The 576,716-nt window shown below is 36.0% G+C and overlaps 1 protein-coding gene, 1 long non-coding RNA gene and 1 pseudogene across 5 annotated transcripts; 1 reads left to right on the top strand and 2 right to left on the bottom strand.

Annotated features, from left to right (window-relative positions):
• Positions 1 to 4,929: 4,929 nt before the first annotated feature.
• C29H8orf34 (chromosome 29 C8orf34 homolog) lies at positions 4,930 to 392,134 on the top strand. Its single transcript, NM_001195666.1, is given in 14 exon segments — positions 4,930 to 5,071; positions 88,357 to 88,504; positions 95,263 to 95,394; positions 98,333 to 98,461; positions 115,251 to 115,279; positions 144,180 to 144,352; positions 153,526 to 153,692; positions 251,517 to 251,652; positions 293,663 to 293,748; positions 300,824 to 300,900; positions 353,244 to 353,291; positions 363,716 to 363,809; positions 388,543 to 388,602; positions 391,816 to 392,134. Coding segments are annotated over 14 exon segments (1,356 nt in total). The 5' UTR covers positions 4,930 to 5,002; the 3' UTR covers positions 391,824 to 392,134.
• Positions 77,203 to 77,358, bottom strand: LOC106558027 (annotated as a pseudogene).
• On the bottom strand, positions 336,685 to 452,498 carry LOC111093133. 4 transcript variants are annotated; one of them, XR_005381076.1, is made up of 7 exons: positions 452,373 to 452,498; positions 444,619 to 444,749; positions 355,004 to 355,107; positions 349,107 to 349,229; positions 337,240 to 337,278; positions 336,970 to 337,060; positions 336,685 to 336,838 (listed from the first exon to the last, which is right to left on the bottom strand). It is a non-coding gene; the product is annotated as an uncharacterized LOC111093133 (long non-coding RNA). The 4 variants fall into 4 exon arrangements; XR_005381079.1 differs by lacking the exons at positions 336,685 to 336,838; positions 336,970 to 337,060; positions 337,240 to 337,278 and adding an exon at positions 347,452 to 348,529; XR_005381077.1 differs by lacking the exons at positions 336,685 to 336,838; positions 336,970 to 337,060; positions 337,240 to 337,278; positions 349,107 to 349,229; positions 355,004 to 355,107 and adding exons at positions 433,757 to 434,049; positions 444,354 to 444,406.
• Positions 452,499 to 576,716: the final 124,218 nt, after the last annotated feature.

A 576,716-nucleotide genomic window follows, 5' to 3' on the forward strand; every position in this document is an offset into this window, starting at 1 on the left:
TGAGGAGCTACTGAGGAGATATCAAAGTCAAGGGACACCTAAATGACCATTCACACATATACACACATATGAGGCCTCATGCTATTCACAAATCTAATACTAGTTGAAATTAGTGTCATTGTAACAAAGCATACTATAATATATACAATGATAATAAATATTCTTGCATTAGCCTCAAAATGTACTCAGGCATCTTCTGAATTGTTTCCTGAAACATATTGAAAGTTCCCATATATAGAGTATCCCACCATGTAATAGTTGAATATGATTTAAACCATAATTATCATTTATTTTTGACAATTTGGACTTGGAAATCTAAATACATTTGGGAAGTCCCTCACTCAGGACTATTTCAAATCCCTACTCTTCTGCTTCCTCTCCCAGAATCTCCCTTTATTTCAGTGTCTTTGACACAAACTCTCCACCCAATAGCTCAAAAAGAAATATCCTGGCTCACTGAATTCTCTGTGAAGATATTTGTCCCTGTTTGTCATGAAGTTGAAAAGTGAAGGAGAAACAAGAAAGAGGCACATATGTTCGAGGGCTTATAGTGTAAATTTAAGGAACCTGTATAAATTTCTCAGCTCTTTGATTTTAATATTTAATTAATTTCAAAGGATTACATTGCTAATACTTCCTAATTAGGTCAACAGGCTTTCGGCCATTCTTCTCTTGTCTCATCAAAAATAATTTGTTTAAGGAGCTCTGCAAGGGAGCTTAGTACATTTTATAAACTGGATTCTGTATATTTGTAAATTATGCTGACAGGCATTCCTATAACACAATGAGGTCAAAACAATATCACAGAAAATGGCCTTTTCATGCTGTACTCAAGCCAAAAAAAAAAAGGAAAAGAATCATAAAAGCACCATATTATGTGTACAGAAGAAAGTTGTTAAATCCAATCCAAGACATTGGTGCTTTTCAGCTAATCTTAAAGGGAGTAAATGAAATAAATTGTTTAAATGTATAGCAACAGGATATTAATTAAAGATGTATTTATGGGACGCCTGGGTGGCTCAGCGGTTCAGCGCCTGCCTTGGGCCCAGGGCATGATCCTGGAGTCCCAGGATCAAGTCCTGCATCGCGCTTCCTGCATGGAGCCTGCTTCTCCCTCTGCCTGTGTCTCTGCCTCTCTCTCTCTCGTCTCTTATGAACAAATAAATGAAATATTTTTAAAAAATAAAGATGTATTTATGAAGAACCTATTGTATGAAAAAATATTATGTTACATGCTATAAATTATAAGAGAATTATCAATATACAATTAAAATTTTAGAGGGTTTGCAATTCAAAAGAGGAACCAGGATATGCATGCAATTAAATGGAACAAAACAGAACCTAAATGACATGTGTTTGAAGAAAAGTTTAGCCTGAAAGAATATAGCTGGATTGAATAGATCCACTAAAACTTAATTCAGTCATTCAAAGCTATCAATTGCATGCCTACTGGGTGCCAGGTCATGAGATAAACCCTTCCCACTAAATTAAATTCTTGACTACTTTTCAGGATACAGGGCAGAGATGGAAGTAGTGTCGGCTTTGGAGTTAGAAAAACCTGAACCCAAATCCTATTGACTGGGACGCCTGGGTGGCTCAGCAGTTAAGCATCTGCCTTCAAGCTCAGGGCGTGATCCTGGAGTCTGGGGATCGAGTCCCACATCAGGCTCCCTGCATGGAGCCTGCTTCTCCCTCTGCCTGTGTCTCTCTCTCTCTCTGTCTCTCATGGATAAATAAATAAAATATTTAAAAAAACAAAATCCTATTGACTATTCATTGGGTGACTTGGGCAAGTAATTTATAATCTCTTGGTTTCATTGCAGAAATCAGAGGGTCTGATTTCTCTTTGATTCTCTTTTCCAACCTCATCCTATGTATAGATCATCAACGAGTGAATATATCCCATCCTCTCCATCCCCACATCCCTAGTCCTAAAGCTGGTTCTCCTGATTGCTTACGGATTCTGTAAACCAAATTGGCTTTTTATCTCCATATCATTCTTTCTCAGTCTATCATGCATGTTGTAACCAGAGCAATCTAAAACTTTTACCTCGTCACAACACTCCTCTGCTCAAAATTCTTTAGTTACTTCAGATGCAAGTCTATTCTTTTTAAGAAGGCAGTTAAGACTTTTAATGAGCCGAACTCTGTTTACATTTTTAACCTTACATATCAATCTTCTTCCATGAAAACTCTACATTCCTCTATCCACCAGCCTATTTTTTTGTGCTCTGTGCCCTCGTATATGCTACTTTTTAACGCCAAAACCTGAAACATTGCCCTCATTCACAACTCCACCAATCCCATCTTGAAAACTTAATTTTAATCTTCCTTTAAGACTTTGCTCAAGCACCACCTCCTTCGTGAAGAATTCCTTGAGTATCTTGGTACAGGTAATTTTTTCATCATCAGTATGGGCACAGCATGTTTTATATACCCATGTTAGCACAATACATTCAAATGTCTTATTTGTGTATATGCCAATTGCCTCAACAAGACTGAACACCTAAGAGCAAAGAAAAGGCTTTTCACCTTTGAATCCTTAGCCCTAACGTAATGTCTGCTATGAGGAGGTTGTGCAATAAATATTTACTGTAATAATGAAATCAGGTTTGGAGAATCAGTGGAAAGAACCAACAAATGCTTTCTGGAGGAGGTGGTATGTGAAGTTGGCCTTGAAAAACTTCTGAAATAGTTTCTTAATTTTAACAACGTAATTTTTGGATGTTCAGTGTTTTAACACACATAATATATATACATATATAGATGCATATCTTCATGATCCTCCCTTTAATACATAAGCGTTTTGCCAGTAAAGCTTCGTTATTTCTACGCAAGGCCCCAGGTGTAGTTGCTCTGAGTGAAATGAATACTTACTATGTATATTAATTATCCGATTTATTAGTATTTTTTAAATTTTATTTTTATTTATTCGTGAAAGACAAACAGAGAGAGAGGCAGAAACATAGGCAGAGGGAGAAGCAAGTCTCCACGCAGGGAGCTGGATGCGGGACTCGACCCTGGGACTCCAGGATCACGCCCTGGGCCACAGGCAGGCACCAAACCCCTGAGCCACCCAGGTGTCCCTAATTATCCAATTTAAAGACACATCTTCCTTGTGTCTTTTGGAAGAACTTTGATTCTCCAGCACGATGTGGTATCAAAAGTACTTGACTTTTTAGGGGGTCTTAGATGGCTCTATACAATACCTTCTAGCAAATAAAAATGTGGATATGCACTATGTATATTTCATTTCTCCTAAATATATTTTGAAAATTATAAGTAGGCATACTTATGATCCATTATGGAAAACACGACAATACTAGGCACTTCACTGCTATTCAGTTAACTCCCTCTGGGCAGATCTCTCAAGTCTGATTGTAAAAGTAATAACCGGGGGATTGTTTCACTCCAAACCATGTGTAATTCAAGTATCGGTGATGGTTAAGCTATTAGGTACTCTGGCAGATTTCTTACATGAATTATTAGATGGAATGAACAGTACTTTCTGGAATATTCCATTCTTAACTATTGCATGTTTCCATATAGGTAGATCTGTTTAGGCAGTCATCCAGAAGAGAAAAAAACATCAATACCAACAAAGAAATTATGAATTACAGAAATCCAGGACACAGAAAGAAAAATAAATCGATACTGTTGCAGTAGGCTTTAGGTACAACTATTCCCTTCATTCTAAACCTTCATATTCTCCAACACAAATCTTTATTTTGGTAGCACATCACGGTTGGGAGCTACGGAAATCGTCTTTGGAGACCTCCATGTAGCCCTCAAGATAACTCTGTGAAGAAACCTGTGCAGTCTGTTGATCCTCGACTAGGAAAGGGTCCCTGAATAGTAAGCAAGGTATGGGCTAAACCTGAGGATCTCATCAAGCGCCTGGAGGACTATCTGAGTGGAACAGAGGAGTATGTGGGGTGTAGCTATAGACATCCAAGCATCATTACCTGTGGATTGTAATCCACAAAACCCTCCGTGGATCAGGAATTCAAAATCAGAAGGGAGGGCCGGCTCGCTGCTATCCCTTCTCCCGGTCAGGAGCTGCAGGGTGGCTCCCAGGCTTGGGTGCCCTGCACGCTGGGGAGCCTTCGGCTGGGGCCCCAGCCCCTGGCTCCTGGACTGGCTCCAGGCCGCGCCAGACACCGACGGGAGGGCGGCTTCATCTTGGCGCCCAGCCCGCAGGCCCACCCGCCTCCTCCCGCGCGCGCTCTCGAGCCCCAGCCGTGCAGGCAGAGCGCGAGGTGCCCAGGCCAGACGCCCCGCGGCCGGGGGGCGCGACCCCTTCCGAGCCGCCTCTGGAGCTGCCCCGCGGAGCCAACACGCTCCAGACCTCGGAGCACTCTGAAAGAAGCACCTTCACCATTGGCTTCGGGCGGCGCCGTCGCCGGGGAGCGCGGGCGGGCAGGGCGGGCGCGGCCCGCGGAGAGGCCCGCGCTGCCGGGAGGGGACGCTCGCGGGCGGGCGCGCGGCCACACACGCAGGCACACGCACGCTCGCGGCGAGTTCGAGCCCCGCGGCCCCCGCCGCCCGAGGGCGCCCCCCGCGCCGCGCCGAGCCGCGCCGAGCCGCGCCGAGCCGCGCCCGCCTCCCGCCTCCCGCCTCCCGCCTCCCGGCTCCGGCTCCGGCTCCGGCTCCGGCTCCCGCTGCTGCCGCCCGGGGGCGCGCGGAGCCTGGAGCCTCCGCCTAGGATTCCCCCCGGCGCCGCGCGCTGCAGGAGCGGCGGAGGTGGGCGCGGGGAGCGGAACGCGGCGAAGGAGTTCTCGCTCGCCTCGGAGTTGGCTGAGTTGGCGGCTCTCGGCGCCCCACGCGCTCGCCGCTCCCCGGGTGCAGCCCACGCGCGCGGCCCGGGGGAGCCGAGGCTCCGGAGCGCCTGTCCCGGCCCCGGCCCCGGCCCCAGCCCCAGGGGAGCAGGAGGGCTGTCCCCCGGCCGAGCCGCACGGCCGCGCGCCTCTCCCGCACTCTCCGCGGCCCCGTCCGTCTCTCCATGGCGTCTCACCAGCAATCCCGGATCCAGGCTTACCTGGAGAAGAACAGGATCGGTCCCCTGTTTGAGGTAGGGCGCTGTGGAGGAGGGCGGTCCCGTCTGTGTGCGCGGGAGACGGTCCCGAACACCCGGACGGAGGAGGGACAGTGGACGGAGGCGCGGGAGGAGGCGGCCGCGCGGCGCCAGGGCTTGGGCGTTCGCTCCGGCCGGGCCAGGTGTCCGGGGACGCGGCCGGGCGGGCGCCTCGCGGGTTACCTGGGCGCGGACAGGTGAGCCGGAGACGGTCCACCTGAGGCGGGAGTCGGGCAGGGCAAGTTGGAGCGGTCGCACTGTCCTGCACCCCGCAGCCTCCTGCACAGGACCCAGAGCGGCCGAGACGGACAGATGCACACTCTCGGACTGTCTCGCACACGCACACTTTCCTCCTGCGATCTGCACTATACTGCATGCTGGAATTTTTTTTTTTTTTTTTTTTTTTTTTTTTAATATGGGCAGTACTAGAAACCCAGAAAGGTGGAAGAGGTGCTTGGCAATGGGAAACGATGTGGTTAACTGGGGGAAAACGGAAACTGGTAAGGAGCAGGCTTCGGGGGGTGCTGGCGCGTTGAATGAAATTGTCACCCTGAGACGCCGACATGGATCCCTGGATGGAAGGAGAGCCCCTTGCATTGCAGACCCTACATGTGTTAGGGGGAGAAGGGGGCGGAGAGAGGTTCAGGAGAAGCAGACACGTATTTACGAGTGGAGACGTGTAGCTCTGAGCTGTTGTCTCGCCATCAAAGAACTGATGACAGAAATACAGTAGCAGAAAGGAAGAGCGGGAGCACAGGAGAAAAAGAACAGGAGCCCGAACCGGGCGCTGGCGAAGCGTCCCGCGGGCAGCCAGGGCGCCGGGCAGATGCCGGTGCCGCGGGGAGGGAAGCCCACGGCCCGTCCCCATTCGATGGCCCAGCTGGGCACTGAGAGGAGACGATCGGGCAGGGAGGGGTCAAGACCCCCCCCCCAAAAAAAAACCCAGTTGTGGTCATTATTGGGGGGTTACGTGTCTGCGGTGTCCGAATAAGGCTGGCACGCACAGAGGGAAGAGCTAGAGAATGGAGCTGTTTCCCTAGTATTGATGAGAAGAGAGTTAACTGCAGAGAGGAAAAAAGAAATAAATAAATAAAGTGAAATAATATCTTAGCAGAAAAAAGGGAGAGGCAGACAGGGATGTGATCCGATAGGGAAGGATGGGTTTCAGGTAACTGAGATTTGCAAGATCTCAAGTTTTTCTGCTGCCCAACTTTAAGTTAATATTGTTCTATCTCGACAGACACGGCCATTGTTTCAACTGAAACTCGTTGTAGAGAGTCATAAAGTCCTATAAGGCACGTCTTGATTCTTGTTTCTGCCAAAAGTGTTAGTAAAGGAAGTCCATATATGAAAGCAAAAGAATTGCTGGAGCGACCAGATTGTTTTTCTTGAGTCTAATGATTAGAGACTCTACATAAGTCTATTAAAAGCAGAATCATAATAACCCTTTGTGACACAGTGTATTGTGTCAAAACAAACATAAAAGAAATACTTTTATAGGGTCTCCACTCCCCTAGAATATAAAGTACAATTTACCCAGGAGAACATGTGAATTGTTTTTAATAGATTTATTGGCATTTTAAGATTCCTGAGACTCTCTCCAAGTGATAATAATGGAGTTTGAAATATATGTAAACTTTCTACGTGATTGGGAAATAAAATCCAATTTGATTTTTATCAGGTGCTCATTTTTTTTTTAAACTAGCTCATTAGATAGTTTTGTGCTGATGATTTTTTTAAAAAGATTTTGTTTATTTGAGAGAGAGTGAGAGAGAGAGAGCACGTGAGCAGGGAGGAGAGGCACAGGGAGAGGGAGAAGCTGACTCCTTGCTGAGCAGAGAGCCTGATGGGGGGGCGCCATCCCCCCACCCCCCACCCCAGGCTGGGATCATGACCTGAGCTGAAGGCAGACGCTTAACCAACTGAGCCACCCGGATGCCGCTGCACTGATGAATTTTAAATGATGACAGAATTGTCTCATGAAATCATAAGACCTCTTCCCCCCAAATCAAACAATGATAAAATTGTATGCTGTGTATCTTATGGATTTTTGGGGGGCGATATATTACCTACATCCCCATCAGCTTAGATTGCAGTGATGAGTGGTTAATTTTTGAGGGTTTATTTGCACTTCAAATAATTGAAGGGAGAAAATAGCTAACTTCTACCAAAACTGTACACAATATTGTATTTCTAAACTCCTTTAGATGAAAATAAATCTTGTTTACAGGTGACTTAAGAGCATAAACTTATGTTGCCTTCAAATATGATTTGACATGCTTTGACACATTATAAAACCATGCTTAGAAATCATTGCATTAGGGTCTTAAGTAATGATATTTTAATTAAGTAATATAAAAATGTAAGGTGAATAAAGTAATAATGACGTATATTCCACAAACTCTTTGAAATTTTTGTAAGATGGAATACTTTTAATATTCTCATTGGCTTATTCAAGACAGGTTAGTAGCGAATAGCCTAGGCATCAATCTATAAGGAATGCTTGACATCACTTCAATAAATTAGAACTGTAATCCTATTTAATATAGATTTCCACATGTAACTTCTTAATTAATTGGCAAGATGTGAAATGGTTTGGTTTTCACCAAAGTACAGTATTTTGCAGCACATATAAAGTTCTCCAAAACTGAATGGGGTCTCTAGGTGAAGGGTGTATGGAGTTATCTGTGCTATTCTTATACTTTTCCTGTAAATTTACAGTTATTTCAAAACTAAAAAAATGTTAATAAAAAAATCTAGGAAATAAGTATTTAACAAATAGTTCACCCATGGGTTTTTTATTAAACATCAAATTATGTGAATTTAGTTAAGAATTGTATTAGTAGTTTATACATGAAAACCAGAAAGTAACAAACTATAATTCTCAGTAAAGAACATTTACAATTCTGGTCAACTAAGCCTATGCATTTTCCTCTTCTTCTTCCAAAATTTTATTGGAATATCAACAAAAATATTAAAAAAGAACCCAAATGCACAAGAGTGCTGGAACACCAGGAAGGGTACTGAGGCAGAGAGACTATTTCTCCTTCTTTACAATAGAGTTTCTGTATTATGAATTTGCACTTAGTCAAGTGGCATAGAGGCTATAATAAGTAGTGGAAATGCTGTTTGGAATTCCCTGGAAGGACTCAGTTAGGACATGCTCCTCATATGCCCTCCCTCCTTCCTGTTGTCTAGACTGCCCCTTTCTTTGTAATTCCTCCTTTGTACCTTTCTTTACTACCACCACCTCCCCAGGTCTTCTTTCTTTCACTATGGAACAGTTTTCCTTTTCTAGAGTTTTGTATAAATGAGATCATACACTATGTACTTTTGGGGGGCACATCTTCTTTCACTCAACATAATTATTTTATAATAATCTATGTTGTGTCATGTATCAATAATTTATATCTTTTAATTACTGAGTAGTATTCTGTATGGATGTATGCTTTTGTTTTTCTTGGGTAAAAACCTGGAATAGATTGGCTGGATCATATAATAGGCATATGTTTAACTTTTTAGGACATTAGCCACTAGTTTTGAAAAGTGTATGTACAATTTTACATTCCTATGAACATTGTATGAGAGTTCCAGTTGTTCCACATTCTCACCAAAACTTGGTATCATCTGTCTTTGTAATGATAGCCATTCTAATAGATTTGTGTGATCTCTCATTGTGGTTTTCATTTACATTTACATTGTGGCCCCATCTTTACCCCTATGTGAGACCAGTGTCTGTGGAGACTATGTAGGAAGCCTGACTTCTCTCATCCCTAGCAGTGAGACATTCTTCTCCCTCCTCACTGGGGTCATGTAAGAGGAGGCCTGGAAAAGAGTCAGGACTTTCTACACTGCTGAGTGGTAATGAGGCTGCTACTGCCATGAATTCCATGCCAATATACATTATAACTAAACTTCTGGGTGTGTGTGTGGGGGGGAGGGGACGACAAAATATATCTTGAAACCAACAAGAGAAAAATATCACACCTATACAGGAAAAACAATTTGAATGACAGCAGATTCTCATCAAACCTGTGGATGTCAGGGGGAGGTGGTACAGCATTTTTCGGGTGCTGAAACAAAGAGCCTAGAGTTCTGTACTCAGAGAAAATATCCTTTAGAAATGAAGGGGAAATCATATTTTGACATTGTGGACATTGCTGCACCATAGGAGATGCTGAACTCTAGGAAACAAACTGATGGTGGCTGGAGGGCACGTGGGTAAGGGAATGGGGTAACTGGGTAATGGGCACTGAGTGTTATATGCAACTGAATCACCAATTCTACCTCTGAAACTAAAAAAAAAAAAAAAAAAAGAAAATAAAAAAGAAATGAAGGAGAAATCAAGATTTTGTCACCAGCCGGTCTACCCTAAAAGTATCGGTAATGGAAGTTCTCTAAAAAGAGAGAAAATTAGAAAAGAAAAAAATTTTAGAACATTTGGAACCTTTAGAACATGGAAAGAGCAAAAATATGACTAAATATAATACATTTTTCTTCTCAAGTTTTCTAAATTATGTTTGATGCTTGAAGCAAAAATTATAACAGAATCAGACGTGATTCTGTAAAGGAAGTATTTAAGACAGTTGTATTTTAAGCAAGAGAGAGTAAAGGGGAGCAAAGGAGGTAAGGTTTCTATCGTTCACTTATATTGGTAAAACAAAAACACTCATTGATAAGTTTCATATATAAAATGTCATACCTAAAGCAACCTCTAAAAAGGCTATATGAAATGATGCCCTCAAAAATGCTAGTAATGTGGGGCACCTGGGTGGTTCAGTCAGTTAAGCATCTGCCTTCAGCTCAGGTCATGGTCCTGGGGTCCCAGGATCGAGTCCTGCTTCTAGCTCCCTACTTGGCAGGGGGTCTGCTTCTCCTTTTCCCTCTGCCCCTGTGTTCGTGCTCTGTATCTCAAATGAATAAATAAAATCTTTTTAAAGCACTCTAGTAATTTAATTGATTTTTTTAAAAAAGATTTCATTTATTTATTAGAGAGAGAGAACATGAGTGGGAGGAGAAGCAGAGAGAGAGGGAGAAGCAGACTCCCTACAGCAGGAAGCCTGACATAGGAGCTTGATCCTAGGACCCTGAGATCATGACCTGAGCTTAAGGAGGACCCTAAGATCATGATTTGAGCCAAAGGCAGATGCTCAACCGACTGAGCCACCCAGGTGTCCCACAAACTGTAGTAATTTAAGATGGAGTTATAAAAAATTTTCAAATAACTCACAGGAATAAGAAGAAGAAAAACAAAGAACAGAAAACAAAAAATAACATGGCCGACTTTAGCCCTAATATGCCAATAATTAAATTAAATGCAAATGGCCTAAATATACCAATTAAAACACAGAGATTAAAAAAAAAAAACACAGAGATTGTCCGAGTGGACTTAAAAACATGACCCAAGCATATACTGTATCTAAGAAACTGATTTAAAATACAAAGATATAAGCAGGCTAAAAGTAAAAGAATAGAAAAAATATGCAAATGTCAAAAGAGAAGAGGAGTGGCTATTTTAAGACCAGATAAAGTAGACTTCAGAGGATAGAAAATTACCAGAGATAGGAACTGTCATTATATAGTAATATAAGAGTCAACCCACCAAGAAAAATAGCAGTCTTAAGTGTTCATGCATTGAACAACAGAGCTGCAGAGTGAGGCAGAAACTGGTAGACTTAAGCAGAGAAATAGACAAATCCACAACCACAGTTAGAGAATTTAAAACTCTTCTCTTGACAATTGGAAGAAACACTCTACAGCAAATCAGGAATACTAAAGAGGACCTCAACTACACATCAACCAACAGGATCTGGTCGACATTTGTAGGCCACTCTATGCAACAACTGCAGAACACCCCTCAAGTGCATTTGCATGAAGTTGAATGACACAGTTATATAGGATGAAGTAGGTGATCTTTGGAGATAATTCAAGCTTAGCAGTCATTTATTGTCTGCTTGACCTAGAGCACTTTATTTGATCTCTGAACATCAGTGTCCTCATCTGCAAAATAATACCTAAGAGGGACTTTATGAGGAATATATGAAGTAAAATAGAGACTAAAGAACCCATTCCAGTGCCTGGCACCTAATATACACCCAGTAAGTTTTGGCTGCCATCACATTAGATGCTACTACTTCTCTTTTGTATTAATATTGATAACTCAGTGACAGACTGTGTGGAGAGTTGCTTTTGGAGGATGGCCTTCTAGTATCCTGAAATTAGAACTAATTCAAAATGTGCATCTGCTTTTTTAGGTTGTAGTTCTGGTATCTCTGAAGAATTGTGGCACAGGTAGAAAGGAAAATAACATTTGGCCAGGCAAAATGTGTGTGTGTGTGTGTGTATGTGTGTTCTTTGTTCAGCAGTGGGGGCAAGTCTTGCTTGTTGGCTCTATCACAAAAGTATACTTTGGCTAAATTTGGAGACATTATATGTAATTAGAAAACAATCTTGAATAAGTGTTGTCTCAGAGAGGAAACCTGGATTAGCCTCAACTAAAATAGCACAAATAGATCCAGCCTCTTCTGCTATTCTCTGTAGTGTGATTTTTTTTTGTAACCCTTATTGTCATTGGATATTATTTTGTTGGATTTATTCCTTTGATTTCAGTTTATACTCTGTTTATCCCACTAGAATATAAGCTTCTTATAGGAAGATATTTTGTCAACTTTTTAACTGCTTATATCTTCATGCCTATCAAATGTTTGGTACATAATAGGTGTTCTACTGAATAATTGTCAAATACCTTTATGAATAAAAAAGATCAGGACCAACCTATCAGATTTGGAAAGTGTGGTTTGGTTATGAATAATCACTTGCCACTAGAAGTCTGAGAATTTCTCAGCAGTTTATAGGAGATTTCACTTTCTTGAGAATTCATTATGACTTTGTTATCTTTTCAAAAGCTATTAAATCTTTTGGTACATGATGTTTGGAACATCATTTACATTCATTTGGTACATATTTATTGGGTGATGTATTATGTACTGAGAAATATAAATAAACTCCTAAGTACTTAGAAAAGACTGATTATACTTGGGACACTCTCAACTATCATATTCTGGTAATTTTACTAAAGCCCACCGTGGTTTTCTGTTTATATGCTTGCTCCATTTTCATGTTCATCAATACAGTCCATCATTATACAAATAGAAGTAAGAAATTAATATTTGAAATTCAGATTTATTGATTGGTTTTCAAGAAATTTGCCATAGAATCAAGTATGTAAATTTTTTTTTTAATTTTTATTTATTTATGATAGTCACACAGAGAGAGAGAGAGAGAGGCAGAGACACAGGCAGAGGGAGAAGCAGGCTCCATGCACCAGGAGCCCGACGTGGGACTCGATCCCGGATCTCCAGGATCGCGCCCTGGGCCAAAGGCAGGCGCTAAACCGCTGCGCCACCCAGGGATCCCGAAAGTATGTAAATTAAATAAGGTAGAAAGTAAATATGTTAAATAGAGTAGTTTCTGTTGTTTTTGTTCCTGGAAGTTCTTAGCAACAGTAAGATATATAAACATGAATTATTAAAAATATCTAAGTGATCTGATTTTTGGATAATGTTCTACATGAAACACCCTGATAGTTTTAGGTTGTAAGTTGTTCCTTTAACATAAAAAAGAGAACTTTTCTTTTTGAAGTGTAGCCTGGAGCATAAAGGAGTGTCTAACTCCTGCTATTTCTGCATTTTTTTGAACATGATCTAAATTGAAAGTGACTAGCTATATTGAATTGAGAATACATTTGATTTGTCTGTACATTGAAATAATATATCTATTTGTATGAAGTGAACTTATTGTATAAGATTTATTGTAAGGATGCCTGGGTGGCTCAGCGGTTGAGTGTCTACCTTCAGCTTAGGGCATGATCCTGGGGTCTGGGGATTCAGTCTGGCATCCAGCTCCCTACAAGGAGCCTGGTTCTCCCTTTGCCTATGTCTCTGCCTCTCTCTCTGTACCTCTCATGAATAAATAAATAATATCTTTTTTAAAAAAGATTTATTGTAGCTGTATGTTTTTGAGATATTATTTTTATTTTAATGCTATTTTACTCCTATGAATTCTCTCCAGAGGACCTGGTATTGTTTTAGTTATTTCATTTTTTTCAGTTGTATTTTTTGTTTACAATGTATAATAATCATCTTAGCATTATATAAAATGGTAATTAAAACCAGCTACAGTTTATTAAATGCAGAACATTATTCTATTCTGACTGAAAATATTTATTGAATCATTTTTTATTATCTTCCTTCTTAGTGTTATAGCAATGATTTGAAAAATAACACTCTTAAAGTATACAGATGACAAATATTCTACTTTGTGGAAGCTTAAAGTTCTAGATTTCACAGAATTATTTTAAATTGAACCCTTTCTTTAAATTCAGTTAAGATGTTGAGGCAACATCCACTGCCACAGTCCTTGGATTGATAGGGAATCCAGAACAGAGATCAGTGTTGCTAGGTTTATCAATAGTTCAATTTTGAGAAATAATTAGTGAATAATTCAAGAAGGTCATGTACACTAAGTTCTCAGGTTATTAGCAAACATTTTTTTTTTTTTTAAGATTTTATTTATTCATGAGAGACACAGAGAGAGAGAGCACGGTGCGGTGGGGGTGGGGGGGAGTGAAGAGACACAGGCAGAGGGAGAAGCAGGCTCCATGCAGGGAGCCCGATGTGGGACTCGATCCCCAGTCTCCAGGATCAAGCCCTGGGCTGAAGGCGGCGCTAAACCATAGAGCCACCTTGGCTGCCCAGCAAACATGGTTTTGATAAAGTTAGTTGAACAGTGACTTGGGTCCCCATTCAGCATAGGGTAACCCACTATTGAATTACTTTCACTGAGCTATGCAGAGGAGGGATTTAAGAAACTTTTATTGAGACTTATAAGAATCAGACCATGAAAATACAGTTTTGTCATCTTTTAAAGGTTATGATGGAGGGGCATGTTCATTGCATTAGGCAGCATCCTTGTATGAGAACTATTGTTCAGTTCTATAATGTCAAAGATGGTGTATGAACCTTACCTCCGTCAGAATGGCTAAAATAAAAAACACAACAAGTAAGTGTTGATGAAGATGCTAAGAAAAAGGAACCCTCATGCACTGTTGGTGGGAATGTAAGCTGGTACAGCCACTGTAGAAGACAGTATAGAAGTTCCTCAAAAAATTAAAAATAAAACTATCTCAAATGATCTAGTAGTTCTACTGGCTGTTTATCCAAAGAATATAAAAATACTAATTTGAAAGGATATATGCACCCCTATGTTTGATGTGATTTGTAGTAGCCAAATTATGGAATTAGCCCTCACAGTCCATTGATAGATGAATGGATAAAAGCAGATGTGATGCGCGCGCGCACACACACACACAGGAATATTACTTAGCCATAAAAAGAATGAAATCTTGCCATTTGCAACAGCATGGATGGATCTAGAGGGCATTATGCCAAATTAAATAAGTCAATCAGAGAAAGACAAATAGGGGAGCCTGGGTGGCTCAGTGGTTTAGCGCTGCCTTCAGCCCAGGGCCTGATCCTGGAGACCTGGGATCGAGTCCCATGTCAGGCTCCCTGCATGGAGCCTGCTTCTCCCTCTGCCTGTGTCTCTGCCTCTTTCTCTCTCCCTCTCTCTCTCTGTGTCTCTCATGAATAAACAAATAAAAATAAAATCTTTAAAAAAAAAGAGAAAGACAAATACCATATGATTTCATTCATATATAGAATTTAAGAAACAAAACAAAGAAAAAAGAGACAAGCTGAAAAGTACACCCAACTATGGAGAACAAACCAGAGGGTATGTGGGTGGGTGGGGATGGGTGAAATATGTGAGGAGGATCAAGAGTATACTTCTCACAATGATAAGAAACCCCCTTCTTTCTGGAAGATTCATACCTAGTGGTAGCCAGAATGCAGACCATGATCATGAACATTTTTTTTCCTTTTTTGAGGTATAATTAACCTACAGCATTACATGAGTTTCAGATGTACAGTGTAATGATTCAGCAATTTTATGCATTTCTCAGGACTCCTGAAGATAAGTGTATTATTAATTTCTTTTATCTATTTCACCTCTCTCCAACTTACATTCCCACCAATAGTATATGAAAATGCCTTTGTCATGAGCATTTATGCCTTCATTCTTTTCCCCACATTGTCTACTTGTTTATCTTTTTCCTTCCACTTTTTATTTATGCCATTTGATCATAATTTATACTTCTTTGGAAAATACTTTAACTTCTTTCTGACATAAGGATGAATATGTTCTATAAATAGTAAAATGACTTACTCTTGGTCCAAATAATTTAGGCACATCATAGGATATATTTGAATCCTCTGTTTCCTGTTGTTACACATGATAGCTGTTTTTCTTTCTAAAAATGTTTGGCTCATTCTGGATTGTCTAGTGAGAATATATTTGCAGGACAATATCTCCCAGGGTTAGCCTTATGAGTAGCAGAGACGAAGCTGCCTGAAAGGCAGGCTTTGAGACTTGGGACTTTTGCATGATCTGTTTTCTCTGCTTAAAAGTTTTCTCTCACATGCCTCACATGGCCAGCTCCTCTTGCTGTGCAGTTCTCAGGTTTAAATGTATTATTGTCAGAGAGGCCCTCATAGACCACTCAGATTCGACAGTTTCCCATCAAACTCTACCATGCCACCTTGTTTTATTCCGCTACAGCACTCATCAAGTGTGGCATTTTCTCATTTATTTGTTTAGTGTTGGGCTCCCTTTCTTAATTAAACCTCCACAAGGAAAGGGACTTTGTCAACCTTGTTCTTTGACCTATTTCTACAATGCACGGTAGCCCATTTCCTACAATTAGCTATTTATTCTTATTCTTCTGACTAAACATTTTCTTAAAAGGTTAAATAAACTTTGCTCTAGATGAGATCTTATGGATCCACTAAAAATGTAGAAAAGGTGAATTCTAGATTATAATAATGTCTGACATTATTATAACTATGTAACATATGCAAAAAGATAGGAATGGGGTATATAGCTTTTATATGAAGTACTGAGTAGAGGGGCTATTTTTGCTCCCATAGCCATTCTGGTTTTCTTTTCTTTTTCTTTTTCTTTTTTTCCATTCTGGTTTTCTAAGCTCTTCATGTTACTGCGCTATTGCTTTTAGTATTGTTATTTATTTTAGATGATTTTGTCTTCTTGAGGCCCGTACTGACTCCCACATGCATATTGTATTTGCATATTAGTACTGAATTTCTTGTCAACTAAAACCTTAATGGGGCCTCTTGGGAAAGGCTGAGAGGAAAACCCCTCATTGAGTAGACAGATCAGAAATGATGGTTATGACAGGCTAGGAACAGGTAGCAAGGAAATGAGCATCAGGTGGGTAGAAATGGTACTGAGGAAGGCAGGAGTGAGTCAACATTTTCAAATATAACCCAACTATCATTTTTACCCATCCTCCCTTTTTTTTAAACCCTCTTTAAAGAACTGAAAAAACATTGAGAATTGTGAACACACACTGCACACACATATGCACACACTCTATTTCTCCACTCATTATGGCCATGCTTAAACAAGAGTATGCATTCATTTTGACAAATGCTGGTAACTGTGGGCAAAATGCGAGGTTCATGTAAAGTTTGGAGGTAATCAAACTTTAGGGAATGTTCATGCTTACACTTTGTCACTTTTAACTCTGTGTCCAGACATCCAGGAGGTTGGATTCACCGTCCTGGGCCATCAAAGATGCAACAGTTTTGGAGCACTGAATTATGGGATGAATTCCAAAGTAGGGTGGCATTCGGCATCCTCCAAAATCTATTTAACCATACTGCTTTCAGTGTGAGCCAGGCTCATTTGTCCAATTCCCCCTACTACATGTAATGCCAAGTATTTGCTTGGTATTCTGTCTACACTGAGTATTTTGTCCCTTTTCTACAATATCTTAGACTAGGTATCCTGGGGGACAGATGCTGGGGTGGAGATATACATGCAGAGGGTTAATTGGGGAGTGCTCATGGGAACAGCACCTTGAAGGGAGTGAAGGAGGTGGGTTTGAGTGGAGGAACAAAGTGAACTGTGAGGCCGGTAATAATAAAACGCTGGGCTTATCACATCGGGACCCCCACCGGGAGAGCCTTGAAGTGGGGGGGCCTTTAAGGCCAATCCAATAGAAGCATGGAGGCTGGGCCTTTGTACTTCAGTGATTAGAAGCAAGCTTCCTCCAGAGAGAGAGAGAGAGAATGTGACCTTGGATGAGTCAACTGCCTTCCTGGAAGGACAATTCTGGACCAGGCCATAGGTGAGAGCCTCCCAACAGCCAACACTCCTGGCAACTTGCAGAATGAGCTTTTGTTTCTGAAGGGAGAATCTGGGCACATACCCCAGAACCTACGTTTTCCTGTCTGAGTATCAACCACTCATTAAGGGATAGTTCATGTTTTGTCTCTTTAATTAAATATTTTGGACATCTCTGGCAACCCTAGATTTTCTGTTTCTGTGAATTCCTGTGGCACATGGGGGCTGTGCTACTCACTTTTGGGGTTAATCACAATGTTACTTCACTACTTTCTGGGCTGTGGTTTGTCTTTCTGACTATACTGTTGGCTTTCTTTCCTCTAATATTCCTTCTGAGTATCTAATTTGTAGTATTTGCACTTAAGAATTTAATTAAGTACTTGTTGAATGAATAAATGCAGAAAAACAGCATGGTTTGCAGAAACACAAGCTAATCTTTGTTTTACCATAGAGCTGGTTAAACCTTTCCACCACTTCTAGGTTTCACAAATGAAAAATATGCCAAGATCTCAGAGAAGGTTAAGAGATGATCCATGAAGTAAAAGGAATGAAAATCTTTGTAGTCTCTTACAGAGTTAGTGGATTCCCCCTTTTTGTGTGTGTGTAAGATGGACTGATTTGGATTTTCTGTTGTTTGTAAGAGTCTTAAGTGATCCATGTGGTTAAAAATACTGTGATTTGCGTAAAGTAAAAGCATAACTATTTATGTGATTCCATTCAATCTATGCAAGCCTAAGGAAGATGCAGCTAAAATAAATGGCATCCCTCTTTGTTTAATTGATTGCCTTGTTACTCATATGGAGTATACATCTGGGATTCTTTAATGGAGGTGTTTTTTCCTTGCTGGCTCATTTTGACTAAGTATGAAGGTTATTCATAATCATATAGCTTATAGGAATTAATCTGAATTTGATGTTTTTTTTCATTGAAACTGAGATTTTATTTAATATCAAGCAGGGTTTTCATTTGTGAAAAGCAAATACATTGCTGAGCTAATGATAGACAAATTGGTCATTTTACTCCTCTCTGGATTAGTGAAGGTGCTACAGAGTTTCTATTAGCTTACTTTCTTCTGTATTTTAATACACTTAAAAATGTGATTTTGACGGATCATCCAGTTCAGTGAAGTCCTGCTTCAAAAGGGCTTCAACGCCAACCTACTCTGAAAATGAGTGGGTTTTTACCATGGATTATTCTCGGAGATTGGACCAGAAAGTGGATTTAATTATGATGAAAGAAATTTATTAATTTGATTTTAAATGTGCATGGAGAAACATGCTAACTTATCTTATTTATTCTTACTTAGAAATTTTTTTGAATTTTTCTATGAAGAGCCATATCGTTTGTGAAAATGACAGTGTTGTTTCTTTCTTTCCAGTCATAATAGCTTTTATTTCCTTTCTTTTCCTCCATATGATGGCTGTCATTAGTGAAAAGTAGTAAAAATGATAGCTTTGTTTCTTTTCAATCTCCATAGCTTTTATGTCTTTTTTTAAAATTTTATTTATTTATGATAGTCACACAGAGAGACAGAGAGAGAGAGAGAGAGAGAGAGAGGCAGAGACATAGGCAGAGGAAGAAGCAGGCTCCATGCACCGGGAACCCGAAGTGGGATTCAATCCCGGGTCTCCAGGATCACGCCCTGGGCCAGAGGCAGGCGCTAAACTGCTGCGCCACCCAGGGATCCTCTTTTATGTTTTTTTAAAGTCAGGGCTAAGAATTCGAGTACAGTGTTGAAAAGAAGTGGTAATACTTCGTATTTTTTTAAGTGGTTCCAATTTTAAGAGGAATGATCATTGCAAAGTTAGTGGGGCTTTTTTGTTTAATAGATATTTTATAAAGTTAGGAAAGTTTCCTTCTCTTAGTAGTTTGCTAGGATTTTTAGGTTAAAAATTGAGTTCACATGGGACACCTGGCTGGCTCAGTTGGTAGAACATGTGACTCTTCATCTTGGGGTCATTAGTTAAAGCCTCACATTGGGCATAGAGATTACTTTAAAAAGATTGGTGGCCCCTGGGTGGCTTAGTCAGTTGAGCATCTGACTCTTGATTTTTGTTCAGATCATGATCTCAAGGCCCTGGGATCAAGCCCTGAGTTGGGCTCCATGCTCAGAGTCTGCTTGTCCTTCTGCTCCTCCTCCTGCTTGCACTGTCCCTCTCTTTCTAAAATAAATAAATAAATCTTTAAAAAAAGAGTTCACTTAATATTTAAAAGATCATTTTGTATATTGAGGTTATCATATGATTTTTCTCCTTTATTCTGTTTATTGGAAGAGTTACGTTATTGGATTTTAAAAATATTAAACCAGTTCTGCATTAAACCAATCAATGCATTTTTGCATTGATTCTGATCAAAATGTATAATCTATTTTTTGCATTGCTGGGTTTGGATTGCTAATATGCTATTTAAGACTTTTCATGGGCAGCCCGGGTGGCTCGGCGGTTTAGCGCCACCTTCAGCCCAGGGCGTGATCCTGGAGACCCAGGATCGAGTTCCACATCTGGCTCCCTGCATTGGAGCCTGCTTCTCCCTCTGCTTGTGTCTCTGCCTCTCTCTCTCTCTCTCTCTGTCTCTCATGAATAAATAAATAAAATCTTTTTAAAAAAAGACTTTTCAAAACCTCTACTTTTGGAAGTTTTAAACTTAATTTTTGTATGTGTGTGGTTTCCCCAGAACAGTAGGATGCATGTTGAACAATATATTTACCTTCCTCCTGAATAATGCAGAGGCTTTAGAGTGCTATGCCTCTTGCCACCACTTTTCCCAGTTTATATGCTGTTGTTTGTTATTCCGATTCCAACCTACAAAACATCCAGGTAACAAATAACCTTAAACCTTTATTCACATTTTAAGATGTTCTTTCACATACTTCTCCTTAGACATCCTTTAAACCAATCTTCTACTTCTGTTCTTTTCAGATCTTTGAGGCACACCATTATCTACTGTCCATAAATCAGTGAATCCCTACTTCTGGCAATAGATCAGTTATGTAGGCAAGTAAATATTCTCAAGGCTTGGGGGCCTTTCTCTCTATCTTTCTAGAAGACTTCTTAGTGGGTGTATAATGCTTCAACTGTCCACTTCGATTTTATGCCAGTATGTCATAAGGGACCAGGTCTAAACAAGTCTCAAGTTTTTTGTTTTGTTTTGTTTATCCTTCTTTTTCCTTAGTCATGAGTCATCATGAACTTGCCATGAGGAAGTACATATAGATTGAGGGAAAGGAGGCAATATGACAGAAGTATGTATGTAAGGATTCTGAGCCACCTGCATATGTAGCTTACTGTGCTCTGGATTTCTTCTGTAATATCCAGTCTTATGGTTTGGTAGTCAGAGAATACCCAGTTCATAATGAACAGCTCAGGTCTCAAGGCCAATTCATGTCCAATGGTCAGATGTTCTTCTAGGGTCCAGTAGTATACCAAGAAATATATTTCAAAAGGAAACTGATTGTCTGGAGAAGCACATAGAACCTAACTAAAAATCTCTTGAGGCCTGTGCTTATTCTCCTATGCAGGCTTGCTAGCCACTCAGTGCAGCATCCCACTTGGCCCAGACACTTGGAGTATTATTGGATCTCCTGGGACATAAGGATTTAGTGCTAGAACAGCATGTACTACAGCTGGATCTGCTGCAGAGTCTGGCCTTACTCTGGACCCCACTCAGAAGCAGCAGCCTCATGGATTATCCAATATATTCAAGTAGTCAATATATCAGAAGCTTGCCCCTTTGTCGGGTAAGGTGGTGTGGATGCAGCATTTTGGAGAGGATAATCTTGCAGGATTAATGGGCCCTTAGATACTTCACCAACTTGGTACATCCCTAAATTTTCATGAGGTCAAACTATCCATTGTGGGTAACTCAAGTCAGATTTCAGCCTATCAGATTTAGTTTCTTTTTCTTTTCTTTTTATATAGATAGAGTAATATTCTGTAGGCTGCCCATCTGTTCTACTTCTAGGGACACTATGATTAATTATTAGGCAATATGAAAGACTACTGCTGGTCAGAACATTTTGCTTATCATTTGGTTCCTGTTACTTGTTGTAATAAATATGTCCATTCTGTCTGGGAAAGTTAAGCAGTGGCACCTGACCTTTGTTACTCTGGAAGCCATCATCCCAGTTGAAAGCAGAGCCTGCCTTAGTGGCAAGGTTTTCACTGTCATCCCTGGCCTTCAGAAGACAGCCACCACAGAGCTTTTCAAGGATACGCTCTTGTTCTTCTCCCTAATGTATTTCCTAATGCTTTAGTGAAGAAAATGTCCTTGTCCCTGTGTAGATTCAAGGGTGAGCGAATGTGCAGTTATCACATGAGAAATTCACTCCACTATTCTTATCTTTCTAAGCATTTGGATTCTTTCTTTTGTATCATGATGTACTATGGCATCTCAACCTCACTGAATACAGGACTATGTTGAGGCCCAGTGTCAGTCAAATTGTTAGAACAGGAGGGCTAACACTTTACAAAAGGAATCTGTAGATGTTTCCATAAAATATTATTGCACTTGCTTTGATCTAATATCCTTAGAATTCATTTCTAAACATATTTTTGCCAAAATAAATTGGGGAAATATTATAAAGTCTAAGCTGTCTCCTACAGAGTCAACCTTTTTACTTGTCTGCCAGGAAGAATGGGATACCTGATTCTAGTTATTAGTCTAAAAGAAAAAAAAAAGAATGTTAATGAGAAAGGTATCCCATTGCAAGGCAGCTGCCCAGGTGAGGTTATTCAAGGCCCCCCGAACAGAATAAGACTATCTCCTTAACAAAGAGGAGCATCACTTCCATGAAATTATAACTGTAGCTCTAAGAAATAAGAGATTGTTTTACAGCTGCTGCTGAAAATTTGTGGTTTTCTGACTGTGATTTGAGCTGAGAGTTAAAACTCTGAGCTTGCCATTATTTCTGTACGGTGTCATTTAGGCAAAATCCCCCTTATGATCATTAGTTGCAGTCCTTATGCTCACCATTAGTACAGCAGTGGTCAAGTGTAGCAGCCGTTCGGTTTCCCAAGGTGCAGGCTCCTCCAAGTGATTTATCACAGTCAAACACAGGTGATCTCCTTGGTCAGGAGTTTAGCAGTGGGGTTCACGCTCATGACCAAGCAAGTTCCATCTCCGAGGGTTTCAATCCTAAGTACTGATTAGGAGCAAGCTGGAAAACAGAAACCACATTTAGTATTTCAACAGAGATGCTCTGTTATGAGGAATTGGTGGAATAGGGGTCAGAGGGTGGAAAAAGCAAGTAGGGAAAAGCTGGGGTAACACCAGTTCAGTAACTTTAGGAAGCAGTTATACCGAGAGCCTTTGCAACATAGGGAAGAAACGAGTTACCAGAATTTAGAATCTCAGTAGAGGGGGCCTTTCCTGCTCAGAAAGGAGCTTTACCGGGGATCTCTGGGTGGCTCAGCGGTTTAGCACCTGCCTTTGGCGCAGGGCGTGATCCTGGGGACCCGGGATCGAGTCCCGCGTCGGGCTCCCTGCATGGGGCCTGCTTCTTCTCCCTCTGCCTCTCTTTCTCTCTCTCTCTCTCTCCCCCCCCCCATATCTATCATGAATAAATAAATAAAATCTTAAAAAAGAAAAAAAGAAAGGCGCTTTGCCTAGATGGTTTGGGTACCTCTGTGGAGCTGTAGTGAGGGTGGCTCCCCAAATGCCAACAGAAGCAGAGACAGGAAGCCAGTGGGTCAAGGGGTGATACTGAGAGGAACAGCATGCAGGCAGGAGGGAGTAAGTGCCTTCTCCCCTCTTCCAGTTTGCCTCAAGTTCTTCTGTTGGTATCAACCCAATAGGAAGCCAGCTGCCAAAGGAAATGAAGTTTTCAGAGTCCCAGCTTCTGAATTATGAAGCAGACTTTAGAAGTATGGATGTGTTGAGAGATAAGATTTCATAATTAGCACAAAGGTTATAAATTTTCTCTTGGCTTGGGTTAGGGAGGATCACAAAAGCAGAGTGAAACAACCTAGCTTTCTCTGCTTTTAGGAATTCCCTTCAAAGGATTTTCCCCTCTAGTTTTATCTTACATTGGCTATCGCAGTAATGGTGTTTAAACCAGTTTGGTCGCTCTTAAGTCCTGGGCAGATATATGCAGAGTTTCATATTTGTATTAGGATTCTCCAGAGAAAGAACCTATGTACACACATACACACATAGATTTGGCAGAAGAATTAAGTCAGATGATTGAGGCCAAGAAGTCCCATGATCTGTTGTCTCAACGCTACAGAAACAGGAAAGTCAGTGGTGCAATTCATTACTGGTCCATAGGCCTGAGAACTAGGAGAGCATCAGTGTCCAGAGTTGGAAGAAGGTGGATATTCCAGCCTCAGCAGAGAGAGTAGGTTTTCCCCTTCCTCTGCCTTTTTCAGGCTCTCAGTGGGTTGGATGATGCCCATCCACTTTGGTCAGGATAGTCTTCTTTACTCAGTCTACTCATTCTTTTTTTTTTTAATTTATTTTTATTGGTGTTCAATTTACTAACATACAGAATAACCCCCAGTGCCCGTCACCCATTCACTCCCACCCCCCGCCCTCCTCCCCTTCTACCACCCCTAGTTCGTTTCCCAGAGTTAGCAGTCTTTACGTTCTGTCTCCCTTTCTGATATTTCCCACACATTTCTTCTCCCTTCCCTTATATTCCCTTTCACTATTATTTATATTCCCCAAATGAATGAGAACATATAATGTTTGTCCTTCTCCGATTGACTTACTTCACTCAGCATAATACCCTCCAGTTCCATCCACGTTGAAGCAAATGGTGGGTATTTGTCGTTTCTAATAGCTGAGTAATATTCCATTGTATACATAAACCACATCTTCTTTATCCATTCATCTTTCGATGGACACCGAGGCTCCTTCCACAGTTTGGCTATCGTGGCCATTGCTGCTATAAACATCGGGGTGCAGGTGTCCCGGCGTTTCATTGCATTTGTATCTTTGGGGTAAATCCCCAACAGTGCAATTGCTGGGTTGTAGGGCAGGTATATTTTTAACTCTTTGAGGAACCTCCACGCAGTTTTCCAGAGTGGCTGCACCAGTTCACATTCCCACCAACAGTGCAAGAGGGTTCCCCTTTCTCCACATCCTCTCCAACATTTGTGGTTTCCTGCCTTGTTAATTTTCCCCATTCTCACTGGTGTGAGGTGGTATCTCATTGTGGTTTTGATTTGTATTTCCCTGATGGCAAGTGATGCAGAGCATTTTCTCATGTGCATGTTGGCCATGTCTACGTCTTCCTCTGTGAGATTTCTCTTCATGTCTTTTGCCCATTTCATGATTGGATTGTTTGTTTCTTTGGTGTTGAGTTTAATAAGTTCTTTATAGATCTTGGAAACTAGCCCTTTATCTGATATGTCATTTGCAAATATCTTCTCCCATTCTGTAGGTTGTCTTTTAGTTTTCTTGACTGTATCCTTTGCTGTGCAAAAGCTTCTTATCTTGATGAAGTCCCAATAGTTCATTTTTGCTTTTGTTTCTTTTGCCCTCGTGGATGTATCTTGCAAGAAGTTACTGTGGCCAAGTTCAAAAAGGGTGTTGCCTGTGTTCTCCTCTAGGATTTTGATGGAATCTTGTCTCACATTTAGATCTTTCATCCATTTTGAGTTTATCTTTGTGTATGGTGAAAGAGAGTGGTCTAGTTTCATTCTTCTGCATGTGGATGTCCAATTTTCCCAGCACCATTTATTGAAGAGACTGTCTTTCTTCCAATGGATAGTCTTTCCTCCTTTATCGAATATTAGTTGACCATAGAGTTGAGGGTCCACTTCTGGATTCTCTATTCTGTTCCATTGAACTATGTGTCTTTTTTTGTGCCAGTACCACACTGTCTTGATGACCACAGCTTTGTAGTACAACCTGAAATCTGGCATTGTGATGCCCCCAGATATGGTTTTCTTTTTTAAAATTCCCCTGGCTATTCGGGGTCTTTTCTGATTCCACACAAATCTTAATATAATTTGTTCTAACTCTCTGAAGAAAGTCCATGGTATTTTGATAGGGATTGCATTAAACGTGTATATTGCCCTGGGTAACATTGACATTTTCACAATATTAACTCTGCCAATCCATGAACATGGAATATTTTTCCATCTCTTTGTGTCTTCATCAATTTCTTTCAGAAGTGTTCTATAGTTTTTCGGGTATAGATCCTTTACATCTTTGGTTAGGTTTATTCCTAGGTATCTTATGCTTTTGGGTGCAATTGTAAATGGGATTGACTCCTTAATTTCTCTTTCTTCAGTCTCATTGTTAGTGTATAGAAATGCCACTGATTTCTGGGCATTGATTTTGTATCCTGCCACGCTACCGAATTGCTGTATGAGTTCTAGCAATCTTGGGGTGGAGACTTTTGGGTTTTCTATGTAAAGTATCATGTCATCAGCGAAGAGGGAGAGTTTGACTTCTTCTTTGCCAATTTGAATGCCTTTAATGTCTTTTTGTTGTCTGATTGCTGAGGCTAGGACTTCCAGTACTATGTTGAAGAGCAGTGGTGAGAGTGGGCATCCCTGTCTTGTTCCTGATCTTAGGGGAAAGGATCCCAGTGCTTCCCCATTGAGAATGATATTTGCTGTGGGCTTTCCATAGATGGCTTTTAAGATGTTGAGGAATGTTCCCTCTATCCCTACACTCTGAAGAGTTTTGATCAGAAATGGATGCTGTATTTTGTCAAATGCTTTCTCTGCATCTAATGAGAGGATCATATGGTTCTTGGTTTTTCTCTTGCTGATATGATGAATCACATTGATTGTTTTACGAGTGTTGAACCAGCCTTGTGTCCCGGGGATAAATCCTACTTGGTCATGGTGAATAATTTTCTTAATGTACTGTTGGATCCTATTGGCCAGTATCTTGTTGAGAATTTTTGCATCCATGTTCATCAGGGATATTGGTCTGTAATTCTCCTTTTTGGTGGGATCTTTGTCTGGTTTTGGAATTAAGGTGATGCTGGCCTCATAGAATGAATTTGCAAGTACTCCATCTCTTTCTATCTTTCCAAACAGCTTTAGGAGAATAGGTATGGTTTCTTCTTTAAACATTTGATAGAATTCCCCTGGGAAGCCATCTGGCCCTGGACTCTTGTGTCTTGGGAGGTTTTTGATGACTGCTTCAATTTCCTCCCTGGTTATTGGCCTGTTCAGGTTTTCTATTTCTTCCTGTTCCAGTTTTGGTAGTTTGTGGCTTTCCAGGAATGCGTCCATTTCTTCTAGATTGCCTAATTTATTGGCGTATAGCTGTTCATAATATGTTTTTAAAATCGTTTGTATTTCCTTGGTGTTGGTAGTGATCTCTCCTTTCTCATTCATGATTTTATTAATTTGAGTCTTCTCTCTCTTCTTTTTAATAAGGCTGGCTAATGGTTTATCTATCTTATTAATTCTTTCAAAGAACCAACTCCTGGTTCTGTTGATCTGTTCCACAGTTCTTCTGGTCTCGATTTCGTTGAGTTCTGCTCGAATCTTTATTAACTCCCTTCTTCTCCTGGGTGTAGGATCTATTTGCTGTTTTTTCTCTAGCTCCTTTATGTGTAAGGTTAGCTTCTGTATTCGAGTTCTTTCCAGTTTTTGAATGGATGCTTGTATTGCGATGTATTTCCCCCTTAGGACTGCTTTTGCTGCATCCCAAAGATTTTGAACGGTTGTATCTTCATTCTCATTAGTTTCCATGAATCTTTTTAATTCTCCCTTAATTTCCTGGTTGACCCTTTCATCTTTTAGCAGGATGGTCCTTAACCTCCACGTGTTTGAGGTCCTTCCAAACTTCTTGTTGTGATTTAGTTCTAATTTCAAGGCATTATGGTCTGAGAATATGCAGGGGACAATCCCAATCTTTTGGTATCGGTTCAGACCTGATTTGTGACTCAATATGTGGTCTATTCTGGAGAAAGTTCCATGTGCGCTTGAGAAGAATATGTATTCAATTGAGTTTGGATGTAAAGTTCTGTAGATATCTGTGAAATCCATCTGGTCCAGTGTATCATTTAAAGCTCTCGTTTCTTTGGAGATGTTGTGCTTAGAAGACCTATCGAGGGTAGAAAGAGCTAGATTGAAGTCAGCAAGTATAAGTGTATTATTATCTAAGTATTTCTTCACTTTGGTTAATAATTGATTGATATATTTGGCAGCTCCCACATTCGGGGCATATATATTGAGGATTGTTAAGTCCTCTTGTTGAATAGATCCTTTAAGTATGATATAGTGTCCCTCTTCATCTCTCACTACAGTCTTTGGGGTAAATTTTAGTTTATCTGATACAAGGATGGCTACCCCTGCTTTCTTTTGAGGACCATTGGAATGGTAAATGGTTCTCCAACCTTTTATTTTCAGGCTGTAGGTGTCCTTCTGTCTAAAATGAGTCTCTTGTAGACAGCAAATAGATGGGTCCTGCTTTTTTATCCAGTCTGAAACCCTGCGCCCTTTGATGGGGTCATTAAGCCTGTTCACATTCAGAGTTACTATTGAGAGATATGAGTTTAGTGTCATCATGATATCTATTCAGTCCTTGTTTTTGTGGACTGTTCCACTGAACTTCTTCTTAAAGGGGAATTTTAAGAGTCCCCCTTAAAATTTCTTGCAGAGCTGGTTTGGAGGTCACATATTCTTTTAGTTGCTGCCTGTCTTGGAAGCTCTTTATCTCTCCTTCCATTTTGAATGAGAGCCTTGCTGGATAAAGTATTCTTGGTTGCATGTTCTTCTCATTTAGGACCCTGAATATATCCTGCCAGCCCTTTCTGGCCTGCCAGGTCTCTGTGGAGAGGTCTGCTGTTACCCTAATACTCCTCCCCATAAAAGTCAGGGATTTCTTGTCTCTTGCTGCTTTAAGGATCTTCTCTTTATCTTTGGAATTTGCAAGCTTCACTATTAAATGTCGAGGTGTTGAACGGTTTTTATTGATTTTAGGGGGGGATCTCTCTATTTCCTGGATCTGAATGCCTGTTTCCCTTCCCAGATGAGGAAAGTTTTCAGCTAGAATTTGTTCAAATACATATTCTGGCCCTCTGTCCCTTTCGGCGCCCTTGGGAATCCCAATTAAACGTAGGTTTTTCTTCCTCAGGCTGTCGTTTATTTCCCTTAATCTATCCTCATGGTCTTTTAATTGTCTGTCTCTTTTTTCCTCAGTTTCCCTCTTTGCTATCAACTTGTCTTCTATGTCACTCACTCGTTCTTCCACCTCGTTAACCCTCGTCGTTAGGACTTCTAGTTTGGATTGCATCTCATTCAATTGATTTTTAATTTCTGCCTGATTAGCTCTAAATTCTGCAGTCATGAAGTCTCTTGAGTCCTTTATATTTTTTTCTAGAGCCACCAGTAGCTGTATAATAGTGCTTCTGAATTGGCTTTCTGACATTGAATTGTAATCCAGATTTTGTAACTCTGTGGGAGAGAGGACTGTTTCTGATTCTTTCTTTTGAGGTGAGGTTTTCCTTCTAGTCATTTTGCTCAGTGCAGAGTGGCCAAAAGCAAGTTGTATTGGGAAAAAGAGAAAAAGAGAGGAGAGAAAGAAGGAAAGAAAAGAGAAAGAGAAAAAAAAGGGAAGAAAAAAAACGAAAAAAAAAAAAAAGAAGAAAAAGAAAGGAGAAAAAAAAAGGGGGTGGGGGAAGGAAACAAATCAAAAAGCAAAACAAAACAAAACAAAAAAAAAAAAAAAAAAAGAACCACCGGGGAGTATCTTCTGATTCTGTGTACTTTAAGTCCCTTGGCTTCTCCTGGAACTTGTCAGTCTAGCTGGTGTTCTGGGGGAGGGGCCTGTTGTGCTGATTTTCAGGTGTTAGCACTTGGGGGAGCTGCTGTGCCCCTGCCTGGTGCAGGGCTCAGTGGGGGTTGTTTACCCCGTGAGGCCCCAGTGGCGGGGCCAGGTCTGGAAACTGGATTCAGCTCCGGCAGGAACTCCGTCTGCAGGGCCTGGAGGCTCCGGGGCGGGGCCGCTGATCTGCTCAGCTCGGGGCAGGAGCGTCCTCGCTGTCCTGGGCCCTCCCGGCCTCTGCCTGTCCCGGGGGAGGCGGGATCCTGGGCTGTGTCCCGGCGCCCTGTGCTCCGGAGCCTGCGCTGGTGGATTCGCGCTCCCGCCCCGCAGCCCCCTCCGCGGAGCCGCCACCCGAGCCGCCCGAGCCCCCCGAGCTGCTCCTGGAACCGCGCAGCCCCCTCCGCACGGAGCCTCTTCCTCTGCCCGAGCCCCTCCGAGCTGCTCCCGGGGCCGCGCAGCCCCCTCCGCGGAGCCGGCCCGAGCCCCTCCGAGCTGTTCTGGGTCCAGTCTACTCATTCTTAACTGCTAATCTGTCCTAGAGATACTCTTCATGGACACACTCAGAAATAATGTTTTTCCAGCTATGTGGGCATCCCTTAGCCCAGTCAAAGTGACGCATAAATTTAGTCATCACAATATTCAATATGGTTTACTTCTAATCCACTGTTCTCTGCTTTAATGCTTTAGCCCAAATTTCAGAGACAGCTGACTGCCTCATTCCATGTCCTAGTACACTGGTTAATTTACTAATAGAATTATTTCCTTTTCTTAAGTCACAGTATATATTATTTATAGCAGCATGAGGCCAAAAAAATTAAAATATGTTTTTTCTACCTTCATTTTATATGAATACATATTTTGGAGTTTATTTTCTAGTTAGTAGTCTTGGTATATCACAGAATTAAGATAAATACAGCCAGAAGACATTAATTACAAAAACCAAAATGACATATCATAATTCTTTCTTAAAGGATAGTTATACTTCAGAATTTTTGATTTGAAGATTCTATTAGAAATATATTTGTATGTCTTCTGATGTGTTTTAGATAAATCTACAGCAAATAGAGGATGCAAGCTCTTAATCCTTGATACTCAGATTCTCTTTTCAAAGTCTAACTTAAAATGAAAGTTTTCCTCTATTTCTGACTATAGCACAACAGATGTGAACCTTATTTTGTTATTCATGTTAGGTAAGATTTGTTGTAGTTCAAAACTGACCAGACATGGATATCGTTTGAGGGCCTAGCTATCCACCAAACTCAGATGAAGATACTTGAACTTCCTTATGATTATTCAGTTTGAACTTTGAAATTCAGAGTGAAGCCTTGAGGATAAGGATCTAGTGACTAGTGTAAAACAGAGTCAATCAATAGTAGTTTTCTCCATATAGGAAAAGGTGTTATAGAATCAACATCATTAAGATTCTTTGAGATGTTGTCTAGCTCTATCAGAGATAGTTCTGTGATGACTCATCCACATAAAATTAATTGGACTTAATTTTATGCCTTATAGGAGAGAGATTTTATTTTTGTGTAATAAGGTGACATAGGAAATTGAATTTTTGACATGAGCTTTGCCTACTACTCAGTAGTTTCCAAATATTTTATTTGTATAGCCCTATCCATAAAAATTATTTATGTACCCATAATATTTATATGCATGTATAAATTATAGGCATATACAACTGTGTTAACAAATTTTATACATAATAAAACACATGTAAATGAAGACCTTTTCAAAAGATGAAAAAAAGTAGAAGTTCTAATATTTTCTTCCATTCCCTGGAATGGTCATGTACACTTCATTAAGAAACTACTGCTCGAGACGCCTGGGTGGCTCAGTAGTTGAGCGTCTACCTTTGGCTCAGGTCGCGATCCCGGGATCTGGATCGAGTTCCGCATCAGGCTCCTGCGAGGAGCCTGCTTCTCCCTCTGCCTGTGTCTCTGCCTCCCTCTCTCTGTGTGTCTCTCATGAATAGATAAATAAATCTTAAAAAAGAAAAAAAAAAAAAAAAAAGAAACTACTGCTCCAACCATTTAGTGGACATACACAAGCATTGCTACAATAGAAACTCATTATATAGAATATTACTCTGTTCTTTTCTGCTTCTGTTGGTATTCTAGTGTCTTTCAAGCCCAGAAAACAAACAGGATGACCCGATAGAAGGTGGTCTTTCAGTCATGAAAGATTGATTTGTGAAGTATTTGTTATAGAGTGGGCCCCTAAGAATTTTGTTTTGTTTAAAAAACAGAGTACAAACTACTTAAAATACTCACATGTCTTTATCTATTGTAATCTAGGAATTAGAATCTATTTAGTGAGTTCTTCTTATATGCCAATATTGTGCTAGGTGTTAATTTGTTCCAAAAGTATGATTAGACTTGATGATACTACATATTATAAATAATATACAGATATATTCAGCAAGATAGCCAAGTGGTTAAGAGTTTGGGCTTTAGAGTCAGGCACATCTAGATTTGAATCAAATCCTGAAATTTATACTACTAATCTCCATCAGTCACTCCAACCATCATTTACCCTTCAACTTTGTGGAGTGCCTGCAACATACCATTGACTGTGTTAAGTGCTAAGATGTTGGGGACACACAGTGTTGCATGAGGCAATGTCAAGGTCCCTGTCCTTTATCTGTTCACATTTGTATCCCCAAGATGTAGAACAATGCATTATTTGTTGTGTGAAGGTAAGGAGGGAAGAAAAGAAGGAAGAGGGAGCGGGAAGGTCATTTGGTATATCAGAAAAGGCAGGCATTAAATTAGAAAAAAAACTTAGATATTTAATTTTGATTTAATTGAGAAGAGAAAGAGAAAGTACAGCTATTATGATAGCTTTTAATTGAGAGTGCCTCATGAAGCATAGGTAGGCCATGTGAATATTTCTTCAAGCAGTGATGACACAGAACATAGATTTAATAGAGTTAATAGATGTAAGTTGAAAGAAAGAGTGGGAACAAGATGTGGGCAGAGATATAACAGGGTGGAAGAATGCCCTGGGATAGTGAGATGCTTAGCCTGATTGACCCAGGAATAGACTGCTGTGCCTCAGGAATAGAGAATAAAGGGAGGAATGGTGAGAAAGTGGCTGGAACAGCAGTCAGGAGTCAGATCCTCCAAAACCTGTAGGGTTGTTGTACTACCTACTTTTGGTTCCTCTGCCTTTCCTTTTATGTGCTGTATATCTTTCTTTTTTCCCCCTCAGTCATTTCACTTCATGCCTATAGATTCAAATGTATTGTAACCTAACAGATAAAAAACAAAAAAAATCTTGTCTAATATATTGTACATCATTCTTATTTCTTTCTTATATGCAGCATTAAAATTGAGTTCATAGTGCTCTGGATTGTGCTACTGACTTAGAATCTGTTTAAGCTAGCCTATGGCATTAAAAATATATATATATATATATTTAAAAAATATATATATACATATACACACAGGAGATTTCTATTTCAGAATTTCTAGTGAGGAGATGTCAACAGGGAGATGTCAACAGACCATGTTCATGTACACAAAGGCCATAGAAGAAAAGTTGTCTATAACCTAAGGATTTGGATCGCAGACATCCAAAGTTCCAAAGGAATGTCCTAGAGATGCACAGTCTGATTTTCAAATATCCATGAACAGCTAAAGCATTCCATCATCCTGTCCCTTCTCCAAACAATTAGTTATAAGCTATGGTTTACTTCATCTGTTGTTACTTCAGTTGTCAATCCCAGGTATAGTCTGTTCCTGGTGACAAGAATCAGACTTTTATGAACGATACTCCAGAAAGCATCTGTTCCCTTTCCCACAAAGGAAAAATGTCTACTATAGTTTTCATATTTCTACAGGTAGGCTAACTAAGCATGAAGTTTATCTCCCTCTACCTTCACCTGCCCCATTCCATAGCAACGTTGATTTAGATAAAACTTACTGGGATATCATTTTGTTTTATTTTAAAGACTCATTTATTCACTTATTTGAAAAAGAGAGGGACTGAGAGAGCACAAGTAGGGGAGAGGCAGAGGTAGAGAATCTCCAACTAGACTACCCACTGAGCGGGGGAGCCTGACCCAGAGCTCTGTCTCACAACCTGTGAGATCATGACCTGAGCCAAAACCAAGAGTCAAATGCATAACCAACTGAGCCACCTAGGTACTCAGTATTGGAATAATTTTAACCATCGTTGCTATTTTTGCTTTTCTTTCTGACTTTGCTCCCACTGTTGCCTTTGCGACTTTATATATTCTCTTTCTTTCCATTGCTTGGACCTTCCTTTCATTTCTCTTGGCAGTGTTATCCGATTCCTTCCACTGGCTGTTGATGCTCAAACAAACAAACAAACAAACAAAAAACCACATTAAAAAATTCAAATAAAATAAAACCTGAACAGTGTAGGTCACTTTTTAGAAAATAAAAACATTCACATTATTATTTCGGACACAAATGTGTCAGGACACCCTTCTGTTCTCCTAAGCATATATGTATATGCCCTCCACCCTGTGTCTTGTTGCATGTTAATCCAAGGCTCCTCTAATGGTTAGAGAAAATATCTTCAGGGTCATTAAAATTTGTAATATGGTTCAGAATGCCTTTAAATTCACTTGGTAAATTAAAAAAATATATTAGCTACATTTTCTCTGACAGGAACAAGATGTACTTGAAAAAGAAATTGAGTTCAGCCCAAAAAAAATAAGTTGTAGAGAATGAAGGAAACTTGAAGAGAAATCCAGCATTTAATTATGTTTAATTGTCACTGTGGAAATTTCTGTTTACAGTATTGTCATTTTAAAAAGATATTTTTAGAAGTGACATTTTGATTAGGATAATTTCCTGCTTCCAACAAGTGAGTTTTTATCAGTATTTGGCTCCATGGCTGTCAAGCCAGCAAAACTGTTGATAGGTTTTTTAGATTGGATGAATGCAAGCCCCAGATTTCTTTGGCTCTAATTGGGACTTACTGAATACGTTGATATTTTATTGACATAAAAAACCCACTTTATGTAACACTAACGTAATTCAGTTGTACCACTTGGTAAATAGATATATAAGACACTGATGAGATCAGCAAATGTTTTATTTGTGCAGACAATTTGGAAAGAAACTCAGGTTGAACCCAAGCTTGGAAGAATATACATATTACTTAATCTAAGGCAATCAAGATTTACAACACAGGCACTTGCTTCAGAAGATTCTTTTGGGAAAACATTAACTTTTTTTATGTGTTGAATTATGCCCTGAAGCTAAATTTCAACTGAGAGTCCATATGAGTAAATTAGATAGTAAAATGTAAGCAGAAAGGTGAAAACTGGTAAGATAAGTTGTCTTAGGGAAAAGAAGGCTTTTAGGTGAAGGAATTACAATGAAGAATTCTAAATAATTATCATGAACTAAAGTATGAAGGATTTCAGTTATTTAGTAGAAGAGCAGGTTAATGAAAATTACTTAAATATTTTTTTCTGAACATTTTAAGAATTATAACCAGAAACGACTATATTGGCTAGTTTGTCACACTATCTGAAAGAGGAAGATTAGGTCATGATTCTCTAACAAGAAGGGAAAATAGTAAACTTCATGAATCTGTATTCAGAAGCCATGCTCACAGTTTAAGTCTTCCAAAGAGATTTATAGGTTAAGTAACCAGACTTTAATTTGTCCACTTAATCCCTGCATTTCGTGTACAGTCAGTATCATATTTTCCAATTTGTAAATGTTACTTTTGAATATTCCATCACCCTTGGAAGATCTCCACCATTTATACCCTATGTTTAAAACACCAAAACATCTATAAGCTTTAATAGGCAATTAAAATAGGCAATTAAATGGGTTACAAATTATGTGTCTTAAACATAGTATGTGTTCTCTTCCATTTAAAAAAATTTAAATAATCATTGCTTAAAAATAGAAATTAAAAAATAATCAAAATAAATTTGTTTTATAACCTTATCATCAGGAGTAACTTATTAAAATTTTAATACATATTTTCCATTCTTTGTTATGCATATATGTTGTTTATTTAACAAACTGATTCATAGTATGCCAACTAGCAACTTGAAAATTTCAATAAGAAATATATCTTGCATAAAAAATTCCTTTGATATTAAATTTAATGCTATTTCTTGTATAAAGCATCATAAGATATTTAACTGGTTTCCTATTTTATTGGGCATTTGTTTTTCCATTTTCCCATCTTTGCAATTATAAACATTGCTGTGATGGATACATATATATATTTGCTTCCTAGTATAAATTCTTGTTAGTATATTTGCTATATAAAAAGATGTGCTCAGTTTAGAGAATTTTACATGTATTGCCAAACTGCTTTCCAGAGCAATTATTACAGGTCACAATCTCAGCAGTGTTGTAGGTTATTTATTTCTTCATATTTAGCCTCTATTTCCTCATCTATAAAATAAGAATAATGATAATAATACAGTTCTTTCCCGCTTTCTAGACTTGTTGGGAAAACACATTGTAATGACATATGAAAATGGTTTCTATAAAGAATTAGAACCATGATGTTTCAAGGTCCTAATGGAGTTTTCTCCAATAACCTGCTGTTTTCTGTTTTACTGTGGCTTCTGTGAACCTCTGTGCTTGCTGATTCTCTCTCTCTCCTGTCATCAAGTTAGTTTTAGATATTGAGCCAATCACTTTACATTCAGTACAAATAAAATGTCTGAAAAGGTGATACTGTGACCCACTCAATAAATCAGTTATGCAGTTGCATGCATTTATCGGCTTAATCCTTAAAACTCCACCTGCCTTTATTAGTTGGAAATAACATGTCTCCATCTCAGCCTACTCTTTGAAAGGCCCAGGAAAACCCAAGGAATTATATAATCTAAAGGAGGGAGAAGTATCCATCTCATTATGTACTCTGAATACCAAGGGCTTGATTTATATTTATAAACTAAGCTTTTTCTTCTGCGAGGGGCCATTCTTTTGCTGCTATGTGATTTACCCTCTGTGAAAGTGATTCCAAAGGGTATTTACATCTATCTGCCCATCTAAGGAGACTTATCTTCCATAATTTCATGTGGTCCTGTAGTTTCACATAATTTCTGAAATAGCTAAAAACTCTTCTTACGAATAAAATATATAATGTAATCTCTGGCAAGGGACCCCTGTCAGTAGATGGCAACTATCAGAGAATGTCATCTTAGGAGAAGGCATTGAGATCTGAGTCTTAGCTTGGAAAGTCCAGAGACAAGCTCTTGATATCCAGCATTGGTGACTAAGCTCTGAAAAAACAAACAAACAAACAAAACACAAAACAAGAATAACAAAAACCCCTCTCTTACCAAAATACATACTTCCAGGTTAGAACATCAGAATACCATTTATCTTACAGAAAAAGATTGACAAATGCATCCTGGACCAGTAAAACTGGTGGGCATGACTGGGAGTTTTTCTTGGAGCCAAGCTTTATGAGAAGAAAATTATTATTCTATTTACATTTCATCATTTTTTTTCTGTAAGTAATTTTCATTATAGGGTTGAGAATAGGCAAGCTTTGTGTTTGCCAGGATTTTCTCTCCATATGAATAGAGCTATGCAAGACTCAGAAAACTCCTCAGAGACATTGATTGGAACAGCGAGAGCTAGATGTGCTGGTATGAGGCTAAGATGTTCCATACATTAATCTTATAAAATCTTTGATTTTTGCAAATAGATAAATACTTAAAGACTAGTTATTAAGATCTCCCCGCTGGATGAGCCTTGGATGAGCACTGCCATTGTTTGCCTCTTGACCCTACTTGTTATGCTTCTGTAGTTGACCATCCTCCCTTCCAGTTGACAGATTTCCTTTTTTTAGGTTTGTTAAGTGCAGCCATATAGGAAGGAAGGCTCTTTTTAGAGGACTTTTTTTTTTTTTAGAGGACTTTTTATCTCTATGTGTTTTCACCTCTTGTGTATTGTTATTATAGATTTTTGCTTAGTGTTCCATTTATCTCATTTATAGGTTTTTTTTTAGAAGTGTGAAATCTATAACCCTTAACACTTAAAAGACATGAGTTATTTAATCCTTTTAACAATGTGCTATTATTTTTATCATATCCATTTTGCATGTATGTGAAGGATCTTAGCATTTAGGGTTGACATCACTTTCCCAAAATATACAGAGTACAATTAGAGAAAATGATATGAAGCTGGGATATGTCTGAATCGAAAACCCATACTTAAAAGTTTTTTTTTTAGATTTTTAGATTTTTTTCAGCTTTATGGAGGTATGACTGACTATATGTTTAAGGTTTACAAAGTGTTGATTTTGTGTACTTATATATTGCAACATGATTGCTGTCATTGTATTAGTTAACACCTCTATCTCATCACATCAGTATCTTTTTTCTTTTGTGGTAAGAACATTTAAGATCTACTCTTATAGCAACTTACAGGTATACAGTACAGTATTATTAACTATAATCATCAAGCTGTCCATCAGAACTTCTTTTTTTTTTAAGATTTTATTTATTCATGAGAGATACACACACACACACAGAGAGAGAGAGAGAGAGAGAGGCAGAGACATAGACAGAAGGAGAAGCAGGCTCCTTGCAGGGAGCCCAATGCAGGACTCTATCCCCAGACCTGGGATCACACCCAGAACCAAAGGCAGACGCTCAGCCATTGAGCCACCTAGGTGTCCCAGAACTTAACTCCTCTTATAATTGGAAGTTTATATTCTTTGACCAGCATCTCTTCATTTCTCCCACTTCTCTATCCCAGTAACCATCATTCCACTCTGTTTCTGTGTGTTGGGCTTTTTTAGATTCCAGGTGTAAGTAAAATGATAAAGTATTTATCTGACTCATTTCACTAGCATAATACCCTCACGTTTTATCCATGTTGTTGCAAATGTTCCTTATCTCATAGCTAAATAATATTCCATTGTATGTATACACACTATATCTTCTTCATTCATCTGTTGATGGGACTTAGGTTGTTTCCATATTTTGGCTGCTGTGAGTAATGCTGCATGGATGTTGCAAGTAATCAACATGGGAGTGGAAATATTTCTTTGAAATCTTGTTTTCATTTCTTTTGGATATGTACCTGGAAGTGGAATTGCTAGATCATTTGATGTATCAATCTACATCTTCACCAACAGTGCACAAGGGTTCCCTTTTCTCTACATCCTCACCAACACTTATTATCTCTTGTATTTTTGATGATCAAAGCTTACACTTTTAACTACTAGGCTAGTTTGCCCTATATCTCTTTAGATTCTCTACTCTGCCCAGTATAGCAGCCACGAACCACATATGGCTATTTAAATTAAATTAAATTAAATTAAATTAAATTAAATTAAATTAAATTAAAAATTCAGTCCTCACTAGTCATATTTCAAGAATTCAATAGTAACATGTGGCAACTGTACTGAACACAACAGAAAAAGGTTATTGCCATGATTGCAGAATATTTTTGGGGCGCAGTGTTGCCTTTGATTCAGAGGTATTTCTATTTCCTATTCTTTCTGGGTTCCCAACAGTTTCACACAGTGAGATGCCATCTTCCCTGGGTCTTTATGATACCAGTTTTCCTTCTGCTTCTTTAGGCCATTTCTGCTCAGTCTTCTACTATCTTGACAACTTTTTAAATGTATGTTCTTGGGGCTCAGTCCTAGAACTTCATCCACCTCTTTGGACTCAAATGCTTTGTTTGCCGACAATTCTTGAGTTTTATACTTCCACTTCATATCATATCTTCTGATATGTCTACTTTATGTCCTTGTTGCTTAGATTTATTGACAGTTCCATCTTCCTGGGAAGGAAGGGGCTCCTTAGGCAAGAACAAGAAAATGAGAGGATGACTCTAGTGAGCAGAAAAAAATGGACCAGATACTGGATGCCTATGAGCTATTCAGTGTAGAAGAGGTGAATGACAGCACCAGGCTAAGGATTCATGAAAGCATAAGACAGGTAAGATGTAACTGTCATCTGAGGTCCAGTACACACTTGAATGTAGTTAGTTATCCAAGGCCATTATCCTGACTGTGTTCATATCTGCTTTTTTACTTCCTGGTCTCAGTAAAATTTTATTGAAAATTCTGAACTTATTTCAACTGTGCTGTATAAAACACGTTAAGGAGAGAACCTTTCGCCTAAATTTGGGCAAGATTGTTAACTATGAGATTGTGTCCTCCATCTCTTCATTTTTACTTTGGACTCATATGATGATGACTGTGATCATTCATGAGCTGCTTCAAAGATCTGTGTCTTGCTTGTATGGTTTAGACATTTCCCTACCATAAGATTTTCCTTCCAGTTTTAATATTGAAGTTTATAGTATTTATGCTACTAAAAACACACATTCTCTTCACACTGTCTACTGAAAGGAAATATATTTGGGTCTGGGATGTTCCTTTAGGGTTTCAAGTCCAATGGATAGATACATCTATACTTGCAATGTGAAAGTGATCAATAAACTTAGTTATCACAACCAGGATGTAGAGTGTACAAGAGTGAATGTTGCAGAGAAAAGTATAGGAAAAAATTTCCCCACTCAGCACTGTGGCCCATCCTGGTTCTTTAATGTGTGGTGAGAATTGCTCATACCCTCTCTATGGTCATTAGTATTTCCATAAATATTTTGCAACCATGTGCCCAGGAGATTATCTTGGCAGTTACTAGGTAATGAGAGAATATTTGTTGGATGAAAGAATCCAGGTTTGTGTCATTAAGCAGTCTAAATAAACCTGTGCAACCTCTCTAGTTGGGTGGAAAGAGTGTTTCTGTTTCACTAAAAGCAATGCACAGGACATTGGGATAGCTATGAGTATATTTTAAGTAGTTTGCCATTCAGATGTGTGTCCTGTTTATAAGTGTTATAAGTTTATAAGTGTTTAACAACACTGCCTTTTCTCAGCAGATTCTCAGCAGATATAAGAAAGGAAGTTTCATCTTTTTAAAATAAGCTGAACTAAAGCTAAATGCTTCAGAGATGGAAATTCAGCTTGTTCCAATTATATTTTCTGAAACTACTTTTAAAAAATTTTGTTTACATCTCAAGTCAATGTCAGTTGAAAGTTCTTAACCCTCTTCTTTGAAGTTTTAATAGGTTCTTAATTATAGAGGGAAAAGATTTCAACAACAAAACCTATGGATCAAAGAACATGGATTCAAGGACTTTTGCTAGTTTAGTGTTCAAAATACAAATATATTGCTGTCTGCATCAAAAAAGATGCTCAGTAGAAGCCAGTATGAATTTACTGTATAAAGACACAATTTAGCCTCTGCTGCTGCTGATTACTATCAGATTAATAGGCTAAAGTTGATTATTTAAATACATAAAAATACTGTGAGAAGGAAATTGTTTCAGTCATTATGCATAGATATAACTGTTATTTCCACTCAGCCAAGGGCATTGTTCTTTCACTGCGTATATTTTGAAAGATCGGAAATGTAGGTTCTAATAATATGATGGAACAAGTCTCATGGTGGGAGCAGATGGCAAAATTTTAACAGATGACATGGAGAAAGTAGAGTAATTCAACTTTTATTTTGTTAATATATTTTCTATCAAAGAAGATTATCTTTAAACACCATAAAACAGGATGTTCTTGATTAAGAGGAAGCTGAAGACCAAGAAATGAGAAAAATATAACGCAATATGCTTTTAATGAGCTGAAAGTCTTTTGGCTCAGAGTTACATCCTTTTGAATTCAACAACAATTGAGGTCATAGAACCACAGTGTACCTTTTTTAATTAATAAGCTGACATCTAACTACAATTACTATGTGCTAGTCACTGTTCTCAGCACTAGGATATTATTTTATTGGATTCTCATGGCAGCCCTATGTGGTAATTTTGTTAGCTCCTTTTTAGTGATAAGGATACTGAAGCATAGAGAAGTTAACTTTTCCAGGATCATGCATCAGTCAAGTGGGGACTAGAATTCAAACCCAGGTACTTCAGTATCAATATCCATGGGTTTAATCCCCATGCCATACTTGCCAAGCTGAAACACAGAAGTGCCAAAACAATGAAGGCAGAAAAGTGGTTTTAAATTTTCACAATAGAAGACTAGGTATATTCAGGAATCACTAGGAAGCAAGATTAATTGATCCAGAGTCAAATTATAGAATTTTTTTGCAAAGTAGTTTTTGAAATTATTAAGATATAGTCAACACCACGTTATATTCGTTTCAGGTGTACAACATAATGATTCGGCAAGTCTATATGTTAGGTTATGCTCACCACAAGTGTAGCTACCATCTGTCATTATAAAATGCTACTACAATACCATTAACTATATTTCCTATGCTGTACCTTTCATCTTTGTGAATTACTCATTCTATAACTGGAAGCCGTACTTCCTACTCCTCTTCAACCCTTTTCATCCATCTACCACCCCCTCTCCTTGGCAATCATCAGTTTGTTCTCTGTATTTATGGATCTGTTTCTGCTTGTTGTTTGTTTCTTTGGGGTTTTTTTTGTTTGTTTTGTTTTTTTAGATTACACATAAGAGTGAAACCATATGGTATTTATCTTTCTCTGTCTGACTTATTTCATTCAGCATACATAATACTCTTTAGGTATATCTATGTTATTGCAAATGGCAAGATCTCATTCTTTTGTAATGGCTCAGCAATACTCCATTGTATGTACATTATACACACACACACACACACCACATCATATTTGTTTATTTATCTGTCAATGGATGCTTGGGTTGTTTCCTTGTCTTGGTTATTGCAAATAATGCTGCAACAAACATTAGAGTGCATTTTTGGTTTTGAATTGGTATTTTTGTTTTCTTTGGGTAAAGACCCAAAGTGGAATTCCTAGATCATATGGTAGTTTTATTTTTAATTTTTTGAGGAACCTTCATACTATTTTCCACAGTGGCTATGCCAATTTACATTCCCACCAGCAGCACACAAAGGTTCCATTTTCTCCAAATCCTTGCCAACACTTGTTACTACTACTGCTACTACTTCTTCCTTTCCTCCTCCTGCTCCTCCTTTGAAGTCTAGCCATTCTAAGAGGTGTAAGATAATATTTCATTGTGGTTTTCCTTGTGCATTTCCCTGATAAGTAGTGATATTGAGCATCCCTTCATGTGTCTGCCGGCCATCTGTATGTCTTCTTTGGAAATAAGTCTGTTCATGTCCTCTGTCCATTTTTAAACTGGGTTATTTGGGATTTTTTTGGTGTTGAGTTGTTTAAGTTCTTTATATGTTTTTGATATTAATTCCTTATCAGATATATCATTTGTGAATATTATCTCCCATTCAGTAGGTTGCTTTTTCATTTTGCGGGTTGTTTTGTTCTTTGTGCAAAATTTTTTTTTTGTCTTCGTATAGTCCCAATAGTTTATTTTTGCTTTTGATTCTCTTGCCTGAAGAAATATAGCTAGAAAAATTTAAGGCCGATGTCAAAAATATGACTGCCTATGTTTTCTTCTAGGAGTTTTACAGTTTCAGATCTCACCTTTAGGCCCTTAATCCATTTTGAGTTTATTTTTGGGTATAATGTAAGATAATGCTCCAGTTTCATTATTTTACATGTAGTTGTGTGATTTTTCCAACACTATTTTTTGAAGAGACTGTCTTTTTCCCATTGAGTATTCTTACCTCCTTTGTCAAAGATTAATTGATCATCAAACATGGGTTCTGTTGTATTGATCTATGTGTCTATTTTTCTATCTGTACCATACTGTTTTGGTTGCTACAACTTTGTAGGATATCTTGAAATCTGGGGTTGTGAGAGCTTCAGTTTTATTCTTCTTTTTCAAGACTGCTTTGGCAATTTGGGGTCTTTGGCAATTTGTGGTCCTATGGAAAATTTAGGATTGTTTGTTCTACTTCTGTGAAAAAAATGCTGTTGGTATTTTGATAGGGATTGCATTAAATCTGTAGGTTGCTTTGGGTATTATGAACATTTTAACAGTATTTGTTCTTCTAATCAATGAGCATGGAAATTGTGTCATCTTGAATTTCTTTCATCATTGTTTTATAGTTTTCAGAGTACAGATCTTTTATCTATTTGTTTAAGTTTATTCTAAGTCTTCTATTCTTTTTGGAACAATTACAAATGGCATTGCTGCCTTAGGTTCTCCTTCTACTGCTTTATTATGAGTGTATAGAAATGCAACGAATTTCCATATATTGATTTTATATCTTGAATTCATTTATCAGTTCTAGTAGTTTTCTGATGAAGGCCTTAGAGTTTTCTATATACAGTATCATGTCATCTATAAGTAGTGAAAATTTTACTTTTTCCTCACCAATTTAGATGTCTTTTATTTCTTTTTCTTGTATGATTGCTGTGTCTAGGACTTCTAGTACTATGTTGAATAAAAGTGGTGAGAGTAGACAGACTTATCTTATTCCTGATCTTAGAGGAAGTCTCTCAGATTTTTTTGCTTAGTGTGTTAGCTGTGTGTTTTGCTTTTTTAATATGACCTTTATTATGTTCAAGTCTCTATATCCACATTGTTGAGGGTTTTTATTTATTTATTTTTCCGTCTTCCTATCTTGATAGAAGTGTGAACTCTTCTTACTGTAGCATTCCAGCTGTTCTCTCTTTTTAAATCTCAGGCCGAATTTGTAGGTTTTCAAGATGATTTGAAAGTTATCTAGGTAAGTTGGTAGGTACAGGTGACTTGGGGATCCTACTCTTACACCATCTTCAGTGCTTTGTTGACAGTTTTTTAAAATCATGAATGGATGTTGTAATTTATCAAATGCTTTTTCTGCATCTATTGAATAAATCATATGGCTATAATTTCTCTTATTGATGTGATATATCATGTTGATTGATTTGCAAATATTGAATCATACTTGCATTCCTTTCACTTGATTGTGGTGAATAATTTTTTAATGTATTGTTGGATTTGGTTCACTAATATTTTGTTGAGGAGTTTTGCATCTATGTTCATCAGAGATATTGACCTTTAGTTCTCTTTTTTGTGATGTTTTTATCTAGTTTTGTTACCAGGGTAATGCTTACCTTACAGGATGAATTTGGAAGCTTTCCTTCCTCTCCTATTTTTTAAAAACAGTTTGAGAGTAGATAACTTTTCTTTAAATGTTTGGTAGAATTCACCTGTGAAACTCTCTGGTCCTGGACTTTTGTTTGTTGGGAGTTTTTTTTTTGTTTTTTTTTTTTTTTTTAATTGATACAATTTAATTGCTGATAGTTGTTGGTCTGTTCAAATTTCATATTTCTTCCTAATTGATTTTTGGGAGGTTATATGTTTCTATGAATTTATCTATTTCTTTTTGGTTGTCTAATTTTTTGGCATAGAACTTTTCATAATATTCTCTTACAATCCTTCATATTTATGTGGTGTTGATTGTTATTTCTCCTGTTTCATTTCTGATTTCGTTTATTCGAGTCCTCATTCTCTCTCTTTTTTCTTGATGAGTCTTGCTAAAGCTTTATCAATTTGGTTGATCTTTTCAAAGAACTAGCTCCTGGTTTCATTGATCTGTTTTATTTTTTTTTAAGATTTTATTTATTTATTCATGAGAGACAGAGAGAGAGAGAGAGAGAGAGAGAGGCAGAGAAACAGGCAGAGGGAGAAGCAGGCTCTCTGCAGGGAGCCCGACACGGGACTCCATCCTGGGTCTCCAGGATCAGGCCCTGGGCCGAAGGCAGGCGCTAAACCACTGAGCCACACGGGCTGCCCTGTTTTATTGTTTTTTCTTTTATTGCCCTTTTTCTTTTTCTTTTGAGAATTTCTATCTCATTTCTACTGTACTCTTTATTATTTTCTTCCTTCTACTGGTTTTGGATTCTGCTGTTATTTTTCTAGCTCCTTTAGGTGTAAGGTTAGATTGTTTATTTGAGATTTTTCTTGGTTCTTATGGTAGGGGTGTATTGCTATAAATTTTTTTCTTAGAACAGCTTTTGCTGCATCCTGAAGGTTTTGGACCATTGTGTTTTCATTTTCATTTGTCTCCATGTATTTTTTTGATTTCCTCTTTGATTTCTTGATTGATCCATTCATTGGTTAGTAGCATGTTATTTAACCTCCATGTTTTTGTTTTCTTTCCAGATTTTTTCTTGTGGTTGATTTCTAGTTTCATAGCATTGTGGTTGGAAAAATTAAATGGTATGATGTCACTCTTTTTGAATTTGTTGAGACTTGTTTTGTGGCCTAATATCTCATCTATTCTGGAGAACGGTCCATGCGCACTTGAGAAGAATACATATTCTGCTGAAATGCTCTGAATATGTCTGTTAGATCCCTCTGGTCAAATGTGTTATTCAAAGCCACTCTTTTCTTGTTGATTATCTAGATGATCTCTCCATTAATGTAAGTGGGATACTAAAATCCTCCACTATTATTGTATTACTACTGAATACTTCCTTTATGTTTGTTAATGGCTGCTTTATGCATTTGAGTGCTTCCGTGTTGAGTGCATAAATACTTAAAATTGTTATCTTCTTGTTGGATTGTTCTCTTTTTTAATATATTGTGCCCTCTTTGTTTCTTGTTACACTTTTTGTTTTAAAGTTTTTTTTTTTTTTTTTTAAAGATTCTATGAGAGAGAGAAAGAGAGAGAGAGAGACAGGCAGAGGGAGAAGCAGGCTCCATGCAGGGAGCCCAACGTGGGACTGGATCCCGGGACCCCAGGATCACGACCTGAGCTGAAGGTGGTTCTAAACTGCTGAGCCATCCAGGCTGCCCAGTTTCCTGTGTTTTTAATGGGCCAATCTGTGACTGCCTTGTTCTTAAGTTGAATTAGTCTAGGCATTTATCAGAAATGTAGTAGCACCAAACTGTAGTAGAATACGGGGGCAGAGCACCTGGTATTAGCAAGGTCCATACCAGGAGAGGGCCGACAGCTGCTGAGCCTGAGGCAGGAGAACTTGTAGGAGTAGTAGGAGGTGGATCAGTGCAGGTGCCCAGTGGTGGGAGGTGTGGTATTAGCACAGTTTGTTCAATTAGCTGTTGGAGGAGACCTGGAGCTGAGGTGTGGCTTGAGGGCGAGTGTCTGCAGGAGAAAATAGGTTGGGATGCACTGTTAGCAAGTTAAATAGTGAGTGTTGGAGCAGTGCTGGCTCCCTCAGGGGTCTGTGTATTTATACTTGGCCCTAACAGAGGGAAATGGCACCTATTTCCTACTGGCTCCCAGTGGGGAGCTACGTTTTTATTAACACCAATTGTATATTTCCTAGTCATATGTCACAGGGAATACTTGGTTGCTTTCTATTGTTGATGGCTATTTTCTACTGATCATTTCTAATAATGAATTACATGAAGATTGCTTCTAACTTTTGTCCCCAAGACCAATTTTTTTTCAGTAAACAGACATTTAATTCACTGTTTTTTGTTTTGTTTTGTTTTTTCTCTCCCTTACTTATTATCCATGGAGAAATATCTTTATAAAGTTTGCATAAAAGGGATCCCTGGGTGGCGCAGCGGTTTGGCGCCTGCCTTTGGCCCAGGGCACGATCCTGGAGACCCGGGATCGAATCCCACGTCGGGCTCCCGGTGCATGGAGCCTGCATCTCCCTCTGCCTGTGTCTCTGCCTCTCTCTCTGTGTGTGTGTGTGTGTGACTATCATAAATAATTAAAGAAAAAAAAATTTTTAAATAAAGTTTGCATAAAGGATTTGGGGATTAAATGCAATAGCTTATATTTTGTATTTAGCAACCTCATCCTTTAAGCTTGCTAGCTTCATTGTTTTTCATTCTAGAGACCCAGTGGAGTCTAACATAGCTTTCTTCCTCTCCAGAGTGCATAAAAATTCTTATCTGATCAACTCAGCTACTCAGCTAGCTGGAGTCACCCCTCCTCTGAGGGATGGATTACCTGTAACCACTTATCACCCAACTTATTATGGTATGCATTTTTATGTAAATATGTTTCTTCTTCTCTCAAATTCAAGTTTCATGGGAATAGGGGCTTACATACCCCTCCAGCCCCCCCAATCTCTCTTGGCTATAGGCGCTTTAGTAGACTGAAGTACTATGGTGTTATGATACTGAGCAGTGAACAAATGGGTATTTACGAATTTTTTTTTTTTTTAGCTTATTCTTTTTTGACACAGGTCAGTAGCTTGATGCCAAAACACAATGCAGGAAAAGTAATGTTACAGTCGGCTAAAATAACATGGCTTGTAGTATAGAGAAGTAGAAAGACCTCTTATCTTTCAAACCATTTTCCATGGATGCTATTTCACTAGTCTAGTCTAATCTTGTCTTTCTCAGAATGTTGACATATATCAAAATAATCTGTAGGGTTTGTTACAGCACATATTGGTAGGTCCCATTGTCAGAACTTTTCAGTAGATATGAGGTGAGACCCAAGAATTTGCCCTTCTAATTCTCAAGCATGCAGTTGTAGCTGGCCCAGGAGTCCTACTTTGGGAACCCCTGCTCTATACTGGCTTTAGATGAGTTCTATAAGTTTCACGTTAGCCTTTTCTGACTAGGAATAGGAACTGTACTGCAATCCTTTTGTACTGTCAGTTGATAAAGAATGCATGTAAAATACCAATTACAAGATGTGCTTCCTAGCAGGTATTCAGTGAATTGAAGCTTTATCATCGCTAATAAGATCTGGCATCCAGATTTTAGTATGCATATATTGTACAGAAATTTATTAAGTCCCAGCCCCCTCTTATAGGTAGATTAATTAGTGAACTATTGCCCTCATGGAACCTGTAATATATTGAGGAAAAGAATAATACATAGGCAATTATAAAATTGAAGACATAGTTTTCATCTCAGGGATCAAGCATGATCTGTGATCTTGGGCATGTTCCTCAGTTTCTACATTTGTGATATAGTGATGAGATAAAACCTACATAGTTGCCACGAATTAAGTAAGGTATCATAAATGTCTTGTATACTATCAAGAGCCACTTAGATGTGAGGTACAGACCAAAAAAAAAAAAAAAAAGAATATGTATATAAGAAAGACCATGATAGATAGAAAGAAAAGGATTCTTGTATGGTATTGTAGTGATGATTTATAGGCACATTTCGAGCACATCCAATACCTTAGTATACTTGTTACCCATGTTATTGTACATAGCACATGAGCCTCCCTCTTTAAAGGTAAGAACTTACTTTGTAATTATTGTATTACAAAGGCATGGGTGACTATTCCATTTTTTTTATTGCAGCTTAGGAACTCAGAATTTTCAGGCACTTGGAAACTTACTCATTCAAGGGGTTATATATTAGAAATCTGAAGGCAAGACTGAATAAAAGAAATAAAGTGATCTTTTGATATATGGAAGAGATGATTGGACATTTTCTTTTCTATTTATTTTCTAAAAGCCTCGGTGAACTTGTGTGGAGAAAAATATGTTTACTTTTCACATAAGAAGCAAAATCTGGTTCAAGGACAGTTTCTTTAGATGGAAATTATTTTTAGGCTTACATAATCCTAATGATGACCATTTTTCTTTTAACCTCTTTTCTAAGGTGCTTATTTATTAAGGCCTATGAGTAAGCATTTTGGTAAGCTACAGTTACTTTTGAAGTGATTGTCATCACCATTACTATTAGTGAATAGGTGACTCTTTCCTTACCCTGGATTTATGTATCCTATTTCAAATTTGAGTTTAGTTTGTTTTGTCTTTTTCCTCACTATTGCTATATAAATATATATTTTTTTCCCTTTTGGTGTATCATTTTTTTGCCATGGAAGGAACTAGAAGGAAGCAGGATGCAATGAACATACACTTGGTTGGGGATGAAGGATTGGAGTTCTTGAGTCTGCCAGTCTGTCCCCTGGAGCAATCTGAAAGTTTCATGAATTGAGGACTGCGAACTGAGTTTATTCTCCTTGGAAAAGAAAAGTTGGAGGGGTAGCTGAATGTAACTAACTAAATTTATGAAATTTGTTAAACTAAAAGGTAATAGTTACTTGCTTTTTACATAAGCCATAAATGGGTCAAGAAGAAATAGCTAGCAGTAAGATAATATATACAAATGCTCTGGTGGTAGAAGTCAATATAAATCAGAGGGGATTTTGAATGGAAGCTGTATCTCATAGATTCTTTAAAACTAGAACAGACTTTCTTTTCATCCCTGTCATATTTTTCCTTTTTACTTTGGATATGGGAAGTTTATCAAGTTTTGATGGTTTAGCCTGTACATCTCCCCCAGGCCATGAGCTTTGGAACCAGGGGATCTGAGTTTGAATTAAATTTTACCACTTAATAGCTCAATTTTTTATTTATGAAATGGGGATGAAGGTTTTTAATGTATGAGTGTATTTGTAGTGTGTTTCATGTAGGGTACTCCAGAGATACAGATCCAGTAGAGATTTATTTTAAGGAATTGACTCATGCATTTGTAGAGGCTGGCAAGTCTAAAATCTGTAGGGCAGGCCAACAGGCTTGAAACCTAGGCAGTTGTTGCAAGCTGGGGACAGAATTTGTTTCTTGGGAAACCTCTGTTTTTGTTCTCAGGACTTTCAAGTGATTGGATGAGGCCTACCCATATTATCAAGGGTAATATTTTTTACTTAAAGTCAACTGATTGTAGGTATTAACTACATCTGCAAAGTATTTTTACAGCAACACATAGATTAACATTAGACTAAATGACCAACTACTGTAGCCTAGCCAGTAGTTGACTCCTAAAACTAATTATCACATAGTTGTCATGTTAATAAGGGCTAATATATACTTACTCTAAGCTAACTGTTCACATGGTTACTTCATTTGGTTTTGATTTCTCATGTTTACATCATAGGAGGAGATTTTACTATCTTAGGATAAAACTTACCACTGTCCTACTGAAATTTGCACAAGTGTGGGAGTCAGGTCTGGGTCAACTAGATTCCTGCCACAAATATTTTCAAATTCAAATTGGAAAAGAATGTTTTTCTTTACCGTCTCAACACTGAAGCTGTACTGACATGCTGGTGATCATATCCCCCATGCCATGTAACAGTCTGGTTGAAGAGCATTAGACCAGCATGCTCAGAGAAGCAATGATGAAAGTCAGAGAAAGGTAACCACAAATGTTACAAGAGGTTTCTTCTCTTCTAACTCAATTAACTAATTGCTGCTTTTCTTTCTTCAAGCAACTTTAAGTTAGGTGTTTAGCACTTGCTACCAGAGTCCAGCATGATACTGCCGCATAACTATCAAAATGACACATGACAAACAACCATCAAATCATAGTAGTTTAAGCCACAACTTTTCTTTCTTGCTCACATTCCATGGCCATTTGAATCAGTGGGAAGTTCTGATCTCTCTCATCTTTACTTAAAAACCTCCACTTTCTGAAATATGGTAGGCCATCAACAGAGGGACAGGAAGATAGCAAATTGTGTACTGGTTCATAAAGGCCTAGAGTGACATAAATAAATCACTTCTCATAGTTCATTGTCCAAAGTGCATCACATAGCCACCTCCAAATGCAAGGAACCTAGAAAGTGTAATCCTACCATATCCAGAAGAGCAAAACCAGGACAACTGATGAACACCCCTGAATGGTTCACACAACTTTAAACTCATGTAAAACACATTATATAGTTTTGTTGGCAAAAGGTAACTGATCTGAAGGGAATATAAATTCTGATTTCAAAATTACCAATTTTTTCTTTTTTTTGCCATGAATTTTATTTCTTATCTACAAAATATTTTTCTTCCATGAGATCATGAAGATCTTCTTTTATATTTTCTTCTAATAGTTTTTTTCTTTTTTCATTAGGCATTTAACATATCTGGAGTTTATTTTGTATAGAGTTTGAATTAGGAATCTAATTTTATTTTATATATGTATAGAAAATACATTGTCCCAATACCCTTAATAAAATAGTCCTCCTTTCTTCTCAGATATACAAGGCCACCTCTAAAATATATTTTCTCACATTTACTTGGATGCATAGAGGATTTTGTTTTTTCTTCACAATGTACTATTTTTTAAGTAAAAAAAAAAAAAAAACATACAAACCTGGAAACAAGAATAACGTGGGTTAATTTTGAGTTTGAGTACAAGAATGTTTGGAGCAGGGGTGACTGGTGGCTCTGTTAATTGAGGGTCTGCCTTTCCCTCAGGTCGTGATTCTGGAGTCCTGAGGTTGAGTCCTGCATCTAGTTCCCTGCTGAGTGGGGAGTTTGCTCTCACTCTTCTTTTGCCCCTCTTCCCTTGCACCTCCTCCTGCTCATACTCTCTTCTCTTTTTCAAATAAATAAAATCTTAAAAAAAAAAAACAAGAAAAAAAAGAATGGTGGATTAGTCTTTGTAACTTTTGTATATTTTCCCAAATATAAAAGAATGTTTTGCCCAAAACTACTTTTTTCCTTTGTAAAGTTTTTGAAGATATTACAGATAAAATTTCATTACAAAATAGCTTTATCAAATACTTTTTTATCCCCAATTATGCTTTACTTAATACAAGAATATTCCAATTAAATATATAAAAACTGATAGCTTCTCAGATTCCACTTTAAAGGAAATTGATCCTAGTTCATCCTCTATTCTTGGTTTGAAGAATATGCCTGTGTTAGGGACTGCATCCTATTTTCTTTTATAGGTTATTATGATTTTGAAAAGTGATAACATCATGTTCTTGGCTTCAGGGAATAAAGACTAAGCTTTGGAAAAAGCCAAGAGATTGAATGTTGACCTTGGAAATGTTTTGTAAAGGAATATGTTATAGAAACACATTACTTTCTTAATTTTGTTTAATCCATTAGCCAAAATTTCATTTCATTTGTAAAACCGTGCTGTAATTCTCACTCATGCTTTAAACTAATTATTTGGGGCTGGTGAAAGAAGAAAATGCTGAAGACTGGGGTGGATGTATATCCATGTATGCAGTCAATTTTTTACAACTGAATAGCCTCTTGTGAGTAACATGAGTTGAACTTGGGTATTAGTGGTGGTTGGTCAGGCTAAAGTCTATCTATGAGGGCTAATCTCAGTCCCATCCCATATATTACAAGAAATGTTGTTTATATGATGTGATGAAATAGAGAAGTGTGGAGATTTGACAGACTTAGTATTTGATTACCTATGGGAGTGAGGGTGAAGGTGTATTCAAGAATAATGGGATAGGTAGTGAAATTAAGTGGGTAGACATGCTATTTCTGAAGGAAGAAACACACATCTCTGGCAATTATTGACTCATTTTTAAGTGCCAAATGTTAAGCAAAGTAATTTTGTTTCTAAACATGATATTTACTACAGCTTTAATGATGAATTCCATCTTGTTTTGGACTCAGGCTCTACTGTAAGCACATAATTTCTCATTTTAAGTGAAGGCAGTTATCTCAATGCAGCATATAGTACTAAAAATGATGACATTTCTGCTGTTGCCATCTAGTGGCCATTACTAGTTATTATATCTTTCATTTAATTTTGTGTTCAAGATTTCATTTCTTGAATTATATCATTTTGAGAGAAAGGCTATATATTACATATATTACAGTAAATGTTAACTGTTGGGGAATCAGCTTCTTTGAAAATTCATTAGGAATCCCTATAATTGAATGAATCATATTATGTAGAGGATTAGTGATGTGAAGCTTCTGTTAAATTTTGTAGCATAAATTCTAGTTTCCTAGAGTAGGACTTGAAACAACTTATTTTAGCACCTTTAGGGAAAATTTAGCAAGAAAGCCAGCAATAGTTAAAATTCCTTCATATCATGTCAAATAACAGAATGTTCCTCAATGGCAAAAATGTGGAAAAGTTACAAACGGTTGATTTTTATTATTGTTGTTGTTTTTATTTTGTTTTGCTTTCGTTTTCTTACAAAGAGGTTTTTTAGAACTATCAGCATGTAGATACCTAGTGAACAGTTTTTGTGTGCCCAAAGATTAATGTCATCATACTCTGAAAGACACAAACAAAGGGAAAAGTATGGGGTTTTCCCTGGAAATATAATGTCACTGGGGAAAGATAGCAAAATATACTGTTTGGTTTCAGCCATCTCTGAATCCAGACACACACACACACGCACACGCACATGCACATATACACATGTTCCAACCAATAATTCAAAATTCTGAATATCTGGAATGGGACCTCCTGTTCCTACTTAGTATCACTGGTCAAGTACTAGTGGTGAACTCCTTGAATGTATTGTGTTTTATATTTCTTATGTTTGCCTCACCATGTCAAATAACAAAAATTAAAGTTCTAATCAGTACAGATTGTTGATATGTACTGTGAGAAATTTAGAAATATATATGAGTGTAGGTCTTTTGAAGCCCATCATGAAGCCCAAGGAGAAGCCCAGTGGATCCAGGGCTTGAGGTCATGACTCTAAGATCAAGATCTGAGCTGAGATCAAGAGTCACTTAACGAACTGAGCCACCCAGACATCCATATAAGAGCCCCAGATCTTTGTGGTTTAGAAGTTTATAGTCTATTAGGGGAGAGATATGTAGACAACTATTATATTAGAACTATGTTATTAAAACAACTGTATAATGGCAGGCAAGGGATACAGGAGAGGGCTATTAGGAGAGCCAAGTGGGAAACCCATCAGCTTAATTCAGTGTCTGTGCTAGAATTTGATGTAGTGAGGTAGATAGCTAATATCCATATTTTGTTTGGGGTATTCAGACATAAGGAAACCTACAGATCCTGAAGGCAGGGAAATAGAAGTGTGCCGGCTACTTTTAATAGAAATTTACATGTAATAAAACCATACACTTTCTTCTATATCTCCTCCTAATGGAGCAGTACTTAGAGAAATTTAATCAACATTTATACTAAATGGCAACTTTGGGGACATAATTTTGTCTCTACTCTTGCCTCCATTATCTCTGCCACCAAACAGAGAAATGGCTTATTCATTGTAATATCTCTAAGGCCTTAACACAGAGTTTGGCATGTGACTAAAATAAAAAAAAAAAGCTCAATATCTATCTACTGAATTTATCAGCATGTTTCTATTTGTGTAATATTTACAAAAATTTTAATGATTAGTTAATACTTAATAATTGTAATAATAAATAAATGACTAATTCCATCTCATACACTATACAGCATCACTCTTAGTGGGTTTGTCAGCGTAGACAAGTGGACTTACTCTGTGTTCTTCAGTTCCCTCATCTGCCTCTCACCTGTACCCTTTCTTCATTCTTTTACATTGAAGCAGCCTCCTTTCTCCTAGCTCCCAAAATATTTCCCCATTCTCCTTTCAGTCCCCTAATTTTCCTAAATGCTATATTAATTAGGCTCCCAGCTTCCATTTTACTAGATCAGGATCCTAATAATCATGAGCTAACTCCTTGTTTGTTGTTTTCATTTAGCAATTTGACTTGGAGGAAGATTGTATGTGTGTCTGTAAACTGCTTTATTCTGCATAATAATTGTAAATATTCTAAAATGGGGTGTATAGTAATTTCTTTAGCCAAAATCTTATAGACTTTTAGTTGTTGACAGTCTTTGTTATTTTAAATAGTGCTTTAAAGAAATGTCCTTGTTTATTTGTCCTTTTTGAATTGGCTAGATTGGGAAGCACATTTTTACTTTTGAAATGCCTTGCTACAATTGTGCTGCACTGTTTAAGAGCCATTTCTTTTGTCCTGTGAACTATCTTTCTATGTTTTTTTTTTTACTGGTTTCTTTTAGTCTGTTTTTTTCTATTATTTGTGACATATGTACCACAAATTTATAAACCTGAAACACAGATTTTAGAAACACAAAGATATGAAAATATAGCCTATGATTTTTCTGTAGCCACTTTAACTATTAGAAGTCTGTAGGGTCCCTTAATTAATTTAAGAGCCTAAAAGTTATGCTTAAACAAAGCTAATTAAAATTCCCTTGCAGTTGAACCAGTAATTAATATTTGTGAAGACTATCCTATTTATACTAAATGTGTAGTCACAGGTTGATGAACATAAGCCTGAAAGAAATATGTAACCAAACAATCATCAGGAACAAAACACAGCACACTTAAATATTTTGAAAATCTAGTAGTATTATCACAAAATAGAATTATTATTTTGGCACAGAAGAATTCACTTACATAATCCAACATCCCTAAGAAAGAAATGATTTCAAAGCAGTTTGAGAAAGTTTCAAGCACTCTTGAGATAGTCATTCTATATTTGAATTGTTTTGCTAAATATGCAGTTTTAGCATTGGGGAAATTTACTGAAAAAGCAGTTTACAGCACAGCAGTATCTGACTCAGCAACTCTTAACTTTCCTTTAGACAGGGCTGGCTTTGTGGGTGTGCGACCTGGGCCATCACACAGGCCCCCAGGCTCAGAGGTCTCCACTCTTGGTTTAATGCTTTATTGTTGTCTTGAAATTCTTAATCAATTTTGAACAAGAGGTCCCATATTTTCTTTTTCTACTCTCTACAGTCATGGAGAACCCGTTGATGAAGTTTCCTACTATAAAAGGAGTTTCAAATCCATGCAGTTCAGTGCTTCCATGGGCCAAACTAACTTCTTGAAGACCTTAATTCCACCTGCAACAAACATCAGTAAAGAGCTTTGCGATGCTATTGTTGCAGTAGTAGAACATGGAAGATGCATCTCTTCCACCATGTACATGTGTGCCCATGGGGGAGGCCACTGGGAGGTTGGAGTGCCTGAAGACCAGCTGTAACTCCTGTGCTCATCAGCTCATCATGTTCCACCTCCTGGAGACTTGCTCATTCTCACCACTGGCCACTCTTCTGCTTAGGTTTCTGTGATTTCTTCCTCTATCTTTTGGAAGTCTCAGAGTTACAATAAGTGAGTGAGTCAGTTTGTCCTTTGATTATTTAGGTTTTTGAGGTGATTTGATGATCATTTGTCCATCAGAGTCTGGCATCATTGTTAGCTTAGCTATCACTTATTTTGACATAAGGATCCTATATTGGATCTCACAGAAAAGAGAGCTTGGGGTTACTTAAGACCTAAGAATTTGGTTTACCCTAGGATCACTGGGTTCACCCAGATCCTAAAATAAAAGATTGTAAGTCTGTTACTAACCCGATCTTCCCTAATATATTGTAAATTCAGATGTGTGGGCCAGTCTGAGTCATTGCTTATTAGGATGGTTCTCACAGACTCATCACAAAAACTTGGTGGTGGATTGAACTTAGACTGACAGAGGACACAGATGGATGATACGTTGTGTGATAGGTTACAGTTCATATGTCATCTAAAGTCCATCCAGGGAGGGTAGGAAAGGCAGAGAAGATTATTTACAGAAATTATTTTAACTTACAGGGTAGGGTGTTGAGTATAAGAGGGAGGAGGGAGTGTGGCCCTGAAATGTGAAGCAAGTAGGTCCAGGGGATCCAGACCTGGGGCTAAGAGCCTCGTGGAAACAGAGGAAATACTGGGAGATGGAGTGTGGATAACATGATGATTCAATCTGCTGGACTTTTGGTAGCGTTTGTCTTAGTAAATTTAAATGTGGTTTCCGTCCTTCTTGGAGCATATTACCATAGAACAGTGGAAGGATCCAGAACCATAGAAAGGAGTGGAGGATAAATTAAATTTGTTACTATACAGAAGACTACGGGTGTGATATTCTGGGTGGTAAACAGAGATGTGTGTTTCTGCTGATGCCTTGGGAGAAATGTGAGGCATAGTGGGTCTTCCTGAGAGCCTTATGGGTGAAGGAAGATCATCTGCTTACACTGGACCAGGAGTTTCTTGGGCAACACTGTTCTTCCCGGAGATCCCAGTGGTCATGGTATGTCATGACTTGCTTTGTTGGGTGCACTGGAACACAGGGCCTGTGATAATCTTCCTTTTGATGGAAATATATTTCCATATATTTTGATGGAACTATGGTGTGGGTGGCTCAGGGTGAGGAAGGCCAGCCTGGAGGAGGAGGAGGCCAGGGCTGCCCTGGGAGAAGGGTGTTGTGGAGGCTGAGTTATGAGATGTGGAAGTGCTGCCTCTGCCTGTGGCTGCAGAGCCTTATAGAGTGACTATGCCCCTAAAATATGAAAAGTAGTCACGTCTTATTAAAATATTATCACTCAAAGACTTTTACTAAGGATCAAATTCTATAAACATTTCCTTTTATATTAAACATTTTCTTTTCTAATGTTTTATCACATTTCTATATACCTGGCTGGCTCTGATTTTTATATTCATACTATATTTTTTCTTTTTATCTTTATAGACTATCTCTTCTCATAATTTTTTTCTCATGTAAGGTGTGAGGGAGATAAACTCTGAATTTCATGTCTGAAAATATCCTTATTTTTCTCCACACAGTTGATCATAACACATTCATTTCCCCTCTCACCCCAGTCAAGGATCTGAAAGGTACTGCCCTTTTGTTTTGTAACCTTGAATTCTACTGATGGGAAGTTTCTAATAGTCAGATTTTCTTTATAGGCAGCATTTTCCCCCACTGACATCTTTTATTTTATTTTTATCTATGAGCTCATAACATTTCATCAGGATATTTTTAGCTGTGGGTTTTTTCATTAATTCTGGGCTCTTTCAGTCTGATGCTTTGGGTATCTCTTCAGCTTAGGGAAATTTAATTATATATTTTTATTTACTTTCTTATTTGCATTACCACTGTATCCTTCTGAAATTCAGCTTCTTAAAAGGCTGTTGGGACTTCCATATCTCACTTCCATGCCTCTTCATTTATATTCCTCCATTCTTTTTTTATTTTTATTTAATTCATTGTTAGACTTATTAATCTCTTTTTTTAGGTCACTAACATTGACTTTAATTTATTGAGTCCTTCCAATTATGTTTTGATTTGAGCCATAATATTTTAATCCCCATGGACTCTGTATTTTTCTCAGATTTTTTACTTTTCATGGCAATGAGTTCCTATTTTCTAAATGCCACATTCTTTCCAGCTAAATTTCCTGAAATAGCTCTATTTCTTTTTGGCTCAGTTGTGTTCTTTGTTTATACACTTGTACAATTTTTCCTAAAATTTCTGGTGATTTCTGGTTGTTGATTCATATATATGAATGAAAATGAGATTGCTTATTATAGATCGTTTTCTCTGTATTTGACTACATTCCCCTATCTGACCTCTTCCTTGACTGGGAAGGCTGGGTGAATTATTTGACGGCTTACTAAGCAGGCATCCTCTTACAATGCATCGGTGGAACACCCAACTGCCCAAATGAGGGCCTTGTTCTGGGGGTAAAATGCTTTCCTGTAAGCTCACTCACAGACATCTGTCCTCACTTTTCAGGAGATGTAGAGTCCAGTGTTATCTCAAGTTCTACTCTGCTACTTCTTGGAGTTTAAAACCATTCCTGGAGACTGTCTTGGGCAGGTGGCACAGGAAAAGAGTTCCCTGACCTCACTGTGTGGGTAAAACCCCAACTGTCAGCAGCACTGCTTGGGAGAGGGAGATGGGACCCCAACTAGCGTAATTGCTCGGGAATGCCATTCTTTTATGAATCACATCAAAGGCTTTCCCTTGCACTCTGGTTTTGTGCTTTATTTTTTTTTAAGATTTTATTTATTTATTCATGAGAGAGAGAGAGAGAGAGGCACAGGCACAGGCACAGGCAGAGGGAGAAGCAGGCTCCACGCAGGGAGCCTGATGCAGGATTTGATCCCGGGTCCTCAGGATCAGGCCCTGGACTGAAGGCGGTGCTAAACTGCTGAGCCACCTGGGCTGCCCTGGTTTTGTGCTTTATCTTAGATGTTCTCTCTAGCTTTCTTGGAAAGAAAAGAACTTAATTCCCATGTCTTCAGCTATAGTGTCTCTCCTGCTCTGATGTTACCCCACCTGCATCATTCTTCATGCTTCCAGAGTTTCTCAAACTTTCTAGTCCATTGATGGCACCCTTTTTTTGCTTTCTCCTGTGAATGTGTTTTCATTATTTAAATAGTATCTTTTATTTTATTTATTTTATTTTTTTAATTTTTTTTAAAATTTTTATTTATTTATGATAGTCACAGAGAGAGAGAGAGAGAGAGATGGAGGGACACAGGCAGAAGGAGAAGCAGGCTCCATGCACCAGGAGCCCGATGTGGGATTCGATCCTGGGTCTCCAGGATCACGCCCCGGGCCAAAGGCAGGCGCCAAACCGCTGCGCCACCCAGGGATCCCGTATCTTTTATTTTAATAGGACTTTGGCGCATGAGGGAAGGGCTAGTCAATGTCAAAATGTATAAGAGCATTCTACTGTATTACATGAGAAGCTGACGTGTTTTAACTTGTCGCACAAATGTCACAAAACCACATGGCTTCCAAATAATACCTGTGGTCTGGATTTGGTGTTGAAGGAGAATATTTTTGGTCAGATAAAAGTATGTAAATGTACACAGCATATTTCATATGTAAAACAGTCTTGAAAACAGCTGTCAAGATTATTCATTGCCTTAGCAGAAAATGGATTTTACTGAATGATTGTGAATCTTTCTAAATCACCTTGTGGTTTACCAGCTGCAGTAAGCTCAGTTGGACTCCGAATGTTTGTTGAAACTGATTGCTGTTTATTGTTCATTAAGGAATTTTAGTCTAAAGCACATGATGTCTGTTTTTATCAAAACATATATAACTCAACAAAATCTTATATAGAGCAATATAAACAGTTTAACACATACCTTATGAATGGGAATATTAGGTGCCTGCAAATTAGAAATGTGTTACCAGCAATTACTGATGACATGAATATGCTCTTTTACTTTTCATAAACCATAGGGAATATATGATTGTCAGCATGCTGCTAAATTAATTTATATAAGAATGTCTGTGCCTAATGCCATGACTTTTGCTTTAATGTAGATATAGTATTTCGCACTAAATGCCTTGTCAATTAACTTTTTCTACATTGTGACTTGGCGTTATGCATAATAGGTATTATATTTCTTCTAAAACGAATCATAAATTCAAATATGTTTTATAATTTTGGATTTTAATAGTAGTAGTATAGCTAAGAAAGTATTTTAATAAAAAAGAAAGATTACTACTTAGCCATTTTAGACTTGCTGGATTTAAGAGAAATTTTATATATAGTCCTGTCTTTCAACTCCATGTTATCAGATTATATTGCCCACCACCAATGTTACTTTTATCTACAGACCCTTGGGTAGTCACACATATTCCTCAATAGTCTTAACTCCTAATCATTACCACTCTTTCTAATGCTACACATGTATTCATTCTTGACAATTTTCAGACATGTGTAAATGATCTTTCCCTCATCCTAGTGTCTTTAGTCAACTTTTAACCAATGATTTTTACCTGATTTCCATCTTCTACCACGCTTATTGCTATTACCAGTAACTGCAGACTCTGTAGTCTCACTTTCAAGCATCCTTCTCTCTGACTGTCTCCTTCTGTCTTTCACTGCCTCTAGTATTCTGACGCCAATATTTCTTTGACCCTATCTGGACATCCAGTGCATAGATCCTACCATGATTTCATTTTCCCTTACTTCCTTGATGTCTTGACTCTGTCTCCCACCCAGCTTAGATTCTGGGGTCCGTAGCTAGTCATGATTACTCCCTTGCATGTACCCTCAAGTGCTTTATATCTCTCTCAGTCCATCCCATTCAATTGGCAAAACCATAACCCTGCCTAAATAGAAACATTTACTTCTTTCATGTCTATACCTGTGTAGCTGAACATGGCTGGGAGGGAAACATGCAGTGACACTAACTTGTCTTGCTTTAAATTTGTGACCACAAACATCAAGTGGCAGTGATCACATTCATAGTCTAATTACTCTCATACACTCCTACTCACCATTTTAGATGTTTTCCTCTCCCCAAAACTTCTAGTCCTCATTTCCCATGCTCTTTTTCTGCTTTAGACCTTGTTTCCTACTTTCCTGGGATAATTGAAGCACACTGATCTGAAGAGAAAATCGACAGACGAACACCACCAGCTATAGAGCAGGGGTATCCTTCTCTTCTGTTCACTGACAATCTGCAACACACAATGCTGGTTTACAGTAGGTGCTTATTAAATATCTGCTGAACAAATAAATAGCATCATTGATATTCTAAAGGAAGCATTAAAATATTAACTTAAAAATTACTATGAGCACTATCTATCTCATTTGACTACTTCACAGCTCCTTTTATCAAATTGGAGCTCTTGGTTCTCTGCCCCTAAACCAATCCTTGCTTACTATTCTGTATCATAATGAGTGGCACTGACCACAGGTCAGTCATTTAAGCTCAGCACCTAGAAGATTCATTCCTCAGGCTGCTTTGACCCATCCACCCCAGATCAGCTCTACATTTGAAATTTGTCTAAAATCAGGCCACTGCTTGGGACCCTCACTGATGCTACCACAGCAAGTCGTCTAGTAGTCTCTGAACAGTTTTTCTGGATTCCCCTCTTGACCTAGTGGCCAGAGATCACCTTTTAGAAGGGTAGAGGTAAATCTGTCCTTCCTTAACAGCATTCATTGGCTTTCACTCCATTTAAAGTAGACTCTATGCTTTAGTGACAAGACTCTGCAAGGTCTGGCATCTGCCTACCTCTTCATATCACTCACTCTTCAGTGTCTGTTGGCATTGTTTCAGCTCTTCAGGATGTATCAAGCTCATTAATACCCAGGAGACTTTGCATTTACTTTCTCTTTGCCTGGAATGTCTGGTTCTAGTTTTACCTTCAAGTCTCAGATCAAATATCACCTCCTTAGAGAAGTTTTCTTTACCACCCTATGTAATTAATATATCTCACTTCCATTTTTCTCTAATGTATTATTCTGCCTTTTGTTTCATAGAGCTTTCCAGAATTTATATTTATTTTATTTATATGAGTGTTTATTATCTTACTTTCCCAAAGAATTTAAGCTCCCTAAGCCCTAGGACAAATTAGACTAATTTATTTGGAGACCAGAGATTACTATAAATATGTGATATGAAAGTGAAAGATGTATCGAGGGAACCTTTGCTATCTGTAGAGTCTAGAGCGTATTATTATAGAAGATGAAACTGCAGGTTGGGAACAGTTTTTATATATTTATGAACGCCATAATAGGAAGTATGTATGGGGTTTTTTTTGCAGGTAATACGCAGCTACAGAAGATTTTTGATAAAGCTATTGACATAATTTATTCATTTACTCATTCTTTCTTGTAGCAGATGTGCCAAAAACTACTCTTTGATCTTGGGAAACAAAGATGTCTAAGACATGTTTCTGAATTCTGCAGATAGCTGTACTGGTAGACATAGGATTTAATGCAGTGGGATGAGTGTTGTCTACAATTGTGTTCATAATGTTATTCAAATACTTCTTATGCCTAACCAACTGTGCTTGGGGCTGATCAGAGCTGTTTTTTTTTTTTTTTTTTTTTTTTTTAAATTCTATGTGGTTCTTATTATGATAGTCACTTCTTTGAAGCTATATTTAGTAGGCATCTATAATAACACTTTCCCACCATTTCCTCTTCTTCTAATGAACTGCCATTTCCACCATCCATATGGCTATTAGAAAGGCTGTGATGTTCTTCATGAAAACCTAATCAATATGTCCACTCCATCTCTTCTCTGGGAATTTTTATATTTGTAATCCAGAGAGTCAAAGTTCATTTATATCTGTTGACCTGAGATAAAGGAGCTAAGTTAAGTTGGCTATGTATGGCCTAGAGGACAGTTGGTTCAGATGCTGCAAGAATTGATTTCCAACATGTGGAGAAAGCCAAATGCAAAGAAAAAGAAAGTAAATGGAGAGAGACATATGATGAGCTTCAAGAGCTTGCCTCCAGTTGTTCCTGAAAGCCAGCATCTATCATTCTACTTCCTGTGGATTGGTTATTCAATTCATTCTGGAATTTGTAAGCCAATAAATCTGCATTTTCCTCCAAGCTAGAGGTTTGACTGAGCCATGCATTTTAGGGGGCAATATTATTTTTTTTCAGTTTTATTGAGATGTAAATGACATACAGCACTGTATAAGTTTAAGGGATATAGCATAATGACCTGACTTATGTATATTGTGAAGTGATTAACACAATAAATTCTCTTAACTACCTTACCTCACATAATTACAGAAATTCGTTTTTCTTGGTAATGAGACTTTTAGGATCTATTCTTTTAGTAAGTTTCAAATGTACTCTACAGCAATGTTAACTATAGTCATCATGTTGTACATTATATCCCTAGGACTTAGTTGTCTTCTAACTGGAAATTTGTAACATTTGACCACTTTTACCCAATTCCTCCACCCCAGGCCTCTGGTAATCATGCTACATGAAATAAGTCAGATAGAGAAAGATAATACTTTCTATACTGTATGGTCAATACTTCCATAAATACTATATGAACTTACATGTGGAATTTAAAACAAAAACCTCACAGATCAGATTTATGGCTACTAGAACCATACATTTAAAAATGTTATCCACAGAAAATTCTCCATCTATCTACTTTATACTTTACACAGAGGGATCTTCAAATATATGGTTTCATCTATCCTCTTAGCAGTAATATTAAGGAGAGTTGTTCCTTAGCATATGCTACAGCAAATGGTATCTACAGCTGCCAACTCTGCTCAAAATGGCTTCTCTATTTGTGCTGTTATATACATATGAAGTCTGGATTATGTTCAAAAGGCTTCTTATGGTGTGGACTTAGCAATTAATTGATAACCCTTAGGAAAGTCAGTTAAAAATTCTGTCTCAATTTCCTAATTCTAACAGGAGCAAAAGAATACTTGCTTCGTGAATTATTGTGGTGAGCATGAAAAGAAAGCATATCTTAAACTCCTGGACTGTGTGCCTTGCAGATGAATTGTTTTTTCATTCTTAACCAGGCTGTATGATTGGAGGGTGGTATTTTAAACTTTGGGTTCTTATTAGGAAGATGTTAAGATTACAAATAATTTTTAAACAACTCCCCTGGCTGGTTAAAAATGAGTTCATTTATGACATTTTCTGTGTATAATTGTTGAACCATTCTCATTTATGGCACATCTGACCCTTTTCTCATCTTTATTTCTGACCACAGTAATCACCACCTAGCAATATGTTATATAATTTGTATATTTATTTTATTCATTACTTCTTCCTTTCACTATAATGTAAACTCCCTGAGAACAGAGATTTTTGTCTGTTTTGTTCACTTCTGTATTCCAAATATCTCCAAAAGAGACTGGCATATATCAAGTGATCAGTAAATATTTATTGAATAAATGAATGAGTGAATATTTTAGAATAATGTTATGACTGTTGCTTGTGTTTATTTGTTAATATCAATTTTAAAAAGTTATTTATATACTTTCATCTTTTGTGGTCTTTAAGTATTATATTATTGCTTTCCCCAGAGCTGACATCTTAAGACATGGGAGAAGGGAAGGATGGAGGAAAGATTTAGATACCATATGGGAGCAGTTCCACTCTTGATAAAAATGGCTCATAGTTTTTAGCAACTGCTATTAAAACGACTGTTCATATAAAAAGACTTAGTATACATGTTAATTTCTGAGATCCTTTTGGAGATCCCAACTGCCATTCTTTTAATTAAAATAATTCTAATTAGAGTTTTAAAAATTAATAGACTATTATTATTTTTTAAAGATTTTATTTGGGGTGCCTGAATGGCACAGTTGGTTAAGCATCTGCCTTCAGCTGAGGTCATGATCCCAGGGTTCTGGGATGGAATCCCACATTGAGCTTCTTGTTTCATGGGGAGCCTGCTTCTGCCTCTGCCTCTCACTCTCTTTCTCTCATAAAAAAAATAAATAAAATCCCCCCAAAATAAAAAGATTTTATTTATTTATTTATGAGACAGCAGGAAGGCGGGAAGGGAGGGACAAAGGGAGAAGCCAACTCCCTGCTGAGCAGGGACCCTGAAATCATAACCTGAGCCAATCAGGTATCCCAATAGATTATTATTTTTAAATAATTTCATTAATAGAGTAAAAAAGTACCTGATTTCTTAGAGCATTTATAAGTTTTTAGAAAATTTTAATAGTACAGAGAGATCCCATATACTTTTTTTTCAAATTAAACTTTAAGCTTACTTTTGAGTCTCTTTGGAACCCAGTGTCTCTCAATAAGATACTGATTAAATAAACTTTATACATCCTGTGGAGTATTACACAGATGACTTTTTTCCATGTGTTGATATGAAAAGTATCTAAAAGATATGCTATTAAATGAAAGAGTGAGATATGTAAAATATGTTACTTTTATGTGAGAGGAAGGAATAAGAACATATGTTGTTCTTGAACATATTTTTATAAATAATACTGAAAGAGTTTAATAATGATGTACTAGATAATTTGGACCAAGCATTCAACTAAGGATACCTGGAATAATTGGTCAAAATATAGAAAACATCTTTATGAGAGCCTCAAAAAACCTAACAAATTAATGAAAGATGACTGGGCCATGATCAAGGAGAAGATGAAAATTCAGGGTGTAAGCCATGTGTTTGGGGCTACTTTTGCCCTGAGAGAATCGGTCCTTTCTAAGAGGCTACTAAAAGATTGACCACGAAACCCCAACAGAAGCCATTGTACAACTGAGGCACCTGTGTGCAGTTTGATCTGCCAGCAGTGGCATCACCAAAGCACTAGGCCATTCTAGTCCCTTGGACACAATTAGAAAACTAGTGGATCGTCTGATGTTCCCACAGTGGCAGTGGCAAAGCTGACCCAGGCCTGGCTCTACAAGTTGTCACACCAGCAGGCAGTTCAATTTACCCGCGGTCCTATTCACCTGCTTTCTACCTAATGGCACAAGAAGAACAAGGGCAAGAGACTTCTGGCCTACCCCTGACTGTGATCACCCATTGATAACAATCAGCTAACAAATTTTTAGTTTCTATTGATTGCAACACCAGGGATTGAGCAGGAGTTCCACAGCCCTAGAAGAACAAAGCAGACTAAAATAAACATTGCAAGGGCTCTAAACACTAAGCTATCTTTTAAACAAAAGTCCACAAAAGTAGGGCAGAACTCACATGCTTAACCTAAACAGTGTGACTGCATGTTAAATGATAAGATATCAGTAAATAGGATCAAAAGAGTTTCCTAACATATTAAACAGAATGTCCTAGAGACATATATATATAATTATATATAAAATCACTTTCAAACCTAGTACCAAGAAAACCACAATTTGAACGAGGAAAGACTAGTCAACTGAAGCTAATATCAAAAAGAACTGGGTGTTGGAACTACCAGACAAGGATTTTTTTTTGAGAGATTTATTGAGAAATAATCGACATACACCACTGTATAATTTAAGGCATACAGCTTGATGGTTTGATTTATAGATGTTGTGAAATGGTTACCACAAGAGATTGAGCTAACATCCATTTTCTCATATAGATCTAAAAAAGAAGGAAAAAAACATTCTCCTTGTGATGAGAACTCATAGGATTTATTCTCCTAACAACTTTTGTATATATCATAACGCAGTATTAGATGATGATGATTACATCATCATGTTGTACATTACATTCATAGTACTTATTTATCTTCTAACTGGAAGTTTGTACCTTTGGACAGCCTTTTTAATAATTTCCCTTTCCCCCACCCTCTACCTCTAATAATCACAATCTGATCTCCTTTTCTGTAAGTTCCTTTTTCTTTTGTAAGATTCCACATATAAGTGAGATAATACAGTATTTGTCTTTCTCTGACTTATTTCACTTAGTATAGTGTCTTCAAGTCCCATTTATGTTGTTGCAGATGGTAGGATTTCTATGTTCTCATGACTGAATGCTACTCTATTCTATATATATATATATATATATATATATATATATATATATATATATATATACATACCACAACTTGTTTATCCATTCATCCATTGATGGACACTTAGGTTGTTTCCATTGTCTTAGCTATTATAAATAATAGTGCTATGAACATGGGGTTGCAGATATCTTTTCAAGCTAATGTTTTCATATCCTTTGGATATTTATGCAAAAGTGGAATTGTTGGATCAAATGGTAATTCCATTTTTAATTTTTTGAGGTCCTCCATACTGTTTCCCATAGCAGCTGTACCAATTTATATCCCACCAACTGTGCACAAGGGTTTGCTTTTCTCCACATCTGTACCAGCAGTTGTTATCTCTTGTCTTTTTGTTGATGGCCATTCTAACAGACATGTGATGATATCTCACTGTGGTTTTAATTTGCATTTCCCTAATGGCTGGCGTTGTTGAGCATCTCTTGATGTACCTATTGCCTTTTGTGTATCTTCTTTAGAGAAATGTTTACTCAAGTCCTTTGCCCATTTTTCAACTGATTGGTTGATTTTTTTCCATTGAGTTGTATGAGCTCTTTCTGTATTTTGAATGTTAACCCCTTATCAGGTATACAGTTTGCAAATATTTTTTCCCATTCTTTATGTTTTCATTTTACTTTGTTAATGGTTTTCTTTGCTGTATGAAAGCCTTTTGTTTGATGTATTCCCATTTGTTTATTTTTGATTTTGTTACTTGTGTGGTTTAGGTGTCACATCCAAACTATTGTTTCCAAGACCCATGTCAAGGAGTTTTACTCCTTTGTTTTCTAGGAGTTTTATCATCTCAGGTCTCATATATAAGTCTTTAATCCATTTTGAGTTAATTTTTGGGAATGGTATAAGTTATGGGCTCAGTTTTATGCTTTCATATGAATGTTGAATTATCCTAGCACCATTTATTGAAAAGAGTTGTTATTTTTTTCCATTGACTATTTTTAGCTCCCTTGTCAAGAGACAAGGATTTTAAAGCAGTTGTCATAAAAATGATCTAAGAACTACAGGAGTGGTGTTAGCAAAATAGATAAATAAGATATCCTCCACTCAGATCCCCTTCTCAACAGCAATAGTTTGACATTCATCCACAGACAAAAGTGGCTTTTAAGGAGATTTGTGATTCTGGTAGGAGATTGTGAAATTTTGATGTGGTCCAAAACCAAGGAGAACCATTTTGTGAAGCACGCTCAAATCCAGGCAGCTGACTCACCAATCCTGATCCCAGTTACAGACCTACAAATAGCTAGGTACCCTCCTGGTATTCACAACAACCCCATTTGGCCTTAACCCTGTCATCAGTGCCATACACCAAGGAACCTAGGAAGAGTGATGCCTACCTGTGCATTGGGTAATAGGCATACAGACTTCAGTCTTGGCTATAGATGATGAAGTGGCCCGTAAGCCAGCTGCAGCTTCTCTCTGCAATGGTCCAGGAGCTCCTGGAAATAAGCCTATTAAACTGAGTCAGACTGTAGATTTTAGAAGAGCTCTGTAACTGGGCTCCAGTCCATTTCACCTGCACACTGTGAATAATCCTCTGGCACAGGGACCTAGCAAGAGCTACTTTTGTCTTGCCCTCCAAGATCCTGAAAGGGCCCTATATTTGGCTCCACTCCCTTCCTAGCCATAATTTGCCAGATGTCCAGTTGGCACAGGGATCAGGCAGGAGTCACTAATGTCTGTGGCTCAGAAGATCCTGAAATGGGCCTATTATCAACTCTAGTCGCTCCAACTGTGGTCAGGGAGCAATTAACCATGTCATGGAACCTAGCAGGAGACATATCTATCTGTGCCTTCAGAATTGGATATGAACACCTTAGTCTTAGCTGTGGGACCTGAAGCAGTCCTGGAGCTTGGTTCTAGTGTCTTACAGTCATGATCTAGGGTCATCCTTCTATATAGGGACCCTTCCAGTGACCCAGAGTACTGCGATGGGTCTGATAGGACACAGCTATCCATGCATCTGGTAATAGGCCCACTATCTGAAGATTCAACTGAATAACCTGATCCAGACCTTTTCCACAGCACCATCCTATGAGGGAGATACAGGAAGCAGTCTCATTCACCCAGGGACCAGACAAGATCCATGTCTATCTCAGCTCCTGATAATAAGTCCACTGATGTGGACCACACTACAGCCCCAGAGACAGCTTTAAACCAGCTGTAACCCTGAAATTCTGGAAGTAAACTTATCAGTCCGGGGAACTGATAGAAGAAGGTTTTCACCTGCCAAAACCAGTCTTTACAGACTGGAAGAGGTGTTTGCTCCTTCAGATACACAGATACCAATGCAAGTCCACATGGATTGTGAAGAATTGGGTAGATAGGACACAACCAAAGAAAACCAATAAAGCTCCAATAACGTACCCCAGTGAAATGGAGATCTATGATTTGCCTAAAAATTCAAAATAATTATCTTAAAGAAACTCAATGAAAATGTAAAAGAACACACATAAACAACTAAAAAAAGTCAGGAAAATAATGCATGAACAATATGAGAAGTTCAATAAAAAGGAGCCATAAAAAAGAATAAGACAGACATCCTGAAGATGAAAAATACAGTGACAGAATTGAAAACAAAAAGAAGAAAGAATGAAAAGGAGTTAAGAAAGCCTACGTGAATTATAGGACACCAAAAAGTGAATAAATATTCACATGGAGAAAAGGGAGGAAAGCTTATTATAAGAAATAATAGCTGAAAACTTTCCAAATCATGGGAAAGATCAGGCCACTCGGGTACAGGAATCTCAAAGGACCCTAAGGAAAATTCCAAAGCAGATTACTTTGAGACATATTATAATCAAAATGTTAAAAATCAAACACAAGAGAACTTTGAAAGCTCAAGAGATAAATGGCTCATCACATACAAGTGAACACCCATAAGGCTATCAGCAAATGTCTCTATAGAAATTTTGCAAGCCAAGAGAGAAGGGATCAATGTATCTGTAGTGCTAAAGGGAAAACAAACAAACAAACAAACAAACCAGGCTGCCAAGGTAGAGTACTATGTCTGATAAAGCTATCCTTCAGAAATGGAGAGATACAGACATTTCTAGACAAAAGCTAAGGGAGTTCATTACCATTAGACCAATGTTACAAGAAATGCTAAAGGGAGCTCCTCAAGCTGAAGTAAAAAGATGCTAAGTAACAACATGAAACAAATAAAAATATAAAACCCATTGGTAAAAGTAAATATGTAGTCAAATCCAGAATGCCCTAAAATAATAATGGTAGTGTGAAAATCAATTTTAACTTGAGCATAATTGTTAAAAACAATATTAAAAATAACTATAGCTATAATAATTTGTAAATGGATGCACAGTATAAAAAGGTGTAAAGTGTGACATCAATAACATAAAATGTGGGGGAACATTTCTACTTCAGTAGAAATGTAGACTTTTTCCCTGAATTGTAGGGTGTTTTTTTTTTTTTTAAACACAATTGAAGGTTGCTTGTTATATCTTAAAGTAGACTGTTATGTCTATAAGATATTTATCTATAGAGAAAGGAGTTAAAGTATATTGCTACATAAATTACAAAGGAAAACAAGAGAAGAAAAAAAGGACTAAAGGAACAACAAAAAGAAAATGATAACAAAATGGTAATAATGAATCCTAACCTCTACCTATAATTACTTCAAATTTAAATGGAATAAATATTCCAATTAAAAGACTGAATGGATTAAAAACAAGATCCAACAATATGCTGCCTATCAAAGAATCACTTTAGGGCAGCCCCGGTGGCGCAGCGGTTTAGTGCTGCCTGGAGCCTAGGGTGTGATCCTGGAGAGCCTGGATCGAGTCCCACGTCAGGCTCTCTGCGTGGTGCCTGCTTCTCCCTCTGCCTGTGTCTCTGCCCCCCCCCCCCCCCGTGTCTCTATGAATTGAAAAAAAAAAATCTTAAAAAAAAAAAAGAATCACTTTAGTTTTAAGAACACATATAGGCTGAAAGTGAAGGGATGATAAATGGCTACATTAAGAAAATAGAAAAATCTTAAACAACCTAAGTTTACACTACAAGAATTAGGGGGGAAAAACAAACTAAACCCCAAGTTAGCAGAGAAGATAAAAAAGATTAGAGCAGAGATAAATTAGAGACTAGGAAGACAATAGAAAAAAAAATCAATGAGTCAAGAGCTGGGTTTTTGAAAAGATAAACACAGATGACAAACCTTTAGCTAGACTATCCAAGAGGAGGGCAGCCCTGGTGGCTCAGCAGTTTAGCGCCGCCTTCAGTCCAGGGCGTGATCCTGGGATCCCAGGATCGAGTCCCACGTTGGGCTCCCTGCATGGAGCCTGCTTCTCCCTCTGCCCCTCTCTCACTCACTCTCTCTCTCTCTCTCTCTCCCCCCCTCTTTCTCTCATGAATAAATAAATAAAATCTTAAAAAAAAGACTATCCAAGGGGAAAAGAGAGAGAGGACTCAAAAGAATTATAAATGAAAGAGATGCTGGTGATTTTTAGTGAACATTTAAAGAATTAATGCAATTCTTCTCAAACTCTTCCAAAAAACTGAAGAGGAGAGAACACTCCCAAACTCATTTTACAAGACCAGCATTACCCTTTTACCAATCCAGATAAGAACACTTTTTATGGACACTTGGGTGGCTCAGTGGTTAAGCCTTTGGCTCAGGTTGTGATCCCAGGGTTCTGGGATCGAGTTCTGCTTTGGGCTCCCCACTGGAGGCCTGCTTTTTCCCCTCTGCCTACGTCTCTGGCTCTCTGTGTCTCTCATAGAGGATGAATGGAATCTTAAAAAGAAAAAAAAAAAGAGCGAGAGAGAGAGAGAACACTTTTTATTTTTTTTTTATTTTTTATTTTTTTAAATTTTTTTTATTTATTTATGATAGTCACAGAGAGAGAGAGAGAGGCAGAGACATAGGCAGAGGGAGAAGCAGGCTCCATGCACCAGGAGCCCGATGTGGGATTTGATCCCGGGTCTCCAGGATCGCGCCCTGGGCCAAAGGCAGGCGCCAAACCACTGCGCCACCCAGGGATCCCAGAACACTTTTTATAAACAAAGAAAACCACAGGCCAATATCCTTGATCAGTATAGATGCAAAAATTATCAACAAGTTCCTAGCAAACAGAATTGAACAGCACATTGAAAAGATTATGAACCATGATCAAGTTGGATTTATCTCTGAGTTGTGAGGATTGTTTAACATATGCAGATCAATAAACATGATATGCAGTATTAACAGAATGAAGGAAAAAAATCACTTGAGCCTCTCAATAGAGGCAGGGAAAGAAAGCATTTGACAAAACTCAACACTCTTTCATGATAAAAACTTTCAACACATTAGGTGTAGAAGGAACATACAATAAAAAAAAGTCCATATATGACAAGTCCAAAGCTAACATTATACTTAATAGTGAAAAGCTAAGTGCTTTTCCTCTAAAATCACAAACAAGACAAGGGTGGATGCTCTTATCACTCCTATTCAATACAGTACCGAAAGTCCTAGCTAGAACAGTTAGTCAAGAAAAAGAAATAAAAGTCATCCAAATAAGAAAGAAAGAAGTAAAATTGTCTCTATTTGAAGATGACATGATGTTATGTATCCTAAAGACTCCACCAAAAAACTGTTGGAATCAATAAACTAATTCACTAAAGTTCTGGGATACAAATCAGTTTATACAAAAATCAGTTGCATTCCTTAAAAAATATTTTATTGATTTATTCATAAGAGACACACAGAGAGAGGCAAAGACATAGGCAGAGGGAGAAGCAGGCTCCCTGTGGGGAGCCCAATGTGAGACTCGATCCCAGGATCCCAGTATCATACCCCGAGCCAAAAGCAGGCGCTCAACCAGTGAGCCACCCAGGTGCCCCTCAGTTGCATTCCTAAACACTAACAATGAACTATCTGAAAAAGAAATAAAGGAAAGAATCTTCTTTATAATGCATCAAAAGTAAAATATATTAGGAATAACTTAACCAAGCAGGTGAAAGATCTCTACACTGAAAACTATAAGATTTTGATGAAAGAAATTTAAGAAGACAGAAAATGGAAATATGTCCTATGTTCATGGATTAGAAGAATTAATATTGTTAAAATGTCTACACTGCTCAAAGCCTCAATAGATTTGATGCAGTCAATTCCTATCAAAATTCCAGGGATCCCTGGGTCGCTCAGCGGTTCAGCGCCTGCCTTTGGCCCAGGGTATGATCCTGGGGTCCCGGGATCGAGTCCTGCGTCGGGCTCCCGGCATGGAGCCTGCTTCTCCCTCTGCCTGTGTCTCTGCCTCTCTCTCCCTCTCCCTCTCTCTCTATCATGAATAAATAAATTAAAAAATATTTTTAAAAAAATTCCAATGTCAGTTTTCACAGAAGTAGAAAAAAACCCCAATTTGTATAAAACCATAACAAATCCCCAATAGATAAAGCAATCTTGACTAAGAAGAATGAAGCTGTAGGTTCACAATTCCTGATTTCATATTATACTATAAAGCTATAGAAATCAAAACAGGTACTGGCATGAAAGCAGACATGTAAATCAATGGAATAGAATAGAGTGCATAAAAATAAACCCATGCGTATATGGTTAAGTAATATTTGATAAGGAGTGAAGAACACTCAGGGGGAAATGATAGTCTTTTCAATGAAGTATAGGAAAAACTGGTTATTCCCATGGAGAAGAATAAAATTGGATCCTTGTCGCCACCACTTATACAATTTAACTTGAAATGGATTGAAGATTTCATTTTAAGGTTTGAAGTTGTACAATCCTACAAGAAAACATAAGGGAAAAGCTCCTTAACATCAGTCTTGGCAACAATTTTTGTGTATAAAATCAAAGCATAAGCAATAGAAGCAAAAATAAAAAAAGTTGGGTATACTTTAAAAAAGCTCTGCATGGCCAAAGAAATAACAAAATGAAAAGGCAGCTTATAGACTGGGAAAAAAATGTTTGCAAACCATATAACTGATAGTTAATATCCAAAATATAAGGAACTGATTCAACTCAATGGCAAAAACAAGTATTATGGTTAAAATTGGAGAGGTAACCTGAACAGACATTTTTATAAAAAAAACAAAAACAAAAACAAAACCAAACAGATGTACAGATGGACAAAGGGTACGTGAAAAGATGTTCAGTGTTACTAATCATCAGGGAAATGCAAATGAAAACCACAATAAGGTATTACCTCACACCTGCTAGAATGGCTAGTGTCAAAACATAAGAGAGATAATAAGTATTGGTAAGATGTGAAGAAAAGGAAGCCCTTTTACACTGCTGGTGGGAAGTAAACTGGCACAGCCACTATGCAATTAAAACAACAATGGGATATCACTATAAACTATAAGAATAATTAAAATTACTTATTTAATGCTGGTGTAAAGGTAAAATTGAATACTCTAAAAATGGCTTAGCAGTTCCTTTTAAAACTATAGTGGTCTTAAAAAAAAAAAAAAACCTATAGTGGTCTTAGTATTACAACCCAGCAGTAGCAATCTTAGGAATTTATCCCGGAGAGATGAAAACATATGTTCATACAAAAGGCTATGCATACATGTTCGTAGTAACATTCATAATACTAAAAACCTGGAACTGACCAAATGTCCTTCACCGATTATTGATAGTTATTAATGAATGGTTAAATACATCATAGTACATCCACATCATAGAATAACACTCAGCAATAAAAAAGAATAAGCTATTGTTTATTGTTGTGCTTATCAACATAACTTGAATGATTCTCAAGGAAATTATGCTGAGTGTAAAAGTTAATTTCAAAAGGATATATATTTGGGCAGCCCAGATGGCTCAGCGGTTTAGCACCGCCTTCAGCCCGGGGTGTGATCCTGGAGACCCGAGATCGAGTCCCGTGTTGGGCCCCCTGCATGGAGCCTGCTTCTCCCTCTGCCTGTGTCTCTGCCTCTCTCTTTCTCTCTCTGTCTCTCATGAATAAATAAATAAAATCTTTTTTAAAAAAAGAACAAAAGGATATATATTTTATGATCCTTGATATATAATAACCTTGTTAAATACCATGATAATAGAAATGGAGAATAGAATAGTGGTTGCCAGGCATGGATCAGGGGAGTAGGTGGGCATCACTAGAAAGTGATAGCAGGAGGGAGTATTGTGATAATGGTGCAGTTAAGTATCTACACACATGGTAAGATTGCAGAGTTGCGTGTGTGTGCACATGCACATTGCATGTAAACTGGTGAATGTAAATAAGTTCTACAGATTGTACCAATGTCAATTTCCTAGTTTTGATATTGTAGTATATAATTTTGCATGAAGCAAGCTGGGTGAAGTGTCCATGAGACTTTTTGTACATATCTTTGCAACTTCCTGTGAATTTATAGTTATTTCTTTTATTTATTTATTTTTTTATTGGAGTTCAATTTGCCCACATATAGCATAACACCCAGTGCTCATCCCATCAAGTGCCCCCCTCAGTGCCCATCACCCAGTCACCCCCACTCCCCGCCCACCTCCCTTTCTACCACCCCTTGTTTGTTTCCCAGAGTTAGGAGTCTCTCATATTCTGTCTCCCTTTCTGATATTTCCCACTCATTTTCTCTCCTTTCCCCTTTATTCCCTTTCACTATTTTTTATATTCCCCAAATGAATGAGACCATATAATGTTTGTCCTTCTCCGACTGACTTACTTCACTCAGCATAATACCCTCCAGTTCCATCCATGTTGAAGCAAATGGTGGGTATTTTTCATTTCTAATAGCTGAGTAATATTCCATTGTATACATAGACCACATCTTCTTTATCCATTCATCTTTCGATGGACACCGAGGCTCCTTCCACAGTTTGACTATTGTGGACATTGCTGCTATAAACATCGGGGTGCAGGTGTCCTGGTGTTTCACTGCATCTGTATCTTTGGGGTAAATCCCCAGCAGTGCAATTAATGGGTCATAGGGCAGGTCTATTTTTAACTCTTTGAGGAACCTCCACACAGTTTTCCAGAGTGGCTGCACGAGTTCACATTCCCACCAACAGTGCAAGAGGGTTCCCCTTTCTCCACATCCTCTCCAACATTTGTGGTTTCCTGCCTTGTTAATTTTCCGCATTCTCACTGGTGTGAGGTGGTATCTCATTGTGGTTTTGATTTGTATTTCCCTGATGGCAAGTGATGCAGAGCATTTTCTCATGTGCATGTTGGCCATGTCTATGTCTTCCTCTGTGAGATTTCTGTTCATGTCTTTTGCCCATTTCATGATTGGATTGTTTGTTTCTTTGGTGTTGAGTTTAATAAGTTCTTTATAGATCTTGGAAACTAGCCCTTTATCTGATATGTCATTTGCAAATATCTTCTCCCATTCTGTAGGTTGTCTTTTAGTTTTCTTGACTGTTTCTTTTGCTGTGCAAAAGCTTATCTTGATGAAGTCCCAATAGTTCATTTTTGCTTTTGTTTCTCTTGCCTTCATGGATGTATCTTGCAAGAAGTTACTCTGGCCAAGTTAAAAAAGGGTGTTGCCAAAAAAAAAAAAAAAAAAAAGGGTGTTGCCTGTGTTCTCCTCTAGGATTTTGATGGAATCTTATCTCACATTTAGATCTTTCATCCATTTTGAGTTTATCTTTGTGTATGGTGTAAGAGAATGTTCTAGTTTCATTCTTCTGCATGTGGATGTCCAATTTTTCCAGCTATTTATTGAAGAGACTGTCTTTTTTTCCAGTGGATAGTCTTTCCTCCTTTATCAAATATTAGTTGACCATAAAGTCGAAGGTCCACTTCTGGATTCTCTATTCTGTTCCATTGATCTATGTGTCTGTTTTTGTGCCAGTACCATACTATCTTGATGACCACAGCTTTGTAGTACAACCTGAAATCTGGCATTGTGATGCCCCTAGCTATGGTTTTCTTTTTTCTCTTTCTTTCTTTCTTTCTTTCTTTCTTTCTTTCTTTCTTTCTTTCTTTCTTTCTTTCTTTCTTTCTCTTTCTTCTTTCTTCTTTCTTTCTTTCTTTCTTTCTTTCTTTCTTTCTTTTCTTTCTTTCTTTCTTTCTTTCTTTCTTTCTTTCTTTCTTTCTTTCTTTCTTTCTTTCTCTCTCTCTCTCTTTCTTCTTTCTTTTCTTTTCTTTCTTTCTTTCTTTCTTTCTTTCTTTCTTTCTTTCTTTCTTTCTTTCTTTCTTTCTTTCTTTCTTTTTTGATTTTATTTGAGAGAAAGCACATGAGCAGGGAGAGGAGCAGAGAGCGGGAGACGTGCTGACTCCCCATCAAGACCTGAGCCAAAGGCAGACGCTTAGCAGACAGAAGCACACAGGCGTCCCCTAGCCACACTTTAAATACTGCATTCTCAAGGGTCATTTCTATCACTGCAGAAAGTTCTATCAGACAGTGCTATGTGAGATCTGTCAGGAGGGGGAATTCAGTACTTCACAAATCAGGACACAACAGCAGCTCAACTGAAAGGTCTCACATTTATTACTGAACCAACCTACTGGTATAGAGGCATAGTAACAGAGAAAATCATTCCCTTGATAAGACATGTCTATTGGCCCGGTAGGAAGGATGTTTCTATATTGACAGGATAGGAACATGTGATCTCCATGCAGCTTAAATATGTGTGCCAATTATGTTTGCTATTTCATGATGTGCAATGCTTCCTCATAGACCCAGCTTGGTTCTTCTCCAGTGCCTCCTCTTGGAGTTGTACCTGATTTTATTACCAGTTTTCATCCGAATCCACTGGGGAATAGGACGATTCTGCTTTTATTTCTTGGCCAGGAATCGCTTAATTCTGAAAGTCTTGTGAGAAGACATGGCGATCACAGTCAACCACACGCAACCAGGATGGCGGCGGAAAGGAGAGCTATGGTTTTCTTTTTTAATATTCCCCTGGCTATTCGGGGTCTTTTCTGATTCCACACAAATCTTAAGATGATTTGTTTTAACTCTGTGAAGAAAGTCCATGGTATTTTGATAGGGATTGCATTAAATGTGTAAATTGCCCTGGATAGCATTAACATTTTCACAAAATTAATTCTTCAAATCCTTGAGCATGGAATATTTTTCCATCTCTTTGTAGAACAGATTAACAAAACCAGGAGTTGGTTCTTTGAAAGAATTAGTAAGATAGATAAACCATTAGCCAACCTTATTGAAAAGAAGAGAGAAAAGACTCAAATTAATAAAATCATGAATGAGAAAGGAGAGATCACCACCAACACCAAGGAAATACAAACGATTTTAAAAACATATTCTGAGAAGCTATACGCCAATAAATTAGGCAATCTAGAAGAAATGGACGCATTTCTGGAAAACCACAAACTACCAAAACTGGAACAGGAAGAAATAGAAAACCTAAACTGGCCAATAACCAGGGAGGAAATTGAATCAGTCATCAAAAACCTCCCAAAACACAAGAGTCCAGGACCAGATGGATTCCCAGAGGAATTCTATCACACATTTAAAGAAGAAACCATACCTATTCTATTAAAGCTGTTTGGAAAAATAGTTATTTCAAAATAAACTTTCTTAGAAAACTGCGCATAAATAAAAAAATAGAAAATATTAAAAACATCGTTAGGAAAATTCCGATTTTTCTTTAAAGAAATGTGGCTGAATTCTCAAAAATAATAATGGAATGGAAAGAAAATAATCCCAGTACATAGTGAGATAGAGTGAAAATATCTTCAGGTCTATAAAAAAGGTTGATATACAAAACAAAACACAGAATTTGTCACTATTAAAATAAAAGGTATTCCTTATACTGCTGAGAATGATCCCAGATGGATGGTTAGAGATGAAAGAAGAAATAGAACAATAAGAATAGTAAATATAGGGATCCCTGGGTGGCACAGCAGTTTGGCGCCTGCCTTTGGCCCAGGGCGCGATCCTGGAAACCCGGGGTCGAGTCCCACGTCGGGCTCCTGGTGCATGGAGCCTGCTTCTCCCTCTGCCTATGTCTCTGCCTCTCTCTGTCTCTCTCTCTGTGACTATCATAAATTAAAAAAAAAAAAAGAATAGTAAATATATAGATATGTATAAATGTATACTAACCAGGGGTGATAAGTGCAATCAAAGTATTCTAAGTTCCTTGTAAAGTCTGAGATGAAGGAAAAGGACCAATTAATATTTAATGTTACATAAGACAGTATTAATGTATAATCTCTGGATAACCACAAAAAGAATATTAAAGGTATGTGTGACTTTCAGACAGAGGAAAAAGTAGACTAAATTTGAGCTGATGCAAGAAGAAGAAAAATGAACAGTTTTGACTAAGTAAATAGAAAAGTGATTGATACAAGATAGGAAGAATTTTTCCTAAAGCTATCAGAATTTATTGTATGGATATAATCCTTAAGATATTATAACAATGGCATAAGATTGGCAAATAGATAATGAAAGAGAATATAGGTTCTAGAAATAGGATCATGTATGTGGTCACTTGATTTTATGACTTTTCAGGGTATGTGCAGTCAGAATAAGTACTTATTATGTCGCAGTGTTCACCTATGATAATCCAGTATATCCATCACCAATTTGAAGCTATACTTGCCATAGAGAAGAAATGTATACATCCTTTCCTTAAGTCACTAGTTCTAACAGGAAGGGTTGGGCATGCATTATGAAATTTCCTCATTATTCTGTCATCTTGAGCACCTTATTTTAGTTATATATTCTTTATAAATGATAAAAGTCTAAAATAAATTAATTCGTACTCGACTGAGAGACATTCTTCTTCTTAGGGTGATTTCTACATACACCTGCTACTTCCGTCATGGGTTGATTTAATTAATTTCTTTGAGTTTTGAAATGCTTTACTATTTCTTCCAAGTATCACGTATATTTCACTCCTACAGTGGTATTTTCAAGGAAGAACCTGGAAATTCCTAACACCAGATAAATTGTTTTGATAGACTTTTATGTTGAACAATATAATTCCCTAACTGAAAGTGTTTTCATAGGGCATGTTAATATTTTTCAATGGTGACCTTGATATTTGCCTGGAAATTTAATTACATGAATATTTTCTCAGAGTGGATACTAAATACTCAATAATTTAAACAGAAAAGACATTTCTTTATTAGAGGAAAGATTAGTAAGCATTAGGTAAGTATTATACCACTTGTCATCATTCGATAGTTCTACTGGCTAGATTTACTTATTATTTGCTTATATTATTAAAAGTAGAGAGGATTCAGTGTCTATGACTTAGCTTTAGATTTGGAATGGCTAATTTTAATTGTGATAATTTCATTATTCTTAATTTTCATTATAAAATAACTTAATTTTTACTTTCCCCAGATTATCTAGATTAAATTCTATAATATACAACAGGGCTAATTAGATGCCTTTTCTTATTGTACATGAGTATTGTAAACTTAATTTTATATTAAATTATATTTGAAAAGGGCCATGAGCTCCTTTTCAGATAGTAGTGCAAATTTTCTAGGCCTATTTTGTTGTGGGTGGGTGTGTGACTATGATGGTTTGCATTGATGGGTTGTTGGTGAGAGGCAGGTAACCAGAAATAAGCAAGGATTTAACAAGCACATACTAGTTTGGTTGTGCGTCTTGTATGCAAGCCTTTAATTTACAGAGAATGATTAAATCTATATAAAATACTTGACGCTTGTGCATATTGGATTCAATAAATAACCGATACTTCAATTATTGCTATTCACATTTCTTCCTTTTCTTCTGAGATCAGTGTTCCAATGAAATCTCAGTTTTGGGAATGATGGGAGTGAGTTTAGTTAGGGCAGGCATGGGCATGGTTCTAGGGTGGAGGAAGGTTGAGCTACCAGCAGATAATTTGAGTTCTTTGAAGAGAGGATTTGACAGAAGAACATCAAACAATTCTCTGTCCCTTTCTCATTTGTGTATAGAAATCTAGATGCTGCATTGGAACCCATTTCTGGACAAAGCCAAAACTCAGAACAGAGCTTAAAGGCAGGGAAAAAAAAAAATCCTAGGTCTGCTTCCATTCAGAAAAATGAAAGGAGAGAAAGGAAAGCATGGGTTCTGTTGTGGGTAGAAATCAAGTAGAATTTGACCAACTGGGAATGGTGACACTAATTTAAAATAATGTGGTTTCAGGGTACCGGAGTGGCTCAGTCATTTAAGCATTTGACTTTTGGTTTTGGTTCAGGTCATGATCTCAGGGTCATGAGACCAAGCCCAATGTAAAGCTCTGTGCTCAGCATGGAGTCTGCTTGAGATTCTCTCTCTCACGTTCCCCCAATCCTCCTGTCTGCTCCTCTCTCATAAAAAATAAAATAAAATAAAATAAAATAAAATTAAATTAAATTAAATTAAATTAAATTAAATTAAATTAAAAATAGATAAAATAAAAAAAATAAAATAAAAGTTGTTTCAGAAAAAAGTGTAAATAAAATAAAAGTTGTTTCAGAAAAAAGTGTTTCTGGGAACAACTGATTTTAAGTGGACATTCTCTCATATATTTGTTGATAACCCAATGTCCATTACCTGCCCATTTATAACATATTAGTTGGGTGGTGGGGGTGGGGTGGGCACTCAGAAGGTTGAGATTTCAAATGCAAATTTTTAAGAGACGTAATTAAAAACAGAAAGTTGAAACATGCAGATTTAGAATTAAGTCAGTGATCAGGTCTTTATACAGTTTTGAACTAAAATATTCTGCAGATGATAATGTGCCATATGCAGTTAATATCTAAGTTAATTATAGATATTGAGTAAAAAGAATCTGATTGACACCACCTCCATTATTGAATGTAATACGTCTTGCATGTTTATTGATTTAACAAAAAGACTACATAATGATAGAGTCCTAAGATTTTAGAAATGGCTTTTTGTTTCTTGATAACTTTCTCTTGAGGTTAAGAGGAACAAAAGTAATAAGTACTCTTAGGGTAATGAAATAAAAAAGTAACTTACTCTCAAAGAAGTAATTAAGTAATTTGGGGGCAGAATGTCATGCTTTTTGTATGCTATGGGGCCCAGAACGAGAGTCCTTTACCTAGAGTCTGAAACCTTAGAGGATCAGTCTGTGGATGGATAAACACTGAGGAATGTTATGTAAAATTTGGTGTTTGTGTGTACACAAGTGCTTTTCTAATTGTTTTTTTTAACTAAGGAGTCCCATAGCTTTCATTAAATGAAATGGTCTTTTATTAAAATGATTTTTACTGTTGACTGGTTACCTTTTCCAGTTTTAATAATGACTCTACGATGAGCTACCTTCTCACTCATGGTTTTGCTTTTATCTAGTGGACATTAAAATTAAAATGCATTTTGAGACACTCATTGTTATTTAATTAGTATTCATTCTCCAGCTCATTAATTGTGCTAATGTTACATATAGTATGCGGTTGTCTATTATTAGATATAATAGCCCTAAATTCCATTAGTCCTTACATGTTGTATAATATAAATTTGCAATCAGTACTTAATGGTTCTTTAAATTATTTTTCAAAAATTTAAAAAATGTTATATTCATTTTTAAAATTAATATATTTGAATTGGTACCAATAACAAAATTATAATTAACATGGAAACAGATATTAATGCAGGAGATTCTCTCGACATATAGTATATTCATGAAGTTAAAGACTGTAGTTGATAATAAACTATATTAAGAGTACATCTACTTCTGGTTTAGAACCAGAAAAATAAAGCCAATAAAAAATGCAGTATGCATGTATAGCATCAAAAATGTATCCTATAAAACGTGATAAAAATGGTAATGATGGTAGTACTAATCAACACATAAAATATTATGATGTAAATATATAAAAGTAATACTAACATGAAAATATTAGCTAACACTTCTTTCAGGTGGATCATTGTGGGTTCAGTCAGGAAAACTGAAGCCACTCTATGTATCTGGATCATATAGGGTTTAAAACAAACCAGTTTATGTGATGGTGAATTAGAAGGTGGTACATGGAGGCCAGGGAAATGCTGCTAAAGGTTGTGGGGCTGTCACCAAAGGCAGGAAGAGCTGATCCTTAAGGTCTCCACCTGGATGGAGCACAGAAGTAAGCGGCTCTCAAATGCGTGCCTGAAAGCTGCCGCAGTCCTCAGTGTCCTTGCACAGCTCCCAGAGCTCTCTGCAGTGGTTTTCACAAATTTGCTGGGAAACTGCTGTGAATTTCTCATCTGCTCTCACATATGCCTGCAGTTAACTCTGGAGAATTTCTTCTATCTCTCTGTGCTCTTTCCAAGTCTCCTATGAATTCCTCACAGTAGGAAGCTCTAACCCAGATCACATAAAGGAGATTTTGGGAAACAGTTCCCAGCCTTAGAAGGAAATGGGGACAACCTATCATAGTAGGCTACATATATCCCAATCACTTTATGAATGCATTGCGATCATTTTATTTAATCCTCCTGGCAACTCTATGATGTAGGTTGTATCATCCACATTTAGTAGATGGTATTGAATGTTAAAGTGATTGTCTTGTGCAAAGTCTTACAGGACACCATCTGATTTCAAAGCTTTGGTGTCTAATCACTACGTTATCCTGTGTCTTCTGTTGCATTTTGTTTACATTAGTAATATTATTGATGCTAGCTAAGTATGAATTAAATTGGTGACAGTTGTTAATATATTTTGTTTGGAACTTTAATGCCTCAAATTTAAGTCTGTAAGTGCAAATTGATCATGTTAAAATTAATACCTACATTTTATCAGTCCCCAAGTCCTTAGCCTAAAATTTCCACAAATGTTTTGTTCTAGGGCAGGATTGCTATTACCATTTCCATTGTTTCAATTTTTATAAGCCCACAGCCAACAGTCTCCCAGGGATCCTTGGCTAAAGGAAGACTTGAATGTCACCGAAGCAGTAGATGAGGAGGGCGCCCACATTCTAGGCCTGATTCCTGGCTGAAAAGGGGGCAGGCAAGGTCATTAGAAGAAGAGGCCCAGGCGGGTCCTCTCTAAATCCTGCCCAAGTTCAGGGCAGCCCCTGAGCTGCTTGCCGGAGCTGCTTGGGGAGGGCTTTTGTTATTGAGCAGGACGGCTCCGCCGGGCCCCGGTGCTCAGAGCTGGGGAGCAGCCCCGCGGTCATTCCAGCATCCCTTTTGGGTCTGAGGCTGGCGTCCCGCGTAAGCTGGGCGGAGCAGGAGTAGGTTTGTGGCCACGGGCAGGACTCCCTGAAACACCGCAGCCAGCTCTGCGGCCACGGGACCCACGGGACCCACGGGACCCCCTTAGGGGGTGTCTTCAGGGCGTGTCCTGGCCCCGGGACTCCAGGGAGGCCTACCTCCCGGGACAGGCTTGGGGCGGAGTCCAAAGAGAGCCGCGTCCAGGGTCTCCTTTGGGGCAGTGCGGACGGAGGAGACTGCAGCCCGGGGCGGCGAAGGCGTTGTTACCGGACGCCTGGAATCTGCCGGCGCTCGGGTGCGGTTCTGGCTCCGGGGCAGGCGGCGAGTACCACCCCACCCCACCTCCCCCCGGGGGCCCCGGATCCCCCCTGCGGTTTGGGTCTGCGTCTGCGCCTTCGCAGCAGAGCGGGAAGTCACCCCCGAGCTCCAAGCCCCAGCGCCCTGGGCGCTCGCTCATCTGCGGCCTTTGCTAGCGGACGCCGAGCGCGAACCCAGGGGGCTGATGTAGCGTGGACGCCCAGCGCGAACCCAGGGGGCTGATGTAGTGTGGACGCCCAGCGCGAACCCAGGGGGCTGATGTAGTGTAGACGCCCAGCACGATCCCAAGGGGGCTGATGTAGTGTGGACGCCCAGCGCGATCCCCAGGGGGCTGATGTAGTGTGGACGCCCAGCGCGAACCCAGGGGGCTGATGTAGTGTAGACGCCCAGCACGATCCCAAGGGGGCTGATGTAGTGTGGACGCCCAGCACGATCCCAAGGGGGCTGATGTAGTGTGGACGCCCAGCACGATCCCAAGGGGGCTGATGTAGTGTAGACGCCCAGCACGATCCCAAGGGGGCTGATGTAGTGTGGACGCCCAGCACGATCCCAAGGGGGCTGATGTAGCGTGGACGCCCAGCGCGATCCCAAGGGGGCTGATGTAGCGTGGACGCCCAGCGCGATCCCAAGGGGGCTGATGTAGTGTGGACGCCCAGCACGATCCCAAGGGGGCTGATGTAGCGTGGACGCCCAGCGCGATCCCAAGGGGGCTGATGTAGTGTGGACGCCCAGCGCGAACCCAGGGGGCTGATGTAGTGTAGACGCCCAGCGCGATCCCAAGGGGGCTGATGTAGTGTGGACGCCCAGCGCGAACCCAGGGGGCTGATGTAGTGTAGACGCCCAGAGCGATCCCCAGGGGGCTGATGTAGCGTGGACGCCCAGCACGATCCCAAGGGGGCTGATGTAGTGTGGATGCCCAGCGCGATCCCCAGGGGGCTGATGTAGCGTGGACGCCCAGCGCGATCCCAAGGGGGTTGATGTAGTGTGGACGCCCAGCACGATCCCAAGGGGGCTGATGTAGTGTGGACGCCCAGCGCGAACCCAGGGGGCTGATGTAGTGTGGACGCCCAGCGCGATCCCCAGGGGGCTGATGTAGCGTGGACGCCCAGCGCGATCCCAAGGGGGTTGATGTAGTGTGGACACCCCAGCACGATCCCCAGGGGGCTGATGTAGTGTGGACGCCCAGCGGGATCCCCACGGAGCAGTGTAGTGTGGACGCCCAGAGGGATCCCCAGGGGACCAGTGTAGTGTGGACCCCCGGGCTCATCGTCTGCCTCTTGGTCAGGTTCTAGCACCCAGGGAACTTATGTCACAGCTGTTGCATTAATGGTAAGAATTGTAGTTAAGCCTCCTCTCCCTCCACAGAGTTCGGCCTCTCTACCTTACACCGGTTGCTCTTCTGGAGTCCTTTTTGCCTTATGTGAACCATCCCTGTGAACCTTTTCTGCAGTGGGGTTTCTGTCACCAACCTGACATTCTAGCTGCACGACTACTTTCTCATTTCACCAATCTGTCTGCCTCTCAGTTATGTCTTTGTGCATATAAATCTTTGGGTGGATGGGTGGTGGGATCATGGTAGTGGAAGTCAACCTTTTTTATTGTCAGGAGCATCTTTGCAAATCTGAGGATTTAAATTTTCACTTCTGCAAAAGGTTTCTGTCCAGTTCAATTCCTCAAAATTAGTCACATTCTAATGCCGGTGGATAGGTGGATTGAGTGAGAGTCAGGATAATTCCTCTCATAAACACGATAATCTAAAGCTAGACTGTTGTCCAGCCAAGGTACCCAACATACCCTATTGCAAACATTAACTATTTTCATTTTATTTATGGCTGAGTTTGTCCCGTGTTACTAATACATACTCATTAATGGAATGTTAAGGGTATCCAAAATTAGTTACTAGACTAATGATATTTTAAAAATTTAACAGTGGTACTTGGTTTATTATGACTGTATAACCCATATGTTTTTTATAACCCATCTTAAACACTTCAGTTTATTTTATTTTTTTTAAGTTTTTATTTTAAGGCTTTATTTATTTATTCATGAGAGAGACAGAGAGAGAGGCAGAGACACAGGCAGAGGAAGAAGCAGGTTCCATGCAGGGAACCTGAGTGGGACTCTATCCTGGGTCTCCAGGATTATGCCCTGGGCTGAAGGTAGCGCTAAACCGCTGAGCCACCCAGGCTGCCCAACTTCAGTTTATTTTAAAAGAAAGAAAAATATCCAGAGAAACTTTCCATCTCGTTTGAAAGGTAAAAAGAAATGTATGAGATCTTCAGAGGTTTCAGAATAGAAATTGCTGTGGCTTTAAAGCCTTGTTATCTGATCTGATTTTGCTTTATCTGAGTACCCAGGCCTTCTGTGACAGGAGTAATCTAGTTGGTCCTTCTATGCATTTTTCTTTTCTTTCTTTTTTTTGGGGGGTGGAGGGTAATGTACATGAATTTAAATAGAATATAATACATATTTTCTACAGAGGCAAAATCCAGAATGTTTTAAATTACATCCCATTGATGTATAATTGGGGTTTAACTGAACCCTGCTTTGTTTTAACCACAGTATAGGAATGACTTCTTTAGTTATAACTAGTAGTTGAGATCTTGAATAATAGAAATAAAGAAGACCTGTGCCAACTGGCTGTTTGTTTACTTCTTTTTCAGAATATACTTAAAAAAATCACATTTGTCTGATAAATTTTGCTACACAGTGTTTTTGTGGTAGAAATCCTTTGCTTGTTTTAGCTCCAACCCTATGTTCAATCTGCAGATTTGAGATACCCTGATTTATTTTATCAATGTCTTTGAGGTTACCTTGTAATCTTGCCATCTACAAAGTCCATTTAGCCTCTTCTCAGATAAATCCGTGTGTTTCCTGAGATATCATGACAGCAATTTCTTATATAGGAAGTTTGAAGAGTTTATTTTGCTGGGCTAAGAAATCTATGAATGCTTTAATTGCTGTTTACTAGGACAATAGGGGACTTTAATTACTAATATTTACCTGTGGTCAGTAAACCAAGAAAGAATTAGTTAATCCATTCATCCATTCCGTACCATCTATGAGCCAAGAAGAGTTCCAGGCCTAGGGAGAGAGTAGAGGTCAAACCAGGCCAGCCCATGTTCTTAGTGATATGGTGGAGGAGGATGAGCAGAGGCAGGCATAGAAAGATGAGCAAGTATTAAATGAGATGATTCTGGTTAAAGATGATTCTTTAACTATGAAGAAAATAAGATAATGAAGTGACAAAGACTTAGGAATATTCATTAGGGTAAGCCTCTTTTAAGAAGATAGCATTAGAGATAAATGATGACAAACCAGCCATCTGAACATCTGAGAGAAGAGCATTCAAGGCAGAAGAAATAGGCCACCAACACAAAAAGACAATGGGATGAGGAGAATTTTAAGTATCCCTTCTGTTAGCTCTCTTAATACTTGATTTTCTGGCCCACTCATAAGATTATTGCCTTGCACAGAATCTAAGCTTAAGATGATAATTGACAGACTAGAATTTTGGGCTAAATCCAGCAAGGTAAAATGTACTTGATATGACTGTACAGTGGTGCATACAAGTTCACAAACCTAGGTACACAGCATGAAGTGATATCCACATGGCTTGGCAGCTGTTCATATGAGAATAATCTGGGGATTCTAATTGACCACAAATTGGAGCTTGCTTTTTGCTGTTCTTGCCTGGAAAAAAACAATGTATAGATGTTACTCTTAGGCAGCTTTTTTGCCTAATATAAGGCATCATTATAGCTTATCCAAAAATGGAACAGGCTGCTTCAGCAGGTAGAGAAATCTTCATGGCTTAACTCATAAAAAAAAAAAAAAAAAAAAAAAAAAAAAAAAAAAAAGAATGAATACCCATCAGGGCTTTTGGAAAAAGTAAATCCTGTATTGTTGGGAGATTAGTTTAAGACACTTTTTGGTTTCTGCGAGTCTGTGGCTTATTACTTGTTTCTTTCATTCCAATAGAATTTTCTTCATTTTGTATTTGTATGTGATTAAGAAGGAAAAATAACATTAGTATCTAAGGTACATGGTGAGGTTTACTGAAAGTTTAGTTTGTAAAGGCATTTCTCAAAATAGTAATCTGAAGTTTAAAATTCTTGTGCTATAGTTTTTAAAAGAATTTAAAGTTCAAGTAGAATAACAAAAATAAATATATATATCTTGGCTTTGCCTGTGTTAGCTCTAAAACATAGCTATATAACGTAACATAGCTGCACTTCATTTTCCTCATAAGGAAGACAATAATTTGTACCTGCTTTTCAAGATTATTATTAGGATTGAATCATTTGCTATATGTAAAACAGTTAGAGAGTACCCGGCAATAGTAAATGCTTTGTAAGTGTTCGCTATTATTATTAGATATAAATGTATGTTCTATTCTACCTTCAGGAATTAATGACCAAATTAATAACTGAAACACCTGACCAGCCAATTCCATTTCTCATTGACCATCTTCAGTCTAAACAAGGAAACCGTGGACAACTTCAGAGAACTTTATCTGGATCTGCAGCTCTCTGGGCAGAAAGTGAAACATCAGGTAAGTGAAAATATTTATTTAACCATTGATTTTGATACATTTAATGTAAAAATGTACAAAATCTTTCTGATTATAAATGTAGATGGTTACCAAGGGTTTCACATATTCATTTGAAAATGTGCTTCACTCATATGCTAAAATTTCACTCGTGTGGAATTTAAGAGAAAAAAACTAATGAACAAATAAAGAGAAAAGAGACAAAAAAAAAAAGACTCTTAAATACAGAGAACACACTGGTGGTTGCCAGAAGGAAGGTTGTGGAGGGGTGGTTGGGGTGAAATAGAAAAAAAGGGATCAAGAGTATGCTTAGCTTGAAGACCACTGAGTAATATATAGAATTGAATCATTATGTTGTACACCTGAAACTAACATAACATTCTTTGTTAATCATACTTCAAAAAAGAGGAAAAAATTAACTTGTCATAAAATATTCTTGAATTTGAATATATTGTTATAAATTGTGTTATATATTATGCTTCAAAACATAATCTGTGTGTATTCAATTTTAATAGAGGATTCAGAGTTGCACAAAAAGACTTCAGTATGAATTCAAACTAATTATTCTAAGCTTATTTCTTTTCTTTTCATGAAGAATTTGAATTAAATACTTCTAGCTTACCTGTAGAAAGATAAACAAAGATTTTAATGGTTACCTTTCACTTTGCCCAAACTGATGATTATTCTCTATTTCCTGTGGTGCCTATTTTTATCTTATGTAGTAAGTTTGACTTTAAGAAGATTAATTTACCCTGGACATTGGAGAAACCAATCTTACTAAGTCTGCAATAGCCTCATCTCCCTAGTAAGCACTGGTTAAGATAATTGAGTAGACTTTTTTTAGGTGTTTTGGTTTAGCATTTACTTATAAAACCAAATCTCCTATGCCTGTTATGTTATTAGCCAACTCCAAGCCTAATTCTTATGGGAATCTGACTGACAGGACTCCAAATATGTTCCTGGAATGACATTTTCACTTCTCCCATCTTCTTCATGGCTTATGAGATCCCCTGAAAAGATCTTGGTCTCTCTCTTTTGGCTATAGTTTCATGTTGGTACCTTCTTGAGACCATGTTTCAAAGCCATACTAAAATGAGTAGGGAGAAGGGTATCCTCTGAAGAATGTAGAGCTCTCTGGTGTCAGTTATCCATTGAGAAGATTTCTGTATTATACAGGAAACTAGGATACAAACTTTTGGCATATGAAAGAGAAAACTCTTGCATTTTCCTAGCTTCACATTCTTGGATTTAGATTCTAAGTAACATGGGTATATAGGCATGAACACTGCTTTGTAGGTGCAGAGATGGCACCCATCATGTAAAGGCAGACCATATGAAATCTATGAGCCCAATGAAGCTCTTATGAGTCCATATTTATAAATTATAGTATCTGGGGAGATAGTAGTGTGTTAAACTCTGCAGTTTTAATCATCACACATTTAGTATCCTATACTTCCATGGGTCAGAAGTCTGTACCTACCAGAACTACATCCTTCATGTAATTTCACAAGGCTGGAAATCAAGATATTGGCTGGGTTGCATTCTCATCTGGAGTCTGGAATAAAAAAAAAGAACCTGCTTCCAAACTCATTCAGGTTGTTGGCAGCATTAATTTTATTGTAGCTCTGTGACTCAGGTTCCTGTTTTCATGCTGGATTTTAGTCCGGGGTTACTGTCAACTCCTAAATGCAATCCACAGTTCCTTGCCATGTGGCTCTTTCATATTACAGCAGCTTACTTTTTTAAAATCACCAAGGGAATTTCTCTCAGTCAAGTCTACTTAACGTATTTAACATAACATAATCATAGCATTGATATCCCATCACTTTTACCATATTCTTTTGGTTTGAAGCAAGTCAAAGATTCTATCTACTACACTCAAGGGGAAAGAATTATATAAGGCATAATGTCAGGGGCAGAGATTATGGGGATCATCTTAGAATTCTGACTAACACAAGTACTGATGACTTACTGCTTGGAGAGGGAAGGAGGTGAGGAGATTATTATAACTCCCAATTTACTGACTTAGGCAATGGCATAAATGCTTATTTTAATAAAGCAAGATGGCAACACAGGAGTAAATTTGTGAAGGGCAATAATGAGTCCACTTCCTATTGATGACTTTGAGTTTCTTGTGAGGCATCTTCATAGATAATTCCAGGAGGCAGTTAGATATGAGTCTAAAACTCTGGTGATGGGTCAAGGCAGGAATCACAGAGTGGCATTCAGCATTATGGGTATAATTGTTAAAGTTATGAGAGTGAAAGAATAGAGGAAGTTGTGGTCAAATTTCCCGGTAAAGTGGAAGATGGACTGGGGGAATGCAAGTGTGAGGTTATATCTGATACCTAAAATTTTGTCTTTTTATTAATAAGTAAGTAAGAAGTAAGGTTGTTGCTGAGGACAAGAGGGTTGGGAATTGAATAGGAGAGATTGGAGTGATGCCAGTTGTGAAAAGTCACCAAAGAAAAGGAGGAAATAGTTGGCAAAAGGAAAAAAAAAGACTGTGAGGCAGTACTGGGGCTTCTCTGAAGTTGAAGACATGAATGAAATCATCAGTGCAGTTGTGATTTTCTGCAGTGGTGCCCAGAAGCAGTGGGAAGGGAGCAGAGCAAACAGTTGAGGGACTGAGTGAGAATTGTAGTTGTGACAGGGCAAAGGTGGAGGGCAGAAGAATGGTTTTACAAAGCAGTTGACAACATTTGGAGCAATTTATGCAAGTGATCAAAGCACATGGTCTAGTATGAGAAGATCTTGAGCAAGGATAGAAAAAGAATTAGACGGAGACACTTGGGTGGCTCAGTGGTTGAGCGATCTGCCTTTGGCTGAGGTCGTGATCCTGGGGTCCTGAGATCAAGTCCCACATTGGGCTCCTTGCAGGGAGTTCTCCTCCCTCTAAGTCTTTGCTTCTCTCTCTGAGTCTCTAATGAATAAATAAATAAAATCCTTTAAAAAGAGAAAAAGAATTAGACAGAAACGCAATCAGAGAACTGAAGATAAAGACCTTTAGAAGGCTAGTGCAGGGGTAGATGTAGTAAAAATATGAGAGAAGTAGAAGGATGGGAGATTGTAATATTTGAGATCAAGATTTCTTTTTTTCTTTTTTTCTTTCTTTCTTTCTTTTTTTTTTCTTTTTTCTTTTTCCTTTTTTTTTTTTTTTTTTTTTTGAGATCAAGATTTCTGAGGTGGAGTGAGTCCAGATAGATGATGAGAAGGTCCTGATGGGAACCTTAGTTTTGGGATACCTTAATTATCAGGGAGGTGAAGCTCTTCAGAGTTAGGGAGGACAAAGAAGTATGAGATTTAATGCATGATTTTTCTGAGTATTAAGAAAATGAAACCAGAGTTGCATTCGAGTTGTTGAAAAGTCAAGGGAGATGGTGCCAACATCTTGAGTTGGGCTGTGGAGTAATCAGGAGGAGAATGTTGGCAACCTTGAAGAGAAGTGAGTAGTGTAGACAGGCAGGATTTACCACAAGAGAGGAGGGACTTCCAGCTTAACAGTATTGGGCTAAGAAGATCCAGCCTGTGGCTGATACCACATGAGGGAATGCACCCCCCATTCCAGGAAGCTGCAGAGGAAAGAGTGAGGTGTCTCTTAAAACATGAAAGAATGGGTATTGAGGATAGAGAAGTGTTTGTGTACAATGGATTGTATGCCCTAGAAGGTGAGGAAGAAAAAATTGAGAGTGAGTATGACAGGAGAGAGAAGGAAAGCATAGGATAATTCTTGGATATGAATATAAGTAAAGAAGTTATAATATGGGTGACAGTAAATAATACCAGTTTATACCTTGACTGCAATTTTGAATTATTTCTTCTGTGCATGCTCTGACCAGCTAGAAATTATCTCAATATTCAAAGTATATTGGTATAATATCTTCTGAAAATATCTTAAGTTGTCCTCTTATTGCCTTTAAATATATCTAGGAACTCAGGATACAACATCATCTAAAAGTCTGTCATTTAATATAATTTAAGAGAAATCTGAAACCTGCCTTATTTTTATTTCTTTATAGACATTCTAATTATTTTTCTTAAATACTTGTGGGTTTTTTTTTTCTTTATTTCTGATGTTGATAAGTTCTACTGGGAAAATATCTTGACGATTATCTTTTTCCTTTAAATTTTTTTCTTATATTCAGTGAATCTTCTCAAACGGCAAATCCAGATCTTCAGCCTAAAACTATTTTCCTCTTGTGTACTTAGTTATCTCTTCTATTATATTTGTTTTCTGTTTCTTCTTCAGGAAAATCAACCACTTGTAAATTGAGTTTGCTTTGCTATTCTTCCTTCCTCCCGTTTAATTTCACATTATATTTGCCTTTCTTTACTGCCTAATTTGTCAAGCATGCTGTGTCACTGATTCAGTTTTCTGCAGTATCACTTTTCTCTCTGTGGTTTTGAAAACAAATTTAAATGCTGGTATTGCATTTTGGTTTATTGTCAGTATTTCCTTATCTTCTTTATTAATTTCTGGGTGCTGTTCTATTTTATTGTAGATTGGTTGATTAATCTGCCTCCTCTCACTTTTCTTGTTTCATAGAATCCATTTTGTTTATTCTTATTAAGAAGGCAATTATCCACATCCTAAAATTTAAAGGTTTTCCAGAGTAAATCTTTTCTAAAACTATGATTTTTCTTTGTATCTTGAATAATACATTCTTGCTTTTCATACTGAAATTTTTGTAGAATGATATTTTTCTCCATTTATTCAAATTTAAATGATGAAGGGGATTCCATCTAGTTTTCGGTTTGCCAATTAATAGGATAGATGGATTCTTTGTCCCCTCAACATATAGCTTGGAACAATTTGGATCCCTTTCAAAAATTTTAGAGAGACAGATGAAATTATGATTACTACTAAAATTCCATTATCAGTTCAATCCTATGGGTCTCTGCTATACTCATGAGTAACTTTGTCTCATCCTGTTTTCAACCAACGAAATAAGAACAGTATCGTTGCTAGATTATTTAAATTAATGTGGATTTTCCTTCTTGCCTGTAGTGGAAAAGTAAAAAAGCCACATACTATTTCTCCCTTGTTCTTTTTAGCCTTTTTCTTTGTATCGTGAAATGCTCTGTTTTATGACCAGGATTCCTTTCCTTTAGCCATGTAGCACTGGAAGATATTATGGTCCTGGGATGGATATAGAAAGACAGATTCTCATAGAACAACAGGAATAGAGAACTCTGATGTAGGGGCAAGTATCATGAATGCCTAGAAATCTTCCAGTCCTTTTCTGGTTTGCCTATTTTACATCTTAATCTTATGTCTTATTCCCATCTGTAGAAACATGTCCTGCATTCTGGCAGACCAGACTGACATTTCTGTTCTAGAGTTTTAGAGTATTTATGCCTCTTTTGGTATTGAATGGCATGTAGTAAAATTAGGTAGTAAAATTAGGTAGTAAAATTAGGTAACAGCTGGTTTAGTACAACCTTCAAATATAAATATGAGGAATCCATATAATGTTTAATGATGTCTATTTGGTATTTACAAGTGGCTAGAGAAAGATTGATGAGGCATTCATAAAGATAGGATAATTTGACAACTTATAACTTTATTTTATTTATTTTTTAAAGATTTTATTTATTTATTCATGAGAGACACACAGAGAGAGAGAGAAGGAGAGAGAGAGAGAGGGGGGCAGAGACACAGGCAGAGGGAAAAACAGGCTCCATGCAGGAAGCCTGATGCAGGACTCGATCCCAGGTCTCTGGGATCAGGCCCTGGGCTGAAGGCGGCACTAACCCACTGAGCCACCCAGGCTGACCACACTTATAACTAAACAAGAAGGCAGAAGGAAGCTGTAAACTCTCAGGAATGTCACATGGAGGAAAGAGAAAGATGAGGAAGTAGTGAATGAGACAAGAGGAGGAAGAGTCAAATAGGGGATATGGAGATGAGGAGAATGTAGGGCCTGAGGGTCAGAGAGGAAAATATCCCACAGATAGGCCAGTCTAAAAATATGAAATGCTTGTCAAAGATCAGGAGGGGTGACCTCTTGGAAAGCTCATTTAATTTGGGAATTGGTATGACTTTGACCACCTTTGAAGGTGAGCTATAACTTTCAACAAAGTTGGTTGAATTACCCTTTCTTGAGTAGAGAAGTGGAAAAAAATGAGTGATGCTAGGGCAGAAATGTAGGTGACTGTCAGTGGTTTAACATGTCAGTGAATAATAGATAAGATAAAATGAGTAAAGTTTATGTGTTTAATTATTTTTATTTATTGATTTATTATTTTTTAAAAGATTTATCTATTTACCTTAGAGGGGGGGAGGGGCAGAGAAAGAAAATCTTCAAGCAGATTCTCCACTGAGCGCAGAGCCCAGCACTGGCTCAATCCCACCACCCATAGGGTAGGGACCTAGCTGAAACCGAGAGCCAGATGAGCCATTCAGGTGCCCCAGTGTTTTCATTAGAATACAGGGCTTTACTAATACTACCCATTTAAAGAATGTTATTTTAAGTAATGGTAATCCCATGCCTTAAAGAGTCTTTCTGGAAGCCTTTCACAATTTAACACGATCTTAATCCTATTAATATACAAATTGAATCATGTCAAATTCAAAACTAAAATTTACAAGGGAAATTAAGCAAGGAATACTTTTGAATATTTGCATTATTTTTGATGTGAGGTGACCTATAGCTTTTTCCAGGCATATCTAATGACTTCACAGATTTAGATTTTGGTCAATCTTGAAATCACTTATTGTTGAATATATCTGTATATGTATTTTTTGTTTGTCTTAACAGAACATAAAGGAACAAGAAGGGATTTCAGAAGCTATGATAAACCTTGGCAATTAAATGCAAAGAAGCCTAAAAAATCAAAAAGTGACCTTGCTGTGTCTAACATTTCTCCACCATCACCAGAATCCAAATCATGTAAGGAATTTTGTCATTCAAATGTTACTTAATGTATGTAAGTATGTGTTACTAACAAAATGAGGAAAAGGTAAGAATTAAAGTCAAACTTTTTATCTGATCTTTCTGGCTATTAATCCTAATGAATGTCATGTTCATTTCAGCAGTAACATTGAGCTTTAAATAGATCTACTCACTCGTATTCTCAAGAATGTTTAATTGATTTAGACTTTGAGTATAATATTCTTGTAAGAATGTAAACTGCCTAGAGCAGGTTCCTTGCCTGTCATGTTCAGTTGCAGCATTGTATCACATTCAAAGCAAAACTAGCCCTACATTTAATAAAGTATGTAAAAGCAAATGAAATCTTCTAGTTTTTATTAATTAATTAATTAATTAATTAATTAAAATTTTATTTATTTATTCATGAGTGACACACAGAGAGAGAAAGAGAAAGGCAGAGACACAGGCAGAGGGAGAAGCAGGCTCCAAGCAGGGAGCCTGATGCGGGACTCGATCCCAGGACTCCAAGACCATGCCCTGGGCCGAAGGCAGGTGCTAAACCGAGCCACCCAGGGATCTCCAAATTAAATCTTTTAGAGGAGAAGTAAAGGAGATTTATATTCAAAAAAAGTTAATAAAATTTAAATTCTTAATATTTCTCCCTTCTTTCAGGCCCTCAAATTCTACTTCCTCAGAAATAGTTTATATATTTTCACATCCTTTGAAAGAGTTGGCATCCTTTTACATCCTTTTCTTTCTAAAACTAGCATATAAAATATGTGTGAGTTGTTTTGCTATTTTATAAAACTGGTTTCAACTATATACATTCTTGAGCAATTTGTTTTTATTTATTTTAGAATGTACTGTGGATGTATATTCATGCTAATCTTATACTTTGTGCATACTGTAGCATGCTGTGAATGTGCCATAATTTATTTATTCCCCTGTGGAAGGACAGTTAGATTATTTATAGAGTTTTGCCGCCACAAACTATAACTGAAATATCTTGCCATTTCTAATAAAATAAACAACCTTGTACATACCTACATAAGTATAGGTGTTCTCATTTCTTTGTGATAATTTACCAGACATAAGATTGCTGGGTCAGAGGATCAGTATATTTTTATTATAGTAAATATTTCCGATTACTTTTTTTGAAGATGGCTGAAAAAATATTTCACTAGTCTGAGATTGCCTTTGCTATATAGCATTATCATATAATATCTTTAAAAAATTATTTTAATAAAAACAACAAAAAATATGCTTTGGAAAGTAAAGTAGTAATATAGGCTTTGGAGTCACTTTTAACTCTTTTAGATGTTCTTTTTGGTACACAAGTTTACATATCCAAACATACAAGTAACTTACACAGTTCCCTTTTACTTTTTAAATTTGAAGCATCATCTCTTGACCTCCTTCTAAGACTTTGTGGCTTCATACCTCAGGTCCATCTCATCCCCACAGTGCAATCATGCAAGTATTTGAAATGTTGAATATATACTCTACATCGATATTATGACTATATTCATTAGCATTTTTCACAATAGATCTATTGGTATCCAAATATTAATTTGTTTCTAGAACTAATGGTTGTCTTATTTTTCTCTTTGCTTTGTTTTCTGTGTACCCCTCACTAATGTTTCACCAAATGTTGCCTTCAAGCATTCAATACTCAGTATGCTCAAATACATCAAATAATTCTAACTTTGATCTTATTTTATTTATATTTTATTTCACTACAAAAAATTAGAGACCTCTCTTCTGCAGCCCTTTGTCTTCTTGCTCTAATCTTGGCTTCTTGGTTTCTAGCCTTTTTCTCAACAGTCTTTTGAGACCATCCTTCACTACCATTCTGGGGATTCTCTTTTCCTCCTTCTTGTGGAGGACCACCTGTTCCCGAATCCCAAATCTTTCCACTTTTGGGTTTATTTATTCCTTTTGGTGGAGTCTCTGGACTATAAGCTTTCTGAAAAAGAATAATTACAAGATAAATGTTTGAATCCTTACAAGAAACTTGATTGGTTCCTCAATTGGGTATAAAATTCTAAGTTAGAAGTAATTTTCAGTTGGAGTTTTGAAGGAATTTCTCTTGTGTCTTTAGGGGCAAGTGTAGCTATTGAGAAGTCTGATGAGAACTTGATTGCTGTGTTTGTCTCTGGAAGCTTGTAAGATCTTTTCTTTATTACCACTGTTGTAAAATTCTATGATAATATGCCTTGAATTGTTCTGGACATTTAATGGATCCTTCCAATCTGAAAAACAAAATTTTATATCCTTATTACTTTGACATTTGACCTCCTTGATTGATGCTTGAATGTTGAAATGTTATGAAATGTCCACCTTTTTGAGCATCTCTCTCCTCTAGGGACCAGACTTCAGCATTCTCTACTTTACTAAATGCAGCCACCACTCCTCAATTTATACTGCATCTTCCAAAAAAGATTTGCTGTTTATTGCCTTATAACATCTTCTCTTCTTGTTCAACTAATTATTTGACCAAAAAAAATTTTCTTTAATACAGTTTTAGGAAGCATTTAAGGGAAGTGATCATAGATGTGTTCAGTCTTCTGGTTTATCAGAAGACAGCAAAATGTCTTAAAAATATTTACTAATTGCTGCTGAAGGAGTTAGTAATTATTTTTAAGCTGTTAATACGTGATATAAAATATAGTTTACTTTTGTGTTTTTTTCTAAGTTATAGAAATTATTAGTTTTAAATCAGTATCTGAGTTTTCTTTTTTTCTATAAACACACTTCCCTTTACTAGTTCAGTTAAAACATTTCTTAAAACCCAGTTTGTAACTTCCTTCTGTTTACTCATAAGAATACTATTTCCAAGACAAACATTTTTATTCTGTACATTGATCTTGATACAGTCTCTCACATAATGATGAGTAGTAAATTTTTTATCATTATGTAGCATGCTTATGAAGTAATCATTTTTTTTAAAACATAGTGCCAAGGTCAGTAGATCATCCTAAGTGGAACTGGCGAATTAAACCAGAAAGCCGTGATTTTGATGAATTGAACCACATCCTTCAAGAGAGCAAGAAGCTGGGAAAAGCCCTTGAGAATCTTTCTCGAAGTAAGTTCATTTACTTGATTGTAATTGAAATTCCTAACCAATATTAAAGTAGAAACATTTATAACTATTGCCAGTAACCCATTTCCAGCATCCTCACTATAATTACGGGAGAGATGGTGAGTGTGTGTGAGATTGGAAATGAGGATTGACCTTGCATTTTACACAAGGTTCCTAGGAAGACTGATATATAGAGTAGAGGAGCTGTGGACACTGCCCCCACCCCACCCTGTCTCTTGCCCTTACTATTGGATTCCAGTCTTTCGGCAAGGTCTCTTTTACCCAGGTCAGCTACACATATATAATGGTATCTTGCTCATTCTTTTTTTGAACCTCATTGCTTTGTGTCATCCTAAATAGTAAACATGCCTATTGCCTCCATGATTTTTTCATGTTTCTAAACTTTTAAAAATTCTTTATTTAAATTCAGTTTAGTTAACATATCATGTATTTTTAGTTTCAGGGATAGAGTTCAGTGATTCATCAGTTGCATTTAACACGCAGTGCTCATTACATGCTGTGCCCTCCTTAATGCCTATTACCTAGTAACCCCATCTCCCCAACCCATCTCCCCTCTAGCATCCCTTGGTTTGTTTCCTAGGCTAAGAGTCTCTTATAGTTTTTCTTTGTCTCTCTATCAGATAAGTCATTTGCAGATATCTTCTCCCATTCTATAGGTTGCCTTTTAGTTTTGTTGATTATTTCCTTCACTGTGTAGAAGCTTTTCATTTTAATGTAGTCCCAATATTTATTTTTGCTTTTATTTCCCTTGCAGCAGGGGACCTATCTAGAAAAAAGTTGCTATATCCGATGTCACAGAAGTTACTGCCTGTGCTCTCTTCTAGGATTTTTATTGTTTCAGGTTTCATATTTAGGTCTTAATCCATTTTGAGTTTATTTTTGTGTACAGTGTATGAAAGTAGTCCAGTTTCATTCTTTTGCATGTAGTTGTCCAGTTTTCCCAATACCATTTATTGAAGAGACATTTTCCCATTGCAAAGGATCTTACAATTTTTCCATTAGTAGAAATTCTCTGGTTGGGATTCAAGAAGACCCTAATTTTGGCTAGATTTACTTTTGGAAGAAATAATGATAAAGCGAGTTTAGCTTATTACTATATTATGTTCACAAAATAAGTCTTATTCTATTAAATGTCAACGGCTTATATTAATATGTATAAATCTTACCCCTTTGGTCAGAGCTTGTGGCTCTTTATAGCCTCTCAATTTATCTAAAAACATGAATTAAAAGAGGAATGATTGAAGAATATGCCCAGTTATTACATAGATCGTCAAATAGAGGATGTCAACTTTTGTTCTTTAAAGTGTGATAACTGACTTACAGAAACTTGTTATATCATTGTTAATTGGTTAAAAAAAAATTCACGTGTCCTTAACACTTTGTAATAAGGGAGTTTAAAGGGTGCCTGGGTGGCTCAGTTGGTTAAGTGTCTGTGTTTGGCTCAGGTCATGATCTCAGGGTCCTAGGATTGAACCCCACATTGGGCTCCATGCTTAGCAAGGAGCCTGCTTCTCCCTCTGCCCCTCCCCCTGCTCATGCTTTCTCTCTCTCTCTCAAATAAATAAATAAAATCTTTAAAAAAAAATAAGGGAGTTTGATTGCCTTTTGCTTATATATTTGCCAACATGTGTAGCAGAAATATCAAGGTTCAAGCTATGGTCTGTCCCAAGAAAACCTAGGTATGGCTTTCTAGGTGGGACCTAGCAACTGATTACCATGATCAGAAGTTAGTGGAAGGTTCATTTAATTCTTGAAGGAAGTCTGGAGAAACAAAAATGGCCAGAGAGCAGTCCTTGGTTGGGAGAGTAGAAGAAGTGCAAATATGGGACATTATTCTTGGGACAAAGTCAGGGCCAAGAAAGCTGTCAGGTGAGCCAGTAACTTGGCCAGAAATAAGGTGTAACGTTCAGTTCTATATATATGATGGAGAGTTGCTTTTGGCTTCCCATGATGGCTTTAAGTGGACTCTTTGTGGCAATAGTGCTGGGGTTTATGTGCGGGTAAGGGAGTAGGTCTTTATATAGGGAAGGATTGCTCTTTTCTACCTTTAAAGGTTTTTTTAGTCTTTTTTGGTATAAAATGCTGCCTTCATGGAATGACTTGAGTTTCTGTGATTTTTGCTATCTGAGGTTTAATACTTTTCATCGTAGGCCCAACATGTGACTAACTGCCAAGTTATCAATTTGCCTGAGATGGCCAGTGTAAATTAGTAAAAATGCAGCTTTACCATTTACAGATGTTCATGTAGCAGTCTAGCTGCCCATTGTTTACCTGTGTAATCACAAACTCAGTTCTTCTATCGCCCTGAAGCAGGATGTCATTAATTCTTGATATAATAATTTTATAATAGCTTCAAGTTGGTAACTCTCTCTAATCTAACCTCTCATCTCTAATCTCTATTATGCTTCATTTTATTTACTAGGAAGACATAGGCAATGGACTTTTTCTTCAAGGTATGGTCAAGGGAATCTTCAGTGTCTTATTATTGTGGACCTTTCTCTCCAGTGCCATAGCTATTGACAGGAAAGTTTGAAAGTTTTTAGTGATCTCTTAATTTTTATACTTTCTGATAGAATTTTCTCTGGCAAGGTTGGACTTTGCTTTATCTTAGTTGTGCTGTCCAAAAGATGTGACATATTTTAGAAGTATTTGTTATTTACCTGAGATTGACAGCAAAAAAATCATTTATAGCCTCCAAAATGATAGAATTATCTCAGCTCTATAGCTGTCAGCTTATCCAGACTTAAATTCTCTCTCTCTCAACAGGAGTCAAATAATAACAAGAAAGACTTTCTAGTTCACAAACAGGATTTTTGTTTCAGTAATAACTGTACTGTACTTTTCCCTGGCTTTTTGCAAACCTTTCAGTGTAATGCTTTATTATATTAAGTTAGTCGAGCTGTAACACATGCTATGCTATGATTCTCTTAAAAGGTACATGTGCTAGAAAAATTTGCAGTGGCTTATAATGTGGCAAAGTCATGTTGTGATAGGCATGGTGGATTTTTGGTACCTGGATCCCTCCCTTTGCAGCACTTCTGAACATTTGATTTGATTTGATTTGATTTGATTTGATTTGATTTTGATTTATTTATTCATGACAGACACAGAGAGACAGGCAGAGACATAGACAGAGGGACTCCATCCCAGAACCCCAGGATCACGACCTGAACCAATGGCGGACGCTCAACCATTGAACCACTGAGGCACCCCTCTGAATATTCTTTAAACAGGACTTTCTCCTTGCAGGAGCCTGGATTCCTGCCCTTTCCAAGTGTTTGTTTCCACTGACTTTAAAGTAGTAAGAGAAACTGTTTTTTGAATAGGGAAGTTATGAAGATACAAGACCTTCACATCCCCACATAATGTATCTCTTCTGGTGGCTTTGATAGAAGGGCCTGAGGGCAGCATCTTTCTCAGTGCATTATATTCAGGCCCATCATCTTATTTCTGGTGATGTTAACCTCAGTCAGTTGGTTAAGGTGGTGTCTGTCAGGTTTCACCACCGTAAAGTTAATACTTTGCTTTTTTGTAGCTAATAAATATCTTAGGAGAGATAGATTGAAAATATCATGTTTCTTTTACATACTTTTACCCAGTAATTTCAGCATCCATTGGTAAATCTTGCCTACAACAATTATTACTGGGGTTTTCTAAAAAATAGTTTCTGTTTTTCTCATTCATTGTAATTCTTAAATTCATTGTACAATTCATTGTAATTCTTCTTTAATGGAAAGAAGGAAAAATTGACTTATAACCACCCCCAAAATAACAGGGCCTACTCACCTTTGCTTGTCACTGATCATATTTCTCTAATACTTAGATATGTATGGGAACACGAATGTGGATATATGTGGCTATATGTATATGTAGATATGGATGTGAATGTGAATATAGATATAAGCATTCATCTTTGAATATTGATATAAAGAGAATAAAATACATATCCCCAAATGAATTCACACTGATTATTCTTGGCTTTGAATATGCTAAATTTGGCAGATTAAATTTACTTAATAGCTTTTTCAAGAAACCACAATCTAAAAGGGACAGATTTGTTGAGAGGTCTTGCTATTTCTCTTCTACCTACATTTTCATATGCCTACTCTCTACCTGGGTCAAAGACACATTCTAAAACCTAGCAAAGTATCTCTAAGGATTTGTGTTTCAGAAGTATGAGGTAGCATTATTAGTCATTATTGCTTTGGAATGGACTAGTGTCCATCAGAATAAATAATTTTTCCCTAGAATGCCTTGTGGGAATAAATACATGTTTATATATAAATAATTAATAATTTTAGGAAACTTTTCTGGAGAATGAAAGAAAAAATAGTGCACTTGTATTAACATTTATTATGTTATTCTGAATTCTTCTCTGTTGGATAACATCTCATTTAACTATACTTTAGTCACACACTTACATATACACACTGATATACACATTGTGTCTGAGTTTATAATTAGACTGTAAATTCAGTCATTGTTAGGAACACATTTTTTATAAAGTGACAGTTTTTAAATATTATGTATACTCTATGCTGTCTTAGTTATGTCCTTTTTTGAGACCATAATGTATATTATGTAAAATAGATGCAGGCGCTGCCATGGGAAATATCATTGATCCACTTACTGCCACTCACTTGCTTCCAGTTTTGAGTATACCATTTGGCCTCCTTCCTCACATTTCCTCTTCATTAAAACGAAGTAATTTGTCCCAGATTGCCATCAAGAATCACTTCAGTTTTCACAATTTCATTTAATAATCTATAATTTATATTCCAAAGTTACAGTGTATTCATGGCTTATAGATTGTGGTTCAACCTGCTTTCTTTCTTCTTTTTTTTATGATTTTATTTATTTATTTGAAAGAGAAAGAAGAGCACATGAGCAGGGGCGAGGGAAAGAGGGAGAGAGAGAAGTAGACTCCCTACTCAGCAGGCAGCCCTTCGTGGAGCTCATCCTAGGACCCTGAGATCATGACCTGAGTTGAAGGCAGATGCTTAACTAACTGAGCCACCCAGGCGTCCAACCTTTTGCATTCTTTCTAGCTCTTTGTTATCCTCACTCTGTTCCTGCATTGTGACCTGCATTGTGACCTTCAGTATATTGGAGTATCTCTGGTGTATCTTCCCTTCATTGTTTTTCATCCTTTTATCTCACTTCTGATTTCCTTCTTCTGTGAGCCAGCTTTACTAATAGTCTCATTCCCTATTGTTTCCTTCCTTCTGTCATGTCTCAGTGTGAAATTCACATCTTCGAATAAGTGCTGCCAACCTTCAGCTTTTCTTCCCCAGTAAGGCTGAGAGCTCCAGGGAAAAATGGCTCAGCCCTGTTGGATACTACCCTACAGATTCTTGGTTTTCAACACTGTTACTTACCTTGGTCACTCCCTCCTTTCTGTATTCTTACTGCAACCATCAAAAACCCACACAATAACCTATACACCCCTATTTATTCTCTGCCTCATGTTTTAGCAATTAACTTGTTTCTGACTTTATAGAAAAACTTAATTGTAGAATGTGTAGAAGATGTTCCCTTTTATCCATCTGCATACATAAGTGCATCCACATCTTTCCTCTCCTTCTCCTTCCATTATCAACACTGAAGGTGTTTCTCACATTTAAAACCAAGCTTTCCACCCATGATCTTGACCCTTGTCTAGTTCTCTGAGATATGATTCCATTAATTACTTTGTCTTTTCTGTACATGGAAATCTTTCTAATTCCAGTCCCACTAATATTAGTTTGTTTTTTCTTCAAAAATTTTATTTATTTATTCATGAGAGACACACAGAAAGAAACAGAGACATAGGCAGAGGGAGAAGCAGGCTCCCTGCAGGGAGCCTGATGCGGGACTTGATCCCAGAACCCTGGGATCACGACCTGAGCCAAAGGCAGACGCTCAACTACTGAGTCACCCAGGTGCCCCCATACTAATATTAATTTTGTGACTTTAAGAAAATGTTGTAACCTCTCTGTGTTTCAGTTACCTTTTCTCAAAATTGCAATAGTAATGCTACCTATTTCTTAGAGTTTATGAGAAAATGAAATCATGTGTTTAAAGTGCTTCATGTGGTGCCTAGTATATAATAATTGCTAATTAAATGTTAGATATTTTATTTCCATTACTGTGTAACAAACTACCACAAACTTGTGGCTTTAAAAATACGAATTTACTATCTTACAGTTTCTGTGGCTCAGGTATACAGGTGCGAGTTAGTGGAATGCTTTACTGTGGTTCTAGGCCAGCTGAAATTTAGGTTCTGGTTCATGCTATGATCTTATCTGAGGCTCCAGGATCTCTTCCCATGTTCATTGCGATTATTGGCCAAATGTAGTCCTTGTAGCACTAAGACCCTGTTTTCTCATTAGCTTTTGGCTAGGGTATGCTCTTAGAAACTAGAAGCCATTGTCCGCCTCTTGCCTTGTGATCTTCTTGTAATGGTAGTTCCCTACTACTTTATTGAGTCCACTGGGAAGCATCTCTCTGAAGCTTGACCTTCTTTTGAAAGTCTCACCTGCCTAGGACAGGACCATCAGGATATCTTTCTGATTTACTCAGTGAACCGGTTAGTCAGGAGAGGGATATCCTTTCATATCCGATCGTGCAGACTCAAAGAGAAAGGATTAAACAGGTGTGTACCTTGGGGGCCATCTTAGAATTCTGTCTACTACATATATTATTAGTATTACTACTGTTTATCCCTAATAGCCTGTAACATGTTCCAGCTATGCACAGCCCAACAGAAATGTAATGTGAGCCATTTGTGTGATTTTATATTTTCAAACAGGCACATTACAAAAAGGCAACAAGAATCCTATGAGATTAATTTTCATAAAATATTTAGCGTAGTCCTCTATATCCAAGTTTAACTTGTATTCCATATAAAAATTATTACTAGGATTTTTTTTCATACTGAGTCTTCAAAATCAAGTACGAATTTTAATTTACATCACATCTCAATTTGAACTAGACACATTTGAAATGTTCAATAGCCACATGATGAATGGCTACCATATTGAATACCACAGCTCTCATTAATGTTAAAAACAAACATACCTAAAAACCCCTCTCTTGAGTTTGAGTTACCTCATGGCAGTATCAGAATTCCTTCTTCTTTCAAAAAAATTTTCAAAAGAAATAATGAACACTCATTATTTCCACTTGCTCATCTTCCTTTCTCCCTTCAATATAGCTGTGCGATTACACCTGTCATTCTATTGAAACCTTTCTCATTGTGGTCAGCAATTGAATCCACATTGTCAAACTAGATGAACACTTTTCCAATACTCATCTTACAAAATTGCCCTGGTAGTTTTAACACCACTGATTATTCTGTCTGTCTTCAGACTCTCATCTTCTGCTTTCTGGGACATTGCTCTTAATATTTGATCCTCTAGGATGTCCTTCACACTGTTTCTTGTAGGTTTCATTCTGGTGCTCTTCCTTCTTCCTGGTCACTTTAAATGTTGTTCCCACATGTTATCCTTTGTTCTTTCAAATGGTCTCTGCTTTCATTGTCATTGTCCCTCATAGTTTTAACTGTCACCCCTGAAAAGCTAACTCAGATGAATATATTTTCCATACAGACTGTTTACAGTTTATACAAAATGTTTGGAGCGTATCTGCACTTGGATATCCCACTGTCATGCAAAACTCAGTATCTAAGTAGATCATACATCTTTCTTCAAATGTGACCCTTTTCCTGCATACTTTTCTTCAGGTGATGGCACCATTGTTTACCAGTTCATCCCAACTGGACCCTTATAGACTCCTTTCTCTTCCTTGCTGTTCATAACTAATTAATTACCAGATTTTGTTCATTTTTCCCTCAGTCTTGGGTTTGATTCTCTTCACCCCTGTTAGTACTCCCTAGGTCACACTTTTTTTGAAAGAAAAAGGAGTTCCTCCAGTCTCTCACTGCGTTCATTGTGATAAGTCTAAAGTGGAAATCTGACACCCACTTCTTTCAGATATTCAGTGTTTCCTTAAAACCTCATAGAAAGTGTTACATGATCTGACCCTTAATCCTGTCTCCGTATCATCTCTCATGACTAGCCACTTATGCACCAGTAACACAGGAGCATTTTCATACTTACTGAGGTTCTTCTGTTTCCCGTATTTGCTTATGCTGTACCCTGAGATCTCACCCTCACTTCTCTCAAGTGCTTCCATTCCCACCAAGTTACTCCTATTCCTCCCTTTAGCTTCAGCTCAAATACCACTTCTTCCAAAATCCAAAATGATCTACTGTTGCTGTCCTTCTCTGGACTGGATTTGGTGTCCTCTTTTTATGCTTCTGTATTTTTCTCTGAACATACTTACTTGCTATTATCTGCTTTTCACTAATCTCATTCATGGTTCCAGAGCCACTCTGCCCTGGACTTCTCCAGCATGTAGCACATAACGCAGCTGTGATTTGCTCAGTGGGTGCTACCTGTGATTCCATTTCTTCCTGGTCCCTCTCCTCTGAGACATCTCCCTAACTCTTTCTTCACTGCAGATCTACTTCCTACTTCTCTTTAAGTGTGGGCCTTTGATATCAGGTTACATGGGTTTGGTATTTGTAGATTTTATTTGTTTGCTGAGCTCTTTGGCTTTGACTGTGGCTTATCTATTGAGGGAGTTATGCTGAAAAATAAATAGTTAAGTGAGTAGGTAAATAACAAACAAACTAAAAGCAAGGGTACAGCAGTTCCATATTATATGACATTGGTCAACAGAATGTTTTCCTTAGCAGAGTTCTGATTCCAGGGTAGCAGGGCTTCCAGCATTTTCCAAGCCTAAGGCTTTTGCAGCTTTTGGCAGTTTTCTCTGAAATGAGGCAGCAATAGGATGAGTATCTTTAGTCCATCCAGATATCGGTCTACAGATTGCAGCCTGGGAGAAACTCTGGCTGGAACTTTTCCAAGGAAAAGAGCCCAGCTGTTGAGAGGACAGAAGACAGATATTTATGCTTCGTGACTGGTAATAGCAATCTGGACTCAGCCAAGAAAAAAATAACAAATGGCTTTTTTAGTTCGTCAATCATGAACATACCGAGAAAGTCTTGTCTGACAAACAGCCTGAGGAGTTAGAGGATGACAGCCTGTGAGTGAAAATGGAAGCAGATAATGCAGAGTTCTTTGTCCATTCATTGCCACATAGATTTATCTAGTCTTCATACATTATAAGATGGTTAACACATGCACCCAAACCTCAAGTCATATTTTAATAGGAGCAATAAGTGTGAAAAGCAGAATTTCAAAGTCTTGTATAAGGTGCCTTTGGAGGGCCTGTGGGAGTGTAGAAGAGCCTTCAACAAGGAGATTTACAGTCAACCTGATGGAAACTTTATTGAATGGAGTCTAGAAGGATGAAAAGGTAAAGCTAAGGTAAAAGGAGAATGAAGATGTATCATGGGGAGAGGGAGGTGCCTGGCAGAGAGAGAAGCATGTGTGTAAGAGGAAAATTTTATATTGTTGATGCATAAAGGATGAAGTGATAAAGGAAGGCTATGAAGAAGAAAGTCTAGGTGGAGCGGGGAGGGGGGGAGTAGCTTCTACTTCTGTGCTATAGAGATCTTGTAATTAGGTCATCATCCCATGCTTTTGAGTAATCACTCTGGCACAGTGATTATAGTCCTTGCCTTAAGCAAAAATGAGATGAAGAGAGACTGAAAAAGCTATGGGATAGAAAAAAGAGAATGGGCTTAAGAAAATATAGATTGTTGTATGACTAAGAGTCCTTGGTTCATATGAGGGAAGGGTGCACATAAAGAGAAAAATATGTATTTGTTTTATTTTTGTTTATAATTAAGGTGAGTGGGTGCTCTCTCTACCTCAAATAAGAATTCAAAAGGGTTTGGGGGTGAAAGTGGAGTTTTGTTTCACACTCTAGTTTCAGATACTGCTGGCACATCCCAGTGGTATGGATAGCTCTTTTCTGGTTCCAGCAGTCAAGTACATACATATCAAAGTCACCTATTTGGAAAAATTGGGTTGGGGATATAGATTCGGGAATCTTCAGCACATAGAGAAAGACAACACACACACACACACACACACACACACACACCATCAGCATTTGAGACACAGGTAGACAAATGATCCCAGCTGAGGAGACTGAAAAGGGTGGGATGAAAACTAAGATAGAATTTTCATAAAAATCAAAGAGGGAAAATATTTCAGAAAATATTCCTGAGTTGTCTGAACTGGCAGATAAGTTTGTAAGAAACAGATGGAAATCTATTCCACTGTGAGTACAGCTATCTCCAAGCCCTACTTCCATTGTTTACTGCTGTGGGATTTGTAATAGTGAAAAGTTGGAAATTAAGTATCTCTTATTAGAGAAATGGATAAAGAAATCATGGTACATTCACACAATGGTACACTGTAGAGCCATTAAAAATGATATAGAAAATACTAATATGAAAATATAGTTAAGATAATGCTTTAAGTAAAAAGCAGGTAATGAAAGTGTATATATTTAATTTTAATTTTATCTTGTATATATGCCTATATAGACATACAGTATTTATATGCATGCCCATACATGTGCACAAAATTATTTGAAAGAATTCACAACCAGCTGTTATTATTTGTCTGTGAATGGAAACTTGTTTTCCTTTCTCCTCTTATTATATATATATTTTTTTTGTTGGTAAACAGGTACTGGCTTGATAAAGTGAAATAAAATAGGCATCTTTTTAAAAAAGATTTTATTTTTTATTTATTAGACAGCAAGAGAGCACAAGCAGAGAGAGTGATAGGCACAGAGAGAGATAGAAGCAGACTCTCCACTAAGTAGAGAGCCCCATAGGGCTCAATTCCAGGACCCCAGATTATGACCTGAGCTGAAAGCAGATGCTTAACCGACTGAGCCACCGAGGTGTCCTAGAATAGTTATCTTTTTGTAGTAGGAAAGATTCCATCTGATTACATCTCAGGATGTGTATACAGAATAGTTTCAAGAAGATCATGAAAGCAGATGCTAGTGGATAGGAGATGGAAGAGTGAATGGACAGTAAGGAAGAGAGATAAGGAGTATAAGCACTTTGAAAAGTTTTGATGAGAATAGGAAAGGCATGAAAGAGAACACAATTAGTGGGGGAAGGTAAAGGATGTTGGAATTCTGAGTCATTTTGGTTTGGTTTTCTTTTAGTTTTGCGCATATGTGCGCATACATATGTACATATATGTGAGTGAGAGAGAGAGACAGGAGAGGAGATTACAGAGAATACATAGGCATTTGTGTACATATGTAATGGGTTTTAGGTGATCAGAGGAAACCAAAAGAAAGAACTAGCAAAGTCAGAATAGAGGAGGAAGGTAATAGATGGAGCAAACACCAGAGAAGGTAGATGCGGATGGAGTCAGGAAATAGTTGTGGAGTTTGCTCTTTCTGCGAGAAAGAACATGTCAACCTCTGAGATTAGAGAAAACAGTATAAATGGCTTGTTTCAGGGAGGATAAATCAGAACATCTAGCGAGTTTCAATGGATAGTTTCAAAATTTTCAGAATATTACTAGTTGAAGTTCTTTAATAGTGAGCACATCCTTTACATCGAAGAGATGGGTAGGGGCCTGATGAAAATCCTTAGGTTTGGAAGTGTCCATCAGAGACTGAAAGAGCCAATAAGTAAAGTATAAAAATTGTTACGGGGTTCTAGAACAAGATTCTGCAAACTCTGACCAGGGAGCCAAATCTAGCCTGTGGTCTGTCTTTGTGGCCCAGAAGCTAAGCGTGTTTCTTAAATTTTTAAAGGTTGTTTAAAAAAAGAAGAAGAAATATATGGATATAACATAGACCATATGTGACTTGAAAATCCTAAAGTATGTACTATTTAGCTCCTTACAGAAAATTTTTCCAACTTTTTTCCTTGGTAACCAAATTGAAGATAGAATCCCTCATTTTGTGGCAGGAATCCTCTTTGCTGTGAAGGCAGTCACCAATCTATCTAAAAAATATTTTAATTGGCAAATGGTCAGGGCTAAGTCTGAAGTATCAGTAATGTTCATTTTGTTGATATGTGTGATACTTCCATAGGTATTTGCTTTAACACTCTGCATTATACTCAGTAGTGTTCTGGGACACTAACTCTAAAAATAATCCTTAATTTGTAGCATTTGCCAATTTCCATTGTATAAATACTCCCAACATGGCTAATTTCAGGCTACCAATGTGACAGTACTGAAGGAGGATTTGAGAAGAAATGTGCAGAATAGGTTGTCACAAGCCAGTTTGGGCCAGTTTGGGATTTTTTCCATAGGAAAACAAATTATGGAGAAATAACTAGTTCCATTTCATACCATATGAATTTTCTGACCTACTCTCATGAAATTAATTACACTGACTAAGCTGTAAAAACTTTTGAAAAGCTTCTAATTCCATTTCTTGTAGCTACAACTGAATTTGAACCCTAGGGCTAAGCTGATACATGGGAAGATGCACATCTTGGTGAATCAGATAGCTCTTGTTTTCTTGATGGAGCACAACTCAAATTTGGGAATGTGAGAACTGTATTTTGGCATCTTTGGAGGCCTCTTTGGAGATTGGAATAAATGGAAATGCCCATAAGCTGAAGGACACAAATGGAATCCATCCAGATAGGCTTACGCTACAGCAGAATCATGAAGCCACCTCTGACATGCATGACTTGCCTCTTTATCTAGAAGAGAAGCTTAGTTTCTGAAGGCACTAATATTCCCCAGTTTCTTAGAGGCAGCTTACTTCCATAAGTTGGACACCATTGCTACCCTAAGCCAAGCCTCTTTGGCTACTCTGATAGGGCAACGTTTCCTTTAAGGTTTCAGTTTGACTTTCAGGAAGACGAAGTATGCCAGTATGCATCAAGAGTCCCACAAGTTAAACTCTGAGCCTTCTTTCCTTACCATATTGTAGCAACCCACTATATTTCTTCTGGCATCTTTTCCAAGGTATTTTATTTTCTGTTCCTCCCTTCTTCTCACCTTCTATAAACTTAAAAAAATATAACCTTATCATATAAGGTATTATGGCTCTTAAGAGTTAATGAAATGGCCAAAAATTGTAAAAATCTCCTCTGAGGAAATAGCCGTGAATGCTCTGCTAGGCACTAGGAGAAAAATCCTGGCTCCTCAGTATGAATAGTTCTCATTAGGGCTTCATGCTTCTGTAAAGGAGCATTTCTTTAACATTCTTTCAACTGCTTTTAATCAGTTTAAGCTTTTTTTTTTTTTTTTGAAAAAAAAAAGATTTTCTCTATTTATTTAAGAGAAAGAGAGCACAAGCACAAGTTGGAGAGGCAGAGGGAGAAGCAGACTCCCCACTGAGTGGGGAGCTCAACTTGGCATGATCCCAGGACCTTGGGATCATGACCTGAGCTGAGGGCAGATGCTTAACTAACTGACTCACTCAGGTGCCCCAGCCAATTTAAGCTTTGATTAAAAATGAAATAATAAAAAGTGAAAAATATCCTAGGTAATTTGATATAAATACTACAGAACTGAAAGAATTATATATATATATATATATATATATATATATATATATATATGTAGAGATTTAGATAATTTAGATAATTTCTTAGGCAAAATCATCAGAATACATAAATGTTAGAAAAATATAATAATAGGTATTTGAGCAAAATATGTAAGACCAAGCACCTGGAACAATTAGAAATTCCTTTCCCAAGTGAAGTTTCCTTTTAGTTAGTTTGAAATGTATTCTGGGACCTGTCACTTCACTTCATCGTACTTTTTTTTTTAATTTTTTTAAAATTTTTATTTATTTATGATAGTCACACACACACACACACACACACACACACACACACACACACACACAGAGAGGCAGAGACATAGGCAGAGGGAGAAGCAGGCTCCATCCACCGGGAGCCCGACGTGGGATTCTCCAGGATCGCGCCCTGGGCCAAAGGCAGGCGCCAAACCGCTGCGCCACCCAGGGATCCCCCACTTCATCGTACTTTAATATCTCTTCATAACAACCTTCTCTTTGTCTCCAGTTTCCACTGGCAGATATTTTTGTCTTGCAGAAAAGCTCTTGATACATGCTAAAGTGAAGAGTAGTGGACAGTGAATAGAGGATGCAAGGAGCTAGCTCATAAGTGATAAACAAGCACTGCGTACCATGTATTCTGACCATTCAAAAGCCTTTTGACTTACTTGCTAGCTCTTGGCTACATTCTACATGGGTGAAGCATTACCATTATTATGAATAGATTATTCATAAGTAATATGAGGGGTAAAAAATTTAAGGATCAACTGATAGCTTTCTCACAATTGAATGAGAAAACTCATTGCAGGGCCAAGGGCATTCATGCAGAAAGTTGAAAAAAATCAAGAGTGTTTCAAAAATCCCAGTCAGTTGAATCATGGATTATTTAATTCTAAAAATCTAAGTTTTATGACTATGGATGAGAGAGTTTTGTTTTATATATCTTTTCTCTTTCTCTCTTTTTTTTTCTCTCTTTTTTTAAAAAAATAGATTAAGTCTTTTAAATATTTATTTTTAAAATAATATATTCAATTTTAATATTGAACTCATTGGAAAGGAACACTTTTTTCATAGTATAATAAATGTAAATACAAGCATTTAAAATGTATATTTGCCTTCTATAAACTAGAGTAATGTATTTTAAATCTTCTGTAGACTGTGACACAAACCACTTGATACTCTAAAATTCCTACATTAGCTTGAAATCAGAGTCATTCTAAGTGACATTCATATTTGTATATATATTTAAAACCAAACATTCACAAATGTGTGACTTATATCAGGCCTTTAGAAATGTTTATAATTGCGCAGAGCTTTGGGTTCCCTCATCTGTCTACGGATGCTCCCACACTCTGTATCTGAGTTCACCATACACACCAGCTGCAATGCTGCTCCTTTATGAAGTCTTTCTCCTTGAATTGTTTGAAGATGCTGTCTTGAGATGCCCGGGTGGCTCAGCGGTTGAGCGTCTGCCCTAGGCTCAGGGCATGATCCTGGAGTCCCATGATCGAGTCTTGCATTGGGTTCTCTGCATGGAGCCTGCTTCTCCTCCCTCTTCCTGTATCTCTGCCTTTCTCTCTGTGTCTCTCATGAATAAATAAAGTCTTTAAAAAAAAAGAAGAAGCTGTCTTTATAATAAAGCAAGTCCCTGAATAATTGTTAAGTTAGGTTTCCCCAAATCCCAATAGTGGTATGGTAGCTAGATTCTCTTTTAGAATAGTGACACATAAAAATTCTCAGTCATCAATAACTTTTACCAAAAAAGAATTTCATAGAGTATTGTGATGAATAATGTGTCTCAAATACACCTGTTTTAGTTTTATCTACAAGGGGAGTTGTCGTGCCATTTACCAAGATGAAGTAGGGCATCTTTTTCTACTTTGTGTATATTTGATTTATTAGGTCAGTGGAGAGCAAAAATAATATATAGCAGCCCACAAAGTACAAACATTCTGTACAGACATTCTGTACCTGATCAGGTTAGGGGATTTTTTTACTCAGACTTATTTTCTTGCTACGGTTTTCAGGTTCTTTTTTCTAATCCAGCCCATTCTTTCTTGGGCTTTATTTATAGCCTGCTGAACTTGGCTTCAATCTGTTTTTATTTCCTCTGTATTTCCTTTGACTTCAAACCTTAGAACTTTCCTTGTCTCTTGGCCTATCCCACACTGGGGTTTGACACCAGCTTCCCTTTACTCTATGCCCCAAACCTGAGGGTTAACTGAGCCTGCTTCAGTGCCTGGCCACAGTACATGCCACCATAGGCACATCATTGTTCAAAAAAAGGAGAAGTAAGGCTTTGGGAGGATTTTGTCTTTAACCTGACGTATCCAGACTGAAATGCCCACAGGGATTCAGCAACTAGCTCAGAAAGAAGGTCTATGCTGGTGATAAAGATTCGCTGTTCATCACCGCATAGAGAAATAAAAATGTCATTGGTATGAATTAGAGTATCATGAGAGTGTATTAGTGAAAAGAAAAGACAGCTCAGCAAAGAACCCTAGACATTTCAGGGAAGGACTCCCTGCCCCCAAAGAAGAGGATTCCCGTGAAGAAGACAAAGAGAATGAAAGGGAGCACAACATTTCAAGGAGGAGGAATGAGGTTAAAAGAGCGTCACCACAGATAAATAAATTAAGGACTAAAACTTTTCACTTTGCTAACGTAGACCAATTTTAGAGGAGTAGTAAAGACAGAAACTCGACTGATATACAGTGAGAAATGTATAGATGGTTTGAAGGTGAACTTGTGAGGAGGAATCATTTATCCATAGGCTCAAAAAGCTGTCAACCGAAGAGAATATGGGGCAAATTCTTTAAGCTCTATCGTATGTGTTTTCATCTGTAGAACAAGGGAATTAAAATAAATGATCTCCAGCCACTATTCTGCTATAATATTCTATCCCTCTAGGAGTCTAAATCAGTTCTTAAGAAGGAACAAAATTATAACATGCTAAGCCTTATTTGATTGTCATTATAACATAATGACAACATCTTTACACTTGTCTTTGAATATTTGTTCTTCATTTAACAATCTACCAGCAGTATGGTACTTGTTTTGTTTCTGTTGCACATTTACATTGTTTCAGCAGTTCATGCTGTTATAGTTGGCTTAACTTCCTTATTTGTGTTGTTAGTAGAAAGGATGTAACACATTATTTTGAAGCACTAATAAAAGGCAAAAGCAAAATGGAAAACATACTAGTTTTACAAATAGAACTTTTGTTTTTGTTTCTGACATTGTATTATTAAAGACTTTTTCTAAAACTTTTTTATACATCTCTTTTGAATCCCAGGTATTGCACTTTCAGATGAACTTGATAAGGTAAGTTGAAAAGAAAATGTAGAATTGACATTTTAATTCATTGTCTAAATGAAAGACTTTCTGATACACAGAGTGTTCGAATCTGATTGATTTGGTGCTAACTTCTTAAAACTTTCAGTTATATGCTTTGATTTTTTTTATGAAAGCTATTGCATGAAATATATATATATATATATATATATATATATATATATATATATCACCTACTCTCTGGAGTCAAGAGTTTTAGAATTTGGTTAGAGAAAACGGAATCACTGTAATCACTGAATCACTGTACAAAAAAAGAGGAAAACTAATAATATTATGTAAAGTATTTTTTTCTATATATGATGATGAAGATGATGTTATGGAAGACACTTATACTTTTCTATAGCTATCCTTTGGAAACCTAAGTCAGTAAGTTTTTGTATTGTTTTGTTTTTAATTTCCAAGATGCAAAGAGAATATGATGGTTACTTCACCAGGGTGATAGTTGTGAAGTGGTGAAAAGTGATAGAATTAGGAATATATTTTAACAGTAGTGTCAGTAGAACTTGTTAAATGTATCCAATTTGGGAAGTTGTAGAAGTCAGTCAATGATGATTCCTAGGTTTGGGAGATGAGCAGCTAGGTAAACTATAGTGCCATTTATCAAAATTGGAAAAACTGGAGTGAAAGCAGAAAGCAAAAAACTGGTAGATTACAGTAACATTAAATGTTGTCTTTTGGCTTGCTTATTTTGAGTTGTCTTTTAAGCATATTTATATGAGCAGTTACTCATGAGAATTTAGTTGTACACTTAGGAGTCATTGAGATAGAAGTTCTCGGTATTGATTGATTGATTGATTGTCTCAAGGACGCCTTTATACTCCTATGACAGAGGCTTTGGTTTGTGTAGATTATATCTTCTGTATTTACCATGTAAGAAATTAAGACTTCTAAAAACTGTATACGTTTTTCACCTAAAAAATAGCAGTGATAAAACCATTGTATTATAGATAACATGTTTTTTTATGAAAATACTTTATTTGCCAAAACAAGGTATTTGTGAGAACATTACATTACTTACATTTCTGAGAGTCTATTTAATGTCTGGCTTAATTGGAAACTTCTGAATTTTTGAAACTACTTCTGTACTTAATGTGTTATTTCACCCCCTGCTAAAAATCTGACATCAGATATGTAGTTGGAAAAGGGCAAAGCACCTTGAAATAGCCATTAATATTGTGAATGTTGACGCAAATATCTCTCTAAACAGAAGACATATTACAATTGGCTTAGTAGGCTAGATACATAGAAAGAAAATGATAGAAAGTATTGTACAAGAAAAAATGGGATTCTATAAATCATTACATTTTAAAATAATAAACTATAATGTAATAATTGTATTATTTCTACAAAAACAAGAAGGTTAGTATTCTTCTATTCCAAATAGGATTATACCTTTTGAATTTTGTACCATAAAAATACATTTCTGTTTTAGGTAAAATTTATCAATATACTTTTAAGCATAAAATAAGCCATCATAATACTTAAAAATTAATTTATATCGGTACAAAATGTGCAAAACTAGATCTTGACTAGATCTTGGCTACAAACAATAGCAACTAGAACAAGTGGCAGATGTAGTCTTTTGGCTTTGTCCTGCTTTTCTAGTCTTCGTCCTCTGTGTGTCCATCATTGTCTTTTCCCCAGCTGGCCTCCTTCTTACACCATGACCTTCCTTACAACTTGCAGAAATTTCATAATTGCTGCTCCTGTATTTATATTCTGTGTTCACTTTATGTACAAAGGCCTCATCATCTCTATTTCTAGGTTCAGTTGCTCCTTCCAATATATTCTGCAAAGCCCTGACTGCCCTAATCATAAATTAGCTTGTGTGATTCTACTTGGCCCTATTCTTTTTTCTTCTGGGTGCTAACTAGCAATAGGGTTAGTGTCTACACCATCTTGATGAGCTAAAGAACATACTAATTGTTCTTTGAACTGAAAATAGATTTTACCCTCACCCTCAGTGGATGCCATGATACTTGGTTAGTATCATCCTCAGGACACATCCTTACCCCAAAACCCTCTTTCTTCCAAGTACTTGCTGAGAGGAGTTTCTCTTTAATTAAACTGCAGACATTGCTAATTTTCATTTACTTACCTAACATTCCTATTTTTGAAGACTTCATGGAAATTGCTGAAATTATTGCACATTTATTATTTTTAATTTTTATTGAGAAGATGTCAACAATTGTCATAAATAAACTTTTATTTAAAAATAGTTATGACAGTGCAAAGAAATTTTTCCCATTCCCATATTAAATTTTTAAAGAGTACCAGATAATAACACAGGCTGCCAGAGCCATAGCCACTATTCTTTGCCTTCCTGGAAAGCAGTCTTGGTGGAGGAGAGAGTTGGCCTTATGGCGCTCTCTGCTGACCATAAGCTCACAGTCCTGCATTTTTCTTGGTAAGAAAATGTGAATCTCAGACATATCCAAAAAAAACAACAACTAAACAATGATTTACAACTTGTGTTACCTGACACCTATGTCTTTAATGTAATAATAAAAATCAATTAAGTTTTTTTCCTTTTAATCTTCCATTAACAATTTTGGGGGTTTGCTGAAGATCATTTTTCTTATCCTCTATAAAGTACTAATTATTTACTATCCTATTCCAATTATATTCAAATCTTTTTTTTTTAATTTTTATTTATTTATGATAGTCACACAGAGAGAGAGAGAGAGAGAGAGAGAGAGAGGCAGAGACACAGGCAGAGGGAGAAGCAGGCTCCATGCACCGGGAGCCCGACGTGGGATTCGATCCAGGGTCTCCCGGATCGCGCCCTGGGCCAAAGGCAGGCGCCAAACCGCTGCACCACCCAGGGATCCCTCCAATTATATTCAATTGTAATTTATTTGAAATAATTTTTTCCTTGTGGTTTTTAAAGTTAGTTTGTGAATCCTGATAAAGGTAGTAAGAATGATTAATTTTACTTAAAATGGAAACAAAATAAAACAGAGGCTAATGTTAGTTTTAAGACTTTTATTTTTAGTTGTGGGAATTCTCTTTCTTATTCATTGCCCTTCCTCTCTCCTTAGCCACTGTATTGGTTTTCTTTTGCTGCTGTAACAAATTAAAATAATGCCAACTTATTGTCTTAGGGTTTTATACTTTAGAAGTTCAACATGACTCTCCCTGGACTTAAATCAAGGTATTATAGGGTTGCATTCCTTCCTAAAGTTCTAGGGGAAATCTCTTTCCTTGCCTTGTCTAGCTCTTAGAGGCTGCCCTATTTCTCGGTGCATGGCCTTTTTTCTATATCTTCAAAACCAGCAGTATCTCCTCTCTCGCTACCTGTGGCCAGGAAAAGCTTTCCACTTTGTATGGCATCATGTGATTAGGTTGGGGCCACCTGGCTAATCTGTATAATTGAATCTTAACATTTTTAACCTTAATCATGCTAAGTCCTTTTTGTCATTTAATGGAACATATTCACAGGCTTGGGGGTTAGGATGCAGACACTCAGAAGAAGCTTATCATTTTTGCCTCTCAGCCACAATTCAGGTTCAGATAGTATGACCTTTCCTATCTGTATCTAATTCTTGAGACCGCTAGCATTCCAATTCATCCTTCAAAGTGCCATATAGTAGAGATGGCCGGTTCCTGCTCAGCTTCTGTTCGCTGGAGCAGTGTGGCCACTTCTTCAAGTGTGGTCGGGGTTGGGTGCTTATGGGCTCACTCTATTCCTGAGGACTGCTTCAGTCTGTCCTGCCCAGGGATGCCTGGGGTGGCCCTCGGCCAGTGACCTACTGAAATAAGACCTTGACCTGTCATTTACATTCCAGGGCTCCTTCTGACGTCAGTCTATGAGGAGACTTTACCCGAACCCATATATTTGCCTAGTTTCTTCCCCTGTCTTCTGCTTCCTTTACTCTCTTCCAGGTTCACTTGAGAGACCCTAGGAATATATCACTTGATATAGCCTCTGGTTCTAGGGAGGCTTAGAGAATCCTGCTAAAAATTTTCCGTGACTCCCCTGCTCCTTACCAAATTAAGTCCAGATTTCTAACACTAGAATAAACAGTCTCCATTTTGTCACTCAAATCTATATTTTATGCTTTGCTTCCTTCTTTTTCTCTATTCAGAGTCTGTTTTGTGTTCAACAAAGAATAGTGTAAGGCAGCTAGACCACAGTACTTCTAAGTCATATTTTTTTTGTTTTTTTTCCCCACATTTTTGCTCATTGTCATCCCCTCACCTCTCTCTAACTTTTCCATTTTTCAAGCTCCAACCTTCCCTGATCACTCTTGCAGAAAGTGATCTCACCTTCTCTGAGTTCTTAGAAGATGTAGCAACCACATCACAAATGACACTTCTTGTCTCATATTATGGAAATTTTTGCTCACTGCTTGAAGAAACTGCCTGATATTTTGGAAAAATCCACAGAGTAAACCTTGGATTGAACCTTGGCTCCTGCCATTTACTAATTATGTGGACTTCAGGAAGTTATTTATAGATGCTGAGCTTTAGTTTCCTTCTCTGTGAAATGTTGTGGATTTAGTAACTATTGAAAATAACATCAGTTGCTCTCCCACTCAAAAATAATTTTAGGCAGATGGCTAAAATATCTAAAATATAAAACATATAAAAGGATTGTTTGGGAAAGTCAAAGATAACAGAGCATAGGAATTATATGAGTCCCCTGCACAAAATGCAGTTTGAGGCTCAATATAATCATTCTAGTTGAGCCACAGTTGAACTTTTTGTCACGTGGTATCATCACCACTGACAGCATCATAGCAAACCAGTTGTTCACAGGAAAACTAACTATTCTTCCTACTGAATCTTTTCTTTCTTTCTTTTTTTTTAAGAATTTTTAAAAATTTTTATTTATTTGTGATAGTCACACAGAGAGAGAGAGAGAGAGGGGCAGAGACATAGGCAGAGGGAGAAGCAGGCTCCATGCACCGGGAGCCCGACGTGGGATTTGATCCTGGGTCTCCAGGATCGCGCCCTGGGCCAAAGGCAGGCACTAAACCGCTGTGCCACCCAGGGTTCCCCTTCCTACTGAATCTTAAGAAAAATATCCCCCATTTATCTTCATGAAGTAGATACATATAATGTATATGTATATTATATTACATATAATATCCTTAAAACTATTTATGCTTTATTTATGCTATGTTCACCAAAGGCTATCAACAGAGTACAAAAATAACTTCTAGATTATGAGGAATATTTGCAAATCATATATGTATGATAAGAGGCTGATATCCAGAATATATAAAGAACTCCTGCAATTCAACAATAAAACAATTTACCTGATTTCAAAAAAAAAAAAAAAAAAAAACTTCAATAGACATTTCTCCAAAGATGATGTACAAATGGCCAGCAAGCATATGAAAAAATCCCCATATCACTCATCATTGGAGATATGTAAATCAAAACCACCATGAGATACCATCTCAAACCCTTAGGAGGACTACTATCAGAAAACCCCCAGAAAATAATAAGCATTGGTGAGGATGTAGAGAAATCGGAACATTTGCAGTTCTTAAAAACATTAAAGATAAAATTACCAGATGATCCAGCAGTCCTATTTCTAGGTATATATCCAAAAGAATTGAAAGCAGGATCTCTGAGAGTTATTTGCACATATTTTAGCCTTATTCACAATAGTGAAAAGATAAAAGCAACCAAGAGTCCACTGATGGATGAATAGATAAACAAAATGTGATGTATACATGTGATGGAGTATTATTCAATCTTAAACAGGAAGGAAGTCTTGCCAGGTGCTAGAACATGGATGAACCTTGAGGACATTATACAAAATGAAAAAAAGTCACAGAGAGATATAGACTATCTAATTCCAGTTATAGGAGTTATATAAAATAGAGTAATAGAAACAGAAAGTAAAATGGTAGTTGCCAGGAACCGGGAGGAGTGGGACATGGGAGTTTTTTAATGGGTATAGGGCTTCAGTTTCACAAGACGAAAGAGGTCCACTCAACACTGGTTTGCACAGTATCATGAATGTACTTAACATTACTGAATTGTATACTTAAAAATGGTTTGGGATAGTACATTTGTTTTACTATAATTTAAAACAATATACTCTTACAATAAATAAGATCATTAGTTTCATAGGAGTTCCTTGAATAATGTCTGCTGACCTAGGCAGATATCATAACCCAAAAGCTAAGGTTGGTTGGAACAATTCCACAGAAGTCTAAATAGTGAAGTATAGGACAGAGCTCCCTGGTGTTCTGGTGTAAGTAAAAGATACATTTTAGAGTATTTAGCATTATAGACAGTTTGCATATCTTTTAGACAAATCATCATTTAGACATCTCATTTCACTAACTTTGTTAGCTATTGAATGACAGCTTGAGTTTCTAGGCCTTGAATTTTTAAATGGGTGTAATAATAATAATAATGGATGTAATAATAATGAACTATTTAGTGCATACTATATTTAGACTTTGGGATAAACATTTCTTATAGATTATACCATTTTATCCTAATGAAAAAAATATATTTGTTAAGAACTTACTGCATGCCAGCCAGTGTTCTAAATTATATACCTGTAGTATCTTAAATATTTACTAATATCCTATGAAATTAGATACTATTATTCCCATTTGACAAATGACAAAATTGGGGTGCAGAGAGGTTAATAAACTTACCAGAGGTTATATTACTGAAAATAGAGGTGGGACACAGACTCAGGCACATTAACCTCACAGACCATGTTCTGAATTATGTCATGTATATGATATAGTTACTGTTAGTTATCAGACTAATAGATGAAAAAAATCAGAGCTCTTAGGGTTTTATAAGTTCCCCCTTCATCCCACAGTAAATGGAAGAACTGGAAATCAAATCCAGATAGTTTATACTCCAAAGTCTATACTCATAGTCTCTTCAGTGGATTATGCCAGTGCAGTTCCTATTACAGGTGCCTGGTGCAGAATAATCACTTAATTAATAATTACTATCTTTATTAGAAATTCTTTGTTCACAGTGCTTACTAAGTCTACACAAAGCTTTTGGGAAATAATTGTGTAATAGCTGGAACTAAATATGTTCCATTTCTCTAATCCAGTTTTGTGGCCTTTTACCATACTTCCGACTATCAAGACATTCTCTTTGAGTTATTTTATTATATTAAGAACTCTAATTCTAGTATGATAGAAATCTAGGAAGGGTGATAGGGTAGTGTTCATGTTCTCAAATAATGTTTCAGCATGTAAGTTAAGTATACATGAGACCATCCAAAGGACTAACTAGGTGCATAATAATGGATAATATTTATTAGGCATATAGTATATAACAGGTACTATGCCAGGTGCCTTAAGTACATGTTCTTTTTTTTAAAGATTTTATTTACTTATTCATGAGAAACACAGAAGCAGAGATAGGAGAAGCAGGCTCCATGCAAGGAGCCTGATTCAGGACTCGATCCCAGGACTCCGAGATCACACCCTGAGATGAAGGCAGATGCTCAACCGCTGAGCTACCCAGGTGTCCCTTAAGTACATGTTCTTATTAACATTCACAAAAGCCCTATGAGAAAGTTCTTATATCATTTCTACACATAATACAGTTGAAACCCATGGAGTTTGGTAACTTGTGTAATTTTACAGATACAGATAAAATACTGTAGAATTCAGGTTTGAGTATGAATTTAACTCCAAAACCCTTTTTTCTTAAATACTATATTATATTGCCTCACTAAGAAGTAAGAAGCTCCAAGAAAGACTATTTTTTATTATTTCAGACTGCTTATATGATACAAGTAACATTGAAATCTGGTACAGACATAATATGCTATGGGCTTTCTAGCCACCTGGTGATTGCCTTCACTAAGCATACCAACGGAAGGACTAAAAACTTAACTCCTTTAAAGATAAGATATTTTTTCACTACACAGATTTGTTTTGTTATTGACTTTCCATTTCTATTCATTTCTCCCCAAGCAAACAAATCTGGATTGCATTCCGCACGTGTGTGTGTGTATGTGTGTGTGTGTATGTGTGAATATGTGTATGTGCTGGCATGTGTATAGTTATTTGGAGAATGGTTTTAAGATTTAGGGCATACTTACATTCTTATGATCCTTTGTCTTGTTTCTGTGTTACAGGATCTCTTGCCCACCCACATGTGACTACCTGCATGTGTATCATATATTTTTGGCAGTAGAGGAAAATCCATAAAACTGCTTAATATCTTGTGTTGGTCATATGTTTGATCTGTAACAAGCAATAGTCTTAATATTAAGGGAGACTACCAGTATGATTATTGTTCATGTTTTGTCTTAAAAACCTATCTCTCAAAAATGAGATGTGAAAAATGACAATCAAGGAAAAATATTTGCAGTTTACATCACAGGTAAAGCTAAATAAAACTTAATAGAACAGAGGATAAAAGGCCTAAATTCCACTAAAAATGAACCATATAAATTGCTCACAGAAAAAAACATGAAAATGTTTCTTAATCATATGAAAAGATACTAAGCTTCATTCAGAATAGGAGAAATCAAAAGTAAACACCACTGCTTACCTATCAGATTTTTAAAAATCCCCAAGTTAATTAAAATACCTTGTTGGTGAGACCGTGAGGAAACAGGCACTTTCAGACATTGCTGGTGAGAATGCAAAATAGTATAAACACAATGGAGGAAAAATTTTCAACATTTAAAAAACTTCATGTGCTGTACTTTTTGATCAAATGATCCTGTTTCCTTGACTGTATTCCAAAGACACACTGGCCAAAAATATGAAAAGACCTATGTGTGAGATTATACCTTGTCATGATACTGTAATAGCAAAATTAAATATTTTAATAGCAAAACAGCTAAATGCTCACTAAAAGAAAAATACTGGATACATTATAGTACATCCACACAATAGAATATTATATAGCTGTAAAAATGAAACAATATCTCTCTAGAGACTTCATTTTTTTTGGATGATTACAGCTTTGTTTTTTTAATTTTTATTTTTTTTAATTTTTGTGTATATATATATGTGTGTGTATATATATATATATTTTTTTTTTTTTTATTTACTCATGAGAGACACAGAAAGGCAGAGACACAGGCAGAGGGAAAAACAGGTTCCACGCAAGGAGCCTGATGTGGGACTCAATCCAGGGTCTCCAGGGTCGCGCCCTAGGCTGAAGGCGGTGCTACACTGCTGAGCCACCCAGGCTGCCCCAATTTTTGTATATTTTTTTAATTGGAGTTCGATTTGCCAACATGTAGTATAACACACAGTGCTCATCCCGTCAAGTGCCCCCCTCCGTGCCCATCACCCTGTCATCCCATCCCCTTGCCCACCTCCCCTTCCATTACCCCTTGTTCGTTTCCCAGAGTTAGGAGTCTCTATAGAGACTTCAGAACCAGAATTTTTGGCATGAGGAAAGGAAACACAGATGTAGGACCAGTATTAAGTAAAAATCCTATAAATCTGTTGTGAAGAGGAAGCATCATTAAGAATTCATATTTTTAAATGAAAAAGGCAAGAAGAGGAAATATGTTTGTAAGTGCGCTACCATTTATCTGAGTAAGTGTAAGAAAATATAGATACATATTTATTTATATTAAAACCAAAATAACAAGAGCAAAATCTGTCATACTGTGAAACACACACACACAGCTGTTTTTTTTTTTTTTAAAGTTACCTATAGAAAGGTGTAGAGAGAGAGGATAGGGATAGAGGCTTGATTTCTTAGAACTGCAAATATATATGCATTTGGGACCATTTAAATATATAATTTTAAAACAAAATCTTAAAACAGTAATTTCTAATAATCAAAAGCAAAATGAAACAAATCAGCACAACTGTGTTTCAGGTTGATGGTGTAAACACACTGAGGTAAAATACTCCCAGTTATTATAAACACAGTGACTTGATTGTTATCTGTTCCCTAAGGACAGAAGGAACAGCAGTAAACTTTTAAATTGTTTTTGGCAATTGTATCATTGATGGATAGTGTTGGCATTACTATAAAGAGATTATTGTCTATGCATTGTGTGATATAGTGAAGAAGTAATTATGTTGATATCCTTAAGAACCAGAATTTTTGGCATTGGGAAAGGAAATACAGGTGTAGGACCAATATTAAGTAAAAATCCTATAATTCTGTTTTGAAGAGGAAGCATCATTAAGAACTCATATTTTTTTGATGAATTACTAAATTCTACACCCGAAACTAGTATTACACTGTATGTTAATTTAAGTGGAATTTAATAACAACTTTTTGAAAAAGGAAAAAGAACTCCTATTTTTTAATTTTTAAAAATAAAATGCGCTCCCCACTGGCACTGAGCACAACTGGAAAACAGATACTATTTTCTGAATATCATTCTCTATTTCTTTTTAAAGATTTTGTTCATTTATTTATGAGAGACACACAGAGAAAAAGAGAGAGAGAGAGGCAGAGACACAGGCAGAGGGAGAAGCAGGCTCTGTGCAGGTAGCCCACCGTGGGACTTGATCCTGGGTCTTCAGGATCATGGCCTGGGCTGAAGGTGGCGCTAAGCCGCTGAGTCACGTGGGCTGCCCAATATCATTCTCTATTAAAAGGAACTCTTTTAATTTCTCTTTGGAGAAATGACTGAATCTAGGGCTGCAGCTAATAAAGTATGCATTGTGCCTGGATTATCTTTTAGTGTCAGGAAGTAACGATGCAATCAAAGAATGATGGAATGTTTTGAAAAGTCATAGGAGCCTATTTGTAGGAGCTCCTTCTAGGAACTTTTTAAAGCCTAAAAATAACGATACTAGTATATATCGTCCATCCAATAAAATAATAATCCATAAGCCATTCTGATATACATGCATACACACACAAATGGAGGTGAAAGGGAGACTCATTCTCACAGTAGAGTACCAACAAATAAATTTAGAAGGAACTGTGAAATTAGCAAATCACAAATTGGCAACCATCATAGTAATTGATGCAGGGAAGGGTCAGCAAACAATGTTAAAATTAGTAGGTGAAATTTTGATGAATTAGACATTATTTACATAGAGACAGAGTTACTCCCCAGAAGATACTTAATAATTAACAAGGAAGAAGTAGCAGCTTTACAATGAAGAAACATGGAAGACACCACCTTGACCACCTGGCAAGGTTAATATCACTAGTGATAAGAAAAATCAGCATTATATGCCTTTTGATAGGAAAGGAATACATCACTTCTGTGTCATTTTTGCCAAAAATGCATGACTTGACTATAATCTTAGGATACATTGGAAAAAGACAAATTGAGGGGCCCCCAAAAAATAATTGACCCACATGTTAAAAAAACATAAAGGTCATAAATGTCAAATACTAAAAACTGTTCTACAGTAAAGGAGATTAATCAACAACAAGAACATGACAATTGAGTGCCATATATGATCCAGGATTCTCTATGGCCATCAGCAACTTTATTCAAATAATTGAGGAAATTTAAAAAGGGTTGATATATTGTGTTGTATTTATGTTATTTACTGGTTTTGATAATTATACTGGAGCCACAAAAGAAAATGTCCTTCTTTTTAGGAAATATACCCTAAAGTGGTTAGAGGTAAGGAGTATCATATTTGCAACTTACCTTCAAATGGTTCTAGGGAAATTTTATGTATAAATACAAAAAAGAAAGAATATGATACAGCAAAATATTAACCAACAGTGTTGACATTATTACATTAACAACATTTGGGTAATTTGGACAAAAGGCATACAGAAATTCCTTTTTTTCTTTTCTCAATTTTTTATAAGCCTGAATTATGTCAAAATAAAATATTTAAAACATACATATTGCTTGGATCTGTCTACTGTCTACTATCCCCCAAATAACAAGTATACCCAGTGTCCAGAATCTAGTCTTAAAATGTATTTACCACTAAAATGAATCGACACCCCTTGAAATAATGACTGATTCTGAGATGGAAGCAAAATGAACCTAAAATAACCTCTTATGCCAGAAAGCAAGAACATGTGAAGGACCACTTGTCTGTGTCAAAGAGCTCAGGAGCCAACTTTAAATAGTCTCCCATTGGAAAGAGTTGAGAAAATTTGAACATGAATAATAATTGCAATCCATTGAATAATATGTAACATTTTAAAATTGTTATGTTCATCCAAAAATTAATAATCTTTGAAGTATGTTTGGAGGTCAAAGTTACTACTTTTAAAAGCTGATAAAAGAAAAGGGAAAGAATCAAACATTTAATCTGCCTTTCCTATACAAATTGTACTTCAGAGTAACTAAATATTTGAATGAAGTTTCTCTTTACAGAAGTTTTCCAAGAAACAAATGAATATGGTCTTATAAAACTAGATAGTCACTTCGGCAGTCTCTAGTGAATTAATAGATCTAAGCAATAATTTATCAATGCTGCAAACATCAGAAAAGAAGAGTCAACAGGATATTATGTGCCTCCAGCTGGAACTATAGTCATCCCCCCTTATCTGTAGGGGATACATTCCAAACCCCAGTGGAGGCCTGAAATTATGGATAGTATGAAACCCTATATATTCTGTTTTTCCTACATGTACATGTATTATAGAGTTTAATTTATAAATTATGCAAAGAGATTAACAACAATAATAAAACAAACAGCAATATAATAAAAGTTATGTGACTCTGGTCTCTCAAAATATTTTATTGTACTGTACTCACCCTTCTTGGATGATGAGAGATGTTAAAATGCCTATGTGATGAGAGAAGTGAGATGAATGATGTAGGCATCGTGACATGATGTGAGGCTACTGTTGATGTTATGATGATATGTCAGAAGGATCAATTACTTCTGGATGTAGTTGACTGCGGGTAACTAAAACCACAGATAAGGGGTGCCGGGGGCGGGGGGGCTAGTGTATAATCATTCTTTCCAAAGCCATACTGGGAGCAACAGCAACAGCAACAAAAACTTTATCCAAAACTAACTAGTAATTTACAGCAAATACAAGGGGCAGAGGGACCTTTCAGGCCATATCACAGGAATGTAAAGGGAAAAATCCAGACTGCGGAAATCTCACAGGACAAACAATTTGGTTTTTTTGAAGAATAGCAACAACAAAATTATGGGAGAAAAAATGAGACATAGGAGGAAAACCTGTAGATTAAAAGAGACATAAAAGTCAGTCACATCATATAAAGTCTTGTGTAGAATCGGACTTGTACAAACAGATAACTTCCCTGAGATAATCAAGGAAATTTGAAAACTAATAAGATATTTGTTGATACTAAAGAATACTGTTACTTTATTGTTGAAAGTGATGATGGTGTTTGTTTACAAAAGTACTCTCCCTTTTTAGAGATATATACTTGGCCATTTACAAATGACATGATACAGTGAATGGGATTTGCTTTGAAATGATTTGGGCAGAGAAGGGGGGATGTGGAAGGGATGTGGATGGAGATAGGATGAAATGAGTTTATCCATGAGTTGATAATTGATGAAAATGTGTATGACTTTAAAGGGGTTTATATTGCTCTTCTACTTTTTTATTAGAAAGAAAGTTCCCATAATAAAGATTAAAATGGGGATCCCTGGGTGGCGCAGCGGTTTGGCGCCTGCCTTTGGCCCAGGGTGCGATCCTGGAGACCCGGGATCGAGTCCCACATCGGGCTCCTGGTGTATGGAGCTTGCTTCTCCCTCTGCCTGTGTCTCTGCCTCTCTCTCTCTCTCTCTCTCTCTCTCTCTGTGACTATCATAAATAAATAAAAATTAAAAAAAAATAAATAAAGATTAAAATGTTTCGGATCACAGGTGTGAAGGTGTGGAAGATAGTGGAGGAGAGGAGGAAGGATAATGTTGGATCCCTATTAAGTCTAGCAAGTATGCTAAGGGATTTTTGATGTGTTATTGAATTTAGTTTTGGGACCAGCCCAATGAAGTGGTTGTGTTTTTCCTGTTTTATCGATAAGGAAACTAAGGCTAGCATGATTAAGTGATTTGCTGAAGATCTCAGAAGTAGTACTTAGTAGAGCTAGAATAAATACTTCCCTCTGGCTTCTGCTTGTTCATCTGACTCCACATCCATGTTTTCCCTTAGACTATATACCATACTCCACAATGAAAGGGGAAATGCAAAAATGGGTTTAATGCATTATTTTAACGACTTTATCGAGATAATAATTCATATAATAAAATGTAAACTGATTTTTATTATCTTCAAAGTATATTAGCACAACCTGAGTTTAGAGCATTGTCATTATCCCAAAAGAAACCTTGTACCCATTCCCCATCCTGACCAAGCCTATCGTCCCTAGACAACCACTAATTTACCTTCTGTCTCTATAGATTTGCCTATTCTAGAAATTTCATATAAATGCAGTCAAACAAATGTGTTGTTTTGTGACTGTCTTCTTTCACTTAGCATAATGTTTCAAGGTTCAATGATGCTGTAGCTCATATCGGTATTTCATTCCTTTTTGTTGGTGAGTAATATAAATCCTACTGTATGGATAGGCTAATTTAGTTTATTCACTCATCAATTTATGGACATTTGAGTTGTTTCCACTTTTCAGCTATTCTGAACAGTGTTTCTCTGAATATTCATGTATACGTTTTTGTGTGGATGTGTGTTTTCATTTCTTTGGGGCATATATGTAGGGAATGGAAATGCTGGCTCAGATGTTACTCTGTTTAAACTCTTTGAGAAACTGCCAAACTATTTTTCACAGTGACAGCACCATTTTACATTCCAGCCAGCAAGTGTGAGGGTTCCAATTCCTCCATATCTTTGCTAGTGCTTGTCTTTTAATTTATAGTCATCCTCATGGATGTGAAGTAGTATTTTATTGTGGTCTTGACTTACATTTACATATTCCAATGACTAGTAGTGTTGATAAGGCATTATGATCCATTGAATCCTACATTACCTAAGTTTTGTCATTTTTTTAAATTCACTGTACATATCAAGTACCTTCTGTATGCCAGAAAAGAAGAAATGATAGCTCATTTTTTGTCCCTGTAGATAAGAATGCTAGTAGCAGTGGGTTTGTTGATGAAAAGATAAACAAATTCTCTTCTGATTGCTTTCATTTTCCCATTGAAATAAGAAGTAACATAATCAGCTAAGAATCAGGAGAGAGACACGAAATGTTGAAATTAACTGAGGAATAAAAATGTTTTTGAACTGAAAGAGAAAAACACAACCAAATGAATTTCAATCTACCAATTTGGCATGAGCATTTTTAACATTACTAGGTAAAGCAGAATTTCTAAAGGTTATGTTATTTATACTTCCACCAACAGTTTATAAAAATTTTGCTCCTAATCCTTGCTCACACTGTCATCAAACATTTCAATGAAAATTGTTTCTTATAGATTCAATTAGTGCTTTTATAATTTTCAATAAGATTGGATGCCTGCTTGTCTCTCTTGCCCATATTTTTTGCCAGCATTTTTTTCTTTAGATTTGTGAATTCCATATTCTGGATGTCAACTCTTATTGGTTATATGTTTTGAAAATATATTCTCTAAGTTTGAGGCTTGTCATCACTTTTTAAATAGTCCTTTCTATTAACAGACATTTTTAACATTAACTTGTAATATTGTTTTAAGAAAGACTTTCCTACTTGATGTCATGAAAATAGTTATTTTTTATTTTCTCCTAAAAGTTCTGTTTTTTACATTTAGGTATTTCATCTACTTGAAATTATTTTTTTAATATGGTAAGAAGTTGGGGCATATGTTCCCCATATGGATAATATATTTCCTATAACTTTATTGAAAAATTCATCATTTGTCCACCAGTATGCATGCTTCTCTTACTTGTCTTATTTCTGGGCCCTCTTTTTCTTCTATTGGTTTATTTTTGCTTCTGTTATTTCATTTGGTTTGGAGTTGTATTTTAGATTGATATGAGGGAATTGACATTATTTCTGAGTTATTCTACTGTGAACATGGCATATTTCCATTTAATTAAATATTATAATGTTACATGATAAAGTCACATAATTTCATTCAATAAAGCCAGGCAAATTTTATTAAATGATTCTTAGATAACTTTCTACTTTGGGCTATTATTTTAAATGGTTTTATAAATGACCATTTTAAAATATGCTGTAATGTAGGAATGAGAATTATTTTTCTAATTTTATCTTAAATTCTGTAAACTTGCCAAACTCATTTATTATAAACTGCCTCTCTCTGAATTCTTTTGATTTTTCTATATAGAGAAACATATGTGACTGATGATAGTTTTGTTTCTTCCTCTCCACTAAGTGGTAAGATTGATGTGAGGTAACTACATTAAATATTCCTATTAGAAAAGGGAAATAATGAGAGATTTATAGAAATTATTGGTTTGTATAGGCATGTATTAGGTATTCCTATCCAAGGCATTAGGAAGTGTTCTTTAATTGGGTCCCAGTTCTTTTCTGTAGGAGTGAGAACTGGGTTCCCTGAGAGTCTCCATCTGTCATTTTCCATAGCTTGTGGCTTTTTCCTGTAGATCTTTCTTTCTTTCCTTTTTTCTTTTCTTTCTTTCTTTCTTTTTTTTTTTTTTTTTGTGTGTGTGTGTGTGTGTGTGTGTTTGTGTTTTGTGTGTGGGGGGGGGTGTTTTTTTTTTTCTTTTTTTTTTTTTGTTAATGTCTTTGGCCACTTCTGAAGAGGGCTTTGGACAAGATACCATTGAGCAACTTTTTCAGCTTCTTTCCTGTAGAAAAATGGCAGCCCCAAGGGGTATTTACATCTTGTAGTCTCAGTGCCTTTTACCTCAGGTGCTTTTTGCCAATTCAACTGTTTTAAATAATTTTGAGGTTTCCTTTGTTTTTTATTTCTCTCTCGCTCTTGTGCCAAAAACCACATTCACAATTATTTTCAGGACATGCATCTCTCTCCAGATTTCATTAATGGTATTTTAGATGTTGTGAAAAAACATCCTAAATAAGATGCCTTCTTAATTTTTTCAGAAGTCTTAATGAAGGGCCTTAGAACCACATCCTTGATTTCTTCACTTCTGAGGCCTTTTCTTTCTGGCAGGGCCATGAATTTAATATTTATACAAGGATTATCTTAGTTTAAAAATCTTGAGCTGTCAAGAAAGGCTGGATATAGGAAGCTTGGCCAGACTTTTAATATTTCCTCTAAATTTTGCTTGCAAATTGGTGAGTTATTTTTTGCACTCATCTATTTCTTGAAGAAACTTATCATATGTAGCTAAAAGCAAGTAAGTAATGTTTACAGATTCTTTTTCTTAGATATCTCTTTGTGCAATTTTGAAACTTCATTTGATCACTTTTTATCTTAACCAGAGATGGCCGTTTTACCAAATGATTAATACCACATAACACTGGCCTCCATTTTTCCAGCCTCTTATAATAATTTCCTCACTGTTTTTACAGCCAACATCTACCACTGTATCCCAAAGCCAATGACAGATATTTTAAGTTTTTATTAAGCAATACTCTACTTCTAGGATTAGTTTGTTTCAGTTAGCTATAGCTGTGTAATGTTTTACCCCAAAACTCAGAGGCTTGAAACAATAAAATTAATTTTTCCTGCTTTCCTGGAATTCAGCTGACCTATGCTGGATCTTGGTTGGATGGGTTCAACATATCTCAATTGGAGTTTCTTATGTGTCTGGAGTTTGGCTACTGTCAGCTGATATAGAGTGGGCTTGGTCTACGGCCATACCACCCTGAACGCGCCCGATCTCGTCTGATCTCGGAAGCTAAGCAGGGTCGGGCCTGGTTAGTACTTGGATGGTAGAGTGGGCTTGTTTGTTGTCATTCAGGTGTGTTACAAATGTTTCTTATCTTCATTTTGGGGCTAGTGGACTAGCATAGACATACCCTTCTCATAAGGATGGCAGAAATACAAGAGAAAAAGTAGAAACATGTAAAGTATCTTAAGGCCTAGGCTTCTAACAGGCAAACAGTAATGTGCATATTTCATTGGCTAAAACAGTTCACATGCGAAGAGTAAATTTATCCACTTAAAAAAAAAAAAAAGAAACTGTGAACTTATATAATAAGGGGCATGGACACAAAGAGGTTGAACAATTAGAACCATTAATGCCATCATACCATACACTAAAGGTATGATCACTAAGCCAAAAGCTCTAGGCTACTGGGGATCTGTCAAAAGGCTCAGAACATATTTGTTTGTTTGTTTTCACAGAATGTAATATATAGTTTTTTTAAATTATTTATTTATTTATTTACGATAGTCACACACAGAGAGAGAGAGAGAGAGAGAGAGAGGCAGAGACACAGGCAGAGAGAGAAGCAGGCTCCATGCACCGGGAGCCCGATGTGGGATTCGATCCCGGGTCTCCAGGATCGCGCCCTGAGCCAAAGGCAGGCGCCAAACCGCTGCGCCACCCAGGGATCCCCAATATATAGTTTTTGAGAAGAACATGTGCTAAGTAAACACATTAAAGACTAAAATACAATACTCTGAGTACTCCTTCTAGTTACTGAAGCACTGGTTTTCAGCAGTTTATATTGATTACTAAGGAAGAGTAAAGGCTACAGAGTTAGTATGAGAAAGGAAATAATAAAGACCAGAGCAGAAATAAGTGAAATAGAAAATAGGATGGTAATTGAAAAGATTAATGAAGCTAAGAGTTGGTTCTTTAAAAAAATAAACAAAACTGGCATCTTTAGCTTGACTAGTCAAGAAAAAGAAGAGAGATGATTCAAAGAAAAAAAATTATAAGTGAAAGAAGTGATATTACAACTAATGCTATAGAAGTACAAAGGATCATGAGACTACTATGAACAATTAGTGCCAATAAACTGAATAATATAGGGAAAAAACTGCACAAATTCCTAGAAACATACAACCTACCAAAATTGAATCATGAAGAAACAGGAAATTTGAACAGATCAATAACAAGTAAAGCGATTAAAGCAGAAATCAAAAACTTTTTCACAAAGAAAAGCCTTGGACCAGATGATTTCACTGATGAAATCCAGTGAACATTTAGGGAATTAACACAATCTTTCTCAAACTCTTCCAATTTGAACAATGAATGTTGTTAAAATGTCCCTGCTACTCAAAACCATCTGTAGGTTCAATACAATCCCTACCAAAATTCCAATGGCATTTCCCACAGGAATAGAAAAAACAATCCTAAAATTTGTATGGGACCACGGATAGCCAATGCAATCTTGAGAAAGAACAAAGCTAGAGGCATCACATTTCCTGATTTCAAACTATATTACAAAGCTAGAGTAGCTAAAATAGTATGGTGCTATTATAAAAATGGAAACATAGACCAATGGAACAGAATCAAGAACCCAGAAATAAGCCATGCATACTTGGACAATTAGTATTTAACAAGGCATCCAAGAAACCTCAACGGGGAAAGGATAATTTCTTTAGTAAAAGTTGGGAAAACTAGATACTCAAGTACAAAACAATGAGATTATATTTCTGTGGCATTTATTGTATTGTTTTCTCTTCCATTTCTCATTTTGTTTTTTTGAGTCTTCTCTCTTTTTTCTTTTTTAATGTAGTTAAAGTATTGCCAATTGTGGGTTGTTGTTTTTTTTTTAAATTCGTCATTACTTTCAAATTATGTTATTGTTTATTCTTGTCTCTATTTTATTTCTCATCTTTCTTATTTCCTTCCTATACTAAATTTCAGTTAGATTTCTTCTTTCTGTTGTTCCTTGTGGTATATTGCTGTCTATTTGAACTTTTTTTTAGAGATTTATTTATTTTGGGGAGGCAGAGAGAGAGAGAGAGACAGACAGACATAGAGAAAATGAGCACTAGCTGGGGGGAGGTGCAGAGAGAGAGAGAGAGAGAGAGAAGCAGTCCCCTCTGTGCAGAGCACCTGACATGGGGCTTGGTCCAGAACCCCAGGATCATGATCTGAGCTAAAGGCAGATGCTTAACTGACTGAGCCACCCAGGCACCCCAGGAACTATTTTTCTTAATATAAGCATTTATAGCATAAAAAAATTAAAATTAAAAATAGAATTAAAAACAAGAATGAACTTTGACCCTTATTTCATACCAAGTACAAAAATCAACTCAAAATGCATTAAACACTTAAATTTAAGACTCCTAGAAGAAAGATTTCACTTACATTGGTATTGATAGTGCTTTAAAATTTTTTTAACACTAAAAGCACAGGCAGCAAGTAGGACTACATCAATCTAAAAAGCTTCTGCACAGAAAAGAAAAAAAAAAGCTGAAATGGTAACCTATTGAATGGGGGGAAATATTTGTAAATCATATATCTGATAACAGTGTAATATCCAAAATACATAAGAAACCCATACAGCTCAATAGTAGTAAAAAAAACAATCTGATTTTTCAAAATTGGACAGAGGACCTGATCAGACATTTTTCCAAAGAATATAGATAAATGGCCAGGTATATGAAAAGGTGCTTAACATCACTAATCATCAGGGAAATGCAAATCAAAACTATGATGTATCACCTCACACCTAATAGAATGTCTCTTATCAAAGAGGAGATAGCAAGTGTTAGCAAGAATGTGGAGAAAAGGGAACCCTTGTATACTGTTGATGGGAATGTAAACTCATATGGCTACTATAGAAAGCAGCATGGGGGTGCTTCAAAAAAACATAAACTATGATTCAGCAATTCCACTTCTGAGTATGTATCTAAAGGAAATGAAATCACTTTCTCAAAGGGATATCTGACTTCTATGTTTACTGCAGTATTATTTGCAATAGCCAAAACATGAAAACAATCTAGATTGCCTATTGATAGATGAATAAAGAGAAAGTGATTATTTACATATATATGTGTATATCGTATACTTATGATATATAATATAATGGAATATTATTCAGCCAAAAAAGGAAGGAAATCCTGCCATTGTCATTGTGACAATGTGGATGAACCTTGAGGGCATTATGTTAAGTGAAATAAGTCAGCCAGAGAAAGACAAATATTCTACAACCTCACCAGTTTGTGAAATCTAAAAAAAAAAAAAAAAAAAAAAAAAAAACCCTAACCTATAAAAAGAGAGTAGAGTGCTTATTGGCAGAGGTCAGGGTGTGGGAGAAATGGGTGCAAGTGATCAGATGTAGACTTCCAGTTATAAGATAAACAAGATCTGAGGATCTAATGCACAGCGTGGTGACTAAGGTTTTCAGCACTATATTGTATACTTGAAAGTTGCTTTAAAAAGTGGATCTTAAAAGTTCTCACTACACACACACACACACACACACACACACACACAATGATAATTATGTGAAGTGATGAGTACATTAGCTAACCTTATGGTAATCATTTTGCATTATATGTGTATGTCAAGTCATTATGCTATACAGTAAACATATATGTCAATTATATCTCAAAACTGGAAAAAATAAAAGAAGGGACAGTAGGAAAAGAGCTTTTAACTATCTGCTTACATTACTTTCTTTAAACTCTAATTCAAGTTCAATGTGTGGATTGCTTTAACAGTGATTATTAAGATAAACATTTAATGCAATTTTGTGTTAAACATTTAATGTCTGATTATGTGTTCCATAACTTTCCTCTTGTGAACTGGTAGGATTAAAATAATTTACTCAAAAGCTTAAGAGTTTGTAAGAATATTTAATGATTTTAAATAGATTGCATTGCATCTTGTAGACCTTCCTTTTATATAGCTTAAAAACGTATTAGTGTTGACAATGAATCTTTTATATGATTTTTAGTAAAACATAAAGATACTTCATAATTTACCACATTTGCATTGATTTTCATTCTATGAATAATTTTTAATTCATTTATATAAATTTTATGCCTATGTTATGAAATCATAATTATGCTAGTAGTTATGGAGAAAACAAAGGAATTTAAGATGTGATCTCAGGCTTCCATAAACATCTTGATTTATTAAGAAGAGAAAACAAATTTCTGGGGAAGATGACAGAGTCGGAGGATCCTAGGCTCAGCTCATACCACAGAGGCACGTAGATAACACCCACATTAAATAATAATGTAAATAATGCAGAAAACAACCCGAAGATTGGAAGAACAGACTCCTCACAGTTGGACTTAGAGAAGAGGACACGTTGAAAGTGGTAGGAAGGGTGGAGACATGGTCAGGAACCCAGAACATCCATCCATAGCAGAGAGAGGTACCATAGGCACAGAGGAGGAGAAAGGAGCAGAGCCCATACCAGACACCCCAGGCATGGGGGACGTGCAGAGGGAAAAACAAAAATAAAAACAAGAACAACAACAACAACAAAAAACTTTGGCTTTGGAACCAGAGGGGCTTAACTTTGAGAGTTCTTATACTCCATGGCACTAAACACCTGGAACTTTAAAAAATCAGTGGGCTTGGCTCTGGGAGAGAAAGAGGGTGATAGGAAACTGAGTTCCACCCTAAAAGAGACAAACAACCCTCCTGAGATACAGTATAGAAGCAGCAGTTTGGAAAATACCTGAGATTTATTTGCTGATCTCAGAACATGTGCTGGAGGGGCAGGGATCTTTAGGAGACTTCTCCAGAATAAAGAGGCTGGTAGGAACCATTCCCCCTGACCCCACCCCTCACTGGCCTAAATACATGGACACCTGCTGGAGCCAGTGAGAACATTCTCCACCTAGATTGCTAACACTGTGCCCTGCCTCCCCCACTTTCTCCTATGGATGCACCTTCTCCAATTCACCTTTGGCAGGAGTCCATGCAAAGCAGGGCCACAATCCTGTCAGTATGCAAATAGCCTCAAAGGATGCCATCACCACTCCAAAGTGACCCAGTGTTGACAAAGTACAACATACTTTCATGATATAAATCCTCAACAAAGTAGGTTTAGAGAGAACATACTTCAATATAATAATGACCATATGCATAAAAACCACAGCTAATCTCATACTCAATGGCAAGGAGCTGAAAGCTTTCCCTTAAGATCAGGAACAAGACAAGGACATTAACTCTCACCGCTTTTATCCACTATGGCACTGGAAGTCCTAGCTACAGCAATTAGGAAAAAGAAATAAAAATGAACCCAAATAGGCAAGAAGTCAAACTTACTGTTTGTAGACGACATGGTACCATACATTAAAAACCCTAAAGGCTCCACCAAAGAACTACTAGAACTGATAAATGAATTTGGTAAGGTCACTGCATACAAAATCAATATACAAAAATCTATTGCATTTCTATACACTAATAACAAAGTAGCAGAAGGAGAAATTAAGAAAACAATCTCACAATTGTACCGAAAATGATAAAAGACCTAAGAATAAACTTAACCACGGAAGTAAAAGGACTGTACTCTGTAAGCTATAAAACACCGATGAAGGTAACTGGAGATGACACAAACAAATGGAAAGATAGTCCATGCTCATGGATTGCAAGAACAAATATTGTTAAAAATGTTCATATTAAAAAAAACTTCATATTACCCAAAGAAATCTACAGATTTAATGCAATCCCTATCAAAATACAAAGAGCATTTCTAATGGAACTATAACAAATTATCCTAAAATTTTCATGGAATCACGACAGACTCCAAATAATCAAAGTAATCTTGAAAAGAATGAAAAAAAAAAAAAAGAAAAAGAAGAAAAGCATGAACAAAACTGGAAGGTATCACAATCTCCAATTTCAAGATATACTACAATGCTTGTAGTAATCAATACAGTATAGTCATGGCACAAAATAGGCACATAGATCAGTAGAACAGAATAGAGAGCCCAGAAATAAACCTCCTGTTATATGGTCAATGACTCTTTGACAGAGGAGGCAAGAATATTAAATGAGAAAAATATTTTTAAGAAATGATGTTGGGAAAACTGGACAACAGCTTGAAAAGAATGAAACTGGACCGTTTTCTTACACCACACACAAAAAATAAACTCAAAATGGATTAAAGACCCAAGTGTGAGACCTGAAATCCTAGAAGATAACATAGGCAATAATGTATCTGACATTGTCTGTAGCAATATTTTTCTAGATATGTCTCCTGAGCCATGGGAAACAAAAGCAAAAATAAACTATTAGGACTGTATCAAAATAAAAAGCTTCTGCACAGCAAAGGAATCATCAAAACTAGAAGACAAGCTACTGAACAGGAGAAGATAATTGCAAATAACATATCTAATAAAGGGTTAGTATCTAAAAATATAAAGACAATGCAATTCAACACCAAAAAGCAATAATCCAATTAAAAATGGGCCAAAGACATGAACAGACATTTCTCCAAAGAAGACATACAGATGACCAACAGATACATGAAAAGATGCTCAACATCACTTATGGTCAGGGAAATCTAAGACTAAGTGATATCACCTCACACCTATCAGGATGTCTAAAATTAAAAAAAAAAAAATGTTGGTGAGGATATGGAGAAAAAGGAGCTCTCATGCAGGGTTGGTGAGATTGCAAACTGGTGCAACCACTGTAGAAAACAGTAGGAAGTCAAAAAGATGCATGCACCCCTATGTTTATTGCAGCATTATATATAATAGCAAAAATATGGAAGCAACCCAAATGTCCACCAATAGATGAAAGGATAAATATATATAATATATAATATACATATATAATTGAATATTACTTAGCCATAAAAAATAATGTAATCTTGCTATTTGCAACAACATGGATGGCTCCAGGGAATATAATGCCAAGTGAAATAAGTCAGTGAGAGAAAGACAAATGCCATATATTTTCACTCATATGTGGAATTTAAGAAACAAACCAAATAACAAAAAAAAAAGAAAAGAAAAAAGCAGACTCACATAGAACAAATTGGTGGCCACCAGAGGGACAGTGATTTGGGAGGATGGGCAAAATAATTGAAGGGGGATAAGAGGACACTTCTCATGATGACCATTGAGTAATGTGTAGAATTGTTGAATCACTGTATCATCCACCTGAAACTAATATAACGCTATGTGTTAATTATAGTGGAATTAAAAAATAAAAACCAGAAAACAAATAATGTGGAGTATGATCAAATGTGTTAAAGTAGTCTGAGCAGTTGAACTCATTGTGAATTAGCCAGTGGGAGTAGGCTACTTGGTGAGAGTAGGTCTGGTTTACTTCTAGGATAGGTTAGCTTTCTGCTGATTGAAAATACTAAGCAAATCTGTGATCTTTGGTTGAATTTTTGACCAGAAATGCTTTTCTTATTAAATTTAAACATACTTAAGAATCTCAACCCCTAGAGGCATCTAGCCTTAGGAGGGCAAAGGAATATGTATTTATACATTTTTAAGGAATAATTAGGATTTAGATTGTTTAGCATTGACATTTTAAATTATTTAAATATACTTAAAATATTTTCAAGAACTTACTGCTTTTAACATGCATTTTAAAATTTCTTTTGCTATGTAATAACATTTGTGGTGTATTGTATATAGTGTTAAGAACTGCTTTCTTCACTGAAATCCTTTCATAAACATTTGTTTACTTAGCTTAAACAAATATAAGCAATATATCCAAGGAAACATTTGATATTTTAATCTATTGCAAGTAAACAGATTACATTAAAAAATTTCTATAGATAAAACATTTTCAAAAAGACATATATATCAAAAGAGCTTTGATCATTCTGACAGAACATGAAGACTCCTAACTCTGGGAAATGAACTAGGGGTGGTGGAAGGGGAGGAGGGCGGGGGGTGGGGGTGAATGGGTGACGGGCACTGAGGGCGGCACTTGACGGGATGAGCACTGGGTGTTATTCTGTATGTTGGCAAATTGAACACCAATAAAAAATAAATTTATTATTTAAAAAAATGAAAAATAGACAGTAGAATCCCATTTTGTCACTTGTAAAATACTCACTTCCTGATTCCTCTGAACCCTGTTTGCCGCTCTTTGTATTGCTTTGTTCATCAGCTATTTCTCACTAAAAGTCCTGCTACCAGCTAGTGTTAAACAGGCTGCATATCAAGCACTTTATCCTCTCAGTGTTCTACTTTCCAACAGCAATGGCATCTATCATTTTACTTAACTTCCCAGTAAGCAACCAGGGAGTTATTTCTGATTTTGCAGCTCTCAACTTTTGATCATACTCGACTCTAAATTCTATTTCACATTTTTCATCTACAGTGTCCAAACCCACTCCTTTCTGTTGTTACATGGTCAGTCTCTTTGTCCCCATTCTTATCTTTTGAGCCTATAATAGGACAGATCTCCAACCCCAATTGTTTCATTACATAAATGAGATGAATAACATTGAACGAATTATCCAACCTTTTTAATACTCTATCTATAAAATTAAACTTCAAAGGATGAAAATTTGCCCCATCAAATTTCTGTTCTGTTTACTCTGCCCATATTGACAACCAAGGATCTATTTTTACCCAACTTGCCCATTCTTGCCGTTCTTTTTATCATTTTATCCCCAGATATGTCACACATGTAGAAATGGTTTTAATATAGTCCACACCCTTAAGTAATTGTATCTAGCATATGTACAGAATTCTGTACTTTAACTCTGCTACCAGTGAACTCATTTGATACAATAGGTTTTGTAATTCCCACCATCACTGTTGTACATTTGGACAAAGTGAAATTCACAAAATAAATAACAGTTCAGACATATAGGCCAAAACTGATTCTGAAGCTGTAAATATGTTCATAATTTTGTAAAATTCTAAAGCATGCCTTTACTTCAGTTCACTTTTAAAAACAAACATAGGTTTAAAATTTAAGAATAATGCTGTTAATTTTAATTGTTATAGTTCAAATGATAATGGATTGTGACAAGTGAATGTGCCTTTCTAGTAATTTAATCCAATAATTTGATTTCAGACCTGAAAGCCATTATAGTGCTTTGATTTCCTGATTATGGGAACATAAATACAGAAGGAATTCCAATTATTTGCTGTTATACAAACACCTGCTAAAATTTATCTGGTACATTTACATGTGGGCTAAGAAATCGGTATTAAGATATCCAACTATTTACTGTCCCTTGATAGCAGTTGGATAAATATTCATCATATATGTCCTAATCGTATTTAACATGTTGCCTTTGGAAAAAAAAAAAAAAACATGTTGCCTGGTGTTGCCTTTGGTGTAATATTAATACTAATTAATATTATAGTGTATGTATTGTTATACTATATTTGTATTGTATTGTATTTGTATAATATTTTGGAGAATTGTAAAGACCCAGAAGATCAGGTCTGAATATTTAAGGAATTATTCAGAAATCTTATAATACTAAAAACTATAGAGAAACATAATTTAAGTTAGGTCTGTGTTTCTCAGATCAGGTTATTTTTAAATGCATTTTTTTTTCTCATTATAAGACAAGTATATATCACAATACTACAAAGACATGGAAACACAAAAAGAAGAAACTAAAATGACAGTAATCCCTCTGTTCAGATAAAATCACCAAATTTTGGGTTTACCACTGTTTTTCCCAATAAATGAAGCAGCATCTGGCACACAGTGTGTCTTAATAAGTATAAGAAAATTAATAAATGAGTAAATTACTGTCTGAGTGATGAGTTATAGATCAACCCTAACAACTGGTTTTCTATTTTTCTTTTGTGTAATGCAAGTGCCCCACTTAAGCCTTGATTGTCAAAGTGTTCACTTCAAAGATGGCTAATCTGATAAACACATTATCACCCACAGTAGACTAGATAAAGGTCCAAGCCACCTCCTCTGGCTGAAGCTCTTTTATTTTAGAGATCTTGGTTGATTTCAATTACTATTTGGGCCACTTGTTCTTTTCTCTCTCCGTGCTTTTAATTCCCATTCTTATTTTTTAAATTGACCAATAAAGAGTGAGCCCAGAAAACCCTAGGCTTCCACCCTGAACCCCAATAAAAGCAGAACCTCATAAGTTCTCTGTTCTCTCTCTCTCTACCTGTGATGTCACTGTATGGCCCCCAGGTGTGCTGTGTAATTCACAGGTCTTATAAGCAATAAATTTGTAATTTTTCAAAGTTTCCTGATGGTTATTGCTGAAGGGACTCTTGTAATTACAAGAACCACACATTGGTTATTGAGAGGATGAGGCACAAAATATTGATGTGCACTCATATGAATTTTTATTTTTTAAATTATTTTTATTTGGGATCCCTGGGTGGTGCAGCGGTTTGGCGCCTGCCTTTGGCCCAGGGCGCGATCCTGGAGACCCGGGATCGAATCCCACGTCGGGCTCCTGGTGCATGGAGCCTGCTTCTCCCTCTGCCTATGTCTCTGCCTCTCTCTCTCTTTCTGTGTGTGTGACTATCATAAATAAATAAAAATAAAAATAAATTTTTTAAAATTATTTTTATTTATTTTTATGTGAATTTTTAAAACAAAACTAAGATCATAGAGTAGGCATGCTTTTACATTTTTCTTCACTTACTGAGATATCTCAAGCAATTACACATATTCAGTATTTTAATACCTTTCAAATTATTAAATGATTTAATTATTCAAAGTATCATTTTAAGAACCACATCATATGCAAATCTATGAAAAGAATCACTTAAAATTTTTTTTAATTAGTATAGCATACCTGTCATTGATATTGCTCCACTTGTAACTTCCACTGGATCCCTACAAGTCCAAACTATTTCACAATTGGAGGCAATCCATCCTTCCACCATCATCTCTTGACTTTATTTCCTGACTTCATACCAGTTTCCTCATAAGAAGCTATTTACCATTTACAGCAATGCTAAGCTCTTTCACATTTGGAGACTTACCACACATGTTTCCTTTTGTCACAAATGCTAGTCTCAGCTCCTCCTTCCTGAGAACACATATGCAGCTTTCCAAATCCAAATCACAGATTTCACTCCGGATCCTTTGTCACAGCGACCTTCAGGAGTTAGCACAAATTACATAGAGTAAGTCATCCAATAGAAAATGGAGAGAACTAAAAATTTAAGTCAATTCAAAAAGAAAAAAAGGAACATTTTGATTTGCCAAGGCAGTTGAAAGTCTAGATAAAATTACTTCCCTGTTGTCCTATTAACAAGAATAAGTTATCTGAATCAGTACATTCCTTTCTTCTCTTTAGGAAACAGTGGCGTTTAATTCTTCTCTTCTGAGACCCCGTGTAATTGGAGAATGGATTGGTAGAGAAGAGAACGATGCTGACCCACTTGCCGCTGAAATGCTACAGCCCCCAGTTCCAAGAAGTAAAAATGAGCAATGGGAAAATGAAGATAATAGCTCAAGCCCTGCAGGAAGGTGAGATGAGATGCCTTCTAAGATTCTGAATATTTTTCATCGTTAAAAGCTAACGGGGAAATGAATCCAAGTGCGTGATTTTGATGAAGTAATTTAGCAATTTTATATAGAAAACTATGTTGGTTCCACATAAGATAAAAATTCATTTCTCAGTTTTAAAATTAAAGTTTTACTAGATCTGCTTTTAGTTTTGGGTTTAATTTTTTTCTTTATATCTAAGAAAATCACCATCTCTCTGCTACTAAAACCAAATGGAGAAATAATTTCAAAGACCTAGGCTGTCAGTCAAGACCCGCTATAATGCTGGGCAGAGAGTGGCTGACCATTAAGAACTGGAGATGGAGGGCTTCTCTCTTACCAGAAAGATATAGTTGGTCAACAAGAAGAAGAAAACTATTAAAAGTATAATAGATCACATGAAGCAGAGTTAATATAGAATAAGAGAGAAAAACCTTGGTTTAGAACCATTTAAATTTAGAGTTGCTAACTATGATTGAACATGATTCTTTTCATTTTCCAAGTTTAATTTTGGAAGCATTTATGATTTGTGAATTTGAAAGCCCATATTTCACTTACCCAGTCCTATGATGCTCAAAATGGTGGTGGGAGATTTGCCTAATGTTTCCATATGCTGATAGAAATGAAGCAGTTTTGAAATGTCCAGATCATATTTATTAGAAAAAATTATATTCAGAACAACCTTTTTCTTGTTTTATAATACTACCTGCAGGGAGTAAAACCCTAAAATGAAAACTTCCACAATGAAGTTGGAGTGAAAAAGCATTATGAAGGCATGGCTTACACCAGCCTCAGAAAACGGATTTAAATACTCATGCATTGAATGTGAGAGAGCCAAAACTTTCTTTGGGTGCTACTAGCTCACCACCATAGAAGAGTTTTTCCTATGCATAGTATAACCAGAGTAACTTTTATTTCCTACATTAAATTTAGCAGCAACCAATAACTATTCTTTCTCAAGGAGAAAATTGTATTTTCTACAATGTAATAGCTTTCAGGGTTTTTTTTTTATTTTTTTTATTTTTTTATTTTTTTTACTTTGACTTATCACTTGGCTAGAAGGAAGGAAATTCAGAATACTCATTAATGTGCTTCAGGCATATAGAAAATTGATTCTATTTCCATGAGAAATAACTTTTAAATTATTTAAATAGTTGAAGTGTCCTGTATAAGGAGAAGAAAACCATTTTAAAAAATCCATTTACCTTCTTTTGTGAAATGCCAGATCAATTTCACCTGTCAATGAGGGTAATTTTATTTTTAATACCAGACTTATGAAACTCACTAGACCTTTATCTTTAGTCATTGCCAGATTCTCTGAATGGTCTCTGAATGTAAAGTAGCGAAATGTCAACCTTCATTTTGCTTTCATTTAGTCATAATAATAATCGGAGCTATTTATTGCAAATGTTAGTGCTTCTATTTTCTTCCTAGCTTCAGTGAGCTCTGATTCCCTTTTGAATATCCAATAAAGGGGAATCTTTCCTTCAGTCCTAGTCAAATCTATTACCCAGAAAACTCAACCAATGAAGACCTCTCTCAAATATTTGTTATGAAAAGTTATTTTTAGTGTTTCTCTTCTCTATCTTTAAATTATGCATTGAGGTATTCTCTACAAAATGAAGGCAAGTGAAGTCTCGCACCAGTGCCCCGTCAGAGCAGAAAGAATGCATGTATATCTGAACTTAGTTTAAAGAATAGCAGTAAACACTTGGGGTAGAAACTGTCTCTCTCTCATCTTCTAATACCAAACAGGATTCTGAATTTATACCAAGAACTTACATAGCATTAGATTTGATTTGGATGAATAAAAATAGATTGGGGAGAAATTATTTAAGGTCTCTAGAGGCTATAACTAGAGCGTTAGCTTTTGTATTTAAGTAGTAATGAACTTGTAACAGTCTTAAACATTAACAGGCTAAGTGATACTCTAGGCTTAGGAAAAAGAAGATTTAATTTTCAAGGATGACTTCTTCCATTTTTCTCTCCCCTGCTGGGCCTGGCTCATTGTCATTACCAATAGACATCTGTTATGTGAGGAAAGGAGACATGTAGAAGGCTGTGAGTAGACATCTGCTAAATAAAGCTCGTTTATAGTCTATCGTAACTTTTTGCCCTTTCCTATCACAGTTTTTCCTGTTGTTAATTCCTCAAGTCTTATTTGAATGGCTGCTATTACAACACTCCATCTTTAGTACATAGCCAGCTTTTCTCCTTAGGTCCTGCATGTAGAACATTGTATGAAGAGGGCCAGCAGCTTTAGTACTTGTAGCTGTCACCTGAAGAGTTAAGTGCTGGTTAAAAGAAAGGCAGTTATAAGGGCAATATAGAGAAACCAATAGGATAAGACAAGAGGGACTGACATGTGGTCCCTGACTACTCTGTGGTCTCTGAATGGACCCAAGAGATCTGTGAATCTCTTGAATTTAAGTTATGTAGACAGTGTTCTGTGTATCTACACATGGACATTTTCCTGACATATCTTTCTTAGATTTTCCAAAAGGTTTTATTATGTAAGTTTAAGAAAGAAATTAAAGCATCTGAGCAAGAATAGTAACAGGGGTTTATCAAAGAGAGAGGTGAATACACTGGGGAATGATTGAAGGCTTTCTGATACTATCAATTGACATGAATTGCTATGGCTTATCTAGCCATTTAGTGGGAAAGCCTACCTGTTTATTGCACATTTAGAGATATTAAAAATAATCACACATTGGTAATATAAATGTAAATGTAAATAAAAAGTGTAATAAACCCATATAATTCTGTTTTAAGCCATCTTAATTAACCTTTGCAATAGATGGGTAATGGATTTCCTAAAATTACTAACTAAATTGTAATGTGAATTTGTAAACAGGCTTATCAAGCCTTGAAAGCATGATGAAGCTCTTCTGAGCTTAACCACTTTATTAAAACAAGACTAATATCAATAAATATTCTAGATCTGGTAAATTGGCATTGTTAAGTGAGGATTATTATTAGATGGTAAATATGCCATAAAATGAATAGAAAATCTTACAATTTAGAAATATGTATTAAATGTTAAAATAAAAGCTAAATTCGCTTTCCTTTAAGAAATGTTTCTTTTCATTAAAGCTCATATTTTCTTCTGATCTATCTGTTAACAAAACCTGGAAATGCTCCTCTTCTTTTAGAGCTTCCTCAGTTGGCAGCAAGAGACAAATAAGTAAAAAACCAAAAATGACAAATATGTGTACATATGTCAGAGACTGAATTAAGCTTAATAATTTAGGGATATTCTAACAAGTAACAGAAAGAATGTTGGTTAATCAAAAATTAATCTGCCAAAGGAATCAGAATAGAGGCCTTAAAAATACCTAAAACATTTGAAGGATATGCCTTATGACTCACACATTTCTTTTTTAAAGCCAAAAATGTATGTAACTAAATCATGCATTTATTTCAGAATGTTGATGAGGTCATTTTGATATGTTCAAAATTTGTTTTTTCTCATTTATTCATTTATTTCTTTACGAGATACATATCCTAACTCAAGTTATTATTTTATGGAATATATTTCTAGTCGCCTATGGACTCAAAGACTCATTTGTAATCTCTAGATAGGCAACATTTTGGACTTAATCAGTGTCTAGGACTCATAGCCTAGTACTATCTTTATCACCAAACCATGTATTTTAATGACACTAAAGGAAACACTTAACCCTCGTGAAATGATCTTAGTCATTTTTGGCTGTTGAATAGGAGTTATGTACTTATAATCTGCCATTTGGGGGCACCTGGGTGGCTCGGTGGTTGAGTGTCTGCCTTAGGCTCAGGTTGTGATCCCGGAGTCCTGGGATTGAGTCCTGCATCAGGCTCCCTGCAGGGATCCCAATAAATAAAATCTTTAAAAAAAAAAAATCTGCAATTTGTTCCTCATCTTCGACATCCCAATTTACATATTTTTCCTTTTTCTGTTTCACTACCAATATATTTCTCTGGATTTTCATGTCTGTCAATTTGGAGGGCTCATATACATCGTCTTATATTAATTCTTTATTTAATGTGTTAAAAATGGTAGAAAAAGTGAATCCATTAAACATTTATTGAGCATTAGGGGATCCCTAGGTGGCTGAGTGGTTTAGTGCCTGCCTTTGGCCCAGGGCACAATCCTGGAGACCCAGGATCGAGTCCCACATCGGGCTTCCTACGTGGAGCCTGCTTCTCCCTCTGCCTGTGTCTCTGCCTCTCTCTCTCTCTCTCTCTCTCTCTCTCTGTGTGTCTCTCATGAATAAATTTTAAAAATCTTTAAAAAAATAAATATTTATTGAGCATTAACACAAGGTAATGTTCTAGATACTAGGATACCAATATGAAAAAGAACATTCTAGATTCAAAACACTTACTTTCAAATGAGGAGAATGACAAAGAAATATGTCTTATTTCTGCAGTGCAGCACTCAAAATGCCTAGTATATAAAAAGCACTTAATAAATATCTGCTCATTAATTATAAAAACATCATACCTAGATATGGTAAAAAAAAAAAAAAGACACCTCTTATGCATAAACCAAAATACAACAATTCATTGTGAAACTTTTTATCTTCAACAACTGGGATCTTAATGCAAAGAGAGTCCTTTACTTTCTGGCTAGAGTCTAGAAGGGCACAGATTCTGTCTGCTGGGCTGCAGTGGTGAACTAAACAAGTTTAGGAGATAGATCAAGAGGGGAATAATCCAGTTTTCCACTGAGAAGAGCACCTGGGGTCAGATAAAACTAATACTTACCAACCTGTGTTCAGAAACAAGAATATGTAACAAAATACAGCAGGGTCAGACATCCAGGGAAGAGTAGGGTCAGGAGGAGGGAAACAAATGGTCAGAATGCAGGCAGGCATCAGGAGTGAGAGTAAGGTTCCACCTAGAGAGGGAGGAGAGTGGCCACTTCAAACCATCCTTTTCTATCTGATCTGGTTCAGAATTTATCTTTTTGAACCAAAGTCAGATGGAGTCCTAGAGTGTATTAACACCACATTGAAGTATTAACTACTCTTCTTTTTCATAAGGCCTCTTTCTGATTCCCTTTCTCTCTAGGTGGGATATTACTGCCCAAGGAAATACCTGTAAATATCTAGGATGCTGTACATTGTGTTTTTTGAGCACAAAATGGTATTAATTATCATTTATTGGCTGCTGTTGGTGCCTTATACCTCATACTTCATTTCATCCTCATGAAACATTATCATCTGTATTTTAAGAATAAGGAGACTAAGTCCCAAAGTAGTTACATCAGTGTCCCAAGATAACACAACTATTAATTAGCTGAGCCAGTCTATCTTGCTGCAAATTCTTGCTGCAAATTCTGTGCCCTTAAATGCTTTGTTATGCCACTTTTCTTCAGAAAGGAATTCAGAATCCCCTTATCATTAAGGTTTTGGATCAAAGTTGGGATAAGAGGGGGCCCAGAATGCTAAGTGTCTTAGAAAGACCGCACACCCTACCTCTCCCCATCCCACTCACCACTTGTCTGCAGTAAGAGCCCTGCTTCCCTGAGGAATGTAATGTTGTAGTTTTCACTTCTACAGTCTATAGGTTAAAAGGAAAAGAGGAAGGTGACATCCTTGCTCCCCTTTCCTTCTTGCAGACCTTGCTGTCTCCTTTACCCCTGGTTCTGAATTTCATGTTTTATATGTGCTAATCTTCTACTACTTCTGGTAGCAATAATTTATCAATTCCCAGGTCATTCTCTTTTATTTTTCTTTCTTTCTTTTTTTTTGTTTTTGTTTTTGTTTTAGGTCATTCTCTTTTTCCTGAATATGTAAGCATCTGGCTCACTGTCACTTTCCCCAACATCCTTCCTATCTTGATAAAGTCACTGTCCACATTGATAATTCTTCCCCAAAACTAGTCTCTCCTTCCTTTGTCTGCTCTTCCCTACTTGTCTTGAATTCCACCCTACTTCAGTCACTCATTCCCTCTGTTATATCTAGGCCTCATTATTATTATCTGTAAACCTATAGTGTCATTTTCAGGTATTTTACTCTCTGAGTATACCTCCTGTCTTTTTAGTTTGCTCCTTCTGATACCCAGCTGTAACCAGGACCCAAATACACTGGTTCCACCCAGTTTTCCTTGCCACTCATCCAGTTTTTATTTTTGGCCCATTATTGTGATCTGTTTATTGAATATACCCTAGTTCCTTACTTCTCTTGTTCTTTGTTTTATTAGGTGGTAAAACTCTACCCTGTTTAAATCTAACTCTACCTATTCTGTGGCTGAACTGGCATAGACTGGAGAAGAACACATGGCCACACTGACTGTGAATTCATGACCACCAAACTCCAGGAGGTCATTGGTCCTGCCAAAAGATGCTCTGCATTCACTTGGTCTGTTCACATGTCCACACTCCTCAGTGATGATTTCATGACTTTTCTTGTCTCCCCCAAGCTCCAGCACTTCTCCTCAATCCTTACGTTCATTTGATGTCCCTTCCAGGAATGTAAATGTCATAGTCACTCTGGAAAATGGTCTGAGAATTTTATATAAAACTGACATGCAGATATCATATGATCCAAGAGTTGTACTCTTGGGCACTTTTCTTAAATAAATGGAAACTTAAGTTTACAGAAAAGCATGTATACAAATGTTCATAGCAACTCCATCATAATAGCCAAAAACCTAACATAGATGCCCTTCAAAGTGTGAATGGTTAGATAAACTGAAGTATATCCATGTCATGGAATACTACATAGCAAAGAAAAGGAATGAACCATTGATACATGCAACAGCATGAATGAATCTTCAGGGAATTAGACTGCCTGAAAAAAAAAATCTTAAAATTGTATGATCCCATTTATATAATATTCCTGAAATGACAAAATTTAAAGACTGGAGGATAAACTAGTGGTTGCCAGGGATTTGGGATGAGGGAGAAGGCATATGGAAGAAGGTGGGAGTGGTTAGGAAAGAGCAGTGTGAGAGTGCCTTGTGGTATTTGAAATGGTCTGGATCTTTATTCTGGTGGTGGATATATGACACACAAACCTACACAAGTACTAAAATTATCTAGAACTAAATACAGACACACAGGCATACACATACATATGAACACAATTAAAATAGGAAATCTGAATAAGATTGGAAAATTGTATCATTGTCAGGATCCTGGTTGGAATATTGTACTATAGTTTTATTAGATGACGCTATTGAAGAAAACAGTGTAAAGAGTGCACAGGATCTCTTTGTATTATTTCTTAGAAGTACAAGTAAACCTATAATTACTTCAAAGCCAAAAAAATCAATTAAAAGTGTTAGTATCTGTTGAAAACACCTTGACGTTTTTGACAGTCTATCTCCTTTGCAGTCTTTCAGCAAAGGGCATTCTTGCCTAAATAGTTTGTATGTTGGTCATTGCAAAATGGTAATTTTCTGATTCTGTCATGCCTTCTATATTTATTAACTAGCATTAACCTGGAAAAATAAATGCTTTTTCTCCACCCCTATATCCCCTGACCTTCTCTAACATATTCATCTAGCTTATAGGTGAACCAATGAGGTGGGGCTGATTGATCTTGCCCACTGATGACATACAATGTCATTTTTCCTGTTTCCTTCCTCGCCTTAGATAGTGTTGAACCTGGTACTTCTATTAAAACAATTTGAAATATCTCCAGCTGAAATTTATCTGGTTGGTTCTTTGTGTTTATGTTTTTGTTTTTTACCAAACTTCCTCTGCGTTTTGGCCTGGTGGCAATGGGGACAATGCATTTAACCCCTTCTGAATATCTTTAGAAAGTGTTAGACTTCCTCTACTTCATGTGTTTTGTTTTGTTTTGTTTTGTTTTGTTTTTCATGAGGTGACATTTGCCATCCCCTTCCTTTGGGCAATAATATGAAAAGAAATCTGATTACAGAGAAGAGAAGAAATTTGAGACAGTTTTTGAAACTGTATATGATTGTTATTTGGACTTGTGAGGTTGTCCAATCAGATACTGTCTTGAGAAGTTGGGGGAGAGAGAACCATGAAAGACAGCATTTACCCAAAGGAGCCCTGGCTTTATCACAAAGAAAAACCTTCCAAATTTACAAAGATTCTTTAGACTGGAAAAAACAGAAACATGTATTTGTCAGTTCTGGATCCATTCTTTCTTTTACCTCATCCAACCCCCAGATCTAGGCAGTGTGATAGGACAGTGAGGAAGTTTATTTTAATTATAGAAATTAAAATTTTCAGGGACATGGGTGGCTCATTAGGTTAAGCAGCAAACTCTTGATTTTGGCTCAGGTCATGATCTCGGGGTCCTGGGGTGGAACCCCATGTCACACTCCGTGCTCAGTGGGGAGTCCACTTGAGGATTCTCTCTCTGCCTCTTCCCCACTCATGCTCTCTCTCTCTCTCAAATCTTGTTTTTTTAAATGAATTAAAATGTTCATTTTAAAATAATCTTGCCATAGTATGTTAAAATAGTTATTCTATTACGTGTTTTTCTTTTTTTAATAAATTTATTTTTTATTGCTGTTCAATTTGCCAACATATAGAACAACACCCAGTGCTCATCCCGTCAAGTGCCCACCTCAGTGCCCGTCACCCAGTCACCCCCACCCCCTGCCCACCTCCCCTTCCTCCACCCCTAGTTCATTTCTCAGAGTTAGGAGTCTTTCATGTTCTGTCTCCCTTTCTGATATTTCCCACTCATTTTTTCTTCTTTCCCCTTTATACCCTTTCACTATTTTTTATATTCCCCAAATGAATGAGACCATATAATGTTTGTCCTTCTCCGATTGACTTATTATATGTGCATTTGTTTGTACATCAGGGAATTTCATATAATAATCTGGGACTTTCTACCTCCTCTTTTTAAAAAATTAGAAAAATACATTAACATTGGGCTTTGTCTTTGACATGGCAACAATTGGTAGGCGCTGGTCAGCACCCTCTCCCTTAAATGGGGCAGGAGTTTCAGTTTGCTATATTTCTCACCATACCCACTTGGGAGATTTTTAATGAGGTACCAAGGATGTCTAGGAAAGAAGATAGTCTATGTTTCCATTATCCTTGGAGAAGACTTTACTAACATACCTGTAATTTTGCATCACAAAAATAATTGAATGAAAATTTGGTTGTAGACTTTATTTACCACAGCTAATTGGTAGAGTCATCATCATTGAAAACTAACATTTAAATATTTCTTCAGCTTAAAGGTGGAGCCCAAGACCAAAGGATTAAAACAGCAGCAGCAGCAACATAAGAAACTTCTGGCAGCAATGCTCTCTCAAGATTCTTTTGAGTCTCTCCACAGCCCCACGCCATCTGTAACAGAAGAAGATATTGATAATGAAGATGATGCAATGGAATTGCTGGGTAATTTTAAAAATTAATAATTTCTCTTTTTCTTCTTCTCTAGCATTGTAAAAATGGCTAGTGATAAAGAGATTTTAAAGTTTTTGAATAGTTTTGTCTTAGGGGAAAGAAACCGTTGACCCCATAATTTATACGTTAGATTTTCACAAAGTTGCATGTAAGAACTAAGTTGAAATCATCTAAGCATGTGAAGTATTTATTAGACTGTATTTTGTGCTTTGTATATGCAACACTTTACCTTCTGACTCCTTAACCAAGCTTTATTCCATGTGCAATTGTGATAAAAATTCAAGTCTGTCTGCTTTATTCTTTGATTATGATTGCCTTGATCACATCTTTTGTCTATAAAATATATCCAAAATACGTATTTCAGCCCTCATTCGAAGATGTCCCCCTGTTGTTTCAAGGGTGTGTTAGAAAAATACAGTAAAATTTAGAGAGACAGATAATAATTAGTGTTTTATGTCTTCTGTGACAAGAAAGTTTGCAAGATTTCAATGTTTTTATAGGCTTGTTACTTTCATGAAAAACCTTATTAGTGTTGTATATGTAGGGAACCCTTTATATCTTAAATGAAGTAAATGTGTGTTTTTATTTCACCATAAATCTTTGGATAATACTTTTTTAATTGAACTTTCCTTTTATTCTAAATCGTTAAAACAGTTTCCATATACTTTGTAACCATATACTAATGTGAATAAATAATGTAATCCTTTGAAAGCTGTAAATAAGCTTAACATAGAATAAGGAGGCCCAGAAATATACAGACATTTAAAAAAAATTTTTTTCCAAATTAACTTCCTAGATTTTAAGTGTTTATGGCATTAAAATATTATCATGATAAAAAGTGATATAGACCTCCTTGCGTAGACCTACAAAGGTATTATTTTTTCATTGATGGCAAGGTCACTGATGTTCTCTGATGTTATAATACTGCATTCATTCCAGCATTGAGGAGTCTTTCATGGCATTTTCACTTCATGCTGTTCATCTCTCTCTTCTTTTTTTTTTTTTTTAAGAACAATTAAGTCTGGGTGTTTTTTTAAGGAATCTCATCTCCCCACCTCCAAATCATTAATGTGGCAGATGTGCCAGATGTTGTGGTACCTTCATTCAACTTCAATTCAGCCAATGTTTACTAAGCACTTGCTGTGTGCTAAGCACTAAGCTCAGTCCTAGAGACATAAAAATAAAATAATCATGGATCCTGTTTGCATGAACTTCACATTTCTAGTATTTGATAAAAATGCAAATACATCATTCTAGTAGTTTTTGCTACAGGTGCTAATTTGATTAAGCACACAGTTTAATGTAGGGATAACACCTAATGCAGAGGTAGAGGATGGTGATCAGGGAATGTTTCATAGATGATTCCAGTGGTGAGTTGAGTCCTGGAGGACAAGTAGTTGGAAGTTCAACAGGCATTGTGGTCATTACCATTGTAGGTTTGTGCTTGGAGGAATGAACTCTTCTGTAATTGTGCTCCATAATTGTGCTCCATAACTGTGCCTGTAAATTGTTCCTTTGCTTCGGTCAGTGCAGCAAAGGTGGCAAGGCTTAAACAGTGACTGTCAATGGAAGGCCAGGAGGTTGTTCATACAACATCAGTGTTGACTTTTTTTGGTACATCGACATTGGGTTGTGCTGATACTGTTCTCTCTCTCCCTTCCTTTGCACGTCAGTTCTTGGTCAGTTGATATCCACAGGAAGGTAGTAATACTTGCAAAGGTAATTTTTTGAAGAAATCCAGGATTGCTCCAAATTACTTTAGATTTCCTGATAGCCTCAGGAATGTCTCGTCAGAGTAGAGGAAATCATCAACTTCAGTGATACTGAGGAGTTCTTTAAGAAAACTCAGGTGTCCCTTAGTGCTGGTACCCCCTAGATCTCAGCTCCTCTGAAGTTTCTAGTCTCCGAAGCTGAAGACCAGATGGTTGGGTTTTGGAGACTATCTAATATGAGCAATTAATAGGTGATCCTCATTTTTTTTCATTTAGACATTTTAGCTTGTGGTCTCAGCAAAAATAAGAATGAGAAATATTTGAAAGTCTGGACTTTCTCCGTGTAACTCCACACTCTCAGCATAGGCAGCTGTAGTGTACTAATGCTTGCTTGTCTTAGATAATGAGATTTCTCTGCAATGACATGGAATGTTCCAAGTCCACTGGGCTATCCTCTAAAATAGTGCTATATGCGACCCTGTTGCCTAGTTGGATCAGTGAACAAAGGTCATATAGCAGAAAATTGTATCCAAAAGATTGTTTTGCCAAGAAGTTCATCAATATTGTAAAATGTTATTTGGTTGTGAAATATATTTGTTTTTAAGACCCAAGTATACCTATCCATTCAATTATTTAGAAAATATATATTTAAAATATAGGCTCAGTTTTCTTCAAAAGTAGTGTATATAAATTCATGGCTTATAATTTTACTTATGCTTTTATCTAATATGATGGTTCATCTCTTACATGAAATCAAACAGATGTACATGAAAATTTTCAGTTAATATAAAAGTTAAAAATTATTTTCAATCATGATACAGTAATGGATAAATGATTGATATGGATGAGTATGGGTATAAAATAAAATGATTATTAAGTTATTCGGTTTTAAGACCTGACATCTTCAGTAGCCAGGTATGTCTCTATTAATATTCCATTAGATTTCAGTACCTATACTAATGAATTGATGTGATATTGCTAAATCAATTTAGAAACAATCTAATGTCTACTTTTCCAGTCTTTTAATATTAGTTTTCAATCATATTTTTATTATTAAAGAATTTTAAGACAGTGTTTTTTGAAACCCTGATTCCAGAGCAACATACGTAATTGTACATATTTGAGGAAAATATAAATGCTCAGTTCCTGAAAATTTATATGAAATCAAGTTTTAGTACATAGAATTGTAAAGGGCAAGAGACATCTGATCTGGTATTTAAGATATCTTTTGCAAATCTGTAACATTGTAGAATGAATTTACTGTAACTTACATGTTTTTAGTGTGTAACTTGTCTATATCAGGCATAACTGGCTAAAAATTTATTATGCATGAAAGGAGTCTGTACTCTTTGTGAAGTGATAAATAAATGAGAAATATAATTATTAGTTAATGTAACAAAGGATTGTTCTTCAGTAAAACTGAAGGTGGAAAAGAAGCTTTTTAGTTGAATAAGTAGAGGTCAGTAAAACTTATCTTAATTTGTTTGTTAAGAAATCTAGCATTATTAATACATACTGGTTGATTTTTAATTGTATGTTTTTGGATTTCTATTTCAAGTGTATTGGGCATGTGAAAATATAGTTTGTACAACATCTGCGATTTTTTAAGTAGATTACATATTTACTGTAAGAATGCTTTAATTACTACTTTTAAATACATAGCACAAAAGTAGTTTGATATGGAATTATTATATACCAGAGAATAAAATATCCAAATTTCCTGAATTTTAAAATATAGCAATTTTAAGCACCACTGAAATTGGTGCTCTAATTACAGAAGACATTGGATAAAGAATCTGCCAACTCACCTCAAAGTAAGTAGTTCTCATTTTCAAATATAAGATATTCCCAATTATTTTAGTAACTATGCTGGAAATTAATGACTGAAGTGATTAAATTTACATATTTTTGAAAGTTGTTAAAATCAATAATTTTTCAAAGGTAGAAAGACAAATTACAATGGTACAGCAAGAGATTTATAAAAAGCCTATATGTATCTTTTACTCCACTGACTTTCACAGAAAATTTGAGGAACTTCACTAATTTAAAAGATATTTCAGTTTGTATATGTAAGCTCATTTTCATCACATGCATTTTTCATTTTATTCTTGATGAAATGCTAATTGCAATTATGTATTTGATGATCTATATAATTTATACTCCGTTGTAAATAGCAGAATTATTTGAAAGACATAAGTATTATTCTTACACATTTTAGTATAGGATATTACTTAAAAAAAGGTTTTTTGGCTTTTTCAGAATTAATGTTGAGCGAAATATCTAAAAATCACATTCCAGAGATGCTAAGAAAGGAAAACAGCATTAGTCATGATTTATAATTTCTGGTATTAGAAAGTATAATCATGTAAAATTAATCATACAAAATTAAATAAAGGTATAAAAATTAAAACTAATGTATTACCAAAAGCAAACAAGGTGATTACAAATATATTTTATTTGTTTTAAATTTAGTAATTAAGAACAAGTATAATTATACTGGTATTCTTTGTAGAATATAGTAATTTCTAAATTTCTAAAACCCCAATATTGTACCAGATTATGTAAAACATAAATTTAATTTTCAAGAGGAACTCATTGCATTAAGGGACTCTTTTGGCAAATTCTTTGGCATTGTGACCAATCTTTATAAGTAAACATTCATGTTATGTTCTGTTTTGTTTTGTTTTTCCTCAGTTGGAGGTTTCTTAAAGCAGAAAGCACCCACACTTGCAGGATAAAAACATGTATTTCACTTAATGAATAATGTATACTGTCACTCAATGATGTTAAAAAAGGAGAGAGGACCTTAAATGTTAAAAAAAAAATCTACCTACCTATCTATATACTTATATTCTAATGGTATTAAGTATGTGAACTAGTCTAAAGCACATATAAACTTTTTTCCTTTGAGTATTGATCATTGGGAATATCAGGACAATAGAAGAGTTGTCACTTTAAAATGAAGATTCTTTGGAGAAAAGATTCTTTTAAGAAGGCAAGGACTTTCCAAAATTAAATTTATAGATCCTTTAATATTATCTGTAAGGTTGCTTTAAATATTGCTTAGAAATTCATTCAGCGTAGAACCAAAATAGCTTAATATGGAATTTATACATATTAGATGTTAAAATATTCCAAATTTGTGAACCAAAATAACTTAATATGGAATTTATACATATTAGATGTTAAAATATTCCAAATTTGTGAGGTATTGGTATAACGACTTTGAGGACCACTGAAATTAGTGAAATCTGGAACATACTGAAGAAAATAACACCCAGATCACCTCAATCTAAGCAACCCTGTTTTTTAAATACAAGATATTCTCAGAAATTCCAGTAATTCCAGTAGCATTGGTGGCCACAATTACTTAAGCATTATAGAAAAATCTGCACATATGTTTTTAAATGTTCACTAAACAAATTCATATAATTGAAAAACTAGGATTTCACAGATGTATGAAAATATCTTTTACGTGCTAAATAATGAATGTCAACTCCTGTTGAGCCATGTGATATATTGTAGCAGAAATTCTATGAAATGCCCCCTCCATAGAGTTTTGTTCTATATTTTTGAATTCCATCTTCAGCTTGTTTTAGAGCTATCCTTGCCTGCACAAATGCCAAGTAAGTTCAAGTTGAAGTGTCCTCTAAGTGGAGTATAACTCCACACACTTAGCACCGTGTTTGTCTCTCCAGATTATGGTGACAGCATTTGAGAAAATCCACTCAGACACATTTTTTTTTTCATTCAGCGAATATCACACACCTGCTATGGAACAGTACTAGTTCATATAAATAGCACTAGGAATATTATGTCTTTTATTTTTCTAATTACTTGATATCTTTGGATTTTGAGAGAATGGTGAATCTGTTGAACTCTGGCATCTATATAGAACCTAGCAATTTGTAGATTTTTGCTTCAGCTCACAATTAGTCCATTACTAATTCATTCATAGCTTTATGAATTTCTCTACTTACAAAGAGACTCTTCACATTACTGGGAGTTCAGATTTGCCTGAATATGAACATGTTTCTTGAAATATTAACTGCTCGAGGATGATTCTCAAAATTTGGTTTATGAAGCTGATTTTTAAAAATCCCAATCCCCCCCCACCCAAATTTTGATTCATTAGATTTGAATACAGCCTATGAATCACCATGCTTTCCAACAGGAATGCCGTTCCTCCTGTCCTTCAAGAAATTCTGTTGCAGGTGATCTGTACAACATACAATGAGAAACTCTAATCTATAAGGTATGGTCGGTGAACTTTTTTGTTATTTGATCTACTATATCCTGAAGCAAGAGGAATACGATTGTAGAAAGTATGATTTTTATAATATAAAGAGCATGGAATAGAGGTTTCTGAGTTAACCAGGCTCTTTTGAAATGTCTCCTGAAAACAAGGAAAAGTCTTGCTAAGAAGCTTTGGTTACAGTAGTTTGTATTACTAATTATTTCTCTCTTTCCTCCTGATTATCATATTTTATAGGAGCACTTGAAAAATGAACTCTTAAGAGTACAAAAATTACATAAGTTATAAAATAATTCTAGCATAGACTTCTGGACATAGTTTGATTGAGAGTCCCTTTTATCACATTATTATTCTGAACTTTATTTAGGATTTTGACTTTGCTTTTGTTAGATGTGATTCATAGCCCTCTTCACTATTTTCTAGAAGTACTTGTTTTTTTTTGTATATAGAATTGCATTTGTGATTCATTCTCTTCATTCTTCATTTGTGTTTATTTTCAACAAAATATTGGAACATTTACAAATAATAACCAGCAGTTACATGTAGAGATTGCCTTTTAAATAAATATAAAGTTGCATGTCACCAAAAACATACATCATCCTACATGATTTACTTTTATGGCATTTGATAAGAATTTTTTTCTTTAAAAACTTTTTCTAGTGGTAAAAGTAGATCACATAGCAGAATAAAGTCAAGAGTTTGAAAATAAAATCTAAACCCATAGACATATCATTGACAGTTGTCTTTCATCTCAATTGTATACCTGTATGAAAATTCCTTTATTTCAGAGATAGTTGTCTCAGTATATTTATAGGTAAGTTGTTTAATACATATTTCTCACTTTGAAATAAGTTATATTTTCAGACATATAGCAGTCATATAAGTTATGTGCTTTTTCATATTTAGGCCATAGCTTTTCACTGAGTATCTTGCAAAGGTGAGAGCCACATTGTGACATGATTTTTTGGTCTATGGCTTGAGCACTGAGCTAAAAAAAACTCTTAAGACCAGCTCCAGCCCTCATGCGGCCTTTTGTTAGTTTTGTTACCTGAGCTACAACTACTTAATTATAAAATGCTGGTAACAATAACAACTTGAACCTTCCTATCCCATAGGGATATTGAAGGAATAAAAATGGGCTGTTCTCTGAAAATGCTTTTATTATTATTTTCTTTTTGTCATGCCTAACAGGAATATTTAAAAAAAAAAAAAGACACTAGAGTTTATAGATGGAACTTTCCTTCCAAATAAATGGATATCCTCCAACCCTATATGCATTTTGTGTAGTTATAATCAAAGAAAAAAAATAGCCTCCTGTAGCTTTGGAAATACCTACTAACAATATGTATTTCTAAGATGTTTCTCACAAGATAATACAATCAAAGGCTTGAAGACAAAGGAGGGAAAGTTACAAATGTATTTGCAAGCTAAAATAATTGATATACCAATACAAAGCATTACATTTTTTTTTTTACATTTTTTATTTTTAAATTGGATAGTTAAGCCAGGGCAAACATTGATGTGATTTGGTTGAGGACATAGAGCAAATTACTCCACTGTCTTTGATTTTCTTCCACATAAGTGTGTAATTTCTAGGAGGAAAAGAAAACTGTTTTGTGCATACACATGAATATTCACTAGCACAAATTAGGCTGGGACCAGAAATGAGGCAAAGATGAGATATTTAAGAACTAGAAATTTGTACTATGTTTACATGCTTCTGTGTAAATAAAACCATAAAAATGTTGAAAAATCTTTAAAAATGTTGAAAAAGCTTTAAAAGCTCTTCAATTATATTGATAAGTATGAAAATATTGATACAGCACAATTTTGGTGGTTTTACCTTAATTCGTTGTATAAACAAATCACAACCAACTTGAAAATCAGTGTTAAATATTTAGGGTTTTGTTGCTTTTGAAATAAACTTTCCCATTTCAAATACATAATAAAATGGTGATGATTTGTTTAGCTGTGGTAATGATTTTCATACAGCTTGACTGAATTTGAATGAATTTTGTTCTCTATGTAAGAGCCATTTGAAAGTGGTACAAAAATCACTATTTTATTGTACTTTTTTCTTTGTTGAAAATTGCAACAGTGTTATTAATCATCAGTTATTTTCAGTTTCACATAAAGAATGATAGACATTAAAGAGGTATTAACTGTTCTTCTGAATTGTTTCAAGCTTCTTGTCTAACTACAATATCTATTTAAATTTCTATGTATGATAATATTGCTGATATTTAATCATCTCTAAATAAAAGCTAAAATTATTATAGTTGAAATATTGAATATACTGTAATAGAGAGGTCACAGAACTTGCCAATTATTTTCAACATCTGAAAACAATAGTTTTTGTAAGTTATCAGTCAAGATTTTAAAAGATATTTTAGAAATACATTTTTCAAAATCTGAAATATTTAAACTGGTCACGTATAGGAATTTTAGAATGAAAATATTATGGTTTTTAAAATAGTCATATTCCATAATTTCAGAAAATACTCTTAGCAATCATGAAAATATTTTTTTTAAGTTGCTCTAGAACTTTTAAATAGAAGGGCACTAGGGAACACAGTGGGAAGAAACATGACACTGTTCTAATGGAGGTAAATTAAATTTAGTTATTTTATTTTATGTTTCAACATTTTAGTTTCTTTCTGCAAAAGATGATTGAATGCCTGATATTAATATAGAATAAATTGATTTGTATTGGAACATAATGTAAAATTTCATGTAAAACTTTAATTTCTTGAAAATTTATTTTTTCAGGAATTGTCAAAGGGGGTTTATTTGGCCAACCAGTTTTCATCTTTTAAATGCTGTCATATTTACTTTTTAAATTATCAACATTTGTTTGGGCAAAGTCTATTACAGGAATTTAATGTAGAGTACTATAAATATGGTAAAGCAAAATTTAAGTTGATCTAATGAGATTAATTTTATGGAAGGTAGTATAACATAATATTAGAAATAACAACAGCATACATGAGCTTTGTACTCAAGTAACCCTATTTGCAAATTTTACCATTACTTCTTACTAATTCTATGATTTGAGAACAGTAACTTCTTTCTAATATTAGATCCATCGTCAGAAAAATAGGAACTTTTGCAATGCTTATAAGGTTTTGTGAAGATTACGTAAATTATGTGAAGTACTCAGTGCATCTGATAAAGGATTAGAGCTAGGAAAAGGATTTGTTATTACACTTCATATCATTTTTATAGCAGTTCCTTTCCTGTCTTCATCTAGCACATGAGGTGTATACATGTGAGAAATAAAGTAAGATCATAAGACTTTGGCCTTGGGGGTTAAAGTGTTTAGTCTATTATCATAAATGCTTCATATAGATATATTACACATTTAGAAATTATTTGGACAAGTACTCTCCACTTGATATTTAAGTCCAACTAATTTTTTCCTTTCTTTTAAAAAATCACGAACAACTTTCTCATAAGAGAATGTCACATGAGCTTAAATTTCCCCCAGTGTCTTGGAAAGAATCTTCGCCTTTCTTCCATTGGAGATAATACCCTCATCAGAAGAGAGCATTAGAATATTCAATGTTTTTTAATAATTCAAAGAAATTATTTGCAATTTGAAATATTAAAACTTTTTAAAAACAATATCAAAAACAAACAAAAACAATATCAAAAGCTAGGAACTTATATCTGATTTTCTCTTACATGTATTTGTTTTTTACTGGTCACAGGGATGTTACTCCTTGATTTTTAGTCATTGACATTCATAGGTTCTTTAGTAGTCTAAGAAAGGTGATAGCTGGTTTGCAGGAACATGGAGACTTTTTGGCCTCGTGCATCCCACCTTATCATGGGAATAAGATATGTTGCATTTCAAAACTAGCTCAAAGAAGTAAATATTTTCCAAAGCTTGTGCAAGCTATATGTACTTTCATATTATAATGCATTATTTATTTTTTAAATAATGCATTCTTTTATTTCAGAAAATCCACGTTCAATAATATAAGCAAAATATCAAGAGAAGAAGGGGAGAATATTTTTTCAGGCTACAATCTGGTGTTCTTATCTTCCTTTTGTGGACTTTTGATCTTTTAATCCAAAACTTTCTCAAATAACATGTTGTTAAGATTTTATTACCATCTGATTCCTAACATCTCAGTGGCTGGGTTAAGGACATCTTTTATTGAAAGTAGTAGTTTAAGATAAGAAATGTGTCTCTGCTCATATATAATCTAAATACAAAAGGACCAAGGGCCAAACAAACTCCTAGCCCCTCTATTTTGATAAAGAAAATTAAGAATGTGAGAGAAGTAGAGCAGTTGGTTAAGCATCTGACTCTTGATTTCAGTTCAGGTCATGATCTGAGAGTTGTGAGATCAAGGCCCTCATTGGGCTCCATACTGGGCATGCAGTCTGCTTAAGATTCTCTCTTCCTCACCTTTTCCCTCTCCCTCCACCATTCACACTCTTTCTTTCTCTAAAAAAAAGAATGTAAGAGATGTTATTTTACAGTATAAAAGCTTTTAACTGGAAGAAGGAAAAATCTTTTTTTTTTAAAGATTTCATTTATTTATTCATGAGAGACACAGAGAGAGAGAGAGAGGCAGAGACACAGGCAGAGGGAGAAACAGGCTCCATGCAGGGAGCCTGATGTGGGACTTGATCTGGGGACTCCAGGATCATGCCCTGAGCTGGAAGGCAGATGCTCAACTGCTGAGCCACCCAGGCGTCCCAAGGAAGAAGGAAAAATCTAAAACATACATTAAAAAAGATTTAAAAAGCAACAATTTTTGGTGATAAAGTTCCAATTATTTGCTCATTATTCCACTAAGAAGTAACCATGGTTGTTCTTTTAGAAATACTCTTGATTTAAAATACACTTTCCAACCATAAAGAGAAATGCCATCATAATATACATATTTAAAAACTTATTTTCTAAATTGTATCATTGCTTTCTTTGGTAGTCAGGCATTTAAATAATTCTCAGTTTTGAAGGGAAAAGACAAGAAAAGCCATGTGCTCGTTACTGGTCTTATAATGGCTTCACGATTTTGGCATTCTTAGTTCCTTCTTTCACTGAATGTTCAAATGTGCATACTATCAACTTACTTCATTATTTATTATCATCCTGATAAGAAAAAAAAAAGAAAAGAAAGAAACAAAAGGAAAGAAAGAAATTTGAACAAAGAATAAGTCTCTCTAGAAAAATATTGGCAGTTTTTGGCAATATAAGCTAATTTAGGAACTTTTAATATCAAATATTCTGGAAGTCAGTTGTCCTTTAATATAATATTTTGGGGGCGCCTGTTGTTCAGTTGGTTAAGCATCTGCCTTTGACTTAGGTCATGATCCCAGGGTCTTGGGATTGAGAGCTCCCTGCTCAATGGGGAGTCTGCTTCTCTCTCTGCCTCTGCCCTCAGACTCCGTGCTCTCTCTTGCTATCTCTCTCAAAAAAAAAAAAAAAAAAAAAAAAAAACTTTACAAAAATAATATTATTTTTTTATTATTAAAAGATATATATTCAGTGTAAAGAGTGTAAAATTACAGAAACAAAATAAATAAATGTTACCCAGAAATAATTACTGTTAAAATGTTTTGGTGATGTTTTAGATATTTTTATATATAATATATGAAGAATAGTATTACCATGTGCATTTATAATATACAATAAACTGTGCTAAGTGCTTTCTATACATTACTTAGAAATCACAAAATACCATGGAGTAGGCAGTATTATTTTAAACACTAAAATGCACATCTACATTTATGTGTATATATTTACTTGCCACATATATGCAGTTTTCACATAATAAACGAAGTTTAAAATTTAACATCTGGGGTTTCTGCTTAAACGTATGATGGAATAGCTGATATTGAACTTATCTTTTCACATTTAACAATAAAAAAATTATACAAAGTATATGAGGTCAATTTTTCAGGCACTGGACAAAAAGCAGTACAGGACTTTGATTCTTAAGAGAAGGGGAAAAAGTGAGGTGAGTCCTGTGTTTCACACTGGGTTTTTTCATGATGACACTTCCCCAGCCAGTTTGTGTATCAATGAGGAGCTCAAGTGGAGAGTGAAGAGTGGCTTTCTCATTGATTTGAGGGTAAGACATTGGAGTTTGGGGCTGTTCAAATGGCTGAGGTTTGTAAGATAGTATGCCAGGAGAAAGAAACTGAGCAGAGAGTGTGAACATAAGTCAACAGATTTGCGGGGTGCCTGGGTGGCTCAGTGATTGAGTGTTTGCCTTTGGCTCAGGTTGTGATCCCAGGGTCCTGGGACTGAGTCCTGCATCAGGTTCCCTGCAGGAAGCCTGCTACTCGCTTTTCCTATGTCTCTGCCTCTCTCTGTGTCTCTCATGAATAAATTAAATTAAAAAGAAAAAAGTCAACAGGTTTGTTCCCTTAAATCTTTAGCTGGGACTGTGCTGCTCTTGCACAGAGCAAAAGTACTCAAGACCTGATGGTGGTGGTTGTGTGTCTGAGAACCAAATAGAGGAAGAAGGGTCAGACAGATCTGTGATATATCAGAGTTCCAGCCCAACCAGAGAGAATAAACCTTCTGAGCAACCCTTTAACATTCAGAAGAGACCTTAGAAAAGTCAACCATAAGGAGTTGAGAGCCACTCCTAAGAATGAAGGAAAATTCAAAATAGACCAGCTTAACAAAGCATAAAATCATGACTAAGAAAAGTACAGTGGATCTGCCAGTTAATTCCTTTTTTCTTTTAAGATTTAATTTATTTATTCACAAGAGATAGAGAGGGAGAGGCAGAGACATAGGCAGAGGGAGAAGCAGGCTCCATGAAGGAAGGCAGAGGTGGGACTCCATCCTGGAACTGTGGGGATCACACCCTGAGCCGAAGGCAGATGCCCAACCACTGAGCCACCCAGGCGTCCCTGCCAATTAATTCCTGACAGAAAACTCAATATTGTTTAGAGAATACAACATAAGCCAGACTTCCTAAAAAGAATCCATTTTAATGTCCATCATATAATAAAAAATTACTAATCATTCAACAAAATAATAAAATGTGACACAAAATCAGGACGAAAAAACAACCTATAGAAGTATTTTACTCAGATGCTGGAATTTGCTGACAAAGACTTTAAAAGCAATTATTATACATATTTTCATTTTTCCCTTAATTTGATGAAAAATATGAGTCTACAATACAAGTTTAAAAAATATCAGGCTGACAAAGTAAAGCATTTCAGGTAAGCAAAAACGGACTGAATATGTTATCAGTAGACCTTCACTATAAAATTGTTAGAGTCTTTCAGGCTGAAGGAAATTGTATCAGATGGAAAATAAGATCTATAGGAAAGAGTAAAGACACCAGATATGATAAACATGTGAATAAATATAAATTTTTGGAAAAACAACTGATTTCTTAAAGTAAAAGTGCAAATAATGCGCTGTAGAGTTTATAAAATAGAAAATCATGAAAAATAGCAAAGCAGCTGATAGTAAATGGAATTACAGTATTATAGTTTCTATAGTTTTACAAAAATGATACAGTATTAATAAGAGATGGTATTGTAAATAGACTGTCAAAAGTTAGGGGTGCATTACTCTAATCCCAAGAGCAATCACTAAGAAAAACATTTTTTTAAATAGAAAACCAAAGGAGTTAAGCTAAAATACTAATAAAGGACATAAAAATGGAATATTAAAATTCACTCGACTAAGGAGAAACAAATCAAAAGCAGTTGGGGCAAATACAAAGCAAATAACATAATGAGAAACTTTAAACCCAAACATATTAATAATTGCATTAAATATAAATGGACTGCATACACCAATTAAAGGGCAGAGATTGTCAGTGTGGATAAACAAGCAAGATTTATATACACTTATATAAGTGTAAGGTTCAGTGTAAGACCAGATAGGTTGCAAGTAAAAGGATAGTAAAATATATTACATGCAGATGTAGGCATAGAAAGTATAGCACAATGATATAAAGCACATTCATCAGTAAGACATAACAATTGTGGGATCCCTGGGTGGCGCAGCGGTTTGGCGCCTGCCTTTGGCCCAGGGCGCGATCCTGGAGACCCGGGATCGAGTCCCACATCGGGCTCCCGGTGCATGGAGCCTGCTTCTCCCTCTGCCTGTGTCTCCGCCTCTCTCTCTCTCTCTCTGTAACTATCATAAATAAAAAAAAAAAAAAAAAAAAAGACATAACAATTGTAATATGTATGCATTTGAGTTTAAAGTTATATAAAGTAACAAAAATTTTTTTTAAGAACTAGACAAATAAAAAAAAAAAGAACTAGACAAATGAGGGGATCCCTGGGTGGCTCAGCGGTTTGGCACCTGCCTTTGGCCCAGGGCACAATCCTGGAGTCCCGGGATCGAGTCCCGCTTCGGGCTCCCAGCATGGAGCCTGCTTCTCCCTCTGCCTGTGTGTCTGCCTCTCTCTGTCTCTCTATCATGAATAAATAAATAAAATCTTAAAAAAAAAAGAACTAGACAAATGGGTATTCATAGTTGGATATTTTAATACATTTCTCTCAATAATTGATAGAAAAAGTGGAAAATTCATATATATAAAAGATTTAAACAATATTATCAGGGATGCCTGGGTGGCTCAGGCACTCAACTTAGGTTGAATGTCTGCCTTTGTCCCAGGGCGTGATACCAGCATCTGGGATTGAGTCCCACATCGGGCTCCTTAAAGGGAGCCTGCTTCTCCCTCAGCCTGTGTCTCTGCCTCTCTCTCTCGCTGTGTCTCTCATGAATAAACAAATAAAAATCTTTTCAAAAACCAACATTATCAATATTTATTGTAAATTAAGATTTACATTTTACTCAACAATGCAGGTAACACATCGATTTCAAATGAAGATGGATGTTCATTGAGAAACACTACACAAGGTCAACTTTCTGTACTTAAATCACAACAGGATTATACTAGAAATCAGTAGCAATATAACATTTAGGAAAATCCCAAAATTTGGAAATTAAATTTCCAAAGAAGAATCAAAAGGGAACATGGGCCAAAGAAGAATCAAAGGGAACTTATAAAATAATTTAAACTTACGTGATAATGAAAATACAACATGTATAGCGTACACATCAGTGCTTAAAGAGAATCTCAGAGGTTTCAGCAAGGGTAATTAAATGATTGATACAAGTTTCTACTTTGGAAATCTAAAAAAAATGTGAATTGTGTCTACATAAGAAAAGAGGAAATAGTATAGATAAGGCAAATCAGTGAGATGGAAAACAGGATAAATAAAGAATATCAGCAATGCCAAGACTGATAAATTTCTAGTAATACTGACAAAAAAAAGAGAAACAAAAATTACCAATATTAGATATGAAAGACAGGACTAGACCTAATTACAGATCATATATACACAATGAATTAAAAAAAGGATGTCATGAACATCCTGATGCCAACATATTAGACAACTTAGATATCACACAAAAAAATTCTGGTGAAATGTCATACCAGAGATAAAATAGGAGATTGTACCTCTGAATAGTCTAATATTTGTTAAAGAAATTGAATCCTTCCCAAGAGGAAAACTTAAGGTGAATATGGTTTTATTGGTGTGAATTCTATCAAATATTTAGGGAAAAAATAAGTCAAATGTAACAAAGTCTTTTAGAAAATAAAGAAGAGGGAACACTTCTCAGATTGTTTTGAGAGCAATGTAGTTATAGTTTCAAAACCTGACAAAAACGTTAAAAGCAAAGAAAAAATACAGATGAATATCTCTTACGAACATAGATGCATATATTTTTGACCAAATATTATTAAATTATATCTCTATGATTAAAACAATGTTAATTAAATTCCTAATGAGCTTTTTTAAAAAAGGAATTGATGAGCTAATTCTAAAATTTACTTGGAAATAATAACTTTGAATGACCAGAAAGTCATCTGGGAAGAGAACAGAATCAGTGGAATTATACTATCTGATTTTATTTTTTTATTTTTTTATTTTTTTATAAATTTTTATTTATTTATGATAGTCACACAGAGAGAGGGAGAGAGAGGCAGAGACACAGGCAGAGGGAGAAGCAGGCTCCACGCAGGGAGCCCGACATGGGATTCGATCCTGAGTCTCCAGGATCGTGCCCTGGGCCAAAGGCAGGCGCCAAACCGCTGCGCCACCCAGGGATCCCCTATCTGATTTTAAAGCTCAACACAAGGCTACAATAATCAAAACAATGTATTGATGTAAGGATAGGCAAACAAATCAGTGGAATGGATTAAAGTCCAGAAATATATGTGTTCAATTAGTTTTCGACAAAGGCACCAAAGCAGTTTGATACAGAATGGATAATATTCCTAACTTTTGGTATTGGAAAATTGGATAAATTTAAAGAAAAAGAATAAATTTTTTCCTTCTCCTTCATACCACAACAAAAGTTATTTTGAAGTGATTATATGTGCAAACGTAAACACAACGATTATAAACTTCTAGATGAAAAACTGCAGAATATATTAGAAATCCTGGGGCAGGCAAAGACCTCTTAGAGATCACAAAAATCACTAAGGATAAAAGAAAATTCTAATAAACTGGACCTCATTAAAATTACAAACTTCTCAAAAAAATGAAAAGAAGAAAATAAAATGTTAAGGCATACTACTGATTGGGATAAAATATATTCAATGCATTTGATAAAAGACTTGTATCTAGAATGTATACAGGGTCCCTACAAATCATTTTTTTAAAAGGGGCAGTAGCCTAGTAAAAATAGATTTCAATATACAGTTCACAGAAGAAGTAAGGGGTAAATGAGCACATAATAAGGTATTCAACACCATTAGCCATCAGGGAAATGCAAATTAAAACAATGGAGATACTGCTTCACAACCAACTAGAATGGATTCAGTTGAAGACTCTCAATACCAAATGTCGCCAAGGATATGGAGTTGCTAGAATTCTCAAATTCTCATGAAAAATTTTACGCTTTCGAGAAAATATCTAGCAGTTTCTTATGAAGTTCAATATGTACTTAACCCAATAGCCTAGCAATTCTTAGATATTTTCCCAAGGACAGTAAAACATAGATTCACAAATATTTGAATATAAAAGTAGCTCTCTTCAAAATAATGCAAACAAAACAGTCAAAATTACAATCGGTAGGAGGATTTATAAACAACTTGTATATTCACACAATGGAATACTCTTCAGCAATAAAGATGAATTAAGTACAGATACATGTAACGATACGAATCAATATCATTACTCTGAACTGAATTGTTTCCCTTGCCAAAACTGTATGTTAATGCCATCATTCCTAATGTAATTATATGTGAAGATAGGGCTTTGAAGAGGTAATTAAGCTTACATGAGATCATAAAGGTAGCAAAAAAAAAAAAAAAAAGCCCTACTTAATCTAATAGGACTAGTGCCCTGAGAAAAGGAAGAGCATTCTCTCTCTCTCTCTCTATCTCTCTCTATCTCTCTCCCCCTCCTTCTGTGTCACTCATGTGTGGGTACTGAGGAAAGGCCATGTGGGACACAATGAGAAGATGGCCATCTGCAACCCAAGGAGACAACTCTCATCAGTTACTGACCATGCTGGCATCTTGATCTTGGACTTTCTAGCTTCCAGGACTGTGAGAAAATACATTTCTGTTGTTTAAGACACCCAGTCAAAAGTATATCTTGACTGGATGGTTCATTAAATGGGTGTATATATACATTTCTCAAAACTCATTTAATATCTGTGCATTTTTCTAAAAATTTGAATTGAAAGATAAAATAACAATTTTCACATATAAAAAGCTGTGGCTGCATAATGTTACATCATGAGAATATTTCAGGAATTAAAGTTGCCATTTGTTACTGTTTCTGAAATAAGATGATGGTTGAATTTCATGTAAAAACATATGAGGTACGAAAAGTAAATCAAGGCAATCATATGGATGCTTGATCTGGAAATGTCTCATAACTGTGACCTCTGATAAGTTTTGCAAAAATCAGTGTCTGTTGTAAGCGTGATGTTTGAAAAATCCTGAGCAGAAACAGAAGTTGTCATTTTATTTCATACTAGCTCTTCAGAAGGCAGAATTTGATCTTTGATGAATTTCCTAGTTTTGAATATACGTACTCTTCCAGAGTGGTCACTATCATTTATTTGATATACTGAAATTTTCTCACCATTGGGCTTGTGACATAAAGATAGAAAAATATGGAAATTTGACCTAAAAATGTCCTTATTGTTAACTGAAAATGTGTAGTACTATAATGTGAATGTGATTATATTCTTTTTTAAGCATCTTGATTGAGATACACAACATGAAATAAAATTCACTCATTTACAATTTCATTGGTTTTTACAATATACACAGAATTTTGCAACCATCTCACAAACCAAGAGTATTTTCATTACTCCAGAAGATACCCAATTAGCAGTCACTCCTTGTCTTTCACACCACCCACTCCTTCATCTCTAGGCAATCATTAATCTATTTTCTGTACCTACTCTCAGCATTACATGTAAATGGAATCATATATCACATGGTCTTTTGTAAAAGCCTTCTTCTGCTTAGCATAAAGTTTACAAGATTTATCAATGTTGTAACATTTATTGCTACTTATTCCATTGTTAAAAAAAACCCACACACGTTAGATATTAGAGCATTTTTAGGTTCACAGAGAATTGAACTGAACGTACAGAGATTTCCCACATACCACCCACTCATGTATGCACAGACTCCCCTCCTATCAACATCCCACAACAGAGTGATAAGTTTGTTATAATAAATGAACCTACATCGACACGTTACTGTCATCCAAAGTCTATAGTTTACACTTCATTTTTGGTGTTACATATTCTATTGATTATGAAAATGTATAACACATGTATCCTCCATTATAACATCATACAGAGTTTTACCACCTCCAGAATCTTCTATTCCATATATGTGCCCCCCGCCCATAACCCTGGCAACCACTATTTCTTTTACTTTCCCCATCATTTTGTCTCTTCCAGAGTGTCATACAATTGAACTTATACAGTTCATAGGCTTTGGAGATTGACTTCTTTCACTTAGTCATATGCATTTAACATTCCTCCATGTCTTTTTATGTCTTGATAGCTCATTTCTTCTTAACACTGAATAATACTCCATTGTCTGAATATAGCACAGTTTATTTATCCATTCATATACTTGAAACACATCTTGACGCTTCCAAGTTTTGGCCATTGTAAATAATGCTGCTGAAAATATCTGTTTGCAAGTTTTTGTGTGGGCATGAGTTTCCAACTAATTTGGTTCCAGTGTACCAAGGAACGTGATTGCTGGATTGTATAGTAAAAGTAGGTTTAGTTTTGTAAGAAACTGCCGAACCATCTCCCAAGGTGGCTGAACGAACCATTTTGTATCCTCACCAAGGGATGTGAATTCCTTTTGCTGCACATCTTCATTAGCATCTTGTGTTTTAAGATTTTTGATTTTTAGCCATCCTAATAGGTGTGTGGTGTTATCTCATTGCTGTTTTAATTTACAATTCTCTAATGATATATGATGTTGAGCCCCTTTTAATATGCTTATTTGCAGTCTATATATATAGCTGTCCAGATCTTTGACCTATTTTTTAATTGGTGCTTATTTTCTTACTGTTGAGTTTTAAGAGCTCTGTATATTTTGAATAACAGACCTTTACCAGATGTATCTTTTGCAAACAATTTCTCTGTCATTCTTTTTGACATTTTCTTTCCCAGAGCAGCAGCTTTTAATTTAATCAAGTTCAGCTTACTATTTTTTATGTTAATTCTTTCTTCATGGATCGTGCCTTTGGTGTTGTGTCTGAACAGGCATCAACTTACCCAAGATCTTGTTATCTTTTAGGAGTTTTATAGTTTTGCATTTTACATTTAGGTCTGTGATCCATTTTGAGTTAATTTTTGCGAAGGGTGAAAGGTCTATGTATAAATTCATTTTTCTGCATGTGAACGCCCAGTTAATTTCAGTACCACTTATTGAAAAGATGATCTTTTCTCCATTTTATTACCTTTCCACCTTTGTCAAAGATTAACTGTAATCTTGTGGATCTATTTCTAAGCTCTCTATCCTTTTCCACTGATCTGTTCTTTCACCAATGCCTCACTGCCTTGATTATTTTAGATTTAGGTCTTCAAGTTGGATACGGTTAGTCCTCCAGCTGTGTTCTTCTGCTTCATCATTGTGTTAGCCACTTTTGCGTCTTCCATATAAACTTGAGAGTCACTTTGCAGAAGTCCAAAAATAACTTTCTGGGATTTTGATTGGAATTGGAATTGAATGTATAGATCAAGAAGAACTGGCATCTTGATAATATGAGTATTCCCATTCCTGAATGTGGAATAGCTCACCATTTATTCAGTTCTTTGATTTTCATTCATCAGAGTTTTGCAGTTTTCCTCATGTAGATCTTCTACATACTTCATTAGGCTTATACCAATGTATTTCATTCTGCAGGGTGCAAATGTAAATGATATTGTGTTTTTAATTTCAAATTTCACTTTCTATTGCTGATTTTTAGGAAAGCAATAGAAATTTGTATACTGGGCAGCCCCGGTGGCGCAGCGGTTTAGCGCCGCCTGCAGCCCAGGGTGTGATCCTGGAGACCCTGGATGGAGTCCCACGTCGGGCTCTCTGCATAGAGCCTGCTTCTGTCTCTGCCTGTGTCTCTGCCTCTGTCTCTATGAATAAATAAATAAAATCTTAAAAAAAAAAAGAAAAAAAAAAGAAATTTGTATACTGACCAGTATCCTACAACCTTGCTATAATTACTTGTTAGTTCCAGTAGCTTTTTTTGTCAGTTATTTTATGTATTTTTCATAGAAAATCATGTCATCTATGAACAAAGACAATTTTATTTCTTCCTTCCCAATCTGCATACCTTTTATTTCCTTTTCTTATTGTATTAGCTAGAACTTGAAGTACAATGTCAAGGATTGATGCTAGAGAACTTTCCTTCCTTATACCTGATCTTAGTGGGAGAACTTTGAGTTTCTCACCATTAAGTAGTATGATTTTAACTGTAAGATTTTGTAGATATTCTTTCTCAAGTTGAGAAAATCCCCCCCTTCCTAGTTAATTGAGAGTTTTTATGAGGAATGGGTGTTGGATTTTGTTAATTGCTTTTCTTCATCCTTTGATTTGATCATGTGATTCTTCTTTTTTAATCTGTTGATGTGATGAATTATGTTGTTTGATTTTTGAAAGTTGAACCAGCCTTGCATACTCAGGATAAACCTCACCTGGTCATGGTTCATAATTGTTATGATACATTATTTGATTCAACTTGCTAATATTTTGTTCAGAATTTTTGCCTCTGTGTCTATGAGAGGTATTGGACTATAGTTTTCTTGTAATATCTTCATCTGTTTTTGGTTCTAGGGTAGTACCATCCTCAGACAATGAGATAAGAGGTATTCTCTCTGCTTGTATCTTTGGGAGGAGACTATAAATAATTGGTATAATTTCTTTCTTAAGTGTTTGGTAGAATTCACAAGTTAAGTCATTTGAGTCTGTTTTGAAAGATTATTAATTATTGATTCAATTTCTTTAATAGATACAGGCCCATTTGTATTGTCTATTTCTTATTTATTTTTATATGAGTTTTGGCAGTTGACCTTCAAGTAAAAGTCCATTTTATCTAGGTTACCAAATTTGCATGTCTAGAGTTGTTCATACTATTGCTTTATTATTATTTCCATGTTCATAGTATTTGAAGTGATATCCTCTATTTCATTTCTTATTTTAGTAATCTGTTGTTGTCTTAGTTAACTTGGTTAGAAGTTTATCAGTTTTATTCAGCTTTCAACAACCAGCTTTTGGTTTTGTTCATTCTTTTATATTGATTTCATTGGTTTCTCTCTAGTTTTTGTTAGTGCTTTTTCTCCTTTGGATTTATTTTACTCTTCTTTTTCTAGTTTCTTAAGGTAGAAGCTTAGATTATTGATTTTAGAGCTTTTTTTTTCTTCTTTTTTAAAGATTTTATTTATTTGAGAGAGAAAGCACAAGCAGGGGGAGAAGCAGAGGGAGAGGGAGAAGCACACTGCTCAATGAGCAGGGAGCCTGGCGTGAGGCTCAATCCCAGGACCCTAAGATCATGACCTTAGCCCAAAGGCAGACACTTAACCAGATGAGACGCTTAGGCACCCCTTTCTTCTTTTCTAATATACGTATCCAATGCTGTAAATTTGCCTCTAAATACTACTTTTGCTACATCCACAAATTTTGATAAGTTTGTTTTCATTTTCATTTAGTTCAACATATTTTTTACCTTGCTTTCTTCTTTGGCTATGTGTTACTTAGAAATGTGTTGTTCAATCTCCAATTATTTTGTGATATTCTATTGTTTTTCTATTATTCATTTCTAATTTAATCCCACTGTGGTCTGAAAGTAGATATTTTGTTTTTTATATTTTTTAAAATTTGTTACATCTTATGGCCAAGAATATGGTTGGTGTTGGAGACTGTTTCATGTGAGCTTGAAAAGAGTGTGTATTCTGTTGTTGTTAGATGAAGTAGTTAATAGATCTCAATTATATACAATTGATTGATGGTGCTGTTGAGTTCAACTATGTCCTTACTGATTTTCTGCCTGCTGGATCTGTCCGTTTCTGATAGGGGGATGGTGAAATCTCCAGCTAAAACCATGAGTCCATCTATTTCTCCTTGCCATTTTTTTTTTCTGTTTTAGCCTCATTTATTTTGATGCTCCATTGTTAGACATATACATATTAGGGATTATGTCTTCTAAGAGAATTGGCCCTTTTATTATAATGTGATCTTCATCCTGATAACTTTTCTTGTTCTAAAGTTTGCTCTGGATTGTTGAGTTTTTCCTCTCACCACTTTATTTCACTTCAAATTATTTTTGTATGATTTTTGAGAAGTTGAAAGTAATTTATATCTTTTCTCTTCTAGATATGATGTGGTTTTTTCCCCCTCTGGCTTCTTTCAAGATTTTTTTTCCTTATCTTTGATTTTCTGCAGTATGAATATGTTATGTCTAAATATAGGGTTTTGGGGTTGTTTTGATTTTTGGACATTTATCCTGCTTGATAATATACTCTGAGCTTCCTGAATCTATGGTTTGGTGACTAACACTAATTTGGAGGAAATTCTCAGCCATTATTGGTTCAAATATTTCTTTTGGTCTTTTCTCTCTTTCCTTCTGGTATTCTTATTATCCATATGTTAAACTTGTTGTGGGTATCCTGTAGTTCTTGGATATTCTGGGTATTTTTTTTTTTTCTTTTTTCACTTTGCTTTTCTGTTTTGGAAGTTCCTATTGACATACCCTCAAGCTTAGAAATTCTTTTCTCACCCATGTCTAGTATACTAATGAGCCCATTAAAGACCCTCTATTTCTGTTACAGTTTTCAGTCTCTAGCATTTCATTTTCATTCTTTCTTAGAATTTCATTACTGCTTAAATTGTTCTCTGTTCTTGCATGCTGTCTTTATCTATTAAAGGCCTTAGCATCTTAGTCATAGCAGTTTTAAATTTCTGGTCTGATATATCCAATATCCTTTCCATATCTGAGATTTATGGTAAGCCTTAAAGTCAGATACTGTCAGTCCTCCAGCTTTGTTCTTCTCCTTCAATATTGTATTGAGTCTAGATCTGATGCTTGATCCATCACTTAGATTATTTTTTGCTTTTTAATATGCCTTGTAGTTTTTTACTTGAAAGCTAAGCATGATGTATTTGGTAAAAGTAACTGTGGTAAATAACCCTTTAGTAATGCGGTTGTATCTTTTAGGGGCGGGAGAAGTGTTCTATAGTCTTATGATTAGGACTCAGTTTTTTAGTGAGTCTGTGCCTGTGGACTGTGAAATTTATAAATATTTCACATTCTTTTTGCTCCCCCTAATCCCTTAGATGGGGACAGTATAGCTATAGAGTGCTGGAGTTTAGTATTACCCTGTCACCACTTGGAAGATTGGAGAAGACTAGAGTTGGGTATTTTTCTTCCCCCAGGTCAATTAGACTCTTAAAAAACGGAATAGTTTGGGTTCTGGTAAAATAGTTTCTCTCAAAGGCGGGCCTTGTTAAGAACAGAATACTCTGGCATATTTTAAGATGGTTACATTTCCCCTCCCCCTGCCAGAAGCACAAGGGGATTTTTTTTTTTTTTTTTTTTTTTTTTTTTTTTTTATGGTATTCACTGTGACAACCTGGTAAAGCTCCTAAAGTAAAACTCACAAATGTGTTGGTGCTCCTTCATGACTGGGTCCCCCTGGAGTTTTTAACTCTCCAATTTGTCCATCCTGAGCCTTCGCAATTCACCAATTATAGGTTAGGTATTCCAAAATAGGCACTGTTTCCCATGGGGTCTTCTACTCATGGGTTTCTTCTCCAGAAAATTGTGATTATCTGTACCTTCCTGACTATCCAGTTCTGGGGGGCAGTGGTTCCCCCTGCCACATACACATACACACGTATAATTTTTTTATCATTTTAGTTCAGTATTTCTGTGCCTATATTATATATATATATATATATGTTTGTTTTTTAGTTTTTTCCCTTGTTTTTAAAATTCAAGCTCAGAGACTTGTTCTCTAATTGGTGAGCTTATTCTATTTACATTTATTAGATCTGAAAATATTTGAATTTATTTTGCTACCTTATTTTGTGTTTTATATTTTCTAGACTATTTTTTCTTTTTCTACCTTTTTTTCCCCTAGTTTTTGTTTATTTTGCTACTTTACTTCCTGTCAACAGATTTCTATTGACTTTGTCAGTTTTTATTAAACAATTCAAAAGAGATAGCATGGTAATGAGAATGGCTTTTGGAATTAGAATGCCAAGGTTTAAGACTCCCAAGTTCACTCTTAATAATTGTACAATCTTAAGCCTGTTATTTCAACCTCTCTTTTTTGCAGTTTTCTCCTTCGCACAAAAAGAATGACACTCCGAGAATTGTCATGAGGGTTAAAAGAGTACATATATGTAAAATAGTTCCTGATGCATAGTAATAGTAAGCACTATGTGATTGTTTGCTATTATCCACCTCTCCTTTTTTCTTTTATCCTTTATTCTGGTGAGATTCATGCACTCTCTTTACATTCTTTAAAAATTTTAACATACATTTTTGACATAACAAAGTTTGAGTGTAATCATCATCTCTGCCTTCTTAGCAAAACTAAAATTTCAGAACATTTGCTATTAATTTTCTACCTCCATATTCCACTTTATTGTGCTCTAGGATTTTAGCTTTTCCTTGTGTTTAAATTCCCCAGAGTTTGTCAGTATTTGCTTTTATAGTCATTGCTTCTTTAGATTTGCCAACATATTTTCCATTATCTTTGCCTAGTTTTGTTTTTTCCTTCTGGATTCAATTTCTTTCTTTCTGAACAAGATTTTTTTTTATGGTTCTTTTCCTTAAGGTTCTTACAACTGTATGCTCATTCTTTTTTTTTAATGCTTTATTTATTTTTTCATGAAAGACACACAGAGAGAGAGGCAGAGGCATAGGCAGAGGGAGAAGCAGGCTCCCTCTTGGGAGCCTGATGTGGAACTTGATCCCAGGACCCCAGGATCACAACCTGAGCCGAAGGCAAATGCTCAACCACTGAGCCACTCAGGTGTCCCTCTACACTCATTCTTAAATGATACTCAACTGGTGTAGACTTCTAGGATGATGGTCATTTCTCATCAGAATTTTGAAGAAAATACTTTGAAGAAGTCAGTTTGTCTTTTCTGTATGCATATTATGTACTTTCATTTCAGTGATTCTTGAGACCTTTCTCATAATCACATTCTATCCTCCATGTGTCTTAATCTTTGTCAAATATTTATTTTTTTAAAGATACTATTTATTTGAGAGAGCTAACATGAGTGAGGGCAGAGGGAGAGGGAGAAGCAGATTCCCCAGTGATCAGAGAGCTGGACGTGGGGCTTGAATCCAGGACTCTGGGTCATGACATGAGCCAAAGGCAGATGTTTAACCCACTGAACCACTCTGGTGCCCCTCTGTCAAATATTTTTTAAAATAAAATGCAGCCCTGAAATACTTCAAACATACAGGAAATTATGGAAGATAATCAAACAGATCTATTGTAGTCATCATTACATTTAACACATTTCATTATATTTAATCTAAATACTTTTTAAGGAACAAAAATCACATAGATACAGCCATGTTCCCTATCCCATCCCCATTGTTTCGTTTCTTCCCTCTCCTTCTCTAGGGGTAACTACTATGCTAAAGTTGGTTTTGTATTCTTTCATTCCATGGTTTTATATGGTAAAAAATGTACCCATAATAATTTATGGTTTTAAATATTTACATTTGTGATATCATATTGTACATACAATTTGGATAGTTTCTCTTTTCATTTAACTTTATGTTTTGGAAATGTACTCATGTTAATACATGTAGATATAGTTCATTCAGTTCAGCTCCTGCATTCTATTTAAGTATACCAAAATTTATTTATCCATTTCTGTATTCATCAGTTTCCAGATTTACACTATTACTTTCAGTGCTGCTATGAATATCCCTATCCTGTCTCCTCAGGCAGCTCTTCTGGAATTTCACTGGGGTACATACCTGAGACTGGCACTTCTGGGTCGTGGGTGTTTGTGTATGTGCAACGGTTTGCATTTTATTTAATTTCTCTCATTGATCTCTTTGTATGTATGTGTTAGTTTCTCTAGAGTCTGAGTAATAGTTCTCAACCAAGGAGAGTGCTAAACCACTCAGGTGTATTTCTGAATGTGTGAAGGCATTTTTACTTGTTATAACATCTGGGGGCACTCCTGGCATTTAGTATGCAGAAGCAGGCATTTAGTATGCAGAAGCAGGCATGTTAAATATCTTGTATTGTGCAAGATTGTCCTGGGTAATGAATAATTTTCCTACTTAAATTGCCTATAGTGCCTCTATTAAAACACATTTCATTACTCTAGGTTATGTACCTAGGAGCGATATTGCCATTTTTGCCATATGGTATAAACATTTTCAAATATTGCTGTATTGAACTCCAAAGTGATTGCACCTATTTATATCTTAATAGCAATTAGTAGGTGTTTCTGGTTTTCTACAACTCTTGTCTATACATGATATTGTCAATCTAAAAAAAAATTTTTTTTACCGTATGAGGTGATGGATGTTTTAATTAACTTGATGGTGATAATCATTTCACAATGTGTACATATATAAAAAAACCATGTTATATACAACCTTAAAAATTGTTAGTTTGATTATGAAATAACTCAGTACTTCAAAAATTTTCATATCTCTGATAATTAGTGAAGTTGGATTACCGTATGTTCTATTGCCTAATTTATCTCTTTTGGGTTATGGGTGATTTCCTTAGATATGTTGTCCCATTCTCTCTGTTTAATTGTAGTTATCTTGTCCTTTGACACTTTCAATTACTATATTTTTCATACCAATAATTTTATTTTTTTAAATTCAAATCTGTTTTTGTTTTCCCCATATTTACCAGTCTTTCATTATACTTCCTGAATGTTCTTTTTCTTTAACATTTTAAATAAACTTATATTTAGTCTTTGAAGTTAATCTATCATCTCCATTTCTTGGGGTATCAGTTCTCCCTTTGTTTTTACTTGTGTGTGCTCCCTTATGATAGTTTTCTTTTTTTTTCTTTTTTTTAATAAATTTATTTTTTATTGGTGTTCAATTTACCAACATACAGAATAACACCCAGTGCTCATCCCGTGAAGTGCCCCCCCCAAGTGCCCGTCACCCATTCACCCCCACCCCCCGCCCTCCTCCCACCACCCCTAGGTCTCTTTTCTAATGTGATTTAAAGCTTTTAATTGTGACCTAGTTTGATAGAGAGTGCAACCCATTTAGCATGGGCTGTGGAAGGATGCATGCAGAGTGTTATTTCATTTCTCTTATAGGACAGTAGGAGGATTTATCAGTTGAGTTTTCATGTCAATTTCTCAGCTAAGGTTTTCCTCATCACTTAGATATCATAAATTAGGACTGTACACCACCATGAAGTAAGTATATATTTCTGTTTCTATTTCTCATAACTTCTCCAACAAGAATCAGTGGATGATAAGCTTTTTTATCACTTCCATGGATGAGTAGGAAACTTTTTTTGTCACAGTTTCTGGTCACAGTTTAATGTAACATACAGCTCTTTGGGGTTCTTAACTTTATTTAGAAGATTCCATTCTAGCTCCACAATTTACATGAGCTGAAGGCCTCATCTCTTTTCTCCATAAAGTATTGGCACTAACCTCATGGCCTACCAATTTTGTCCGAGAACTCTATAGACTTGATGTTTTTGTTCTAGATTTGTACCTCTTTACTTCTGCTACACAAAAACTTCATTTCTTTTAGAACTTATCTTGAGTAATTTTTTTGTTATACTTTATTTAGCATTTCTGTATTTGGGAAGACAGAAAGCCTTTTGTGACATTCAGTTAGCTACGTTGGTAGACACTTACAGTGTTTAATTTGAATGAAATCCAAATACTGGTTTTTAAATGCAACAAAAATATATAGAGAAATATATGAAAACTCATTCTAATAAACAAATAGCAAACATTATGTATGCCATTTAATTTTTGGAAAACAAATTGGTCAAAAAGTATATAAATTAATATGAGCTATAAATATATAAATTAACACACATGTGTCTAGCTCTACCTCCATGCATTAAACCAAACTACTCTCCATAGTTAACTGAAAGGGGCAGAACTAAGGAGGGAGGGAAACTTTCATGTTTCTGTTTTATATATTTCCTTAGTATGTGATTTTGTACATAGGTATTTAAATAAGAAAAAGATGCTAAAACTACTAATAATTTTAAGATTAAGTGTTCTGTAATTTCTCTGGTTAGTGTTTTAATAGTTACTAACAGTGAAACCCTATAAACCTAAAAGACAGATTGGGAACTTGTTTCGCTGACTGCTGTGTAATGGGTAAGTCTGGAAGTGCAGCCAACCTCAGAGCAAACTCCAGGATCTGGGTGCAGGAGCAGGTGGTGGAAGTGACCAAAAGCAGAACATGTCTCAGATGCTGCTGGAGAAAAGGACTCCGGGAATCACATTGACTGCAACCACCCATGGAGGAAATCAGTATTGGTCTGTGCTCTCTCTATTATGTCAACCTTATGGTATTCTGAGTTTTTCATAGAGGTCCACAAAGTTCTTGTATATTTTAAAACATTTATAATAATGCAGGTTGTAGGTATGATAGATACCATCTGTAGTTGGCATTTAAAGGTCAATTGAATTTGCCTTTCAGAGCACACCGCCTTCAATTTTGTAGCCACATACTCCTTTTTAAAATTCTTCATTCTTATTCAACTTTCCACAAGCCATATTTGATTTATCATAAAATAAGATATAGGAAATAATAAAGTTTCCTAAACCTAAGTTTTTTAACTTAGGTTTTGACTCTACCTATAAAGGTAGAGTCTGCCATACATAAAACTACATTATTCACATCAACAGATAAAATGCATGTTTTTTTTTTTAATTTTAATGCATCATAGAATCAGGGGAAAAAATTCTTGCTTTCTCTACATACTAATTGAACAGTACTTCAGACTACATTATTTCCCTGCAGGGTAAAATAAAGTTTGCTAGCTTCTATGTTTTGTAATTAACTCGCTACCCATTTATATTTGGCATCTTACTCAGCACTTAGTTCTAGGCAATCTTTTACACTGAAAACTCCATTAAACTTCTCTGTGGGGGAATAATTTTCTTGCAAATTAAATTGCCTAATTAGCTGATCCTTTGGAAACTGATTCTGAACTTGATCCCCAAAAGGTTAACCAAAATATTTCTACTTTTAAAATGAGCTGCTTACAGATTACTTTGTGAAGATACCATATTCAAATTACTGTTAGACTAACAATTAGGCTATTTATCCTCGGAATTAAGTGACCAATCAAAACAAAATATATTTAGTCAGTATGTATTTGTTATCTTGCACATAAGTAGATCTTGCACATAAGTAGAAAACCCCCCACTTTGCATGTGGATTCTCAGAGGTGCTTTGATTTCCTTATAAATAGCCTTGCCTTTGAGCAGCCCATGCTGCTCAACAAAAAGTTGAGTTTATCATATCAGCTTTCTACACCAAAAAGGAATAAACACACTTCCTGAAGTGTGATTGAGAGGCATTGTTACTCAGGGAATACTGTGACTTTCACTGTGGCTTCTACTTAATATTCATTCAGTAATAACAGGGATATTTTCCTATGTGCTACTTTATTCTGATGGATACAAGTGATGGTGCCTTTCCAGACCAGGTGCTCATAGCATAAACATCAGAATATGGGCAGCAGGGTTGTTGGCAGTTAGAGATGAGAGGCTAAGAATTAACAACAGATGTGAGTTAGTAATGAAATGTTTTAGAGTGTTCTCTGCCTTGATTTTTGGCCACTTGAATAATATGCCCTTATAACTACAGAAAGAAGTGGAAATTTTCCACTTAAAATATGAACAGATGCTAAAATGCCTATGGTTCAGAAGGTGCTTCTTTATGAATCTGGTTCTCATCTAGTGGTCCTCATTTCTCAGTTGTGAGTTTTTTATAAATGACAGTTGTAGAAGAATGGATGGGAATTATACATTAGCCCTCAGTATTTGTATTCTGAGTCAACACAAACAAAATGAACCTGTCCGTTATTTACAAAATAAGTTTGTTCAGACACCTAATCTAAGAGTGAAGTTAGAAACTAATTCTTAATTTTATTTGGGCTTGGAGTCTAATTGTGATGACTAACCTAGAATGTAAAATTTTTTTTAAATTGCTATTTTTCAAATTTTGGAAAGCATATGTATGTTGTGCTGTTAGTTTTTTTAATTAATAAAATGTACCGGGATCCCTGGGTGGCGCAGCGCTTTGGCGCCTGCCTTTGGCCCAGGGCGCGATCCTGGAGACCTGGGATCGAATCCCACATCGGGCTCCCGGTGCATGGAGCCTGCTTCTCCCTCTGCCTGTGTCTCTGCGCCCCTCTCTCTCTCTCTGTGACTATCATAAATAAATAAAAATTAAAAAAATAAAAAATAAAAATAAATAAAATGTACCTGTTTTATAATAAATTGTTTTCACCAAGCTGACAAGAAAATTCCTAACCATGTAGTTTTTTTCCCTCCTCATAGAGTGTAACAATGTATAAAATTTAGTTATTTGAAAAAAATTGTTTTCATAATTGTTAAGAATATGGTAGTAGGGGAAGGAAAAGAGAGATCACAGAAGTAGAGGAAGAAATTTTCAAAAATAAATTATTAAAGATAAAAATAGGCTAATTCTCTTTGTGATTATAGTTAACAGTGCCAGCCGAAGTTTATGATTGTACTTCTAAATAGCTGTTTACGTCATTGACTATACCATGCCCTGTGTGAGGTGCTGAAAATACAAAGCCAAATGAAATACAGTTCCTACTCAAATGTGACAGTAGAGAAAAAAAAAAACAAAAAAAAATTTAAATAGGTAACAAACACACGTGATACATACAATATCAGAAGTATATACAAGATAAGATGTGATTCAGGGGAAGGGGTGATTGATTCGGTTAGTGGGAGAATCAGGGAAGTTTTCCTAGGAGAAGTGATAGATTGACAGGGTTTCAACTGATAAAGGTGGGTTTATTGTAAGAAGACTGAGTGGCAGAGGTTATACCACTAAGAGTGAACACTAAGTGCTGATTTAAAAGTAGTAGTATGTAAAACAAGATAAGATCAAGTTGGCATTTTTGAAGTTATTCTGATGGTTATGGGGATAATTTAATTAAAAGGAATTACCACTGCATTTGGAGACCAGAGGTAACTTTGCAAAATTCCAGATAAGACATGATGATTATACTCAAGAGGTGAAGAAGATGGAAGAATCTGAAATGATTTCCATATATCTGGCCTCTGTGAATGTTGGTGTCACCCATCTAGGAAAGGAAAATAGGAAAAAATAATTTTCAGTTTTTGAATGAGAAATAATTTCATTTTAAAACAAGTTTTAAAGTGGTTTTTTTTTTTTACATCATCTGTAAATAAAAAAGAACATGAGTAAATCTGTAATTTGTTGGTGGGGTTGATGAAGAAAGTAAGATAGGAAATTTAGTTTTGCACATTAAAACTGCTTAGAGGGCTTTAAAGTAAAAACAGAAGGGATACTAATGCAAACTTGAGAAAAGGCAACATTAGTCATATGGCAATATCCCATTTTTGCTTAGTTGTCACAGGTGACCTACCTTAATACAGAAGAATCATGTACATGGAAAGATTGTCTGGATTTGTTTTTGTTCTTACCTGTCTACAAACATCTCAGCTTAAAAAATAGCTCCAATGTGATTTGAGTATGAAATGAAACACATAGCCAGGAACTTCAAAGAGTTAAGAAAGTAGTAGGTGAGGGGAATAGTTAAAAACATGCTGAGTGATACATGCTATCATATAGCAAGAATGTGATGCTGTGGGGAACATATGGATGAGCTCCACATGAACGGAAGAGGGTGGAGCGTGAAGAAAACGATTCATGGAACTGATGATGGAACAAAATCTCTGAAAATCAAATAGTTACTGAGCGGAAAATTAGGTTTTAAATGAGGACAACTGAGAACATGGAAGTATGCATATTGGTTGTACCCGAGGCAGAAGAAAGATCATTGAAAGTGATGAAGCAGACAAATTGGCTGAGGTCAGATAATGGAAGGCTTTGTGTTTCACATTAAATGGCTTGGATTTTTCTCCTGCACTCATTGGAAAATTACAGAATGGTATAAGCAAGGGGATCACATGATGATACATATTTTTTCATGAAACTTTAGAAATGTACTGGATGAGCGTTATGACCAGAGGTGGAAAAAAATTACATATACATGCATACAGAGAAGTACTTCACACATACACAGTAGGGGAAAGGACCAGAACTTTCATTTCTGACCTTGTGCTCATTTAGTTTCATATCAGAAAAAAATGCATTAAATTTTATAGTTGTACTTTCTGAACATTTTAATTCTAAGCATTTGCTTTTCACTGCCCTGTGCTAATTCCCGGTTTGTCCTGAAACTGGGACCGAAATGAATGACAACAGATTTACCTTCATTTAACTATTTGGCAGGGTGAGAGGATGAATCTGATACTTGGGAAACTCATTCTCTTTTGTGACTTTTTATCAAGTTTTAGCTGCTCTTTTAAGTCAATAAAGGGATTTATTTTCACTCAACATTCAATAAATCATTTCTGCAGTCTCGCCCGGTGGCAGATACTGTGCCAGGCCCCATTTGTCAATCTCTGAGCTTCTGATTATTTGGAAGTTGGAAGAAAAATGTATAAAGTTCCAATACATATAGTTATTTGAAACAGTGGTGGGGAAAACAAGGGAGACTGAGGGAAAATAGCTTGATTAATCTTATAAATACTAGGAATACCTTGTGTGCCATTTCTTGTAAAAGGCTTTATTGCATGAAGGTGAAGGGACAGCATTTGGGGCAAAGTACCTTGATGCACTACTATATCATGTAAATTATTTGTTGATGTTTCTAAGAATGTGTCTCTAATCAGATTAGGAAGTCCTTCAGAGTGAAGACCTTTGCTATTGTTCTATCCAGTAATTTAGCATGGCATCTGAAACACCACTGGTACTCTTAATATGTGTGTAATGTTGACATATTAGTCTTTTCTTAAGGAATTTAAATTTCTGTTCATACCCTAATCTTGATCATTATGCATAATTGCTGGACCCTTTTCCAAAACTGCATTTTGTGACATATCACTATAATTTTTTAAAAGATACGTTTCCTGAATGGCACAATCTATTTTGGTTCAGGTTACAGTATTTGCAAAGCAGATGCCTTTCAAAGCTGCATGAAACTGTTGTTTTGGAGGGACTGTTAGCCTATACACAGTGGCCAATATCCATCTCAGTCCGCCAAGACTGTGTGACCCATACTAACACCATTAACTCTCTACCACCACTACCAGTGCCATATCCTCCATACTGCCATCAATAAATAAGGCTTCAGAAAAAGGATCTAACCTGGTTAGATAGGGAATGCTTATAAGCAAGAAAACTAAAATATTTGTTTCTTACTCAAAGAAGGAAGTAATTAAAAATGAATTGATTTCTAGGGCCATAGTTCCCTCTGTTTTGAAAAGCCAGTCTTTCAGATTTTACAGTTGTGGCATCTTTAAACATTCACAGCTCTATTTAGAAGAGGGATTGAAATTGAGGAAGATCAAAGCATTAAGGAAATGTTTATTGGAGCCATAATAAGAAATGGTCACATGAGTGACCTTAACAAAAGCCCATGGAAGTTTAAAATAAAAACACAACTTTTAAAGCATTTTTTAAAAAAATGTTTCTTTTCTCTCAATGGGGTAACCTGCAGATCCCCGTGCCACAAAGGGAGGAGGAGAGCTCAACTAAGAGCCGGCTAGGAGATTTTGGAAGGCTCATGTTTCAGGTTTGAGATTATCCACTTGAGAGAGCTAAAATTAAAAAGAAATCAAAAAGACATATTAGTCCCATCAACACTCAGTATGTGCCTAATGTTATATTATGCTAAATTGATACTTTAATAATAAAACAAAGTTTCTGTCCGTAAAATTTCTGCGGATTAGTGAGGAAATGGGTATGTAATTGAATAATTATATTACGTGGTGAGGGATATGACAGAAGCAAATATCCAGGAGGAATTGAGGAAGGAGCAAATAACATTGTCTAAAAGAAAATCAAACTGATATATAGAAGAAAGGGGAATTACAACACAATTTAGCTTCAGAAAATCTGCTAGGAGCTTTCCACACAACATTTAGGATTGCCTGGATAAGACAAAAGGATATCTGAAAAGAAGTATCTGTGATGTGTTTAAGTTTCAAAGTAAAATTGCCATGTTAGGCAATTGTGGAGACCATATCCTTAACTAGATAAGTTTGCTGTTAAGAGTTCCTTAATATGTTGGCAAATTGAATTTGAATTTTACAAAAGGGGAAAAAAAGAGTTTCTTATTAATAGGAAACATCTTTAAGCCCTACATTTTGTTAGTGTGATAAAAATGCCGTGTAGATATTCTTTTATTTCTGAAGTTTTTTATTTTACAAATGAACAGAGGCTCTAGTTTTCATAAACTTTGCAAAAAGGCATTAGCAAACAATATCCTTCTCTTTAAAAAAGGGACTGTGTTATTTAAAAGAATAAAAATGAAGTTAAATACACTTTGGTTAGAACCTAAGTCAATTGAAAAAATGGTATTTTGATTATTTATTTTGTTATCTTTTCTCTTTAGACTGCTACCTTTGAAGTTAGAAAAAGATCCCGAAAGTCAAATGTAGAACCTGCTCATTCAGGATGCACCCTGAGAAATATAACATGTTTACATGAGAGGAAATGTTCTGTTTTTCTGGATTTTGCATGTCAGTCTGAAATGTGGAAGTGGACTTTGACTAGAAATGGAAGAGGGGAGTCCTAAGGTTGGAGCTAGTGGGCTGATTGACAGTCCTGCCCTTGACTTGGGTCTCCTTGCCCTTAGGAGGCCATTTCTCAATGGCTAAACACAGGACATGAGTGTTCTCTATCCACTTCCAGCACTCCTTGGATTTAGGCAACTCATCGCATCCTGTGGGCCCTTGTTTCTTTTTGTAGAGTGAGGGAACCAGACCAGGGATCCCTAATACTCTTTCTTAATAGAGAAGGATAATTGTTATCCGAGAAAAAATTGGTACCAGGAAAAGACCACTTAAGATGAATTCACTTAAAATAATGTACACAATTTAATAGTTAATATTGGAGAAAAGTTTGACTAGAATATTTTCTTAAAAATTAATGATCATCTTTAAAATTATATTTTGCTTTTACAATTTAGGTTGCTATTCCACTATGTACTCACTCTTAAAGTAATAAATAAGTTTTGTGGGCTTATTTTTTAAGATTTTATTTATTTATTCATAACAGACATAGAGAGAGAGAGAGACAGAAACAGAGGCAGAAGGAGAAGCAGGCTCCATGCAGGGAGACCCACGCGGGACTCGACCCTGGGGTGTCCAGGATCACACCCTGGGCTGAAGGTGGCGCCAAACCTCTGGGCCACCGGGGCTGCCCTTTTGTGGGCTTTTTTGGGCATGATCACTGTAGGATAACAGTGGTCATTGTGTCCTTCATTCACATTTAATTTTTAAGCACTTGCGTAGAAGTGGCCAGTGTTGAGAATTATCTGGAGGCTTTGATAATTTTTCCAAGATTCTCTTTCAATCTTTTGATTTTCAAATACTCCTTTTCTGAAGCCCTTATAATCTCACCATTCCTATCTGTGTTTTCTTTTTCAGTTGTTTAACTGGTCCAACTCAATCCTATCCTCATTTTTCAATGACTAAACACAGGACTCTGAGTGTTCTCTAATCCACTTCCAGCATTTCACATTATCCTTTACTTTTTCAAGATTTTCAATTTGAAATTGTTAGCTGCATTGCCAGGTTCCAGCAAGACTGACTGTGGTTGAAAAGACAAGAGAATAAGGCTGACAGGGATTTTCAAGTGGGGAGTGATTTGTATATGTAGCCATTTAATGGCAAGTATTTCTGAGTTACCTATCTATCTTTCTTTAGTGCTAAAATGTGTGGACTGCTATAATGAAGAGTTAGATAGTGCATCCTTCTCATATAACCTTCTTTGACCCTGGTTCTTGTGTGGCTAAGTAGAGGAGTCTTATCCTGGATCAGGCTGCAGCTTTTTGGAATACTTTTTTTCTTTCTTTCTTTTTTTTTTTTTCTAAATCAAAACAAGGAACAGATCCATGTGGCAGCTCCTTCAAACCACCTCCTTTGCTTTTCCTCCTGAAGCCTGTTTTTCTCATTGGTCTACCCTCTGGTCTCTGATCTGCAGCCACCAGGACAAAAGGCAGAGAAGGTGAGAGAGTCAATGTTGGATGGAGGCAAAGCAGAAGAAAATAGAGAGGTTTGTCAGGGGAAATAAACTCCAAAGAAGTTATAAAATATAAAGTGAGTGTTTGAATTTAATGGACTCTGCAGGGATAAGTTGTTCTTCTGGAGAGAAAGAGAGAGAGAGAGCACGCAAGTGAGAAAGAAGAAGGAGGAGGTGAAGAAGGGGGTGAGGATGGAAGGAGGGAGACTTAGAGAAAGAGAGAGGAGGGAAACTGAGACGTCTAGATTTTCATAAGTACATTAAAAAACAAATGTGCAAAGGAACTGAAGACTGTGTGGTTTCTCTACCTACCACTGGAGGTAGAAGCTGATTGCTCTGGACATGCTCTTGGAGCTGAGTCAAGGGCAGAGTGCCTGGCATTTCTAGTCACAGAACCACTCTTGTCACGAAAACATCCTTGATAGCTTTTTCTTCCGTGTGGCCCAATGGGGGCAGGTAGAGACCACAGTGGATTGTTCCTTCATTTTCCTTTCCTTAATTTCTTTTCTTTGCACCTTCAGAGGTCTTTCTCTCTCCTTCATATTGCATCTAATTCCTTTCTGTTTTGTCCTTGTCTGTCCAGATTGGTCTCAGTGTTTCTGTGCTTTGGGTTATATCTAGCACTGTAGTCACGTTGTGTTTTCAGAACCAGATCGCTGCTCTTTTAAACAATGGGCTTTTGCACAGGGTCAGTCTCCCTTAGATTCCACTTTGTTAACTGATACACCCTGCATTTTAGGAAGCAAATCATTTTCCAAAAGATAAAGCTGCTAGCCCAATGGTGAGAGGTCAGGGTGAAGCCGGAACGAATCCATGGCATCATTCCCTGAGGAGCCTTCGAACACACGTTGCAAAACAGGAGTTTCTTCAATTCTCTTTCCAGGGGAGAGAGGAAGGGAAAAAAGAAGCTCAAGGTGAGGGAAGGTAAGAGAAACAGGGTATGAGCATGTAAAGAAAAAACCAGAAACACAGAGTACCTTTCAAAAGCTAATGCTTTTGAAATAATGCTGATAGCAGAATGGGTCCATCATTTGGACCGCAAAGACAAGAGTTTTCTAATCTCAATGAAGATCAGTGATGAGCTGCACAAAATGTATCATAAAATTACTTAAGCTGCCATGTTATCTGGCAGCATGGACCAAAAGTTTACTTAGATTTTACTTAGATTTTGAACAGAATTTTGAAATAGGACTTAGTTTGAACAGAATTTTGAAATAGGACTTAGTTTGTTATGAGAGTTTTTCAAAAAATGAAATATAGCTATACAGTTACCAAGGATTTTTTGTAAGTAGGAAATCTTGGTATATTCAAAATGGACAGTCATTATAAGAAACAGAAGTAGGTTGGAGAAGGTACCAATCATACATGAACAGGTAAGGAGAAGTAAGCTAATCAGAGTCTTACTCAAGACACTGTTACTAAACATTACAGCATTGTTTTTCTATAGGTATTTTTGTTATATTTCTATTTTATCTGTGAAGCATTTCAAAGACATAACTTCATATTATGGTTAGTTATTTGTAAAGTTATGCTGTTAATTTTTTTTATGCTGTTAATTTTACTTATAATTCTATCAAATCCTACCTATTTTTGTTTTTATGAAGTATTAGTTTAGTGAGGTTTAGGCAGTACTAAAATTTCACTAAGTATTTAGCATAGTTTGCCAGAGGAGACTTTAAGGTTAAAAAATTAGAATAGAATTTGGCTTTTAACGTTGACTCTGTCACTCTAGTTGTGTGATCCTAGGAAATTTAATAGACTCTTTTATACCTTTAAACTTTTGATTATTAGTCTCTAAAGTATATTACTCTATGGAGCAACTTTAACCATGTTTTTATATTTAGCAGTGTCTAGCACAAAGCACATGATTAATACACGGTAATTTACATTATAACTAGATCAGTTTATTTTATAAAGGCCCCAAATTTCATAATTCCTTGTTGGAAGATCCTTATATAAGAAATTTTAATACTACATAGCTTTTAAAAATAGAAACTGATAATATTTTAATATTAAAACTAACATAAAGAATTCCATCTTTAGGGTCAAGAGCAGGGGTCAGAAAACTTCTCCTGTAAAAAGTCAGGTAATAAATATTCTAGGTTTTATAGACCATACCATCTCTCTTTATACAACTCTGCTGTTACATCCTGAAATCAGTCAAAAGTAATAAGTAAACAAAAATGGGCATGGCTGTGTCTCAATAAAACTTTACAAACAGAGGCAGTGGGTCAGACTTGGGCTATGGGCTTTCATTTGTTGACCTATGTTGCAGACTGTCTTCTTTTCCTTTCTTTCATTCACTTATCTTTCAAAAAAATTAACTACCTGGTTTATTGGCTCTCAGAAATAAGGTACTTGTTTCTATGCCAAGATCTTCAATCTTTACACACTGACCTTTATTTAAAAAAGGTAATTTGGATTTAACCCTGCATGACTTAGAGTTTGCTTAAAGAAACAAATGTTCTAAGAGGAATGCAGAATAAGAGATTTATTGTAGGATTTGACCACACACATGGCAGGAGCTGGATAAATAGTCTATGTGAGGCTGTTGTTTCTATGTCTGGAGTTGGGCTGATGTCAGCTGAGCAGCAAGTGAAGGAGGAAAGGTGGGCATGATGTAGGAGAAAGCAAAAACAAATCAAAGCCACAAGAACCAAGTAGAACCCACATCAGCTTCTTCCTAACTTGACCTCCAACTTCAGTGATATAAGTAACTCCCAGAAGCTGATGTTCTTCTCCATGGAGCTGGACATGCTCTTGGTCGAGGGGTCACATACTGTCAAGGCAGACATCAGGTAGGAGCGGAAGTGGCTGCAGGCCCTTCTGCTGCACCCAACACAAGGTCACCTGAGCCTGCACTTACCTTCCTAGTTGAACATGGCTGCTACTTCACTTCTCTGCAAATCACCTACAGTTCTTAACTGAGCTAGCTACAAACCTCTTGCTAAACTGAAGTATCTTTTGTCAGGGAATTTGGAGGGCATTGTCAGTCAGTGTCATTAAAGTTTAAACATGCTTCCTTTACGTTGGCTTTTAAAATAGCCTTGAGGATAAATATTGCTGGCTTTAGTATTTTAGTTGCCTCTGTAGAGCATCTACATTCCCTCCATACTTATAGCTTATCTATATGAATAATTGAATAACTTCAAGAGGTGAGGCGAGGTCATCAACTAAGTTATCAGAACCAAAGCTTCTGTTCAGGATTCACTTTGAATTTCAGCTTTCCTGAGACTGAGTCTCTTTTCATTGCTCATTCCCTCCTGTCCCATTCTCTCATATTCTCTATTATCATCAAAATAGTTGACTGGATGCTCACATGTATCTATATCAAAGACAATTTTTTTTTCCTCTCTTCAGTCTATCAGAACCACTACAGATGGCAAACCTGATTATTACTTTGAACAAAGGGTCACTAGCCAGTAGATACATTTCTGAAGCTGAATCTGGCTTAAGAACAATTAAACAAATTTTGGGAAGATCTTCCATATTATATTTTATGCATTTACTGTCTCCAGCTCATCCTTAGAAAGCCTCCCATCAGACATATTTCCTAACTGTGTCATCATGAAGCTAATTAATGTCCAAACACCTTAAACCATGGGAACAATGATAGGCTACTCATGTCCCTAGATAAAACAAGGCAGAGATGGTGGTATTCAGCAACATAGCCTTAGAGCTCTCCTGTGTTAAGGAGGGCAAACCCCCTGCTAATTAAAAAAAAAAAAACAAAAAAAAAACTTCACTATGAATGTTTGTGAAGCACCCAGATTTAGTTGCAGCTCCCCTACCTAACTTATACACATTTTGAAATATACCTTTGACTGCTGTCAATGGCACAGACTTTTCCTCTGTTAAGTCTAAGCCTGGTGAAATAAATCATTAAACCCTTGCTGCTCACAGGGTGGGTAATTGTAAATGAGCAGCATAGGCATCACCCATGAGCTTGCAAACAATGTGGAATCTTAACCCCCAACCTAGAGCTGCTGAATCCTAGTGTACATTTTTTTAAAAATCCCTTGTCACATATTTGCACATTAAGATATGAGAAATGCCAACTTAATTCATGGAGTCAATTGGAAAATCATCATACATAATGGCCAAAAAGGATTAGATGAGATGAGATGTGCTGAGTGTCTGGCACCAAAGCCTGGGGCAAAAGGACTTTTCTCTACTTAAGGGAAGGAGGAAGTGGATGTTTTTGTTACTCTGATTAATCATGAAGGTTGGTGGAAGAAGTTTTGTCCATTCACGGGAATCATGGGGAAATGACACTCTCCTTTGGAGAAGAGCAGAGGCCTGCAGAAACTTGTCCGCCTTTGGGAATTAAGCATTGAGACCATGTATGGGGTCAGCCTCAGAAATCTCAAGAAAGCCATTCCAGTGAGATTCCTCCTCTCTATGTTTGCCTAGACCTAGATTCAGCGCCACGTTTTTTCATTGGTATGTCTATCTGCATAATGAGGCTTTTAAATCTTTTTTTAAAAATCTGAGCTTAATTTGCTCATAAGTAAATCCCCAGAAGGAAACTACCCCTTGGGACCTTTGTCATCAATCTTCTTAGCCCTGAAGTAGAAGACAACTATAGCAGTGGATGCAATGTCAAGTCCATCAGGAACTATCGATCACTCCTTTCTTCTAAAAATAGATGTGGAGCACCCACAATCTATAAAATGCTTTAAACATTACACCTAATCCTATTGTGTTTGTTATGCCGGTTTTTGAGATTAATGTAGGCAGATGGCCCATGTGCCTGCGAATAGTGTGAAAAAGAGATAAGAAAAAATACTTTTGTGTGCAAGCTTATTTATTATGACTGATAAATAGCACTTATATTAAAGTAGGAAGAACTTTAGGAGTATTGCAAATTAGCTTTCTTTTTTATTTTTAATGCCAAAGATAGGTGTGCACTTATATTGCCCACATTGCTTTCAGTATATAAATATACTGACTGAGCCTTCTAACTGCTATGAAAAGCAAATATGTGGATTTTTAATACTAACAATAATGATAAATAGAAAAGTGTGTATATGTGTAGTATTTCAAACAAATTGTTAAACAGTACTTTAATGAATTTGATCACTGTTTTTTTTCCCAATGAGATCATTTGTCTGCTTTTAATGTTTTCTAACTAAAGACATCATTAAAACTGTATATTAGCTATGTACCTTATGCTATCCATCTGACACTTTCACACTATAAAAACATAAAATATTTTGGAACATTTTGTGTTATTGCAATCATTATTTCCAGATATGTGTATGTATTTCCAGAATATATGTATTTGATATGATTTCCAATGTGTATACATATATACATATATAAAAGTTCATATATATACCTATGTGTGCATATATTTCACACTGATAATTCAGAAAAAAAATTCCACTTCATTTATCTACATCTCTGATTAGTGTGCATTGTGCTTTTGTTCTTATCAGGTTGCAGAAATATTACACTACTTTAAACTATTCTTAGGGGTTGCATTTTACTGATAGGCATTTTACTCTCTTTGTCCAGATTTGATTACTAGGCTTTAGTGCACCATAAACAATATGTTTGGGTTTTATGACTGCTGTCTGGCTTCTGAAAGTGCTAAGCTTAGCAGGATTACATTGTGATGATCATTGCTTTGAATCTGATAGATTTTATGTGTTTCAAAACAACATGGATAATGATAATGCATGACTTGTTTTTTTGTAAAGGGCTGGAATTTGCTTTTCTATTGGTCTGTCTCCTGGGGCAACCCTGAAAGATTCTGGGCTCTCCTTCCTACTTAGCCTTTAGTTGAGTAGAAGTATCATGGGTGTGCCAAGTCTTCTTTCCTTCTGCTAAACATCCTCATGTTCTTTGACTGCTCCCTAATATCCTGGTTTGTAGAGCTGATTCTATCCCTGGCATCTTTTGATCATCTACTCTATTAAATGTGTGTCAATGAGCACATATCTTGTACGTTGTTTTGTATTGCATTTGGCTTTTCTGTGTTCACATTACGAAGATATTCTTGGCTCATATAGAACAGCTATGGTAGATCTCCTTGTCTTTCACACATTTGGTTGACCTTTTGACTATAAATACGTAATTTTATATTGATCCTTACTAAATTTCAGTTTAGTTATTTGTCCATTTATATTAGGTCATCAGAAGTGCATATCATGATCTCTGTTCTGTTCTAACTGATCTGTGTGTTTTGTTTTTATGCCGATATCCTACTGTGTTAATCACTGTAGCTTCATAATACAGTTTGAAATCAGGGAGGGTGATGTCTTCAGCTTTGTTCTTTTTTCTCCTCAAGATTGCTTTGGCTATTTGTTTTTGTTTTGTTTTGTTTTGTTTTTGGTTCTTAGGATTATTTATTTTATTTCTCTGAAAAATACCATTAAAATTTTGATAGGTATTGCATTGAATCTGTATATTGCTTTAAATAGTATGGACACTTTGATGATTGCTTCTTTCTGTATCTTGACTGTATCAAAGTCAAATTCTGACTGTGATAATGTCTTATTTTCTTGGAAGACTTTGGGAATATCTAAATAAAGGATACAGGGGGTTGGGGGGAGTGCTTCTTTTGACATACTAATTCTTGGAATTTTCCTTAAGAAAAACATTTCTGTGGTCAAATAAATCTGTAAGATTATTTATACTGTGTTCCTGTCTTGTAGATTTTCAGTCATCATTATTAGATAATCAAAACTTCTAAGAAGTTCTACAGTTAAGAAGAGAATTTAAACTTCATTAACCCAATATTTCCCAAATTTATTTGACTACTGAATTATGTTCAAGTAATGCTAGTGACATATAACGCTGGTGTTCTACTTGTTATAATTTGTAAATTGTTAATTTAATCTATTGGATCTATTTAATTTTGATTTGATTTTCAAATAATACTGGCTGCTATTTCAACATCTGTATAAAAATGTAAGCATTTGGTAGGTGTGATATTTATCTTCATCTGAGATAATGAGAAAAATGGTGAAAAGTGAGTATTATGACAGGCTACTAGAGATCTTACCTCAGCTTTCCCATCATTATGTAATATTCTCTGATATTCAAGCAGAAATTACTCATCTATCTGATATAGCATCCATCTTAAACTACTTCATCTTGTTTACAAAATTAGAATAAGGAGGGGCACCTGGGTGACTCAGTGGTTAAGCGTCTGCTTTTGGCTAATGTTGTGATCCTCAGGTCCTAGGATTGAGTCCCTCATCAGACTCCCTACAAGGAGCCTGCTTCTCACTCTGCCTGTGTCTTGGCCTTTCTCTCTGTGTCTCTCAAGAGTAAATAAATAAAATCTTTAAAATTTTTTTTAATAAAAATAAGGATATTATCTAGTCTGAAAATCAGGATATTTCTCTAATTTTAAAAAATCTAGGGCATAGCAAAGGTCATCTCTGTTGTGTTGTGTTGAAAAATTTTGGAACTCCAGAATAGACACATTTCTTATAGATCACATAGAATTAATTAGGTAGTATGTAAGCCATAAAGGAGATCAGAATAAGAGAACTCCAACTATAGTTTTGTCATACATGTAAGAATGTAGTGAATGCATTTGTTTTCCAATTCATGAAGACTCAAAACACACATATAAGGGCTTGATGGAAGATCTTACTTGAAATTCTAATAGATTTTATAATTTTATTTGTCAAAAATCTGACAGCAGTGGTGATTTCTTCAGATGTAGAAAATAGACCAAATCAATCCATATTGGAGGATTTTCTGTGCTTGCTAGGGCTTCCTCAGTAAAGTATTTCTTCTTCCTTTTCATCCTTCTCCTCTTCTTCTTCTTCAAAAAAAAGAAAATAGGGAGATCTGAGTTCCTTAGTTTGACATATATAGAAGTTTGAATAAATATTAACTCCACAGTTAGAAGGTATTTTAAGTAAAATCATAAGTTTATGCAAAATCTAAACTCTAAATGACATTTCTATATTAATTATACTCTGCAGAGAAAGAAATATGAATATGAACCATTAAAAGTTGGAAATGTCATTAGGAGACAGGCACAGGAGTGCCACAAGTTTATAATTTTTCACTTATAAATATGAGTTGTATTTAGCTAATGTGATACATTCTTATATTTGTGAATTATATTAAAATGGCAATAAAATGGTTATATACCTAAGTCAGTATAAACTAAATAGCTATCGTTAAAAATAATTTATTACACCTACTTCTTAATCTTTTTGTCAAGCTGTTATTCTTCAGTTTATATTGCTACTTTTGGCACAGTATAGTTTTCTAAATCCCTCATATTGTCACTTCCTGAAGTGTGTATATAAACTACCTACTCATATTTTCAAACCCATGCGTGTTACAGTGGTACACTGGATGGAGTGCAATTGACATTAGAGATGGATACCATTTGTTTATCTAATAAAATAATTGAAGTAGGAAAAAAAGGTATTTTGTCATTACAAAGGTGTGCAATCTGTAGAACTGTCTACAGTGAAGATATCCTAAATCTGTCTCGAGGCTACAAAATGCTCAGCCCCTACCATAAGCACTGACTACCCACTAATGGATGATCTTTTAATGGGGTTCTATGTTAAAAGTGAACAGAGGGAATATGATGCCTCTGATATTCAAGCAGAAATTACTCATTTCTGAGTAATATGATGAGTCTTCCATATGCTATATTTCCTAAAGGGTCTAAATACATTAAAGAGCTGTAGTTCATGGTCTTCAGGAACATAGTGTTTTTATTGGAACTTAAGTGTTATCATTGGCTCCAAATGTCAAGGTAAGTCATTTATCTCCTTTTAGCTTTGATTCCCTAATTTAGATAAGTTGGATGATAATACAGGCTTACTTTTTTTTATGATTGACATATAGGTTACAAGAATTTCCCCCTTTTTTAAATAAAATTGTTTTATTTAGACATCAGAAATGACTGTCATTCCCAGTGGTTCCCAGGACCTGTGCAATAATCTTGCTTTTACTCCTATCCCAAGATTCAAACTGTTCAGGTATTTACGTATCTCTACTTTAGTGTTCTTTTTACACACACACACACACACACACACACACACACTATTCTATATGTAATCTCTGCTTTTCTGAAAAACAAATTATTAGAATAATATTGTAAGTATATGGAAATATTTTAGAAGACATAGTAACCTTTCACTGAGGATTTAAACCTTTCAATATTAGGTGATAAAGTAAAAATACAAACAGTTAAAATGAATTCAACTAACATTCAAGTCATTTTTTTCCTTCAAGTATAGTGCTCAATTAGGGATAGAAAGTTATTGAAACCAAGAGTATTTAAAATAGCTATTTAATGTCATAGGTAACAGGTTGAGAATCCCTTAGCAAAACGGATACTACCTACTTACTTTTGTTTAGCTACATACAATCCTTTCAGTGTAATTGTCTACAGAATCACTAATAAATGTATTATAATTGGAGACTTTGAAAATTGTGTTTGATGGAATGGTATAATAGTAGTTAAAATTTACAAAGTTCTTATTGTATGCTAAATATAATGCTAAATGCATTGTTCTGTGATATTTGATGCTGATAGAAGTTCTAGGTTCGAAATTCATTCTTCTAATTGATTTTTAATCCAAGCACAGATTTCTTAAAAATTTGATAGAAATATTTAAAAGTAAAATATATATTGGAATAGACTTTTGTTTCCACATTCACAGATCAAAAAGACATAAAAAAAGAAACCCAGAAATACAATTTGGGGATTTTCTACGAACTTATTAATTTAAACTGGTATATTAAAATGCACACAGAACAATTCGTTTATAAAAACATTGCTCTTTTTAAAGTACAATCGTACTCTAAAGTACTGTATCTTTATATCTTTTACTTAGCTAATTGTATTGTTTTTAAAGATTTTTAAATTCCTTATACAAAAAAATTAAACATTTTCTCCACCTAATTACTTCTCAAAGTATGCTGTTTGCACCAGCAACATCAGTATCTGCAGGGAGATTAGAAAATGTCAGTCTTCATCCAAACCTATTCAATCAGAATTTGCATTTTAACCAAAGCCCAGCTGATTCATACACACATTTGGCAAGTTCTAGCTACTTTTAAAAAATGTGTAGAAATGCTTTTAAAGATGCTATTATTATCATAGAGTCATAGAGAAAAAGTCACAAAGTGTTAATATCAAATATGTAACAAAGTTTTAAACTTTTTTTTAAAATCAATAATATTTCTTTTAACACAGCTTAAAATAATTCATGTTGTGCATTTGCACTTTGAAATGATTAGACCATATTTAGAATTACATATTATAAGATTTTAAAATTATTTTATGGCATTATTAAAAATGAAGCTAAAGAAAAATTTGGGCAAGTTGGAGGAAAATTATTTCTTTGCGCTTAAAATTTGTTATACCACAAGGGGGTGCTAATGCTTTTGATTTGCAATTTGAAAATTTACATCTAGATAAAATTAAGTTTTCAAAAAGAATAACTATGTGTTATATATGTCAACTCCACACGGAACAAAATGGTGTAAAGTTTTAAAATAGAAAGATGGGTTGTAAATTAAACTTATTTTACAAGTTTCTTTTACATACAAAGAATAATTTAGAAAACTTCATATTTCTATTCCTTTTTGAACATTCTGCAAAATTTAGAGAAAATTTCAACAAAAAAAGAAGAAGAAAATATACCAAAATATGAACAGTGGCTACTTCATGAGACTAACATTATGGGAAACTGTTATCCTTTTTGTATTTTTTTGTATATTTTCCATCTCCTTTTCTTACCATGGTCATGGGAGATTACATTTAAAAACCAGAAGAAAAAAAAATTAAGAAAGAAAGGAAGGTAGGAAGGAAGAAAAGATTTAGCTGTGATTTGCCAAGATATGTTGGGGCTAATACTTAAATTTTGCTTGAAACTTACAAATGATTTCAACATAAGAAAGACACAAGAAACAAAGAATTTGAAGTCTTGTGACTAGGATTAAATAATATTTACAACACCAAGATGCCCCCTGAATTTTCTTTCTTCATGTAGTATGTACTAAGGCTACAAGGAGAATAACACAACTTGATTTTGGATTCCTGCTTAAATCATTGCAAAATTAGATATTCTTTCAATAGAAACTTCTTTTTTTTTTTTTTTTTTCAATAGAAACTTCTTACTGAGTGAGACTACATGTGAACTAACACAAATGTGTTCCTCTGGCAGGATATACTAATTCTTTTTAAATCAGGAGGGTAACTTTGATGTGGTTGCCTTACTAAATCTAGAACAAACTTGGTAGCCAAGAGAAGTAGGTTTTGTAAGAGCCTTCATTAGTGTTATAATAAGTAATTTAGCCCCAGGAGAGAAAAAAAAACTATAGCAAAATTTTTAGTGAAAGATATGTGTGGTTCATTGTAGATACAGTATAATATGTAAATAGGTATCTGTTCTCCAAAACTTATCTACAGTTTGAAGAAGTTAGTTAGCAGGGTTTGCTTGGTTTGCCATTAGTATATAAAATATACGTAAATATCAGTAACATATTTGAATTTCATTCAGTTGCATGTCTAATCAGAATTTGATCTGTTACTCTTACTTTTTGCAAAAGATCTTGCTTAGAGAAAAAAAATACCATATAATTTAAAAGTTAAAAGCAAACAATAGATCACAATTCCTAAACATGTTCCTTTTACTTTCTTATTTGGAGTATTTACCAGTATCAGCCTCAGTAAGTCAACATGTAAAATAATTAAATCTGTTCCTTTGTTAAGGGGTAGAGGTTTTTAGATGTTTATAAAGCACAAGCCTACCTCATTAAAAGAACACAGCACAGGTCTTCCAAAATTGTGCAGAAATGTATGTTTTTTTAACATCCAAATGAAAATTAATGAGTAACACCTATTTAGGTAACTAGTGTTCCAGATTCTGCCCCTCTGAATTCTTGTTCCCTTAGGGTTCTGAGATTTTATTTTTTATGACCAAAACCGTATACACCCTCTTGCTGCTGCCAGGTGGAGAAACTTCTTTGCCTTACTTCTTGACATAAGTGAGAGAATTCTTAAATGATATTTTATCAAATTTTATGTGAACACAATATAGAAATACTTGATGAGAGCAGAATTTATATTTTTTTCACTTTTCCAAAGTATTTCCATTCTTAAAAATGCAATTAGAATGATTGAATCAAGTATATTTAGACCTGACTTAGTATATAAATATAAAGACACATTAATATAAAGACACATTAGTTCCAAAGGACCTAGTAGTTCTTTAAATTCATTCTTCTTGGCTTTGTTCCTTCTCAGAAAATACCAGTCTCTTAGCCAGATAAATTTTGATTACTGTCTTATCCTTTATTGCCTTCAAGAACTAGTCTGATGGTTTATCTTACCCCTTCAAGAGAAGCTATCAAGTAAACTTTTTTTTTCATGAAGCTTTCTCTACCTTACCTTTCCAAGTGTGTTCTATAGATCATCAGCAGCAGCATCACCTGGGAGCTTGTTAGAAGTGCACACGTGCATCCCATTACCATTTGTGGTCTGAAGACCATGCCTAGCTGAGTGCTTATTCTAAGGGGAAGGAAGACTGAATAAATGAATTTTAGATTAAGAATGGCAAATACGGACACATGTGCTACCACTTTGCTCTATTCCAACTGATGGTAATAACAATCATCACTAAATGAATATGTCACTCTTTTTCCTTGATCCTAGGCTCTGCCTGAAACAAATTCTCAAACCAGCACTCTAAGTAGCCCTTAACATAGATTCACATTAAATCTATTCATTATGACTTATCTAAGCCTTCTGGACAAAGATTATCAACTGTGTTCACCCGTAAAGAAAACTAAGAGAAATTACTTTTTAAATGGCTGCATATAAGAGTGTTAGAATATAAATTCATAGTAAGCACAGACACAAGAACAAATATATAATGAATGAATGACAAGACCTGACATGTTATATAATAAGTGAAAGAGGATTATTCATTCCCAGAACTGTAAAGAATATCTTGCACCATCTCTGTAGACCAAAACTTATTTTTTCCTAACTAGAGAAACAGTATCAGAGCACTAAAATATATGAGAAATAATCCAAGACCTGCCTTCCAAATTTATAAAAAGAAAAGAAGAAAAAGAAAAGGAAGAGAAAGAGGAAGAAAGGAAGGATGGGATGCAAGAAGAAAGGGGATCTAAAATGTGTATTTGGCTTGTAATAGTTAATATTCATTTATATTATATTACTTTAATGTATAATCATTAGAATTGAGATTTTTATTTCTTTAGTTGAAATTGAAAAAAAAATCCAGGTAATTTTATAATAAATGCTATCAATGATAACATCATAGTTATGCCCCTGATCAGGTTAATTCAAATAAGGTGTGTTCTGACTTTAACAATTAGGTTGCAGAAGAGAACAGAAGTCATAAGAATGTTATATGGTAAAAAAAACTTGAGTTACTAACTTATGTCTACCAGCATAAACAGTACCTAATACTAATAAATCATGAGAAGATAGGCCTAGTTACTTCTGAGAAATAAAAGAATTCATATCAAAATTATTGATTTAATATACAATATTTTCCAGAGATACCTTTTAATGTGAATAATGAAAAGATACTGATTTTTCTGATGATGGAATTGCTGACTCCCTAAGCTCACATTGTTGAAAACAAGAATAAAGTTGTTTTCTACTCTTTTTCTCAGAGTCTAGAATGCTTTTAGAAGCTAGTCAAGATCCAGTGCAGAAAACCATTTAGGTATTTCAAGTAGAGAATTATTTAATATAGGGATTAGATACTAAAAAAAACTATTGACAGGATGAAGGAGCAAAAGTCAGGGTTTTAGGTTTTCAGACTTTTGCCTCTATTGCTGATCAAAGTTCCTTGAACATCTGCTTCTACCAAGAGATCAGGAAGCTTCAGACCTGTCCTGCAATGCCAAGCTGGTATCTAGCCATGGAGTCCAGTAATGGAAGCCCACCATTGAAAAAAAAAAAAAATCACATTATGTCATTACTGCTGCCAGAGGGAAAATGTCCTCTATCATCCTCATCTTCCAATTTCTTGTCAGTGCATTGTATGACAGAACCAAACTGCATCCAGAATCCTAGCTGCAAGAGAATCTCAGGAAAGTAATCCTCAGTCTTCCAACTCTTATGGACCTTGGAAAATCACACAAAAGGATAGGAAGGGGTGCTGAACAGAAATAGTGGCAAAAACATACAGAGAGAATAATTTGCAGGAAGGAAAACAGTACATATATTAAATGCCCCTTATGTATGAGAAACTTTAAAGGGCTTTACTTTTAAGTTACTTAATGTTCCAAACAACTTTTAAATTATCACCCTAATATGTCAAACAACTTTTAAATTATTATTCTGCTTATACTGAAGCTTTGAGAATTTAAGTAACTTGTCCAAATTCACATAACTAGTAAACGAGAGAGCAAATAAATGTTTAATATTTGAACTCAGTGTTCTCTGAGTAAAAAATTAATTCCCTGTTCATCATATGGTGCTAATCTCAATGAATTCTTCAGATAAATAATGACTCAGGTATACTTAAATTATTACTCATGTCCAAATCCCACAGTGTTATTTTTCAATGCATTCATCTAATTTCACTTTTTTAGAAGTCAACAGGTCACATATATAAATGGTCCTCAACAAAAGTATAAGTCTATGTTCTTAAACTATCAGTAGCTGTGAAGAATTTTGTAATTTGATATTTAAAGAACCTAAGATTATAAATGATGCCCTTTTTCAAATTAGAACAAATTCAGAGTTCTTCTAAAACAAGGTCATTATCTCACTTCCATTCCAATTTGCTTTCTCAAGAGTTTGAGATGAAATGGACATCTAGGGAATGCTACATAACATTATCTATTTAACTAGTCCCACACTCATTGTGAGTGGATTTTACTGATGAATTCTAAAGTAACTGATGGTTACTTATGAGTAAGTAAAAAAAAATTAAGTATGGGGAATTTAAAAAACTTATAGATATACCTATAGGAATGTGTCATCTGTGTGAATGTGATCTGTCGTGTGAAGGCAACCATGGGAAAAATTCACATTGCTGAAGCCTGTTTGTCAGGCATTACTAACATGGAATTAACGATGGTTGAAAATGGCTGATGTGGAAAAACGTTGAGGACAACTTTTCTTTAGCTGTAGATTCATAGGCAGTTACTTGGTGCATTCTTTCTATATTTCAAAAAATATTATATGCCTAATGTTTATAATGTCTTACATAGATATAATTAGAAAATCTGCCCTGATTTTTAAGTGGTACCTTCAGATGAATCAGACCTGCTTCATTTTGCCCCTGAAAGTCCCTGGAAATTGTTGCCAAAAGCCCTCTATCCTCAGAGAATTCTCTAGGAGAAAAAAGTCTGTGGAACTTGATCAAAGAGTAAATGCAAACAAGGAGGGATGAGCAAAGCAGAGTACTCTTAAGGGTGTCTGCTTTCCACAGTGGGGGAGCTATTTTGTCCCACCAACTGAGATGTATATATCTTTCTGTGAAATTCTACTTATATGCATATAAATATACATGTCCATATTTTCAATATCTAATCTCTTCTGCACCAAATGCACAAAAAGAGCAAATGCACCACCAAGAAAACAGCTGGGAATCATTAGTCATAAGCATGGCCAGGATCAAGGTAAAAACCCTGCAGGTGGAGTGTTCTCTCTGACAAAGTAATCCAGAAATCTGGAAAGAGAAACATTGTTTAAAACATAGATCTTAAAATAAATCATGACTGTAACTTCCTTTGGTCTTGGTTTTCTTTTCTACTTTTTCTTTTTTTTAAACCTAGCTCTTATTGCTTAAAAATGGAATATCTGGCATTATAAAAATAATAACCAGGAATTCGGTTGTGATGGAGCTTAAAGGATCCTATAAAGAACAGAGAGTTAGATATAACCCTTTTTCCTCTCCCTTTGCAGTTTATTAACTGTCATACCAATATCATTTTTTTTTGTTTTCATGTGGTATTGTGGAAATAGGACTAGATGGAGAAGTATAATTCCTACAATCGAACACAGACCTGTCATTATATAGGTTGCTTATTCTTTCTAGACCTCAAGTATTAGATCTCTTAGTATGAACTAATATCCTTTTTAATTAACTACATTAACTAAAATCCTGTCTTTGAGCTTGATGCTCAGTGTTGGCTTATAGGCAGAACACTTAAAAGTCTGAGATGTGAATTTAGAGAATTTAGATTGCTCTTAGGATGCTTAAAATTCAATTTATTGAGCAAAATGTGGAGAATACATCTGTAGAAGAGAAAGAAAACTAATGTTTAATGTAGCTTCTTGGAAGTGCTGGAACTATTATAAAAGCTTTGAAAGGAAGGGAGGAATTTTATGGGGATCATTTGTGAATTTAGTTTGGTCAAGAATGGGATAAAACATTTTCAATGTATGGTTAAACAAAAAACTAGATTCTCATATTGGATAAAAGGCATATATTCGGTAAAATACTGAGGAGATAGTTATGTAGGAATTTTGTATTTTATTTTACGATGAATTAAACAATACAATATTAGTTATCTATCACAGCCTGACAAATTATCCTAAAACCTAGTGGCTTAAAACAACAAACATTTATTATCTCACAGTCTTGATGGGTTAGGACTTTGGGATCGGATTAGCTGAATGGTTTTGACTTAAGTGTCTCAGGAGGTTACAGTCAGGATGTCATCCAGCTTTGACATGGAGGGGGGCAGCAGAGGATCACAACCCGCTCAGCAGCTTTCCTGGTATAATCTCCAACTGTCCCGTGTGAAGAGGGCAGGAAAAGACAAGAAAGAGGCTGGCAACTCTGTATTGATAGGTGACAATTTTAATAATAGCAAAGAGAACTTAATATTTGAGACTTGCTTTGAGCAGCAAGATAAATGGATCCCTATATGCCTGGGTGGCTCAGTTGGTTAAGTGTCTGACTCTTGATTTTTGGCTCAATTCCTGATCATGGTCTTAGGGTCATGAGATCGAGCCCTGCATTGGGCTCCACTATAGGTGCAGAACCTGCTTAAGATTCTCTCTTTCCCTCTGCCTCCCTGCCCGCCCCCCACCACTTGTGCACACTTTCAATCTCGCTCTCAAAAAAAAGAAAAAAAAAAAAGTTTATATAAGAGGTCTTAACAGGGCTCAATTGTGTATACCATGCAGGTATTTTCAGGATCACATCACTATCTCAAGTGATGATTTTTATCACATTCCCCAATGAGGCGGTGAGGGGCTGGAGACTCTGTTTCCAAAGAGGCTCACTCACAGGACTGCTGGCAAGAGGCCTCAGTTCCTTGTCATATAAACTGCTTCATAAAGCTGCTAAAGTGTCCCCATGACATGGCTGCTAACTAGCATCAGAGTGAGTAATCTAGGAAGGGAGAGAGAGTGAGAGAGGCAGACAGACAGAATCAGAAGCCACATGGCTTTAATGAGCTAGCCCCGGAAGTAACCCACCATCACTCCTGGCACATCCCAGGAGTCACCAGTCCTCCCCTGACACAGTGTGGGAAAGAACAGAGTCTAAATATCAGGAGACAGGATCATTGAGGACCACTTAGAAGCTGGCTACTACAAATAATAAAACAAAATGCAACACTTAAAACTGAAAATGGATGAGAGTTTGATTGTAAGTATAGATATAAAAAGGAAAAGAAAGATCTTACAGAGCTCAATATTTAATATGCTCTTTATTGTGCATTTTACTATTTGCTGAGAAGAATGCAAAATATTACCATATCCAGCTAATTCATAATTAAAGAAATCTTAAACAAATGACATATCACTGAAATGGGCTACATTTTCAGATATGTATATATTTGACCAGTTTAGACATCAGTCTGAAAATTAAGTGCTTTATATGCTGAAAGATATAAAATACTTCTGAAATACTACATAAATCTTTCTAAACTGAGAAGCCTTAAAGTTTCTTTCCACTGTAGTACATTAATATTTGTTTATAGAATCTAGGGTGTTATAGCACATCTATTTTTTTTAAAGGAAATAGAAGTTTATTGACTACACCACAAGAGAGTGGTGAGCAGGATAGCAGAGGAGAGGCTGTCTGCTTGTTATAACACATCTGTTGCCCTAAAGATCTTGTATCCTTTTATTTCCAAAAGTTTTAACAATGATTTATAGGGCTTAAATACAATATCATTTAAGTTTCCATATGAACAACAAACATAAGATGTCCCTATTCATCCTTGAAGTCAGTGGACCCCCATGATTTTGCATAGTCAACTTAATATTCCCAGGAATAATTTCTTACTGTACAAGTAATCCTACAAGTAATCCTGTACTACTTGCCTCCTTGTCTTTAACTGAAGAGTTAGAGTATAGGAATGATCAGACTAAGGTTGTGTTACTGCATTAATGTCAGCATTCAGGATATATATTTGAAGCGCATACTCTTTTCCAGGCACAGCGCACAGCACAGGATGTGTAACTATGGTCCCTGCTCTGAAGGACTAGGCATAGTGGTCTCCAGCTGTGTTTGTGCTCCTCTCAAAGAAGGGGGAGAGGGGAAAGAGCATCAATGCATGTATATTTAATTATTTTCAAATATTCTCCATGTTCTCTATATCAGTAATATTTCAATGAAAAATATGTACTTATGTAAAAAATTTGCACAATGTGACTAGATGATTTTTTTTTTTACTTCTGACTCACAGATATTGTATTATATGAAAGAGAAGGGCCAGTTTTGCCATTTTCTTGTTATTTCCTTAGTTTTCATTATTAGTGTTATCTTTAATCTGTAGCTTCTCTCCAAAAACCTTTTAAGCCATCTCTCTATTTTGTGAGGGCTACTTAAACAAAATTAGGTAATAAAATCTATTAATCCACTTAATCTGGCCTGATAAATTGTAATACCTTTTAACTCACTGAGAACAGATGAAGAAAGACAAAATGTTAACTGCTATGGTCGGAAGTCTACTGATCCTCCAGACACCTCAGGTTCTTTCCCTAAAATGTGATTGTTAGACATTAAAAAAAAAAAAAAAAAAGGTCATCAGCATTAATTTCTAAATACAATCAAGATTAATTTATCTTATTTTTGAAAAAAAGACAAAACAATATAGCATGTTGAAGATTTTCTGTATTTTATTTAACCTAGTTCATAGCTAAAGGTTTCTCAAAACTGATTTTTGCTCTGGGGACTGAGTAATGAACAGACACATGCCATCTAAATCAGAGGTCAGCAAACTGGCCCAAGGGCTAAATCTGACTCTTTGCCTGTTTTTGTAGGTAAAGTTTTATTGTAACTCAGACACAGATATTTGTTTACATTGTTCCTATGGTTACTTTAATGCTACAATAGCAGAGCTTGAGCAGTAGTGAAAGAGACTCTATGGCTTGCAAAGATGAAAATATTTACTATATAGCTCTTTACAAGAAAAGTTTACCAGCTCTTGTTCTGAGTGCTTTGAGTGAGTGTCCAGAGTAAATGAGTGTCAGGTAAATTTGAAGACAGCACGATCCACTGTGATCTAGTAATTAAAGGCATAGACTTTGGTTATTTACATATTCCTAAACCAGCTCTTGTCCTCTCTGGTCTAATGACCCTTAATTTCTTGGAGTTACATTTCTCCTATAATCTATCATAGGATTTTTTTTTTTAAGGATGAAATGTTAAGTGTACAGAGTGCCTAATACAACACAGTGTGTAGGTATTGGACAATGGTAAAGCTTTAAGACAGATTATTAAACAGATGACCTATAAGTAATAGAAGTAAATGCAATGAGAAATTCAACTCAAATACCTTTGAACAAGATCATGTAACCGACTTTTACATTATATAAGGTTATTATTTTGTAGAATATATGCTGGTTAATTGACTTCAATCTAAACTTCAAGTGGAATTCTGAGGGATTGCCTTGGAGATTTTTTAAACATTTGGCCAAGACTTGAATGGTGACAGGTGACATACTTATCATATTTAAGTGACCCAAAGACAGGAAAGATAAGAATTGTATAAAAAGTATAGATTTGGAAAGACTTAGAATGAAACTAAATCATGGCTGTTTGTAAAAGGAGAGAGAAAGAGAAAGATTATGAGGGAGAGAGAAAATATGTAATCTCAGGTTCCATCAGAGGCATACAATGTACAAATCAAAGGATGCAAATCAGAGCCATCATATTTAAGTAAATATTTGTGTTCAGTTGTAGATGCCATATTTTATTTATTTTTTATTTTTTCTTCTTTTTTTAAGATTTTTAAATTTTTATTTATTCATGAGAGACAGGGAGAGACAGAGAGAAAGGCAGAGACACAGGTGGAGGGAGAAGCAGGCTCCATGCAGGGATCCCAATGTGGGGCTCAATCCCATGTCTCCAGGATCAGGCCCTGGGCCAAAGGCAGGCACTAAACTGCTGAGCCACCAGGGCTGCCCCCCCCCTTTTTTTTTTTAAGTAGGCTCCACACCCAATGTGAGGGCTTGAACTCACAACTCTGAGATTACAAGTTGCATACTCTACCAACAAACCAGCCAAGTGGCCCTAGATGACATTTTTAAAAGGAACATTGATCCCCAATAGGAAAAGTTAAATATTAAAAAAAAGTTAAAGTTAGATATTCTCATAGGTGTAGCTGTACCTGCATATGTTAGGAATTGTGCTAGAGTTTTTTCATATGTTGACTATCTGCCCTTTCCCATAAAAAAACTGAGGTGTTTTAAATAGAAATCTAGCCAGCTTCTAGCTTTGAGCCTGTGTATATCAAAAATAAGCATTTTAAAAAAAATGTACATATGAGTACACTGGATTTCATGTGGGTTGGTAATAATAAAAACCATGATACAGTACTGCAATAAAAGCATAAAGTGTAATTGTGATGTGCAAAAAAAAAAAAGCTAATGTGAAATAAAATCAGTGAAGGGAGATGCACTAAACTATTAACAGTTTTCCCCAAATTTTCTTATATTTATTTAATCATTAAATATTTATTGAACTTCCACTAGATACTGTTCAAAGTTAAAATAAATAGTGGTAAACAAGTATTGTGTAAACATTGGGGAAAACAAATTGCCCTAGGAATTTATTGGAAAATGAGAATAAGACATTTAAAGGTGTAGAAACCCAGCTGAATGAAAAAAAAAAAATGAACTGTAGATATTACAATGCAACAGAGCCTTAGGGGTGGTCATGAGTGAGGTCTTCATGGATTTGAAGGGCTATCATGTGGAAAAATGGATTGTCATTTTCCGTGGCATTCAAGGGGTTAGGATTAATGGCAGAAAGTTGCTAATGACTGATTTCAGCTCTGCATCAAGAATTTCTATGAGTTAGGGCTCTCTAACATAATAGGCCAGAAATCAGCAATGTTTTTCTGTAAAGGACCAGATAATAAATATTTTAGACTTTGCAAGCCACATGGTGTCTCACAAACTCCTCAACCCTGCTGTTGTAGTGCAGAGCAGCCTTGGACAGTTTGTAAATGAATGACTGTAGTTGGGTTCCAAAAGTACTTTATTTTCAATCTAAGCAACAGGTTGAACATGGTCTGTAGGCCAGTTTGCTGAGCCTAGGGCTAAGCTAAGTTACAGGACTGGGTACTGCAAACGCAAACAAGTAGCATATCTATCAATCACATTGAATACAGATTTTTGAGGATGACTCAGAGAACATTACCTAAGTTTTCTTCCAAATCACGGACAGTGTAACAACAGGTATCCACTTCTGCTCTGTATTTATCTATAAATATATTCCTCTCTTTCATATTTCATTATATGTTACCTCTCTTTTATCGTATCAATTTATATGAGGGAGGTTACAATTGATATAGCAGGAATATAGAAAAAGAAGGAAAGGGGGAAGGAGGAAGAAAAAAGAGGAAGGAAGAGGACGGGAGGGAGAGTGGGAGGAAAAGAGGGGAGAAAGGAAGGGAGGAAGGAAGGAAAGGTTGGAGGAAGAAAGAAGGAAAGAGGGAAAAGGGGAAGGGAAGTGAAAGGAAGAGAAGAGAAGGGAGGAAGAAAAAGAGAGAAAGTAGGAGGGAGGGAGGAATGAAAAATCTTTAAAATGCAGAGCATGAAATTTTCAATTTCTCAGCAACAGTTTTGTTAAGAAAGAACATTTTCTTATTCCCTTTCATTTTTGTTAACCTAAGGAGCTTGGCTTTTGAAACAGATCTTGGAATTGTACTATAAGTCAAGGTGTCAAGAACTCCCGATATTAATTAAAGGAAGTTCCTGTTCACAGAATAGGAGGAAAATCCAAACATATTTGGCAGAAGAGGATAGAAGAAATAGAAGAAAACAAGTAAATGAAAGAGCCCTAATTCTCATTCCCTCTTGAAGCCAACTTCAAGGAATTGAAATCATTAAATCAATAAAATTGGATCAATAAAACATCCAACTACATAATGGAGGCCCCCAAGGATTTGAGCCTGTGGATCTATAATCAGGATAAAGTTCAGAACCCCAGCCCTCAGCTCAGAGCTTTATCCAGTATGATGTGGGAGCAGAGGGCCACACTGGCAGAAGGGAGTGCCTGGTGATGGATGTGAGGCAGCTGACTTCCCAAAGCCAGCAATATTTCCAGGCACCCAGGATGGCCCTTACTCCAGCTGAGACAGCTGACTGGCAGAAACCTGAAGTTAGAATAGAGATGCTATAATGTGAGGGACCTCCCGCTGGAGTCAGGGGGCCCCAGCACAACACCCAGTTGAAACCCATCCTACTACCAAGGATACCAGAGACACAAGGCCTGTATCAGACAAGCCACACTACAGGAGAAACCCCTGGGAAAATACTACAGAGATTTGAGGCCCCTTCCTCTATTGCACCTCAAGATTGAGAGGTCATGTGAGTCCCCCTGTACCCCTTGTTACCATCTCGAAAGTATCAACAGGAGGGAAGCAAAATCTGGTAAGTTGAGATTTGTGAGAGCCTAAGTCATTCAAGAGAAAACTGTTGAGCTGAAAATTCTTCAATTCCTTTGTTTGATGAAATAATATCATTGATGGTTTCTTTGCTTTTTCTATTACGATGTAGGATAGAGATCGTAAGAGGACTATTTAGAGAGAAAATAAAGGGCTACATTTTCTTTGCACACTTGGGCAGTATCAAGTAAAATTTTAACCATCCTACAAGATGAGGATTGTGAAAAAAATCTGACACTGCTCCTTTTAAGATAACTGAGATTTACCTCACTGATGGTATGAACAGTATTAGTTTCACCTCTGTGGTGTGGCAGTGGGGAATGCTTTAATATACCTAATATTTCATAATTAGTAGATCCTCCAAAGTTTGGTGGGGAATAAACTGAACTATAGGCTAATTACATATTTTCCCTTACACATCATGATTTATTCCTACAGATAATCCAGTTTATCCCACTGGATAATATAAATAGTACCTATCATATGTGAGGAAATACTAGTGCCAGGCACAACCTGCCTTTATACGTAAATGTACTTCGAACAAAATTATAAAGTACATGTCGTTATTGGCATTTCTCAGATGAAAAAAACTAGGATTTAGAAAACAATCTAAATGAATTGCCCATGATCGGGCTGCTACTTTAGTCTGACCCCAGGAGCTTTGTCATTTCATGATCAGGGCTCACTTTCATGAGTTAAGATTATTTGTTCTTAAATTGAAAGTCATAAAATATATACACAGAATAAGATTACTGTTAAAAAGAACCCCTAAAAGAAAATAACCTATTTAAGAGATAAATAATCCCCCTGATTTACTTGTTTTTGTTTTGTTTTGTTAACTTGTATAAGTGTATAAGTTTATAAGTGGATCATCTACCTTAGTTCACAGCACATTCTCACATGGGCACCTGCAATATCCTTCTCTATTTATTTTATAGTTATTTTTTTCCTTTTAACCTTTTTAAATATTTTCTTTCTTCACACTCTCCACATGGGCATTCATAGTAATGTATTTAAACTAAAAAATCATAATTTTTCAGTTCCACAAAAATTTCATTTTTGGGGTCTTGATTGGAAATGCATTTAATAGATCAATTTAGGGTAGTTCTCTATTCAACTCATGTAATTTTTAATGAGTTTTTACATGTTTCTCCATAAAGATATTAAGATTTCTTCCTTAGGTTAATTCCTGCATAAAACATTGTTTAGATTTTCATTGCAATTGTATCTTATTTTCTGAAATCTAATTTGTTATTGCTAGATAGAGAGATGGGTTTGAGGTTTATAGGTTAATCTTTTATCCTACAACCTAGTGAATCTTATTTATTCTAATTGTGTATGAAATCTGTTAGTTTTTCTCTGTCGTTCGTCAGATGCACAATTGCATTTTTACCTCTTATATTTCCTGTTCTTTGTCTTAGTTTTTTTTTTTTCATATATTGAACAGTAGCTATCATGGTGGGTGTCATTTGTTCTCAGTCGTAAAGGGAATGCATCTAAAGTTACCTCTCAAATGTAATATTTGCGGTAAATTTTTGGTGATGAATGTTTATCAAGTCACAAAATCTTCTTCTATTGTTATTTTTTTCCTGAGGTTTATTAATCAGAAATACTGGTTCAAAGTTATCAAATGCTTCTACTGTGTCTGTTTGGATGAACATGTGATTTTTTCCCCCAATAGTCCATCAATGTAATCAGTTATACCGATCTCTGTGGTGTTGAAGTTTTGAAATTAAAACTTATTTGATCATGTCTTTATTATTGTCTTAGGTTAGTGTTAAATCAAGTAACATTTTTAGCATTTTCATATCTGTCTTTATACAGGATATTTAGCTTGTAAATTGTGCCACTCTTCTTGTGTGTGTTAGTCTTAAAAAATGAATTGAACATTTGTTTTCCTATTTTCTTAGAAAATTCTGTTATATAGGTAGAGACTATATTGGTTCCATTAAAATTTGATAAAACCACCTGTGAAACTCTCTTAGTCTAGAAGCATTTGATTTCACTTGGGTAGAGGGAGATTTTTATTATTATTTTTTCAATCTCTAGTACTTACTAGTCTAGTAATTTTTTTCTTTTAACAATTTTATTTTATGTATTTTTAAAATTTATTATTTTTTTTAGTAATCTCTATACCCAAGATTGGGGTTGAACGCACAAACCCAAGATCTGGAGTCACTCTCTCTTCTGTCTGACCCAGCTAGGTGCCCCGTAACAGTTTTATTTTTTTTTAATGTTGTCATAGATGGTATAAAGTTGCTAATAAAAACTCTTATTTTTCTATTTTTTCCTATTTCCATTTTGTATTTGTAACATTTCTATCATTTTTTCTTCATCTTGCCAAAGATTTTATCTATCTTTTTAGTTTTTTCAAAGAAGTATTTTTGGTTTTATTAATCATCTCTTTTTTGTTGTTTGTTTTCTGTTGATTTCTGACCTAACATTTATATTTTATTTCTTCCTGTATCCTCAGGTTTATTATCTTAAATAGTTACAAGGTTCATTTTTTTCTTGCTTTCTAAAGTGTGTTCCACTCTAATATTCCTTAAAGTACTGAATTAGTTGTGTCCCACAAATTTTGACATATAACGACTTCATTTTGATTTAGTTTGAACTACTGTTTAAGTTTCCCAAAATGTTCTTTTTAAGCTAAAGATTATTAATAGTGGTTCCTTTCTATTATAGACATAGAATTTTTGTGTGTGTGTTGTTTTTGGGTATCCTTTTTTAGGGCATAGTTTCAGTGCTCATAAATTGGTATTTTTTGAATATCTTTTAGCCATGGAAGATTTTTTTTTTAGAATGTTTGAAATGTGTCTGTTCTCTCTTTGGGAGTGGTAAGTTTTCTATATCCATATGTAGAGTGTAGTAAATGTGTTCTCAAATACACTGCTTCTTTTTTTGTCCTTTTGATTTATTAATATCTGCATACATCTCTCTATAATTCTGTCAGATGTTGTTTTACATCTTTAAGGACTATGTTAGAGGGTGCGTGGGTGGCTCTGTTGGGTAAGTGTAGTCTGAGGCTATTGTGATTGTTTCTTGTAGATAATTTATTTTTGTCTCTCAAAGCTTTAGAGTTTTCTTTTTCCTTAAGGCTTTATATTTCTCAATAAAAAGAGATGTTTCTACGTGTGGGGGAATTCCTTTCCCTTTACCTACTCCTTAGATATTCCCTTTATAAATCATTTGATTTGGAGGATTTGCATGTTCAAGGAACATTTCAGGCACTATTTCTTCAAATATTGACTTCTTTCTCTATTGTTTTCTCTTCAACTTAGACTTCCATTTTGTAGAAATTGATAATTGTTTATATTCTCCACATCTTTTAAATTTTCCTTTTCCTTCTCTTTTCTCCATCCTTTCCTAAAATATCTGGCAGAGATCCTGGAAAGTATATCCAAAACACTCATTCTTTGCTTATATCTTGCCTATGTTGAACAAATTCAGCTGTTTATTGTGAATACTGCATAGTTTGATTTATATCCAATATCTTCATATGGTCTTTTTTTCTCATAACTATTTGTTTTAGCTACATGTTTTTGAGATCTCCCTTTATCTCGCTGTGAACCTCTATTATGCTCCTTATGAATATTGTTCTTTTTTGATCTTTCAATTCTACTTACTTTTGTATAGATTATCTAGTTTGTGTTTCTTTTTATTGCACTTATGCCCCTCGAATGCCGTTCTTTTTCTATGAGTATATATTCCCTCTGACAGACTTGACTGAGACCCAAGCAAGAGTGGCAAGCCCAATCCCTATCTCTAAGTAAGTTTTAGGGAGTTGGGGATAGAGGTAGAGTAAAGAACCTTGCTGTTGTAATATGAGCTCAATTACCACCCTCATTAGATAATCATAGTCTGTGGATACTTCATTTTCTAAAGTGTCTTTCATCTTTTAAATACCATGGCCTAATTCTGAACACATTTACTTTTACCCATTCATATATGTGTTGTTAAAATGCAGATTTCAAAAACTGTGAAGGATGGGGCACCTAGCTGGCTCAGTCTGTTGAGCATCCAACTCTTAGTTTCAGCTCAGGTTATGATCTCATTCATGGTCATGATCTCTCATGATCTTTTTTTTTTTTTTAGGAGATTGGGATAATTGAAACAGCAAGACTTCTATTGAGGAGGACATGAACTTGGGGTGTTAGGATGATCTCCGTGATGTATGCACTGCTGTAGGCTTTTAAAAATCTGCGGTCATGCCCTGAGTACATTACCTTTTCCCCACATTCTAACTGTGAGGACGGTGACTCCCAGCAGTAGAGCGTCCCACGGCCAAGCGGGTGACAGCGCAGCCTAGTAAAGGGCTCTTTATTCCCAGACCAGGGCCTTCTTGTATCAGGCCAGTGGTTTACAAATTCTTTGAGGCCATGGAAATCTTTCCTTCATATGAACCTCATGTTAGGCTCTGCACTCAGCAAAGAATCCACTTGAGAGTTCTTTCCTCTGCCTCTCCCCCCACTTGTGTTCTCTCTCTCTCTCCCTCTCTCTCTCACACACACACACAAAATAAATAAATAAAAACCTTAAAAATAAAAAAAAATAACAAACTATGAAGGGCCAGTGATTTTTGCCCTATTTTCAAGCCAATAAGATAATATGCCATGGTTTCATGGATGCTGGCAGAAGACACAAGACTCCTATATTAGAGACAAAGGCCAGTTCAATACCTATGGCAATAGCAGTAGCCAGGTATTGTTATCATTTCCTTTTGATGATTCCTCATACCCCAGTTCCCAGAGGTGATGTCATGAGGTCTGGTGATACCTGCACATGTGTGGATTATATACAAGAAGTTAACCCTAAACTGGGGCAACTCTTACCTTTTATGACAGGATGCAAGCAAACCTACCCAACTTTTGTCCTGGAGGGAGATGTTAGTAATATACTCTCTATGTCCCAAGCCTGTTTACTAATACCAACAGCAATGAAAAGATGTCCAGAACAGAAAGCTGTCAAGGCACGCAAAAGCACAGTTGTTTCTGAACATGGGTGGGTAAATTATCATAATAATCAATTCAAAGAATTTCCCTAAGTCTGTATAGTTATGGATTCTTAATGTATATATAATTGCTATGAATCATTTAGGTCTTTAAAATATTTTCTACATTGTAGCTAAAAAGTGAAATTTGATTTCTTTGTTTTTAATTAAAATAATAATGTTCTGCAGTCATCTTGCTCCTTGGAAACATGCAAACTTTCAAAGCCACAGTTTACATGGAGGTAGAAAGTTTATGGTTTTGCTAGGAATTATGAACCAAGCCACCATCCTCCTCAAAAACATACCATATGCCTGTACAGTAAAACTGAAAAACTTAGCCATTGCTTAAAAAGTCAAAGATGAATGAAATCTGAATCATTTCAAAGAAAATTTTGCTTTTCAAAACGTGCAAAAACACAAATGAAACTCAGAGGGAAGCTCTCAGATTAGAATCCTGATGTCAAAACATCAGAGATGTCAGAAGATATCCCCTGACAGGATTTTAGGTGAACATACTCTTGTGAGTATGCTCTTGAGGTCAGACTATTCCCCATGGAACAAGGAGAGAGGGTCACACAAAGAGAAGCTTTGTCAGTCTCAGTCGAGTGGCAGGCATCTGGTGTCTCAAATGTGAGTGGATCACGTGAATCCTCTCATATGGCTTGCAGATTGGACTGTTCAGACAGTATTCTACTGGCTGAAGTTTTTATATATGTACGAAATAAGATGTTTACTTTAAGATGATTTATTAGGAATATCTTTATTCTTTAAACAAAGGACCTCATCCATGTGCTTTGGAAGAGTGGTTGAATTATAAGGGCATGAACTTTACATTGAAAACTCATCTGTCTATTTTTCTAAGTACAAATCCTGGGAAATCAGAGGAACTTAAATAACTTCATCCTGTAGTTCAGATAATACATAAGGCAAATCAGTATGTGTGTGTGGATGCATATGCACTGATAAGGGAAATTTAAATGGATTCTTTCCCTCATTATTTTGGCATCCAAGGAAGAACCCCAAAGGGAGTCTCTTTGCTAGAAAATTGATACTGTAAGAGCAATTTTCTCATGTTTCAGATAATACCTTTAAGTCCACTTTAAGCCTTAAAGTAATATAACTACTAGGAAAGAGTAACTTTATTCCTGTTTCTTGTCACAGTCTGACAGCCAGTAGCACATATGTCTTAGTTTTAACTTTGTTTATACTGATAAAAAAAAAAAAAATGAAGGTGGTGAATATTTTAAAACTGAGAAGTTTTTTTTTCTTCCCACTAGTTAGATTTAAGCACTTTTGAATTATGACTGTCCCTTTTTTTTTCTTTATCACATGCAAGAAAATATTTGGACACAACTGTGATAAGGTAATTTACAAATTCAAACTCATGTTAATTGTTGCTTTTAAAAATTAGGCTAAAGTGACTATTTTAACATATGTAAATGACTTTCTCTTTCCTCAAACCCTCCATACCAATCAAAATAAACAGTGCAGTACAACTGACAACCAAGGAAGATGGCCACCAATTCCATAATCCTTGAGGCTAGCAGCTTGAAGCAGCAGAGATCATCTAAAGACTCCACAGATAAAAAAAAAAAAAAAAAAAGACTCCACAGATCAGCTTCAATGCTGCTCCCTTGACAGTATTACACTGTCCCATTAATGTGCCCAAAATGTTTAAAAGGGAGCACAAAATGTACAATATTCTAGTAGCATACCATTTGGAATTACTTTTGCTACCAGAGATCAAAAGTAATGGGCACCAATGGTTCCAGATCATAAATAGGAAATATACAGAGGGGAGGATCTTCTGTTAATGAACTGATAACATTTTCTATAATATAAGAGATAGGTAAAATTCAGAAATTTGCTTTGCACTCTAAACATCCAGAAAATAAAGTGTTTATGAAACAAGAGATAAAAAGGAATATAAAAAGATAATACGGTGGAATTTCAATGGAGCTTGAAAAGAGAAAGGAAAATTAAAATGGAAGTTAAACAAGATTAGGTCATTATACAAAGAACAAGCTTAGTTCTATATACTGGCAGAAAAAAATAGAAAAAATAGGATAGCATTCAGACATAAAATACCTAGAAATAAATTTAACAAAAGTTTAAGACAACACTAAATGCTGAACATACATTTCTGAGAGATAATAAAGAGAACTCAAATAAATAGAAAGATACATTATGATTGTTGCCTGAGTAAATCAATCTTATTAAGATCAATAATTTTTAATGCAATCCCAGTGAAAATCCTGACAGCCTTGTTTAGAAATTTGATAAACTATTTCTAAAGTTTTTATGGAACCACAGTTGCTCCAGATAGCCAAAAAACGGTATCATAAAAGAATAAAAAGGGGAGAACTCATACTACCTAATATTTATAAGCTATAGTAAGAAATATAATGTGGTACTAGGATAAGAATAGAAAATACAATAGAAAACAATAAAGAGTTTAGAAAGACCTTTGTGAATATAGTCTAAAAGGCAAGTTTTTTTTAATCTTTTTTTTTAAAGGAGAGAGATTCTTTTTTTTTAATTTTTTTGATTTATTTATGATAGTCACACAGAGAGAGAGAGAGAGGCAGAGACATAGGCAGAGGGAGAAGCAGGCTCCATGCACCGGGAGCCCGACGTGGGATTTGATCCCGGGTCTCCAGGATCGCGCCTTGGGCCAAAGGCAGGCGCCAAACCGCTGCGCCACCCAGGGATCCCTAAAAGGCAAGTTTTTAAATGAATTATGCTTGATAAAAATGAAGGTGGACTCTTCCTTTCTATAATATAAAAATAAACTTAAAAATAAATGCAAAACTAAACCATAAAATTTCTAGATGAAAACATAGGATAATATATTCATAACCTCAGGAAAAACAAATACTTCTTGGAGAGGACATGAAACCCACCAGTCATTAAAAAAAGTGACAAATTAAGCATCATCAAAATTAGAAAGTTCTGCTTATCAAAAGTCACCTTTAAGAAAAAAAGCAGTATCTATATACACACAAAGATACACATCAAAAGAATATCTAAAGGACTTCAGTAACTTATACTAAAAACATAACCCCCAAATGGGGAAAAACTTAGACATTTTTATTTTCTGTTTTTAAAAGATTTATTTATTTATTTGTTTTAGGTGGGGGGACAGAGGGAGAGGGAGAGGGAAAATCCTCAAGTAGACGCCCTACTGACCACGGAGTGCAGGACTTGGTCCCAGCACCCTGAGATTATTACTGGAGCCAAAATCAAGAGTTGGATGCTCAACTGACTGAGCCACCCAGGCATCCCAGACATTTTTCAAAAGAAGATAAGCTGGTGTCAATAAGGACATGAAAATATGATCAATATAATTAGTTGATGTTAACAGTTTTGATTAAACCAGCAAACATGATTTTTAAAAATTGTGATAAAGCCTATTATTTTGCCTACTCCAATGTTCATCCTTCCTTTTTGAAGTTTTAATTCTTTTTCTTTTTTTTAAGATTTTATTCATGAGAGACACAGAGAGAGAGAGGCAGAGACATAGGCAGAGGGAGAAGCAGGCTCCCTGTGGGGAACACGATGTGGGACTCGATCCCAGGATTCTGGGATGACGACCTGAGACAAAGGCAGAGGCTCAACCAATGAGCCACCCGGGCATCCCTGAGGTTTTAATTCTTATGTTACTATTTTCTTTGTTTAGAGAACTTCCTTTAACCATTATTTAAGAGTAGGTTTGCTACCAACACATTCTATTAATTTCCTTCAATTGAGAATGTCTATTTCTCCCTTAGCGCTAAAGTATATTTTGACTGGTATAAATTGCAGTTGATGATTCTTTAACCTTCATCACTTGAAAAATGTCACTTCCTTCTGACATCCATGGTTTCAAATAGGAAATCCACCATCATGTAAGTTGTTGTTCTCCTATAAATAATGCAGCATCCCTCTCTAGCTGCTTTTTTCAAGATTTTTGTATTTGTCTTTAGTTTTCAGAAGTTTAATTATGATATATATTGGTATGGATTTCTTTGAGTTTACACTGTTTGGGATTTGCTCAGATTCTGGATTCCATAGATTTATTTTATTAGTAGTAATAGTAGTATTGTCAAATTTGGAGTGTTCTCAACTATTATTTCTTCAGATATTTTTTCTTTTTCTCTCTCTCTCTTTCTTTCTCTCTCTCTCTTCCTTCTGACTGCAATGGTACACATACTACTTCTTTGTTATTGTTCCATGGGTTCATCCTGAGACTTTCACTCTTTTTCCCCCCAATCTATTTTTTTTTTTTTTTTGCTCTTGTTGTTCAGATTGGATACATTCTACTGATCTGTCCTCACATTTGCTGATTCTATGCTCTGTAATCTCCACTCTATTATTGAACCTATCCAGCAAGCTTTTTATTTCAGTTACTATATTTTTCGCTTTTATCATTTTTGCTTGATCTCTTTTAACTGCTATCTCTTGGCTGACGTTTTCTATTTTTTTCATTTGATTCAAAGGAATTTATAATTGCCATTGAACTGTCTTTATAATGGCTGCTTTGAAATCTTTGTCAGATAATTCCAGTATCTAATTCATCTTGGTATTAGAGTCTATTTATTGTATATCCAGAGTTTTTTAGTTATAAGAGGAAGGACCTGAGAGGAATATAGCTACTTCATCTTGGCTGGAACCAGATATCTCATCATTACTGTTGAAAGCATAAAGTGGTAAAACCACTTTGGGAAAAAACTTAGTAGTTTCCCCTTAACATTAAACAACTTCCCTTATGACCTTAAAAATTAAATACACACCCTTACCATAACAATTCTTTTTCTTGGTATAAACACCCCAAATTGTATATTTCTTATTATTCATAATATTTATCATTATATATATAGAGAAATAAATGTAATTATTTTGTATATGTAATAGTCCCAAACTGGAAACAACCCAGATGTCCATTAAAAAAAGAATGAAACACCAGATTTTAGTGTATTCATACTTAGCAATTAAAAAAAAATCCAATTACTGGAACATTCAATAGTATGGATGAATCTCAAAATTATGTTACGGGAAATAAACCAGATAAAAAAAAGAAACCATATTGTATGAGTCTATTTACGTGAATTTCAATAAGACACAAAACTAACAGGGATAGAAAATCATAATGGGAATGGGGGAAATGGCTGCTGGCTGGAGAGGCAAAAATCACCAAACGTTTTTGGGTGATAAAAAATTTTGTGCTATGATTGAAGTGTTGGGTAAAGACTAAATTATACTAAACATCTGTGCATTTCACTGCATGTAAATTTTACTCTGATTTAAAAAAATAACAAGATGATAATATACATGTTCTGAAATTTGGGGAAGAAAAGATCTCTGCATCCTCCTAATAAATTATAAGGCAGAAAATGAAATAAGAATAGGAAAAAAAAAAGAATAGAAAAAAATTTAAGAAAACTAAAAAGTTAAGAATTAAAATTTGCATTGGAAATAAAGGCAAAAAAAAAAACCATGGAAATTCAAATTATTGCATGGAAGGCACTGTTTAGAAACTTTCCACAAAATGCAGAGGAAAGGGGAAAAAATGAGTATGGTGAAAGAGATGTCATATATGAAGTAATAATAAAATGTAACATGAAGAGGTCAGAAACAAATGGAAACAGAGTAATAATAAAAAAATCCGAGAGTAGTAAAATAATTTGCAAACCTAGTAGGCTTCCTGTGTACCATGCAACACTGAGAGTTTAAAAAGCCAACATATGGACAAATTTAATATCACCTTTTAAATTTCAGAAGTAAAGGATTTTAGATGACAAAGATAAAGAATGCATACTTATTAGCAAATGATAATCATTCTTTAGAAAATATAAGTAAAAATAAAGTACAATTAAGGTTCAGGTTAAGACCTCAATAATGACAATAAATGTAAATTCATGCCAATAAAAGTAAATCTTTTTAATGACAACAATTCTCATAAGTTTCAAAATTTGGAATTCCTTATAAAGTCAAGAATAAAAGTATCCTATTGTTTCTGTAACTGTCGAACAGTGCCATATGAAGCATAACTGATAAAGAAAAACAAAATCATGATTATTAGGAATTCTATTATCTATTGAGAAAAACCCAAGAAATAGACTATTATGATTAATAAATATTTGACAAAGTGGCTTGTATTTGGTAAATTGTCCTATATTAGTATTATTAAGAAACAGAGCTTTAGAACTTGAGTGCAAGAATTATATTTTATTCTGTTTCATATCCCAGTTCCTGGAATAACATATCCCACAAATACTTGTTGGTGGAGAAAATAGTCTCTAATATATCCTGACCAGCTATTAACAAAATCATAAATGAAATATTTATGGATAAAAGATGGGCCTTATTAGGGAGAATAAAGGATTTTACCCTCCACTAGCTAATTCTTTAATAATCAGAAGTTGGCTGTATTTTAAGAACTTTGATATCCTTTATTACCTCGGATTATAAACTTCTGAAGGAAGCTAAATTGTATTTGTTAGTATTTAATTTGACTCTGGTGAGATTAATGTAATATAGTAAATCTGCAAGTAAGTCAGCACAGGCAACCTGATATCTTCCTTCCTAATCTTTACAATTTGTTGGAAAAATGTTGTAATGGAAAAAGCAATGGTCATGGATTTTTTTGTAGGATAAAGAGTGGGGACAGTGTGGGAATTGGATAAAGGATGGCATAGTTGAGGATCATGCATCACATCTATTAAACTAAAAATACTCTGGTATCATCATGTTCAACTAATCCCTCTTATTAAGATAGATGTTTTTGGTTGGATTTTACTTGTTTCTTATATATTTTGAAATGAAAGTAAACTAGTGAAACTAATTTAAGATCTCCATGTGTCTACCTTCAAAGCACTGCTGGCCAAAGGAATAAAATTTTGCATAGTAGCTCACTCAGGAAACATTCACACACACACAGTACACATCTCAAGATGTTTACCATTTGTAAGTATCTGAAAAGATGAAAACTGCCATCTGTGGTTTCTTACTCTGTCAATCAGAGTGCATCACCAACAGCTGAAGGTATTCCTAAGGCTTTCTTGATCAAAACAAGCAAAAACAGGAAGGCTATTTTTTTTTTCCCTGCTTTACTGGTAGCAAGATTTATGTTTCCGTTTAATAAATATTTTGTTATCATAAAATAGTCAAGATTAATATTGTGATCTACTGTATTAGTTTACTAGGGCTGCCATAACAAGATATAGACTGGGTGGCTTGAACAATAGTTATGGAGACTGAAAGTTCATGGTCAAGATGTTACAGAGTTGGTTTCTTCTGGGTCCTCTCACCTTGGTTTGTAATTGACCATCTTCTCTCTATGTCTTCATGTCATATTTTTTCTGTCCATATCTATGTAAACTTTCTTGTTCTTATAAGGATAAAAGTCATATTGGATTAAGGCCTTCCCGGTAGATCTCAGTTTCATTTAATTACCTCTGTAAAGACTCTATTTCTAAAAATAGTCATGTTCCAAGCTACCGGAAGTTAGAACTTCAAGATAAGAATATCGGGAGGGGGTGCACAATTTAGCCCATAAAACCTACTTATTCATATTGAGGCCTGAAAATGCAGATTTATTGGAAAGTTAGGAATCATTCCTCGTGCAGCGTAAATGAACCACCAAGTCTGTTGAATACCAAAATCTGCAGAATCTCTGTTCTATTACTTTTCACTTTAAGTTTTCGGCATCAAAGAGACCCAATGAGTAGTATCATTAGAGAGTAGCACAAACACTAAGTCGTGATTGTGATTTGGCAAAGTTTATGACTAAGGTATGTTCAAAAGGATATGGCTGAGATGTTCAATAAGACTCTAATGAATATGAATTGTAAAGCAACTTTGGAAGTCTAGATATGGTCAGAATGGTCAATGAAGTTCCTAATGGGGAAATAAGCAGAATTTTCTGATCAAGAAAATAGACAGATGGTAGCAAGCAATATAGTGCCTTTTTATTAATGTATTCATTCTCTCATTTATTCAATAAGCCTATTCTTCTATGTGCTAGGCAGTGAAGTAGACCTTGAGCACAGAAAGAAAAATAAAACATGGGCTTCCTACTTAAGTTTTTCACTGTGAGAGAGAAAGACATACCAAGCAAAAATTATAATACCATGTGGTAAAGAGAGGAGTATAATAGGAACATAGAGGAAAGTAAGCCAGACCGCATTAGAGCTGTGAGAACAGGGTTGAAGAGCCTTAAATTATGGATAGAATTCCTTTGGTGAAGAGGATGAAATGATGAGAAGGTGGAGAGAGGACTGTAAAAGTCAGGGAGCTATATGAGCAAAGTGCTATATGAACAAAACAGTGTTAAGAAACAGAATTGTATATGAAAAGAAACTAGAAGCCACCTATTCAGTGAAGCTAGATGATAGTTAGAAGCAGGAAAATAAATTGTGAAAAGGGCAGGACCTCTTGTCATACATGCAGGGTCTCTTGTGACATTGAGAGAAATTGAGATACGCTCTGTAGTCAGGAAAGGTATGGGTACGACATAAGCTGATGTGCATATTCTCTAGATCGTACGGCAGCTGTGTGGAAGATAGTCTGAGGGGACAGTGCAAGAAGTAGGAAGAAGAGTTGAAGGCTTTTGCAGCAGTCTAAATGCCTTAACCCAACACATCAGTAGTAAGGATGGAGTGGAACAAGTGAATATAAGACATATTTGGGAAGAAAACTAGCAGGCCTTGATACTAAGTTGGAAGATGTAGAATAGGGAGTTGAGGGTGGAATAGGAGTCAAGATGGATTCCTAATTTCTGTGTTATAAATTCAGGTGCCCCTTGACAATATGGGGCTCAGTAAACTGGAGATGTGCTTAGGAGTTACTAGTATGTCTATGATAGTTGAAACCCATGGGAATTAAAGTTCTTTCCTAGGAGAGAACAGAGAGTAAGAAGAAGAGAAAACTAAGCATGTAACTCGAGGAATCTCAAAATGAAGGCCACAAAAGGAAGAGCTAATAGAGAGCTACAAGGGAAACCAGAAATTGGCATGTTGAAGAAGCAAAGGATGTGAAGAGTTTTAATAAAAGCTGATGATCACTGATGTCTAAGATGGAGACTGAGTAGGCTCATTGGGTTGGACATCTAAAAATTACTGGCTCTTTTGAGAGCAGTGGTATGGTGATGCCAGCATCCAGATTGCAATAAATAGAAAAAATAGTGGTAGGTAGGAAAATGGAGAATACCCTCCTGTGTAGTTTGAATGACTTTTTCAGGGAAAGTGTTAAGTTCTCCTTGGACCATTAATATCCTTCTTCAGCTTTGGAGGTCTATGGACCTCAAGGGTGAAGCAGGCAGGGTAAATACCAGTTAATGGTCCAATCACTGGTTTCCTGGAAGGTGGAAAGTGAGAGATCAAACAACAAAACTAGGGAAGTGGGGCCAGATGGAGATAAAGAATGATGATGTAAAGAAGGTGAACTAATGAACTAATCAACAATATCCCCTATTTTACTGGGAATACATGCCAATTCCCAGATTCTAACAAATGCAATTAGGAATAAAGGGGCTGAGAGACTGAGCATGGAAACAAGTGAACTGTGATCTACATATTAACTCTGGAAAAAGTACAAGAACAAAAAATTGAAGACCAATTTCAAGCATGAATTTCCAATGTCTGCCTTCAATATACTTATTTAATATAAGTTTATATATATATATATGTGCAGTATAGGAATTTTTAATGGACAGAAATAAGCCTCAACATAAATGTTTGCAGGAATTACTAATATGAAGTTCAGATATTTCTAAGAGTTCTGGAAGAGTGGCTACATGAGAGAGGGAGGTGGGCAGGAAGATAGTAATTCCTGAAACTAATCATATGGGGCAGTGCATTGATGAATGTTACTATTTGTGGCACTGCACATACCAAGAGTTGGGTGTTGACACTTGTGTGTAAACGGTGGTCATATTATTTATGAAGTGATTCTCTTTAATCAGGCACTGCCTAGAAGTTCTCTGAGTTAGTCCTAGGGGATAATCAAATATGTTAGTGTTATAAATCTATAGTAAATCCTCAAAAATGTATGTGATATTAAGGTCTAATATAATCATATTTGGACTTAGATCATTAAAAATAACTAGGCAAACTTCCTGACTTGATTCTCATACTCAGCAAGTCCTGTTAGGTATCTACTAAGCTTTGGGAGATAACTAGCTATTAAGCCAGAGGTATAGGAGGATATAAAAGATTATTACTGTCCCTTTCTCAATTATTAACTTAATTGAGTTAGTTTAGCTTAGTTTGACTTATGAAATTAATTTGAGGAGTCCTGAAAACTATAAGAAAAAAACTAAGTATTAAAAGTACCCAGTGAGAAGGATGCCTGAGTGGCTCAGCGGTTGAGCATCTGCCTTTGGCTCAGGGCATGATCCCGGGGTCCTGGGATCGAGTCCCACATCGGGCTCCCTGCGTGGAGCCTGCTTCTCCCTCTGCCTATGTCTCTGCCTCTCTCTCCGTGTCTCTCATGAATAAATAAATAAAACCTTTAGAAAAATAAAAAAATAAAAGTACCCAGTGAGGACATATTAGTGTGGTGTACATTTTATTATGTAAGCCAGTGGTAAATAAATAAATTGATTTGAAAAACTTGGGGGGAAAAGTTTTATGGTTGTAGTAAATCTTTAGTCATGTCTTCAAGGAGTGATATATACAGAGAGACATAGAGAAATAGCATGAGCTAAGGTGTGGAGATGGAAATAGATAGCAATGTTTAGGAAGAAATGAAACTGATGAGCTTTTTACAAGAAAGGTAGAACCAATATTTCTGTAATTGTTCTTGTTCTTAACTGTCAATTCAGTTCAGGTGCATTTATTTTGGTAAAAAGAAATTGAAGAACTACTAGGTCTAAGGTAAAGTACCTTGGGATCTCAGGCGGTCTCTTACAGGATTGTTAGCTGAGTCTGCAAGCAGTGGATGCATTTTATAAGAAAATATTTAAAAAAATATTTTTAAACTTTTCTATTCAATTACAATTTTAAACATAAATTATTCATAGAAGTCAATATACAGCATCATTTTAAGTCAGATTGGAATAAAAGCTCTTAATTAAATTTCTTAGTCTTTAAATAGAACTCTGTTCCTCAAGTTTTACAAATTTTCTTTTTGTAGTGACATGAATTTAAGTCAATATCAACTAATTTATTGATATCTTCACTTTAGATTGCTATGTTACTTGGTACCCACTATTTATAGATTGTGAGTCTCCTAACAATTTTGATTACAGAGAGAACACAAAAAGGCATGTTAGTTTTGTCTCTTACTTCAACTGTCCATGTACTTGCAAACAACAAACAGTTTGCAGAGATACCAAGGGTAAAATCACCAACAATGAAGTCTTGAACTTCAGTGGGTCAGAAGAGAAAAGCTTTGTTTCTCTTTCTCGAATTAATGTGACTTTGTTGTCAAATGGCATGTGTTAAGTTTAATATTTTATTTTCCTGGAAAAGTTCAGAAGTCAAACTTGTGAAGGGCAGCTTTGGAAGTAAAATATGCTAGTCCATTGTACCTGTGAAATGAAAATGAAGAATGATAGAATGTTCTTCCCCATAGCTTTGGGGAAATAGGAAAATCATCTGCTCCATTCTCTGCAGTGTCTCCAGTTCAAATCCATTTTTATCATTTTTTGAACTAATAATGATGTCAGTACCATTTATTGACTGCTGTACGCCAGACACTGTTTTGCACTTCTCATGTGTTGACTCATTTAACCAATATAACAATTTTGAGTTAGCCAGTGCTTTGCCTCATTTTACTTATGGGGAGCTGAGGCTCTGAAATGTTAAATAATTTGCCCCAAATCACACAGCTGGTAGCTAGTAGGAAGTGTAATCAGAATTTGAATTTTAGTAGTCTGATTCCAGAGATAGTACTGAACCACTAAACCATTTCACTTCTCCAGTGTTCTAAAATACTCCAGAAATAGGTCAGCCCTGGTGGCGCAGCAGTTTGGCGCTGCCTGCAGCCCGGGGTGTGATCATGGAGACCCGAGATTGAGTCCCACTTTGGGCTCCCTGCATGGAGCCTGCTTCTCCCTCTGCCTGGGTCTCTGCCTCTTTCTCTCTCTCTCTCTCTATGTGTGTGTGTGTGTGTCTCTATGAATAAATAAATAAAATCTTAAAAAAATAAAAAATAAAATAAAATACTACAGAAATCATATTATGCCTTAGTTCAATAAACCTCTTTGGCTTGTTGATCATTTCAACCTATATTGTCATTCAAGACTTTTCATAATTAATTATCACTTTAGTCATCCAATTGTATTTACCATAAGAAACTTTACTTATGTATACATTCAACAATCCATTTATTAAATGTAGGCCAAGAACTGTGCATGGTCCTAGAGAAACAAAGATGGATATGCTATGGTTTCTGATTTTTAAAAGCTTAAAAATTAATCAGGAGCATTGACAAATCATTATTATACTTCTTCCTTCCCTACTTCATTATTTCTGCTAAGTTCTTTCTCCGTATGTCCGGACCTTTTGCTAACATGGTTCTTCCAGTGAGTCTTATAGATCTGTTTGAATTATAAAATGCCCTTGTTTAGAAAATCTCAAATTCCTGGCTACCTCATAAGATTCTGGCTACCCTACAATTGACTGAATTTGTTTCTAACACTATTTAATGCTTCATCCACTTGAATATATATTAGTGGCTTTGTAAATGCAGAGTATGGTTACTTTTTCATATGGAAAAAATTAAAAATAGGTATTATATCTTTTAGAAAGTTGTACCTATGAGCATATAGCTTACCTATTATAAATGGGATAAAAATCATTAGTTGGATAAATAACTTTCAACCCAGTGGATTTCGGCAAGACTGAAGAAAAGTAAGAATTGTGGATGTTATTGGAATTAAACTCGAAAGTACAATGGGAGAAAGCTATAGGAATTCTTGTCCCATGGCCTGAACTTTTCTTGGGAAGAAAAAGATTTTTTATGAGTGTTTCCATTTTCATACCTTTTTAAATGCTATTTTCTTATATATACTTCTTCCTATTTACCAATTTAAAAATCACTCTTCAGGGCAGACTGGGTGGCTCAGTGGTTTAGTGCCGCCTTCAGCCCAAGGTATGATCCTGGAGAACCGGGATCAAGTCCCACGTCAGGCTCCCTGCATGGAGCCTGCTTCTCCCTCTGCCTGTGTCTCTGCCTCTCTCTCTCTCTGTATCTCTCATGAATAAATAAATAAAATCTTTAAAAAAAATCAATCTTCAAAGATTACTACAATCTTGTAATCTGAATATCTCAAACAGGTATTGATTTTCTTAAAATAATTGTGAGGAATATTTAAATGTATATTCTCTTTAAAAAAAAAATAAAAGCGCAGGAGTGATGATCAAAATGACATTCCTGATGCAAATATCTAAGGCCCTTAATTCCATCTTAATTCATATACTTGTTACATTTTTAAAAATTTCTTTTTTCATTTCTTTACCTAGATATAGTTCTTTACCTCTGCCAAAAATTGAACATCTGTTACTTCATTTAAAAGGCCAAAGTTTTATGGATAAAATTAAGAAATACACAATCAGTTTGCAGCTTGGAGGCTTTCTGTGAAGCTGGTAGGAGTTGAATAGATATGGTGGGAAAGAGGCAAAAGATGATCCACATACCTGTCAGTTCTCAAGAACAGGTGTATATATGTCAATAAATAAGCAGACAAATATTAGAAATTAAAGTTACAGAGCAATATATTAAGTTTCAAATATCAGAGGTAATACGTCATTGAAGTTCAATGGAAATAAACTGTGACTGTGAACTAGGGTGATGAGAAAGCTACACAGAGGAAGTAACATTTGAGCTAAACTGGAAGGAGTGGATGGCTTTTTATTGCTAGAGAAATCATGAGAGAAGTTTGTAGATAAGACAAAAATTTGAGTGAGGACATATGGCCTATGATAAACAAGGTATGTAAGAACAAAGTTTCATGAACAATAGGGATAGTATTTTGCCATTGAATCAAACTAAAAAAAAAATATATATATATATATATATTTATATATAATGAGCTTTTTACAAGAAAGGTAGAACCAATATTTCTGTAATTGTTCTTGTTCTTAACTGTCAATTCAGTTCAGGTGCATTTATTTTGGTAAAAAGAAATTGAAGAACTACTAGGTCTAAGGTAAAGTACCTTGGGATCTCAGGCGGTCCTGAGATCCCAAATATATATATATATATATATATTTTTTTTTTTTTTTAGAGAGAAAGAGAGTATGTGAGTGGGGGCAGGAGCAGAAGGAGAAGGAGAGAGAGAATCCTAAGTAGGCTCCACGCCCAGTGTAGAACCCAACATGGGCCTCAATATCACACCCCTCAGACCATGACCTGAGCTAAAATCATGAGTCAGACACTTAACCCACTGAGCCACCCAGGTTCCCCCCCATTTAAAATTTTTTCGAATTATTTTTAAATTTTCCTGCTGCCTTTGACCACAGTGAAGTTGTCACCTCATGGAAAAGAGTTATTGCCTAAAAGAAAGATAATTTCCTACTTAGCTTTATCTTTCAAAGCTAACTCCCCTGAGAGTAAAGGGATAGAGTCATCTTAAAGCATGACCTGTTGGGTGAGAAAGATATTTTCTACAGTCTAAAAGGTCTCCCTATGCATCTCTAAAGCAAAGCTCCTCAGAGATTTAATCATGGATCATATTCACAGTGGAAAATGAAATGTAGATAAAGTACCCAGCTGACAGAATGAAAGAGGAAATCTCATACAATCCTGGAAGATAGACTAATGTATGAGATCAGAGAAAAATATCCTGATTTACCTCTCAGGATGGAAATCCCAGTTGTGGGGGCACCTGGGTGGCTCAGTCAGTTGAGCGTCTGCCTTCAGCTCAGGTCAGGATCCCAGAGTGCTAGGATAGAGCCCTGCCTGGGGCTCCCTACTCAGTGGGGAGCCTGCTTCTCCCTCTTTCTCTTATCTTTTCCCTGTGCTTTCTCTCTCTCTCTCTTTCTCTCAGTCTCTCTCACTCGAATAAACAAAATCTTTAAAAAAAAAAAAAAAAAAGACATCCCAGTTGTATAGTTCATAGAAACATCCAGATGGATTAAGAATGGGGAGAAAGGTGACAGAATCTTTACTCGAAAACCTTAGACTGGTTGATATAAAATCTGAAAGCTCTTCGGCTGTTGATTTCCATTCTATGTTTATGTAGCTTGTGGTGTAGAACAGAAAGGAGAAGAGGACTAGGAAGATGGCTTAGGAGGGCACTTCCAGTTCTTCCTGAGGTCTGTGTCAAGAGGAAGAGGCCCCAGCAGCTTTTACAGACTTTGTGAGGGACACCTAGGATAGCTGAGAGTTTAGAGTTATGAGACCACCACAGTGAAGGCAAGGGGACCCCACAGCAGAGATGCAATGTCCCAGCCTAGGCTGGGTCCAGGGGGTGGCTGGAGATGGGAATCATAGGATCCCAGAATGGAGGTGGAGCTGAATCAGTGGTGGAAGGATGATGGCCAGACTCCTAACCATGCTAAGGACAAGCCATGCCCAGGCTCCAGGCTGCATATGCACAGTCTTCTCAGTGTCCAGAAGGAACACAGAGGAGGGCATTGGGGTCCACATAAACAGTGGCTGCCTGCTGGCCATTGTCTTGAGGACACATACCCTTCCCTTCATATCTAGGTGCCACCTTAGTTGCCAAGGGAGAAAAGTGAAACTAGAAAGAAGAAAAGAAAAGTTCTTTTTTGGGAATTTGGACCTAAGGAAGAAAAGTGAAACTAGAAAGAAGAAAAGAAAAGTTCTTTATTGGGAATTTGGACCTAAATTTGACTATATCTAAACTAAAACAAAACAAAACAAAACAAAAAAAAAACTACACTTATTGAAAAAGAAAGGTAAACCAGAGGAGGTTAAGATACATTTAAAAGGCAAATTTAGGGAGTTTTATTATTGTTTGTTTAGTTTTATTTGCCCCCTGTGAAAAAGAATGGATCATTTTTAGATCACTTACAAAAAATAAAGAATGCTACATTTTTTACCCATCTGACTTGTTCTGGAGGAATCTGCATGTGCTTCGGAGGCTGTGAATAAACCAAACCTCCTGGAGTAGAGTGTGTTAGGAAATAGTGATCCATAGACTTAGAAATATATAAATATTTGTGTGAATGTGGGAACACCAATACATTAAAGTTGGATCTGGAAATATTTTCAATGTGTTTTATATGAAAAAGTGCTTTAATTTCAAAAGTTCCGAAAGATGAAACACAGAAATGTTGGCTGAGTTTTCCTCTGGCCCTGGCTTTATCTAAGCCATGGCAATAGTCCATCTGGAGATCCTGAGCTAGGACTGTGTGGAACATAATGGGTCATGTGATGCTTTAGTCCTCCAGCAGTGTTTGTGTATGTGTGTGTCTGTGCATAAGTGTGTATGTGTGTATCTGTATGTGCATATGTACATGAGTATAGGTGTGTGTGTGTCTGTATGAGTATGGGTAAATTTGTGTGCCTGGATGCATGTCTATATGTGTCTGTGTCTGTCTGCATGTATGTGTGTACCCCTATGAAAAGCTGCTACAGGCTGACTCCATTTTTTTGTCAAAATGTATTCATGAAAACCACATATTAGGTCTGAAACTCACAAAGTAGATCATATTTTTCCTACTCAAATGATGTTATAATTTTGGTTTGAGTTTAAGATACAGTATCAAATCATAGCTATAATCAGCACTACAACTACAAAGGGAAAATCCAATCACTACAAAATTTTATAATAATTTAAAATGACAAAATTACATCATGATAATACTAACTGTGGGTGAAAGTATTATATAAAATAATTATAGGCAGAACTCCAATATGCTATAAACTGTATATAAAATACTCTACACACAACTTAGTTATATGTATCATAAATTTGGCCAAATGTTTAATTATGATAACTATTCTCCTTTAATTCATAATTTTACTTGCTATTTTGAAACTGGAAAAAAACTTCAAGGAATTATTTGAATGACCACATGTCTTAAAATAAGGCGATTTGAAATCCTAATTGTTTGTCTTTTATATATTTGGGTAAGGAATTATTTGAATGACCACATGTCTTAAAATAAGGCGATTTGAAATCTTAATTGTTTGTCTTTTATATATTTGGGTAAGTTCAAATAATCTGCAAGTCAGGTTATTTAATATAAAACTACCCACTAAAGTAATTCTTTCAGACTTCACTAAGAATTTTATTCTAAATAATCTGGAGAAAAGAAAAATTGCTTGAATGTTGTATTTGTTATCTATAGCTTTGTAACAGATTGCCATATACTTAACATCTTAAAACAATGAACATTTATTATCTCACAGTTTCTTTGGGTCAAGCATCTAGGCCCAGCTCAGCTATGTCTTCCATTTTAGGGTTTTTTTACAAGGTTGTAAAGAAGGCAACAGTCAGGGCTCCTGGCGTCTCTACTGATGCTCAACTGGGTAAGGGCCTTCCTTCAAGCTCAAAGGGTTGTGGGGAGAATTCAGCTCAAGGGTTTCAGACTGAGGACCTCAGTTCCTGGGTGTTGGCCAGAAGCCACCTCTGTTCCTTGTCATGTGGGCCTTCACAACAGGGCAACATACTTCAGCAAAGTGTGCAAGCCAAAAAATAAAAACAAAAAAACCAACAATAGAGAAAATGTGCTAGCAAGTCACATTTAAAAAAAAACAAAAACCTCATCATGCTAGTGATATCCAATCAACTTGGCTTCATTCTATTATTTAGAAGATAAGTCACTATAGTTAGCCATACATCAATAGAAGAGGTCTACAAGGGCATGAGTACTGGAATGCAGGGATCATCTTAGAGTCATCCTGACACAGATGTGCTCAGCATATTATCCTTGATGTAACTTTTCTTATTTTCTTTCTCATGGGTCATGCTCTTGAAGGGCAAAGAAATCAGTGTTGTGAGTGGAGAAGGGACCAGAACATATGTATTTTTTCCATTGTTCATACAGCAGAGTGGTAGGTTGATGAATGATACAGCCATAAGCTTGGGGCTTTTGTAATACTAAAAGACATTGTAATAAATGATTTCATGACAGAAACCATTTCATAAGGATGATGAACCTCAAGGTGACATCTTTGTTTTATTAATCATCGTGTTGAGTGGGGATACAAAGTGAGAGTGAGTTCAGTTGTGCTCAAGGACTGTGGATGAGGCTGTAAGTTAGGAATGGTGGGAGAATCAAAACAGATGGAATATGAAATCTGGAGCAGCCTTAGGGAAGAAAAACTGGCAAAAGATCCAAAATGTTTAAAAGCGGTTTGGGGGAAGTTTTGCAGTTCAAAATGCAATTTAGTCAAGATAGACAGTCAAGAGACGGTCTCTTCCATAGCCGCATGAAATTTTCAGGAACAATATCCATTAGTTAGGAATCATTTGAAGTGAGGGTGTATGATCAGATACGTTGGTACGATTGGTGTTAAGGTAAAAGCAGAGTAGCACCAACAGACTAAGTCATCTTTGTGTAGCATCAAGTTAATCAGTATGTATGTAATGTAGTATGTAGTACAAATAGAGTATCCTGTTACGTAGTATAAGTATATAATGTAGTATGAATAGAGTATTGTGCTATGGCTGAGAAAACATCACCTTAGTGTTCACAACACATCAACTGTGTGACCTGATCAAACAAAATCTAACTCCAATGTCAGAATCCATAGGCTTAACTTGGCCTACACTATTGTTTGGCCTATACTTTAAACTCCAAAGACTGCTTAATCTCCTGACAATGCTTGGTTTTCTTATCCTATCCATTTTATTCATATAAGGTACCTGCATAAGAGGATAAAACAAGCCTTAGAGCAGGGGTTCTCAACCTTAGCACTAAATATTGACTTTTTGGATGTTATTGACATTCTTTGTTGTGAGAGGCTGGCTTCTACCCACTAGATCTCAGTAGTATCTACTGCCCGTGCCGCCTCCTCAGTTATGACAACAAGAAAATGTCTTCAGACATTGTCTGATATCTTCTTGTAGTGAGAGGAGGAGGGATAAATTACCCATGGTTGCATTGCCTTATGTTGTGGATCATTGTGTGGGCAAAATAAAGTGTAACATCTGAAAGCACCTGAAAGAGTGATTAAAGCATTATAGACATTGAACAAATAAATGATAGTTTTCCTTTAAATATTTGACATTGGAGAATAGTATCATACATGGAATTAACTTGATAGAAGTTTACTGAAACATGGATACTACCTTAATAATAATTTATGTGAGCACTAATTTGAGAAATCATTGGTTGTAGGTGTTTATTTGTGTATATAAAAGCTGACTCTCACCTCTGAAGTCAATCCAATCAAGCTTTTATCTCTTCCAATCGATACCATGTGCCCAAAGAAGTGCTTCACATTTTCTTTCCTTTTTTTTTTTAAGATTTTATTTATTTATTCATGAGAGACACAGAGAGAGAGAGGTAGAGACAGAGGCAGAGGGAGAAACAGGCTTCATGCAGGAAGCCTGATGTGGGAATCATGCGCTGAGCCAAAGGCAGATGCTCAACCACTGAGTCACCCAGGCATCCCTGCTTCACATTTTCTAAGGGACCTTATCTATACTATATCTTACTTACCAATGAAATGGAATAACAATGCCATGTATATCAGGTGTTGGGATAATTCATTCATTCATTCATTCATTCATTCATTATATATCTTTGAGGATTTGTTACATTCCAGGGACTGTATAGGAAATGTGAGACAGTCTCTACCCTTCTGGAAATGTGTTAGTGGAGAATTAAATGATGAAATAATTATAAAATGTACTTACAGAATGTAACAGATATTCTGGCAATAAGGAAGGATAAAAAGGATAAAGAATGATAGATGATGCTCTCTTAGATAAATAGTCAAGGGAATCCCTTATTAGAGGTCAGTATTTGAGCAGAGCAGTATGGCTATATCTAGGGAAAGGGCACCCCAGGTAGGGAGCACAGTAAGTCTGGAGACCTGAAGACATTAACATTCCTGGATTGCTCAAGGCACAGAAAGAGACTGGGGTTGCTATTGAAGAAGTACATTGAATAGCCAATTCGTACATTTTTTGGTTTTTATATTTTTTCTTATCTTGAAATATCCATTTTTAGTAAACTCAAAACATTTATATAATGTAGGATGTGAGATGAGTCTTAGGTGATATCATGCTGCATGACATGCATGTTATTAAAGAATAGTTCCATAGAGGCAGCTATCCAAGAAAATGGAACAAAGTTGAAATGGTCTTGTAAAATTTCATTTGGGATAGCAGTGTTTTGTGGCTTGAAGTGTAAAGGATGAGAACAGCATGTAAATTCCAAGAAAGCAGCACAGAATGGAAAGAGAATTTACAGTGTGTCAGACAGGGTGGCAACATCTTGTGGCATGTGGCTCCCATCTCAGTGATGGGAAAGGTATGTCCTGTGCCTGCTTCTTGCCTGTGGCACACCACAAGGGAGAATGAGTTGGCAACCACAGCCAAAATACATCAGTAGCAATTTTAGTATATGGCCAGCCACGATTTTCTTTTTTATTTTCCTAAAATTTGATTCTTTTAAAATTTATCCCAAAGGACTGAGTATGAAAGGGGAAAAGGGAGTTTGGAGGGGACAGGAAGAGAGGGAGTAGCTATGCTACTTAGTGCTGTTTTTGGATTAACCATATTGGATTTAGAATTTCAACAAATGTGACAAGCATAATGAAATATTTTTTGTCTGACTTTTAAAAGCTTTTTAAATGTGCATTTGGTGGTTAAAATTTACCTAATTGAGAATATCACACGATGAGATGAGAAATCTCAGTATTAACAGTACAAAGTTGAGAGAAGGAGGGAGTGAAACAAAGTACAAAGGATTTACAATGGAGGACTGTTGGAGCAAAAGTCTATAATGCCAAGGATCTAGGAAGGAGGAATACTATCAAAGCTGAAGACTTAAGTAAAAATAAAGACAGAATACAAGAAAAGAAAGGAAAGGAGGGTAGTGTGGAAGATATCAACCACCTAAGACATGTACACTTGAAATCCAAGGAAAAAGTAAATTAACAATGAATCTTGAGTTCAATCACGAATATCACAGTAATTTGCTTTTTGTGTATTTGCACCATGTTTATTCAGTAAAGTGACTTCAGGTAGAGTCAACCCTACTTAAGATAAGTTTAGAGCATGGACACAGAAAAGTTAACTGCTAGTCTTGGGACTGTAGCAATTAGTGTATGAATTTATCATACTCTCTCCAAGGAACTTATTTTGAGTTAGCAAATTATATAATCAATACAGAAGCACTCATCAAAATGAGCCAATTAATAATTATGGTCTGGATCAAAAATCAAAATATCGTCAAATATGGTGCAGGGTACATATATTAGTCTGATGGTCAAAAGTTCATTAGCAATCAACAAACTAGTACAGTTCACATAGGGACTTTTCAACATAGGATCTTATTTATTTAACATAGAGCCTATAGGAACATAAAAATTATTATTATTATTTTTTTTTAAATTTTATTTATGATAGTCACACACACACACAGAGAGAGAGAGGCAGAGACACAGGCAGAGGGAGAAGCAGGCTCCATGCAGGGAGCCCGACGTGGGACTCGATCCCGGGTCTCCAGGATCGCGCCCTGGGCCAAAGGCAGGCGCCAAACCGCTGCGCCACCCAGGGATCCCTAAAAATTATTTTAAATAGGGTTAACAATTAGTTTAAAAACAAAAAGAGTCGATGTTTGCATGTTGTATCACCCGTAGTGACTGAAATAATGTTTGCTATAACATAATGATGCTGATACAGCCAGCAGTCATTCCATAACTAAACCATTGGGATGAGAAGTGCCTTCTCACTATCGAGAGATATTAATTACATGAGTGCATTAGCCAGAGACACATCCCAGGAAAATTAAAATGGAATAAATACACTTTTAAACAGTAGTTAAGATGATCGGCTTTTGCAAGATTTCGTGGTGATTTTTACGTTTGAAAAAATTCCTTCTTACTCATCACCTTATGGAAATTAATCATTGACTTAATCCCAGTCTTTTGATACCATCTTTGCCTTGCCTGTGTGTACACTCTATGTACACTTTGCCTGGCTTGCCTCACTTTCTGTTTTCCAGTTGTATACCTGAACATCTCTACTTCTAAGCATTTTGCTGATCTCCTGTTTGAGCCTCCCACTACTATCCCCCAAATCCAGTCCCCGATGCTCCTCCTCTGACACAGTTTCTAGTTCATCGTTGTTCACAATGGGCCCTCACTTCAATTCAAGGGCTGTGACTGGGCCTTCACTTACATTAGGCCAGTGAGCTTATATAACTTGACCTGACACGAGTCCCCATGCCTGGAATTTCAGTTAGTTTTAGGGAAAAGAATTGTTCACAGTCTTTATCTGTAAAACCTTCCAAGGGTGACAAGAGATTCCGGGAAAAGTCAAATTTTTGTTTTGTTTTGTTTACACAATATAATCTCTTGATTTGTGGTGGGTGAAAATTAAGAAAAATAAAGATATACTGATGCAGAAACCAGACTTTGGGTAGTGTCTGGATTTGAATTTGCTAGAAGCAGTAGTATTTTTCTTGCAGACTGGAAAGAGAAAACCACTCCCAGATGTCTTAATTTTTCTGACTAACAGAAAAGCCTTCACAATTTACATCATGATGGGTTCAATTAGCACAAGTCTTGTGATTCATTTGCAATCTAAGTGAACAAATTCTAGCCTAAATTTTTACAAATGTTTGTGGTCAGTGATGTGTTTGGCTTTTGAAGGTCAAAGAAATTAAACAGGAACTGGTAGCGAGCAAAGATATCTCAGGAAGTTTCTTACTCCTTTCAGTTTGATAGTAGAAGATACAGAATATATGTAAACTGAAGTTTTTGTAAACATTTCCCTAACTTACTAGTCTAATCACTTTCTTTGTTTATTGATCTCATGTGGTCAAGGAAAGTAAATATTCTGTAACCTGCTCTCTGTTGTGTTATTAAAGAGGAAAACTAGCAAAGCACTTAAATTCCACGATACTTTTTTTTTTTTTCAAATGCAATTCTAACTTAAAAATTTTCAAATAAGGTCATTCTAAAAAATTACAGCCTATAATTTCTGATATCTATCTCTTTGTTCTTACTATTTACAGATTTGGTTAAACTGTACTATTCTGATGTACTGAGAAAGAATGCTGAGCTCATATTTCAGGCATGATTGTAGAAAGAGAACCAATAGAAACATGGCCTTAACATTTTTCTTCTACCTTTCAACCAGAATTCGTCCCAGCAAATTGAATAATGTTTTGCTCTCTGTTCTTTCTTTCCCCTTCTAAGGAAATATAGCTGTTTCGCATAACAAAAAAGTTTTCATAAATATTTTTATTTAAACTTGTCTAATTTCCTATATATTTTCTTAACATTTGTTTTATTTTTAATAATTCATTCAGAATATATAACATCTGCTTAAAATATTTGACCAAATCAGTACTATCAACGTAAATCAACAAACCAATTGCATTGCAGGAAAAAACTGCCATATAATTCTTATGTAACCCTTCACTGAATCACTGTGAGGGACTTATGTTTGGAAAGCTTTTAATTTTTGTTATAAAGTTCCCAGAACCAGATGTGAAAATTCACTCATATCCCACATTGTCTAGTTCAAGCAGCTGTAAATTATTTCATGGATTACACTTGAATGAAATGAAAGTCCTGAGATTATTTCATGTAGGCAGCTGTTATTTCCTTAAATTAAATCAAAACAATTCTTTGCTTGATTAATTCTTGGTTATTTAGATTGTATAAAGATAAAGTGCTTACAGTCTTTAGTCATAAATTAGTTCATTTTTTTCAGTAGTGTCCCTGTGAGTCAAAGGATGCAGCAAAATTTTATAGACTACCTTGAAAAATAAACTACTGCTTTGTGCTTTCTTCTATGAAAAAAATAAGCATGGCACTCTCTCTTTTTTTAAATATAATATTAACATAATGTATCATTTCACTGGTAGAGAAAGTTAACATAAGAATTGTCCCTGCTTGATTTTAACTGTTAGGCTGATAATTTTATCAGCTTCTCTTGCCATGTGGTCTATAGCTTCAATCCACACCTCTTCCTAGCCCTAGACTTGTCCTTCTGTCTACCAAACATCTGGATGGATATCTTAAAGACAGCTCCATCACAGCACATGCCAAACTAAAGATATTCTCTTTTCCTATATTCCCCAAAAATGTAATGTGGAGAAACCTACTAGGATTTCAATCACAAAACCTACTGAGTCTTTCTCGGAAATGACCTTCTAACACGTTTCTCTTGCTTCTTATTATGACTTCCTCACTCCAAGCCCTCAGGCGCTTATACAGGCACTACTGTGATAGACAGATCTTCCTGCCTCATCTGTTTGCAGTTTGTACTTTTCCAAAGGGGTGTAGGCAAGTACAACACATGTATTCAAAAACCAGTTTTCATGGGACGCCTGGGTGGCTCAGCACTTGAGCGCCTGCCTTTGGCCTAGGGCAGGATCCCAGGATTGAGTCCCACATTGGGTGCCCTACATGGAGCCTGCTTCTCTCTGCCTGTGTCTCTACCTCTCTGTGTGTGTGTCTCTCATTAATAAATAAATAAAATATTTTAAAAAAATCAACAGTTTTCGAAAAGCCAATTTCACCTAGAAGATCAGTTTGTCAAATAATCAATTAACCAAATTTATCAAATTGTCCTGAGTCTTCCCTTAAGACTGGTGTCTGATAAATGCTTTTAGTAAAGTCTCACAGGAACTCAGGGCTATCCTTTTTAAAAAAAAAAAAAAAAAAAAAGTCCTATAGTCAGCAAATAGCAATGAATATTCTGGGCTAGACATACTTCTAAAACACTGAGATTATGATAGTAAATGAGAAAGGTTTAATTCCTATCTTGAGGAATCAGAAAAGAAACAAATTTTTTATTTTATTGTTTGTAGGATTTTATTTATTCATGAGAGACACAGAGAAAAAGAGAGAGTGAGACAGAGAGAGACAGAGAGAGAGGCAGAGACACAGGCAGAGGGAGAAGCAGGCTCCATTCAGGGAGCCCGATGTGGGACTCGATCCCTGGTCCCCAGGATCAGGCCCTGGGCTGAAGGCGGCACTAAACCACTGAGCCACCAGGGCTGCTCCAGAAACAATTTTTTTAGAATAAATGAATAATTGCAGTGGTGTATGTATGTTGTCTATGTATATGTGTGTGTGTGTATATATGTGTATATATTCAGGTACATATATATATTCAGATAGTGATAAGGGCTATAAGAAAAAATGAAGCCAGTTAGCAGGATAGCAAGTAATGAAAGTAATCTTTTGAATAGAGTTGGTGAATATAATTATATTATTCTCATGCATAGTATTCTCACATATATTCAATGACTGTGTTCTTATTTGCATCAATTTAAGGCATATTAATTTAGTTTAAAGCTAAAGGATATAGCATAATTTAGTGTATATCCAAACTATTATTATTTCAACATTAGTCAATGTAAAATTTATAAATTAGATATTTTGTATTATTTTCTTCATATTAAGTCTTCTGTATCTTGTGTTTACTCTTACGGCATATCACAATTCCAACTAACCATTTTAAGTGCTTTATAGCAACATGTGGATAGTGACTAAAGAATTGGATGGTATAGTTCCATAATATATTGATAATATTAACTATATCAAATATATCCTTGATATTTAGTTGAATATACAATTGTATGTTTTTATGTAAGAGAATATTAATGAGAAATGCACTTATAGTTATGAATAATACATTTATAAACTTATTCACTAAATATGATTGTTGAATATATTCATTTCAATGAAGAATATTTTATCAAGATATATTATATTACATATCTCTATGTTATAGGGATCATAACATTGTGTTCAAAAAGAATATTTCTGAGGATGCCTGGGTGGCTCAGCAGTTAAGCAACTGCCTTTGGCCCAGGGTGTGATCCTGTAGTCCCAGGATGGAATAAATCCCACATTGGGCTCCCTGCATGGAGCCTGCTTCTCCCTCCGCCTATGTCTCTGCCTCTCTCTCTGTGTCTCTCATGAATAAATAAATTAAATTAAAAAAGAAAGAATATTTCTAAAAATTTTGCATAGCTTTAGAGAATTATTTTAATAAATATACCTACAGTTCTCTTTTTAAAACACAGATTTGATCACTTTAACTCCCTTCATTATCTGAGACTAAGCATCTCAGGTTATAGACAAATAGCTACATAACATTCCCCAAAATACTATGTACTTTTAAATCTATGCACGTTTTCATGTTCTTCCATCCCTCAAAAACCTCCTTCCTTTACCACCTGTTCTGGCCTATATTCGTTTACTCACATCTTATTTAACATATTCAGATTTCTGATCATTCCTTTATCATTCAGATTTCAGTTGGAAAACTGAAAATATTCTACATAATTAAAATAGAATGGTGCCAAGTGCTAATAGACAGTATCTGGCAGTTTTGTCTTTTTTTTTTTTTTTTTAACCTTAATTCATTACTTTCTTGTTTTCCATAACATTTAAAACATTTGTATCTGTTTTGTTTCTGTTTCAAATCACATTATATTATAGTTACCTACTTTCTTAAGTAGACATTAACATTCACTGAATATTTTGATTTTGAAGTATCAAAATAAAGAATATTTTTTAAAATTTCCAATCAGATTATTTTTACATAATCTTTCTCTAGCACTGTTGTCTTAAGAATCATGAGATTCCCTGGAGAAAAATGTATTCCTGATTGCTTTAAAGAAATTTCTAGTTGGCTAGTATCTTTCCTTAACAGACTGAATTTGTATCTGTTTACCACCAAAGATGGTATGTGTTATATCGACTTTATCTACACCACTGTGCTGTGTATGATGGGGAACTATCTTGGAGAATATTTAATTTTTAAAAAAGGCCCAAAGGGGAAAAAGAAAAAAGAAGGAAGAAAGGAAGGAAGAAAGAAGGAAGGAAGAAAGGAGGGAAGGACAAACAAAAGGGAAAGAGGGAGGGAGGAAAGAAGTAAGGGAGGGAGAGAGGAAAAAGGGAAGGTAGAAAAGAAGGAAACTTTGATACCATTGATGTTCTCAGATTCAAAGTTTTCTATATTTAGAAAATGTGCTCAGCATTTCTTCCCTTAACTTATTCAGCTTTGAAAATTCCTGGACAGGAACTTCCTCAAATTCTTTAATTTGTTTTTCTTTGTCTCTTTCAATTTGTGTAAACTTTCCAAAATTTTTAAAGTTTAGGCATTTCTGTTTCCTTCTTTTGATTATTTAATCCTAGACACCTGCTCCATATAATAAAGTTGTTAAGGAAATGGAGCTATGGAGACCTAGATTTGTGGGTTGTTCTTTTTTCCTTTGCAAACTAAACATAGATTATTAGTATCCTTCTGTGACTAAACAGGATGTAGGATTCTTCATAGCTGTATCACTCTTTAGAGCTTGGCAAGTACTAGTTTTTAGGAGCTTATTGACTTTCTGCAGCAGAACTGATATTGGTAAGGAATGAAAGGATGAGTATTTCTCAGAGTAAGCCTTCTCCCAAGATTTCAAAAGCCAGTTGCACTACCACCATCACAGCTGTGCTGGACTATCCACAGCCACCACAGATGCTGAGGTTGTCTTAGCTTACAGCATCCTGAAGTCTCCAATGAACCAGAAAGTACATTCTAGCAGGCTTCATACTCTAGGGTTCTCTTTTTCTCCCACATTGTGATAGTTACTCTGAAATAGAGAAAAGAAAATGATACTCAGATGAGGACGGGGTGAATGGGCTGTCTTCAAAAGGCCTTATGAAGTATGCGTTTTGAATTTCCAAGTAGGAAGAGTATTCTGGCATGGAGCTTCTACTGTTTGTTGGAGGAGGGGGAGCAGGTGGGAGGAAGGTTTGAGGTATGTTCTGATTGGAAGTTGTTGGTGTGGGGAACCTGGAGACAAGGTAACTAGGAGCAGACTGCCTTATGCTCTTGGTTTAGGGAGCATATTTGACTTTCTCTTATTGGTTCTGAGTTGGAAATGGGGATAAAAGGAGAAAAGCTGGCCTTTATTAACCAAGTCCTGAAAGTTTTGGGGCTAACTGCTGCTTAGGCTTCACTGGATGATTCCAACAGAGTTTGTGAGTAGTGTTCTAAGTAATGTCCTATGTGGTCTTTCCGCTGTCTGTTTATATGTTCAGTCTGTAAGTCTCCTCTTTTAGACATTCTCTCCCTTGCAGGAAGTTGACCAAAAATCCAGACCTTCAGTCTTGATGATTGTTCACTTGTCCCCATAATCAATTGTATCAAAAGGGCTTCTTTATCTTCTGAATCTTTTTGATGTTGTATCCTCATGGTGATCATTTGAAAAGAAAGTGGCTGCATAGAATCATTCAAAACTTGCATTAAGTATTAAGATTAAGTATTAAGCTGATAAAGTTAAATGGACTGATATCATGACCACTGCGACATAAACAAGAATAAATATGTCCATTTAAGATGCTTTAGAACCAAGAACCTGAATGTCCAACCAAGGCCAAGAGAATAATCCCCACAGGTCATAAAGATCAATCTTACAGAGCCAAATAGTTTTTTTTTTCTTTAGATGATATCTAGCCTCTTCTAACTTACCTATTTCATTAAGCCACGTGCAGCAAAAAGTATTCACAATAGCATAGATACTATCATGACTAGTGAACAAGAAATCTAAATTGTCCGTTACTACTCTTGCCAAGGAATTAAGACTGATTTATATCCCATCTAGATTATAAGTGGTATAATTTTATAACTTCTGCCGAAGTTAAAATGACAACACCTTACAGTCTTTTGTTTGTATAATTCTTACTATTGGAAACACTACTTTGATTGATTGTGTAAATATTGAACTGGTGACACCTCCAGGTAATGTGCTTAAATAGTCAAGAGTAGCCTCATTTTGGAGCTTGGGTCTCAATTGTAATTTCTAGACTTAATGATTTATAGAATTAGTGTCTGTGTACAGAGAAATTTTATAATACTATTCTTAAAGTGCATGAAATAATAGACAAGCAAGACTAGCTAGCTATCCTGGCTGCAAAGGAAGTGGTATCTGGTAGGAACTCACAGATATCCAGGAAGAAAGGAATTATTCATGACATGAGGTTAGAATGAAAGCCTTACATTGGCTGGTTTACATATTTGTATTTCTATTAGTCCAGATGGCAAATAATTGGCCCATGATCTTAGGAATGTCCTTCTTCTTTTCTGTAAGAGAGAGATGCTGGCAAAGTCACACATTGATCTGTTCAAGGTCATTTGTCCCTGTAGGTACAAGTGCAAACACCACTGGTTATAATTTCCTTTGATCTCATTTCCCCTAGATTGGAATTTCCCTTAGATTTTCATCATTAGGGTCTAGTGAGGAAGACCACATCCAGCAATTAATAGGTTAAAGGTTATTGTTGGGATAATCTGAGATTGATGCTATAATGATTAAGCTCTGATCTAATTTTAGTAAGAGAGGAATAAAAGAAAAAGGGCCATTATGCATGTGCAATAACCAGGGGTCTCTAGAAAATAAAGAATGATTATAAGCAGCAGATAAAAAACAAAATAGGAATTAGGCAGAGGTTTTGATCCAGCATCTTGTGCAGAAGCTCTCTACCATGTGAGTGGATTATTCTAAAGTGGAATCTTGGGTCATCTGTCTACTGTGAAGATCAACTGCTTCTAGAGAATCCTTGAGAATCTTTGGCTGAGGTCCCCTATTAGGTTAGTCTTCCAATTTTGTTGATTCTGGATTGCTTCTTCAGTTGTGAAATGTGAATGAACCTAAGGGCTTACTCCAGGGAATTTTACTTCTGTATCTGTTGTTAACAATATATGATCGAATCCCTTCCAATGAGGTTCAAGAGCAGTTTTTCCCCGATATATCTTCCAATAGATGAAACCTTATAGTTGAATATCATGAAGAGGCTGTTTAAGAGGACTATTTGAATGCACTCTTAACCTATAATATTTTGTGATGTCTCTGTGCATGAGTATAGTGTCATAGGTAAAATCTTTAAATATCTGGGCCTTCCAGTTACCAATTCACAGGGAAGCAAACAGCGTGTCCCTGAGGGAGCAGACCATACTGCATTAAGGGTGGGTAAGAGTACCTTTGGTCAAAAGAGTTCAAGAATTTCTGAAAGTTTTGTTAGTTTTATTTCAAAGATGTCATTGATTCTTTTCACCTTTTCATAAGTTTGTAGGTGGTAAGACCAATATGGTTTCTGAGTAAGGGGTAATACCTTCCAAAGTTCTTTTATAGTATTTTTGTGAAGAGTGTGCCTGGGTCACTTGATATAAAAGTGATATTCCCAAAGTTAGAACCACAAAATTGAGCAGATTTTCAGCAACTGTAAAGACTGTACTTTTTGACAAAGAAATGTTTCAATCCATCCTGAAACTATATAGACATACAATATCTAAAACAGAAATCTCATGGAGAGTGGAAGCCATCTAAAATCCTTTAGAAGGTGTTCAAAGGGCCCTCAAAGCTCTGGTTTCTGGCCATGTCCAACATTTACAGTTCTTCTAGAATTATTCTGGTGACAGGCCCATGTGATTCAAAAATTACCTCAGCTATCTTTTTTTTTTTAAGGTTTTTTTTTTAAATTTATTTATTCATGATAGACAGAGAGAGAGAGAGAGAGAGGCAGAGACACAGGCAAAGGTAGAAGCAGGCTCCATGGCAGGAGCCTGATGTGGGACTCGATTCCCGGACTCCAGGATCGTGCCCTGGGACAAAGGCAGGCGCCAAACTGCTAAGCCACCCAGGGATCCCCCCTCAGCTGTCTTTTTAAAGTTTAAGCAGCCATGTAAATTTAAAGTAGTAACTAATTTATCTGTACTATACTGAGTAGTTTCACAGAGAAATTTAGTTAATATCCATTGAAAACCATCTACTGCCACCAAGCAGCTGTCTTGAGAGCACTAGAGATTATCTAAATGAAGCTAGAACCACATTTTTTCCTTCTTATTTTTTTTCAAAATGAGGGACTAGATGTTGGTATTTTATAATGGTCTCTTTGAATTCTTTAAGGATTTATCTTTTTGAGTTTAGATCGGATCAAAATCTTGGTTAAATGCTATTTGTTTGACAAAATGATCTGCTAGAGATTATTTTTTTCTTTAGCTCCTATATTATTTCTTTTTTCATGAATCCCAACTTTTATAATCACTATGTCCTTTTGAAGAAAAAGTGCATATAAAAGCCTCTTAAACATCTTGTCCGTTTTTGATGGGGGTTCCAACAAGATTGGCCCCTTCGTTTCCAAAGCATTCCAAACTCATATATATATATAGAAATATACTAAGTATATTTCTATATATATATTTTAAAGTGTGCCTGTGTATATATTTACTCTGTGTTGTTCTGTGTAGTTGACAAGCTCAAGTAAGTCCAATAATTCTGCCATCTAGACTAATTTTATTTCATGTAGACGATTATATTCCAAAGACAAAAAGGTAATAGCATATTCTGCTCCAATTTGAAGTTTTGATGTATGATCTATCAACAAATAATATTAGGCCAGACTTTCAGTGGGAGTCCTCAAAAAAAATTAATGGGAGATAGCAAGTTCCCTAACTGAGCTAAGAAAATCGTTAAGGTTCGCTTCTTCTGGTAAGGGCAAGAGAGTACATATCAAGGTGTTGCAGGGATAAATAGCAACATGAGGACGAGTCACTAACATTATCTCATAGAGGCTAATTAGCTAGCTGAAAAGTGCTGTGTTCTTAGATAACAGTAATGTCTGTGTTGTATGAGGAACACAGAACCATAAGATCAAGAGAGAAGGCTATATAGCTAGTTCAGCAAAAGCACCAAGTTTTGAAGTGGTGGTTATTGCCTTAAACAAGGGGAAGAGGGATCCCTGGGTGGCGCAGCAGGTTTAGCGCTCGCCTTTGGCCCAGGGCGTGATCCTGGAGACCCAGGATCGAATCCCATGTCAGGCTCCCGGTGCATGGAGCCTGCTTCTCCCTCTGCCTGTGTCTCTGCCTCTCTCTCTCTCTCTCTCTCTCTCTCTGTGTGTGACTATCATAAAGAAATCAAAATTAAAAAAAAAAAAAAAAAAACAAGGGGAAGAAGCTTTGACAATCAGGTAAATGTGGTGAGTTTTTATGACTCCCATGAAATTGAGTTAAAACTCGATGTGCTTGCCCAGATTGCCCATATGCAAGTAGACAAAAGAATTTTAGTTGGTATTGCCTGTGAAAGGAGTCTATTGAGAAGTCTTCTTCAGATAACAGAAATCTTATTTATGACTTAAACTAAAAGTCATCACAATCTCAGGAAAATTTGACACTTGTTGGTTACAATATCCAGTTAAACCAGAAATACTCTTGATTGTTTTGTGAAGGGTCTAAAATGTTTGGATAGTCTGTAGCCTTATCAGGGAAAAAGTGATTTCCCTCCTTATATAGGTTATAACCTCAAATAATGGATTTTATTTTGGCAAAATTGTAATTTATCTTTTAAACTTTATGTCCCTCTTTTGCTAAGACTAAGAACAAAAAAATGGAATAGTTTTTACCAGCGCCCTTGTTCTCTGAATAAAGCAGGAGATCATGTACATATTATATCAGGACCGAATTGCAAGGGAAACTAAGATCTTTTTAAGTCTTGACTGAGGACCTGGGAAAAATAGGAGGGGGCTTCAGTGAATCTTGGTCATGACTTCCGAGTATATTGTCCTCTCCACCTGAAAAAAAAGGGGAAAAATTAAGAGTGAAAACAGAGAAGACTTCAGATGTGTTATTAGATCCTTATTAGAGGCTATTGCATGGGGAAGCTATGAAGGCAAGCTAATTACAAACAAATGGTTTTTAATTCATTTGAAAGATTATGTCTTTTTTTGATTGGCTCTGAGTTGGAAACAAAGGCAAAAATAGAGAAGCTGGCAGTCGCTGACCAAACCCTGACCATTTGGGGCTAATGGCAGCAGAGATTTTGGTGTGGTTTCTTTGCACGGTTACAGAAAGGTGGCAGATCCATGTTCCATAGTCATAGACGATAACCTGCCCACTATCTAAGTGGATTCAGCCTCTCACCATTTTTTCTCCTGTAAATTTTTTCATATGTCTTCAACTACATCTAGAAATGCTTTGAAAAATAACTCATACATGAAGCAGTATTTCTGCAAAGTGGAAATATACTTAACTACTGGCGGATATCTCAAAACATAGACTCTTCTTCTTGATTCTTTTAGGGCTAATGTTTTCTCTGCAATTGTTTATGTTGTTACAGAGGATCTTGATGATTTAAGAATGGAGGGAGTAACTACCCTTGTACCTTCTGGGAGCAAATTTAACCAAGGTCGTGCTACTCACCCTGCTGAACCTCAGGCCAAGGTCACACTGAACATCTGTTCAAGGTGTGCCAGGTAAAACAAATCATAGGTATAGTATATATAAACATAATCTTCATTTTTAAGATCTAAGATTTTGATGCAAAGGGTATACTCCTCTGTGTTAAGAATATAATTTCCTCCCAATTATCTTTTGTGCTAACATTGGCAAGGGACTTAGTCGTGCAGTTTATCCTTGTGTCGAATGCCACTCAGACCAACAATGAATCAAAGACTTTAGCTTGTCCTCGCTTCACAGTGAGAAATTTTAAGTCTTCTGTCCCTGAATTTCATTTGCCATCTGCCCTACTGTTCCCTTTCAAAGGAAGAATGAATATAAGGGCTCTAAAGCTTCAAAGCCACTTTTAAAGCACCTGCATAAAGGCAAGTTTGCCCAGGTATCATTTAAGATCTGATATTATTGGCCTCTTAACCTGCTCCTCATCTTGTTCACCTCCTGGAAAGAATTTAATCAGCTTGACACTTTTCAGTTTTGGCAGCTGGAAGCAATCTTTGCATATACTGTATGTGGCCAAAGAAGTAGCTTAAGTTACTGCCAAGTCAGCTCCCAGTGCTGGTCTAGCAGAAACTCACCAAATAGCTAGAATTCATTCTTTTGTAGGAACTAAATCTCATTTGCAAAGAGGCTTTTAAGCCTGTTTAAATGATAAAACAAGCCTTCTAACCCTTATGTAAATGGTGCAGATTAGCAAGAACAATGCACTGGCTGGCCAGTTTTATCTCCTTTTCTTTATGTCTAGCTGTTCTATTGTACTGTTTGAGAGGGGATTAGCTGCTTCGAAATAGGAAGGGAGGGAGGGTAGGAGAATCAAATCAGATTCTTGTAGCTTTTCCTCTTTTACCCTTTTGAAATTTTTATTTTAATCGCCACAGGCTTAGAAAAATAGAAAGGACACCTCTTCGAAAAGCAGGGATGTTATTTGAGACCATTAGAAATGCCATAGCACAGTGGAAACATCAATGGAAACATTGCTTCAGACCAGTTATATTTGGGTGAATTGACTTTGATGAGGGCTTCGAAGAAAACTTCTAGCATTTTTGTGATGGTATTTAGGCATCTTGAGTGTACAAGGTCATTTATGTGAAAGTTGTTTAGCATTTAAAAAACTTTTAGAGTATAAATAACAAAGATTCAACCGAGTGAACTTTGGAGATATAATTGGCTTTATCAAATAATTCCTGAATCATGCAGCTTCCCATGTAGCGAACAGAAGAGTTCACTGAGCAACGGGAAAGGAAAAATTTTTAAAGGTAGGGAGACTGGAGGTGGGCGGGAGGGGAGGGGGCAAAATTGAGGAGGGTTGTTAGCAAAGAATCCATTGTTTTAGGCATGGCTGCCCTCCTAGATGGAACAGAAGGGGTCTCTCAGTAAACTTCCTAGTGCTGACCAGGAAATTCCCATGATGACTGGTTAAAGGTTACACAGTCCAGGAGAGTTGAAACTGCAGTCCGATTAAGTATTAAGTCTTGGTTTACTGACTGAGAGTCTCTACTTAAATGGCTCTATTATGGCCCTGGGGTTTCTTTTTAACAGTATATTTGTTCATTTACAGTTTGACTTGTGGGGGATTAGTATTTGATCCTTCATATCATTTGTAAAAGATTATTTTATCAAAAAGGGAAGCCTATGAAAATGGTATGTTTCCAAGCTGCTGAGGATTTGAATTGAGAAGGGGCCAAGCACCCACCTAACCCTGAATCATCCACCATTCAGCTTGCCAATAATAGAGTTAGACCGTAAATTGCAAATAACCTGTATTTAAGATTGAGCCTTTAACTAATTTATTGAAGAGGTATTTGATTGAAAAAACAATCGATTACATTTATTGTTTCCTCACTACATAGCACGTACCATTCTAAGCACATTAAATACATAAATTTATTTAACTCTCAAGTAACGAAGTTAATTACAGTTGTTATCCTCATTTCGTAGATAAGGAAGCTGAGTCAGGAGTTGGTTAAATTACTTGTCCAAAGTAACACAGCAAGTAGGAGGCAAGACACATTTTCAAACCCAGGTAGTATAGCTGGACTGACCGCTTTGTCATTTTATTTTATTGCTAAGTTGTTGTCTGAAGGTAAAGACGGAAGCCTCAAATGGTTAGAAACAATGAGATAGGAAGAGATTTGGGGTGTTTCAAATAATGGGAGCTCCTGACTTTTGATGGAGTATAGGCAAGCTTGTACTTCCAAAAGCAAGATAGGGATGTATTGATTCAGGGAAATGTGGTAAATAGTTTGGACGAAAATACTAGGCTGTGGATTTTAGGGGGCTACCATAGTCAGAATTCAGAGTGGAACTAGTATGAGTTAAGAACTTTAGAGAACCTGAGATTTTACCTTATCTGCAATCTGATGTGTTAGTTGGCCACTGTTTTATCAATGTGGGCAGAAGATAGCTGTCAGAGACCAAGGACTTGGCACTCACAACAATTGCCAGAGTGTTATCATCTCCACTGATCTCCCAATCCACAAATTTTCAGACAATGACACAAATAGGATAGGAGGTTATCGTATTAGAGAGGAACACTGAGTTTAGGAAAACAGTGTTTTATAATGGGATGTTAGCATTGCTCTACTGGGAGCCTCCATATGTCTCTTCCAAGGCTGTTTGCAATACAGACATCCCTGAACAGAGTGTCTGAAACTGAGGCTGTCAAGTGGCTTTGCTCACCAGATATGTAGGAACCTGAGAGACTCATAGAGGACTATCTCCCAATACTAATTAGAGTGAACTACTTTGGTAATACAGTGATGTGCTAATCAGAGGTTTCCATAATTAATTTTCAGACATCAATTTATATTGTCAGTTCACTTCTCCTAGTTGCAAGACTGACTTTTAAGACTGAGAATTAAAAAAAAAAAAGACTGTAAGAATGAGAATTTTACTTTTTAAGTCACGGCTGGGGCAGAAGTCATAAACTGGAGGACTGTGGGCAATGTCCAGTTGTTTTGTGTCTTCCTAACATTTAAAAATACCACTGGACTAGTTACTAATTTTACATAAAATATTGGGACTTCTGTCTCATCTTAAAAATCCCTACAGGGAAAAAAAAAAAAAAAATCCCTACAGGATGGGGATCCCTGGGTGGCTCAGTGGTTGAGCACCTGCCTTTGGCCCAGGGCGTGATCCTGGAGACCCGGGATCGAGTCCCACATCGGGCTCCCTGCATAGAGCCTGCTTCTCTCTCTGCCCCCACCCCTCTCTCTGTGTGTCTCTCATAAATAAATAAATAAAATATTTAAGAAAAATCCCTACAGGTGATAACACTGGGGCCCACATTCTCAGATGATTACCCAGTAGCAGCTTTCCCCCTAGGCCCTTAGACCCTGCAGCTATGCTCCAGTTCACCTCACATTGTCTATCCAGCTTCACTCACTTATAGTACCTGTGTAAAGTCTGTAGGCCTTTGTAACCTCTGATTTGTAGAAATTTCGATGATAAGCAATGAATCAGGACTGGAGGAATGCAGGCTGAGGTACCTCAACAGGCCACTGGGTGAAGATTTTGGTGCCCAGAAAAGGCAGATAATACTGTCTCAGGGTACCTGACTGCACAGGAGTTTATGGTAGGCAGGTGGTAGTTTTAGAGTGACCAGGTGATCCCTCAGAACTCAGAGAGAGTGAGTCAGTCAGTAAGCTGCAGACTAGACCAGCATGGAGAACATGGTTGCTCCATTTAAAGAACTATACCCATTGTCACTGCTCTTCTTGAGTGGGCACTGGTACCCAGCCTGGAAGATAATAAGAGATAATGTGGGTTTTATATAGGAAGACTAGACATTAGATTTGGGGCCTTTTAGGATCAGAACTTAATTCTAAATCTCACTGGATTGGAGACACTGTGGTGCTGATGGATAAGAAACTTTTGGATAATTAATGTTCAGTTGTAGGACATAAATATCAACACTTTTCAGTGCTTTACAGCAAAAGTAAATAGAAAGACAGCTTCCTTCGAAGTCTGACAAAGGGATTTTTATGTGCCCTAAATTACCTAATGTATCATTTGGGAAAAATTATGCAAATATTCAGAAAATCTGATACTGCATCTTGCAATCCTGGAGATAACCTCTAAAGACAATTGAGAGGTCTGGACAGAATAATGTATGCAAAGGCAGCTAGCAAATTGTTCACAGTGCAAGGCTGTCAAGGAACAGGGATTTCCTCTTTTTCTCTCACTCACTGGGATAATTACCATGTAAATACTTAAGCAGTTTAAAATGCTTTGAGTTTTTTCCTCATTTTTTGAGAGGGCTGCATTAAAGTGCTCAGGTATTGAAGAAAAAAGAGCCTCATTTTTCTGACATTCTGGAATTTTCTCCTGCCTTAGGCTTTTAACTAGGGAGAAAAAAAAAAAAGTATGTCCATCTTCCAGGATTTATGTATTTAATAAAATGGTCTAAATTGGAAATATTTTTGCTGTTTATTTGTTTGTTGTTCCTTCAAGCTTTAAGGTCAAGAAATCTGTTTTTTTTTTTCTCCCTTAGAACTGGAGAGGTAAAATGCATAGGTGAGATTATGGTTTTGTTGTGATCTTGAAATAATACTGCAGCTGCAAGATATTGTAGACAAGCTCAGTGAAGATCAATGAAACTTAAGTGATATTCAGAGTTTCTGCAAAGAACCCATCAGTGAGCAAGTTAATGTTAAGAGGTAGAGTCTACTCTATAGATTGCTATTTTTCTCAATCTTTTTTTCAGATATTGCACCACTTATGCACTACTTACGGAGTCACAGTATGTAGAAATGAGTTTGCATATGATATGTCTAGAACATTATTGCTTTTATAAAGTTGAGGGCATTCAGTCAAAGGCCACAGAGCCCTCTTCATTTGGAACCTGACGGGAAGACATAATCTGTAATGAGACTGATGGGTTCTACTGGGATGATTGAGGGATATAAGATACAGGAGACCACTGGTGAGACTTCCACTTTCCAAGACATCAGGAAAAGAGGAATTCAGCCCGCATTAAATTGCTCTGTAAAGTTTTATGTGGGACAAGGTGACTAAAATATCAAGAATGTCAAAGTTTATTGATTAGCCTGGTTACAAGAAATAAGAAGATTACAGAATTTTTTTTTTCCATAAATACTTCACGTATGGTTGGGAAAGTACAACGGAAAGAAAGCTTGCGTTTTCAAGCTGGAAAACTATTCCAGGAGAGTGTTACTCCTATAGCTCTTGATGGCCTTAGTCTGATGTGGGCATTGCTGCAGTTTGTGTGATTTAATCAGAGATGATATCACCTGGCAAGTGGGAAAATCTTGGCTAGTAGATACCTGACCAACCAAGATATATTAAGATTCTAACCCAGAACATCTCATTTTCCCCCTCAGATTACAAAGTAAAAAAGCTATCATAAAACAGCAATGTTAAGTAAATAAGAATTTTCTGTGTAGGATGTAGCAGTGTCCTTATAACTGGTGATTTTACTCATTACAAAGTAGATTTTTAATATATTCATTGAGTATCTCAGTTTGACTTTTAGAAGATTCCACCAATATAGCTAACAAATCCTTGAATGTATGGGCAAAACAAGTTACATTTGTTGCCTGGGAATCACACTAAGTAGTATCAACTAAAAAGTAGTGTCAGTAGGTCAGTAATGCAAATAGTAATTATCAGCAACATTTCTGTGGTTTTAAAAAACAGTGGTTTGTAAAATTCTGAGTTTCAAATTATGTATTTTTATCAAATGTCCTAACTTTTTGCGGTAAGATAACAGTTAAGATACCAATAGCCAGGAGGCAAATGTGGATACCAAGGCACCGAATTACTATTTCAGTGACGTTTATAAGCCATTTTTCTGGAAAGACCACCCATTAATTCTGTCTACCTACTGCCATTCTGAGGAGTTAAATCTTGTTTTCTTGGACTCCTGCCAGGGCATTCTGGGTGGTAAAATGCTATTTGTTTTTGATGGTGCAAGTGTTTGCATTCATTCATGCTTAACATCAATAGTGCACACACAAAAAGAAGTGAAAGCCATTTTAAAAGAAATTGGATTATAGTGAACATACAGTGACCTTGGCTCAGAAACTATAGCATGAGAATGCTAGGGAAAATTTGTTTCCAAATAGTCTGCTGATTTTTAACTGATTTGCTTCATGACATGGTATCAAAACTTGTTCATCATTTTTCCTAAACATCATGACATTAAAATACTGAATTTGTTTGTGTGTTGACTTGATACATAAAGCAGGAGACATGCTGTGGTAAAGGTGAATGAGAAATCTTGGAAGTGTGAACTAATCTCAAACTATCTATATTAGGATTTCCTAGCTGACCTGAGGAAATCTGCATAATTAATCATACATTATATTCACTTTCACTTTCCTAGGCACTTTTTCTTTTTTTCCTTACCTGTTTTTAGAAGGCTTAAATTCAGCAAGTTTGGGGATCCCTGGGTGGCTCAGCGGTTTAGCACCTGCCTTTGGCCCAGGGTGCGATCCTGGAGTCACGGGATCAAGTCCCACATTGGGCTCCCTGCATGGGGCCTTCTTCTCCCTCTGCCTGTGTCTCTGCCTCTCTCTCTCTCTCTGTCTATCATGAATAAATAAATAAAATCTTAAAAAAAAAAAATTCAGCAAGTTCTCAGTGGAAGGAAAGGTGAGCAGAGGTGACATTGAAAAATGAGTAAGGACAAAAATGGGACTTCTATCACTTGTTTAAAGTTAAAGATTGTTCATAAAAATTGAAATCTCGTATTTTATATCATATCTATATGTAGCTTCAGCTTTATGTAATATTAATGCAGAAATCAAAATCCACATGAAATCAAATGAAATTCCCCAAATTCCCAGTATTACATTTAGCTATGACTATACCAGTGACTACACTGTAAAACACATAGTTTTCTTAAAATGAAAGTAAAGTGATAAATCACCCAATTTCATTACAAAATATTTTTTTCCTATTGCAAATTAAAAGGCATTTAATATAAATTCCTTGATTTTGACTGGAGAGAGGGAGGAAAAAGAACTCCACAACAGCAGCAATATAAGATTTTAAAATCAGTGTTTAACTGATATGAAGGAGAAAGGTATTCATTGTACTCCTAACTTCTAGAATTTGGGCTTTCGGCAGGTTTGACCACAAAGCCTTCGACCCAGACCACTTTTTCATTCTTTGCCTGTGACTTTTTTCTTGTTAAACTAAAGTTAAATTGTTCTTTTGGTGCTTAAAACTGCTAAGGGGAAAATATAATTTTTGGTTTGGAAAATTTAACTCACATAGGACCACGTCAAAGGGTCCGTGCCCAGTGTCTCCCAGCTTCCTAGAACCCCTTAAGCACTGCTGCCTAGGTGCTACAGGCCCAGCCAGAGAAACTGCACAACTCCACCTGTGTTAGCTACTGAATCCACATGCATCTGCTGTGATGGCTGCTTTCTATACACCTACAAAGGCCATGACTTATTGCTGAGGGCAGCTGGCCAACTGTGAGAGTAACTTCGAGAAAGCCATATTGGGCACTCTCTATAAAGCAGCTCCTTCTCTGGTGATAGCACCCCAGGTAAGTGCACAAAAGCAAAACACAGTTGCAGACCTACTTCTTTCCACTCTCGACATCCTGATGCCTGACGTGTGTACAATTTGACAACAGCATCAAGAGCTGATGAGAGAAGCTGGAAAGGATTCTAGTGACTTAAAAATTCCATAGCATTGTCTCTGAAGAAGTGTGTCCGGAAAAAAAAAAATTTGAGACTGTGAGCCTTCTGGCAAGAACAGTTCCTCAAAACGTCGAGGTCATTGGGAGAAACACCAACAGCCAATTATATAAGAATTTAAATGATTTCCCTTGGTTTCCCCAGCACTCGATGGGTTTACAGATGCCACAGTTGGTGTTCAGTTGTTTATTCATGGAGTCAACACCAGGTTTAAAGTGGCTGAAGAATTAGCCTCTACGAATAGTCTGCTTGAAACAGCTACAGGTACTTTGTGGAAAATATTTGAATCTCTCGTGTGTTATTGTGTTATTGAACTAGTAGCATCATTGATGAATTTTCACTGGCTGTTGTGGCCTGAGCCATCCTCACGTCCATGAATTTTTGTCAAAAACCAAAGCTGAATATTCTGACTCACCCTACCGCACATCAGTTTGATGCCTTGTTAGTGGTGTTTTCTTGCAGTTTTTTGAGCTAAGGGCTGAGATTAAAAGTTTCCTGAAAGAGAAAAATCACCCTCATGTGCTATTACTGAACACTGAATAGCTTTGGAAATTAGCTTTTCTTCATACTTGATAACATTTCCTTATTACAAGATAAAACAGTGCTTATATGACAACCTTATATGGTATAAAGTCATTTTGATGACAATTAATGTAGTTTGAATTACATCATGTTAAGCTGTTTGATATGCTTGTGTTTTATATGTATGTGAATTAATATTAGTATTTGGTAGTACCTATCTATGTGAAAGAACATTTTTAAGGGTGAAATATCTAAGATCTCATTACAGGATCATAATTCGCAGATGAAAATTTGCTATCAATTTTGATGAAAGGGAACCCCAATTTTGTTTTTTTTTGTTTGTTTTTTTAATAAATTTTTTATTGGTGTTCAATTTGCCAACATATAGAATAACACCCAGTGCTCATCCCATCAAGTGCCCCCCTCAGTGCCTGTCACCCCTAGTTCGTTTCCCAGAGTTAAGAGTCTCTCATGCTCTGTCTCCCTCTCTGATATTTCCCACTCATTTTTTCCCTTTCCCCTTTATTCCCTTTCACTATTTTTTATATTCCCCAAATGAATGAGACCATATAATGTTTGTCCTTCTCCGATTGACTTACTCCACTCAGCATAACACCCTCCAGTTCCATCCACGTTGAAGCAAATGGTAGGTATTTGTTGTTTTTAATGGCTGAGGAATATTCCATTGTATACGTAGACCACAGCTTCTTTGTCCATTCATCTTTCTATGGACACCGAGGCTCCTTCCGCAGTTTGGCTATTGTGGACATTGCTGCTATAAACATCGGGGTGCAGGTGTCCCAGCGTTTCACTGCATCTGTATCTTTGGGACCCCAATTTTGAAAAATGTTATCCTCCCCCCAGAAAATTTTTATTAGTAAACCTGTATTAGAAAAGATTGTAATTGGTTATTATATTTTAGACTCAGTTACTAAAAATTTTTGGAAAAATTAACATCATTTTTATTTACAGATATGACAGATATCCAGCCTGTGGCCCCCAAAATCAACATACTGTATTCAAAAGCACTGTTTAAATTCACTTATCAGATTTTATGGTTATTACCTTTTAGATTTTGTTTGTTGTGAGGGCACTTTTTCAAACAGATAATACCGGAGACACTCAGATGTCTGTAATTGTTTTTAACAGAATAGCATTATAATTAATTTATAACACAAGGATCAGACTTTGTTTACTCTTAGGGGCATTTTAGAGTTTCCTGAGAAGGATTCTTCCCCAAGTTTTCTGTTTCTTCCTCTTTGAAGTCCTTTTATTTTTTTTTTTCTTTAAGATTTTATTTATTTATTTGAGAGAGAGACCGAGATAGCAAGAGAGAGAGAGAGAGCAGGGAGGAGAGTCAAAGCATGCTCACCACAGAGCAGGGAGCCTGACCCAGGGCTTGATCCCATGACCCTAGGATCATGACCTGAGCTGAAGGCAGTCCTTCAACTGACTGAGCTACCCAGGGGCCCCCTCCCTTGAAGTCTTCAATGAGTTTCATCAACCTCTACTGGGTATTAGTGAGAAGGACAATTAAAGAGCTTTGATTTTCTTTTTACAGTTTTACAGATAGCATGATTCTATCCGAGATAGAAGTTGGATATTTCAGGGCATCTTGGTCCTGGATTAAACCAAGGAAAGACAATAAATTAAGGACAAATAAAGGAAAAGGCCTAGGATACCCTCCTGACCCTAGAATTGAGGAATATGTCTAGAAACCTGAGTAGCCTATGGACAAGAATAGTAAATTTCTGTTTTTGTTTGCTTGATTTTCCCTGGGGAGAGGAATAACACAGGTAATAGACCAAGAGGCACACAGATTCAGTTTATGATTTCCATCTGAAACCACAATGTGTTTTGATCTGAAAACTGCCCCAGTATGAATCATAGCAAACCCTCCCTGGAAGTGGAAGAAAATAAGTAAGAAAAGATGAAAATAAGAACTTGTCCATGTCCTATAGGCTGCCTATTCTATTCCTAGGGTGTGCATTGCCCAAATCCTACCCAGAGTATGACCCATTTCTTGTAAGACAAAAAAAATAAAAGAAAGAAAAAGGACCATGGACTCATTATCTAGAAATATGGCTTATGTCATTTCATCAAGATCTGTAGGCAGGAATAACTGAGATGATATACTCACCCAGCTTCTCATGTGAAGATCTTGAGAGAACAGCAAGGCATATGTCTAAATTTCCTAGTGTTCGGGTGCTAGCTGTAGAGATGGTGAGAAATTGTCAGACTTAGAAGTCTTTTGAAGATAGATCCGACATGATTTGTTGTTGGAATTAAGTGGTACATATGAGATAAAGGGAAGAATCACATTGATTCCAAATATTTGCCAGAGTAACTGAAGTATGGTGTTCCATTGGTGAGATAGAGAAGATGGGAGGAGCTTGTGTAGGCTGATGGAGAATTAAGAATTTTGCACATGTTAAAATTGAGATCCCTATTGGACATATGTGGTCAAAATCTCTCTCAGCAACAGAACTGACAGCTAATAGAGTGAAAGATTACTTTCTCTTTCAGCAGTATGAAAGAAATGAAAGAGTTTGCCATGTCTTTCCAGAACAGGCTTTGTGATTGACTGTCACTGGCATTGGGATTAATCAACCACATTGATCAGAAGTCACCTCATATCTCACACCTCTTCATCTCCCCCAGCATGGTTGGTTCAAGATCTACCATAATCTGCTTAACTTGCTTTTCCTTTTTAAGGCTTTTATCATGCTTTCACTCTCATTAGAATATTAACTCTATGAGAGCAGGGACCAAATCTGTCTTGAATCACTGGTATATCCTCAGTACCTTAAATAATTTGCGATCCACATGAAATAGTCAATGAATGCTTGGATGGGCAGATTAGAGGAATATCAACTGGAATAGCTTTCTCTCTATTTCTTTCTCCGTGTGTCTCTTTCCGTTTTTATCTCCATCTCTATCTCTAGATTTATCTTTCTTTCTCTCTATCAACATCTCCATTTTTTATCTCCAGATTCTACTTTCTGTTGGACTATTCCAATTAGATGGTCCCGGTGCCTGGATGCTATGTGTTTAAAATATCCTTAGAACTTATGTCCTTTCCCAGGGTTTAAATGGTAATCCTTTAAAAAGGCAATGCTAACCTCTCCCCAAGTAATGTGCCTACCAGAGAATAGGCACTGCATGGGGGTGATGAGATCTCCGATGAGCTCTAGTGAGTCATGGGCTCACCCGTATGTTAGGGAAGAGACCTCCTTTATTTGACAATTTCAACAGAATCATGAGAAGTTGTGGAGAAGCACTTGCCAAAAGGAAGAGATTCAGCACAGATAAAATAATAGGATGACCATCATAATAAAATAGAATCAGTAAAATGTTCTATTTATAGAGAGCTTTAAATTGTAGAAAGTATTTTGGAAGACATTAATTCGTTTAAAACCAGTCCTCATAATTTTTATATCCACTGTACAAATGATGAAACTTGATCCAGAGAATTTAAATAACTTCTACACACAGCTAATAAATGTCTTTGGTGGACATGAACCCAGGGCTTCCGAATCAATATTCAATGTTCTTTTAGCTATAGTACATGGCTTCTATATATCATTCCGAAACTCAGAATCATTCCTAATCTTCCATTTTCTAGCTTGGGGTTAATAATAGCCCTTGGTGATTTTCTTTCCACTAACATTGTTATCACTGAGACCCTCCTTAAAGTTCCTTCTGCATCCAACACACACTTCAGTTGCTATCCGTAGCTATCTTTGTGATTTTTTACTTCCTCCTCCCTCAAGTGCCCAGTATCTTTACCTCAACCCAGTCCTGTGGATCCCTCTCCCTTCTGGATTTAGTCTCTACTCCAAGTGGTTTTCTCCGCTTCAAATGTGAGAATTCTTATAGTGTGACTCTAGATTTTTTTAGTACCAACCAGCATGACAGGAGGTTACCAGTTAAGTCCTGAACAGTAGAATCTTCTTTTGGAGTTTAGTAATGACAGTAAAGGGTAGGTATCTGGGAACAGCTTTAAAAAATAATAATTTTTGCCTTTATCTTTTTATTTTTTATCCTATGCCCTGAGTCCCAGTTTAACTGGTTCTATGTGTGTATCCCATAATCTTCCTTCCAAAATCATCTCCCCTCCCTCTGCATGGAAGACTTTTGCCTTATTCACAACTCACAGACATATCCAAATACTCATTCTTCCAGCACAGTTCCTATTTGCTTTCTTCCCTTTAAAGTTCTCTCAGTACTTTTAAATTGAAAACAATTACTTTTTTTTTTATTCTCCTGGTTAATTTTTTATCTTTACTTCTGCTCAAGTTCACTTTCTTGCTAGTTATGATGCACTTGCATTCTCTTCTCTTAGAGAAAAAAAGGTGGCAAGATATGCATTGATTCATCTTGTATCCAGTTCAGAGCTCCAACAGTTTACCGGGGATATGTTTGGAATGGCTGTCATTCCTGCCACATTGCCTACATGGATAATAAAGGGGAGAGGGTTGGAGCTAAGGTTAAGAGCAGAACTAAATAAATATGTGATGAAGTCTAAAAGTTGGACAGTTTTACATACTGAGTGGTCTAGTGAGTATAAATTTCTAATCTGTGGTTTGAAATTGTCTTTATTTTGCTATCAACTCTTTATTAGTTTGCTAACTTTAGTCACCTGTTTCCAGCCAGTTTTCTTCTTTAAGACTAAGCATGCCTTATGTCCATCTTCTCTAGCCCACATATTTTTTCCCCCAATAAGGACATTATTAAAATAATTTTCTTTAAATCTCAATAAATTAGGAGATGTTACCATTTTTAAAAACATCACTTCTTAAAACTCACGTTTTTATTTTTTTAAGATTTTATTGATATATTCATGAGAGACAGAGAGAGGCAGAGACATAGGTAGAGGGAGAAGCAGGCTCCTTGAGGGGAGCCTGATGTGGGACTCCATCCTCGTACTCAGGGACCACACCCTGAGCGGAAGGCAGATGCTCAACCGCTGATCCACCCAGGGATCCCTCACACTTTTCTTATAATTTACTTTTCTTCTTGCTGTAATAAACCATTTAACAGTTTCTTCAGAGACTCCATAGGTAGCAAATTTTCATTTTTGTGTCTGAAAATGTCTTGGATGCTTCCTTCCCTTGGAATAATGGTTTATCTAGTGATTTGGGTTCATTCCATTTGTGGTTGTTTCTCCATGTCATTGTTATATTCCTTCATAAGTAATCCTTCTTTATCTCCAGCAACTCTTAAATTCTTTCTTTGCTTCATATTCAACTACCATTTAGCGTAAGACCATCAAAATTAATGTTTTCCATCTGAGACTCATGGCTCTTCCCTTTTAACCACTCTTGTTTTTGACTATTTGCTCTCCTGTATTCCTTCTCTTCTCTCCTTCAGGCACCCATCTAGAGCTTTTCCATCTATTCTCTACATCTTCTTATGTCTCATTGATATTTTTTAACCTCATTTTTCTTAGCTCAATTCTCTTTTAATTTCTTGATATTTCAAGTAACCAAATTGTCTCTTTATGTCCAATGTCCCACAAAATGCATTAAATATCTCTATGTTTTTAGAGTTTACCCTTATTACTCCTGTAATATATGCTTTAAAAAATTTTTTTTCTTTCTTTGAGATTCTTAAATTTGCTTATTTAAAGTCTTGATGGGGCATTGTTTTGTTGTTAGGCTGGATGTATTCTTACCATTTTATTTTCAGTTGCTTGGCAATCTTTCATGGGATATCTTTTACTCCTATACTTTAAAGTTTTTGTAAACTGATCTAGAATGGGAGTCCCCTCACTTCTTCTTTCTTACTCCTGCCTATTTGCTGGTATTTCATCCACCCTTTCTATCTTCCACCCCATTCTGGGGTGTCCAGTATAATATTACTATAGTATAATATAAAATCTTATATTGGAGCCTCAGGGCTTCCAGCCAGCAGATGGTGTGGATGGGTTTCTTGCCGATGGCTATCTCTGTTTCCTCAAGTCATCTCTAGGTCTACAGACCCTACAGTGATTTTGCTCATTACCAGCATTAGCTCACCAGAAGGGCATCTCATTCAGCCTCATCTCACACAGTAAGCCTGGTTTCAAGAATAGGATATTTTGCTTTCCTTTCCAACCTCTTCTGCCTCTTTCTGGTGCTAGGAGCTAAATAGCTTTTAGCTGTGGTGATTTTAGCCTACCATTATTCTGTTTCCATTTAAGTTCATGATAGTATTTTATCTTGTATTGAGCATGGTTACATCTTTTAAAATAGGTTTTAAAATGTATTTTATCTCTACCAGTTTTTGTGTGTGTGCACGTGTATGCAAGCAGCAGGTTTTTAATACAAATTTACTCTATTGTCTTGACTTGAAGTTATCTCATTGATTAAATACTTCACTATCCATACACACAGGTATTCATAAATAGATGAATGGGGTCATTAGATAAATATGCTGAGAATTAAAACGAAGATATTGTTGAAGAAAACACTTATAGGGATAGGTGGGAAGCAAAACAGAGTCTTTAATATGACCATTTATATAATTCCTTTCCTATTATAGTTTTAAGGAAAATATTTTTTTAGTTGTGTTAGTCATGGACCTTCATGATAAGAATCAGAAACCTTAGTGAGATTTACTTTAGCTAATGGGGGTTTAAGATAAGGATATTTGGGAAGAAATAACAGAATAGTTCAGTCTCATTGACATCTGGAATATTTCTCATGACTATTTTGAATATATCAGCTTCTCTAGTGGCCAGTCACCAATGTTGGGACCAAGCAAGACACCCTTCTCCTCTCCTGACTCCTCCAAACCTGCTTCTGTGTGAAGGTACTCTTTCAACTTTTTGCTTACTCCTGGATTTTAATACCTCCTGGCATCTTGTGCCTCTCTGTTTCTACTGTTATAGAATAAATATTTGTCACTCCCACAAAATGCATATGTTGAATCTTGGACCTCCAAAGATGTTTAGGAGGTAATTAGGTTTAGATGAGGTCATGAGGCAGTACCCTTATGATGGAATGAATGCCCTTAGAAGAGGAAGAAACAGGAGTGCTCTCTCTCCAAATGCACACAAAGAAGTCATGTGAGCACATAATGGGATGGTGGTCATCTTCAAACCAGGAAGAGAGCCTTGACCAAGAAACAAATTTGATGCCATGTTACTTGGCACCTGGTCTATGATATTTTGTTATAGCAACCTAAGATAAGGCACCTTTATGATAATTGCCTTTCACTAAATCTTATCTACAGATTCCTAGAGAGGGAATCTGATGAAATGCATCAGTTACCATTTGGTATTATGTCTAAGCCTGAAGAGTAGTGTTCTTATTCTACACCTTTTGACATCTACTTCTTTTGACATCAGTGCCTCAACTTTCAGTGATCCCTGGTATATATAATATCCTGGAACCAGGTGATCTGGAGCCATTTTGTGCAAAATGAGGGTATATAGGTCTCAGCCTTATGAGGGTCTTGCCCAGAGTTTTAAAATTAGTGACCTAGACTTTTTAGACTTTTGTTATCAACACAATAAAAAGTATTGCATTACCATTTTTAAATAATTTGCCATTTGTTTGTAACAAGATTAGCCAGATGCCCATTCCTTCTTCCTGCAGCTTGCATGCCTTATGCCCTCGTCCATCCTCTGAGAAAGCACCATGGAATCCATTTTATGTCATGTCCTGCTGCATGCATGAGAGGATGTGCTGGTGGCAGAGAAGCTGCTGCCCTGGGAGATTCGTGTTTCAATATGATCCACTAGGCCCACTAACCATAGAAGTATTATAGGATGAGGGTACAATTCACATTTAAACCATGCAAAGTTAGAGACTTTCTGATGTAGATCTTAGACTATATTATATGTTTATAATGGAGAGAATACCTAGAACTTAGGTCTATAAAAACATAATCTAATATGATGCTCAAGGAGTAGGCTATGTTGTAAAAGCTAATTCTCTACCATAGATTCACCCAGAAAAATGTGGGTTCAATTTAGTAATGTCAAAAGATTGGAATAAAAATCATTGCTAAGGTGAAATTCACATCTGTGTAATGAATAGTCCACTCCTGCAAGGGAGCTAATATTGAGGTATTTATGATATGTTAGTAAATCCATTTTGATTTGAAATACAGATGGAAATAAGAAAGGCAACTTTCAATTGTATATACAGGTATTGTGCAGCAGTGAATATGTCCAATTATCTGGATATTTCAGGAAAGTACCTATTATGGGGTGAGGGAGGATTGTCCTTTGGATCCAGTCACTCCATTTTATTACCTTCCCTGAAAGGAATTCATGAAATAATTACTTGACTCCCTACTCAGAATTCTCTAGCTTTCAGAGAAGCAGGTAGGGAAGACTGCACACAGCAATCTTTCTCTACAGCTACTTCACCTCCAGCTGCAGTTTTCCTTTACTGTTGAATAAAGGCAGCTGGCTGATGTTTGTTGCAGCCAAGGCTTCCTTCTTACATTTGTCAGAAGCACAGAATCCTGCTTACCTCTGAATACAGTACCAGCCCTTTCCACTTTTCTCTCTTAGATCATTTGTGTCATTTCCCTTTGCTCCTGACCAGCAATCACACTGGCCTTCTGGCTTTTCCTCCAACAGGTGAAATGCATTTCAGTCTTGCTCTATGGCACTTGCTATTTCCCCTGATAGATGGTATACCTTGCATGGCCTACTCCTTCATTTCAAATGTCACCTCATCAGAAAAGCCTTTCATGATCCCAACTTCATCACTCTCTCCTTACCTATTTCCTCTAAATTTCACACTTATTATTTCTTTCACTGCATGCTTCCTCTGTCTCCTGCTGCTAGAATACCAGCTGCATGAGGCCAGGAATCTTGTCTGTTTGCTGCTCTAATTCCAGCACCAAAAACAATGCATGGAACACATGTAATGATTGAATGGTTGAATAAGATAGTAACACGTGTATAAAGCACTTTACTTATTAAAATTGGGAATAACCATTGATTTTTTAAAAAAGATTTTATTTATTTATTCATGAGAGACACACACAGAGAGAAAGGCAGAGACATAGGCAGAGGGAGAAGCAGGCTCCCTGCAGGGAGTCCTGGATCACAATCTGCGCCAAAGGCAGATGCTCAACCACTGAGCTACCCAGACACCCCATAATCATTGATTTTTATCAAGTGTGTTCCTTATCAGGTATTTTTCTAAGCACTTTATATGCTTTAACTCACTTAATCCTGACAATATGAGGGATTATAGAACAGGGATTTTAACCAAGAAGTCTTGCTTCAAAGTAGGCACTCTTTCTTGGTTTGCTGCCAATAATGGAAAGAGGTAGGTATGGGAGGAGGCTGAGAAGGGATGGAATGATGTGGCTATGTGGCATGTGCCGGTCATGGTGAGCTGAATTTTCCATAATATTATCCTGTCATTTTCTCATTAACCTGATATATAACCAGTAAACGTGAATTGGTCAATGTTACTTTGTCTGCTCTGGTCCTATCTGAACACACATTGCTGTTTAAGCTAGAATGAAGGGATACTCAGAGTTATCAAAAAGTTTGAAATGTTTCCAACCAAGTAACTTCACTGTAGTTCTTTAGAGAAGGATATGCATATGAAAAGGAAAATTTGGACTTCAGGGATGCCTTGGTGGTTCAGTGGTTGAGCATTTGCCTTCAGTTCAGGACGTGATCCCGGGGCCTGGGATGGAGTTCCATGTCAGGCTCCCCGCAGGGAGTCTGCTTCTCCCACTGCCTATGTCTCTGCCTCTCTCTGTGTGTCTCTCATGAGTAAATAAATTAAATCTTTAAAAAAAATAAAATTTGGACTTCGGAGTCACCATGCTAGACTTTGTGTTGGTAGCAGGATTCACAAGGCACTGAGTTTGCCTCTCATGAGATGACCAGAAAATCATCACAAAGACACAAATTGCATTTCCCTGATGTATATTTGAAATAAAAATTGCTTGTGTATGTTCTTCTTGGGTAGGTTTATCCCAAATTATACTTTGGATTGCATACAAATAGAAACAAATTTAGAACAAATAACTCATTAGTGTTTTTCTTGGCTTTAATATGATTTTTGCCTTTTTAAAGTGGCTTAAACTTGGAACAAGAAAATGCCACTTTTTATCTTTACTATTATTTTATCATCTTGCCATCTTGCCCAAATAAGCCTCTAGACAGGCTAAGAAAAAAGGAGAAAGGGCACAACTTATTACTAAATTAGAAATAAAAGAAAAGACATCATTACAGATCATTGGATATTAATAAAGGAATGCTATGATAACTCTATGTCCACAAATTTGATAACCTAGATAAAATGGACCAGTTCCTTGAAAAATGTAATTTACCAAAATTCACACAAGAATAAATAGATAATATGAATAAGCCTGTATTTATTAAAGAAATGGAATCAATAATTAAGCCTCCCAAGAAAAGAGTACCACACTCAGATAAGATCACTGGTGAATTCTATTAGATATTTAAGGAAGAAATGATACCAATTCTCTACAATCTCTTTCAGAGGATAGAAGCAGAGGGAATACTTATTAACTCATTCTATGAGACAACTTACCCTAATACCAAAACCAGACAAAAATAATAGGAAAAGAGAACTACAGACCAATATTTCTTATGGCTATAGATGCAAAATCCCCGACAATATATTAGTAAGTTGAATCCAACAATATATCAAAGAATTATAAATCATAACCAGGTGAGGTCTATCCCATGTATGCAAGGCTGATCCAACCTTTAAAAATCAATCAACATAATTTATCACAACAGCAGAGTAAAAAATAAAAATCACAGGATCAAATCAAAGGATTCAGAAAAGCATTTGATAAAATCCAAAATCCATTCCTCACGAAAACTCTCAATAAAGTAGGAATAGAGGGGAACATCTTCAACTTGAGAAAGAGTATTACAGAAACTTACAACTAAAATCATACGCAGCATAATGAGAAACTCAAATCTTTCCCACTAAGATCAGGTACAAGGAAGGGATGATTTCTATCAATCTTTTTCAACACTGTACTGAAAGTTCTAGCTAGTGCATAAGAAAAGGAAATAAATGGTATACAGATTGGGAAGGAAGAAATAAAACTTTGTTCATAGACAACATGACTGTCTATGTAAAATATGTGAAGCGATTGACAAAATCTCCTGAAACTAATAAGCAATTATAGCAAGGTTGCAGGGTACTGATTAGTATACAAATGTCAACTGCTTTCCTAAAGAACAGCAATAAATAAGTGAAATTTGAAATTAAATATACAATACCATTTAAATGTTTACCCCCCAAAATGAAATACTTAGCTATAAATCCAACAAAATAAGGATCCCTGGGTAGCTCAGCTGTTGAGCATCTGCCTTTGGCTCAGAGTGTGATCCTGGGATCTGGGGTCTAGTCCCGCATCAGGCTCCCTGTGAGGAGCCTGCTTTACCCTCTGCCTATGTCTCTGCCTCTCTCTCTCTATCTCTCTCTCTCTGTGTCTGCCATAAATAAATAAATAAATCTTGAAAATAAATAAATAAATTTAACAAAATATGTGTAAGATCTATATGAGGAAAACTGCAAAACTCTAATGAATGAAATCAAAGAACTGAATAAATGGAGAGGTATTCTACATTCAGGAACGGGAAGACTCAATATTATCAAGATGTCAGTTCTTCCCAACTAGATCTATACATTCAGTTGCAGTCCCAGTCAAAATCCCAGAAGGTTATTTTGTAGGTATTTATAAACTGATTCTAAAATTTATATGGAAGAGGCAAAAGACAGAGTGGCCAACACAATATTGAAAAAGAAAAATAAAGTTGGAGGACTTACAGTAATCCACTTAAGACTTAACATAAATCTAAATTAATCACAATAATTGGTAACAGAAAAAATAGAACAATGGAAGAGAATGGAGAACCTAGAAATAGACCACAGGAGTATAGTTAACTGATCTTTGACAAAGGAGGAAAGGTAGTAAAATGGAGCAAAACCAATCTTTTCCACAAATGATACTGGAACAACTAGACATCTACATGCAGAAGAACAAATCTAGACATAGACTTTACACTCTTCACAAAAATTAACTCAAAATGGATCACAGATCTAAATGTAAGGTGAAAAACTAAAACTCCTAGAAGATAACAAAAAAGAAAACCTAGATGTCCTTGGGTAAATGATGCCTTTTTAGGTACAACACCAAAATAGGATCCATGAAAGAAGTAATTGATAGCAGGAATTCCTTAAAATTAAAAACTTCTCTGTGTAAGACAATGTCAAGGGCCAGAGAAAACAAGCCACAGACCAGGAGCAAATATTTGCCAAGACATATCTAATAAAGAACTATTACCCAAAGTACACAAAGAACTATTAAATCTTAGCAATAAAAACACAAACAACAAATTTAAAAATGGACCAAAGACCTTAAAAGACGTCTCACTAAAGAAGATATACAGATGGCAAATCAGCATATGAAATATGCTCCAGAGCAGATATTACTAAGGGAATGCAAATTGAAACAACAATAAATTAAAAAGGGCTCAAATCTGAAACACTGAGCACCAAATAGTGACAAGGATGTGGAGCAACAGGAACTGTCATTCATTGCTGTTGGCAATGCAAAATTGTTACAGCCACTTTGAAAGATAGTTTGGTGCTTTCTTATAAAACTAAACAGTCTTATAATTCAATCCAGCAATTGTGCTCTTTGGTATTTACCCAGATGAGTTGAAAATTTATGTTCACACATAAACTTGCACATGAATGTTTATAGGAACTTTTTTAATAATTGCCAAAATTTGGAAGCAACCAAGATGTTCTTTAGTAGGTGAATGGATGAATAAACTATGGTACATCCAGACAACGGGATATGATTTAGTGTTAAACAGAAATGAGCTAGTAAGCCATCAAAAGGCACGGACAAAACTTGAATGCACATAACAAAGTGAACGGAGCCAATCTGAAAGATTAAACACTATATAATTCCAACTATATGATGTTCTGGAAAAGACAATACTATGGAGACAACAAAAAGATCAGTGGTTGCCCGGGGTGGGATAGACTGGAAGAGGTGAATAGGCAAACCACAGAGGATGTCAACTCAGTTAAAGCTTTTGTATGCTAACATAATGAGGGGTACATGTCATCATACATTTGTTCAAACTCATGGACGATGCCAAGAGTGAACCCCAAAGTAAACTATAGACTTTGGGTGAATATGATGTACCGATCCTAGTTCATCAATTTTAACAAATGTGTCACTTTTTTGGAGAATGCTGATCATTGGGGGAGGCTGCACACTTATGTGGGCAGGGTTTATGAGAAATATCTGTCCCTTCCACTCAGTTTAGCTGTGAACTTTAAATTGTTTTTAAAAAATTAAGTTTTAATAAAATGTTAATGAAGGGAATAAAACAAAATACATCTATTATTTATGGTATGGGTTACTATATCACTATAATTTATGTTGATTTATTCGTCATTTGTTTAAAGACTTATTTTTGCATGTAGAATGAATAATTCTAACTGTGAAGGAAGATATCTCACAATACTCAGGGTGATTAGTTATCACAAGATATAAAAAGCCTTGAGAACCAAAGTATGATTAATTTTCCTTGCAAATAAATCAAACAAAAGTAGACTTCCCTATTTGCTTCCTGGCTACTAAGTAGTATATATTTATATAATAAAATAACAAACTCAAAAGTTTATAATCCTGTTTGTCCATCAAAATATGTATATTCCTTAATGTTTACTAAATGATTTTATGCCTTCAAAGTCAAAAAAAAAAAAAAAAAAGAAAGAAAAGAAAACTTCATGGAGATATTTTTTACTTTCTCTTTTTAGAATGGATCAAGTCAGACAAGAATCAAAGCTGCCCGAATTAGATATCCTCTTCCTTGATTTCCAAAATCTTAATTTCAGTTTTAGGAAATACTTGTTAAACAGAAGATTAATGTCAACCGTTCTGTTATTATCTCAGTGGTTATAGATTTTTTTTCTCTTCTGTACCAGATTTCCCTGCTGAGCTAAGTCCATGAGCAGCTGTTGTTACAGCAACTTGGTTAAATTTAATCAATATTTTTTGAATGCCTACCTTGTGCAAGGAACCGTGGTACTAACTAAAGAAAAAATGAGACTTCATCTAGGATGCCGTCTCATGGGCTGAATGTAATAAATACTTGAATAACTGTGATTCAAAAACTGGCCTAAGAGTGTTCATTGTACTGGATCTACTTTACTCATTTTTATTATTAATGAAAAACATCTTACACTAATTTTTTAGTCAATTATTCTTATATCAATGAGCCAGTTTTCTAGTCACTAGACGATTAATAGGTGACTGAAAAGAACACTAGCCAGGGTAAATGTTTCTGCTTGGGATGAAGGAACCCGAATTCTCTATTGCAACTCTTCAGTTAGCACACTGAGACTTCATAAAGATATGAAATCAAATCACTTTCTAGCAGCTTTAATTCAGCAAAATAAAACCAGAAGAAAAAATGATGCCCTTGAGAAATATTTGACAATGCAAAGCAGAAATTTTAAGTGAGAGTTATCTAGTAATTTAGAAATAGTGGAGAGTTCAGAAATTCTAGAAAATAATCTAGATATTTAACAGATAATCAAAGAAAGCCCTTTTATACCTTTATTTTAAAGTATAAGTTTATATAAAAGACATTCATTTTTTTCTACATGTCAATACAAATTTACTATATCTAGTCTCAAAAATGCATGATTTTATTTATTTTTTTTAAATTTTGAACCTCCATTAAAAATTGCCCTTGGGTCTAAATACCAAGTTGTCCAACACAGGAGAAATATAAAATTTTCCTCAGCTCAATAGTTCAAGAAAATAGGTGGATTTAGGGAGTTTATATTGGAAAAGAATAAATGGAGCTATGCATATTTGAAAGGAAGTCCCATGGAAGAAAAAATATACTTATTTTTGTCACTCCAAAAAAGCAGTCCTGGCACTAAACTAAAGGACACACAGGCTTTAATTCAACTTAAGGACAGTTGGGAAAACTGGAGTAGTAGAAAAATGAGAAGGTCTGACTTCCGGCAAGTGCGACTGCTTGATTGCTTGACATGCAAGCAGATGCTAAATAACTCTGGTGGAGAATCTGTGTGGAATAAGAGATTGGGCAAGATGACCTGGTAGGCAGAACCTCCATAATTGTAAGAAGTACATTTCTGCTGTTTATAAACCATCAGTTAGTGGTATTTTGTTAGAGCAGCTTGAATGGACTAGCGCAATGTTCTATCTGTCTTTCTCAGCTATGAATAGGGCTCTGAAATGAGCTTGAATTAATATATCTATCACTTGCTGAGCCAATTCTTCTAGTCCAACCAGGTGGGCACCTTAGTGTATCAGTAGGGTCTTCTAGAGCTCTAAGGAAGAGATGCAAACCACTACTTGAAGTGATGGAGTTTTACTTCAAGGTGAATTATCATCTCAGGGGGGCACTGTCACTTCAGGTCCCTTTTACCCAACTCTAGGATGGGTTTCTGCTTCCCCAAAGAGTTGAGAAAGATGCTTTTCATTGTTGAGGACAAGTAACATGAGCTTGATGACCTACCTGCCTCCATTCACTGAGCAATCGTGCCTTCCAGATAGAGGGTTTGAGGTGACTGCATTGGTGCCATTCATGACAGTGGAGCTTCTGCAGAGAGAGTATACAGCTGCCCTCCCTGGTCAGCCGGTTTCTCTTCTGTCTTGTCTTCATAATCTCCTGACTAGGTTAAGTCACCCAGTTATATCAAGTGACTTAGTGCTAGGACTTCTTCTTAGAGTACTTAAAAAAATTGTGACAAATCAATAGTTACTTGATTGTGACAATCAATAGTTATTACTGATCGTAATAGCCATTTAGTTATTGAGCTTTTATCTTCTTTTTAGAAAGTGGGTTCCATGTAAAAATTAGACTGAGTCTGTCGTGTTGTCTCATTTGTTTTTCCAAATATAGAGCAACATTAACACATGTATCATGTACTCAATAATGTTTTGAATAGACAAATGGATAATTGGCACCAGTACTTTCCAAAAGTGGAATTGCTCTGTCTAGAGTCACAACTGGGTGCCACCCCTGAAATCATATGTGATACTTAAGGGGAGAAATATGACAGCCAACAAAGTTTCTTAGACCAATCTAGGGTTTTCAAACTAAATTTTATTTTTGGATCCTCACATTCTCTTTAAGAACTAGAAATTAATTTTGTATTTTCATTTCAAAGATGAATCAGAAACTGTAAGCATTTTCTGGATCATATGGATGACCATCTGATCCCTGAATCATCCCTGGGTGATTTCAGTTCCCACAGGTGTTTAAGATTTACCGGTGCCACTTAGTTGCAAGTCATTTAGAAGAAAAACAGCTGAACCTAATACTTCCATGACGTGTTAGAGCTAAGTAAAGGCTAAAATATGTCTTAGTTTACTCAAGGAAAAATTTCTCAATAGCTCAAATGGAGAAAAGTAGAAGGACATGTGAGGACATGCATAATAGCAGAAGCATGCTGTAATTGTCAGCATCATATTTACATCCATAGCGTGGTTTCAGCCAAACCTGTATCTATAATTGTGTTGAATTATTGCTGAAAATTTAAATTTTTATTACTTTATAATTTTGATTTTATTTAATTTACTATTTAAAAATTTTACAGCTAAGAATTGCCTAAGGTGTTTAAATTTAATAGTAGGGTTTATTTCTTATTACATTAACATTTTAAGTTAATTTAAATCAATGCTGGGCTTCCAGAGAATTCCTTCCCTTTAAGTAGTTTACTTTAGGTTTGAAATTTAACTCAGTTGACTATTATATCCGGTACATAGAATCACTGTGCTAGAGGGAGTTTAAGTCAGAAATAAGCAGTGTTGAATTAAATCAATTTGCACTAGCATATTAATTTGGAAATTTAAAAAGTAAGTTTCAGAGTATAGACATATTCACAGAATTTTCTGGCTAATGGAATTTCATAATAGATTCATGAAATTATTTTTCAAATCTTGTTTATTTTTTACAAATTGAGAAGCAAACTTATATTTCCATTGAATTTTTAGGAGAAACAAAATATTTTGTGCCACTCATATGTGCAAAGATACTCCTAGAGATTTCACTGCTTATAGACTCACTGTAGCCAGCTGCCAGCAAGGTGGACTGAATACCAAGGGTGGCTACGGAAATTTAGCACTGACTTTCAACCTAAAAAAGCTTTTTAGTACAGTCACATTGAACAGAAAGAAATCAAATGTCTTATAATTGAATTTGATGATAGTGAGAACCCTGAGAGCTCTGGACTCTCAGACCCCTGGGCTACGGGCTCACTTAGTTGACTGTTGTCAAATGATTTTACATATGTCATTTGGAATACTGTTTGGCAGATTGGTTTTTGTTTTAGAGGCTATTTATAAGATTTAGACAAAATTATGGCTTAGGATTAGTCCTCCTCACTCTTGAAATTTTAGAAATGGAACCAGTAGTCAGGCTCCATTAGATGGTAAGGAGCTTCAGATTGATTCCTGTGAGAGAAACAAAGACCCCACTGCAGCTGGGAGTATTGATTTCTCAAAGTGCTTGGAAAAAGGGTGATACAAAGGGGCAATAACACTGTTATGCGTTGCCTCTATTGATACTAAACAGAAAGAGAAGCAAAGAAGCAAAAAATTGTGACATATACAAGTCTAAAACATGGGTAGAGATCAAAATGACAAATTTGATCAGCCTGGAAAGAAGTCTCAATCTCAGAAAGAAAATATATCTCCCAATAGCTTTTAAATCTTTATTATAGAGACACCCGAGTGGCTCAGTGGTTGAGTATCTGCCTTTGGCTTAGGTCGTGATCCCTGGGTTCTGGGATTGAGTCCCACATCAGGCTCCTTGGGGGGAACCTGGTTCTCCCTCTGCCTGTGTCTCTGCCTCTCTCTCTGTGTGTCTCTCATGAATAAATAAATAAAATATTTAAAGAAAAATACTTATTGTAGCGCAAAATCAGAATCTATACATAATCTTTCCAACAATTACAAGGAAAAAAATAGATGGTAGTTTGACAACAATAAAAAAGATGTTACAGGCCAGACTTGGGGAAACTTCACATTCAAATTGTGAAAATAAGGGATCCCTGGGTGGCGCAGCGGTTTGGCGCCTGCCTTTGGCCCAGGGCGCGATCCTGGAGACCCGGGATCGAGTCCCACATCAGGCTCCGGTGCATGGAGCCTGCTTCTCCCTCTGCCTTTGTCTCTGCCTCTCTCTCTCTCTGTGTGTGACTATCATAAATAAATAAAAAAAATTAAAAAAAAAACAAAAACAAAAACAAAAAAAAACAAATTGTGAAAATAAACATAAATGTTAGAAGCAAGCAGAGCCACTTATACAAGCCAGTGAGCTCTGACTGTACCCACCAGTTGGTGAGTACGCACAGATAGCAGGGACAGACATGGAGCAATACGATGCTTACTGTCAGGACTGTTTTGAAGGATGACTAATGTCTTTAAATTAACTTTTAGAACAAGCTAAAAAAATCCCCATAAAACAGTAAGGATTATGTGTAACATGCAAAGGAGAGTGAATTTGCTTATTTCTCAATTTCTTTCATCAGCTTTATTTCATTTGTTTCTACTTCCCTTTTCTTTCACTATCTGAATGAAGTCCCCTGGAACCAACCAAACCTTTGTTTATTTTAAAAATGAGCTCATAAAAATAGGGTGCATTTGGGGCTTTCTTCTGAAACTCCGTGTGTGTCACTGTTGGCCGGTGCTATGTCTGCTTCGTGGCAAAAATAAAACACAAGATTTCCAGTTAAGAAGAGAAAGAAAATTGGAGAGGACATAAATACCTTCTCTATAAAATGGCTCCATATCACAGACAGTTTTAAAACAGGCATAAAGTATAAGGATCTAGGGGCCAAGGATGTCTGGGGTGGCTCAGTGGTTCAGTGTTTGCTTTCAGCTCAGGGCGTTATTCCTGGGTCCTGGGATCGAGTCCCACCTCAGACTCCCCACAGGAAGCCTGCTTCTTCCTCTGCCTATGTCTCTGCCTGTCTCTCTTTGTGTCTTTCATGAATAAATAAAATCTTTTTTTTTTTTTTTTTTTTTAAAGAAAGGATCTAGGGGCCAGTTTGGATAGATATTGGGAATGCAAAGGAATTGAAGTTGTAAGAATATTCATACGTTTTATAGAGGAGTATACTGCTCTAAATAAGAGACAGCCATTTAGATAGCCAGCCGTTCTCTTTTCTCCAAAGTCATGAATTGTCATTACATCTTTCTACTCTTTTTTTTTTTTAGATTTTATTTATTTATTCATGAAACAGAATAACAGAGAGAGGGAGAGAGGGAGAGAGAGAGAGAGAGAGAGAGTCAGAGACACAGGCAGAGGGAGAAGCAGGCTCCATGCAGGGAACCCGACGTGGGACTCGATCCCAGGTCCCCAGGATCACGCCCTGGGTTGAAGGCAGTGCTAAACTGCTGAGCCACCCAGGCTGCCCACATCTTTCTACTCTTATCTGAATTTAGACTTGAATATGTGTGACTGATTCTGACTGATTGGCTAACTTTAGTCTGTGACATTATGTGTGATTTCTGAGAATGACTTAAAAATTAGCACAATATTTAACCTTTAATGTTTTATAACCAATAGTAATGAGAATCATTAAACATGCAAATGGAGTTTATTTCTTTTTTTTTTAAGATTTTATTTATTTATTCATGAGAGACAGAGAGAGAGAGAGAGAGAGGCAGAGACAAAGGCAGAGAGAGAAGCAGGCTCCATGTAGGGAGCCCGATGTGGGAGTCGATTCTGGGACTCCAGGATCACACCCTGGGCCAAAGGCAGGCACTAAACCACTGAGCCACCCAGGGATCCCCTGGAGTTTATTTCTTTAAAACACTTATCTGATATTTATCTTTCCAGAATTTTAGAAAAAAAGGTAGCAGCCTGTTTGTAAAAAATTAGAAATTTGTATGATAAAAAGAAGTGTTAACGTTGAGTTTAGTAAAATAAGGATAAGAATTTAGAACAATTGCTGCTTTTTCTTTTTTAAATATTTTATTTATTTATTCGTGAGAGACACAGGGTGGGGGGGTGGCAGGGACACAGGCAGTGGGAGAAGCAGGCTCCATCCAGGGAGCCTGATGTGGGACTCGATCCTGAGACTCCAGGATCACGCCCTGGGCCGAAGGCAGGCGCTCAACTGCTGAGCCACCCAGGGGTCCCCAATTGCTGCTTTTTTACATCTTATTTGCTATATTGCATTAACTACATATTTTATTAGTATGCCTGCTTAAAATGAAAATATGATCATTTTTGTAAATAAATATATAAATTTCAAATACCTATTTTAGTAAATCTCAAAAATCCAGAAATTTGTACCAGTTGTTTTATTATTATAGCCCTTCGAAACTAAGGTACTACATAAGGTACTTCATTTCTGGAAGAACATGATCTATGATAATGGAAGTGGTGAAAGAGTCTGTGAATGAACGTTATGTATATTTAATGTGTAAACCTACCGTTATACCACACTTACTCTATCCTTTATTTATTTTTCACAACCAAGGCTCCTCTTCACTATCACTTTCATTACAGTTAACACAAAGACTTTAGAGGCATAAAGAGTTCAAATTAAATTCAAATAGCCTGTTACATTCTCAAAGTGCAATGATCAGAAAAAAGGTGGGGCACGGGAGGTAACCATGTAGCAACTTAGAACTGACATTTGCAGAACCACTAAGATTCGAACATCCTATGTCTGTAAAGTAGTAAAACAGATGATCAGTTCAGTTCAAATTCCCTAGTGAATGACTTCAGCCAAATTGATGGATTCAATGGCCTATATGTAGTAATGAAACAAATATGTTCATTGAGGCACGGATTTGGAGATTGCTTCAAGAGCAAGCGAAGGCATCCTTTGCTCCACAGCATTTTGAAGCTGTGGTTGATACAAAGCCTCAACTGTGTACCAAACTCCAGGTGAGGCATATAGAAACATGTCTGATCCCCACAAACAAGTGGGTACTTTTTAGCCTTATTCTTCAGACCCGTAATAAAGTTCAAAGGGATTGAGTAAATTGCTTGAGGTTAGAAGACCAGTAAGTGGCACAGGTGGCGTTCCAGTCCTGCTCAATCTGACTGAGAGCCCCAATTCTTGTAGCTCTATGGTGCTGCCTCCACTTTTAAAGCAGTCAAATTGTTGGTCCTAATTTGGAACTAGACACATTTCAGGACATTAAAACAAGATGTTGATAGAATGACACATGATAAAAACATGTTATTCAAGCTATTTGATAAATGATGACAGTTTGGTTGAGAAAGGATTTTTATTTAAATGCTACCTCTATGGATAAAATAATCATAGAAATTGCTTTGACAAAAATCACGAGTTCCTCAGTTTTGTGCGTATATATACAATCAAGAATACCAAACATGATGCGAAAAGATCAATTACTGAAATTATTCTAATATATAGTCTTGCTTATTTAAATACCTTTTCTAATAATGTAATAGCAATAGCACTGTGGACTTTATTTTGTTGTCATAATAGAGGAAGATTGATTTAAGTGACTCTTCTTATTTTTCCCCCATTTTTGTTTCCATACTAGCACAAGATGAAGTAAGTATCTTATGTAAGAAACAGGAACAAAAGTGAAAAATTATATTTCACATCATTATCTATATCTGAAAACTTCTTATTTATTCACTTGCGTAACATTCTGGGCCTCCCTGGTACACTTTGTAGTAAAATTGAAATTGCAATTACTTTATTTGTTATGCTAATTACTTTTATAATTGGGTCACAATTCCTGAATGGCATGCATAAATCATGTCAAAAGTATCATTATATTAATTTATCTCTATTAGTATCTTCTATCAATTAGTTCCAGAACTGCCAAAGAGTTAATTAGCCTTGTTAATATAAAAAAAAAATTTAGAATCAAGCCAGACTGGAGATATTATTACTATTAAAACAAAGAATACCAAGTGTCATTAAATTCTCAATTTTCTGATAACATTTCAGAATAAAAACCAAAATTCTTAAAATATGTAATATTTTTCAATTATAAACGTTAGTGCTCAAAACAGGATATGAAATTCCCCGAAAGAAAACTCAATGGGTTTTAATACCATTGCTCATGATATACTATGTTTCAATAAATCTGTGTTTTTAGGAAATCATTTGAGGTTTTTAATTAATTTTCTTCAGAATTTTAAATATAATAATCTATTTTCTCACTTGAAACCAGAAACTCTAGAGCATCTAAATCATACCATATAAAAGTCAGAAAAATAAATAAAATCTGTGGAATACTAACATGATTTGAAATATGATAATCATACAACAATAAATTAAATTAAGAAATACTTAAGACTCCTTGGAAAAATCTTATATACAAGCTAGGTCTTGGTACCAAGACCAACAAGTTTTAGTTTCCCAAAGCAGAGGCACAGAGAAAAAAATTTCACTATCAACAAATTCCATGAACATTTTGAGAGATCAATCGATATGCACATCAGAAAAAATAAATTCTAGACAATGGAGCTAAAATTTCACAAAGCAGTATTTATATTCTCTAGTAAATCGCTGAATATATTTCTTCTCCTAGAATGTTATGCCAAAAGATGAATCATCCTAATATCTTTATGCTTTGTTGTCTTTTCCAATCATGCAGACATTTGTATTCAGTGTTGTCCTTCTTAAGAATTTTAAAAGCATTGGCAAAATAATAAAAAAATGCCTTTATCTTTTCTATTATAATCTCTTCAGGGGTCCCACATACTTAACATTTTTTAAACCAACCTTGTTTACCAGATCACCAACTTGCTTATCAGAAAACTTTATTACGGTGTCCAAATAATAATAAATATGGCAATTCAATATTGAGATATTCAAAAAACCATTTATAATCAAAGGCTGTATTGTCACACAGGGTCATGCTAAAAACAAGCCAAACTTCCTGTCCCACAACAAACTTAAAACAGAAAAGATCTCAAATTCAGAGACAAAAGACTGACATACCCAATTAGCAACTGTTTCTTGCCTGTTATGGGTACATCAGAGCTACATTCAAGCATGGTGGAAAGGGGAGCCCTGTTTGCATGCTTAAATGTCTTGTATTCTTCTGTCCTTTATTGGAATATGCAGAGTTACCTTCATGGGGAAGTCAAGTCACAAAATCCCCACCTGGGGGCACTTGGGTGGCTCTGTGGTTGAGTGTCTGCCTTTGGCTCAGGTCATGATCCAGGGGTCTTGGAATCGAGTCCTGCATCAGGCTCTTCTCCCTCTGCCTAGGTCTCTGCCTCTCTCATGAATAAATATATAAAATATTTTTAAAAATACAAAATAAAAAAATAAAATCCCTACCTGGAGCCATCCTTATGTTTGATGTAGAAGCAAGCTAACTTACCTTACCTTTCTTAGGCTGTAACCTCAGTGCACAGTAGTTTCAGATTTCTAAGTGAATCTTCTCAGATTTCCCTGTCGTCCTCTATCCACCATCCCTCCTAAGTAGGTGGAACTTGGTAGGATTTGCTGGGGCTTCCTTTCTGTACTCCTCCGAAAATGTACAAATTTATCAAGAAGGATTGCCATGAGGCTGCCCTTGGTTCATTCCTTCATGCTGGTTCCACCCCTAATAACAACTGCTCAGTTCCTGATACTGCGTATCGCTGGCAACATTTCTTCCATTACCAGCTGTAAGCAGATAGAACCTTGCTAAAACATTACCTGTCTCAGGTACAAAGGAATGGCACTCATAATTTGGGAATTTCACTATGCCTCATTATTCTACTAGTTACCACAACTGAATTCCAGTTATTCCAAATTTTGTGAAATGGAAAAAAGCAAAGAAAAGAACATAAATTGTCTGACTAAGGCAGCAAGACACATAGTCTCTTCCAGCGCTATAGCATAAAAATGTCTGGAGAGAGAGAGAGAGAGAGAGAGAGAGAGAGGCTCTACACAGAAGAACTCCACAATCTGACAGATGCTTCCAGGGGATATGGGAAAGAGGGGGTGGTCCTCTGTCAGGTGCGTATGTGAGGCAGCCTTCTGTTTTAGTACTGTGAGTAAGGGGTCTCTGATTAAAGGAAGGAATGGCTAAGGAAGGAACGAAAGTTTTTTGGCAGTTTTCCAAAAGGGTGTTTTGGCTCCCACACGATCCCACTTTTCAACCTGTTAGAGATCAGCTCAGTAAAAAGACCTCTCACAGCTGCTGCTGAGCCAGATGCCCCTGACCAGGCAATTCTCTGAGTCAGGCTAAGTATATAGCATCTGGAGCTCAAGAGGAATCCGAGTTGGATTTTTCATCTCCTTAAGATGGAGTCCTACATACTAGGAATAAAATTTAGTTTCAGCCAGAAGGGTATATACCCAGCAAGTTACAGAAAGGAAAATACTAACATCCCCTGTTAGATCCTTCTCTATTCTTGGTGTTTGGATATGGGACAATTCTATAACCACCTCCAGAATGGGTGGGAGAAGCCATCTCCTTGCATAGCTGTGAAGAAAGGAGGTACCACAGAGAGGGCAGGCCCCTGGCCATCAGTGTCAGCATCACCTGGGAACTCAGTGGAAGCACAAATCCTTGGGCTGTGATCCAGACCTTCTGAACCTATGGGTGGAGTCCAGCAATCTGGGTTTTAATGTCCTCTAAGGGATTCTAACACACTGGAAATTGGGAACCACTGGTCTACAAAGTCAAAGAAGCATCTTAACAGTCTGTTTCTATTTAGATAGATTTTTAAAAGGGACCTGTCTAGGGGTGATGGCAGACAAAAAGCATACCCCCCTGTGCCAGATTATAGGCCTGAAAATGTACGTAAATAGCTGTGCTAGAGGAAGCTTGATGATCCCAGGGCCCAGGGCTGCCTCAAGCTCAGACAGTCTGTGTTTGCCTGTTTTCTCTTGAAGCTTCTTTAGCTCCAGAGAAGTCTGGCGATTTGATTTTAATCCTTTTTCAGGGCTGTCTCAGCTTTAGGAAGGTTGGAAAGCCTCCAGTGCTGTCCTTTCTGCATGTAATAATCTGGCCAAGGTATGTGAGTCAGTGGCCCATGTTCTGGTCGTATCTGCCTGGAAACTGCTTTAGTAGTCCCAAAGTGTCTAAGAGTCAGTCCTGCTCTATGCCTGGTCTTCTCCTCCTTACTCTGTGTTGACATTTTTACCTTGGAGTTGAGATAAAGCAGAAGAGACTGAAAACAAAACATCTATTTTCCATGTGTGCTTTCCTCAGATTTAGCTTTAAAATTCTTAAGCCTCTGCCAGGAGAGTAATTAGCAGCCCAGATAAGAGGCCACCTATGGCCACTACATGTCTGTAACTGGCCCTGCAGGAGAAACTATAAATTTGATGAGAGCGTGACAGATAATTTGCAGACCCATATCTCATTTTCAGGAGATAGGAAGTTAAAAGGAAAATTTAGCAGGAAAGAACATGGTTTTTATCTCTGTGTTACCATCAATCATTGTATTTTAGAGGTTAATGTTCAGAGGTTCTTATGAACAAGGGAGAAAATTTCAAAAGCAATATTTAAGGGAAGCCGTCTGGTGAAGGAGGATGTTGTTCAACTGCATTCTACTTTCAGGAAAAAGGTGCTTCGTTCTGATACGTTGTTACTTATCCTCATGTGACCTAAACAGCCAGAGTCAGGAAACAGCAAGAGTGCCTCAGATGAATGCTGGAATTTGCTAAAATAAGAAGGGAAATTGAGGTACTGCTAGAAGTAGTATTTGCTGGAGGCTCTTGGAGGTAGATCTGTGTCAGGAGTCCAGAGGATGTTGCTGAGGAATCTGAGAGGTGGTGCCAAAAGGCCCGAGTCACAATAAGTGGACTGTTCATCAGAGTGTCAAACCAGAATGTCCAGGGGTAAGAGAATGCTGGGGTGGTGTCAGTGGGTTTGGAAAGGAATACAGGAAGAAGAATTTCCAGGTTATTCCCCAAAGAAGGGCAGCAAAGTTCCATAGAACAGAAGTTTTAGGATAGAAAAGGAATTACAGTAAGTGTTTATTGAATTCAAAGAAATGTCATTCAAATTACATCATTATCCGAGGGGGCACAAATGTGAATGAATATGTGAGGCCCCGATACTGTCAGGAATCTCAGGCCTGATCTCTGACTTCATGAAAGCTTGCAAAGTAATTAGAAAGATCATGCAAATACATGCAGGTCTCATGCCAGATTGCAGGCTCAGTGCCCAGTGGAGAGCTTTGCCTTTGAAGGTCCCCAATAAATTATTGATGTTGATGACAATTTTGGCTTTTTTAAGACTTCAAAATTGAGTGAGTGACAATAAGTTGTTAGAATTTTTCTCAAAAAATAGTTCTGGAGACACGTCCTGGAATCCTAAAATGGAATATGAACATTTAGAAGGAGACTTAGAAATAACTCAATGACTGATACTATGAAAGAGGCTTTTGTAAATTAAAAGCAGACTTTGGAGTCTGGAGGGGGACGATAAGTTAATTTCTAACTGTTTGAAAAAATGGTTCAAAATTTCTGAAAACCAAAACTGTTTATTGTGGTTCACTTGTTCTAATTGACATTTATTATGATATACTACTTATTTTACAGTGAAACAGAATATCATATTCTTCAAAATAGCTGACCCAAATAGTAGTATATCATATTCTGAAGTCCTTTGTAGAGGTTTTACAATCCAGAAAGGGAAAGCCTCACTCTGCAGTCTTTTCAGCATCTCTATATGGATATCTGGCTGCCTCTCCACACCTCTACCTGTATGTCTAAAATGCATTTTAAACTTACCATGTCCCCAACTAAGTTCCACTTAGTCTCCAGCATATTTGTTTTCCCCTCAGTGTTCCTTGTCTCAGCAAATGGTAACATGATTTCAGCTGTTTGGGATTTCTCTCTCTTTCTCTTTCTCTCTCTTTCTTTCTTTATCTCTCTCTCTCACTCCCAAATCGAATTTATCAGGTGTACCATTGGCTCCACCTACAGAATTTATCTCCAATCAGTCCACTTCTAACCACCTCCACTATTGATACTCTTAGGCAAGCCATGCTCAACTCTCAACAAGATTGGTGGAATAATCTCCTAAAGAATTTCCCTGCTTTCTTGATTGCCCTGCTACAGTCTGTGATCAACGCAGCACATCCTTTCCAAAGGGAAGTCTGATCATATCACTCTGCTTCAACCCTCCATTGGCTTCCATTTTCATCAGGGAAGAAGACTAGGTATTTCAACATCAAATTTCTAGATGACATTGTAGGAAGTTCTACTCCTTTCTCTTTCTTTCTTTCTTTCTTTCTTTCTTTCTTTCTTTCTTTCTTTCTTTCTTTCTTTCTTTCTTTCTTTCTTTCTTTCTTTCTTCTTTTCCCCGCCCCTTTTTTTACCTAATCAAATTTGAGCTTTATGAAAGCTCAGTTTAAGTACCACTTACTCCATTAATATTTCCTCAATTAATCCAAATTTTGTTTATCATGTCCTTTGAAATATACAGGCTAGAAATGTTAGCTTGGCCTTTAATTTCATGCATACCATAGTGTATTCAATTTGGTTCAAAGAAACTTTTGATAAGTGTCCATTCTGATTATAGTTAGATACTAATTTCTTCCAGAAAGTATTCAGGGAAGGTTAAAATAAATAATATATACCATAATAACATAAAAACAGAAAGACAACTACTCACAAATTTGAATGTCTTCTAGGACAAAGTGAGAAAGTAAATATGCACTTATTTGAATCTTCTCTCATCATATTACATAGTTCAATTGGGTTGACATTTAATTCTAGAGATTAAAGAAAAGGGAAATATGCCCCTTTTTTGAATGTTTTGGATTTTTCTTTAAGTATAAAAGAGAAGTGGTACTAATCATCTTTTCTATTCTCTCACTGCTTACAATGTTCAAAACTTCCTCCTCTCAATGGATTTGGTGTTTTTACTGATCATTTTAGACTAGAACTGGACTTCTATTTGATGCTTTCTTTGGTTTCCTTGTTTCTTCTTACAGAATGAGACACTGGGATCAATTGAATCTCAAAACAAACTGCAAACCAGCAAAATTTGAACCACTGCTATAGTTACCAATCTCCTAAATGAGCTTCAGCCTCCTTTCTCTTGACTGGTCCGCCTTCTTTAAATCTATTTTATATGACTCAGGGACTTTTTGATAACATTTACTTCACAAATACCTATTGATAGTATCCATGTGCCTGGTACTATTATAGGCTCTGATACCCACTACAACAGTCTCTCTCAGGATGCTATCTTTCTTTGGCTTAATCACTATTAAGACTGAGTCAATGAAAAATGATTGTTGACTCACAAACTTGTTGATATAATTTACTAATATGTGTAATATTTCCTCTAGCCAGGACTCACTAGCCATAAAATTAAATCTGATTGATTTATTTTAAAGCCAAACATATTTACTATCATTATCAGTCCCGCTTGTATGTAATTTTAAATACTTCTTATTAGCAACTATATCTGCACATGTTTCTAACTGTAGCATAGCAGCCAGCCTTGTGCAGGTGCAACCTTTAACATCACTTTTGCTAATATCTTTTATATCTTATTTCCTGCACTGGGATGACCAATTAGAATCACTCAATATTAATATATATGCAATTTAAAAGTTAGGGTTATCAGAGCTCAAGGACCATCCTTGATCAGGAGCCTATGGATAAATTCTTTACTCTTTCATCCTTCAAGTGGACATATTTCATAAGCATCCTCAGAATTCTTGTGGAATTGTCCAGAAACCATCTGTACAGGAGATGACTCAATAACACATCCTTGTATTGGCTTTCTCTCCCTGTGTTTTACTTTCATGTTCTGCCCCCCAGATCATATAAGCATTGGCACATCAACCTCTGTCTTGTATTCTGAATTAGAGTGAACGGGGCTAAGAACTACTTAACCCTAAATATACACAGGATAGTTTTACCTCTTTTCAAGGAAATATAACTCTATTATAGTATTCCATAGAAAATTCCTCATATATAGGATGGGCTCTGTTTTCCTGGACTAATCCCCAAGGTGATTTAATCATTAAAAATGCCATAAGAGGGATCCCTGGGTGGCGCAGTGGTTTAGCGCCTGCCTTTGGCCCAGGGCGTGATCCTGGAGACCCGGGATCGAATCCCACATCGGGCTCCCTGCATGGGGCCTGCCTCTCCCTCTGCCTGTGTCTCTGCCTCTCTCTCTCTCTCTCTGTGAGTATCATGAATAAATAAATAAAATCTGGGATCCCTGGGTGGCGCAGCGGTTTGGCGCCTGCCTTTGGCCCAGGGCGCGATCCTGGAGACCCGGGATCGAATCCCACGTCGGGCTCCCGGTGCATGGAGCCTGCTTCTCCCTCTGCCTGTGTCTCTGCCTCTCTCTCTCTATGACTATCATAAATAAATAAAAAAAAAATAAAAAAAGAAGTGGGTAGTTTAAAAAAAAAATCTTTAAAAAAATAAAAAAAAAATGCCATAAGAAATCTCTTTTAGAGCTTATAATGAAGCTCAACCTAAGCTAGGTCATAAAATATGAAAAATAAAATTCTCGCCTTTAAGACACTTGAAGTATTATTGACAGACATCTAAACAGACAAAATATAGTAAAGCAAAAGCAATGGTGAAGTTTTGCATAGCTGCTAAGACTTCTGGACAGTGGCGTTTATGGAGTATAAAATTAAAAAAGATGAATTTTCAGAGACAGGTAAGGGTTGTGTAATAGAGAGACTCAAATGACTTGGTAAGGAAATCATAACTCATCTTGCAGGTGATGAGAAGCCAGTAAATGGTTGTTCTTAAACTTTTTTGAGTCAAGGATTATTTTGAAAATCTGGTTGAAGTTACTGTCTCCCTGTCCAAAAAGAGCACATCTGCCAAAAACTTTTCATTCCATTTATTGTGAATTATTGTGATTCCCCTAAAACTGCCCATGGGCCCTCTAAAAATACTCTTGCTAAGATTTCTTGCACTAAAATATTTAAATCATGGGAGTAATATGTTTGGATTTGTTTTGAACATTTTGGTAGCCATATAGAAAATGGATTTTTGAAGGACAAGTTTCTAAATATGACTATCAGTGAGGACACTAATAAGAATCCAGGTGAATGAAAATGAGGAGCAAAATTACAGTAGTGTAGAAAGAAGTGATGGATTCAGGAAATCTCCTCAGGAGGTATAATTAGCAAGACTGGGATTGACTAGCTGTGTGTAATGCAAGACAGGGTGATGATGAAAATGAATTTACTTTTGGACATGTTATCTTTGTGATGCTGTTGGTACACCCAAGTAAAATGTTCTACAAAAATTTGACTATGCCAATTTTGAGCTGAGGACTCAAAATAAAGATTTGAAAAATATCAATCTATGTATGATTCAAACCATGAATAGATGAGCTGGTTCAAAGAGATGGTGTAAAAGAGAGTGGGAAAAGTGTTCATTCAAAGTACAATTGAAAGTTAAATAAAAATAAGTTATGAAAATTTCTGTTTTATATGGCAATTAGATCAGAAAGTCATTTCAGAATGGCAGAGACACAAACCAAATTAAAACAGGATGAGGAATGAATGAAAACTATGGAAGCAAAGGCAATGAATGAAGAATATTTAAGGAGTTTGGCCCAAAAAAGAATGAGTAAGAAAAAGCAACAGTTAGATGTTTGAGATAATTATGGGAGGAGGGATTTTGTTTTGTTAAGGCTGAAAGAGAAATCAGCCTACTTCTTTTCACTATGGCAAATGAACAATGCAGATGAACAGAATGAATAGTAGTGGATTAAATAAGATCCAAGAGAGATGAGATGATCGGATCCAAATCACCAGCCTAAATGGATGATCTGAGCCTTACACAGAAGAGAGGGAGTAGCAGCTCTTTGGAAGGTAGTGAATACTGGCTGGAGTGAAAATAACTCTATAGGTGCTATGTGAGGGGGAGTAACAGATCTTTTTTCCTTAATACATCATTTTTCTAGATGACCTAAAAAGGAGGTAATAGTTTTGTAAAGACTTTGAAAGGAATGGAAGAAAGACAATCAAGAAGCCCAAGTTTAAAATTGGAGACCATTGACTTGTACTCTCCAATCCTAGAGTGTCTGATTTTCTCCTGCATTGCTCCAGGTGCACATGTGTAGGAAAATGATGACTTGATACAGAATTAGGGTCTGGTTGGTCAGTCATGACAGGAGGATGTAGATGCATGCAAACTGAGGAGACCACAAGTCCCAGCTGAGTAGGGCAGAACTGGAACCAGGGGAGGCCAGATACGTGGGAGAAAATAGAAATTGGGATCTATATTTGACTGAAGAGAAAGTATTAAGGACAGTGAGTTTGTGAGTCTAAAGGAGATGAGTCTGTGGTCAGAGAACAGAACATTGGCTTTAAATATTGCTTACAGGGAACAATTCTGAGTGATCTGTCCTTGGGTGAAGGAAGGTGAAGTAGAAGGAAGATCTCCAGATTTGAGATCAGGGACTTTGAAATTAGTGGGTATATGGAAGAACATGGAACACAAGAACATGGAAACATTCAAGATGACAGTGATGCTTGAGTTGAAGAAGAAAACTTTGGTTCTGAGCCAAGTCTCAGAAAGGCAGAAAGAAGGAAGGTGAATATTTCGAATCCTGTGTGATCTGAGGTGGAGGGATTAGGCAGGCTCCTTTGGAGAGGAGGCAGTGTCATATTCTTAGAGGAAAAAAGGATATAATATTCTTAGAAAAGGGTTTCAGTGATGACAAGGGGGAACAGGAAACATTTTGTTTAGGTCCTGAGAATATAGGTAAGCGAGTGTTTAACATGGAAAAGGGGTTTCAGAAACTAAAGAGAAAAGGTAAGAGTATAAGTAAAACTCTTGTAGTGTAGAGAAAAAAAAGATTGAACTGTTATTAAGACTGCATTTCCCGGATTTGCCCACATAACCCTTGTTTGCATAGTGCCTATTAACCTCTTACAGAAGTGGTGCTGTGTGGATTACAGTTTGGGAAATGTTGGCAGAACACTCAAGGATAGCAGGGCTGTGAGGCATTCCTTAATGGAGTTGCTGCCAAGACAGTAAATCCAACTCTTCAGGTATCTGGAGGGCAGTGTTTGAACAAAGATGAGCCAGCTTCAAGGCCACCCAATTTGTTGGGTCGTTTTCATGGCCATTTGTCTTGTCGACTCACCTACATTGAGAAGTCTGTGAAATCAGAATCAGCTGTAATTTATTTACATCTCAATGACATTAGGCTTATTCCTGAGCATATTAATAAATGCTAAGTAAATATTTCTTATTGAAGCTTGCAATGGGCAAAAAGAAGTTTACAACTTAGTTTTTATTTCTTCCTGCTATCTTTCTGTCTTTGTTGGAGATTTATTTTCCACTTAGGTTTTTAATCTAATTTGAAATACCCAAGTGTATTGCAGCCTGTCAATTTTTAATAATTATTTTTACTTGCACCTTTCAATATCTCATGTTTCTACATACTTCCTCTCTGAAAATTTGATGAAATGGTAGACAAAGAATATATGAAAAGACTATTTGATATGGCAGATTAGTGAAGTATTTATTCTAATTACTAGAAAGTAAGAAAATAAATAATTGGGCAGATATGAGAAGTATGTAGCTAAATCATTTAATAGTGATGTTGTTCTTGCAAAGTAAAATTTTAAAAATTAATTCAAAGTATAAAATCAATCAAAAACAGTTTAAAATCATACATATCTGACCAAAAAAAAAGTTATGATTATCACGAAATTACACTAGAGAATTCTTGAGTTAGCTTATATAATAAATATGGTTTTGTATATAGAAGGTAATAGGTAAGTATTAGTATGTAATATGAACAAAAATGTGCATAATTTAATATTAATTTAATATTAAAGGAATAAAGATGAAAGCATAATTTATAATATTTGTAATTATACAAAAGGTAAAGTGTCATGCATATGTGCTTGAATATGCAAAAGACAAATGCAAATTAGTATGATTCTACTGTGACATATAAAAGCAAAAATGTAAAACAGTTGAAAAGTTTAACTTTTGAGCCTGGTACAGTTACAAATTTTACTTGAATTGAATTGTATTTTTTAAAATATTAAGGCTATTTGTTATGCATTTATTAATATTCTCCCATGAGGGCACTTGCCATCTGCTAAATACAAGAAAAAAATAAGGGCATTGTTATGGAAACTTCAGTCTCTGGATTATTTGATACATTGTTCTCCAATATTAGCAGAGCTTATTTTTAGGACAGAGTTCCAACAGTTATTAATAAACTCTATGCCATTTGATAGCATGATTTCACAGCATAATATACATCCAGACTGTTTGAATTAGATATTGCTAGTCTCGCTGTGGTGAGGTGGACACAGAAGTTCAGAAATATGTTATCCTAAAAGTACCCATGTGGCCTTCCCTTCCTGAAAGGAAGGCAGTGTCTGTGAGAACACTGGGCAGTCATACATATTAAGGATCTTCACTTCCGTTATTGAGGCTCACCTTGACCTGTAGGCCTTTAAACTCCACTTGGGTTGATGTGGAGAAATGTGCTTGATAAACCTCTATGTAATCATGAAAACTCTCCTGCCCCTGGATTCAGAAGCAAGGTGAACCCACTTTGGCGGACTCCTGCTTTTCTTCCACTCACTTCCCCATTGTAGTTTCAGTGAAAACGTTTGCTTGTAAACCTTCCTCCAGTCAGGCAGAGAAGAAAAGCAGACTCTGCCTGGACTTAATCTTCCCATGTGTATAGGAAAAAAGATGATAAAAGACTTGTCCTTAAAGGCTAGAAAAACAAAAACACGGTATGACAAAGGCTTTAGTAAACCTTTGTTTCTACTCTGCAGAAGGATGTCTGATTTTAAATTTGAAAGTTCATAGTCACGTCCCCAGTAGTATTTCATTCACATTTTACAATTCAACATTATTCGAGGTTGTACTGACCATTTTTAATTATTTAGGCTCCAAGGAGACCACCTGGCAGAAAGGACAGAGGAGACATCACAAGTACTTCGTTCTCCAGATGAAATAGTCCCAGATTCTTTGGGTAAGTTTTAAATCCAACAACATCTACTGTAATTTAATGGCACTGGAAGATTGAAATGTGAAAGAAACTAAACCAAACATCTTGCCCTGCACCTGATGGTTAACAGTGGGTCATACATCTACCTTTCCCTCAAGCCGTGTGTGTCAGAAGGTTAAGGGACAAGAAGAAAAGGAGGCAAGATGTGTGGATTCTGAGGAGCAGCCTCATAGTGTCTGTGCCTGATTTAGGTACTAACAGATCAACTATATGTTGGCTCCTCCCCAAATTTTGTCACTATTTTCAACTTGTCTTTGTAACTTACATTGCCCACTCCTATTTTCACATTATAGATCCCTTCAGATTTCCCCAGCGGAAATGTCAACAGCCATACTAGGTTTCCCTCCATCTTTCTCAGCCCCATATTAAATTGGCCTCAAATCATGTCAGTAAATTCCCTCTCCAAATCAGTCTCCACTTCATTTTCCCTGCCACTGCCTCCTCTGTGCTTTTGTCCACCTTTTCTGCCTACTATAACAAGCCTGTACATAGGTACTCCTTGTACTATCCTGTCTCTTTTTAGTTTATCTTTCTAAACATAAAGATGCTTCTTTTATCCCATTTTCTGTAGGACACAATTGAAACTCCTTAATTGAAGCCCAGTGAATTAAGTTCATGTCAGGGCACCTCAGAATGTTTCCTGAATAAATAAAAAAGTACATGTAGTGCCATGACAATGATATCTAAGATATGGCACCACTTCATCACTCAATGTCCTAGCTAAATACAGTCAGTACATCTAGTTGGGATCATTAAAAAAGGAACCATAGGAAAATATTTTCCTTACATTTGGATAAAGAAAGATATATTAGTGAAGGTGAAAAAGAAATCCCAAATCATAACAAAAAAATTTCACTCAGCTATAGAGTGTTAAAATTCGTGTTCATCGAAAGATGACAGAAATAAGTGAATCAATAAACCACAAAATAGCAAAATAGATTTGCAATATATATGCTACTGATTAAAGATTAACATTTAGAATACATAAACAATATACAATTTAATAAAGATCAACAAACCAAGAGAAAAATAAGCAAACGGATATGAACAGATATTTAACAGAAGAGGAAACCAAATGGCCAACGGACATATGAAAAATGCTTAACTACTTTAGTAATCAAAGAAAAGCAAATTAAGACAGTATAAGGATGCTGTTTTATAACTTTTGGTTTGGTATTAATTAGGAAATCTGGCAAAAGTAAGTGTTGGTGAACAGAGAGATGAAAGGAAACTCATACACTCTAGGTGGAGCATAAACAGTGCTGGAAACAGTTTTCCATTATTTTAAAATCTTGAATATTCAAAAGAATATTGAATATTTAATCTAAAGCCCAGAAACTCCATTTCTGGGTGAATATCTTGGAAAAACAAGTCTCATGTACCATGAAAAGTGAACAACCTTTGTCAATATGCTGGTGGACAGGAAAATGGATACATTATGGAATTGTCCCATTGTAGAAAGCTGAATGCATTTCAGATACACACATAGGATGAATGAAATCAAAGGTGTGTTGGTAAATGTTAAAAACTCCTTCTTTGAAAAAGAAAGCCCTAATTTGTAGAGATTGATGTTTTCTGTGGTGTAAATAGTACCACTTTGGCTGATTTAAAGCAACTGATCTGAAAATAGCAGTGGATCTCCCAATCTGGTATGAGCAAGTTACAACTCACACTGAAGGAGTCTTAAAAGCATTATATGATTGAACAAAAGAATTCATAGAACACCATTTTAAGCTCAAAACTAGCAAATCTAAATAATATATTCTTTAGGAAAATATACATAAGTGATAAAACTATATTTAAAGGAGGCAATAAAATGGTGGTTATCCCCAGGATAGGGGAAGCAAGGAGATGGGATAAGGAAGGTGCTCCCAGGTATATATAGGAAGGAAATGTTCTAATTCTTAAGTTAGAGGGGTGAGTTGAGAGTGTTTACCCTTATGCTTTGCAACTAAATTTACTATCATCTATCTATCATCTATCTATCTATCTATCTATCTATCTATCTATCTATCTACATTTTTTTTTACTTTACATATATATTATTTTACAATTGACCTCTGACCAACATGAGGGTTAGGGGTGCCAACCCTCTGCACAGTTGAAAATTGAAGTATGACTTTTGATTCACCAAAAACTTAACTACTAATAACCTACAGTTGACCAGAAGCCTTACCAATAATATAAACAGTTGATTAACACATATTTTATATGTTATATGTATTATATACTGTATTCTTACAATAAAGCAAGTTAGAGAAAATAAAATGTTATTAAGAAAATCATAAAGAAAAGACATTTATAGTACTGCACTGTATTTATTGAAAGAAATCCATGTATAAGAGGACCCATGAAGCTAAAAAAAACTCATATTGTTCAAAAGCCAAATATATATACTTTTTTTACATGTCAAATGTTAACAACATTAAACATTAAAAAACTAAATGTTGAGGCATCTGGGTAGCTCAGTTGGTTAAGTGTCTGCCCTCTGTTCAGGTAATGATTTCAGGGGATCAAGCCCAGCATCAACCTCCCTGTTAAGTGGGTAGTCTGCTTCTCTATCTCCCTCTGCCCCTCCTCTCCTTCATGTGCTCTCTCTCTCTTTCAAATAAATAAAATCTTAAAACAAAGAAATGTTGTGGGAATGTAAACCAATGCCAGTGTAGCATGACACAAGAAATGATAATAGTTTCTTTATACTCAAATCTCTTGCAGTACTGATGAGATGACAGCACTCTCATGGTAGACCTTTAACATTGACAATGAAAGTTAAACAATATGGCACTAGCAACATGGAGGACCCAGGTCAACCATTCCTTGACACCCTAGGTTTGGAGTCAGCCTAGCTTCTCTTCATTGATAGCCTTGCATGTGTACCTTTACTTAAGCCCTTCTTCCATGATTCATAATAAATCCTTTCTCCTCCATGATTCATGATAAATTCTTTCTCCTCCCCTCTGCCTATCTATAGCCTATGTTCTAAGGTCATCTCAAGTCTCCTCCTGTCCAGCCCACATCCATGTCTTCTTTTTCCTTTTCTTCCAATAGTGTTTCAATTACTTCTTGTGTGTTGATCTCGCTCAACTGAATTATATACTTTTTGAGGTTTTCTTGTGTACTGCATCATGCCTGGTATAAAACTAGACAAAAACCAGATATTATTTAATTACTGGACCATTATTGGTTTTTAATTTTATCAAAAGCACTGGAATCCATTAATCTACCAAGAAGATATATATATATATATCTTTGAGCAATCATATTTGCATAATAATTGGGTATTGAGGGGTTTAAATTTTTTGGAAAATTTCACAATGCATCATCACTACTATGTGGTTGATTATACCTAATTGCATCCACTGGAGGAAAAATATTCATTAAGCTCCTTTCTTGAACTGCTTGTATCCTGAATTCTTCACATTCAAATTTTAGTAAACTTAATCAGCAAATTACAAAATATAAGTTTCTGATTCAGTACACTCTTTTCCACTTAAGATAGAGCACTAGATTCAGTAATTAAATATTTTTGGCATTATCCAAATGTGCTGATGTGCTTTTTATGTCAACTATACATCCACATTGAGCTTGGCTCAATAAACATACATATTCCTATGAATAGGTGTAACTTTCTACATAAAAAACCTGTTGTGACATAAATAGCAGAAGTAAAATTAATGAGAGGAAGAAGTTGGATATAGCTAAACATTGAGATAAATTCTACAGATTCCTAGATTCCTACCTGCGTGCCTAATCAACCACATTGGCTAAGTTTCTCATCCCAGTGCTGCCAGATACTGTTAGACTTTGATGAAATTATCGTGTCTATGTTTCGGTTTCTTCTTCTCTAAAATGAAAAGACAAGATAAATTCTAATATTTGAGAAATTGAGATACTCATTATTTCCTCCATGTGATTGAAAAAAGCTCAAAGAGTTCATTGCTTGTATTTTGAAAATCATTTATACTATATAAGTACAATAAGTAAGTATACTTTTATAAAGAAATTGCTCTGGAATACAGCAAAATAAGCTTACACATATGCATACACCAATTCTTGTTAATAAGCAATGCACTTAGAACACTTAAAAATGGAATGTTTAAGCATTAAATACTAAGATTTTATTTTCATGATGTCTTTTGTCCCTACTGGTATAATTAGATTGATATTCTGGCACTAGATTTGGACTATTTAGAAAGGTTCAACTTAACAACTTCCAATATGGATATGTGAATTCGCAAATATTCTGACAGTACTTCACCATTGTCCTTCTACACTAAGTTGAATGGATCTCACTATATATTGTAGATCTCTCTGGATATGGCACCAGTAACCAGGAAAAATTCAACCCAAACAAGAACAGAACAGAATGTAAAACCATTAAAACTTACCACTGCCTTCCCTTTATAAACATTCATTTTTCTTAAAAAATTCATACTGTAAAGGTGTTCAAGTATATTCCAAGAGAAAGAGTCATAGAAAATTATCTTGCTCAACTTGTTTTGAACCAAGTTGAACCATGCATGCACCAAGTTGAATGCATGACATATAGTATTTATCGAATTAAATGAATATACAAATGACCAAAAAAATGGATGAGTGAAGTGATGAGTATATACCTGCATTAAAAATCAAACAAAATGGGGATCCCTGGGTGGCTCAGACGTTTAGCGCCGCCATCTGCCTGGGGTGTGATCCTGGAGACTAGGGATCGTGTCCCACATCGGGCTCCCTGCGTGGAGCCTGCTTCTCCCTCTGCCTGTATCTCTGCCTCTCTCTCTCTCTCTGTGTCTCTCATGAATAAATAAAATCTTAAAAAAAAAAATCAAACAAAATGACAGGGGGGCCTGGTGGCTCAGTCATTTAAGCATCTGACTTTGGCTCAGGTCGTGATCTCTGGGTCCTGGGATTCAGCCCTCATCACCGAAGATCTGCTCAGGGCTCAGTGGGTAGTCTGCTTCTTTCTCTCCCTCTTCTTCTGCCCCTCCCCCTGTTCATGCTCGCTCTCTCTCTCTTTCTCTCAAATAAATAAATAAAATCTATAAAAAATAAAAATCAAACAGAATGACAGTACTCATTAAAATAATTAATTGGGGTGCCTGGGTGGCTCAGTTCGTTAAGCAAACATCTAACCAGCTCTGGTCCTTGGGATCGAACCCCAAGTCAGGAAAGTCTGCTTGTCTTCTGCCTCTGCCCCTCCTGCTGCTTGTACTCTCTCTGTCTCTCTCAAATAAATAAATAAAATCTTTAAAAATAAATAAGATCATTAAGTCACTGAGAAGTTGAGAACTAACTCATAGTGCATCATTTCTAACCTAAAAAAATCAACAATCCACGAGAGTTGGTTTTCTTCTTCTGTATATGTAATTTGCTTTTGTAGTATAGAATATAACATATTAATATTATCTATTAAGTCAATATTCTACTTAAATAATAATTTTAATACATAAGTGAAACAAAAAATAGTGAAGTGAATACTAAAATTACACTAATATTTGCTTACAGTTATATAAATATAATTAAGCCTTGCAGGACTTAAATTATGCTAGTTTATACATTCTAATTAAAGAATCAATCTACTGTCATCCTTACAACTGGGTATTAGTAGATAGGGGTTCAAATATTCTTCATAAATGGATTAATATTTTTGAATTTGCTATAAATTCATGTATCCCGATTTATTATTTTATCAACAAAAATTTGCTTCTTTTTGATGTAATTGTTCTGTTTGGAAGGATGCTAGGTAACTTTTAAAATATACCTACAGCTTGAGAAAGTATGTCATTCTCCCAAAGTAGAATTCTGTATTCTAGATAAAATATGTGCCCTGGGATTTAGTAATTTTTCTTCTTGAATGTAAAACTCTGAATTATTAGAGGCAGAGCTCCATGGTTCAAAAGCTATGATTATGGATTTGCACTAAGCTTTCCACTGTCTCTCTGGTATTAGGTGACCATTAAGCATTTGAAGGATTTAATGCTTTGATTTTCTTCCCAGAGTGCACATTTTACACAGTGGAAAAAAAATCTGCCTCCATATGTGTGTGAATCTGAAGGAAAGTCTTCTTGAGGGACTCATATGGCTTCTTTCAAACAAATATAAGAAAATCAATTTTAAAAGTTTCCAGTCATTTAAAATACTTTCCTCTTAACTGATTTTTGAAATTTGAATAGAAGGTTATTAAAACACAGACTTTTTCTAATGCTCCATATATCTGTCCATATTGCTGAATTATTTATAACCCTTAGAAATCCTTGTTGTTATAATTAACTCAGCAGATATATGGAAAAGGTTGCCATCATTTTATTCATATATTAGAAAGCCAAGACTCACCCACCTCTCAAATCTAGTCAAGCCAATTAATTACAACTTCTCACTTGATACTTAAAATGGAAAACCCACCACCATTTCATGGTATGCGCCCTTTTCCAAATTTTTTATAATTTGTCATCCCATTTAATAGATTTAATAGAGAGAAAACAAATTGGTGCTTAAATTGTGTAGCCAAAAAGAAGGAAGGAAGAAGGAAGGAAGGAAGGAAGGAAGGAAGGAAGGAAGGAAGGAAGGAAGGAAGGAAGGAAGAGGGAAAGTGGAAAGGAGGGAGGGAGGGAGGGAGAGAGGGAAGGAAGGAAGGAAGGCAAGCAAGAAAGAAAGAAAGGAAAGAAGGAAAGGAGAAAAGAAGGAAAGAAAAAGAGAAAAAAAGACAGTAAATAGTATATAAAATCATAAGCCAGAAAATGGACATTAAATAAAATTTCCAAAGTTAGCTAAATCATATGCCAAAAACAAGCTTGCTCTGACTAATATAACTACAGTGGTCACACATTTTTTATTTCATCATGCCCTTCTCAGTTAGAAATAGTTAACATTTTCGTATTTTGTCTTTAAATTAAACAAACATTCTACTGTTTAACTCACAAACACTATGATTTTTCAAAAACCAGTTCAGTCACTTTCCTAAACTTCTCATAATAGGTTTACGTATCACAGAGTTAGTAAGCAATATGTGACAACAACATATTCATTCTTTTTGTAAAAATAGATTCTTTACCCGGGACTGAAGAAGCACTAATGGAAGAAGGTGAAGAATTTGAGAAAGCCTCCAGATTAACAGGACCTGTAAGTACATTCGTTTACTTACTTTTTTCTTAGTTCCTAAAACCAGTGTATATTACCGATAGGAAAATTTAAAAGGAGTAGGAAAATAATATTCTTTAAATAAAAAATCTTTTCCAATGTGCATCCAACATATCCCATAAGGTCATGCTGAGTGCTTGTATCAGTAGGTAGCCAGCTTGATTACAGGTAAACAGCAAGGCTGCACTAAGCACTTTCAGCAATTGGGGAAGAAAATTTGAATGAGTTGGAAAAAGCTAAGTTCTGCTATTATTACCTGCTGACTTATGCACATGAATATTCTAAAAGATTATGAGCTGCCATCCTCAACTTCATTAACTATACACATCTTGATAAAAATGAAATGATTTGAATATCCTGAAAGTCTACGTATAACTTAAGCTTGGTTGTGAAGTCCTTGTGAAATTTTTGTTAAACTAGACCTTTTCAATAGAGTATATTGAGAAAAAAAACCATTAAGTCTAAGATTTTCAATGAAATTTAATGTTAAAAGAATAAACACAGAAAAAATATAATCTACATAAATTCTAAGTGTAAAATTTATAAAAGATTTTGAGTTGCTATAAAAATGACTATACCATCTTGCATCATCCTAAATTTAATATTTAAACTGGGTTTATATACTACGATATTCTCTGTATTAACATGCTAGGGCTGCTGTAACAAAGCACACAGCCTGGGTGGCTAAACAACAGAAATTTATTTCTCACGGTTCTGGAGGCATGAGTCTGAGATCTAGGTGTTAGGATTTGTTTCTTCTGAGGCATCTCTCCCTCCTAAGTGATCTTCAGGTCTTAAAAGCTCTTAGCATCTCTCATCTGAGACTTTTTTCAGCCCAAACACAATCTGTTCTTTCAACAAATTCTTACATTGTGTAGTTTTCAAAGATTTCAGTACCTCTGATACTTTCTCTGAGCATATTCTTGTTTGCCAAGTCCCCTGTAAAGTGTGGGTTCTGCCGCAACCAAACCCAGGGTTCCGGATAACACTCCCACATCAGAGAGTATCATGGGGTATGCACTTGATCAAATATTATCTTTGGATTATAATCTGGGAATAAAAGATTCCCAGGAATATAAATATAAAAGGAAATTTCTGACATTTATAAAATTCAGTATGTTTTGATAATCTCATGATGATAAAAGCATGTTATCATTCAGGTTGTGAAATGTTTCATTCATTACTTTTTGCAAACATTTTTTTTAATTCCTCTGTGAATTTTACCAAAGTCTGTGTATCTCCCTTGTATGTAAAAGGATACTGCTAGATTCTTTTGCTAATCACTTTCTAAAATCAAGATGAATCCTGCCCACACTATATGGCTTGCTCAATAATATCTAATAACCCAAAGGGGGAAAGAAAACTCAGTGATTTCAAACTGTGAGAGATTTTTGCTTTCTTTTCTCAGTGCTCATATAGTGCTTTCCTAATGCAAAAATTTGTTCTAAGCCAATTTTACTTGTTTTCACTTATCATTCATTAGATTTTGGATTCTTAAAAATTCTGCGATTCTATTTAATGTCAAAATAACTATTTAATTCTTTTTTGGAAGCCTACAGAATATAAACAATACATGGAGAAATAAATGAATATCAGGACCCTGAACATACTTTCTACACAATGGCTGCTTTTAATATGAAGAAAACATGGATTAAAAAAAGATGGTATTTTAGATGCAAATTCCCTAAATAATGTTTTTAGGATTGTATTTTTGGTAAATCAAAGAGAAAATTGTGGCTTTATCTAAATATTAATGGAGAATTGGAAGAAAACAGAACTTTTTTCTTTATTACCGTAAGAAATGCAAAATACTTCAAAGCAAATTTTGAGTCACATCCTGTAAAAATATACAACATGCCACAAATGTTGAAATCCATCTAGAGTAGTTTCAACACATGCTGTCTTATTTGCTAACTTTCCATGTTGGGTATTGGATATTAATAAGTAGGTAACAGACTCTTGAAAACTGTTTTCCCCAGTGGCTTAACTCGTGTTTAAAATATTTTGTGAATATTTTGTGAATATTTGAATGAGGTAAAGGCAACATTTAGATTTACATTTTTATCCTCCCTCAAATAAACAAGTCATTTTTTTGAAATTTCCCTTTCCTCCTTTCCTGCATTCTGGAATGTTTCTTAGCATAGGTACATGTTATGAAGATTAAAGCTAGATTTGTCAGAGGCATCTATTTATTAGAAATGAACCAAAAAAAGAAAATATTAGGAAGAAAATTCAAAGCAGCAGATATTGATTAATGACCTTTAGTTCATAAATATAGTACACAAAATTTTTTAGATCAGTGATTCATAAAGATTTAATATTAAGGGATGCCTAGGTGGCTCAGTGGTTGAGTGTCTCAACCACTCAGTCTCTGCTTTTGGCTCAGGTCGAGATCCTAGGGTCCTGGGATCGAGTTCTGCATCAGGCTCCCTGGAGAAAGCCTGGATCTCTCTCTGCTTATGTCTCTGCCTCTCTCTGTGTCTCTCATGAATGAATAAATAAAATCTTTAAAAACTTTAATATTATTTTTTTAATTTCACAATTTTTTTTTAATTTTTATTTATTTGTGATAGTCACAGAGAGAGAGAGAGAATGAGGCAGAGACACAGGCAGAGGGAGAAGCAGGCTCCATGCACCGGGAGCCCGACGTGGGACTCGATCCCGGGTCTCCAGGATTGCGTGCTGGGCCAAAGGCAGGCGCCAAACCGCTGCGCCACCCAGGGATCCCAATTTCACAATTTCTATAGCATTTTTAATCTTCATAATTCTATTTTGTTTTAAAAGTATATGTGTACATATATTTGCATAATGGGAAGATGAAAAGATAAGAAGCACATTTAATGTTCAATATCTTACTGACCTTTTTTTTCTTTGTAAATCTTTTATTTATTTTATTCATTAGTCAGTACCACCAGCCCATCATTAGCAGATTCTCATAGCATTTTACGTAACTAGTCATCATTTCTTAAAGTGGCAGAAAAATTTTAAAAAGGATTCCTGTTAGGAAAGTTTTCCTGTTAGGAAAGTTCTTTTAGTTACTAAAAGTGTATTTTTAACACGTTTTTCTTCTACAGAGTTTATCTCTTAGAGGAGTTATGTTAAACAAACTAGAATGATAGTAGTAATAATAATATCACATCTTTCTATAGCACTTATTTTTTGTTAAGTGTTTTTACATACTTATTATCAATTGTCTGAGTTTTGGAAGTCCTTATGTACATAGGCTTGACAACCCTTCGGTGAAATCAGTAGTACTCTACATTTTAGGTGAGCATACTGATCTTCCCAAAAAATCTCGTGATTTGTCCCATGTCACGTAAACAAGGCAGAACTAAAACACCTGTGTCCCAGTGCCCCAAACTCTCACAGAACTTGTCAGGTCCCTATAATCACTAAGGTAGTAAGTAGAGCCACTATTAAATATAGTTACTTTATGTAATGTAGAAAAGATAAAAAGTAGGTCATTATCAGTAACCAATATCAAAGGTAGAATTATTCACTAGATTAAGTAGATAGTGAAAAAGTAGGAGTTTGAGGTACCAGATCATGACTGGTAATTTAAAAAAAAATTATTTTACTTAAATTCAATTAATTAACATATAGTATATGATTAATTTCAGAGGTAGAGGTTAGTGATTCATCAATTGCATATAACACTCAGTGCTCATTACATCATGTGCCCTCCTTAATGCCTGTTACCCAGTTACCCCATCCCCCCCGCCACTTCTCCTTCTGCAACCCTTTGTTTCCCCAGTTAGGAGTCTCTCATGGTTTGTCTTCCTCTCTAATTTTTGGCACTCAGTTTCCCCCCTTCCCTTATGGTCCCTTTCACCATTTCTTATATCCCACATGTGAGTGAAACCATATGATAATTGTCTTTCTCTCACTGACTTATTTCACTCAGCATAATTCCTTCCAGTTCCATCCATGTCAATGTAAATGGTAGATATTCATCCTTCCTGATGGCTGAGTAATATTCCATTGTATATGTATATACATATATATATTGTGGTTTGTCTTGTCATTTGCCTCACGTCACATAGACAAGCAGAACTAAAACTCCTGTGTCCCAGTGCCCCAAACTCTCACAGAACTTGTCGGGGTCCCTACAATCACTAAGGCATTAGAGACACTATTAAATATAGTTACTTTATGTAATGTAGAAAAGATAAAAAGGAAAAAAAAGATAAAAAGTAGGTCATTATCAGTAACCAATATCAAAGGTAGAATTATTCATTTGATTAAGTAGATAGTGAAAAAGTAGGAGTTTGAGGTACCAGATGATGACAGGTAATTTAAAAAAACTTATTTTACTTAAATTCAATTAATTAACTTATAGTATGTGATTAATTTCAGAGGTAGAGGTCAGTAATTCACATATATACCATATATACCACATATATATAGTGAAAATACAAATCAAAGCCACAATGAGATACCACTTTACACCCATATATATGGTATATATATATATGGCAAGTGATGTGGAGCATTTTTTCATGTGCTTCTTGGCCATGTGTATGTCTTCTTTGGAGAAATGTCTGTTCATGTCTTCTGCCCTTTCTTTTCTTTTTTTTTAATTTCTTTTTTTTTAAAGATTTTATTTATTCATAAGAGACACACAAAGAGAGAGAGAGAGAGAGAGAGAGAGAGAGAGAGGCAGAGGCATAGGCAGAGGGAGAAGCGGGCTCATGCAGGGAGCCTGATGTGGGACTCGATCCCAGGACTCTAGGATCACAACCTGAGCTGAAGGCAGGCGCTAAACCACTGAGCCACCCAAGCGTCCCACTTATGCCCATTTCTTGACTGGATTGTTTGTTACTTGGGTGTTGAGTTTGATAAGTTCTTTATAGATCTTGGACACTAGCCCTTTATCTGATATGTCATTTGCAAATATCTTCTCCCATTCTGTAGGTTGTCTTTGAGTTTTTTTGACTGCTTATTATACAGAAGCTTTTTGTCTTGATGAAGTCCCAAGGGAACTTGCCTTCATAAATGTGTCTTGCAAGAAGTTGCTGTGGCCAGTTCAAAAAGGCTGTTGCCTGTGTTCTCCTCTAGGATTTTGATGGATTCTTGTCTTATATTTAGATCTTTCATCCATTTTGAGTTTATTTTAGTGTATGGTGTAAGAGAATGGTCGAGTTTCATTCTTCCACATGTGGCTGTCCAATTTTCCCAACACCATTTGTTGAAGAGACTTTTTCCATTGGTTATTCTTTCCTGCTTTGTATGACAGGTAATTTTTTGTGAGAAGAAAGGATCAGTAAGTTTGAAACATAAACGACTAGTCTTGCTTGTTCTTAATTACTGAAGGAGTCTGAGAAACCAATGCAGCATATCAAGAAGGAGGATCTTAAAATTAGGGGAAAGAAAAGGGAAAAAGAAAATAACACATTTTGGAAAAAATATCCATGACAAATGATTCAAAAGTGAAACTCAGGGGATTCTAAAATTTTCAGGATTATAGATAAACTTTGATTACTTTTAAGCTTGAATAATATTATGCTTTGTTGATTAGTAAATAAAAAGTTTTGTTTAATGATGTAGGGACAAGTGACTGGCCTCTCTCTCTGTTTCTCTCTCTCCCTCTCTCTTTCTCTTCACTGATCCTTTTGATTTCCACTCACAAGTAGTAAGGTGTAGACTTGATGGTCTGAAGTTGAAATTTACCACACATACCACATTTTCCCATTACCCCATGAATATGAAGTTAAAAAAGAGTAAATTTTGGTTAGATATAAATATGATTCTCTTTTGATAACAACTATAATTGGAAGATACATAAGATACATAAGAATAAGATACATAAGATACATAAGAATACGTGCATTCTTCCGGTAACACATGGAACTGATGTACAAATTCAGAAAAGAGTTTGGGTAAGAAGGACATTATTCCTAAATGAATTTCTTTTTACTGGAAAAAATTTAGGTGAATTAGTTTTTGTTAACTTAAAAAAAAATTGATTCAGCCAATGAAGTTTGTAGGTCAGCAAAGAGTTCCACCTGTATTTCTATTCCTGGTCTGATTGTTAATAATTACTGTGGAATCTTCTTTTAACCAATTCTTGGTGCCCTTGGGAATTATGTTAAACGAATTCCAGTACACATTGAGAGCACTGATTGCTGAGATTTAAGGGAAATTTTGCAATCTGCTGAAACCCTATGACTTTTCACAATAGGTAGGTTGCACGAATGTCCTTTATTTCTCCACTCTAGAAACCTACACACTATTTTCAAGCCAAATAGTGGATGTCTCCTTGGATATTCATTCCTTTTATCCCATTTCTTCCTTCCCAGATCTTTATTTCTTCTCTCATAAGCATGCCAAAAAAAGACATAAAAGGTATAAAATTATAAATTATCACTTAGACTTAACAAAAAGCACAAAAGGATTTGTACCCATAGCTTTCCAGTAAAAACTACAGGTAAGAATATTTAGTGGACCTTTAGACTATTTCATTATGAATGTTGATATCCCTACTTCCTATCTTGTTTCTTACTAATATTATTCCATCCTACACACAACTCTCCCCACAGGAAAATTTTGTCTTTTCATCCTCCTCTCAATTCAACATCTTATATGTTTCCATAAAACAGCTTCCAAATTCTTTTTCATACTAAAGGATAATTTCATTAAATAAATATTGTTATACATATTTTGGAAGGTCTATAATTCTATGTAAATTGATTTAAAAAGCTGGTCAGCAGAAGCAATGTTGAATGAATTGGCTAATGAACATATGGTAATTTTTTCTTGCATTATGTCTCTAGGGTGAAAAATTAGACACCAACTAGCATATGGAATTAAGACTATACAAATTTCAACTTGTATTCTTGCAAAGTAAAAAAGAAAAGAAATTAATGTTCTTAATCATCTCACCAAATAAAAGTAATAAATCAGAGTGGATTTCATCTCTTGAAAGATAATGTTGACAAATTGTTGGCAGCTAATTGTAGCAATGAATTGTCTGCTAAGGAACAGCAAGGTAGTACATATTTCACTCAACCCTAAAGGCTTTTACCATTTCTTTTTCCTTCTAACTGTGGAATTTTGCTTGGCTTTATCACTCACAGATCTAGAACACCAATAAAATTGCTTAAAATTAAGTACTATATAGTAGGAAATATATCTGACCAACTTTTGGAATCTAGTGAGATTTTTCCTTTTGACATTTTAGGTCTGTTGATTTCTAACATACTGAGGACGGAAATATTTGCCCAAACCTATGCAAATATTATTTTCTAAAACATCTATGCATTTTTAAAATGTAACTTCATTTTACATGTCATTTTAAATGTCACATCTGCATCAGAAAAAAAGGCCTAAGATGGTAAAGTATGACATAATGAATGTTAAAACATTTATTGTAACTTTTGTCATTAGTCAATCTCTTTACATAATTTCACTGTTTTTCCATTAGTAAAATTATGAAATTATTTCTTAGAATCAGTTAAGTTCTGCATTTTAGTTTTAAGATAATTGGAAGGAAGAGTGATGTAGTACGCATTGATGTAGAACAAGTATGGTTGACTTCTAAGCAAATAATACCCAAGAAGATGTACAATAGCATGCTATTAATGTCCTGAGACCCCAACTCATGATGAGTCCACTAGTTCTTATAAATATGGTGGACAAAAGAGAAAATGCATTTTGACATTTTCTGTATTTTGACATTATTGCAAATTTTTTATTAAAATGATTGCCAGCTACTGAAAATTTCATTTGATTGGTATATAAGTAGACTGAAAAAGGAAAAAGAAAAAAACAATATAGATTATGTTTGTGTAGTGAGGTAAAACCCTTATACATACTCTGATCAGGAACTGTGTAATGTGTGTGCTGGTATGGCCTGTTATGTGTGAAATATATTAAATTAATATTCAGTCACTAAGTGGAGATGAAAAAACATTAAGATCTTCGCAAAAAGGTTTTCTTTTATATGTCCATATTGTCCTTCAGCTAAGGGAACTACATAGACTACATAAAAATGATTAGATATAAAGTGCTTTCCTATAGAAACTTAAATATTTGTGAGCTTCCTTTCCTTGTGAACCACAGTGATCTTACCAACGTCATTTTTTTGCCTATTATAAGAAGTGGTCATATATAAAGCTGAGTCTCAGAGATGTACTAACTCAAACTGAAAAAAGTATTATATATTCCTACTATTATGTTGACCTAACATGATATATGTTAAAAGGGCATTAGGAGAAATAATATTTTAGGAACTATGTTTGAAGGGATCTTGATTGTTGGGTCAGATTGAATGACCATTCCTTTTTAAGACAGTGAACTCATTTGCTTCTTTTCCAAGCATCACAGATTAAAGATTTCCAAATGTTAATAAAATAGCAACATCAATATCACATTCAATGTGCACAATGTTTTTTTTAAAGATTTTATTTATTTATTCATGAGAATACACAGAGAGGAGAGAGAAGGAGAGGCAGAGACACAGGCAGAGGGAGAAGCAGGCTCCATGCAGGGAGCCCAACATGGGACTTGATCCTGGCTTTCCAGGATCACACCCTGGACTGAAGGCAGCGCTAAACCGCTGAGACACTCGGGCTGCCCAATGTGCACAATATTTTTAAGCTACAATTTGATTTTGATTTAACTTTCTGGCATCTCTGTTACAGTTTTCTTTATTTCAAATTTGTTTATTTTTATTACAAATATAATACTATTTATTATATAAATTTTGGAAAACCCAGTAAATAATATAATTTAAATCTAAAACCATAATATAAAAAGATGAATTGTCAAATTTTATTTTTCCAGTATTTTTAAGCATGTATATCATGCTTGTTATAAACATGTCATATCATAATTTAAAATTTGAACAATAGTCAACAAGGAACTTTACATTCTGCATTTCCTTACATAACATAATGACAATAGTCTCACATAAAATTCTCTGTAAACCTAAATTTAGTACCTATACATTATTGCAGGCTTAGCTGTTTTAGTATCAATTAGACCAAATCTCCTATCTTTTTAAAATTTAAGACTTTAATTTTCATGTCAAATCATAACACAGAGTTGTTATATTTGGTTTAATGTAAGATTTTTAGACTGGTTATGCCCAGCTAATTTGTCCTAGGCTGATAATGGTCATGAATTGGTGATAGAAATGTTGGGATCCAGACATTCCAGTCCTTCTGGTAACTGTTTTGAGTCTCATTCAGCTGCAAACAGCCTTTTCCAGGCCCCACTGTATGCGGTACAAATATATTTTCCATGTTTATTTTGATGTGAACGGGGCTGGGAATCACTAGGTTTGGGTTGCTTCTGAGATTTTGGGCTTGGACATAATGCTTTAGAGACAGCCATGCACAAAATCATCAGTGTCTCAGTGTTTTCCTTGGGCTAGTTTCTTAAAGGGTCAAATAGTATGGTATGAACTATTTCAAGTTTTTGACACATAACCAGAAAAAGTCCATTTTAACCAGAAATCTCCCAATCTTTACCAGAAGTAAGTGTTCTCTTAAAATGATAAAATAACAAATAAAAAATTCACAAAATTAATCTTTCATACTGATAAATGTAAAATGGAACATTTTTGGTCATTAATATTAGATTTCTTTGTTTACCAGTAAATTTCTTTGATTACTAATGAACAATTTTTACATATGTATATTAGACTCATGTAATTTCTATTTCTTATGAATTATTTTTCTTTGCCATTGGCCATATTTCCTTTGGGACATTTGTTTTCCCATTGACTTGTTAGTGTTTATTAGACATTAAAAATGATGACTTTAAAAAAAAATTGATGACTTTATGTTTCTGGTAAATATTTTAGTAAACTTTTTTGCCTTCTAATTTGTAGAAGAAAAAACGCCATGATAGTTTTAAAAATTTTTTTTATTTATTCATGAGAATACACAGAGAGGAGAGAGAGAGAGGCAGAGACACAGGCAGAGGGAGAAGCAGGCTCCATGCAGGGAGCCCAAAGTGGGACTCAATCCCGGGACTCCAGGATCACACCCTGGGTGGAAGGCAGGCGCTAAACTGCTGAGCCACCCAGGGATCCCCTCTCTATATTTTAATATAGAAAAGGCAAAGCCCTCATTTTCATTCTTTTTCCAAAATCAAAGAATTTAACCATTATACAATACTTAGCTATTCTTTATTACAACTCTGAAGCATCCCTGCTTATATATTTTTTAAATATAGGTTTAGGGTTTTGATCTTTTGACAGAAACTTGGTATATCATTTGTCAGAATATAGGAACCTACCCATCAGTTTCTACAGAATATTCAGTTTGCTTATATAAAAAGCACTTCACTTAGCGATTTTTACTGATTCTGAAACGAAGCTTCAATAATATTTACAAGAATCTTAAACATTAGAGACAGAACTGATATCTTAACTTCCGGTTATTTTGTTCAGTGTATTGGGACATTTTGATTCAGAAATAACACAAGTGTTTTGAGAAGAGAGGAAGCTGAGTAATTTGTAAGTAAGTGTCTGTGATATATAACAACTATAAAAAAGGTATTTGTATTTCTTCAGAATAATGAATCAGATGCTTTTATTTGTTTTACTAAAATCTGAATTTCTGGAATTGCCAGTTCCTTTGTTTTTTGCTTTTTAAATATTTATTGATAAAGTAGTTGCATTTCAATAGTGTAAAAGCTAGCATGTCACAAAAAAGAATTTCAGAAAGATTGCTTAATCAAAGAAGAAATATAGGTATTATTGTCTAAGGAAACAAACTTTAAATGATGTCAAGAAAACATAATCTAGAATTAACAGACATATTTACTTGAAGACCACACAAGTTGAGAAATATCTATGTAGAGTCTACTCTTCAAGAAGGGACAAAAGTATCCCAGCCTGGAGAACCTGTAACCGAAGGACAAGTGGAGAGGATCAGATCTTAGACATACAAGCCATTTATCTCTGCCAGGGATACCATTCCCTTACAATTGTCTCCTTCCTGTGGCTTCCCCATTTGAGATTAACTTGAGGGAAATCAATAAAACTTTGGTGGATTTGCCTCACTAGATTGTATTTCTGGTGGATCATAGGATGCATGAACACTTCCTGACTCCAATTTTACCTTAGTCTTTTCCATGATCAATATATCTTCCACTTCCAAATCTTCTCTTTTTTTTTTTAAGATTTTATTTATTTATTCAGAGAGAGAGAGAGAGAGAGAGAGAGGCAGAGACACAGGCAGAGGAAGAAGCAGGCTCCATGCAGGAAGCCTGATGTGGGACTTGATCCCGGGTCTTCAGGATCACACCCCAGGCTGCAGGCGGCGCCTAACCGCTGCGCCACTGGGGCTGCCCTCCAAATCTTTTCTCTTTTCATTTATGTCTTCTGACCAACCACCCTCATCCTTAGAAGAAATTTCTTCCTATAGAATGCCACCACTGTTTCTCCCAGTCAACTAATCTAGGAAGCTGGCAACCATCCTAGATCCCTCTGTCTGCTCCGATCCTGAGTCAGGGAAGTTACACTTACCATTTTAACAACCCTGCACTAGTCTGTTGGAATTTATTTATCCACATGAAAGTCCAACCTAAGAATTCTCTGGCAGGTAGTGGACTACAAACTCTCTAGGAAGCCAGATCTTTCTACTTGAGATTCACTGCTATAGATATTGATAGATAGGTAGAAGGATTCTATTTGAGAAAGGCTAGCAACTCTCTTATATTTCCCTTGAGAGCAGGGACTCTGGCTCTAACCATGTGAAATGCTTCAGCTTTATTTACATTAGCTTATTTAAAATTGTATAGCCACTCTTGTGGGGTAAGTTTATCTCCATTTTCAGGTGGAGATACTAAGTCTCAGAGAAGGTAAATAACTACCACTAATGATGAAAGCACTGTTGGAACCTGCTATAGACTAAATGTTAGTGTCTCCTCAAAATTTGTATGCATCATTTTTCTAATCCCCAATATGATGGTATTTGGAGGAGAGGTCTTTTGGAGGTGATTAGGTCATAAGAGTGGAGGCTTCATGAATGGAATTAGTACCCTTATGAAAGAGAGCCCAGAGAGTTCCCTTGTCCCTTCTGCCCTATGAAGACACAAGAGGACAGCCATCTGTGAGCCAGGAAATGGGTTCTCACCAGACAACGCACAGAATCTGCAGAACCTTGATCTCAAACTTACCAGCCTCCAGAACTATGAGAAGTAAATTTCTATTGTTTATAAGGCACCCATTCTATGATATTTTATTAAGGCAACCTGAACAGATTGAGACAGAACGCATACTTGAGACAGAGTGGGTGACTGTGGCACTACTGGAATTTAAATCATTTCTTTTCACCTGTTTTTGGAGACCAAGAAACATCCACTTGTGCTTTGGGGATCGTGATTCTGATCCTGTCTTTTCTTGAGTGAGAGCAGTTCCAGTGTTATCTGTTTTATACATAAGGTTTGGGTGTAACATTTGTTTTGAAAATATGAATTGTCCTGCTATAAACAAACTTTGAAAATTACTGTTTAGATGATTGAGAAACATGAGTATTTATTTTCTTTTAGAGACTAACATTAACATAGAGCTGTTCCTTTTACATCATGTGAATGTTTTGTCTTTGTGTTAAGTACTTTTAAGGGCTAAAGGATTGGGAAAATTACGAAAGCTATTTCTTTACAAGGAAATTTATATAAAAATTTTGGAAGCTTGTAAGGTCCTAGGAAATCATGTTAGGCTTGTTCAAGTAACAAACACATTCAATTATGTGAAGCAAAAATATATTAAACTTTATCAGAACTGATCAAATTAGATATAAGAAGCAGCTGTAATTTCTTATTATTTAAATTATTTGCAACAATATCTGATGAACTTAGTCCCTATATATTTAATTAAATATCTGACTGCATCTTTGACTTACTTTTTTCTTTCTTTTTTTTTTTAAGATTTTTATTTATTTATTAATGAGAGACACAGAGAGAGGCAGAGACATAGGCAGAGGGAGAAGAAGGCTCCATGCAGGGAGCCTGATGTGGGACTCGATCCTGGGTCTCCAGGATCACACCCTGGGCTGAAGGCAGGCGCTAAACTGCTGAGCCATCCAGGCTGGCCACTTTTTTCTTTTTTAAAATTTCAGTAAAACTCAATTAATTAACATATAATATATTATTGGTTTCAGAGGTAGAGGTCAATGATTCATCAGTCTTATATAATAACCAGTGTTCATTATATTACATGCCCTCCCCAAAGCTCATCACCCAGTTACCCTGTCTCCCCACACTGCCTCCCCTCCAGCTACCCTCAGTTTCCTATGATTAAAAGTCTCTTATGGTTTGCCTCCCTCTCTGATTTTGTCTTGTTCCATTTTGATGATTAAATTCCACATATGAGTTAGATCATATGACAGTTGTCTTTCTCTGATTGACTTATTTTACTTAGCATAATATCCTCTAGTTCCATCCACATTTCATTTATTTTTGATGGCTAAGTAGTAGTCCATTGTGTATATATACCAAATCTTTCTTCATTCATCTGTCAATAGACATCTGGGGATAGGGTTTGGCTATTGTGGACAGTGCTGTTATAAATATTGAGGTGCAAGTACCCCTTCAGATCACGATGTTTGAATCTTTGGGGTAAATACCCAGTAGTGCAATTGCTGGATCATAGAGTAGCTCTATTTTCAAGTCTTTGAGGAACCTTTACACTGTTTTCCATACTGGCTGCACCAGCTTGCATTCCCACCAATAGGGAAGAGGATTCCCCCTTCTCCACATCATTGCCAACATCTGTAATTTCCTGACTTGTTAATTTTAACCATTCTTACTGGTGTGAGGTGGTATCTCACTGTGATTTTGAGTTATATTTCCCTGATGCTGAGTGATATTGAGCATTTTTTCATGTGTCTGTTGGCCATGTGTAGGTCTTCTTTGGATAAATGTCTTTTCATGTCTTCTGCCCATTTCTTGCTTGGATTATTTGTTCTTAGGGTGTTCGGTCTGATAAATTCTTTATTGATTTTTGGATATTAGACCTTTATTTGATATGTCATTTGCAAATATCTTCTCCCATTCTGTAGGCTGCCTTATAGTTTTGTTGACTTTTTCTTTTGCTGTCCAAAAGCTTTTTGTCTTGATGAAATCCCAATAGTTCATTTTTGCCTTTGTTTCCTTTGCCTTTGGAGACATGTCTAGCAAGAAGTTGCTGTGGCCAAGGTCACAGAGGTTGCTTTCTGTGTTCTCCTCTAGGATTTTGATGGATTCGTGTTTAACATTTAGGTCTTTCATCCATTTTGAGTCTATTTTCGTGTATGGTATGAGGAAATGGTCCAGTTTCATTCTTTTGCATGTTGCTGTCCAATTTTCCCAATCTTCCCAACACCATTTGTTGAAAAGATTGTCTTTTTTCCATTGGATATTCTTTCCTGCTTTGTCGAAGATTAGTTGATCACAGAGTTAAGGGGTTCTGGGTTCTCTATTCTGTTCCAATGATCTATATGTCTGTTTTTGTGCCATACCTTCTTGATTACAGCTTTGTAGTAGAGATTGAAATCCAAAATTGTGAGGCCACCAGTTTTGGTTTTATTTTTCAACCAGGGTCTTTCCTGATTCCATTAAAATTTTAGGATTATTCCAACTCTGTGAAGTAAATTAATGGTATTTTGATAGGGATTGCATTGAATGTATAGATTGCTCTAGGTAGCATAAACAGTTTAACAATATTTGTTCTTCCAATCCATGAGCGTGGAATATTTTTCGATTTCTTTCATGAGTGTTCTATAGTTTTCTGAGTACAGATCTTTGCCTCTCTGTTTAGGTTTATTCCTATGGTATCTTATGGTTTTGGGTGCAATTGTAAATGGGATTGACTCCTTAATTTCTCTTTCTTCTGTTCCATTGTCAAGTGTATAGAAATGTAATTGATTTCTTTTTTATTTTTTTAAAGATTTTATCTATTTATTCATGAGAGACACAGAGAGAAGGCAGAGAGAGAAGCAGGCTCCCTGCAGGGATCCTGATGTAGGACTAGGTCCCAGAACTCCAGGATCACACCCTGAGCCGAAAGCAGATGCTCAACCACTGAGCCACCCAGGCATCCCAAAATGCAACTGATTTCTGTACATTGATTTTAGATCCTGCCATGTTTCTGAATTCCTGTATGAGTTCTAGCAGTTTTGGGGTCGAGTCCTTTAGGTTTTCTGTATAGAATATCATGTCATATGCAAAGAATGACAGTTTGACTTCTTTGCCAATTCAGATGCCTTTTATTTCTTTTTGTTGTCTGATTGCTGAGGCCAGGACTTCTAATACTGTGTTGAACAGCAGTGGTGATAGTGGACATCCCTGCTATGTTCGTGACCTTAGGGGAAAAGCTCTCAGTTTTTCCCCCATTAAGAATGATATTCGAAAAAAAAAAAAAAGAATGATATTCGCTGTGGACTTTTTGTATATGGCTTTTATGATATCGAGGTATGTTCACTCTATCCCTACACTGTGAAGAGTTTAATCAAGAAAGGATGCTGTACTTTGTCAACTGCTTTTTCTGCATCTATTAAGAGGATCATATAGTTTTTGTCCTTTCTTTTATTAATGTAGTATATCACATTTATAGATTTGTGGATGTTGAACCACTCTTGCAGCCCAGGAATAAATCCCACTTGGTTATGGTGAATAATCCTTTTAATTACTGTTAGAGCCCATTGGCTAGTATTTGGTAAGAATTTTGGCATTTGTGGTCATGAGGGATATTGGTCAATAATTCTCCTTTTGGTGGGGTCTTTGTCTGGTTTTGGGATCAAGGTAATGCTGGCCTCATACAAAGAGTTTGGAAGTATTCCTTCCATTTCTATTTTTGAAATAGCTTCAGAAGAATAGAAATTAATTCTTCTTTAAATGTTTGGTAGAATTCCTCTGGGAAGCCATCTGGCCCTGGACTCTTGTTTGTTGGGAGGTTTTTGATTACTGCTTCAATTTCCTTGCTGGTTATGTGTCTGATTTTCTTTCTTTCTGTTTCTATTTTGGTAGTTTATACTTCTCTAGAAATGCATCCATTTCTCCCAGATTGCCTAATTTGTTGGCATATAGTTGCTCATAAAATGTTCTTACAGTTGTTTGCATTTCTTTGGTGTTGGTTGTAATTCAGATTTTCATTCATTCATGATTTTGTTTATTTGGCTTCTTTCTCTTTTCTTTTGTTAAGTTTGGCCATGGATTTATCAATCTTACTAATTCTTTCAAAGAACCAGCTCTTAGTTTCATTGATCTGTTCTACTTTTATTTTATTTCTATTTCATTAATTTCTGCTCTAATTTTTATTATTTTTCTTTTCCTGCTGGATTTAGGCTTTATGTGCTGTTCTTTCTCCAGCTCCTTTAGGGATAAGGTTAGGTTGTGTATTTGAGACCTTTCTTGTTTTTCAAGAGAGGCTTGTATTGCTATATACTTCCTTATTAGGACTGCCTTTCCTACATCCCAAAGATTTTGAACAGTTGTGCTTTCATTTTCATTTGTTTCCATGTTTTTAAAAAATTCTTCTTTAATTTCCTGGTTGACCCATTCATTTTTTAGTAGAATGCTCTTTAGCCTCCATGTATTTGAGTTCTTTCCAAATTTCCTCTTGTGTTTGAGTTCCAGTTTCAAAGCATTGTGGTCTGAAAATATTCAGGGAATGATCCCAGTGTTTTGGTACTGGTTGAGACCTGATTTGTGACCCAGTATGTGATCTGTTCTGGAGAATGTTCCAGGTGCACATAAAAAGAATGTGTATTCAGTTGCCTTAGGATGGAATGTTCTGAATATATCTGCGAAGTCCATCTGGTCCAGTGTGTCATTCAAAGCCCTTGTTTCCTTATTGATCTGCTTAGATGATCTGTCCATTGCAGTGAGTGGGGTGTTAAAGTCCCCTACTATTATTGTATTATTATTGATGTGTTTTTTTTTTTTTAAAGATTTTATTTATTTATTCATGAAAGAGAGAGAGAAGCAGAGACACATGCAGAGGAAGAAGCAAGCTCCATTCAGGGAGCCCAATGTGGGACTCAATCCTGGGTCTCCAGGATCACACCCTGGGCTAAAGGCAATGCTAAACCACTGAGCCACCCGGGCTGCCCTATTGATGTGTTTTTAAATTTTGTTATTGGTTGACTTGTATAACTGGCTATTCCCCTGTTAGGGGCATAAATATTTAAAATTATTATATCTTCTTGTTGGATAGACCCTTTAATTATGATATAGTATCCTTCTTCATCTCTTATTAGAATGTTTGTTTTAAAACCTAATTTGTCTATTATAAGGATCACTACCTCCTCTTTCTTTTGATGTCCATTAGCATGATAAGTGGTTTTCCACCCCCCTCACTTTCAATCTGGAGGTGTCTTTGGGTTGAAAATGAGTCTCTTGCAGACAGCATATTGATGGGTCTTGCTTTTTTACACAATATGATACCCTGATACCAATGTCTCTTGATTGAGACATTTAGCCCACTTACATTCAGAATAACTATTGAAAGATGTGAGTTTACTGCCACTGTATTACCTGTAAAGCCACTGTTTCTATATATTGTCTGTTCCTTTTGGTCTATGTTATTTTTGGACTGTCTCTTCACGCAAAGGATCCCATTTATTTATTTATTTATTTATTTATTTATTTATTTATTTATTTATTTTTTAAGATTTTATTTATTCATTCATGAGAGACACACAGAGAGAGAAACAGAGACACAGGCAGAGAGAGAAGCAGGCTCCATGCAGGGAGCCTAGGATCCAGGGACTTGATCTGGGTACTCCAGGATTGCACCCTGGACCAAAGGCAGTCCTAAACCACTGAGCCACCCAGGGATCCCATAAAGGATTCCTTTTAATATTCCTGTAGGGCTGATTTGGTGATCACAGATTTCTTTTAATTTCTGTTTTTCCTGGAAGCTTTTGAATCTCTCCTTCTATTTTGAATGAGATCCTAGCTGAATAAAATATTCTTGGCTGCATATTTTCTCATTTAGGACCCTGAATATATCATGCCAGTCCTTTTTGGCCTGCCAGGTCTCTGTGGATAGGTCTGCAGCCAGTCTAATGTTTCAACCCTTGTAGATTATAGACCTTTTGTCCCAAGATGCTTTCAGGATTTTCTTTTGGTCTCTGAGATTTGCAAGCTTCACTATTATATATTGGGCTATTGACCTATTTTTATTGATTTTTGAATGGGGTTCTCTGTGTCTCCTCAACTTGGATGCCTGTTTCCTTCCCCATATTAGTAAAGTTCTGCTATAATTTGCTCCAATATACCTTCTACCCCTCTCTCTATTTCCTCTTTTTCTGGGATCCCAATTATTCTAATATTGTTTTGCTTTATGGTACCACTTATCTCTCAAATTCTCCTCTGGTGATCCAGCAGTTGTTTATCCCTTTTTTTCTCAGCTTCTTTATTCTCTATCATTCTGTCTCCTAGATCACTAATTCTCTTTTCTGCCTCATTTATCCTAGCAGTCAGAGCCTCCATTTTTTTTTATCACATCTCATTAATACCCTTTTTGACTTTGACTTGACTAGATTTTAGTTCTTATTTTCCAGAAAGGGATTCTCTAGTGTCTTCTGTGCTTTTTTCAAGCCTTGCTAGTATCTTTATAATTTCCATTCTGAACTCTAGTTCCAACACCTTATGATCATACTGATTAAGTCTCTGGCAGTCAGTACTGCCTCTTATTCTCTTTTTTGAGGTGAGTTTTTCCATCTCGTCATTCTACCCAGAGAAGATAAAATACTAAAATGTCAACAACAACCCCAGAGAAATATAGAGTAAGCAAATCAGAAGAAACCTAAAACTAGAGGAAAAAAAGAGAGAAAATATAATCAAACAGCTGAACAGACTAGAGCAATACACTGGATTCTGTGTGGATTTTGGTCCATCTGTTAGAAAACTAGATCCCAAAATTTTAACGAAAGAACAACTTATATGTACAAAAAAAATAGTTAAAAATAATGAAAGGATACAATGTAACCATAAAAATGAAAATTAAAGGACAAAAAAAATTTTAAAGGAATATAAATAGAAAGCTGAACAGAACAGAGCAATACAGTATATCCTGAGTGTATTTTGGTCTATTTGTTAGAACAAACTATATTTCAAAATTGTAAGGGAAGAAAAAAATATATATATATCTATACAAAAAAAATAAATATACTGAAGGATAGAATGTAACTGTAAAGATGAAAATTTAAAAAGACTTTAAAGAAACAGAAAAAGAAGAAGAAGAAAGAAAAAGTCAATATAATCTATACAGGTGAAGAGAATAGAGCCATACACTAGATTCTGGGTGTGTTTTGGTCTGTTAGAAGAAACTGCATCCCAAAATTGTAAAGAAATGAAAACATATATACATACATATATAATATATATACGTATATATGTATATATTTAATTTTATCTTGCATATATATACATTTATATACATATAAATATATATACATTTGTATATATACATGTATTATACATTTATGCACATATATATATACAAGATAAAATTAAATACAATGAAAGGTTAGAATGTAACTGTAAAAGTGAAAATTTAAAAAGATTTTTTTTAAAATTGATAAAATAAGAAATTGGTTGAAAAAGGAAATAGGAAAATAATTAAAATTGAAGGACTAAAGAATTGTGGGGAAAAAAAGAAAAAAAATCAGTTCTATATGTTATATTCCCCTAGTGTTGGAGTTTTGCAGTCTGCAATGTTCAGTAAACTTGGCTTTGGCTGGATGGTCTTGCTGATCTTCTGGGGGAGGGGCCTATTGCATTGACTTTCAAAGGCCTGTGCCCCAGATAGAAGTGTGCCACCCTTGTCAGGGGCCCAGACTAACTAATCTGCTCTGGATTGCTCTAGGTGGCTTTTGTTCCCTGAAGGTTTTCTTCATCAGTTTAGAATATGAAAGTGAAAATGGTGGACTCCTAGTCTCCAGCCCCAGATCCAAAAGCCTGAGGCCCCACTTCTCAGTGCACCCTTAGGGAAAAGCAGTCCATCACTCCTGTCTCCCTGGTCCCCATCCCTACTCTGTGCTCACCCAGCCTGTGACTGAGCATTTCTATCTCAGGCATGCTACCCTGTTTGGAGGCCAGGCAATATATAGAAAGATAAGCTGCTGGCAGTTGGTTACCAGAAAGTGATATAACAGTGGAGTGAAAAATCAGAACTTTTAGAAGTCTGCTTCTTTAAATCTCCAGTTGAGTTGCAGGTGTTTAGAATGATTTAATAGCTCTCTGGCTGAATTCCTGGCACCAGACAGAACTAAGATCTACTCCTCTACCATCTTGGACTCCTCCTCCCTTGAATTACTCTTCAACTTAAGAAAAAGAAAAGAAATAAAACCACATAAATCCAGTAAGTCATGAATAAGTGAAAATTGTCAGAAATTCAGAAGGAAGGGATGCCTGGGTGGCTCAGCAGTTGAGCAGCTGCCTTCAGCTCAGGGTGTGATCACAGGGTCAGGGGATCGAGTCCCATATCAGACTCCCTGCATGGTGCCTGCTTCTCCTCCCTCTGCCTATGTCTCTGCCTCTTTCTCTGTGTCTCTCATGAATAAATAAATGAAATCTTAAAAAAACAACAACAAAAAAAAGAAATTCAAGAGGAAGTATTTTATTCTCAGAGACTGACAGCCAATCTTATCACTTTCACTTTTAATGGACATTAAATTTTAACTATCTTATTCCTGATCCAAATTTTTAAAACTCCAAATTTCCACTTTCCTCTCCTCTTATGACACTGCTTAATTATTCAAAGTCTGTCCTGGGGGGCTTTTTCTACAGAATGGAGTTAGTTCGCGACCTTCCATTTAACAACAGCTCTGTAGCATTTAGGAAAACCTCCTTATTCTACCGTTGATTGGTTTTCAGTAGACAACAGAATACTGATGTTCACCATTTCTTAGCTAAGTGACTTTTTCATACAGCTGTTGACATAAATGGAAAGCAAAGAAACTTACTAAATTATCTTTTATATATTGGAGATTCAAGCGTAACATATTCATTTTATCTGTGGTTTTTCAGTCTTTGCTCAGCCATGATGTGCAGATGTCAATAAATAGTTGACTTTTGATGTGTTTTCACAGTCAGTAAAAGAGACTCTAACAAGGCAATCTTTATCTTTGCAACATTTCTGTAGCTGGCTTTCAAAAATCAGTAACTAATATTTGTATGTTTATAAAATGCTTTTATATTATTCCAACAACCCTGGAAGTATTGTTATTACCATTTTAAAGATTTGTGAAAGAAGCTCACAGAGAATAGTTACCTCAAATCACATAGGACTAGAATTTCTTTAGGCTTATTCTGAATGTCTTTTAGAATTTTAGCAAATAGATGGCAGTGTAGCTTGCAAAATCACCAGCTAAATTATTTTACTAGTGTTTGACATGAGTCCAGAGATTTCCATGATATGGATTCTGAGACTGTCAACATTTTGATATTTTTACAAATAATATAATAAAGTAGAAAGTAAAATTTCTATTATAACGAATCATCTTTACCTAAATATATTCTATACCTGTACAGTGCCAAGAGCAGGAGGTGTTCAATAAATACTTGTTGAATTGAATTGAAGAAAGAAAAGCCATTCTGCGAATACTTGGATGTTCTTTTATTCATTAGTCACCTTTTCCAAAGGTCTGATGTCCTAAGTAGAATATAATGGTGTATTTAAACATAACATTACAACTCTTTTAACTGCATGTAAGACCACAGTTCTTTTGCCTTGGGAACCTCCCAATTTGCCAGAGGATATTGCTTAGGCTGTGGGTTATAGGATGATGTGGATTTAATAATTTCCACTTTGTGGTCTTTAATCTCTTCAAATTTTTCTTTTTATCTAACAAGGTAACAGTACCTCCTAATCAGATGTTTGAATATGATGGGGTATTGTTATTGTCAGTTTGGTTATTATATCAGCTTAACTTTATGTAAGGGAGTGTGCTCAGGTTGGCATCAGAAACCAGGAGGTCTCAGTACCTCCAAGACATGTCCTCTCTTCTAAAACAGGCTTGGAAAGCACTTCTTAAAACTATCTTATTTTTGAACTCTTATCTTATAGAAAATCAAGTATCCAATATCTTTAACCTCTTGATTGGTGCTTCCATTTTCTGTTTTCAGTGGAAATAATACTGACGATCCCTAACTTACAATGGTTTGACTTACGGGTTATTATTATTATTATTATTATTATTATTATTATTTTACTTTATGATGGTGCAAAACAATATGCATTAAGTAGAAACCATACTTCAAATTTTGATCATTTCCTGGACTAGCAGTATATGGTATGATATTGTATGATACAGAAGCCACAACTCCCAGTTAGTCATGTGATCACAAAGGTAAGCAACCAATTCACTTACAACCATTCTGTACCCATACGACCATTCTGTTTTTCACTTTCAGTGTCGTATTCAATAAATTACATAAGATATTCAGTATTTTACTATAGAATAGGCTTTGTATTAGATGATTTTGCTCAACTGTAGGCTGATGTAAATGTTCTGAGCATGTTCAAGATAGGCTAAGCTATGATGTTTCTTCATAGGTTAGGTGTATTAAATGCATTTTGACTTAGGATACGTTTAACTTACAAAACACTTGCTGGGACATAGCACCATTGTAAGTTGAAGAAGATCTGTACTTTCCTAGACATTTCTTCATTACTCATGTTTATGCAAATACTCATTATTTTGTTTGTTTGTTTGTTTGTTTTTTAATTTTTATTTATTTATGATAGTCACAGAGAGAGAGAGAGGCGCAGAGACACAGGCAGAGGGAGAAGCAGGCTCCATGCACTGGGAGCCCGATGTGGGATTTGATCCTGGGTCTACCAGGATCGCGCCCTGGGCCAAAGGCAGGCGCCAAACCGCTGCGCCACCCAGGGATCCCTATTTTGTTATACCAGTTATAAGAGGCAATATTGTATTTATCCTGGTTTTTCATTGCAATTTACTGACCATTTGTTTTCTTTTTTTTTTTTTTTAAAGATTTTATTTATTTATTCATGAGAGACACAGAGAGAGGCAGAGACACAGGCAGAGGGAGAAGCAGGTTCCATGCAGGAACCCGATGTGGGACTTTGATCCCAGGACTCCAGGACCGCGCCCTGGGCCCAAGGCAGGCGCTAAACCACTGAGCCACCCAGAGATCCCCCCTGACCATTTGTTTTCAACTTTAAATAACAATTCTTCTGAGCTTTATATTATCTGATACAATGTCAATCTACTGCTCACATTCTTCATTGAGGACTTTGATATTTGTCATTACTAATCTATCCAACATGATATCTTCAAGATTATTTTACATTCTGTTCTTTAGTAGTTTCCATCCAATATCTGGATGGAGCACTCTTCATTTCATTTAGTCTTTTCATGGAAATTGGTTTAGTTGACTACCACATTTTTATTCTTGAAGCTCCTGCTTCTTTTGTTTCCTAAGATACCATTCTCTTCTGATTATCTAGGCTCTGACATCTATCTTAGTCCTCTTTGCTAAGTTTTATTCCTCTGTTTGGCCCTAAAGTTTTAGTGTTTACCAATACTACTTCTTGTCTCTATTGTTTTCTCTTCTTATCTTTCATATTCTCTCCAAATAATGTCATTCACACCCATGACCTCTTTGGCTTTAAGTCTAGCTCTCTCTTCTGGAACTTTCCCTAAGGTTCAGAATTATGTATACCAAACCAAACCAAACCACCACCACTACAACAAAAAGAAAAACAACATAGAACTTATTCACCAGAGGTCCTATTGGCATATCGATCTTAAAATATCAAAACTGAAATCCTGAAACTTAACCTGTTTTTGCCTTAACCTAGAGAACTCACCATCTCTCATCCAAGCTATTTTGAAAAATTATCATAATGCCTTCAGTCTTTTACCCCATCAGTCTAGCTTCTCAAAACTAAGATTTTTCTAAAATAAAAACCTGATCCGGCAGCCCTGGTGGCGCAGCGGTTTAGCGCCGCCTGCAGCCCAGGCCGTGATCTTGGAGACCCAGGATTGAGTCCGATGTCGGGCTCCCTGCATGGAGCTTGCCTCTCCCTCTGCCTATGTGCCTCTCTCTCTCTCTCTCTCTCTCTGTTGCTCATGAATAAATAAATAAAATATTAAAAAAAAAACCTGATCATGTTATTGCTTCTGGTAAGGTAACATTCAGAATAGTTGTTGGTTTGGCATACATGATTCTCAATAATCTGGCCCAGCTATCTCTCCACCTTATATTCCATCCTTGGAAACACAAGTGTTAGTTTCAATTTTCCTGTGGAAATATTTTATATTCCTGTTTCCTGGAAAACTCTCTTAGCTTCTTTTTCACTTCTTGAATCATCAGGAAAACCCCTATCTTCTATTAGTGTTAAGCTTCCAAAATTGTTTGCTGACTTCTCTTGTGTATTTCCTGTGTCCCACTTGCTGCTGCTTTACATAGTCCATCTCACTCTCATGTAGCATGACTTCTTTACAGAATTTTGTTACTAACATATTTATCTCAGTCTGTTAAATTCTAACCTTCTGAGGTTAGAAGCTGGTCTTGTTTATTTTATCCCAAGGTATAATTACGCAGAGGGAGGAATAAATCAATGAATGGATGGCTCAACTATGGGCCTCTAGAAATACAAATTTGTAATTTTTTTAATTGCTAATGATATGATATAATGTGTAGCTTCATGTTGCAGTTGTTCTGACTGTTTCATTCAAGTAAGTACAGGCCAACTCGAGAGTCATTCAGACAGAACTGTAAAAAAAACCTGACAATTCCATAATACTCAGCATAAATACAGAAGACCTATTTGTTCTTAATTTTTTTAAAAGATTTTATTTATTTAATCATGAAAGACACAGATATATATATATATATATATATATATATAGAGAGAGAGAGAGAGAGAGAGAGAGAGAGAGAGAGAGGCAGAGGCACAGGCAGAGGGAGAAGCAGGCTCCATGCAGGGAGCCCAACATGGGATTCGATCCCAGGTCTTCAGGATCACGCCCTGGGCAGAAGGCAGCGCTAAACCGCTGAGCCACCGGGGCTGCCCTGTTCTTAATTTTTTAAAAAATAATTAGCCAATCAACAATAATTCAATCAATAAGTAGTTGTCTACTGCTATAGAGAATACACAGACATTTTGGATATAATGTATTTTCTCAAATGTATCATCTAGTCATATGAATTAAGGCATTCACTAGAAATCAGACTAAAGTTTTAGGTAGAAAATTACAAAAAATTGTAATAAGAATGGACATTTTTTATTTCTTTGAATGTTCCAGTTGCTGTGCTAAGTGTTCTCACACAAGACATGCAATTTTTACAACAAATCAGTGACAAATTATCTCCATTTCATTAATGAGCAAATTAATTAAAGGTTAATTAGACTTGCTCAAGGACACAACTTATAAATGGCCAGTGATAATTCAAACCAGGTGATCTGTTTCCTGAGCTTTCTATAGCCCAATAGCATCTCTGTTTAAGGGCACAAATCAAGGAGTAAGAACAATTATTACTACACAACACTAAAGTAGGCTTAAAAGCATAATAAAGATCTCTTAAACTATATAAAAATTGAGGGAAATCTTAAATGTTGGGAAGGTTTCCTATGCAGTATGAGAAGGAACAAAACATACTAGATGAGAAAGAGATGTAAAGATGTCTTGGAGTTTAGAATAGGTGGTATTGTTGGGAGAGCCACAGAAACCTGTAATGTTGTAGCTGATTATTTGTTTTTGAGTAGGAGAAAAAATGGTGGATTGATGGTCCTGAATGCTAGCTTGAGGGCAGTGGATCTTTGGATACTTTTGAGCTTGTTCTTTTTGTTTTGGAATAGTAGAAGGAAATACCTGATGGCTACTTGATATGGTTACATTTGAAAGGAGAACATTATAGAGATGACATTGGAGTCTTTGTAATCTTTGAGTATGATGATGAATTTCTGAACCCAGAATAACATTGGATAAAAAGAAGGAATAGCATATTTTTTTACCATGCATTTTCCTCTCTGCAAATGTTTTTACTTAGGAGGTACAATTTATATGTCATAAAAATTCAACCATTTCAAAGATACAATTTGATGATTTTTATTAAATATCATGAGTTGTACAACCATCATCATAATTTGGTTTTAGGGCTTTAAGATCACCTCAGTAAGATAACTCATGCTCCATTTACAGTTCATCTTCATTTTCACTCTCTGTCCTAGGCAACCACTAATCAGTCTACTTACTGTCGCCATAGATTTGCCTATTCTGAACATTTCATATAAATGGGAACATATAGCATGTGGTCTTTTGGGTCTGGGCTCTTTTATTTAACATAATGTTTTTGAGGTTCATCCATATTGTAATATGATCAGTAGGTTCATTATGTTTTACTAATGAATACAAGTATTCCATTGCTGGATATACCATATTTTGATTATCAGTTCATGAGTTGCTAGACAGTTGAAGTGTTTCTAATATTAGACTATTATTAATATGCTGTTGTGAAGATTCACAGACAGATCTTTCTGTGTATATCTTTACATTTCCTGTGGAAGATTCGTATGAGTGGAATTGCTGGATTGTATGGTAAGTTGATATATAACTTGTAGAATTTTGCCTTTATAATTTTTAAAGGTGCAAAATGAAAGTTTTGAAACACAGAATAACTGTATGGCCTAGCAATTCCACTCCTTGGTATAAACACTCAAAATTGGAAACAGATGCTCAGAGAAAAACCTCTATGACTGTTTATAGCAACATTATTAACAATAGCGAAAAAGTGAAACAACCCCATCTCTATCAACTAATTAATTGGTAAACAAAATGTAGCACATCTATACAATAGAATATTATTCAGCTGTAAAAAAGTGAAATTCTGATACATGCTACAACATGGAAAAACATTGAGAATATTATGCTAAGTGAAAGAAAACAGACACAAAAAGTTACCTATTATACAATTCCATTTATATGAAATATCCAGAATAGGCAAATTCATAGAAACACAAAGCAGATTAGGGGTTGTCAGAGGCTGAGAGAAGAGGAAAAAAGGAAGTCATTACTTAATGGGTTTGGGGTTTACTTTTGGGGAGATGAAAAACTTCTGTAATTACATAGTGGTGATGGTTGCACAGAACTGTGAGAGTACTTAGTGTCACTGATTCATATACTTTAAAATGGTTAAAGTAGTATATGTTATGCATATTTTACCACAATAAAAAAGATTAAAGCTTTGTATGATCCGCAAACTGAAAAATTTTAAATCCACATGAATAGAGTAAATTGATTTGCTTTGGTACACTGCTCTTGGAGAGTCAGAATGCCAAGGGAAACTGTTCTTTCTTAAAATCAATTAATCATCATCATTATCATCACAGCTCACTTATTCACTGTCCGTACATTGGTCTCAGGGGTCTACAGACATCATCTCTAATTTTCACAGCATTCCAGATAGGCAGGAAATATCTCCAATTTTCAAGATTAGGAAATACAAGCTCTAAGAGGTTAATAAATCCACAGTCACAGAGTTAGTAAATGCTGGAGGTGTGAATCAAGAGAGTTCTCTTTTACTTTAAAGGCTTTGGATTTTCTACTATATTTTGTTCTTTTAAAATTGTTTGAGCATGTACTAGCTGAAAGGCATCAAGTACAAAAGAATAGTAAAACAAGGCATTATTATTGAAGAAGGCAGAAGAAGAACCTGAAAAGGGACTCTATGATTGGAAATCTGTGTTTTAGGAAATTCACATTGTGTTTAATGCTAGTGGACCCCTGGGTAAACTGGAACAATGACCATAATTTATCCCACATTGTAACATGACAGTTCCTAGCTCAATATATGCTTACTATAAGCTGATTTCAAATATTCTGGCTTACTTCCAAGAAGAACACAGAGCTTATAATTTCAATTACATGGCATTTCAAGCAGAACCATGTCCTAATATTGGACTGAGGGATTAGAGTTGACTGCCAGGATAGCAACACAGTTCAGGAAAGAATTATTATTTTTAGATCACTTTGAGGACCAAGTGAACCAGCTTACCCTTGTGCTGGAAAATATCACAAAGGCTAAAGGGCTTAATACTTGGTGAGCCTTAATAGACAAAGTAAGTTATGTGAAGTTGTATACAGGATCTCAATGGAAAGTTAAGTCTCACACTCTACATTTTATTGAAGGTTTAGAGGCTTGAATTATAATCAGCTTCCTAAACTATGGGTTAGGATTTATTTGACATAAAGACTTAACCATTAGTTATTAGAAAAATATGAAATTACTGTGATAAATATTTGATTATATTAAAGCTTGAATAGATAAAATACAGCCATTAGAAAATATATATGAATTATTTTATTGTGACATTGCTTCCTGAAATTAGTCAAACTTATATTGGATTGAAGTCCTAAACTTACAAATATTAATATCTCTGAATTTTTTAAAAAATAAATTATATTACAAATAATTTGTCAAAATCTCATGTAGGAATTTAGATATATACCCACAATCCTTAAACCTCCTTCAGATCAAAAGGTGAAAACGTTAAAATTCCTTTTGTATTAGTTTAATTGCAGTCCCAGCTTCATCGGCTCGACATGTATGAAGAATCCTAAGAGCAATTCCATTCTCAAACATTGATGTTGAGGCTTTCCAATTTTACCTCAACTTTTCCAGGTTAAAGGAAACTAAGACCTCAGGATGAAAAACATATATCTGTTAAACTTGTTGAAGCACTCTTTATTATTTAGAGTGATCAAAATTTGATCCCTCTGACCTCCCACAGGTGGTTTGTATTGATGTCCCATTCAATTCCATTTCCCTCCCTTTGAATTCTATGAAAGTACAACTCCTTGAAACCTTTCTATTTATTTGGCAAGGCTTATAACTACAAGTTCGTTCCTTGTCTCCCAGGACATACCCTTCCTGTGTCCAGAGCAGTGTGCTGGAACTGGCTCACAGTGGCTTCCTGGAGCTGGTTGGTGCTGTCCTTTTCCAACTCTGTGTTCAGCGACATCTCATTGGTAGCCTGACATCAGCTCTGGGAATATTTACATGGCAGAAATGTGCTACAAAATGAGCCTTAATTTTTCCCCTGTAGAACTGATTGTTAAACTTTTACTACCATATCACTGATATGAAGAATCCGGGTGAAAATACAGAATGAGTGAAATAAGTCAGTCTGAAAAAGACACAAATATCATATGATTTCACTTACATGTGGAATGTAAGAAAGAAAACAAATGAACAAAGAAGAAAGGAGACAAATAAAAAACAGACTCTTAAATACAGAGAACAAAATAGGGGTAGTCAAAGGGGAGGTAGGTGGGGGATGAGTGAAATAAAGGAGATTAAGAGTACACTTATCTTGATGAGCAAAGAGTAAGGTATAGGGTTATTGAATCACTACATTGTACATCTGAAACTAATATAACACTGTATGTTAATTAGCTTGAATAAAAATAAATAAATAAAGCTTGAGAACACACACACACACACACACATACACACACACACATACACATACACAAAGAATCCAAGTGAGAAACATAGAGGATGCTGTAAAAACTGACAGGTCATTGCTTTTGGTTATCACTGGCAAATGTTATTGTGGATACACAGCTGGAGCTTCAGGGCGTGCCTTCCAGGAACTTACATCCTTTTAGGGACCCCCATGGAGTTGTGTTTATAATTACAGTTAGGATTTCCAAATTTTAAAGTGGGGAAATTTTCTCCCATTCTTACATAAAATAGCATAAAATAGCAATGCTGTACTCAATGGATCAAAGGCAGAGTGGTTGAGTTAGAAAATGTTTCTTAATTTTAATGTTATGTGGCATGTTTAGACCAACATTTCTCTTTAGTTAGGTCTTAAATTATAGTGGTTTTTTTTTTTTTTTTTTTTTTGAGTATCAGGAAAGTCCCCATAAATTTGTAGGTAGTTCTTTTTGAGAATAGCATGGATCCAATTTCCTGCCAATCCACCAGAGAATTTGATGTTTTAAAATGATAGTATCTTGTGAAGTTCTGTACTGCTGCACATTATTTTGTTCTTGAAGTAATACTTAAAAGAAAATGACAAATAGCATATTTTATGTTTACAGTATTGGAAACATATTCTCTTAGAGCAAATTGTTACTATTTTATAAAAAAAAATGAGCACCCTTGGATCATATAGATGTGTCATGAACACTAAATATAAAATTTAATACACTATTAGAGCATGTGTCCTGTTTTGTTAACCAACTGAAATTTATTTATTGTTATTAATATGATCCCTTCCACCAGGCTCATTGTATACAGCCCTGTAGAAGAAAAGTAGTAAGAGAAATAGTTCTAGCTCTAAAGATATTCTAGTTCTCTTAGGAAGATTATCTAAAAGCACCAAGATGAAAACCATTAAATAAATTGTATGATACGGACTGTAATACATGTCATTTTAGAGACGAGAGAACTTTCTGTAGATCGGAAGAGTTAGATAAGATTTTAAGGGAAATTTGAACTTGATCTTTAGACTACAAAGGTCATTTTTGATTATCTGTTTTAGTCTTTGACATAGTATCTCTTTCTATCTCTGCAAGTAAAGACATAAAGAAGACAGAAAACTAGACACCTCAGGGACATTTTATGTGACCCTCCTTTAGAAATTTGACAATGTAGTTTACATATGGCTCAATAGGCCTTGTCCTACAAATTATACATTCAAAGAAACATTTTTTTAGGAATATGGCCTGTAATATGATAAAGAGGATTCTGATGTATGAATAATATGCTCCATATTATTGAAATTAGTGACTTTGATCTGTCATACATGACCCCTGCATGACATTTCTTGGTGTGATTTCTGTGCTTGGCAAGGAACAGTCATGGTCAGTGGTACCAAGCCCTTTCTGTGGCTGCTGAAGGGGTCAGATCATATTCTAGTCAGGGGCAGGAGGCTCTGAGAATGAGCTTCCCATAGTCTAACTTTTTTTAATTTACTTATTTATTTGACAGAGAGAGAAGGAGAGGGAGGGAGAGAGAGAGAGAGAGAGAGAGAGAGAGAGAGAGAGAATGCACAGCAAGAGGACCACCAAAGGGAGAGGGAGAAGCAGATTCGCCTCTGAATAGGGAGTCCGATGTGGACCTCAATTCAGGACCCTGGGGTCATGCCCTGAGCTGAAGGCAGGTGCTTAACTGACTGAGCCACCCAAGCACTCTGAGCCTCTCACATTCTGTGCGAGTTCCTGTTTCTGTGGTTTTATAGCATTTGGTTACCATGTTCTTTCAAACAATTCTATGCATGTATTAAGTTAAAAAAAAAAGTCACTTAAAAAAAATGCCAGGAGTGATTTCATTAACCAAACGGATTAAAAAATACAGTGCTACATACTAGGGGAAAATCAAACTAATAAATCATACTATAAATTAATAACGCATACTGTTGACCTTAGAAATGGAAAAGTATATCCTGAAAGTATATCCTGAAAGTGTTACTTTTACATTTTTTTCTAAAGCTCTGTTAAATTGCTACTTTAGTTCAAAGTGGGGAAGAGAAGCCAAAAGCTGCTACCGGGAGTTAAGTTGACAAGTATGTTCTTTCAAGATTACTTTGTGTTAGGGCGTAAAATTCCTTTTCGATGTAAACAGGGGTTTTAAGAATCTGGAAAGGAATGTTAAACAGCAGGTGAGGGTTGGAACCTTGAGGCCAAAGAAGACATTAAGTAAACTTAACCTATCCATTTCACCCTGGAATATGAATAAATCTAGAGCCCGGAAAAGAATACCTAAGGCTCTTCTGGTCACAGTGAATTAGTGTCTGAGTTAACTGAAGCTGTACTATTTGCATAAAGAACTTCTGGGATTTTTAAGAAAACAGAAATAGAAAACCAACTCCAGTAGGCTCTATCTTTGAAACTTTTAAGGGACTACAAACATCATAGTCCACCAATCATAGTAAAAAGTACACTTAGAAATGTTTACGTAAAAGGTCTACTTTTACATAAAAGTCAAGGTAGAGCAGATTTCTTAGGACAGCCACACTACAGATTTCTCTGTAATTCGACTAGCCATAGAATAGACAGACACATTCAGGCTTTTTTTTTTTTTAATGGTTACTTAACCTTTAGCTAAGAAATGTATTCAGAAATGTCTTGGAAATATTTAACCTCATAGGAAATTCCTGAACCTACAGAAATGAAAATCAAAATTTCTGTAGCACAAGTGGAAAACATTTTGGGGTTGCTTATTCTGATGAACTAATGTGTGTTATGGCATCATAAATATTCACCTCATTTTGAGTGTCTTTCTCCTAACTTGCAGCAAGTATTTCTCACCAGGCAGGTGTAAGAGATATTTCTAGAAGATAACAGGATCACTCAGGGTCACTGGCTTCAAAATAGGGCCCAAGTTCAGCTCTGGAAGAACTGTCATAATTTCACTGTTAAGGAAAGGTTTTATTCCAGATTAATGAGGTCTCTTGTTGACAGTCTTCCTGACACTAAAACAATTGAATCTTCTGTAACTCCCTATGGACTCTGACAGAAGGAACAGGTATAATGGCAGTGTCAGTAATAGCAGTAATAGAATAATAAACCAGCATCAGACTAAGAGCTGCCTTTATATTGAAAATGTATTATTTGCTAGTGAAAATGCTGTCAGGAGGCTCAATAATCTCAAAATTACAAAGCTAGGGAATAGCAGAGCTGGCTTTAACACAGGTCCGGATGATTCCACAGCCGGTATTTTTACTTCTGGTAGTTAGGCTGCTGCCACTCTCTAGATTTCCCACACTGACAATTGCCCAAGCTGCTGGGTACCGATGGGGAAATATATCCCCAGCTTTGTAAGAAGTGACCACATGCACAAGTGCATCTATGGCTTAAAACTAAGAGTGTCCCCAGTGTAGACAATGTGTGTAAGAGCAACCAGGAGCCTTGCATTTTCCCTTTGACCCTCCGATGTCCGGACATCAAGTATAGTACCTAACACAGGGTGTGTGCTTACTTGAAGGAATGAGGTAGGCTGGGGGGACTTTATTTTCCCTACATTCATGGTCTGCAAAAGATGGAAGTACTCAGATGCTGTAGACCACTTATATAGAATTAATTCAGTGAGGATCTAATGTATTCTATTTTGAAAAGCATAATTCTAGTAAGTTTCTGGCCTCTTTTTCATAATGAATGTAGAAAATGTAGTTTTTTTCTTAAAAAAATTATAATGAATGCTAATTCATTCAATTTCATTCATATAAAATTCATATATTCATATCAATGTTCATATCAAAATTCCTAAATATTTGCTAAGCATCTATGCTGGATGTTATGCCAAGTAGAAGTGTGCAGTGCTGAGCTGTAGAGTATAGGTAGGAGGATAATTTTGCTTCTAAATTGAGTCTGTAAGGATAAAGAAAGTTATCTATGCTTAATGGAAAAAAAACTTTTAAAAGTAAGAAAATTTAAGTAACATTTTAGCCAAATATCCTCTACTTTTTTGGGTTTTATTCATTTTTTTAGTGTTCAGTGATATGTTAATTGAAAGGATAGTAAAGAAAATCTAAACAGGACAAGTATGGAAGTGAATCTGCACACCACAACACTCCAAGAATTCTGTGTAAATAAATATCTTGATCACAATCTTGAATAACTTAAATGGTGTTGATTGATATGATTTTAAACAGGACTAGCTTATTTCTCTGTGAAAATCTGGAGTCTTCACATATGGAGATTTCTTCCTATAGATGAAAGAGAACTCTTATTTAGTTAAACACAGTTGACAGAGGGCTTAATAAATGATTTACACACAGGGTGATCAGATGTGTACCAAGTATACTCTTCGTGAATTGAAACAATTCCTCCTCCAAACATAAAAAAAGGCATCTTATCAGCACACTTGCATTTCATCATCAAAATGTGATTGTCAAAGTAGAAATAAACTTGATTCCATTTTAAAGTCTCGCTGGGCAACTGATAAAAGACAAAACTTTATTATTATTATTTTGCATTTTTCCTACAACCAAGATCCTTTGAGCCAACTTTTAAAATGAAAGTTAAACCCTGTACTGCCTGTAGGAAAGCTTTGAAATGTCTGGGACCCTGTACATTTTCTACCATCAGTCTCTGGAAGCAGTGGGGCAGGGATGTTTATTAACCCGCTCACTTTGAGAAATTTGCAACGTTAAAAATGTTGGCTGCATTGAACATAATGCTGAATCTGTGTAGAGTTTTTCCAACGTTTAAACCTAGGCCAAGCCAAATCCTATATGTGTTCTGAGAAGTAATGACAATGCACAACGGATAGAACATGGACTCTGGAATTTTATAAAGCAGAGGTCAAATCTGGCATTAGTAGTTCTTTTGTTCTAAGATGCTGAGCAAGCAGTGTGGTTCCTCTGACTCGGTATTTTCACTCACTCATAAAAGCAACTTTATATGATTGCAGGAAGAGTGAACTGAGATCATTTCTATGTCAAGTGCTAAAAATGGTAGCTATTCAACTTTATCACAATTGCTCCACATTGTCACGGGTTCTTGGGTTGAAATAGCCCATCAGAGTACGATCCAGTCAATCAGCAGGATGCCTACAGCATGCCTGCTGGGTGCCAAGCATTCTGATGGCCCTGGGAACACAGTGGTGAAGAGGCCCAGCTTTTGTCCTCTAGGGGCTTCCAGTCTGTTTGCAGAGATTATGAAACGCCGTACCTTTTGACCAACCCAGGATGCGTGCTGCCATGGCAGGAGGGAGAGTCACAGAGATGTCTGTTTTTATTTTTGGTTTTGCTTTTAAATTCTCTCTTTTTTATACAAACAATAGAACAGATTTGCTTTCGCACCACCCCCCCCCCCGCCCCCATGTATGTGAACGTTTGTTTTTCTTTTCTTTTTTTTTTTTACATATTTGTTTTTCTGTTGGCACAGTGGTTTTGGGTAGGCTTACTCTTTGTATTATAACAGCAGATTCTCAAGCTAACCTAGAGACAGGACAGTAACACTGGATGACTCCATGAAGTTGAATTCAAGCCATACTTCTTAGTCAGCAATAGACTTGGCTGGGATTGTCAGGCCAGAATATCCTCTCCTAAAACGAGTGATGTATGAACATATTTACTTTAGTTCTGAGAAATCAGGGAGTATAGTATCACTATTAAGAACTATCCATCTTTAATTGAGGTTTGCAGAGACTGTTAACTTTATTCCAAATTCAGGCAGGAAGAGTTATAAGGGGTTGTGGCGGCTCACTGTCTGGGTAGGAACCTGGAGCCTTTCAGAAATACACTTCCTTTCACCCAAAGCAGAGATAATTCAGAGCATGCAAATGATTCTTAGACTTATTTTCTTATATTGTCCTAATAGACTGACCCATTTAAATAGTGCATTGCTTCTAATAGGTAGACTTCCTTACCAAATGCTCATAACTTTCCTCAAAGGTTGGAAGTTGTTCTAAACTCAGCAGTAAAAGCTATTGAACTTAGAGTCACTTTTCCTGTAACTATTCTTAGCAACATTGGTATAGCTATAAACTTGGCACAGCTATGACAATAATGATAAAAATGAAAACTAATTATTTTAACCTTAACTATTTGCATTTCCAAGAAGAATGCCAGAGCTTTTGAAGAAAGCAGTATTTAAAAATTTCTATATAGATGCATAGACACAGACACACACACAGTCTATATTTCTCTAAACCATTGTAATATTTGTTTATGTATAACCAAATTCACTTTTTTTTTTACCACTATATATACATCTGTTTTACTTAGGGAGAAGAATCATTTAATTATCAGTCTATAGTTAACAACTACTAAGTTTATAAGAAAATACTTCTTCTTTCAGATGAAAACAACTATGGAGGATCTGTCTTTGCTTTGTGTGGAAGGAGTGAAAATTAGAAAAAAACCTAACTTACAATTTTCTTGTTCCTCCACACAAGCCCCATTGTTTCAGTTTCCCCTAGTGTGGAACTTCCATAACCAATCTGCCAGAAGAGAGTTCTCCCAACATTAAGCTCTTAAAAGACTTCTTGGCTGTGAAATTACAAAAGTGTGGATAAGCACCTTGTTTATATGTATTGGGTCTATTGAATTTATACACACATGTAGAAGTAAATAAGTAGTGTTTTTATTTGACTATCAGTGGAAAAGGTAAAGAAACTTACCTTTGATTTTTCCAAATGCTTTTCAGGTTATCTTCTTGCTATGGTCTGAGTGTTTGTGTCCCTCCAAAATTCATGTGTTGAAATCCTAATACTGAAAGTGATAATAGTAGGAGGTAAGGCCTATGGGAGGTGGTACCTTTGGGAGATGACTGGGTTTAAACCCATGAGTGGATTTAATGCTTTTATAAAAGACACCCAAAAGAGCTCCCTTGCTTTTTCCACCAGGCAAAGATACAAATAGAAGTCCACAACCCAAAAGAAGGCCCTCACCTGGTCATGCTGGCACCCTTGGAGTTGCAGCCTTCAGAACTATGAGAAACAAATATTTGTTATTCATAAGCCATTCAGTTTATAGTATTTTGTCATAGCAGCCCAAATGAACTAAAATGCTCACTTGTTTTAAGTCTGATGAATTCTTAAATAAGATTTTGAGAAGATTAGCAGATAAAACTATTCTTAGAGGATGATTTAGTATGGCACCAAAAGAATCTTCTATCATGGGCTTAGTGTATCTGTTCTTTCAACAAACATTTATTGACTATCTTCTATTATAAAGCATTCTGTGAGGTACTGGGAATCTAGAAATGAAAGATAGACTTCTTGGCATTAAAGAGCTTACAGTGTGATGGGAAAAGCAGTTGAATGAACAGACTTTGTGAGAGCACAAACATACTCTGACATGTATACACTGCATGCACATGGAAGGGGGCGGCATTTAATGGAGCCCTCACTGTGAAGAGTGATCAAAGGCAACTTCTAGAAGAAGGTCGCATCTGGGTTGATGGCTAAGTGAATTCTTGGGGAGGTTCACAACCAGAGAGGAAGAGAAAAGTCTGCCTGGGAGCCCACATGCGGTTCAGCACAGCTGGAGAATTAGATGGTAGAAGCTCAGTAGGTAGAGTGAAGGCCATGGTGTTGGAATGCTGAGCCATGATCAAAGTGGGAACAATTTATTGAGGGTCTAGCACTGTATGTTTTGGATATTACCCCTAATCTTTCCACTGAAAGCATTCTGACTCTTTTTATTCTCTCCATGACTAAAAAGAGACTTGGGGAGTCTAAGGAACTTGACTGAAAGGCCATATGCCTGATGAGTGATACACACACACACACACACACACACACACACACACAGATTCAGACCCCATCATGTCTCCAAAGCCATTACTCTTGCTACTGGTTTGGGGCCTTGGCTTCCCAGGAGTATTGAATGGCATGTTTACATTCTGAAAGCCTTGAGGAGACAATCATTTTCTGTCTTTTAGAAAGATCATAGGCAATAAGATTCAAAACCCCATTCTACTTTGGAATTTTCTTAGTCTTGGTTTCTTCATCTGTAAAATAGAGATAATTATTTGACAGGAATATTGTGAGGACAGCACAGAGCTACATGTGTGGTCTATAGTAGGTATGAGATCAAAGCTATTTCTTTCTTCAGATAATACAGTCAAAAGCAAGGCTAACTATTGAAGGTTTTTCTGCCTCATTGTCCTGAATTAAATGCAATAGGGTCATGATTGTGGGAAACAAAAGCCAGTCTGATTCTATCCCCTCACTATTGATATGCCTCAGTGTACCCAACTTGGGAACTTTAGGAAGAGATCAAGTTTCCTAAGAGAAGAAGGTATTATGGAAGCTCAATGTAAGAATATAAGGCTGCTTCTTCCTCAGTGAAGAACTCCTGCTATAGCTCACTACACCATCTTGCTCCCAAGATTTCAGGCAACAGTCTTTCTTGAAACTTCCTGCTCCCACCCATATTTTATTGCTGCTCTACAACAATGCTTCCTCGTTTGGAGAGAAAAATCTGCCTCCATGAAACATTCATCTATATGCCCTAATTTTGCTCCTGAAACAAGAAAGAATTCTAATTTCCTCTCCATCTTTTTATATCTTCAGTTACTTAAATATCTCACTCTTTCTTTATGTTTTCTGTCCTTATAATGAAAAGTAAATAAGTTCTTCAAACATTCCTTAGGTGACATTCTTCCCAGACTTTTCTCCACTTTAATCATCTCTCCTTGCAACATACCAAGCCTAAGCATAATATCCTAACCTAATCAGAGGTGTACAATTAATCTACTAACAACCTAAAGGAGTTGATTGTGCATTTATTAACTATGCTGACTATTGAAAGAACTTTTCAGTAGTTTCCATTGCACTGCTATACACACTAACTTTGTAGTTATCTAAAGGTTGTCTTTTCTTTCATATGAACTGCTCTATGGCTATGTTTTTATAATTCTTTATGTAATTTTAAAAATAACATAGTAGGGTATTTTACAATTAGTTTTACTAGGTTAGTTTCAGCTTCTTGAAAAAACTTGAAAGTTTATTGTCGTGTATTATTTTATCTCACCTGCCACTTGAAGCTTTTCTCCTCTGCAAAAGTGGCCAACATTTGTCTCTAACCCCTCCTTGGCTGGGGTATATATGCTGCATGATTGTATGTGGTGGTCAGCCCTGAGGCTGGTGCTCAGCCAAGTGAGATTAAATTCTCTCCGTTTTCTAAGGCAAAACTCTGTGTGGCAGTTTGCTTGATTTGTGTTATCTCTGGGCTTCAAAAGGCATTCTGGAGGAGTAAAGAGAACTGTTTTCCAGGAGATTTGTGATTTTTAAAAATATGGAAGCTGCCTTCTCATGACTTAGCTTTATTAAATTGGTATGTTTAACTAACTGGCAGTGACCATAAGATGAGTTACATTTAGCTTCTAACTTGCAGTATCGCTATGAGTATGAGACAGGGCTAAATAGTTTGTTCTGAAATTTATTGTCAAAATGTATTCAGGATTTCAGGTGTTTATCTCAATTAACATTGAGAGTATGTAAAATTAGGCTACACATGTTATAAGAATTATTTTTTTCTCTTGAAATTTCTGGCTTTTAGATTTCCAGACCTGGCAGGAAATCTTTTTGGCTTCTCTGCTTCTGAACCTAGCTGTTTTCACAAAATGCAAACACATGCAAAAACATTGTAATAAACCTCAATGTTCAGTCATGTTCAGTAAGACTTCAAAAGATGTTTGCTTTGAACTTGGTTCTAAAGATGGGCATACCTTCATGAGAATGGAAGATATCTTCTTACTCTCTATGATGTGGTTTGGCCCTTTTCAGGGCCCCAAAGTAAGCTTTGTTCTGTAAGGCACATTAAATTTACTTTTTGGACTAAGAATTAACATAGAAATTTCTTCTTATAGAACATCTTGGGGCTCTACTTCCCAAAGGGGCAAGGGTTTTAGACCACAAAGAAAAAACAGTGCTGTATCAAAGAGACTTAGAGCATCATCATGAGCTCCACATTCTATGCCCTGCCTTAGATTTAATCAAGAATTCGAATTGTGGTTCACAAGGTTGTTGGGTGTTGGGAGATGCACATAAACTCTGGTATCACTTCATAGTTCACAGAAATGTGAGACTAGGCTGAAGAGATGTGGTATACCTGTAGTTAGCAGAATCTGATTGCAAGGATACCTTCTGTAAACAGATCCTTCCTCATCTTTATTCACTTTATTTCCTCTCTAAATTTTACCCAGCTTCCCTGGTAATCAAAATGCAAAGCACTCTGCCTGTCCCGGAGAGAGCTGTGCCTCTGATCTTTCCTCAGATAGACCATTGTAGCTGGTGAGACCGTTTTTTTGGGTAGGGCAATTTTTTTGGATCTCACTCATTTATTGCTATTCTTATATTCTATCTTTATTTTTGTTCATCTGTGTTTTAGGGTCATTGTTCAATTCAAAACAATCAGAACCCATTTTTAAAATGTCTTGCTAGTTCGTATTTGAAGCAGATTTTTTGTGGATCTTAAATAGATCTAAAATATGATCTTCCTCCCTGTATCTTGCTACTAGAAGGTCCATGATTCTGTCATTTCTGAAACAGTCAAAACTTTTACGTAGTCTTTATCTGCTTATGTTTCTAACCACGTTTTCTAATTATCTTTTGATTATTTGGCACCTTAATTTAAAAATTTGTGCCTTTTGTAATAATCCTCATTCATTCAATAAATACTTTGGGGTGACTCTAGATGCCAAGCCCTGCATTCAGTGCTATAGACAGTAAAGAGATAGAAATGTCTACTGTCAGAGAGCTCCAACAGTATCCTTAGTCCAGCCCGAGGCTGTGCCCCTCTATATGGGATGAGGAGTCCCTTGGTCAAGGGGACATATCTATCTGGAGCCTGACCAGGTGCTAGGAACAGGATCTTGGAATCTTCTGCCCAAATAATTTGAAACCTCCTTCCTGCTTGGCCCCTTTCTTTTGTCTATCTCTCCTCAAGGGCTCAGTTCCAGGCCTGAGGTGTGGGCAAGCGACAGCTATTTAGGAGGGTATAAATGAGCTTGGAGATGTAGGCAGGGATATCCATACATATGCTCACAAAGCTTCTGGTGATACAGCATGAGGTAGGGGAAGAGAGAGGCAAGAATATGGCACTGGGGTCAGCACTGCCTTCTTACTGTCTCTTTCCTGCCACGTTATGGTGCAAAACTTGAAGGAATATAAGAATTCTGAATTTGAAGCCAAATTTAAATTGCATGCCAAGTCTGTTTGAAAGTCAAATATATTTTATACAATAGCTTGTTGGCAGTGTGGACCTCTGCTTGACCTCTTGCCTTAGGGCCCCACAAATGTTAAAGAAGTGTCTATGGAGCTGACAATGTAGTAGACAAGCCAAGGCATTCAGTGTGGCAAGCTCTCTAATTTTACAGAGTCATGGGAACACATGGGGAGGGAAACACAAATGTGTGGGTCAGGGAAGTCCTCTTAGAATGACAGGAACTGCACTTAGTCTTGCCAGGAGTAGAATCTTGCTAGGTAACATCAGGAAGAGGGCATGGAATGCACAAAGGAATGGCTGGAGGATGGATGGAGGGACAGAAGAAGGGATAGAAAGACAAAGAGATAGAGGCGCTGACTGTACAGGGACCTGGGGGTTATTCAGTATAACTGGGCTATTGGGGATAGTCTTAAGTTGAAGGAGAGATGGTCAGGAACAAAGTTCTGTTAAGGATGCTGTCTTACTGCCTTTTCTCAACAATTTCTCTTGACTTGTGTCATTTGCTTCCTTCTAGTTCTGATGACCAGATTTTTTTTTTAATTTTTATTTATTTATGATAGTCACACAGAGAGAGAGAGAGAGAGAGAGAGAGAGAGAGAGGCAGAGACACAGGCAGAGGGAGAAGCAGGCTCCATGCACCGGGAGCCCAATGTGGGATTCGATCCCGGGTCTCCAGGATAGCGCCCTGGGCCAAAGGCAGGCGCCAAACCGCTGCGCCACCCAGGGATCCCTGATGGCCAGATTTTTAAAAGACTTTTGCCATCAGTCAACCTTAAGTTACTGCTGAAGTTAAGTTTGCATGTAAAGTCACTCAATAATTACCTGTCATTGAAAGATCTTTGTAATGAAAGTGGCATCAAAATAAGACAAGATAAATGGAAAAAGTAGTATCTAATTTCCCTGCAATCAGGTCTCCTTTTCAGCTTTTTTTTTTTAAGATTTTATTTATTTATTCATAAGAGACACAGAGACTGAGAGAGAGGTAGAGGGAGAAGCAGGCTCCATGCAGGGAGCCCAGCATGGGACTCGATCCTGGGTCCCCAGGATCATGCCCTGGACTGAAGGGAGTGCTAAACCGCTGAGCTGCCCTCCAGCTATCTTCTTAAAGAAATAAGCCTATCTCTAATTTTCCTACCTTTCATAGTATCAGGTTGGTTTTCTCTGTCTTTCATTCACAGAAAATCTCCTAATACTAGTACTAATACTTATTATCCTGATTAATAATGATTCCAACCAGGCTTTCATTCTTATCTTCTATGCTTTATAGACATTATTTCATTTAATCCTCACAATAACCCATGAGGAGCACATGGCATTATCACCATGTATTGAAGAAGAAATTGAGACCCAGGGAAGTTATAGAAGTTGCCCAATATACATAAGCCCAATGGGGTATGAGCCCATAGTTGCTTGACTCCAAAGCTTGTACTCTTGCCTCTCTAGGATATCATTTTTGTCACCTTCTGATGGTACATCAAATCAAGGCTAAGTCCAGTGATCAACTCATATTAAACAGAAGAAATCCTGTATATAAACACAGGTGGTGAGATCAGACATAGTAGTGGGAATTGTCTTTTCAAATTATCCTAGAGACTATAGGCAAAACTTCAGAGTTAGTATTGTGATACTTTGAATAAACATCCCCTCTATCTTCCCCTCTAAGTCACTTTTCTTATTTATTTGGAGGTCACTTCTTTTTCTTAGAAAATTGATTATGCCCCAACATATTTCCTCCAAAGCAAGTCACAACTCTCCTAGTGACACTGTTTATGACATCAGCTGCCAAGATTGTGACAGGCTAGATAATGTTATTTCATACATTTTATTTATTTGGTTTGAAACTTAATTCTACAGATAGCATTCTCCTTGGAGCACTTAAGGAATCAATTAAAACGTTAAAAAAAATCAAGCCCCTTTAAACAAATGTTTTAAGGATTAAAAATACATTTTTAATGAAGTTCTTCTGCACTGTACTGCCTACATTTATTTACATTTACAAGTCCATGAAAAAAAATTTTCCTAGTAAGTTTAAATGATTATAGCCCTTTGATGTCCATTAAATAATGCAAGGGTGTCTGAAATATAAAACTGGTCTTTTTTGTTGTTGAATTAAGAAATCAGAGATATATGTTGAAAGAAACACAAAATTATTTGTGTCCGTGATTTGTTAAAGAAGTGTGTTTCATTCAATGTAGAGAAATGCCTAGTATTGTTACTTATCTAAAAAATCAATCTTTTTTTTTAATTAAGGAAACATGGACTGAGAACAGGAGAGACATAAAAGTCTGGGTATTTCATGAGCACTGGGTATCACTTTTCCTTCATGCTCCCATTTGAGTCACAGTTCAGGAAGTTGGTCACCTTAGCCATTTAGTCATTTCACAAAGACACAAGTTAATTTAATTTTAAAAGAATACATTGTATGTTTGGTTTAAATTATGAGGCTGACATTCATATTTCACTGACCTTGGAGAATTTATGCAGGTACTTTACAGATTCCAAAGTGACATCTATTGATTTTTTTAAAAGCTTAATGGAAGACAATTTAAAGGCGTAATTATTTCAAATGGTAAAAATCAAAATTGCCCACTGATTTTTATGAGGTCAGTGTTATAATTAGATTATCTTAAGATTGAATCAGAACAATAAGAATGTTCTTTAACTACTTTTCTAGATATATAACCAATAATTACTTCGTTACATACACCCAAAATCTGGATCAATGAGAGATTAGATATGTGACCATGGAGATGTACTCAACAGTAAATACAGTGTATAGCATTTCGTTATAGTTTTTTTAAGAGTTTCCTTTGTACCTTACAATTATGCCTATAACTTTATAGTTAAACATTAAAAATGGTCATCTCTTTAATTTTAAATATCTTTTTGTTATAAAGTAAAAAACAAATCTACAAAATCACCCAAATCAAATGTATGGCTTAATGACTTATTATAATGACAACACTACCCATGTCAAGAAACAGAATTTTGCTAGACAACTGAAAAGTCCCTCTACTGTGCCCTATCCAGGTCACAACCTCTGCCTCTCCCCATGAATAACAGCTATTCTTTTATAATCATTAGCTCCTTACATTTTGAAAGTAGCTTTGTCACTCAAATATACATCTACTGACGTTGTCAACTTTGCCAACTTTTAAAAATCAGGTATGTCTTTAAGTCTTTTTTAATCTTTAAGGTTCCTCCATTGTTTTTTTAGCATTTTCTTACACTTTATCTGTTTACCCTGACCATTTGATCTGTGGTTTTCTGCAGTCTGAATTTTACTAACTTCATATTCCATATTCAACATGTTCTTCAGTCCTCTATATTTTCCTGCAAATTACCCAGAAACTGGATAAAGCTCCTCTTTGGCATAACTAGAGAAACATATCTGGTTGTTTCTCATGTTATTATCTTAGCAGCCATTGATGTTTCATGCCAAAATCTGTTGATTCAATGGTAGTTGCAAAGTGGTGATATTTTAAATCAATGATTTATTTTGTGTTTATTTGTTAGAATACTTTTGTTAATAGACTCTTTCCCTCATTTACCATTTGATTAGCCAGTAATACAGTTCCCCATAAGAAAGGTGGAATACATACTTGATTTCTCTTCTTTACTAGTTTTCTAAAATAATGAATATGTTCCCTATTATCTTCAGAAGATAACCAATTCTTACTTTAAATGTATTTGACTTGTTTTAACCCATGGAAATTACTATCATTGCTAAAAGCTCAGACTGTTCCATTTCTAGCTCTTGAGAGCTTCTTCGAATTTATTTTTGGGTCATTTTGTTATGCCCCTGGTAGTCTCTGGTAGTTTCCTTGGCATACAGTAAATTTACTAGAGTTTATCTTGTGGTAGTTTGTCTGGCTAAGTATTGTCAGACCTGGAATTCAATACGTAATTTTTTTTATTATTTCAGGAAAGTTTTCTGGAATTAAAATTCTTTGTATCTACTCTGTTCCTTTGCTTTTGTTTTCTTCTTTAGGATCTTCTATTATTCATATACAGTTGACCCTTGGAGAGCATGGGTTTGAGCTGTATAGAGCCACTTATATAGGGATTTTTTCCCACAAATACTGTTCAGTGCTGTAAGTGTATTTTCCCTTCCTCACCACTTCTTAATAACATTTTCTTTTCTCTAGCTTATTTTATTGTAAGAATACAGCACATAATACATATCCATATAAAATATGTGTTAATCGAATGTTTATATTATTGGCAAGGCTTCTGATCAGCAGTAGACTATTAGTAGTTAACTTATGGGTGTGTCAAAAGTTATTCGTGGATTTTCAACTGGCACAGGAGGAAGAGGTTAGAACCCTTAACCCCTGCATCATTCAAGAGTCAACTTTATTTCACCTTTTACCTATCTTCAGTATTTATCATTTTCTCTAAAATACTGTCTTAAAAATCTATTTCCTAATTTATTTTTATTAACCCACCCCTCCTTTTTTTAAACCTTCTTGTTCTCCTAAGGCATTATCTGTTGTGTTTGTTTCATTTTTTGTCCTTTTCATTTTAGTCTTTATTTCTCAAAAAATTTTTTTTAAACTTGTTTTCCTTCAATTCTGTATCTCATTATATTTTTAAAAGGTCAGTTTTGAATATTTCCATTTTTCAGGTTGTGAAAATAATTGTCCATAGCACTCGATTACCAAAAAATAATAAATATATACTTACTAGTACATATTTTACATATTTCAAGGTAAAAATTCTATTCAATAATTCCTTACAAATCCTATTTGATCAGAGGGTTCTTTAGTGGGTATTTTCAGTACACATTCAGTAATAATTGAATTAATTGTTTTTTAAAGTGACTTATTTCTTTTATTTCATTATTTATAAATTTTGCATTTTATAGGTTCTGTGTAGATCCAGAGGCACAGAAGATCTACAGATTGTTTGTTTGTTTGTTTGTTTGTTTATTGATCAATTCCTTAAACAGTTTGCCAGGACCTATATCAGGACATAGGAAGCAAAACTTAATAAAAATAATGTTTGCCCTCCAAGAACTTAAACAGGAAAGATTTAATAATCAGTGATTATAAAAGAATGTGATGTGTTTTCATAAAGATGTCATAGTGTCAAAGGAGCACATAGAAATTTGAGCAATGGGCCCAGGGCATGAAGCAGGAAAACCAATAGATGGGGGATCAATGGAGATGAAATCATTTGCAAAATAATAACAATGCATTTTATAGTGGAAATTTCCCATACTCTTAGACATTCACTATGTCAAATGAAACACAACCCTGTGGTTCTGTTGTCTACGTTTTACATAGGAAGAAACTCTGGTTCAGAAGAAAAGTTGAGGGGCACCTGGGTGACTCAGTCAATTGAGCGTCTGCCTTCAGCTCAGGGAGTGATCCCAGGATCCTGTGATCAAGCCCTGCATTGGGCTTCCTGCTCAGTGAGGAGCGCCTGCTTCTTTCTCCCCTAACCTTTCCCACCCCCGCACATGCTCTCTCTCTCTCTCTTGTTCTAACTCAAATAGATCAATAAAATATTTAATAAATAAATAAATACTTAAAAAAATAAAGAAAAGTTGATTCTCGAAGATCTTATGGCTGATAGTTTGCTGTGTTGGCAATTAAACCATTTTATTTTTATTTTTTTAAACATTTTATTTATTTGAGAAAGTGAGAGCATGCACAATTGGGTGGAGAGGGGCAGAGGAAGAGAGGGACAAACAGACTCCCCACTGAGAAAGGAGCCTGACATGACATGGGCTTCAATACCAGGATTGAAGCCACAGCCAGCGCTTAACTGACTGAGCCACCCTGGGACCCCTAAACTGTTTCAGAAAGAAGGAATTAATACTACTTTCTGCATATGATAATAGTGAAACAAAATTAATCATACATAAATTAATGTATCAGAGAAGACACACATGACTAGTATGATAATACTTCAAGGTCAAGTGAATATTCCTAAAATCAATTGATCAACAATATATATCTCTGTCTATCCTTATAAGTCAGTGCAATTAAATATCATTAACACCAGCCATCCGTTCTTATAGCCGCATGCTCTCATCCTGTTCCTTCCCTTGTCCAATATCCACTGATAAAAGTTACCACCGTCTCAAACAGGGAGCTTCTCATTACTGGCTTTGCATCCCTGCCTTTTGTTTGTTTGTTTGTTTTGGCTTACATGAGGTTAAAGGAAAGAAAAGAATAAAGTGTGTTTTTCCCCCCTTTTTTGCAACTGCATAGTTACTTTTCGGATAATAAGAAAGAACACTAAAATGCCTTAAATTATTTAAAATTTAACATTATTAATGATAATCATTAGCTCATAATTGCTCCTGCCTTTTTTTATTCTTTTAAGGTAAGTCAAAGGCAATACCATAAAAAAATTATTTACTTTAACATGAGAAAAATTGGAAGAAAAATGTAAATTGTTTTTGTTCTAGTTTAACGATCAGATATGTGCTTAGGGATTGAGTATAATTTGTCCCTTCTAAGGGGACAAATTTGGCTTCTGATCATGCCTTAGATTGCTGATTTCTAGTATAGACATAATGTGCAGCATCAATGGAAGCACTTCTGGGAGCCCTTCGATAAGGATGGCTGGTCCCTGTGGTACACTGAGTTCCGCTTCCCTGAGGAGCTCACTCAGACCTTTATGAGTTGTAACCTCATCACTGGAATGTTCCAACGGTTGGACAAGCTGAGGAAGAATGCCTTTGCCAGTGTCATACTCTTTGGAACCAACAACAGCAGCTCCATTTCTGGAGTCTGGGTCTTCCGAGGCCAGGAGCTTGCCTTTCGCTGAGTCCAGATTGGCAGGTGGACTACGAGTCCTATACGTGGCGGAAACTGGATCCTGGCAGCGAGGAGACCCAGACGCTGGTTCGAGAGTACTTTTCCTGGGACGGGGGCCTTCCAGCATGTGGGCAAAACCTTCAATCAGGGCAAGATCTTCAAGTAAACATCTCTTGTCATCGCCTAGCTGCCTGTACCTGCCCTTCAGGGAGATGGGGGTCATTAAAGGAAACTGAACATTGAAAAAAAAAAAAAAGACAGGGTGAATCATAGCCTTATCTTAAAATGTCACTGTCTTTTAGCTCTTAACAATGCTAAAGTAGTCCGGTACCTCTTCTAATGGATAAAGGTGTTGTTTTCAGAGAAAGACGTTCTGCACTAGTGCAACATTTATTCATAAGATTGTGGGCAAATTTTCAGAAAAAAATTTAATTAATTAATTGATTAATTAATTTTAATTTAATTTAAAATGAAAAGACATTAGAACCAATTAGAAACAGCACTTGTAAGTCTGAAGACAAGTTTAACTATTTAAGTATATATTTAAATAGCTTAAATATATATTTAAATATGATTATATTTAATTACAAATATATAATATTTATATAAACATATAAGCATAGAAAATATATTTAAATACATAACTACATAAATAATTATATAATATATAAATATATAAAATATTAAATATATATTAAACTAAATATATTTCTGAAGACAAATTAAAACTGTTGACTTATACTACATCAATGATTTGAAAGACTTTTGAGCTTTCCAAAAATTTCTGAGTTGCAAGCTATTGCACCCACCTTTAATTGGAAATAGATCACTGCCTATTTTCTTGGACATCAGTGGTAATTGCTGCCTGTAGAATTTGTTGGAGTTTGGAAAGCTGAACTTCAATTTCTATAACGTCTGCAAATTCAATAATCCTGTGTAATAATGCAATCAGAAAATACAACTTATGACCATCATATTAGCAGCTGTATTACAGGAAATTATAGTATAAAATTAGGAAGTGATGCATGATGTTAATACCTTTATATCTAAAAATACAGTATACATTTCTGTGCATAGTCTAATTAGTGCTTTCATTGTAATACTCGTTCATATATTTGCTATATTGTGTCTGGGCCCTTGCACAAAATCTTCCCTCTTGTAAGAGGTCTTCTCTATTTTTTTAAAAGATTTTTATTTATTCATGGGAGACACACAGAAAGACAGAGACATAGGCAGAGGGAGAAGCAAGCCTCCCTCCCAGAAAGACTGATCTGGGACTCCATCCCAGGACCCTGGGATCATGACCTGAGCCAAAGGCATATGGTCAACCACTGAGCCACCCAGGCATCCCAAGAGTTATCTTGATTCAGCTCCTTCTCTGGCTAATCGACTAAGTCTTTAAGACTAAAATTGAAAATAATTTCCTCAAGTTTTTTTTTTAATTTTTTTTATTATGATAGTCACAGAGAGAGAGAGAGAGAGAGAGAGGCAGAGACACAGGCAGAAGGAGAAGCAGGCTCCATGCCCCGGGAGCCTGACGTGGGATTCGATCCAAGGTCTCCAGGATCGCGCCCTGGGCCAAAGGCAGGCGCCAAACCACTGTGCTACCCAGAAATCCCAATTTCCTCAAGTTTTCATTCCTCTACTTTGTCTTTTTGATCACATGTATACAGTGGCTATGAAAACTTCTAGCACATGAGAGTTCTCAATACAAGCTTATTAAATAAATGAAAGGCTAGGGTCCTTTCCCCTGTTTTTTCCCCATAGCACCTTGGGCTTACCCATGTCAAGTAACATTTGTCTATATTTGAATTACTTGTTTGTCTGCTTCAGGTAAACTTTTTATGTAGGGATGAGTTTGTGTTCACGTCTTTGTCCCCACACCTAGTGCAGTGTGTTCATGCAGTAAGTGCTTAATAAATGCTTGTAAAATAAATAATGGGTGAAGTTTGATGAGTCCCTTGGGTTTAGATATGCCTTGACCATTCCCATCAAGCTCCCTTTCTTCTTCTTAAGAGGGTACTGTCTCTGTTAGGATTATTGTTTAATTTCATTTGAAAAGGTAGGAAGGAAAGCATTCTTGTGGAAATAGGGTTCTTATGAAACTTTCTTTAAAATAAATTCATACCAGAAGCCTCAGACATAAAATGTTTGTGAAAAAAATATATTCTATGTGAAAGTACAAGTCTACATGCATTTTAACTAAGGATTTGTAAGAGGTGAATAGAAAATATTGATTTAAATAAGAGAAGTGTGGGATAATGAAAAATGATGTTGGATTCAGTTGAGTATGGGCTTAGTCCTAGCTCTATCTCTAATATATTCCATCTCACTGAGAATATTTTCTTAACTGGAAAATAACTAAGGGAGTGAGAAGAGCCTTCATCTATAACAGCCATACTCCCATGACAAATGGTAAGCTATAACCATATCAGTCTTTATATTTTCTTTCTCTGAGTTTACAATATATTTTATAATTCACACTTAAAACATTTCTGTGTCAACTATGATTATATTAAGATTCAAGGTAAGTAAAACCACATTTCAGGAAATGCCTCTTCCTTCCTTCCTTCCTTCCTTCCTTCCTTCCTTCCTTCCTTCCTTCCTTCCTTCTTTCCTTTTCTTCCTCCCTCCCTCCCTCCCTCCCTTTCTGTCTTTCTTTCTTTTCTGTCTTTCTTTTCTCTCTTTCTTCTACCTTTCAGGTATGGTTTCCATGTATTCTATCCTTTACCTCCTTGATGTGCCCCTATCTTTGTGCCCTGTATCCCCTTTCTTCTCTCTGTCTTTCAAGGGTTATTGCATTTGGATAATTTGTATTTACTTCTGGGTGATTATCAAAATATTATGTTGTTGAATGACTTGACATTTAAAAATGCCAGTTCTTTAAAATTTAAAATAGGATGACTTCCGTTGACAACGGTGTGCCTTTTATTTCATTATAGCGCCCCCAGTGGGGGAAGGAGGGAAGGTCGGCATCCGCATTTCAACAGTCCTGTGTTGGAAATGGGGAATCTGAGACAGACCTATTGAATCCAGCCTCTTGATTAGAGCCATCTATTCCCACCCTAAGAATTAGAGACCCTGACATCTTGTTCTTTGTTTTGTCCACTTGGCCTTGTGCCAGATTTGTAATCCTCTCTGCAAAGTGTTTGTTTCCTCTGTATTTTCTTCCTACAGTCTTTTTATTTCATGCTCCTCATTCATCAGTGCCACCCATGTCAGTGATTTATGAACGGCAGCTACAGATGAACTCATCTGTGTGGCCTTCGAAACAAATGGTGTTGTGTGGGTTTCTCCGTTTCTGTGGTACAGATATTGAAAAGTACCTGGCACTGTGGGAAGAAGCAAGGCTGTCAAGAAGCCCTATAGGGTATACAGTGCTTTGGTTATATCTGACCATCAAGAAAACCCTCAGTCATTACCAGGTCTTAGCATAAGACTGTAAGTGTCCAGACAAATTGGGAAAACTGTTGCACTCTAGCTCCAAGGGAACAAATAGCCTTCTTCAGTGAGTACTGAGGGGCTACTCTGCAGCACCTCATTTGTTAGTCCTCCGTTGTTCAGAGGCCAGCCAGGCAGGCCTCCAACATTGGTCCCTCCAGAAAGCAGATCCATACCAGTCGGCAGTTTGCAAAAGAAGTTGTCTTCTTACCCCTAGAAACCCAGGTGAAGGGGGTGAGGCGGGGAGGGACTATTAGTACACAGAGGATTGGTTCTGTCACAGGGAAGACCCAAACTGGAAGACCCCATAGCATTCTTTCTAAACCAATTGTCCAAATAAAGGGAGATAGTATAGCAAGTTCAACTAGAAAAAGCAGTTTATCTAAAGAAATTTCCAGCCTTCTCTGTATGCTTTGAGTTAAATTCCTCACAGTTTTGGGGTTGTATATGGATTTGATTTTTCCTAATAGTTTATATTTTAACTTAAGTAAATATAACTGTCCAGTCTCTTCGACTGTCTTATCCACTGAAAATCCCACAAGCTTGGAAGCATTTGGAAATATTTAAACTACAGCATACTAGTTTTTCACCAGTGGAAACCATGATTTGGAAAAAATATTATATATCTGTGATTTCTAAGCTTTTAGGGAAACCAGCACTTTACTTCTAGCTTAATTTTTGGTTTGAAATGAGCATGTTTTTTTCTTCTTCTTCTTTTTTAAAAGAAGAATTAGAGGCAAATGTAAACTTTATTCACACTTATTTAGTTATATTTTAAACACACATGTTTTCCTAAAGCATCATTTCATGGTATCTCAGAATTTACTTCTAAATGTCTCTGGCCACATAGTATAGAAATATAACTTATTCAAACTAATGAATTGTTTGACAATTTTGACCACCAATGTTTAGATGAATATGGGATATATATTTAATTTGATGTTAAATTTCCATGATTTAAATCTCAGTGATTACTAGCACCCAGTCAAGGTCCAGTGAAAAGCACAAATAATAGAGAATGTACTAATAACATACAAGCAAGGTGAGAAAGCCTGCATATAAACATTGGGAAAAGGACAGATTAATGATCTATACTCTCCCCATAAAATATTTTGAAGTCTATATATTAGATCTTCATGCAGATTTACAGAATACAGAATGAGTGACTTTTTTCTTAATCTAATTTTAAGACTGTATTTATAAAATTAGAAAGTTTTATGCGTCTCATTTAGCATTTTGTCCTAAGATTTAACTAGCTATTCTAAGTGATTATTTGTTTATGTGACTTAAAATCCACCCAAAAAAAATATTGTTGCCTTGACAAAATTATTTCCTTCAGGGGAGAAAGTTGCCAAACTGACTGTCCCATAAATATCAACTGAGATGGTTGGAGAACAGTAAGGATTTGGTGTTGTTCCCAGATTTCGCTACTTTCCATGATTCATCTTCCATCTTTCTTTCTCCTTTCCCTGACTTTTTCAACTTCTCTTTCTCTTTACCCCTAGGGAGAAGCCTCCAGTGGAAGACAGTCACTGAAAAACTACATGGAAGAAGTGAGTTTTAAGTTAGCCTTGTAATAACATGGTCTGAAATCAGTCTATCATATAGCACAAATATTCACTTGGCTTTTCTCCATCTGCTGTAGGGTTTCCAGTCTGTACCCATTCAGTGGTCATACCCTCAAAAACAAGATAATAAATAATATGTTATCAGAATGTTTCTTAGTCCTCGTTGATAGAAGGATACCTTATAACAATTCAGTCATTCTGAAAATGAAGGGAAAACTGCATAGACCTACTAGGGCTATCATATATTATCCCTCAAAACATTTGTTGATATCCTAATAAATGAGAAACATGTGCACAAAATAATAAGACATGATCATTGCTCTTATGGAAAGAACAGTCTGTACCAAATTGGCTTTCATTCATGTGATAAATACTCATCAAGGATATTACTTGTGCAAGCCATTAAGCAAAGTGCTGTCTTGACAAATAAAATATATGGTAGATTTTTGTTGGAAAACCATTTAGACGTCTGGATTTATTTTGGAGATATCCAAGGGTGCTCTATGTCACAGGATGTGTCTTTGGACTGTCTGCAAATAGTATTTGGGAACTTTCAGATAAATCTGTGGATAGAATCCATAAGGCTTGACCTGAAGCCAAACCACAGTAGTCACTAAATTAGCTATCCAAATCTGTTGTAGGTGAAGGGAACTGGGAAATTGCTTGGTGATGATGTCATGGAAGTACCAAATATTTGGTTTGAATATTGCTCCTCAGAAAGATAGAATCTGGTTCTCTAAATATTTTATTCTTGTGTGTATGCATTCATTCAAAACCCAGTTTGAGTGGCCTACTGAATGCACCCATACTTAAGCTCATACTTGGTTTCAAATACCACTTGGAGAGGAAAATCAGAGTGCCTAGTGCCCTTTTAAGTCTCCAACATCTCTGGTTTGCATGTTTGGACTTAGTTGAAGTTTTGCCAAAGGCACATGGAAAAGAGGTAATGAAAGGAAATAACCAGGTTGATTGCCTGGGTTCAGGTTAGAAAAATCAAAATATATGGTACAGAAAAATTAGAGGGTTAGAGCACCAAAGTTAAATTTCAGGTTTATGAATTTGATCCAGAGATTGAGTAGAATACATTTTTTTTTTTTTTTTTTTTTTTTTTTTTTTAAAATTTCTTTTTAATTTTTATTTATTTATTATAGTCACACAGAGAGAGAGAGAAGCAGAGACATAGGCAGAGGGAGAAGCAGGCTCCATGCACCGGGAGCCCGACGTGGGATTCGATCCCGGGTCTCCAGGATCACGCCCCGGGCCAAAGGCAGGCGCTAAACCGCTGCGCCACCCAGGGATCCCTGAGTAGAATACATTAAAGCAATTAATGTTGCCAAAGAGAGGTAGACACTGTTTTCAATGTGTGCACCAGTAACATTTCTTTTTAGGATTCTGTGGTTGCTGCAGCTCTTGACTCAGCATTCCCCACTTGGGACTGAGTGGGAGTGGTGGGCCACCTCCACAAGAAGGGTGCGTGATGCCCTTTGTAATGCATCCTGTAAAGGTCTAGCACTGCTGGAGGAAGGGGAGAATTGAAATGCTAGTACAAGAAATGGGCTGCGTATAAGATGATGGAACTTTTAAAATAAATGTTATTTCAATTTTGAAGTTCTTATCCAGGAAAAAGATTTTTATTTTCTCAGCATTATGAATGTGCAGTCTAAACATACATGCTTCACACTATTGTGAATGCTTACCGAGGTAACTGAGTTGAGAATTTGTGCCTTTTCATCAGAAGTTCTGGTAGAGCATTCCTCCTCAGTGTGGTCCTCCAGCTAGCAACATGGCCAACACCCAGGGTCTTGGAAGAAATGCAAAATCACACCAGATCCAAAGAATCAAAATCTGTATTCTAACAAGATCCTGTTGTTCAATGCACTCTAAAGTTTGAGAAGGACAGCCCTAAAGTGTTCTTTCAGTGTTATTTCTAGAGAGGAACTATATACATAATGGAAAACCCCCAATTTTTTATAATACAGGTAAAGAGGAAAATTCTATTAATAAATTTCTGAGTTTTATTTATTCATTTACTCTCAGGAACAATAGTTGGTTGATTAGGGGTATAAAGTCTCTAGCTTATGAGATTCATCACTGACTGAGTTTAAAATCACAAGGATAAGGCAACCCTGGTGGCTCAGCAGTTTAGCGCCACCTTCAGCCCAGGGCCGGATCCTGGAGTCCCGGGATCAAGTCCCACATCGGGCTCCTTGCATGGAGCCTGCTTCTCCCTCTGCCTGTGTCTCTGCCTCTCTCTCTCTCTGTCTCTCATGAATAAATAAATAAAATATTTTTAAAAAATCACAAGGACATGCAAACTGCCCATCAGCATTTTTTAGGAAGTTCAGTATCACGTACGCTTTTTATCTAATATCAGTTGATATTTAGATTTTAGCTCTTTTTTAAACCAACAAGTGATCATTCTTTACAATAAAACTATAAATATGATCTTAATTAGTGAACTATTAACTCATAACTTGTTGGTTTCTTTTTGCAGACATTAATCCATTTGGTCTTTAGGAAATAAATACTCAAATTCTTCTCCATTGAGAACATGTTGAGAATGTGAGCCATAAATGAGAGGCTTTTTTTTCCTCTCACTGTGCTCTTATTTCATTTTTGCTCTCTTTCTGCATGTTAGTCAAATCAGCAAACAATAAGGAACAATATTTATAAATGTTAGAAGCATTGAAGTTAAAACTGGGCTAGCAAACATTTGCTTTTATTCAGTACACACTAAAACTCAAATAAACCATAGTGTTTACATTTTTAATATATTTAACATTTCTTGTTAAAGTTTGGGCAACTCTTTTCAGATCAAAGTCTGGATTTTTTAAAAATTTAGTCTTGTAATTAGACAGAATTATAACCACATGACATTAGACAATATTGTTTAGACCTAAGTCAAAACTAAAAAGACAGTACGGGTCTCCTCTACAAGTAAAGCTAAAATTGAATTTCCATTCTATATTTTCTGGTTTTTAATGTATTACTTTTCCAGAATAGGATTTGTATTTTTGACCAAATACAAAATGGGATATTTTATAATTGTCTATTTTTACTAATCTTCAAAATCATTCTTATACATTTTTTTTAAAGAAAATACATGTTCTTCACTTGTAAGACACTTGATAACTCAGGTAGGAATAGTAATTTCATATTGTATTGCAGAAATTTCAGTTTTGAAATAATACATTGATTAAAAATATATACATAATTTAAAACTCCTTATCAAAATCAAGTATTTCCAAAGTTTGATCGTCACACCTTCTAGAGAGAAGCGAATCTATTTGAAATTGCACATTTTCCAGATGAATAATTGGCAAGCAGCACTCTAGCCTGGCTAAAAATCCCTTTAATTGTGAGGAATTTATTAATTGAAATATGTATTTATCAAAAAGTATCATCAACTTAAATGGTCGAGAAGCTACAAAAAAACTAAAGACTCAAGTTAATGATTTTTTGGAAACATTTTAAAGAGTGCTTTAGAGCAGTTCCCCACAACTTCAGGAAGTTAGCTGGTGAAGGCCGGAGGCAATATACACAGGAGTGTGAACTAACTCAAGGTGTCAAGTGGCGGCTTCACAATCCTTAAGGGTGTCAGGAAGAAAAGCATGTTCAGTGGGTAGGCCTTTTCTAAATCTGTTGAGGTTGGTTTTTGCCAAGTATACCATCTGAACTGGAAAAGGGATCGATTCTATGCAACAAAGTATCTTAAAATCACTTCTCATGCCAGTTTTGTCTTCTTCCTTCCTGTGTTACACTATTTGTGTGGTCACTACTGTCGTGAGTGAAGTTCCAACTATACTTCTTTGGAAAGTCTATGACATCTTCCTATAATAAATAAGATATAATCAGCTTTTTATCATGCACTGGGCTTTACTTTTCAAATATTGATATTATTTAATGATACGGTTTTATTCACTTCAGAAACAAAGAAACAAGGAATTTTTTCAAGAAAACCCTATTTTGTCTTTGACATTCATTAAAAACTGATACATGTTGTTTAAGAATGACAATTTTTTTAAAAAGGTATAGCTATGACTTATACAAATATAAAGTGAATACATATCAAAGATTTATTTAACTCACTAGTTAATAAGGGACCCAGTAAAGTGTTACAGCCAGTTCAAGGGAGAATTTAAGCCCTCACATATACAGCCAAATTAAGAAATGCTGAAATTAAGTTTATAAAGAGATGTAAAAATTGGCAAAACGGACCAATATCCAGAAGGTAATAATCAATTACATTCAAATGGATATAATGTATGGACTAGGATCATTTGCACTACTATCAATGTCTATGAATTATGTAGTTATTAAACAGCTCAAAGTCAGGGAAAGATGTAGAGATTCCACAGAATCAGGTAATGAGAAGAACATGCTGGAAAAATGTATGGCTTTTCATTATCTATACCCAATGATCTTTCATCTGTTTCAAAACCTTACAGTTTTATCCCACAATTTCCTTAGAAAAGTCACCAAATGGAATGAATTAGGACATAAAATGGAGTGTGATCCCAGTGCACAGTATAGTATGGCAAATTTGTTAGATAAATTTGTTTTAGTGACTTCCATTTATTTTGTAATATTTTTCACAATCTACCATTTATTTTTAACTTCATTACTGCTTTTTCTCTTTTCTTTCCCCAAATCCTAATAGTTCAAACTTACAGCTTCCTAAACGTATTACTTCCCTCATCTTATGTTTTAATTGCCCATTTACAATTCCCAAAAGAAATAGGCTCTTACTTACTAAAAAATTATGGATTCCAGTCTGATAATAGAAGGAATTTCATTAACAAATACAAAAAAAAAAAAAAAAAGGTGTTTTCAGACTTTATAGCCATACCTGTGGTTTTGGTTCCAGACCACTACAATAAAGCGAATATTGCAATAAAGTGACTCAATGATTTTTTTGGTTTCACAGTGCATATAAAAATTATGTTTATATTATATTGTAGTCTATTAAATGTGCAATAATAGCATTATGTCTAAAAAGTGTATATACTCTAAGAACACTTTAGTGCTAAATTCATTTTATCAAAGTATAGGCTTAATTCTTTGTCAGTAGAAGCAGTCTATTAGATGTATCTGAAAAGGAGGGTAATGTTGTTTTGCTTTACATGTGACATGCTTCAGGGATTTTTATTTTTATTTTCTTAAATTAAAAAAAATATTTGAGAGGGAGACAGAGATAGCAACTGAGAGCACAAGTGGGGAGGAGAGGGAGAAACAGGCTCCTTGCTGAACAGGGAGCCCATGGACACGGGGCTTGACTTAGCTCCATCCCAGGACCCTGCAGCCATGACCTGACCCGAAGGCAGATACTTAACCGACTGAGCCATCCACGGGCTCAAGGGATTTTTATTTTTTAGGGATCTTATGGTTATAGAAGTAAAATGAAAGTGATTCTTTGAAACCACTTTCTTTTTGAAAGATAGAAGCTGATGTTTTGTGCATTATTTTCATATATAACCAAAGGGAGAGGAGTATCTGTTGCCTCAGAATTGAAGTATCCACTGGTGAAAGTTTAAGCAAAGGAGTATTTTTTTTCCTCTAAACATACTGAACTTCCATGACCACAGATGACATAAATCACTGATTGATTGCATTTAGAGAATCCAAAAATAGGCTATCCATGTGGAATAACAGTACTGCTGAAGTTTATAAAGCACTTATTGTGTTGGCAGATAAAATGATATGTTGATACAGGGCTAGCAACTGTTTCCCATGTGATACATGTCACTATTTCTCACCACTCCTAGTCCCTGGATGTTTACATACTTACGGTGAAAGTGTTTAAGAAAAAGGATGAATGGCATTTCTTCTAAAAGCAACCCAAGAGCTTGCTCTTGGGCATATGAAATAGTTTGTACTATGCTCAGACTTAGCTTAATATTCTTGCAGAAAAATTTTTGAATAAGTTGGCAAAGATAAACATATCAGCTCTTGTTTTTAAAAATGTTCAAGATTTCAGCTTCTTGACCCCATCAAAAGGTTTGTGGGCTCAAGTTTGAACATACATTGTATTACTGTTGGCATTGATGAAGCGAACAGGTGCATTATGTTACTAACTGTATTTAAGGGAAAACTGAAGTAAAGCATTTAAATGACCTATTAGTAGTAGTATTTGTACTATCTCTACAAATTCAACAACTCAATATTTTAAAGTTCTTCCCAAACTACATGGTTTACTGAGCTCCTGTTCCATTTGTACCTTACATAATTTGCAATAAACAAAGAATAACTGAATGTTTATACCTGTTCAGGAGTCAAGCCATTAAAATTGGAAATCAATCAGCAGGATTGGTTAATATTCTGAACTATTGTGGGGAAAAAGTAAAACAAATGACTTATTAGCTATGTCTTTTCTTATGAAAACAGGTTTTAGTATTTGGGCCAGAAAGGTAAATACCAAAATACTTTTTTTTTAAAAGATTTTATTTATTTATTCATGAGAGACACACAGAGAGAAAGAGAGGCAGAGACACAGGCAGAGGGAGAAGCAGGCTTCATGCAGGGAGCTCGATGTGGGACTCGATCTGGGGTCTCCAGGATCAGGCCCTGGGCTGAAGGCAGCACTAAGCCACTGAGCCACTGGGGCTGCCCCAGAATACTTTTTTAAATTAAAAACATTTTTTCATAGTCACTTTAAAATTTAATGATTTAAATGAGTAAGATTTAGCCATTTTGTAAGCCATTTAACTTACAAAACCAAAAAGGCTATTTTTTATAGTTCTTTTTTAAACATGAGATTGTATGTTCTATTTTTGATAAATTGCAGGAATGTGATTTTCTTCTCCGTTACATGAAAATCTTTGAAATTATATTTCTGTTGTCCTCTATACTGCTATGGACTTTTACATCCAATTTTTTTTTTTTTTTTTTTGCATTTTATACTGTTTCTTTAGTCATGGCCCTGCAAGACCAAATCCAATAATTGATAAATATGAAAAAATAAGTTACCTTCTAAAAATAAACACTGATTTATATGTAAAATATGTAATCCAAGTTTGACTCTTTTTCTTTGCTAATGCTCCCTACAATAGCGCATCTATCTAGTACCTCTCACATTCTACTGGCTGTCTAAGGAATCTAGACCTACAAATTTGCCTTTGTGAAATATTAGAGATCATCTTACCCAGTACTTTCACCACTCTATTCAGTCCCAAGAGAAGTGACATGCCCTAAATTAAACATGGTAAAAAAAACTATGACTCTTGATCTCTGAGACAAGGGCTTTTCACTGCAAAGCCTATATGACAACAATATAAGTTTTTTGTTCTTGTTTTTATTTTTCCTGGTTTTATTGAGAAGTAATTGACATACATCACTGTATGAGTTTAAGATGGTCTTATTTACATATGTTATGAAATGATTACCACTATAGATTTACTGGCATCCATCATCTCATATATATGCAATAAAAAAATGTTCTTCTTGTGATGAGAACTCTTAGGATCTACTCTCTGGGAATTTAAGTTTTAATCTAATTAACAGATTATTTTTGCGTTGCTGGTGGTGCTTAAAAAAAGATATGCTTCTATTTCAAAATTGAAAAATTACTTAAAAATATTGTGATTATTTTAACTTTTTAAATAAATATTTTCAAATTAGGACAGTTTTATCTTTATGAAATTGTTGACAGGTAGTGCAGAGAGTTCCTATAGACCTCTCACCTAGTTTTTAATTGTCATTAACACCTTATGTTAGTGTATTTTTCACAATTAATAAACCAATATTAATACATTATTAGTGGCTAAATCCATATTTTATTTAAGTTTCCTCAGGTTTCTTCTAATGTCCTGTTTCTATCCCAAGACCCCATCCAAGTTACCATATTACATTGCATAGTTATATCTTTAAGCATTTCCTGGTTGTGACAATTTCTCAGACTTCCCTTGTGTTTGATAATAGTAAGAGTTTTGAAGAGTATTGGCCATATATTTTGTTGATCGATTCCTCAGGTGAGATTTGTGTGATACTTTTCTTTTATTTGGACAGGGGTGATGTATTTTGAGAAGGAAAACCGTAGAGATCAGATTCCATTTTCATCATATCCTACCAAGGGCACATTTGATGAGCACAAATCATTGTTACTGATGTTGACCTTAATCATTTTGCTTTCCATGGTGTTTGTCAGGTTTCTCCATGGTAACGTTATTCTCCCCTCCTCCCCCTTCCTTTCCATATTGTACTCTGATAGAAAGTCATCATACACAGTGTGCATTTAAGGATTGAGAAGTTACTCTCCACCTCATTAAGAGCAGAGCATCTATATAAATTATTTGAAATCATTTTGCATGGCATATTTATATGTTCTTACCTATTAATTTAGTCATTTATTTTTGTCAGAATGGACTCACAGATAATTATTTATATTGCATAGTAACCCAGTGCTACCTTATTTATTTTGTTGTATAAATTGTTCTACCTTCAGCCTTTGATACATTTTTCAGTTGGTTCCTTTAACCCTTTGATATATCCTTCGTTGTGTGTGTGTGTGCATGTGTGTGCACGCACATGCATATGTAAGCACTTTCTTGCTTTCTGGCACTACAAGATGCTTCAGGCTTATCTTGTTATCTTTCCTGCCTCAGTCCTAGAATTAGTAATTTCTTCAAGAGTACTGGTTCTTTCATTGGAGAATGGTATTAGGAGCCAAGGTCTGGGTGATAGTTGTGTTCATTACTGTTGGGATGTCATTGCTTCTAAGCTCTTTCAGCTGCCAGAGCAGAAAGATATATGTGTATGTAATAACCCATGTTATATAAATATTCATAAATATTTCTATATGTAGCCTTTTGTATATATAGTAAGTTAAATGTGACAAATGCTTGTGTCTTATATTTACCATTATAATATCAGAATACTTTCACTTCCCTAAAATATCTCCTCTGATTCACCTATTCAATCCCTTGTCCCCCTCCCAAACTCCAGAAAAATTGTGGCTTTTTGAAACTCTAGATTGAGAATGAACATCTCTTGAGGTAACTATCACAATCAAGGAAAATCAGAAAGGATGTTTCTCTCATACAGGAATTGTTTTAAGCAAATTGGACATTGATTACTTGGTGATACCATCTTTATTAGAAATCAGGAATTCTGGGCCCTTATTATTATCTTGTCAATATTTGTCTGAACAAAATAGACAAAACACCTCAAGTTGGAGAAAAAGATTTTGAAAGAGGAGGAAGGTGATGATAAATTTGAAAAGTCAAAAGAATAAATTGACAGGTCATACTGATTTTGTTTGAAAATTTCAAAATATGTTTGAAAAGATTCTTATAAATCATGGGTCAATAAGTTTGAAATTTAGAAGTGATAAAAGTTATCCATGCCCTTGGAGACTTTTCACATTATTTCTGAAACACAAGAATACAAAAGGATAATTATCATGCAGTAATTATTATGTTGGTATAATAAAGGAATAGAGAAGTAGTTCCGTCTTCCCTGAGAAAGCCTTTTAGTAGAGATGACATCTGAGTCTTGGGAGAAGTGTTAATGTGTGAGACAGATAAATAAATGTAGGCAGGAAGTATAACATGTGAAAACATCTTGGCATATCAGACAGAATGACCAAATTGAAGAGCCACCAGTTAAACTATAGCTGGAGTGGCAGTGGTAGTTGAGGTGGGATGGAGATGGAAGTGGTGGTATATCGGGGTAGACAAGTATGGATCATGAGGGGCCTTGAGTTTAGATTTTATCCTAAGAATTTTGAAGCCACTGAAGGATTGTGATAAGATAATGAGTACATTATATGGCGTCTTCAAAAGCCCACTCCGGCAGGAAACTGGTGGGGAGAAGTAGGAAGGCACTTGACCCTAGAAAACATCATAGATGGCTATTACTGTAGTCATGGTGGGAGATAATGAGGGTCTGCTTTAGGGCAATAATAGAAAACATAGAGCAAGAAGTATGAGAAATATATTAACAAAAATAAGGAAGTGAGAAGAGGAAGAAGGCAGTGAAATAAGTACTACTGAAAGGTAAAGCTGAGAATGTTCTCTAAATTCTACTAATCTTTATTCTCATTAAAAGGAGTTTGAAACTTTGATTTCAAACAGGCACATTTTGTACATTTTTATGTTGAATATTTCATTGTTAAATTTCTAAGTATGCTTGCCAAGATTTCCATAAAAATATTAATTCAGGAAGGAACAGAGTCTAGATATTTCTTCCTATTAAGACATTAAATCTTATTAAAAGGGGAATGCAAAAAAAGTGAGTTCAGAGTTTATGGCATGACTTTGACATGAAAATGAATTTAAATGTAGAACTCTGTTGTGAGGAAATTCTTATCTTTTTTTTGAACATGTAATTCATAGAGACTAAAGTGTTCACCCATATTGGTATATATGGTATCCACCTAGACTTTAATCCATAGTGAACTTTTTCTTTGGCAGGATGAATCTTTAAAGCAATTGCAAGTAGTTCACCAGCCATGGATCTTGCCAAGTGATACAGAAAGTGAAGGAGTAGAAGCAGAACAAGATAAACGTGAGTAGACATTGCTGTTTACTGACAAATTGCTTTTAGCCAAAGGAAATCCACAACGAAGGTATTTCCCTTTCATAACATTAAACGTCTGCAAAAAATTCAAGTTTGTTTAGGGTGAAGGTATGTTCTACTTCAGGTTAAATCTTGATTCAGAGATGTTTTCATTGTGGTGCAGAGGCTACAAACCAACTTTGTGAAGAAGAGTAGGTAACATCTCAAAAGAAGGAATGATTCTTCCTGAAGACCAACACGGAGTCTCCATTTGGAATGTGAATCTTCTATAAATATTGTGGAATTGTATCAGTGATAACTTAGGATTATTAGAAAATTTTTAAGTATCTGAGGATCATCTCATCATCATATGTGAAATATCATTATTGGTTAGATGAATAAGTGGATATATATAGAAACTGTTGTAAGTTCACAAAACAAATTAATATTATCGTAGTATTTAAGATGAATAGAATATATAGCTCTTGATTTAAATCTCCAGATTATAATCATAATGATGGATGGATTACTCTACTTTGGCATGACTCAGTGCATGCTTCCCGGGGGTTTACTAACATAGTCAGATATATGAGCTCAGCAATCCAGATGACAGGTTGGAGTCTGGACTATATAGAAATAACATCATTAAAAAAAAATAACATATCAAAATCTACTTTTTTAAATCAATAGTGGCCTGCAGAGAGAAATAAAAATTGTAAATGGTAATGTAGCTCTCATGATAATTGGTGTGAAGTGATTAATGAATAATTCCCCTAAGCCATAGCTACCAGAAATACCTACTATGTTACAGAGCTAACATTATGCTTCTGTACCTAGGGGGATCTTGGAAATTACTCTTCCAGGTTAAAAGGCATTTTGAAATATTCTTCTCCCATTTCCATAGCTGTAGGCTTATGTGGTCAGAAGGAGTACAGCCAGGAGAGGGAAACAGAATGCTCAGGTCAGAGGAGGCATAGAGCTGAAGTGCCACTCGGCTGTCACTCTCCAGAATCAAGGTACCATGGTGACATTTTATAGACTTGGAGGGAAACAACACCTTCTTCAGACAACAGCTGATAAAGACTTAGAAAGTGCGCTGTACTTTTAAGCAGGTACAAAAATAAAGATACTACTTTGAAGATCTTCAGCACAAGGGATTCTGAGTAGAATGATCTAGGAAAGAGCAGCAGGGGATACAAAGAAGAGAATCCCTCGTAAGAAAGAACTGATAGTGGCCCAAAACTTTTATGAAAACAAATGCAAACACACTTACACTTCCTTCCTACCCTCCACACATTTAAATATACATAAAATCTCATTCTACACTTTGCATTTAATCATTTTCACCAAATTCTTTTGAGGCCTTCATAAATATTGCGTTTTAAAAAACCCTTCTAGGGCAGCCTCGGTGGCTCAGTGGCTTAGTCCCACCTTCATTCCAGGGTGTGGTCCTGGAGAGACCCAGGATCAAGTCCCACGTCAGGCTCCCTGCATGGAATGGAGCCTGCTTCTCCCTCTGCCTGTGTCTGTGCCTCTCTCTCTCTCTCTCTCTCTCTCTGTGTCTCTCATGAATAAATAAATAAAATTTAAAAAAATAAAAATAAATAAAAACCCCTTCTAGATAATGTGTATGCATATTATATAAAGACAATATATATAATTCTGCTCTATTAGAATCAACACATAGGTGCCCATATTGAGCAAGTCCAGGTAAACAACATCCTTATAGGATGCACAGTGTGTTAATGCTATGAATGTGCTATAACTTATAATGAAAACTTAAGAGCAAGAACATAATCAACCAAAATAGTGTATTTAATCCATGTGCAAATTTAAACTTCTTTTTTCCCTTAAATCCAATGCCTCCAATCAGTATTAAGTCTAAAAATAGCTTAATAATGCAAAAGAGATAAAAAAATCCCCAAAACTTTCTTTAACCCTTGTCATCTAATTATATTGTCTTTCTACATATACTTTCATGAAATTTTGATAGGTTGCAAAAACTTCCTCTTTCACTAGGCTGCAAAGTCTTTGAGAGAAAGAGTCTGTTTTATCGTATTGACATACACAGTAAGATAAATATCAGAATAATGAATGAATGAATGATGGAATATATTTATTATTTCTTTTTTTTTTTTTTTTTTTTTTTTTTTTTTTTTGTTAATATTTTTTTTTATTGGTGTTCAATTTACTAACATACAGAATAATACCCAGTGCCCGTCACCCATTCACTCCCACCCCCCGCCCTCCTCCCCTTCTACCACCCCTAGTTCGTTTCCCAGAGTTAGCAGTCTTTACGTTCTGTCTCCCTTTCTGATATTTCCCACACATTTCTTCTCCCTTCCCTTATTTTCCCTTTCACTATTATTTATATTCCCCAAATGAATGAGAACATATAATGTTTGTCCTTCTCCGACTGACTTACTTCACTCAGCATAATACCCTCCAGTTCCATCCACGTTGAAGCAAATGGTGGGTATTTGTCATTTCTAATAGCTGAGTAATATTCCATTGTATACATAAACCACATCTTCTTTATCTATTCATCTTTCGTTGGACACCGAGGCTCCTTCCACAGTTTGGCTATAGTGGCCATTGCTGCTAGAAACATCGGGGTGCAGGTGTCCCGGCGTTTCATTGCATTTGTATCTTTGGGGTAAATCCCCAACAGTGCAATTGCTGGGTCGTAGGGCAGGTATATTTTTAACCGTTTGAGGAACCTCCACACAGTTTTCCAGAGTGGCTGCACCAGTTCACATTCCCACCAACAGTGTAAGAGGGTTCCCTTTTCTCCGCATCCTCTCCAACATTTGTTGTTTCCTGCCTTGTTAATTTTCCCCATTCTCACTGGTGTGAGGTGGTATCTCATTGTAGTTTTGATTTGTATTTCCCTGATGGCAAGTGATGCAGAGCATTTTCTCATATGCATGTTGGCCATGTCTATGTCTTCCTCTGTGAGATTTCTGTTCATGTCTTTTGCCCATTTCATGATTGGATTGTTTGTTTCTTTGGTGTTGAGTTTAATAAGTTCTTTATAGATCTTGGAAACTAGCCCTTTATCTGATATGTCATTTGCAAATATCTTCTCCCATTCTGTAGGTTGTCTTTGAGTTTTGTTGACTGTATCCTTTGCTGTGCAAAAGCTTCTTATCTTGATGAAGTCCCAATAGTTCATTTTTGCTTTTGTTTCTTTTGCCTTTGTGGATGTATCTTGCAAGAAGTTACTATGGCCGAGTTCAAAAAGGGTGTTGCCTGTGTTCTTCTCTAGGATTTTGATGGAATCTTGTCTCACATTTAGATCTTTCATCCATTTTGAGTTTATCTTTGTGTATGGTGAAAGAGAGTGGTCTAGTTTCATTCTTCTGCATGTGGATGTCCAATTTTCCCAGCACCATTTATTGAAGAGACTGTCTTTCTTCCAGTGGATAGTCTTTCCTCCTTTATCGAATATTAGTTGCCCATAAAGTTCAGGGTCCACTTCTGGATTCTCTATTCTGTTCCACTGATCTATGTGTCTGTTTTTGTGCCAGTACCACACTGTCTTGATGACCACAGCTTTGTAGTACAACCTGAAATCTGGCATTGTGATGCCCCCAGATATGGTTTTCTTTTTTAAAATTCCCCTGGCTATTCGGGGTCTTTTCTGATTCCACACAAATCTTAAAATAATTTGTTCTAACTCTCTGAAGAAAGTCCATGGTATTTTGATAGGGATTGCATTAAACGTGTGTATTGCCCTGGGTAACATTGACATTTTTACAATATTAATTCTGCCAATCCATGAGCATGGAATATTTTTCCATCTCTTTGTGTCTTCCTCAATTTCTTTCAGAAGTGTTCTATAGTTTTGAGGGTATAGATCCTTTACATCTTTGGTGAGGTTTATTCCTAGGTATCTTATGCTTTTGGGTGCAATTGTAAATGGGATTGACTCCTTAATTTCTCTTTCTTCAGTCTCATTGTTAGTGTATAGAAATGCCACTGACTTCTGGGCATTGATTTTGTATCCTGCCACGCTACCGAATTGCTGTATGAGTTCTAGCAATCTTGGGGTGGAGACTTTTGGGTTTTCTATGTAGAGTATCATGTCATCGGCGAAGAGAGAGAGTTTGACTTCTTCTTTGCCAATTTGAATGCCTTTAATGTCTTTTTGTTGTCTGATTGCTGAGGCTAGGACTTCCAGTACTATGTTGAATAGCAGTGGTGAGAGTGGACATCCCTGTCTTGTTCCTGATCTTAGGGGAAAGGCTCCCAGTGCTTCCCCATTGAGAATGATATTTGCTGTGGGCTTTTCATAGATGGCTTTTAAGATGTCGAGGAATGTTCCCTCTATCCCTACACTCTGAAGAGTTTTGATCAGGAATGGATGCTGTATTTTGTCAAATGCTTTCTCTGCATCCAATGAGAGGATCATATGGTTCTTGGTTTTTCTCTTGCTGATATGATGAATCACATTGATTGTTTTACGGGTGTTGAACCAGCCTTGTGTCCCAGGGATAAATCCTACTTGGTCATGGTGAATAATTTTCTTAATGTACTGTTGGATCCTATTGGCCAGTATCTTGTTGAGAATTTTTGCATCCATGTTCATCAGGGATATTGGTCTGTAATTCTCCTTTTTGGCGGGGTCTTTGTCTGGCTTTGGAATTAAGGTGATGCTGGCTTCATAGAACGAATTTGGAAGTACTCCATCTCTTTCTATCTTTCCAAACAGCTTTAGGAGAATAGGTATGATTTCTTCTTTAAACGTTTGATAAAATTCTCCTGGGAAGCCATCTGGCCCTGGACTCTTGTGTCTTGGGAGGTTTTTGATGACTGCTTCAATTTCCTCCCTGGTTATTGGCCTGTTCAGGTTTTCTATTTCTTCCTGTTCCAGTTTTGGTAGTTTGTGGCTTTCCAGGAATGCGTCCATTTCTTCTAGATTGCCTAATTTATTGGCGTATAGCTGTTCATAATATGTTTTTAAAATCGTTTGTATTTCCTTGGTGTTGGTAGTGATCTCTCCTTTCTCATTCATGATTTTATTAATTTGAGTCTTCTCTCTCTTCTTTTTAATAAGGCTGGCTAATGGTTTATCTATCTTATTAATTCTTTCAAAGAACCAACTCCTGGTTCTGTTGATCTGTTCCACAGTTCTTCTGGTCTCGATTTCGTTGAGTTCTGCTCGAATCTTTATTAACTCCCTTCTTCTCTTGGGTGTAGGATCTATTTGCTGTTTTTTCTCTAGCTCCTTTATGTGTAAGGTTAGCTTTTGTATTTGAGTTCTTTCCAGTTTTTGAATGGATGCTTGTATTGCGATGTATTTCCCCCTTAGGACTGCTTTTGCTGCATCCCAAAGATTTTGAACGGTTGTATCTTCATTCTCATTAGTTTCCATGAATCTTTTTAATTCTTCCTTAATTTCCTGGTTGACCCTTTTATCTTTTAGCAGGATGGTCCTTAACCTCCATGTGTTTGAGGTCCTTCCAAACTTCTTGTTGTGATTTAGTTCTAATTTCAAGGCATTATGGTCCGAGAATATGCAGGGGACAATCCCAATCTTTTGGTATCGGTTCAGACCCGATTTGTGACCCAATATGTGGTCTATTCTGGAGAAAGTTCCATGTGCGCTTGAGAAGAATGTGTATTCAGTTGAGTTTGGATGTAAAGTTCTGTAGATATCTGTGAAATCCATCTGGTCCAGTGTATCATTTAAAGCTCTCGTTTCTTTGGAGATGTTTTGCTTAGAAGACCTATCGAGTATAGAAAGAGCTAGATTGAAGTCACCAAGTATAAGTGTATTATTATCTAAGTATTTCTTCACTTTGGTTAATAATTGATTTATATATTTGGCAGCTCCCACATTCGGAGCATATATATTGAGGATTGTTAAGTCCTCTTGTTGAATAGATCCTTTAAGTATGATATAGTGTCCCTCTTCATCTCTCACTACAGTCTTTGGGGTAAATTTTAGTTTATCTGATATAAGGATGGCTACCCCTGCTTTCTTTTGAGGACCATTCGAATGGTAAATGGTTCTCCAACCTTTTATTTTCAGGCTGTAGGTGTCCTTCTGTCTAAAATGAGTCTCTTGTAGACAGCAAATAGATGGGTCCTGCTTTTTTATCCAGTCTGAAACCCTGCGCCTTTTGATGGGGTCATTAAGCCCGTTCACATTCAGAGTTACTATTGAGAGATATGAGTTTAGTGTCATCATGATATCTATTCAGTCTTTGTTTTTGTGGACTGTTCCACTGAACTTCTTCTTAAAGGGGAATTTTAAGAGTCCCCCTTAAAATTTCTTGCAGAGCTGGTTTGGAGGTCACATATTCTTTTAGTTGCTGCCTGTCTTGGAAGCTCTTTATCTCTCCTTCCATTTTGAATGAGAGCCTTGCTGGATAAAGTATTCTTGGTTGCATGTTCTTCTCATTTAGGACCCTGAATATATCCTGCCAGCCCTTTCTGGCCTGCCAGGTCTCTGTGGAGAGGTCTGCTGTTACCCTAATACTCCTCCCCATAAAAGTCAGGGATTTCTTGTCTCTTGCTGCTTTAAGGATCTTCTCCTTATCTTTGGAATTTGCAAGCTTCACAATTAAATGTCGAGGTGTTGAACGGTTTTTATTGATTTTAGGGGGGGATCTCTCTATTTCCTGGATCTGAATGCCTGTTTCCCTTCCCAGATTAGGAAAGTTTTCAGCTAGAATTTGTTCAAATACATATTCTGGCCCTCTGTCCCTTTCGGCGCCCTCGGGAACCCCAATTAAACGTAGGTTTTTCTTCCTCAGGCTGTCGTTTATTTCCCTTAATCTATCTTCATGGTCTTTTAATTGTTTGTCTCTTTTTTCCTCAGTTTCCCTCTTTGCTATCAACTTGTCTTCTAGGTCACTCACTCGTTCTTCCACCTCGTTAACCCTCGTCGTTAGGACTTCTAGTTTGGATTGCATCTCATTCAATTGATTTTTAATTTCTGCCTGATTAGCTCTAAATTCTGCAGTCATGAAGTCTCTTGAGTCCTTTATGCTTTTTTCTAGAGCCACCAGTAGCTGTATAATAGTGCTTCTGAATTGGCTTCCTGACATTGAATTGTAATCCAGATTTTGTAACTCTGTGGGAGAGAGGACTGTTTCTGATTCTTTCTTTTGAGGTGAGGTTTTCCTTCTAGTCATTTTGCTCAGTGCAGAGTGGCCAAAAGCAAGTTGTATTGGGAAAAAGAGAAAAAGAGAGGAGAGAAAGAAGGAAAGAAAAGAGAAAGAGAAAAAAAAAGGGAAGAAAAAGAAAAAAAAAACGAAAAAAAAAAAAAAAAAAGAAGAAAAAGAGAAAGAAAAAGAAAGGAGAAAAAAAAGGGGGTGGGGGAAGGAAACAAATCAAAAAGCAAAACAAAACAAAAACAAAAACAAAAACAAAAACAAAAACAAACAAACAAAAAAAGAACCACCGGGGAGTATCTTCTGATTCTGTGTACTTTAAGTCCCTTGGCTTCTCCTGGAAGTTGTCCGTCTAGCTGGTGTTCTGGGGGAGGGGCCTGCTGTGCTGATTTTCAGGTGTTAGCAGTTGGGGGAGCTGCTGTGCCCCTGCCTGGTGCAGGGCTCAGTGGGGGTTGTTTACCCCGTGAGGCCGCAGGAGGAACAGCCCCATTGGCGGGGCAGCTCTGGAAACCTGGATTCAGCTCCGGCAGGAACTCCGTCTGCAGGGCCTGGAGGCTCCGGGGCGGGGCCGCTGATGTGCTCAGCTGGGGCAGGAGCGTCCTCGCTGTCCTGGGCCCTCCCGGCCTCTGCCTGTCCCGGGGGAGGCGGGATCCTGGGCTGTGTCCCGGCGCCCTGTGCTCCGGAGCCTGCGCTGGTGGATTCGCGCTCCCGGGCCGCTCAGCCCCCTCCGTGGAGCCGCCGCCCGAGCCCCTCCGAGCTGCTCCTGGAACCGCGCAGCCCCCTCCGCACGGAGCCTCTTCCTCTGCCCGAGCCCCTCCGAGCTGCTCCCGGGGCCGCGCAGCCCCCTCCGCGGAGCCGCCGCCCGAGCCCCCCGAGCTGCTCCGGGTCCCGCCGGGTCCCGCCGTGCGCGCTGCAGCCCTTAGGGAGCTCGGCGCACTCTCCTGGGCGCGCAGTTGCTGTTACTCTCCCCGGGAGCCTGAGGGCATCCCCGCCCTCCTGGGTCCTGCTCCACCTCCCCGCGAGCCCCTTTCCGCCCGGGAAGGTCGGTGCAGCTCCTGCGTCTCCGGGACGGGGCTCTCCTGTCCTGGGGACACTCGCCCCGGCCTCAGCCCGGCTCCTCGCGGGGCCCCTCCCCCTTGGAGGCCTTTGTTCCTTTACTTCTTTTTCCCCGTCTTCCTACCTTGAGAGAAGCGCGAACTCTTCTCACTGTAGCATTCCAGCTGGTCTCTCTTTAAATCTCAGGCCGAATTCATAGATTTTCAGGATAATTTGAAGGTTTTCTAGGTAGTTTGGTGGAGACAGGTGATTTGGAGACCCTACTCTTCCGCCATCTTGCTCCTCCCCCTTATTATTTCTAATTCATTTATCAAGACAGTTGGAAATTTAAACAAATAAAATAAATAATTGTGACTGAATAATTATAAAAATTATTCATAGCTTTTAAAATTTTATTGGATTTATAGTTTAGCCATGACTTTTGCCATATGGTCTATCAATCACTCTAAAAAGACCATTCTTAAATTCTCCTAACCATAGACCTAGAACCAAAAATATTTGATTTCAGCAATGTTGTACTTGGAAGTGACCCTTGACAATAGTAAATTGTTTGAAATAAAATCAGAGTTTAAAAATAATTAGATAGTAATAAGAGCCATCTGGAAATGGAATGCAGCTAGCATTGTAGCCAAACTCATAGCACAGAGAGGCAAATACTTTTCAAGAACAACATCCAACATCCAACATTCAGGTACTGGGACAAGTGTAAGATGGAGCCACTGAGGCACTAGCATCTGCAGTGATGCTTGTACTCAATGCATATGGTATGTGAAATAGCTGGCAAGATATGTACAGACCATCTACCTCTTGATTTTCTCCATGAAAGAAAATTGATAACATAAATATTTGTGGGCCCAACATATGATTTAGAGTCTAGAGGCTCATATATTTGAAATTTATGAATGAGGAAAAGGACAAGATTCATCATTCCAACAGTAACACCTATTTCTTGAGTCAGCTTTCTATAAATTATACCTAGGTAATTTTATTGAATTTTCTCATTTCTCCTGAGACAAAATTATCATGGCAGAAAGTTTCCAAATAATGTGAGGATCTTCATAGTGGTGCATATTTCTTATTGCATCATTTTAAAATAAGACAGCTCAAATAAGTTTTATAAAAGATACCTTTAAGGAAAAGATGTTTTGAGTCATTATACAGGAAGCTTTTAAAAAAACTTTTATTATAAATAAGATAAGCAGAGCCCTTAATTAAATAGATTTTTAAAAAAGATTTTATTTGTTTATTCATGAGAGACACAGAAAGAGAGGCAGAGACATAGGCAGAGGGAGAAGCAGGCTCCCTGTGGGGAGCCCAATGGAGGACTGGATCCAGGACCCCAGGATCACACCCTGAGCCAAAGGCAGAAGTTCAACCACTGAGCCACCCAGGCATCCCGGGGCTTTTTTCTTTAGTTCTGCTTTTGTTTAAATGTATAAATCACAATTTTTAAAAACTCATATGAGGGGTACATTTATTTTTAATCTCTTAGATTATAGTGTGAAGTCACTAAATAACTCATATCTCAGATATTTGAATCTGCTGGGGTACTGTTTGATGCTCATATTCCTGGGCTTCACTTCAGACCTATTGAATCAGAATCTCTGATTTCTGCTTTTTTAAATAAACTCCTCAGGTGAACCTTGATTATTCTAAATATTAAGAACTACTGGAATGAAAAGTCCAATTGATCAGAGGGTTGTGTTTTCAGAATTGTCTCAATAGTATTGTTAGATTTGGGACTTTATTTCTCTAGGCAGCTTTTCCTATCTGTATGCTAAATTTGGATGTAAAATATGAGAATGGAGAAAGAAGGCTGAAATATGAAAGTATAAATGTGGAATGAAATTGAGGTACAGGCCCTCCAGTCAGTAGGTTAAACATATATATGGACACAAAATCATAAAATAGCTACTGACAAACCAGCCAGCACCCTCTAATCATACAATGGAGTTTGAAAACTTGAAAAACCAAGCTAAAACAACAATAGAAGAAAAATGCAAAGAAAAATATGACAAATAGTAGATGCAAAGTTGATGGCATAAATTAGTCCAAATTTAGTCATTAATCCTAAAAAATGAGTGTATAGAATAAAAAAATAAGGCAAAGTGCTACTTTATCATGACTGAATTCCTGGGATTTGAGTTAAGATCAAACAGAATGGTGGGTGTGAATATACTTTGTCACGTATACAAGTATAGCTTATTATTAATATAATAATATTATATATATTATATAATATTATGTTCATAAACTTTGAGAATCTTCAATAATCAAAGTAAACATTATTTTTAGTCTATTACTGTTTTTTTTTGTTGTTATTACCTTTGCTACTTTTTGTTTGAAGGCTCTGCCAGTAGCTTAGTGGTCAGCTAATGCCTGGACAGGGTATTGAGGAATGCAATGGATACCCCAGCACTTTACAACCTGACTTACACAGAGCTTCTAGGTCAACCAGAGGCAAGAGATAGAGCCTTATTAGGTTTTTCCTGGACAGATGCATAATACTACACACATGTGTGGCCTTCTAGATTCTCAGGAATATGTCAGATCTTTTGAAAGCTTCTTATGGGCATCTCATCCACTAGATTTTCTTTTTAATTATTTTTTTTTTTGTAAACCCCTTGTTTGCTACAATGGTATCACTGTCTCAGGTACCTGCTGTGTAGAACTGTTGCCTCTAATTGTTTTTGACAAATGCCATAGAGACTGAGTTTCTAACTGAGTGAGCTCTAATCCAGGACAAAGAAAAAACATTCAAGTGAGGATTTTGCAGACAGCTTCTATATAGATCAAATCATGACAATTCTCTAGAGATGGGACATCTGGGGGAACTCAGAAGATGGGTAAGTTAAAAATCCCACACAGCTCACAGTTCTCATTGAGATTCAGCTGCTTTTCTTTAATAAATGTTCTATGGCTTATTGCAAGCCTTTGGTTAATTTCTAGAGTTGTGAAAATTTGATTTTGGTGATTTTTGCTAGTGTTCTCATTGCTTTTAAGAGGAACAGATTTTTGGAGATCCCTACACCCACATTCCAAAAGTACTTCTCCTTCTATTTTTCCTGATGTCATCAGCCTAGTTTTCTCTTCATTTGAATGGGAGTATGATATCTTCATAATAGATTATAGAATCAGATACTATGTGTTTCTTAAGTCCTAATTTTGTGATAAGATACTAAAAACAATTTTGTAGTAAAGTAAGTTTTGGGACTTTATACGTATCATTATATTTGTGAAACTCTCAGTTGCAAATATACAATAAATGCAGCTATAGGATTCTATTGTCCACTCAGGATGTGGTGTGACCTTTGTTCTCTTTAATCTAACCTCAGGTTACTTCTTTCCAGGTTGCCTCCCAAGATTTGTTTTTGAGCAATGCTTGAGGGAGTGGTGTTATTATACCACAGCTGATTATTTTACTAAGCCCAAGATCAGGTACTAACATCCTATCAAATGAAAGAACAGAAAAGGATGTGTTAGGGGCAGTGGAATGTAGCTAACATAAAGACCAAAATGAGTAAATAGTGAATTATAGATAGGTGTCAGGGCTTCTTGAGACTTGGAACTCAGAATTTAAATATTAGGGTTGTGGCCTCAGAAATAGGGACTAGAAATATGTACCTCAGGAGAGAAGTGAGACAGGACGTCAGTATTTTGTTCTTATTTAAAGGTTAACTGGATTATCCTACACAATACATCTGTTTGTAGAAGACACATATAGGAAACAACCAAGAATTAAAATAATAATAATAATAATAACAGTAATACAATAAAAATAGCACAAGAATAACTAGAGAGATGACCTCTAAAAGTAAAAAAGACAAAAACTTCTGGATAATTAGGTAATTTTTGAAGACTGAAAGAAATCTTGATTTTTAACCTCACTTTCACATTCAATCTTCTGTGAGTATTCAGAAAATTCTAAAACTTCTAAAAAATTCAGGGCATCTGAGCTCATGCCAGGCAATAAATCCTATAAATTAGGCATTTGCATGTTTGGTATCTGTTAGCATCATAAATATCCAAGGATTGATCTTTAACCAATAAATATAAAAGTAAGCTAATAATTACTGTTAATTATCTGTTACAAACAAAACATTCTAATATCAAATTGTAATTTTCCATTATAACAGTGATTGTGGAGATCTATTTGACTATAAATAAGTTTTTGCAATTTTTAGAGGCCACTGCCTCTGAATTATTCATGTGGCATTCTTACTTTGAAATGTCTCCCATGTCTGTGGTAAAACCTTGATAATATGAATGATTCAATTGATTTCTAACTCCCTAGAAAAAATTTAAAGGGTAATATTTAATAACATATAAAAACTTAATGTCATCAAATAAACTATTATTGAGTATAATGGAAAAATGTATCAAGTTGCTCTGCAATATATAAATTACATGCATCAGAATAGATACAAAGTTTACCTGCTTTATTTATTGACAATTCCTTGTCATATGCAGTAATAGTAGCCAGAACATTTTGTAACAAGTATCAGAGAAGGCTGTATTTAAAAAACAGAACAGTTCTTTTGTGACACAGAATTCTTCGGATTAGAATATTAAATGGAGTTGAATTCTTTAAAATTGAAAATAAGAGATACATGGTCCAATTTTTGGTTAAAAAAATTAAAGTTATAGGGATCCCTGGGTGGCGCAGCGGTTTGGCGCCTGCCTTTGGCCCAGGGGCGCGATCCTGGAGACCCAGGATCGAATCCCACGTCGGGCTCCTGGTGCATGGAGCCTGCTTCTCCCTCTGCCTATGTCTCTGCCTCTCTCTCTCTCTCTCTCTCTGTGACTATCATAAATAATAAATAAAAATTTAAAAAAAATAAAATAAAATAAAATAAATAAATAGAAGTGTGTTGTTAAAAAAAAATTTAAGTTATAAATGAATAGCATATGTTTTAAATCCTTTTACCAAACACTTTTTTGTTTATCTTGGAATATTCTTCCATTTGCTCTAGGTGTAGCCTGAGACTACAAAATATAATAATGAAAATAAAATGAAGGGAAATCTAGTTGATTCTCTAACCTTGATGGATTTAGCTTATTGGCAGTCTTATATTAGATGGGTCATATCCTTCCAATGTATTGACTAGCTACAAGTATAACCTATTTGTTCTCCATGAATTGTGTTCTGTATATTTTCAGTTACTGTAAGAACGTCAGCATGTTCACACCAGACAAACCATTGCATAATTTCCCCTGGCTTGTTTTGTAACATTGACCTGCTTCACTTTCACAAATTAAACAGACTTGAGTATTTTTGACCCAAATTAGTTTTTTTTTTTTTTTTTTTTTTTTTAGTTAAGGTTCTCCAATATGTTCCATATGTTCTGTAGACCAAATTACCTCCTTAGAGTACCTCGTCCTTTATGAATCTTAAATTTTAAGACACATTAGTGAGAAACTGCTCTGTGTTGGGCTCTAAGGCATGGGAGATACAAAAAATTTTTAAAAAGGTTAAGATCTTTTCTCTAGTAAAGAGAAGTGCATAAGCATCTGTAGCATAAGGTATACTATTTCTTAAGAGATAAATCTAATGTTAAAGAAATAAGAACATACAATTAGAGAGATCTTAATGAAGAAGTGGTGTTTGAACTAAGAAATGGGTAGGATTTTGAAGTACATGGATGAACAAAAATGGCATATGAGCAAGAATAACACAGGGCAAGGACACCAATGTAGGAAGAACATTGGTTATGTTTGGTGGCCCAGGAAATTAGCAATTCATACTTTTAGGGAAAAACACTAGACACAGGGAATCAGAGAAAAATAAGTCTGGAAAGGTAAGTCACAAAAAGAACACAGAGGGTGCAAATTGTAAGGATAAGAAATGTGAATTGGTAAAATAAACAGTGGAGAAATCTTTACATAGGGAGGAACTCTGATAAGAACGTTCATATTTATACCTTTGGATAACACCAGCACAAATGATGAGGAGGCCCAGATGCTTGGCCCTTTACATATTTCTTAACTTGATGAGAAGAAAACTAGTTTTTAAACTACCTATGCTCTAGTGCTATTTCAAACAGAGATCATCATCTCCCTAAGACATGCCTTTTATTTTTTAAGATTTTATTGATTTATTCATGAGAGACACAGATAGGCAGAGACATAGAGGGAGAGGCAGGCTACTCACTGGGAGCCCAATGTGGGACTTGATCCTGGGACTCTGGGATCACGACCCAAGTTGAAGACAGGACTCTCAACCACTGAGCCACCCAGGCACCCCAAGACATACCATTTTAAACATATTATAGAATATTACTCAGCCGTAAGAAAGAATGAAATCTTACTTTGTAATGATGTGGATGGAGCTACAGTATATTATGCTAAGCAAAATAAGTCAGAGAAAGGCAAATGCCATCTGATTTCACTTATATGTGGAATCTAAGACACAGAATGGAAGAAAGTGGTGGATCAGGGGAAGAGGGAGGCAAACTAGAAAACAAACTGTTAACTATAGAGAACAACCTGAGGGTTACTAGAGAGGAGGAGGGGGAGGTGGGTTAAATAGGGTTAATAATAGGTATTAAGAAGGACACTTGGAAGGAGAACTACATGTTTTAAGTGATGAATCACTAAATTCTAGTCCTGAAACTAATATTACAGTGTATGTTAACAAAGTGGAATTTAAATAAAAACTTGAAATAAAAAAAATTAAAAAATAAAAATAAAGTAAAATGAGTTTATTGTAGGCATAAATAAATAAACTTTTAAGAAGTTATTTTCTTTACTATGCAAAGAAGGCAAACATGGACAATTAGTACAGCCCAACTTATAGGAGGAGAAATAAATCATTGTTGAAGTGCTTTTTAAAACTTTGTTGTTGTTGAGTGTAGTTGTTAATCTATCAATTAAATATCACTAAATATATCTAGCTCAAGCTTATCATTTTAATTCTTTGAAAATTAATATTAGAATAAATTCTTGACTGAAGTCTCAAAGTATGCATGTTTAGGTATTTTTTATGTTAAAACCCTCATCAGAAATATGGTTTGCAAATGTTGTCCCCAATCTGTAGGTTACCTTTCTTATTTTACTGTTTCCTTTGCTGTGCAGAGGCTTTTTAGTTCGATGGAGTCCCACTTACTTATTTTTGCTTCTATTGCCCGAGCTTTTGTCATGTCTAAAACATTATTGCCAAGACCAGTGTCAAAGAGTTTTCCCCCTCTTTTCTTCTAAGAGTTTTATAGTTTCCAGTCTCACATTTAACTGTTTAAAACATATGAGTTGATTTTTGTGTATATTGTGAGATAAGGATCCAATTTCATTCTTTTGCATGTGGTGACACAGTTTTCCCAAAATCATTTAGTGAAAGGACTATTGTATATTGTACATTCTTAGCACTCTTGTTAAAAACCAGTTGATCAAATATGCTTTGGCTTATCTCTGGACTCCCTCTTCTACTCCTTGGTCTATGTGTCCATTTTTATACTGGTACCGTACTATTTATTACTATGACTTTGTAATATCATTTGAAATAAGGAAGTGTGATGCCTCCATCTCTGTTCTTTCTCAAGATTGCTTTGGCTATGAGGAGTCTTCTGTGGTTCCATAAGAATTTTACCATTGTTTTCTATTTCTGTGAAAAATCATGGGAGATTTTATAGAGATTTCATTGAGTCTGTATATTGCTTTGTATGGACATTTTAGCAGTATTAATTCTTTAAATCCATCAGCATAGGATATCTTTCCATTTATTTATGCCTTCTACATTTTCTTTCATCATGGTTTTATAGTTTTCAGTGTACAGATCTTTCATCTTCTTCATTAAATTTCTTAAGTAGTTTATTCTTTTGATGCTATTGTAAATGGAATTGTTTTTTGTTTTATTTCATTTTCAGATAGATCGTTTTTGTTTTAAGAAGTGCAACTGATTTTTGTATGTTGCTTTTGTATTCTGTAACTTTACTGAATTTATTTATTAGTTCTAACAGGATTGTGTGTGTGCTTGTGTACTTGCATGGAATCTTTAGAGTTTTCTATATATAGGATTATGAAATCTACAAACAGTGATAATTTTACTTCTGTTCTGATTTGGATGCCTTTTATTTCTTTTTCTTGTCTGATTGCTTTTGCTAGAATTTCCTGTACTATTTTGAATAGAAGAGGCAAGAATGGGCATGCCTTGTACCAGATCTTAGAGGAAAAACTCATTTTTTCTCCATTGATTATGCTGTTACCCATGGGAGTTTCATAAATGGCCATGATTGAGTTGAAGAATTCCTTTTATACCTATTTTATTGAGAACTTTTATTAAACCATATATATGTTAAGGGATTAATATCCAAAATATATAAGGAATACATACAATTCAATAACAAAACAACATAAAATCCCTAATAACCCAATTAAAATTTGGACAAAGAAACTTAATAGACATTTTTTCCACAGAAGAAATACAAATGGCCAACAGGTACATAAAAAGGTGCTCAACATCACTAATTATCAGGGAAATGCAATCAAACCACATGAATGAAATATAGCCTCACACCTCTTAGAATGGTGTTTATCAAAAAGATAAATGTTGCTTAAGATGTGGGAAAAAAGAGAACCCTGTACATTGTTTATGGGAATGTAAATTGGTATATCCATTATGGAAAACAGTTCATGTCCCCTAAAAAATAAAAATAAAACTTCCATATGCTCCAGCAAGTCCTCCTCTAGATATATGTTCTAAGGAAGTGAAAGCACTGCACTGGGTGTCATTCCTGAGAAGAAAGCTTTTGATTTTGCACCATGAAGATACGATATTTGGTTTATAGGTTTGTGTGTGTGTGTGTGTGTGTGTGTGTGTGTGTATACACTTTTTTAGTTTAAGAAAATTTTCTTTCATTCTGAAACCATTGAAATGTTTAAAAATCATGAATACATGTCAAAATTATCAAACATTTTAATTAATTTTTAAACATTTCTCTCACTTATTATGTTAGTCTGGTTAATTTCATGGATTAGTTTTTTTTGTTTTTTTGTTTTTTTGTTTTTTTTTTAGTTATTTATGATAGTCACACAGAGAGAGAGAGAGAGAAGCAGAGACACAGGCAGAGGGAGAAGCAGGCTCCATGCACTGGGAACCCAACATGGGATTCGATCCCGGGTCTCCAGGATCGCACCCTGGGCCAAAGGCAGGCGCCAAACCGCTGTGCCACCCAGGGATCCCCATGAATTAGTTTTTGAGCGTTAACTTGGGATTGCATTTTGCAATAAACCTAACTTGATAGGGACTTTGGTAAAAGTTGTTTAGGATTTTTATCTCTGTATTTATGATTCTTTTGGCTTATTTGGGTAAAAAAGATTTTCCTTTATCACAATTCTACTATTATGTTTTGGAATCAACATTAGCTAGCCTCATAAAATAGGTTGGGGAATATTTCCTGATGGATTCTCTGGAAATGTTTGTGTAACATTGAATTATTTTTTAAATGATTAGAGAGATTCCATGGGGGAGCTATATATGGGCCTCAAAATTTCTTCATGTGAAGAATTTCTAACTATGAATTTAATGTCTCTAATGGCTATGTGACTACTCCAATTTCCTATTTCCTCTTGTGACTGTTTTGGTAATCTTTATTTTTCTAGAGGTTTGCTCATTTCATTTGAATTTTCAAATTCATTCTCACAAAGTATTTATAATATACTTTTATAGCTTTTAGAAAAAATATGTTCCAGTTCTGTAGTGATGTCTCTTTTTTAATTAATTAATTTATTTTGTTGGTTATGCAGTCACAGATTATAGATTCAAGGGCAATGGACATAGTTGTAGGAAGTGATGGGAAAAATGTAAAGGAATGTGGGGGTTATGTTTTAAAATTACCATGGCCAGCAATTAACATATGTTAGACATTCTAACTGTATGCAAAATACACCCTACCTCCATTTTCCATCCATTTGTTTCTATGTATCACTGTGGATGTTTTATTCTGATCTATGTTCAAGTTTATAATTACTCTATTTAATGCTATCAAATCTGCTGTTTAACACATATGTTGACTTTCAACTTTCATTTACTATATGTATTTTAGCATTTTCATGTATTTATTTTTAATTTCTAGTTATATCCAAAAACCCTAAATATTGTCTTTCATTTCTTACTACCCATACTTATTTTGAAATCTATATTTAAGTCTATTATCTGATTCCTTGTGGGTCAGTTTCTATTATCTCTTATTTTCTCTTGTTTTTTTTATCACATGGTCTTGTCACTATGTATATTTATTTTTGATTAGGTGCTGAAATTGTATATGACAAATTACAAAGATATTTGAGACCTACAATGATGTTATCTTCTTACAGATAGGATTTTACTTTGTTTCTGGGGTACTAGCAGTCCTAGAGTATTTGAATTCAACAAAAAGTTCAGAAGATTTTAAATTTATTTTATTTATTGAGAAGGCTGGTTTGTTTCTATTTTGCCCTTATTCTTATCATGTGGCCCATCAGAGTAGTAACCCCAAGCCTAGGGAATTAATCTGGGTCATCTTCCTCGTAAGCCTGGATCCTCAATTTTTGTCCTGTCTGCCTCTGAATCTTTTGCAAGTTGTCAGCCTCTAAGGACTTTCTTCTGCAACTGGTAGATACCTTTAGAGGAACCATATCCTCAAATTCCATGCTCATTTCTGTTTATTTTCTTGTTCTTCCAGATATTGACCAATTAATACCTTATTATTTTGGTAGATCCCTGATGCTCTATCTGTATAATTCACCCAACCAATCCTGGATGTTAAATTTTTTACTCCAATATATTTCAGTAAATGTGGCAAAATCAGAATATTTTCAAGTAATAGCATTTAGTTTACAAAGACTAAGAAAATATTTATTTTTAATTGCTTTAATTTGTGCCAAACATAGTGCTGGACACACAGTATATGCTTGCTAAATATTAGTATATCCTGAGTTTTTACTTTTATACTAAAGATATTCATATAAAATGGTTTCTATTTGTGGGGGAAAAAAGGGCAATTTATCTTCTAAACCACCAGGATTAGTCTCTTGCTTGTTATTAGGTTTCTACTTACCTTTACTGATGTTATTATTAATGACATTGTGTTTTTACACCTTTGTGGAATTTGTTCCCAGACACTTACTAGGTCCTTACTTGTGACTGACTAATGGCCTCATATTTTTATTGTGAGCATACAAAATTGTCATTTTATTAGCTCATTGGGACACTAATTTTCTTTTTTTAGATGTTATGATGGAGTGGGATAAAACTAGGAGTCAGAGGACTATAAGGTCTTCCTTCCCTGTGGTCCCCAGGCCAATATATTGCAGAGAAAAGGCGCATCTACAGTTGCTCAGTTCTCAGATTGTAACTATCAAAGGTGCATTAACTACATGGGAGTTAAGAGAATGCTTTCCTTCAAGATTCTCCACCAAATAATGTTTGCCTTTTACTTGCTAATGAAGCAACAGTTCATTTTTCTGATTTTCTTAATTGTGCTATGGCTTTTGCATTCAGCTTGCTGCTTTTTTTTTTTTTTTTTTTTTAACAGTAAAATTCTCATTTACTGAGGTTTCACTACATGCTGGGTAATTATTATTTTTTTTTTGTTTTTTTTTGTTTTTTTTTTTTGTTTTTTTTTTATTGGTGTTCAATTTACTAACATACAGAATAACACCCAGTGCCCGTCACCCATTCACTCCCACCCCCCGCCCTCCTCCCCTTCTACCACCCCAAGTTCGTTTCCCAGAGTTAGCAGTCTTTACGTTCTTCTAATACGCCTTGGTACTAGCAGAGGACAGACGGATTTTATCCTACTTTGGAGCCAGAGTGACTTCTTCCTTGGGTGGGTTCATGGGTGGTATGATTATCTTATGCAGTGTTCTTAGGTATTTTCCGAGGCTGAAAGAGTTCATCTCATATTTAGTAATTGGTGTACCTGCAGCCATATCATCATTGAGCCCAACCTACCTTATCATTTCACTCTCCTTTTTCGTCTTACTTCAGACTTAAGTGCTTATTTACCTCAAGCTAAAGGAAAAAAAGTCAAAGAACAAATTATTTCCTCCAAAAGATGCTCTCTGAGTTAGACTAAAAGTTGACTGGCGTAGTCTCCTAAAAGTAGAATAAACCTGGAGTATATTTGTTATTAGGATCTGACAAGAAATCGTCGCCTGAAGATAGGCATTGTGGCTGAAGAAATTATTTGTGTAGGCAGAATAAAGAGGGTATATGAAGATAGAAGAGTTCTAAGCACAGAACTTAAAAAATGTGGAATAATAAATCTTTTCACTGACAAAGCATATATTCTTATAGATATATGATTTAATAATGAATTAGGGAAATTGTCACATAGGCTAACATAAAATAAAATTATGAAGTCTATTTGAGTAATTAAAATGATATCACTCCATTTCTCCTTAAAGCCTATTATGAGTAACTGACATTTTAAGGCTTATATAGATATGCATGGATCTTCAAAAGAAGAGAAAATGGAAGAGGACTGACACTTATTAAATTTTTGGTGGTTATGTGCTATGTAGTATCTCCTTTAATCCTTGTGACAGCTTCATATGTAGGTGATATTATTCTGGTTTTACAAATTCAGATCTGTTAAATATCTTTTCCCAAGGATACACAATAAGTGCAATTTACATTCTAGCTTAATCGAAGGCCATATGTTCTTCTCCAAAAATGTCATTCCATCTCTTTATAAAAAAAAAAAAAAAAAAGAAAGGAGAGAGGGGGAATGTGTGTATAGATGTATAGATAGTATCAAGAGAGGAATTATTTCACTGAGCACAGTTTGTATCATAAAGAAAACACTATAGAGCATGAAAATAAGAAAAAATGACATATAAAGAAACAAGCAGTGTTACATTTGGTTAGAAAATCTGCTTTTAATATAAACTTCAACTTGATTTACTTAATTTTACACTGTGTTCCAAATTGCTATCTACAGACGAAGTCATCCAGAAAATTAAGGGAGGCATACATGGTAAACACAAAAATTAAAATTTTGACAGAATAAAATAAATAACATTTAGTAATTACATTAAACATGTTTTAAATCCCATAGTTAGATATTAAAAATAGAACAACTGTTCAAAGCAGGCTGCCAAATTTCTTCAAAATGAGTTGTTTTGAAATGTTGACTAAATATCCCAAAACTATATATCAACTTCAGTATAATTAAACATTCTTCAGACCAAAAACATGGTTTTTCTTTATATTTTTAAACATATGTTATATGTGACTTTCTCCTTCATATTAGGACCCAAAGGATTATCCATATTAATATTTAAAATAATTTTCAGAAATTTTCTACTCGTTACACAAGGCTTTATAATTTATAAATTGCTTCCACATATTTAATCCCAAAAATTAACCTATTAGGGAAAATCTATTCTTGTTCCTATTTTACATTGTAAGTATTCAACACATTTATTTAATAAATATTTATGTATTCATCATTGATTTACTTACTAAATATTTACTGAATGAATTGAACGAATGAAGGAATCAATGAATTTAATTCATATTGTTTAAGTGACCTTTGAAGATCACTTGAGAAGTGGCCAAGCCTGAGTCTCTATCTTCTCATTATTCAGAGAGGCCAGAGTGTCTAGAAACATAGACAAATATATGTAATAAATGGTTTATTAGTCTACATAAAAAAAACATGATATGTTCAATGACATTTCCTATGTTCAGTGTGTCGTTCCTTTGTCCTAATAATAATTTAGTCAGAGTTGCAATGAACATAGGGCATTAATGCAGCATTTACATCACTCCTTACATATGCATTTGTGATCACTGCCTCAGGTGATTTGTGTTGCTATTTTTCACTGAATAAACCTGTACTGATAGTGTTCAAGAAGAAAGTAAGCAGATTCTAATCTGTAAACAAAAATATTATCTTAATTTCTAGACTTTATGGCTACTCTCTTGCTTGCTTTTATTTCCTCCCACCAAAAATGCTTCATTTATTAATCCTCCTAAGTAGGGGGAATAATAGGCCATCCCCTGTATGAGTAGTACTGCTTCACAGAGGGAAGCAGTGTAAGGCTGGATACTTAAGTCAGTTGCCATACAAGAGCAAGTGTTATGCCAAAGTTCAATTCAGAAACTTGAGATCCGTTAATTCTGTCTTTTATTTCTATTATCCTTGGCCACTTTGCCTTGCTCCACTGCCCCTATCAAAATAGAATCTCCTCATATATTTGTTTTCTTAAGCACTGTGAATATATTTCCCAGATCTTTCTACTGTGCCCTATGGAACTTGAATTTTACTTGCAAACTGATTGTCTGTCAGTGCTATTCAAAGAACACTCTTCATGCACTCACCCTTTTTTTTGGCCTTATTTGCAATGGTTCCTGGAAAATACTGTTACCCTTATAACCCTCACCAGGAGAAGCTGCTCCTTTCAATTGCCGGGTGTCAAGTACCATGAGGTAGCATCACATCATTTGTCCAGCTGTCCTTTTCTTTCCTTGTCACTATAATTTTACTGACCGTTCCTATTCTTTCGTGTGAGGTGCTTACATTTGATTCATTGCTTTTCTCCCTGCCTCAATCCTATCATTAGGAAAACTTGACTCCTACTTGAGACTTATCCAATGCCTTAACTGTTATAACTCTTTGGCCCTCTCAAACGTAGTGATCTTCTAAGGCAATGTATTTTTTTTTTCTTGTCAAATATGAAATAGCATCTAACTCTAAAATCTTAGATTACTGTGATCCATTATCTGTCCCAAACCTTTTGCCTTTAAGATCATCTATTTCTGTTAAAAAAAAAAAAAGATTATCTATTTCTGAGTAAACCTACACTTCAATCTGATTTTGTACCTAGACACTTCACTACTCCTTTTACTTCAAATATATCCAACCACAGCTGACTTTATCCTTTACCCAAAAGTCCATGCTACACAGAACTGTGATACATAAAGTGTGGTCCACAAATCAGCAGAATCAGTGTTAGCATCAACATCTCTTTGGGAATCGCAAGAAATGCAATTTCCTTGGACCCCATTCCATGACTGCTAAGTCAGAAACGCTAGTAGTGAAGTTTGGCAGATGATTCTGATACACCTAAAAGTTGAGAACTACTAATACAGAGCATTAATTTAATTGCTCTCTTGCAAACACTTTTATATCTTTGGGTGATAGAGAACATTCAAACATGAATGCATCGTATTACTTCATTTAAAACCCTTCCATGTGTAAGATTTCTAAAGGTTTATCAAGTTCTCCAGCTTTATTCAGCATCCACTTTCCACATAAAATCATTGCTTTCAGTCCAAATTTTTTTGTAGTTCTTATTTATCCAGATTTGATTACTGCAAAACTGCCAAATATCCACTACTTGATGATTCTTGTAAAATCCTCTGAGGGGGATACTGAGCTAATTTGCTCAAAGTCATGTATATAGGAAGGAGTAGAATCAGAATTTGAACTCAGGTCTGTCTAAGCACAAAACCTATGCTTTTTCAATTTTTGTTGAATTATGTAAAATGGCAATTGCATTGATATGAGTCTTTGATTCCAGTGGGAACAGAATTTACCAATGGATCTCTATAGATTTCTTAAAAAATGAATTATATGAAAATCTAATATCAAATAACTTTGATAAATATCAGGTTATATAGTTTTATTTATTTAGTACATAACTTTATTTATTTAACTTTGATAATATCAAGTTACATAGGGCTTCTAGGAGCCTTTATTTAATATGCTGGTGTTTATTTTGATCTTCCAGAAAGCAGATATGGTATGTTGCTGTCCAAAATTCTTTGACTGAGGAACCATTTTTTTGTGGATCATTCATATTAACACCATGCAGGGCTAGCATTCCAAGATCTGCTTTGGAAAACTTAGACTTAATCTATTTCCTTTCTCTTCAAGAAATGTGGAGTTGCTTATATCCCTTTATTTCACCTGCTTTTATCCTCCGTTCTATTTCTGCATTCTTTTAAACTAGAATACTCTTGTCTCTTTGTCCCACCAGGCACTGCTCTTCTGCCTAAGGATTGCATTCAGAGGAATTACATTTAGCATGTAATGTTAGGTGCCAGGTATTATGAATAGTGTGTAAATATGCTTGTATGCACTGCTATTATAAATAGCATAATAACATCATAATAACTTTGTGATGATGACATTAAGTTTCCAGTGTGATAGAATTGCAATCCTGTGATGTGTATATATCTAATCCTGACTAAGTTTTAGTAGGGTAGCCACCTGAACAATGTCACTGTCTTACCTAACCGATACTGGACATATGAATTATGAATGTCATTTATGTGAGATCTTTTTAAAATCCACATATATATTTGTGACACTATCTGGAGAGCATTTTGCCCTAGATTTTATTTAAAGATAAGCAGCCATTTGAATTGAAAACGACTGGAGTATGGAATAAGATTATACCCACCATTAAGAAGTTAATTTATATGTGATTGCGGCTCACTATATACTCTAAGTATACTTTTTTTGGTATTATGTCAATTAATCTTCACTAGAAATTGTTTAAACTGCTAGGGAATTGTGTTTAATAGATTTTTTTCCTGGTCCAGCATATTACCTCTTTTTCTTTCACTGCTGCAGGTTCTGCTGATCTTCTCCTCTGTGTTCCATGCTCTTCTTGTCCTACACTGGTCTACTCTGGTATGTTTGCTCAGGGCACTTAATATCAATGTCAGATAATTATGGGGACTATCTACAATGGCTCCAAGTTCAGATTTTTTTAATGCATGGTTCCTGTGATCTGTAATGAGAAAGTGATTTCCCTCCTACTCTGCATGATGTTTCCTTTCTCTTTTTGTGATGTTCTATAGATCTCAGGATTCTCATTGAATCTGTATTCTCCCATGTTGAGGAAGTGGGATGGGAATTTAAATCCCTTCTCCTTGGCAGAAAAATCACTTTTAGAGAGAATAGAGATGAAAACATACTCCCCCACTGAGTGAAGATCATGTACTTTATAGACACCATTAAGTATCTCCTAGAGATACAAAATCTCAGAACACTTTTACATCCATGGACATGAGGCTACTACATGAAATGGATATAGAACATGAATAATTCATAGTTTCTTCTCTCAAATGTGTCACAAAGAGAAGAGAAGCAAAAGGTTGAGTTTGTCCTTAGCACTCACAGAATCATAGAATATCAAAATTGGAAAAAAATTTTAGAATTATCTATTTCTCTTCCGATCTAATGCTGATCACTTCTCTGCAATGCCCCTGCAAAATAGACATTCAAACTTTACTTCAATATCTTGAGTAATGGGAAGTATACTACCTCCTGTGGCTGCTCATTCAATTTTATTCTGGTCTAATTGCTCATTGACCTAATAATTCTGTACTGTGTCACAAAGAGAAGAGAAGCAAAAGGTTGAGTTTGTCCTTAGCACTCACAGAATCATAGAATATCAAAATTGGAAAGAATTTTAGAATTATCTATTTCTCTTCCGATCTAATGCTGATCACTTCTCTGCAATGCCCCTGCAAAATAGACATTCAAACTTTACTTCAATATCTTGAGTAATGGGAAGTATACTACCTCCTGTGGCTGCTCATTCAATTTTATTCTGGTCTAATTGCTCATTGACCTAATAATTCTGTACTAATAAATTACCTAAATAAATAATGTATGCAATGCCTTACTGTGTAGTTATCAGAATATTATGTTCATTGCACATGTTTATAATAAAATAATAAAACAAAAAAAGTTTTATATTAAAACATGGAAAATATGAAAAAATGTGAATAAGCCAATGACCAATAAATGAAGATTGATTAAAAAAGTATAGCAATCTATATAATAGAATATTATATGTCTTATGAAAGATATTCACTGGATAAATAGCATGTTTATACTGATATTAACTGGATGAATCTATATTCTGATATATAAACATTCTTATAATAATGTTACATTAAAAAGTGAGTCACAAAACAGTATATTAAATATATAGTTCATCTTTTGTCATATACAATGCATAGACATACACAATCATATATTTATGTCTTCAGAATACAGTATGAATGATTATAGACAAATATGTCTTAAAAAGACATCTGCATCCCTATGTTCCATGCAGTATCTACAGTAGCCAAGATATGGAAAAAACCTAAGTTCCTATTGATAGATAAATGGATAAAGAAGATGTATATATGTATACAATGGAATATTATTCAACCATAAAAAATGAAATTTTGCCATTTGCAACAACATAGATGGAACTTGAGGATATTTTGCTAATTGAAATAAGTCAAACGTAGAAAAACAAATAATATCTTACCTAACTTATATGTGGAATCTAAACAACAAAACCAAGCTCACAGGTACAGAAAACAAATTGGTGGTTGCCAGAGGCAGGGATTGAGCAAGACAGATGAAGGTGGTCAAAAAGCACAAACTTTCAATCATGAAATAAATAAGTTGTGGGGATGTAACACCCAGGATGGTGAAAAAGACAACAAGCAAGCAAACAGTATTGCTTAAGTTGTACAAAAATTTTTAAAACCTACTTTAAATGAAATTACTCTCCTTTGCTCCAAAATCTGAGTCCTTGTAGCTGCCTTCTTTCTGGCTCTATTTGTATCACAAGCAAAATTTTATCTCTCTTCCACATAATAATTCTACCATCATAGGAACACAGAGATCCTGTTCTTCTTTTCTTTAGTCCTCCGCATGTTCTTTGTATAACATGTAGGTATACAACCCTTCTATCCAAGATCTAAGTGAATAAATCATTCATTTGATTCATATTTAATAAAGACCTCACATGAAACAGGAACTATGCCAGAGAATAACATGTCACTATCATATGTGAAAAAGCTTATTGAATGATGAAATCACACACTGAACATGATTTAGTTAAAACATTGCAGATTATCATTTTGTAAACATTAGAGTGAGCAGGAGACTTCTACCCTTGATGAGCAGCCACAGGGCCTAGAGAAAGTGATATTTAAGACTAAGTCCTAAAGGAGTAGGAGTTAGTTAGAGTCAAGGGGGTTAGTGGGAGTTGGCTGGGGTAAGCAAAGCATTCCAGAAAGAGAAAAGTATGTGCAAGAATAACTGGATTCCCTTCTTTCCTTTTTCTCCCTTTTTCCTCTTCCTCTTTCCCATCAAATACTTATTGAGCAAACACCATGTGCAAAATATTCTTTCAGGTCCTGTAAGCTGGAGATATTTTTCTTTCAAAGTGTTTATGGTCTACTGGGCAAATCAGAAATATTAGATATAATAAATTGTATTAATATACTAATTAAATATTAAATATGTAAATTAATTAATATATTAAATGTAACAATGCAGAAAAAACTGATAAGATATTCTAGGAGCATGGATAGTCTCCCTTGCCATCCTAATCATACTCTTCTAGGAAAAAAATAAAGGAATTCTTTTCAATGAAGCAGTATAGGCACATAGTTCCAGTACTAAAGTAAGGACTTGTACAGTCTGATCTATCTTATGCCATTCTGGCTTCCTAAATTCAGCTTTCAACATTCCTTCTGAGATAGTGATTGTGTACATCCCTTACAAGCATTTCTCATTGGCTGTATTTCTCCCTTGGCTCTCTCCTGTAGGAGGGAGAGAAGCCAATCTATTTTAACAGTCCCAGATATCTGTGGAATATCTATTTCTAATTATATATACAAAAAGGGTTTATACAGATACCAGAGATGAACACCCTGCCAGCAGGGTTGGTTGCTGTTGACAGAGATGGTACCCTAAGGTTGGTGCCATTGTAAAAGTTCATACAGAGTAGAGGAAAGCATTAAGGTCCCAAACTTTCTTTTTAATATGCTGCACTGTAGATGTATTATTAAGCACATTTTCTTTTTCTTTTTTTTTTCTCCCCTTCAGGTCTCTGAAGCAGGCAGAAGTTGCAGGTGGCCCTTTAAAGAAATCGCAATTATTCAAATCCTTATGCATAGTTCTAATTTTATTTACTATGTGTAATCATTTAGAGAATGGTTATTTTTATAATATCAATAATAAACAAGTACTCTTGCAACCAGGGGGTGCCTAAATGTGTAATCAGAGAACACTAACCCTGGCAAAGGATTCTGGGGTGGTCAGGATGTCTGCTGCCTTTTGACATGGTTAGTGTCCTGGGTTTAGATTACTTTATACCTAGTTATTAAGATTACTATTTGATACATTAAATATTGCCTGATTCAAATAACTTTGCTTAAAATTTTTCTGTATTTTAACTTGTGTAGGATTTTCTACTTCTTATATTTTTATAATATTTTCTCATTTTTTAGATTAATAAACATTATACTTATCCACATGTGCCAAGATGTGCCATTTAGGTCTCTCTAGGAGTTAACTGTTTGGTATCATCACCTGCCATGTGTGTTTCATGCAGCAGCAAGAGACATATTCTCTACTACTGCTCCTTCCTATGATTATCTTCCCTGTTCCTACCAAAACTAATAATTAACATGTTAATTCAATAAAGCAAATCAACAAGGAATGAAATGCATGCCCCAAAGCATATGCAGTGAAAATTGTTTGACCATTTATCCAATTACTGAACCCAATTAAGATTATCCATTTTGCATTTGATATATGCTCGCTTTTGAAATATATTATGCACTGATGCTAAGTGAATGGATCTAAGTAAATCTACTGAGTATCTCTATTGTCTGTTTTATCTTATTTGTCTTAATCTAAGTTTGTTTTCTGGACCTTAAAGCATATGGTTAAATTATTAAATTGCCTGTATTACTGTCAAAGAAACAATATTAAAGGCCAGAACATGGCTAAAGAATAAACAAAGAAATTCTGATTGTATGAATGAAGTTATATTCCTAAATCAAATAATATAATAAATTTTCTTACATTAACACTTACATGTGTACAGAATCTTGAGACTTATTTTCATAAATTATATTGTTTTTTATAGGTGGAAACAAGTTAAAGGCTTAGAAAACATTATGTTTTTGAGCAGAAAAGAAAGAAGGCAAGAGAGTTTATGGGACCAGACACTCCTCCAGACACTCCTCTATTTAAAGGTCCTTATAATAAAGATTATCTTCAAAAATATTCAACTAAGGATTGAAATGTTTTCTTTATTAGGAATAGTCTTTCTTTTTAAAACATGTCATCCCTGATGCCTTCATCTGAGCCATATTTTGCTCCTACCTTCACTTGATCAGTTTTTGCCTCTTGCTCACTGACTTTTTCCTCGAGATAGTCACTCTCTTAAGCATCACACCAACCTCAGGAATCAGATTAACCAGGATATCAGAATGTATATTGCTGAAAATGCTACCAAAGACATACAAAACTGGACACTAGTTAAAGCAGTAAGGACAGGGCAGCCCGGGTGGCTCAGTGGTTTAGCGCCAGCTTCAGCCCAAGGCATGATCCTAGAGACCCGGGATCAAGTCCCACGTCGGGCTCCCTGCATGGAGCCTGCTTCTCCCTCTGCCTGTGTCTCTGCCTCTCTCTCTCTCACTCTCATGAATAAATAAATAAATAAAATCTTAAGAAAAAAAAAAGTAGTAAGGACGGATGAATCAGTGACAGACTATTGCAATAGAGAAAAGGGTCCAGCATGAACTGAATTCAACTTCCATTTGTGTAGAGGAGACTGCATGTTTCAAAGGAAGAGAGAAGCAGTAAGGATGGAAATTGCCAGAGCTTGAGTGGAGTCAGGGAAATGGAAATTTATAAAAAACAGGAAGGGGCATTGACTCATGTAAAATTCATTTGGGTTTGTGGATCCAGTTTGACTTCTGTCCTTTCACAGAGATTGGGAGACGGGGGCTCTATCTTCAAGCGTTGGTGGGAACAGACACTAAATTCTTCTGGCAGCCTTGCACTTCCCCAGGACAGAGCCTAAAGGAGTGGCAGCTGTCATCCTCGAGATTCTGCCTTGGTTGTTAGAAAATGTTTGTGTTTGTTCATGTCTTCTAATGTGGGAGGCAGTGGGGGTGGATGAAATAATTTGTGCTCAGAGTCTGCAGTTTGTATACACCCAGGTTGAGGTTGAAGCCTGATCAAGAAGAGAGCTCAAGGGAGCCAGGTTAGAAGTTGGTATAGGAGAGAATCTTCATCCATGCCAGCCATGTGTGCGTGCACGCGCACACACACACACACACACACACACACACCACAAGCTCTGCCACATTTTCTTTGTCAACTGCTATAACCACTTTTGGAAGCCAAGGACAGAGGCCAGGATCAGAGGACTTCCCCAGGTTGCTTTTCTATCTCCTCTTCCAAATGTCATACATGAATTCTGAATCTCTTGGCACTCACCTCAACTCCCATTACTCGTTTTGCTTTATTTGTGTTTCTTTTTCTTCTTTTCCTTTCTTTTACCCCCCCTTTTTTTGCTTTATTTGTGTTTCTTAACACAACTTCAGAATTATTCAATGGTAGTGCCTGAAAACCCCACACAAAAAGGGCTTCTAGAAATGCTCCTTTCATTCCCCACTTTAACATCACTACTATAGACAGAAGGCTTTTGACTCTCATCCATGCCCGACCTCTGGGTGTACCTGGCTGATAACATCTGCCCTTTGAACATGGAAGCCAACCCTTATTCTCAAAGAGATCACAATCTAGTGGGTTCATAAACATATGAACAGATAATTTAAAGAAAATGTGGTAATGTACAATGATGAAAACATTTGCAAGCTAAGCTACTATGGGAGAACAAAAGAGCAGTTGGGAACCCATCTGAGATCTGGACTTGGATGAGGATGAGTTGTGGGGTGAGCAGAAAGTCAAAGAAGATTCTAGGGAAGAGATAAAGCCTTACCTGGTTCCTTAAAGATGAGATGAAGTCAACTGAACAACAAAAGCAAATAAAAGCGTTTTAGTGGGAGCAACAGAATGGACCCAATATTGAAGTCTGGCTGAGAAGTCATTCGTTGTTACCTCCATGCATACTCTAACTATGAGTTGATTCAGTATAAAAAGTGTGCATGAAGGTAACAACATTTGCATGGTGTTTATCACTAGAGCATGGCAGAGTGTACAATATGATGTGGGAGTTAATGGGGCAAACAATTGGGCACTGATGAGGCTAGGAAAAATCTCATGCTTCATCCAGTGGTCTTCAAATCTGGTTGCTCATCTGAATTACAAATGCTTAAACCCTACTCTCTGGGATTAAGATTACGTTGGTTTAAGGTGGACACCAGTATTTATTGAAAAGGTTTTTTGTTTTTTCACTGTAATGAATAGCCAAGGCTGAGAGCCATTGCTGAAAAGAGCTGCTAAGGATTTTCAGCAGTAGAGAATAGAGTGACACTGTCAGATCGATGTTAGATAGTTTGCTCTGGCAGCTATAGAGGAAAACAGCAGAAGTAGGAGACACAGGGAATGGACAAACCTACAAGTAGGGAAACCAGTTATAAAGTTGTTGTCGGAGCTAAATAATAATAAAGACATATTTAGGTTTATTCAAGCAAAAAATATTCAAGATCTAACTGTAGTTGGTATACTCTGGAATCAAGGGAGCATATAGAATCAAAATATATGTGATGAGAATTGTCAGCTCTCATGGAATTATTGCACTTAGATGGGGACAATAAGGTATTGTAAAGAATGCCTCCCAGGTTTATGGCTTGAGTCTAGGGATGGCTATAAGACAATAAAAGGAGCAACAGGGGTAATCAGCTGTTGGAGATGGTAACAATAGTGTAAATAAGTTGAAGTACAACTGTGTATTTGATCAGAAATGTCCAGAACATATTGAGGCCAGGTGTAGGGCTGAAGATACAGATTTGTCATTCATGTTAATAAATGGGTTTATCAAATCTATAAAAAAATGGGTCACATTGCTTGGGGAGATCCTATGGATACCTCTCTAAAGAACACCTAAGTTTGGCAGTCAGGCCAATGAGATCATGGGAAGGAGACAAGAAAGAACTGTTTAGAAAGATAAGAGATAAAAGCAAGGGGTCCCAACTACCAAGAGGATGGATAATCATGTTTTTCATGCTGTTTTCATGGTAGTTTTCCCTACTTAGATTTAAATCTTTCATCTAACATTAGATGCACTATATGCTCCCTAAGCTATACTTTCTTAAGCAATGAGTTGCTCTTTCTTTAACTTTTGGAAGGCCAGGAAAATGTTCACCTTGGATGAAGCTTTCATGAATGAGACAGACAGGGACTGATTACCCTCATGTGATGTCACTATAGAGTGTGCTGAGATAGAGAAGAGAAATGTCACATGAACTAATTATTTTTTGACCTCTTTTAAAAAAAGGGAACATCTCCACAAGCTTTTGAAAATGTCAAACCTCCCATTCAGCTTCATCTAACACTTATCCAACATGCTTTATTGTCAAACATCCACTATGTCATACCCAGGTTAGGCTGAAGACTCAGCAGTAGTGGAACAGACATGTCCTTGGATTCATGATTCTAGATGGCTAGTGTGGGTATAGCACTGACAAATAGTCTTTTACAATAGAGCATAAGAGCAAAGTACAGGATGCTAAGGGACCATGCCTGAGGAACATCTAATCTACACTGCAGATAAGGAATCTTGGACTTTGGTTAATCTGCAATCTAAAGGAATAGAGAGGTTATTCAAGTGAAATTGGGGAAGGTGGAAAGGAATTAGGGATAGTAATGGAGAAAGGGGTTGAAGGCTATTTTGAGAGAACAGCATGTGTTCTCGCAAACAGATCCAGAGGCAAGGAAGAGCATGGTGTAACAGATGAAATGAACAACTGAGTATGGCTGGAAAATTGCGGATGCACAGTATTGCCAAGTAATGCAGATAAGAAGTAGCAGCCATACTGTACATAGCCAAACTATAAAGTGTATTATAAGATATATTACATTCAGAGGGCAGTGAGACACGTGAAAGAGTTTTGAGCAGGTAAATAGTAAGATTTGCATTTTAGAAAGATGGTGTTTGGCTTCACTGTGGAAAATGGATCATAAAAGGCTGAGACTGGAGGCCAGGAGAATAGTTAGGACATGTTGCAGTGGTCACATGAGAGACAGGAAGTGCATGGATAGAAAGGAATCTAGATGGGTAATGATTAAAGATGAGTGGGAAGGGTTACAGATAACCATCAGGTTTCTGGCCCAAACACCTGGTAATGAAATATGTTTGGATTGAGGGGAAGATGTTGACTTCCGTTGGGGACATGTACAATTAAACTGGGACACATCTGAGACTTTGAACACCATCAACTTAAAAATGGTTAAGCAGCGCATCCTAGAAATCAGGGCAGTAGATGGCATTATCCAAGAAAAGTGGGTGCAGTGAAAAGAGAAGAGAGCCTCAGGAATACACCAGCACTTAAAGGACTGGAATAGTGATTTCAAGAGCAAAGATTTTATGTATACTGGACAGAGTGGGTGGCCCACACAATGTTTCTAGGAAGCAGAAGGTCAAAACCAATGCACTTCAAGGTCCCCGGTTCCTGTAAGCACAGCTGGATTTCAGGGGGGAGACAAGCATGGGCTCATTTGTGGAACAACCTTTAGTAGTCTAGTTTAATGAGGCTGTAGAAACTTCCTGTGGGTGGATAGATGGAAAAACAGCTATATGGGTGTGTGTGTGTGTGTGTGTGTGTGCAAGGAACATAGTTTCCCTTAATTAGGAAGAAAAACTAAGGCATTACTAATTTGAGGTCTCTCTAGTCAATGTGTGGAGGCACCTACTTTGAAAATTCCTTTTCCTTTGGTTAATAGTGATGAAGAGACAATTAAAATCTTTAGGAAAAGCTTAAGAATTAGTCCAGCTGCAACATTTTTATCTTCTTTTTTTTTTCTTTTCAAACTAATCACACATAAGTTTTTGGTTGATTTTAAGGAAAATAACCACTGCCAGCTGCTGAACTCAGAGTCTTAAAAGGCACTCCTTTGAGGGAGAAGAGGGAGCATCTTTCCTCAGTCCTAGGGACAAAGATGTTCCCCTGCTGCAAATTGTGGCTTGCCCACACTATAAATATTTGTTGGTTTTCAACTTACATTTGGCTCTCTTACCACTGTTCTATTTTTTTTAAATGCGTACGATGGCTTCTTGTCTCTTTCATGTCTTTGATGTTTATAGAACCCATCTCTGTGAAGCCAACATAAGTGGTGTTGAATATGAGCAGAACCCATGATTTGGCAACTCCCCTCAGTATTATAATCATTTAAAATCTTCCTGAAAATCCCTGAGTTCTACATGCACAACAGCAGTGGTAAAATGGCCCACTATCTGAAAAATACAGTAGTCACACAACAGTTTTCTCTAAGAAACTGCCTAACTAATGGCAAGGGGACTGAGTGGCTCTGTGGATGTGCAGAGTTCATGGCTTCTCGGGGGAAATGGCCAACCTATAGTTTAAAAATGGAGTCTTTGAAAAAACTTGCAACTAACTTGTTAGACTTACATTTTCTAGGATAGTACCTTATAGCTGTGTCTGAAGGGCCCTTTAAAAACCACAAGCATTTGACTGAGTGACCAGCCCAAGGTTTACCACCTGGATTCTGAGTCAAAGGGGAAACTGTTGTGCTTGTAGAAGTTTTATTACTGTATTTTGCAAAACTTTTAAGGTAAAGATAATGAGAATATACAGGAAATATTCCTTAGAGCGTCAACAACATCATATTGTCCGTGGCTTAAATTGAGCTGGAGAAATGTGTGCTTCATTGCGGAAAACAAATATGTATACATCTTAAGTAAGTTATGAACCAAGATGTTAGCATCTTTTATACACTTATTGTTTGAATTCCCTGTGAAATAGCTTTCTGGGGTCTGTGTTTGAATTCCCTGTGAAATACAAATTGGACTCTATGATAGAGGTTAGTATTGTTCAACCTAATGTAGTTCTCTTCTTTCTGGGCATTTGGGAAGATTTCCCAGTCCCGTGCAGCGAGGCAGAGTTATATGATCAATTCTGACCAATGGGCCATCCGTGCAAATGATTGTAGCTTTTAGTTCAGAGCATTTAGCAGAGGTGTGAGTTCTCACACTCTCTTTGCTGCAGTGATCCTGCCTGTTATAAATTGAGATGGATTGAGGTGGCAATGTCTAACAATAACCCCCTGATTAGGTTAGGAGTTTTTTTGTTATCACAACATGGTTTGGCTTCTTTTGAATAATATTAGGACAAACTCTCTACTTGCAGAAGACGATGGCTTCAAAATTTGCAGTACAAGGCCCTGTTCACGTAGGCTTTATAGACATTCCTGAGCTTAGAGCAAGTATAACTGATCATGATACTTTATTTTTTTAATTTTATTTATTTATTTATGATAATCACAGAGAGAGAGACAGAGAGAGAGGCAGAGACACAGGCAGAGGGAGAAGCAGGCTCCATGCACCGGGAGCCCGATGTGGGATTCGATCCGGGACTCCAGGATCGCACCCTGGGCCAAAGGCAGGCGCTAAACCGCTGCGCCACCCAGGGATCCCTGATCATGATACTTAAAAAAAAAAATACTACAAGCTGTACTTTGTGAAAAGGAGAATGCAATGAGGTGCATTCATAAGATAAAATGTCCCTCTAAAATAAGTCTTGCCTCGACTTATTCTGTTTGGTTTATTGGTTTCACAGATTTAATTCTCGTATACATTAACATATATGCAAGATGGTCGTGTCATTTCATTTAGGATTTTATCTCATCAATCTTTCTGGGATTTTTGGATTTAAATGACTCTAGAACCTCAAGATAGAATCAAGTTTTAGATGGCAAGTAAGGGAGTAAGCTTCCCAAGGCTATGAAGTTTATCAAGTACAGTTTATCAAGTACAGAGGAGATATTACATTTCCAGAGGCAGATCCAAGCCACAGACACCAAGTTTTATGGAACTGATTGTATAACTTCGTGTGCTTTACTGCTACATTTTTTACACCCTACTTTTTATCTTTGGTTTATTTTGTTCACAATGTGGAACTGTATGCCTTGGAAAACTCTCCTGTTACTGACAGTAATAAAAGTCATTGGAAAATTAAGTTTACAGGGGGGATCTTTGTCAATGATAGCCAGATTTAAGCATAGCTTTCATATTAGAAGATATACTATTGGGCCAAACAGACTGCTGTTGAAGGAGAAAGGCAAGGATAGTGTATTGCAGTAATAAGATCATGTGGTTTGCTGTTAGGTATGTGTTTGAACACCTCCTCCATTCCTCAGAAAAAATGAAAATTTAGGGAATATAACTAGCCTCTCTGAGGGTCAGTACAATAATAGTGCTGCTGCAGCTACTGCTGCTGTGGTTACGATGCTTCGCAGGTCTTCATCTGTGCCTTGTATGTATCATCTCATTTAATCTTCATCGCAGTTCAGTGAGGTTTAGAGAAATTAAACACCACACTTCTGTTCTTGCCATCAGTGTGAAGCAGCAGCTCCATCCTGGCATGCCTTAGTCAAATGCTATTAATCAGGGGATATTAATCCTGGAATCCCTGCAAGGAGCCTGCTTCTCCCTCTGCCTGTGTCTCTGCCTCTCTCTCTCTCTCTCTCTCTCTCTCTCTCTCTCTCTCTCTGTGTCTCTCATGAATAAATAAATAAAATCTTAAAAAAATTCCTATTAATCAATTTCCAAAAGGCTTAGTTGTCTATTTATTTATCTAATAATAGATCAACATGCCAGCATGGTCTAGTTCTGGTGAGAGCTCCTTTCCCAGTGTGCAGATGACCACTTTTTTCACTAAGTCTGTGGAAGAGAGAGTTTTGGTGTCTTTTCTTCTTATAAGGACATTAAGCCCATCATGGGGGCCTGACCCTCATACCTCATCAAAACCTAATCACCTCCCAAATGCCCCATCTCCAAACACTATCACATTGGAGGATCAGGCTTCAACATACGAATTTTGGGGGTGGAGTACCCAAATGTTCAGTCCATAACAGATAAAGTGCTAAATGATGACAGTAATTACTTTTTTTTGTAGTGATGGTATTACTTGCTACTCATCTTTAAGAAATGACTGTAGACATGTAGATGTCAGCTACGGGGATCTAGTCTTCAGCAGTCTCTAAGGGTCTAGCAATTAGACATGATCAATTTAACACATCTGATATTAGAAAACTGGAATTCAATGTTAGAGTCATGTTTTTTAAAGTAACTAACTTGACTGTCACTCCCTTTGTCAGCTGAACTACAGAAACAACATGAGCTTGGAGCAGGTCCAACTTAACTCAATAAGGACCACCTTGTACTTGCCATTCTTCTAACTCACAAGTTGTTCTCAAAAGTCAGCCTACAGATTGCTTAGAGGGAGATTTTTAAATACTCAGGGCTGGGATCCAATCCCAGAGCAATTAATTGGAATACCTAGGGGCAAAGCCAAGGCATGGGGGTTTGCAACTCTCCTTAAATGATTTCTTTTCTTCTTTTCTTTTCTTTTCTTTCTTTTCTTTTCTTTTCTTTTCTTTTCTTTTCTTTTCTTTTCTTTTCTTTTCTTTTCTTTTCTTTTCTTTTCTTCTGTCTTTTGGTCTTTCGGTTTTTTTAGTTTATTGATGTGTCTTTTCTTTCTTTTCTTTTCTTCTTTTTTTCTTTCTTTTTTCTTCTTTTCTTTTCTTTCTTTTATTTTTTTTAGATTTTATTTATTTATTTGAGAAAGAAAGCATGAAAGAGAGAAAGAAAGAGAGAGAGAGAGCACGAGCAGGGGGAGGGGGAGTGGTAGAGGGAGAAGCAGACTCCCTACTGAGTGGGGATCCCGATACGTGACTCAATCCTAGGGCTCTAGGATCATGACCTCAGCTGAAGGCAGATACTTAACTGTCTGAATCACCCAAGAGCCTCTCAAATGATTCTTATATGCAGCTAAGGTGAGAAATACCACAACTTGAAGGACTATTAACAGCAATGTAGCTTATGAAGGAGATTTGAAGGCTCCGTTTCTCTTTAAGCAAAAGTTAATCATGCCTTTAATTTCTTCATGAGATAGATTTGTAGTTACACATTTAAAAAAGCTTTTATAAAAATTATATTTTTCATTAGCACTATATATTGAGGCCTTCTCACATATCAGCTACTTCCTTAAATATTCTATTATCTCATCTAATCTTTGCCATAGCCCTAGGAGACAGCACTATGATGATCCTCATTTCATAAATGAGACAAATGAGATGAAGGGAGATTTGAGTTAACTCATTTGGGATGATACAGCAGGTTTCAGGGCAGGTCTGTGAACCTCAAGACTCCAAAGGCCAGGCCTTTGCATGCCACCAGGATGAGGGTATAAGCTTTCCAGACCTTATTATAATTTCATAAAGTTTAGTCATGGAAAGATCGTTGATGTGATGATTCTGGAAAACAACCTTTGAGAGTCTGACATGCTGCTATTTACACAGGGTATATTTCTAACACATTGCACCTCACCTGGTGTTACATACAGAGATGAACAGAAGGTCTCAGCCATTTGTTTTAAGAAACTTCGCTAAAGATGGTGTCTATCTCCTTTCCTAAGCTTGGCTGTTTCTTGAGAAAGCAATCAAAAGTTTCTTCTCCTTGGAAGAGGAGTTATCATATCTTATCACATTAAAAACCTAGCAGCTAGGCTCCAGGCAGAATGCTGATTTCTTATATTGGAAGGGCTGATGACAAGAACAAATAAAAAGATATTAATAGCAATATTAATAGTCTGAGTGTTAATTAAAAACAAATACAATTAAACCAAAAAGCCAGAGCTGCAAGGATCTGCTGTTTGTCAATGGGGTGAGCCAGCTTTTCTTGGGAACACCAAGAAAAACAGGTTGTGATGTTCAGAAAATTGCTCCAGTGTCCACAAACAGTTGGGTCTAGTCTGGCATCCTGAAATATGGGCCTCTACTAATTATAAACATTGTAGCCTGAAGGCATTTTGTCTCCAAAATATGTTGGGAGATGCTTCAATTGGATATTTTTAGTAAAAAGAATAGTTACCCACCTTTAGTACTATGAGACAGACATTGTACTAAGTGCTTTACATGCACCAACTCATTTCCTCATAGCAAATCAGTTATTATCCCCCTCATTTGATGAATGAAGAGATTGAGACTTAATGCTGGAAGACTTGGCCCATGCCAAGAAGTGGTGAAGCCAGGATTTCAACACCAGTTGTCTCATGTGTGAAGCCAAGGATGGTGACCATTATTCTCTGCCTCCACTTCATTAATGTGTAAGTACCTAGCTGTGGCTACAAAGAGCAAGTGATCAGATGTATGACAAACCAAGAGAGGACTCCAGCCTTCTTGCCCCTTCCTGGAAGAGCCTACAACACTGCTTTTTCCTTTGATGAGGGTGAATAGCATGGAATTCGAAGTCTTCGGAGAGAGAAATCCTGGTCCTATTTCTTTAAATCAGAGTTTTCAACAGACTTTGAATACATGTACAGTTCAAGGCAGGCCAAAGTTGTACAAAGTTGTATTCAAAGGCAGACTATGGCTGAAAAGTATGGTAGGTACCTCCCTGGAGGTCAAGAGGCCAAGCGGCCAAGAGGCCAGGAGACCAGGAGGCCAAATACTTGGCCATGCAATGATAGCAAAGGATTTCCCATGCAGAGCCACAGCAGGGCAGCTTTGAAGTTTGATGGTTCTAAAGAAAAAGATGGTGGTGAATCCTAGCATACCTCCCAACTTGGTACCTCATTCCCTGACATTCCTGGCTGCCTCTCTCCAGGCACTTTTTTCCCTTGAAAATTATGGTAAAATCCTTAGGAATTTTTGTTTCCAAAGTGAAGTTAATGCTGCATTGGGAAGAGCTTGTAATTGGGAAGGAGAGGGAATGACTTTCTGAGTTACTCCTACTACTTTGTTCTGTTATATGTAACCTGCTCTGAGATGAACATCTTTGGCAAAAGCAGAATGAGCTCATAGAGTTTCCTTTGGTTATTTTTTTAAGTCACATTTCAACAGGACAGATAATCTTTGGGGAGGGGAAAAATTTCTTGTATGTTCTGATCCCAGATGTATGGGAAACACACCAAACTTGCTTTCACAGAAGTTGAAGGACTTCATCTGCCAAGTCGATTGGTTCCAAAAGCAGGTTCACTATTGCCTGCCAGCGTCCCTCATCCAAGCTGACAGAAGCCAAAGCAACAAATTTATGGCATCAACTCTGTATCTCTGTGTTGAAATCTTGCCAAGTGGAATGTGAGGGGAGGAAAAGGAACAGAGGGAGCTTGAGTTGGTCTAAACTACATGAGAACACTTGCCATGAAAATCAAACCAGATCCTTGCTGAGGGTTAAAGTCATTCGTCAAATTCCCTTCCTGTTTTCTTTTTCATGCTCTTTGTTTTGTTTGCCTGATCCTTTGACTTCATGGTTCTTATGGAATCGGAAGTAAAGTAATACCACAGAAGAAAGTGAACCGAGCTTGTGGTGTCCCTCACTGAGCCAAACCCAAGAAACACTGGAAGTATCCATTGCCAGTTCAAGTTTGTGAGATTTCCAGCCTGATAGCCAGACCAAAGAGGTTTGGAGTGATGTGTGGGCCTCCTCAGTATAAACCATTGCAAGGTTTGTGTTTATTATTTCTCTCATCTGTCAGCGACATTGACTTTTCGGGTTAACCTTTCTTTTTTTCAGAGCCATTAAGTCAATATACTTCCAATAGTCCAAGAGATAAAGCTTTATAAGTTGTGAAATATTACACTAATTCTTTCCTATCTAGCAGATATTGAAGTTCAATCATAACCAGTCTGCATGTGTGACCTGCATTTGTTAAAGACCCTAAGGCTGGTACAAGTACAGGGGATAAAGATGTGTTTGTCAAGGTCATACTTGGTGGGTGTGTTAGTAAATATTTCACAACCTGATCTCCTCTAGTAAAAGGCCCCAATTTGTAATGTACGCCTTCCATATAGTGTACCCTAACTGCACCTGATTCTAAGCTTCAATGTGTTATCACTGACCATGGAGGAGGGAAGAGATGTTTATAATAGACCCTTGCCAAGTTCAGTGAACTGGCTTCCAGAACACCTCTCAAACTTCATACCTGGCTTTGTCTCTACAGCAGATGCATGGAGATGTTAAGTGCCTTGGTGTTCTTGTGGGCAAATTGGGAAGAGAACTAAGGATAGGAGGGTGACATGATGACTCCATGCGACCTCCATACTCATCGCCTGTGATATCATATACACACACTGTGTTTTCTGGGTTAACACGTGTAGCCTTTGGAAACTTAAAGGAAAATCGAGATGCAAGTTTCTATTTCTCTTTTTGCATGACTATTAAAAAGCTAAGGAATGGTTTCTAATGTGGGGCAGTAAAAGTTGACCATTTAAAGTTAAACTGGGTCTGATTTCTGATGTGCTCCCTAGTCCTGAGGGCAGGAGGATGGTAGCTGACCTAATATTTCATTTCCATTCACCATGAGCCTGCAACCTTTCTCATTTCCACCTCAAAACAGCAGAAGGAATCTCACAGCTCATCTCTGAGTGACAGCACTAACAAGGTAATATTCCAGTCTCTTAATGTACATTATCTCTAATCCTCTTTCAACCATGTAAGGCAAAGATTATCTGCATTTTAGAAATGAAACTGAACCCAGAGAAATTAAGTTGCCAAAGTTTACAGTGATAGATTAGGGCTGTGATTCAGAGCCAGTTCTCTCTGAAGTCAGTCTTTCCATCTCTTTCTAAGAAGGTTTGCCTCTTGTATGTATTTATTTGTATAAAGATGCCAGTTTTTGCCATGCGTCTGGCAGCCTTTCTGAAAATGATCAAATCCAGAAGAGAGGAATTCAAAGGAGTTCAGAGTGAGTGGCTGCTGTTCATTGACGGATTGACGGGTTCTGGCCCCCTGATGTTCTGAGCACTCATTCCCTCCCCTGGGAGATCCAGAAGGGGATTCTTGCAGCAGACATCCTTTCTGGCCTGAGGCCCATTGTCACAGTCAAGGATATGAGAAGGATACTGGACAATTAATCAGGGTCAGGTTCCATGTCTGAAAAGTATAGTAATTCAGGCCTTAGAGATGATAAATGATCATTTATACTGATGAGAAGAAGGCCTTGAGTCCTCAGCTCAAGGGTAAGCATACAGGCTCTTAGTGTGGTTTTGAATCTATATGAGCCCTTCCAATACTAACATCATATTAAGTGGTGACTCAATGGTATTATATAAGGGCAAGTGAGTATGACTTGTGCCACATTATGTATTCAACCCTGCTTTATTAAAGATCAGTCTACCTCGAGTGGGAGGATGGCCTTGTTTTTGTGGTTGCATTATTTGAAGAATAGCTAAAAAAACTTGTTCTACCAAATATAATTTAGTAAATGTGGTTGGAAAAAGATCTGTAAAAAGAGTCAAACTTAGAGCTTAGACTTAGTGTTTTTGCTAACTTGTATTATTTTGGACAAGTTACATAGATTCTCTGAGTTTTCATTTCATTCTTAAGATTATTACCTGTCAACTAATGAAGATATCAATCAAGTCTATCAGTCAAATTACCTATAATCTATTGAGACTCAAATTTGTTATTATACATCCAAATGCTTTAAAAATATCTAATAGCTATGAAACAAATGAAAGTTGATATATATGTACTAAGTACACTCTAGATGCTTGTGGAATATGAAGATATATATCACAGTCTCAGAAATAAGGACCTTACAATTTAATTACAAAGAAATGCTATAAATACTTAAAAGGTTAAAGAGATAAATAATATCAAAACACTAGAAATGTCATGCAATAGCCCTGATTAATTTCCAAATAAATGCCTCTGACAGCTGTCATAGGAGCTCCTAGGAAGACAAGAAAATAAATGGTGATATGTAAACTGTTTTGGGTAATACTTTGAGGAATAATTTGGCAGGCTCTAGAAAGAAAGACACAGATAAATCAAGGATAACTTACAATGGATACATAGGTGCTGTGGGATTGAACTATGTTCCCCCATAATTCATATGTAGAAGCCCTAGGGTGGGGCCCTAATCCAATAGAACTGTTCCCCTTATAAATGACACCAGAGCGGCACCTGGGTGGCTCAGCAGTTGAGTGTCTGCCTTTGGCTCAGGTCATGATCCCCAGGGTCCTGAGACTGAGTCCTGCATCGGGCTTCCCAGGGGGAGTCTGCTTCTCTTCTGCCTATGTCTAGGCCTTTCTCAGGAATAAATAAATGATACCTTTTAAAATAAATAAACAAATGATACCAGGTCTCTCTCTCTTTTCTCTCTCTCTCTCTCTCTTTCTTTCTCAGACACAATGATAAGGCAGTTGTCTGCAAGTCAGAGTTCTCACCAGAAACTGAACCCTGTCAGAACCTTAACCTTGGACTTTCCAGCCTCTAGGACTGTGAGGAAATAGATGTTTGTTGTTTAAGGAACCCAGTCCATGGTGTTTTTTTATGGCAGCCTGAGCTAAGACAAGAAGAACCATGTAAATAAAAAAGAGAAGGAAGGGAGTAGAATACTCTTAAAAAGTTGTTTGTTTGTTTTTTAATTTGACCTCTAAGATAATGCTGAGTTTAATGTTTAGAAAATTATAGAGTGAAAAGGATGAAGAATAAATCAGGGTCAGGTTAAAAATGACTCTGAATGCCACTAAGAAGTTAGCACTTCATCCTATGGCAAATGTGAATGCCTCTTAAATTTTTGAACTGGAGACTGTATTTGGTAATAAAATAGCACTTTAATAAGAATGATCCTCTAGGAATGAGGATGATGAATTTTACAGAACAGAGAGACAAGATATAAGGTTGTTGTGATAATTCTTTTAGAATTCAGTGCTAGACAAAAAATCATTTTCAGTCTATATTGAAAGTGAGCTTTCTAACTCATCACATTCCTGGTTCTGCCAAGAAACTCAGGAAAAGCAGCAATTGTAGTTTTTATTTTTCTCTTTTTAAAAGACACATTTATTTATTTGAGAGAAGGAGAGAGAGAGAGAGCGAGCAAGCGAGCCTGGGTGTAAGGGGAGAGGCATATGGTGGGGGAGAGAGAAATCCAAGCAGGCTCCACTCAGAGCACAACACAGGGGTCGATCTGACGACCTGGAGATCATGACTTAGATCACAACCTGAGCAGAAACCTAGAGTGGGACACTTAACCTACTGCACGACCCAGGCGGCCCTCATTTATTTGTTTCTCTTACTTCAATACAACATTTATCTGTTTTTTAATAGTTCTACTTATTAATGCAACGAACATGTATTAAAACCCATTAAATGTCAAACTCTATTCTAGGTGAACAAAACACAATACAAAGCAAAGATCCCCCACTCCTATGAGCTTACATTCTAACAAAGAGAGACAGACAATAATCATAATATAAAAGGAAGTTATGTCATGTATCAGAGGTTATACAGCATAGAGCATATATAGTATATAATTCCATTATATTCCTCTAATATAGATTAGAGTGCCTTTTCATAAATTCTCAGAAAAAAAGAAAAATCAGAGCAAGATGAGGGAGGTTAGGTAGTTTCGGGGGAAAGTAGATGGCAGTGTAGTGGTCAGGGCAGTCCTTACTGAAATGTGACATCTAAGCAAAGACATATACCTGTGTCTCATACTGTAAATCAGTATGAACATTCTTTTCAAATAAGGAGGATTCAAAATAATAAAAGGAAAATTTCAGTAGTCAAGCATGCAATGATAAAAGCCTACATAAATGTTTTAGCCGTGGTGAAAGGAGATCAATGTAAGGGAGATTTTTGAAAAATAATTGACAGCTAAGTGACTAATGCACCCTTTGCTTTTGCTATCCATATTTAGAAAGGTGGCTGTGGTCCTAGACTTTTTTTTAAGATTTTATTTATTTATTCATGAGAGACACAGAGACTGAGAGAGAGGTAGAGACACAGGCAGAGGGAGAAGCAGGCTCCATGCAGGGAGCCTGATGTGTGACTCAATCCCAAGATCCCAGGACCATGACCTGAGCCAAAGGCAGATGCTCAACCACTGAGCCACTCAGGCATCCCAAGGTTCTAGTCTTCAATAAATGAGAGACCTACAGCTTCATTAACAAAGGTAGGGCTTTCAGTGAATGGTGGTAATGTACTTGTGAAATCTATGACCCTTGTAGAAAGCAACCTAAAGAACAGAAGGAAAGAGAGACAAAGAATGAGAAAAATTTAAAAAAGAAAAAGAAAAAAAGAATTAAAATAAAATTTTATTTGCAATGAGGGTGGAAAAACTCTACTTCCCTAAACCACATTCTATGAGGAAGAGCTGCCAAATACTCTGAAATGCAGATGAATTGAGGAAGGTTGCTGAAAGCCAAAATAAATGAATATCTTCACATCTTGAATGAAGTATAAAATTCTCTAAAAATAAGTGAGAATCCTAAGGGAATGTGGGTGGACTGAAGTAATAAACATCCCTGTGGGATGTCGGTTTCTTTGAAATCTAGGCTCCTATATGGGAGGAGTCTGGATATGAAGTAAAGTTAGGAAGAAACAGGAAATATTAGCTCTTGATCAAAGTCAATAAAGCCATAAGTAAAATAAACTCAATAATAGAGCAAAAGATTAATAGGATGCTTAATTTTGAACTATATCAACCCATTGGATAATTTGTTCACTTCAGGACAAATGTGCTCCCAAGACATAGCATAAAAAATATGATGATGGTGTGTTTGAGATAACACGTCTCATTTAAAATTGCTGACAGCCCCAGATTACTTCTGCTACTCTGTAACTTATTCCTGAACAAATAGTAGAAATAGAAATAAACTCATTCAAAATGAGTAATAGGACTTCCACTTCTAGTCAATGTGGGATAAAAGGGACCAGATTTACCCTCCCAACTGAAAAAAAAAATAAAACAGTGGACAAAGCATATGACATAATGGGGTTCAGCGTGTTAAGCATCAGGCAATAAGAGACAATTCTCACTTAACGTCAGGAAACAAGGGAAAATCTGCAATTGTTCCAGATTACTACCTGGAGAATGTTTTTAGGTTCCAGGGAGTGGCACAGTAAGGGAGAACCCAGGGAGAATTTGTTCATTTCCCTGAACTGAGGAGACAGATCTGGAAGTGTAGGGAGTTGAGGAAGCTTGAGTTCACAGGGAAGAAGACAGAGATAGAAAATTAGAAAGAAAAAATTCCAGAGAATTCCAGAGCATTTCCCTCAAATCATCAACTGAAGACTAATCAGCTCATGTATGTGAAGAAACTGCACAAATCTAAGAAAATAACTGCCCAAGAGGATTAGGGGGAATAATATTTCAGCTCTTACATGGCATAGAACATTTTCTGTTACCACTAGTCAGAGTATCAAACCTTATAATTCACTATATTAGGTAGACAGAAGGATTTTGCCTCTAGAGTGAGGCAAAATTAACACAAAACTAACTGTACTGTTGTCCTGTTTACTAAAGCTTAAAAAAGCAAGACTTGAAAGGATCAACTTATTTCTCCATAACTTAACTATGTCCCAGGACAGTTTTGGAATATTTATATAGGGATACAAAAATATTTATTACTCAGTAAAGTGCAATTCATAGTCCACCATTCAATTAAAAATTAGATTTTTCAAAGAAGCAAGAAAATGTGACTCATAATGAAGAGTAAAATCAATCAATAGAAACTGACCAAGAAATGGCACACTTATGAAATTAGTAGACAAGACATTAAAACAGTTATAACTCTATTTCAAGTATCCCAGGAACTAGAAGAAATATTGGAAATATTAAACTGAGACTTGGAAGATAGAATAAATGACCAAATCAAACTTTGAGATGAGAAAATGACAATGAGTAATGGAAAAGACACTGGGTTATTTAACAACAGTTTTATACATTGCAAAGATTAGTAATCTTGAAAATAACCATAGATATAATTCCAAATGAAACACAGAGAATAAATATATATTAAAGAAAAGAAGAAAGAAGAGGAAGAGAAAGAGAGAGGAAGAAAATGAAGAGGAAGAGGAAAAAAATCAGTGAACTATAGAACAGCATTCATGTGTAGTGGAATCCCTGAAAGAGGAGAGAGAAGAAAAAGTGGGCAGAAAAAAATAATTAGATGAGAATGGCTGGGAATTTTCTAAGTTTGATGAAAAGTATAAAGCCACAGATGCAAGAAGTTCAATGAACCCCCAAGCATTGGAAACATGAAGGGAACTATATGAAAGCACATCATAATCCAGTTGCCAAAAACCAATAACAAAGGGAAAATCTTAAAAGAAGCTGCAGGGGCAAGAAGATGCATTACATAGAAAAGTAAAGGTAAAGAACAAGTCTGATTAGACTTCTAATCAGAAAGAGTACAAGCCTTAAGACTGTGAAACAATGTCAGTTACTGAAGAAAAAACAAAATGAAACTTTTCAACTTACAATTATATCCCTAACAAAAATATCTTTGAAAAATAGATAAAGCAAAGACATTTTCAGGCATACAAAAGCTGAAACAACTGATTGCCAGTAAACCTGTGCTAAATTAAATACTAGTGGAATTTCTTTAGGCACAAGGAGAATGATTCCAGATAGAAATTCCATTCATACAAATGAAAAAGCACACCAGAAAGCGTAACCACTTGGATAAGTATATTTTTTCTGTGTATTTCTCTTTAGAAGATAATCATTTTTTTAAGATTTTTTTTTGAAAGAGAGAGAGGAAGCAGGGGGAGGAGCAGAGGGAGAAGAAGAGAGAATCCTCAAGCAGACTCCCCACTGAGCATGGAGCCTAACTTGGGGCTTGATCCCAGGGCCCCAGATCATGACCTGAGTTGAAACCAAGAGTCAGCCACTTAACTGACTGAGGCACTTAGACACCCCTTAAAGATACCAGTTGTCAAAGCCAAAATAAAAACAATGTACTTTGAGGGTTTATAATGTATGTAGAAGTCAATGTATGAAAACAGTAGCACAAATTCCAAATTAAAGATTTATTTGTTTATTTGAGGGAGAGAGAGAGATAGAGACCAAGTGAGCAAAGAGAGGGAGAGAGAGGGGGAGAAGTAAACTCCTCGCTGAGCAAGGAGCTCAATGTGGATCTCAATCCCAGGACCCTGAGATCATCACCTGAGCCAAAGATAGACACTTAACTGGCTGAGCCACCCACATGCCCCTCTTTTTTAAAAAGCTTTATTTATTTGTTTGTTTGTTTATGAGAGAGAGAGAGAGAGAGAGAGCAAGTGAGCACACAGAGAGAGGGAGAGGGTCAAATTCCAAATTAAAACAAGATGCCATTACATACCTATTCGAATGACTGAAAAGCAAAACCAAAAAGCAAAAAAGAAAACTGACAGCAAATGCTGATAAGGATGCAAAGCAAGAGAAACTTTGTTGCTGGAGGGAGTGCAAAATGGTACAACCACTTTGGAAGATGGTTTGTTGGCATATTAAAAAGCTAAACAGTCTTACGATACCATCTAGCATTTGTGGTCCCAGATAATATGTAATGATTTCAAAACCTGTGCTCACACAAAAACCTGTTCATAGCAGCTTTATGTATCATCACACCAAATTGGAAGCAATCAAGATGTTTCTCTGTTGATTAATGGATAAACTGTGGCACTTCCATATAATGGATTACTATTTGGTGATAAAAAGAAATGAGCTATCAAGCCATGAAGAGATATGAAGAAAATTTAAGTGCATGATGCTGGTATGAAAGGACTACATATGGAATGATTCTAACTATATAATATTCTGGAAAACACAAACTGTACAAACAATAGAATGATCACTGGCACCCAGATCTTGATTTAATACCATCATCTTCATTAGGACTTGACTGATTCTAGGACTGGGCAAAAAATATCCATGATGAACCAAAAGCATCTTGTAGTGTTAGAAAGTAAGAAGATGAAAGAAAAAAATTCACATACATTGAAAGGGTATATCAAAGGAGTCAAGGAGACAATTGAGTGAAAGAGCTCCCAAGAGCCAAAAGTGGAATAATTTGAGCTACAAAATAAATAAGAAGTGTTGGATTATAACCCAAAGTATAGAATAAATATCCACGAGTGCATACTAATGCAAATCAATAACTGAACAAAATGACAAATGAGTAAGAAGAGATGAACGTCCCATGCAAAAGAATTCCAAATACTTTAGCTACTCTAGCCTCAAGGAGATAGAGCATAGCTTCCCACTCCTTAGGTATGGGCTGTACATAGTGCCTTCCATCCAAAGTTTACAGTATGGAAGGGGGGAGGAAGAGTAACTTTACAGTAAATAAACCTGGAAACCACTGTCTCAGCCAGGTGATCCAGGCCAACACCACCACCATAAATCATGTTGGCAGTATGCATACTTGATATGATGTAATGAAAGTGGCATTTCACTCCTATGGCCTTCTTCCCTATGACCCACTATCTAAGTATTATCATGAGGAAAACACTAGACAAATCACAATGTGATTTGTGGCTTCCTACTAAACACCTGATCAGTACTACTCAATTCTGTGAAAGTTATCAAAAACAAGGAAAATCTGAGAAACCGTCACAGTCAAGAGAAGCCTAAAAATACATGAAAACTATATGTAATATGGAAGCCTGGAAAGGATCTCCAAACAGAGTAAGCTCATTAGTTAAAAACTAAGGAACTATAAATAAACTATGGACTTAGTTAATAACAAAGTATCAATATTGGTAATTATAATTACCAATAATTATAATTAATTATGGTATAATTAATAATTATAACATATGTATCATAATAACTCAAGATATTAATAATAGGGGAAATTGTGAGTATATGGGCACTCTCTGGACGCTCTTAATTTTTCATAGATCTAAAATTGTTCTAAAAAATGAAGTCTATTTCAAAGTAAAAACAATCAATAATGCCAAGTCCATGAGAAGAGAAAAAATGTATATAATTACAAGGTTCTTATACTACATGTAAGTGACATAAAAATCACTTAAATATACTGTGGTAAGTTTAAGATGTATGCTATAAATCCAAAAGGATCCATTTAAATAATATACGGACTTACAACTAATAAGTCAACAAAGGAGAGAAAATGGAATGATTTTTTTTAAGTCAATACAGGAAAAGAAGCAAAAAAGAGAAAGAGGAACAAATAATACATGAATAGTAGGTCACAAATAGCAAAGTGACAGATTTAAAATAAATCATACCCAAGTCACATTAAATGCAAATGTCAAGAGAACTGATTTAAAAATACTAGACTTCAGATTGCACAAAAAAGCATGCTCCAACTATATGCTACTATTATAAGGGAGCATTTAAAATGTAAATAGGGGGATCCCTGGGTGGCGCAGCGGTTTGGCGCCTGCCTTTGGCCCAGGGCGCGATCCTGGAGACCCGGGATCGAATCCCACGTCGGGCTCCCGGTGCATGGAGCCTGCTTCTCCCTCTGCCTGTGTCTCTGCCTCTCTCTCTCTCTCTCTCTCTCTCGCTCTCTCTCTCTGTGACTATCATAAATAAATAAAAATAAAAAAATTAAAAAATAATAAAAAAATGTAAATAGGTTAAAGGTGAAAGTTGGAAACGGTATATCACAGTGACATTAATTTGAAAAGTGCTTGTGCGGTTATATTAATATCAAACAAAGTTGCTTCTAGAGCAAGTAAAATTACCAAGGATAAAGAGGGACATTTCCTAATGACAAAGCAGTCAATTCAACCAGAGGACATAAGGCTAAGTGCTGATGGTCTTAATAACAGCTTCAAAATGCATCAAGTAAATAAAAAGTGAGGAGTTTTCAGCCAATACTTTTTTAACGCTTTTTCAGCCCTGCCCAGTTTCTTCTCTCCTTCTGGGACTCAGATGATCTGTTAGATCTTTTTTTTTCCTTAATCTTTCTTAATATTTTTTTTTCTTAATCTTAAGTGCTGTGGGTCCTGGAGGTATTTTTCTATTTTTCTCTCCTTGTTCAGATTGGCTAATCTCTATTCATTTTTCCAATTCACAGATTTTTTTCCTTTGTTGTCTCCATTCTGCTTTTGAGACCATTCACGGAATTTTATATTTTGGTCATTGTCTTTTCCAATTCTAAACTTTCCATCTGATGGATCCTACAATTACGGAGAGAAGGTTACACATATTTTCATTGCACACTCACATGTATTATTGTAAATAATTCTGACATTGTGACTCTCAAAGTGTGATCCCAGACCAACAGAGATGGTCTTGGGGGATTTGTTGGACAATCACACTCAGGACCCACCCCAGACCTATGCAGTCAGGAGTTCTGAGGTTGGAGCCCAGTGATCTTGTTTTAACAAGTCCTCTAGTGATTCCAATCTAAGCTAAAGCTTGAGTCCATTCTTCCTAGAACTTGATTTCTAGTATTTTCTTCCTATTCTTCCTGACACATGTGCACATGCCCGTGTGCCCATGTTCTCTCTCTCTCTCTCTCTCTCTCTCTCTCTCTCACACACACACACAAACCATGGCTTCTGCTGGACCTTACTGCCAGCCAGAGTGCCAGGCCAAGCTCAAAAAAGAGACAAATAAGAGAACTTTTATTGCACACTTACCTACACTATTAGTAGTGCTAGTAGTTCACGCTGTGAACAATATGTTCATGCTATGACTAATTCTGAAATGTTTTTAAGGGACTGAATGAAAAATCACCCTTCTTCCTCTGGCTGCTTTCTGTTTTCAGATTCTGCATGATTTGGGAAATCTAACAAGAGCAAGAGCAGATGGAGCCCCAAAGTCAACTTGACAAGAGACCTAGCCTACTGAGAGCAATGATGCATGTATTCAGACCTTGGAAATGCCCAGCCAAGTAAAAGTTCCAATACATAGACTGTGCCCACAACTCAACTCTTTGCCTCCCACCAGACCTGATGGGGAAGAAGGAGAAGAGAGTCCCAGTGTCCATGCTGAGGATTGTTACTAGTTCAGCCCCTCCTATGGGAGAAGCATAAGCTATTCCCTCAGGAATAGCATTTCACACCACAGAGAGGAGTAAAGAGCAGGGTGGAGGGAGGAGTGGGGGGATCCTAGAGTGTTTAGGAAACCAAAACAGCCTGGAGAGCAGTTATAATTGCTGACATTTACTAATAGCTTACTGTGAATAAACTACTCTTCTTTGTGGTTTATATGTATTTACCTTTTCCATACTTTTTAAAAAAATATTTATTAGGTATATGTATTGCTAAACCCATTTTGTAAGTGGGGAGACTGATCCTAGGAAGTTAGAAATGGTTCCTGCATAAGATTGGAAGTAGAGTGATTAATAAGAATCCAGTAGCCGCTGCTTTTACAGCCAGCTGAATCTTATAAATCAGCTCACGTAAACAATGGAAACCAAATGATCAAAATAAGAGATTTTTATTAAGGGCCGGTGGCATTTTGAAAAATCTGATAAAACTTGGTAGAGAAAACATCAGCAGCTTGAAACAGAATGCATAAGCTTTTATTTTATTTAGAATATCTTATTTCTCTTGGATATTCTTTTACCCTCCTTCTCCCTGAAAGCTTACCTTAGTGGTTATGGATATAAATATTCTCTAGTTTTGGTTCTGTTGTCAATCCACGAGTCATCTGTGAAAATACTGAGAGCTCTGTGAGAGGAAAGGTCTCTGTCCTCACTACTGTATTTCCAGTGTCCAGAATATACTCACTAATGTTTTTGTGAAGTGTTAATATTTTATATGAAAATAAGAGCTTCTTATAGAGTTTGTCTTCATAGGTAGGCCCAGAAATCACTGTTTTCTCCAATGAGCCTAATCCAGCAACTATAATACTTAAGATTTCAGCTAGAATCAGTGCTATGGCTCTTTTGTTATAATTAATTGAACATAATGTCTGAGGCCTCAAACTTGCCTAACCTTCAATTCCCTTTATTGCCCTCGCTTTATTGCTTCTAGAACAACTATCTCTATGTGCTCCCCCACTGGGAGTGCTCTCACATAATTTAGCTCCCCCTTCCCAGAACTACAAGTGCTGAAAACTGGAAATGATCTTGTCTGGGGCATGTGAATATATGTGCTCATGAGAAATCAACCGAGCTGGGAATATCCACTCAGGCCATAACTTTAAATCCACTGTGTGCTAAGAAAAACAGCCTCCATGGTAGGGTGAAGCCTGCATATGCTAACAGAGCCATTGTTTTTCCAAATTTCTGATTCTTATCCAAGCAAACCCACTCTGTTCTAATATATTATGTTGTCATAAGAAATGTGCAATATTACAATCTGGTTCATCTCTAAGTGTCTTTAGGGTATTCTTTGTTTCTCTGTCAATTCCTTGGCTTTTTCCTAGAAGTCAGATGGATATAAATACCCAAAGCAGAACTCCTTGGGAAATGCCTCCATGACCAGACTTGTGGGAAAGTTCAGGACCAGATGGTATTAAAGAAATTATGATAATTTCCCTCAGATGCCCTTTAAACCAGACCAGCCTCCTGGAATACAAGAGGGATGGGATTTGTGTCCTAGTGCTCTTAAAGCCAAGGCTGTACCTCGCATTCTAGAAACACTGTGTGTGTGTGTGTGTGTGTGTGTGTGTGTGTTTCTGGTACTCAGAAAACACAATTACTTCACCACAGAATCTCTCCTCTTGGGTTCTACCTACCTTCACCCAATGAAACATATATATATATATATATATATATATATATATATATAAAACATATAAATATAAAGTTATAAATATAGTTGTATATTTATAAAGTTATAAATATATATTTATACATTTATATATATTGTTTGTAATTATATAACTTATCTCTGAAAGGTCCTATGTTGCATTTCTAAAAGCTCAGTTATATAGGGACTTAAAAGAAATGTTTTACGAGATCCATTTGCTACGATGCCAGATTAAAGACTTATTTTTTAGGCAGGTAAGCTTAAATATTGTTTGGCTTGGTACACTCCTGTTAACTCCTTCAACAATAATGGTAATATTACAATGAACTTTCTTTTATTCCAGTAGGAACATGGAAATGTTGTTTCCTTACTAGAACTTAATCATGGAAGACTTATTCACAAGTGCACTTGGATCAGATTATGCCTTTTGATCATGCAAAGAAGTTCATCTCATGTCCCTGAGTGTCTTAAAAAGGCAACCAACCTGCTACCTGTTCAACTGCAAAGCTTATGTGAATCTCACATAAAAAGAAAAGAACTTCTAAAGTGGCCTAGCCTTTACAGATCTACCTAAACAGGGCAGAAGATCTCTGAATAATTCAAGAAACCTAGCACTTGGTTCTCAGATGAGTGTATCTGTGAATCCTTCACCAACTCTTGTTGTTCAACAGCCAACGGGTTCCACTAGCAAAATATCTATTTATCTGCCCCTTCTCTCTTATCCTCTGCAGCCAATTGGTTAAATTTTTCTAATTAAAGAGTTAATCCTAATTAACTCTTTAATATAGCTTTTCCCTTTGCACTTCAGCTGCCACCATCTTAGTCCCTACCTCTCCACCTATCTTCTGGGCTGTTTCCAAAGACCACTTCTTATCAGTGCTAATCCAAGTTATTTTCATGGAATTGCCAGTAACTTCTGTCAAGCAAAACTGAAACAAAACAAACTAACCATGTTACTTCTGCAAGAAACACTCTTGGCAGCCTGTTGTCTTTGCTAATTGTGCATCTCAAGTGGAAAAGCTTGTGTATCTCCAGAAACAAAAGCATGTGCCCAGAAAGTCTGTGACTCAAAGACTGGGATGCCTTCCTGGAATGCTAGTTCAGCCAAAATTCAGAACCAGGATATTGCCTGCCTCTCATGCCTCAGACATAATAAACGTTACTCAAGAAATGATAATCTCAAGTTTTCAAATTAAAAACCACTACATAAATTTTAAGATAAAACAAATTATTCTAGGTAAATTCTATTTTTTCATTGAGAAACCCCAGGGTATATTCTCAGACTCCCTCAAGCATTGAGGTGTACTTCCTTTACCATCAGAAACACTTTGGAAAATCATAAAAACTCCAATTCCTTCACTGAGGCCTCAAAGTTGCTCCAAAGAAGACTAAATTACATTTTCATTGCCATCTAGCAGCTTTACAGTGTTGTGCAGATGTCAGACAACATTGACGTTAGTGCTATAGATGTTGTTAAATCTGCTTTATGTGTCCTTCACCTTACCTTTTCCTATCTAACTCACTTTCATTCCTCAACTTTCATATATCAATTGCAGAGGAACTTATTTTAATTCCTTCAATCAAATCTTGCTTACCTTTTTTCTCACAGGAAAAAAAAATCTTTATCATGATTTTTCTGCAAATTCATGTCAGGAAAACACAAGACAGACCTAAGATAGGGGAGGGGGTGATCACTGGTATTCTTTACAGTGTATCTTTCTAGGTTATCTGGGCTTTTCACTGTCTGAACTATTTAAGACTAATCATAATGTGGGGCACCTGGATGACCTAGATTAAACGTCTGACTCTTGGTTTAAGCTCAGGTCATGATCTCAGGTCATGACTTCAGGGTAATGAGATGGATCCCCATGCTGAGATCCGTGCTCAGTGTGAAGTCTGCTGGAGATTCTTTTTTCCTCTCCCTCTGCCCCTCCTACTGTGTGCACATGCTTGCTCTCTCTCTCTCTCTCATAAATAATTTTTTTTTAATAAAAGGGCTAATCATATTGTAAATTATTCTTTTTGGGAAATGCAAATAAATTGGGTCCTAGTGGAATGTAAGCAACTATTGCCCTATGGATAAACCACTTTGCATTGATTTATAGACCTGTTTTACCATTCTTTCTGCCTATATTTGTGAAGTTTTTTGAAAAATCTGCTCTGGAGGCTCCTGAGTGGCTCAGTTGGTTAAGCATCTACCTTCAGCTCGGGTCTTGATCCCAGGATCCTGGGATAAGAGCCCCATGTAGCATCAGGCTCCCTGCTTTTCTCTCTTCCTCTGCTGCTCTCCCTGCTTGTGCTCTCTCACTCTGTCAAATAAATAACCAAATCTTGAAAAAAGAAAGAGAAGAAAGAAAGAAAGAAAGAAAGAAAGAAAGAAAGAAAGAAGAAAGAAAGAAATAAATAAAGAAAGAAAGAAAGAAAGGGAAAGAAGAAAGAAAATTCTGCTCTAAACTGGTTGTAAGATCTTACCAACTCCCTCATTAATTAAATTAATAAAATCTTTTACGTGTTTATTTTACATTGTTTGAGAGGCATGTTTTTTTATCTTTTAAAAAACATTGTCCTTTGGCTTGTGTATAACCTTAGTATTATAATTACCATCTGTTCCACTAAATTGCAGTTTCCTGGGGGGTGGGGTGACATGATAAGTACTCAATAAATGTTAAAAAAAAAAATACAAAGAATAAATTCACTGTTTTTGTACTTTTAGATGTGACCTGAAGTAAGAAAAGTCAGTAACTCAGCTGTTTGTCACATTTTTAAAAGTACGAATTTCTCTTGAGAATCTGTTCAAAGTGTGGAACTCCTTCTGAGAAAAGTACACGTATTACGTATAGACAAACATAATACAATGCATGTAATTTTAGTGGTTTTAGGGTATTTCCACACCCATTCTTCTTCCCAAAACTGCTTTAAATGCTGTGTTTTGCCAGCTTTGCAAAATGAGCCATATTTTGAACCTCTCATCCTCAGTTTTACCTCTTCATCTAAGAAAAATAGTTCAACAAAAACAGAACAGCAGCTCCTGTCTCATTTTAATCACTGTGCTACAATAGTCATGACAACAAACACGATGCGTGAGTTTATAGCAGAGAAGTTTTTAAACATTCCTGTCCTTACCCGGTTCCTCCACAATTGCTTAAGACCAAACGACTAAATAGGGTTCAAGTACATGGATAAACATGATATGTGCAGAATATGGAATCATAAAAAATATACAAATAGCTTTTGGAAAGGAATCAAATGACCCAGTGAGAAGGGACATTTCCTTCTAAAGATGCCTCATTTTTGTAAGAAACATGCACACTGTTGTGGGAAATTATACTATCTGTTAAAGAAGAAAACAAGATCCTAATCTCCCAGCTAACTTAGAATACAAGCTCAATTCACTGTTACTGCTTCAACGTGATATGCCTGTTTATAAAGATGAACCTGTGACATTCTAGGGATGGCCTCAACTGATACAAGGAGATAGTAACCATAGCTTTAGTTCCTCATTCTTCTGATTTTCAAAGAGATGCTAAGTCTTTTGGTCTAGTGGAATAGACAAGATTCATGGATTTTGTTACAAAAGACTTCTATACTGTTGGCTCTGATATAGTGTTCCCTTTTATTTCCTTTGATTAAAATAAAATGAACAAATACATATTGAACTTTATCCTGAGCGTGGCAGTGTGGTATCATTTTCTGTTCCTGAATTAACCTCAACTGTATCTGTGGAGCTGACTAGAAGCAGTTCAAGGGTAGGTGAATGCAGTAGTTTTGCTTGGGGAAAACACCCAGGAAGCAAACACCATTTAAAACATTTTAGAAGGATATGATCACTAAAAGTGGTTTAATGTTCTCGCTGCTATGACCCAACTATAGTCCTCATTAAAAAACTCTATAGCTTTAGAGCTTATTAAATCATGTATTTTCTTAACTGAGTTTGAGTCTGTCAAATCACTCCTTGAGTTTTTATTTAAATTGCTATGCTCATGCCAATGACTATAATCAACGACAGAATACAGAATTAGAGGCAATTCACTTCTGCTTTTTAATACCTAGAGAGCTCAAAAGGATCTTTCCTTTCTAGATTATTTGCTAAATCTTTATAACTGAAATAGAAAAGTGAGTAGTACTTCTATTTGTACACATAAATGATCAGCCTACTAGAAATTTAATTTCTATTTCCCTCTTTGATCCCCAAATGATGTTCAAGCAAATGAGTGACAGATATTTATTTATTTATTTATTTATTTATTTATTTATTTATTTATTTATTTATTTATTTAATTCATGAAGGCGCAGAGACACAGATAGAGGGAGAAACAGGCTCCCTGCAAGGAGCCTGATGCAGGACTCAATACCAGATCCCAGGATCATGTCCCAAGCCAAAGGCAGACCATCAACTGCTGAGCCACCAGGCATCCCAGATTTTTTTTTTTTAACTTTTGGAAGAAGGTGAGAAGGGGTTTATATATATATACACACACACACACACACACACACACACACACACATATACATATATGTACCTAGGACACCAGAGATAATCAGTTAGGCAGTTAGTTAACTCTCCAAGTTTAGATCAGAGGCCAATTTTTAATAAAAGGATTCATGAAAATGTATTCTTATGGTCATTCATTCTTCATTCTTCTGTATCCATTTTTTCTTGTATACATCTTTATCCAGTTTTGGAAGGGTTGCCTCCAAATTAGCCTTTTTTTCTCAACACTTAAGTAATTGTTGCAGTGGCCACAGTAATATGCTCTTCCTACTTGAGTAACCAACCAAGCAATTGCATTGACGACTTGTGGTATTTTAATAGTTGTGCATGTTATTGTCATTATTGACCCTTTGATCTTCAAGTATTCTTAGATTTCTAATTCCTGGCTTCATGTAATTTGTTACATGGGATTCCCAAGTATTTTATTAACCTTTACCTATGTTCCCTTTTATGTTTATTCTCTTAGCAACTTCTTCCAATCTGTTTTCAACTGATACTTTATGTTTAGGCGATTCTCAAAACTACAGTGTTATATACTGAATTGTGTTTCACACCCCCAATCACATCTTGAAGTACCAACTCCCAGACCCTGAGAATATAATCATATTTAGAGATAAGGTATTTATAGAGGTGATTAAAATGACCCTGTTAGAGTGGGTCTCTAATCCAATAAGATTCATTCTTATAAAAAGAAACACCAAGACACATGGGACCGAAAAAAAAAAAAAATAGAAGCCTTGTGAAAGAAAACACAAGAAGGTAGTCAACTGCAAGCCAAGGAAAAAGGCCTTTCAGAAGAACCCAATGCTATGCAGTGGTCCAAAAGTGTCCCCCAACCCAAATGCATATGTTGAGATCCTAACCCTGAAGGTGATGATATTAGGAGGTGGGGGATCAAGGAGGAAATATGGTCATGAAAGCCCTCATGAATTTGATTAGGGCCCTTAAAAAAGAAACTCCAGAAAACTTGCTTGTTCCTTCCACCATGTGAGGACAGAGCAAGAAGTCAATAGTCTGCAGCCCAGAAGAGAGTGTGTATCAGCTCCCAAGTATGCTGACACCCTGATCTTGGACTTCTAGCCTCTAGAGCTGTGAGAAACAAATTTTTATTGTTTATAAGTCACTTAGGCTGTGGCATTCAGTTATAGGCAGCCTAAACAGACTAAGACACCACTGACAGCTGACTTTAACATTTCTCATCTCCAGGACTGTGAGAAAATAAATTCCTGTTGTTTAAGCCACCCAGTCTGTGGTATTTTGTTGAAGCAACTCCTAGAAAACCAATATTAATAAGCTGTAGTTTTTCATTTCTAGAAATCTTCTAATTATCTTCAATACCTTGGAGTGCAATTCCAGATGATCTCTCTATTTTTGTGATTATCATTGTCCTCTTCTCAATTGTGTTTTAGATTTCTGAGCAACCACTATGTCACCAACGGATACACTGCAGTACAATTCTGATACTAACCACCTGGTTTAACCTGTGTCAGACTTCACAGGTTGAACCACATGGTCTCCAACTAGAGTACCCTCACGTCAAACACCGGATACTTTTTAGGGGTCCCCCAGTTTCATACACTTCTTTCCAACTACATACAAATTCAGGGGTTCTTAGGACCCCCCTCAGTTCTGTAATTTACTAGAAAGAGAACTCAGGAAAGTGCTGTACTTATGATTACACTTTTATTATAAATTATATAAATCTGGACCAGCCAAATAAAGGGACTCAAAGGGCAAGGTCCAGGAGGGTTTTGAAGGCAGGGCCTCTGTGCTGTCTCATGGAAACAGTTCATGTAATTTCCTGCAATGTGTTCACCACCCAAGAAGCTCCACTGAGCTTCAGCATGCACAGTTTTTATTGGAATTTCATTATGTAGGCATGATTGATTGAATCATTGGCTGTGACTGAACTCCATCTCCAGTCCCAACTCTCTGTTTACCTGGTTGATCTTTCTGGTGAGTAGTCTAATTGCTGAATAATCTCATCTCTTATAAATTCAAGTGTGATCCCAGAGATACTATTACTTGGGAAATTCCAAGAATTTAGAGTTTCCCTTCCAGGAAATAGGGATAAATGTCAATCAAATTCTTTATTATACAACAGCAACCTTTAACTTTATCCTTCTTTTGTGAAACAATACTCAATTAGTTTCCATATCCAATAGTTTTTTTAGATAACCCAGTAATTCTTAGATACTATTTCTTATTTCCAAGCTAGTTCCTTTATTATCCTTTGCTTAGACTACTGCAATAGTTTACAAAAGAATTAATTATTTTTCTCTAATTTTATCACTGTCCCGATTCTAAACACCACAGTCACATTAGCATTCAATGCAAAATTCAATTGTTTCACTATACTTCCGAGAGTTCTCTTCATTTAAAAAAAAATCCAATTTTTTCCAATTTTTTCTTCTATCTGACCCTACCACTCAGTTTCAGTCTTCACCTGAAAACAAACTACCGCCTAATTTCTACACACTTACCTATAGGCAACCTAGTACAGTGTTACTAGAGTGACTTTAGAATCAGACAGATCGTAATTCAACAAGAAAGGTTAAATTTATTTAGTAGTTGTTTCACCATAAGTAACTTGCTCTCTCTATGCATTAGTTCTCTATTTTATTAAATGGATATAATGCTTACTTCACAGGAATACTTTAGGGATTAAGTGTTTAAAAATATTTATTAGAATGTCTGGCACATAGTAAAACGTCAGCAGCTGGCAGCTACATTTATTTTTATATTTTATTTTCTCAGAATACTTTTTCTTTATCCTCACATGGAGGTTTCCTACCCATCTTGCTAGATGCAATTCAAAGATCTCCTTTCCAAAGTTCTTCCTAATTTTTCCCCCAACCAGATGTAGATCCTTTGTTAAAATTGCAAAATGGCTTCAATTTCTCTCTGGTAGTTTTCATGATGTTGTGTTTATAATGCCTTCAATTACTTATGTTGTCCACTCACAACATTGGAACCTACGGCCATTGAGGGCAAGGCCTTTCCAATGCATCTTGAATTTGTCATGGCGCTCAGCACAATCCTCACACTTGAAGGTGATTGCTGCAGTGAGTCATCTATCATTGAAAGACTTTTCCTATGAAATATATTAACTTAAATCTTAGAACAAAAAACTACAAGAATATCTTATTCTCTTATAGTAATAACTATATTTCCTTTCCTTTCCCCCCCTTAATATAGACAAGTCACAATTTTTTTTGTGAGAGCCTTTTGCTTTAAATGCATATGTACTCATAAACAAAAGAGCTAGTTATTTTTAAACTCTACTAGGTAGATGGATTTCTTTTTAATTTTCGAAATAGTTATTTAATTTGGAGTATGGTATGTACACTTACAGATGCAAAAATACTATTTTGAAAAGTTAAGTAAACTTTCCTAGGTTACTCAATAAGTGAGTGGTAGAGCCAGATCTCAAATGCAGCAGGTCCATCTGACTCTAAAACCCGTCCCATTTTCAACATTCATTATGTTGCCTCTTGGTGAAATTCCTACATGCTTTTGTATAACATGTGTAAAGGAAACAGCCTTTAGGCTAAAGGCTCAGTTAAACCTCTAAAAACAAACCAGTCAAGGGAGTGAGTGACAAAATAAAAACAGAAATGCAGTAATGCTTCCCAGGGCTCATAGTGGTATTGTGTGGACATGAGTGATTAAATACCTGCATCCTATAAGAAAGGCTGAATTCACTGAGGGAACACAGGACTAATGTCTTGGGCATAGCCTTGGCTGAGGGCCAAGTTGCAGGAACTCTTAACACAATGGATATATTGATTGAAAACCATCTCTGCATTGGAAGCACTGAGTTCAGTGAGAGCATGTAGGAAGGAGACTGGCTTTAAGATGGTGATTTGGTAAATATTACTAGTATTGATAACATTTCAAACAAGGTAGTTGAAACTTGTGACTTGCTGGGTAGGTTATCACAACTATGTCTCTCTCTCTGGTTATAAGCATGTTGGGTCTATGTAATGAAACATCTAGGGCAGCCCTGGTGGCCCAGCGGTTTAGTGCCACCTTCAGCCCAGGGTGTGATCCTGGAGACCCAGGATCAAGTCCCATGTCGGGCTCCCTGCATGGAGCCTGCTTCTCCCTCTGCCTGGGTCTCTGCCTCTCTCTCTTTTTCTCTGTGTGTCTGTCATGAATATATAAAATCTTTTTAAAAAAAAAGAAACATCTAGAATTCTTTTTGAGCAGTGTTGGAGAACCAGTGGATTGTGGCAGTCTACTTCATAATAATGTCAGTTGGAAATTTTATTTATGGTCATACATGCATGAATGAATAATAGTGAAGTAAAGATACCCTTGTGATGGGCATTCTCAGAGAGGTGGATGATGACTCTGCCTATGAACCTTAGGTACAGCTCCAGGGCACCAAGATGTAGGCTGAACTGATTAAGTACATATAAAATCCATCCTGGGACTGCCCATATGTGACTTCTTAAGCAACTGACTCTGAATTCCTTCTGTGATAGCCACAGCCACTCAATAGACATTGAGTTTTCCCTTATCCCTGACATAGCAAATAAAACTCACATCCAATTCTGGTGGTCTTAATTTCAATCCAAGTAACTCCAGTGGTATTTTCTCCTGGGGTTATACGAGACATAAAGAGGTTCTCATGCAAAAGACAAACCCATTAGAAACTGCCTTTTCTACTTAACTCAAGTTGAAGAGTTTGCATAGTTAGACAAGTAGTACAGACTGTACCTCTTGACTGTATGTCAAACTGTCCAGAGAATGTGTATTCAACTAATTCTTTCTAGTGAGCAAACAGAAATGTGTTTATATTAGGCATATGCAGGTGAAGCTAATACAAACCGTTCTTACTCCACAAATTTTTTTGCCTTGCAATATTTTCATGCAACATTATTATATACATAATACCTACTTTAATGACACAATTTAAATTTGTGTACTGAAAATATTCTGTAAGAATCGAGTTATACTACTCTTATACCATTCAACTTACTCTTTTCTGTGCTGTATAGGACTTATTCTCTCTAAATTCTTTCCTAAAATCCATGGTTAACTCTTTGGTGACTATAGGAAAATATCCTCACCTTTTAAAATGTATTTGCTTTTAGAGAGATATAAAATAATTTTTGGTTTTCCACTTTGGAGGATGTGATATATAGACAGTCTGTCATTTGAACTCTCTTGAAGAATACTGCTAAAACCAAGAGAATAGAAATACACACACGCACAAGGACAAAATTGAAGAAGTTTGTGGAGGACATGGGAAGAGTATAATTCACTTTGTAGCCAAGAGTCAATCTTTTAATTTAAAAGCTGACAAGGTAACTGAAATGTGTCTTTTTAATATCATAAAGCTAAATGCTATATGAAAACCAAGAAAATAATGTCAACTATTATATTGGTAGCAGTGAGATAAAAAGAAAAGAAGACCTGAAAGAAGTAGGTAGGATATATTAATTTCTTGTGGCCTCACAGTGGAGACTCAGTTGATACTATCCAAATTAGTAAAATATTAAATATGTTGTTATACTTACAGAAGTAACTGCTAAATGTTCTAAAGACAGAAAGCAAACCTCCCAAATTTATAAGGCCATCATGAAGCTCACAAAGCATAAATCAAGAGTATACCTAGGACAAAGGAACTAAGAAGAGCAGACAGTAAAAAAAAAAAAAAAAAAAATGAAAAAGGCATGTTAGGAAACAAAGAGAAAAAAAACAACAGTGGCTACAATTTCTGTATCAGGCAAACAGAACTCAGAGTGAAAATATTGGACAAGACTAATAAAAACACTTCTTTTGATAGCAATGGGAACAATCTATAAAGATTATCTGACTTTCATCAATATCTAAGCACCAATCATTTAAATATCAATTCGTGAAGTAGACACACACATATACAGATATAGAGTTAACATGTTAAGATATTAAGACTTGGTTCTTGTTTTATAAGCCAAATGAAGATGATAGAGAAGACCTAAGTAACATAATAAAATTTATGTGTACACATGTAATTCTGTAACCTACAAACAGAGAATGTTCCTCCTTTGCACCTTTTTAAGGAACATTAATACCCCTTAACCAAATATTATGTCATAGAGGAGATCTCAGTAAATTGGAACGACTTGGGATGTAGGCAACATTCTCTGCTTATACTGAAATTGACTGAAGGTCTCACATTAATTAAAATGTAGAAAAAAAACCCTTACTAATTAAGGAGCTCATGTCAAAGATATAAACAAAACTAAAATTGCAAATACGTAGAAAAAGACCATAATGAAAACAAATCAGAATTCTCTGTGCTCTATAAAGAAAAGCTTTAAATAATCACATTAATAAATAAGAAAGATGAAAAGTTAATAGACCAAGCATTTAATTAAAGTGGTATGAAACATGATGAAAATTATACTCCAGGGAGTATAAAGAAGACATTAAAAAAGTAAAGAACACATTAATGAATAAGAAAACAGAAAAATGGTGGGACTAATTCAACTAAGAGTCAATTCTTTGAAAAATAATTATCCATATAATGGGAACATTATTCACTCATCTGATCAAGGAAAAAGGAGACAAGTTTAAATATAAATGTAAGAATAGAAAATAACCACAGATGCAGAAGAATTAAGGGAATTATGAATGAAAACTTTGCTTAACTTGAAGAAAATAAATTTGAAAACCATGATAAAATAGATCATTTTCTACAAAAATGTAGCAGATTAAAGCTGACAAAATGACAAGTTTTCTACAAAGGAAGTTGATGTGGGAAACAAAGGCAAGAGAGAAAAATTAAATTTCTTACTGCTTACAGCCCATTGACAAGTTCTTGAAACAGGCAGAGTGACATTCCTCTAGGAACTCAGCAGCATGTTAATACTTTGCTAAGAGCAAAAGGCAATCAGCTCAGTATCCTGGACCGCCCCCCCCCTCAACCCCAGGGTCATGTAAGTCTACTTTAACATATAAAAATTCCATTGGAAACTTCCTTTATCTTTACTCCCCAAGATATATGTTGGCAATCATCCTCCAAGCACATGGCCCACTGATAGACATCTGCAGAGGCGCATGACTAGGGTTTTACCAGACCATTATAAATGACTTTTCCTAACAATAGCTAGACCCCTTGAAGTCTGGAAACCTTGCTTCCAAAATTCCTTAGAGACTTATACTATCCTTAACCCTCCCAACTTGAAAGTATATAATCTGTCACCCGTCACAACCCCAGTGCAGCCTTTTCTGCCCACAGGTCCTGTCCCTGTGCTATAATAAAACCAGCTTTTGCACCAAAGACATCTCAAGAATTCTTCCTTGGCCATTGGCTCTGAATCCCAACATTTCTACATCAGAAATAATGTTTGCAAAAAAGTCTACTCATCTCCCCTAAAGTATCAGAATCATAGTTTGCTAAGAAGACTATATAAAACCTATAAATGATAGAAGAGAAACAGCTATTTAAACTGTAGCAGAAAATGGACAAGGACAGTTTTCAATCCTTTTTATGAAACCAGTATAATATTGACTGTAAAATTCAAAAGGGTGGCACATGGAAAAGATTTATGGATATTAACTGAATAATCTGAAATAGTAGCAAAGAGAATAATAGCATCCACCTGCCCAAGAGAGGTTCATATACACAGCTCAGTATTAGGAAACTTATTAATATGATCATCTCCATAGATGCTGAAAAGACAATTTTTCACCATTTTTTAATTTATACTTGACTTAAAAAAAACAAATCTCAAAGTAAAACAGGAATAGAGACAAATTAATATAATGGAATGTATAGTTTATCTCAACTCAAAGATGTCTTTCCATGATAGTCTAGAATAGGACAAGAATTTCACTATCACCACTATGATGTAACATTATTTTGGAAGTGATATCTGATATAACTCCCAAGAAAGAAAAAGAGAAGAAAAACTGGAAAGGAGATAGGAACTCTCATTGTATGCAAATAATTCAGCATGATACCTTCAAAGCCAAGTATCTAAAACATTATTCAAATTAAAGAATTCAATAAAGTTTCTGAGTACAAAATTAACATATAAATCAATAGTTTTCTTATGTATGAATAATGGACAGTAGAAAAGATATTGCAAGAAAAATCTTATTTTTTTTAAATCTTATTCTTAATAGCAACTCAATGTGTAAAATGCCCAGAAATAAGCTTACGAACAAATAAGGGATATCTGAATAAATTTAAACCTCCCCCAAAGCCTTTAAATGCATCCAATTTATACAAAGAAGATTATATAGAATAGATACACCATTTTCAAATAGGAAGAACCAAAATGACAAAGAAGCAAATGTTTTTTTCTAAATTGATCTATGGAAGTAATGCAGTATCAATGAAAATAAAAGGCACTGTGTGTATGTGTTTTAAATCCTACAAAGTGATGTTGCAGTTCTGTGTTTATGTTTATGGAGTTTGTATAAATATATATGTATATATGTATGTGTGTGTATACATTTTTTATACAGAGTGGGACGACCTCTTCACTTATGACTTAAAAAAACAGAAGACATAGAGGTGCCTGGGTAGCTCAGTTGATTAAGCGTCTGACTTTGGCTCAGGTCACAATCTCAGCGTCCTGGGATCAATCCATGCGTCGGGCTCCCCATTCATTGGCAAGTCTGCTTGTCCCTCTGCCCCTACCCTGCTTGTTCTTTCTCTGTCTCAAATAAATAATTTTTTTAAAAAAGACAAACAACAGAAGGCATAAGATCAATAAATTTTGTCCTAAAATGAAAATTCAAAACACAAGTGACCAAGTCAGAAGAAATATCTGCTGCACATAAAGCAATAAAATGACCACTTTTCATTTATAAAGATGCCCTACAAATCAGTGCTTTAAAAACTAACAGTTGGGGCAGCCCCTGTGGCGTGCAGTTTAGCACCGCCTGCAGCCTGGGGTGTGATCCTGGAGACTCGGAATCGAGTCCCACGTCGGGCTTCCTGTATGGAGCCTGCTTCTCTCTCTGCCTGTGTCTCTGCCTCTTTCTCTCTCTCTCTCTCTCTCTCTCTCTGAATAAATAAAATCTTAAAAAACAAAACAAAACAAAACAAACTAAGTTGAACAGAAAAAAATGACAAAGAGCAAGAGAAGGTCATGGGGAGATGAGTGTGCAAACGTTCACTACATAGTAAATAGCAAATCATATAGCATATACTAAATGACAGGATATTGTGAATATTATATAATTTATAGAACAATGAATAAAAGGAAAAAAAGCCAGATGGCGGTGGGGTTTGCAAGGCATTAAGTGCCAGCAGGGAAAACTGCAGTGTTACAGGTGATTTAGGGTGACTTTCATTGAAGAGGTAAAATCTGCACAGATTTGTGAAGGGTGAGAATTAGCCAAGCAGATAGCTGGGAGAAGGAGAACATCCAGAACAAACTTTCTAGAGCATGAGCTCTCCTAGCAAGGATTGGAGCTGAGGAAAGTCCTATGTGGAGTCACCTTGGGGACGTGGCTTTTTGCCAAGTGAACCAGATACTCAATGGGAGGTTTGCTGAAGCAGAGTGACAGGTTTTCATTGGTTTGTTTTGCCAGTGAAGTTTCAAATTGATGCAGGGTGGGAAGTGTAGAAGCAGAAAACACAAATGACTCTAAAACTCAAGGTAAGAGAAATATAAATTAAATAATAGTCAAGGGATCCCTGGGTGGTGCAGCGGTTTGGCGCCTGCCTTTGGCCCAGGGCGCGATCCTGGAGACCCCGGATCGAATCCCACATCGGGCTCCCGGTGCATGGAGCCTGCTTCTCCCTCTGCCTGTGTCTCTGCCTCTCTCTCTCTCTCTCTCTCTCTCTGTGACTATCATGAATAAATAAATAAAATCTTTTAAAAATAAATAAATAAATAAATAAATAAATAAATAAATAAATAATAGTCAAAAAACTTCATTCACTAGAATGGCAAATGTATGTATTTTTTTAAGTGGTAAATGGCTATGGCCAAGGTGTAGAGAAACATTCTTTTTTTCTGCTACAAGTTAGATTGGTTTGAAAGCAACTGTCAAGAAAAGAAAAAGCACTACAATTCCACATCTATGGATTTATCCTATAGGTTTAGCAGAAAATGTCTGAAATTATATGTATTTATATATTTAGATATTATATATTTTTATATATTTACACACACACACATACATATATTCACAAAGATATTACCTGTGTTTAAAAACATTGCAGTTATTCAAAAAGTCCATGAGTGTAAAGCTGTTTAAAGAAATTACAAAAATATGGGGCAGCCCGGGTGACTCAGTGGTTTAGCACTGCCTTCAGCCCAGGGCCTGATCCCAGAGACCTGCGATCAAGTCTCACGTCTGGCTCCCTGCATGGAGCCTGCTTCTCCCTCTGCCTGTATCTCTGCCTCTCTCTCTCTCTCTGTCTGTCATAAAGAAATACAAAATCTTAAAAAAAAAAAATTACAAAAATATATCAAATGGAATATTTTACAGTTTTACGAAATTATGATTACTGATATATTTGCACTTATTTCTACAAGTTTGTGTATGTGCACATCTCCTTTGCACACTTTTTCCTTTGCTTCTTTTTTTTTTTTTTCTCTCTTTTCCTCTTCTCTGTTATGTTGATCTGGTTTTCTTTATTACTTCCCCCACCCCATGAGTTTGGAAGTTATCCATTCTACTTCTGTCCTTTTAGTGGTTTCCTTTAAAATCTCAGTCTAATGATCTGTACCCTGCCCCTACACATAAGTATTTGAGAACACACGAGAGCAATCATTATGGCTTCCCCTTCTTTTTACTCTTTAGAATTTCAAAGATATTTATGGAATAAATTAAATTGTTCTTATGGCCATTTACTAGAGTGCTGATTTTCCTTTGTTGCATATGTGGATTTGACCTCACGTTTTCTTGTGTGGTTGTGAATCCAGGTTGGGAGTTCATCTTCTGCTGGTGTTGCTTTGTAACCTGGGTTATGACTGTTCTCAAAGACAGTGTTTCTTTGGATTATACCAGTGCCTCTGTGTTTCACTTGTCTTAGATTTTATTTTCATGTTGGATCTTAAGGTTCTAGCAACACATAGGCAGAATGCATTTAAACCACTTTATTACATATGGAAGTGGCTCAGATTCAATTTCATGCTGGTGTCTTTTTCCTTCCCCACTCATGGTCCCAGGTGGATGGCAAGATTCCTTTGCTGCTGTCCTAAGCTGGTATATGATTTTTTTCTAGTTCTTCTTGAAATAAAACTAAGGAAATCTTTTGAGGCCCCACCTATGTAGAGAGTTCCTCTCATCAATTACTTTTCCAAGCCTGGTCCAACAGAGGAGACAAAACTCTGACCCCAGGCCATACAATATATCTCCTTCCAAAACAGCGCTAGACTATAGGAGAATCTCACAGGCACACATACACGTGTAATCTGGCTAGTAGTCCTTGCCTTTGATGTTTAAAAACCTCAATGTGCTGATACTTTGTCAAAAGTTCTTTTTTTTTAACAGCGATAATATGACCAATGACTCCATTATTTTTCCCAAATTTGGGGTTCGCATTTTCCTGTTTGTCACATACGTTATCTCTTCCTGATGATGGTACAATTCCTTTTATGGCTAATAAGGTTGTGTTGTGTTTTGTTTTGTTTTAAGCAGGCTCCACGCCGGACACAGGCTCAAACTCATGACCCTGAGAATAAGACCTGAGATCAAGAGTCAGATGCTCCACCAACTGAGCCACCACATGCCCCATAAATTATTATACATATATAATATATATATTATATATATAATTTTTATTTATTTATATTTTTGCATGAACTCATCTTTAGTATAATTAAGTTATTGTGGGATGGCCATGTACTCTGAGTCGCTGAAGCATTTTACATACTGTGTACATTCTTCCTGAGCCCTAAGATAAAATCAATTATGTTATCTCCCTCAGTTAAGTCTCCCAAGACATAGCGTAGTATAAATCCACACCTCACTCTTGCATATATTATTGAGTAAGATCTTTAATTTCCCTTTGTACCTCCCAGCAGTTCCTAAACATGTCAAATTCTTCAGGCAGTCGGCAGAATTTTCTAGTCCCAGTTTTGTGGAAGGTACGTTCCTTTAAGCCTGCCAATTTTACTCTGGGCACTCTGTGATTTATCCTATCCCTTTTTGCATGGTCTTGAGACTGTGCTCCTGTTCCAGCTGAGGTCCTAAAACTGTATTCCTTAAAGGCCTTTACCCAGATCCACTTCCTCTGTGGCTGTGTCCTTTGGTTTGTACTCACTCTTCATTTCTGTAACACAGAGATATTTCTTTCCGTCTTTTGATCTTGACTATATATTTAAAATTATTTTTTATTCTATTTTATCCAATATTTTTGTGCATTTGGAAAGGGTGCCACCCAACTGATTTCTATCTTCCACAGTATCTGGAAATCAATCACTGAGATAAAGATCTTTCAAGATCTGAAAGTAGTAACAGTCTTTCTTTTTCATTAAAAAAAAAAAAAAAGATTTTACTTATTCATGAGAGACAAAGAGAGAGGCAGAGACATAGGCAGAGGGAGAAGCAGGCTTCCTGCTGGAAGACTAATGCGGGACCTGATCCCAGGACCCCAGGATCATGACCCGAGCCAAAGGCAGAGTCTTAATTACTGAGCCACCCAGGTGTCCCCACTTAGTCTTTCTTAAAACATAAATGTGAGTATCCCCAAATCTAATTTTTAATCACAAAACAAAAAGCATGAAGAACATTTAAAGCAAAGGAACAGAGGAATAAATATAAACTGAAGCAACCAATGACTTCTTGCCTAGATTATAGTGCAAGATAGAATATGAAATCATTTGTGAATGGTAAAAATGCACTTAGCAAAATGGAAAAATTTATTTAGCACCATTTTAGGTGTCAGTCTCTGCATTAATCCCACTAAACTCAGAATATTTAAATAACTTGATAAATGTCATAGGTCCAATAGATATTTGTGCTGAAATTCATCACCAGGCATAACTAGTTGTTTATTCTCAAGCTTAGGAGTCCACAGATGTATTCGGAGAACTCAACAACATATAAGTTATAAAAACAGACTGTAATAATAATTCACAACTAAAACCCATTTTCAAGGAATCCACCTTTTCTTAAGTCAATGTTTCTGTAACTGGGATCTGAGGAGCCTTGCTAGTGGAAGAAAATGTCCTCAGATATGCTCAGGGGGAAGGACAGAAATATCTTTTCCCTTAAAATGAGTCTGTATTCATTCAAGTTTTCCAAGAACACCGGTTTGAATTTTATGGACTTTTTATTTTATGTTCCCTGAGATTTTTTTTTAAAGCCTAATATTGTTGGTGCTGCAGTAGGTTGAAATGGATTTTCTCTCATCTCTTTTTGGATAGGAAGGGAGATCAGTGTCCCCAGACACTGGCCGGCTTATTTACAGAAACTCTCAGGAAGGTCCTCTGCTTGGTCCATCTCTGGGACTGGGGAACTGGGGAGAGCAGCCTCTGGGAGAGACACCTCAGCTGCCTCTCCATGGCTGACCTTGCCCTGCAAAATGTGCCATCTTTGTGCTGTCCTCCTTCCACTGAGATCCAGCATATAGATTTCTTGAGGCTCAGACACCAGGCCAAATTTGTCAATCCTTAAGTATTTAATCTAATCTTTTATCTAAACTAAATTTTTCCTTTCCTGTCTTTCTGTCTGTCTGGTTTCCTTTTCATGTTGTTGCCATTAGTACAACAACTTGCCGCTCCACCCACTTTTTTTTAAACCGTGAAGATATTGATAAGATTGAGAGGAAGTGTTTAAAAGGAAGTAACTAAGATAACTGAGGGTGTGGACTTATTTATGTGGGAAAACTAAGCTGGGAAGGAGTCCTGTCACTATGTAATAGTCTCAAAATTCCTCTGCCCTGGGGATGGGAAGGGGCTTAAGTAAGTTTCAAAAGCAATTTTATTTTTTGAGTTAATTTTTGAGGATTCATAGACTTTTTAGACAGAGATCAAATATCTGTGATTTTCAAAATGCTATGACTTACATTTGTAATCCTTTTGTTTCTTTCTGTTCGTTCTTTTTCAAAAACATGAGTTTTTCTGAAACATGGAAGAAATGGGCCATTTTGTGATCACTGGGACACTTGCGTCTGCCAGTAAGTTTATGATAATGAACATCTGTGTAAACTGTGGCCAGGAATGACAGACACACACAGGTCTGAAGACCTCCTAGCCCACAGTTTTGGTCTGTGGGCCAATTGGACTGAAGCCTCTCTAACTCTTTTGGAGTAAATAGAGAAAACATGGCACTAAACCCAGATCCCACTGGCTTATCCAAAAGATAATCAAAGTAACTCTTCAATATAAGACTCAGAGCTTACAAAATGTCCAAATACAAAGTCATTTAATTACCACAAAGATTATGTCATGCAGACTCTCATATGTCAGGTGGACTCTCATCTAAAAATAGAAAACTGAAACTTCAGGAGATACGTGCCTTAGGTCACTATAGAATTATGTAGCAAAACTGAAACCAAACACAGGTCTTCTAAATCCAAATTTAACTTTTAATGGCACAGAAAAAGGAAAATGCTAAATTTACTCTTATTAGAAAGCTAAGCTGCTGAAGATCATTGTGGACTATATGCACTGCACAAAGATTCTCCATTGAGGAGACAAGTCTGGTTGAAATTGTACTCCATCCTCTCTTGTCTATTCCCTATGCCTCATATTGGCATAGGGGACTGCATCTATTGGAGAAAAGGATGACTGTTTATTCTCAAAATATGTCCTCTGCTCTCCCAGCCATGTGCCCAGAGATGTCTTTTTCCTGAAGGGGTTGTATTTTTTCTCATCAGAAGGGCCATGTAGACTAGAATATACCCTGGTTAGAATTCTTTTAAAAAGTCCCAGCTGAGTGGAAACTTTGAGTGGAGGTAGAGCAGCTGATACATGGCCTATGCCAATTTGTCAGAATGATATGATTGTTCTACAGATTGAACTTAATGGAACAAATTCAATGCTTTTTGTTTTGTTTTGTTTTAAGTGAAGGAACATTTCTTGAGGCTAAAGCTCTAGACAAGGGAACCCAGATAATGGCTCTCTCATCACCTCATTTTGCCCTTCTCTTTAGTCCATGAAGCTTCTTGGCTCTGAATTTTTCCACTAGTGAGGGATACTTAAGTGGGACTTTTTACTCCCTTCTTGGTAACCCAAGATCAATATTGACCTGTATACCAGGATCTACTTTCCCAAATTATTAATTACATAACAAATCCATATAAAAGATCTGATGTAGGGGATCCCTGGGTGGCTCAGGGGTTTGGCGCCTGCCTTTGGCCCAGGGTGCCATTCTGGAGTCCCGGGATCGAGTCCCATATCAGGTTCCTGGCATGGAGCCTGCTTCTCCCTCCTTCTGTGTCTCTGCCTCTCCCTCTCTCTCTATGTCTATCATAAATAAATAAATAATAAATAAATAAATAAATAAATAAATAAATAAATCTTTAAAAAAAAAAAAGATCTGATGTAATAATCCAGTAACATGTTATCATTCCCACAGTTGAATCCTTTTGGATAGTGCCAATTTCGAAGTGCCAATTCTTAAAAGTTAGGACTTAATGTAAGAAAATGAATCTCTGGTATAGGAAATATAAGTATTATTTTATGTGGGTGCAGTAGGCAGCTTCTAAAATAACTCTCAATGATCCCTATCTCTGGTATTCTCACGATAGTGGATGGGACCTACTGAGTTAGCTTATAAAAGACTGTGACTTTTCCTCTCTGGCTCAGCTTGGGTGCTTGTCCTGATGGAAAGGACCATTTGCCAATGAACAGAGGGCTGCCTCTGGCCAATAGTGAAGAATTGAAACCCTCAGTCCAACATTCTGCACAGAACTGAATCCAACTGATACCTTTTGAGTGACCTTGGAAGCTGATCCTTGCCCCATCAAGCCTTGAGATCAACTACAAATTTGTCCAAGGACTTGGCTGCAGCTTTTTGAAGAACTATAAAGCAGAGGACTCAGCTAAGCCATGCCCGGATTTTTGACCAAAAAATTGTGAGATAAATACATGTTGCTGCTAAGTTTTAGAGTAATTTGTTATGTAACAATAGATAACTAATCCAGTGGGTGCATAGGGAATATTTTGATAAGTGGAATTTTTCTGACATCCTATCATTTAGAAAGAAACTACCTGGGGGACAGGCAGTCTCCATTCAAATTATGAAATTTCCGATAGCTCTCCTGAGGTATATTTGAAATTGGAATTTAAACTATGGGCAGATTCTCAGTGATTTTATCAATATTAGTTGAAATAAGAGTGTTACTTTAGAATTCTATGTGAGAGTATAGATTATGCCTCAGCGTAGAGAGAACAAAAAAAAACTAATCATGTGTTAACGGAAAGATCACTTAGCCTTTTAAAAGCTTCAGTTCTCTTATGTTACAAAAGGGAGCAATTGGACTAGAAGATCCTAAGGCCCCTTCTAGGTTTAAATTCTATGGACGAATCTTAACTGCTTCTACAGTCACTGCCTCTACCCTCCCGAAAGAAAGAAAGAAAGAAAGAAAGAAAGAAAGAAAGAAAGAAAGAAAGAAAGAAAGAAAAATAGCTTTACATCAAAGACCTAATTTTCTGTTCAATATTTCCCTATGGATCTTTTATTACCCTTGGGAATTCTGAGGCTTCCCTGGAATAACTGAATACAAATATAGAAATCCATAAATTAGATAAATGAGATACTAGATGGTCAGAACCAGATCATTCTAGGGAGAGGGTTACTTCTAACAAGACCTGGAAAAAAATTCCACCCAAACAGGAGGAAATTGTTGTGCCCTTAGAGCCAAAAATGCTTAGCATGAATGCTTAAGAAAGAGTTCTTAAGAAGCATGAATCATAAAACGTACACAGAATAGATAAATTAGACTATTAAAATAAAAAAAATTGTTAAATCTTTGAAAGATACTACTTGTAAGTGAAAAAGTAAGCTACAGAATGGGCAGGAGATAATATTCACAGTATATATCTCTGATAAAAGACCGATAGTATATAGAGAGAAGCCTTACAATTCAGTCATTAGGAGACTAACAACCCAAGAAGATTAGTAAAAGATGAACACTTCTCAAAAGAAGATATATTAATGGCATATAAGCACTTGAAAAGATGCTTAACAATGTGTAGTCACTGGGGAAATCCATATGTTAGCCACATGAAATGTCATTTCACACTCATTAGAATGTCTAAAATTAAAAAGACTAAGGGACGTCTTGGTGGCTTAGTCAGTTAAATGTCCAACTCTTGGTTTCTGTGGAGGTCATGATCTCAGAGTCGTGAGATCGAGTCTGACCTCTGGCTCTGCGCTGGGCATGGAGGCTGCTTATGATTCTTGCTCTCCCTCTGCACCCTGCTTGTGCTCACTCTCTTTTTCTACAATAAATAAATAAATCTTTAAAAATAATTAAATTAAATTGAAAAGACTAAGAATATACCAAGTGATGATAAAGATTTGAAGCAGATGAAACTCACACATAGAGTATGAGAATATAACATTCTATGGACACTTTGGGAATCTTTGGCAGATTTTCAAAAAGAAAAACATCTATTCACCCCATGAACCAGCAGCCTCACTTTCAAGTAGTTAACCAAGAAATATAAAAATGCAATCTCACTTTTAGGCAGTTAACCAAAAAAACAAAACAACAACAACAAAAAAACCCTACACAAAGCTTTATTTTCAATAGTCAAGAGCTACACATGACTCAAAAGTGATCATCAACAAGTGAGTGGATAAACAAAAGTAGTATATCCACAGGATAGAATACTACTAAGCCATAGACAAAAAAAAAAAAAAAAAAAAAAAAAAAAAAAGAGAGAGAGAGAGAGAGGGAGAAAAGTAAAGACATACACAAAATTAGGTGAATCTAAAATCTTTAAGTTGAAAGAAGTCAGGAACAAAAATGTACACATTACATGGTTTCCTGAATATAAAATACTGAAAATTCAAGCTAAAGTGACAAAAAGCAAATCAGTGGTTGCTCAGGTCCAGAGGCTATAAAAGGGATGGATGGCAACGGGACATGAAAAAACATTTTGGGTCATGGATACAAATATTTTGTAGTGTGATTATAGTGTGTGTATCTGTCAAAGCTCTTTAAATTATACATTTTAAATGGTTGTCATTTATTACATGTAAATTATACTTCAATAAACTTTATTTAAAAATGGCCTAAAGGTAGAAAAAGAAGGAAAAATAATCATAAGCTGAAAGGTCAGTGATTGAGTGGGATTTCAAATGAAAGTCCACACTCAACAAGTAGTAAGATTGAAATGGATTTGATTTTGACCTTTGGATAATGCTACTCAACTTCTAGACTTAAGACAGAGGCTTTTCTTTATGTCTCAAATGTCTTTATGTCTAACCATATTCCACAGGTCTGGGTTACTTACTCTACTTTTTTTTACTGAGAAACTTTCTTCATAAGAGCCTACTCCTGAGGGGCTTCAGACTGTTTCAGATCTGTAAATGGTGGTAGTCTTGGGTTTATTCTTTCTCACATCAACATGAGAGACATAATAAAGCCATCAGGAAAGACAGGTAATTTTCCAAGCACTTATGAACTTTATGTATGAGACAGGAAGAAAAATAGCAACCTATCATAAAAGGGAGAGTAAAGAAAGCAAGATATTAATATCATCTCAGAGAAGAAGTCTTTTGAAACTTCTCTGGAGTTCTGGATCAATAAGTGTATAGCACTTACCATTGGCCAGGCAGAGTGTTGGGCTCTGAATCTGGAGATGATCTAGACATACTTTATGAGCTAACAGAAGTCTTGTTTGCATCTTTATTACATGAAGAAACATCAGTTTGTCTTTCAAGAATTCAATTCATATAAAACACCACAACAATGGAATATTTTGAACAGAATCAACCCTTAAACCTTAGTGTGTGTGGAAGGGGGAAGGGGGACAAAGGGAAAGAGCCTCGTGCATGTTTTATTTATTTATTTATTTATTTATTTATTTATTTATTTATTTATTATTTTTAAAGATTTTGTTTATCCATTCATGAGAGACACACACACACAGAGAGAGAGAGAGAGAGAGAGAGAGAGAAAGAAGCAGAGACAAAGGCAGAGGGAGAAGCAGGTCCCTATGCAGGGATCCCAACGTGGGACTCGATCCCGGGTCTCCAGGATCAGGCCCTGTGCTGAAGGCTGCACTAAACCACTGAGTCACCCGGGCTGTCCCTTGTGCATGTTTTAGTATGGGTTTCTGCTTCATCATTTCACTGCCCTTCTCCCACCTAACATGTCTGGCTTCTTGAAAAATCTGCCTGATTTAAAACCTGGTTCTATGTGAATGGTATTTAGACAGGAATAGCCCGTTTCAAAATAACAGCTTTTGTACAAATAGAGCAATAGGGACAGGTAATATTTTATCACTGCTTCTGGTTCACACTCAGTTCATAAAACTACTTGCTGGGAAAGCCAGCTTCTTAAGTCACTGGGATTCAATAGTACTACTCAGGGCGATCTTGAAAGAGTAGGGTTGAATTAATTAAGCAATGGAAAACCTTGCTGGGAATAATGGGGTTCCTATGTGTGTTTGGACAGCTTTGATAGGCAGCCCTTACCAGAGAACAGGAGCTCCAATGTAATCCAAGAGGTGCTGGGAGTCCTGGCCATACAGAGCAAGAATGATCATTGCTTTACTGACCTGGAACTTTGTAATGTTTAATCAGCCAGTGGTTTAATGAGTTTTTAGGACTGAATTAGAGGCTTTTGCAGATCACAAAAGAATTATAAGATATGGTTCTTTCTATTAATGGTCTTATGTGATTATTAAAATAGGCAGGAAATATAAGCATTTTAAATCATAAATATGAATGTAAGGGCCTTCTTAGTTGCCCAGTGAGTGTTAAGACTGCTAAAGTGTTCTGAGAGCTGAGTGAAAGTTGCGATCCTTTAGCTCTTCTTCTTAGGCTAGGAATACAACGATCAAACTCTACTAGAGGTTTGGGGGCCACTAGGAGGTATTTTTTTAGGAGGTATTTTTTTTCACCCTCTTTCCTTTAGACAAAACAAGTCTCCCCAGACCTATAACATATTTATCTCCAAGTCACAAGAGTTCCCTGGTTAGTTGTTAAAAGTGCTGTCAAAACTGATCGTTCCTCCAACTAAAGAAAGTAAAATGTAGAATATTTTGCAAAAATAGACGCAGTGTGAAGCTGATCTCTTGCGAAAGAAAATACTTAATGGGTAGTTAGTGGATTTGTCAGGTGCGTTTATGACATTTGTAAATAATTTTGACTCATGATACACATGACACTTGAAAGTTTCAGGACTTTTATGATAATATTCTCTTCAACATTCTTGCCATTATATTATCCCTTGCTGTATCTCAGAAAATCTAGATTTGGAGAATGTGAGAAGTGTTTTTCTTCAGAAACCCCAGGATCACTTGTAGCCTTTTATGTTAGGCTTCTCAGAGGTAGAGCTTATACTGTTTCTCTCTTTTCTTCCCCTCCTGAGTTCAGGTGGCCATACTTCATAAAGGAAGGATCCCCTCAACTGGCCTTTCCAGGACCTTTAAAAACCACTCACTATGCTTCTTTATGTCTCTCTGTGCAGTGAATTTTTGTATCAGAATGTTTCCTTAAAAAGAACATTTTTATTACCCTATCATCTTTTAAAAACCATCCCTTTGGGGCACCTAGGTGACTCGGTCATTAAACATCAGACTCTGATTTCAGCTCAGGTCATGATCTCAGGGTCTTTGATCGAGCCTCATGTGGGCCCTATGTGGGACATAGAGAGCCTGCTTAAGATTCTCTTTCTCCTTCACCCTCTGCCTCTCCCCTGCCATGCACATCTCTCAAAACAAAACAAAACAAAACAAAACAAAACATCCCTTTGAAACCCATGCCATTGGACTATACTCCCTCTCCTTCTTTCCCATGTCCAAGGGTATTTGTCAATGTCTTTATTTCTTAATACTTTGGTTACCCCATGTGACTCAGTCTCCACATGGAGGAGAGCTCACCACTTTTGTCAGACGATTCCAGTCACACTTGGGTGTGTGACTACTCCACAGCAAAACCTTAAGTACAGCTTCTTCGTTTACCTGTCCCATGACTAACTTTCTATGAGGATATTTGGGGGTCAGTACCACCATGGCAGGGAACACCAGGCCCACGGTGCCACAGTACGGACTGCCTCTCAAAGAACAAATAGCCAGGGGAGGTAGTGGCCAGAGGAGAAGCTTAGATGGGGTTGGCACATATACCATCGAGTGCTCCTAACCCTGACCACAGGCTCTATATCTGCCATTCCTGGAGGAAGTAATAGTCGGGGAGACTGCAGCCAACCACAGAGGACATAGCCCTTCTAAAGTTGCATCCGGGGACACCTGGGTGGCTCAGCAGTTGAGCGTATGCCTTCGGCTCAGGGCATGGTCCCAGCGTCCCTGGATCGAGTCCCACATCGGTCTCACTGCCTGGAGCCTACCTCTCCCTCTGCCTGTGTTTCTGCCTCTCTCTCTCTCTCTCTCTCTTTCTCTCTTTCTCTTGTCTCTCATGAAGAAATAAAAAAGTATCTTAAAAATAAAAAAAAAGGTGCCCCTGTGGTGCATTTTTAAGTGCAGTTTCAAATTCCTGATATTTAACAACTTGACTAAAGGGATGAGCTCATAATTGAAAATGCAAAAAGCCTCTAGGGGGAAGACCCTTCCAAAATTTTAGAGTATTGCAAACCATCCAATATTTTGCTCAGAAAACAGTGGAGCTGACATGGACTGTAAGGTAACAGCCGTAAGTGAGTAGGACATTGTCTAAAGAAAAAATCTTCACATAGTTTGGCAAAAGCTGCATCTTTGCAAAGGTCATAGAAGGGTGTTATTCAATTTATTTACATACATTCTGTACATAATATAGTCTCTGCTGGGTAGTGGGTGAAAAATTAAGTGATCATACAAACCTGCATCGTTTTGAACGGTTACGGGAGGACAAGAAAAAACCTGGATCTTAGTCTGTGCTGCCTCCACGTATTAACAGGAGGATGAGAACTGCTCTATTTTGAGAATAGGATCATAAAACCCCATCTTGGGCTCATAAAACCTTCCAATCCTACCTTGCAAGTTGGAGCAGCTTTTAGTATTAAACAGAGAAATTATTAGCTACGTCATTAAAAGCTTATAAACACCGAATTTCAACAAATCTAAGAAGCCACAGTACAACATCCCATAATTTTATGTACCCCTAAGAAAGAACAAAACCGGACAGTTAAACTGGGTTGTATCGTCACTGTTTGATGTATTCTGACTCCAGATATGACCTAATGACGCCTTAAAGACCAGGTCAACCGCCACCGACTACCTCAGCACTGCCTTCCAGGCCTGCAGGAGCCCAGTGTTCTTCTTGCCCAAAGAGAAAAAAGAAGGAAAAAAAAACAAACAAAAAACTTCCTTTCTTTCTGCCCATCTGCTGGGCCAACCATAGCAGCTTTTCCTGTGACCAAGCACCCTACCCCAAACCCCTTCCGGCTTTGGCAGCCAGTGGATCAGGATTCAGGGGAGGGAGACGGAGGCCCTCAAACTGGAACTTTACTTGTCTTACCTTGGTGTCCCCTTATAAATTCAACTGCATAAAGGACCTGGTAGGCCAACCAGCTATGTGCAAAAAAAAAAAAAAAAAAAAAAAAAAAAGGTGAAGGTGCACCTTCATCTAAAAAGCCCTCATTTCTTCCAAACCCCTTCACCCTCTCATTTCTCCACTTCTTTCTTTCTCCAGGAAAGCACCTATTGTCCATCAGTTCAGCAAACTTTTTTCAATACAGTAGTCCCCCCACACCCACCCACCCCTTATCTGTGGTTTCAGTTACCTGTGGTCAACCACTGTCTGGAAGCAGATGATCCTCTTTCTGATGCTTTGTCAGGGCAGCAGTAGCCTCACTACGTCTTGATGCCTATGTCATTTCCTTCACTTCATCTCACCAGGTAGGCATTTCATCATCTCACATCATCACAGGAAGGGAGAGTATAATATAGGAAGATATTTTGAGAGAGAGAGAGAGAGATCACATTCATATAACTCTTATTACAGTAGATTGTTATAATTGTTCTATTTTATTATCAGTTATTGTTGATCTCTTACTATGCATTATTTATAAGTTAAACTTTATCATAGGTGTGTGTATATTAAGAAAAACATAGTATATATAGGGTTTAGTACTGTCCAGTGGTTACTGATACCCACTAGAGGTCTTGGTGTATACTCCCACAGATGAAGGGGGGCTACTGTGCTCCAATTTCCTTAGTCGTCAGGCTTGGTCACTTATGTTTAGTTTAAGGGAGGATTTTTGTGAGTATAACCTTGCAATTTCAGTCTGCTGTGTATGAAGGAAATGTCTGAGTGACAGGACTTTGACATACATTTGCTGAGACTATTCTTGACAGTAATAATAATAATAATACAGATTCCCATATTTTTCTGTTAAATGACCCTCTAACTCTGGTGGCTTTACACTTTTATGCCATGGACCTCTTTGGCAGGCTGGTGGAAACTACAAGTGTATTCTCAGAATAAATTGCTAAATTCCCCAAATGAAAGACCTAGGACTACAAGATGAATCAGGGCAGCCCAGGTGTCTCAACAGTTTAGCAATACCTTCAGCCCAGGGTGTGATCCTGGAGACCCAGAATTGAGTCCCATGTCAGGCTCCTTGCTTGGAGCCTGCTTCTCCCTCTGCCTGTGTCTCTGCCTCTCTCTCTCTCTCTCTCTCTCTGTCTCTCTCTCTCTGTCTCTCATGAATAAATAAATAAAATCTTTAAAAAGAAAAAAGATGAAACAAGTCACACTGAAACGCAATTATCAAAACATTAAAAATGTACATTTGTGATACGGTAAAAGAGGTCATGTGAGGTCAAATAATTCCTAAGTGTATTTCAAAAGATCTGAAACACTATGTTAATAATAACAATGATGGCAATAATATTAATCGCAGCAGCAGAAACAACAAACCATTGCTGACAGTATGATGGTTTGTTGCCTGCATTCAAGCGCATGAAACCTCCTAATCCTCTCCATGGACTTCCATTCCCCCCGACCCCCATACTAGTTACACATGCCGAGGACCTAGGTTAGGGGCCACCACACTAACTAGGGCTAAACTTGACTCTTCAAATCTGTATCAGATCAAAATGACAAAAGTGTAGAAATTAAGAGAGAAACATCACAGACCTACAGACTGAACGAACTAGCAGTCACTTGGTGGTTGTGTCCAATGAAACAATGTTGAGAATTTAATCTACGTTTTTCTCCCCTCCAAACAGAAAACATGGCAAGTGAATGGTGAAAGGCGATAGCTGCCACTGACATGTTCTGTAAGGAATTCAGATCAGAAATGGGCGTCTTATTAATGTTAGTAGCCCAGATACATCTCATGTTCAGAAAAATATTCATTTGGAACTAATATGCTCTGTGTTTTGGATGATGACCACACTACCTGGAGCTCAGTTACAGTTTGACAAATGTTCATTGAATGTCAGAAATCTAATAATGAAACTTATGAATAAGGCAAATGAAGAAGGAAAGTAGTGAACAAATAGCTTTATGAGAAAAAGAATAAAATCTGACTTCATTTGATTCCCTCTAGCCATCTCATTATTCAAGAGCTTGAAAAGAAGAGGAGTAAAAAGCAGTGTAGATGTCCACCAGACTACAAAATTCCCTACTGTTATAATCAGAGGAATTTTTAAAGATCTCTAAAGACAGTTATATTTTCTTTTTTTCAAAAGATTTTATTGATTTATTCATGAGAGACACACACACACACAGAGGTAGAGACATAGGCAGAGGGAGAAGCAGACTTCCTGCGGGGAGCCTGATGTGGGACTCGATCCCAGGAGCCCCAGATCACGACCTAAACCGCAGGCAGACGCAACCACCGAGCCATCCAGGTGCCCGACAATTATACTTTCAATACCCTAAAAACAAGATGGAAAAGTATGTGCTTTCATGTAGAATTTGTCATAAGAGGACTATTACAAAGTTTTGTTTAAAAACTGGTTATGAGGGACGTCTGGGTCACTCGACGGTTGAGCGTCTGCCTTTGGCCCAGGGTGTGATCCTGAAGTCCAGGGGTCGGGTCCCACATCAGGCTCCCTGCTCAGCAGAGGGAGCCTGCCCCCATTTTCTGCCTGCCCCTCCACCTGCTTGTTCTCTCTCTCTTTGTCAAACAAATAAATTAATTTAAAAAAAACTGGTTATGATATTTCAAATAACTGGAGACTATCCAGAGAACCTTTTAGCTAATCTTTTAGCTCATGAAAAGATTTTTGAAGTAAATCCATGCTAAGAAACTTCCATCTGATTGGCAACAGGTAAAGTACTTTTATATTTATTTCTATCTCAAGGAAAAAAGAAGAATATTTCAAAGTCAGATATTTATTCCCATTGAAATCTGAAGGTGACATACAATTACTTGATTCCAAAATGATCTGCTATATAAAAGTACTTCTGATATTTTATCTTCTGAAAGGTTACACCCATGAAATGCTGTCATCATTTGTAAGTGCCACAAAGCAGGGAATATAAATACCTTTCATTTCTACATTAAAGATACTGCTTTAATGGAAATAAAATGGGATGACTTATCAATAGCCACCTCCCATTTGGTAACAAGTTACTAAAGACTGTTCCTCAGTCCTCAAATCCAAAATCCTTCCCATGCAGTACTTGCATTTGGTCAAAAAATTTTTAAAAATTAAAAATCATCAATCAAAAGAAAGTTGTCTGTTTCTTGACATATCATACCCGTATCTATTCACTTATTAAAGAATTTTTTCTGGGAATCCCTGGGTGGCTCAGTGGTTTCGTGCCTGCCTTCAGCCCAGGGCATGATCCTGGAGTCCTGAGATCGAGTCCCACGTCAGGCTCCTTGCTTGGAACCTGCTGCTCCCTCTGCCTGTGTCTCAGCCTCTCTCTCTCTCTCTCTCTCTCTCTCTGTGTGTGTGTGTGTCTTTCATGAGTAAATAAATAAAATCTCTAAAAAAGTAAAAGAACTTTTTCTTACCACTCTAATAGAAAAATGCCCATCATTACAGACATTTCTCTTACCATTTTCACAAATCAAGATGAAGACACTTCACTTTTACTAGCATAGACCTTTCAAGAAAAATACAGTGTAAATAAGAAAGAAAGCACCTGAGTAATATTTTGCTTGTAAAAATTGTTCTGTATTAGTCGCTAGTAAAATGAGAGGTTCTACAATAGTAAAAAAAAAAAAAAAATTACTAATTTGTAGATGTAGGGTAAGTTGTCATTCTTTTCTCAAAGTAATCATTTTATAATTCAATAAAAACTCTATGCTTTAATAATACCCTCTGTGACGGAAGGCATCGTGTAGGCTTGCTAGCCTGATGGGAATTCATAACTCAGAAAATCAAACTGCTTACTTTACTGATTCGCTGTCACTAAGGTTAATGTGTTTCCATTAGAAAACCTCCCAGTTAGAGAGCAATGTGACCTGTACACAACACAGAAATGTCTTCATTGGTTTCTGCTGCAGTGTTAGAGGCATTTGTTATGGGTCATTCTGGAGACCTTCAGGGCAGCATCACACATGGCCCCTCAATTCTAATCTCTAAACTAGACTATATTGTCCTGCAATATGATTTTGAGCATTAGTATAGATTTGACAATATCGAATGGTTTGCCTTTCTTTCTGAAAGTACCTGAAGCATTACAAGGAAGAAGATATGCATAGGCTATGATTATAAATAGAAATCTATGTGTAGTATTTCCAATTACTGTAAAGAGTGTTAAAAAATGTTTTCTAGAATACAGAGGGAAGCATCATAAGATTGCAGTTTGTAATCTGTCAACAAATACTATAAATCTTAACTGTTAGTGGCAGAAATATCTGTCTATTTTACTTACACTATTTGTTTTTCTTTGAAAACATGGTGTGTGCAAAAAGTATCTGGCTTGGGTTTTGCAGAGTGGAAAAACATAAATGAAACTAGAGAAAGAGCCTGTGGTGATGAATGTTGCAGTGTGTAAATTAAATTCCTAATGACATAAGTTGGTGAGTTTTTTCCTTTTTCAACAAGTAGGCTTGCATGAGGTAAGCTTGATTCCTGTGGAGACTTAGCACATTCAGCAGTTTGTTCATTAGATTTTACCTCCTAATATCTGAGTGGAGATGAGCACTTGGATGTGGGTTTCTCTTATGTAAATGTCTAGGTAAAGTTAGCTAATGCCAGCTTCTAATGAAACCTGGCTTCAGATGTGAAGGTGTTGTTCTTTTAATAGAAACATACCCTCATCTGGAGTTCTTGATAGACATTTCTCCTAATTTTATTGTGTAAATAACCACGCCTTTTCGTTTTTGATTCTTGGTTTTTTCTAACAAAGATATTTAGCTCCTCTACTTTTCTCTTTTTGGATCATGCTCTGAGTAATAGTTCTCTGGGCATCAAGGATAATTGGAATAACTCATGTTGCAGTTTTTCTTGGGGGACTTGGCCCTCTCCATAGTATATTTAATAGGCCACTGTGTTTTCAGGTCTAAAGTAAATTCAAATCATCAAAGGATAAGATGACCTACTGAATGATTTTACTCATGAATCTTTGATATGCCTTCTTAAGGACTTGGAAGTACCAAGTTTCAATTGTGCTATAACTTAAAAAAACTATCAATACTCTTCTAATTCTTCAAAATCCAGGTTGAAACATTTTATAAGAACTTTGTAAATGTCTATGAACTACATTATCCAGTCCACTTTTTTGTTTTATTTGGAGAAAATGAGGTCCTTGAAACATAAATTCTCTAGCACAAAATGCAAATACTCTCCTTATTGTCATTAAACACTCACAGAACCCCTTTCTGTTGATTTATTGAGATCAGTCAATAGCAGAGTTTGTGTTCAAAGTCTGATCACTCATAGACCTTATGATTCTTGCTTTCTGTTAATATGGTCTCAAATAGTCCCAGAACTCAGACAAGTTATTTGGCAAATGTGTCAGGAAAGAGGGCTAAATATTTTAGATGTTCTATGTGGATAGTATCACCATTGCCAGAATAAGTATAGTAGGTATCTATTGATAGGTCAGCAAATAATTTTTGCTTCACTTACATAGCCTTATTTAGCATGCACATATTTACCGATATATACACTTTGCTATTCCAAAATTACTTGAAGCAGTTTATATTAAAAGTAATGATATAATAAGCTCTAATATATATAAAAATACAAAGCTTACTTAATTTTGCCTTCTTTCCACTAATAGAAAAAATTACGTTAACTATAGCAACTATATATAAAATTTATGTAAGCTTTTGCAGGCTAAGACAAAACAAAATTCACCATGTTGCTTGAATTTCATTGCATAATTCAAGAATGAATTAATGTTTCTTTAAATGGCACTATGAGCTCAATTGTTTTTTTTAATAAGCTGTAGGCAGAAAAGCTTAATATATATGAAAATATGTTCATACATGAAATAGCCTTCTTTACCCTATTTTTTTTCACAACAATTTACAAAATTCACTTCATAAAGCCATTCCTAAGGACATCATTCTGAAAAGCACATACCTTGCTTGGATAAGTACCTACTTTTAGATACTATTTATATTTATGCTGCATGTGTCTACTTTTAGAATGACTTTGCAATCTACCACTGAAAACTTTTTACAGAAGTTGTAGTGATTTCAGAGGTCAAAGATAATTGAATTGACTGGGTATGTTACACACAGCATGCTTTTAAAAGTTTTTTTTTTTATGATGCCACTTGAATATTTCACTTTCTGATGTCATTTCAAAATAGCATAAATGTCTATAAGATTATTATTCATGCTAGCATATATTTAATGTATACAAGTATGTGAATATGGCAATTTCATAAACAATAGATTCGCTCTAGAAACCTCATCATCCTGACCAGGCTAAAAGCACACACCCCCTCAGAGCTGGGGCAGGTATTCTTGTGATTTCATAGACAAGATGTGTGGAGCACCTTTTCTCAGAAAGCCTTCTTTATAACTACTTTTCGGCTAGATGGAATGCCAACATTCAATGATGTTTTGTAATTCTTATTCTTTGATATCCACTCTCTGATCAAATGATGTATTCTGCTATATTTCTTTTTTAATACCTAGATATCTTACTCTTATGTGAACCTCCTAAATTTCAGCCCACCTCAACTACGGAGTGAGCAGGATAGCATTCGTGCTTAAGTTATTCCGCATCTGTTGTTTCCTTTAGAGTCCCAACAGGTGACTCATAGATCCCTTAATTGTTCATATACACCAGACTCCACACTCAAGAGTGATCAAAATGGTACCTAAAGTCAAGTCAGCAATAAAATAAAACCCCCACGGTCTCTACTGGGTTGTAATAAAATGCCACGTATTAGTTTGTATTCTATTTTGTTATAGTGACTTCTTCTAACTGCAAACAATACTTGAACTAATATATTGGAAAGAAAAGGTTTGAGATATAACACAAAACTTTGTTAATAGCTATTAATACTTCCTTCTATTAGGCTATTGTACATTATAATAAAATAATTGATTATGCGGTCATCCTTTTAGTCTTGGCATATCTAAATATTTTCCATTATCACTAGAAACCATGTCCAAGTCTACTTTTATCAGCCATGATTCTAGGCAAGATCTCAATTATCTCCTAATGGTCTTTGTCATAAAAAAATATGTGTATAAAAAGTTAATTTGACAGCTAACTTGAAGAGGATTATCTGCAGGCCCAAGTAGATTTGGAATATAAAAATCCTGTTAAATGTTTCTGTTTCTAGTTAGTCTATATTATATATCAATGTAGTTTAATGGAACAGTCACTTTTTCTTTGTGGAATACAGACTTTGTTCTTTGTGAATATTAGGACTGAAGTGTTAGAAACATAAACCAGCATTCTCACTGGGCTGCTTTTGCTCAATTGTGACATTATTCTAAGATTTGCCAAAAAAAAAAAAAGTGTAGTAATCATAGGAAAATGGAAAATGTTTGTCTGGTTCCCAGCTATCTAGGGTAAATCTCAGGACGTCTGTGATACTGCATCTGTTATCAAAACATTTTTTTTTTCTGGACAGTCCTTAACTTCCAGCCAGACTGTACTCCTAATAAGGAGAGGCCCAATTATCCTGTATGGCTACCCATATAGCTATATTTCAGATTTGTCCCTGCCTCAAAGGCATCTGCTTAACTTGAAAGATTATTTTTCAGGAATTCTAAGGATATCATTTGAATGGTCACATAACTCATACTTCCACCCTCATAGGTAACTGTAATGGCAGGACTGCCATCTTGTTATAAGCCAACACATCACAATGTTTTCAGTTTTTATGCACTCAGTAAACTATGTGCTGCACAAATGAGGAAGGTTATTTTGAGTGGAGAAAGAAGTCATTCTGTTCAATCTTTCATTCAAAAACACTTCTTACACACTTTCTATAGGACAAGTTCTATGCTAGGCACAGGGCATATAGTACCAGATAAAACAAATGTGATAATGTCCTTTGGAAAAATGTTGCTTTTCCAAAGGACTCTGAAGAATTCTACTTGAAACTAGAGTCTCCCTCTGATTTGCAAGTCCAATCAGAAACAGTTATCCTTACTCTCAATTTGGTTCTGGGTTCTCCTCTGCCCATTGCTCAGACTGAAATAGAATCCAGATGTTGTTTGGTGTTGTAAATTTTGAAGGGGAAATAAAGCTTAGTAGAGAATCCAGGAACATTTGTGCTGTACCATAGAATGCTCTGAAAGCTATTGTGACAAAATAAGACCTCTGTAGGATGCTGTTTAAAAGTTGCATCATCCTAGGTCCTGTATCCAGGGCAGGGCATGACCAGTTTAGCATGCTTTCAAGTAAGGGTTTTTAGAGCCAATTTTGCAGACACTCTAGCTCTGGCCAATGTCTCCTTTGTGCTTGTTATTTGGCTCTGGCCTGTTGACTTCAGAATATCCTGAAATCCAGCTTCATGTATCTTCATTCACTGGAAAATTATTTATGACTCCCAATTCAATTGTTCCATTTGATTTGTGGACAAAATTTTAAAGAGGCCATCAGGAATTTGTTAAGATTTTTTTTTTCTTTTTTTTTTGCAACTGGAAATACTGTAAATGCTGTGGGCATTTTATCTGTTAGAAAAGCATCAAGATTTGGTTGAGTTCATTCATATTCTCTAGCCTTCATTTGTTTTTGGTAACTGCTGCTTTACTATGAGCATGCACAATTTGACCAGACACTACCAATTTCCTGACACCATTTTATTTTATTTTATTTTATTTTATTTTATTTTATTATTTTATTTTATTTTATTTTATTTATTTTATTTTATTTTATTTTATTTTATTTTATTTTTATTTTTATTTTCTGACACCATTTTAATGTAAGTGATTGCTGTGCTGGTTAAATGTTCAGGTGAATTACCTAAAAAATACAAAATCAAAGGAGTGATAAATAATTTCCAGTGGCACTTTTTCAAACCTTTCAAAATGACATAAATTAAAAACACAAATGATAACAATATAGACTAAAATAAGTATTTTTATGTAGAAATTTGAAATTGTCAGAAGGAAAAATTTAAACCAGATCTTAAAATTAAAGATCAAATAATAATAAAGATTGATAGGTAATAACATTCCTTAGGAAAAATTCTTTTTAAAATGTGAACAAGAAAACTAAAAGAAAGAAAATAAATATAAGAGGGATCAGTATTAATGAAATCCAGCTACATCCATAGTGAATTTGTAAGCTGTGTATGATCACAATCCATCATTGTTCAGAGCTGGAATAAAGGAAAGGAACCAAAATGAAGACATTGGTTTTCTTCCTGAAGCAATCACATGATTACACCATTCTGGAAAAAATGAGTAAAAAGGGAAAAAAAAATCAATTTTGAGTGAATGTGTTGAGGGTAGGGGAAGACACCAGGTCACTAAAGCTAATTGAGAGTATGAGCAGTACTTCAGGAAAAAAATGTCCTCAAATTACCTGAAATTTTATCATTATTCAAGCCCAAATCAAGGCCCCCTTTTTAATGCAATAGGAAGTAAATTTCAAATAGATTAGTTATCTATCCCCCTGCCTCAATTTAATTTATAATTTGCAATTATAAGGATTTCATTAATCAGGTATCAAGACATATTTATCAAGCATATAAATTCATAGGTTATAACAGCAAAATGACTTATTTTAAAGGCAACATTGGCATTTTAGCAAGGAAAAACTAATGCTGTTTAGTCCAGGGCTCACTTTTTAAGAAAAAACCATCCTCCTGGCATACTATGGGATACTGTTTTGTGATTTCTGGGTGAGACACAAGATAATACTTCTTTGAAATAATACTATAAGGAAACAATGAAGAGCATGAGGATAAAACTAATAAATTGAGAACCAAAATCTTATTCATATTCCTATTTAGAGAAAAGCCACAGGTCCCATGTTGACTCTATTTGTCATTTAAGAATATGCAAATAGATCACATGAAAATGATCCTTGCAATGAGAAGTTGCTAACAAGGGCAAGGATTCTGAGGCAACCATCCTTACCATAGGAGGCCAAACTACCTGGGGCTTTTGATTTTTCTGACTGTACCTTTCCCTTCTTCCAAAACTGATGTTTTAGTTCATTATTTCATAACACGTTGTCATGTTTTCCAATGATAGAGAACAGGGATTAAAAAAAGGTAGGTAGACAAGAAAGAAAACAAAATGGCACACTAAGAGAAAAAAAAAATTGGTCTGAACAGTGGTAAAATGGTACTTTGAGAACTCTGTAAATAGGCACTGGTGATTAATTCACTATATTTCTGTGTCCCTTCTATCCATTCCAAACACTTTGAAAAAATTTAGTTAAAAGTTTGTAGAAATAGAGCAGTCAGAAATAAGCCCTTGTTTATTGATTTTCTTTTGACAAGGATGCAGAGACAATCCAATAGCAAAATAATATTTTTTTCAAGAAATAGTGTTGAGACAATTGAATACTCCTATGCAAAAAAAAAAAAAAAAGGAAAAGAAAAAATTCATTTAGACTCTTCCCTCACATCATATACAAATATTAGTTATAAATGTATTATAAATCTAAATGTAACATCTAAACTATAAAACTTAAAAAAAATGAACAAAGATGGTAACCTTAGATTTAGCAAAGATATCTCAGTTATGACACCCAAAGCAAATTTCATAAAAGAAAAAAATGGATACATTAGATTCCATCTAAATGACAGATTTCATCTTTCAAAAGACATAATTGGGAAAATGAAACGATAAGATATACACTTGGATAAGATATTTATAAATCATGTCTGATAAGGGACCTATATCCAGAATGCAGAAGAGCAATTTCAATTCAATAAGAAGAAGACAATTTAAAAATGATCAAAATATATTAATAAATATTTACCAAAGAAAATATAGGAAAGACTAACAATAACCACCTGAGAAAATGCTTAATATTATTGGTCACAAGGAAAATGCAAGTTAAAATCAAAATAAGATGCCACTTTACACTAAGTGGTTATAATCCATAACATTGAAAATACCAAATGTTGGTATTAGAGAGTACAGAATCTAGGAACCTCATACATCCCTTCTGGTGGGAACCAAAATGGTATAACCACTTTGGAAAACACTTTGGCAGTGTCTTAGAAGTTATACATGTGTGTACCATATAACCCAGGGATTCTAGTTACTTACATCAGAGAAATGAGAACACTGGACCACACAAGGCATATATGTAGATGTTCCTAGCAATATGATTTCTAATAGCCCCAATTTGAAACCAATCTTGATGTTTGTTAACTAGTGAATGAATGTACCAAGTGTGATATAGTCATACAATGGAATTTTATTTACTAATAAGGAAGAATGGACTATTACACACAACAACATGAATACCAAAAACATCATGCTAAGTGAAAGGAAGCCAGACACAAAGGAAAACATAGTATATGTGTTGTTTATATGAAATTTCTAGAAAAGGTAAATTTATAGAGATAGAAAAGAGATCAGCAGTTGCCTTATGCTGGTAGTAGGAGTAGGACTGACAGCAAGTGGGCATGAAAGAACCCCTCTGGGTGGTGGAAGTGTTCTCAAATTGTATTATGATGGTGGTTGCACATTTTTATAACTTTAATAGAAATCTCCAACTTTTATACTTACAATTGGTGGATTTGATGTTGCCTAAATTATACCTTAATAAAGATATTAAATTTTTAAGGGAATGTGAAAGGCAAGTCTCCACAAATATAACTATTTTTTTCATACTCTTAAGAAGAAGCAAATGTTAAGCCTACTAGAACCATAATATTTATAGAAAAAAAGTGAGTGATTTACTTCTGCTGGTAAAAATTATTTCAAAGTTTAAGTTTGTCATTGTTTCCTCAGTGGACTATTTTCACATGAACTAAGCCGAAGGAACCTTGTTCTTACCCTGGGTTTTCTGTAAATACACACAGTAAATCCAGCAACTTATAAGATGAATGAGTTTTTTTTCTCCTTCTTGGGTACCAAGGACTACTTGTATCTGTCAATATTATTGGAGTGCTAGGTGCAAATTACTTGCACTTCAATTGCTGAAGAATCTTGAACAAAGACTAGAAAAGATCAAGGATCATAAATCTCTGTTTTAGGAATAAAATAATAAAATAAAATAAAATCATAATAAAGCTTAAGCACAGAAAGAATTTTTTTTCCTCCTCAGATCTGCATTCTTTTTGATTCATTGTAATAGAGGAGCTATCAAAGATGTGAAGAAGTGAGGAGAGGAAAGATGGGGGAGATACTTTGGCTAATGTTCAATAGTAAAGAATGAAACTTATTTTAATATCCATTACTGATTTCTTGACATGTTGCTTTACTTAGTTGTCTTAATTTGGTAAAACAAACTATATCCATTTTCAAATATCAGGCAATTGTTTTGTCATACACATCATCAAATGATTCTTTCACTATCTTTAATTTGGCTTTAACTAGTCAAGACCCATTGAAATTCAGTTTAACTCTGTGTTAGTAGAGATTATAAGACAGTGTTTAGAGGGAGAAAGCAGGGCATGTTATTCTATATTCAGTGTAGATCCTACTCCGGTTAAGAAAAAAGTATACTATACCAGGAAAGCTTTTGCCAGCATAGAATTCAGTAAAAATAAAAAAAGAAAGAAAGAAAGAAAAATATTTTTATGATGAAAATGTTTCAGTTTTGAGATACAACCTGAGGGAAGTTATAGGAATAAGAGAAATAAGGTAAAGGATCCATCATTTCTAGGGTCTACACCTAAAGTTTCAGAGTAGAGAATACTCATATTTGAAAGCTGTGTCTTAAATTAGCAGGGATATTTGAAAGTTATGGAAAATATGGACTTTGCCACAGATTCAGTCCCCAGACTGGAGGAAACTAGATATTGCTTCCATAGGAATATACATAAGCTGAGGGTGAAAGCTAAAAAGTACAATCCTGTGGGGGTTTTAAATATTTTATTTATTTATTTTTGACACACACACACACACACACACATACAAACACTGTGGGAGAAGAGCGAGGGAGAGGGAGAAGCAGACTTAGTGCTGAGTGTGGAACCCCACTGGATCTCATGACCCTAAGATCATGATCTGAGCCAAAACCAAGAGTTGGCAGCTAACCAACTGAGCCACCCAGGCACCCAATCCTGTGGGGTTTTTAATATTACCAGCTTTAGTTTTTCTATGACCGTGTTTAAAATTGGCACAAGATGCTGTTGGTAAAGTTATTCTTTATTTCTCTAGAGACTATAGAGGAAGAGATGATTGCCATGATCTAAGTCATTTTCCTTCTGATTATCATTTTCAGTGAAAACTTATGTTGGAATACAAACTTATTGTTGAAGTTGCCATCACAATTACATTATTATCACATGGTTAGAAATGTATATCTGAGATAAACTTATTGAGTAATAAAATCTACTAACTGTTAATAATGACTTCCATATTTAAATTCCATATTTCCTTTTAGATTCCTAAAATGAATTTCCTCCTTCTAACTTCTCATGCTAAAGAGTATATCATCTGAACCCAAGAGTTTCCACATTTTCAAAGACATCTCTATACTTCTTCATTTTTTGACTAAATCAAATTAACTGAACTTTACTTTCAATGTAGGAAGAATTATATTAAGCATAAAACTTAAGAAAAGCTTTGCCTGGTAATCATAATTTAAATTAATTCATATGTTTTAGATTTTTGTCTATTGCATTCTTCTACTTGGTTCTTATAAATCAGCCTGCAAAAGAACATATTACTTATTTACTTTCACATTAACAAATTACAGTTACAATTATAGGTAAGTTAGTTGATGTTGTACAGAAGCAATTTTAAACATAGCTAAGAAAATATTGTCATTCCTGCCAAAACTGTTCCCAAACATTCATTGTCAGATTGAAGCATGCCTTCCAGATCCTATGAGTGATCAGGGTTCATGATGTCTGAAGAAGAGAAGGGAAGACTCAAAAAGACATGAACACAATTTGGGGAAATTTGTTTCTGAGAAAATATTGCTCCTTTTATTTTCAAAAGCATCTATTGTGCATTGTGGAGGATTTTGTGACTCATTACGTGAAGATGCAATACTGATGATCAAAGTATTTATTTTGTATTGAATTTAATTACATTTTTAAAACTGGCTTATGAACAATAAACATTTTCTCACACAAAACACAGAATGGAGTCTGAAGATCTCAAACTGAATTTCACTCCACAGCAGCTGGGAAGTCATTTGGTAAAAGGGAAATGGCAAGGTGATATAGGATATCATAGAGGTTTTCTGGCTTCATGTAAACTTTCTCTTTGGTCTCTAAAACATTAACCAACACAGAGCTGACTGTAGCTGAGCTGGGTGTTCTCCTTCAATACTTTATTACCTTCTCTAGGCTGACAGCAAAACACTTTGGCAGTTAATTCAACATTAAACTCTACTGATCTTAAGTCTAAGGGAAGTTGGTAACCGCTTTGCAAATATTAAAGATAGAAATGGCATTTTGAAAATATAGATTTTATTCTTTCTGGTTCGCTATGGATTTTGTGCAGAGGTAGGCTTTTTAAGAATTATGAAAGTTGTTTTTTGTAGTTTTGTCAGGTATGTATTTGTGAACATAAATTGAAATAGATGGGACGATAGGACTGTGTTTGCATTTTAGGAAAGAATAAAATGAAAGTATGTGGTGTCTGTTTTCTTCAGGGTACAATACATCATCTAGTGAACAATTTTTATTTTATTTTATTTTTTTTAAGATTTTTTATTTATTCATGAGAGACACACAGAGAGAGGCATAGACATAGGCAGAAGAAGAAGTAGGCTCCCTGCAAGGAGCCCGATGTGGGACTCGATCCCAGACCGGGGATCACATCCTGAGCCAAAGGCAGACGCTCAACTGCTAAGCCACCCAGGCGTCCCCAGTGAACAATTTTTAAATGTATTTTGCAATCTATCATCCTCATTCTCCTAGAAAATAAAATTATAGTTGGCTGTATCTCAGGGATGTTTTAAGTTCACAAATTCACAAAGGATACTGTCTTTTTGGGTCTAGCCAGATGTTGTTCATGAAAAGGAATTAGAAATAGAAGAAAAGGATGGTAGAGATGGATGTTAGAATTGAAAGGAAGGCATTTCATATGTATCATGATGGACTAAATTACCTTTAGGTAATAAAAACACCACACTGAAATTTTAGCACGATAGAAGTTTCTTTCTCATGCACATTATCCATCTACTGTGGGCCAACGGGAAATTCTACTTATTTTGGTTACTCAGGGACCTAGAATGACAAAAGCTACATCCTGACATAACACCACTTGACAATGGGAAAGCCACGTGGCAAACCTCAACCTGGCTCTTAAAATGTCTACTTGGATTTCATTGGCCAGAGCAAGTTCAAAAAGCCAAGTCTAACTTCAAAGAAGATAGAGGGATCCCTGGGTGGCGCGGCAGTTTAGCGTCTGCCTTTGGCCCAGGGCGCGATCCTGGACACCCAGGATCGAATCCCACGTCAGGCTCCTGGTGCATGGAGCCTGCTTCTCCCTCTGCCCCCCCCCCCCCCCTCTCTCTCTCTCTGTGTGACTATCATAAATTAAAAAAAAAAAAACAAATTTTCCTTAAAAAAAAAAAAAAAAGAAGATAGAGAAGCCCAGTTTTGCCCTGTACCCCCAAAAAGAGAGCCAGAAATATGTGAGGAACAGCATAAAGACTTAAACAGTATAGAATAATTTGTTGGAGACCTAATTGATCACATCTTAGGCAACCAGTTTTACTCCCAACAACTTATGTTGGTTTCTTCAATTAGTCTATTTATTGGGGGAAAAAATAGTGTTATGAAGTGAAGAGTCCCCTGTGGTATATGTCATTTCCATTTATTCTTGTCCTCAGGAATGATTTTGATTTCTAATTGAAGAGAAGAAAGCAATTCTCAAAGAGATTGATCTTGCTCTAAATAATAGTTTCACAAAATTCTTTGATATAGGTCCAAAGCATGTATTTCAGTAGGCATCAGAAAGCTCTTGAACATTTTGCCTTCCATAGATAGCTCTAACAGAATATGAATTATTCTTATTATGTTAGGAGCAGTGACTTGTGGTCCGATCTTGATCCTTGAAACTAAACTAAATTACTACTAACATAACAATGATATTCTTATCAATTGTATCTATCTGCTTATTAAATATAACATCATATCCCTATTACAGATCACCGAACACAGCCTATAGCAAATTATTGCTTCATAACCACACACCTACACTGAGCTCAAAAATATGGTCATAATAAGTCAAGGTGGATATATTTTTTAAGATTTTATTTATTCATGAGAGACACAGACAGAGAGGCAGAGACACAGGTAGAAGGAGAAGCAGGCTCCATGCAAGGAGCCTGACATGGGACTCGATCCTGGGTCTCCAGGATCACATCCTGGGGCTGAAGTTGGCACTAAACTGCTGATCCACCGGGGCCGCCCTAGGTGAGTATTTTCACACCAACTAAAGTTACCATATTTTTCACTCCGATTGTTAAAATACTTTATTTTTTTTGATGCCACTTCTATACATGGGAAGTAGTCTACAAAATATTATTTGGATGCTAAAAATGTAGTATGTCCTCAATAGACATTTGAAATTAAATGTAAGAAGGTTTAATTTTCTGAAACATTTTCTTTACTGGAAGCAAGCTGTACTTGAAAGTATGTGATGATCTCCAAAAGTATATGACCAATACATGTTGCAACATCCGTTTGTCAGCATTGCTAGCAAAGTAAAATGTAAAGAACACATTATTTTTGTTAATAGGCCAGTACTGGAAAGAAATCTGAGGTCAATTCTTCTATAACTTTTCACAGTAGTACTGTAGCATAGGTAGGATGCCTTATTTTACCTCTGTTGCTTTAATGTAGGAAGTACTTAAAAAAAAAAAAAAAAACACCTGCAGAAATTGAAGAGAAAGACTATTCACTTAAGTTTTTTTTTTCTTTTTTAAAATCAAAGATATAGTTAGGAATAAATGGAACATCACTTCATGAGGTAAGATGTCAGGGTAATTCACTGTTTTTATAGTAGATTTTTAAAAATCACCTAGGCGCCTATATTGGACTAGAAACTGAATAGGAAACACAAATTTCTTTTGATTTGGGTTGTCAAAGGAGTCCTGAGGCTGAGATTTTAAACTTCCCAATAGATTTTTGGTTTTACAGTGGTTGGCAAAGTTATTTGCATATACCCACTGAATTAGTAGTAGATGTTTCACTTGAAAAATAGAGAAAAATAAACATGGTAGAAAGTATAAATCACTCATACACTGTTAAAATTTATGTAGGCTCTGAAGTAAAAGTCCCTTTGTGCTCTTCAGTTTTAGAATTTTTTTCTCTATGCTTATGCATACTCACCACACATAGATATGTAACTTTTAAAAAAGAAAAAGGGGAAAAGAAAAAGGGAAAAGGACATATTACACATATTGACCTCTAAGTACTTTTTAATGTAATATATCATGTATACCTTTAGTCCATACATTAACGTTACCTTTTTGAGAGAACTATTTAGTGTTTCACTGTACTCCTGTTTCCTGATTTACCCAGTCATTTTTCTATTGATGGACACATTTGTGTTTTCCAATTTTATAATATTCCAAATAAAGCTGGACTAAGTATTTTAAATATTATGAATACTTATAAATGTCTTAATTATAAAAATCAAAATATCTTAACTGAAATTATTAATTACATGAATCATGGAATCAATGGGAAGAAAACAAAGATGAGATGGATAACAAAAGAATCTCTAATGATTAACAATCAGCTGGAGAACTCAGTACATATTGCTTCTCTAGGGAGTCCTTTTCAGAATATTCTGTATGTGATATTATTAATGCATTATAATATTACTGAGGTAATACAGTCTAGCATCAGGCCACTGACCTGCTGGGATCCAAAATATGTGTCTTAATTCAAGTTTCATTGAGCACTTTCAAATACCCTATCACTTGAGAATGACTGCAACAACGGGAGATGTTGATTAGGTGGCTTATTCTAATGATAGATAGTCAAAGCTACTTACTAGTCTCACTATAAGATTTCTGTTTGGTTTTAAACCCAAGGAAGAAAAATGATTTGTGTCCAGATGCTACTTGAGAAAACATAAACTTTGTATTTTAGTGTACAACACATAAAGCCAGATGATATGCACTTTACTGTTAATCACCAAGGTTTATATTAGAGAGACTTAGTTAATTTACATGGTATAATTATTTTCTATATTTTCCATGAAGTTTTCTTTTCCTATAATTTGCAAAACAAAACAAAAGACCAAAACTCAAGCTGAAACTTTGCTGCAGAAAGGAGATAACTCTTTGTACATTTAGATGGATTTCATGACCAAACCTGGAAAAGATTGAGAGTTATTTTTTAAAATTACCTATAGAGTTAGACTGCCAAAATCCACATTTTATTTTAAGTGGATTCTGGAACACTTTAAATTATCTCAAGTTCACCTAATCTTATTCGTGGTACCTGTGATGTGTATGATACCTCTAATTTTAGCATCAATTCCTTACATTTATTTTTTTTTCTACCATTAATTTTATTGTTTAGATCAGATTTCAGGTGGTTGTGATTTTTCCCAAAATACTTAGCCACTTGACATTTGGAAATTGAGAGATTAGTTTATTTTTAGTCAGCTTTCAAAATCATGAATTCCATGCATGTGATAATCAGGTCAAAACCATAGGGTAGAGAAAGGAGTTATTCACTTCTTAGCCATCAGCTTCATAAACAAGGAATTCTACAAAAGCATCACTTAAAAATATGTCATTTAATTTTATTTTTAAGGTTTATTTATTTATTTGAGAGAGAGAGAAAGCATGAGCAGAGGGAAGAGGCAGAGGGAAAGATAGTAGCAGGCTCTCCATTGAGCAGGGAGTCTGATGCATGCTGGATCCCAGGACTCTGGGATCATAAACTGAGCTGAAGACAGTTGCTTAACTGACTGAGCTAGCCAGGTGCCTCAGAATATTTGACTTTAGATCGTGGAGATATACACATTATATTCATCTTTTAATTTTCATAATTTTGGCTTTAATTTCATGGTTAAGAGAATACCATTAAGCAAACTCATAGTTTATTTATAAGCTTTCAAAAGTTTGATATTCTAGTTATATTCCCTCTCTCAGAGGGAATCCAAATCCAGAGGGGCCCAGCTGATGTAAGTCTTCCTAATTTAGAAGCATAAATGAACCAATCAAATAGTCATAATAAATAATATTGGCCAATATTTACAACCTTTCAGCTTATTTGTGTACTAGTGCAGACATGTTAATAAAAATTCAAAGTCTAAGCTACCACAAGTCATGTGACTTAATTATTAGGTATTATAGTCTTACATTTGAAATTCAATCCACGTTTCAAAGGGTTGGTTCACTTGGAGAAAATTACATAGTAATTTTGTGCAAAATAATTGCAATTGACTGCCTTTAGATTAATCTTATGCTCTCCTGCTTACCACTGTCACTAACACTCCCAATTTTTATTTTTAACTTAGTCTATTTTCATTTATCTGTCTGGCCCTTGTAAGTCTTTTGTTTTTGTTTTTGTTTTTTTTTTTTTTTGTTTTTTTTTTCTTGTAAGTCTTTTGAATCTATTATTTATATCTTAAGTAATCCTATTGTGTTTCATGTGGTATCATACAAGAAGAAATGTCTGTTAATTGACCCAATGCCATAATATTTCCAGGCAGTTTCAAGTGGGCATTATAGTTAAAGTTACGATTTTAAGTCACCCAAAGTCTGAAACTCCTTCTCATTTTTGGAGAATGCCCTATCTTATGATCTTTATGCAGAAAGATATTGAAAATCCCAGATACCAATTGTCTGAGAATCCTTTGCAGCACATGAACTAAGTTTCCTTTAGTAAGGCCAACCTGCCTCAGAGACTTTCTGGCAACAGCAATAATCACATAAGCAGTGACATAAGTGGTGATATTCAGGTTGGGCTCCATTGGCTAGGGCTAAGAGTATAGTGGTGCAAGCTGCAATATTTAGTGCTAGTGGTGGTAGTCTACCTAGGTCAGTCTCAACTTGATTTTAGACATTACTCCTGAGGTGGGCAGCCAAGATCAACTTTCCAAACCCCCTGATGAGTCTGTAAGCTCCTCAATGGCCATGAACAAGTTTCTTTTCTGTTTAAATCAGCAAGAAAGGGCAGCCCGGGTAGTTCGGTGGTTTAGTGCCTGCCTTTGGTCCAGGGCCTGATCCTGGAGACCCGGGATCAAGTCCCACGTCGGGTTCCCTGCATGGAGCCTGCTTCTCCCTCTGCCTGTGTCTCTGCCTCTCTCTCTCTCTCTGTGTCTCTCATGAATAAATAAATAAAATCTTTAAAAAATAAAATAAAATAAATTAGCAAGAAACTTGACTAACTGGCCTTGACATTTAGAAAACCTTTGGAGTTGCCTTTTTCTACTACAGAGGTCAGTAAACTTTTTCTGTAAAAAGTCATACAGTAAATATTTTTGGTGTTTTAGGCTATATGATCTCCATTACAATTACCTGATTCTGCCATTGCAGTGAGAACAATAATGAGCAAAAATAATGATATGATAAATGCTAATGATAAATAATAATAAATGGATGATTATAATGATATACCAGTAAAACTTCATTTACAAAAATAGAATGCACTGGATTTGGTCTGCAGATTGTAGTTTGTCCATATCTGCTTTATTATTTTAATGACATCTTATAATCGATTAGACTTATTGAATCTGTTGGTTGAAACTGTGCCATCCAATGCATCCATCTCTTCTTCTTCAACAGCATTTGATAATTCTAACAATTTTGTACCTTCTAATACCTTTCTGAGACTTAGTCCCAATTTGACATTACTGACTATGCATATCCTACTTCTACCTCTCAAAATAAATGTTTACTTTATGAGTTTATAAAAAGCAATTTCTGTTCTATGATGGAGACAAAATATCTAAAATGCCTCTTAAAAAGTAATTCTCTTTGTATAGTGAAACATAAATGCCAATATGGTCTTATTCAAAAAGGTTGTTTTTAATTTACTCAATAAAGCGGTAAAAAACAGGTGATAATCTTAATTTAATGGTGATAATATCTTTATAAGTATAATGAAAGCATGATGTGTAAATGAGTCCTGAAAACCATGAGGACCTGGTATATAAATTTGAATCACAGATTGTTATGTAGCTTTAACAGATAGAAACAATTCTGAAATGTGGATTAGAATTTCTATTACAAGCTATAGTGCTTGATCAAATTATATGATTGGTACAGCTTAAGATTTAAAATATTTATTAACATGTCTGCCCTACATACTGTTGAAAAATATTGGCCATTATATTTATAGTGATTTATCATCTCTGACACCTTATTAGTATTCTGTTATGGTTGGCAACTAAATTAGTTAGCAAGAATGGGAAGAGGTACTTCAGGAAACAACTCCTAAAATATTTTGTATTGCTTTGGATGAGATTCTTTTTTCTTTTTCTTTTCTTTTCTTTTTTTTTTTTTTTTTTTGAAAAGGGAGGACTTTGTTGTAATTTAAAAAGAAAGCAAGTGAGGATGACACCGTAGGAAATTCTCTTCTGATGTTCTTTTAAATACATCAGTATTCTTGTTGACCTACCTTAAATAACAACATTTAAATGAATAACAACCATATCAACAAGATAAATTATTTACTGTTGTTAGGAGACAATTCTCCATGGGTCTTTCACATTTCTACACTTCTTACAACCACACTGGTGAACCATACCTGACTGTCTTTGCTCTCAGTGATATTTTCAAGGATGTTTGTATAGCAAACTGCCTTGGAAGACAAAGCAAAGGACAGGTTTTTTTAAGTCCAATATAATAAAGAAAAGTCTTCCTTAAGGGCAAAAGTCAGACAGGTTTACTATCCATTATAAAAGATTTGGTTTCCCGTCCTGTACTATGACCCTCTATATGCACAGGCATCACCTGGCCCTCTTACCATCATTGTGGAAGTTGGGACTCAAGGAAACAGCACAAATTGCTTGATACTCTGGATATTGAAATTGCTGTGAGTCATAAATTATCTTTTGTATTTTTCTCAGGAGTCTTATGTCTTTTTCCATCAAGAAACTGATAGTCTGTCTATCTTGTCAGCCTGTGAGTAGAGTAAAAAAATCTTTGAAACAACAAAACTAGGATACTTGATTTTTTAACATATAATTCAACTTTATTAAAAAATCCTTTAGTTCTTCAAATGAAAGCATATTGTGTTCAATGCTCTGTGCTAGATACTATAAATAGAAATTGTTTCTACCCTCAGATAAGTGGATGTCAAGTGGTGAGATAGACATTGTAATATAAATTTTAAGTATAAAAAAGAGCTTTGGACCATTGAATGCCTAATTCAGCTTGAGTGAGAAAGTTTCACACAGAAGGCTTCTTAATGAAGGGAAGGCAAAAATAAGTCAGGGAATATAGAAATACGTTTTTTAAAAAGTGACAAGCAGGAAAAGTTTCCAGGCATTGAAAACAGAATAATGACAGAATTTATTTGTATGGCTGAAGCTATTCACACAGAGAAGAAGCTAACTAGATCTGCTTGCATTGTGTGCCAAAGAAAAAGGGTTTAGATTTTATCTGGAATGCAAAGGAGAGTCATTGAAAGATTTTGATAGGCAGAATGACATGTTTAGGTATCCATCTTTATGTTTTTTCACATCACTTATCACAACTTAACAAATTATATACTTATTTTATTGTCTACTACCTTAAAATATACATCCCATGGGAGCAGGATCTTTTTGTTGTCATTGTTCACTGAGATCCTCAATGCCTAAAAAAATGCCTAGCAGTTTGTACTCTCTTAGTATCTCTTGAAAGAATAAATAGGAGCCACATGGAAAATGGATTGCAGACAAAGAAGCATGAGATCAGAGGCATGGTACTCAATAGTGGTTATTACAATATCCAGATGTGAGATTATAATGGTTTGAACAAACACATTCTTTGAGATAGGTATATAGAAGCAGGTTTGGAGGAGATAATAAATTTATTTTAGCACACATCAAATTTGATATACCAATAAGACATTTATGTGGAGATATCCAGTAAGCAGTTGATATATGGCTCTTGCACTCTGGTAAGAAATTTTGGCTCAGTATAAACATTAGAGAGTCATAAGTAAATAAGTGTTAAGTAAATCAATGTACAAGATTCAGATTTGCTACAGAAAGGCCAACTGAGAAGAAAATCAGTGAAGAATGCCTTCCTTTAAAACAATGACATCTAAAGGGCAGGAGGAAAAGTAATCTGAGGATCAGGAACTAGAGTAGAGAGGTAGAGAAGTAGGAAAAAAATAATCAGAATTAATAAGTAATTATTTCTTTTTCAGGAATGTATACTTTATATAAAGCAGAGAATATCTAAATAGATAATCTTTCAATTCTGAGGGAAAACCTTCTGGAAAAAATTTTGTGAGGTGTGTTACCCTTTGAAAGTGAAAAAGAAAAAATAATTCTGTTTTGGATCTTGGGAGAACATGTGATCTGGTCACGTTAGATTAGCCATAAAGGAAGCAAATTTAGAAGACTCGGGTAAAATCCAGACAACCAAACTGTCACTTGAGAAAATTTGAGTTCTTATGAGTCAAACTGACAGTGAAGCAATCACTTCATGAGTCTATTTAAAATTTGAAATATTCTCTTTCAATGTGTTTGTAAAATTCTATCCTAGCATTTACTGTGAACTTTTTAAATACCAAAGTGCAACAACCATTCTCTTAGCTTGATATTCAGAATAGATTAATCTTGAGAGGGTCAGCAAACTCAAGATAGAAGGACTAAGCATATGAAAATAGGGCAAGAAGGAGCAGAAATGTATCAGGTCAAAAAAAAAAAAATGTATCAGGTCATTGGTTAAACTCAGTTACTAGATCAAAGGAGATGCCTTATCAAAGTCCGCCTCTATCAGGAGCTCTAGGCAAGACTCTTTTTGAAGACCCAGGGAAAAGTTATTCCTGTTGAGACTGATAACTGGAAACTGTCCTTTTAGAAATCCCTTGAAAACTTTCTGGTGAATGCATGACATGTCTTATTTGCAAAATCTTTTCTCATCAAAGTTGACCCATCAATATTCCTGTTAGCTTTGTTTTCATATTTGATTAATATACCATTTATTGATTTGGGGCCTAAAATTTTGTTTAAGTCCAATTATTTTTCTTCTGTTTTTCTTTGTCCCTCCACTTCCCTTGTATTTTGTCTATAGTGTCTGTTCATTGGCAGTCATATAAGATTAGACCTCCATCGAGGTAATTTTGGCAAGTGTTTTTCAAAGACAGCTCTACATAAAAAGTGGTAGACATGTAAAATTATTATTGGCTCTTTGCCATGAGAAAAATATACAGAGTTGTCCACAAATACCAACTCAGACCTCATAATATTTCTGTCAAATGAGGTGTGAAAGCAGTCACAGATATACATCAACTAACAGAGAGTGACTTTGAGTATTTTGTTTTACCAGAAACATAAGAATACTTTTGGTTTAAATCATGAAACACTGAATGTTTGAGTCCTTGTATTAATGATGTCCTTTTTACAAATTGCAAAAGAAGTTTCAAGGTTAATAGTGGATCTGTGTTACCAATAAAGTATTAACAGCACAGTAACATTTTTACAACTGGAATATAATGCTTATAATTTTCGTGTTTTAGAAGACAGGGATTGAAAATTGTCCCAATTGTACTATTCAAGCAAAATAGGCCATTTTTGAATATACATTCGAAGTCATCTTTTGTAAAAACATGGCAACGTTTTTTTTTCTTTTTTCCCCCCAGCTTTACTGAAGTATAATTGGCAAATGAAACGGTATATATTTAAAGTATACAGCATGATGATTTGATACATGCATACACTGTGAAATGATTACCACAATCAGGTTAATTAACACATCTAATGCCACACATAGTTTTCTTTCTTTCTTTTTCTTTCTTTCTTTCTTTCTTTCTTTCTTTCTTTCTTTCTTTCTTTCTTTCTTTTCTTTCTTTCTTTCTTTCTCTTTCTTTCTTTCTTTCTTCTTTCTTCTTTCTTTCTTCTTTCTTATCTTTTCTTTTCTTTTCTTTTCTTTCTTTCTTTTTCTTTCTTTCCTCTTTCCTTTTTTTTTTTTTTTTTTGAGATGAGAATGCTTAAGGTCTACTCTCCTAGCAAATTTCAATTATGCAATTCAGTATTATTAACTAAATTGGCCATGCGGCACCATATCCTCAGAACTTATTCATCTTCTATGTAAAGGTTTATTCCTTTTGACCAGCATCTCCTCATTTTCCCTACTTCCCAGCCCCTTGTAACCACCATTCTGTTTCTATGAGTTTGATTTTTAAAAGCATTTTTTAAAGGATTCCACATACAAATGAGATCATACAGTATTTATCTTTCTCCGTCTCACTTATTTTGGCTAGTTAATGCCCTCCAGATTTATTCATGGTGCTTCAATGGCAGGATATCCTTCTTTCTTGTGGCTGAATAATATTCTATCTGTTCATTCATATTTCTTTGTCCACTTATGTGTCAATGGAAAGTTAGGCTGTTTCCATATATTAGCTATCGTAAAATAGGGTATTTTGATTTGGAAAATATTTAGTAATTTCAGAAGTATGTCATTGATTTTTTTTTATTGCTGTAGTAGTGATTTTTCTCCCTAATGTTTGTGCACTTGTCTATAAAAGATTATTGTTATTGTTATTAAGGGGTATTTGTGTTTAAATATTTGTCTTTTTTTAGATTGGAGATTCTTCAACATAAAATTTTAGTTCATACTGGCCCTGTGCCATAGATATAATTCATTTGTAATTACTATATCAATATCTGGCATTTATAAAATATGGGCTTGACATGTAATACTTTTAAATTGCTTTTAAATTGCTTATTTATATGACCTGAAGATATTAATTTTTAAATTATTCTCTGGGATATCCATTTTGGATGCTTGCATTTTTCTCTTGTGTTAGTGTAAGAGGGAACTGAGCAGGAGGATTCTTAGAAGATTCTAGATGATTGGGTGACTCTGGAAATGAAGCATTCTGGGCTGTTGAAGATTTTTTAATGGCTTCTACATAAAGTTCAGATAGGTAAGATAAAGCTCACAGTCTCTAAGCAGCAGGTATGTTTGCTTGAGTTCCAGCAGAAGCCCCGAAACCAAACCAATACATTGGGGACTTTCAGGCCCCTGTCAAGTGTCCTGAAGGACTATAGCAACTGCTGAATCATCAAAAACTCTGACTCAGTAGTTGTTTCTAGACTTCACATAGTGCCATGGTTCCTTATTTTGAATCTCTCAGCTGCCTCCCTCTTCCTTACAGATTTCTACTTTTAGACCATTTTTAAAGTCCATTTCAAATGCCATTTTCCTAAGAAATGTGAAGAAAATGATTTATCAACACTTTCAAGATTTTGACGTATACTTCAGGTTCACCAGTTTCAGAATATCATTTGTATGGTTTTCCAATGACACCATATAGAGGTAGCTATTTGAAATATTTAGGTAGGTGCAATGAATATAAATTTTATATGTAGCTTCTGATTCTACTTGATGTATTGCTTAACATCTGTCACATGTTGGCCCTGGTTATATTTGTTGAATGAGTGTAATGTTGACAATTTAGGTGAATAATGTGATGAACTCATTATTGAAATATGGTAGGAGGCAAGACTTTGAACTTTAATTTTAATTTTTCTGAACATTAATTTTTAAATGCAACCAATTTTGTACTATATGTAGGCAGGTGAGGTTGTAAGGGATATATTTAAGACTTCATCATTTCACACAAATCATTGAATCAGTTGTAAGAATGACCACGTCTACCTCCACACTAATGAAAATCACAGAAATTTTAAAGTATTTTATTTTTATCTAAGTGCTGTTTTTTTCCCAAAGGCAATAAAGCCTGAGAAATTGAAGAATGACTATATCTAACATACCATATTGTCTTTTTTTGATTCAAAGATCTCAATAACAATATTCATAATTTTTCCTATTTATGATTTAATAAAGGATGTCAGTGCTTATCTGGTGAAAACAAATCAGAATGCCAAGGCGTGATACCCGGCAAATGTTAACAGTATGATCAACTCCAAAAATATAGACTGAATGATGAATAACTTCAGATTCCTATAAATGCCATAAATTAACAGCTACGTTAGGGCCCACATCCAATGAAAGTGTTATTCTTGTACTTCTGCTATGTTCTGGAAAGAGAAATGAATGGAATACAGATACCCAAATTCTACAGAGCATTTGATACTGAGGCCAGGGACCACTACAATTAAGATTTCAGGCTACTGGCATTTGGGTAAAGATATGCCAAAATTTAGCTAAGAGACTTGAAGTCTTTGGAATCTGAAACAAATGACCCTAAAAATTCACACATGGACTAATTTAAGCAAAGATTTGTTTGTTTTGTGTTGAGTGACAGGAATCTAAGAAGAGAGGAAGTTTCGGCTCAAATGGTAGAAGCACTTGGGAGTTTCAAAGCTCCAGGATATTGACGAATATATAATACTTTCTCTGAGGGATCTTGTTGGGGCTCGGGAAGCAAATGTGAGGGTTGACATGGTGGTGATAACAAATGCACAAATGTACCAGACAATTTGAAGTTGAGACTGTTGGTTAGGAAGAAATGCAATCTAAAGTTGAACCTAAACTTTCACCTATTAGGTATGATTGTAGAAAAATGTTTGCAGAATTATCATATTTTCTAGAATGAATTAATTTTTTGCAATGAACTTCAGTTTTGAAAGAGACTAATACCATCACCCAGTAAAAGTTTAGGGTACAATATGCATTAGGCTAATTGCAAATGAAGATGAAACACAACCTGCAGCTATGGGTATGTGTGTCCTGACGGAATTGCACATACACACGTCAACAGATGGATGGTGAAAAAAAGGGGACATTTGGTCTATAATTCTAAAGTTTTGAGAATTTCTGAAAGTAATAGCTAAGTTTTTCACCTCCCTATCATGCAAGACTAGCCCTTTAGGAGTGTAAAACAAGGTGGGGTGAGTGTCCTGACTGCCTACATGTCATCTATTTCAATATCTTCTAAAGAATTCAAGTGTAGACTCTTGTGCTGGGACTTGGAATAGAAGGGAAAAGTCTGCTTTCATACCTGCAAATGGAATCCTTGCCTTTCTTGTTCCTCCAATCACGGAAGCTAAGGAACAATGGTCTTTTTTTTTTTTTAATTTATTTTTATTTATGAGAGAGAGAGAGAGAGAGAGGCAGAGACACAGGGAGAGGGAGAGGGAGAAGCAGGCTCCATGCTAGGAGCCCCACGCGGGACTCCATCCCGGGACTCCAGGATCGCGCCCTGGGCCAAAGGCAGGCGCGAAACCGCTGAGCCACCCAGGGATCCCCAGGAACAATGTTCTTAAATACGTATTATATGATGGAGAATTAGGGAGGGTATCCCTACAAACTCAGATGGAAAAGGAATACATACTGTGTACGAGAGAATTCACTGATGATCAATGAACATGAAGAGAATTGTCTCATTCCAGCTTTAAGAGCTGACATGGTACTTTAGAATCTAACAAATAGGAAATAGACATTTTAAAATAATTAGAAAGTGTTGAATTTTTTGTGTATATTACTTTTGGTTTTGGCATATAATTTTTTATTTATCAGGGTTTTTAAAAAAAGGTTTATTTATTTATTTATTTATTTATCTATTTATTTATTTGGAGAGAGATGGAGGGAGCACAAGTGAGAGCGGCAGAATGAGAGAATCTCAAGCAGACTCCATACTCAGCATAGAGCCAGATACAGGACTCAATCTCATGGCCCTGTCACAATCTGAGCCGAAACCAAGAGTCAGAGTCAAATGCTTAACCAATGGCACCACCCAGGCACTCCTATAGGGGGGTTTTGATATGCAAAAAAGATGTACATAATTAACGGACAACTATTTGATGCATTTGGAGATAAATATATGTCCATGAAACTAATACCACAATCTATGCCATTAACCTTATCCATCGTCTCCAAAAATTTCCTCCATCTTTCTTATTTTCTCATTATTTATTATTGTTATTTTATTCTAAGAACAGTTACGATAAGATCTATCCTCTTAGCAAAATTTAAATGCTCATAAGCTCTTATAATTTAAACTTTATAATAGCCGTGTTTAACAACTAGCTTGCAAAATTCCTGAGGGTTGAGTGACCAGCTCTCTGAAGCCACTAAGCACCAGCTCCAGTATGTCCCTGCTGTTACCTCCCCTCCTGTATAGATAAGACAGGCTCAAACACTGATTCTAGATGGAAAAAAAAAAAAAAAAAAAAAAACAAGATTCTGTCTGGAGATAAAGAAAAACCTCCAAAGTGCAAACTTGTATGTTCAGTCACATGAGCCTCAATTTTAAGGGAGACCAAAATACTTTCATTGCTAGGACCATAGTCAAGAGGCGGATCATATGAACCACACTGAAGGAGAAACGCTTTATGAAGTTATGTGAATTTTAGAAACAATGCATATGGTTCTCAAAGTTGGTTTGAATTTGCTTGAACAAATTATGGAAATGAATAAATAAAAAGTACTTTTATTTGTGGTAGAATTATGTTCTAAAACGACAAATCCCTGACTGCTGCCAGATTGTGCTCTTCAGTCGGAAAATGAACTCCTATAAATAGCTGAAATCTGAGAACAGAATCAATTCCAGAGTGTTTGTGTATCTCTTATATTTATCTCTGTGTTTCCCTATAATCGTTCAATGTCTAGACACATTCACTTCAGTAAATTAAAATATAAGTTGACTTCTATTTGTGAAACATACGAAATGATATGAATTAGATGAAAAACATGTTATCAATTAAAATTTCATTCATGAAATCCTATACATGTTCATGACATAAATAACTGCTTGTTTTAATTTTCTCAAGCTAACCTAAATTAAAATGAATCCCTGTAAAACTGAAGCTGTAAAATATTTTATCATGTATTTTATGCCGATACTGGATGCGTTAAAACGAACAGAATTCTAACTCTAAATATTTTTCAGGCAGCATCTGTTACACAGATATTTATAAAGATTCTGCATCAATACCGTGCACAGTATAACTTAAGAGAAAGTTCTTTGATGCTGTCACTGTTGATTTGTGTAATCCCGGCTCTCCTTCTCTGCCTTTGTTTATTTCTAGTTCACAGAGTTCTCTTTCCTCTCTTTCCTTCAGTTTGTTTGCTGAATTCTCTATGATATCTGAGATACCGTCAGAGATTTTTTAAATATCAACAAATAAAATTCAGTTTGTTCAAATATCATATCTGATTTCAGTAAAAGTATACTTCTGGAAAAAAATTTGGTTAATAATGACTTGAGTCTTTGACATAAATCAATAGAGATAGAGAAAGTGCTAGCTTTGTGAGGCAGGTTATGTTTGCATTTGAGCTAATATTCCACTTAAAGTTGTGGCCTCTCTAAGGGCGTAAGCATCTGAAGGTAGAGACAACTTCTGAAGGTGAAGAGATCCCGAAGGGCCAAAACAATCAGCTAGGGTGGCGAAGCAATGGGCAGTATTGAGGTGACAGGCTTCTATGTTGCCAAAGGAGCCACAGTGATAACCACTCAAAGGAAACAACATTACAGTCACCTACTCCTACAAATGAGGTCACCCTTGGCTGACACCCAATTCTGTGACCCCTGAGCTGAATTGGCTAGAATACAGTGAGAATGATGTAGGGGATGGATGCAAAAGCATATCAGCAGAGGTTGGCCTGTGTGTCCCTTTGTGTCATCTTTTGAAATTGCTCTTTCCTAGTCATGAAAGAAGTATTTTCAACTTATTTTTTATTAGTCCTCAATATACTCTGAAAATGACCTATGCTGTAGTGACTGTGATTAGAGTTGGTTGTTATGGTCTCATGGCTGATGTAAAAATACAGCTCTGGGAGGCCGGCTGGACCGGGAGCATTGCTGAGGTCTGATTGGTTGAATTCATATGTGGTCTCCTTCCTCCAGACAATAATTACTGACATACACGCACAAGTATGAATGTCGTGGTCACCGCTCCAATAATAAAGGGTTTTTTTGGTATGGGTTGCTACATTTTGTATAGGACATGTTTACTTGTTCTAGGAAATTTCTGAGATGTCAAATTCAAAGGATCCTACGGATATGCTCCAAAATAGCATCCCCCCTGTGAAGACCAAATGATGTGGAAGACAGAACATATTAATGTGTTACAGTTAACTATTTCATTTGCTCCCATGTCATTGGGGAAGATTTTTCCACCCATTAACGAGCCCCTTGCAATAATGAGAAACAAATAGTGCATGCCCCCAAAGTGAAGCCTGGATCATTGGTCTTCTGAAACAGGTGACATTGGGCTGTTTGATTCAATTCTAAAGCAGTGAGACAGCAGTTCTCAAAAGGCCATTCCAGAACTAGTGGCATCATTATCACCTAATAGCACTTTAGAAATACAAATTTCCGGGATCCCTGGGTAGCACAGCGGTTTGGCGCCTGCCTTTGGCCCAGGGCGCGATCCTGGAGACCCGGAATCGAATCCCACGTCAGGCTCCCGGTGCATGGAGCCTGCTTCTCCCTCTGCCTGTGTCTCTGCCCCCCTCTCTCTCTCTGTGGGACTATCATAAATAAATAAAATCTTAAAAAAAAAAAAAAAAGAAAAGAAATACAAATTTCCTGGGCCCCACCCCAGACCTACTAGATCAAAGCCTCTGGGGCTGAGATCCTGCCATCTGTGATCTAATAAAGCCTCCAGGTGATACTCATATATATTAGTTTGAAAACTGCCCTAGAGCACCCTGTTTCCATCAGGAAATGGCTAGACTAGGAGGCAGTTAATTGGCAGCCGAAGTTTGTGCTAGGGATGGAAGCAATGAGAACACACTGATGCAAGATTAGACTGTAGCTTGAAAGCCACCTTAGTTTTGACGGCTCAGACCTCGTGTTTCTTCATTCTCCCCATGGTTGCCTCATGAATTGAGAATTTATGATAGCTTAGGCCTCACCCTGGCCTTGAAGAGTCCACACCTCAATTTGACCTCCAGTTCCTACCATTTGGTCTAGTTCTGATCCTGGCTCCCAGACATTCTCACCTTGTACCAGCTCTGCTGAAATCCCAGTAAACAAATCTTCAGACTCAATCCCTCTGTAGTGCTCTCCTGCTCTGTTACCACAAGTGCATGATTATTGCTGGATTCACGGTTTGCAAGGGTAACTACCCAACAGGTGGCTGGAGGACCAAGGAATGCAGGAACCTTATCAATTTTTTACTTACCCCTCTATCCAGTGATATGCCAGCAAATGTTTCCCAACAGACTCTGAAAAAAACAAAACAAAAAAAACCAAGCCCTGATTTGTGGTGTTGCTGATTGTGGTGGTGTAAATACTCCCATTCTAGCTAATTTCAAGTTACCAGAATGATGACACTAAATATAGAGTTGGGAAGAGAAGAGCGCAATTGTATCCCACATGTCTGTAGGAGCTGGCTCTGGGACACCACCCCTTTATTCCCAGTTCCTACCCAGGTCCCTGGTGCACAGCAGGTGATCAATACATAAATATTTCATAAAAGAATGAAAATGGATAAATCAGTGTGCACCTTCCTTTACCACAGCTGGAAAAGCAAGTCAATGTGCATGCGCCATTGGTGAGGAAACACGACATCTATACATATACACATGGGTAGCACATTTTTAGTTTTACATTCTTATCCAGCCTCAGAGAATAAACAGTTGACATCAAATTGCCTAAACATTTGTCACATAATCAAAAACAGTTATGTCTTGTACATAGGTATAACTTGACTGTTCTAACTCCTCCGCAAACAATTCAGACGTGTAAATTAATAGGAGTATATAATTTCAAAGCAGAAAGGGTCTATATTTTAACACACTTAAGTGTTTGAACTTGTCATTGATCATTAAATTGGTGAAACTGACATTTGTAGACATGGCTTTCTTTTTCCTTTTTAGCTCTTATTAAGGATATGTAATGTGATATGAAATTCACTAATAAAGCCCTAGCTTACTTCATTCAGCATTACCAAGTGCTATGTGCAAAGAAGTGGTGTTTAAAATTTCAGTAATATCATTGGATAAGGATCCCCCCACTGTTTTATGAAGACAGAGAGTATTTGTCAAACGTTTTCAGAATAAATGTCCACAAATGCATAACCCCGATTGAAGGAAAAGTTATGCCTTTCTTACTGTAGGAGCAGAGCTGATTTTTGTGACTCCAAAACATGCATTTGGACTACAAAGCTTTTGTTAACGTCTCTGCAATTAGATAATAGAAATCACTGCCGTTCTTCACTTCCCTGCTCTGTTCTGCACTTTTTAAATGCTCCCGGTGGGTGTTCATGTTCGCTGGTATTTTCTTTCAACAATTCCTGTAAGTTATCCTTTCTTTGTGGATAAGTAAGAGTTTGCAAAACTTTACACCCTTATTCTTCAATTAAATACTGACATGGAGCAGCAGTGTGGAGCATGCTAATCAGCAGGACCTCCCTGTGGGAATCTGTGCTAGAAGACTGGTTCACATTGAAGGCAGACAGCGCTGTTGACACTGGCTGTCAAAAAGGCCTCACGTCTTTGAAAGGAAATCTTAATCTTCTTTATTCATGTGTGAACAGGTCCAGGGCCCCATCCCGGGACTCAGATGCATTGGCTGTTTAAACTCCAGGTTGCTAGGTTTTGGGGCAGAGTCTGTTTGCTGTGTCTAGTTCCCCCGAATGGGTGAGGACTGAAAATTAAAATCTGTCTGACACAGACCATGGTTTTCTGTCTCTGTTTGAAGAGACATGGCAACCTAGGGCCAAATGAAAAGGAATTTTATTGAGCGCAAAACCACTCAATGTTTAAATGTTGGATGGGGAGCCGAATGGTGATTTGGGGCAACGGGTGGATTGTTTATAGACAGTGGGATGGCTGTCAGTCAAGGCACAATGGCAAAATTTGTGTCAGAAAAAAAAAGTGCCTTTCTAGTGGCTGAACAGTTTCCTGTTGAAATGCTCAGCTCCACGAATAAAAAAGCTTTTTTTCTTAAGTTTCCAAGCGCAAAAACTCCGAATAGCAGAGATGCTGTTACTGTTAAACGTCGTTTGATCTGGGTGACACGGCACTTATCAACTGTTTGAAGCTAACTTACATCCCAAAGATCTCCCATACAGATTCTCCGCTGCATCTGAAGTTTCTTCCTCTTGGTTTTATCTCTTCTTGCCACATTTTTCACAAATAGAAAACAGAAGAAACAAAGATGTAACCACCAGTTGGAAATCATCAAAGATATTTAGGAACAATACGTACCGTAACATTTTGAAAACCTGATACAAAAAAAAAAAAAGATCTTATTCACACATTTGATTTTATTTTGGGAACCCATTTCTTTCTAGAATCCTGAAATTTTCTTGAGTGCTCTTTGAGAGCATCTATGATGCATTGTTATCGCAGATAGCATTTGAAAAAGCTTAGATAATAAAATAATCTACCAATTAGCAATGCACACAAGATTTTCAAAATAAGCTTTGACTCTATGTTCCCAGAGAAATCTTAGGGCTTGCAATTACTAAATGTTACTATAACCTAGCGTGTTAGTCAAATGAGTTTCTCCGTTTGATTTTTTTTAAAGGCGAGATTTGAGATCTTATTAGATAATAATAGATTCCAACAGAGCCTCTAATTCTCTAAGTATTTCTTAGACTTTTCTATATCTATAGCCGACTTAATCCTACATGTATGAAGCCAGTAGAGCTGAATCATTGGTAAGGAGACACACATCCCTTAGTGCTGTTCTAGGAGGGAGAAGTAAATTTGCTGTGTTGGGTCAATGACCAGTTCCCCTTTGGATTCATGCCACGTATTTGTAAAATAACTACTCAGGGATATGGTTCCAGCTTTGACAAGGGAAAGGAGTGGACCTACAGGAAAGAAGGCCAGCATAAACATTGTATTTTCATTTTTGGTTTGGGGGAGTGCTAATTCATCATACTTCTTATTCCCTAGCAGCTCTGAACAGTTTTAGAAATAGTCACAGGACTGTTTATTCCCAAGATTAAAAATCTGGCAAAGCCAAAATAGAGGACATAGTTTATTCCCAAGTCTGGATCAAGCTTGTCACTACTTCCCTTGAGAGCACTTCCCTGAGTATATTAAGATGTGGTAAAAGTATGTGCTTTAATAGTCCTGAGTAGGCATGCCAGGTCAGTAAATCAGAGTTCCCTAATCACAAGAAATGTTATGAGATGAGGCTAAGTGTGAGGCTGAGGGTGGGAGAGATAGCACATCCTAGGAATATTTTGGTTGTCTTGACAGCCATCAGAATCACTGAGGGATCCCTGGGTGGCGCAGCGGTTTGGCGCCTGCCTTTGGCCCAGGGCGCGATCCTGGAGACCCGGGATCGAATCCCACGTCAGGCTCCTGTTGCATGGAGCCTGCTTCTCCCTCTGCCTATGTCTCTGCCTCTCTCTCTCTCTCTCTGTGTGACTATCATGAATAAATAAATAAAATCTTAAAAAAAAAAAAAGAATCACTGGAAAATTGAATGGCCCTTTATCTAATTTGGTCATTGTTGCTCATCATAAAATTAACAGTGGAAGGGTTAGAGCCATGTGCCCATGGTGTTATAGTCCCCACTTGGAAAGGACTTAACGCCCAGGTTCCTGGAGGAGGGTTGTCTGTCACCCTTTCTACTCCATCAAGCATCTCTGTCATCCCTCTGCTAGGGGGGTGGAGTGGGGGTGGGGAAGAGATAAGAACACTACCCTGTCTCACCACAAAGCAGAGGATTATTGGCCTCATGACTCTGGCAGTTCCCTGAGACTCTGAAAGTGAAAGTAGGTTTCTATACATAATCTCAGTGTTGGTAGGAACTGCAAGATGTGGCCTATAAATATTGCTAGAACCAGAAGGACAAAGGATTGAAAGATCCTTGCAATTTTCCATGGTCCCTCCAAACTTCCGAGAGTACAGAAAATTTAAATGGCCTGTGCATTTCCCTCAGGAACTAGGAGCAGCAGAGTTATCATGTCTTTATGTTGGCATTTAGGATTATTAGCTTGGGCCAATTTAAAGTTACTAAATCACCTGGAGCTTCAAGGAGAGCAAAAAAAAAAAAAAAAAAAAATCATGAATGTAAATAATGTTAATACAGTAATAATAATGTGGACGCCCTGGGGATTAGGAGGAAATATTTGAAATTCCACAACACAAAAAGGTTTTTGAAACATATATTTCCCTTCAGGGTGGGGAGGGGAGGGGTTGTTGTTTAACCAGACTGTCTTCTGTCATTTAATTTCCTTGTTCCAAAGTGATCACTACATCCTTCAGGTGTTTTAGCTGCTAGCACTTGTTGCTCCCCTGAAATTAAAATTCACTATGTCATTACAAAGGACTGGGAGAGGCGTACAGTCTTGGACAAGAAAACCACCCTTATCTATTTTCTGGAACTATTTTGTCTGCCATTTCTGGGCCTGTGTCATCTTCCCCTGCCCTCACGGCATGGAAAATTCTTGAGTGATGCAATGACTGTAATTTCCTGGTCTTTTCCAGATTTCAGCCTTTGATTATAAATCAACCTTAAAAAATTAACCCAGCATTTGAAATTGTCTATGACATTATTATTGATTCCATGCCATTTCGCAAAGGTTACTTTTTCCCCGTTGTAGATATTTCAAAGAGCCTCTGAGTAGCCACATCAGGGACTGAACTGAAAATAAAAATAAACTACCCTAAATTGCAAATTCTAGAAGGGAAAAATTATATTAGGTTTCCCATGTTTCAAATAAAATGCAGTAAGTTTGTCTTAAAAACAAAAACTAGAAATGAGCTTCTATATATTTCAAAATTGTAGAATATAGTGGTAAATAAACAAAATGATAGCTTGGAAGTAAATACATGCATATATGAGGAAATATTCCTGACCTCCCTCTCGTCCCTGTTCCCAACACACACAACCCCAGCCAGAATTCTATGAACAAGAAAGAGGGGAATAGAGCACATTGTCTTTTTTTTCCTAGTAATCTCTAGGATTAAATTTACAACTCCAAGATCAAGAGTCTCATACTCTTCTGACTGAGCCAGCCAGGCATCCTAGCATTTTGTCTTTGACCAACCATCACATTTATTTAGTTAGCTAGTTACCTATTTTTTTCTCAACACTTGGTATCTGCTTTTTTTTTTTTTTAAGATTTTATTTATTTATTCATGAGAGACACAGAGACAGATTGAGAGAGAGAGAGAGAGAGAGGCAGAGACATACGCAGAGGGAGCCTGATGTGGGACCCAATCCCAGGACCCTGGGATCATGACCTGAGCCAAAGGCAGATGCTCAACCACTGAGCCACCCAAGTACCTGAGTATTTGTTTGTTTGATTGTTTCCATCAATACCTTCCCCAGTACCTTCTCTTGGCTTCTGGTGTCTCTGTTTTCTCACTAGGGGATTTCCTTGAAGTTTTATCCAATAATACACTGATTTTGATGCAAACAGCAGGTCCTGATCCGGTCAGGTTTTGCTGGCTTTGGTGAGACAATGGCACCATTGCTCAGACTCTGCAGAGGTCTAGTTAATTCTCAAGCCCTGTTGAATATTGAGCTGAGGACAGACATCCTTTCTCTGTATTCTAAGGAAAAAGAAATAATTAACTCTGGTATAAAGTCTAACTTCCTAGTATTCACATCCTCCCATAGATAAAATTTCAGACAGGTCCTTGGCTTTTTTCGATCCTTTCAGCCTGAAGAACAGTCTTATGTCAGTCATTAAAGTCTCATTTTAATGTTGCCTTTCAACTTTTACCTGATGGAAAGTTCCTTCCTTCCCCAGTTAATGGTCACTTAAAGCCTGAAGGCTTGAGGTAAGTGAGGGGATGGTCAGTAGTTGGCATCCTCTTTCTTCCTGGCTCTTGTGCCCTCTACTCCCTGTAGCTGCTATTGGTTTGGAGTTGGTGGGGATGTGTGAGTGAGGGGTTAGTTGAAATTTAGAAAGCTGGCTCTCACTTCATGGGCCATTCTCATGGGTGCGTTGGCAGTTCAAGTGGGGAACTCTGACTACAGTTCCCTCGTCCTAGTTTTGTTTCCTCAGGCTCTCATTTCCCTGGTCCTCTAGCAGCTAGACTTCTAGATTGCTCACGTTCCCTCAGATCCAAAGATTCACAACCTCCTAGGTGGGGCTTGGGTGTGGAGGGGTTTTATAAGTTCCCAGGTGATTCTTTGATTCTTTTTTTTTTTTTTTAAGATTTTATTTATTTGAGAGAGAAAGCACAAGCAGAGGAAGAAGGAAGAAGCAGACTCTGCTGAAGAGGAAGCCCAGCACGGGGCTCAATCCCAGGATTCTGGGATCATGACCTGAGCCAAAGGCAGACGCTTAAACAACTGAGGCACCCAGGCAACCCACTCCCAGGTGATTATAATCTACCTTCAAACTTGCGATCTACAGATTTATGCCCAGCAGAATTTTCTTATCTCCACTCTTTCCCCTCTACTGCTGCACCCCACAAATCAAAATCTCACCTGGGTGAAATGGTTCCCTCTCAACCACATACAATACTTTTTATTACCAAGAGAACATTAAACATCACTCTGAAACATCTGCATTCAGGTTAATGGTGATCCTCTGTCCTCTGTTATGAAGTTGTTTTTAAAAATATTGTTTTTATTTGATACTTAGGTATTCAAATAAAATTTGGGTAACTTTCTCAAAATAAAATGAACAGTCACTTTTAGGGACAGCAAATTGCTTGCAAACATTACCCCCTCTTGCAACTTGCATTCCTCCAATCCCTGTTGATAACGTTTTAAAAAATTATGGGACCTGACCTCAGTAAGGGCACTCTAGAAGAACTATGGCTGGTACTACAAACACCAAAGTTCTTTTTTTTTTTCATTGTGAAAAAAATCTTTTTTAAGAAAAAATTTAGTTAACAAAAAATTTTAACAAGTTTTACTTAACAAAATACACCCCAAAGGAAATCACAATACAAAGAAAGTTTTAAGTCAAGGCCTCACCAATTCCTAAGTATTAGTAATGTGTCTAAATTTTCAAAACTAACTTATTTTTTAAAGCTTAAACTTAACCTAAAATATTTAAAAATGAAAGTAAACTAGAATGAACAAACAGGAGAAATGTTCCTCTTTGAATCAGGGATCTAGCACCTTGAGTTTTCCAAAAAAGCACGTCTCCCCAATGTGTTCACGGTGATGTGGTGTAAAAGATCCATTTAATGTACTTAAAACTACTTTAAGTCAGATAACATCACTCTGAAGTACACTACCCAAAATGTTAATTGAGAAAAGCTGAAAATAGTTCTGCCAAATACACAGAGATGATATTGCCTCCATTCTGGCTTCTGTAAAGCTACAAAACAAAAGAAAAATCATCAGTTTTGACGATTGAAAGTCCTAGAAACTACATATTTGATCAGAAAGCAATACCTACATCATTTGCTTACTAAAAATGAACATTGAACGAGCTGTGGCTCATTTAAACCAGATAATCTTATAGATGATTTCCTTAACTGATAAAAGTAATTAAGATTAATCGATTAGGAATGCTAAGGGAAGCTCACAAGCTATAATAACCTTTCTGGGAAATGTCAAATGAGTGAAGACTTTGATTCATGTGTCCTTTAAAAGATACATTTAACGTAAGAATAAGTGCCATGTCAAAGATGGCATCAGTACTGTTTATTTTCCCAAATGTGACTTTGGAGTAAGCATTGAAAGTACCTTAAACAAAGACAAAAGATAGAATATTCCCATATACACACATAGCTCTTCCCATATGGTCCTAGGCTAAACATGATTTTAAAAGCATATAAATTGCTGGCAGGCTTAAAAGTGGATTGATCATAGCTTTGTAGACAGCTGAACTGAACTGTTTAAATGCTCTCCCTTTGGTCAAAACTTCAAATGAGACTTCATGATTTGTCAAATTGGGATAATCCTGGAAAAGAAAATACAATAAGAGATCCACTGAATTCAAACACGAAATGGAAACTGTGGTTGCTGGCAGGGACAGCTTGAGCCGGATACATTTTATAGAGCAAATCAAGATCTGGCTTCTGGGTAAGATGACATCAACATAAAAAGAATAAATGTAGGTCATGGGATGTTTGGGCCGGAGATGTCAAAGGAATGTAGGCCATGGAACCCTGACCATTTGTTGCATTCAAAGCAGCTAAGTAATATGCCATCTCTTTCCCAAACTTTCCTTCTTCTTTTGTCTTCTAATACCCCCTTCTTCACTCATGGACATCTGCTATTGTGCAAAATGAAATGTGGGTTTTTTTCGGAGTAATTGGGTTTAGGTCAAAGTCCCATCAAGGGGATCCCTGGGTGGCTTAGCGGTTTAATGCCTGCCTTCGGCCCAGGGCGTAATCCTGGAGTCCCGGGATCGATCCCACATCAGGCTCCCTGCATAGAGCCTGCTTCTTCCTCTGCCTGTATCTTTGCCTCTCTCTCTGTATTTCTCATGAATAAATAAATAAAATCTTTAAAAAAACAAAACAAAACCAAAGTCACATCAAACCTGATCCAGGATGTGCTTCCTCAGCGCAGAGAGACTTTCTATGGACAGGCCAGACTATTCATTAATACATAAAGGAGTCAATCCTCAAAGATGGCATAATGTTTTTAAAAATGTTATACATTCGCAAGTGCTTTTACAGGAACAAGGACCTAAATAATGAACTATGAAATTTCAGAGCTAACTTAACCCATGGTGGCAACCTATGCCTCTCGGACCACAGCTAATTGTTCCTCTTTTGTGATCATTATGCATCTTGCTGCTTGAGATGGTGATGCTATCTGATGGCTGTTTAATTTCTCTAACTGTATACACTGCAACTGCTTAGTTCTGAAAAGGAGAGTTGAATTGTCTCAGATGTCCCGCCTCAATTTCAAGAATGAGGAAAAATTTGGTGAATTCTGTTGGAAGGTGCTTAAAGTGAATATGTCTCCAAGATTCTCGTTTTTGGTCAGTTGAGCAGAATCTTTCATGGCTTTTCACAGACATGGTGTTCTGTTCTTCCAGCAACATACAAGAGTTGATGTGTTAAGAAATCACTTCCCTGCTAAGTAATCAAAGATAAAACTACTCTAAGGAAAAACGGGAAATTATTTTTAATTAAAAGAGATGTAGATATTAAGTAGAGAATAATTTCTCACATTTACACTTATTTTTTGCGAGGGCCAGGCGCAATCTTGTAAGTGTTTTAATGCATTATTTATTTTAGTAACTAAAATACTGATGAGATTGGCGCTTCCTTTCCACATGTTGAAGATGAAAGAGATGAGATAGTTAACTTGTCCAAGGTCAGATGGTAAGGAGAGACAGAGCCATGATTTGATTCCTGAATTGACTTTTGTATAAATGATGCCCAGATTTGGTTGTTAATTGTGAAACAACTCAAGCAGAGAATTCTACAAGTGTAAGCTTTAGCATAGTCTTAAAACCAAAAGGAAAAAGTACATCTGTCACATAGGTTGGTTGTGAGAATAAAATAAGATAAAGCATAATTCCTGACTTAAAGAAGAGTAGGTACCAGCGTTTTAGAAGAATTAAGACAATTATCCTTACAAGGGTAAGGATTTTCTCATCTAAATTATTCATATTGGAAAACTACAATTCTTCATTTATTTAAAGATGCACAGCCCTGCAGAGCATATCAGCTCCACAAAGATGAATGAAACAGACATACTTTAAGAGGAGGGAAAACTAACAAAAGTGCACATTTGATTAGAAACTACAAAGTGCTCAGAAAGACAAGAATTGGCTGAAGTGAGCATTCTAGTGCCTCTGTGAGTGACACAATGCCTTCTTGGAGCACAGGGCATCCTCTGCAGGTTCAGTTAGTGTAAGCTGGCGCCCATTTATCTTCATGGGTCTCCGTGCATGTGCCTGCCACATAAGAGAGTGATTACAACAAAGGACAAATCATTTTATTATATTTTCCTCCTTACTTAATGTGGTTAGGGACCTTGTCATTTGATCTTTCTGTACAAACTAGAACAAACCTGTGAACCCTGCTTAACCTTCTTCTGATAGTCATACAGTTTAGGTTCTTTCTCCACTATAATTGTCATTGACATCTTGCAGATCTTAATCTCTATCAGAAAAGGCTGGAAATTTGCATTTTGAAGCAAGGGCATATTCGGCTGTCCTTTAAAAGGTAGGGGTTTTAAAATCTATTCTTTTCCCAATGTTTCGTAGAGGATTTCTTCTAGATCTTTTGGTAATCTTTCCTGAACTGGATAACTAATCATGTGTAATGACATATACATTGATCCTCTAGGTGCTTATATTCTTTTTCTCCTTAAACTTAGAAATGAACTGTAGTAACAGATGGTTCATAGATTCTAATAGATGTAGGAAATACACATTAAATCCCTGCACTGGACTTTCTACTAAAAGAAAATAAATAGTAGCCTCTGAAAAATTACTTTCCTGGTTTGTTTTTGTTTTTTAAACACCCCTCATTAGGTTAGAACAAGTTGATTTGATGCTGTAGTAATAAGTTTTAAACCAGCCAGTACTGATATCCGTAGAAGGTCTAATTTTATCATACATCAGAATGTTTGACTCCCTATGACAGGCTCAGTGCCAAATCAAGGATCAACGATTGTTTCAGAAATTCTGTGCTAGTTGAAAGCAGTTCCTTAGGGACTGCAACTGGATGGCAGGGGGTCTTGGCATTTTTCCTGAAGCTGTGTTAATAAACACACCGTTTTTTAAGTAAATATTTGTTAGGGTAGATAATAGAGATTAATAATTATAGATTAATAAATATAGGTAATGGATAGTAGAGATTATGACGAGCAGCCCAAATCATTCCACAAAACTGCAACTCTCCAAGACCCAATGTGTGACAGAAACCATAGGTGAGAGGTTGCAAAGGATGTAATCACATCCCTCTGATGTCGATAATCTCAGGTGATGTCTGTGTTAGTATGGAGAATGCCAGGATTATGTGGCAAAAAGTGCTGCCAGCTTAGGAAGCTTGTGAAGACAAAATCAAGAAATCAGGGGAGCTGAGGTCTTGCCAGAAGCACTGAAACTGATTTTCTCTTACTTTGCCAGACCTGCCACGCATAGTATGTTGCTTTTGTTCAGCAACAGATCTTTTTCTTGTTTAGATGAGTTATTCTGAGTTTTCTTACATGGAGAAGCAAAGTGTACTTTACTAAGTGCATCCATGATTCCATGATCGTATGACTGTGTTTGTGATGAACATAGTACTGTTGAGAATGAGACCATGTGAGGCACCAGCACATATTATGAGTGTCACAGTCTGGGGCTGAGTCTGTGATTTGGCAGGGCCTATCTGTACTGTCAGCAGAGTCTAGTGGCACAGTGGGCTGTTGTCACCTTGGACACCCTGATGCTCTTGGGTCAGTTGTTGGATATTGCCAAACCTAGCGCGTTCATCAATTAATAGGGTTAACGATATCCAGGATGAGATGGAGCCATCACACTGAATCTTGAGAGCAAATGTTAAATTTTCAGGGATTTTGTGAGCTGGTTGATGTCACTGAGGAAGCTCTCAATGGGTGGTGGTAGGAACAGTTATATCATAGAAGTTGGCAATGCTCCAGTCAGGGCTTCCTTCCTTCCCATTCCCACCCCACACCCTGAGAGGTGCACACCGTGGATAAAACTTATCTTATGGGACTGTTTGAATTGAATGATATGATGCTTGTAAAGCAGTGTCTGATCATAGGAAGTTCTCTGACAATTACAGTCATTTTATTGGTATTAACATTATTATTCAACACAGGCAGCATGAGAGACTGTTTTTGTCTTCCTAGTTTCTTTTGCTTTCCCCACTATGCTATCTATTCCTACTCTAGTAGTTTCCTAGAGCTGCCATGACAAAGCACCACAAACTGGGTGGCTTAAAACAATAGAAATTATTTGTCTCACAGTTATTGAGGCTAAAAAACCAAAATCAAGGTGTTAGCAGGGACATTCTTTCTCTGAAACATGTTGGAGAATCTTACCTCTTCCAAGCTTTTGGTGATTATTTTTAAAGATTTTATTTTATTTGTTTATTTATTGGAGAAAGAGCAGGAGGGAGAGAAAGAATCCAGAGCAGACTCCACACTGAGTAAAGAGCCCCACATAGAGCTTGAGCTCATGACCCTGAGACCATGACCTGAGCTGAAACCAAGAGTCAGACACTTAACGGAATGAGCTACCCAGATGCCCCTAGCTTTCTGTGTTTTGTTGGCAATTTTGACACCCCTTTGTTTTCAGCTATTTAGCTCCCAAGTCTGCCACGATTGACACATGTCGTTGTCCACATGATTCTCCATCTTCACAAGATTGTCTTCTGATAAGGGCACCAGTCATATTAGATAAGGGACCCACCCTATTCCATGATAACCTCATTTTAACTAATTACGTCTGTAATGACCTGATTTCCAAATAAGGTCACATTCTGAAGACCTAGAGATAGGACTTCAATGTAACTTTTTTGAGAGAACTCACTCTAACTCATAGCTTCTTTCTAGCACCATTTGAAGTTGTTTTTCAGTATGCCTTACAGCATTGTTCAGCTCATTTCTGCCTGCAGTTGATTTCAGTTTGCTCTGTGTATTTATCTGTAACCTGATAGAATTGTAAAACATGTTAATGTGGAACAAAACATTGCTTTAGGTCACCACTGGAGTGGTTTACGTTGAAGAAACAAAATACTTTTATAGAGTGTTAAATATCAGGCCTTGTTCTGTATGTACGAATTGTAGAAATACATGATAGATGGATTAGCTTTCAAGCAGCCAAGTAGGGGAAGTGGATGTACCATAAAACCCACCCACACAATAAGCTATGGTAGCCTTGTGCATGTGCATGGGGGCTTAGACACAAGGCCTATGGATCCCTGGCAAGTGGGGAGGAAAGGCCAGAAAGTCTTCTCTGTGATGATTTAAACTGGGCAGGAAGAGGGAGAAGCAAATGTTAAGTATTCATGTTCCTTAGCTTCCAACCGATAAGCAGATACTTTAAAAGCTGTTTTTTACTGCTTGTTCACATACACCTTTAGAAGTCATGCTGCCCAAATGGCAGACACAGGTGGTTGCTAACTTTCAAACTGGTGAAAATGATAAGATGATCAAGCTTCACAATGCAGGCTGGATGTCTGAGTCGTGGGTTCATTGAGTTGTCCTCTAAGAAAGATTTTTTTAGTGCTTTCCATACACTTATCAGATGCATAGCCTGCAGTTATTGGCTCCTCTATACCACTTTAAGATCTTTAATAATTTTCTGTGTGTATTGAGTGAAATGGCCAAGAATGTCAGAAATGTTAACAACCAGCTTGTAGGACGCCTGTATCCATGTCTATGAATGGAAAAAAATAAATTGGATAGCACACATTTAATATACAGTCATGAAAAAAGTCAGCAATAATACAATAAAGAGAAGAGACTTTAGAGACAGAGATCAGAAGTTGAATTCTGGCTCTGTGTTTTATGAGCTGTGTAACCTTTTAATAATGTTATATCATATGGTTGTTGTAAAAATCAAGTTAAATGACATGGAGAGACAGATTGGGCACTAGAATTTGAGTAAAGCTCAGATTTCGTTTGCTAAGTTCAGTTTCTATATCAACAAAATGAAGATAAAGTAATACACATTATAGAGGAAGAGGTATGTGCTGATATAAGCCATTCTCATATGACAACCCAGTCTTGACCATGAGGTATCTGTTACAACTCCTCAACTCTGCTGTTGTAGCAAGAAAACAACATAGACAATATGTAAAATATGTCTATGTGCATGTCTATTTCCCCCCAAAACTTACAAGTATTAAAATGTAAATTTCTTATAATTTCCATGTGTAATGAAATATTATTTTTTTAACCACTTAAAAAAATGTAAAAATCTTTCTTACCCATAATTTTCCAAGCTGTGCACTATACCATTATGAACAACTCTTGGATCTATGGATATGATTTTTGGTTGGTGTTGATGATGGCTCTGTGCTGTTGGATTTTTATTTTTTAAGTAATGTCCAAGTATTTAAGTAATGCTTAAGTATTTATTTTTAAAGTAATGTTCCTGGAGTATTTGTCATGTTTCAGATCCTGTGATAATATCTATGTTATCTTATTTAACATTCTCAAGAACACTAGGATATAGGCATATTTTCTCTTAGTTTGTGAATAAATTAAGATTGTAATGGTTAGGTAAATATTTATTCACTACTATATTCCAGGAAATTCTTGGTAGGTGGAAGAGTTGGCCATATAAATAAGGTAACTGGCTTCAAAGAACTTACGTACTGGGGAGAAGGGAAATACAAGGAATACATGAAAAATCAAATTGTAAGATCCTTATGATTATAACAAATTTTATGTAGGAAATAGGAAGGTAGATAAGATAGTGAAAACTACAACATCCAACTAATTTATGTAAGGTTAATGAGCCATACAAATCAATTTGCTTTTTATTACAAACACAATGGGAAGTTATTAATGTGGTTTATAAGGTGAGTGGCTCCTCCACAGTGAATGGTTTACCCAGGGTCAAATTTAGGAATTAGGACAGTGAGAAAGCTATTGTAGTACTCCCAAGGCGGTAGTGGTGATTTCAACAGGGAAGCAAGACCAGAAGCAGAGGAGTAAGTGGATATAAGATAGAATTTGACGTAGAACTGATAGGATTTGCTGACAGAGTGACTTTTATGAATTGAGAAAAGGAAGGAATCAAGGATGAGCTATAGGCTTCAGGTTTACACACCTGAGTGGATTATGTTATGATTTATTGATGTATCAATGGATCAGATTAGGGTGGAAAGTCAAGACCTTTATTTCAACAGTGGCATTAAAGGTACCAAGTATATATTCGTGTTATTCCAAAACAACAGTAGGCTATATGATTCTGAAATTAAAAAGAAAGTTTAAACTGGAGATATAAATCTGGGAGTCATCAGGTGACAGGGGATGGTTGAAGACCTTGGATCACATGATATCTGCCAGGGAAAATATAAATGGAGCCCCAGGGAAAAGGCTCAGGACATTTCAAATAAAACTTTTGAGAATGAGGATTAGCCAACATGGTACAAGCACATGGTATCTCAGAATCCACATGCAGAAAGTGTTTCAAAAGGGAAGAATTAGTTATTTAGTTAGTTCTGGTGAGAAATATACCCAATGTAGTTACTCACAAGAGACCAAGCTAGGGTTTGCAATCACACTCCCTATCACTCTACATCCTATGGCTTTCTACAGTGTGGTGTTTCTGGGTTCACTAACAGATTTCCCAAGTCACTGGTGTATACAAACAAATTCTATAATTCAAATTCTGGTATTCCTCTTAATGCCCATGGTTGCCTCTCAAAACAAGTTAATAATGTTTTATTTTTTTAATTTTTAAAAGATTTTATTTATTTATTTGAGAGTATGAGAGAGAGAGAGAGAGAGAGAGAGAGAATGAGGGAGAACACGAGCAGGAGTGGAGCACAGGGAGAGGAAAAAGCAGACACCCCTGAGTGTGGAGCCTGACATGGGCTCAATCCCAGGATCCTGAGATCATGACCTGAGCCAAAGTCAGACACAACCTCTTGAGCCACCCAGGTGCCCCAATAATGTTTTATTTTAATGTTTTATTTTATTTTAATTAAAGACTTTAAGTTATGCAGGATACTTGATTTTAGGTCACCTTTCTGCCTTTTTGCCTTTGGGGCTGATTTATTTATACTCCAATATTAATGCATTATCTGAAATCATTCACTCAACTATTTCTCTAGTTTTTTAATTTCATGATACAACACAATATTTTTTGTGCCTTTCCCAACCTCATAGTTTTATTCCACTTAGATATTTAAAACAAGAAATAATGGAATTGCTTCTTATTCCTTTGTTAAAAAGGAATAAAATCAAAAGCAATTATAATTTTTCTAGAAATACCAGAAAAAAAGAACTTTGATGTTCCTTTAAGACTAAGGTATGTATTTTATAGTACTTATCTATAATTAAGAATTGTGTATCTTGGTTTTGTAATTAAACTGACACTGTGATTTTATGATTTATGATTTGTGTTTACATGAGTTACGAGAGTTAAATACTGCAATTCAATAAAGGTTATATACTTATAAAATAGATTCATAATTGGAAAGTAAGGCTAATTGTATATAAGACAAGAGAGAAAGAAGAAAATTATGAGACTCTAAAATAATGATTTCATGGGCTATTGTAAATCTAGCAGGATAATGAAGTAATGCAAAACTTCAGACTTAAAATGCCATTAAGAGATTCTAGTGATCCAACTCATGATCAAAATAGATTTCAGCTACCAGTAAACTGCTATTTAGTTTAAAATGATCTAAAACATATATTAAAATATTAACAGTTAAGAATTTAGGAAATTCACAATAAACACATGAAATTACTAGGTTAAAAGCTTAATATATTTTTCTAAAAGATATGTAAAAAAATCACACACACACATACACACACACTACTCCCCACAACCCCCCATTACAAGTTTATTTGTTTAAATCGCTAACACCAATCAACTAGGAAAGACACTTAAGAACTCACACTCACCCCCCACCACTTATGCATCTTTGTATGTGTAGATGTGGGTGTTGTGTGTCTTTGCATGTAGCTTAAGAAACATTCTATTCCACTAAAAATTTACATTGTCTTCTGAAAAAAAAAAAAAACTTTCCTAGGTAATTGTCTATACTTTTATTCTTTACACCTCTATTTTCCATTTTTTTTTGTTTTGTTTTGTTTTGTTTTTATTTATTTTTTATTTTTTTTTTATTTTCCATTTTTCTATTTGAGCTTCTATATAAGTTTTACCTTTTAGATATTTAGCCAGCTTTTCTTTTTCAAAACCTTATGTTTTCAAAACTTTTTTTCCAACATATGATTTTTCTTTCATCTTTTCAAAATAATCTCAGACACTGATAGGGCTTTACAGGACTAAATTCCAGTAGCAAATAGGATTTGCAGCATTTAATTCCTGCACTTTAAATATATTTGCAAGAGAGGTAAACTTAAGCCAGACAAAATTTGCTTAAGGTCAGTCAACATTTATTGACTCCTAATGCTGTATGTAGATATCTATCTCATCCTTGGCATCAAATTTACACAATCCCTGCATACCACCGAGACCCATGAAATAGCCTAAGGAAAAAAAAAAAAAAGAAATAGCCTAAGGACACATTTACTGAGCAATAAATTAAAAATATTACCTTATAACATAGCTGAGAATTTGAACCCATATATGCTGAGGAGCATCAAGCAGAATGATAGGAGACAGATGAAAGTATCCAGGTCCCTTTGAAACTTTTTGCCCCATATGTCTGTATACATTAAATTACTAATAAATAAAACTGGGGATTTTCTTTTCTTTGCATGTTTAACATTAGAATAATATGTCTTTGCTGTTCAAGGAACATTTAGTATGAAACTTGTCATATCTTAATTTACATAGACTTAATTAGTGTGTTTAGATTTTTCCCCAAAGATTGTTTATAGATTTAATCTTCTGTCCAAAATTTTCTTTAAAAATATATTTTTTTATTTTAGAAAAATTAAGAAAAATCAAGATCAGTAAGTAGTATTTATGGATAAATTATTGATATACATAACATAAGATCTGAGGAATATAAGCAATTAGTGGTTATGTCCTAGAGAAAGGAGCTAAGGAAGTGTTGATGTCTTGGGTCACTACAGAATTGCAGAGCACGAGGAGAAATTTAGAGGTTATAAAATATGATTCTTATGTCACAGGTGAAAAAATTGAGGCACTCAGAAGTAAATGGTATGTCAGAATTGGGATTAAAACTGAGACCCCGGGCTTCCAATTCTGAGTTTTCACCATATCATGTGATCAGTAATAATTCTCTGGTGAAAAACTGTTAATCAAAACAATAAATGTTTGTATAGTTTTTTTTATTCTCTACAAGTTGCCGAGAGATTTTTTCATTCCATATTATTTTATTAAGTTCACAAAGTACACTTCTGTTCCAAAATGCATATTAATTTTTCTTTAAACTCTATAAATGTCTGACAGAACTCTGTGAATTTCAGTGTTTAACGTTATGTATTAAAAAGTTGTGAATGGGCACAGATCTACAAACACAATAAAGATGGGGCATGGTCCTTCAGTTCAAGCAATGGTTCTTGGCAAATTTCATTACTTTAATAAAATTACTCTTGATATAAATCCTGTCAGTGTTGGGCACTTTAATTATCCATTATAACTACACATAGGATTAGATAATGATGAGCTCTCCCACATGCAGATTTCTTTGAAGGCTCTAGGAAAATCCATATACGTCAAGAGTGGCAAGTTCTATTTTATGAAAAACCTCACCAGATAGGATAAAGAAGAGCACTGTCACAAAGTTTGGGGCCATTTTCTCAAAGTATTTCACTATCTTTGTAAGAAAACATTTTTTTCAGAGTTCTGATACAGTTTGATGTCATATTTTTATATCTTTGGTCTTCCTATGCTTGCCAGAAAGATTTAGGGAGGCATATGTCCAAAAGTAATTTTGCAACACCAACACATTAACATATTTTACTAAAAATCTATTCAACATTTACTTTTTAGTGTCTATGGAGATGACATTTCTGTAGCTGAAGCTTCATTCTCCTTTAAAGGTAATAAAATATCCAGAAGTAAATTCATTCCTATGTACCCATAATGAAAGTGATAATGACTTATCATTCTATTTAAAAGTCACAGAGGAATTTTATGATGGTACACTTTTTCCATGTTTAGAATAAAAGGACAAAAACACATTAAAGGGACTCTAAATAGAAATATGATTTACATCTGATATATTTGGATGGTCTCCAAAACCACAATAGAATCTCTCGTCCTCTGATCACCTTCTGGTGCTGATCTTGCCATCGCTTATTTATTCAAAGACTCACATTCTCTCGTCAAAAGCACATGGATCTATCTTGGAGTTGCTTTGTGTAACTCATGGCCATAATTTTCAGTATTTCTTAGACAGCATGTTGCAAGATCCTTTGTGTGGAGAGTATATATGATGAGTATTTCTACTTCTCAGTTGAAAAAAAATAGACATTTTGAAAGACCAAGAAATAAACATAGGCCTTAGACTGCATTTCTAAGTATCTTATGACTTAAAGAAGAATTTGCCAATTTAAATGCAGTGTATATTATGCAGGTGGTATACCAGTCCATAGGGTCAGTAGGATATAATTTGACACTCCCTTAATTAGACAATAAGGAAATAGCTTAGACTCTCAGCCAGACGGTCAATAGCTATATTATTTCAAGTATGTATCTTAAACTCTTTAAGCCTCAATTTAGTTAGCTGCAAAATGGAGAAAATCAATTCTTAGGGTTATTGTGAAGCTAAATAAGAATCTATTTGTCAATTGATTAACACAAAGCCTGAAACAGAGTAAGTGCTCAATAAAGGTCAGTTGTTAATTATTATTAATAATTTGTAGATATCAGCTAGATATTTCCAGATGTAAGAGTACATGTTGCAAATGAAATAGGAGAAAAGTCCATTTAAAGGGAAAAAAATGTTAATCTAAAAAAAAGGTGGTTAGAAATGGTTCTATCCTTTAGCTCAGGTAATCTAGTTTATTGATATAAGTTCCAGAATTGCATAGTGTTCAGAAGGCCCAGGACAAGATGCTAATTTTTGGAATACTGCAATATAGGCAAGAGCACTAAGAAAAGATTTTGAATATAAGAGAGTTTTGAGTAGAGGATGGAATTGACTATGACATATCAATAATCATTAAAATATGCCTCTGATAATAATTCACATGGGAGTTTAATAAAATGTCATGTAATTTTTAATAAATTACATGGGAATAAAAATTCTACACAGCTGTGGAGGCCATAATTAGCATTCCAGATTATAAGGAAAATAGTTGGGACCACTTAATCCCAGTTTTAACTGACCAGTCACTTCTATATATATTAATTAACTGCCTAAGCGCTTCTCCTGGAGGGAAACACCTCTGCTAAAATTTCCTGGATGCATTCTAAATTCAGAAACAGGGAAAGGGCGTTTTCTCTGTGGAACACATTAAATGCCTGATATTTCTACACCAGTTTGTGAGGGAGTTTGAAGATGTCTCTCTGATCATCACCCAACCCTTCTGGGTCTCTAACTCAGGATAAGATAATTCATCTCTAGTTAAAGAGTGAAAAGAGACAGATGCGACCCAGATGATCTGTGTTAGCCAGAGAAAGATGTGCTGTACTTTGTTCTGAGGAGGGAACTGGAGGGTCAGCTTTTCTTAATTCCATCCTCCTAGGAACTGAAGCCACAAACCCCCTCCCTATCCTCCCACTTCTAAATTCTATTCCTCTACCAGTTCCCTCAGGCAAAAACTGCTTGGAATTGGTTAACTGCTAGCTTAAGGAGTCTGAAAAAAGGAGAAGCAAGCAGGACTCCTGGCGAAGGTAAAGTGGTAGAAAGACAGACAGAACTTTAGAAGAGAGGGGAAAAAAAGATGGCAGTATGCTAGTGAGGAAGGACCTTCTGCTACCAACCTGAGATAGACAGGCTATGGCTTGAAAAGTGGGTTGAGGGTAAATATAAAGAAAATTTGCATTATTGGGATTCCTTGCATGTACTTCATTTTCTTTGTAAACATACCTTTCCAATTTTAAGAACATAACTAAGGACTTTCACTTGTATTATTATGTTACTCAGCTTGGCTGCCATAACAACATTTATTTCTCATAATTCTAGGGGCTGAGAATTTACAAAATCAAGGTGCTGGGATATCTGGTTCTTGGTGAGGGCCCACTTCCTGGGCTTGTAGACAGCCAGTGTTCACATTATGTCCACACACAGTACAGAAGAGGGAGGGGTTCTGATCCCTCTGTCCCTTTCTAAGGGCACCAGTCCCAATAAGGGGGCTCCACTCCCATGACCATACAAACTCAAAAGCCCCAATTCCAAACATCATCATATTGGGACAAATGCTATGACATGTGAATTTTGGTGGTAGTGAGTGAGGGACACATTCAGTCCATGGCAATAATGCTGTGACTGCCTCAGGTAAAGTGAGCATGAAAGGGTGGAGGCAGGACTGGCCATTAGGGTTCTAGGTGTTGATGTCAGGAAGATTGACCTTTCCACTTCCCGTCTTTGGTTTCCAGTTTTGTCTTTCTATAATGATATCATATAGTATATCCACATAATACCTTTAATTGTAAAACAATGACATTATTTCTTCAATAGAGAAATAACAGAGAAAAATATTTTACTAATGTCTTATCTTTCTTTCCTGGTTTCCTTCTAGAACGTAATACTTGCTTTTTTCACATTTTCAAAGATCATTAGTGTACTTTTTCTTCTCTCTCCATTTCAGAAATACAGTGACCCCAAAAGCATTGTGTAGGCTGGGTGATGAAGTGTTCAAAAGCATTGGATAGACCCCATTTCAAATCCTAGCTTTACCTCTTACCAGTTGGTTTAATTTCATTCAAGTTGGGAAAATTAAGTAAGAGAATCTAACACCAAATATGCGTGCATTAAATGGCATACAATGAACCCTTCCCGGCAGTTTTAGTAATATTTTCTGCTTTCTTGTATCTGGAAAGATCTGATATTTAAAACTATAACAAAATTATAGACTTGTTCTACTGAGATTAAAATAGTCAAAGTTGAGCAAATTTACAGCCCCTCTGAAAAAGCATCCAAATTCCTATAAACACACAGGAGCACAGCAACCATGATCTAAATGTAAAGGTTACCTCTGCACAATCAAGATGTGAATTATTTCCTGTCTTATTGGATGTTACCATATTTTCTAAAAATCACTATCTCTGCCTCTCTTTCCCTTACCCTCTGACAATCAGTCATTGAGTCCTTTTAATTCTATCCTCTGATTATTTTGGAAACTCATCTCTTCTATACCCACTGCCATTGTGCCATTTCTTGTCTGGATTATCATAGTGGCCTCTCAATCAGTGTGTTTGTTTGTTTTTCCACTTGCCTCTCTAATTCATCCTTTGTCCCTTTGCATTTAAAAGAACAAATCTGATCATATTTCTCCGCCTAAAACCTACCCAGTGGGTTCTCAATGCCTTACATGACTCATTAGAAGATTCCTAGGTTGGCCTGCCATATACTGCTTGTTGTCTTCTAGTTATCCATTTTCTCCTTTTCCTTAAGTAATAGAACCCTTCCCCCCATTTTTAGGAGGCACATAGTTTTCCACACTGAAGGTAAAATTCCCCAACTTCCCTTGTAGTTCATTGTAACCATCAGTCTCAGTCCTGGTCGCTGGAATGGAAGAAAGAGTGTCATGTACCATTTCTGCTAAGCATCCTTAGAGTGAGGCAGCATGTCCTACTTTACCTCTTTCTCTTTCCTGATAGATTGTAGTATGATGGTTGGAGCTGGATCAGCTCTTTGAATTTGTGAGGTGGGTTGCTAAAGATAGTGGAGCAGCAAGAGAGAACCTAAATTTATAAGGATTAGTGCTTCCAAACTTGCCTTAGACTAGTTTCCTCAGGTAATAACTTATGTATGAGAGAAATAAACTTCTGTCTTGTATATGTCAATATTATTTTGAGTTACTGGAAGCTAAATCCTAAAATATAGGGCATCCACTATCTTTCAAAGTCCTTTTTACTTTTCATATTTCATATTCCATCTCTTTACTACTGGACTTCTCCCTACAATAATACCAATCTCAGAATGGTTTCATTCTTACTGCTTTTGTTCATGTTGTTCCCTGGAACTTGCAATTCTAGTCTTCCTTATTCAGATTTTAGAATTCCTACTTGATTTTAATATACCCTGTTCAGACATCATCTCCCATAAACAATCACTGACAATCTCCCTTATGCTCTCAAAAATAATTTTGCCTTTTCTCTGTGTCTTACAGCTTCCTCAGTTGTATAGGATTACACTATTTCACCATTCACACACATTGACAATTCCTTATTTATGTATGTTTTTTTTCCCCCCACTATTCCTTGAGGGAAGTGATTCTATTATATACATTTGCTGTGTCTAGCAGTAACTGACAATTAGTAAGTAACCAATAAAAATTTGTTGAGGTATGGTTTTGATTGTATAGAGCATAATTACAATCCTGGATTTTTAGATAAAAATAATGTTTCATAGTCATTATTTCTCAATTCAAATGGCACAAAGAGCACACTTATTTGTTCCATTAAGGGCTGTTAAAATTTTTCAATTTTTCTGTTGTTCCATGTTATTCAAAACTGCATGACTTATTTTCAGATACTGCATTCTGTTTTGAAATGCTTCATGATAAAGAATGTGACCTCAGATCAATGTTAGAACACTAAAGTCACATTTAATTCCAGTGTAATAAAGTTAGCTAGAATTGAAAAGCATAATTTTAGATACATCTATCATCTTTCTAAAACATAACTTTCTAACAATATTTCTTTCTTGTATGAAATCTTGTACCCAACTTTTTTCCCCTAAATGTTTCAGAGCAGTTTCCCATGTTTTTTTTAAAGATTTTTAAAAAGTTTATTCATGAAAGACACAGAGAGAGAGAGAGAGAGAGAGGCAGAAACATAGGCAGAGGGAGAAGCAGGCTCCCTATGGGGAGCCTTATGTGGGACTCAATCCTGGGACCCCAGGATCATACCCTTAGCTGAAGGCGGACTCTTAACTACTGAGCCACCCAGGTGCCCTCCATGTTTTTAAATCATCCTCAACACCATTAAAAAATACCTACATAATATTTACTATATGGCTTCTATATTTAACTACTCTATTTTCTGTCCTCATGGATTTGCCTATCCTGGACATTTCATAAAACTGACATCAGGCAATATGTGATCTTTGTGACTGGCTTTTTTCACTTTGCATAATGCTTTCAAGGCTCATTTGTTGTTGTATCCACCGGTATCAGTACTTCATTCCTTTTATTGCTTAATAATATACCATTCTATGTCTATACCACATTTTATTTATCCATTCATCAGCTGATGGGTATTTGGAGTGTTTCTATTTTTTGGCTGTTATGAATAATAATGATGTGAATATTTATGGACAAATTTTTGTGTAGACATATATTTTCATTTCTCTTGGGTATATACCTACAGATGGGATTGCAGAATTGTATAGTGATTTCATCTCTAGCATTTGGAGGAACTATTAAACTGTCTCCCAAAATGGCTATACCATTTGACATCCCCACCAGCAATGTATTAGGGTTCCAATTCCTTCACATTCTCCCCAGTGCTTGTTGTTGTTATTGGTATTTTGATTACAGCCATTCTAGTGCCTGTGAAGTGATATCTCACTGTAGTTTTAATTTCTTTTCCCCAGTGACTAGTGATGTTGAGCACCTCATCATGTGCTGATTGGTCATTTTTATATTTTTGAAAACTCTTATTTATTTCTATAACAAATCTCACCAGTCTGTTTTAGTTCATAGAATTTAGTGTGCAATACTCTAGTGCTAGTACATTCTGGAGATATTCAACGTCACATAGCAAAATGGAGTAAGAAAGGACCTTAAGAGTTTTTAAGTGAAATACAATTAATTTACAGTTAAACGAATTAATAGCTAGAGAGGTTAAGTGATTGCCAATTGAGGTGAAGCAGCCTAGAAATCGAAAGCAATGATTACTTTCAAACCACTGTGGTCTCCTTGCAAATCACAGAGAGACAGGGTACTTTGTCAATGATATAAACTCTCAATTTACACTTGAATGTTTTGGTAGCAAGAGAATTGAATGTAATAGACAGTAGAAAAATATCCTGCTTTACTTTTAGCTACTGAAAGAAACTGGTAATAGTTTGAATTTGTGCAATTTATCTCAGCTGATGACCTAGACCTAACAATTCTGTCCGTAGTAAAGCACAATATTAATAGGTTTCAAACATATCACTCAAGGAAAGATATCTAGCTTATCCGTTGCTGGATTAGGACCAGGATATTAAACTCTTAGATTCCTGAGTCACTCACTGGGTTGGTAATCTTTTAGCTAAACACTACACTGCACCCTCTTTATTAGATCCTTCCAGGAAGCAGAGTTGTCTGCAGTCCCTGGTGCAATTACTCTGGGAGTAGTTCATTCTAATAAAATCACACTCAGGAAATATTAAAATGCTTTTTTTAAAGCAGGCTGTGTAGAATTTGCTGTTTGCACAGATGAAGTTGTATAGACTACACAGAATATTGAGATGGAACCCAATAGAGTTTATTATTGACTTGTTCTTTCCCAAATGTTAGTATTCAGAATTTCTAAACCTAAGACATATCTGAGATGCACAGGAGCAATGTGGTTGATGTGCAGTGTTGTGTTTATCAAAGTCATTTCACATCAAAGAGGCAGTCATATAATGAAAGAATGCAAAGTATAAATAATTTTTCAAATTACAATAATTAAACATAAGTCACATTTATCTAGGGAGGCTAGCTTTAATTTTTTTTGAAGTTTTTAATTTAAATTCCAGTTAGTTAACATACGGTATAATATTATTTTCAGGTGTACAATGTACTGATTCAGCACTTCCACATGTCACTGGGTGCTCATTACAGCAAGTGCACTCCTTAATCCACATCACCTGTTTTACCCGTCCCCCCACCCACCCACTCCCCTCTGGTAACCATCAGTTTGTTCTCTGTACTGCTCATTCATTTTGTTTCTCAAATTCCATATATGAGTGAAATCCTATGGTATTTGTCTTTTTCTGACTGACTTATTTCGCTTAGCCTGATACTCTCTAGCTCTATCCAGGTTGTTATAAATGGCAAGATCTCATTCTTTTTTATGGCTGACTAATATTCCATTGCCTATACATACCACATTTTCTTTATCCACACATCAGTCGATGGATATTTGGGCTGTTTCTGTAATTTGTAGATAATCCTGCTATAAACATCAGGGTGCATGAATCCCTCCAAAATTGTATTTTTGTATTCTTTAAGTAATACTAAAGCATTTCTTAGGTAAATACTAGTGCAATTGCTGGATTGATCATGGAGCAGCTCTATTTTTAACTTTTTCAGGAACCTCCATACTGTTTTCTACCGTGGCTGTACCAGTTTGCATTCCCACCAATAGTGCAAGAGGATTCCCCTCTCTCTGGTGAGGATGTCCTCACCAGCACCTATTGTTTCTTGTACTGTTGATTTTAGCCATTTTGAAAGATGTGATGTAACAACTCATTGTAGTTTTGATTTTTACTTCCCTGATTATCAGTGATGTTGAGATCTTTTCATGTGTTTGTTACCCATCGGCATGTCTTCTTTGGAAAGATGTCTAATCACATCTTCTACTCATTTTTAATTTGCTTATTCATTTTTGGGGTGTTGAGTTTTATAAATTCTTTATATATTTTGGATACTAGCCCTTTATCAGATATGTCATTTGCAGTTGTTTTCCTTGCCTCAAGAGACATATAGAAAGAAGTTGCTGTGGCCAATGTCAAAGAGGTCACTGCCTATGTTCTCCTGTAGGATTTTGATGGTTTCCTGTCTCACATGTAGGTCTTTCATCCATTTTGAATTTAGTTTTGTGTGTGGTGTAAGAAAGTGGTCCAGTTTCATTCTTTTGCATGTTGCTGTTCAGTTTTCTCAACACCATTTGTTGAAGAGACTGTTTTTTTCCCATTGGGTATTCTTTCCTGCTTTACTGAACGAAGATCAATCGACCATATGGTTGTGGGTTCATTTCTGGGTTTTCTATTCTGTTTCACTGATCTATGTGTCTATTTCTGTGCTAATACCATACTGTTTTGATCACTTCAGCTTTATAATAAACTTGAAATCTGGAATAGTGATGCCTCCAGCTTTGCTTTGCTTTTTCAAGGTTGCTTTGGCGATTTGGGATCTTTTGTGGTTCCATACAAATTTTAGAATTGTTTGCTCTAGTGCTGTGACAAATGCCATTGGTATTTTGATAGGGATTGCATTAAATGTATAGATTGTTTGGGGTAGTTTAGACATTTTAACAAAATTTTTCCAATCCATGAGCTAGCTTTAATTTTAAAGGCAGATAACATCTCAGGATTCAGTGAGTGAAACTGGACTGGAAATCTTGTTATTATCCATGGCAAAGACACTTAAGAACTACATATTTTCAAAGGTCAGGTAACTAGGGATTTTTACCTTTGAATAGAAATAGATACTAATAGAGAATATGTCTCAGTGATTATACTTGATGTTGGAAAAACTACTATATTTCTAATATTCTATATCTTATACATATTGTATATACTTTATAATCTAGAGATCAACCATAAAATACTAGACTGCAATGAATATAAATTGTGTTATGGAAGACATGTTTAGGATTTAATAATAATAGTACACCATTTCTTCTGAGGATATCTCTTCTGTATTTTTGCATTATTTTATCATTGTACATCTTTTCAAAATAAAATAATTTGAGTATAAAGCAAAGGACTACAATTGTCAAAGACATTTGAAACAATGTCATTATTTTTTTGTGTATTTCTCTAAAATCTCTTAAAAATTATTCTAGATCTTTAATGTTATTGAAATCAAGATTTTATGTTGTAAAATTTCTGAATTTGATTCTTTTGGTAGGCCTGCTTTCTCTTTTGTGACCATTGAGAATTTATAAAACATTCTATTTCATCCTCTATGCTTTCTTTCACAAAGGCTTTTTGTATCAAAGTCCATGATATAAAAATTATTGCTTTTATAAAAAATTCTTGTATATTCTGAATCTAACACTAAAAGATGACAAAAATTCCAAGCTTGCATGTGCTATTCATAATTACAAGAGAAATACCAATACTGATTACATATGAAATCCATCATGATCTAAAGATACTCTTCAGGACTTAGATAAATTAGTACCTCTCAACCACTTTGAGGCCATGCCAAATCCATTTTCTTTCTCAAGGGAAATTTCATTTCTGAAATTCCATCATAAGTAACTGAAATCTAAGTTACAATTATTTTTAAATATTTAAGAATCTCTATCTCAGAAATTTTCTTATTCTTCTCTCTCTTTGCTTGATTTTACTTAAGTATATTGAAAGGTGAGTACTAGTTTGATTTATTTTGTTTCTTTGTTAATTTTTTGTTCTTTTATTCATTTAATATTTATTGACCATTTACAATAATGAACAGGAAGCTACTGGGGTGACTGGATGGCTCAGTCGGTTAAGCATCTGCCTTCAGCTCAGGTCATGATCCCGGGACCCTGGGATTGAGCTCAGCAGGGAGCCTGCTTTTCCCTCTCCTGCCTCTCCCCTCTGCTTGCTGTGCTTTCTTTCTCTCTGTCTCTCAAATAAACAAATAAAATCATTTGAAAGAAAAAGAAAGAAAGTAAGTAACTGGGATGCCTGGGTGGCTCAGTGGTTGAGCATCATGATCCCAAGGTTGTGGGATCAAGTCCCTCATCAGGCTCCCTGCAGGGAGCCTGCTTCTCCCTCTGCCTATGTCTCTACATCTCTCTGTGTTTCCCTCATGAATAAATAAATAAACTATTTTTTAAAAAGGAAAGAAACTGTACTGATATCTATACCAGACAGAATTAAATTCCAAATTGACTCTGCTCACAATCTCCTAGGATAGCTAATTCATGCATAAGTTGAATGCAAAGAAAATAAATGTTTTTTCTCTCCTTTCTATTCATCTTTGTGACTGTGAAATAGGTAAATCACGAATGAGAGAGATATTAATGTTATTAGCTAAAATGAGAATTTAATTCTAATTAATTCTGATGCTAAATACTGTGTATGATTTAGGTGTATAATAATTTGCAGAATGTAGTCCTTCTTTTAAATATTTACAGGTCTATTGTGGAGTCAGATAAATGAATAGAAGCCTACTACACAATTTGACAAGTATTATAATAATGGGAAGTCCAGAATAATAGAGAACAACAGAGAGGGGCTACAGTGGCCTGGACAGAACTTAAAGTGTGACTCTAAAGTTCTGAAGGTAAACATGAATATATATCCAGGTGGACTGAGAAAGATTGAGGGTGGGAAGAACAAGTCAGAAGCATAGACAAGGTATTTTTATGAAACTATATGGATGGAAATGACCCTGAAAAACCTTGATAAAATGTAAAATCTCTGAGGATGTTTTTGTTGTTTTTGTTATCTAGAAATCAACATAATAGACACTCCAGAATAAGCCCATGGAGTAGTTTTCATCTTCAATTTTTTAAAAAGATTTATTTATTGATTCATGAGAGACACACACAGAGAGAGGCAGGGACATAGGCAGAAGGAGAAACAGGCTCTTTGCAGGAGCCAGATGTAGGACTCGATCCCAGATCAAGGATCACGACCTGAGTCGAAGGCAGCCGCCCAACCACTGAGCCACTCAGATGTCCCTTCATCTTCAATTTTATTTGTGAATTGTGTACATTTTTTAAGTACATATTTCTTTCATGCTGAGGAAGCAATTTCCTTTTCCCTCTAATTATTAGAACTGTGTTAACAGGACGCCTGAGTGGCTCAGCGGTTAAGCATCTGCCTTTGGCTCAGGGCGTGATCACGAGGTCCAGGAATCGAGTCCCACATCAGGCTCCCTGCATGGAGCCTGCTTTTCCCTCTGCCTGTGTCTCTGCCTCTTTCTCTGTCTTTCATGAATAAATGAATAAAATCTTAAAAAAAAGAAAAATAGAACTGTATTAACCTCTAAGGGAGTACCATCTAATAGAGATCCTGACTAAATCAATACATATCTCAGAGGGCTGGGAGAACTAGAAAACTCAAGGGTCTGGACAGAGAAAGAAGGAATAAATGATGATAACAATATCTTTGTCTGATATGTGCCTAATCAAAGAGAGCTGTAAATGAGGAATCCTACAAAAGTAAAAGTGTTATCAGTCCAACATTCAATGGTAATATCCATAAAATATGCTCAACATCTGCAGTCATCAGGGAAATTCAGATTAAAATTACAAAATCTCACTATCTACCACCAGAATCTCTAAAATCAAAAAGTCTGACAATATCAAGAGGTGGCTGGGTTATGAAGGAACTAGAATGACCTCATCTTACTGCTAGAATGTAAAATGGTACAACCACTTGGGAAAACAATTCAGTAAAATTAAGCACACTTACCATATGAGCCAGCAATCCCCATCCTAGGTAATTACCCAGGTAAATTAAAACATGCCCACACAAGATTTGTACATGAATATTCACGGCAGTGTTGTTTACAATTGCCAAAAACTGTAAACAACCAATATGTCTATCAACAGGTGAATTAATAAGCAAATGATAGTTTATCCATATGATGGAATACTGTCTAACTAAAAGGTACTAAAGCTACTGTTACACACAACATAGATACGTCTCAAAATCATTATTCCAAACCAAAAAAAAAAAAAAAGAAAGAAAGAAAAGAAAGAAAAATGAAAGAAGAAAAGAAAAAAAAAAAGAAACCACAAAATCTGATTTCCTTTATGTGAAATTTTAAATCTGTATAAATTTACAGTGTCAACAGATCAGTGGTCGCCTGGGTTAGGGGCAAGGGAGATTGCACAGAGGCATGAGGAAACATTTTGTGTTGATGGGGATATTTTATACCATGATTGAGGTGGTGGTTATCTAAATGTATATATAAGCCAAAAATTCATTAAATTATATACGTAAAACTAGTGCATTTATTGTATATAAAAATAAGCCTCGGGCAGCCTGGGTGACTCAGCGGTTTAGCGCCACCTTCAGCCCAGGGTGTGATCCTGGGGATCCAGGATCGAGTCCCACATCAGCCTCCCTGCATGGAGTCTGCTTCTCCCTCTGCCTGTGTCTCTGCCTCTCTCGCTATGTCTCTCATGCATAAATAAATAAAATCTTAAAAAAAAAAAAAAAGCCTCAGTAAAGTCGATTAACAATGAGATTTTTAAAAATCCATAAGAGAGGGACGCCTGGGTGGCTCAGCAGTTGAGCATCTGCCTTTGACTCAAGGCGTGATCCAGGGTCCCGGAATCGAGTCCCACATCGAGTTCCCTGCATGAAGCCTGCTTCTCCCTCTGCCTGTGTCTCTGCCTCTCTCTCTGTGTTTCTCATAAATAAATGAATAAAATCTTTTTTAAAAATCCATAAGAGAGAAAACCAAATACTGAGAATGAGATCTTTTATGATATAAAGTGACTTTTCATTAAATGAGCGGATAATCTGTTGTGAATAATTGGTGACACAATAGCCATGAGCAAGTATGGCATTTACGGATATGTCTTTTATCTGCTAGATGATGCTAGACTCTACATCATCTTTTTATTTTCTTCTACATCATCTTTTATTCCAAACCTGATTCTAGCTTTCCCATCTTAGACTGTTCACTACCTGAGGGGCAGACAGTAATAAGATTAGACATAAAGGTGACTTGAGAATTTCATGTAGGAATAAGGAGTGATAATACTATGCATTGTTTACATTGTTATTATAGGGGTACAACTTTGCATACTGGTTTAGGCATATTTCATTCCCACGGATCTCATTCACAATGAATACTGAGGTTTAAGGCTTTATTTCACATAATTTAGTATTGATACCTCACTCAAGTAGAAAATTAGCATAATTCTAGCAGCATTCTAGGAAATTGCACGAAAAGGGCAATAGACTATATTTTATGTGATCCAGGTGGAGATACATAAATGAAAGCTTTAAAGGTTATTACTTTCCGTATCTGTTTGGTAATTCCAAACATCCAACCTATCACCAATTTTCACCTGGCACACTTTAATTTGGCATTTGAAATTACTCACCATCCTGCCCCTTTTTTTTAATAATAAATTTATTTTTATTGGTGTTCAATTTACCAACATACAGAATAACACCCAGTACTCATCCCGTCAAGTGCCCCCTCAGTGCCCATCATCCATTCACTCCCACCCCCCGCCCTTCTCCCCTTCCAACACCCCTAGTTCGTTTCCCAGAGTTAGGAGTCTTTATGTTCTGTCTCCCTTTCTGATATTTCCCACACATTTCTTCTCCCTTCCCTTATATTCCCTTTCACTATTATTTATATTCCCCAAATGAATGAGAACCATCCTGCCCTTGATAGATGAAAAGAATTATGTAAAATGAAATGATGATGATAAGTAAGGTATGCATGCCTTCACTCCTCATTTTGGCTTTGTGTTCCCCTTCTTATCACTTATCAGGACTATCCCATTACATCACAAGTGTTCAGTACAGATGACAATAATGAGGCATTGCATGTATTATTAGGAGATTAAATATGATGAACAAAGCAGGTTTAAAAATTGATATAAGAGAAACAATGTGAATTAATATGTGTTTCTAGGACTAGAAGTGAATTTATATGTGTTTCTAGGACTTTAAAAAAACCAAGAAAACTAGTATTATCCAGAGAAATATTCAAAAATTCATTTAGTCTGTAAACCTAGCCTTTGCCTAGTTTGATCTTGAAACATAGTTATAAAACATGAAGTAATTATGATAGAGTGGGATAAAAGCCATTATCTCTATTTTGTGGTGTACAGTGATTTCTCCAAGGAGATGCTGAACAAAGTACATTTAAATTTTACTCATATAACTATTGATTTTGACATTTCACTAAATTCCTGAGCTTTAATAACTAATTTATGCATCAGATATGAGAATTCAGACGTTTTAATTCAATGCGTTTCATAGTAGGAATGAATTCCAGTGGAAATCCTTATAAGCTTCTTTAGGCTATAGAATAGAACATGTGGCCTTGGTTACCACCGAGATTTTTTTTTTCCTTTAAAGATAAACATGAACACCTTCACAATAAACATCAATTTATGGCATTAAATGTCTTTTACAATACTGGAGCTGATATACAATTTTAGGATACGTGAAGCCTATTCATAAATGTCTATATTAAGGAAACCTGGTTTATAAAGAAGAGTCTTTAATATGGAAAAATAGTCTTCAGGAGTAAAAACCTTCCTCTCAACCCAAGGATCAATGTGCTTCGTGGTGAGTAAGAGAAATTCTTTAGATTTTTGAGTCACCCAAACATTCTTTGTTTCAAAAATTGGGAATGATTGATTTTTAAGTGACTTTAACAACATCTACTAAACAATAAACTTCAATAAACAATCATTAATTGGTACTTCTGTCAGGAAGGAATGCATTTTAGCCTCATTTTACAGGATATTCAAATTATAGATACTCAACTGGATAGATTAAATTTCCAAGACTCTTACAAATGAAAGAAAGAAAGAAAGAAAGAAAGAAAGAAAGAAAGAAAGAAAGAAGAAAGAAAGAAAGAAGAAAGAAGAAAGAAAGAAGAAAGAAAGAAAGAAAGAAAGAAAGAAAGAAAGAAAGAAAGAAAGAAAGAAAGAAAGAAAGAAAGAGGCTGCTCAGAACTGATCTAAGTGACTCTTAGATGCCATCAGCGATATAGCACCTTTCAACTCTCTGTCCGGTACCCCAGGGGACAGCATTCAGATTCATTGCTGTTGTCCCATATTCACAGATTGGATTCTTTACATTCAGCATTTTAGGGAGGAAAAGGGAGAAGAACAAAAGTTGTGAATTGAGTCTCTTTTAGAAAGCATTTTCAACTCTTGGAAACTTGCGCTTTTATTTCACTGGTCAGAACTATCACGTGGCCACTTGTAGCTTTCAGGGAGGCTAAAAAATGTAATTTTGCACATGTTTACATACAACCTCTATCAAAATCAGGTTTTATCACCACAGGTGAAGAGAACAAACGTTGAGTAGGCAAAGAGAATTGTCTGTCAGGGTGAACAGAAATTCGAGTGAGCAATACAAACATTGCATCTGTGCAACACGGTGGGATTTTCTTTAACTTTTTCTAAGAACGAACGTCTTTTATCCTTAAATTTTAGTCTAAATTTTTTGCTGTGAGGGTAAACGCTATGCCTCGTTGTTTAGTGTTAATAGTCAAATGAGTATATTTGGAAATGGTTTATATGCTAGATTTGAAATAAAAATAGAAATGTTATGTTTTGGCAACAGATGCACCTGGACTAAATCTATGTGTAATATAAATTGTATTTTACCAAATTATCCCATAATATTTGTGTAATTAGTGAATACTTTCTCAAAAACCAGTTTTGTACACAATATTCCGAATGGTTTGTATTCATTAATAAAAGAAATCTGTCAAATGGCTCTGGTATACTGCTATGATGAGGTATTTCCAAAAGCTCTTGTAACTAAAATATAGTGCTTATAATTGATCCCTTTAAAATGAATTGTACATGTGTGTGTATTTGCATTAAACATAATTAGCTAACCACAGCCCACAACTTATGTCTGTACGGTGTGTGTAATCTGTTTATAGAACAGAGCAGATGACATAATGTAGATTTTGGCAAGTAATCACATTCTCCTTCCACAAACAACATCTGAAATGATAAAAAAAAAAAAAAAAGACCCATACAGATGAATAGCTCTTCATAGGTAAAATCATTATAACCCACATTTGCCAACACAATTTAATCCTGTTTTGTTGGTCAAATATTTTGAGAGCAAAGTATATGATCCTAGCACATGGCTCAATATTTCACTTTAACAAGAGAGTAACTCTCAGCCATCAAGGATGTGGGGTCAGGAAACACTTCAGTTGGAACACTGAGCTGGAGGCCGAGCCCACCTGCCCTGGGTCAGCTTTGCTGAAAATGCCAGCGCCATGATCCTACATGTAGTCTTAACCCCATGTGGCCACTTCCTTATCCTTTGAAACAGAGTTCCAATTGTATATACTCCCTCTCTGCCCCCTGCAAAAAAAAAAAAAGAAGAAGACAAGAAAAAATGTCATCTAAAGATGTAGAGATGTCCCTTCTGCTCTGCTTCCTGTCATGTGGAAATCCCTCATCACATGTCGGGCATGGAAGGACAGGGCTCTCCCCTAGTTTTTTTCAAGGTGATGAAGATATTGCCACTAATCACTAATTTTTCAATATATTCTTCCAGCATCCCGACTATTCTTAACTGGATTCCTAGTTACTTTCTCATAAAGTTTTCAATTTCCTGAAGAGTTTCTTTAAATACACACACATGTTTTCCAGATTATAAAACTGTTCCTATTCACTCTAAGTTGTTTAGAACACTTAGAAAGGTAATGAGAACGAAATTTTAAGTTATCTAAAATTAAGAGGTAAGAATTGTTAGCATTTTTATATTTACTTCCTTTTTAACACATATATTTAAATATATGTTTAAAAATTCAGATCTTATCTTCTATATACAACTGAGAATTGAGAAAATATTATAAATATTGTTTATGCCATTAAATATTGTTTGGACTATTTTTAGTGCTTTTAGGGTCTGTGTCATGCCACAGTCACTAATTCTATTTCCAGTTCTGGTATTATAATTAACATGGCAATCTTTATACAAAAATCATATCTGTGTTTCTGATTATTCACGTAAGCTTGATACAACAGTTGAGATATTTTCATTGTACAGTAAAAGAAGACCAAACTCTAAGTTGTTTTTTTTTTAAAAAAAAAAGTTTTACTATCTCACTTAACAAAAAGTCTTACTATTACTACTTAGCATATAAAAAAATTGTTACAGTCCTGCCTTCAGGCAAATTTCTTTTACAGAAAGAATGTACAATGAGATGTGCTCTTAAATCTGGCAAATCGACAGGATTCCAGTAATTTTCAATTGTTTGTTAAGAGGACCCCAGAAAACAGCTGTAACGCCAGAAGTTCCACTTCCAGCAGGTGCCTGCAGGTTTTTCAAGCTCCAGCGTTCCCCATCAAAGAAACATTGAGATCCCACCTTGAACCGTCAGTTAAATGTGCACTATATTTCCTGTTCTAATCATTTCCAACTTCTTGGGATCCCACAGTCTTTTGAATATAAGGTAATGATTTTATATGTCTCTCAGGCCTTCTAAGATCTTTGCATTTAAAGATTTAACCTGATTTGAGCTCTCACTATATACCAGGTGATGACCTAACTAACAACAATGTAAGATGCTTAGACATAAGTATGGTGTGTGGGTAGCTCACCCGTGATTGAACCAACTGAATGTCTGTTCTGTGTAATGTAAAATCCTTCCTTGCTTTCTTGTGTTAAGTATATATTCTATTTGTATGGAATTCATATTCAAATAGATTCCTATTAAAGAATGTACTCTTATTGAGGAAAAACCCTCCTATTTTTGAATTAGTGGTTGCAGCTTGTGTGTATAAACACTAATAAATATCTTAACAGGAAAAAAAAGATTTTTTTTTGAAGATTTTATTTAAGTTTTTTTTTTTTTTTTAAGATTTTATTTATTTATTCGTGAGAGGCACAGAGAGAGAGAGAGAGAGAGAGAGAGGCAGTACACAGGCAGAGGGAGAAGCAGGCTCCATATGCAGGGAGCCCAACTTGGGACTTGAATCCCGGGTCTCCAGGATCACACCCGGGGCTGAAGGCGCTAAACTGCTGAGCCACCAGGGCTGCCCATAATCCCCTTTTTAAATAAAAGGCAAACTAATACATGCAAAGAGGCTTCATGAGCAAATTGCTTACACAATCTGTTTTTCCCCCTACCTAAACTTTACGGTTCATGGTTTCCGTGTGGTCACATTTTGTGCTTTTATTTTCACGAGGTTTCAGTGAATTTAGGGTGAGGCCAAGAAATAGGCAGTTTTAACCTCGCAGATGATTCCTAACTGTGGACCTTCTGTTGAAAAATACTACTTAGAGTGATTTGGCTACTTTACTTCTGGCTATTTTTATTTCTTTGTGCTGGTAAATAAATGTAGATGGAACAAAAGTATCTTTTAAAAAGCAAGTTACTGTCTTCAGTTTCCAAAATGGTCTGTTCAATGTATCTGATTAATTCCAGAGGCTATGGAGAGAATGTCAGTTTGCTTGTCTTTTGTTTTGGGTTTGAATCAGGTCTGTCCCTTATAGTACAAAAGAGAGTTTGTGAGAAGTAAGATTTTTCAATTTGGAAGAAAGGTGATAAACATAAATTAGTGTGTATGCCTAATTGGTAACAAATTGAAAGGCTTTCCTTTGTATTTGGTGAGAGTAATCATCTAATATTTATCACCAAATTATTGCTCGAGTATATCCAGACTGTAACACTGGTTTTTAGGACAGGCTATTCATATGGGACATTTAAATAAATGTTTCTTTTTCTGTAAGTAATACCTTGGAATAGCACAGAGTGATTTCCTTAACACACCATATGCTGTTTAATTGGCCCTGGCTTGATTTTTGTTGGAGGTAGTTTTACAATATTACAACTTTGGGAACAGTGGTCATTTAATGAACAAATAATAACTGCATTCCAATTAATATATAAATCAAGTCTTCAATTTCATTTTATGTTAATGTGTTGATAAATAAAACTTCAGAAGAACCTGGTTCTTTAATGAGGACTTTCCAAAGTTTAAACTAAGAAGTAGTAAGTTATATAGCTTGCACTACTAACCAACTTATATCTGTTATCCTTAGATCCTGAAAATCTTATTGTAAGATTCATCATTACAAAATAAACTGCTACACTAGAAAGCATTTTTGACCTAGCATTCTTCTTTTGTTATTTATTATTCCTGCCTAATTCTTGAGCAATAGTACATATCTCTGAAGAAGCCTCTGTTATACTCCAGCTTCCAACATGGTTCTTTGGATTATGACAAGAAAAACAACAATACACAAATATCTTCAAATAGTGAGACATTTCACTACTTTGAAAAGTGTGGTTATTTATAACACCTGCTATCATAATATTTTTAAATGATACCAGGTATAAAGACTCTCAATACCACTTCATTAGGGTTATCTTGTAAAAATTGCAAAGCAAAATGTTTTTCCACTTTGAAATGAAGCCTGGGGTCCAATGCAGGGCAAGGAATAAGACCCTTGAATCTTAAGCCCATGTTTACTATAAGATAACCAATTGTTATTACTTCATAGTACTTTGTTTTTAAGATGAGGAATATGGGATTCAATTAGTAACTTTGCCTAAAATTACAATATAGGCAATTAGAGCATATCAGGAACCAAACAACAGCAACTCAGGTATACTCCACTCAGTAATCTCCTGTGTCATGATTTTAGAGAAACACAATGTGTGTATATCTCAAAATCAAGCCAAATAATATCTCTTACCACTAGAATGCATATTAGCACATGTGAGGGCTGTGCTGGAGGGGGGGATTACAATTTGCCCCATTAACTCTGTGCTGGTGCTTCTTGTGTGGCACTGTGGGTAGGGGCTTGGAGTAAAGTAGACTTGGTTCGAACCCAACTCTACCACTTCCTTGCTATATGACCTTGGACAGATTAGTTTTCTTGACTTTTCTAAACCTTAGTTTGCTCCTATGTAAAATAAAGCAAGTATTAGAAATGACTCAAAGTATTTGTAAAAATAAAATAACAATTACATAATGTTCTAGACTCAGAGACCTGGCATAGGGTGAACTTCTATTCTTCATTGTCACCTTAAATATGAATAGTATTATTTTTTAGCTCACAGAAGAGGAAACTGAGGAACATCAATTAAGGCACCAACCATCTAAAACCATGCCAGTAAAAAAGTGGTAAATCTGAGATTGAAACCCAGACTATACGACTTCAGATAAACATACTTAGCCACTGTGCTAACCTGTCTGATTCTTCTATCTGAAACACATTTCCACCCTATTCCTCCTTCAGGAAATTCAACTTTTTCTGAACATTTAGGATAGAATGAAACATAAAGCCAAATAACTTCCTATAGCTAAATGGAAGATTAATGGGAATGGCTCCTGCTAATTCTCAGCATGGCACAGGACTTCGGTTATTGCTGAACTGATGCAGGATCTTCTCCATTGCTTTCTGTTTGGTTCTTCGAGGTTCTGAAAAACAGATATATATCAGAAATGATAATAGCCATTTTACCCGGTTTCCAGAGTACGATGATTAACACAGTTCTGGGGAAGATGATACTCCCCAGAGTACAGTAGTCCACCATCAACCTCTTCCATTCTCCTTTCTGCCTTAAACATTTTCTGGAATTGCAGGCTCTGGATTATCATAGAAAGAAAAACTTAAGGAAGTAAACAATAGCACTTTGGCCATCTAAAAAAATGGCCCACCGGCACAAATAAAATAACTGATTTTCTACAGAGCACCAAGCCTGGGACTCTGACTTAGTAAAGAGAAGAGGTTTTCAATGACCCTCTTGCAGTTGGATAAGGACTCTCATTTCATGAGACGAAAGCATGGGTGGCCACAAATTATTGCCTTTAGTCATGGTCTGTGGCTGTGCATGGGCCTTTGAACAATACTGGGAAGTATTGAGGGGACTTCCTTCACCTAACCCAGAGTTAGGTATTTGTCTTTATTTCTAAGGAGGAACAGTCAATTGCATGAATAGGGAGAGTCCAGCATGATGAGTGCTGTAACAGAGATAGTATATGGCACTAAGGAGACACAGAAGAGAAGTAAATAACTCTACTGCTGAGATAGTCTTTGCTTGGAGGAAGAAAAAAAAAAAAAAAAAACACAAAAACAGGTCACCAGAAGGTGGTTGCTCTGCCCTAATTGTAGGCAGTGATGCAGGATCCAAGCCGGGGTTTCAGAAATGAATATAATCCCAAGAAAGAAAATAAAATGATACTAAACCATGAATTTTTTTTGTGGAGAGTGAAAAAGAATAACCTTGGACAATTAACGTAGAAAGGAAATGGCAGAGTAAATTTTAACCTAAAGCACATAGAAATGTGAGTACCCAGTTAAGAATAGTATGATTTGAGTTCTCATCCTGGTTCTCTCCCTACTCAGTGTTATGTGGCAGGTTAAATCCCATCTCTGGACCTCATTCCTCATTCATAAAGCAAGATGGGTAGCCAAGATGGACTCTGAAGACCATTCCAGCTCTAGTGTTCTCTGTCTCTGCGTCTTAGTCTTGCAAAGCAATAAAAATAGGCAAATGTAGTGAAACTGTCACAGTCAGAGAAGGCATAGTAGTGCTCGCCTCTACAATTCAAAATTAAGATGGCAGCCCCAAACAAAGTGAGGCCCCCAAAGGAAGCATAGCCAGCAGGCATATTACAGAGATTGAAAATTTAGAAATAATAGCTGTTGAGTACATTTAAATGTGAAGCGTCAGACTTATACCAAAAATAAATTAATTATTCCTGAATTTAAAAAAAAAGGTAAATTCCAGAAATGAAAAGAAAGAATTTGCAAATCGAATGAGAGTAAAAAAAAAATAAAATGACCAGGGATAATAGTTTTCAGTAGTCACATGTTTGCAAGTCAGCTGTTTATAATAAGCTTAAACTTTAACTTGATTAATTATTTTATTGTTGTCTGTTCTTTTGAAAATAGTTACTTCAAATAGTTTGAAAATAGATCCAGATGTAGTGCTTCTTTGACATTATTGGGTATATATGAGCAAATAGATGATTGATGATTTGATTCAAAATAACTAAATAACTCATGTCAGAAATTCTGAAATAATTTTAGTGTTAAAAGTGTAATATGCAGGGGTGCCTGGGTGGCTCACTTGGTTACACATCTGACCCTTGATTTCGCCTCAGGTCATGATCTCAGGGTCCTAAGATCGAGCCCTGCATTGGACTCTGCACTGGCATGGAACCTGATTAAGATTCTCTCTCTTTCTCTCCCTTTTCCCTCCACCTGCCCTGCTCATGCTCTCTCTCTTTCTCTCTAAAAAAAGTGTCATAAGGCAGCCTGTGTATGATCCTGGAGACCCGAGATCGAGTCGGGCTCCCTGCATGGGGCCTGCTTCTCTCTCTGCCTCTCTGCCTATGTCTCTGCCTCTCTCTCTGTCTCTCATGAATAAATAAATAAAATCCTTAAAAAAATAAATTAAAAAATTAATTAATTTAAAAAGTCTACTATGTAACCTTAAAAAAATTAACCTATTTGTAATAGTGAAGAAATACATTGGCATTATTGCTAATTATTGAAGATTAGTGTATCTATCTATGTAGAAACTCATCTTCACAGAGTTAATTGGTTTTTTCTTCTTTCTAAAAAAAAGTAGGGGCAGAGAAAAAAATGTTAAAGTAAAAGGGAGTGGAAATGTGTAAAATGTCATGAATGGCTAGCTCTCATAAGGATGTTACAATAGGTCTTTGTTTATAGAGGCAAAAAGATTATGAGACTTTTCAGTAATTGGAGAGAGCATTTATTTAATTATAGATATTTTCACTATAATTTTAGAGGAAATACCACACAATTACATAAACATTGAATATAATATCTTTTTAATTTGCATAGTGTGTGGTTAAATCTATACTCCAAAATAAACCAGAACCATAATTATATATACTTTTGAAGTTTATGCCTAATCTTTTTACCAAATACAACTCTGTATTATTTTATTTGTAAATATGTTAGCATATCAACACTTTTAACCATTAATGTATGGTGATTCCTTGAGAATAATTATTTATATTCCCTTACTCTTTTGCAAATATCCATATCATTTCACCTGGTTAATATTTTAGAAGAATATGGTTGGCAACATTTTTAAAATTTCCATGTTTTAAAATTGTATTTAAAGTTCTATGTAGAATATATTGCTTCCTGTTTGCAATCTATAAGGCTTTATTTCAATTTTTTTTCTTTTCACTTTGAACCATAATTACTATGTTTATGCTACTTAACAATTTTATGCACACTGAAGTGGTTTTTTGGTTCAGTGTAAGTTGCCAACATAGTTTTGCAATGTTTTCTACAATGCAAATCTTTATAACTGTTAGATGAAAGGATTAATCTATTTATCTGAATTTTCGACAGTATACAGTAGATCTTTGGAAAAAAGAAATAGTTTTTAGCCTAAGTAAAAGAGTTTCTGGTGATTACAGTGCATTTCATTTAAAAAAAAATCTTGATTCTCTTAAAAAATTTTCATTGCACATCTGCTATGAACAAGGCACAGGAATTCACACAGGAGCTGGCATGAACACTGCCTTTAGTGAATTTACCAACTCTGAGGGGAGACAGGACACATGCACCATCTAAACAGATAGAAAACAAATTAGAAACACAATAGAAAATCAAAATTTTAGGGGCACTGAGTGGCTCAATTAGTAGCATACTAATTGTTCAGGTCATGATCTCAGAGTTATGAGATGGAGCCCCGGGGTGGGCTTCACACTGGGCATGGAGCCTGCTTAGGATTCTCTCTCTTCTTCTCCCTCTCCTCCCTCCCCCTGCTCCCTATTCACTCTCTCTTTAAAAAAATCAAAATTTTATAACAGACAAAAGAACAAATTTGGAAAAGATGAAACTGCAAAAATGTTGAGAGATAGACAAGAGACAAAGGAGTTTAAGCCTCTTATGCCCTTGCATCAAACATCATTCTCAGCAAAATGCTACCTGGCTTTCTAGTCACTGAGAAAAATGAAGCAACCAGAAGAGAACTTCCATTAAGTACCACCACCACTTCTGTCCACTTCCCCGCACCACCTTATCCCTGGTCACTGTGGGTCACCTGTACCTTTATCCAGGCCAGTCACTCCATTTTCCCTCCAGACCTCATTCCTTCTTTCCTTACATGGATGTTTCTCCAGCCATTCTTCCCTCTGCCTCCTACATCATTAAGTTTTCTTTCTCTTTGATTCATACTGATTAGCATACAAACATTCTTTCTTTGATAAAATAGGTAAACCTCTTGATTTCATTTTCCTCTCCAGGGAATGACATACTCATTTTCTTCACTTTATAAAACTCCTTGAAAGAATAGTCCCCATTTGCAGTCTCCAATAAAATTCTGAACACACGATTAATCAGCACTTCCCGTCTTCAATCCAGCAAGAACTTGATTCAGCCTTTCCTGGTCCTCACCTTCATCGACCTTCACCTATCAGCAGCTACAGATGCAGGTGATCGTTCCTGCTGGAAATCTTTGCTTTGTTTTAGCTTCCTGTCTACACTCACTTGGTTTCCCTCCTAACTTTCTGCCCTTTCTTTAGCATTCCTTAGTATTTCTCCTCATCACCTGGCTCTACTCTTGGATCAATTTCACTGCTATTGGAGCTTACTCCTTTGATGATTTCATTCAACACATGACTTCAAACATGATCTTTAGGTTGATCACTCCAGCCTATGACCTCTTCCTCACCATTCAACTGCCCACTTGATAGGATTACCAAACTCATCAAATAAAAATGTAGGACATCGGATAAAATCAGAATTTTTGACTAGCAATGCATAATTTTTTTAGCATAATTATGTACCATGAAATCATTTGTTTTGTACTTATCTAAAACTAGTTTTGGGGTTTGTCAGAAATTCTAACTTAACTGGGCATCCTGTGCTTTATCTGACACCCTATCACCCAATATCTCCATGTTTCCACTTTGATGCCCAAGAGTCATCTCAAATATAAAATATCCAAAACTGAGCTCCTGAAATTCCCTCTCACACACCAGTTCCAGAATATCCCTTATCTCAGAGCAATGCAACTTCATTCTTCTAATTACTCAAACCAAAACCACATAGCTGTCTTGACTCATGTCCTTCCTCACATTCCAGCTTATTTATCATCACATATACTAGGTCTAAGCTCAAATGCAATTATCCAGAATTTGACCTTTTCACCTGGTCCAGCTGCCACAACCTTCTCTTATCTCCCATTGTGTCTTTCTGCATCTACCTTTATCCTCCTTCAGTCTGCTCTCTGAACAGCAACCAGAATACAAATATGAATGCTTAAGGTTGGAGTCTATATAAGTAGTTGACCATTTTAAAAGAAAGCACCAATCTTGGATTTTTTAAAAGAGCCTTTAGAATTGAAAAGAAGTACAGACTTGAATCTTGTCCAGATTGTTTTAAATAATATTTTTATAAGTAAAACTTTGCTGCTCACTAAAGATTTTTCTTCCAAGGTTTATAGGAAGATAAACTGCCATTATGTAACCTACATTTGCATCCTTGAAGTTATGTCATTCTGCAGGGTAAATGCCAAAAAGTCTTGGCAGCAGAGCCAAAGGCTGAACTCTTAAAAAGGTTTGAGAAATTTAAAAGATCAACAATTCAAATAGCTATTAAGTGATTGGTTTTCTCCTTCTGTTTTCTACAAAATAATAATAGATGACATTTATTGACCAACTACTGTATGTCAGAGCCTGTTTTAAGTATTTTACATGAGTCTCTACTGCTCTATCTTCACTTCAAGGTTAAGTGAGTTGGCTGGGGCCAGCAGTATAGCGACGGAGTTCAGCACACTACACATTGCTAAGTAGATCAGGAGCTCCTTCACCTGAGCTATTCAGTCTTTTTTTTTTTTTTCTTCTTGAATTTAGAGTTACAGTGAATATGTCCATGTTTTATTTATTTGGAATTCTTATGTCCTTTGAAAATTCCCTTTGCAATACTTTACTTCTGACCTTATATCATAAGAGAAAAAGATGTTAATAACCCTAAAAATATAAACTGGCTATACAGTCATATACACATACATTCCCAGAGTTTGAAAAGGCTATTATGTTGACATCTACAGTCCCAACCTGCAAAGATATGTTTGAAAGATTAGAACTTAGTAATTATGCTTTTCCATGACTTCTTGAAATCATGTTGGTTAAACAATGCAACTATATTCTGAAGCCCAACGATTATTACTGATGAGTTAAATACTATGGCTTAGTATTATTAGGGGGTCTCTCATGTGATGCTTAGGAGGATTATTTCAGCTGTCCTATGTCTCTTTTGGAATCCCACAGACCCAAGAAGAAGGTTGGCAGAAATCCATAATGGGACCCATCCACCAAATAGTGCTACATTTCTCACATCCTTTACTGGCCACACAGGAGAAACTTCTCCAACTCGAACAATGACATTAAGTAAAAGTTCTAATCAGCAATGATGAATAAACAATTCTGGTGTTTAATCCTGAATGTACATCTGGCAATAGGAAGTTAATCTTCATTGGAGAGCCAATGCATTTCTCAAAGAGAGTAGCTCACAGATTTATTTATGGAACATGTCACAATGATGACAACAGAGTACAGTGGCAGTGTCAATGTGGGCATTTGGCCCCACTGTCAGACAGGTTTTGTTTATTTTTAATGAAAGAAACTAGATTAAATAGAGCCATTTCCTTGAGTATAACTTCATCCAAGAGAAATAAGAGAGAAAGTGTTATATATTTGATGTCAAAACATCACATTGATTCACTTAAAGGACACAAATTGTCAAATTGACTTTTTGTGTTTTATAATAGCAAAACAACTGATTGGTAGACTGATTTTTGTTCACTTTTTAATTGATTGAGCAGTATATATTCTTTTGGGGAGAAAAGAGAGGATAACTATCATATTGATTAGACTTAATTCAATCTCTTTGATTTTTTAACTAAAATGAATACATTTTTTTCATGTTGAAGTAAAACTGGTGGTTGAGAAATGAAATCATAAAAAATCAGAGAGTTATTCTCAACATTTTTGTTTCTAGTAAAAGAGGTTTTGGCAGTATTCATGAGGATATTAAAAAATCAAAATTAGGGATCCCTGGGTGGCGCAGCGGTTTAGCGCCTGTCTTTGGCCCAGGGCGTGATCCTGGAGACCCAGGATCGAATCCCACATCCGGCTCCCGGTGCATGGAGCCTGCTTCTCCCTCTGCCTGTGTCTTTGCCTCTCTCTCTCTCTCTCTGTGACTATCATAAATAAATGAAAATTAAAAAAAAAAAATCAAAATTATACTAAACAAGTCAGCATACTTAGATATCACTGCCATATCATAACACAGTCTATGGTTACTTGCACTAGTCACTTGCTTACTATTCAGCATTGTTCGTGTTTAGAAATAAATGTTTGTTACCTTGACCACACTCACAAAAGAACTCATAAAGCAAAGTTCTTGCTGGGGTTATTTGCAATATTTATTGAATATTTCCTTCAGTAAAATGAACCCTTCTCTAGACTGTAGCAAATTTTTACTAAGTTCAGTGTTTATGATGATAGACATTGCTGTAAAAATTTATATTTCTTTTAAGAAGTAGAATTGTATTAAAATATCTCCATAAATTCATTCAAGATTTTATTTAAATTTAAGTTAGTTTACATACAGTGTAGTATTGGTTTCAAGGGTAGAATTCAGTGATTCACCAGTGGCATGTAACACCCAGGGCTCATTACATTAAGTGTCCTCCTTAATGCTCATTCCTCAATTACCTCATCTTCCCACCCACCTCCCTTCCAGCAACTCTCAGTTTATTCCCTATTTAAGAGTCTCTTATGCTTTGCCTCTCTCTCTGTCTTTATCTTAGTTTTTTTCCTTCCCTTCCTCTACTTTCATCTGTTTTGTTTCTTAAATTCCACATCTGAGTGAAATCATATGGTTTTTTTGTTTCTCTGACAACTACTTAATATAATACACTCTAATTCCATCCATCTCCACAAATTCTTTGATACTTCTCCCTTCAATTCCCCATTCCTTGTGACTGGATGGTACAAAGTGACTTGCTTCTGACAAATAGAATATTGAAACATTAGGGCACCTTGGTGGCTCAGTAGGTTGTGTCTGCCTCTGGCTCAGGTCATGATACCTGAGGATCAAGCCCCATGTTGGGCTCTCTGCTCAGGAGGGAGTCTGCTTCTCCCTCTCCCTTTGCCCTTCCCCTTCCTCTGTTCGAGATGTCTCTCTCAAATAAATAAATAAATAAATAAAATCTTAAAAAAAAAAAGAATATTGCAACATTGACAGTGTGAAACTTCTAAGAATGGGACATAAAAGGCATTGTGGTTTCCCTTTCCAGGATTACTCACTCTGGTGGGAACTAGATCCTTGGCATCTAGAATACTCCAGTAGACCTATGGAGAAGTCTATGTTGTGAGGAGTGAAGCCTTCTGCCAACAGCTATGTGAGGAAGCCATCTTCAAAGTGGATCCTCTAGCCCTAGTTAAACCTTCAGATGATAGTAGCCTTGGATGATATCTTAATAGCATCTCATGAGCAACCTGAGTCAAAACCACCCATATAATGTGTTCCTGAATTCCTACAGAAATTCCAATCCACAGAATTTGTGAGATAATGTTTCTTATTTTAAGCAGCTTGTTTGGGGAGCAATTTGTTGCACAGCAATATATAATTAATACAGGTAGGTAATACTCTTTGCTCAAGAAAATACATAAAGAAACCACTGGAATAAAAGATAAAGCCCTGAAGACATGGGTGACAGTCATAGCCCAGAAAGCCAATAGTGATTATTGATTTGCTCTGCATGAAAAAAAAGTAAGGGAATTGGGTTTGCTTCCAAAGGAACATGAGAGAGAAGAAGAGAAGGGAAGGAATGGAGAAGGCAGTAAATGCCTAGAAGCTATTCAACCTCCAGGGAAGGGCTAATGAGAAAACTCAGGAGTTTGGAAGTCAAGGGATTTTTTGTTTTGTTTTGTTTTGTTTTGTTTTGTTTGTAGAACGGGAATTTTTTTGAAATGGAACGCTTGATGTAGTTTTAAGGTTTGGTGTGTGTGTGTGTGTGTGTGTGTGTGTGTGTGCATGTTTGTGTGTTTATTTGAAAATCAAGGAAATTCAAGATTAGAAGGAAGCAAAGATGAACATAGAAATAAATGTCCCTCTTCTTATTTAAACCTCAGGGAGCTATTTGGGCTTCCTTAACATATTTTGCTTAAATCTCAAGAGTCTCAGGGGTCCTTAATTATAAACATTCAACAAAAGTTAATAATGTTCTTATAAACAATTTGCCCCATCCTGAGACAAACCAAGTGAAGCAAGGCCAATAAGGTTTGTCATAATATTTTAAAGGCTATTTTTCTTTTCTTTTTTTTTAAGTGGGTTCCACACTCAGCATGGAGTCCAATGCAGGGCTTGAATTCACAACCCTGAGATCAAGACCTGAGCTGAAATCAATGGAGGCATCCAGGCACTGCAATTTTTCTTAATGTCATTTCATGATGCCAGAAAAGTAAAACCTAAACTGACAGGTCATTTAACTGGACTAAATTTATTATCTTCCTATTTTCCTATCTCTCCTTTCATTCACTTTCTTTCTAACCCTTGTTATCTCTAAAAAACTTTCTCTCTAAATGTCTATTTTGCATCTCATTGAGGTAGAACAATGTAATATTATTCTAGAAATACCATGGACTTTGAAGTCAGATGGGTCTGGGTTCAAATCCCAATTCACATTTTCACCTGAAAGCTGCTACAGCATCTTACAAACTCTTCTTAACCTCTCCCAGCCTCACTTTTCTTTCACATGATATGGGATTTATAATGTTTACCACCTAGGGCTCTTGTAAAGATTAAGTGAAATGATATACAGAAAAGCACACTTAGTTACAATTGGCAGCTCATATATTGGAAGGAATGGTTGCTCTTGTTATTATGAATATAATTTAAGATTTGCTCTTGGCTATCTGCCCCTATTAAAATGCAAGCTGTTAAAGCAATAAGTACTACCTTTCTATATTACCCCTGAAGAGAGACAAGCAGAATGGCCTAGTAAATTATTCTGGAATCTCAGGTTACCTCAAATCTCTTGAGATCTGGGTTTTGCCTCCCTTAGTTTGGGGGAGAGGGCTTTTCACTCTCAGTAGAGGAGGCTGCCTCTAAATTCAACCACTTAACTTTCTGTGAGAATGGTTGAGGAGGCTGCCTTTTGCCTTCAGCCTAAAGCCACTTCTCATGAATATCATCAGACACTAACACTTGGTGCTATTAGACAACTGTGCCTACTCAGGTGTTTTGGTACCAGAGCCCTGTTGACTAATAGGCATCCAGAGGCTGTTCTCATTATACAAGGAAATAGGCATCATCCTTTGGAGCACAGCTGTCTGGTGTATCCAGAAGTATCTCAAATGCCTTTCTGTGATATGCTAAGAATATGAGGTGTTGGTTCACCTTAATGATCTTGGGCTTTCACACATCCGCAATAAAGTCGGACTTTTATATCTATGGTGCATGACACTGTAATATTTGCCATCACATATTTTGCCTGTATTGAACCAAAGATGAAAATCCTTGCCCGGAGAGCATATATTCCATTGAGAAAAAGAAAAATAGAAACAGAAATAAATATAATGGATCAGTAAAATATGCTATATGTATAGGTAAAATACATACCTATGTAAAAGATACATGTGTATTTGAAAAATATGCAGTAGATGAAGGTAAGTAATTTGAAGAAAAGTAAACAAACAATAGGGAGTTTTGGAGAAATACACATATTTTACTCTGGTCATTTACCAATAGCTAGATGTACCCATGCTCAATGTATGTTCTAGGAGACATACACAGTGATGCTTGTCATAGTGATGTTTAAGGTATTTTTAAAAAGAAGAAAGAGCTAAATGTCCCTCAGAGAGAGGTCACCTGTTAGTGGGCTTCTGAGAGAAAGATGACTGTAGTCAAGTAGCTGATGGAAAGGAGAAAGGTTAAGACTGGCATCAGGAAAATTTGGTAGAAGATCACTGAGGTAAGTTAGAGGAAAATAATCATAGCAAATAATATTTTTGGTTGCTTTCCATGTGCTGGATGATGTTCCAAGAAATTAATGTAACCCATTTAATCCTCACAACAACTCTATGTAATAGGTATTATTATTATTATTATTATTATTATTATTGTCTCTGAAAGGGAGAGCTTAAGGGATCTTTGCAAGATCACACCTTAGTGGTGAAGACAGGCCTCAAACCAGATGGTCTGAGTTCAGAATCACCATTTCAACTATGATTAACTATGTTACATGCCATATGTTCTCAGTAACCGTAAGAGCAGAGAAAGCATGAAGAATTTCCATAAGAGAATTTTTCTAGGAAAAATTCCTTCTACCTAGTTGCCATCATTTATGTTCTGGGATTCCTGGGAAAAAGTGTTATATGGAGAATAATTTATATGAAAGGAATTCCAATACTAATGTGAGACAATAGTGTTTTACAGCCCCACATCCAGTTGACAGAACCAAGTTCCATCTTCATCAAAATCTGCTTAGAGCAATTTGTCTGCTCCTCTTCTAATTAGGTTTAGAAATATTTGGATGAAAAGAATAAGCATTCTGTTTATATCATAAAAATATAATTGTTTCCCATCTGCTTTCTGAGCTACAAATTAAGTGCTAAGTTATGAAGCCTAAAATTATATCAGAGATATTTTTATCTTTTGTATTGTCTCATGTATATGTTTTTATGTTATTGTTACTAGCCCTTGATTTAATGCTGGATTATAATACTTTTTTTAGTTACTACATTATCATTTTGAGTGTGAATCATAAATCTAACATTTTAACGAAATGGCAATAGATTAAAATCAGGCACTAAATGTTCTAAATTATAATGGGCATGGATTATTTTTATTGCAACCATCCTTTTCCCCTCAAGTATGAGATCAAGTGTGTGCTATACAGTAGTGTTCTTAGCTCTAAGATTTATAAAACTGTCATTCTTAGACCAAAAATGTCAGAAATAATTTTGTACAGTGTATACAGCAAGGACATGGTAATTTTGAACATGGTAAGCCTTCTCTTAGCTTCTTCTTTAAAAAGCTATTATCTCTTTTTAATGCATTTATCTTTAGGTAGAGTTGATTTTATTGTTTAACCATAAAAAGAAAATAAAGGAACACTTTAGATAGATTATTGGATTTATTAGTCTCAGCAAATCCAGTTTGGAATAATAAGAACCTTGATGAGTCATAAAAGACTGAAATATGGTATATTTTTTCTATAACTTGATCTCATGTACTTCATGCTACATTGAAACTTTTAGAACTTTGTAAACTTTTTTACCTTGAAATAACTACGCTATTCAGCTATCAAATAGTCTTACTTCTTTCCAGAAAGATTCAAGGATATCAATAATCTTAAAATCCTGTGACATTTTTCTTTTTTGTACGCAGGAAATAACCATAACTCAAGTACATTCTCAACCCAATCTAGTCATTGGGAAAATTGAGAAACTTACTCTTCTATGAAGAATAAATGTCAAAAGCTCCATGAGCTCTAGGAAATCACTAAGACTAATTTCTATTGTGTCTGTGCAGTCAGACGAAAGGAAGGACAGATCTTGGAGATGCAGAAAGACCTGGGTTTGAGTCTCATCTCTACCCTGTATTCTGTGATGTTGGAAAAGTCTTGTTTTCCTTTTTTAACTTTAGTTAGGCTCAATTTCCTTGCCCACATTTGTAATTATGAGATAAAAGTATAGCTACTTTGGAGAGCTGTGATGCAGACTAAATAAAACAAAGGGTTCAGCATGGTACTTAAATGCATAGCTTGTCCCCATAAACGCAGATCTTGTCATTATTCCTGCTTTATTATTTCATTACTTCCTTCATGATATCCTGGAGTTCAGTTTGTCAGGCATGCATAATAAAATGGAGAGACTGTGATCTCTCCAAATGATAACACTTTACTTGAATGTCCCAAGAATCCAGGTGCTAAGCAAAGAACATGTAAGTTTTTGATTTGTAGGCACTGTCACTCTAAGACATCATGACCAACATATCAATATAACCCACGGTTCAATAATGCAGAATTGCAAAGAGTGGATTTCAGTATGTGTCACATCATAAATTAACCCTGCTTACAGTAATAAAAAGGATCATAAGAGAATACTATGAACATTTGTATATCAACCAATTGGATAATCTAGATAAAATAGGCGAATTTCTGGAAACATGAATTACCAAAACTGGCATAAGAAGAAATAGAAAATCTAAATATATATATAAAAAGTAATGAAATTGACTTAGTACACAAAACCACTAAACACAAGAAAGTTCAGGACCAATTGGTTTCACTGTTGAATTCTATCAAACATATAAAGAGTTAACACTAACTTTTCCCAAGCAACTCCAAAATTAAAAGAGAAGGGAACAATTCTTAACTCATTTTCCAAAGTCAGCATTACACTGATACTACTGCCTGAAAAATATATCACAAGAAAATAAAACAGCATGCCAACAACCCTTATGAGTATAGATGTAAAAATCCTTTGGAAAATACTAATAATTTGCATCCAACAGCATAATAAAAGGATTATACACCATGTCTAAGTGAATTTTTTTTTCAAGTTTTATCCCAAGCATGCAAGGGTGTTCAAAATACTAAAATTAATCAGTGTAATAGAACACATAATAATACATCAATAGAATAAGGAAACTACATGATCATCTCAATTGATGCAGAAAAGGATTTGGCAAATGTCATGATTAAAAGCACTCAGCAAAAAAATAAAATAAAATAAAAGCACTCAGCAAACTAGGAATAGAAGGGCACTTCATCAACATGAGAAAGGACATTTGTGAAACACCTACAGCTAACATCATACTTGCTTTGGACTGAATTGCCTCCCCTCAAAATTTATATCTTGAAGTCTTAACCCCCAATGTGACTATATTTGGAGCCAGGGTCTATATTGAAATAATTAGGATTGAATGATGTCATGTGGAAAAAGAAGAACAAAGTTGGAGGGCTCACACCTCTTAAAACTTACTACCAAGTTATAGTAATTGAATCATTATGGTATCAGCATAAGATAAAAATATTGACCAATAGAATATCATTGAAAGTCCATAAATAAGTACATACTTCCATGGTCAAGGATGCCAAGATCTATCAATGGGAAAAGAATAGTCTTTTCAACAAATGGTGCTGGAACAACCAGATAGCCGCATGCAAAAGAATGAAGTTGGACCACTACTTCACACTCTATACAAAAATTATTCAAATGAAACAATCACTTAAATGTAAGAATTAAAACTATGAAACTCTTAGAAAAAATAGGGGAAAATATTCATGACCTTGGATTTGGCAAAAGATTCTTAGATATGACATTAAAGGTACAACCACCAAAGAAAAACAGATAAATAAATAGGACTTCATCAAGATTTAAAGCTTTAATGCAGCAGAGGACATTATCAACAAAGTGAAAAGAAAACTTACAGAATGTGAGAAAACATTGGCAAATCATATATCTGGTAAGGGTCCAGCATACAGAATGCATAATGAACACTTGCAATGCAACAACAGAAGACACAAAACCCAATTAAAAATAGGCAAGGGACTTGAGTGGGCAGTTCTTCAAAGAAGATATACAAATAGCCAACAAACACAAGAAAACATGGTCAATCATTAGTCATTAGGGTAATGCAAATCAAACCTGCAATGAGATTTCACTTCACAGCCATTATGATAGATATGATTTTTATTTATTTACTTGAGGGAGAGTGAGAGAGAGTGCACAAGCACAGGAAGCAGGAAGGGGAGAAGGAGAAGCCGCTCCCTGCTCAGCGGGGCTCAATCTCGCAACCCCGGGATTATGACCTGAGCTGAAGGCAGATGCTTAACCAACTGAGACATCCAGGCACCCCAGGATAGATATTATTTTAAAAAATGAAAGGAAAAGAAAAGAGTAAGTGTTGGCATGGAGGTGGAGAAATCCGAACCCTCAGACATTGTCAGTAGGAATATAGAATGATGCACAACTGTGGAAAGGTTTGTTGGTTCCTCAAAAAGTTAAACATAGAATTTACCATACCACCCATCAAGTCCACTCCTGGTTATAAACCCTATATAAGGAGAGCAAGTATTCAGACAAAAACTTATACACAGATGTTCATAGCAGCACTAATCACAATAGCCAAAATATAGAAATCACCTAAATACCCATCAATGGATGAATGGATAAACAAGTTGGCACAAACATATAATGAAATATTCAGCAATAAAAAACATGCTACCGCAAATCTGAATCTTGAAAACATTATGCTAAATAGAAAGAAGCTAGACACAATAGGTTACATATTGTATTGTTCCATTTATATCAGATCTCCAGGAAAGACCAATTCATAGAGATAGAAAGCAGATTGGTGGTTGCCTAGGGCAGGGGGAAAGGACTTGAGAGTGACTTCTTAATGGGCATGGTGATAAAAATGTTTTAGAATTAGAGGCAGTAATTGTAGAACACTGTGAATGTACTAAAACCCACTGAATTGTGCACTTTAAAATGATTAATTTTATGTTATGTGAGTTTCCGGTCAATTTTTAGGAAGGAAGGAAGGAAGGAAGGAAGGAAGGAAGGAAGGAAGGAAAATTAAAAGAAAGAGAGGAAGAAAGAAAGAAAAAGAAAAAGAAAAAGAAAGAAAGAAAAGAAAGAGAAAGAAAGAAAAGAAAGAAAGAAAGAAAGAAAGAAAGAAAGAAAAGAAAAGAAAAGAAAAGAAAAGAAAAGAAAAGAAAAGAAAAGAAAAGAAAAGAAAAGAAAATTTAAACCTGTCCCTAGAATACCACAGCATCTAATGGCATTTTCTATAATAAAAAAACCTGTGAGAATTAACTCCACATATCCAAAGGCAAACTCCCATCACTACAACCAGGTGTAGGATTACTTCTTGACTATTCCTTAGGTTTCTGGGGTCTGACTCAGGCAGGGTAGCCCTAAACTCCCTTGAGTTAGGTAACTTTCCCTGACTCCCTGTTTCTTCCTTTGCGTGTGTCCTCCTAATCCCCACTATCATCAATCCCTGCCACAAAAGAGTTCAGTGATCTATCTATTTCATTCTGGCTCTCAATGTAAGCCTCCAATATTAAAACAGAAGCCCGAATAAAAATACACCATTCTGGATCACCTTTACCCATATCTACCTATTACATAACCCCTACGGCCCAGGGTTCCCTCCAGTCTAGCCAGATAAGCTTAAATATCCTTTTATTCCTAAAGCCAAATTTACTCAACTAGATTATGTGGCTTTACAGCTCTACTCACAAGTATTAATTCTTTTCGAGATGAAATACATTCATTAGTATTATTTAAAGTCTGCTTGGCTTAAGTTAATTTCTGATCCTCTTTTATGAGTTTCTGGCCTTGGGCTTTAATTAATCTATGCTAAGAATGGTAAACCCCTTCCTTGCCATCCATCTTCCCTTATTTTAATAAACTTAAAAATGCTCACACACATTCAGCCCCTCCAACCCATAGCACTATGTCTATTTCCAAATATTTGGTTGTAGAAAGATAGGACAAAGGGCTGCATAAAGGCAGGGCACGGATTTTGAACTTCATGAAGGAAAGGAACAAAACGTGACTTTTGAAAAATGTAAAAATCTTGGTTCAGAAATGTTGGGCCAATAGTTTGCAAAATGAGTTAGCAGAAAGCTTTAAGCATCCTCCAGTGACCAAGTAATAAAAATCGCCACCCTTTAATTTAAAGAGTCCTGCAGAACTAGAAAAGTGGATGAAGTCAAATCATATAGGATCTCTTTCACCTTTCTAACTTTACTTTTTAAAGACTTTGTATTCAATCTTAGTCCATTTAAATATGCAACTCCTTGGATTCAACCTTCCGAAAGATAGTTGCTTCTATAGTAACTAGCATTTATATAATTACAAAGCTATTTTAAATACACTGCCTCATTTGACCAAGAAGAAAATATAACTGTTGTCATCCTCATTTTAGAGATGAGCAGCCTTAAAATCAAAGCATTTGAATAACTGATAAGCCACTGAACTGGAATCCAAACTCAGATCTTTTGATACTCAGGCTTTCCAAACTCATTTTGCTATTTCTTGAATGACATGTTATGACTGACTGTCCTAAATATCTTTTTGCCTCTATTATTTATGTCTATTTTTTCTGGTAGGATTTTAGGTCCAAATGATATGGAGACCCCATACGTGATCATTTTGAATTCAAGAAATTTCTTTGTGATTAGCTAATCTGTAGAAAACATTGCATTAGATAGGTTGGAAGATTAAAATAAAGATAAATGAATAAGATATTGAAATGAATCTATTGAGTGATAAAATTTACACAAACAGCTAAAATGCACATTAACAGTGTTTGCCTAGTTTCCCCTATAATATAACTCCCCTAGGTGCACTTTGTAAGCCTATACAGTTCCATAGGCCTCTCCTGAAGATTCTGATTTATTGGTATGTTAGTTGGTATATTAGTGTTGGTGTGTTATCAAGTATTCTGGGTGATTTTTATGATGGGAAACACTGGATTATAGAAAGCTGATGGTAATAGCAGGAATAACTAAAGTCCTATGGTACCTCAAAGAACATAAAGCCTACTTCCAGTTGTGGAAATTTACAAAGGCCACATGGAGAAAGTGATATTTAAGTCATTATAGCTGGGTAGGATTTCAAGAGCAAGGCAAATTCACAAAGTATCATGAGTATCATACAATATATTTTGGAATGGAAATTATTTCAGCATAACTAATATTTATGACAGGTATAAAGAAGGATAAGGCCATATTGGAAGGGGTCATTGACTATTTATTCTAGAGAATTTTAAATTAATTTAGTGCGTTATGAAAAACAGTGATAAGTTTCAGTTTTTAAGAAACCAAAACGATTGTCTAAAATTCTGTTATTTTTTACTGACTCCAAAGTGAGCTAAAAGTGACCTCTTATTTTCATTACTTAAAGCAAAACCAACATTTTTTTTTGAAAAAGAAGAAAAGCAGTTTATGTACTTTGCTATGCAAGTGAATAAATCATTTATATAAATGCAAGATTAAGGGTGTAAATATAATAATGACTATTACACTTTGTATATATTCATAGATTCTTTATAAATCTTTCCTGGTAGACTTAAATTTATCACACTGATCTTTGTATCACTTTTTTTAAAAATTATGTATCTATTTTATGTCCCTTTTGCATCCCAGTGCAATTATTTCTCCAACGTCCAGGTGAAAAGCTTTATTAAAGTACTTTAATTCAGGAAAGTATTTTGGATTCCAGGTTTATTTTTCCCTTATGATTGGGAAACTCAGTCATGGGGAAAAAATCCTACCAAGCAATCTTTAAGTTATCCAAATATTTATCCTCTGTCCATTCTAGACTAAGTACCAAGGGTAGCAAGGCACAATCCTACCAATGTGGAGTTTGCCTTCCAACAGAGGGAGACACAGGTACTAATAAATTAAAGCAATGATTCACTATAATGCTGTGATAGACAGAAGAGATAGTAAAGGGATAAAAAAAGTGTATTCGATTCTGGGGCTGAAAATAAATGAATGAAAAGATCAGACCAGAGGTAAGAAAAGCTTCTACTTGCCCAGGAGCATTCGAACCAGATTCAGCTTATTGCACAAATCATGACCTGCAGCTACTCAGGAGAAATTTTGCATGTCTTTGTGAAGTACTCACACTGGTTCCCCAGAGTGAGTTTTTCATTTACAGTCATTTATATACATTTATGTCTTTTATGTCAAACCATTTTGAAAACACTCTCGAAACATCGTGAGACATATTAAACTGTTTTTGCTTAGTGAGGTTATAGACAAAACAGATGCTTCATTACATATAATGGCAAAAATAGGAATAAATTATTACAAATTTAATGTGTTAGAGGTCAATTAAACAGTAAAGGAAGACTGGAAAGTGTGACATTTGTGATATACATGTACCAACAACAACAATAATAATAGGTTATAAAATTCCAAAAAATGCTCCCTGTTTGAAGCAAAAAAAATTAAAAAAGTACTTTGGCCAGTGCTGTGCATGGAAGCTTCATCTGGCATGACATGGGTAGAATGAGGAGAGAGGACCTGGTGACTACTTTGGGGACTGCTACCAGATTCTAGTACCAGTATCAAGTACCAGATTATAATGCATCAGGGAATGGAAGGGAAAGAAAGAGGCAAGAGACCTGGCAGTGGTTAAGGCAAAGGCTTCCATCTGATATGATGTGAGGAGACAGGAAAGAAGAATTCAGTATGACTTTGAGGTCTGAGGTCTGAGCAAGTGAAAAATTAGGGGTATCATTTACATAAGCCAAGAGAAAAGCTGGCTTTGAGGGAGGGGTGATTAGTTCTATTTTGACCTCAAAATATGACAGCAAGTGATTGTCAGTAATGTTTTGGTTCATTGAGCTGTACAGACTGCTATCACTTATAACAATAGCCTAACTGGCAAGATCAAGGACACATTTTCTTGGAAACAGGAAAATGTTATTATGGTATTTGATCAGCATATCCAAGTGACCAGTGAATTCTATGCCGAGACAGCCACCCTTCCCACAGAACCCTGTGAGAGAGGTATGTGGACAGAAGGGAATATAAGGGAAAGAAACATCTACTGGGATTTTGGTTCCAAAGTGAAACTTTAAACCTATGCAGAACTAGGCTAGATTGTGGAAAGCCTTAAAGATTCTTTTTGCCTAAGTGGCCTCTTTTCTCCTAGACCTTTCTCTGGTGGTTTCTGGGCTTACAGCTAAGTCTGGTGAGGGAGGTGTGAATATGTATATGCTGGAGTACTGGTGTAGGCTTGTGTGTGTGTGTGTCTAGGACATTTATCACCAAATTGGAGGAATTCCTGAACCTTAATTACCTCCAGTTTGGTGAAAGATAATGATAGCAGTATTTAGCATGACTTCAACTATCTAAGTATATTACACAGATGAATTACTTAATTCTTATAGAAACCATGTTTTTCTAACTCCATTTAACAAAGGGGAAAACTAAAGCAAAGCGAGGTTAAGTGAGTTAACTGAAGTTGTACAGCTGGTAAGTGACAGAGTCAGGATTCCAATTCAAGCAGACTGTCACACTGCTTCTTAGTAAAGCTCTTTTAAATCAATTTCAAATGAAGAAGCTAGCCAAACAGACCAGTGTTCTCCATCAACCCCACAGGGCCTAATGATGGACCACTGCTCTGCATCCCTTCTGTCAGGTCCAATGATGGATTGTGCTCTCCATTCCTTCCATAAGACCAAATGATGGATCAGTGCTCTCCATCCCCTTTGGAAGACATACTGACTAAAGATAGGAAACCATAAACTTCTACTTGCAACATACATCTTGTGCCTGCCACAAAATGTTATATTTGTCCTCAATCTATTTTTTGGCGGTTGACCTTATTGTTGGCATTAAATAATATAATTAAATATTACATTAACTAATGATCTATGGCTGCAAAAGGAAAGATAAATTAGTGAAAAGAAAGAACTATTGATTATATAAAATGTTAAATTTTTAATTAATAAGAAAAGTCACTTCAATAATATTGCTGTTGAATTAGGAGTGGGAAAGTCAATTATAAAAAACTGTAATAAAAGTTTAGAATCATTTTGCATTCAGACTGCTATGACTTAACTGCTTTAAGTCATAGTTTTACCTCAAAAAGTTGATATCAGAATTTGTAGATAATATAATAAAAGTTTAGTTAAAGTATAGTTTGTATAAGAAAGGCTACAAATTCTAGTCAGGAGATAGATCATTAAAGAGTCTTTATTTATACATCAAAATGTCTGTATTACCTAAAACCATCTACAGATTTAATACAATCCTTATGAAAATTCCACTGGCATTTTTCACAGAGGCAAAAAAAAAAAAAAAAAAAAAAAGTCGCCAAATTTGTGTGGAACCACAAAAGACTCTGAATAGCCAAAGCAACCTTGAGAAAGAAGAACAAGCCTGGAGGCATCACAGTCCCTGATTTCAAACTAATACTAAACTATAGTAATCAAAACTGTATATTGGCATAGAAACAGACACACAGATCAATGGGATAGAATAGAGAGCCCAGAAATAAAACCACACATATATGGTCAATTAATTTATGACAAAGAAGCCAAGAATATACAATGGGAAAGGATAGTTTATTAAATTGTGTTGGAAAAACTGAAGTCACATGAAAAAGAATGAAACAGGACCACTCTTTTACATCATATACAAAAAAAAACAACTCAAAATGGATTAAAGACTTGAATATAAGACAAGAAACCACAAAACTCCTGGAAGAAAACATAGGGGGTAAATTCCTTGACATCAGTTTTGGCAATGATTTTTTTTTTTTTTAATTTAACAACAAAAGCAAAGACAACAAAAGCAAGAATAAATAAGTGGGACAATATCAAACTTAGAAGCCTCTGCCACAGCAAAGGAAATAAGCAACAAAATGAAAAGCCAACCTCTAGAATGGAAGAAAATATTTGCGAACCACATACCTAACAAAGATTTAATTAATTAATTAATTTATTTATTTTAAAGATTTTATTTATTTATGCATGAGAGACAGAGAGAGAGAGAGGCAGAGACACAGGCAGAGGGAGAAGCAGGCTCCACTCCATGCAGGGAGACTAACATGGGACTCGATCCCAGGTCTCCAGGCTCCAGGCTTCCCCCCTGGGCTGAAGGCGGCGCTAAACCCCTGAGCCACCAGGGCTGCCCCCAACAAGGATTTGATATCAAAATATATAAGGAACTCATGCAACTCAATAGCAAAAAAAGCACAAATAACCCAATTAAAAATTGAGCCTGGAATTTGAATAGACACGTTTGAAAGAAGACATACAAAAAGCAGGGATCCCTGGGTGGCGCAGCGGTTTGGCGCCTGCCTTTGGCCCAGGGCGCGATCCTGGAGACCCGGGATCGAATCCCATGTCGGGCTCCCGGTGCATGGAGCCTGCTTCTCTCTCTGCCTATGTCTCTGCCTCTCTCTCTCTCTCTCTCTGTGTGACTATCATAAATAAATTTAAAAAAAAAATTAAAAAAAAAAAAAAAAAAGACATACAAAAAGCCAACAGGACATGAAAAGGTGCTCAACATCACTAATCATCAGAGAAATGCAAATCCAAACCCCAATAAGATATCACCTCACATCTGTTAGAATGCCTATTATAAAAAAGACGAGATAACAAATGGTGACAAGGATGTGGAGAAAACCAAACACTTGAATACTGTCCATGGGAATATAAACTGATGCAGTCACTATGAAAAACAGTATGGAGATTTCTCAAGAAATGAGAAAAGACTATATATGATCCAGGAATCTTACTTCTGGGTAATGAAATAATTATCTCAAAGAGATAACTGTCCTCCCATGTTTATTGACGCATTATATACAGTAGTCAGTGCGTGGAAACAATATAAGGGTCCGTCAATGGAATGGATAAAGAAAATGTGAGCCGCCCAAGTGGCTCAGTGGTTTAGCGCCACCTTCAGCCCAGGGCATGATCCTGGAGACCCAGGATCGAGACCCACCTCCGGCTCCCTACACGGAGCCTGCTTCTCCCTCTGCCTGTGTCTCTGCCTCTCTCTCTCTCTCTCTCTCACTGTGTGCCTATCATAAATAATAAATAAAAATTAAAAAAAAAAGAAAATGTGTATACATGCAATGGAATATTATTCAGCCTTAAAGAAGAAGGAAATTGGGTGGGGTGGGGGGGGCGCTTGGGTGGCATCCCACTTTTGATATCAGCTCAGGTCTTGTTGTCAGGGTCATGAATTTGGGCCTTGTTCCGCATGAGTTTTGCCCAGCATGGAGCCTACTTAAGAAAGAAAAAAGAAAAGAAAGAAAAGAAAGAAAGAAAGAAAGAAAGAAAGAAAGAAAGAAAGAAAGAAAGAAAGAAAGAAAGAAAGAAAGAAAGAAAGAAAAAGAAAAATGAGAAAAAATAAAAGAGAACCTGCTAGAGGAGTGCATGAAGCCAAAAGAGCCCTGGCATCAGTATCCCCATGATACTCCTCTGCAGTCACACCAAGGCTACACTCGCCCGGAACTGGCATCCAGCAGCTGACTATGTCAGCTGGCGAGTGCTGGAGCCAGGGACTTGCTGCCCTGCCTGGGATGCCTCCCACAGGCAACATGCTCTGCAGCACCAAGAGCCTGGCAGAGACTCTCAAAGCTCTGCCGTCTGCTTCTCATAGGACCACACTGACATGTTTGTATCCAATATACGTGATTCTTCAGCTCAAGAGAGATCTGGGCTGGCCATACACACTGGAGAATCTTTAGCACACAGGTGATAGTTAAGATTTGAGAATGATTGACCTCACTTCACAAGATTGTGTGAAACTAGAAAGGATAAGCACTATGACAGAAGCAAGCTGTGCACTTGAGGTAAGTGGCAGGGAGAAGAACTCGAGGTGGAAATTGAGTAGTGGACAGGGAGGTAGGAGGGAGACCAGGAGGTTCAATATTGTGGAAGATAACAGGAAAGCATATTTTAAGAAGTGTCAAGAAATTGAATTCAGCAATAAAAAGATCATGTGTGTGCCTGGCAGGAAGAGTTTTGTCGGCAAAGCCACATGAGAAGCTCCATTTCAGAGGGTTGAGAAAGTAAGCTGGAGGGGATGAAGGGACTTGGTGAGTGAGGAGAATGATCATAAATTTGTTTCTGAATGGGAAATAAAGGGATTTGGGGTCCCCGGTGGCTCAGTTGGTTAAGCATATGACCCTTGATTTCAGCTCAGGTTATAATCTTTAGTCTTGAGACCATATCATCTCTTATTCAGTACATTGTCTTTTTATTTGTTGGTTGTTTCCTTTGCTGGGAAGAAGCTTTTTTATTTTGATGTAGTCCCAATAGTTTATTTTTGCTTTTGTTGCCCTTGCTTCAGGGGACTATCTAGAAAAAAGTTGCTATGGCTGATGTCAGAGAAGTTAATGTCTGTACTCTCTTCTAGAATTCTTATAGTTCAAAGTCTCACGTTTAATCTATTTTTGAATTTTTCTTTAAATTCAAAATATTGAATTTATTTCTGTGTATAAGAAAGTGATCCAATTTAATTTATTTGCATGTAGCTGTTCAGTTTTCCCAACACCATTTGTTGAAGAGATTGTCTTTTTCACAATGATTGTCTTTTTCACAAGAGATTCTTGCCTCCTTTATCAAAGATTAATTGACCATATAATCATGAATATAATTCTGGGCTCTCTATTCTGTTCTATTGATCCTGTGTCTATTGTTGTGCCAGGAGCATATTGTTTTGTTTGCTACAGTTTTATATCATATCTTCAAGTCTGGAATTATAATACTTCAAGTTTTGTTTTTCCTTTTCAAGATTGCTTCGGCTACTTGGGGTCTTTTGTGGTGTCATACAACTTGTAGGATTATTCTAGTTGTGTGATAATTGTTGATGTTTTAATAGGTATTGAATTAAATCTTTAGATTGCTTTGGATAGTACAGACATTTTAACAATATTTATTTTCTCAATTCATGAACATGGTATATCTTTCCATTTGTGTTATCTTCAATTTCTTTCATCAATGTTTTATAGTTTTCAGAGTACCAGTCTTTGACCTCCTTGGTTAAGTTTATTCCTAGGTAATTTATTATTTTTGATGCAATTGCAAATGGGATTATTTTGTTAATTGTTCTTTTTATGCTGCTTCATTATTGGTGAATAGAAATGCAATGGACTTTTGCATATTGATTTTGTATCCTGTGACTTTACTGAACTCATTTATCAGTTCTAATAGGTTTTTGGTGGAGTTTTTAGAAATTTCTACCTATAGTGTCATGTCATCTGCCAATAGTAAAAATTTTACTTTTTTCTTATCAATTTAGATGGCTTTTGCTTTTCTTTTTTTGTTTGTTTTTTTTTTGTTGTTTTTTTTTTGTTTTTTGTGTTTTTTTGGCTTTTGCTTTTCTTGTTTGATTGCTGTGGCTAGGACTTCTAGTACTATATTAAATAAAAGAGGAAGGAAAGGATATCTTTATCTTACTCCTGATTTTAGGAGAAATGCTTTGTTTTTTTATCACTGAATATGATGTTAGCTCTAGGTTTTTTATATATGTTTTTTATTACATTGGGGTATGTTCTAAGTCTATTTTATGAAGGCTTTTATCATGAATGGATATTGTACTTTGTCAAATGCTTTTTTCTGCATCTATTCAAATGATTATACAGTTTTTATCCTTTCTCCTCTTGCTGTGTCACATTGACTGATTTCTAAATATTGAATCACCCTTCCATACCAGGAATAAATCCCTCTTAAACATGGTGGATGACTTTTTAAATGTATTGTTGGATTTGGTTTGATAATGTTTTGTTGAGGATTTTTGCATCTATGTTCATCAGGGATATTGGCCTATAGTTCTTTTTTTTTTTTTTTTTTTTTTTTTTTTTTGACTATCTTCATTTGGTTTTGGTATCAGGGTAATCCTGGCCTGCATTTGGAAGCTTTCCTTCATTTCTGCTTTTCTTTTTTTGAGTAGTTGAGAATAATACATATTAACCCTTCTTTAAATGTTTGATAGAATTCACCTCTGAAGAGAGAGTCTGTTCTGCCAAGTTGTTTTCTGGGTTATTTACATATATAGATGTTATCTAGGTGTATACATGGATCAAAGTGAACCTGTAATCCTCCAACCATCTTCCCCAGAAATCCAATAACTACTGATTTTATCACTTTTCTCCAATCTATAATAAGAGATTTTTAAGTCTATTTGACAGATGCTTAAGGATTTGTTTTTTAAAATTTTTTTGAGTGTAGTTGACACACAATGTTAAATTAGCTTCAGTGTACAACATAGTGATTCAACATCTCTATGCACTTTCCTATACTCACCACAACAGCAACTGCCATCTGTCACTGTACAACACTATTACAATATCATTGACTATATTACCTGTGCTGTGCCTTTTATTCCCACGACTTAGTCTCATAACTGGTAGTCTGTAGTTCCACTCTCCTTCACTCATTTTGCCCATTCCCTCATTTCCCTCTCTTCTGGCAACCATCAGTTTATTCTCTGTATTTATAGGTCTGACTCTGCTTTTTGCTTGTTTGTTTTTTCATTTGTTTTTTAGATCCCACATATAAGTACAATCATATGGTATTTGTCTTTCTCTGTCTGGCTTATTTCACTTGGCATAATACTCTTTAGGTGCATCCATGTTTTGCAAATGGCAAGATCAAAGGCTTAATCTGGGAAAAGATGTATCAAAAGAGTCCTCAAACTCTACTATCTTTTGGAGCCAGTCTAAATAAGTATTAAAAGAAGGGATTTGTTACAGAACTCAAAGATTTACTTTTGTCATGATATCATGTTATTGGAGTATCTATTTTTCCTTATTTGTTCATAAATATGAATTATATTTCACTCACAGCAGTGATGGAATATTAAAGGGCTTAACATGAATGGCATTGAAGGTTGAAGGCAGAAGGTTGAAGTCCTTTTTGTCATTCCCTGTGCTACCTCTATCAACAATGTAAAGAATGTTTAGAATGTGTCTGTGTGTGGTCTAGACACTCTGGTTCTCTTGTGATATTTCTGTAAAAAACAAAGAATCACCAAACTACAATAACCTGCCACAAAAAGTAAAGACTGCAAGTCAAGGTTCAGGTTTTACCCTTCCAAAAAGTTCATTCTCAGATGGATATCACATTTGAATTTAGCACAAGCAAGTGGGTGCAGAAACATTGGAAGAAATCCTATAGATTTTTTCTGGTTGCTTTGTAGTTGTCATTCATGGCCAAACAGGTCTATTCTCCTCTAAGTAGTGATCTTGTATTTTAGATATCAAAAATATAAACCTTTTTGGAGTCACACTGAGCTGACACTTACTCTGTTGGAAATAGGTTCAGGAAACCATCAGATCGTTTTATGAGAATCAGAATATAATAAAAATTTTAAAGTAGTTACAATTTAAGATTCTAAAGAAAACCTCACACTTGGGGTAAATAAGATTAAAATGCACTTCCTTTTCACATCAATGTACATCATTCTGTAGAAATACCCTAGGGACTAATAATTGAATGTTTATTTAAAAGTGATAGAATTTTCAACAAAGGATAGTCTGAACTATGGAAAGAAATGAGAAAATATCTTTATGTAAGGAATAGGAAAAGCTCATAGATATTCTTATCCCATGATTTGTTTCAGAATAGTACAGCTTCTTGGTCAGCCACACTGCATTTATATGGGTATAAAAATGTGTTGTCTTCTTATTCCAAGTTTCCAAATGATGGACTGAATCACACTTTGAAATGTTGCTCTCCTTACCAAACATACTGAAGAAATCTTAATAGGCTCCCATACTGAAGGAGTCAAAAGATGGCTTTTGTGGTAATAGAATAAAGGTAGTTATTTTAAAGAGTTACAAAATAGGGCACATAAAGTTTTCAGTAATTTTTGGATGGGAAATTCTTTTCCACCCATTGTATCACATAAAAATATCTACACCACAGTATTATAATACACCAAGGAGGAGAAAATCATGCATATTCTTTTAGAATATATTCATGTGCTCTCAGGATATAATTTTCCACTTTTTGAAGTCAAATAAAGGAAAAATAGATTATTACTGGATATTTCTTTTTAAATGTTGGCCAAATAATGAATGAGCTTGACAAGCACTGGGATTATCACTATAGTCTTTCCCCATCTTCCCAAGCCAGATCTGACATATAAAAATGAAATTTCCCCTTCTTTTCTTTTCTTTTCTTTTCTTTTCTTTTCTTTTCTTTTCTTTTCTTTTCTTTTCTTTCTTTTCTTTTCTTTTCTTTTTTTTCTTTTCTTTCTTTTCTTTTCTTTTTTCTTTTTTTTTCTTTTCTTTTCTTTTCTTTTCTTTTCTTTTCTTTTCTTTTTTTCTTTTTCTCTCTCTCTCTCTGTCTTTCTTTCTTCCCAGGAGATTTGTTTCTCATTTTTGAATTTCTATTAACATATAAGCAAATGCCTATAAAAATATGATTTTAAGAGGTCCGTATTCCAAAGTGATATTCACAGGACTCTGTTATCCTGCTAAAATCCTTTACTTTATCCTCCTTCTTTGTATTTGTCTAGAGGTGGAATATTTAAAAATAAAATTAACAGAAAGACTATCATTGAGGTAAAATAGAATGAGAACTTGGTACTTGGTAAACTGAAGACAATGGAAGAAGTCAGTATAAAAGACAGGGCTTTCTTTAAATGAATGCATAAATGGAATTCAAAGTGGATCTTTAAAAACTTTTTGGTTATTGTATTTTGCTTTAGTAATGGGATAAATTCGGAATGTCATTGCAACCAGTGCAAAGACATCTTTTTTTTTTTTTTTTTTTTTTTTTTTTGGAGATGGAGAGGAGCACATGCTATTTCTTGAAGTTGCAAAGCTCTCTTTTAATGGATAGAGTTCTAATGGATAGCCCTTTATCTTTGTACAACAAAAAGAATGAGGCAAAAGGGAGGTGTCAAACATGTACTATTAATATGAAAGTCAACACATTTTTAAAAGACAGTAAAAGTCTGTAAGCACTTTAGAATAATATGGTAAAAGAAATGTTTTAGGAATTCAGCTTTATGTGGAAGAGAATATATGTGCCTAAAAGAAATTTTCCAGGCACCTGAGTAGCTCAGTCAGTTAAGTGTCCAACTCCTGGTTTCTGCTCAGGTCATGATCTCAGGGTCCTGGGATAGGGCTCTGCACTCAGCACAGAGTCCAATTGTCCTTTTCCCTCCGCTCCTTCTCTTGCTCTTTCTCTTTTTCTGAATAAATAAATAAAATCTTAAATAAAAAAAAAATTCTGAGAGGCCAGGGACTTTCTAAAATCAAATAATGGAAAATAATTAAAAAATGCAAAATTATGTATATGTACTATGGACTATCTCCTACCTTGAATATTGCTGTGGCATTTCTATTTCTGGAATCCTACTATCCAGTGTCACTTCACAACATCACAATATCAGCAATTCAATGGAGTTTCCTCTTTTTGTAGTTGATTATAAGAATTGCAGATGTGAGAGGCACCTGTGTGGCTCAGTTGGCTAAGCATCTGCCTTCAGTTCAGGTCATGATCCCAGGGTCCTGGGATGGAGCCAGTGTCCTGGGCTTCCTGCTCAGTGGGGAGTCTGATTTTCCCTCTCCCTCTGCCTGCCGCCCCCTCTGCTTGTGCTCTCTCTGTCAAATAAATAAATAAAATCTAAAAAGAAAAAAAAGAAAAAAGAATTGCAGATCTGAATCCAAAAGTACATGTGACTCTTATAGCATGAAATTATGTAAACCAGAAAGATCCACAAAATCTACAGCATTTAAAAATTTATCTCATTTTAGATAATCAACCACTCACTTGATGGAAAATAAAGCTTCTGTTTTTTTTGTTTGTTTGTTTGAGAGAGACAAGAAATGAATATGCCTGGCTAATAAACTGTTGTGGTTTATCCCCATTATCCTTTTATGGTCCTAGCTATATACCAGAAGCTATGGGGCAATGGTCTTCCTCCTTCCTTACTTCCATCCCTTCTTTCTCTTCATCCCTTCTTTCCTTCCTTCTTTCTTTTCCTTAAATGTTTTGATCAGCAATTCAATGGAGCTTCCTCTTTTTGTAGTTGATAATAAGAATTGCAGATGTAAGGGGCACCTGGGTGGCACAGTCAGTTGAGTGTCTGACTCTTGGTTTCAGCTTGGGTCATGAGTTTAGGATCATAGGATGGAGCCCCACATGGGACTCTACACTCAGAGTGGCATCTGCTTAGGATTCTCTCTCCCCTCTCCCTCTGCCTCTTCCACCCCCCCCCCCATGCTCTTTCTGTCTCTCTGAAATGAATAGATAAATCTTTTAAAAAATGTTTTAAAAATCATTATTAAAAAAATGTTTGTTTGTTTTTTACCAACAGACTATGTTTTTAAAATATTCCAATAAGGGAAACCGAAAACAGTGGAGCAAGTTAGGTTGAAATTTCAGTAAAGACCCAGAGCCCAGGACTTCATTTCCTCTACTAGCAACCTTATGAGTTATATAAAATTAAATTAAATTAAATTAAATTAAATTAAAAAGTCTTAGCACTTAGAAAGCATAGAGTATAGTCAAAGAGGTACAGTGAACACACGTGAAGCAATTACATGATGTGCAACACATAAATGTGCTAAATTAGACCATTAGACTGTGCCATTTGTACAGCAGTGTGTTGGAACCTCTCTCCTGTGTTAGTTTTTTGCCTCCTCCTTCATGGTAAAGTTGTTTGGGTTATCTATAAACTTAAGGGTATACATTTTCAGTAGAAACTTTTGAATTATTAGTGAACTCAAAGGAGGCAGCAACAGAGTCTTCCTGGTGATTGAAGAGAAAAACCACCAGTTTCACTGGGCCAAAAAATAATCAACAGAACGATCTAGCCACACAGAGACTTCTAGGGCTCGAGTTACCAGGGATAAAGTGGAATGATAGATATTTGATGCTTTGAAAGAGTTATTTTGTGTGTACTAAGTTCTCTTTTATCTTATTTCTGAGAATCCTCAATTCCATATGACTTATTCAATGAAGAAAATATGGCTTTACATTTATGCGATAGTTGAGTTGATCTTAGATTTCTGGGCACTGGCAAAAAATGTTTGTCAATTCATTATAAATTTTTATCTAACTTTTATCTATAAAGACCTGAATAGCTACATGCTTTTTGAGAACCAAAGAATAAAAATGATTTTTCTAAGTGTTTTGTGCCATCTCACTTAGTGAGAATTTATTGAATTTCTAACATACGCATATTTTCCATCATTGCCTTTAATCACATGACCAGGAAAGCAGATAGAGATGTCGCAATTTCATGAAGTTAACAGAAACATTTCTTTATATATCTCAGTATTGAATCTGATTATATTATGGTAATATGACAAATAATCTGTTTCTCCAACAGTTTGTCCTTAGGCTGAACATATAAGATTATTTTAAAGGTCTGTTAATTATAGTCATGGGTATTATAGATACAGATTGTTTCTACCCCCCTCCATTATTAACTGAAATAAAAATAATAAAGATATTTCTTTCCCTTCTTCTTCTATGATAGAAGACATAAGTTTACAATTTTTTATGCAGAGTTTAAAGTAACTGGTACCATTGTGAAGTTTGGTATTCTAGGATAGTTTTAAAAATATCTCAGATTTCTGGGTTGACCAGTCTTGAGAGAATACTTACTGAGTGATGTTAATTGACTATCTCAATGCAACATTGTAAATATTCTTTCTCCGAAGGAGGAAACTTAGATATAAAAAAAGTTTCTTTTGTTCTAAATGAACTATCAGTGCACATGAACAACTGAAATATTTTTTGAAGATGATAAAACTGCTATTCAGATGTCCAAACCTCATTTTATAAATGATATATCCTAGATTGAAAGCTTTGCCCAAACAGCTCATAATTAGTGGAGCTGGGATTCAAATCCAGACCTGCCTCCAATATTAATACATTATTTAAATCCTATCTATCCAAGAGAATGAGTCCATTTAAAAAAATTAGCATACAATTATTCTGACTTATTATCCTTTGAAGATCTTTAGAATTTTTAGGTTATATTTACTTTGCCTCTAATATTTGTTGTTGTACTTTCTCTTTTTTTTTCTTGAATTGTTTCACTATAACATTGGCAACTTTGTAAGGAAACCACTTTCGGCTTTGTTCACTCTCTTATGTCTTTTTCTCTATTTCATTAATGTCTTTTCTACCCATTATTGTTTTCTTCCTCCCATATTCTCTGAGTATGTTACACTATTCCTTTTTTTTTTTTAGCTGCTTGAATTTTATTTTCTCACATACATATTTAAGGCTGAACATTTCTTTCATGTTATTTTAGCTATATCTTACAAATTATAAAGTATTTTGTTCAAAATATTTTATCATGTCATTATGATTTCTTATTTGACCATGAGTTCTTCAGAAGTGTTTCATAATTTTTTAAATTTTTTTCTGATTTTATGGTTAATGATTTTTGGCTTAATTGCATTATAACCAGAGGTCATGTTTAACCTCCTTTTATTTTTTAAAAAAATGTTGTAACTTATTTAATGATCAAGTACATAGTCAATTTTCTAGTAATGTTCTGATTTGCTTGAAAAGAAAGTCAACTGGCATAAAGGCATATGCTCATTAGATCTGGTTTGCTCATCACTGTTCAACTGTTTCTAGTTAATTTTTGACCTTTTTTTTCTTCTATTACTGGAAGAGGCATGTTAAATTTCTCCACTTTGACGATTTGTCTATTCCTCCAAATAGTTCTGTTAATTTTTCCTATATAGATTAAAACTGTTATTAGAGCCTTAAAAGATAAATAATAATTCTTCCTGGTATATTTAGCTCTTTATATTGTGAAGTGAACCCTTTTTCTTTAGTAATGACTTTTACCTTAATGCTTTCTTGGCCTAATATGCAAGTACCTTCCAATTCATATTTTTGTGGTATATTTTTCCAACACTTTTTAGAGCTCTGCATATAGCTTTGAGATATCTCTTCTTAGCAGCATATAGTTAGATTTTTAAAATATTCGGTCTTTGTGTTCTCTTACCTTGATTATTTAGCTCATTCACATGGATTATGTAACAATCTTCCATTAAATATAACTCCTGTACTTAATTTTACATATTAATTTTTCCACTGAGGAACTCATTTAATTACAGAGTTTCCCAATAGTTAAAATGAATGTAGTTTTCAGCAGTAGAAAGCATTTCATGTGTTTCTGCTAATACGATAATACGTAAATATGATCTCTTCCCCGCTCCTAGTGTGATGGGATGAGGACAAGCAACTTAAATGATAACAACAGGATGCCATAATGCAACAGAGTAATGTAACAATTTTTAAGTCACATCCTGTTAAAGAATAGTAAAAAGCACAGGAAATGGAGACTGCAAGCCAGGACTACTCTTACAGAATGGCAGTAAGAGAATGACGAGAGAGTAGGGCAAATATTTGAGAAGGACGCCTGGTTGTGAGAGAGACTTTTATAGGTTCAGAAGGAGTAGAGAGGCTGAGATCAGGGCATCATTAACTGATGCAGTTAGGGGCTGGTGGATTTGGGGGCTGATGGATCAAGTACAGAAGTGGAGGGACTTACCTGGGAAAAAAGAGTTAGTAACATAGTGGCTACTTTATGAATAAAGAAGGGATAGTAGACAAAGTTTACAATATTATTGAATTTGTTATTAGGAGCACTTGGGTAATGTAGTCAGTTAAGCCTTTGAATCTTGGTTTTGGCTCAGGTCATGATGTCAGGGTGCTCAGCACAGAATCTGCTTGAGATTCTCTCTCTCTCTCTCTCTCTCTCTCCCTCTGCCCTTTCCACTTGTGTTCTCTCTCTCTCTCTCTCTCTCTCTCTCTCAAATTAATTAATAAACCTTTTTTAAAGTAGAATATATTGTTAGTTGTGATGGGATTTTTGTCAGTAGCTGCATATTCTAGTTTTCTTGAATGATAGATAGATAATGTATTTTCCCCTTGCCTCATTCCTTTATTTGACTGATCTTTCTGGGCCACCAAAGTGCATCTTTCTCAACATTACTGCAAACTAAAGGAGAAGTCCAGGTTCACCATGTAACCTCCTCTGATATCTGAAGTGGGGAGGTGAATAGATTCCTCATTCCCACCAGGGTGATGAGTGTACCAGTTCCCAAAGTAGTTTCCATTCACACCATGGTGGGGGTGACCATCTTAACATTGGGCAATGTAAAAGGTCTGACATCTCCACTAGCCTTCCTCTGATACCACCCCAGCAATGCGAGGGAAGGTCACCTTGTTACTATCTTTGGGAGTCCAGGCTCCTCTTGTGTTCTCCACTGCACTGCAGGATGCAGGATAGGGGTGTGTTAGAAGCCAACAGAGATCAAAGTCCCAGATCCTTGTGGAGTAGTGGGGTGCCTCATATAGCCTTTCAAGGATGGAGTCTAGATGATCCACTTTTTGCTAATGGGGGTAGAGATGGGGCCACACTTTTTCTTTTGTGTTTAAATTTCTAGTCTAGTTGGGTTTCTAGTTTCCCCCCTTTTCTTCATCCTTTGGCGAGAGAGAACAGAATTTTTTTTCTTTTTCTATTTTGGTCTGTATCTGTTGGTATTTAAGGGAAGCCAGCTTCATCACCATCAAGTCTGGGATATATAAGGCAAACAAACAAACCAACCAACTACAGAAAACACTCAGAGAACTCATCATCATATCATTTCTTGGGTCCTAAAGTTTCTAGCTGGTCTGCCTTCTATCTACCTTTCAGAGTCTTATTATGCTTGTTTTATGTATAATGTGCATGATTTTTAATCATATTAGCAAAATAAGGAAAAATGCATTTAATCTATCTTGCCAGAAGCATAAGTCTCCAATGTTAGGTATTAATATTTAATGTTAAAAATTATCTTTCATTCTTATTTCATTCTTATTCATATCTATTCTTTCTCTCCCTCTTTCCTTCCTTCCCTCTTTCCCCTCTTCTTTCCTTTCTTCCTTTTTCTTTCTTTCTTTCTTTCTTTCTTTCTTTCTTTCTTTCTTTCTTTCTTTCTTTTTCTTCTTTCTTTCTTTCTTTCTTTCTTTCTTTCTTTCTTTCTTTCTTTCTTTTTTTCCTTCTCAATATGTCTTACTCCATAATTTCCAGTTTTTCTTTTCTCTCTTAAACATAGCAATCATCTTTGCTTTATATTCTGTTTTTGATAATTCCAATATTTGAAATTTTTGTGATTTAGTTTTATAATTTCTCAATAATGTTGCATTGTTCCACTTAGTTGTTAGCTATCATTCACTGTCAAACAATCATTCTTGGGGAAAATTATTTGTGGCACATACTTAGGCCTGACAAAATGAATTTTTTTTTCCTTTCAGGAGAATTCACATTGGTTTCTGCCAAGTACCATGGAACACTACCAGCCTAGGCCCACTTTATACAATATTCTCAGCTTAAGGCTTATTGGATCTCTTAGTAATGTGACTTAAGACACAAATCCACTCAAGAACTGACTAGTGGTGACCCTGTCTCAAAGATGTCCTCTTCCCTTCAGTCCCTTTCTGCTCTCTGCAGGCAATTTGACACGCAGTCCTCGAGGATAAGGAGTCAGAGTGGACTGGCTTCTGGGTTACTTTATACTAGTGCTGTGGTGCTTTGGGGCTGGAATTTTGTTAATAAGATGGTAGCCTAAGATGAGTCCTCAGTCCCTTATGTCCTGTGAGTGAATGAAATGGCAGCTCTGTTTTTTATAGGCAGCAATTCCTGCCAGGCAAAAGGTACCTTAGATACTCATATTACCTCTCTGTGTCCAAACCTTCATTTAGATTTTGGACTGATAATCCTTACAATTTTGTCAGGGCTTCCATGATTTTCAGAAGAGTTGAAAAAAAAATGTTTTAATAGTTTTTAGCAGCGTGGTAGGTCTGAATTACCTGAATTTTTTTTCAGATAGGGTAATCTTAAATAAAAGATTAGGAAATTTATTCCAACACTAAAATAGTAATACAAACTATGTGATAAGCTATACTTCAGGATGCAAGATTCATTAATTTTTTTAAAGATTTCATTTTTATTTATTCATGAGAGACACAGAGAGAGGCAGAGACAGGAGAAGCAGGCTCCATGCAAAGAGCCTGATATGGCACTTGATCCTGGGACTCCAGGATTATGCCCTGAGCCTAAGGCAGACACTCAACTACTGAGCTTCCCAGGCATCCCTGCGAGATTCTTTTAATACTTACAAATCTAGAGATACATTTAAGCCATTAATAGATTAATATAAGATTGAATTGTCTGCATAGATAACAAAACAAAATTTAATAAAACTCAATAATAAAATTTATGTTAAAATAAAATATATTAAAACCCTCTAAGTAAACTAGGAATAGAAGAATGATTTACTAATGAAATAAAATATATATTTCTAAAATCTATATTTAAAATCATAACTTAATAGTATAATACTAAACTCATCTCTCAGTTTCAAAAGTAAAAGAGAAATTCCTGTAGGCCACTATTATACAATATTTTTCTAGCAATTTTAAGCAATTCAATCATATTAGAATCATTTACTCTTAAAAAAAGAAGAAAATTTGGGCAGCCTGGATGGCTCAGCGGTTTAGCGCTGTCTTCGGCTCAGGTTGTGATCCTTGGGTCCCAGGATCGAGTCCCACATTGGGATTCTCCCTCTGCCTGTATTTCTGCCTCTCTCTCTCTCTCTCTCTCTCTGTCTCTCATGAATAAATAAATAAAATCTTTAAAAAAAAGAAGAAAACTTTATTTACAAGTTTAAAACATTAGATATAACGAACTAAGAAATGCCTATTTATAATAAATATATGTGTCAGTTGTAATACATGTAGCAGAATCTAGTTAGAAAATATATTAGAAAAAAATCAGAATAATTTTAAAAATATAAAATATAGAGGAACCAAGAAAAATTGTAAGGGATCTATATGATGAAAAAATCAAACTTTTATTAAGGACTATAAACAAAGCAATAATAAATTGGCAGATACATCAAATTTCCAAATAGGAAGACTTAAAATGGTAAAAATAACATTATATATATTTAAGTCAATCCAAAATAAAATTCTATTCTGGTTAACTGAAGACAGTGGCAATATTGTTAAATTTTATTTGAAAAAAAAAACCTTAAAAATAACATAAACAAGATGTCTGCAGGCATCACTGGCAGCTGGAAGGGACTCTTTTCCTCCCCTTGGAGTCATGATGTTCTGTGATATTTCAGGGACCACAGAATGTGATTGTTATGCTTACTTACATCAACACAAGTCAATGGACATGGTAACTTAAATGTGTAAATAATTTAGTATGTACAAGAAATGAGCACTTCAGATCAGTAACAAGAAGATGAGTTATTTCATTAATAGTGTTAGAATCACTGATTCACTTTTAGGAAAGAAATAAAGTATCTTCTTGTATTATACAGCAAGATAAATTATAAATGTATGAAGACTTAAATCTAACTTCAACTTAAATGGTCAGGATCAAATAACAAAAGTGTTAGAAAAAAACTAAATAAATACTGACATCATCTTAAACTTAAGAAATCTAAGTATAAATCCAAAGGTAAAAACCTTGAGGAAAAATTGATAGATTTGAGTATTTGAAAAAAAAATTTTTTTCAGGAATTATCATAAAAAATTGAAACACCCTGAAGAAAATGGAAAAAAAAAGTTTGCAATACAGTAATAAATAATCTCTTAGTTACTGTATTAGTTACTCTTCAGGCTGCTGTAACAAAATAGCATAGACCATATTGTTTAAACAACAGATATTTATTTTCTCACAGTTCTTGTGACTGGCAGTTTTGGTTTCCCTCTCTTTTGCTTGTGATTGCCACCTTCTCACTGTGTCCTCACATGGCCTATTCTCTATGCAATATATTCCTAGTGTCATTTCTTCCTAAGGATACCAGTCCTACTGACTTAGGGCCCCAACCTTCTGACCTCATTTAACCTTAATGACTTCTTTAAAGGCCCTCTCTCCAAAAATAGTCACACTGGGAGCTAGGCCTTCAATATATAGTTTGGAGAGACAAAATTCATTCCATGATAGTTACCATCCATATAAATAATAAGTCCCTCAAATCAATTGGGAAAATATGAACAAGTAGACAAAGGGAAAAAAAACCCCACAAAATCTACTGGGAGAAATATGGATGTTCAATTTACTAAAATGCTGACATGAAACATGTTATTTGCCTGTAATTAGTGAATATTATACTAAAATATTAATAATTATCAATTAGTAAAGCTAGAGGGAAAATTACTGCTTAGATTTCATGACTGAACATAATAATCTGTTAATTCAGAGCTAGAACTATCTCTATATTTTGGAATAAATGTCCAAATAATTGACAGAAATTTTCATTTTATAGGTAAATATTAAGTACTGAACAGATGGTACATTATATAGATTACAACCAAATTTGGAATTCAAAATGTCAAAGTAGGCTTTTTTAAACTTAAAAAAATCCTTATATGAATTAAATATGATTTAAAAAAAACAAGATAATTTCTTTCTAAAAAGTCTTCTTAGAAGGCTATAATCTTGGTACTGACAAAGCCATTATGTTTATTACACTACAGGAAACTGAAAGGTAGCAGTGCTTTCACCTCATTGTCTAAAAAAATTTCATTAGGCTTATTTGTAAGTAAGTGGGAAAATACATAAGCTGTTTTGTAAAATACATAAGCTGTCATAATTCTGATTGTGGTAAAAAGGATAAGAGGTTTAAAATATGACTAGGATATTTTAAAATTTGTAAGCACTCAAAGTATATCATAAACTACAGACTATCAGAAAAATACTCAAGGATGTGCAATAGCCAGTGGAAAATGAATCAGCATAGAGGAATAGAGAAGGTGGAAAAGATGATAGGTAACAAATAGTTATAGTGATTTAAACTAAAAAAATAGGAACTCTTAAGACCCATAACAAGAGAGTTTGCCGTACTTCTAACTTAAGGAATGTAATGAACCCATGAATATCGTGCTGAATTAAAAGCCTTTTAATGAAAGTCAGTGAACTACAAAGGATTGTGGCCCACAGTCTCCTGGCAAGCTGCTGATCTAATGACAACCTTGGATCTCTAGGATAATTAATTGCTAGAGAATGAAACAATAGTTTCCAATTGTAAATATTTGTACAGAAAATGTTATGGAGTATCATTCTAGTTCCTATCATGCTTTGAGATTAGTTTTTGGCAATGTACGTGGTGAGTGATGCATTCATATTTATGTCATGAAAACGAAAGAATCTGCAGATTTAAAATAAATTGTTTTTAAAAATAAGCTTTTGAGATTACATATTTGATTAATGATATAGTTATCTTTTTCAGTGTCCTAAAAAAAACTATAAAGTGGGTGATTCAGGTTAATCTTTTAGAAATACTCACCCACAGAGAAACAATATGCAGTAATTGGTAGAAATTATTTTATGCCTTTAATCAATTGAAAATATTGAGAATAAATTAGACTGTCACCAGAGTGGACATGCAGAGGATTCTTGGAATTCCCAAACAATAACATCTAAGTTATAAAGACTTTACTTTGGAAAATGGCTCTTTTTTATACAAGGTGTATTAGGTGGTGAATTATCCAGAGATACATCTGTGATATTTATTGTAAGCCTATCAGATATTCAAATGCTTAAACTCTAAAAATGGATTAATGTCCATGAGAATAATTGCTCCTAAGTCCTTAACTGGGATAATACTTGCCATGTGTCATCTATAAATCATATTTTAACTTGAAGCAGCAGGCTCCTTAGGTGATGATAGTCATTATGTAAGAAATAATATTTTGGAATTTCACAAATGTATGCAAAATTCAGACATTTTCATTTTTCTATAGGACTGCATAGTTAATAGCCCTAGGGAAACAGAGTTCTAAAGCAAGAAGAATGTTTCATTTAAGGTAATAAGTGATTAGTTTTCACAATAGAACAACAAATAGAATCCTAAATAATGAATTTGATAATGCATGGCAATTTGCTATTAAGAACATGACTAGCCACATTTACAAAGTAGTTGTGTAACAGAGTTAGCAGTCAAGGACAGAAGACAGCCACTAACACACCATCTAGAAGTCATTTATACTCTTTTTGTAGAGGAAAGTTAGTGGTTGGCTTCAGATCCTCTGTCTTAATTCAAACTGCATTATGCAAATCAGTGTGTGAAGCTGGGTCCTTGCTATATACCATGTGAAATGTGCACATCCTTGTAGAAATTCAAATGCATATGCCTAATTTATGCCTCTGTATCATTGAATGAACTAAAGTCGACTAGTTCAAAGGGGATAAAAAGGATATTTACAGCTGATACTAAGACATTATAATATGGATTAATTATTTTTTCTAAAATTCCTTTGCATTAAGTGTATATATTTGTATCATATCCACTATAGGGTTTTTCCTAGAGGCCTTGCTCACACCTACATGAATGACCTGGGTAGAGATTTCATCAAGCCTTCAACCTAAAAAATATTCCATTCACCCTCACCATCAGTCATTCATTACTTTGATCTGAGTCTGTGATCCTCATTGAAATGCACACATCTCTGAAGGGAGTTACATATATGTAATGCTAATCTCAGTAACATTTCATTATTCATTTATCAGAGTATCTCAAGTTCATTGAAAAAAATGGTGTTGGTGTGTCTAAGGGAGGAAGGAAAAATCTGGAGTTTGGAACTACGATCAGCTCTGGTTGGAGAGGCATAGTTACCTGGAAGACGTTGAAAACATTGAGTGGAGGAAGAGAGGAAGAGGATCAACACAGAGAAAAATAGGACGGCATTGAATTCCAGTAACAACCATGTCTAATTCATATTCTTAGTTTTTCTCCTGATGAACTCTGTGCACCAAAATCAAGTATACTACCAAGTCCTGGACAAATTTTGATATATGTAGTTCCAATCTTACAAACACATTACCTAAAACTGATTTATGTGTCCATTGTTTCAAAGCTAGAAAACACTTTTCCAGGGAAACAGTGCTTTAAATCATAGCTAGGATCCTGCTTCAGCCCTGAAATTCCGTTTAAACAATGTAGACACATAGTAACTATTAGCTGTCTATTGATATAGAACTGACTACCTCAAAATTTAGTAAGAATAACCTTTTTTTTATTATTTCTCACAATCCTATGAGTTGACTGGTTTTTCTGTTTCATGTGATGTTATATTGGCCTGCAGGCATCTGGGGGCTGAATGGGTGGAAATGTCCAAAATGGACATTCACATAATTGGCAATTGATGCTGGCTCTTGGCTGGGAGCTCTGCTGGCTAACAACCAAAGCGCTTACACATGGCTTCTCATTAGACTTGGCCTTCTTATTGCATGGCTGTTGGTTCAAAGAGGGAGCATCCCAAGAGCAAGAGGGCCAAGAGACAAAAAGGAGAAGCTGCCAGGCCATTAAGGGTTACACCCAGAACTGACAAAGCATCACTTCAGCCATATTCTATCAGGCAAAGCAGACACAGAACCCACTATGCTTCAAGGGGGGGAGGGAAATAAACTTCCATCTGTTGGGAGAATGCTAAACTCACATTTCAAAAGATGATACGAGATTGAAAACATTTATGTGGCCATCTTTGGAAAGTACAATCTACTCCCTATCTACTAATACCATAAAAGTGAATTTTTCACTGTGTAAAGAGATAGCCATGATGTATTGTACTAAGATCAAGGACTTTAAGGCTTCACATCCAGGTCTACTTCATTTTTGTAAGTTTTAGTAGCCCCCTCTAAAACATGGGACTTTATAACAATACAAAAACTGCTTATTTAGCAACAGTTACATTGAAGTGTTTTATACTTGTTTGCTTATTTAATCCAGATGATTGCTCTATGAGGTAAGACCTTTTATTATTCCTATTTTAGAGTTAGGAAACTGAAAAAAAAAGAGATTAAATAATTTTCCCAATGTTACAAGATGAATAAGTGACAAAACTGTGATTTCTTCAGTCTTCTCATAAGGATTAAATAAGGTAATATATGTAATTACAGGAAGTTCATGTCTTCAACATTACATATAACTAATTCATAAATGTCTTAATATTAAACACATTTTCATTATGAGGTGTTACAAACATGCAGAAGACTTCAGGAAGCAATATAATAGGTACAAAAAGAACTACCATATACATATTGTTGAGTATTTGTCTGATGTGCTATGGGTTTAGTAAGCTACAACTGTCATTATTATTAATATAAACAGTTTCCCATTTAAATGAAAATTATGGTCCCTAATACACCATGAAGCTTGAATTAATAATTTTTGAATTACAAAAGAAAATTTCCTCATAATTGTGGCATCTTTCTCCACCACATTCCCTGCTGCTTCACAGTGTGGTGAGAACTACTCAGTTCTACCCTTTGACTGAGAGATGTGATTCTCCAGAATTATATGTGTCCACCTTGTGGTGTTCAGTATTAGAACTAATTTGAAGGAACACTTGGGTGGCTCAGTCAGTTGAGCATCTGACTCTTGTTTTCGGCTTAGGTTGTGATCTCAGGGTTATGAGATCAAGCCCTGTGTTGAGCTCTGTGCTGAGTGTGGAGTCTACTTAAGATTCTCCTTCTCCCTCTGCCCTTCCCCCTACCCATGCACTCACTTTCTCTTAAAAAAATAATAATAATAATTTGGAGAGTAAAGTGAAGAAAAACAGTTCTTTAGGCAATTCCAAGACACAAGAATTTAAAGAGAAATTTTGTTCTACATGGGATACATAGGAGACAAAGGAATTAAGGAAGAAATACAATATAGGTTCTCTTAGTCTCTGAAAGTAGAGCATTTCTATTAAAACTTTTGTAAACTGAAATGATGTAAAACAAAGAAGCAATTACCACTAATTTATATGGAAAAGGCTTTGAGCATTCCCAGACCCAAAAATAAATTCCTCTTAGGCTTTTCTGATACTTTAGAACACATCTTGCTAATGAATCCCAGAGTAAATTGAGATAGAACACAGATGCTCACAGATACAATTCAAAGCTATGGCAGCTCACTGCTGAGATACTGAGTGTAGTTCCCTGGAAAGGAGTTTGTTAGTGCCACTCTTGCTACACAGGGTATCCTGATTCCTCAATGGCTCAGTGCAAAACAAACGCTGAACACTATTTTTGCTTTTTACCTTTTCCCATAAAAATGATAATTTTCTTCAGCTTTCTTTCAGTTAACAAACAAACAAAAAAAAGGGATACTAATGTAGGTAGGTCTTTTGTAAAAAGGAAGACGTTTAAAAGGTGGGGGATACATGTATCCTCAACATAAAGACACCACATGTTTTTAAATCTGGTGCCTTACTAAGTTAAAGAAGATAGACTTTTATACAACAATGGGTGTTTTATGGTCTCTCTATATTTAGGAGAAACTACAATGTACATCTCAGTTCACCAAGAACAGCCTTATTCATCCTTGAGTATTATTGTACATCTTTTCACTCAAAAATGTCCCAATTTGGACACTAAATTACATGGTCAGTCTACCTAGATTTAGTCAATGGAATTACCATTCTTTCATCATCCTGAGTTCTATCTTATGTTCTCTTGGCATTCATTCATTCATTTGGCAAACAAGCAAGTAAGCAAGCATCTACTCACTGCTTAGGATGTGATATTCATTGTACTTGGGACTAAGGATACAGAGATAAATGGAACATAGCTTCTGTTCCAAGGGAGCTTACACACTTGCAGGAGAAACAAGCATATAAATATATTATTAAAAATAATGTATCACCAATGCATGCACATATCATACTGTAAAAGAATAGACAAGAATATATCAAGGAAATCTTAGAAGAGGTAAATCTTGAGTTAAGTCTTAAAATATCACTGAGCCAGATGAGCAGACAAAGGCCTAAAGATATCAGCAGAAAAAGCATCCTTAACAGTGGAAAGAGTATCCTGGAAAGACTATTAGTTTTCTATAGCTTTGTAACAAATTACCACAAACTTAGTGGCCTTAAATAATGCACACTAATTATGTCACAGTTTTCTGTAGATCTCAAGTCTGGGCACACTACGCATTCTTTGCTCTGGGGTGAAAATCAAGGTGTTGATCGATAATACAGTTCTATCTGAGGCTTGGGCTCTTCTTTCAAGTTCACTGGTTGTTGGAAGAATTCATCTACTTGCAGCTGGAAGATGGAGGGTCCCCATTTTCATCCTAGCTATTGGCCAGAGACCACTAGAGGCCATCCTCAGTTTCCTGCCATGGGCTGTGAACAGCTACTATGCTGCTTACTTCCCAGAAAGAACATGTATGTCTCTGATTTCCTGGTCTGTGACGCACTGAATAAAATTCTCTATTTGTAAAGAACTCATGTGATTAGGTCGACCTACCAGATCATTTCCCTATTTTAAGGTCAATTGATTTAGGACTTTAATTACAACCACAAAATCCCTTCATAGCAGGAGCTACAGTAGTTAGTGTTTGATTGATCATGTAGAAGATGTGTATACACCAGGGGTCAGGACCAAAGTGGATGGGAATTAAAATTCCAGCTACCACAGAAGAGACAAGTAGCAGGACCTAGAGAAATCACAAATAGGTCATAGGACCCTAGCATTTCAGATGTTCTCAATCAAAGTGTGGCCTATAGCACTTGCATAAGAATCACCTGCTGTGCTTGTTAAAAATACAGGTTATAATTTTAAATGTAGACTTCTGAAGAAGATGGCAGAGTAGGAGGATCCTAAACTCACCTTGTCCAGTGGGGCACCTAGATAACACCCACATCATCATACATAATCCAGAAAATGGCCCTAAGCCTGGCAGAACAGACTCTCTACAGTGAAACAGAGAAGAGTAGGAAAGGTGGAGACATGCTTGGGAACCAAGCTGACCCTGGGACTGTCTGTAGGAGGGAGGCTACTGCAAACACAGAGAAATCACGGGAGACCCTCACTGGGAAGACAAATCCCCACAACATTTGGTTTTGAAAACCAGAAGGACTTAACATCACAAGATTTTAAAATCAGCAGGCCTTAACTGGCCTAAGTGGGTACTTTAAAAATTAGTAACTCTACTTTGGGAGAGCCCAAGGGTGATAGGAAACTGAGTCCCGGCCCTTAAAGAGACAGAATAGCAGGGATCCCTGGGTGGCTCAGTAGTTTGGTTCCTGCCTTTGGCCCAGGGCATGATCCTGGAGACCTGGTGTCGGTTCCCACATCGGACTCCCTGCATGGAGCCTGCTTCTCCCACTGCCTGTGTCTCTGCCTCTCTCTCTCTCTGTGTCTTTCATGAATAAATAAATAAAATATTTATTAAAACAGAGAGAGAGGAAGAATAACAAACAGCCCCACCAAAATAGAGCATCAAAGCAGCAATTTGCAAAAGGGCTGGGGTATGTGGGAAGATTTATTGAATGATCTCAGACATGTGCTGGAGGGGCAAGGTTCTCTGAAAGACTTCTCCAATAACAAAAGTGGAGATCATTTCCCTCTCCTCCTCCCAGTCTAGATACATGGATACCCACAGGAACCAGTGCAGAAGAAATACCCCACCTTGCTTGCTAATAGCGCAGCCCGCCCCTGGTCATAGCTCTGGCAAACTCCTGGTCTGATCCAACTCAAGCCCAATGCAGCTATGGACAAGTCCATTAACAACACAGGGACCAAACCCTGCCAATAACATGCAAACAGCCATTTTGGATGACTAGATTAAAAGCAAACAGGGCTCAACCACAAGAGTAGGGCCCACACAGCACAAAGGAAGCACCCATGAAGTGCCAGGTTCTGCTGAACAGGGGCATTGCACTACAGGGCACTACAGGACCTCTTCTTCATAAGGTCACTACTTTTAAGAGCAGGAGATATAGCTGACTTCCCTAACACATATCAACAAACATAGAGAGATAGATAAAATGAAGAGACTGAGGAATATATCATAAATGAAAGAACAGGACAAAATCATAGCAAGAGAATTAAACAAAATAGAGCTAAGTCATATGCCTGAGAGAAAAATTTTAAGTAACAATCATAATTTCCTCACACTAGAGGAAATATAGCAAACTAGAGGAAGCAGAAGAATGGAACAGTGACCTGGAGGACAGAGTAATGGAAAGCAATCAAGCTGAACAGGACAGAGAAGAAAGAATAATTTTTTTAAAAAGGGAACTCAGCAAAACCATCAAGTATAATAACATTCACATTACAGGGGCCTCAAAAGGAGAAGACGTGACAGAAAATTTATTTGAAGAACTAATAGCTGACAACTTTCCAAATCTGGGGAAGGAAACAGATATCCAGATCCAGGAGGCACAGAGAGCCCCCAACAAAATCAACCCAAGGAGGTCCACACCAAGACTTTCTAAGTACTGGAGTAATTAAAATAGCAAAAAGTAGAGATAAAGAAAGATTTGAAAAGCAACAAGAGAAAAGAACACAGGTAGATACAAGGAAAACCTCATAAGACTATTAGCTGATTTTTCAGCAGAAACTTTGCAGGCCAGAAGAGAGTGGCATGACACACTTAAAGCGCTGAAGAGAAAAACTTGCAACCAAGAATACTCCATCCATCAAGGCTACCATTCAGAATAGAAGGAGAAATAGTTTCCCAGGTGAACAAAAGTCAGAAGAATTCCTCAACACTAAACCAAACTTACAAGAAAAGTTAAAGACGATATTTTGAGTCAGAAGAAAAGACCACAAACAGGAGTAAGAAAAGTAGGAAGCACAAAGCATTAAACTTAAGTATATCTATAAAAATCAGTGAAGGGATTCACAAAATAAAAGGATGTAAAGTATGACACTGTACCCAAAACATCAGGGGAGAGGAGTAAAGGATGGGTTCATACTTAAGTGACCATCAACTTCATATAGACTGCTACTTACAGGGCAGCCTGGGTGGCTCAGCAGTTAAGCACCACCTTCAGCCCAGGGCGTGATCCTGGAGACCCAGAATCAAGTCCGACGTCGGGCTCCCTGCATGGAGCCTGCTTCTCCCTCTGCCTGTGTCTCTGCCTCTCTCTCTCTCTTTCTCTCTGTTCTCATGAATAAATAAATTAAATCTTTAAAAAAAAAAGACTGCTACTTGCAGAAGTTGTTAGCTACAAACCAAATGGTAATCATACATCAAAACCACCAAGAGGAATGCAAAAGGTAAAGAGCAAGGAATCCCAATATATCACTAAAGAAAGTCAACAAACCATGGCAGAAAAGAACAAGAATGGAACAGAGAACTGCAACAACAACCATAAAACAAGTAACAAATGGTAATAAGTACATACCTATAAGTAATTACTTTGACTGTAATAGGCTAAAGGCTCTACTAAAAAAATGTACGTTGATAGAATGGCTAATGCAAGACCATTCTAAATTCTGCCTGCAAGAGATTTATTTCAAACCTAAAGACACATAAAGATTGAAAGTGAAGGGATGGAAAGGCATATATTATGCAAATGGAAGTGAAAAGAAAGCTGGGGTCTCAATACTTATCTTGGACAAAACAGTTTAAATCCAAGACTGTAACAAGAGACAAAGAAGGACACAATCATGAAGACAGCAATCCAGCAAGATAATGTAACAATTGTAAATATTTACACATTCAACATGGGAGCATCCAAATACAGATATTAGCAAATATAAAAGAAGAAATAAATAATACAATAGTAGGGGACTTTAACACTTTACTCTCATCAATGGATAGATAATCCAAACAAAATCAACAAGAAAATAGTAGCTTTGAATGACACATTGAACCAGATAGATCTAACAGATATATTCAGAACATTTCATCCTAAAACAGTGGATCATACATTCTTTTCAGGTGCACATGGCACATTCTCCAGAATAGATCATAATGGTGGGCCATAATACAAGTCTCAACAAATTCTAAAAGACTGAAATCATTTCCTGCATTTTTTCCAACCAAAGTGCTATGAAACTAGAATTCAACAACAAGAAAAAAATCTGGAAAGAACACAAATTCATGGAGGTTAAATAACGTGCTATTAAGCAATGACTGGGAAAACCAGGAAATCAAAGAAGAAATAAAAAAATACATGGAAAGGAAAAAAATAGAGAGAGACAAATGAAAATAAAATTATAAATGTCTACTTATAAAGATTAAAATTCACAGAATTGAGTTTATTATAATCTTCAATCCATGTATGTGCTATCAATTGTCATTTACAGGACCCCTCTTTGCTTTTATATTACTCTTCTCCATCCTCATTCTCATTCCTACTCCTTATCCCATAGTCACATACACAGCGACTGTAGTATATTTAGTATTGTTACTAATCCACCTTTGGTATGTCATTGAATATATGCACATCCTTGATAAATACACAATGTCGTTTTGTGGGAGTGTGTTTTATTAGATTGGACATATAAGACATTGTGCTATAAGTCTCTTTCACATTCTCTTACTTTTTTAGTCACTTTTACTCAATGACTGTTGTAAAAGTTTCTGTCGTATTGAGAATCAAAATTTGCTCATCATATTCAGAGTCAAAATTTGCTCATCCAATCCCCTGGGATTGGAAATTGGATGGCCTCCAACTTTTTGTAATCATATCCTTTGTTCTCTTACGGAACTGTGCGAGAATTTCTCAGGGCTACATATCCAGGAATGAAATTGTTATGTTATAAGGCATATACATACTTGATCTCATTAAATGCTATCAGATTTGTCTGCAGAAATCTTGAGCTAGTTCAACCTCCCATTGGAAGTGCTTGAAAGGCTTTTGTTTCCCTATCTTCCTACAGTAGGTATTTTTTAAATCCTATTTTGGCAATCTAGTGGGATTAAAAAGGTATCTTGTTAGTTGAAGGACATGTATCTGCTTACCAGTGAGGCTAAATATTTCATGTTCTTTGTTCAATATTCTTTTGTCTTTCTCTTGCTGTCTTAAAACAATTGTTTTATATTTTACCTTTTGAATAATGGCAAGTTTTAGAAATTGCAAATACAGTAGTCTGTCACCTATCTGTTAATTTTAGCTTTAATGTCTATAGTTGAGTAGAATATGGAAATGTGATGTTTTCAAATTCCTTATAAGTATTGTTTACTAATAGTCAAAGAGTTATTATACATTTTATTTATCTTTCTGCTCTTAGCTTTATAAATGTGTCTTTCCTGTTTAGATCTACAATTCATTTGGAGTTATATATGGTATGATATAGGGATCTAACTTAATTATCTTTTCTCCATATTATGAATTTATTATTCCATATCCTTTACTGAACCATTTCTCATTTCCAAAATTTATGTAATATCATCTCTTTCAAATTGTTATATATAAAATGGCCTGATTCTGAGCTTTTTTGGTCAATGGGCTTATTTGACATGCTGTGCCAGGACTATAGTGTTTTAAGTGTGGTAGTTTCGTAGGATGTCAATTGCTAAAAGGGAAAGCCACCTTTTTTTTTTGGTTTTTTGGTTTTTTGTTTTTCTAAAATTGCCTTTGACATTCATTCAAATACATTTTAGAATCAGTTTGCAAGTTTTAGAAACAAAAAAAAAAACAGACATTGTTATATCCTTTATACGATTCTAGACATTTTTGTTGTTCTTGCTGGTTTCAGTTTCTTGCTCTTGTGACTTATATCTTGTTTTCTGTTAAACTTTCTTCTGCTTGTTTCTGATGTAGACAAAGGCTACTGACTTTTCTTTGGTGATCTAGTAACATTCCTGGACATCCTTATGTTCTCACTATAACAATTCACATGTTCATAAGCACAATTAATGAAAATTCCAGAAAGTTAATACCTAAAGAGAGAAAATGTATTAATGGTAATGTATTAATGGTTATGCAATGACCTGGATAAAAGATACTCTTGATAGGAAAAAGAGAAAAATGTATCACAGATTACAAAACCTCTTGTCAAAGCTTGCTATACAAATATGTTTTCAATATTATTATTTTAAGTGTAATTATAAAATTAATATATTTCTGTAACACAAGATTCTATATAATACATTGCATATTTACCTTTTTGTTCTTTACTTTTTCAAAAACTGTGCAATATGGTATATACTTCTATTTTTTTACTTATAATATGAACATTTTTACTTTATTGATTTTATTAAATATGGTTTTTAAGTCCTTAACTATTTTCTTTTTACTGCTACATTTTATTGCATATAATACATTATATATATGTATGTGTATATGTATATGGAACAGTGAACAAATCATTATTCTACAGTTTGATAAATGTTCATGAAGTGAAAACACTGGTATAACCAGCAGCCAGACGAAGAAACACAGACAAAAAAAGCATAATTTTGAATGTTTAGGTTGTTTCCAATTTCCCAACACATAAAACTTTATTTACAATTCTGATTTTATTTCCTTTGGAAAGATTCCTAGAAACTGAATTACTAGTTAAATAGCAGAAGAATTTTTAAAGTTCTTTCTATATATTGGCAAATGCCTTTTGGGAAAGATTGAATCATTTCATAGATCCAATAAAGGAGCTCATGGAAGAGCATCTGTGCTTATGTAGAGTACTATTGCTTTGTTAATATTTTCCAATTTGATTGGTTGAAAAAAATCTTATTGTTTCAATTTTTACTACTAAAAGAATTGTACTCTTTGGCATCTCTTTCCCTGAAATTACCTCTCCTTCATTTTTGCTTTTTCTTGTGTAATGTTATCTTTTTTTTAATTAATTGACAAACAATTTGTATTTTAAGGATATTAACATTGAGTAATTGCTACAAATAGTTTTCTATTTATGACTATTGCCTTTCAATTTCTAGATGGTTTAAATTTAATTTTAATTTTTCAAATATATACATTTAATTAATTTAAGGATAAATAATTCTAGAAAGCTTAATCATTCTACTGTCTATCCCTCTCCATCATCTATCTCAGTCTGTATTTCAGTCTCCCACCACAAAATTCTCCTTTCTAAGAAGAACTAACATTTTCTTTAGTTCTTTCTTTTGGTACTCACATTTGTTTTTCCAAATAGCATACTTCTATTTCTATTTCTTGGTTTTCTTTTTTAGATGTCAGTCATTACCTTTTGACTCTTTCTTGTAAAAATGAAAATTTATCCCTCTTTCACTGCCCTGCTACTACCCACTATCCACAAACACCTTACCCACCTGCCCTGTACCAGTACAGTAATACTATTTCTTAGGTCAGAATTCAGTGTCTACATCATCATGGCTGTGCAATCATGTTCACAGCAAAACCATGTACAAATCATGTTTACTTTTAGTCCCCTGGAGCTAATAATTTCTTGCTTTCTGTTTACTTACTTTCTAAATTGTTGTCTAGTTCTTCCTCAACCACTGTAAATTGTGTAAGTTTCTTCCTAATATGTTAAAAATATGATAAATATTCTACCTATTTAATCTACCAGGAGCTATTTCTTTCTCCCAGAGCTTCTGAGCACCTCCAGTCCATTCACGCTATTCCTTGGGCCTGCTGTCCAGATGCCATCCTAACAGATCTTTCTTCTGCCTTTCTCATATGCTTGAGCCCTGGTTTTCTGGACTCTGTGGTTCATTCCTTCTTTATTTAATCCCTTGCTCTAATTGAAAACTGCTTTAAAATGGTGTCCATCTGAGATTGTTTTCATCCTTCTCTCATACTTTATTGATAGTCTTGTTATATGAAGGCTTTTCACACTCAATGATGAGATAACACCACATACTCTCATTTACTGGAATCAGCACGTGCCGCCCCCCCCCCCCCCCCCCCCCCCAGAATTCTGACTACCCGGCTGTACCCTCCAGATAGGAGATTAGACAATTCTTTTCCATGAAATCTTGACCAGTCTAAAAAGAAAACTAAAGATAATGAGATCCTGGACTCCCTAATGAAATAAAAGAAACTTCCAAGATAATAATCCCACAACCAGCAAATTGTAGTTAGACTTTTTCCCAGGATTTTGAAAGCATTGTTCCTTTTTCTTCTAGCTACAAAGATTACTAATGAGATACTGTTTTCATTCCAATTCTTTTATCCTTTGAATATAATCCAAATTTTTGGGTTTTATCTGGAAGCTTTTAGGATTTTCTCTCAGTCTTCAGTGCTCTTGAAATTTTATGACATGTACTTTGGTATCCTTCCATGTTAGTCATTTGTAATAAGCATTCAATGTACCCTTTCAGGGCAGCCCGGATGGCTCAGCGGTTTAGCGCTGCCGTCAGCCCAGGGTGTGATCCTGAAGACCCTGGATCAAGTCCCACGTCAGGATCCCTGCAGGGAACCTGCTTCTCCCTCTGCCTGTGTCTCTGCCTGCCTCTCTCTCTCTCTGTGTGTGTGTGTGTGTTTCTCATGAACAAATAAATAAAATCTTAAAAAAAAAAAAAAGTACCCTTTCAATATGGAAACTCCTGTCCTTCAGTTGGAAATTCATTTGAAATGTTTTTATTTACTCTTCTCTGTTCTCTCTTTTCATTTTTTTTCTTTAATATCTACTATTTAGATATCAAGCATTCTGGACTAATCCTTTGATTGCCTTACATTCTCACTCTTATGTTCCATCTTTCTTTCTTTTCTACCTTCTATAAGATTTTCTCATGTTACACTTTCTTCCTTTTAAAAAAAATACTACTATATTTATAATTTCTTTTTTGTTTCTAAAGTGGTCCCCTTTTAAAAGTAGGATTTTAAAATATAATCCCATTGATGTGTCTTGGATGCCACATGTCTTTTATCTCTTTGAGAATACTATAATTTTTTAAAATTTCTATGTCCTTGCCTCTTCTCTGCTATTTCTGAGTAGTTATTTTTTCCTTTTATATTTCATGTTAGAGTTTTTGCAACAATTTGTCTAGTTTTTTTTTTTTTTAAGATTTATTTATTTATGAGAGAGAGAGAGAGAGAGAGAGGCAGAGACACAGGAGGAAGGAGAAGCAGGCTCTATGCCAGGAGCCCGGCGCGGGACTCGATCCTAGGACTCCAGGATCATGCCCTGGGCCAAAGGCGCTAAACCTCTGAGCCACCCAGGGATCCCCCACTTGTCTAGTTTTTATTGGTTGTCCGTTAATGTAAGAAGGAGACCAAAGCCCTGACAACAATCCTTCTATGCCTCAGTCTATCAACTGTAGGCTTCACTAGCGGGTACTGATTTGAACAGTTTTTAAGCTGTTGATGTTGTTTTGATGGGGAACCCATGAGGTAAGTATTTTACCTTTCTTTGGGGCTGTTCAATATGCCACAGACAAGAATTTTCTACTCTTCTGCCTAGGAGATATAAATCTGGCTGCCAAAACTCTGTGGGCTGATTGCAAACAAGGGGCAAGGGAGTGGTTTCTTAGCATTCAGTATGTATACTTTCTCAATCTACCTGTTTATAGCATAATAATCTTGTCTACTATTATACCTGGTATCCTCCAACCTAGAAAATATATCTTTCTCTCTTCAAGGAATATGCCTCTGGTTTTCTGCGAGGTAAAAAAGGAGGAATTCCCAGCTGCTTTTTATAGTGGCAGTGATTAGGGTTGGGGGTAACTGCTTTTTAAACGGAACCTCACCCCATCCCTTTCTTTTCAGCTCCAATCTCATTCTCACTTCCAGAAGTACCTGGCACTGATTCCTAAGCTTTACGGGGTCTGCAGTGCAAATCAAGTTGCTTCTCAGCTCTCTCTGCTGCTGACGGAACTCTCCTCTCTCTGTTGGCTAAATCAATTGTCAACAGTCCTTTTGCTCCATACTTTCAAGTTGTGTTTCTGTGATCTTTATACCTCTTCTCCTTGTTCTTGTGAGTTTGCTGGGTTTTTTTTTTTCTTTAGCATTTATGTCACTTTGATGGATATTGAAAAGAAATAGACACAATTTTACAGTTCACTCTCAACAACTTAATGTTGGCTTATTTCCTTTTATAAAGTTGCACTTATTAACCTTTTCCTTGACAATTGTCTTATCTGTTTTTATGTTCAGACATTTTTCTATTTTCTGAAATAAAACATGTTCACTCATGTTTTCTTCTACATTTTATGATTTCATCTGTATTCATTTTTTAAATTCACTTGGATTTATTTGTATGTGTATATGTTCTTTAAATAGTTAGCCAATTTTCCCTTGCCATTTGTTGAAAAATTTGTTACTCTGCCATTGTTTAATTACACTGTGTTCATTATCATTCAATTCCTATAATATCTAGGAATGCTTTCAGATTTTTTGGATGTGTTGGTTTACTGTCATGGCTATACCATAAAACCACATCATGGAGAGATCTAAGGGCTATTTTTTTTTCCAAAAAACAAAACCAAAACTTTTTGATTATTCTTCCTGGGAAACAAGCAAGATAATTAGGTGCCAAGTGTGTATAATTCTGTTTTTAGAAGACAAGAGTAAACTTTTACTTTATAATCTAGCTAATATAGAACTAGCTTAATTTTTTAAATGCAATTTTTGAATTAAATTCAGTAAACACATTTGCAGATATCTTATCGAATGGAAGAGTTCAAAATAATCAAAAGGAACCTTGTTGCTTAATTATTTTAAAATTTATTTAACCTACATTTAGTTAATTCAGGTTTACTGCTTTTAATTCCACTGGCCCTTTTTGTCTAATTTCTTTCTGTATTAACATTGAGTCAAATAGTTTCCTGTTTCATGTCAAAAGTTACCTGAGGTGCTGACATTTGCATTAAAAACTGTGGTGGGAGTTTAGAAAAAGAACAAGTAGGATGAAATTATGGACTAAATTGTGTCTACCCACTCCTCTGCTAGTTTGTATATGGAAGTTCTATACCCCTATGTGAATGCATTTGGAGATAAGATCTTTATAGAGGTAATTAAGGTTAAATGGAGTCATAAGGCCAGGACCCTAATCTAATAGGACTAGTAGCCTTATAAAAAGAAAATGAGACCCCAAAGATTAATTTACACAGGGAAAAAGAAGGCCATGTGGGGAAACACAGTGAGAAGGCTGCTGTCTGCAAGCTAAGATAAGAGGCGTCAGAAGGAACCAACCCTATCAGGAGCTTTCTCTTACACTCTAGTTTCCTGAACTATGAGAAAACAGATTTCTGTTCTTTAAATGACCCAGTGTGTGGTATTCTGTTATGGCAGCCACAGCTGACTAATACAAGTATATAGTTATAAAAGGTCTTTATGTGTGTTCCTTCAAGTTCACTGGACATATTTAGGAAAACTGATATCATTGTATTTCTCTTCTTTATTTTTTTTTATATTTTTTTATTTTTTATTTTTATTTATTTATTTTATTTTATTTTTTTATTTTTTTTATTTTTTTTTATTTTTATTTTTTTTATTTCTCTTCTTTAAAGGGTAATTCTTATTGCAGTCTACTAAACTGATTTCATGACCCACTATTGGATAATTTGAATTTAAAATGCAGATTTGTCCTACTACACCAACATCAGGTCACAGGATACACAGGATGGAAAGCATACCCACTTGTGTGATCATGAACTATGCTTCCAGAGAAGGGAGAGTTCTTAGCCAAGTCACTCACATAGGTGGGAGTAGCTGCTTAGACAGATTTCCTGCTGCTTAAGACAAGAATGCTACTTCATCACCATGCCAAAATTTTTGGTTTGGGTCATACCTTTCTTTTTTTCTTTCCTTCCTTTCTTTCTTTCTTTCTTTCTTTCTTTCTTTCTTTCTTTCTTTCTTTCTTTCTTTCTTTCTTTCTTTCTTTCTTTCTTTCTTTCTCTTTCTTTCTTCTTTCTTTCTTTCTTTCTTTTTCTTTCTTTCTTTCTTTCTTTCTTTCTTCCTCTCTTTCAGGTTTTTGAAGATTTTATTTATTTATTTATTTATTTGAGAGAGAGAGAGAGAGCAAGAGCATGAACTGGGGTGAGGAGAAGATGGAGAGGGGGAAGCAGGCTCCCTGCTCAGCAGGACTATGTTCCAGGACTCTGAGAACATGACCTGAGCCCAAGGGAAACACTTAACTGACTGAGCCACCCAGGCACCTCTTTTTAAAAAATTTTTCTTTATTTATTCGCGTGCGCGCGCGAGAGAGAGAGAGGCAAAGAACACAAGCTGGTGGAGAGGGACAGAAGGAGAGGGAGAAGCAGACTCCCTGCTAAGAGTAGAGTTAGACACCAGGCTCCAGGAGGAAGCTCAACCCCAGGACCCTGAGATCATGACCTGAGCTGAGGTCAGACACAACCAACTGAGCCATCCAGGCACCGCTGGTCATACCTTCAAATGAAACATGCCACTCAGTTGTTGTCTATCTCAGTTTATCAAAAGTAAAAATGGAAATAGCTCCTAGCTTAATGTCAGACATTGTTTGGGTTAAAATAAGTTACATGTGAAAAATATCTGAAAAGTAAAATTTAAATATAAGTGCCAGACTATGATATTTAAGGACATAATTTATTTCCATTTCCTTTTTTTCTCTTGCCAAATATGTACAAGGCAGAAGTCACAGCAATAAAAACAAATGATTATAAAATAAAAAAAATATATGAGTTGGTAAATTTGGAGGAATTCTTAATGGTAAATTCTTAACTTTTTTATCAAAGGAAGATCAATTGGATGTATCATGTTATTTTTAAAAACTGAATGCCGGGATCCCTGGGTGGCGCAGCGGTTTGGCGCCTGCCTTTGGCCCAGGGCGCGATCCTGGAGACCCGGGATCGAGTTCCACATCGGGCTCCCGGTGCATGGAGCCTGCTTCTCCCTCTGCCTGTGTCTCTGCCTCTCTCTCTCTCTGTGACTATCATAAATAAATAAAAATTTAAAAAGAAAAAAAAAACTGAATGCCATTGGTTATGGTCCATTAAGTTGATTGCATCAAATTAATTGTATTTCTTTTTCAATGATGGCTTACTCTTTTGATATGTTTTTTTATGATTTATAAAGTAATACAAAGAGTATACAAATTGAGAGACCACAGTAAATTGTTCCAATGCACAACCATTTAGATCTTTAGTAAAGGTCTACCAGTAAAGGACACTAGCGAATGGGTTGTGTTTCTCACAAGAGCTGGAACAGGAAGTATGAGGAGATTGTTGTGGATGAAGACAGCTAATCATGACATAGCCAATGCCTGGTTGCAAGGCTATGTCTTCCCCACGTATTGCAAATATTATCCTATACTTTCTTTGGGTAGTAATCTCTATATTTATATTTTAAGATAAAGCGGTTGATTTTGCATTTGCCCTCGATGTGACACCACTTGCCTCTTAAGCCTCTTCCTCTGGAAGCTCCATGATCAGTTCTAAGCAAGTCACTTCTTCCCTTAGGGCCTGTGCTTCCTCAACTGTGAAATGAAGAGTTCAGAAGAGTCTTTAAAATCTCTGTCTCTAGAAACCTTTGCTTTCTCTGTATAAGATCTCTAAACATGTTTCATTCCTGAGAGTAGACTTTTTATTTAATTTCTTCATAGTTTCCATAATGCCTAATACTTCAGTTCAGTTCCATACACATTGATTACATTATTAAGTGCCTACTATGATGTTGGCACAATATGTCAGCTGACTAATATACACTAAATAAATAAGAAATCAAATTCTTCTGATAAAGAAGTAACTTTAACTTTTAGAAACTACATTGTAGACTGGTTGTAGCTGGTTTTACTAAGCTTCTGTTTGTGCTTTTGTTCATTTTCTGTTTGATGACAGAAATGTTACAATGCTCCCAGGGACAGAATAGATAATATCATAGAACATTCTTATGAATTATTATTTTAGTAGAACATAATTGACTTGGTTATTGTAACACTTGAATAATCTCAGAAAAAAACCTATGCAAAACCATTTCTATACATATTTAACCTATTTTTTAGCAAAATCAATATCATTGCTTAAAATAACATAATGTCATAACATAATGACCAGTGAAAGCTGAATACACCTGTACTTGGGGCCTATAAAAAGAGCAAACTTAACTAAAAGTTAAGCATGTGTTAAACCTTGACTATATTTTTTCAGAATTAATGGAAATGCAAACTTCATCTGGAGCCAAATCTCTGGGTGTGACTCTGCCAAGAAAAATAGATATTTGAAGGGTTAAAGCAGGTGGGAAACAAATGTCTTTCTAAAAATCATTCAATCATAGCCTATTTAATGAAAGTAGTAGTGAAATTCAATTGCTCAAGCCCAGCATATCCTTTTATACTAAGGATATGGCTATTCTAACACATGAGGTTTTATTTCTGATATCCCCATAATAACCCAGCTAACCTTATTCACCTGTGTTTTAGTCATCTAACAAGTGTTTATGTGACTATCCTAAGTGCTAAGCCGGGTGGCTTCGAAGAAGAGTTGATTTTTCACTAGAATCTTGAAAGCTATACTAGCAGTTCACCAGCGAAGACATCAAGAGGAGCTCATTCTAGCCAGAGAATAGGGCCAGTACTGATGGGCTCTTCACATGACAAGGCCATTCATGATGTGATCTTGCTTCTTTGCCTACCTTGAGCCATCCTTTCCTCTCCTCTATTTATATCGGAATATCCAATCGTGCTCAACTCTTAACTCTACTTCCATGATTTATATACAACTTACTCTAATATTTGCTTGAAAGCCACAGTCACCTTTTAAAAATAAATTGAAGCATTATTTATTCATTGAATCTTATCTTATTCCTGTCCCCAACCCCAGTATAAAACCTTTCTTTCCCCTGTGTCCCTAAATACTTCATGTCATCTCTTTGTTTACATTTGAATCTCTCCTTCTAGCCCGTTAGTGTAGAGCCTTACTTTTTGTAGTCATGGAACCCTGAAGCATAAAACAGTGCCTGGCACAGTGGAAAGTTGATAAATACATATTTAATAAGTAGAATTTTTTATTTATGGAAAAACTACACAGACGTTTGAAGGAGCCCATTATCTCCTATAATTTGGAAGATTTTTAAATGATTAAAATTAAAACATGATGTTAAAACACTTCTGTAAAACTAGACTGTGAGGAAAGGATTTTAGTCATCAGTAATTGGGTTCTGTGTCCTCCTCAATATATAACTTAAGAAAAATGTTGAAGTGTATCAGTTCCAATTTAAAAATGAATGGTGTGCTGAAATTGAGAGTGGAGAGCCCACTGTCTATTCCTCATTCTATATTTAATCTACTATTTAAAAGAGTCAGTATCTATTAAAGTAAATACAATTAAGTAATTTTTGCTGCCTTGAAATTTTGGAATGACTCGAAAGACTTTGAGCAGTAAGTTATGTGATGCCAGATACCTGTATTATATCATATCATATTTTGTGGCTAGGGTAATTTGACTTTATATCGAGGTCATTATCAATGATATATTATTCTACTCTGACAGACCTTTTAAGAATAATTGCTTTCTCTAAGCAAGTTTTAAAATTAAAAATTATGTATTTACTATAAAATAAGATTTAAGTAATATTCAGTAAGATATAAGGAAAAATGTATGGATGCCTGGGTGGCTCAGCAGTTGTATCTCCCTTCTGCCCAGGGCATGATCCCAGTGCAGGGATTGAGTACCACATCGGGCTCCCTTCGAGGAGTCTGCTCCTCCCTCTGTCTATATCTCTGCTTCTCTCTGTGTCTCTTGTGAATAAATAAAATATTTTTAAAAAAAGAAAAAAGTAAATTTTTTCCAAAATATCCCTCTAGATATATCAGAAATAATCACTGTCAATGTGTTAATGAACATTCTTCCTAATTTATTGCCTATATATTCTCTCATAGAGAATACACACACACACACACACACACAGGTACACATATACACACATACATACACATATACACACCCAGTTAGTCAAAGATATAATGAAAAAGAAGATGATATTTAGAATAGTAATTCAAAAGATATACCTTTAAGGTTACTATTTTAAGTAGCATCTTTTTTCTGACTGCATTGTTTCATATTTCCAACGTAATGTAAGTTTCCTTGTTTTAACCCTTTCTTTAGCAGGAATGGATCCAGTGTTTCCAAATTATCTAAAATGCTAGCTTGAAGACTGAGATAAACATATTATGATATCAAGGAAGGAATATCCTTCAATACTTTCTCAATATCTATAAATTTGATATGTTATTTTTCTCAATAGAACTATTAATATAGTGAATCAAACCAATGGATTTCCTAATATTGAATCATACTTGCAATCTTGAAGTAAACTTTTTTTTTAATGTGCTGTTGGATTCTGTTTGTGACTTTTATCTTAAAATTTTTGCATTGTTATTCATAGATCAATCCATACTTGTTCATTTTGTGTACTTTTAATTCAACTTTAGTACCAATAGATAAAAAATTATTGGTTGAAATGGAAAACTGCCTTATATGTGAAAATAAGTGAGAGGACAGCCAACAATAATGATATTTAATACTGGCAACGATAACAGAGTGAAACTGAGAATATTTTTCTGAGATTCCTTCAAAATAAGATATTCATCAAAAATAAGAAGTACTTTTTTTTCAAAAAACATTGGACCCTCAAAAAAATTAAAATTAAATAAAATAAATTTTTAAAAGATTGGATTCTTACTGGGAATTTTTTCCATGGATATGTTTGGTCAGACTTTTGCAGATGACATGTTTTACATTCATAATCTACTAAATTAAGTTGTGACATTGGTTATTTAACATAAAAAAACAAAAGCTAAATCTAGTAAAGATATAAGTACATTCACAGGCCACAGAATTAGTAAAGCAACCAAAACACTTAAGCACTTTATGATTCTTCTTGTTACTCCTGAAACTCAACATAAAAGTTGAGTTCTCATTTTACTTGGCTCTAATATTAACATTATCATTGTATTGAATTCCGTTGTGTGTTGCAAAGCTGAACTTCTAGATGTAGGATTATATGGCCATAAATTAGAATTATTTGACATGTGTCAATAAAATAACATTGCCAAGCACTAAAACACTTTGGCTTTGTGTCAAGTCTGAAGTCAGGATTTGTAAGAATGACATAGTCCTTTTTCTTGCCTGCTTATTGCTATGGCCCTGAGGCTGTAGTAACCAGATGTCTGGCACTTTGCATTTAAAAGTCTCACGGTTTTAGCTGATAAAGCCTCAATTTTTCTTTCTTTAATGCAAAGTTATACTGTTTCCATTAAAATACTTATTTTTATCAATCTTATTTTTTCTATAATCTATTATCAACAAAGAAAAATAAGAAAATTGTGATTTATTGTATATTTGAATTACCCTTTCTACTAAGAGTCAAAGAATAAATACATTTAATTTTTTCCTTATGCTTCTTAAAGTGTGTTGTGTAAATCTTAGATACTGTTTGAAATTTAATCTTCCCATGTAGTATAAGCAATTTGATGGCAGTTTCTTATCTTCTTCTTCATCTCTGAATCTCCAGTCCCCTATATACTTAAGTGGTGTGCCATAAATATGTTGAAAGAATAAATAAATGGATGAATCTGGAACTAACATCATTTGAAACCATGACCTTCTAAGATTACCTTCATACTGTGACTCAAAAACAAAACAATATCAAAATCAAAACAAAAAACAAAAAAAAACAAAACAAAAAAAAAAAAACAAGACTGGACTGCACTAGTTTCTTGAAAGATTGTTCACTAAATCCCTGTAGGGAAATTTATAGTTGGACCTACAGTCATAGCTAAAGAGAATTGAATCTCATAGATATTCAGCTATATTTTTAGTGTTTTATATGGGGAGATGAGAATCCAAAATGTACTCTTAGGAATGATAGCAACTATATAATTGAGTTCCCTCCATTAAATATTATAATTAAGGGGTGCTTGGTTGGCTTAGTTGGTTAAGCATCTGCCTTCAGCTCGGGTCATAATCCTGGAAGCCCAGGATGAGCCCCACTTCAGGCTCCCAGCTCAGCAGGCAGGGAGTCTGCTTCTCCCTCTCCCTTCTGCTCCTCCCCCTACTTGTGCACTCTCCCCCTCTCTCTCTCTCTCATTCTCTATCCCAAATAAATAAATAGAATCTTTTTAAAAATTAAATTAAATTAAATTAAATTAAATTTTATTTTGGTAATTATGACCAACCATCTGGGTTTTATCTGAGTAACTCAAAGACCATAGGGTTCTGTTGCATCTACAATAATCTTTATTTTAGGAAAAAAATAATAAAGCCTTTCATAAAATATAGGAAGAGATTGTAAATACTATCTAATGAATACTTGAATCCCAGAATAGTCTTATAAAAATAGAATCAAGGGGTGGCAGGGTGGCACAGTCAGTTGAGCATCTGACTCATGCTTTCAGCTCAAGCCATGATCTCAGGGTTATGAGATTAAGCCCTGTGTCGGTCTCTGCACTGAGCATAGAGACTGCTTAAGATTCTCTCTCTTCCTTTACCTCTGCCCCTTCCCCCCACACTCTCTCTTGCTCTCTCTCTATCCAAAATAAATAAGTAATTCCTTAAAAAAAAAAAAAGGCCATGAAAGCACCAAGACTGATTTCAGATCAGTCATAACAGATACACCAATGAACCTGGGGCATCACATTGTAAGAGAAATCAAGAAATGTATTAAGGATTATTTAAGGGAATATCTTGACTCGGGAATCAAGTTCTAAAGGCTCCCACTGGCCAAAGATGAAATACTTTGAGCATCCATAGCAAAATGTTCTGTGCATTGAAACACATAACATGTTTAAAATCCATAATTTATCACACACATGCACACATACATGTCCTCATTGCCTTCATGGGTCACCTTTCAAGGATATCAAGTAAAACACCTCAGTATTTTTAGAACTAGTAATAAAGGAAAATAAACAAAGATTTATCCTGCCTATCCTATATGAACTGTATATCAAAGTAACCTCATAAGTGGATAAAAAGTTTCTCAATATAGAACCATCCCAACTAACATGAAGAAGGAATGATGGAATAAGACTATTATTTTG

This window comes from Canis lupus, chromosome 29 (assembly GCF_011100685.1).
Source record: "Canis lupus familiaris isolate Mischka breed German Shepherd chromosome 29, alternate assembly UU_Cfam_GSD_1.0, whole genome shotgun sequence".
Classification (NCBI taxonomy): Eukaryota; Metazoa; Chordata; class Mammalia; order Carnivora; family Canidae; genus Canis; species Canis lupus.